The 455,864-nt window shown below is 33.6% G+C and overlaps 1 protein-coding gene across 1 annotated transcript; it reads left to right on the top strand.

Moving 5' to 3' along the window:
• Window positions 1-16,595: 16,595 nt before the first annotated feature.
• RALGAPA2 (Ral GTPase activating protein catalytic subunit alpha 2) lies at window positions 16,596-414,363 on the top strand. Its single transcript, XM_051975852.1, has 40 exons — window positions 16,596-16,892; window positions 48,561-48,671; window positions 51,640-51,692; window positions 63,352-63,409; window positions 66,239-66,282; window positions 75,068-75,245; window positions 83,904-84,019; window positions 88,055-88,193; window positions 90,155-90,354; window positions 91,944-92,168; window positions 92,639-92,812; window positions 93,692-93,829; window positions 100,873-101,021; window positions 104,874-104,985; window positions 108,041-108,278; window positions 109,566-109,730; window positions 114,113-114,253; window positions 132,318-132,455; window positions 133,886-133,983; window positions 135,875-135,965; window positions 138,028-138,204; window positions 150,967-151,160; window positions 151,734-151,832; window positions 152,152-152,307; window positions 200,719-200,847; window positions 214,835-214,963; window positions 215,821-215,879; window positions 218,465-218,573; window positions 220,974-221,084; window positions 222,273-222,341; window positions 222,459-222,593; window positions 224,340-224,523; window positions 236,199-236,967; window positions 242,483-242,554; window positions 252,314-252,437; window positions 258,458-258,613; window positions 265,504-265,662; window positions 290,826-290,953; window positions 373,942-374,063; window positions 410,236-414,363. The coding sequence occupies exons 1-40, from the start codon at window positions 16,787-16,789 to the stop codon at window positions 410,388-410,390; spliced, it is 5,910 nt and encodes a 1,969-aa protein (XP_051831812.1). The 5' UTR covers window positions 16,596-16,786; the 3' UTR covers window positions 410,391-414,363.
• Window positions 414,364-455,864: the final 41,501 nt, after the last annotated feature.

Genomic DNA, 455,864 nt, shown 5'->3' on the forward strand with positions numbered 1-455,864 from the left:
GGGAGAGAGACAGAAACACAGTCAGCTTCTCCTGTAAAGCAGAATTTGACAAGATTAGAAAAAGCATTAATTAAAGCAAAAAATGAAGGAGAAGATATATCTGATTTTATAAATGCATATCCTGTGATTGAAGAGCTCAACTCCTCAGGTCAAAAAGAGAGAAAATACACTCCTTTTAATTTGGGAAAAATTAAAGATTTGAAAAAGGGTTGCACTCTTTATGGGGCTACATCATCTTATGTGAAGATGTTACTGGATAATTTGTCTAATGAAATCCTAACCCCGAATGACTGGAAATCCATAACGAAAACTTGTCTAGAACCGGGACAAAATTTATTGTGGCTTTCGGAGTTTCATGAATTATGTAGGATTCAAGCCCAACGCAATAGGCAAAAAGGAGCTGTTGTACAAATCACTTTTGACCAACTAGCTGGTGAAGGTCAGTATGCAGAAAGTTCAGAACAGATTTATTATCCCATAACAGTCTATGAGCAAATTTCTAAGGCTGCCATAAAAGCTTGGAATTCTCTCCCTGGACAGAAAGATGGAAATAATGCTTTCACAAAAATAGAGCAAGGTCCCAATGAACCTTTTGCAGATTTTGTGGGACGTTTACAAACAGCTGTAATAAGAACCATTGGAGACAATGCAGCAACAGAAATAATGACTAAACATTTGGCTAAGGAAAATGCCAATGAGGTTTGCAAAAGAATTATATGGGGGCTAGACAAAGATGCTCCTTTAGAGGAAATCATTAGATGCTGTGCCACAGTGGGCACAAATGCTTATTATGCCCAGACTATGATGAACATGGAAAGACAAGGTCCTTCTTGGCAGAGGAATTCTAGAGAAACTCGTCGATGTTTTCACTGCGGAAAAGTTGGACATTTGAGAGCTCATTGTAGATATGGAGATAGAGTGAGAAGACAGGGTGAGAGAAAACCCAAAACCCCATGTCCAAAATGTAACGGAGGCTTTCATTGGGCCTCTAAATGTATATTGACCCAGAGGAATGAGAGGCAAGGCCCAGCTCCAAAGTATCAATCAAAGGACAGGTGGGGCATGATAGCAGCTGAGGTTACACCCAGAGAGACTTTAGAAATTCAGGACTCTGATGTCATCAACCAACAGAAAAGCAATCAGGATTACAGTTGGGAAGAATACAGGCTTTTTAAGACAACAAGACAATATCCAATGCAAACAACTCCAATGTAATTACCAGATGATGAGGAGAAATCCCAAACTTGGTAAATAGAAGAGAATTAAATAGGTTAATTGCTTGGGGAAGAGGATCTGCTTATATTTTCACAGGTGGAAAAGGCTAACAATGAGACTGTCAAAAGAACTTTAAAATCTTCAGCTTTCAGTTCCTGAAAAACCAGCAAGAATCACTGGATTCCCTGAGATGAAAAATTGTTGATGAGACTTTTGCAGTACTTCAGGGCTTACAGGAACTATTGGATTCCTGGCACATGAACTAATGGACAATGGAATCCTATTGGACTGTTTCTACGACTTATGGACATGTGTAAATTTTTAGGTTGATTCATGTTGTTACATTACTACTAGCCTGTGTTATATTGCTATGTACTCATGTAAATTATGTATAATGCCTCCCATATTGATGGATTTATGTATACCATGTATATCTGTTACAAAGTTCTGGCCCATATTGATGGATTTATGTGTACCCCCTCAGAAACCCCCTATGTTTTAAAACAAAAGAAAGGGGGAGATGTTGGAATCCTTACTAACTGCTAAGTAATTAGAGTTGATCTAATCTTACAAGAAGATGTTTTGGGCAAAACCTGAAACAAGGTACTAAGTAGAACTACCCATAATCCCTCTCTCTGGAAGGAGCATAAATAGGCCAATGGGCCAGTCGAAGAGGCGGGAGAGAGAGGAAGACGCTACAAGTCGAGATTTCACCGGAATGACATGAAGACTGGAGCTGGCTGGAGGTTGAAGAAAAGCAGAGGCAGAGGCTGAAGGACCAGACCTTTGGATTTAAAGACATTTGGAGAGAGCTCTTGGAACCAAGCAGAGAGATAGGCCTCTAAGCTAACCGGGCTATATTGGGATAATAAAAGATCTGAACTTTTATCACCTGGCTGCGTTTTGAGAAGAAAAAGCTCACCACAGCACAGTGCTTAGCCTGTAGTAAATACTTAATAAATGTTTATTTACTACCTTAGGGTTACAAATAGAAATACAAAAGTGAAACAGTCCTTGTTCTCAAAAAGCTTATATTCCAATAGGGGAACACATCACATATATAGTGTGGACAGGGAAAGGAGCACTTTGGGAGTCACCAGTATGGTGAATTGACAATCAATTGCCATGATCTTCCCAGAAATAATGTTGGTATATGGAAGTGTTGGTTTGATTACTGAATCTGGAGCAAAAGGTAGTAATTGAAGATGGCCAGTAGGGGAATGGGTAGTAAGACAACTGGAACAGATAGCTGGAGGGGATGAGAAGTCTGGCCTAGTCTAGAGGTCTGAGGCTGGTCAGATAGAGTAAGCTAGTTGCACTGGCGTGTTCATTAGTCAAGATGGCTTGAATCCAGGCTGAGATTTCCAAAGCTGAATAGATTAATTCCCTTAAGAACTTAGGGCATTTTTTCTGGGGTCAGGGCCAGGGATGCTGATCCAAGCGGGGAGAAGCTCAGCAGAGCAGATGGCATGATAGCCAGGTGTACATCTGGAGGGGATATGAAACATGGTCTTGTCGGGTGGTCTGGGACTAGCTAGATCTATAGAGGACTAGTTCAGTTTACACTGGCTCACCCACCATAAGACAGAAATGTCTCATATGTTTAAATGAGATATGAATAGAATGCTGTTGACAAAGAAAAATAAAAACATATCTAAAACAGAAGATATCATGATTGAAGAGTACAGCTGTATAAACATCTGGTTGAATAAATTTAGAGAAACACTTGAGATTTCTTTTCCTTTAGGCATTATTTTAAGCTTTTGTGACCATATTTTCTGTACAAAAAATCTGAACACATGTTATGACAAAGAATATTCTTTTTTTTGGTCAAATTCCTTAAAAGTACACTTTCTTTTCATGAAATCAAAACTGCCTAGGAAAATTTAGGCATTGCTAGGACGCTGCATTCAGATTATTATCAGAGCATTATTTTGCATTGACATGTCTGGCAATAAAATGTTTTACCAAGCAGTTTATATAGTCAATGTATTTGTTGCGACTAATTGAATTTTCAAAAGTAATTCACTCAGTGGAATGGAGTTATGTGAAACAGGTACACTCTTATATTGTTTATAAAGCTTTGGATTATTTCAATCTTTTTTGGAAATTAATCTGTTAGTATATAATAAGAATTGCAAAACGGATGATATTTTTTGCTCTAGTGATTCCCTCCTTGAACTATTTCTAGGGAATATTTTTTTAAATTTTTAAATAACTTTTTATTGATAGAACGCATGCCAGGGTAATTTTTTACAGCATTATCCCTTGCACACACTTCTGTTCCGATTTTTCCCCTCCCTCCCTCCACCCCTTCCCCCAGATGGCAAGAGTCCTTTACATGTTGAATGGGTTGCAGTATATCCTAGATACAATATATGTGTGCAGAACCAAACAGTTTTCTTGTTGCACAGGGAGAATTGGATTCAGAAGGTATAAATAACCCGGGAAGAAAAACAAAAATGCAAGCAGTTTATATTCATTTCCCAGTGTTCTTTCTCTGGGTGTAGCTGCTTCTGTCCATCTTTGATCAATTAAGGCTCTCTTTATCGAAGAGGTCCACTTCCATCAGAATACATCCTCAAACAGTATCGTTGTTGAGGTATATAATGATCTCCTGGTTCTGCTCATTTCACTCAGCATCAGTCCATGTAAGTCTCGCCAGTCCTCTCTGTATTCATCCTGCTGGTCATTCCTTACAGAACAATAATATTCCATAACGTTCATATACCACAATTTACTCAACCATTCTCCAATTGATGGACATCCTTTCATTTTCCAGCTTCTAGCCACTACAAACAGGGCTGCCACAAACATTTTGGCACATACAGGTCCCTTTCCTTTCTTTAGTATCTCTTTGCGGTATAAGCCCAGTAGAAACACTGCTGGATCAAAGGGTATGCACAAGTTTGATAACTTTTTGAGCATAGTTCCAAATTGCTCTCCAGAATGGCTGGATGTGTTCACAATTCCACCAACAATGTATCAGTGTCCCTGTTTTCCCACATCCCCTCCAACATTCCCCATTATCTTTCCCTGTAATTCTAGCCAATCTGACAGGTGTGTAGTGGTATCTCAGAGTTGTCTTAATTTGCATTTCTCTGATTAATAATGATTTGGAGCATATTTTCATATGTCTATAAATAGTTTCAATTTCTTCGTCTGAGAATTGTCTGTTCATATTCTAGGGAATATTTTTAAAGAGAAAAATATCTACTTGCACAAAAGTTTTGTAGTGGCTTTACTTTTAATCTCCTTCTCCCCTCCACCCCCCCCAAAAACTCCAACAAGCTAAAAGCAACCTATATGTCTAACATTAGGAGAATAACTAAATAAATTGTGTTTTATAAACTTTTTCACCCTGGGAAAAAGTAAGTAGATAAAAAGTACTTATGGTTGAGACATAGGGAAGGTTAATGAATTACTCTATTAATATATCTATATCTATATCTATAATCTATAATTATATCCATGGTGTACTAGAGAGTACCATGGGCCCAAACTTGAAAAGGAGAAGCAGCTGAATGCTGTTTTGGAAAATAGCATTTTTAGGGATTCCAACCTATTCATTGACACAAAAGTCCAAGTTTTTAACATTCATAATTTTATATAACTTTCAACCATAGGACACCTTGAAGAATCAGAATTGTTGGTGACTTATGAAGTACTAAAAAGATGCATGTTGGACTTATGGAGGCAGTAGTGTAATGACAAAATGCACAAACAGTTGTATAAAAGACATCAAGTATATGTTTAATAGGAAAATGAAGTGGGCCAGTCATGTATAGAAAGTGAGGTGCTAAATAAATTAGTATTCCCTTCTCTCCCCACCCTCCTCTAGTATACCCATGTACCATTGGTCTATCTACTAAAATATTTCACTTTCTATACATGACTGGCCCAATATAAAATCGTCCAAATGATTTAGTTCCTTAAAATCGTTCCTAAAACAATACTATAGTTATTATATAAAGCATTCTCTTGATTCTGCTCATTTCATTCTTCATTATTTTATAACTTTTATAAACATTATAATTATATAAAAGTATATGTATCAAGATAGAATCATAAATATTCAGAAAATTGTGGCATAATAACATAATACAAATATAAGTTTAACTATATAATTCAATTGTTTCTCACATATGACATTCTATTATTTTGCACAAGAGGTCCCCATGTCTACCATCTACTACTGTTTCTTGAAATTTATAGTTTTCTTTTGCTCAGTTTAAGTGTCTCCTTCTACATGAAGCCTAATCTCTTCCTAGTTGCTAATGCCTTCCTTCCCCCAAAGTTTTGTAATAATTCAGTTTTCAGTTATATATGACACTTATGCTCCCACTTGGGGTTTTCTTGGCAAAGATACTAAACTGTTTTGACATTTCTTTCTCTAGCTCATTTTACAGATGAGGAAACTGAGGGAAACAGTTAAGTGACTTGTCCAGGGTAACACAGCTAATAAGTGTCTGAGGCTGTATTTGAATCTTCCTGAATCTCCAGTTCAGTGCTCTGTCCACTGCACCACCAGCTCACCACACATATAACAAGAGGTAAACTGATGAGGGAGAAAGTACTAATGACCTGGTGGTTCAAGGAAGGTAACTTTTGAAGAAAGACAGGTTTCTGAGAAGCAAACATCAGCAAAAGGGTCTTCCAGACATGGGAAAAAATCTTTGTGAATCTGTGCTGAATATGAGAAATATTTAGTAGTCTAGTCTGGCTGGAATGTACAATTTATGAGTAGAAGTGGTATGAAATCAAGATAGGAACAGAATACAGAGGATCTTAAATGTTAGGCAGAGGAGTTCATATCAGGAACCTCTAAAGATGTATGAACAGGGGAATGACATCATCAGATTGTGTCCTGGGAAAATTATTTTGTCAGCTTTGTGAAGGAAGGGGAAGAGATTGGTAGAAGACAAAATGATAAGGTTCAGATGAGAGGAGATGAGATACTGACTAGATTGGTGACAGTGTAAGGGGAGAGAAAGGGACAGATATGAGAGATGAAAATTTGAATAAAATTGATGAGATTTAGCCACTCTCCTGAGGTACTCAAACATTTGTAGAGTAAATCCATGGTTGGAAATAAGTTAGACTAGATATCATATGAAGTCATTCTTCACTTGTATGCTATCTGGCAAATTGTAATCAGTATTCTCTGATTGTTGGTTATCAAATGAGGGATTTTTCAATCTTTTGAATAAAAGGCACATTTTACTTAGAAAAATCTCTTTTCTCTTTCTTTATATGTCAGATAAGTGTAAAGTTTTACTTGTAGCAATTCAAAGAATAACAATATGATAATACAATAAGTTTTTTAAAAATGAAAGCTGATTGAAGAAATAATTCTGAATTTAGGAAACTTTTCAGAGGATTCCTTTGTGACTTGAATATAATCCCAACTTAAACCTAACCTAAATCTAAACATAATTTGATTTATATGGATTTATCAATGAACTGATTCTGTAAAAACATGCAACTAAGAATCTCAGGGTTTGCATCAATTTTTTATATATTTATTTTTGTATGAAGTAATTTTTAAATTACAGAATTTTTTTCAAGGTAGAAAATTTTTAAAAATTCTTTTCCTCTTTTCCTACCCAGGAAAAAAAAAAAAACGCTCACTCTAAACAAGAAAAGGTAAAGAATTAAATATACTATACACTTAGTACATCATTGGTGCTCATTTAAAAGTTCCCTAATAATAAACATTCCCAAAAGCATGAGTTTTTAGACTATAGAAAATATTCACCTTTGATAACTTGAGACTATTTTAATCTAAGAAAAAAGCTAGCCTTGCATGTTATTTTCTAATATGTAGAAATCTGTATATCCTTGAAGTATTTTTAAAAGTTGAGAAATATACCAAAAAAATGTCATATGATTGGTGCAAAATTATCTACTTTGGCACAATGTTGTTAACTGAAAAGAGTTTATAAATGTGTTGCTATTTATAGGTAAGTTTTGAATTACTTGGAGAGGAATCAAAAACCATATTACTGTTAAAAACAGTTTTATTTAGTACATATTTAACCAAATTAAATTAAACATTGTTTAATTCATAACTCCAAAGGGATGTTGTTTGCCTTCCTCAGCTTCCTTGCCAGCAAGCAGTCAAGCATGGCTGGTAGGATCTCACTCTTAGAGTGGGAATGAAAAGAACTCCAGGAACCAATGAAGATATGACAAAGAGAAAGTTACAGGGGAAGCACAATCCACCATGCTTGCAGGAAGTTTCCAGAAGATGAAGCTCCTTGTCTTTTCAATAAGCTACCTAGTAATTGAGTCACTTGACCTGTAACCTCTCTATATCATCTATCTTAATAAAGATCCTAGTTAAAAGAGACATAAGAAGTTTATTTAAAAGGCAAATATGGAGGCTAAAAATAAAATTTCCAAATATCAAAGTTAATATGAAAATCCATGACAACTTGGGTTAGCTTGTTGGCTCTAGATATGTTGTTAATCCTAAAAAAACAAAAAAACCCAAACCCTGGCATTTCTGGCTGAGTGTGAAGACGGAAAAATAAAAGTATAAGAATTTTTTAGTTATTTCAATACTTGTTGATATTGTCCATTCTACCTTTGAACAGTTCTTGTTGAAATGTCTTCTTTACACTAATTTGAAATTTCCTTCTCTGGAATTCCCCCTGTCCTTGCAAGTCTCTCAATTTCTTTATGTCTCAGTATCTATAAAATGAGTATAATAGCAATACTTATCTACCAGAGTTATTTTAAGGATAAAATGAGATGTTTTTCAAGTGCTTTGCAACCTTAAAGTATTATACAACAGCTAGCTGTTACTATTATTATTAGCTATTAATGAAAAAGATGAGATCATGTTGAAATATTTGATGTTACAGTTAATAGGGAGCCACTGAAGTTTACTGAGTAGGGAAGCTGCATGATAAAACCTGTGCTTAAGAAAAATCACTTTGGTAGCTTGTGAAGGATGAAGAGGAGAGGAAAAAGATAAGGCAGGAAGATCAATTAGTGTATAACTTCAATTGTTGAGGAAATGAGTGATGATGACCTCCACTGAAGTAGTAATTCTGTGAATAAAGATAAGAGAATGGATGTGAGAGATGTTAGAGAGGCAGAAATAATAAGATTTAGCAACTGATAGGATATGTGAGGTGAAGGAAAGCAAGGAGTTGTGAGAAAAACCAAGGTTGTAAACCTAAATACCTGGAAAGATAGTAGTGACTTTGACAGTAATTGGAAAGTTTATAAAAATGGTAGGTTTGGGGAGGATGAGAGGAAGATATCTAAAGGAAGCATAATCCAAAGACTACTTTCTTTACCTCCACTGAAGTAAACCAATCCAGTTTACTTAAGACAAATGCTACTCCTTCAATATCTCATTCGTAATATCAAGGTCCCAGAATTTTTCCAGAGGGATCTTCTAATACTAAAGTAGATTCAAAACAATTCTGACCTTTGAAGGAAGCCTAACACAAACAACATAGGAAAAGAATTTTATACAAATAACAAAAACATGAAACAATCTTGTGAAAATATAATTCATACAGTGGAGGTAATGTCAGGGAAAATTTAAAGTCGATCTCCTAGTGCAAAAATAACTCTAATAACTTCAAATCCAACACCACTGATTCCCATTGTAGTCCATTTTATAGTGAGGTAGTCAAGAGATCATAAGTCTCTTGTGTGCAACCTGTTCTGGGATATGAATTAATGTTGTGACTTACATGCTCTATTCAGTATTCTTCAGAACATCTTGGCTCCCTGGGTTCCCCATTATGGAGATGATCCCACATTTTGGCTCCTTTATAGGCCTCCACAATCAGAGATTGTTACCATAAATCAATTTAAAAATCCCCTTTCTCTCAGATGAATTCCTATTTGCCATGATTAGGAAAAGTTAGTTTTACCTTTCCCATATTGTTAACAAGCAAAGCATCTCCAAATAAATCCTGATCTTGAAATTATCTTAACTATATTAAGGGAAAGGAAACTTGATCATTAAAACTTGGATTATTTCCAAGGTTGTAAAAAATGTTCTGAAGTATCAGAAACCTTAAGACCCAGGTAATCCCATATAGAAAATGGAATAAGAAAATACTAGAGAAGACTAATGGAGAATATGTTTCAAATTATAACCTTAGCAGAGGAGTCTTCCTAAAGGATAGCTGTGAGAAACTTGAACTCCCTCTTCTGTGGTTCTGATTTATGAAAGACACAGTCTTTAGAGGGCTTTAAAACCTCAATTATCAGGTATGTTTTAAGAGTCCATTTCAAAATTAAATGATACTAGCTCCCTGAGGATTGTATGGAAGATGAGAAACCAAAAAATGTGATGCCAAAGGACTCAATCTCAAAATTTCTTCAGAGAAAAGAATGGATGCTTTGATCAGAGGCAATGATACAGAGGGGTCCATAAGGTATCAGTATATATTTTATAAGAACTTTGATGGTATCTGCTGTGATGGTTGTAAACTTGATTAGCTCCCCCAACTTGTCACTCATCCTACTTGAACCACTATCCCATCTAGGGTCTTTCTGCTGGTATATTTTCATCTGGTCTATCCAATATACCATCATCAAAAATGGTGGTAGATAGTGGTATTCTAAAAAAAAAGTGAAGCCCCTTTTAAATCTTTGTCCAACAAACTATAACAATGCATAGAATTTAAATAACTCTGAGAGAGAACAATGAAGGTATACTGAATTCCTTCCAAGGAAGAATTAAATACTCCTGATTAGTCTCATCCACAGAGGGAGGGAAAAAGCATTAATAAGTTCACTAACTTTCATAAAGCTCACCCAGGATGTGGACTACCTCGTCTACCCCATTGAAAGATCAAGAGCAGCCAGAGAAATTGACAGAAAACTATATTCAGCTCATGATAATCTACTGTAAATTGCCAGATATCTTTTGCCTGCTCTGGATGCCCAACTACATAGACCTTATAAAAAACATAAGCAAGTAGATTTCTATTTATTTTCTTAGTATCTTCTTAGTATTTTAGCCTCTTTATTTTTTGGGTGGAAAGTCAGCAGTGAAAAATAGGAAGTAAAAGGAGAGAAATGCTTAGAAGAAAGGAAGAGCTACAGACAGAAGGAATGGAAAGGATGTAACAAAGTATCTACTTCACAGAATTTCAGAGTTAGTTTCATGGACATTTAGTTCAGGCATTTCAATAAAAAAGACTTCACTCTGATATTGCGGACAAATAGTCATCCCTTTTTTTCTTGAAGTCCTCCAATGACAGGGAACTCAATGTCCCTGGAGAAAACCCAATTCTACTTTTGTAAAGTTCTTGGACTGCCAAATTTTTCATGACATCAAACCTAAATTTGTCTTTTTGTAACTTTCACCTCTTATTTCTGGTTCTGCCTTTTAGGGCCAGAGAAAATTGTCCCTCCATGTGACAACCCTTCAAATACTTGATAGAAAACAGTCATGTCTCCCTAGAGTTTTCTCTGCTCCAAGTTAAACAACCTCAGTTCAATCCATGCTTCTTTTGTTTTCTTGTCAAAGGGGAAGAGTATTTGTCATTTAGAATTATAAGAAGACATCTTATAAGTGGTCTAGCCCCCAGCTTCTTAAACTGTGGTTTGTGACCCCTTATGAGGTCTTGTGCCTGAATGTGGGGGTTGTGAAATTATGACTTATTATTAGTAAATTTTTTGTTTGTATACATATTTTATATATCTATATACTTGAGATCATGTAAAAATTTCCCAGGTAAAAAAAGGTCATGAGTGGAAAAAGTTGAAGAATTCCTAATCTAATTTACCTCCTTTCATTTTATAAATTAGATAACTGACACCCAGAATGACTGACTGAATGAAAAAAAAAAAAGATTAAGCACCATATTAGTTGCTAGTAACACAAATATAAAAGTAGAGATAGTTTTTGCCTTTAAGAAGCTTATATGTTATAGGAGTAAATATATATAGGAGGATAATGGCCAAGGAGAGATATTTTGATTTGGAAAATTATAGTGGTGCCACAAAGATTTCTTTTTCTTTTTCTTTTTTTTTAAAATAACTTTTTATTGATAGAACTCATGCCAGGGTAATTTTTTACAACATTATCCCTTGCATTCACTTCTGCTCTGATTTTTCCCCTCCCTCCCTCCACCAGATGGCAAGCAATCCTTTACATGTTGAATAGGTTACAGTATATCCTGGATACAATATACGTGTGTAGAACCGAACAGTTTTCTTGTTGCACAGGGAGAATTGAATTTAGAAGGTATAAATAATCTGGGAAGAAAAATAAAAATGCAAGCAGTTTATATTCATTTCCCAGTGTTCTTTCTTTGGGTGTAGCTGCTTCTGCTCATCTTTGATCAATTGAAACTGAATTAGCTCTTTTTATCGAAGAGAACCACTTCCATCAGAATACATCCTCAAACAGTATCATTGTTGAAGTATATAATGATCCCCTGGTTCTGCTCATTTCACTTAGCATCAGTTCATGTAAGTCTCGCCAGTCCTCTCTGTATTCATCCTGCTGGTCATTCCTTACAGAACAATAATATTTCATAACGTTCATATACCACAATTTATTCAACCATTCTCCAATTGATGGGCATCCTTTCATTTTCCAGCTTCTGGCCACTACAATCAGGGCTGCCACAAACAGTTTGGCACATATAGGTCCCTTTCCCTTCTTTAGTATCTCTTTGAGGTATAAGCCCAGTAGAAACACTGCTGGATCAAAGGGTATGCAAGTTTGATAACTTTTTGGGCATAGTTCCAAATCGCTCTCCAGAATGGCTGGATGTGTTCACAATTCCACCAACAATGTATCAGTGTCCCTGTTTTCCCACATCCCCTCCAACATTCCACATTATCTTTCCCTGTCATTCTAGCCAATCTGACAGGTGTGTTGTGGTATCTCAGAGTTGTCTTAATTTGCATTTCTCTGATCAATAGTGATTTGGAGCATATTTTCATATGTCTATAAATAGTTTCAATTTCTTTGTCTGAGAATTGTCTGGTCATATCCTTTGGTGGTGCCACAAAGATAAAGTGAAGTGTGTCTGGAGCTGGCACAGATATATTGGGCCATATGAGGGAGTCACCAATCAGTAGAGCAGAATCCACAGTAATTTGTCCATAGTCAAAAAGCTAATGTCAAAGTGGAATTTGTAGTAAGAGAAAATTGTAGTGACCAAAATGGCTCACTCATGACTTTCAATAAGTCACTAATTACAATCTGCCTATTTCATCTGTGAAATGAGGAGAACTGAGAGACACTACAGATACTATATAATTGCATCCCCTAGTTGTTATAGATGAGAAAACTGAAGTTTAAAGGCTGACTGGCTTATCTAAGATCACAGAAGTTATAAATATTCCTGTGATTGGAATCGAGGTTTTCGGATGTTCAGCTTTTATTGTTCTTTTTTGGGGGGTATTATTATTTATCTCTTGTTTATGTTTTTCCTCCCCATCTACATGATAAAACTATGACATAATTTATATCACATAATAACATAAATAAATGTCACAGGAACCTTAGTTATGACAATAGCCCCTAATACTACCAATCCCTCCTGCCCAGCCCTCCAACCATCAAATGGAGAAGTGATTCCTGTAGAAAATGGATCCTTACTGCCAGACAAATGCCACAAATAAAATAGGCAAGCCAGCTGAGCTGAAGCAGCAGAGCACTCAGAGGAAGAGAAGGAGACAATATCTGCCAGGCAAAGTCAAACTATCACCATCTCAAGATCCTGAACCAAGAGCATTAGGAATAGCAATGCTTTTGGCAGAGTCTAAAACTATTTTCCTTGGAAACAATCCCTGTGCAGAAGGAACCTGGCAGCTACTCTTGCAGGTCCTACTGAATTCTCAGAAAGGAAAGTTCTTGCCACCAAAGACCTTGGCATTGTCAAATGGTTTAATATCAGAAATGGATATGAATTTATCAGTGGAAATGGCTTTAAAGTAGATTTGTGACCATGGAAGCATTGGACTTGTTGCTTCCACCTTCCATATATATTGTTTCTCCCATCTGAGTATTAGCTACTTGAGAGCAGGAACTGTCTTATGTTTCTCTTTCTATCCCTAGTGCTTAATACTTAATAAATGCCTTATTTATTCCTTCATAAATGAGAAAAAGGGTTTAATCTCTTTGCATTCATAGTTGTGGATAATGACATAGGGCTTTTCCACAAATGACAAGACACCTAAATCTAGGTAAATTTGAATTATGTAGGGAATAGTGCTTTAGGCCTAGAAGTTAGGATTATCTGTGTTTAAATCCATCCTCAGACAACTACTAACTGTGTGACTCTAGAGAAGTCATTTGACTATTTACATCAGTTTCCTGATCTGTAGAAATGGGGATAATAACAGCACCTAAGTTCTACAGTTGTGAGGATCAAATGATATAATTGTAAAACACTTAGCATAGAGCCTGGCATTTCTAAGCATTATATAAATGTTATCTGTTGTTATAATTATCCAATTAGTGATTTCTTTCTTCTTTAAACCTAGGGATTTTTAATCTTTTTTTGAATGGGAGCAGTTTTTTATTTTATTTTATTTTTATCTCCTTCAGTTCTTATCTTTGCTGCTGGAACTAGGGTGAGAATTAGAGTGAGATGCTGACAGTGCAGATCACTGACTAACTGGGGCAATGAGGGTGCGAATTGATGGTTGGCCATGTTGAAAGTACAAGTCAGTAAAAAAAAAAAAAAAAAAAAAAAAAGAAAGTACAAGTCAGTGTTGGGGAATAAGGCAGAGTAGTGGCTCTGATAGAAACTAGATAAGGCTCAGAAATAAATAAGCCTTCTGGAGATGCTCATAGTAAATACTTTTGTTCTTTTTTTTTGTATTTCTAAAATTAGAGTATATGGAGGTAATTACAGTTCTATATAATGCTTTATGGCTGACAAAGTGCTTTCCCACAATAACCCTGTCAAGTAGGCAGTATAAGCACTATTTTCTTCATATTACAGACAAGAAAACTAAGCAAAGAAGTTATATATCTTGTTCATGGTCATGTGTTTATTAAACATCTAAACCCTCATTTGAATTTCAATTTATTCACTCAAAATCCAATGTAGTTTCCAGTATAGCATACTAACTCAACCTCAAGCTTTTTTTTTTTTTTTTTTTTTTTTTTTAATACTTCTTGGCAGCATTATACTTGGGTTCAGGAGAAGACTTGAATTAATGGATTAAAAAGAATTTTTCACATTATCTTGTTTCCTGGTATTGCTATTCCCCCAGAAAAATGAATACTTACTATAACAATGTATTACTTTTTTCCCCTTACCTAAAATGCTTGGAATTGCCAAAAAATTTTTGTTCCCAATATATGTCTCCTGTTATTGTAAATTAAAGCCAATTATACAGTATTGGAAAACAGAAATTTCTTCTGGGGTTGATGAATCAGGAAATCCAATAGAGACCATGAAGATTTAGAACTGGTGGGCTATTTAGTTTATAAAAAATCACCCCATAACATTCTTTCATTCTGGCAATATGGTAATGGGAGACTTTATTCACTGGAAAATGTGACAAAATTTCCAAAACTGGATTAAGAATTTTATATGTAAAAAGGTGTTTGAAAAGCTATCTGATAATATTAAGAGACACAAAGATTCATTTTTCAGTTCAGGCACTTATAATGCAACAGTTGAAATTTTCTAAAGTTTCAGGTTAATTATATGTTCCTACTATTTTTAATTTTTCTTAAAGCTCTATTTTATATTGAGTTTGCATTAAGAATCAGATCTAGAAGGAAGAAGCCCCTTCAGAGCTGATCTAAGAACATGTCATGTATTAGAATATAAAATTACAGACCTTGAATTTCTTTCATCTCCATCAAGGATACATTAGTTTTAATAAGTGAATGTATCGAAAGCTAAGATTATAGGAAATTCCTATGAGACCTCATGGGACTGTAATTGATATTATTCTGAGTTTATTTCAGGAATGAAGACTCCCATATTGCATCTCAAAAGTTCTACTCTTAGGGGAAAAGCTCATGACCTTAAAAAGCTTAGTACGGTGTGAGTCAGATCTCACAGGTTCTATTTCTGGTTCTGCTACTGGAATATTACATGACCTTGCACAAAAAAAAAGTGAAAAAAAAGTGTGCATTTTCTCCAAATAATATGATCTCCATTAATCCTCAGAGCACTCCTGGGAACTTGATGGTCTGCAACTTTACTTCCTCATTTTAAAATTGGAAGTCAAGAGGAATAGGTCATAAGGTCATAGACCTAGTGATGAAAGAGACTCCAATTTCCTATAGTGAGGAAGCTGACTTGTCCAAGCTTTATAGACAGAATTTGAACCTTCTGACTGAAGAGTCCATGAGATTTCCCTTGTTATCTAGCTTCCTCCCTTCCTTCCATTGCTCCATTGCCCAACGATTCAGAGATGTCAGAAGTTAAGAGGAGAATCCAATAGTACTTACTTACAAACTAGTGCAATGCCTACACGGGCTGTTACACCCATTAAGCTGATTGAGACAGTAATCTGTAGAGAGGTGGACTCCATAATGCCAGTTTTATTTGGAAATGGCAAAAATTGTCCTGTATTGATTATAATATGGGGAACACAATTTTCTATTAATATAGAGGATTAAAATTTCCCATGGGTCAAACGTTTTCTTTTTTTATAAAACTGAGACTCAAATTACTTCAAGAAAACTTGTAGCCTTGTAGCACTGAGCTAATAGTGCTCTACCGAAACCCAGCAAACGCTGAATGCCTGGAGCGGAAAGCCACTACAAGTCCCATAGTGCAGTGGGGCAAAGAGGAGGAACAAAGGTCTCCCTATACCCGGAGGGGGAAGCTAGACTTGGTATGGAAGATAGTCCCTGGGTTCGGTTCAATGAAGAACTACATTTCCCTATAGGACGCGCGGCAGTGCTAAAGGTGGACAGGCTAAGGTGGGGTGATGAGAACATCTCACCCAGACCGTTTCCTCCAATGTCGAGCGATACTTTGCACGCCGGGATTTGTAGTTCAGAAGTTGTTCGAAGGGAGGTAGAAAAGCTAGTCTTTGTCGCGCGCTTCCCAGTTGTTTTTTTTTTTTTTTTTTTTCGGTTGAGGGTGGGAGGGAAAGAAGGAAAGAGGTGCCTTGTCGGTAGGACTCCTGCACTTGCGCGCTGGGATCCTCGTGGGGTGGGGGCGAGGCGGAGTCACGACCAAGGAGAGCCTGGACTGGCTGAGCGCGTGAGTTTGTGGATGGGGTGGATGGGAGGTGGGGGCCCGCTGGTCGCCTTCTCACGTGGTATAGGGCTGGTCAGTTCCGTGTTGACACCTCCTTCCTTCCCTCCTCCCCCTTTTCCCCATGCCGGGCCCCTCCCCTCCTTCCTGGAGCCCCAGAGGAGGGAGTCGCGGGCAGGCGGCGGCCGTGGTGGTTTTGGGGGCAGTGGATGAGTGGTCGCGCCAGGAGTGGGTGGGGGAGGCGCCGCGCGCGCGCGTGTGGGTAAAAGTGTGTGTGTGTGAGAGAGTGATTGTGCGTGTGTGCCCACCCCGGCGAGGCACTGACCGTATGCCGTAACCCGGCGCAGTGGAGGCGGCTACCTTCCCCCGAGGCTTGGTGCTCGGGCGTCCGCAGCGGGATGTTCTCCCGGAGGAGCCATGGGGATGTCAAGAAATCAACTCAGAAAGTGTTGGACCCGAAGAAGGACGTGTTGACCCGCCTAAAGCACCTCCGAGCGCTGCTAGGTGAGGGGGGGGAGAGTCACCCAGGCACGTTGCTAGGTGACTGGGGGATGGGGGAGACCCTGGGGGCGCGCACGCGGCTGGACTGGGGAAGGTGCTTTGGGGCTCACCTGCCCGGTGCAGCGCGGGACTTTCCCGAAGGGCCACCTTGCTCACCCTTTGGCGGGGTGGAAAACTGTCCGGAGTTTCCGGGTGCTGAAAGAAGCGTCTTGGAAGAGGCCCCCAGATGGTGGTGGGGCCCCATAAGGAGTGCGGGATGCACACTTCCCCCCAGATTCTCTCCACAGTTTTTTTGGAAGGTACGGAGGGAAATTGGGGCTTGGAGGGCGAAGAACCGAGCAGCGTTGTTTTATTCATGACTGTCATTGGCTTAGCACATTGCCTGGCGCTTAATAAATATTTATTGAATGGAATTGAATTGGACTGGGCACATCTCCGTTTAAAAACACGTTTCGAAAGGTTTTTGCAGTGGATCTGGGATCTTGGATCTTGGATCTTGGAACTCGTAGGTACCCTCAGGGTAGGGACAGTTTTTCCCTCTGAGTTTTGAGAGTAGACAGAAGCAAGGGCACCAAGTGGTGCACTTAACTCTTAACTTTTTAGTCTTATCTGGCCGTGAAATGGTTCAGTTTGTATTTTGACACTTGCCTCCGGAGTTTTAAAGAGATTCACCTTTCACCTTTTATAAAGAAAATGATGGTTTTATTCCTTTTCAGCTTTAGGGACTGGTAGGTTTAGGTATGATTTTCTGATGGGGGTTACTGTAGTTGATAATATTGCCAACCCATCTGGGTGTGAAAGTTCTGGTAATACTTCCTGTCATTTTGAATAGTGTAGGTATTCTGCTGCTGAGTCTTGGCTCTGGTGGAGATGCTTTGTTTTGGTTTCCATTTTCTTATCTTTCTAGACCGTTTCATTTAAAATGAAAAGCTTTTTTTCTCATTATAAATAGCTTTATCTTAGCCTTTAACTATATGGCAACCAAACCAGATTAAAAAAAAAAAATCCTTATCATGATTTATTGATGTAATTTTCTAAGATATAAGCAAAACATCCATTTAGTTGGGAAAAGTTTGAGTCTTAATGTGACCAGACTTAAAATAGTTCTCATAAACTTTTGTTTTGTTTTAATGAATGAGAATTTTCATAAATCTAACATGTGTTGCTGATCATTTTCACTTAGATTCAATGTCAAATTTAGACTATCTGACAGGAAAAGAGCAGATTAGACTATACAAAACTATCTTGACTCTTATTCCATGAAAATTAAACAATCTAGGTTTAAAATGAAAGCTAAATAAATATCTGCTGACTGACTTTTTGATAATGACTTTAATAAGCTAGTGTATAATTTTCATGGCAGTGAATTCTGATTTTCTTTGTGCCTTAAACTCTCCTACTTCCCCCTCTGCAGTGTAGTATTTCATTTTGTGTAACATTCTAGATCAATACCACTAATTAGTGATATTTTTGACAACTAAACACCGTTAAAGTGCAAATTTAAATGAAGCATTTGCTATCTAGTGAATGTTTTGGCTAAACTCTTGTTCTTTTGACTATAGAGAAAATTGATTATATTTTGTAAAGTTTGGTCCAGTTTAACCTCATTGATTTTAGGTTTTTTTTAGGCAAAAAGTATATTCATGTCACTTTCAGAAAGATTTTGCTTTTCCTCTGCCCTGTGTTAATTGTTTTACTGTGAGGTTTGTGTTTCATTTTATCACACCTTATCATATACTTTGATTTGTGAGGCTTGCATACTACCAAAATCATCTTTAATTTTGTAAAATTCAGAAAGTATTTATCAATTTTCTCATTATTTTCATGCTTGTATTTTTGTGATACAACAGGCATGATTAAATACATTTGGTTTTTGTTACATGGCAAAGACTGTTGAGCTACATGGAATCAAATTGTGATCCAATGTTTCTGGAAATTTGTAATCCTTTACATCCATGTCCTATACCTTGCTTGCCTTGATACTATTTTTAGAAATAAAGCTTAAATTGAAAGATATAAATTAAGCCATGGTTCTGGGAGCTCTTTAGAAATAATTGTAATTACTATTTTGAAATTTGCTTTGTGTAGCACTTTAAAGCTTTTTATATATTATCTTCTTATTAATAATATTTTCCTCTGTACACAAAAATGCTACTGTCAATATTCCATTAGTAAGATAGAATATAACCTTTGGGATTTTTTTGGATAACATCTGATCCATCCTTTGTGAACAGTAGTCTGTATTTCAAGAGAAATGGGTAAGATTTTTTCTCTGTAGCCTGATTATCTGTGGCTCCATTATATTATTAAGCTTCCATATACACATATATTTTACATAAGAGATGTGTGTGTGTGTATACATATATATATGTTTATAAGTACATTTATATATACACATACACATATATATGTAGGAGATTCAATAGGTACTCTTAATCTCATTTTGTAGATGGGAAAACAAGTATAGTGGCCACATTAATTAATGAATAGATTAAAAGCTTTAGGTGTATTGCCTTTCCAGTTTGGGTGTCCAGACCATACTGTTGGAATTTTGTGATGGGGAAATCAGCCACGTATATAAAACCTTATAGGTATCAAATGAAAACTGATGCCTCATTATTTCTGGGTTCCCAAAGGTTATGCTAATAAGGCATAAATTGTGGAAGCTTGTAACACTACTTGAAAGGTTAGGATGAAGAAAGGAGAGCAAGCATTTCAGAAAAAGATAATAGCCATAATATGGTTATGGAATTGATGATGAGCATCGTGTAATCATGTCTTAATGAAGAAACTAACTTTACAAGAGTGATAAGTGCAAATTGAGTATAAGTAGGAAATAAGAATAATCATATAAAGTACTAACCTGTAGGGAGCCAACATGGTAGGAAATAGTGAGGTTCTGAACTAAAAAAGTGACCTCATCAATTAATATGCATTTATTAAACTCCTACTATGTCAAATATAGTGGATACAAAGATATCAGTGAAACAGTGCTTAACCTTGAGGAGTTTACAATATTACCAAGGAGACAGCAAAATAGATACAATATAGGAATGAAAGAGACTAAAACACTAACTTTTAGGAAGGATTAGAAAAATAAAGGGACTGAAATCAGAGAGACCAGTGACATTTAGTTCACAGTCTGGTTTAGATGTTAGTAATCAAAATCGAGATGAAAAGATGAAAAAGATGAGTCACTTTTTGAAGGAAAAAAATGGATAAGACATCATGTTTGCTTACATGGGACAATGAAGATGATAAGAGTTAAAGATCTGATTTAAGTTTTAAAACTTGATGATAAGAACAGTGGTGGATTATTGACAGAAAAGTTGGGCTAGGGAAGATGATGAATTTGTTTATAGAAAGATCATGGGGTAGAGTCAAGATAGTGGAGTGAAGACAGTATTTTGCTATTTGAGTTCTTCTACTACACCCTTTCCACAGCAACTTAATATAATATATTAAATGGAATTCTAAATGGGAAAGTCACAGGGAGTCATTTTTCTAGTCCAGTGTAGCTTAGGAAAACAGAAAGAGAATTCTGCAGACATTGGGGTGGAGGCTGGCCTGGAGCGCATACAGCAGAAGTGTCACTTAGTAGTGGCAACAGTACTAGCTGTGGAGGGAGCAACTCAGGACACATGAGCAGCAAGAGGACTGAACACTGGGTCAAAAGAGATCCTAGGGGACATCAGTGATGGCACTGAGAAGGAACAGATACCATCTGGCAGCTCTATTGCCCATTACCCAGTTTCTGGTCAGTTTCAGGGGAGAGGAGTGGAGTAGTTGCAAAGAAGCAGGGGCCCAAAGACCAGAGAAAAGACCAGGAAGGCAGTGACTAGACCTTTCCCAGATCACACCACTTTGAAAGCACTGGAAACTTACAGATTTTCAGACTGAGTTGTGAAAGCATCAGAAGGACGTAAAAGACAGAAGCTCAAACCCAACATGACATAAAATCTATAGTCAAGAAGTAGACTGGGAAAATGAGCAAAAATAGAATGTAAAAAAGATGATCTTTTTAGCTTAGTTCATCAAAAGCTTTTTGAACTTTACAGTCTGACTAGGTCACTTTTCTGATTTAATTAAGGAGAAATCTAAAATGTACTTAAATGAAATGACTTGTCTATCCTGAGACACTAGCTATTGCAGTTAGTGACAAATCTAGAGCTAGAGCTTATGCTTTTCCCCTCATAGCCTATAATTTTAAGTTCCGCAGATAGGGAAGAGAAGCCAATACAAGTAAAGCAGTAGAATATCTCAAGGAAGTAACATGTTTTGACTACTGTCCCCCCTCAGACCCAGATGGAAAAGTCCATGATCCTGAGCCCCAAAGCCTTGCATATAGCAGTGTCTTCCAAACCACCAGAGTAGGTCCAGCTCAGTTACTAAAACCAAATATTGAAGGGAGAAATTGTAGAGAAAAAGGGACCTGTTTTCCTCATCACTGAAGCAACAATTTCTGATTAATTACTGTCCGCCAATGGCAGATATCCCTCCCTGACATTGGTCTTACTTCCACCTCAGCCCTCACCTTCATCATCTAGGGAAGCACTTCCTGTGGAGAAGGAGTGAGCCTTCCACTTATAGGGCAGACAAGGCAACCTAAGCTTCAGTGTCCAGGTATCCTCATGGAGGATAGTAGGCAGTATGTGCCAGGCAAGTCACATCATTTACTTGGAGCACTGTTTCCCTTCAGACTGATGGAGACAACCTAGATTTATTCTTGCACTTATTCCTACAACCCCAAGGATTCAAAAAATTCTGTTCCCCAATTTTTGGTACTATCAGATGATTTAATATTAGAAACTGTGATAAGATTATATCAGTGGAAATTACATTAAAGAGGAAGAATTTTCTTCTCCTTCTTTGTCTGCATTCTAATAACTATGCGAATTTTCTATTGGACTTGGCTTTGAAATCTCGCATATATGCTATCTCCCTCATTAGAATGTGAGCTCCTTGAGAGTTAGGATTATCTTTTCTATTTCTATCCCCAGAGATTTGTACATGGCAAGTTCTTATTAAATGCTTCATTTATTCATGGGGAAATGTTTTCACTTGTCAGTTGATGGTTTGAACTTGAGGTCAGGTAGGAAGACAAAATGCCCAGTTAACAAAATTTTTTTCCTTTTTTTTTCCCTTTTAAAATTTCAAGTGACTGGTAGAATTCTAAAAAATATTTCAGGATATTCATTGGTTGAAGAAAGTAAAAGTTGACTTATGGATAATATCTCAAAGTTTATGTTGTTTTAGCAAATTTCCCTAATTTTCCCAATTTCCCAATTTTTTTTTTTTGATTTGCTGCTTAACTTGTGCAAATTGTTTTTTTTGTTTTGTTTTGTTTTGTTTTGTTTTTTAGTTATAGCTTGCTTTTCAGCATTGTTCTGAAGAGAATTGGAATATCAAGCTTGATCTGATACTAGAGGAAAGGTTCTTCTAAGTTTGTGTAACGCTGGCTCACTACAGTTGACTTGGCAAGCAGAGCAGATAACATGATGTCCACATGAACTTTAATGTCACATGGTAGTTCTGTAAACCAAAACATAAACTGATAGATATAATTCAAGCCTGTCACTTAGTTATTGTCCTTTTCAGATGACATTGTTTGAAGCAAAATTGTGTTTCCATCATCTTTTTTTTTTACTTTATAGTCAAATGAGTATAAAATAAACTTCCTGTATGTGTATATAGCACAAATATAATTGGCAATCTATTTCTGAGTCTTATAGTATGAGAAAAGTTAGAAGTGATATGAAAGATTAGGCTCATTTACTTTACTTTTAAGTTTTTAAGGAAAATTGTCTTCAAGTCCTCTGAGAAGGTAGGTTATTAGTGGAATTAAAATTGTTAGGGCATACATTTAAGTATTAAAACTTTTGTAGGTCAGCTGGCTGAAATAAGAGCTTAACGAATTAATTTTAGAAACAGAAATTACTTTCAACTTGAAAAAATATATATATTTAAAAAGGATTAAAAGTTTTTGTACTATACAGTTCAAAATATTAGCATTCCTGAAGTCTATCATCTTTTCTTGGAGATATTCCTTTTTTCTAGGTATATTGGAAAAACACTGAAATTGAATATTTTTATATGAACTCGATATATTTTGTACTTCTGTACTAATTTTATCTAGTGAATTATTGCACATTGAAAGGGATTGTATTGTTCTCCCTTTTGACATTATGATATTGATAAATCTTATATTTATATAGATGTTCACATTTTAAAGGATTATACAATTTCAGAGCTGAAAGGGAACCTCAGATGTTACCTACTCCAATCCATCCATGCCTGACAAAAATCACTTTTATCACATACCCAACAAGTTGGCTTTCCTCCATGGCTTGAGGACCTCCACTGAGGGAGAGAACTCACTATACATTCTGTTCCATGTTGGGCTAGATCTAAGTGTTAGGAAGTTCTTATTTGCCTCTTTGCAACCTCTAGCCTTTTGTTCTAACTCTGTTGTGAGAAGTCTATTCTTCCCCCTGCACAACCTCCTGCTCCCTTCTCCCCAAGTAATAGTCCTTCAGTTATTTGAAAGCAGAATTTCCCTGCTTCCAACTTGAGGAAAAAATTTTCTTCTTCAGGCTAAACATGTATAGTTCTTCCAGCTGATTCTTACGCAACATGATTTTGAGACTTTTCATCATTCTGGTTGTTGTACTTGGACTTTATTTGGCTGGTAAATGTCATTCCTAAAATATATTTTTCTAGAACCGGATACAATATTCCAGCTCTGACCAGACCAGGTTAGAATGGTGCCACCCTTTCTCTGTTTCTGAGCCTGTACTTCTCAGTGCTGCCTTAGGTCGTATTAGCTTTCTTGCCTGCCATATCCCTACACTATTGCTTTCTGTAAATTTTGTAGCTCTCTAAAATCCTTGTGTCTATTTTAGATGAACAGACATCTTGCTATCCTTCCCACATTTTGTATGAAATTAATATTTTGAACCCATGTTTAAGACTTTATTAATTTTTGTTCTGTTAAACAATTATTATGTTCCAACTAAGGAAAGTATTGTGGAAATACAAATACAGTTGTGATCATTTCTTCCTTCTAGATTTTTATACTATTAGATTCAGTCCAGGGTTATAGACTATTAAATAGAGTTTTTTTTTATCTTTACTCAGTCATTCATTAATTAGCCCTTACAACTTCAAGTAGCTTGCAAATTTGAATGCTGTCTGTGCTTTGATTCAAGTAATTAATAAAAGTGAATAATAGCAGAGATAGCTTGGGCATTTCACTACAGGTCTCCTTCCAAGCTCATAATCAAAATATTAACATCTATTCTTTGTATCTATCTGTTCAACTAATTCTGAATCCATCTAATTCTATTGTTGTTTAGCCTACAATTTTCATATTTATCTCAAGAATATAGCCTAAAAGATTTTTTTTTCAAATGCTTGGCTGAAATCTAGATAAACTATTAGCATTCTTGTGATGAATAACCCTTGGTTTGATGGCCTTTTAACTGGGTTCCCTGCCTTCAAATCTCATTCCCCTGTACATTTTCTACTCAGCTACTTACATGATTTCCACTCTAAATTATATGTATGACTATATCAGTCTTCTGCTCAGTAAGTCGCAAAGGCTCTCTACTACCTCCAAGATCAATAAATAATAGTATTATTTAAAGCTTTTCATGATCCAGCCTTTTGTTAACTTTCAGTCTTTTTATACTTTATTTTCCTTTAAGCATTCTGTGATCCACCTATGCTATCCTAATTTGTTGTTGCTGTTGTTTAATCATTTAGTTGTGTCTAACTTTTTGTGACCCATGGACTGTACTGTGCCATACTGGCCATGAGGTTTCTTTGCAAATTTATGTGAGTGGTTTGCCATTTTCTTCTCCAAATTTATATAGGCAGGGGTTAAGTGACTTGCTCAGGGTTACACACCTTACAAGTGTCTGGGGTCAAATTTGAACTCTAGTCTTTCTGACTCCAAGCCCAGTACTCCATAGAGTAGGTGACTTAACTGCCCCTTGTTGGCATAATTACATTTCCTCAAACATGACATTCTATCTCCCAGCTCTGGAATCCTCTGCCTTTTTACTTCATCTTCTTAATTCCTTTGGTTTCCTTTATAACTCATCTCTTCTTTGGGAGGCATGTCCCAGTCTCTCTAGCTATGTTAGTGCCTTCTCCTATAATACCTTCTACCCACTTTTATCAACTTATTAACTCTTATTATGTATATAGTTATTTACATATTGTTTTCCCCATTAGAATGGGACCTATGTGAGTGTTTTTGACAGTGTTTTTGCTTTTTCTTTGTGTCTCTTGTATTGATGGGTGGAATGTGTATGTGAGCATATACACATGCACACATATATATACATACACACACATACACACACATATGTATATGCACACACAAACACATATAGTGCTTAATAATTGCTTATTGACTGACAAAGAAAAGAATAAGGTTAGTCTGGCATAACTTGTACTTGGAGATACGTCTCTGTGATTGTTATTTCCTTTTTAAGACATTTCCTAAGTATTCCTTTAATAATGCCCTTTATAATTTTGCCAGAAGTAGCTTGCAAACTTTTCTGTCTTGTGACACATTTGCCCTTCTCCACTCCTTTGATACCTTTCCCTTTGTTCCATGGTCTTTCATAGGTAATATAGCTCATTATCAGATAAGCTCAGCATTCACTTTTGTCAGTACTCCCATAGCTAAATTCAACGAATGTTTAAATGCCTACTCTGTTCCAAGATGTGCTTAAGTATTGGGGATGCCTTCTGATACTGTGTATGGCTAAAGCCTAGTGAGGTGAACTCATAGTATAACTAAGTACTTTTTGCTATCTCATTTATATTAGGCATCAACTTTTTTTCATGCACATACTTTCCAAGTATTTATTTTATATATCTATATCTATATCTATATCTATATATATACATACACATACATATATACATATATACACATATATACATACATATATATACATGTATACATATATATATACATATATATGTGTGTGTGTGTGTGTATATATATATATATATATATATATATATATGCACAACTTTGCCATAGATCCTTTACAAAATGAATAATCAGATATGATCATTCTTCAGGAAGCTTCTATTTTAAAAATATTATATTTAATTTTTAAATTAAAAAAATGTATTCAATAAAAGTGATTTTCAGTCCTTATGCAGAAAAGTATCTTTGACATTTTGATGACGCCAGAGGAGGAGGGACAACATATTTTATATTTACTAACTAACCTGAATATTTTTGAAAAATGGAGACTCTGAAAAACCTAAAACAGTCTTAACTAGGATGACCTACCTGTTCAATCTTAAAGGCCTGACTAACCATGCTGCTTTTCTTTCTAGTTTGAAGCTTCTTCTCTTATATTTCCATAGTTCCTTATCTTTTATCTTAAAAAATTTTTTTTTTCATTTTAAACTTTAACAAAAAAAAGAGAAAAGGAAAAAAAAAAAACCATTACCATGTATTCAATATAAAACAAAGTTCCATTTCAGGAAAACCTATATAGTAAAAACTACACATTATTTTCAAAACTATTCAGTTTTTCTTTGTTTTCTTGTAAATTTTCTTTTATTCTCTGCTATTCTCTGATATATATATATACACACACACACACACACACACATATACACACACAAATATATTTATTTATAAACATACACATACATCTATACATATATACTCATACACATATATGTAAGACCATACTGTATATATTTCTACCTGTCATCTCTTTCTCTGAAGGTAGATAGTATTTTCTTTCATAAGTCCAAGTCTTTACATGTTTTTCTAAATCAATCAACTCATTATTTCCTATGGCACAGCACTATTCCAACCTAATTGCATCTTATCTGAGAGATAGTCTATAAAAATTTCCCCCATTTTCTGCATTCCTTCTATTCTTGTCTACAGTGATTTTACTTATACCAGAATTTAAATTTAGAATAATAGAAATTATCCATTTTATACTTCAACAGTACTCTCACTTTATATTATAGTTTAAAGTCTGATACTATTGAATCTGCTGCTTTTTTGTTCTTCCAATGGATTTTGTTATTATTTTTTTAAATCGATAATTTTTTAATAACTTAATTGGAATGGAATTGAGTAAATAAATTATGTAAAATTGTTATTTAAAAAACTTATATTAACTTTACTTACCCATGAACAATAAATATTACTTCAGTTATTTAGATCTGACTGTATTTGTGTGTTATGTTTATAAGTTTATAGTTCATGTGTTTGTTTTGACAGGTATACTCTTAGGTATTCTATACTAGTTAATTATTTTAAATGATCTAAAACTATATTGAGTAATATGGCTGACAGTGTAGTTCCTTATTTTTCTCTTTTGATTAAGTCTATTTTAGCTTTAACTTTGAGATCATGATTGGTATCCTTGCTTTTTTTATATAATAAATTCTGCTCCTGCCCTTTATTTTATTTTTGTATCATTTTTATAGCAAAATATAGTTGAATTCAAATTTTTAATCTGCTGTTTCTATTTATTAGCATCAAGAAAACAACTATTTTATCAACTAATACCACATCATCCATATGTAGAACCAATGGTTATAGCAAATAGAGAAGTTTTGAATGCTGTGGATAAATTCACTTACCTAGATAGTGGATAATGAGGTTGATGAAGGCATTATTAGAGTTTGGAAGGCTCTCAAGGAAAGTGTGGCAGAGGAGAGGTATTAGACTGACCATCAAACTGAAGGTCTACAGAGCCCTTGTGCTGAACTCATTGTTGTGCGCCTGGGAAACCTGGACAATATGCCAAGAAACTGAGTCGTCTTAGGAAGCTTCTGAAGATCACCTGGAAGGAGAAGATACCAGACACTGAGGTGCTTTTCTCAAACTAAACGGCGGAAGTGTTCCAACTCTGCTGCAGGGAGTGCAGTTTCATTGAGCTGCGATCACATTATGCTAATGTCAAGTGTATGCTTGACAAAAAGACTATTTTATGGAGCACTCCTACAGGGCAAGTATTCACTAGGTGGTCAAGAAAAGCTATACAAGTCACTCTCAAGAGCTCTCTTAAGAACTCTAGAATTGGTTCTATGACATGGGAGACACTAGCACGGGACTGCTCACCTTGGCCCACCTCATCAGAGAAAGTGCTATGCTCTATGAGCAAAGGAGAACTGTAGTAGTTAAGAAGAAATGCGAGATACACAAAACTTAGAGAAAATCCTCTCCAAATGTTCATAGAGATTATTTATGTCTGACCTGTGCTAGAAGATTCTGAGGTCATATTGGCCTGATTAGCTACAGTTGGATACACTAAATTGACTCTAATATTCATCCCATTCACATTCTAAGCTATAATTATTTGTTGTGTTTCTTCCTCCTTCCTTTTTTTCCTTACTCTCTTTCTCACCTTTCGCTCTACTAACTCTTACCCCATTCCTTCCCTTCTCCGTGTGTGTATATATATGTTGTTAGCTTTTATCCATTTCTGATGAGAATAAGATTTCAGCACTACCTTCTCTCCCCTCATCACCTTCTTTTATCAGTTTTTTCCTTTTATGACTCATTTGTGTGAGATAATTATTCCTTTTTATCTCTGCACACAGATTTTTTTTTTTTTAAGAATATAAGAAGTAAATAATTTGACTTAAATGAGCCCCTTTTAATTTGTCTTTAATGTTTACTTTATATTTCTCTTGGGGATCTTATGTGCTAAATTTCCCCTTAAGTTCTGCTGTTTTTGAAATAAATAACCGAGTCTTTCAGTTTGTTGTGTCCATTTTTTTTTCCCATTCAGTATTATACTTAACTTTTCTGAGTAAGTTACCCTTGATTGTAACCCCAGCTTTTTTGCTCTACAAAATATATATTCAAGACATATGGTCCTTCAATGTAGTAGCTGCTAGCTCTTGTGTTATTTTTATTGTAGCTATATGATATCTAAATTTTTTTTCCTTGTGGATTGCAATATTTTCTTCTTACCTGGTAGCTTTGAAACTTGTCTATGATTTTCCTATAAGTTTTCCTCCTGGAAATTTTTTCAGGTAGTGATCCGTGAATTTCTTGTTCTAGAACTTTAGGGCAATTTTCCTTGATAATTTCTTGTAATTAAAATTTTAATATTAAAATTCTTTTTTTTTTTTAAATTTTTATTTAATAATTACTTTATATTGACAGAATCCATGCCAGGGTAATTTTTTTTTACAACATTATCCCTTGTACTCGCTTCTGTTCCGATTTTTTTCCCCTCCCTCCCTCCACCCCCTTCCCTAGATGGCAAGCAGTCCTTTATATGTTGGATATGTTGCAGTATATCCTAGATACAATATATGTTTGCAGAACCGAACAGTTCTCTTGTTGCATAGGGAGAATTGGATTCAGAAGGTATAAATAACCCGGGAAGAAAAACAAAAATGCAGATAGTTCACATTCGTTTCCCAGTGTTCTTTCTTTGGGTGTAGCTGCTTTTGTCCGTCATAAAATTCTTTTTTTAATGATAATTTTCATGTAGTCCAACTTTTTCTATATTATTTCTCTTCAATCTGTTCTTCAGATCAATTGTTTTTCTGATGAGATCTTTCACATTCTCTTCTGTTTTTTTTTCATTCTTTGGGATTTTATTTTATTATTTCTTCATGTCTAAAAGTGTTATTAGCTTCTCCTTACTCAATTCTAGTTTTCAAGGAATTATTTTTTTCTTAAGTTTTTGATTCCCTAGTTCAAGTTGATTGACTTTTTCATAATTTTCTTAGATTGCTCTCATTTTTTTCTTAACTTATAATCAAAAATTTGATTTTTAAAGGCCTTTTAAGTTTTTTCAAGAATTATTTTTTGTGATCTTTCTCATTTAAAAAGGAGTGACTTTTTAAGCTCCATTATTTTTCTCTGAATCTAAACTTAGGTCTTCTCTGCCCCAAAGTAGCTATTTGTGATGGGTTCTTTCTCCTTTGCTTACTCATTTTTATTTTGTCTTAGCAGCTATTAGTATAATCAAGTTCTAGTCCTGTGGGTGCTTTAAGCTTCTGGTCCTTCTCATTGTTATTTTACGAGGTCTCTCCCAACTTTAGACCCTTAGCCACACTGTTACATAGATGATCTTATTCCCTGTGGTCCCTCCATGAACTGTCCTCTGTAGTCTGGACCTGAAATAAGGGGCTCTGCCTTTCTGCATGTGCCCAGAGCCAGTAGGGTCTGGTCTCCCACTACCGTATTCAAGGAGAATGTGTTCGTTGCTTCTCTCAGTAGCCCCAGTTCTGGATGAGGCATCTCCACATTGGAAGATCCTTGCTGCTTCTAGGGAGCAGTCAGACAGCACCTCCCCCCTCTGTTCTGTGAGATGAATTTTTCTGAGGCTGTCTGTCTCCCAACCCCACTTGCTCCCAAGGCTTATTTGCAGAATCTGCACAGTTGACCTGGAGGCATTTGCAGGTCATTTTATTCCAACCTCTGCCTTTGGAAGATGGGTCTTTCCTGTGATCTTCTCTAGTTATTTTAGGAGGATAGTTGCTTTATCCTTACTTTTGTTTATTTTTGCTGCTCTACATTACCTCTGAGACCTGTGTTCTGGGTCCTTTTTTTTTTTTTTGTAGAGGGGAGGAACATTTGGAGAGCTGAAAGTTTCCCACCTACTCTGCCATCTTCCCAGAATCCTTTTCCATAGTACTTAAAAAATCTATCATGAAAACATTAATTGCAGAGTTATTTATGTAGATATCTTAGTGACTTTAATATTGACTTTATTATACTGTAAGAGCTTTGCTCTTAGTAATTATATTACTCATCTTTACATTTCTGTTAGTATCTGGTACTGTGCCTAGTACACAGTACATACACAAAAGATGGAAAAAAACACCAAATGTTTTTATAGAACTTTTTCTTTGAATAGACAGAGTCTGTGGTTACTTTTATCGCATCATTTGAAGGGGTTACTGAAAAACTTTACTTCTTAAGTATCTCCTTATAGTCTACAATTCACATGATGAGAGTCATTGGTGGGTTTTATTTCTTACAGTCTACATCACTTTGGAACTTCTCTGACCTTTCCCTCATATCATAGGAAACTCTTTATGGGGAAAACTTTACTGTCCTGCAAGATCTCATCAGCCTTGATATAACATCCTTATCATTACCTGCTGTCCTAATGATTGGAGGGTGGAGTCATGAACTCAGAAACCTCCATTTAATAAGGGAGTTGAGCTTAGGACATCTCATTTTTCATCTGGATAGACTACTTTGCGACTTCTCTGATTTTTTCCACCCTGTCCCCTTAGTGTAGCTTCTCTGGCACCATGATCTTCCTGTTTTTCAGCTTTCCTTTGTGTATTGTCATTTTCCCCATTTATTGTAAGCTACAACATCTAGTTACAACGTAGTTTGAATCTTAGCTCTGTTATTTTTCTGTGACCTTGCTGAGTCCCTTAATCTTGCTGTCTCAGTTTCTCATCTATAAAATGATGATGACACCAGCATGATTTTCCTTATATAGTGAATAGAGGCAGGACTTACTTATGAGTCTGGAAAACCTGTTTTCAAGCCCTGCTTCCTATATATGTGGTCCCCCAAACCTCTTAGTGCATGGGCATCTGCCTGAGGCTGCATTTGCAAAAGTGCTGACTTAACTGGTAGAACTCATCGGGGAGTTCTCCATACTAGTGAAATCATTTGTCTAATTGCTACTCATATCCTTATGTCTTAGGATGTTGTGAGGAAAGCACTTTGTAAAACCATGGAATTTTGCAAATATTCAATTGTTTATATATCTCAGGGTAAAAATGAGAGACTAAGGACTATTCCCCCTAAAAGCTACTTTTTCACCAAAGTTGAGTGTCTGTTGTGTAGAATTTAGAACCAGGAAGGCCTATATTATAATCAAAAGTATTTTGTTTCTTTTCAAAGCAGAGCCATGACTGTGTCATTAAAAGGACAATGTAATGAAGTTCAGTTAACTTTTATTACTTTGGTTTACATGCACATGTTAACCTTCCACCTTTCTAAAATATATTTATTGGGTAAATTCACTTATATGAATTATAAATAAGAACCAGAATTGTAAGCAGATAAAATTGAAATGGCACAGTTTTGGTTCTCGCCTAAAATGGTTATAATTAAAAGAAAAATGTTCTGGTGCTTACATGAGGATAAGCTTTCATTGATGTAAAAAATTTTGCTCCCTAGAATTACATCTCCCCCATAGCTTAATCTTAGAGAGTGGTATAAGGGAGAGGTTCAGAGATTTGCTTTATGATTGCACAACTATTAATTTGTCAGAGGCAGAACTTAAACCCAGGTTTTCCTGATTCTCCAGACCTGTTTCCCTGAAACTTGCTATCTCTCAATGTAAAGTGAGGGTGGTAGAAAGAGAGATGATATATTCAGCAGCCTAAGTTTAATTATTGGCTTTGATAGGACTTGTGCAAGTCACTTTAACTCTATGAACCTTGTTTTCTTATGATGATCATAATGATCATCATACCAGCACTATCTCACAGATTTTTGTGGAAGAAAATCCTTAGTATACCCTAAAGTGCTACATAAATATAAGTTATTAAGCTTAAGTCTTAGCCTTATTAATTTCATTTTGTAGACAGATAGTTGCTTTCTTATGTTCCATTTGTTTATAAATTGTGGACTTCGAACAACTTTTTATAGTTGCTTAAGCAGAATTACTAGTAATGCTGAAGTCATGATGTGTTTAGATACTAAATAAAATAGTGTCTAGAGTATAACAATTTTAAAAAATGTACTTAGATTTTTGGATGGGCATGTGATTTAATCAGTATATATATATATATATATATATATATATATGTTTTTTTTACAGTGGATTTAAATTCAATTCAACAGATATTTATTAATCACCTATTAAGAGTCAAAGATATACAGAATACAGAGATGAAAATAACAACCTTGCTCTTCGTAGAGCTTGTAGTTTCAATTGGGCTTTTGTAAAGGTGGAATACATACAAATAAATTTGATGATATCAAATAGAATGTGAAAGGAGAAAAGAAGAGGGTCCAAAGTATTTTAAATTTATGGAGTTTGAGATTAGCTTCATTAGTTACATTAGGGAGAACTTTGTGGAGAAGGTATTACCCAATTAGGTCTTTAAAAAAAGTTATGGATTTCACTAAGTGGAGATGGGGAGCTCCTGTGGTAGTGCAGACATGCCAGACATGAGTAGATAGTAGGAGCAAAAGCACTGAAATGGAAGTAGGGTAGTAGCTGAAGTCATTTTTATTATAATATGTAATATGGATATTTATATAGATTATTCTTATTGTGAATTTAAACTTTTAAACAACTATATTTTGCAAAACTTTTTTTTTTTTTTTAAAAGAAACTAACCATTAGAAGGACAAATATTTTATTTTTACTATGGTGATGTGTCAGATGCTCATCATAGTAATGTCTGTAGTTGATATTGTGGTGAAACTACTCATATCTCTAGTTAAAACCAGTTACATTCCATTTAATTCTTTAAAAAAGTTAACTAACGTGACTGATTTTTTTAAGAACTAAAAGTAGATTATTCCAGAGGCTAGTCTATAAATAAAACTGCTAGAATCTTATAGAGATTAGTAAAGAAACCAATTAGAATAAATTTTTAAGTTCCCTTTTGGGAAAGGGGATTGAGTGATTTAGAAGCTTATTGCTAAGAGATAGTTCTCTTTCGTAATTGGAAAAGGAAAAGTCAAGATTGAAATTATTTATGTTCATTCAGTGTGATTTTTTTTTTTCTTCTTGGTTTTGTATACATAAAGCCAATTTCATATTCACACAAAGAGAGAGGAATCTGGATAGTTACAGATTTTGGAGTACTAAGATGGTACTTGTCTACAACAAGATGTCAGTAACCAGTTAAAGGTTTTTCAAAAGTTGAAAGTGAACTTTCAGTAAAGATTTTTGATGCAAAGCAGCAAAGATGGATGAGAGCTAAGAGCCATGTATATCCCCAGTGGGCTTTTGAGTAAGAAAAATTCCAGGGTGACTTAAAGGTACTTTTACTTTGACTAGGGATGGTAAATTTCTTCTTTCTACAGAAGGATTGTTATTTATTAATTTTTCATATGTGTACTGTCTCTGGGGTAATTGCTTGATACAAATGCTGCTTCCATTAATTAAGCGATAACTACTTTAAAGTGAAAAATTAAATTTTAAATGTGATAGATAATGTTAAAAAATATTCAGAAATATATCAAAAAGAATTCTTCTTTGGCTGCATAGTTCTCAATTTACTAGCCTTTTCTTTTCTAGCCAAAGGTCTTGTGTTTGGTTCTCTAGGCCCCAGCTCTGGTCTTGTACTGTTCCAGAGAATGATTTTTCCTATGCAAAGCTTATTTTTAAAAATCTGGCATATATGTTTTTCTACAAACTTCTTAATTCAGGTAAGAAAGTCACAGTTCGGCTTCCTTCATTCTTATCTCTGACTGCCAAGCTAAGTGAGAACTGCAAAGCTTTGGTATCATCCACTATATGGGCTAGACTAAGACTTGAACCTTCTTTTTTTTTTTTTTAATTTTTATTTAATAATTACTTTATATTGACACTCGTTTCTGTTCCGATTTTTTTTTCCCTCCCTCCCTCCACCTCCTCCCCTAGATGGCAAGCAGTAAGACTTGAACCTTCTAAAGTGGAGAGGAAAGCCTTAGGATTTCTGACTTCTTTTTTGTTTTTTATTTACTTATTCTTTTTACATATTTTTCTTAAGTTCTGTCCTTACCAGGAGGATTGTCCAGGAAAAGACTTGAGACTTGATTCTCCAAAGGGGAATGTTCTCCTCTGCATATTTGTTTTTTCTTTTTTTCCTCTTTTCTCCTTGGTACTACTTATACCAGGAGGACTACCCGATAAAACCTGTATAAACATTTAAAAGTGGAAGGTCCTCTTTTAGAATGGTGGTGACATAGAAACAGATCCTTGTGCGCTGCATATCCATCTAGAATATTAGATTCTATGTTAATCTATTATCTTATGTATCTGTTTAGAGCTAAGTATATGGTAGTGAAGTTCTTGGTTAAACCTAATTTCTGCCAGACTGCTTTCCAGTTTTCCTAAAAGTTTTTGTTGAATAGAGAACTCATTTATCCATTTATCTTTACTACCAAACCCAGTCCTCCTCACCTCCTTCCTACTTCTGTCAGTTCTTACTTTTGTTACAGTTAAGCAGGTTTACCATGAGTCATCCTTAGTTCTCCACTGCTGGGGTTAGTTTGCCCCCTGATGAAAGATTGCTAAGGGCTGACTTCGGGCCATCCATTTTCATACCCTGTAGCCAACCAGGTGGTCAGTTGTTTGGGGAAATAGGATCAGCATCTTTTACTTTTATCTATTCAACTACTTTCATTGAGACCTTAAACCTCTCATCTTAACTCTTACACTAGCCTCCTAATTGGTTTTCCCACTTCCAGTCTCTTCCTTCCCCATTATACCATTCATGTAACTGTCACAGTACTATTCCTAAAGCAAATTTGATATCGCTTGATATAGCATTGGGTATGCTCAAGAAGTTTCAGTTTCTCTTTCTTGCTGTTAATACAAAATGCAGTCTTCTCTGACATTTAGAGTCTTTTACAATCTAATTCTGTATCTTTCCATGCTGATTATATACTACTCTCTCACTCTCTATAATACTGCCAAATTGGCCTACTTCCCATATAAGATATTCCATCTCCAGCCTCCATGCAGCTGCATTGATCTCTTGCTTTGAATGTCCTCTTTTATCTCTATATCTTAGAAGCTTTGGATTCCCTTCAAGTTAAGTATAAGTCCCACCTCCTACTAGATGATTTGTTTTAGCTTTTATTTGTATCTTCCCTCCTCTTATTCTTTGTATTTATTTAGTATGTATACACACGTCATTGTTTGCGGAATACCTTGATTTCGCAAAGGCCATAGCTAGAGAATAGACTCTGGTAGGTCTTTTCATGGTATAAATGCTTCAAACATAATTTCAATGACAGACTGTATACCCACTATCTGGTTCCCATTTACCTTTCTTGTTTATTTTCATGTTATTTCCCTCCATTCATTTTGCACTAGCATAGTAATTATTCTTCAGATTTTACATCACACCTCCCATATCCATGCCTTTTTATAAGCTGAGTCCTATACTTCATCTCTATTTATCTCTTTAAGACTCAGTTCAGGTCCCATTCTCAGAATCATTGTTGATTACTTTGCTTTTCTACCCTGGTTATTAGTGTTCTCTTTTTTCCTCACATTATTTTTGGAACTTAAATCCATGAATTTTAAATTGTAAAGGACCTCAGAGGTAAAATAGTATTATCCCTTTGTTTTATTTTTTAAAATAAATTTTATTTTTACATTCAAATTCTTTCTCTCTCTTGCCATTAAGGTAAAAAAACTTTTACAAATATGAACTGCATTGACTATGTTTTGAAAAAAGAAAGAGAAAGAAAAAAATATGCTTTAATCTGTACTCTGAATTTATCAGTTTTCTATCTGGAGGCAGATAGCATTTTTTATTATGAATCCTTGTGTTGACCAGTCTTTATAATATTGTTTTTACAGTAGTGTTCTTACTGTGTACAGTGTTCTCCTAGTTCTGCTTACTTCACTTTGTATCAGTTTGTATTTCTTTCCAGGTTTTTCTGAAATCTTCCTTGTCATTATTTCTTATAGTATTCTTTCTCATTCATATGCTTTAATTTCTTCAGTCATTCCCCAGTTGGCCATCCTAAGTTTCAATTCTTTGCCACAACAAAAAGTGTTATTATAAGTATTCTTGTACATATAGGTCTTTTCCCTCTTTCTTTGATTGCCTTGGAATTTAGATTTTAGTGGAATTATTGCTGGATTGAAGGGTATATATAATTTAATAGCTTTTTGGATCAGCTTCCGAATTGCTTTCCAAAGGGATTAGACTAGGTCATCGTTGTGCCAGCAATGCATTAGGATGCCTATTTTTCAATGGAACATTTGTCATTTCTCTTTTTTGTCATCTTACCTAACCTGATGGATATGAAGTGGTACCTCAGAATTATTTTAATTTTATTTATCTATTAATTATAGATTTAGGACTTTTTTTTATGACTGTTGATAGCTTTTATTTCTTCTTCTGAAAACTACTGATTGATAAATTTGTCCAATTGGGAATTATCTATTGGGAAATGACTCTTCTACATTTGGCTTAGTTCCTTATATATTTTAGAAATGAGAGCTTTATCTGAAAAAATTGCTGCAAAGATTTTTCTCCATTTTCCTGCTTTTCTTTTAATTTTTACTGCCTTGATTTTGTTAAACCTTTATTTTAAAGATAAGGAATCTAAGGCCCAGAGTGTAACTTGCTCAAAGTTATATTGATATTCAATAGCAGAATTGGGATTTTAATCTTATAACTACTTATCTGTGTAAAGTTTTAATTCCCTTAGAGAACTTATCTTAATAAAGGCTCCATCTATATGCTGGACTCTTTTCCTTAGGCTTAGTAAAGTACCACAGATTATGTTTGTCTGTTTTTGTTAGACACACACACACACACACACACACACACACACACAGACAGTCTGTCCTTTCCTTAGTTTTTGACTAAGTTGTGTTGCAGCTACAATCCAAACCAGCACAAGTTTCTGCCTTTTAATTTTCTGAGGCATTGGGAGGAGGGAAAAGCAAAGTTGAGTTTTATTATAAGTTCTTATATTGGATTGACTTATTTGGTGGTTAGAGGAACTGGGTGCTGAATGAGGGTGTTAAGGGTTAGGGATTCACTTTTTCTGCTTTTAGGTCATAAGGTTTTTACCTTATTTAGTTTCTTGATGTCCTAGAATATAGAAACAACTGGAATTGCTTTATCTTTTATGCATAATTCCTACTTTAGAGAGGTATAAGAGATCATGAGGATAAATAAAACTCCTATCCTATCCCATTTGTTGGTTATTTAACCTGGAAACTGTAACAGACATTTGTGAAATCTTTACTATACTTCAGAGACTATGCTAAGTTTAAGAGAGATAGGATCTTGGAGAATGACAGCTGTTGCAAGACTAGAGAAGTAGAAATAACTCTTTTTTTTTTTTTTAAAGTAAAGAAGGTAAATGAATTCTGCCAACTATTAACTTATTTTCATGACATTCTAGTATATATTATTGAGGCGATGGGTGGTAAACACTTAGAAAGGAAGCAGTGATAACTAAAAATCATTTCACCATATGTAGTACTTTCACCTGGCATTTAAACAGTGTTTGTTAAATTAAATTGAATGACTTGATCAAGCAGTTATGCCTAATCAGGAGCCTAATTTGTTGTTCTTGACAGAATAAACTTGAAGATCTAAGAAATGAAAAGCTGTTGATAAAGCTTCTCAAGTTGTGTTTATGGATTAGCTGGAGGAATGGGCCAGAGGTTATTACAGTTAGATGGATTTTGAAATGGTTGAAAACGACATGAAAAGATGGGTTGTTGTCAGCTTAGAGGGACATCTCTAGTTAAGTGCTCAATAGATATACAGCTTTCACCTTATTGTTGCTCAGAATTTTTCATCAGTGACTTGATTAAAGGCAGAGATGACTTACTCCCCAAATTTGTGGTGAGAAATATCTAAGTTATTGGATGTTAGTCATCTTCTTGTTGACCTGTTACCTTGTTTATCTTACATATTTACCTTTTCTATTTAGCAACTAATACTGAGTAAGGCATTGATTAAGATGTTGATGATGCAAAGACAGATGTAAAACAGTCCTTTTTCTCAAGAAGATTCCATTTTATTTGGAGTGTGAGTAGGAATATAATCACAAGTAAATATAAGATAATTTGAGGAAAAGTAAAAACTGGGAGAGTGAGCTGAAGATTTTTTGTAATAAGTAGCATATCCAAACTTTAGTCTTTAGGAAGCCAAGGTTTCTGATAGTTGGAGTTGAAAAAGGGCTGCCTTTCTTGGCATGGAGGTGTAGGGGACAGTCAGCCTATCTATAGGCATATATACAACTGAAAGAATGTCAAATTTGGGGAACATTTTTCTTGTTGAGAAGACAGAAAGAATTGGACTAGATGACAACACCATCAGATGGATCCAGAACTTAACGGACAGAGTTGTACTTAATAGTTCAATGTCAATGTGACAAGAGGTTTTTAGACAGGTACTTCAGAGACTTGAGGTTGATCCTGTGTTGTTTAACGTTTTCATCAGTTGGATAAAGGCGGAGATGGCAAGTTCATTAGATTTGCAATTGATACAAAATTGGGAAGGCATAATTGTCACACTGAATAACAGAACAGTATTGGAAGTTTGTCTCTGGCACTTTGTATCAATGTGACTTCAGGTAAACAATGATGATAATCATTTATATAGCCTGTGTACCAGCCAGTATGCTAAGTGATGTTCAAATATTATCTCTTTTGAGTCTCATAACAGTTCTGCAAAGTAAGTGATGTTATAATCCCTTTTTACATATGAGGAAATTGAGGTAGCCAGAGGTTAAGTGACTTGTTCAGTCACTAACCTAGTACACTTTTGAACACAAGTTTTCTAGTACCCAGTACTCTATCCATTGTAACATGTAGTCTTTCTGATTTCTTGCTTAGTACTCTTATCCACATACCTTTTCTGATAGGATTTTATCAATGAAAGTAGCATGAAAGAAGCAGTTGCTATTTTTGTTTTGCTGTAGCATTTTAAGGTCCATGAAATCATTGCATCTGACCTGTACTGAAACCATCTATATTTGTTATCTCCCCCATCAGAATCAATCACTCAGTCAATAAGCTCTTATTAAGCATCTAGTATGTGCCAGGTATTTGTGCTAAGGAATGGAGATATAAGTATTTAGACAGTCCTGGCCTTCAAGGATCTTATAATTAAATAGGGAAGAAAACAAGCAAACAAATAAATACAAACAAGCTATATATAGAACAAAAAGGAATTTATTATCAGAGGGGAAGCCCTAGAATTAAGAGGATTTGGAAAAGACTTCCTCTAGAAGCTGGGATTTTGGTTGGCATGTAAAAGAAGCCAGGAAAGCCATGAGGTAGAGATAAAGAGAGAGAAATAGCCAGAGAAAATGTTAGGAGCCAAGAAATTGAACAGCAAGGATGCCAGTCACTGAATCAGAGAACATGGTGGGGAGCAAAGGATAAAAAGACTGGAAAGTTAAGAATGAGAAAGATTATGAGAGCTTTTAAAGCTCAAAATGGATTTGTAATTGATGCTAGAGACAATAATCATTAGAGTTTATTGAGTGGAAGGGTAGGCAAAGTAGAATTGAAGTAGCACAAAAGAAACGTGAGATGGGCAAATTTAGAAATGTCTCTATTTGTGCCCTACCTGTGGTAGAGCCTTCTGAACTCATATTGCTCTGAGACACATTGTATCTTGAGCCCCATATAGTAATGTCATTTTGGTCCTCTTCAACAAACATGAAGGACAACCACCAAATCTTTGGGAGTACACGAGATTTATTAAGCAAAACAAGTAAAAGTGGAAAAAGAGAAGAGAATGGTAGACAGCCCTGTGAGATAACTATAGTTAGAGATGTGACTTGGATGAGTATCCAGCCAAAGACACTGAAAATGAGATGTCTCATGTGTAGAAGAGAGTAGTATTCCTAATACCTGAAGAAAAAAACGTATTAAGGAAAGGATGATGAATAGAGCCAAAGGCTGTAGAGAGGTCAAGAAAAATGAGGATTAAGAAAAAGTCATTGGATTTCACAATTAGGAGATCATTTGTTGACTTTTTACATAGAGAAGTTTTGGTAGAAGATGAGACAGGAAGCCATATTGTAAGGATTAAAAGAAAGTGAGAGGGGAGGCTGTAAAAGCTGGAATGAGATGGTCTGTTCAAGTTAAAGGTGTTTGCCTTGATAAGGAACAGGACTGCTTCTTCACCTGAGATAGGTATGAAGAAGCATAGAGTAGCAGAAGGAACCTGACTGATATGAAATGAGGAAGAGAGAAGAAGAAACTTCTGGTGAATGACCTCAAAGTTTTCTATAACATTTGAGGGAAGGTTCTTAGCTGAGGTGATGGGGCGAGAGAGGGAGCCATGGAAAATTTCTTGTTCAGTTGTTTTAGTTGTATTCAACTCTTCATGACCCCACTTGGGGTTTTCTTGGCAAAGATACTAGAGTAATTTGCCATTTCCTTCTCTAGCTCATGTTATAGATGAAAAAATTGAGGCAAACAGGGTTAAGTGACTTGTCCAGGCTCACATAGTCAATAAGTATCTGAGGTCACATTTCAGTTCAGATCTTCTTGACCCCCAGGCCTAGCCTTCTACTCATTGTGCCACCTAGTTGCTGCATGAGAGGTTTGAGGAGGGATTAAAAGGTTTGAAAGAGCCATTGTGGGAAAGTGAATTGATATGGAGAGGTGTAGGATTGCCTAGGAGAATAAGGGCATATTTGAGGTTGTGTAACATGCATTTTTAGTAACCTAGTCAGAACAGTTACATGATTTTCTTCACCTTTGTTCATCAGTACATGTATAGGAGTGATGAAGCTGGCATATAATAGGATTGATCCAAGCCTGAAACTTGGCTGGCTTAGTGATATGAGAAAGGGACTGCGGATTCAAGAGATGTTTACAGTATAGAATTGAATTGGTTCTCCAAGGGATCAAAGTGAAGAAAAGAAGAGAAAGTGGTTAGTACAGAAGTGATATCTTGGGACAGAATTGAGGGATTGATGGTTTGGAGGTCATCGGGTATGTGAAGAGTAGGATTTAATAAGGGAAGACAGAGAAAAGGAAAGCTAGTAGATTAGAGTCAGCTAAGAGAATTTCAGAATTCTTGAATATGGAATTGATGAATTTAGGGGTGATGGCAAGATCAAAGGTATTTTGTGTGTGTGGGGGGGGGTAAAGTAGAAGATAAGCTGTGGGAAATGACTAGATTAAAGAACTGAATAGTTGGGATAGTTGAGGGAAAGGTAGTTTGTCTATTGAATCCTATAATATGAGTGTAGGAGCTGGGAAAGAGAAAGATTGTGAGCAAGGCACTAAGCTCTCTGAGGAAGAAAAGGGTGTATCTTGCAGATCTGCAGACTGTAGATACTATGGTTTTATTGAGTGGAAGAGGTAAAAACCTCAGAGGAAGAGATTAATGTAGCTAGAACTTGGAGAACTTAGAAGTAATAGTTGGGAGTAAGGAATATTCTGCCTCCTCCACCTTGACCAGTGAACCAACAGTATTGAGTGAAATAACAGCCAGTACTGGAAAGGGTGACAAAGGTCATCTGGGGAGAGCTAGGTCTTAGGGATTGCTAGAAGATAGAAAATAAAGGGGAGGAAAAGATTTACGATGAAGATTAATTTGTTGCCAATGGAATAGGTATTTTAGAAGGGTACAATGAAAGGGGTGAGTTACATTTGGTTGGGACTTTTTGTGAGGAAGGGTTGAGGGAGATGCGAATATGGTATCAAGTTGTGAGGTAGTGGAAAAAATGGGGTTTGAATGATTACCTACAGGGGTTGAGTCATGGGGATTTTGTAGGTTATGACTGATATTATTATGTTAATCATTGAGTTAAAGGTGTCACTTCTCTTCCTGGAGGAATCAGGGCATCAGACAATAGACATGAAATAAACATAAGATAGATGGCACAATGGAATGCCCAGTTTCTTACATTCTGATTATTCTAAAAGCAGGAGATTGAAGTCGAACCTGTTCTGGGAGTACTTGGAAATCCTACTCCCTACCAATTTTCCTTTTCCCTCAAGGGATAGGTGGAACTGGAGAGGTAGGTCATCTGTTAGAAGGAAAATCACTCCTTTTAGAATCAGAGTGCAATGGGGAGAAGAGTCTCCCCATTGAAGGAGGCAGATTATCAAACTAGATATAATAAGAGGGCAAGAGTTGTGTCAGATGGAAAGTTGCTTCTTTTTTCAATTGAGGCTGGAGACAGCCGGAGCTGGAAGTCACACAACCAGGAGAAGATGCATTGCCTCAGACAGAAGTTAATGCCTGTCTCATAACTACATGGTCAAATGGAAGTCATTCCTCTTCTCAAATGTGAGCTCCTCCACAGCAAATTCTATCTTATTTTTTCATTTATATCCCCAGAATTTAGAACAACGCTTTGTGCATTTAATATTCTTTTTCATTCATTCATGTGGATATGTAATGGTAAATAGGAATTAATGTTGTAGAGAACTTGAATTCAGAAGAGACTGAAAATCATTTAGTTTTGGGAATCATAGAATTATAGATTTAGAGCTGATTATAAATGAACTCTTGGGAACCTGATGAAATTACCATTGAGATAGCTTAGAGAGAAAGGAGCTTCAGGGGAATCTTCTGAGTCACTCAAGGTTAGGGTTGATAGCTGGGTAATAGTTGAAGAAAGGAGATTGAGAAATTCATACAGGTAAGAATGAGGACCAAGAGAAAACATTGTCACAGAAGAATCTTGGAAAGAAGTGAGGACATTCACAATGTCAAAAACTGTGCAGAAGTCATTTAAAAAGACTTCAAAAAGTATTTGATTTATTGGTTATAATAATTATTGGTAACCTTAAGGAGAATAATTTCAATTTTGTGATAGATTCTGAAGCCAGTCTGTAAGTGGTTCAAAGTGGATGAGATGTTATTAAAAAAAGAGGGCAATGCATGATCACAACTTCTTTTTAGGGGTTTTGTTTGAGAAGGAGAAGAAACAGTAGAAGAGCATGAAAAGTTGGAAGGATCAAAAGAAAGTATTTTTTGGATGAAGGAGATTTAGGCATGTTGTTAGATGACAAGGAAAGAGCAGATGAGAAAGAAAGACAGTAATTAATAGGGAAGATTCCTGAAGGAAAAATGCAAAATATCAAGAGTACAACTTGAGAGTCAAACCTTAGCAAGAAAAAAATTACCCTTATAGACAACAATAAAAGGAAGGAAAAAAAGGGAGATAGTGTAGGGGTGTGCTGAGGTGTAAAGTAAAGGAGAAGGAGTCTGCAATAGATGAACTTGTGACTTTTTCAAAATATATATATATATAATATATATATATATATATATATATATATATATATATATATTTTAAATCTTAGGAATGTAAATAGAAAAAGCTATATACTCCCTTCTAGATTTTCTCTAGGAGCTTTTACTCTAAATGACATAGATAACATATAAAAAAAAATTCACCCCTAGGACTGAAGAATAATTCTGAAGGTCTTAAGGGTGTAGTAGAAGGTAAGGCCTGGGGTTCTTTAGTTTATCATTACTGTGCTGTGGAGGTCTTCAGGCTTAGAGGGAGGACAGGTAGAAAGGCCTGGATAATTTTAGTAAAGTAGATGATAAAACCTGGTGTTATCCTTTTTACCAGAAAGAATAAAATTGGTGACTTTGTGTGCAAACCACTTGATCAGGAAAAGAGTCTAAAGCTTAGATTGGTTCTGTGCTTCTCCCTTGAAAGGGAAAAGGCAAGGGGTTTTTCAGTTCTTGGAATAGTTTCTGTATAGCCTGAGACTCACTCAAGTAGGAAGAATGAAGAAAAGGGTACTTTCTATGGTTGCCTCTTATTTTCTGAGTGAAAGAGGAGTTTAGGTCCTCTATTGAGAAGGAAGAGAATTAAGGAAGGTCTGAGGTTGAAGAGAATTAAGGGAGGTATGTGGTTTGAGAAGAAAAGGGCAAGTTTGGAAAATGCAATAGAGAGTTAATTATGAAAGATCAAAAAGATTGTGTGAGGATCACTTTGAGATTAATTAGGTAGATTTATTCTTTTTTCCTCTTCAGTATTGTTTTATTTTTCCAATTATGTATAAAAATAGTTTCCAACATTCATTTTTGTAAGATTTTGAGTTCCAAAATTTTTCTCAGTCTCCCCACACCTTACCTTCCTCCTTCCCAAGAGAGCAAGCAATATGATATAGGTTGTGTGTATACTATACTTTTAAAAATCATATTTCCATATTAATCATGTTATGAAAGAAAAATCAGTACAAAAAGGAAAGCAAACTAAAAAAAAAAGTAAAAAAAGTATACTTCAATCTGAATTCAGTCTTTTTAGTTCTCTCTCTGGATGCTGCAGATGGCATTTTCCATCCTAAACCTATTGGAATTGTCTTGGATCTAATTGGAATTAGTTGACAAGAGCTAAATTTTTTTACAGTTGTTCATTACATAATCTTGCTGTTAACTGTGTACAATGTTTTCTTGGTTTTGCTCACTTCACTTAGCAGCAGTTATATAAATCTTTATAGGCTTTTCTGAAATCAGCTTGTTCCTCATTTTTAATAGGGCAATAATATTCTATTACTTTAATATATCATAACTTATTCAGCCATTCCCCAGTTGATGGGCATCCACTCATTTTCTAATTCTTTGCTGTCATAAAAAGAGTTGTTACAAACATTTTTGCACATGTGCATCCTTTTTCCTCCTTTATGATTTCTTTGGGATACAGATACAGTAGTGAGACTGTTGGATCAAAAGGTGTGTTGTTTTGTAGCTCTTTGGGTGTAGTTCTAAATTGCTCTCTGGAATGGTTGGGCCAGTTCACAACTTCACCAATAATGCATTATTGTCCAGTTTTCTCCCATCCCCTCTAACGTTTATCATTATCTTTTTTCTGTCATCTTAGCCAATCTGATAACATGTGAGATGTACCTCAGAGTTGTTTTAGTTGCATTTCTTTAATCAAAAGTGATTTAGAAGGGGCAGTTAAGTGGTGCAGTGCATAGAACACCAGCCCTGAAGTCTGGAGGACTTGAGTTCAAATCTGGCCTCAGACATTTAACACTTCCTAGCTTGTGACCCTGGGCAAGTCACTTAGCCCCAATTGCCTGTGGGGGAGGAAGTGATTTAGAGCATTTTTTTTCATATAATTATAGATGGTTTAATTTCTTCATCTGAAAATTGTCTGTTTTTATTCTTTAAACATAATATTATTTCTAACAAAAGCCATGGCAAAAACAAAACAACAACAAAAAACAAAAGGAAAAAAAACTTCATCAGAAAAAGAAAATAAAACAACCCCCCCCCAAAAAAAAGGTAAAATCTTATTTCTTGTAGTACTAGTAAAAAGTTTTTTTTTTTTTTAACCATGCCTTCTTTATCCCCTTACTTGATGTGATCAAGAATTGGTTAAGAGAGTGATAAGCATAATTCATATTTGAATCCTTAGAAACAAACACCACATTTCCACATTATTTTCTTCATCTTATAACAAATGTACCACTGTTATTTCTTTTATTCAATACACATTCCTAGGCAAAGTGATATTGAAATTAAAAAACCTCTCAGAAGTATATAGAGCTAACATCATTAAAATGGACAGCCTATATTTTTAAGGAAAAAAATATCAAAATAAAATTCCTGCAATGATTGTCAATATCTTCCTCTCAATATTCAGCATGTGTCAGGTAAGCCAAACCCTGACATTAATCACTTTCTTCTGAAACTCTTATGGAGACAATCCATAATCAGAGCCTTGGAAATAGAAGTAGCTACCTAACCACAAAATCTGCTTTTAGCCCAGCCCTTGAAGTCACTAACTGAAGGCAAAAATAATTGTGAGAAAGGGCTCACCTTCCTTATCTCCCCCACCCAACAATTTTTGACCCAACTGCTAACCAGCTGCAAATAAACACAAGAGCCTTGGGAGTAACAGCACTTTCTTTCTAGATTATGGGTCCTTAAGTCCAACACAAAAACTCCAATTATCATTGATGGAAGTGGACCTGTAGGAAAGGTGACATCTATTTCCACCAGTGCCATCCAGATGTCACTTTAAAGGTAGTCAAACCAGTCTTATTTGAAGCAGCAGGGAACCCTGAGGGAGAGAGGAAGCAGCATGCTCCAGGATATTGAAACCACAGGCAGTACTTTAACCAGCCTCTCTCTTGACACTGATGGAAACATCAGAACTCTGAATCTAAAACCTCTGTAAATAGCAATGCTTCCACATAGTGTTCCCTGCTATCATCCCAAGAAGCAATTTCTGAATCACTGATCGATAAAACAACATTGTCACAAAAATCTTTGGCACTGTCAAATGGCATGACACCAGAAACTGATATGATTTTATTAATGAAAATGACATTAAAGAAGAAGAATTGCACCTGCTTAACCACTGCACTCCAATTATAGCCCAACCATGGGATCTTCCCAAAGATCTTACAGCTGAAATCTTGCAATTGAATGTTCTCCCTTGTTGGAATGTGAATTTTTTGGCAATAGAGACTGGCTTTTATCTTATAAGGCTTCATCTACTTCAGAGTTGGAGTAGGCCTAAAGGTCTTTGAGCAGTGACTCAAAGGCACACCTGAGTCCCCTTCCTGCTATCCTCCTCCCTGATATCATTTTCTCCCTACTTCATTCAAATATGGGCAACTGTGTACTTATTGGCCAAATTCAATTTCTTGGGTAGTTCCTGTGTTTAGAATGTAAGACCCTCAGCCAATGAGGATGATGGTCAGTGGTGGGAGGGGTGTTTGAGTTAGGGACTATTTAAAGTGTAAAACCTGTCCCAGAAGGTTCCTCCTCCCTTCTATGTTGCCTGTTAGATGATGGGTGGGACCTATTCTCTGGAGAACATACGATAAACTTTTGCTTTGCTCCTAGAGATCTCTCCAGCTTTTTATTAAATGGTGACCCCATAGCATTCTGAGCCACACAGTGGCTCTCAGCACAGTGCTTTGCACTTATTGATTCTTGATTTTTTGATTCATTTATATAAAATTTTTAAAAATTTGTCTATTGGCGGCACTCTCCTGGATTTCTTCATGTCCCAAGGAACTTTATCTTCCTTCAAGATTACCTATCTTCTCATCTCCTCAGTATTCCCTACCTTTGGGCCTTTTCCTTTCCTCTGATTGGAGTGGGTGGAGGGTAGTGTAATGTGCTCCTTCTAGATCCCCCATTTTAGGAGGCTATCCAGTCTAACACTTCTTTTCTACCTAGGTGCTTTATTATTCCTGTGGGCTTTATCATTCCTATCCCACCCCAGTTTCCTTCCTCACACACTCTTCTCCTTCACCTTCTTTCATCTTCTGTCTTCCCTCTTTGGATTGTTATTTCCTTGAAGGCAGGACCTTGTCTTTTGCCTTTCTTTTTATCTCTTGTATTTAGCACGAAGCTTAATGAACTTTTTTTATTTATTAGCTGATTGAAACCATGCCCTCCCACTCCATTCCAGCCATGCCCATTTTACAGTGAGAAAACAGGCTCAGAAGGTTTAGAATTTGGCTAAAGTTACACAGATAATGAGGAATTACTGTGATTTGAACATATACAGTACTGTGATTTCATATATAATGCTATTTCTGTGAATCCAAAGATTTATTGATAACTGAGTATATTATATATCTGGAGGAATAATCCTGCCTTTTAACTTTATTAAAATTTGGAGTTATATTAGTTGACATATGATAGACCTAATGGAATGATGATATTAATGGCACATATTTGCATAGTGCTCAGTGTATTTTACACAATCTCATTCAATGATACCACTTTATTAATTAGATAAAATAGATAATATCATACATCTTGATAGGTCAGGAAGTTGTGAATTAGTGAGATTGTGAGTTAAAAGAGGGCATAGTTATAATTTGAAATCAATTCTGCCCATTGTGCTATTGATGCTTGTTTAAAAGTTTTATCTTCTTTATTCCAAGAAATTAACAGTACTTTGTGACTTTTTGTACACATTTTATAAAATAAGTTTATGATTTCTCAAAATGGCCTGAGCATGTGATTATAAATGAAAACATTTTTCCTTTTTTTTTTTTTTAGATATTGTAGATACAAGCGAACTGAAATTTTTTTTTGAGACCAACTATTCTCAGATATATTTCATCTTTTATGAAAATTTCATAACACTGGAAAATAATTTAAAATTAAAAGGTAAGCTTTTTTTTTTCCCCTTCAAATTATGTTGTGTTAAAATGTACTGACATGTATGGATTTTTCTCAGATGTTAAATGGCAACAGTTTAAAAGTCCTTTTTTTATTGTGTTTTAGTTTATGCACATTTTTTGGATTGAAAAGTAGAAATACAGCTGTGATATTTATTTTCTCTCTTCTTTTTATTTCATGTTAGAAGGAAAATGCTAATGAACAGCAAAACAGCTAAAAGGTAGCTAGCAAAAGAAAATGGGAGGAGTTGTGAAGTCCACACTAAATCATTGGTTATGCATGTCAGTTTGTGACCCCATTTGGAGTTTTCTTGAGAGAGATGCTGGAGTGGTTTGCCATTGTTTTGTCCAGACCATTTTCCAAATAAGAACAGAGTTTAAGTAACTTGTTCAATCAGAGTTCAGTAACAGCTAGTAACTGATAGATTTGAATTTAAGAAGTGGAGTCTTCATGACTAAAGGCCTATCACTCAGTGCCGGGTACCAGGTAGCTGCTTCAATGTACATGAAATCATGGTTCCTAAATAGACCTGGAAAGGATCTTTCTGATCATTGTAGTTTAACATTTTTATTTTAAGGATAAGGAAAGTGAAGTCTTCAGAAATTAAATGTAAGACATATTCTCCTAAGGTATATGTCATAGGACTGTTATCCAGAGTTCTGAAGAACCCAGTTTTGCCATTGGAGTGCTTAGTAGTATGGCCATGCTAATCTTGAATGGCTTTAAGCACCGAGTCACTAAGCACCGGGCTTTTATGTGTGTCATTTTTTTTTTTGCTCAGTTTAAAGAGTTGGCTTTTAGGTGATGAATTTTTATTTTTGCTCAAATCAGTGAATGAAAACCCTGTACTATTTTGTAAAAGGAGATTGTAATTCTCATTAGTATGGTATATGTGGTCATGGAGAAAACCTTGGAACATTGAATTAAGTAGCACAATAAATTCTATGTGGCCCATTCCATATATATTTTATTATCATAAAAGCATACTTTGATTCCTGGTAACTTCCAGAGGTAGCTCATTGTGATTTCTGTCTTTAATTTCTGTCAGGTATCTGATTTGTGTTCATCTGGTTTACAGTCGTTACAAATGGGTTATACTGTTTTGGAACTTTTTTTATGATGTGAGATTTCTTGGTTATAACATATTTTGAGCCATGCACTAATCATTTTTTTCCTTAGTTTTATGGACTGTGAGGACTTTGAGATTTAATTTAGAAATAGCTATAGATTCTATATTTTTATGTCCCAGCTTTATAAACTGTGGGTCACGATCCCATATAGTGTCTCTTAACTGAATGTGGGGGTCATGATATTATGATTTATTATCAGTAAATGTGTGATTTGTGTACCTACTTTATATGCCTACATACCCAGGGTCATTGAAAAATTATTCAGTCAAAAAAGGGTCATGAATGGGAAAAGTTCAAGAAGAAGACCTGTTTTATATAAACTTTCTCTGTGTGTATATGTTTATATGCATGTATGCACACACACACATGTATATATATACACACACACACAAATATATATGTATATACAAATACATATACACAAATGTGTGTGTGTATGTATATATATGTGTGTGTGTGTGTGTGTATACTTATGTGTATATTTATGTGTGTGTATATATATGTATATATATTTTGCTAAATTGATTCAGATCTTTTAGATATTTAAATTACCTAGTTTGTATCTCACTTCTCAGTTTTCATCTTCTGATTCTACAGGAATGTGGAGAAGAAAATTACAATGTGATTTTGACTCAAAATAATAAAAAAGAAAAATTAAAGCTCCAGATCAGGGGTTCTTTTTTTGATATTTTATTTTTGTTATTTTTAAATAATAGCTTTTAATTTTCAAAGATAATTAAGCAAAGATAGTTTTCAACATTCACCTTTGCAAAACCTTGTGTTCCAAATTTTTTCTCCTTCCCTTTCTTCTACCCCCTCTCCTAGACAGCAAGTAATCCAATATATGCTAAACATGTACAATTCTTCTAAACATGTTTCCATATTTATCATGCTACACAAGAAAAATCAGGTCAAAAAAGAAAAAAATGAGAAAGAAAACAAAAAAAGGTGAAAATGCCATGTTGTGATTCACATTCAGTCCCCTCAGTCCTTTTTTTGGATGCAAATGGCTCTTTCCATCACAAGTTTATTGGAATTGACCTGAATTACCTCTGTGTTTAAAAATCCAAATCCATCAGAGTTGTAGACAAGAGGTTCTTAACTTGTTTCTTTTTGGCAGTTAGGTGGCACAGTTGATAGACTTCTGGATCTGGAGTCAGGAAGATTCATCTTCTAAGTTGAAATTCCTCTTCAGATACTTACTAGCTATATAATTCTGAGCAAATCATTTAACCCTGTTTGCCTCAGTGTCCTCATCTGTAAAATGAACTAGTACAGGAAATGGCAAACCATTCCAGGAGTTATGAAGAGTCAGACATAACCAAAATGACTGAACAACAAAAATTCATTTGTCAGTTTGGTGAGAATTTCCAAATAACTTCTCAAAATAATATTTTTAAATTCATAAAATAAAGTACATGGAATTAAAAAAGAAACTACATTGAAGTATAGTTATCAAAATATATATTTTTAAAAAACAGACCCTATGTTAAGAACTTTTCCTCTTGATATATGAAACCTGTTCTTAAAAGGGGGACTGTTTTTTCTTTATAAAACATATAGTTACTCAAGAGTCAGGATATGGAGGACTAATAAAACCACTTTGTAATTTAGAATTTTTTCATTTTAGTCAAGTCAGTGTTGGAACAAGAAAAACAAAAAAGATAATCATGTTACACTTTTGGGGGAACATTTCTCATATTTTAAAAATCAATACAATTAACTGAAGAATAAAAACCATAAAACTTTCTTTTAAAGTGACTGTCCACAAGATTTCTAACATTGGCATAATAACTTAATACTTTTGATTTTTTTCTATATTCCAGGAAATAATAAGTCACAACGGGAAGAGCTGGACTCTATCCTCTTTCTTTTTGAAGTAAGTGGGTTTTTTTTTTTTCCTTTGTATTATCAGCATTAAAAATAAAGAAAATTAGAATTCCTTTTTCTAGGTATTTAGTGCCAACTAAAAGACAATAGTAAATAGTTAAGTAGCAATTTATTATTTGTATGGCAGAATAGAAAAGAAACTTAGTTCCATAAATATGTGTATGGACAAATGTTTGAAAATTTTGTCGCCGCCTTCCTGTTATATTTAGCATTTCTTTGTTTTAATAGCACACTACTCAGATCTCAGTGGAAATATGTATGTAAAATAAAATTGAAAACCAATAATTTTAAAACTTAATTAAATGAAGTTTTTCTTCTAGTTTTTATATTAAAAGTTTTTAATCAGTAGAACTCCATTACTCTATAAAGATATATCAAATCTTTATATGTTAATACTTAAGATGAGAATTAATTAGATGCTCAACTTATACAAAAATCAAATTTTTTTCCTTATTAAGCAAACATATCTTTAATGTATTTGACTTTAGTTTCTTCAAAGTCATAATTTTCATTCTTGATGTGTGGTTATTTTTTTACCAGATTCTATCAATGGTAGAACTTGAAAGCTTTGTTGGCTACTTTTATAGCACAAACGCCCTAATTATTGGTTTGCCCAAATTATTCTATTTGACAATAGAACAAAATTATTTTAAGGAAATTGAGTTTTTGTGAACTATTAGTAAAAAGTTATTATTTCTATTTAGACATATTTTGTGGCCTAAAAAGTATTTCTAGTTCTTACTTTTGGGATAAATGGGATAAACTTTTGGGAGGCATTTATATTAGTATAAGAATTAAAAATATACTTTGTCCCTAAAAGCAGTTGAATGGGATAGAGTTTCAAAAATGGGGAAAAAAGAGCTTTAATTATACTCATTGTGGTATGTATAGGAAACTTTGGGGTTCTAATTTCATCCCTGTTCTTTCCATTCAACTGTCTTCAACTGCTTCTTAGTTAAATCATAAAATCCTAAAAAATCAGAGTTGCAAGGGACCTTAGATATTTTCTTAGTCTGGGATTCAGAGATACCCGAGATGTCTGTGAATAGATTTCAAGCTATTCCTAGACTTGGATGGGAAAACCTTTATACCTTTATTTTTCACTTACCTCTAATTGAAAGTTAGCCTTTGTTCCAATTATTTAAAAATATTATTTTGAGAAAGTCTGTAGATTTCATCATACTGCCAAGGAATCTGTGACCCACAGAAGGTTAAGAGGCTGTCAAAGTGACTTGCTTTGAGTCACAGTATCAGAGAACGAACCTTCCTGTCCTAACTCCAAGTTTAGTATTTTTTTCTTTTTACTACATCTGAGCTTACTCTAAATTAATGAGAACAGGTCAGTGAGTTTGAATTTCAATAAATCATATCAATATCAGTATTCTTAGTGTAAATGAAACAAGAAGACAAAAAGGTAGTTGTGACTCCTAAATGAAAGGAGTCTCAGTTCTTTTTGGACAAATAAAACCGAGCAGGTTTTTTAAAAGGTAGCAAGAAATATATGTAAATGGGATATTTGATTATTTTTATGTTGTAGTACCCACATTAACCATTTGCAAAAAACCATGAATATTATAGCTCAGATTTAGAGCAAGAAGTGACCTTAGATCTAGTCCCACCTAATTTTTTTAAGTATCTCTGAGGCCAAGAGAAGTAAACTTTCTTGTCTGTGGTCTCAAAAGTAAAAACATAGTAGAGCTGAGATTCAAATTCAACTCCTCTGGCTCTATTTCTAAAGCTTTTTACACTATATCATATTGCTTTGCTAGAAGAAGAGAGCAAATTCAAGGCTCATGACTTTGAAGGTGATGTTACCTCCAAAAGAGAATAGGGAAACTGGAAAGGAAGAATTTAAAAAGACGCATGACTTGAACTGTTGAAGATGCTAATGGAACATTTAAATGAGGTGGTCCAAAAGGAATATATATTCAGGAGTGAAGTTCTCAAGATAGATTAAGTCTGGAGGTTTATATGCAGCCCATCAAATAGACTTTATGGGAAGCCTATGTTTGGGAATACTAGGATTTAGAGCTAGAAGGAATCTTTTGGATCATATAGTACCCCCTTATTTTACTGATAAGGAGGGAGGCTGTGGTCCAGAGAAGGTGACTTACCTAGGGCCACACAGGTAATAAGTGACAAATAATAAGGATTTGAACCAGCATTCAGAAAATCAACCAAGTTTTATTATGTGCTTACAACTGAGTTAGGCACTGTGCTAACCATACCAGTTGATTCCTAATCTAGCACTTTTTATTATACCACCTTGATTCAGTCATAGGATTGCCATTTCTTCAAATGCTATAGCACTTAAACAAGTTATTAGTCAGTCACAGAACAGAAGAGTTAGTTGCCTGGTATTCAGAAGAGTCAGTTGCCTGGTATTTTTTTCGATGGAAACTAATTTCTTATTCATGATTTTAAAGATTGCCAGGATTTTATGTTGGTGAGGAATTTGGAATAATTCCAATAGAAATTAATGAATATTGCCAAGGAAAATAAACTAGAGATAAGATTTTTTTTTTTTAATGTGAGGTTATGTTTTAATGTATTTTAGGAGCAAAATGGCCTTTTTCTTTTTGTTATGTTTATCAATAGACTGAACTAATTGGTAATAGAGACCTTTAGCAAGGTTGGTCTTTCAGAAAGGGATCTTTATAAATAGTATCAAGAATCCTTGATGGTTGTTGTAGAAACAACAGTAGAAGCAAAGAAATTAAACATTCCTCATAAAACTATTATAATGGAAATGAATTGATTGCTGTGGTTGCTAGATCTACTAATATTATATTGATGTAGGTTGTGGTCCCTTTAAGAATTGATTTTTTCCTTTCTTTGTGATTCCCAACCCCTCCTAGCTGATGGATTATCAATCCAGGAAGCTAGGACCTTTGATTCACAAATCCTGGTCCCTTTGAACTGCAATAGAAGATCCGGGTCTGTCCCAGCCCCCACCTGAATCTGAGCCAACTTGGGGCTGTCCCAGCCCCCATTCTAGTGATCTGCTCAGGTTTCCTAATCCCCATCAAGCTAACTCAAGTCCCCACTGAAATCTATCGGGGAGCCAACTTGGGACTCCACCCACAGGCCCCTTTAGCTAAATCTCTCATTATAAAAGAGCTAAACTAAGATCCTCTCTTTGCAGAGGTTCCAAACATGCCAGTCTGGCATGCCAGGGATCTCTGTCCACTGGAACCCTGTTTCCGGTGTCCTTTTATTTCTTTCTTCACCTATTTCCTTAACTATACGTTAATCTTACTTCCAAACCTCATAATAAACCTCTTATCAATCTAGCTTTTTGGGCCTGTAAATTACTTTGCAGGGGACTTACGTCACCACTAGACCTCATTTAATTTCATATCCTTGTGCTGAATCCAAAGGAGTTGCAGGGGAGCTCTATTTGACTCCCTGAACCCTGAACCTGCCACTAGACCTCAATTAAACTCTAATTTCATTCAGGTACTCCATATCTAGACCTCATCAATATCACTAATATAGGAGCCAATGACTCCTTGATTTTTTTCCTATTTAATTCATTAGATAGGCAATTGGTTAAGATTAAAGTATCTTAATAATGAATGTTGAGACTTATCTGAACTTAAAATCCAGCTAAGTTTTTAAAGACATATTTCAGAATGCTATTTAGAAGTATATCACTTACTTAATTCTAATGTTCTGTTTTGGCATATGGGTTTTGTTGTAGTTAAACAGTGACACCTAGTGTTTTCACATTTTTAAAGTTGTATCACACTTTATGCCCCCATTTGGGGTTTTCTTGGCAAAGATACTGGAGCAATTTGCCATTTCCTTCTCCAGTTCATTTTTCAGATGAGGAAACTGAGGCAAACAAGATTAAATGATTTGCCTAGGGTCACACAGCTAGAAAGTATCTGATCTCAGATCTTCCTGCCTCTAGGCACAGTACTCTACTCACAGTGCCACCTAGATGCCTTAATTACATACTGTCATTTTAGTTCAAACCCTCATTACCTCCCAGTTAGATTATTGCAAAAGTCTTCACATTTATCTCCCACCCTCACATATTTCTCGATTCTGGCCAGTCCTCTACACTATTAACAAAGCAAAGTCAACTCTAAGCAGCTTCTTATTGCTTCTTTCATTAGATGAAAAGTCTAGAAGTCAGCAAGAATATATTGAGCTCTTGCTGTGTGCCAGGCAACATGCTAGGCATACAAATAAAGTAAAAAATAGTACTTGTCCTTTAAGGAACTCTCATATTTTTATGGCAAAGTAACATAAAAATAGTTGTATACATAGGATAGGTACAGAGCCAATTGGAAGTAATCTCAGAAGGAAAGTACTAGCATTGAGAAGAACTGGGAAAGTTCTCTTGTGGAAAGTAGGATTTGAGTTGAGACTTAAAAGGAAGATTCTAGGCTGTAGAGTTGAGAGCATTTCAGGAAATGGGGATTTACAAAAAAATGGGTGCTTTGTATAAACAATAGTAAGGAGACAAATCACTGGATTGTAGAGTATGTGGAAAGGAGGAAGGATAAGAAGACTTAAAAGGTAAAAACGGGTTAAGTTATAAATAACTTTAAAAGCCAAACAGAAGATTTCCTATTTGATCCTAGAGGTAATAGGGAATCACTGAAATTTATTAAATAAAAAGTAATAGGATCAGACTTGCACTTTTGGAATATCACTTTGGTAGCTGAGTTAGAGGAAGATAGAGTGGAGTGAGTAGAGCTGAGGCAGGGAAAGCAACCTGATAACCAAGGATAAAATGTCCCTTGTTCTAATAGTCTCCTAAATGAAATCAGTGTTCTTGGAGGGGTGTTTTCTGACTCCAAAGGTTATAGAGGAGAAGATGGCTTGCTTTCTACTTTTCACCTGGAAATCATGGAACTTGTCTCTTACACAGTCACCTGTACCAATGTGCAAGACCCCAGTTTGTGCTTTTCTTAGCTAGGTTTCAACCCATAAGAGCAGTTAAAACCTAACTACTACCCTTGCACCTACAGCAGCAGCTGTGCATGTGTTCTTGTGAAAATTCTGCATATCCGCCTCTGACTTTCAAAGTACCCCCTCATGATTGCTTGATCACCAGCTGATTGTGGCAGACTTCTTTGGAGGGTAGTCCCTGTATCACCTCAAAGTGAGTCATACAGGACCTGCAGCCCAGCCATAGGTGTTTTGTGCAAGGTGACTAGATTTCTTTAAGGACCTTACCTTAAACCAAAGCCATTCTGATTCTCATTGGCCACAAATAAGTCCTAGGCCAAGCCCCATTTGGTCATTGTTTGGGTCTGGATTGATTCCTATTGAATGTAAGTAGTAGTCGTTTCTTCTTAGGCAAGAAACCCTGAGAGTCTTCCCCTCTCATATTTGTTTACTTATTTAGATTTTTTTTTTTTTTTTGGTGGGGGGGAACTGGGTAAAAGAAAAGATCCTTTGTTACCTAACCTAAATCACTGTGCAGTCTCAGTCAAACTAAAACCTATTGAAGAGCTTACCTTAAAAAGACTAAGGTCTTCTATTTCAATCTCAGAGCCATCTCTAGCCATCTTTTTTTTTTTTTTTTTAAATTTTATAATAACTTTTTGTTGACAGAATCCATGGCAGGATAATTTTTTTTTTACAACATTATCCCTTGCACTCGCTTCGGTTCCGATTTTTCCCCTCCCTCCCTCTACCCCCTCCCCTAGATGGCAAGCAGCCCTATATATGTTAAATATGTTGCAGTATATCCTAGAAACAATATATGTTTGCAGAACCAAGCAGTTCTCTTGTTGGACAGGGAGAATTGGATTCAGAAGGTAAAAATAATCCGGGAAGAAAAACAAAAATGCAGGTAGTTCACATTCATTTCCCAGTGTTCTTTCTTTGGATGTAGCTGCTTCTGTCCATCATTTATCAATTGAAACTGAGTTAGGTCTCTTTGTCAAAGAAATCCACTTCCATCAGAATACATCTTCATACAATATCGTTATTGAAGTGTATAATGATCTCTTGGTTCTGCTCATTTCACTTAGCATCAGTTCATGTAAGTCTCTCCAAGCCTCTCTGTATTCATCCTGCTGGTCATTTCTTACAGAAGAATAATATTCCATAACATTCATACACCACAATTTACCCAGCCATTCTCCAATTGATGGGCATCCATTCAATTTCCAGTTTCTATCTAGCCATCTTAATATACATTTTTTCCCTAGACCCAGATGTCTCTAGAGGGGAAAGTAAGGCAGGTGACTGCCCATCCCTCCCTCCCTTAAATCCAATTCACTTGCATGTCATGGCATCACCTCCCTGGTGTCATGGTCCGCTTGGAGAAAGAAGGAATGACAACAACTGATCAACTCTGATCAAATGATCAACTCTGGCTGATCTCATTACATATTCTTTTATTACATATTACATTATCTTTTCAAATCTATCTCCTTTTCGAATTTTCCTACTTCTTTCCTAAAAATGTTCTGAAGACTATCTTTCTGCTTTGTTTTACCTTTTCCACATACATAGCTGGCTCTTTAGTTCAGGCCCATGGATTTAAATCACCATTACCTTTCCCAGGTGTTCAATAAAGATATCTTAAATGATGTGTTCTAAAGTAAAGTAAAAGTCAAACAATAAACACGTATTAAGTACCTACTATGTATCAGACACTATGTTAAGTACAGGAGACACAAAAGGAGGCAAAAGATAGTCCTTGTCTTCAAGGAGCTCTCAAATTAAGAGGAGAAAGCAGGCAAACAAATATGTATAAGGTATAATAAAGTGAGAAAAAGTACCAGAATTAAGAGAGATTGGGAAAGCCTTCCTGTAAAATATGATAGGTAATATGTTCTATGTTCTTCTAATTTACTTACTCAATTTATCTTGAGCTGGATGACAATTTTGCCTTCACTTTTGATTATTTTTCCTGTCAAAATTTTATTTTGAGACATCATTTTTAGTTATTTGGAAAGGGGGAAAGAATTTGCAAGAGCCAGATAATTTCCTCATTCTGTCGTTTTCCCTCAATTCCTTGGATTTAAAATACTATCCCTACTAGTTTTTTTCCTACCTGTCTGGCTGCTCCTTCTCTATATCCTTTCCTGGATCTTCTTCTGGATCATGCCTTCTAACCATAGGCATCCCTAAGAGGTCTCTCTTGGCTCTCTTCTTTTCTCTCTCTGTACTATACTGTACTATACTATACTATACTATGCTATACTTCTCATCAGATCTCATAGATTTTATTACTGTCTCTATGCTGATGACTCTCAACTCTTCCTATCCTGCCCCTAGTCTTTCTGCTGGTCGTCTATTCTTGCATCTTCTACTGTCTCTCATATATATTGAACTGAATGTCCTGTAGACATTTAAACTTAATATGTCCAACACAGAACTCATTATCTCTCCCCCTAAGCCCTCTTCCTCCTTTACTTATCTCTGCAGAGGGCAGCACCATCTTTTCAGTTCTGTGCCACCTGAGAGTCATTCTGAATTACTCAATGTCTCTGACCTCCATATCCAAGTTGTTGCCTATCTTTGATAGTGACTAAGCTAATTGCTGAAAGAAAATTTGTGAATATAGTTTATCTGGATTTTAGCACAATTTTTATTATAAAAGTATGCCATACTTTTCTGTTGGAGATCTGTAAGTTAGATGATAATACAATTAGATTTAGAACTGGCTGGATGGTTGGACTCAAAGAATAGTTAATAGTTCATTTTCACTGTGGCAGAAAGTCTTCTGTGGAGAGTATCTTTTAGATTCTTTTATACTTTGCGATTTAATATTTTTATCACTGACTTGGATAAAGGCATAGATGTATGCTTATCAGATTTTCACCTAATACAAAACTAGGAGGGATAGATAACACTGGATGACAATCAGGATTCACAAAAAATCTTGAAAGGCTAGAGCATTTTACTGAATCTAATAAGATGGAATTCTACAAGTATAAATGTGGAAGCTTGCACTTAGGTACAAAAAAAAAAAAAGCAATTTCACAGTGCAAAATATAAGGGAGATATGGCTAGATTGAAATTGTGAAAGGCTCGATGCTCATTACAATCTTGAAAAACATACATTGGAAGTACCATTTATCCTTCTAGCCTCTTCCTTGATCATCTGCTTGATTATATGGTTCTTCATTAAACCTCCTTTTAAAAAGGTATCCAAGAAAGCTATTTCTCATTTCTTTTTAGGCTGCAATCCAGACTTTTTCTATTGTGTCTCCCAAACCTTTTCATTTTGGAAATATTTTGCCTCTGTGACTTCTCCCTAGGTTTGGATAATTCCTTTTAGAACTAATATTTAAGAAGAGTGCCCAGGCCAACTTTATCTTATTTCCTTTCATGCTTACTAATTGATATTCATCTATAGACTACACTTTTGAATTTATCTACCATGTCTACACATTGGATATTTTCTCTACCTTTTTCCTTTTATGTATTGCTTTCCTCCATGAGAATATACGTTTCTTGAGAAAAAGGACTGTCCTTTTTTTCTTCTCCCCCTCCTTTTTTTTTTTTTTTTTAACTGCTTAGTATAGTGCCTGGCATGTTGTAAACACTTAATAAATGCTTGTTGATTGACTGGATTTAGCACACTATCAGCTCAAAATAGTCATTATAATGTGACAGCCAAAAAAAAGCTAATAGAACTTTAACTGCAGATAGTGAGGCATATCTTTCCAGAGGTGATGGTCCCACTATAAGATCTCATCTGGTTTTCATTTCTGGGTGCCTAATTTGCTAGTAGTGACAGACATTAATGAGCTAGAGAGTTTCCAAAGGAGGAAAACCTGGATGCTACAAGTTCTTGAATTCATGCCATAGGAGGATAAAGTCAATTATTTGGGCAGATTTTCCTTCAAGAAGAGGAAAAATTAGAGGAATTATGATAGCTATTTTTGTGTATTTGAAGGCAGAATCAGGAGCAATGGGAAGAAGCTACAAAGATGTCAATATAGACTTGATATTACAAAAGTCAAGACAGTTTTTGTGTTTCTGGAGGTTACTAATTCTAGTAGGGAGAGATCATGGGAACTGTAAGAGAATTAGCGTGGTATGTTCCATATCTTAATATTTCAGGTTCCTAGTAGTATAGAAAAATTTAGTTGAAGTCCACAAAACATCCATAAAGTGTGTGTGTATGTGTGTGTATGCATATATATGTGTATACATATGTATATTTATATACAGAGAAGGAAAGTGCAGTGACAAAAACAAAACATCAGCAAAATTTAAAGAACCTAGAATTTTTTGTAAAATTTCTTTTCTTAAAAAATAAAATGTAGTTTTCATGAGGTATGTAGAAATATTTTCTGCATAAATTATTGACCAACTATCTTTTTTTTTCTGATTTTAAAATAATAAGAAAAAGGCTTATCCTTGACTGTGAAACTCAATGGTTTTATAGTTACACAAGTTTAAAAAATCTCCCTAACAGTGCTATGAAGTATGTAAAGTTTTTTTTTCCCCCTACCCACTTTACAGATGGGAAAACCAAATGAACTGCACATGATGATATAACTAACAAATGAAATGTCAAATTGAATTGTAAATTGAAACATTTCATACCAGATTCAATGTTCCTTGTATTGTGTACCACATTGCTTCTTAGGGTGAACTTACATAAAGAAAATAATTTTTAATTAAGATGTCTTTTTTAAATTTGCATTTCATAATTTCCTTTGCTGGATTTCCAAATATTTGAATATAGTTATATAACGAAGAAATCCCAAATGATACCTAGATTTCAGGTTTGGGTAATTTCAAGTTTGGGTGCCCTCCAAAATAATAAGAAAGATAGGAAGAAGGGATGAGTAGATGGGAAGATAATGAGATCAAACTTGGACATGTATTTAAGATGTCCATGGGATATCTGCTTTGAGATATACCATTAATAGCTGGAAGTTAGGAGGTCTGAAGATTAGAAGAGAGGTTAAAATTGGATAGGTAGATTTTAAAACCATGAGATGTTCGGGAGCTGATGAGATTGCCATTATAGTAGGATAATGAGAGAGGGCCCAAAACAGAGCCTTGGGGAATAGTCACTTACCTTCCTAATAATTTCATCCTTTGCAAGGTGGAAGAATAAAGATTCTCATTAACTGGGAGAAAAACATTTAATATAGAGTTGTTTGGAGGTGGGATTAGAACTGTTGAATTTACCTATTTAGGAAATACCTTGCTTGAAATATTCCCTCCACTGATTTAATCAGGCAACTAATTTGTAAAATGTCGTCTTAAATAATCTCCAGAATATTGATAGACTTTATAGTCAGCATGTGTCAGAGCTAGTACTTGAACTCTACTTTCTGGCTCTGCATCTATTCAAGTTACTTCCCTATATAAATAAAGTATGATTTGTATGAATATCTAGCAAAGGGACAGAACAGTCAGATGGAAGGAGAAGCTAAAGGGAAGAGATGATCAATATTATCCAAGCTGTGAAGTGTTAAGGAAGATTGAGAAAAGACCATTAGGTTTGGCAGTTAAAAGATCATTGGCAACTTTGAAGAGAGCAGTTTCAGTTGAATTACACAATGTTGGAAAACTGATTATAGAGAGTTAAAAAAAGAGTTAGGGGAAAAGAAATTAGAGACACTGATTGTAGATGACTTTGGATGCAAATAGAGCATTTTATATTTGATCTTGGAGGCAATAGAAAATCACTGAAGTTTATTGAAATGAGGGTATGTGTGAGTGACATATTCATATCTGTATTTTATAAAAATTCTTTTGGTTACTAAATGGAGAATGGATGGGAGTGGGGAGAAGAAACTTGAGGTAGGTAGATCCACCAGTAGGCTACTGTAATAGTCCAGGATTCAAGTGATGAGGTGCCTGCACCAGAGTGGTGTCAGTGTTAGAAGAGAGATGGGAATGTATTTGGGAGATGTTTCAAAGAGGAAATGAACAGACTTTAGTAACATATTAGCTAAGAAAGTGAGAAAAAGTGAGGAATCCAGAATCACTACCAGGTTGCAAGTTTGAGGAACTGGGAGGATGGTGTTGCCCTCTACAGAAATAGCCAAAAGTAGGAGGGTTTAGGGGGAGAAAGAATGAGTTCTAGTTTGAACATATTGAATTTAAGATTTTTACTGCTCATCCAATTGAATATATATAAAAAGCAGTTGAAGATGCAAGATTGAAGGTCAGCAGAGAGATTGAGAGTCAGGATAGGTAGATTTGAGTAATTAAATTCATGAGAATTTATGAGATCACCAAGTGCAGTATAGTATAGTATAGAATGAGAAGGAAGAGAAGAGGACCCAGGACAGAACCCAGAGGGACTTCTTTGATTACAGGATATCATTATCTAGAGAAAGATTTAGCTAAGGATATATAGAAAGGGAGTGGTCAGTGAAGAAAAATAGTATTTGGGTTGCAAACAGAGGGAGAGGTGGAATGACAACATATTCTGATCAGATAAAGTAATTTCAGAATTCATGAACAGAGAAGTAGAACAATTTAGGATAATGATGGTAAGTAACAATGTATCTGAGGTGGGATTGATCTATGATCCTTGAAAAAGTATCAAGTTTACTTTTTAAACAGAAGAAATAATATTGATTTGAAATAATATTTACTTTAATATTATTTTGCAACTTTATACTTAACCAAATTGCTTTTATCGTCTAATTTCCCATGATATCTCATAAAATAACTAATATTTTTGTTATTTGCAGAAAATCTTGCAGCTACTACCTGAAAGGATTTTTTTTCGATGGCATTATCACAGCATAGGTAAGATTATATTTTTTTAAATTTCTAATATTACAGTTCCTTCCTCCTGCTAAAATTTCAAATTAGCTTGATGAAGAGAACTTACTCATACTGAAGAATAGTGTTAAAAGTAGTTTGTTTATCCTGCAGGTGGAGCATCAAGACAAGTGATTTTTGGATTCCAGACAATTTTAGAAATGTTTCCTTTTTATAAATACCTGAATCCTTGTTTAAAAAAAAAACAAAAACAAAACAAAAAAAACTACAACTTTCTCCTCCCCTCATCAACATATATATATTCAGCTTACCACTGCTCCCAGTTTTGAATGTTTTGACATGTGGTGGCAATGAATGAATTTGATAATAATGATAACTATAATAATAGCTAACATTTAGATAACACTTACCCTGAAGAAACTGACACAAAGGTCTTATTTCACTTGATAAGAAGAAAGCTACCACTGCCTCTTATGTAAGCCACTTTTACAAGATCAGTAATTTAGCTTCTAAATTGTTGAATTTATAATTTTAATAATATAAGATATAACTTTTAATAAAAATTATAAGAAAAAACAAAGTAATGTGGGAAGAAGAAAGGTTTGTCATTATTAGAATTTTGGACTGTAGGTAATAGAATATCATTTTGTTAATGAAATGTACTATGAAATGGATTTTTTTTTTTTTTGGCTGAGATAATTGGGGTTAAGTGTCTTACCCAGAGTCACACAGCTAGGAAGTGTTAAGTTTCTGACACCTGATTTGAACTCAAGTTCTCCTGACTTCAGGACTGGTGCTCTATCCACTGTACCACCTAGCTGCTCTGACATGGATATATTTAATAAATGCGTTTTTCCATTTTCACTTTTCTAAAAAATATTTTCCTTTTTGCCTTGCTGCAATGTCTGGTGTTTTTCAGTTGTAGTATTGTAGTTATTTGTTTAATTAATGATCCAAGTGCTTTGACACAATGATGATACACTCCAGATAACTCTCTTATGCTTATTTTTAAACTATTCAAGGAAGTGATAGATTTTTACTTAGATAAATGTAGCATCTAATAGGATCACACATTATAAAACATGCAAGACTTGAAAAAATTATTTTTACAATAGTAATAGTATCTATCATTTTGCATCCTCTAAATAAAATGACTAAATCTGTATCTATATCTCTTTATATATACATGTATAGATATAGATTGATATACTGCAGATAGTATATACTTGCCATAGGTTACTAAAAATAAGAGTGGAATCTTAACTATAAGCACATAAAAGACGTACCTGGCTGCCATACTTGAAATACATTTTTTCCTTTAATTTCACTTCTTGAAGTTATTCTCTTCAAATCCTAGTGCAAAATGTAGGGGGGGAAAATAGACATTATCAAGATTTGTGATATTTCTCATACGTTTTGGATTCATAAACTAGGAGTAGATTAGAATGAGAGATTAATATTTTCATCTTCACTAAATATAATCTTTCTTCACTTTTGTTTGTATAATTTATGGAAAAACCATACCCATTTTCTTCAGATAGCACTTTGAAATTTCTGAAGATAAGCAGGCTCTCTCTTAGCATGAATAAATTTAGAATTATATCAAAACTTAATTTACTATGATGTGCTTCTTAAAGTAGATCATTTTAATTTAAGAAATCTACATGCTAGTAAATTTAAATATTGATGATTGTTCATACAAATAATGAAATGAAACAAGTGAAAAGATAGTTAATGAGAAGTACACAGAATTGAGGCTATCAGATTTAATTGACTAATTATATATTATGCTTTATGAAATTTTTCTGTATACTAAGGTTATAAGATATGGTTACTTAACAAAGTCAGTAAGACATGTCTGCTACCTATGAAAGGAAATAAATAAATAAAAATCAGACCATATGCAATTGTCTTAAAAGCCCCAAAGTAGTATGAATGATTGACAAAGTATTAAAATGCTTATTCTGTGTCAGGTACTATGTTAAAAACTAGGGATACAGTTACAAAAATGCTCTCAGTCCCCCCTTTATGTGGTTTACAGAATCTCTACTGCCTTTACTGAGTCTCTGTTTTACATGATCTTTCCAAACTGCCTTCTTTTCCAAATGGACTGTTTATCTCTTCATATTCTTAAATATGTACATCTTCCCTTGAGGAGAGACAGAGATTCATTTTGGGTTTTTTTTAATCACCAGTGTCTTTGTTGATTATAGCCAGGAGAATTTTTTTTTTTCCATTCTTCCTGGGATATAGCACAAAAAGTTCCCTCATTTTATTGGTGAAGTTGGCCTGTAAGTTTCAGTACTTATCACCAAGATTCTATGTTTTCCAATTTAATAATATAACTCAGGCCACAACTGTGGATATTGTTGCTAACAAAACAGCTCACAAGTTTTAATATCTTTAAATTGTGTCTAAGTGAACATTAGTTGACTTTGAATATTAATTTGTTTTTTCCTTTGGAGATTTATTTATCATTCATTTTTATGCATGACAGGAGATAAATACTACATAAAATCCAATGTGGTTAAATAGATTACTATCATATCAAATGCTTTTGGACCTCAGGAAAGGCTTTTGATAAGTTACATAATTAAAATGGAATTATCTTAAAAGGTCTCTCTGTCTATAACAAGTATTCATTTCTGAAGGTCACCCTTTTTTTAAATTAACTTTTATCTTTGGTTGGGTTTGAATCAAACTGCTTTTCTTTTTCTTTTCATTGTTTATTAGATCTAGCATTCTTTTAATAAGACTATTGCTTTTTCCATTTTAAATATTTAATTTATTGCTACAAGACATTGACCTTATGTGTGAATTCCTGTATTACAAATGCATATGTTTTCATTTTAGGATCCACTCTAAAGAAGCTTTTGCACACTGGAAATTCTATTAAGGTATTTATCTCTGATGAAAGCAGAATCTCTATGTCATTAGTTCTCTAAAGTACAGTTTTAAAATTTTCACCTTAAATATGATTTTATATTTTTTTAACTAAAAAATGTTAATTTGTGGAATTAAAACATTTCCATAATATAGTAAAATAAAAAAGATGATTGTATATGAAACTGTACATCTACTATGTACAACTTGTTATTCCTTTCAAATATATAGCATTCATAATAGTTGTATTATAAGTTTTTAAGAATCAAAAGTTTATTTGCTCAAAGTTGTTATTAGAATACTATTACTATTACTCTGTGCTATTTTGTTGTAATTATTTCACTCTTCATTATTTTGTGCAAATCTTTCCATGTTTTTCTAAAATCTTAGAGCTCATCATTTGTTATTTATCATCAGTACCATAACTTGAATAGCCATTCCTCACTTGATGGACATCCTTGAAATTTCCAGTTCTTTGTCACCACAAAGAGAGCAGCTGTAAACATTTTAGAATATATGTGTTCTGTCCTTTTATCCCTAATCATCTTTGAAATAGACCAAGTAGTTCTATTATTGGGTCAAAGGATAATTTCTAATAATTCTTTAGGCATAATTCCAAATTGCTCTCCAAAATGGTTGGATCAGTTTACAGTTCTACCAACAATGAATTAGTGCCCCAATTTTGCCAATTCCCCTCCAACATTTGTCACTTTCCTCTTCTATCATTTTAGCCAATCTGGTAGGTATAAAATAACACCCCAAATTTGTTTTAATTTGCATTTCTCTAATAAATAGTGATTTAGAGCATTTTTTTCCATATGATTATAAATTGTTTTAATTTCTTTATTGGGAAATTGCCTATTCATGGTCTTTGACCATTTTTCATTTGTGGAGATGACTCATATTCTTACAGATCTCATAAAGTTCTTCATATATTTTAGATATGAGACTTTTATCTGATAAAATGTCTGTAAAAATTGCTTCCTAATTTTCTGCTTTCTTTTTGATGTTGGTTACATTTTTTAATTTGTCTAATATCTTTCTTAATTTAATGTAACTAGAATTATCCATTTTATACCCAACTTTACTCTCTATCTCTTGTTTATTCATAAATTATTCACTTATCCATAATTTTGATAAATAATATGTTCCATGTTCTTCTAATTTTCTTGTAATAATTCTCTTTATATATGTCACATATCCATTTTGACTTTATCTTGGTAAAGAGGAAAATCAAATTGTTAGTCTTAAAAATGAAAAGGGAGAACTCACCACTAACGAAGAGGAAATTAGAGCAATAATTAGGAGTTACTTTGCCCAACTTTATGCCAATAAATTCGACAACTTAAATGAAATAGAAAAATACCTCCAAAAATACAGCTTGCCCAAACTAACAGAGGAAGAAGTAAATATCCTAAACAGTCCCATCTCAGAAAAAGAAATAGAACAAACTATCAATCAACTCCCTAAGAAAAAATCCCCAGGACCAGATGGATTTACATGTGAATTCTACCAAACATTTAAAGAACAATTAACTCCAATGTTATATAAACTATTTAAAAAAATAGGGATTGAAGGAGTCCTACCAAACTCCTTTTATGACACAGACATGGTACTGATACCTAAACCAGGTAGGCTGAAAACAGAGAAAGAAAATTATAGACCAATCTCCCTAATGAATATTGATGCTAAAATCTTAAATAAAATATTAGCAAAAAGATTACAGAAAATCGTCACCAGGATAATACACTATGACCAAGTAGGATTTATACCAGGAATGCAGGGCTGGTTCAATATTAGGAAAACTATTAGCATAATTGACTATATCAATAACCAAACAAACAAAAACCATATGATCATCTTAATAGATGCAGAAAAAGCATTTGATAAAATCCAACATCCATTCCTAATAAAAACACTTGAGAGCATAGGAATAAATGGACTTTTCCTTAAAATAGTCAGGAGCATATATTTAAAACCATCAGTAAGCATCATATGCAATGGGGAAAAACTGGAACCTTTCCCAGTAAGATCTGGAGTGAAGCAAGGTTGCCCTCTATCACCATTATTATTTAATATCGTATTAGAAACACTAGCCTCGGCAATAAGAGTCGAGAAAGATATTAAAGGAATGAGAGTAGGCAATGAGGAAACCAAACTATCACTCTTTGCAGATGATATGATGGTATACCTAGAGAACCCCAGAGATTCTACTAAAAAGCTATTGGAAATAATTCATAATTTTAGCAAAGTAGCTGGCTACAAAATAAATCCCCATAAGTCCTCAGCATTTTTATACATCACCAACAAAACCCAACAGCAAGAGATACAAAGAGAAATTCCATTCAGAATAACTGTTGATACCATAAAATATTTGGGAATCTATCTACCAAAGGAAAGTCAGGAATTATATGAGCAAAATTATAAAAAAGTCTCCACACAAATAAAGTCAGACTTAAATAATTGGAAAAATATTAAGTGCTCTTGGATCGGCCGAGCGAACATAATAAAGATGACAATACTCCCTAAACTAATCTATTTATTTAGTGCTATACCAATCAGACTTCCAAGAAAATATTTTAATGATCTAGAAAAAATAACAACAAAATTCATATGGAACAATAAAAAGTCGAGAATCTCAAGGGAATTAATGAAAAAAAAATCAAATGAAGGTGGCCTAGCTGTACCTGATCTAAAATTATATTATAAAGCAGCAGTCACCAAAACCATTTGGTATTGGCTAAGAAATAGATTAGTGGATCAGTGGAAAAGGCTAGGTTCACAAGACAGAATAGTCAATTATAGCAACCTAGTGTTTGACAAACCCAAAGCCCCTAACTTCTGGGAAAAGAATTCATTATTTGATAAAAACTGTTGGGATAATTGGAAATTAGTATGGCAGAAATTAGGCATGGACCCACACTTAACACCATATACCAAGATAAGATCAAAATGGGTCTATGACCTAGGCATAAAGAACGAGATTATAAATAAATTAGAGGAACATAGAATAGTTTATCTCTCAGACTTGTGGAGGAGAAAGAAATTTGTGACCAAAGATGAATGAGACCATTACTGATCACAAAATAGAAAATTTTGATTACATCAAATTAAAAAGCCTTTGTACAAATAAAACTAATGCAAACAAGATTAGAAGGGAAGCAACAAACTGGGAAAACATTTTCACAGTTAAAGGTTCTGATAAAGGCCTCATTTCCAAAATATATAGAGAACTGACTCAAATTTATAAGAAATCAAGCCCTTCTCCAATTGATAAATGGTCAAAGGATATGAACAGACAATTTTCAGAGGATGAAATTGAAACTATTACCACTCATATGAAAGAGTGTTCCAAATCATTATTGATCAGAGAAATGCAAATTAAGACAACTCTGAGATACCACTACACACCTGTCAGATTGGCTAAGATGACAGGAAAAAATAATGATGAATGTTGGAGGGGATGCGGGAAAACTAGGACACTAATGCATTGTTGGTGGAGTTGTGAACGAATCCAACCATTCTGGAGAGCAATCTGGAATTATGCCCAAAAAATTATCAAATTGTGCATACCCTTTGATCCAGCAGTGTTTCTATTGGGCTTATATCCCAAAGAAATACTAAAGAAGGGAAAGGGACCTGTATGTGCCAAAATGTTTGTAGCAGCCCTGTTTGTAGTGGCCAGAAACTGGAAAATGAATGGATGCCCATCAATTGGAGAATGGCTGGGTAAATTGTGGTATATGAATGTTATGGAATATTATTGTTCTGTAAGAAATGACCAGCAGGATGAATACAGAGAGGACTGGCGAGACTTACATGAACTGATGCTAAGTGAAATGAGCAGAACCAGGAGATCATTATACACTTCGACAACGATATTGTATGAAGACATATTTTGATGGAAGTGGATTTCTTTGACAAAGAGACCTGAGTTTCAATTGATAAATGACGGACAAAAGCAGCTACACCCAAAGAAAGAACACTGGGAAACGAATGTGAACTATCTGCATTTTTGTTTTTCTTACTGGGTTATTTATACCTTCTGAATCCAATTCTGCCTATGCAACAAGAGAACTGTTCGGTTCTGCAAACATATATTGTATCTAGGATATACTGCAACATATCCAACATATAAAGGACTGCTTGCCATCTAGGGGAGGGGGTGGAGGGAGGGAGGGAAAAAAAAATCGGAACAGAAACGAGTGTCAATATAAAGTAATTATTAAATAAAAATTAAAAAAAAAATTTAATTGGGATGGCATTGAATACATAAATTAGTTTTGGTAAACTGCTATTTTTATTAAATTGGCCCTGTCTATGAACAATTAATATTTCTTCAATTATTTAATTCTGATTTTATTTGAATAACTTTTTTTTTTATAGTTTTGTTTATATACTTCCTGGGTTTGCTTTGGTAGGTATACTTCCAAGGTATTTTATACTGTCTAGAGTTATTTTAAATGAGGGTTATGTGTGTGTGTATGTGTGTGTGTGTGTGTGTGTGTGTGTGTGTGTGTACATATATATGTTTTTTTTTTTTTTTACTATCTCGCAGCATTTTGTTTGTAACATATAAGATTGCTGATGATTTATGTGGATTTACTTTATATCCTGCTACTTTGCTAAAATTATTAATTGTTTCAACAAACTTTTAAAAATATGATTCTAATTTGTTATGTTGCTAATCAATGACATTTGTGAAAAAAAGTTAATGTTTTTATTTCATAGGTAAATTTCTGTGATATTGAGTATAGTAGAAATAGTATTGGATTTTAGGAACTGAGAGACATTGTCCCTCTGTGACAGCTCTCTTAAACTCTTAGAATCAGTTTTGTTATCTCAAATGAGGACTTAGATGAGACAAAATCTTTGATTCCTTTTTACACTAACATTCTTGGATTTTGAGGTGTTATGATGCAGTACTTCTTTGTCAAAGACTATAAACTGATGAAGAAAGGTCACATTATGGACACCTTGAACAGAAACTCCGGAAAACTAGATTACTTTGAAGCAGATTGACCTTCCTGATGATGCTTTTCTTAGGTTTATATTAAAATGAATGTCTTCTTTAAAAGCATATACCAATTGATGATGTCCAGATTATAGTCTAGAAACATATGATATTCACTTACTTTTGGACCAGCATTTTACTGAGAGTATTTCAACACATGGCTAATCATTTTTAAAAGTCACAACAACTTAAAACTTTACACTTTTGTAAATTCATTATGGATGATATAAAGAGAAGGCTTTCTTAAAGTCATACAATCAGTATGTATTATGTTTGGTATCTCATAAATACTGACTATAACCTGGGATATGAATTTATCTCAATTGAAATGTAAGCTGTTCATTTTTTTTTTTCTTCCTGAAGTACTCTTCTTTCCAAGGCTCTTTTTACTGATTTCTTTCTCATCTGTGATCCTTCTCTTCTTCATTTTTTCTGTTATGCAGTTATTGTAGGTTTTTTTTTTTTTTTTAATGAATAAAATGATCCCTTTAAAATAAAGTGTCTCAAAATCCTCTCCAGATTTTGCTGACTGGCTCCAGTTTGGGGCACTATTGTACTGATAAAAAGTAGGTAAGCTTCATAATTCTGATATAAATAACAGAAGGAGACGCAATATCAGTGCAAAACAAAGGTGGTAAAAGTATAAAAAAGTGTGAAAGAGCATGTCAATGGGATTTAATGGCTTGTGTCTTTTAAACTTTGAGTTTTAATGAAATATAGTAATCAGGGCAACTTAAAGGTTGTTATCATTCTGGGAGGGTAAGTTAAAATGTCAGTCAGATTTCATCCTTAACATATATTTATCTTTTCAATGGAAACAAAAATTTAATGCTAGTGCTTTCCCCATGAGATCATTTTCAATTTATCCTGTGTATATCTTTTTTGTATATAGCTTCTATATGTTGTTTTCCCTATTAAACTGTCAGCTTTTTGAGGGCAGGAACAATTTTCAACCTTTTATATCCCCATTCTTATTATAATTCTCAGTATCTGTTCTTTGAAAGGTATTTAATAAATGCTCCTTATCTTCATTTAATTTAATTGGTTATGTGATTCGATGATTTGGAAATTTCCTTTAGCCATAGGGACTGTTAACCCATACGTGCATATATATCCTGCGGGATTCATGCTTATTATTACATCCTCTTCAAAATTTGTGTGGGGACACAGGGTCCACATAACATTTTGTATCTCTTTGTATTCTTCTGAGATCCTGAAGGTAGCATTTATATACTTTAGTATCCAGTAATTAACCTTTGTTCTTGCCATGTGATCACCTCATCTTCTCTTATTATATAATTCCTTGATAATGTCTTTTATTCCTGTTTTTCAGAGTTTCACTTTGATTATATATTGCATCTTGTTCACATCTTCTGTTTAGCTCTTCATTGTCTTCTGTACAATGATTACTATTAATTCTTTGGAGGCAGTTACATAGTATGTCAGTATCAATTGAGAGTTACTATTGTAGTCCACGATAATTTATATAGACATATCTAGGTCATTACTAGATTTTGAAGACAATTCATTCTATTGTGTCAAAAAATAACCTTTTGTATCACACTTTGCTCAGACTTGTAGTTCCCAACATTATTTGTAACCATCAAATCATATTGAGTATGTTTGTAACAAGCATTATAATATTCTATAATTGAATTGCTAAAAATGAATTATTGACCAAATAAATAGTGTTCCTAAAAAAAAAAAAAAAAAAGGAAAGTTACTATTGAAAATATAAACCTTTTGTTTTCATGGAAAGATTGGAATCAGTAAAGGAGATTTGAGTTTTTCCAAAAGCTATCTAGATTGATCTTGTCTTGTTCAACTTTGGACTCAACTCATTGTTGAGATATACCTAGTTTTTTGGGTGAAAAAAAGTTGCTGAACTTTAAACAGAAAATATTTTTCATCCACTTGGTCTTTCTTATGTGAGTGGAGAGGTCAAACTCCTTTGAGTGGTTACAGTTCTCTTCGTGTACCAGATACTGTGCTAATCATTGGAGGTACAATTCCAAAGAATTAAATGGTGCCTATTCATAATGAGCTTTCATTCTGAAGGACTAGACAAACGAATTTAAATGCATATATTTTTTCATATATGATATGCAAATATATGTAATAAAAATGTAATGTTAATTAATCAACATATACATATAACATAGTTAAATGCCAATTAGAGGGGAATCAAGAAAAGCTTTATGCAAAAGATGGTGCTTAGCTGCATCTTTTTTTTTTTTTTTTTCTGAGGCAATTGGGGTTAAGTTATTTGCTCAGGGATTACACAACTAGAAAGTGTTAAGTGTCTTGAGATCAAATTTGAAGTCTGGTGCTCCTGACTTCAGGGCTGGTGCTCTATCCACTGCACCACCTAGCTGTTCCATTAACTGTATCTTAAAGGAAGAGAGAAACTGTGATGGTGGTAAGGAGATAGAGATAAGGAGAGAGTGCATACAGATACAGAGGCATAGAGTTAAGAGATGGTGTTATGTGTGAAATCTAAGGAGAAAGCCAGTTTGACAGGTTTGCTAAATATGGGAGGAGGAATAAATTCCATTATGTTAGAAAGATAGGGACCAGAATCTGAAAGGCTTAAAAACCAAACCAAGAACTTTAGAGTTGATCCTAAAAGCAATAAGAAGTAATTAGAGCTGGCAGAATAGAGGAATTACACAGTCAAGATGTGTGCTTAAGGAAAATCCCTTTGGCAGAAGTTAGAGGATGTATTGGAATGGGGAGAGGCTACAGGCAAAGGAACTAGTTAGACTGCTGTAATTATCTAGGTGGGAGGTTATAATTGCCTATACTATGATGTTAATTTTGTGTGTGGAGAAAAGTGAGATGTTGTGAAAATAGAAATATCAGGTTTTGGCAACTGATTGGATTAGTAGAAGAGAGAGAATGGAGTCATACACTGTCTCAAAGTCTAGAGAAGAGAGTCTCCTCCAGAAGGAGAGATAGTAGTGTTACAAGCAGCAGATAAGTTGATCAATACTAGAAAGAGCCCTGGACTTGGGTCATTTGTATTTATTTATCTTTCACTTTAATTGTACGATGTTGGAAAAACTATTGTAGTTTTTTTGATCATAGTTTCCTCATCTGTAAAATAATATTTCCACTTTAGAAGAGTGTTGTGAGGATGAAATAGTTGATGGATTGTAACTATAGATCATCATATAAATAGAAACTATATTATTTCTAACTACTTAACTATAATTTTTATTATAACTTCTACTTAGATTTGTCTGTTAGAGTGGAGAGATGGAGAAAAATCTCATAAATCCCAGGGATTTTGTAAACTAAAAGCAAGTTTAGGGGAAGACAAAGGAGATCTTTTGCTTAAGGTGGTGTTTAGCATCATTCTAATAGGTTATTGTTATCCATCCTTAGTATACAGTGGGAAGAAAGAAGCAAATAAAAAGAGCAGAATAGGAAAATTAGAGTTTTCCAGATCTCATTGAATTATATTTTTATTGTAACATCTTCATTTTTTTTTGAAATGTGCATTCTCAGAGTATCATACACATTTGTAGTTTAGCTTAAATAATTACTTTTAGGTTAAACAAGTTATAGTTTTGATTGGAAGGAGGAAGTAGCTTATGTTTGACACTATTTTCCCCAAATAGATGATCAAAAAAATTGGCCAGTATGTTTTATTTCTTAGTAGCATTTATTTGTTACCAATAGTATTAGTTTTTATCAAAGTTTCATTTATCTTATTTTTTTGTTGCAAAACTGTGATATTACATTAAGAATAACTTTTGAAAATATTTTTTGTTTTTTGTTAGATAAGATGTGAAGGAATCCGGCTATATCTTCTATGGCTTCAGGCACTTCAGACAAATTGTGCAGAAGAGCAGGTGTTAATTTTTGCCTGCCTTGTACCTGGATTTCCAGCAATCATGTCTTCAAGAGGTCCCTGTACACTTGATACGCTTATAAATCCTACTCCTTTTTCATCTGATAGTAAGTAATATTACTAAATGTTGAATTTATCCCTTATATTTGTGAACTTATTTAATTTGTGGGTGTAAATCATAAGCTCTTCTTTCTTGTGAAAGAGATTCTACAACAACAAAATCTACAGGATTTGAAGATGGCTATTGAAGATCCAGAAAAGAAAGTTTACACACTAAAGCCTTTGGTACCATCAACATTAGAAATGCTTGTGATATTATAAATGGAAATGACACTAAATAAGATGCATTGCTCTTTGCCTGGCTACCAAGGACCACTGAGCCTTTATATTGAACTTGCAGCTGACATCTGAGTTTCAACTCCTAGTAGAATTTGAACTCTTTGAGAGAAGCGACTGTTCTACTTTTCTGTTTATGTCCCCAGCCTTCAGGGTAATGATTTACATATGGAAAGCATTTAACAAATGCTTTTTTATTCATTCATTCAGTCAAAATGAAGAATTTTTAAAAAAAATTATAGATATTAATCCTTTATGAAGAAATTGAATAGATCATACAGACTCCATCTTCTGACTCAGTTATGGATAGTTCAGTTCCCTTTCTGTTCAGTTATGAATATAGCCCAATTTTTGTCTCATGAGAAAACTTTCTTCATCGTGAGAATATATATTTATATATATATATATATATTTTTTTTTTTTCATGTTCCTTTGATTGAATATACACACCTGAGGAAAGTGAGATAGCTTTTTCTAATTTCAGAGAATTGCATCTGTTTGCTCTCCATATATGCTATGCTTTCCATAACTTGAAAAATCCCTTAATCTTTCCTCCAGTTAGAAATCAGATGACCTAATTTTATATCCAGGTTAATTGCTTTCTTTTAACTAATTGATCTTATTTGATTAATTGTTTTTAATGCATAAAAATCTGCTGCCTCCTGTATTTTGGGATCCAGTATTAAAGCTGAAGAATGACTGAAACTAATTTATTGGGCAATTGGCATGCGTCACTTTCCTCAGAAACCCAAATCTTTGTTTTCTCAGTCAGTTTCATCTTTCACCTGCCACAATATAGATGAATATATGTCATAATAATGTTTATGTATAACTATGTATATGTTTATATGTGTTATATATGTTTGTGGTTAATGTAGTGCTTTCCACAGAGAAAGCATTTAATAAATAATTTTTTTCTTTCAGTTAAAGTGAACAATATTTTTTTAACAGAGAGAATAGACTCTAATATGAAACTATAAATATATTGAAAAATTATAAGCTTTTATATTTTGAATAGTTTAACTGAATTTTTTTTTTTTGCATATGCTAAATAGCATTGAATTTCCTCACTTAAACTGTTCTATACAGTTGCTGCCACTATTGCCTGTCAAACTGAACATTGTAATTCAATTCAGTTCATCACAGTACTTAGGCTACAAAGATAAAATATGACACCATTCCTACCCTTAAAGAATCCAGAATTCCTACCCTTAAAGATCCAGAATAAAGAAGTAGGGTGAATTAGTGAGGTCTCTTAATGTCTATAATATGAGCATAATGTGAAAAAGTTTACAAAAGAATGAACCAAACAAAATGCTTTTAGAAATTTGAAAAGAGAAATAGCATTTTCTATTTGAGGATCAAGAGAAGTTTCATAGATGAAGTGCTGCCTGAGATAAAATTTCATTAGGTGGAGAGAGCTGTTTTAAGGACCAAAAATGACATGAATTTAAGCAGATGAGGGTACTATAGGATATATCATACAGTTAGCTTAAAATATAATGAAAAGGAGTAGTGGTAGATTGAAAGTATTCCTAGAGAACCTTCAATATCAGGATAAAGTAGACTTATATTTTCTTTAGGTAGGCAGTAGGAAGCCATTGAAGACTTTTGAGTAAATGACAGATATGATGAAAGCAGTATTGTTAGAAAGATTACTTGGGCAGTAGTGTCAAGAATGGATTGAGGAAGGTAGCAATAAAGAGGTAAAAGAGTTGATGTTTTTAAAATCCTCCATGCAAAAAAAAAAAAGTGATAAGGGTATGACTTAGATGCTTTTAGTGGTAATGGAGAAGACAGGAAAGAAAAAGAGACAGAGATGGACAGACACAGAGATGTAGTAAAACAAACATCTTGACAACTAATTGGGTATGGAGGCATGAAGGATAGAAAAAAGTCAAACATTCAGTTTATAGTAATAATTTGAAGATTTTAAATCTATGTGACACTGATAATAGAGAATTTAGGGAATGCTACAGATTTTTAGAGGAAAAGATGATAAATTTGGTGTTATATGTTGAGCTCGAAATAGAGTAAAATATCTAGACAGAAAAAAAAATGGATGACAGTTAGAAATAATGAGATTAGAGTTTAGAGAAGTCAGAGCTAGAAACAATTATCTTTGGTATAGAGATGAGGATTTGTTAGTAAACATTTTTAAAGTTTCTATTACATGCCAGGCACTGTGCTAGGTGCTGGGGATACAAAGAGAAAGAAAAGACAGTGCTTGTTCCCCAGTTGCTCATGACCCAAGAAGGAAGAAAAGAAAGAAGTAAATATGCACAGACACATTATGTCTAAGTTAAAGGAAATGGAAAGGTAGTAAAATTAAGAATCATCAAGAAAGGTTTCCTATAGAAGATAGAATTTAAGGTGAGATTTAAAGGAAACCAGAAACCGAGAGATAGAAAAGAGAAAGGAAAGCATTCCAAGCTTGACAGCCAGAAAAAGTAACTAGGGCTAAGACATTGATCAGGGAATACCTAGGAAACCAGTATCATTAGGTTGAAGAGTACGTGGTATAAGTACATAAGTTGTAAGGAGACTAGAAATGCAGAACAGATTCTATATTATGAAGAGCCTTGGACACCAAACAATTTTGTGTTTGATCCTATAGTTAATAGGAATCCATTGAAGTTTGAGTGTGGAGTGACATGGGTGAACCTGCAGTTTAAGAAAATTACTTTAGAAAGGAGGATTCTGAGAAGATGACAGAGTAGGTCAGAAAATTCCAAGTTCTCCATGTTTCCCCCACAAATAGAACAAAATTGCATCTCAGAGCAAACATAGACCTATGAAAAATGAATGGGGCAGAACAGGAGTCTTCCTGGGAAAACCAGTGTATGAAAGACTCTAGGACAGGGTTTTAACTAGTGTGACCTCCAGACAAGCTCTGCAGAAACAGCCAGGGGGGAATTCTGTAGCTACTTGGGTTTGGCTAGACCCTCAGTTTGAATCATAGAAACTTTTCACCTCCTGGATAGTGTGGGGGATTTGGGAGTCTGGGTCTAAGAAGACTGAGAGAATCTCTGCTGATTAGGAACACCAGGCCCAGCTGTGGTGCTGAGATGTTAGCCCAGATAAGAACAAACCAGCATACCCAGTGAATGCAGAAGTAGTGGGAAGGGATGTTGCTGGGTGTAGGCTCCAGGAGACTGGAGCTTTTGGTTTGGGGTTACAAGTCAGGGAGAAGAGCTGAGGTAAAGCTAGAGGCACCATCCCCCATCCCTCCATCCCTCCAGGATTAGAGGTGCTCATACTAATAGTTCTCATTAAAAAAAAAAAATCAGGCAAAGAAGAAAGAACCCAACTATAGAAAATGGGAATAGGGAAGACTCAGGTTCATCTTCAGGACAGTAAAGTTAAAAAAAAAAAAAACAAACCCAAAGAAGGCAACATGCCCAAAAAGAATTTTTAGAATTTAAAAGACTTCAAAAGTTAAATGAGAGACCTTGAAGGAAAAAAAAAAAAGTATCCAAGAAAAACAAGATTATGGAAAAAATGTCAGCCAAATTGAAAACGAGATCCAGCATCTAAAGAAGAAAATAAGTCTTTGAAAATTAGAATTGTGCAAAGGGAAGCCAGTGAAGCTATGAGATCAAATTATAACAAAACAAAATATAAAAAATGAAAAAAAAAAAAAAAAGAGAGAATGTGAAACATCTTAGAAGAAAAACAAATCTGGAGAACAGATCAAGAAGAGAAACTGAACTATAAGAATGATTGGACTACCTGAAAGCTGTGACCAAAAAAAGAATCTTGACATAATAATGTATAAATAATCAAAGAAAATTGTCCTGGTGTGATAGAATATGAGGGGAAAGTAGAAATTGAAAAAATCCATTAATCACCACCTCAAAGAGATATGCATGGAAAATACACAGTAGTAGTATTGCTAAATTTCAAAACCTCTAAATCAAAGAGAAAATTCTTCAAGAAACAAACAAAAAAAAATCCCCAGTTCATACAGCTGGAGTTAAAATTAGAATTGTACAAGATTTATGAGCAGCCACAATAAAAGATCACAAGTCCTGGAATAATATTTATTGATAATCAAAAAAATTAGGCTTGCAGCCAAAAATATTAAATCCAGCAAAATTTTAACTATAATATTAAACCAACAAAAGGACATTAAATGAATTTGCAGATTTTCATGACTTTGTCTCAACCAAACTCAAACTTAATAGAACATTTAACATATTAGAGTCAAGATCAAAGATTAATTTCAAGGACTCAAGGGCAAATTGTTTTATGTTTGTTACAGGAAACTAGATATCATATGTTTAAGACTGACATTAATAATTGGATAGATCAAAAGAAAGATTGGGGCAAAGTTTACTATGATATGACTCTAAAAAACAAAATTGTCTAGGAAAAAGTAAAATAGTAATTATACTGCATGAATGAGGTATGGAGGAAGACCCTAAATAGAGGCCTTAGAGCAAGGGAGGAAGGTTGGTAGTTCTGAAAACTTACATCAGGAATAGGTTAAATAGGGAACAACACACACACACACATATATATATATATACACATTATATCATGAAGGTTATAGCATAGAGTATGAAAAGTGTGTAGATTTAAGGTAGTGGGACAAGGTGTTTAGATTAATGGGAATGGGATAAAGTTGGAGAGAGAGGTTATAAGAGGGATCTATTAGTGGGCAGATATTAAATATTAGCTAGGCAAAGTTGAAGAGTAGAATTAAAGTAGAAGAGTTAGTAGGGATAGAGGTATACACAAACACTGAGTAAGGATCAGGAATTTAATTAATTAGAAAAAAAGTAGAGCTAATAATAATCTTTTCCTTTACTGTCTTTCAATTTTGTTTTTTCTTATTTTGTATTTTAAAATGCCTTAAAAAAAAATCAATTTGATTATTGAATGGAGGACAGACTGGAGTGAGGAGACATTTGAGACAGGCAGGGCCACCATCAGGCTATTGCAGAAATCTATATGTGAGGTAATGAGGTCTGCATTAGAGTGGTGATAGTATCAGAGGAAAAAGGGGGATGTATCAGATGAGATGGTGGAGAGGTGTAACTGACTGATCTTGGCAATAGCTTGAATATGAGGTATGAGAGATGAGGAGGAGCCTGGAGGACTGGGAGGATACTGGGACCCTGGAGAAAAATAGTGATGTTTGTAGGTGAGGAAAGTTAAGGAGAAAAGACCAAGAATTCCATTTTGGACAGGTTATGTTCATGATGAGAATCATTGGAGCAGACAAAATCACAAAGTGAAGTAAAATAGATGAAGAGAAAAAAGGACCCAGGACAGAACCCTGCAGGGCACCTACTAGTATTAGTTATTAGTATTAGTAGGTAGCAGGAGTGCTGAAAGGGTCTCTAGAGAAGAGGATGGTCTGGTTAAACTGCTTCACTAGGATAGGAAATATAAAAAAAGAAGGAGAGTCACTAACAAAGAGGTGATGGCCTTAGATCGAACTGAGGGGTCAAGAGATAGAGGTTGTGGTATGGACAAAAATTAAATTTGAAAAGAGAAAGAAGAAGGAGTTTTGGAGGGGCATGTGGATTGAGATTAAGGGGGTGGGGGAGCTCCTGAGGGAACTTAGAGGAGTGGATAAAATGGGGAAAAAATAAGGTAACATAATAGGGTAAAAAAGAGAGCCTGAGAAAGAAAATAGCAAGTAAAAATAAGATAAAGGGAAATTCATAAGTAGTAATTATAACTTTAAATTTAAATAGGATGTATATATAGCAGCTCTCTTTGTTGTGGCAAAGAACTGGAAATTTAAGAAATCCCTGGCAATTGGGAAATGGGATTGTAGTATATGAATTTAATAGAATATTATTGTTCTATAAGAAAGTATGAGTTCAGTGATAAAAAGACATGAAATAATGAAAAATGAAGTGAACAAAACCAAGAGGACTTTATATACAGGTGATAGCAATACTGTTTTAAGAATGACTTTCAGTGACTAAGTCATTTTGTCTATTATAAATAAAAAATAAAGGACATGTGAAGAAATCCTTCTATGGCCAGAGAAAGAATTGATAAATAGAAGTATGTATATAATAGTTTTACATATTTATATGTGTGTGTGTATCTATTCGTTTCTAATGGTAGCAATCTCTAGCAAAAAGGGAAAAGAAGATATTGTTGTATACTTGGAAGGAATATTAAGTTGTACGTGGCAGATTTGTAGTTTCACATGCGATCTTTTTTTTATTGTACTGTTATGAAAATGCTTGTTTTGTTCTGTGAATTGAAAGTAAAATTAAAAAAGAAATCCAATAGATGATGATCAGCTAACGGGATTTTAGAATTCTTGATTGTGTAAGGCAAGTGATGTTCAAGCTGTTTTGAGTATCAGTATTTTTGATGAAGTCCCATTGGATGAGGGCAGTGTGGTGATTTTCTTCATTTAAAATAAAATAATATGATGGTTCTCTCTGGGTGAGAGCAGGTTTCTTGGGGAGGTTTTCTGGAAGCAGCCTTTGTTGCAGTTGAAAGTAATAATCACCTCAAAACACAGCCAGGTGACAAAAGTTCAGATCTTTTATTGTCTCCAATATAGCCCAGTTAGTTTTCTTAGAGGCCTATCTCTCTGCTTGGTTCCAAGAGCTCTTGCCGCTTTGTCCTTTGCTTCTGCCTCTGCTTTCTTCAGCCTCCAGAGCCAGCACCAAGGTGAATCTGTCTTGCCTCTGAGAGAGGGTGTCTGGCTCTCAATCTCCCAGAGTGCTCCTCTCCGACCCCAGTCAATGTTCCGAAGTAAAACTCTTCACTCAGAGAGAGCTTCTGGCTGAACTCACTTGATGCTCTCCTCTCAATCTAAATTCAGCTCCATTCTCGACTCGTAGTTTCTTCTGACTTGATGCTCCCCTCTCCATGTAATTCAGCTGAATTCTGTCCGAGAGCCTCTGTTTGTTTCTTATATATGAGAGAGAGGAATTGTGGGATATGAGAGAGAGGGATTATGGGTTTCTTCCCAGAGTGCTCTCTGGCCCTAAGAGCTTTAAGGGAAGTGTGAATTCACAAAGTTACAAAGTTTACTTTGTGAAACTCCCATACTTGTGAATTCCAATGAGTAAAGGTGTGAACACAAGCATTGTATCAATTAGTTCTACTTAGTACCTTGTTTCAGATTCTGGCCCAAAACATCAACTCTAATGAGTTAGCAGTTTGTAAAGATTCCAACAGGGCAGCAGTGGGGGAAGAGAGAAATATTGTGAATCAGGTATTGAGCTCATTGAGGAAGGAAGGAGAATGTCCTGGGGGTCTTTAGTAAATAATTACCAGAATTTTGATTGATTGGAAGATGTGAATTGTATGGACATCAAAAGAGGAGAATGATGGAGGTAGGAGGAAAACCTGGAAGTGGAAATGGAGAGCAATGAAAATTACAACTTCTTTGCCTCATTCATTGAAAGAAAGGAAAAAAGTGAAAGTGCAGTCAATGCTAGAAAGGGTGGCCAAGGAGGCTGTGCCATCAGGAGAAACTTGTAATATCTTGTGACTAACAAGTTGCCCTGTATGGGATGAAATTCTGAGAGGCCTATTCCTAGTAGCATGTGAGACTGCTATTGTTGCTATCTTTTGGAGAGTAATGAGGATTACTTAGGGAAATCTGAAGCTGATCAAAGATCTAAAGTTAATATTTGCCAGACTAGCATGAGATTTGGAAGGCTAATGAGTTTGTGGCCTTAAGAAGAACCTTTGAACTGAACTGAAGAAACCAATGAACGCTTCATAGTAGGCCCTGAATTTTTAAAAGATATATATTTTTTATGTCATTTTTGATTTTATTTTTTGGTTGTGACTTTTTGCCAAAATGTTGGGCCTTTACATAGTGTCAAGTTTCCATTAAGCGAAGTCCTTTTTACTTTGGAGACCTTTCCATCCACTTCATCTTTGTAATTCTCCACTGTAGACTACTTGCCCTTTTTATCAGGTCTGAGTATCAAGATCAAGCCTTTAAGGATCAATTAAAATGAAGTATTCATGGAATATAAGGCATTGTAATAAGAAGAAATAATTTATGCCCTTGGTATAGACTTCATATTAAATTCATCTTCCCAGGAAAACTTTACTACCTTCCTCAGGATTTCTTTTCACTCATTAGGGTCTTGAGTTTGGAAGTATCTGAAGAAATCTAGGGGATGGGAAATTAGCTCCTGAAAATTTAAACCAGAAAAAAAAATCATGTTTCTTATCTTTCAAGGTGAAAGAAATGGCCTTATGAAATTTGGTTGCCTGAATAAAATTAGGAATTTTAAGAATGGATAAACAGAAATGATGATGTAAAGCTTTTCTCTTATAGGGAGATATTTAAATCATTCTGTTTTCCATAGATTTAGCAGTTTATTTATTTTTTATAAATGTTATTGATTCCTCTGGATTCTTTGCTTTCTGATACCTTATTGAAATTTATCTTTAATGAAATTTAATTATGATGCACATTTTAGCAAAGATACATCCTGAAGAAATAACCCCACTCTTGCCAGCTGTCTCGGGTGAAAAAATTGGTGAGGATCAAACCTGCTTTTTTCTTCAAGTATTATTAAGATATATGGTTATTCAGGTAAGAACAAAATACTATGCAACTGAATAGTTGTATATTTTACCTCAGATTTTAATTGTTATTAATTTACAAAATTTAGTCATTATTCACATACGAGTTATGAAACAATCTTAATATTAATGTCATACAATGGCTTCAACAAAGGTATGCTAAACTATATTATTTTTTCATAAATGAAAAATTTGGCTTAAATATTAACCGACTCATTCAAATCAAAGATTTGGCTAAATAATGTATAACTAAGTTGGAATTTAAAAGTGTAGATTTTTGAAAATGATTAGCTCTATGGGTTTCCAAATATTTGTCAAGTTCCTGATATATTAGCAATTTTATTTATATTCTTTATAACATTTCCTCCTATAGTCCACCTTATAATTTACAAATAAATTATAACAGGCATTTGCTGTCATTTTGTAACTTTTAGATGTGTGAAATAGGTTGTAGAATAGAATCAATTACAGAGTGGAATCATTTATAAAATACAAGATCAACATTTGATTTTCACAATATAATCACTATATTTAAGTAGAACTGACATTTCAGTGAGATTTTTAGTTTAAATTTTATTATGAACTTAAGAAACAGCCTCCAAAACATATACAAATACATTGCTATACAAAGTAGGGCAAAAAAAAAAAAAAAAAAAAAAGAATTGAACATGAAACTATGACTGTATTTGATACTACCTGTTTTTTAAAAGTATGTAATAAATTCAGCTTGTTACTTTAAAAACTACTTTGTCAGTGTATGCTTCCTGACTTTCTTCTGTTTTCATATATACATTTAAAAAAATTGTAGTTATCTTTTCTTCCCCCTAATCTTTTTTTCTTTCTTGTTTCTCCTTTTTTCCTTGATTACTTTTGCTATGAAAAATGGGGGAAAGGAGGAGAGGGGAAAGACATAAAAGCATAAAGTTCCAAGCATGACCAATTTCTTAGTAAAACATGAATTTACCAATAAGTAGGATTTCAGTTTCCCCCAGTTATGGGATTATAAATTAAAGAATAAAGCACTCAAAAAGACAAAATATGTCACAATAACTCAAATAAAATTATGATTTCAGAAAAAAAAATCTGCAAAGTAAGAAACTGATGCAGAAAGAAGTGAAAAGAACAATGTATTCATTAATATCATAAAGAAAAACAACTCTGAGACCTAAAAACTCAGTTATGAGGTTAACAGGACTTTTTATAATTTTGATAAGAAGGAAGAATAATAGATAGAAGAATATATGATTATATAGGAATTGGGAATAAGGGTTAAAGCAACAACACCTTTCTTCCCTCCTGTGTGATAAAGAAATGTTTACTTTTTGAATCTAGCTGCATCAGCAGGTACAGACATAGCAAACCAGACTTCTTTGGAATTTAAACCAGACATTCTTGAAGAATAGTTTAATGGTGTAGATACTAGACCAGATTCGCTATTATTCACCTGCATCTTTTAAGGGTAACAAACTTCCTTGACATAAATTTGTTATGTGGTTAATTAATAGTAGTTAATGGGAGAACTGGATTTATAAACTTAACTCATTACAGCTGACTAAATTTCTGAATTAAGTTGAGACAGATTCATGATTTAGGTAGTAACAGGACAAAATCATTATTTTGTAAATGAATATTTACAATGAGTTTTGTCAATGAAAAAGAGACAAAGAATCAATCTGATTATTTCAAAATCAAAACTCCAACTTTGTCACAAGCAAACAATTTCACATAGTGGCTGTGTTAAAAATAGGTATTTATCTTTCTGTACCTTGAATCTTACACTTTTCTGTCAGGAATTAGGTGTTGTGCTTCATCATAGGTTATTTGGACCGATGATCAAAGTTTTTAAGTCTCAGAGTTGTTTTTCGTTATAATGTTGTTATTGTGACCAGTGTTTTGTTTAATTCTCTCTGCATCAATTCTTATTTTGCAGGGTTTTTTTTTTCCCCAAAATCGTCATTTTATTTGAGTTATTGGAAAATATTTTGCTTTTTAGAGTGCTCTATTATATAATTTATATTGGCATTATAGCTTGATGCCTGTAAAGTTATTTCTATGGTTTATTTGGATTTTTGCCTCATTGTATTGTACTTGATTGTATTTTTTCACATTAAGCTTTAAATACTAGTGAGGCAGAGTACTTGAGTCAATATTTTGGTTTATCACTAAGTGACAGACAGTATAGACTGATTTGCAGAATGCCATTGCTTTTTAGGGTTTGTAATTAGTTAAAAAATGTGTTCAGAGGATAAAGCACTTACAATTCATGTGAATAGATTATGACTTTTGCCATACTTTTAAAATATTAAGATCTCTTTAAAGGATAGGTGGCCTAGTACAATCAGGAGTGTACTGGGAGTCAGGAAGACTTGGGGTCAAATCTTGCCTCTGATTCTTATTAGCACTATGATCCTGGCAAGTTAATTAACCTCTTGAGCTTTAGTTTCCTTTTCTGCAAAATGGGGAAATTTTGTAGATGGAGTAACTACTTCATAGGGTTTTTGCAGAATACAAGTGGAATATTATATGTAAATATTTTTCATATTTTAAGAGGTTGTATAAACATAGACTATTCAAACTATGTAGATATAAAGCTGCTTATGTTGTATTTTATGTTTAAAAGGTTTTGTCATAATAATTTACTTGAAACATTATTTTTGAAAATGAGTTGTACAAGTTCACCTATTTTATAATTCTCTCTTTACCATGACTGTTTAAGTTTTTATTATGCCTTTGTAGCATAAAGTAGGAATGAAAGGTTTGCAACAAGAAGAATTTATTTGGTCAAGTCTCAATTCTAGTTCCATTTCTTCCAAAAACTAGTTCTGTGGCCTCTGGGCAAATTAACTTTTCCAGATTTATATTTCCTTATCTATAAAACGAGGAGGTTGATCTAGCTTCTCCCTAACATGTCTCCTCAATCTATAATTATATAATCATTGTCATTTCCAAAATAGTGTGTTGGCTATTGAAAATCTATTGCAAATCTTTTCAGTGTGGTCCTTGATCTTTTGCTCATGATTATCAAGTATTGATTTGGGTGTGTATTATATGAGAGCTAATTATAAAGTTAAATGTTGTGCCACTAATAAGATTAAAATTGTCATATATAACCCCTATAGGAGCATATAGTAAAGGAAGGAATTCTCTTTAGCTGTGGAATTTCCATAGTTAGAAAACTATCTTTAAAAATTCTAAACTACTTAGAAAAATTTTAGGAAACTGATATAGAAATGAAGTTTCTAAACCTTTGGCTCATAGTATTGGATATGTATTACAAGATAAAGTTTAAATAAATGTTGAAAGAAGTTAATTACAAAAAATAACAGTAACAAATATTTATTAAGTACCCACAATTGAGAAAAAGAACAGGCCTTATTCTCAAATTGCTTACATTTAACTTGGGATATTAAAACACATACCAATAAGTAAATACAGAGGCAATACAAAATATTGCTAATTCCTGGAAGAAGTTGCACCTGAGCTGTGCTTTGAAAGAAGTTAAAATTTTTATGAAACCAAAGTGAGGAGAATATGTGTTAGTCACACAGACACACAATAATAAAGTCATGGAGATAAGGGGGCAAAATGCAATGAATAGGGAGTGGACCATAATTGCCATATTTGCCTTGAAATATCTTAGTTTTGATACACATGTTAGTGTTTAATCTCCTTTTTTTCCCCAGTAAAAGTTTTAAAGATTAGAAAAGATTTGATTATAGACATATAAGGAAAGAAACATATTAGGATATTTAAGTACTGTGAAATTATAATATTGTTACATGAATATATTGCTGTATTTGGGATTTTCTCAAGTTAGAAAATTACAGCTTTTGATAAAAGTTCTAAAATACTTGTTTTTAAACAGTTATTCATATTACAGCTCTTGGGCTTTGTTAAAATATTAGGTATTCATTAATTTAATTAGTTTTAGTTTTAAACTTTTCCCTTTACTGTGAAGATAGTTATAATTTTTGAGAACCCTATAGTTCAATGTATGTTAATTTGGGGAAAAAAATGTATTATCTATTTTTTTAAATATTTAAAGGCTGCGAGTTTGGAATGGAAGAATAAGGAGAACCAAGACACTGGGTTTAAATTTCTCTTTACTTTGTTTCGAAAGTATTATCTTCCCCATTTGTTTCCAACATTTACAAAATTAACCAACCTCTACAAACCTGTCTTGGGTAAGTAGTGATTTTAGCTACTTCCACTGAATAGTTTCCTTTTACATCATCATTAAAATTTTTACTAAAAATAATTAATCAATTTTTAAAGGGTTAAATAACATAAATACTTTTTAAACTTCTGCTTTTAAAGAATTTCCTAAGAAATTGCAATTTTTATTCTTCTGACATTTAAATTATTCACACTCTCATGAGGAAACAAGTCATCAAAAGATAATTTATATTGGGTTTGGAATGCATTACTTTTGGCTATAATTTTACTGCCTTTAGGAAATATTAAAATTAGTTTTAATTTCCTGAGGATCCCATTACAGGTGATAGAAATATTGTAATTTAAAGAGATCAATCCAGAATTAAAATTTGTGATTGAAAAGTGAGTAAGTTGCCTATAATAAAATCCAGAACTGCCTGTCTTGTTGTAGAGAGCATAAATGTATTTTAATCTTTCCTGCACTAAAAACAGTAGCTTTGGCAAAGAGGAGGAGGAGGAGAAGGAGGAAAGAGAGAGAGAGAGAGAGAATGTGAGAGTGTGTGTGTGTGTGTGTGTGTGTGTGTGTGTGTGTGTGTTTTTGTGTGTGTGATTGGGGAGGGATAGCTGAGACACTTACCTATTCTTGCATTTTTATATTGTCAATTTTTTGGTAAAGATGTACTTGCTAAAAGCTTTGCTGCTTATGAAACAACAGATTCTGTATTCATGTATGATTGTAATCATATTTAGAAAAATTATCATGGAAGATAGACAACTGCATATGTATACTATAATATGTTTTATTATCTCAAAGCTATTTCCATATTTAAATCTACAATAGAGGAGAAAAAAGGCTGAAAAAATATATTTGACTGACTTTCTAAAAGATGTGCTAGATTAAAAATGAATGAAATCCTCTCAAAACTGTACTATATAGTGATGAGATGAATACTTTCCATTTTAACAGAATTCTCCTACCAGGAAAAATGTTTAGTAAATTAAAAATCAATAAATTTGGTTAATTTATTTTATTAGGTGTTAACATTTTAAGTCTTAAAAGGATGTAAGGATGAATACAGTAACACTGTGTATCAGTCACAAGTGGTTCTTTACCCTATTATTTTTATCATTCTCATTACCAGAGAATTTTACCGAATGCTTTAAAATATTTAATACATTTGCCTCAGGAGTTATATGAGGTAATTGTATTCTCTTTAATAACAGTAGGATCATAGATTTAGACTTGAAAGGGAACTTTGAGCCTCTTGAGTTCAACTCCTTCATTTTACAAATGAGGAAGCACAGAAGAAAGCCCAGGGTCATACATTTTCTATGTGTCTATGGAAACCATGTGGTTTCCATAATAACAAAGCTAGCACTCTTTCCACTAATCCATGCTGCCTTTCTCTGTATTATGTTTGTAACATTTATGGATTTTTTTTCACCTGAATCTGTAATTTTAATTTGTGTAGATACCTCCTTACAGGGAAACCATTTGTACCAATATAGTTCAGCAACTTTTTGAGAGTTATTTTGGGCCTTGAAAGTTTAGGTAATTTGCTCAGGATATCGAAAAATATTGCTGTGTTCATTGCATTTATATCCCTAGTGCTGCCTATCAAAATGCCTGATACATAGCACTTAAAAATGCTTGTTGATTGATGTTTTAAAAAATGGAACTTGAGCCCAGGTCAACAATGCTATGTTAACTATACTACTTAATATTGGTACAACAAATGGTCTTTAGATGTAAAACAATATAGGCTAAAAATAAATAGATAATTTAGATGCAAAGTTATTTCCTAATCAGAATCTAATATAGAGACAATGATGGTGCTATCAAAAAGTACTACTTTTAAAAAATGGGATTTGAGTGTCAGAATCATGAAATCCTTATACCAGTTAAATATAACAGCATTCTAATTTAGACAGATGTATCAAATGCAAATGTTTACTTAACTAGATTGTGTACTCTTTTTTATATTACCAGACATCCCCCATTCAAGACCAAAACCAGTATATGTTACTTCAACTCGAAATAATGAAAATACGTATAGCACAAAAATTCCATATATGGCAGCTCGTGTTGCTTTTATTAAGTGGATTGTAACATTTTTTCTGGAAAAGAAATACCTAACAACAACTCAGAATACTAAAAATGGAGGAGAAGGATTGCCTAAAATCATCCAGGTATTTTATTAATCATTTGGCCTCACTTTCTTCAATTTTTATCCAAAAAACACAAACAGCCAAAGGCAATAGATTGAAATTTTTTGGGAGGTAGACTGACTAGTGTAAGAACCAGAAACAGTTATTACCAAGTTGTGTTATTATGCACTACTCAATGTGTATTTGGAAAGATCAGTCCCATTTTTAAAGGAAATTTTACATTTTCAAATATTATCTGATTCTACTTTGGTTACAGAATGTTTGTTAGGCTACAAAGTTGTCATAGCTAAAATTGCCAGTATTTTCTGTTTCCTGATATCCCTTTGCCAGTATTCAGAAGATAATACAACTTTTGAAATGTGTTTTATTAGAAGCATATTCTTGAAATATATGTTTGAGTGAGATTTAAGGGACAGACATCAAATCAATAAATATTTTCTTTATGCATAAATTTTCTATCTTGAATTATTTGATCTGGCAAATTAATCTTAAGCCACATGATACTAAGGGATTAGATAATAATCATGTAGTATACTACTTAACCTTCTACTATGGGCCAAGCAATCTCCATGTTGCCAAAATAGAGGTACTAGCCAGTTGGTATGGTCATTGCTGCCATTTATAATTTAAATATAGTTTGTCATAAACCGTCTCTATAGCCAGAGAATGTTATTTCCTTGGTGAGTTTCCTTTTTTGTCCTTTATTTACAAAACATTAGTTTCCTCACATTCCTTTCAAAAGAGATTAACAGAGGGCCTAGAAACTTCTTCAGCCCGAAGACATTTGATTTCCTTGCCAAATCGAAATAGATGGAAACAAAGGGCAATAGTGGTTAAGAAAATAAACTTTTGTAAACTTACAAAGAATGATGTTGTAAGATTATGGATAGTATAATTCCATGAAACTGAGAAGCAGACCTGGCAAAAAAAATCAGTATATAGGAAACTTGGCAAAGAGACTTAACTAAGCTTTATCATTACAGGAGAATTTTAAGGATGAAAATAGTAAGATGGTGAGCCCATGAGAAAATAAAAGAAAGGTCTATTAATTTATACATTTTGAATACTTTTCCTTATCTTTGATAGTGAAACTACCACATTTAGATTCCAAATTCACAGCCCTTCAAAAAGTTTTTGATTTTACTCTCATTCATTCTTATGGATCACATGATTTATCAGTGGATTATAGATAAATGTTTATAAGGTTTTCAAGTCACTGTTTACTTGGAGGCAACTGGCAGTCTCCATTTTTATAGTAACTCCAGCTGATTAATCATTTGTTCAAACCGTATTTTTGTATTTATAATTTTATAGCTGTAGATTAAACTCTTTAATTAGTTAATGATTTTCCTGGGAGGGAAATATAATTGGAGTAGGTGAAGGGATAACTTATAAATTAGATATTTGATATGTAAAGTACAAGCTATAGAGACTACTTGGCTGTTTACTGAAAGTAATTTTGGGATTACAATTTTAATGATTTTCCTGCAAACCTAAACTAAAAATTGATAGTAATCAAAAATCCTCTAAACAATAAATATTTTAGTTTTTTAAAATGTGGCTTTATGTTTTGTAAGCTTTTTCAGCAAGTTGCAACTATTCTTTTCTAGAATGTTGGTGGAATGGTACAAGAGAAAACCTCTGAGTTGGAAGTTAGTGGACCATCTGAACAGGATAAGAATCATTCTAACAGTAGTACTTTGTCTGATCGAAGACTTAGTAATTCCAGCCTTTGTAGTATTGAAGAAGAGCATCGGACTGTATATGAAATGGTTCAGCGAATTCTTTTGTCTACCCGAGGTTATGTCAATTTTATCAATGAAGTATTTCGTCAGGTTAGTGGAATATATTAGTCCCTTGTGTTTAGAAGGGCTGTTAACAATTTCGTTTCTATAATAGGTGATGATTCTAAAAAACCTAAGGTGATGAATAGTGATCCTTCTCATTTCTTTCTATGCAGTTTTATTTCTTGATTTTTAAAAAAAATGCCTTATTATTAACACTGTTAGTAATGCATTTAACACTGTGCATGTACAACTGTGTATCAATGTGTGTGTGTGTGTGTGTGTGTGTGTTTGTGTGTTTGTGTGTGTGTGTGTGTGTGTGTTTTGAATGGCCGTTTAGATTTTTGAGTCTTATAAAATGCTATAATATTGAAGTAATGTTATCTTCCTTTTTGTTTCTTAAATCTCCTTTGGTACTTTAAAAGATCTTCTATTTTATTGGTATGACGACTCTTTATACAATACAGGTTACAATCTAAATGTCATATGTTTTAATATGTAATTTTCTTTTATTATTTCAGGCATTTTTGTTGCCTTCCTGCGACATATCTGTAACAAGAAAAGTGGTCAAAGTATATAGAAAGTGGATATTACAGGACAAACCTTTGTTCATGGAGGAACCTGATAAAAAAGACATTACTGAAGATAGTGATGCAAATTTGGGATTTTCAGTGACTGAGACAGATAACAAACAGGTGCTGTTTTATTTGCTATATTAGCTAGGAATACATTATAGATAGGAAATGGATAGAGACAAGTTTCCTTTAAACTGCATTGCTTTTGGGATCTGTGAATAGTGAGAGTGAGCTGTTTCATAAAAGGGTTTGAGGTTTTGCAGAAGGAGCTTCAAGGCAAGGACTCCTTAACTAACAAATTATGTCATACCACCCTTTCTGGTTCACTATCTCCAATGCTGACTATTTAGTAAAATATTTTCTTATATTTATGCTTTACATGTAACTATTACATTTTTAACCTTTATGTTTATATAAATAGAATTTGGGTGATAGTAGGCTTCAAAGAAATGGTCTCCATTAAGGTATCCAGATCAATTCAGTTGTTAAGTATCTGAGAGGAAAATTTGCAAGATATTGACAATAATAATTTCTTGTATCTGATCCTTTAAGGCTTTCTAAAATACTTGTAAGCATTGTCATCATGTGGTTAAAATTATATGCCCCATATATTTGATTTTTTTTTTTTAATTTTACCTATCTAGAAGTCATGAAGAGGGTACATTTATATAGAACGACATATTATTGAAACAAAAGTAACTGCTAGGTTTTATTTAGGTTTGATTTAAATTTCTAACAAAATTATTTTAAAAAATAGTCAGGTAATTTCTAAAAGTACATTTTTATGATGAATAATTTATTAAATGCTTTGACATTTCCATACTAGAGATGTATATAGCTAAATCAATAATAATCTCTATTACTAACAGTCTTGACTTTTAAAATAAATGGCTACATGATTTATAAATAGGTATGAATAAAAATGAGTAAGTACACATTTGTCATTTTTAAGCTTTTGAATAATATTCTTCTGTATTAATCAGTTATTGTTTTTAAAAGGCCACAACTGAACATTCTGGTCACAAACGATCTTCAAGCTGGGGACGAACTTACTCCTTTACTAGTGCTGTTAGTAGAGGCTGTATATTAGAAGATGATAATAAGAATATTAAAGCTGGTGTACAAGCTACACTACAGGTATGTGGCCAGAACAATAAAGTGAAGAATACCCAAGAAATGTTATTTACTTAAATATTTTATTATTGTGGTATAATTTCATTTTAATGATTTTATGTTATTAACAGATAGTAGTCTTCAACACATTTAAAACTTGAAATGATAAGCAACTAGAATGTATAAAATACTCATTTTAACTCTTCTTCTGACAAACTACAGAGCTTCTGTTTTTATTTTTCTTACTGTGTAGTTTTATAGAACGAGCTATTGTTGTTGTTTCAATTGTGTTTGGCTCTTCGTGATCTTTTTTTGAGGGTTTTCTTGGCAGAGATACTGGAGTGTCTTGCATTTCCTTTTCCAGCTCATTTACAGATATGGAAACTGAGGAAAATAGTTAAGTGATTTACCCAGAGTCACAGGGCTAGTAAGTGTCAGAGACTAGATAAGATCTCATGGAAGTCTTCAGGCCCAGGGCTCTGTGCACTATGGTTCTACCTAGCTGCCTTTATGGGGGGAGACTTACAAAAATATAAATTCTTTTTGGGGAAAGATGTAGGAGAAATTTTATAGTAATGGGACTGTTATATAACTCTAATTTGTCAGAGAAGTATTCTTGGAATGTGTCCTGGCTTTAGTACTTTACTGCATTTTGACCTTTGGCAAGTCACCTAATCTTGTTGAAAATCAGCTTCCTTATCTGTAAAGTAGGGATAATAGTATTAGTTTTATCCTCTCAAAGAATTTCTAGGAGGAAAGTGCTAAAGAGCTATATAAGTGTGAGTAGTTGTTACAATATATTACTTTGTACTTGGTGCATTTGATAATCATTTAATCCAAGAGTCTCCCAGCTATACCTGTTTATACCCATGAGCTAAAAATCATTTTTATACTTTAAAATAACTTTATTTAAATAATTGTTTAAAAGTGTATAAACAATTCTCAGCTCCCTGGACTATACAGAAGCAGGCGACTGGCTGTGGGCAATGGTTTGCCAATTCTTGATTTAATCTGTCTCTACCCTAATTTGCAGTTCACACTGCATCACTAGTTGCTGTTTCATTACTTTTAGATCACAAGATTCAGAGCTGGAATGTGTCAGCCAGTCCAGCGCTCTCTTTTTAAAGGCGAACATACTAAATCCTTTCTCCTTAAAATTTCCTGTCTTAAAGCTGGACATTTTCACTGGCTGCTCCTCATGCCTGGGTTTCTTTCCATCTTCATCTCTGCATGTTGACTTCTCTGGCTTCCTTTAAGTCCTGGCTAACATCTCACCTTGTATAGGAAGCCTTTCCTGATCCTCCTTAATTCATATGCCTTCACTCTCTTGATTTTCTGCAGTTTATGTAATTCATGGTGGTTTGCTTGTTATATCTCTTGCTAGACTGTGAGCCCCTTGAGGGCAGGAACTGTCTTTGTAACCTCAACACTTAATACAGAACCTAGTATTTTGTTGATGCTTAATAAATGTTTTTGACTGATTGAAGTAACTTGTCCTGATTTTAGAAAGGAGAGAATTGGGTTAGATCCCAATGCTTCTGACTCAAAATTCAGTGTTCTTTTGAGTGTTCCCATGATGCTTGTCTTATAAATTAATTATTTCTTTCTTAAAATTTGTTTTCACCATATTTTTCTATGAGACAAATATTTTTTTAAAAGAATTGATATTAAAAGTGAACTGATATCTAAAAATTGAACAGTATCTTGACCTCAGTCAAACAAGAACATCCTTGTAAATACATTAAATTCTGTACATCTGAGTGAGATAGCGTATATAAAGTCTAAGGGGAGAAATCATCAATTAGGTGGAATTTATGATGATTGATTAAATTTATATATATATATATAATATATATATAAATATATATATATATTAGTAGAAGAAATTCTTTTCATGAATGTCCATTTTTTCTTTACTTCCTTGTAACTGCTCTTTGGTTCTCTGCTGTGTACCTTATCTACTTTATACTTTTTTCTCCCCTTCATTTCCCTTTCTCCCCCCCCCCCCCCACATACAAGCTACATTTAAGAAAAGATGTATTTATATATATTTATATATATATATACATTTATATATGGATATATAGATATATGCATACATATATACACTCATATCCATACACACCTTATATACACACACATGTCTCTACTGACTCTAATTAAATTCTGCTCCATAACTTACCTTACTTATCCCTACCCATGGATCCCTCCCTTGTCTTCTTTTCTCACCCTGTGGTTTCCCATTTGCCCAGTTTTTCTCTCTCCCTCTCCCTCTCCCTCTCTTTTAAAAATAAATTTTGGAGGGTGCTATACCTTTCATGGTATTTATGTAGCACTGTCTATTTAACTCATTACTGATATCAGTAGGTTTTTCAGAACCACGTGCCCTCCTCCCCCTCTAATGCCTTTGTGTAGGACCCAGCTTCTTACCCTATGGATCACAACCACATATGGGTTCTTATAATTGAATGTAAGGGTTATGAAATTATGATGATTTATTAAAGTTTCCATAGTCATTTCCCCCATATCAACCAATTTCTTTTTATTGGCAGGGATCAGATCTAGAATAGAATTGTTCTCTTTTCTCCTTTTAATGCATGATCATTAAAGTAACTCAGGAAATTAGCTGCTGTTTTAGGCAGATAGATTGGAATGCTCTTGCTAGGTGCATATACTATCACTTGTATCTTATTCCAAAGGTGTCCTCCACTGCCTCTTTTTGTTAGGGTTATCTATAGTCTATTCCTAATCACAGACTAACATCTTAATCTCTCTTCATTGGTCTTCCCCCAGGTCTTTGCCATCCAGTCAGTCTGAGGGTTCCCCGGGTATAGAATACACTCCCTTCTCATTTTGGTTTCTTAGAATCCCTTGTTTACTTTTCAGAGTACATCTTTATCATGATTTCCTTCCTGACATCTCTCCTGGTCTCCCTGATTTCTAGTTTTTATTATCTTTTTTGCTTTTTATATGCTTGTACTTATTACCTTGTTTATGTGCTATGTCATTCAGGAGAATGTAAAGCTCCTTAAGGATAGGCATTGTTTATTATTATTATTATTATTATTATTATTATTACTAGAAATAATAATAATGACAATTAGTATTTATATAGGTCTTTAAAGTTTGCAAATTGTCATACTTATGTTATCTCATAATTGAATATTACCTAAGCAATTGTTAGAAAAATACCCCCTTTTAGTCATGCTTAGTATTTCAGATAGAATCGAGTGCTTTTGTCAACAATTGAGATTAATAGGCATTGCTTTTAGAATGGATATAGATCTTTCCTTTTTTTTAAGTTAAATTATGCTGTATCTCAAATCATTTAACGTTTATGAATTGAGAACGAATTCCCTATTTTTCCTAGCTCTGAAGAACTGGCCATTATTAGGGTCTTTAACCCTGATTTGTTCTTAGCCTTAATGCAGATTTTGCAGTTCGATGTACCTATTGAACTTAGTACTTGTTACATTCTTTCATTAGGAAAAAGTGCTCAAAACTTAACATTGAAGTTAATTAACAAATATTAAATGTCTTATTTTATGTGCAGTATATTGTATTAAGCTCTATACAAGGAAAGTGGAACATGGTTTCTGTCTTTATTAGTTGTCATTCTAGTATGTTTATAAGGTGAAAGACCATGAGTAATTTGTATGCATTTTTTTTCTCTCTCTTTATGTTGACTTGTGAAGCTTTGGGAACATTTTTCCTTGGCATGATCAAAAGTTATAGATTCAAATTAAGGATGCTAAGTACATTAATCTATTTATTTTAGGCAGTTATTTAATACAGTCTTTATTTCAGTCTTAAAATTTATTATACTCTTGATTGTATTCTAAGTTTTGCTAAAAAGATACTCTTCTTTTCAATAACAAATGATTATATTTGATTAAAATGAAGCCATTCATAGTTTCTGTTTCAGGAAAGCATTTGGGAGATTTTGTTTTAATGTAAGTTTCTTTCTTTACAAGAAAATTATCAAACTATTTTAGTGAAAGTGATTTTTTTTTTACATCAGAAAATTCAAAATGATAAAAGTAAGCACATTTTTTACATAGTCTTTTTGAGTTTGAATATAATCAGTGTTTTTTCTCTAGTTAGCAGAGTTAACTAGAGGGCAAGGTTGATTATAGACTCAATCTTCAAATGAGCCAGTTAACTATATAAAGTTAAACAATGATGTTTAGCTGTGCTACACATTTTTTAAGACCTAATATAAGTTTCCTTTCACAAAAAAGGGATCTGGGCAAAAGAGTGAGACTAGAGATGTGTTTCTACTGAGTCTGTATCCCAAAAAGATCATAGTAAAGGAAAAAGGACCCACATGTGCAAACATGTTTGTTAGCAGCCTTTTTTGTAGTAGCAAGGAACTGGAAATTGAGTGGATGCCTATCAGTTTAGAATGGCTGAATAAATTATTATATATGAATGTTATAGAATATTATTGTTTTATAATTAATGATCAGCAGGATGATTTCAGAAAGGCCTAAAAAAAGAGACTTATATGAACTGTTGTTAAGTAAAGTGAGCAGAACTAAGAGAATATGGTACACAGCAACAGCAAGATTATATGATGATCAATTCTGATGGACATAGTTCTTTTCTTTTATTCTTTTTTTTTCCAAGAATTCCATTCATATTCTTTTTTAATGTGTTAAATACAATATATGTTTACATATTCATAGTTATTTTGCTGCACAAGAAAAATCGGACTAAGACATAAGGTAAAAATAACCTGAGAAGCGGACCAAAACAGAGGGAATGGAAATGCTATGTTGTGGTTCTTATTCATTTCTCATAGTTCTTTCGCTGGGTGTAGGTGGTTCTCTTCATTATTGAACAAATCACTTGTTCATTTGGTTCATTTCATTGTTGAAGAGAGCCATGTCCATCAGAATTGATCATCATATAGTATTGTTGTCGAGGTATATAATGACCTCCTGGTCCTACTCGTTTCACTCGGCATCAGTTCATGTAAGTCTCTCCAGGCTTTTCTGAAAATCATCCTCCTGGTCATTTCTTACAAACAATAATATTCCATAACATTCATATAGAATGTGGTTCTTTTCAACAATGACGTGATTCAGACCAATTCCAATAGACTTTTTTTTCCAATGTTAAATCCAATATATGTAAACATATTTGTACAATTATCTTGCTGCACAAGAAAGATCATATTATAAAGGAAAGAAAATGAATAAGAAAACAAAATGCAAAGGAACAACAAAAAGAGTGAAAATGTTATGCTATAATTCATATTCAGTTCCTGCAGTCCTCTTTCTAGGTGCAGATGGCTCTCTTTATCAAGAAATCATTGAAACTTGTAATGACCATGTTTAGCACCCAGGGTATTTTAAAATTAGCCGGAGTCAGGATAAGTGAAAGTCATTGATCTTTATTTTTTGTGGATGTGAACGGGAATGGCGATATTAATTAAGTAAGAGCAGTCATGACATGAATTCGCCCAGGAGTGACTCTGGCTTTCTCACTCCACCCACCAATTCCTTCACCCAGTCTCCTATACAACACATCAAACTTGCACAGAAAGTGGACAGGACCATTCTTTCTGCAAGCATATTTTAATAGAGTATTGTCCAATTGGTAATTAGCCATAAGTGCTTGGACCAGAGCTCAGTGCATCTGCTCAGCTTCAGCCCATTACAGAAACTGACCTCAGTCATCCCATTGTTGGAAAGATTCACACCAGTCAATATTGATCATTATATAATATCCAATAGACTTGTGATGGAGAGAGTCATCTGCCTCCAGAAGGAGAACATTAGACATTGAATATGGATCACAGTATAATATTTGCTTGTTTTTTTTTTTTCCTTTTTGATCTGATTTTTCTTGCATAGCATGATAAATGTGGAAATATGCATAGGAGAGTTGCAAATGTTTTATATATATTGGATTACTTGCTGTCTAGGGAAGGAGAATAAGGAAAGGAGAAAATTTTTAAGACACAAAGTTTTACAAGGGTGAATGTAAAAAAATGTAAAAAAACTATCTGCATATATTTTGAAAATGAAAAGCTATTATTAAAAAAAAAAGAATATGACTAGATAAGCACAAAACCATCATTATTGCTGAAATATAACAGCAGCCCCAATTTTTAAAGTGATGAATTTACTTAGTTAACTCTTAGTAGCTTACTTCCCAAGGACAAATTTATGCTCTTAAAATCTCATTAAGAGTAAAAAATATGCTATGTCATTGCATGCTTTTTTTATTTGAATCATTAGTGCCATAGTTTAATTTTATTTTAGAGGAATTAATGTATGATATCATTAATATCTATGTGATCTTAAAAGTTAAACTAAACCATCAGGTATATATTTTAATACTCTGTATTCCTCCTGCTCCTGTAAAAATGAACACCATTCTAATAGTATGGGATTGATGTTCTGAAGTAGATATGTTTGACTTTAAAATAAATTAACTTTGAGAAATTAATTTTCTTTTTGTTTCAAATGTTGTAGTTGCTTTTATGTTGTGCTATCTTCTGATAGAGGTGGTGGAGTCAGGTGCAAAAAAAGACATTATGTTTTTGCATATGGTCATTACGTGAATTTGTTCTTCATGACATGAAATAAGGGTGTTATTTTTTCCCCTTAACTTTCCTTTTTTATTTTATTTTTCTTGTGCAGCAAGATAATTGTATAAATATGTATTTATATATTGGATCTAACAGATTTTTTAACATGCTTTAACATATATTGGATTACTTGCCATCTAGGGGAGGAAGTGAGGCTTCTGGAGGGAAATTTGGAACACAAGGTTTTGCAAGGGTCAGTGTTGAAAAATTATCCATGCATATGTTTTAAAGATAAAAAGCTTTTAATTAAAAACAAAATAAAACCTTTATCAGAACTATTGAATGCAAAGATTTGTTCCCAGTTTTCTGCTTCTATTCTAATCTTGTTTGCATTGGTTTGTTTGTATAAACCCTTTTTAACTTAATATAATCAAAATTTTCCATTTACATGCTAGTTCTTCCTTCATTATCCATAGATCTGAGAGGTAGACTATCTTTGGTTCTTCTAATTTGCTTATATTTATAGGTATTTTTGACAAATTCTGCCAATGTCTTTTTATTGGAGCCATGTGCAGAAGTTCCCATGCTTTTGAAGGAACAAGTTGATGCCTGTAAAGCTGTTTTGAGTATTTTTAGGCGCATGATAATGGAACTTGCAATGAACAAAAAGACATGGTAAGTTTACTTGATGTGCTATGTTTTATCTTTTAATAGTATAATTAAAATACTAAAATACTGCTGCACTCCCTATTAGAAAATCTGTAGTGAGTTCCCAATTGGTATAATAAGGGATTTCTATGAATTGTGAAAAATTTAAACATGAGACAGTGTTGGTACTTTTTTGTTTTTAAATATTAATAATAGAAATATTTTTGAATTGTGATCACTTTATTACATATGTATATATACCTATACATACGTATTTCTACATTAAAGCCATATACATAGTTTTATAAGCAGGTACCCCAATAGTTTATTATATATCTTAATATAATGTGTAAATTGAAAACAGTTGAAGGGCTAAGATGTTATGGAAAATCATGTTTTTTCTATTTACCTATTGATTGATAATTTTTTTTAATGTTAGCAAAGAGATAATAAAGTTTTAAATCCATTCTGGAAAAAACATTTTCATATAAAAATGACAATAATTTAAAATATTTTATTAAAATTCACATAATGTTATTGTAGGGCCCCAACTGACTTTTTTTCTGTCTTTCACTGTCTTTGAAATAGTGATGTTTATAATAACAGTCCCTGCTCTCAAGAAGCTCACATTTTAATTGGAAAGACAGTAGGGTTCAACTTTTAGAACTTTTGGAAAAGTCTAGTGCGTCTAGTGTAGTAGCAGAGTAAATGGCAAGATCCAGGTGTCCTTGAAGTGTACAGTATCAAGTCAAATGGTAAGGGCTTGTGTTCTATTGTTGTATCAGAATAATTATAGTTGATAATTCTGTATTCATCAAAGTGGAGTGAGAGACCATGTACACTTTGCTAATGAGGGATTTGGAGGGACCTGGGCTTATGATAAAAGAACTACTTCCTATTAGATATTTCAGACTGGATAGTCAAGATATCTTAAACTCATCATGTCCAAAGTAGAACTCATTGTTTTCCTCCCAGCTTAACTATCTTACATTTTCCTATTTTTGTCAAAAGTACTACCATTTTTTCAGTATCTCAATTTCTCAATTTCTGCATTCACTCCTCTCTCTTCCTCACTCCATATATAGTTATTTAATAAATCTATTTCTATCTCTAGAACATTTCTTCCTTCTAAACCTTTTCTTTTTATAATAATTATCATAGGGTTAGTAGACTAATTCATCAGAAAAATCTTATATAACTTGAGTTTTGACTAATAATTTGATGAATTTTCTTGTGCTAATCTTATGAGAAAGACAGTGAAGTCGCGTAAATATGATAATTCTGTTTGTTCAGTGAATTTCTGAAAATGGTTGAATGGCTGGACTAAAAAGTTATCATTAATGAATCGATGTCAAATTGGATGGAGATTTCCAGTGGTAAACTTAAGGTCTCTGTCTTTGTTTCAGTGCTGTTTAACAATTTTTTCAGTGACTTAAATAAATAGTTGGTTAACTTACTTAATACACAGATGCCACAATGCTGCAAGATATAGCTAACACTGCATAAAACTATTTTAAAAATTGATATGAAGATGAAATTAAGCAAATATAAATAAATATTCTTATATTTGTGTTCAAAATGTCTGCTTCTCAAGTATTTTCTAGTAATACATGGCATGGAACAATTTGTCTGAAAAGGATCTGGGGTTTTAGTGGCCTGCAACCTCAAAATGTATTGAGTAAGATTTAGGTTTTTTTAAGAGAACCATCGTTTCTAGCAACCAGGAGGTGGTTGTTATGTTACTGTCCTCTACTCACATTTGATCTGGGGTAGTGTTCAGTTAAGGTCTCTTGGAGTTTTAGGAAACAAAAGCATTGATAAGCCAGAGATCATTCGGAGAATGGTAACTAGGATGTTGGAGAATATTGAATTCCTGCCAAATGAGATGTTTTCAAGAGATTGGGTATAGTTAGCTTGGAAAAGAGATGATAAAGATAAAATATAATCATATATTTGAAGGATTGTCATGTGGATGGGGATTTGATTTATTGTTCTTGGCAGTAGAAAACAGCACTAGAAATAATAGGTAGAAGTAGTAAAGAGGCAAATTTAGGCTTAGAGGAAAAAAAATCCTAACTCTTGGAGGTAGACCAAAGAAGAATGGATTGCCTTGGGCTCTTTTGTAATTAATTAAGCGTTAAGATTAACTTGAAGAGGAAGAAAGCCACAAACATGATTACAAAATAAGATCTCTAAGGAAAGGTTAAAGAAAATTGTTTTTGAAAATATGTTAAGTGTTAATGTTAAAATGTGTTATAGAAAATATGTGTTGACATATATGGAAGGAATTTAATAGTAGATTTTCCTTAAAGAATAATAATCAGTTGTCTCTCTTCACTGGAAGGAGAATAAGAAAAAAATGGCAAAAATGTATGATTTAACTTGCTTCTAAAAATTTTCCAAATGAAAAAGATTGTTAAATATGACTACACATATTGATTTATGCTTTAAAAGCAATTTTGTATGAAAGTGTGAACCTTCATGAAAATTGTTTTTTTAAAGTGTGTGTTTATATTGGAATAGAGTTAATGGTCTCAACCGATTTGAGAGTGGTCTAGATTACATAAGTGTCTTGAAGATGGGTACTTGTTTGATAAATACATTAGACAACCTCTGAGACTAATACAGCTATGAGAGTCTGAATTGAGATTGGATAATAACCTTAATTTCCATATATTTAAAGAGTTGATTGACTTTTCTTCCACCATGTAAAGACATACTACATTTGAGAATAGAAATGAAAATGTTTTGAGATGTTTTAAAAAATGCCATAAAATCCGAGTGTTGCCATTTAAAAACCATTACTACAGTAGTCTATGATTCCTGCAGACCTCAAGAGTCATTAGGAGGAGTATTTTTCAATGTTTATTTTGTATTGTGAGATTGTATATTTTGGTATTTTCTTTGGTATTTAGTGATTTGTTACTTTCTTGATAGGATTATTAAGCTTCTTTGACTAATACATGATTTTTTGGTTGATATCATTTTTGAATCTTTTCTTGAACTCACTCCAAATATCTAATCTGATGCCAAGTTTTACTGTTTTCTCTTCACAAAAGTCCTTATTTATGCCTCATTTTTTCCCCAACTCATATATCCATCACATTGGTTGCAGCTTCTTGTCATGTTACTCCTGGACTATTTTCTTCTGGTTGATCTTTCTACCTTGTCTTTCTTTATTCAAATATATCTTCCACTCTACTGCCAAAGTGATCTTTTTTAACTGCTGATCTGACTATGATCCCAAATTCCCCTACAAGATCAAATTTCTTTCTTTTTCTTTTTCTTTTTCTTATTCTTTTTTTTTTTTTTTTTTTAGCATTTCTCCTAATGTTTCTGCTCTCTTACATTTGACTTCCCTTATATGCTTATACTCTTTCCTTATACTCTTCAATGCAGCAACATAGAATGCTATTCACTGCATACAATGCATTTCCTTCCTTCTGACTTTATACCCTTCCCCTGATTATCCCTATTCCTGGAATGTTTTCCCTTTTTCTGCTTGACTTCCTTTCAGACTAGACTTTTATCTTGCCTTCTTCAGGAGGATTTTCCTGTTTTTCCTTTTTACTTTCCCCCTTTCCACTGAGATTGCCTTTCACCTCCTCTGTATAAATCTTATATGTATTTAGTTGTTCGTATATTGTCTCCCTTATTAGAATGTAAATTCCTTGAGAGCAGGGACCTTTTTTTTTTTTTGCCTTTCCTTTTATCCTCAATTACTAGCACAGTACCTTTCATATAGTATATGCTTAATATATACTTGTTGAATGATTGATTTGCAACATGTTTTTAATATGAGAGTTTAATGTAATTGAAATGCTTTACCATTGTGATAATGTATAGAATTTACATGCAACTTTTATTTTGGGGGTCCAGGGAGCAGATGTTGCAAATACTACTCAGGATAACAGAAGCTGTCATGCAGAAGCCAAAGGATAACCAAATAAAGGACTTGTTTGCCCAGAGCTTGGCAGGGTTACTTTTTAGGGTAAGTCTTTAAAAAGAAATAAATAAAACAAACCAAAAGAACAAAGTCCCACAATTCTGAAGAGCTAGCCAGGTTTTTTATTTTATTTTTACACACACACACACACACACACACACACACACACAATTTGTAACCATTAATACTTTTTTTAAAGTGATAAAATTATATTTAATTTATGGTTTGCTCAATTAACTTTTTGTACTTTATTTGATTTTTTCATTTTCATTTGGAGAGGCAAAATGGTGAGGTAAATAAATGGAGAGCTAGCCTTGGAGTCAAGAAGACCTGTGTTCAAGTATTGCTTGGCCTGGGATACAAACAAATTTTGTAGTTGGGACAAATCCCCAAATTCTCAACACTTTAGGTAATTCTCTAAGATCTATATTAGTAAAGGGAATTTCTCCATCAGATATTCCCTACACTAATGAAATCACAGATGTAGCTTTTCCTTCCCTACCCACATTTCCTTGCTCCTAATTTTTGTTTTGAAGTTAAAGACATTTCTATTTCTATTTTCCACAGTTTTGTTGTATTGGGATTCTTTAAGTCTTTAAGTTAAGTGAAATTAATTTTAATCATGGTTTAATGCTTTTGTAAATATGATTTCTCTGGTCCTTTCTTTCTGAAGATTTGTAAGTCATAGTTTTATACATTGTTGATGTTTAGTAATGGTTTGAATTTGTGGAATTAGATGCTGTTGATATCCTCTTGGTCATAGCTTTATCTTTGTTAACTGTTTTTTTTTTCTTTTGAAAATTGTTTTAATTTTAAGTTCAAATTTAGAACTAGTTTTTATTTTCATGACTTTAATATTTAGATTTATAAGTTAATCTGAAATCTGAATACAAATGTTTATTTTTTATATTTTAAAAATAATTTTGTGATTTTAGAAATTTTATTAAAATGCTTACATTGAACTTGAGCAGTCCAATTTCTGAACTGCTTTTTTTCAATTTTTCTTGATAATCATTCTCATGTTTTTGTTTGTTGTATTACTTGATGGTAGTGGAATACTCTCTAGAGTATTTTTCAATCATATGTATTCTTTATCACTTCTTATGTAAAGATCTTTAAGTCTTTGAATGCATGCAAGCTTATTTTAAGCATATTCCTGGTTTGTCAATAGATGTAATACTTTAAGGAATAAAAATCAGAATTCCTAAACTTATATAATAAGCTAAATATTAGCCTACCTTTTTGTAAACATGTAGGATTTATTTCAATAAAAAGAAAACCCTTTTCAGATTTAAATTAGGTTTACTTCTTATCAGAATTTTACTTAGTGTAAAAATACAATTATGAGTTTGTACTTATAAACCCCGAATGTCTTTCAAACCTTTTATATGTAGTATTTTTCATGTAGTATTTTTAATTAATATATTCATTTAAAAATATTAATTAGATAAACTACGTGGGATAGGAAATCTAGTTTTATCTTGGTGCAACTCTTAATCATTTTCTGTCTTATAAACTTTAACTCTTGGATTTACAGATTTTAGAGCTAGAAAAAATATGATGGAACTGAGGCACTAAAGGGGTTAAATGATTTGCCCAATGTTGTCTAATCCTGGATTAGACAAATCTTTTTGATTCCAAGTCCAGTGTCCTAACCTCTTCTATATAATTTATCTATCATTAACAAATATTTTTCAAGAGGGATTAGAAATTTGGAGTAGAAAGGGACCTTCCTTTACAGGTTTTTTTTTTTTTTTTTTTTTTTTGCTATATGAAAGATCTCTGCTCCATAAGAGTTAGTTTACATTGCTGCTATGTCTTGGGGATACAAAGAGTATAAAAATATTCTCTGCTTTCAAAGAGCTCTCTTTTTCTAAAGAGGTGGGAAAAAACCATGAATTGTAAAAATTCAAAATAATCAGCATTGTCATGTGTAATGTTCTGTCTAGCTTTCTGGAGGGCCTTTGGACCAGCCTTGGACTCAGCAAGATAATCACCACACGAATTGTCAGAAATAAAATCCAAAGTCTTTATTGTCTCCTTCACAGTCTATCTCCTTCACCTGGGACCGGACTGGCTTTCTGGAGGTCCTCCGGAATGGGTCTTGGTTTCAGTGGAGGAAATGTAGGAGGCAGGAGAGCCACCCAGGAGGCTGGTAAAGCCTGGTCTCTCTCTGGCTGAGTTTGTCCCCAGTTTGTATACTCTATTACAATTACATCATTACAGTATACTGAGTATAAACCAATCAACATATCACTAGGGAACCTTTATTTGTTGTAAGATTAAATTAATCATACTGAACTAGAGAACTATTAATCACCCTGCTAAACTAAATAACCATTGTCTTATCAGTTCCATTGAGTTACTACCTCTCTCCAGAGTTCTGGTCCATTACAGTCATGTTTAGAATTCAAACCCACATTCTCTGGTTTAAGTCAAATTAATTCATTTTTCATTGCACTAGTATACCTCCTTCCATACATTTCTCTGAAAATGGTTTATTAAAAAAAATCTGTATATTTTGTGCAGTAGATGAAATAAAAACATATTAATTTAACATGCATTGAACCTGGAATAATATGAAATGCTGTGAGTTAATCAGAGATACTTTTCCAAAGACTTAGCTTTTAGGTCAGATTCTAAAAATACATAGATTTTGTTTTAGCAGAGAAGACAGCTGGTTAATTTTAAGCATGGAGAATTTCAATGACAAAATCCAACAAATGCTTATTAAGCTATTTGATTAGATGGTGTTATTTCTGGTGATTCTAAGTCTTTTTGGTTATCCTTTTTTGTCTTACAAAATAGTAAGATTGCTTTTTTTTTTTTTCCCAGAACACTCAGTTTTACTTTCTTCTATCTTTCTATCCTTCCTCTAATAGTAAGAAGAAGCAATAAATATACCTATTTTAGTCTCTTTGCTTCATAGCCATGACTATTTTCATGATAGCATAAATCTTTGTTAAACATATTTTAATAAATAAGAAAGAAAAGCCCTCTAGTGATCAACTTTTCACATTGAAATCTATTTTAATTATAACTAGAATATATTTTGTTATTAAAATTATAATTCTTTTAAAAGAATGTTTTTTCTTTTCAGACACTTATTGTGGCATGGATCAGAGCAAATCTCTGTGTTTATATTTCTCGAGAACTTTGGGATGATTTCCTGAGTGTGCTGTCTTCACTTACTGACTGGGAGGAACTCATAAATGAATGGGCCAATATCATGGATTCATTAACAGCAGTGTTGGCCAGAACAGTTTATGGAGTTGAAATGACAAACCTACCACTGGATAAGTTGAGTGAGCAAAAAGAAAAAAAGCAAAGAGGCAAAGGTAAAGTTTCATTCCTATTTGCTAACACTGAGCCTTAAATATTATAGTTTCTAACATGAACATCATGTCAAAAGGTACCTACCTAATATTATTGGAATTGTAAACTATCAACACCAGATATTTAAAAAATAACCCACAACTGAATCTAGATTATGTCCTAGATTACTCCGCTTTTGGAACACTTAATTGTGTTGCATCTGGGTAAATAAGAAGAGCTTCTACAAAGGCTTCTAGATGAGTTTAAAAGGAGGAGTTTAGAAGAAAGTTATGTGAATGCTAGTATTGCAATTTCGTTTCTACTCTTCAGATTGGTATAGGCTGTATGATTAAAGGCAGAAAGAGGTTGATTGTACTCAGTGGTAACACTAAGTATAAGTATTTAATATTTTTTTCTCATAACATTTCAAGAAATGTGTAAGGGCTATAATTTTGCTGTTTTAATTTCTAATGTAACAGATTTATGAAAAATTTCAGTTGTATATCAATCTAATCTTCCTTACAATTAGTATTATTGTAAGAGAAAATACTGTAAAATCATCTTCAATATCAGAGTTATTTTTATTTTATTCTTTTTATTTATTTATTTATTTTTGGCATTCATACATATTCATCCAGTTTTCATAGTATGAAAATTTCTCCTTTTCATCTTCCTGCTTGTGGACTTTCACATTTCAATGATTATCTCCTAGATAATATGATAATAGATGCCATAAGGGGAATGAAAACTTAAGAGTGTTTACTTTTACTATTTGTTGGTAATGTTAAAAGTTCCTTTTAGAATAGAATGGGAAAGCAATTACCTAAATTTTTTTTTTGTTTGTGTGTATTTCCATTGTCCTTTCTTTAACCCATTTAGTGAAGATTTCTTTTTATTTATGAGGTTCTAAAATATAGAGATGACTCTCTTGTGGGTTAGTTTGAAAATCAAATGGATAGAATATTGCTTTAGGCATTTGGAGACTAGATCGCTATTTCTTGTTACTATTATTTTCACCATCATCTTTGTAATTTTTTTGCAATCAAGAAAGTTTGTTAAAATGATATAGCTCTTTCATATTTGCAAACATACTCTAAAATATATTAATTTTAGTTCAGTACTGTATGATTTTATTAAGAAACATTTTTAGGTACTTTGAGCTTATCTAAGGAAGTCAAGAAATGTTTTTTTTTTTTTAAAGTTGATATAATTTTCTAAAAAAAAAAAAGTCAAAGTACATATCAATATGTCTACCCTACTATAGATGAGTTCCTAAAATAATGGAAATTTTAAACATATTTTTGCCTCAGGTTGTATTTCAGATTCTCAGAAAGCCAGTGTAGTGGGGAGGTCATTTTCTTTGAGTTGGAGAAGCCATCCTGATGTTACAGAACCAATGCGATTCAGGAGTGCTACCACATCGGGAGCTCCAGGAGTTGAAAAAGCAAGGAATATAGTTCGTCAAAAAGCAACTGGTAAAAATTCCTCACATGTTGAGTTGTTTTATTGACCATCTAGTGTGTTTAATATTGATGAAAGATAAATGCAAAGTATTCAATTAGATTACTATAATCTTGACTATTGTTATATAATCTTAGATCATTTAAATTTTTTAACTATATAAATTATTACAAATAAGTACTTTTATAAAAATACTAATATATTTCAGTGAAGAAAATTATTTTTAAAAAGTTTTTAATTGTTAAAAAGACTTGTATTTTCTTGTTCACTTATCCTTGAGCTTTCTGGGTATCTCATTATAATTTCAATAATTAATACAGATTTTCTTATGTTTAGGGACATTTGCACATAATTATGTTTATAAACCCTTTAGTATAAAAAATCCTTAATTAACTGGAATATTTTGTTGCATTTTCCTTTAACATAAAAGAATCTACAAGAAAACAAGTTTATATTGGGGATCTAATGAAAATTAAAAAAAAATTCATTCTCCAGAGTGAGGTCTTTGGCTTCAAATTCAGCCCACATAATTTATGTTTTTTATATTAGATTTATGACACTCAGTTTTTGCAACTTCCCCAGTTATCAAAGAACAATTTAATTGTACTCAGTTTTTTCTGCAATTCTTAAACATCAGCTTTGAAATCAGTCCATTTTAGAGAGATCTCCAAGAAGTGTTAAGCCCCTCCTCCCAAAAAAAAAATTTACGTTTAAACCCAGCATTTCAATCATTGGATCGATTTTTGAAATTAGCACCACATTTTAAAAGAAAAAAATTTTAGAAATTGAACAATAAAATGTTCATGTGTAACTCAGTTATGAAATGTGCTAACATTTTGTTTGGATTTTTAAAAGCTGTTACTATATTAGACAATTCACTCAGATGCCTCGTAGTCCTCAGTAGTCCTCCAGCATCCTGTTCTGTTCCACTACTTCTTCTTACCTCCCACCTTCCCAAAAGGCTGACAGTTGCTTTAAGGAACATCCTAATAGTTTAATAATCTTTATAGGAAAGAGAAGTGTATCTTCTCTCCATAGGGGAGTTATTAGATTGTCCTTGACTGTTCATTGACCTTACTCTTCTTCCCTTCACTTTGGAAAACTTGTTTTCTCATTCACTGGGGCAGATAAGGCATTAGAAACTCTATAAGTAGAGGCACCCAAATAGCTTTATCTTTCCTGCCCTATAATAATAATAATAATATTACCCTCAAATGTCTGTATTCTCTAATACAAGGTATAAAATGGCTTTAATGATGACAACTAGGCTATTATTAAGGGTATGTTGCTACTTATCTATGATACAACATTGAGAAAGGTTAAGATTTTTAAAAAGTGACCACTTAAATGATACATAGCTATAGCACTGAATTATTAAGCTTCAAAGCACAATTGAAGAATTTTAAAATTTAAATAACAGTAAAGTATTTGCAAGTTATGCCAGTATAAAAAAATCTATAATTTGTAGTGGTTAATCATTAGCAATTGATTTATAACTGAATTTACCTTCTATGTACTTTTCCTATTTGGTGTTTATTTCATACATTTGAAAATAACAAAAATAATTTGCAATGAAACTAATGATCACACTTGCTGTTAGTACAATAAAATTATTACTACCTTACTATTAATAGGGAAAAGCCTAGAGAGCTAATCTATTCAAAAAAGATCAGGCATTTTCATTAAATTTTCATTAAACAACAGAAATTTATTTTATCCTCAATAAGACGATGTTTTGGATTTAGTGTTTGATTTCTGGAAGGGTAATATTTTTCTGTAAAATAAGAGAGCATGCAATGGAATTCATACTACATTTAGCAGTAACATTCAACCCATTTGTAAGTGCCATTTTTTTCTTTCTTTAAAAGACTCTCTTAAATTTTTTGTCTTACGTCTCGCATGATATTTTGGTAAAATTGCCAAAAAAGGAAAGGGAGCAGCTGCATGAGTGCAAAAAAGAGAAAGATAATGAAATAATTCAAACATCAAAGCTGGTTTTTAGGAATCAGGATTTTATCTAACACAGTGTTTGATTACAGAATTCTAAATATGCAAACTGATAATTGTCATTTGGAAATAAAAGGCAACTTCAATTGTCAAATTAATAAAATTTGACAAATAAAATAGACTGATCCATTTTGAAATTCAATTTGAGGTTCATAGTATCAATTAATTTTTTATGTGTGGAAATTCTTTTTTAGAAAGTCCTGACTTATTTAGAGATCCAAATTGGTCAAAAAACAAGAAAAACAAACAAAAGACCCTCAACCTATACTGATTGTTGTATTAATGGCTGATTTGTAAAAATTCCCATGCCATATCCTGAAAGCATACCTATTTGAAATAAGAACCAATTTCTGATTTTCTAGGTTAATTTACCAAGTACCTTTTAGTTGCCAAATTAATTTATGAATGATCTAATTATTCTCAAAGAAAATACTTTCACTTGTAATTATGTTTAAAACATTAACTAGAGCATCCTTTAAATCTAATTTACCATATTTGGTTGTTAAATCTTCTGCTGAGAACTTGATTTCTGTTGTTTGTCATCTCTAGGAGGCAATTCCAGCCTCTCAGAAGCTATGCCAGCATTATAAGTTCTAAGCACATCTACTAAATTATTAAGCCTAAAGTGGACTGATCATATTTCTTATCCATGGGTTGGCCTGCTTAAGTTGAGAGAGGATTATTAACAGAGGTTTAGCCATTAGGTAATAAGTTTTTTCAGTAACAGGAATTTGCATAGGTAATCTTCTAAACCATAGAGGAGTTGCAAACTGCATTGGTGAAAGGAATACTCATACTGATGAAATCACATAGTCTTTTAATTATTGAAGTAAGTTTTAAGTACACTTTAAAGGTTTCTTTTACAACACAGATTGAAAAAATCAATTTTAAATTTTAAATTTAAAAACAAAATATATACAGGGATGTACTTTATGCCATAACTTAAGTATTTGAATAGGAAGTATATGTGTATGTGTGTATGTATGTATATGTATGTATGTATGTGTGTGTATGTGTATATATATATATATATCCTCCTATCAGTATTGTTGGTTGACCTTTTGAAAAAGAATTCCAATAAGGTAAAGGAACTGGGAATGACAGAAATGTAAAAGAATCTACATTTACTATTGGAGTTCTTAACTCTGGGTCAGTGAACTTGTATTTTTAAAATATTCTGATAACTGTATTATAATGGTTGGTTTTCTTTGAGTTTAATATATTTCATTGTGTGTACTTAAAAACATTTTAAGAAGAGGTTCATAGACTTCATCATATTGCCAAATGTTAAGGAGCCTGGATTTAAGGTCCTTTATTTGTATATTTGTTACTGTCATCTATTCATAGTTCCCTTTTAGAATGGAAATTAGGATATAGAACTATACCTGTGATTTCAATAAGAGGGAACTTTCAGATGAGGAATCTTCCTTTTTTAAATAAATTTGGCATCTACTCTGTAACTTACATACTTAGAAAGTGGCCTAGAGTGCTGATTAAGATCACAAGCCAGTATATGTCAGTGGCAGCACTTGAATTTAGGTGTTCCTAGCTCTAAGGCAAGCTCTATTTAACATCATGTATTTCAAGTTTTCTTTAGCACCATGCAAATAAATATTATGGTTGTATAAATAAATTTTAAAAGTAATTATTTAAATTTCATCATTTTAAAGAAAATGAAACCAAAATATTTGGTGGTTTTTCATAGAAGAAACACTGGTATGTATATTTTGGACAATAGAGAATTTCATAGTCTTAATACCTGAAAACATGTGATTTCAATGCAGTATACATAGTTTATAAATAAAGTTCAGTTAAACAAAGCATTTCACAATTATTCACATATATTAGAATAAAAATATTATTTTTGGTTGCTACACATTAGTATAGTTTAGAAACATTCAAACTTTTAAGTGAAAAATTTATTTATGCATGTAGTGATTTCTCATTTATTTAGTTTGTGGATTATCTATACCCATTTTAAATCTCAGCCTGCATTTCCTTTTCCACTCAGAATACCTTCCTTCAACATTAATATATCTATATTTATTTTGTAATACAAATTCATTTTAATATCATCTTATGCAAAATGTAATTACAAAGGTAAATCTGCTACTGCAAAAACAAAATTAACATACCCAAATAAAAAACCTGAATGGTCTTTCACTCAACTTAAGTGATTTTGGCATCTGTGCTACTTCTTCCTTTGTTACACAGAGTGATCATGACTAGATTTAGAAATTTGAGCAGTTAAACTCTGGTATTTAGTATCTTTGCACTTGATTATTCTTTTCATATACATATTTAAAGAACACCAAAAGTTTTTTTTTTTTTTTTGGTAAATGATATTAATATTCTTCTGACATAATTATTACTTTATCTTTCCTGGAAGCTAAGCGAAGCCAGTCTATCAGCAACTGTGCGCACCTTTCTGAGGCTTTGCCAGCTACTAAAAGTGTACCTCTTCTGCTTCATACTGTGAGCTCTATCTTACCTGGTATCTCTTACACTTCTTGCTCTCACAGGCTGTCAGGTACTGTACTTAAACCTCACTCATATCAACTTGTGATTTGGTTTTATAATCTTCACTTTCTAGTTTTTATTACTTGTTTATATTTGAGTAATCTAAATATATTGTGCCCGTAAATAAATATACTGTGCTATTTTTGTAGTGTACTTGCACAGTTTTCTGTTGAATAAATTTTCATTAGTTGTTAGATGGATATTTTTCTTGGAAGTTAAATAGAAAAGGATATTGCCTAGTTTTGTTGTGTTTTTTAAACAATGTGATAACTTATACTTTAGTAATTTTTGTAATTTTAATTTTTAATTCATCAGAGCAGTAGTCACTGTCAAAAAGGGAAAAATTGCCACAATTCTTAATTAGAAGAGTACAATAGAATCTTGTATATAATTTTGTTTTAGATAATGTACTTTTATTAAAGGTTAGAGAAGTTTTATTATTTCATCGAACAAATTTTGAGTGAACAAATTAGAATGATTATATTTGGCATTATAAAATAAAATGAAGATTGTTGGTGTGGTAATATATGTCCATAAGTGTCTTCTTTTGAGGTTGATTTTGAATCCTGTTTAGCAAAAAGCCACTTATAAACCTATACATTGTTAATAATGGTTAAAACTTATTTAAAAGAACCATTGAGTTAGTTACTAATTTGCAAAACAAACACTCCTTTTGAGTTTCATGGTTTAAAATCACATTTAACCATATGAAATTTAGACACACACATATATGCATGTATATATGTATAGATCATACCAGATTTTATTTTTCTCTTATTTTAATTTCTCAATTAATTATTTAATCTATATTAATGTGTAATTTTTTTTACTGTAACACTAAGAAAATGTTGCTGAACCCCATTTGAAAAAGTAAATAATTTGTATACATATTTGTCTTTCATTGCTTCAATGTTTTGAGTGTTTTTATTTATTAGGTATTGACTTTTACAGTTTTGCCTGTGATTTCTAGCATATTTTGTCACATAGAATAGTTTAGGAGACTCAAATAAAGTAGCTTGATTCCCTTTAATGTCTATTTTTTAAAAATTACACTAAACTGGCTTACCAATGATGGAATGATTATGAATAAATCCTCTCTAGGGAGGATTAAAAAAAATTCAAATGCAGTTTTCCTGGAAAATAATAAATTTTAAACCCAGTTAAAGTATTAGGTGATAAAACTACTAGTCAGAATATCTGTTGCTTATTAACTTTATGTTTTATGCATTGGGAAGGCCTGACCCTGTTTTAAGAAAAAGTTCAATTAAAAAAAAGTTTTAGCTCTATTAGCATAGAAATACAAAAAAGCATTAAAATGTTAAGAACTTAACATTTTGAAAAACTTATTTTAAATATAGTTTATTTGTCTGATAGTATTTGAATAAAAAAATCTACTGTAATCATTTTGGAAACATTTGGAAACATTTTCTTCTTAGAATTATTCCCAAGATTCCCAAATATACATGATTTCATAGTATTTCTAGGATCATGTAATCTTAGAATTGGAAGAGACCTCAGTCCATTCAGCTAAACTTCTGCTGAAAAAAAATATATTTCCACCAACATTAGTGATAGATAGTAATACAGTCTGTACTTCTGGAGTTCAGGTGAAGGGAAGGAACTCATTTCTTCCAGAAGCAACTCATTTCACTTTGGTAAAACTCTAAATATTAGGAAGGTTACTAAAGAATAACAGCAACCTTAAATTTGTGTCTTTGCAACTTTCACTGACTATGTGTTCTGTCTTCTGAGGCTTTTAAGACAGCTATCATGTCCTTAAATATTAAACTTTCCTTATATGACTAGAACCCAAAATCTTCCTTTCAGTGCTCTCTACTTCCCAAAATGGTGTTATCCAGATCTGGAACAATTCAAAAACGTTCTGACAGGGACAGTGTACAGGTGCACTATATAAAGTACAGTGTATTGTGCTGTTCAAAAAACAAAAACGAAAAACAAACCCTATTCTGGAATGCTGTCTCTCTTAATTAATACAGCTTAAGAATCTATCCATTTTTTGGTTTCCATGTCATAGTACTTTCACATTGACTAGCAGTCTACTAAAAATTCCAGATCTTTCTCAGGTAAACTGCTATTAAACAAGTATTTGTTTAGATTGGGCATCTTTCTGAACATGTCTAATTATATCTCATTGTTCCATCTTATTTACGAGGATGACATGACAGACCTTGTTAAGTGATTTGCTAACATTTAGTTAAACTACCTTAGTATACTGATCTTTTCAATCTACTACAATGAAAGAAAAGTTAGTCTTTGATAACCTGTCACTTTTCCAGATATTCACTGTCTATCTAGAATATTGGCAGGAATCAAAGTCATGGTCAGTGGTCTATCGTTTGTAGGCTTCATTCTCTTATATTTTTTGAAAATCAAGATGACCTTAACTTTTTACAATGCAATATACCTTTCCTAGTCTTTATAGTTTTTTAGAGATTGACAGTGGTTCAGCTGTCTCATTTTGTAGGGTTTTTTTTTTTGTAAGCATTCATGAATGCATTTCTTTTCCCCCTCCCCCACTTAATATAATTTTTTTTCTAATTACATATAAAGATAATTTTCAACATTCACTTTTATAAAATTTTGAGTTTAATTTTTTTCTTTCCTTTGCTCCTCTCCCCAAGAAGGCCAGCAATCTGATCTGGGTTATAATTATATAGTCATATTAAACATATTTCCACATTAGTCATGTTATAAAAGAAAAATCCAAACTAAAGATAAAAATCATGAGAAAAAAAAGAAAGTGGAGATAACAAGCCTCGATCTGCATTCAGACTCCATAGTTCCTTTTCTGGATGTGGATAGAATTTTCTATCATGAGTCCTTTGGAACTGTCTTAGATCATTGTATTGCTGAGAAGAGCTAAGTCTTTCAAAGTTGATCATTGCATAGTGTTATAGTTAGTCTCTACAATATTCTCCTGGTTCTGCTGACTTCATTTAGTATCAATTCATGTAAGTCTGTCTGGGTTTTTCAGCATCCACCCATTCCTCATTTCTTATATCACTGTGGTAGTCTATTACATTCATTTGCCACAGCTTTTTCAACCATCCCCAATTGATGGGCATCCTCTCACTTTCCAATTCAAAGATGCATTTCTTTGAATCTTCGTGACTAAATCTCAAAGGCAGCTATGTGCTCCCATTATTTCTTTAGTTAGCTGTTATTTCCCTATTAGCTATTTTTGTTCAGGTCTTTCCATTGTAAAGGCCATGCTCTTTGGCAGAGAAAACTGAAGCAAAATAATAGTCTAACATCTTTGCCTTTTCTCCCACCCTTGATTTGTAGTTCAAATGAACTCTGGCCTGTCCATGCCTTCACTTCAGTCCTCTATACAATGCACTGGAATCCTGCTGGGGAGTTCAAGCTTTCTGTTTGTGATGTGATCTCTGGCTGTGTAACTCTTCTGTCTCATTTACTTGTCCTAAACATCCCCAATAACCTACTTTATGCTGCTTCGGCATAGCTCTTAATTTGTAGTGCATTGCTTCTTCTCATGCCCAGCAAATGCCCATCGAGAGCGATTTGGGTGATACTAACTGGGTGTGTGGTTATCTTCTACTCAGCAGGAAAGGATCAGAGTGACCTTTACTTCCTCTTCTTCCTCTGTCCCCTTCCTAAATCCTCTCTCCTCTGATTTCATTGGTAAGGCAGAACATCATCTTGGACAAGCAACTGGTTCTTCAGAGGGCTATGCTTGCTCCTCTTTGGGAAGAGCTTCGTATTTTTTTTTTTTTTATCCAAGTGGTCATTGGTTTGTTTTCCCTTACTTCTTTTTGTGACATTCTTCCACTGTCTCACCTTCAGAAACCATCGAGGATTCCCTTTGACTCTTTAGGTTCTTTTTTCTCCTTTGTTTTCACTTTAAGACTGCTTTTTAAAAGTAAAACAGCATTCTCCAAGGGTGACTTCCTTAAGTCACTGGGAAAGGTTTCTAAATGTTTTGTGATTTTTAAAGATATTTTGTTATTTCCTCTTTTAACGAGATAATTATATTAATTAGTTATATGCCATTCTTCATGTTTTTTGTTTAAAAGTGGCCATTTTATTCACTCTTATGCCACTGGATAAATGAATGAATATTCTAATGAAATTTTTGTAATAGTAGGCATAACTTGTGGGTCTTAAAAGTTTTGTCTTTGCTGTATCTATAGCATCAATACTCCTGCTTTTTGTTATTATTTTTTCAGAAGGTACTCTATATTATGTTGGCAATTGGGAATCTTCTCTTGAGTTAATCTTTCTTTGTCTTCCAATTTCATCTTCCATGTAACTATTCAGTAATGTGGTACAACAAAAAGAGTATTGAGTTTGAGTCAAAAATCTTGATTTGTATCTTAGTTTTACTACCTACAATCAGACTCTTTGGGCTTTACTTTTATCTATGAAATAAGGGATTTAAACAAAATGAATTCAGAACAATATATATATCTGTGCTCTATGTGCACATTTTCAATAAATAAGTAAAATGATAATAAAACATTTAATTTTTGGAACTACTGCTATACCACATTTATAACTATTTTGGTCTATTGTGCATTTTATTTAAACTTGAAATTGTCCTTTTTGTAGTTGCGATTGGTGGGTTTGTTTATCTTAGTTTGCCACAAAACTTACTTCAATCCAGAAACTGAGTAAGTATAAGACATTCTGGTATGCCACAGGGAAATAAAACCCAGAGTTTTCATTCTATTTAGGAGATAGTAATAATCTAGAACATAAGGTGGTCATGATCTCCCTGACTTCTCAAGGAGGTGAGAACCCCCAAAAAGAAGGTGATCACACCTTCCCTGACTGCTCAAAAAAAGAAGTGAAAACACCGTAAAAAGAAGGTGGTCACACCCTCCCTGACATCTCAGAAAGGGAGATGAAAACACCAAAGGAAATAGAAAATCAAATCAGATTAGCGGATTTCTAAAAGGGCTCACTTGAAACAGGTATGAAACAAGGTGTGCATAAATCCATCAATATGGGAGGCATTACACATAATTACATAAGCACATAGCAATATAACACAGGCTAGTAGTAATGTAACAACATGAATCAACATGAGAATTTATACATGTCCATAAGTCCTAGAAATAATCCAAAATGAAGTACTGTAATAGTCTCATCAACAATTTTTCATCTCAAGGAATCCAATGATTCCTGCTGGTTTTTGTTCATCTTGTGTTAGGGAATCCAATGATTCCTGAAGATTTTAAAGTTCTTTTAACAGTCTCATTGTCAGCCATGCTCTTTCAGTGTCAGATGTTTCTTAAATCTTCTCCTTTGTTTCCAGATTTTTCTCTTTTTCTGTTTCTCTCTGATGGACAAGGCGAATATGGCACCCATCTGATTCCTTCTCCATCTGTAGAAATACAAGCAAACCCTCTTCCCCAAGCAGTTAACCTATCTAACTCCTTTTTATTTACTACTTTGGGATTTCTCCTCATTAGTTGGCCATTACATTGGAGCTGTTTGCACTGGACATTGCCCTGTTGGGTTAAAAGGCCTGTATTCTCTCCAACTGTAATCTCTTTCTGCTATCTGACTATTTTTAGGCTTATTGATCACATCAGTCCTGACCTTGTAAAGACTTTCTAGGTATAACCTCAGCTGCTATCATGCCCCACCTGTCTTTTGATTGATGTCTTGGACCTGGGCCCTGCCTCTCATTTCTCTGGGTCAATCTACATTCAGAGGACCAGTGAAAGCCTCGGTTGCATTTTGGACATGGGGTTTTGGGTTTTCTCTCACCCTGTCTTCTCATTCTATCTCCATTTTTACAATGAGCTCTCAAATGTCCAACTCTTCCACACTGAAAACATCTACAAGTTTCTCTAGAAGTCCCTTGCCAAGAGGGACCCTGTCTTCCCATATTCATCATAGTCTGGGTATAATAAGCATTTGTGCCCACTGTGGCACAGTGCCTTATGATCTCTTCTAAAGGAGCATCTTTATCTAGTCCCCATATAATCCTTTTGCAAGCCTCACTGGCATTTTCCTTAGCCAGATGTCTGGTCATTATTTCTGTGGCAACATTATCTCCAATGGTTCTTATTACAGCTGTTTGCAAACGTCCCACAAAATCAGCAAAAGGTTCATTGGGACCTTGTTCTATTTTTGTAAAAGCTTTACTTCCATCTTTCTGTCTAGGAAGAGAACTCCAAGCTTTTATTGCAGCCTTAGAAATTTGCTCATACACTGGTATGGGATAATAAATCTGTTCTGAATTCTCTCCATATTGACCTTCACCAGCTAATTAGTCAAAAGTGATTTGTCCAATAGCTCCTGTTTGCCTATTGCTTTGGGCTTGAATCCTACATAATTCATGAAACTCCGAAAGCCACAACAAATTTTGTCCAGGTTTTAAACATTCTAGCTATGGATTTCCAATCATTTGGGGTTAATATTTCATAAGACAAATTATCTAGTAACATTTTAACATAAGAGGATGTAGCCCCATAAAGAGTGTAACCCTTTTTCAAATCTTTAATTTTTTCCAAATTAAAAGGAGTGTATTTTCTCTCTTTTTGACCTGAAGGGTCAAGCTGTTCAATCACAGGATATGCATTTATAAAATCAGATATATCTTCTTCATTTTTTGCCTTAATTAATGCCTTTTCTAATCTTGTCATATTCTGCTTCACAGGAGATGCTGACTGTATTTTTGCCTCTTTCCCTTCCCCTTCTTTCCCCACCCATGAAGGATTAATTGAGGGGGGAGGGTCATGAGATGTGGAATGATCTAATTTCTCCTGCTGTGAAGTATCACACTCAGAATTGTACTTAACTCCATTCTTATCTGATTCTTCCTGCTTTTCACCTAGTTTAGTTGGCACCTTTCCATCCTGTTGTTTCTTCTTTTTCCTTATTTTAACACTTACAAAATTTCCTAAAGCCAGTTGTATTAAATTTATATGTATTAAGTATGTCTTTGGAAATTGAGTCAGGTCCATTTTTATTATAGAATTGACAAAGATCCCCTCCTACTAATTTCCACTCTTCTAGATCCAATTCCTTTTCCATAGAGAAACAAGGACATATGTGCTTTACAGTTTCTAAACGTTCAGTGATCTGCCACAAAATTATAATCTAACCTTGGCTTTTCATAACTTTAACAATGCTCTCTAAACATTTTCCTTGAACAGAAACAGAAGGATGTTTTCTAAACATCTGTCCCATCTTAGCTGAAATTCTACTTTAACTCTTTTAACAAAATTTCTTTGTTGTACTCACCCTAATTTCTGGATTGAGGAGACTTTTCCACTGGATCAGGATCAGAGGGAGGCTTTTCCACTGAAATCAGTCCCACATTCAGCGTGCCAAAATGTGGTGTTTTTCTTTTTTAAAATAAATGGTTTTCTCTATGAGCAGGTTTCTTGGGGAAGTTTTCTGAAGGCAGCCTCAGTATCAGTTCAGATCAATAATCACTCCAAATGCAGCCAGGTGATAAAAGTTCAAATGTTTATTTTGTCCTTCCAAAATAGCCCAGTTAGTTTTTCTTAGAGGCCTATCTTTCTGCTTGATTCCAAGAGCTCTTGCAGTTGTCCTTTGCCTCTGCTTTCTTCAGCCTCCAGCCAGCACCAAGGTGAAAGTTGGAATGAATCTGTCTTGCCTCCAAGAGAGGGCTTCTGGCTCTCCCAGAGTGCTCTGGCTCTCAATCTCCCAGGGCGCTCTGTGGCCCTAAGAGCTTCTTGCTTATATGAGCTCTCTAAAGGTGTGAACACATGCATTGTTTTTATCAGCTCCACTTAGTACCTTATTTCTTCTGGCCCATAACATCTCCTTGTAAGATCAGATCAAGGATACTGAACCATGCTAAATTAGATAATTATTGTCTCTATCAACTCTAATGACTTAATAGCTTGTAAGGATTCCAACAATTAATATATATGATAATTTGATGGGGGAGGAAGACAGAAAGTTTAAAAAAAAATGGTAAAGATGATGAATTGTTTTAGTGTGGTTTTTTTGGTTTATTTTGTTTTGTAACTTTTTCCTTTATAATGGTAATAAGAGAATTTCTTGCTACATCTAATTCTAATTTCCCTTTTATATTCATAGAATTCATTAAATAGTTTTTAGAAATTATACACAATGTAATTACTGTTTCTTATGAATATTGTAATTATATTAAATGACATCTAATCTACCTTTTTGCCCCAAAAGTATACCATAAATACAAGTATATGTTTAAAATTATACCTACCATTTTGATACTTCTAAATCAGATTCTGAATTTTCTGGGAATATTCAATTATGTTTCCTATGGTAGCATTAGTTATATTTATAAAGCTCTAGAGTCCTATACAAAGCCATATAGGAAAATATAGGATTAAAAATTAGTCTAGGCCAATTTTTTCTGGTTACCTGTAAGTAATGTAAAATACTATCCTTAAAAGAATAGGAAACTTCATTATTAATTTTATTTCATATCGTAGTATTGACAGTATCTTATGAAAGATAAACAAAGACCCTGAATTTGGCATTGAAAAAGGTAATAATCTTTATCTTTCAGATGAATTCTTAGGCATAAGGAAATATTAATTAAGCAGCTTCTAGTGATATGTTTACTTTGAAAATCTATTTCTTATTTGTTAATCATACAGTTTTTGTATGGTTTGATTTTCTTTAGATGCATGAATCTCATATTTGATAAAGAATCTTGGGGGAGCTAGATGACACAGTAGATAGAGCAGTGACCCTGGAGTCAGGAAGACCCGAGTTCAAATTCAGCCTGAGACACTTAACACTTTCTAGCAGTGTGACCCTGGGCAAATCTCTTAACCCTAAATGCCTCACCAAAAACAAACAACAATCTATCTTATTGGAATCTATGTTTGCACTGAATTTGAATCTGTATTTAGTCTTATTTAGTGTAATTGTATTGAATTATCCCTTAATGAGAAAAAAGGGAATGATTAGGAATTAGAAAACTCTTTTTTTCCTTCTAAATTTAGTATTGGAATGTGGTGAGCTTTTTCTTCTCAAAACACAGCCAGTTGATCAAAGTTCAGATCTTTTATTATCTCCAATATAGCCTGGTTAGCTTAGAGGCCTATCTCTCTGCTTGGTTCCAAGAGCTCCCTCTGAATGTCTCCAAATCCAAAGGTTTTGTCCTTCAGCCTCTGCCTCTGCTTTCTTCAGCCTCCAGCCAGCTCTACTCTTCATGTCATTCCGATGAAATCTGACCGAGAGCCTCTGTCTGTTTCTTTTATACAAGAGGGAGGAATTGTGGGATACGAGAGAGAGGGATTATGGGTTTTCTCCCATAGTGCTCTCTGGCCCAAAGAGCTTTAAGGGAGATGTGAATTCACCAAGTTACAAAGTTTCTGGCATACTTGTGAACTCCGATGAGTAAAGGTGTAAACATAAGCATTGTACTAATTAGTTCTACTTAGTACCTTGTTTCAGGTTGTGGCCCAAAACATCTTCTTGTAAGATCAGATCAACAATCTATCAACTCTAATGAGTTAGCAGTTTGTAAGGATTCCAACATTGGAAAGCTGTAGTTCAGAGATGCCATTGAGTGATTTGACATATTTGAGTGTCCCTTTTTCTTTTCTTTTTTTTGATTTCTCTTCAGTTTAGATTTAGCAGCACTTTAAAGTTGGAAATAATGAATGAATATGATATAATAGTTTCATATGCTAGCTACTTTAAAAGAATACATGGGGCTTTTCTATGTAGAAGAATTTAGCATATTATATAGAATAATATGTAGGGTATTAGGAAGACTTGGATTCAAATCCTGTATCCAACATTTATTAGTAATTGTTCTCTGGCAAGTCACTTAACTTCTCAACCTCAGTTTCTTCATCTAGAAAATGAGGATAATAATTTGTTTTCTGTCAAATTTATATGAGAACTCTTGCAGTAGCACAGGATTATGAAAAAAAAAGAGTTGACAGTCTTAAAGCACCATGTAATCAGCTAAGCAACAGGCATCTAATTAGGTGTCTTCTATGTGTCAAACATAAGTGTTGGATGCCAGGATCCAAAGATGAAATAGATATAGCTCTTGACTGTAAAGTACAGGTTAGGTCCCTGGAGGGCTTTAGGACCAGCTAGAGTCAGGATAAATCAAAATCCTTGGTCTTTATGGGGAGAAGTGAAGGAGGCAAGCAAACTGCCATGAAGCTTGCCAAAGATGTATTCTGGATTCTAGAGTCTGGAGTCTCCAGCCTCTCTCCTCCTCTTCCTGCCACCAAGTGACTCTGACCTCTCTCCCCACCCTGCAAAAATTCAGCAAACACCAATGGTAAGAAGAGCCATTATCCAAATATATGCTAATACAGTCATTATCTCACATAAAATAGGTAATTAGCCTTAAGTGCTGGGTTGTCTGATTCAAGCATACCTTTGTGGAGTTTCAACCTTTATACTTCCCCTCTAAGAATTAATTTTTTTTCTTGGTAGGAAGAGAAGAGGAAGGTTATATAATATTTATCCAAATAAGTAAGTACAAGGTATTTAAAAGAGAGCATTAATACTTAGAGGGAGGTTCAAAAAAAGTATCCCATTAGAGGTGGCCTTTGAGTCAAAGTATAATCAGAATCATAATATGGCCTCCCTCTAAAAATTCCTTTCCAATAATCAATTACAAAATATTTATTAAATGCTAGGCAGTGTGCTAAAGCTTGGGACTAAAAAAGATAGAAATGAAATAGTCCATGCCTTGGTAAAGGAAGGAAAAAAACATATGCACATTTATTAAGAATGCATTCATTTGGGAGGAGGTGCCCAGTAGCTTGGGTGATCATGAAGCAACTCCTGCAGAAGGTGTTATTTGAGCAGAAGATTACTCTTGTAAAACCAATGTTTGTGTGAGGGGTGAGGGAGAGGTGAAGAGTTAGTGCCTTCTGGGCATGAGGTTCAACAAAATACAAAAGCATTGCCATGGGAGATGGCATGTTGTGTGTGTGAAACAGCAAGTGGCCAAGGATGTAGTAGAATTGTGGAGAGGAAAAAATGTATAAAAATATTGAAAAGATAGAATGGGGCCAGGTTTTGAGGATATTTAAATGCAAAATAAAGGATTTTATGTTTGATCTTGGAGTTAATAAGGGACTAGTGGAGTTCATTGAGAGGGGTGACATGATCAGAAATGCTCTTTAGGAAATTCACTTAGATGGCTATGTGGAGGATAACCTGAGGTAAACACAGTGCTTGGCACAAAGCCGGTGCTTAATAAATGCTTATTGACTAATTAACAAAATAGGAGATTGTTGCAGTATTCAAATAATTCATGTAATCAAGTAATTCAAGAGGTAGTAAGGGGTTGAAGTTAAGTGGGAGTTAAGGAATTATGTAAAAAGTTTGGAAATAAAGATAAGGTTTGGTTATTAAATATATAAGGCGTGAGGGTAGATAAGGAAGTTATAGTTGTAACTGGATGAAGATGAAGAAGGAGAGGTTTTAGGAGAAAGTCTCTGAGTTCCTTTCTGAACATACTCAGTTTAAGATACCAAAAAGCAATTTGTGGTACAGAACTGTAGCTCACATGAAAGATTAGAGGTAGGCGTATAGAGCTAACAATTATTTATGTAGAGGTGATAATTGAACACATTGAATTAATAACCTTGGGTAGTTAGGTGATACAATGGAAAAAGTGTCAGCCTGGAGTCAAGAAGATTCATTTTTCCAAGTTCAAATCTGATCTCAGACACTTATTAGTTGGGCAAGTCATTTAACCCTCTTTACTTCAGTTTGTCTGTAAAATGAGCTAGAGAAGGAATTGTCAAACCTCTCCAGTATTTTTGCCAAGAAAATGGCAAATAATATGATGAGTAGTCAGATGTTACTGAAAAAAAAAAAAAATTGAACAAGAAGAAGAACTAATGAGTTCACGAATGATGAAGTACAGAGAAAACAAAGCAAGCCTAGGATAGAACTTTAGGACACATCCATCGTTAGCAGGAGTGATATGGTTGATGAACTAGCGAAGGAAGCTGAGAAAGTATCCAGGTCAGCAAAAGAGCAGTAAAGTTGTGTCAGAGGAGTCTCAGATTCTTTGAGTAATCAAAAAAAAAAAAAAAAGTAATCAAAAAAGATGAGGATTGGAAAGAGTTTCTTGGATTTCAATTAGTGCTCATTAATGACTCTGGAGAGAAGTTGATTTGAATTGAATGATGAAATTAAAAGTGATTGCTAAGGATTTTGAAAAGACAAAAATAAAACCATGAGTAAATAGCTAAATTGTTAAAATTAACAAACTTAAAACCAGTAGAGGGAGCCCAAGAACTATTAAGAAAAAAAAATTATCAAGAAATCTACATTGACATGAGAAAGCAATTTCATGAATAAATACAAATGATTTGATACACATTTATGCAGGTATTTAAATGTAGAAATTGCAGAACTATTGACTTAAAATGATTTTTTAGAATTAATAGTTTTGAAAAGTATCTCCTTTGTTTAGTATCATTTATCTTCATGCTAGTGAGCTACAGTTATGCAGGGGTGACATAAAGGTATCATTTCCCTCTGCTTCCCTCCACTTCTATTTCCCCATCATAAGAGCTATAAAATCCCACTACGATAAATAGCTATTTATGATTGCACACTTGTACTCCATTTGAAGAAGATTCTCCCGAGACTTTCACTAAAGCAAAGCTTTAAAAGCAGTATCAAACTAAAGTATTTGAAAAGCTTGTGCATTGAGTATGGAAGGAGAGCAATATGTTGGTAATGTAATAGGACTAATAGAAGCCCTATAATTTCAAAGTGATGACCTTGTGTTGTTCAGTTTCCTAGCACTTGGTTTCTTTTCCTTAAGAGAGGTGCTGCCTTATAGTTTTTGTTCTAGATATTTATTTATTTATTTTTATAATCTAGTGGTCACCAGTTTTTCATGTAAGGAAATGAAACTCTGTTATCCATGGAGGGACAGAGTATTAATTTAGCAATAAAGCAATAAACTAGCTCTTGGCCTCCCTCTACTGGCTGTGAATTAGAATTAAAAAACAAACAAACAAACCACATTGCTCTTTTCTATTTCTTATGTTACCATAGTATCCTAGGTCTTCCATCCGCAACCCTCTTCAAAAGTAATTCCATATGACAAACAGTAATTTTTGAAATAAAAAAATAACTTCTGATAAATAACAACTGATTGATACATTGAGAAAGTCCAAAAAACATGTGCAGTTTGTAAAACCTGTGCACTCCATAAAGTGGTGGCTTGGTTGGGGTTCTTATATCTCTTAATTTGAATCCCACTTGATCTTTTTGTTACATTTTCTTTTAATTTTTTGATGCATCATTATTCTTTCCATTTAAATTCTTATAGTTACTATTTACATTTTTGGCCTCTACTTTACCTCAGTTCATTTCGCTCTTTCTTTACTTCTCTGTATTCATCACACGTATAATTTCTTATAACATAGTAATATTCCATTACATTCATATACCACATTATTTTTAGTTATTTCCTAATTGATGATCATTTGCTTTGTTTCTGATTCTTAGCTAGCACAAAAAAAAAAATGCTGCTGTAAATGTTTTGGAGTAGATGAGGACCTTTTTCTTATTTATATCTTTCTTGGGGCAAAAACCCAGAAGGAGTCTTTGGTTCAAAGGGTGTGAATATTTTGGTCATTTTATTAACATTATTTCAAATTGCTTTCCAAAATGGTTGTGCCATTTTACAAATGATTGTGCTCTACCAACAATGTACTGGTATGCCTGATTTTCCCCAATCCCTTAAAATGAGAAATTAATGGAGTCTCCCTTTGAAGAGCAAAGAACATTATTTCTGACATCCTAATGTGAAGGTAAACATAGCCAAAATAAATCATCTGGATACCTTCTAGATTCTATTTGGTAACACTAAAGAATATAAAGGTAGGACTGTACTACAGTAATCTGGTTTGTACTTTGGATTTTATGTACTATGGACTTATGGATTTATGGATAAAAATATATCCTTTAGTGAATATCTATGTTGCTTGATTTCTATTCTTCCGCAGGAGAAGCAACAGTTTTTTAGCATTGTTGCATTACAAAATTGAAATAAGAAAGGATATGTGAAAAGACAATTAGGAAAAGATTTTCTGTGGCCCTTATTCCTGTCGCCCAAGCTCTTCATTGTCTGCACATCAAACTTACCCTCTTATTTATGTCCTTTATTCTGCTTCTCTGTTTTAAATTTGAGATTGTCATGACCTCTACTACTTTCAAGGTCTTTATAGTCTTACATAATAAAGTATTTTTTAGGAAGTGGACAAGTGTGGGAATGTTTATTCTTTTAGGATATTCTGTCACTGAATTTGTCAATTAGAATAAGTGATCAGTTTGATCATTTTAGGGTATAGGTGAAGGGACCAAGCATTTATTAAGCACTTACTGTGTGTGTCAGGTTTTTTGTAATTTGTCTTACAAATTAAATTGATCCTCACAGTAACCCTTGTGAAACAGGGTTTCATATCTGAAGATATGAAAATATGTTCATTTTACTGTTGAAGATATTAAAGCAAACAGAGTTAAGTGACTTGCCCAGGGTCACACAGCTAGTAAGTATTGAAGGCTGAATTTTAACTTTGACTCCAAAGCTAATATTCAAGAAGTATTACAGTACAGCTAGTCTTTGTTTACAATAATCAGGTAAATAATTGAGCAGAATGTTCTGCTAAATCAGATCCTAACACATGAATTCTATTTTCCCCACATTTTTCTTCTGGAGTTCATAAAATTACAATTAAGTAAACAGTTAGCCTATAACCAAAACTAAACAAAAAAATATTGTTGAATATCCATTGTGGAAATTCTGAAGTGTATTAATTCTTTTTCCTTAATAGAGAATCCTCTAGTAAATCAAAATGAGATTAGGTGAAATTTATTCTGAACCTCAAGACAAATTCTAGATTTTTGAAAGGGTTATGTTTTGGTGTCTGTACGTGTGTGTGTGTGTGTGTGTGTGTGTGTGTGTGTGTGTGTGTTTCATTGCTTCAAGGATTTCATTCTGTGTGTTCTCTATTAACAAACATGGCAAAACTCTTACAAATTATTAGATGATGTTTGAGTCCTTATGCCCACATATTTCATCACCCTCTGTCCTACCCAATTATGAGACTTTAGAATCTTAGCTGAATTGTTTCTTGAACAACAAACACATAAATCTGTAACATTTCTTGCTTAAGCTTAAATTCCATTGGCCTGGCCTTTGAAAACCCACCATATTTTGAGATGGCTCTTGTGAAATCTTTAATTATAGAATGGCTTTATGTTAAAGGAATCCCTAAATCTCTGATGTTAATTGTTTTTCTCACAGATATCTTTTGTTACTAGAAGCACAATGTAGCAAAAGCTAATTTCAGATTTTTATGTGACTAACTTCTTAAACTCATCTCTTTCTTTTTTGTATCCAGGAGAAACACCATGGTTTAGTAGGTAGAAAGCCAGCCTCGAAACCTGAGAGCCTGATTTAAATCCTGACTTTGATACATGCTGTGGCAGCAAGTCCTTTATCTTTTTTCTAGTTTCTAAGACTTTAAGTTGCAGAGAAGGTTCTGACTTGTGCTGGTGGAGATCACCTAGCAATTTTCTATACCAGTGAAGATCATAGGTCCAAGTCTCTTTTTTCCTAGTTAATTTGAGGTTTATCAGGGTGTTACTTTATTTACTTATTTTGTTAAGAACTTGAAGGTACTTATCTATTGATATTCATTACCATTATCATTATTGTAAAATAAGCCTAGACTGACTGTGAAGGGCTGTAAAATGTCTGTCCGGGGACTTGGGAGTGACATGATCACTTTTGGAAGATGATTTTGGTAAGGAATGGATTGGAGAACAGAAAAACTTAAAGTAGGGAACTGATTGGGGACTACTAAAATAGGACAGACAAGCAATGATGAGGTATTGAATTAGGGTAATGTGTATGAGTGGAAAAAGATGTTGAAGTAAATTAAGTAGAATTGGTCAAACAGGTAGGAAGAGAACCAAGGAAGAACAATAGTTCATTAAAGTCTAAGAAATTCAGGGAGAGGAAGTCGGGTGCTTGGTCAGTCAACCAGTACTTACTCAGTGTCAGACTATATTAAATATTATGCATACATAGTGAGGTTAGATAGTGTTTACTTACAGATAAGTTACATTTGACAGAGGAAACCACATAAACCTTTCTGTCTTGTCTGTATGTCTGTATGTCCATCTATTTATCACTGGAACAAGGAAGGACTTGTGGCAGGGAGATGAAATAATCAACAGATGAGGAATGAAATCTTTTATTTATTTATCTGTTTATTTATTTATTTATATTTTTTTTAAATAACTTTTTATTGACAGAACCCATGCCAGGGTAATTTTTTACAGCATTATCCCTTGCACTCGCTTCTGTTCCGATTTTTCCCCTCTCTCCCTCCACCCCCTCCCCCAGATGGCAAGCAGTCCTTTACATCTTGAATAGATTACAGTATATCCTAGATACAATATATGTGTGCAGAACCGAACAGTTTTCTTGTTGCACAGGGGAAATGAAGTCTTTTAAATCAAAGTTTCTTAAACTGTGGGTCATGACCCCATGTGGGGATTACATAACTTAATGGGGGAGGTCATGAAATTATGATTTGTTATCAGTAAATGTTTGATTTGTATACTTATTTTATATACCTATATACCCTGGAATTGCGTGAAAAATTCTTAGGTAAAAAGGGGTCATAAATAGAAAAAAGTTTAAGAAACCTGTTTAGATATTGCTTAGTAAATGCTAGTTAACTGACTGATTTCAGATTTGGTTATTAAAAAATCATAGGGTAACTTTTATGAGAAAAGTTTCAGTCCAATGATGAAGTCAGAAGGTAGAGTCTTCCTCTTTGCCCTTCTTTTTCATGTAATGTATTTTTCAGTATTTTGATGCCTTTTGTCATTACCTTACACATTATTAAAAATTCCTTCCTCCTTTCCCAACTGAAGTCATATCAAAGTAGAAAAGTTAAAAACAGCAATAGAGTGATTGTATTTGAAAATGTATACACTAGTCCTCTGCCTCTCAGCCATGAGGAAGGAGACATGTTCTCCAGGATAATTATGAGTTTTATAGTAACATAGAGTTTGACTTTCTTTTAGTGACTTTTTCATTTACAATATTATTATTGTATATATTGATCCCTTCTTTCCTGTTTGTTTCATTCTCCATCAGTTTATTAAGATCTTCCATGAATTCCTCTTATTCATCATTTTTTATTATGTCATCTAGTTTTTTCAGTCATTTTCCAATTGATCTATATCCACTATTACAATGTATTTAAACAATAACTGGTTGTTTATTTTATACTCTTAAGGGTTATAGGATCGTAAAATATAAGGTACATGATTTAATCTTAATAAAATATTTGATCCAGGTTAAAATATGTTAATATTTGTTAAGAGGAATCATTAAATTGAATGTAAGCATTTGCTCAAAATAAGTTATTTTAAAATACGAATCAAAATCTTCTCTGTGTGATTCAGGATGTGCTTTTGTCAACTGCAATATGCAGCATTGAAGGGAATTTCATTGATGTGGTCATCAGTCTATTGGAACATCGGAGAACAAAAACACTACCAAGTACATAATAAAAAAAGCCACAGAAGTACTTAATATTAAGACATAAAGACATTTAGTAATGCATAGTTAACTTATGTTCATGAAAAACTCATCTTACACTTTAGCACATACTTTGGAAATTGTTTTTATTTTTCAAATAAAGTATGAGATACAATTGAAGTTTAATTCTCATATTTCTTTTTTTCTTTAATCTTGGTAAATTTATATCCCTATTTTTTTCATCAAATTATAGTCCAGCTTTAGTATTTGAACATTTTTTCTCTTCCCTATTTATTTCCATTCTTTCCTTTCTTCTACTCAATGATTTTAATGATTACCATCTGTACTATTCATTTTATTGTGAAAATTGAGTTAAATATTAATTTTAGGAAACCCAAGTACTTTATTATTTTAAGATTCATCATGCTTATTTTGAAACTATTAATCTTTAATTATAGTAATTCAGAATAGAATAAAATATATTTATTTCAAGTTTTGTACTTTACTTTTAAAATATTGCATGTTTCCTGTTAATGATTTTCAGAAGTTGAAGAATGTCAACAATCAGAAAACATACTGGGAGGTGAATGTGGCTGCCTATTTGTTGACCAGGAACAACAGATACCTCGTAGCAGTAGTACTTCTGATATAACTGATCAGTTACAGTCTGATTCCTATCAAGGTAAATTATATGTTTTTAATGTTTTAATAAAGTTTGATTCCTCATAGCAAAATAACTTTGTTTTGCTGATTGATGGATAGTGACTGAATTTGTGATTTCATTGATAGGGAACTCCCAGATGCCCAGAGTAGGGCAGTAATATATGATCTTAAGGAGTAGTCTAGATTTTGAGAGGTCAGGTGACTTGAGTCAGTCATTCAGTCAGGATGTGTCTGAATAATTGGACTTGAGGCTGAACTTTAATCTAGCTTTTCTGGGTGTATGGCAAGCTCTCTATGTCTGCCATATTGCCTTTCACTGTGGATATATTTCTTTAAACTTTTGCTTTTGCTTTTTTTTCCCCCTAAGGCAATTGGGATTAAGTGACTTGTCCAGGGTCACATAGCTAGGAAGTGTTAAGTGTTTGAGACCAGATTTGAACTCAAGTCATCCTAACTTCAGGGCTGATGCTCTATCCATGTACCACCTAGCTACCCCTAAACTTTTTCTTAATATATATATATATATATATATATATATATATATATATATATATATATATATATATATATATATATATATATTATATATATATATATTATATATATATATATATATATATATATATATATATATATATTTTAGCAGTATTTTTACATTTTTTGCATTCATTTTTTAAAATCAAAAATTTTTAAGCATGACAGTATTTAGGGATTGACTATCTCATATTTATGTGAAATGATAATTCACTTATATGAAATGATAATCTCATGTATAGCCAATACTAGCTTATTTTTCTTTGTCTCCAGTCTGTCAGTATTTCCTTATTAAGTTCTAAAATTAACCCCTCAGTCATTTAGCTTTGAATCCCCACTTTATTTTATTAAACATCATTTATTAAATAAATTAGAAAAAACTTTTCCCATAACATTCTCTCTCTCTATCTCTGTCTCTCTGTGTCTCTTCCCCTCCTCTCTCCCCTCCTATTCTCTTTTTTTCCATTCTTTTTCTCTCCTTTTCATTCTCCCTCACCATCTCTTCTCACAATAAGAGATGCAAAACATGATCTAAATAAAGCTTAAGCTAGGCCAGGAGAGATGAAGTCTAGTGCCTGCTCTACTACTAGATATGTTTGACTTTGGGGAGCTTCTTTGAGTTTGTTTTCTGACGTGTAAAATGAAGGTATTTATACTAAGATCCCTTTGTAATTCTAAAATATTAAAACTATACTATAAGGATTCTCTTACTAAAAAAAAAAATTAAATGAATTATGTAGAATAGCCATTGGAAAGACATGTTATGTGTTTCCATGTTGTTTTTTCATATTCTGTTTTAACATAAAGTCCTATTTTTGAACCTTACACATTCACCAATTGGAATGCAGAAATTGTTTATTTTAAAAACTACAGTTAATCAGAAATATGTAATCCAATTCATTTTTCATTTTGCAGGTAAAAAAATAGAGAATTCACAGAATTTAAATTCATCAGACCCCAGACAAATTCAGGAAAATAAAGGACATTTAAAGAAAGAAAATGAAGGGCCAACAGTAAGATATTTTAATTATTTTATCAGATTGGTATTTCTTTGGAAATTATAATTTGAAATTACAAATTAAAATAAATAATAGCAGTATTGTACATGTCAGTGTTTTCCCTATCTCCAGTTCTCCAACTTTTGACTGGTAGGAAGTCACCCCAAAATACCAAATGTGAGGTTATTTCTAGCTTCTAATTTTTTAGGTAGGAAAGAAGGTGATTTTATAGGTAAGTTAGAAATTTTGAGAATTAAACCAGATCAAAATTTAAGAAAAAACTTTGTCTGAAAACTAGCTTTTTACTACCTTAAAGAGGTATATTTTGAAAATTGCCATTACTCCTTATAGGTATAAGTCATTATCACTTAATTTGAGTGATTAAATAAATAATTATTTTTATGTACTTCTATTCTAATTTTGGCAGTTGTGGTGGGGTTTTTAAAAATCATAATAATATGCCTTTTAAAGACATTTTTTCCTACTGTTTTAATGCCTAGGACATGTTATAAGCCTCCAAAAATATAAATAGTTTATTTTCTTTTTGCTAATTTAATTAGTCCAAATGGATCAGATCTTCCTCTAAATTAGGAATTCTTATGTAATTTTAATTCTTTTAACTCTATAAAGCACTAAACTTTTAATTGTTAATTCTTTTTTGTTGGGGGTCAGAGAAACCAATTCCTTTCAGCTTGTTCCTAGTTTCTAGCAAGCATCATTTATTTTCACTTTTCATGTGAAAGGATTTTCAGTCTTGGTTCTGCCACAAATGAGCTAGCTATCCATTAGAGGTTGAGCCATTAAATCTTCCTTAGCTTCAATTTTTTTATTTGTAAAAGGGAGATATTTGATTAGATAATTATCAAAGGTAATTTTGGATTCTAAATCTGAAAGCCAAAAATATTATAGCTTATGCTACGTCAGAGAGGCAAACACTGGTTAGATCCTATATTACTGGTTAAATATTATATTTTTCTGCATATATACTTAAAAAAAATAAAAATAGCTTTTTTTATTTTTCAAAATGCATGCAAAGATAGTTTTCAACATTCACCCTCACAAAATCTTGCGTTCCAAATTTTTCTTCCTCCCCACCTTTTCCTTCCCCTAGACAACAAGTAATCCAATTTAGGTTAAACATGTGCAGTTTTTCTAAACATATTTTCACATTTATCATGCTGCATAAGAAAAATCAGATCAAAAGGAGAACAAATGAGAAAGAAAAAAACAATCAAGCAAACAACAACAAAAAAGGTGAAAATACTGTGTTGTGATCCACATTCAGTCCCCATAATTCTCTCTCTGGATGCGGATGTCTCTCTTCATCACAAATGTATTGGAATTGGCCTGAACCATCTCATTGTTGAAAAGAGCCAAGTCCATCACAGTTGGTCATCATATAAGCTTGTTGTTGCCATATATAATGTTTTCTTGGTTCTACTTCACTTAGCATCAGTTCATGTGAGTCTCTTCAGGCCTTTCTGAAATCAGCCTGCTGATTATTTCTTATAGAACAATATATTCCATTATATTCATATACCATATCTTATTCAGCCATTTCCCAACTGATGGGTATCTACTCAAATTCCAGTTCCTCCTACATATATACTTAAATGAATTAATAGACTTTAAAATGAATTATGGCTAATTTTATATTTCTCATTAGGAGGTCAATTTAGTCCACTTTCATACATTGAAATTAAATTTTTGAGTAATTGATAATTTCTTCATGGAAATGTATAAATATTTAACATAGATGCAGAATATTATGACATTCTTTTTACTTTTCTAGTTGACTGTATTTTGTTTTGCTTTAAAAAATGTATAACAGGAAATTCTGTGGTCTCTTTAAAATGAAAAATGACTTGTAGTAAACAAATGTAACATGATTTCTCTTTGTCTGAAGATTTTAGTGCGAAGAAGCAGCAGCCCAGCTGAAATAGATTTAAAAGATGATTTGCAGCAAACAGAAGGAAAATGTAGAGAAAGACAAAAGAGTAAGTTCAAGGAACTTGAATTGTTGTTTTGATCCTCTGCAAAAACTATATACATATATAACATACATACATACAAACATATACATGTAATTTTTTTTTCATTTCTCATTACAATAACAACTCTCTTTTTTATTTTAATGTACTTTTAAGCCAAGTTTTTTAGCTAACTAAATTTGTATTGTAACAATTCCTTAGGAAAGGATTTAGTGGAACAAATTATATTGTTTGATGATTATAGCCAAACGAAAGGAAAAATGAAATCCTTTCCATAATTTAATTTCGTTAGTTCTCAAACAAATACCACAAACTTTATATAAGCAGAAGATATTATAAAGTTCTTTAATTCAATTAAATATTTAAAAAGAAAAATTCATTTGGAAAAGTGAAAAAGATAGATTTTTGAAAACATAGTAGGAACAATTGGAAAAGTGATAGTAATAGCCTCCTTCTCCTTTCTTTAGACCTCTCTCCCTAATCATTCAGAATAACCTTTGAACAATAAGAAACATACCTGTTACAAAGCTCACCAGATAGCCATAGGAAATTGTATAAATCCATTTTCAGATCTTCACAAAGAGGCTAGTGTGAGAAATTGGATCTAATTTTTAAAATTTAGACCATCTAATTTTCCATGACACTTTTTAATTCTTCTTTGGTTGAAATCATTATAGTAAGTTGGTGGACTGCTAGAGGGAAACTGAGAAGTAGCAATCAACGAGACAATTACAAAAGGGAGATAGAACTTTAAAGCATTTCAATTTGATACCATTTTGTATTGAAGCTACAAGCCCTATATACTTCAGTAGCCTCTTGAAAATGTCACTGTTTAGCAATCCAGTGCATATTCATAGTGATGATCTTAGGTCATCAACTAAAGGTTAAATTTTGGTCAGTAATAATAATAATAAGCTAGGATGTATGTTTTACAAATATTTCCATTAAATTAATCATTACAAAATATTTAATTGCCAAGTGCCTAAGAGCCCAGTTATTTGGAAAGTTCACTTGTAGAATAGAAATTTCACTTAATGCACCTTTTTTTTGAGTTTTATAAACTACTATACTGGTCTGAACAGGAATGAAAAACCTTCAAGAAAGAGCAGGTATGGCTCAATGAGCAAGTACCATGGAAAGATAAATTATTATATTGTATGCTTTCAGTTGAGCAAAGTGCCTCAATATGACTTTAAAAGTATTCTTCTGGCAGGTTCCTAAGAAAGATCATGACATAGAAATTGCCACTCCATGAAATTCTTTGTCTATATCTTTATGTGTTTCTTATTCTCCCTTTTCTGTAAATTTCCATTAATACTTAACGGTATAGAACAAAAATATTTGTGTTGTATTTATTGAGTTTAATTTTTTGTTAATTGTGGGTTTTTTTTAATGTTTTAAGAAAAAAATCAAAGTTTTACCTTTTTTAGGTAATTAATTACTAATTACCTAATAAATTAATACCATAATTAATACTAACTTTGTTCTTTTTCTGTGAATTCACTTCTTTTGCTTTTGTTCACAAAATTTGGCCATCAATTTAAAAAAGATTCTTTATTTAAGGAAGCAGATATAAAGGTAAGGTAAACAGGCATTGGCTTTTGATTATAAGCTAAACAAACTTCATGCAAAGGCAAAAAAGCATAAGAAGTTCTTAGAAAATAAATTATGAATTACTTAAAAAATACAACATTTGACTGTATTTGTCTGAATTGTTTGTAGGTTATGTATTCTTCTAGCTTAATTTATGACTTTTGATGACTTTGATTAACATAATTAAAGTCCTTTAAAGAGATTTCTGAAACTTTTTGTGTTAATGTCTGAAGGATTCAGACACTAGTTGGTCTTTGAATGTAGATATTTAGATTTTGCTATACTCTGTATTCTTATCAATATCTGGCTAGGTGTTTTCTGGGTTCACTACTGTGCATCTTATTTTCATGTTCTTGTTTTGTTCTAGATGGATGCTCACAGATTAGTGTTTCACTTTAATTTTTTGTTTTAGTTGTGAAAATAAACCTTTCAGTTATTTATTCTCTGTATCTTTTAACTCCTCTGATTGTCTTAGGTGAAAGTGTTAGCAGTGACACATCTCTTGGCTATAGTAACGAGGTGGAGATAACAATGAATCCGTGGCATCCATTTGAGGAAGATCAAGAACTGAATACACCAACTGATGTTGCTGTTGATTCAGATGCTAGACATTGGTTACAGTTGAGCCCCACAGATGCTTCAAATTTAACAGGTAAAAATTATTTTGCCATAAATACAATTACTTTGAAAAAAGCAAGGTTTCATAAGTGGTATACCATAGTAACTTTACCTACCCCCTTCCCTCCCAATTTTTAAGTGGTTAATAACAACTTAATTATTTAAAATTAAGTGCCTTGGTGCCAATTTAGCACTTAATATGAGAAAATAGCTTAAAGGACTTCAGAAATCATCTAGCATAAATTCACCCAGAAACAAGTCTCTATGTTATAAGCTCTGATTATTTCAGCTGTTAGTCTTATCTTCTATACTGTATGCCATTTGTGAGAAGGGACGGTTTCTTATACTTCATTTTTAAGTTATTTTGTTGTTACCACTTAAGAACTGTTGATTGTTGATATAGTAAACATTCAGTAAATATTTCTTGAAATCAAAAGTTGATTCAGTTGTATTATACTCAGTAGTAGGCAAAAACAAGTGAAAACAAAATAAATTCTCTGTTGCCCATAAGTAAATTCAGTCAGTATGAATTTATTAAGGATCTAGTCTATGCCAGACACTGTGCTAGGCAAAGAATATATTTTTCCCCATTTGCTTAATAAGAAAGTAAAGTTTGAGAAGTATGTCATAAGCTTAAAAGTTATGAAAAATGCTAAATAAAATAATTGAACTTAGTGACTAAAAGGGACCTTAATGATTAATATAATAAACTTAAATACACAGGTGTCAGAATCAAGATCTAAAAGCTTAAACACTATTAGAACAGGTTAGAATATTGAGCTCAATCTAGTAAGATGAAATTTGATAGAGATAAATATAGAATCTGACATTGAGTACATTACCAATGTATTACGCCAGAGAATGGACATACAGCAGTCCATTTGCTTTCCAGAGTCTTTGCTTTTCAGTAGAATGCAAACTCCATATAAGTTAGCAATAGGTGATGGCAACCAAAAAGCTAATGCAGTGTTGGCCCGCCTCAGGAAGGGGACAGCTTCCAGGAATGGGGAGATAGTAATGTAATGTCCCGGGCCTCTGCCCTTGTCTGACCTCTTCTGGAGCATGTGTTCAGTTCTAGGCTCCACAATTTAAGAAAGAATACTGATTAGCTAGAACGTACCCAGAGCAGGGCAGCGAGGATGGCCAAAGTTACTGAAGTGCTAAACCTGATGAATTCCTGGGTGAAACACAATAGCCATCTTAAAATATTTGAAGGGATTCCCTAAGGCCAAGAGCTTAGACTTGTTCTCTTTGAACTCTGAGAACAGAACCAGGGACAGGATATATATGTGGCAAAGAGACAGGAGCCTGTTTGATGGCTGCAGAGGGCTGTGGCCATTTTCTATTCTTTTGTAAATAGGTTGGATTAGGTAGAACTCCTTTTTAGTTCTCTCATTCTAGGCTCTCCTCAATTTTGTTTCCCTTACCGCTTCCAGAGATGCAGATCAAAACACATCCCTGCCTTCTTAAACCCTGGGACTGATTTCTGCAGCCTCCCATGAATCCTAGGGGATCTACCCCACAGCTTTCAGGGTCCTTATCTTTTCTCCTTTTATGAAGGGACTTTTATGTAAATGTTTGTTCCTTCCAATTCTATAATCTCTTCAGATTTTGTGGTCTTGGCATTCTGCTAATGTGTAGTGTAGAGCTTCTTCCTCAAGAAGGGAAGGCCTGAACTTAGTTGTAGTCTCAGAAGCTTCCCCATTACACAACCCAGGTCGAGTCACTTAAGCATTGTCTACCTTAGTTTCCTCAATTGTAAAATGGAGATAATAATAGCATCTATTCTCCAGCACCCACTATGTGGGTAAAATGAGGTAATATTTATAAAACACCTTATAAACCTTAAGGACTTTATACATGTTATGAAGTTAAGTGGCACGGTGGAGAGACTGCTGGGTCTGGAAGCCTAGAAGACCTTATTTCAAACCCAGGCTCAGATATTTAATAGCTATGTGACCCTGGGCAAGTCAGTTAGTTTCTATGAGCTTCAATTTCATTATATGTTAAAAAATGCTAATAATAACACCTACCTCCCAGGGTTGCTATGAGGATCAAATGAAATAATTATTTGTAAAGTGCTTAGCAGAGTACCTAGCATGTAACACGCAGTTAATACATAGTTCTTTCCCTGCATTGCCTTTCAAGGAGTGGTAGATTTTTTTTTTCTTCCATTCAGCCAGTTGACTTCATAAGTATTTGTTGTGAGCAGAGCATTTTGATATAATATCAATGAAATCTAATAGGAAAAGCTTCACTTCCTTTCCACTTTAGTCACATTTCATCCAGAGCCATCTCCAGTCATCCTGATCTACATCTGGTCACTGAACCCAGATGGCTTTGGAGGAGAAAGTGAGGCAAGTAATCTTGCAGAGCCCTCCCTCACTTAAATCCAATTCACTTGCATGTCATGGCATCACCTTCCCAGTATCCTAGTCCTCTTTGAGGACAAACAACAACTTTAGTAGACAAAAATAATTATACTCTTGCTTTTCTAATCATCCATAAGTGGGACTTTGTACCTATCCCCTAAACTCTGACCTGTTTCTGTCCTTGTTTCCTTGTCCTCATCTTAATCTGTAGTCCTGCTATCATTAAGTACTTTTTTCAGGCCATTGTCCTTGGTCTAGCTTCACTTTACCCTCAGTTCTACATTTTCAAATATTGTCCTCTTATCCTGTCACCATTCATGCCTTATTAAGCTCCAAAGCTGCATTGCTTCCACTGTCCACCTCCTCAACTTCTTATGAACTGCTGAATAGCTGTAGGAAGTCATACAATTTAGGTGCCTGCATTCACTAAATTTAAATAAAATATTATGTTATCTAACCTTAGTTGGTCATAACATTCCCCACAAAGGCTATTCTAAACTTATAGTTTAGACTCATCCCTCTTCTCACCCACTCAGTTATTGACCTTCTTTCATATGTTAGTTAGAAAATAGAGGCTATTCAGTGTGAGCTCCCCTTTTCTCCTCTCCTTCATTAAATCTCTTAACATCACCCTAGCACTCCTTTAATCCAGTCTATCCTTTCCTTCTTCAAAACTTTCACTAGATGTTATTTTTGCCTTGAGCTATCATTTCCTCCATTTCTCTGATGCCTAGAAAAAGCTATCTGTACTCATTGCTTCTATTTTTTTCCTCCCCTCATTCACTTCTCTTTGCAGTCTGACTTCCATCTTCTCCACTCAATAAAACTATTTTTTCCATGTTCTTATTGTTCATGATGCAGAGAAACTGTTTTTTATATTGCTAACTCACCTCTCTTCTTGGATACTCTCTCCTCATTGGCTTTTTATAATTACTTTTTCCTGACTCTTCCCTTACCTTTTAGACCACTTTTCAGATTCTTTACTGAATTATCTTTCATGATATGTCTCCAAACAGGGTTTTCATTTAGTGTCTGTTGTTGTCCTTTCTCTTTTCTCTCTACATTTTTTCACTTGGTGACCTCTTCAACTCCATGGACTTAAATATATTATTTATCCAGATGCCTTCCAGGTCTACATAGCCAGCCTATTATCAGTCTGGGACCCTAGTGCTGCATTACCCACTATCTAGTGGTTATTTAAAATTGAGTGTCTCATAGACATTTCAAATTCAAAATTCCCAAATCAGAGTTCAAAATTAGTTCTTACTTTACATCTATTTGCTATTTCCACTGTCTGTGATATCTAGTTCCATAATCTTCACATCTATCATTTCCTTTCACTCACTCTGAAGTCCAACTCCTCATTATTATTATCATCATTAATATGTCAGAACATCTCTGTTGCATTTTAACTGGTTTTTATGTCTTCCTTCCACTTCATCTTATAGTTCTCTCTGACTGATTTTCCTAAAATATCTCTGATTCTATATTCCTGTTTTCCTCAAATGGATAGTTAACAAAGTCTATATAAACTCCTTTGCCCAGCATTCAAGTTCTCCAAATTGACCCTAGCTTTTTACTTATATGCCTCTTTATAAACAACTACCAAATTAGATAATATTCTTCTTGAACATGTCATTTTTAGAATTTTGTTTATACTATTCTCTTTGCTAGAATCTGCTGCCTTCTTTGATTCTTCCCAAGCAGTAATTCTGTTTGTTATTTAAAGCCCAGCTGAAATGTCATTTCCTTCACATCGCTTTTTTTCCTTTACACTTAGAATGTAATCTTTCCCTCTTCTGAATTAACATAGCAGTTTTTAAAACCTCTCCATAATATATTTTCTCTCATATCATGGATATTTGTCTTCTATCCTTATCTCTCCTCCTAGAAAATAGTGCCAGGCACACCAAATAGCATTGTGGGTCTATCAGTGTATGAAACAGGTATATAAATCAAACATTTACAAAACACTACCAATAATACTATATTGAAAATAATAGATATTCACTAACTGTTTGTTGAATGAATAAAGGAAGATTCTGAGATTTTAAGAATGTTTGAATTAGGAAATGGGAGTGTTTTCTAAAATTACTGATACATATCATAATCTATTCTTGTCTGTATGAATCTTCTCCATTTTTTTCACAAAGTTTATATAGAGAGTCAGTCTGCTGTGCTGGAGGCTTCTCTTCCTTTCTTTTAACAAATTATTTAAGTTTCTTAAACTTGGCTTTTTCATCTTTAAAAAGGGTCAATAATAACTCTAGTACCTATCTTTTTGCATTGTTGTGAGCCTTAAATGAGATATGTAATGCTCTTCACAAACTTTGAAGTGCTGTATAAATGTCAATTATTATTAAAAACAACAATTGGAAGGAAGACAGAATAAGAGAATTTTTAAATTGGAAAGGATCTTAGAAGAGCATTTAAGTCTCAACCATACCACCTAGATTCCCCCTATAGGAACCAATAAATATTCAGTTTCTCCTTGAAGACCTCTGAAGAGGGGGAATCTACTAGCAGTGTAAGCATCCTATTCCGTTTATAAGTAACTGTACTTGTTAGCAAACCTTTCCTGACATTTAACTTAAATTTCCCACTTTGTAACATATCATTACTTCCTCTCTCTAACATTTGATTATTGCTATCCAATTATAGCAATTCAAATTCATTATCTTCCTTTCCTTCAATTAGTTCCTTTGATTGATTCTCACATGGCATGGACTCAAGGCCTTCACCATTTTGATCACCCTCATCTGGATATTATTTGTCCAGAATAGAATTCTTAAACATTTCCCACTCATCTTTTGTCTGAGAAATTTTTACGTGACCCTGGGTATATAAGTGTATAAAACAGATATACAAATCAAACATTTACTGATATAAATCATAATTTTTCAACTCCCACATTTAATACAAGACCATATATGGGATTGCCACCCATAGTTTAAGAAGCTGGGCTCTAGATATTGAATGACCAGGGCACAGTACAGTGAGATTGTCAGTTCCCTATTTCTAGAAGCTATGTTTCCTTTCATGCAGAACAAGATGTTAGTAATTAGATTTGTTATCACACTTAGGATTCTTACTCAGGTTGCAGTTGATTAAAACCCTAGTTGTTTTTCAGATATTATTTTCTTAATCTTGTTTTTGTAACAAAACAAGGCATATTTATTAAATACCTACCATGTGTCATATACTGTGCTAAGTATTGAGAATATAAAAGCAAAAGAGTAAAACAGTCATTGACCTCGAGGAGCTTACAACCTAATGAAATGCTTGTAAAATTGATATTAAATCTAAATCTAAGACATTGAATTTATTCCTATTAAATTTTGTCTTGAAATGAGTGTAGTCCAATAGTATGGTGTCTGTGTACATGTCCTGCCCCTGACAAATACTAACTCTGTGACCATGGACACATCCCTTCCTCAACTTAGAGCCCCATAGCACCTCTTTTAAAACACTGAGTTGTGGAAAAGGTTCTGAATGACACTGGTGGAAAAAATATTACAAGGTAGCTTCCGATTTCAATAAAATGATAGATGTGATTGACCTCTCACACTCCTTGTCCCCTAATTAAATTATCACATCAAACTTTTGACCTAGTCTTCTATATTTTCTCTAAATCCTGAGTATATTAGTTATATCCCCAGCTTTGTTCATCTGCAGATTTGTTAAGCATATAATCTATATCTTTGTACAAATAATTTCTAAAATAATAAATTGCATGGGAGTAAGCACAGATCCATGGGGACCTTTGCAGGTGATTTCCTTACAAGCTGACTTTGATCTGTTAATGACATTTAAGACTGGCCATTCAATCTGTCTTGTATTTAGTCATTGAATTCTCATTTTTCTACTGTTATAAGAAAAAGATTAGCATGGATTGATTACTTCATCAAATAATTTATTAATATCTAGGGAAGATTAATATTTAGTATTTTCCTATTTTACACTCTAGTAACCTTCTAAAAATAGGAAATAAGATTAATCTCGCTTGAGGAAGCCACTCTGACTTTTGTGATTGCTTCTTTCTTTTCTAGATGCTTGCAGATCTTTAACAATCTTTTTCTAATTTGTGCAGGAACAGAAGTCAAGCTTATCACCTTAAAATTATTCTGTCCCTCCCCCCCAATAAACCCCTAAAAAACCAAAAACCAACTCAGAGCAACATTTTCTTGTCCCCAGTCTTTTTCTATTTCATCATTCACTATGATCCTTCAGATATCATTGACAGAGGCCTAGCAATCACATTGTCAGTTATTAAGCATTTATTAAGAGCCTACTCTGTGCCAGGCACTGTGCTAAACTTTGGAATTATTTCTGTCTAAGGATATTGTTTATCTGGGACAGAGTACTTGAATTGGTCAGAGATACCTTGATGATCTCTTATTACCACCTTACTTTTTTGGACGATCAAATTCCTGTTAATTATTGATATTGTACGTGTTCCAATACAGAGGTCATTATCTTGTTGCAGGAAAAAAGAGAAAAATAAGAACTGAGCAGTTTTGTTTCTTCTTTGATCAATTATCATTACCCTTCTTACTACCTACACAGTCACTGCTTTAAAATCTAGTAGCTCCCTATTGCCTTTGGAAGAAATTATAAATAAATAAATCTTTTACAACTTGAGTGCGCTCTTGCTCTTTCTCACTCTCTTATTCTCTCTCCCTCGCAAAACCTTGTGTTCCAAATTTTTGTTCTCCCTTTCCCCAGCCCCCATCAGCAATAATCCAATATATGTTAAACACGTGCATTTCTTCTATACATATTTCTACAATTATCATATTGCATAAGAAAAGTCAGATCAAAAAAGAAAAAAAACGAGAGGGGAAAAAAACAAGCAAACAATAACAAAAAGGTGAAAATACTGTGTTGTGATCCACATTCAGCCCCTTAGTCCTTTCTCTGCATGTAGATGTTCTCTCCAACACAAGTCTATTGGAATTGGCCTGAATCATTTCATTGTTCAAAAGAGCCATATCCATCAGAATTGATCATCATGTAAACTTGTTGCCGTGTATAATAATCTTCTGGTTCTGCTTACTTCACTTAGCATCAGTTCATGTAAGTCTCTCCAGTCCTCTCTGTATTCATCCTATTGGTCATTTCTTACAGAACAATAATATTCCATAATATTCATATACCATACCTTATTCAGCCATTTCCCAGTTGACAGGTATCCGCTCAGTTTCCAGGTCCTGCCACTACAAAAAGGGCTGCTACAAACAATTTTTGCACATATAAGTCCTTTTTCCTTTTTTATGATTTTTTTCGGGACACAGACCCAGTAGACATACTGCTGGATCAAAAGATATGTACAATTTGATAACCCTCTGGGCATAATTCCAAATTATTCTCCATAATGGGTGGATCAGTTCACAACTCCAACAATGTATTAGTGTCCCATACATTCTTTTTCTTTTTTTCCTGAGGCAGTTGGAGTTAAGTGACTTGCCCAGTGTCACACAGCCAGGAAGTGTTAAGTGTCTGAGGCCAGATTTGAACTCAGATCCTTCTGACTTCAGGGCTGGTGCTCTATGTACTACACAAACTAGCTGACTCCCATACATTCTTTTTTGTATATCACATTTGTATAATTCTGGCAGACATATAGACATTGCACACAACTTTGATGACTGACCAGTTTATCTTGGTTCCATTGCGATGACTGCGCTAGCACCCAGGACACCCCAGAATCAGCGGGAGTCAGTATAAGCAAAAGTCCTCAGTCTTTATTCTTGGTCCTTAGACGCAGGATTGAACAGGATGGAAGCAGAATCTCCACAACCACCTTCTCCCTCCTCTACTGCCAAAGAGCGACTCTGGCTAGTCTTACTCCACCCCCTAGTCCCTCCTACAATCCTCTGTATACACCAATCATTGAGCTAGCACAAGATAGTGGGAAGGACCATTTTCCAAGCATATACCCATAGAGTATTGTCCAATCAGTAGTTAGCCTCAAGTGCTCCGCAGTCCTGACCTCAGTGCATTGACTCAATAGTTTCAGCCTCTATATTCCATAATTAATAAAAATTCAATTCAGTTGAAAATTTATTAGGCCCCTGCTATGTGCCAGGAACTGTGCTAAGTACTGAAGATGCACAAATATGCAAAAGGTAGTTCTTGTCCTCAAGGAGTCTAATGGGGAAGTTAACGTGCAAACTCGTTTTTAAAAAGCAAATATCCAGGATAAATAAGAAATAATTAACAGAGGTAAAGTCCTGGAATTAAGAGAAACTTGGAAAGGCTTCTTATAGAAAGTGGAATTTTAGTTAGAACTCGAAAGGAAGATAGCAAGGTTGATAGTTGAAGCAGTGAAAGGAGAGTGCTCCAGGCTTGGGGGACAGCCAAAGGAAATGCCTGGAATCAAGAAATAGAGGGTCTTGTTTGTAAAACAGTCAGGAGGTCAGTGTTCCTGAATCAAAGAGTATGTTTTGGGGAGTGAAGTTTAAGAAGATTGGAAAGGTAAGAGGAGTCTAAGGTTATGAAGAGTTTTGAATGTCACACAAGACACTTTATATTTACTCTTGCAGGTGATAAGAAGCCTCTGGAGTTTATTGACTAGCAGGGTCACAGAAAAATTACTTTTATGGTTGAATAGAAAATTGTTTGGAGTAGGGAGAGACTGGAGGCAGGCTGATCTTCCAGCAGGATATTGCAATAATTGAAGTATGAAGTGTTAGGGCCTACATTAGAAACATGTTAGAATAGACTAGGGGTGTATTTGAGAGATATTATGAAGGTGAAATAAGTAGGTCTTGCAACAGTTTATATGTGAGAAGGTGAGAGATAATGAAGAATTCAGGATGACTTCTAGGTAGTGAAACTAAGGATCTGGGAATTGGCACTTTCCCCTATAAAAGGAGAGAAGATAAGAGGTAGAGAAGGTTTAGGGGCTAAGATTGATAAGCTCTGTTTTGTACATATTAAGATATCTATTGGACATTGAAGTAGCTAAAAGGCAGTTGGAGATGTGAGATCAGGAGACAGAATAGGTAGAAAAGATGGATTTGAGAATCATCTGCATAATTATGATAAATCCATGAGTACTAAGGAGATCATCAAGAGAAGCAGTATAGAGGAAGAAGATAGGACTGAACTCTGAGGGACACTTATAGTAAAAAGGCATTATTTGACATAGGGTCCAGCAAAGGAGATAGACGAGGATAGATAGGTAAAAAGAAACCAGTGGTGTACCAAAAATTTAGAGAGAAGAGAGTATCAAGGAGGAGAGAGTGATTAATAGTGTCAAAAGCCACTGAGAGGCCATGGGGGAATGAGGATAGAGAAAAGGCTATTGAACTTGGCAATTAGGAGCTCATTAATCATTTTGGAGAGAGAATTTCAGTGGAATAAGATCAGAAGCCAAATTGTAAAGGTTTGAAAAGAGAGTGAGAGGAAAGTGGAAGCATATATTGTAAGAGCCTTTTTGAGAAGTTTATATACAAAGGGAAGAAAAGAAATAGGATGATAATGGAAATGGAAAGATCAAGGGAGGGTTTTTTCCTGGATGGGTAGATAACAGCATGTTTGTAAGTAGTAGGCAATGAGGCAGGGAGAAGTTGAAAATTAGTGAAAGAATGGAGATGGCAGGTGGCAACTACTGGATGAGACTGGACCTAATAGGATCCCTTGAATAAGTTGAGGGAAAGAGTGGTAACCAGTAAGACCACTTCATCAAGTGGCAGACAAAAATGGCAGAAAGTATCTCAGTGAGAGGAAATGAAGAAGGGGGAGAAGAGGGAGCTCATGGCTAATTGTCTCTTTTTTCTGTATAACATGAGGCAGTTTTCTGCTGAGAAACTCGGAGGGATAGAAAAGTTTGGAAGAACCACTGTGGAAAGTGAGATAGTAAGTTGATACAGGATATATAGTAGAATTGTTCAGCATCAATGAGAGCCCTGTTGAAGTTATATAACATAAATTTGTAACGGACTCAGTTAGAAAAGTTGTATGATTTCTCTGTCTTTGTTCAGTAGGTCATGTGTAGGCACAAGGTGATGAATGATAGAAGTGATCCAGATCTGAAGCTTAGATGGGCATAAGCCCTGATATAATTAAGAGAGCTAGAGATTCCAGAGATGAGTCCAAGCCATGCTTGAATTGATTCATCAAGGAGTCAAATTAGGGAGAAGAAGAAAGAGTAGCTAGTGTGAGGCAGATGGCCTGGAGAGAATTGAGGGTTCAGGGGATTGAAGGTCAAGTTGCAGAGAAAGTACATAGTTATGTAAAAGAAAGTAGAGGAAGGAGTAGAATGCCAAGTGATTATGGCTGGGTAAAGGGATTTCAGAATTCTTGAACATGGATTCTGTTCATCTGTGGGTGATGGTAAGATCAAGAACATCTTTGTATATAGTTGAGAGGAGTAAGCACATAGGAGGAAATTAGATTAAGGAACTGAGGGGAAGTGAACACAGTCCTTGTCTTTCTCACCAGTATTTCTTTTGGGGAATCCAGTTCTAAAGTTGTCATACTCTTCCATAAACTGATAAAGATACCCAACTACTTTTATCTTCCTTTACTGACCTCTTTGCAAATAACTTTTCTTTCTAGTTTGTTTATTTTCCTCTATTTGTCATCTTTTTCATTGAATCCTTTCTTTATCCTATTTCAGATACTATGGCTTTGTCAAGAACAGGTCATCATAGACAGCTTTTTTTCTGACAACATTACTTAACTGGTTGATGGGTAGGGGGAATGATGTCATGAACATATTTTATTTAGACTTAAATTTAGATTAAATATAAAAGCTTTTGATCAAGGATCTCATTTGGTTCTTATGAAAATGATGGAGATATATGGACTAGACCAAGATTTCTTAAACTTTTTCCACTTGTGACCCTTTTTTGCCTGAGAAATTTTTATGTGTCTCCAGGTATATGGGTATATAAAATAGTTATACAAATCAAACATTTACTGTTAATAAATCAAAATGAAATTTATTCTAAAACAGTTCTTTAGTATATACATATATATGGGTGTACATATATACTCACACTCACACACACATATATAAAATTTTACCACTTATATTAAATACAAAAGCAAATATGTTGAATGTGCTTATCTGTTTTTATATAAAGAATTAAATCTTGGTGGATTTGATACTGCAGTATGTAGAACATCTTTTAAGATTTTTCAGACTTGATGTTTTGCGATCCTCATGTTCAGTTATGTGACCCCAAAGGAGCCATGTCTCACAGTGTAAGCTATACAGTAATAAAATTCTGAATTACTTGAATAGTCAGATTTAAGTCATGATGGTTACTAGTTCAATGTCAGTGAAGTAGGAATTCTCCAGGGAGTACTCCAAGAATCTGTAATTGGTACTGTGCTATTTGAACTTTTTTTATTAATGACTTGGATAAAGGTATAAATGATACTTCCTATATTAAAACTCATCTGTTTTATATTAATCATTGTGTTTAATTCTGAATGTCCCAGATAAAGAAATTGCCCAGTGAAGGGCAATCAGAATTTGTCTCATGAAAATCCCTTGAAGGAACTAGAGATTTTTAGTGTAGAGGAAAAAATGCTCAGAATGTTCATACCTACTTCAAGAATTTCAAAGGTTGTCTTGATGGCCAGGAATTAGACTTGTATCTCAACTATTTCAGGAAACTGACTTTCCTCAACTATAAAATGGGAATAACAATAACACCTAGTCTGTATAGGTTGTTTTGAGAAAAAATAATATTTTTAAAAATACTTAACATAGTGCCAAGCATGTAGAAGGTGTTGTAAAAACGTTATTCTGCTTTCTTCTCCTTTGTTCCATTTGGCACCTGAGAGCAAAATCAAGAGAAACAGATGGAAGATCAAAAAAACAAATTTAGGGGCAGCTAGGTGGTACATGGATAGAGCACCAGCCCTGAAATCAGGAGGGCCTGAGTTCAAATGTGACCTCAGACAATACTTCCTAGCTGCGTGACCCTGGGCAAGTCACTTAACCCCAATTGCCTCAGCAAAAAAAAAAAAAAAAAAAAAAAAAAAAAATAGACTGAAAACAATTCTTACTTCACTCATAGAACTTATGTCAAGGAGCAGTGAATTCCCCATCCTCAAAAGATTTTAAACAGGTTGGATAATCACTTCTTAGACATGTTATTGTCTAGATTGCTTTCACTAGATAGATACCAAGGTTCCTTTCAACTCAGATTCTTGGATTTGACATCTTAATCTTTAACCTTATTTGATTTGAGTGATCACTGACATTTTAACCTTTCCTCATATATCTTACTTTCTAGTATTTTTACATTCTCAATCATTCTACATTTTTTATAGAAGCTTATAGCTTTTATTCAGTGTCTGGAAAGTTCAGAATTGAAGATAGTTATTCCTAGAAGCCAACTATAATAATGGAATAAAATTATATGATTCAAATTGTGTATGTTTATGTTTTATTTCTACAGATAGCAGTGAATGTCTTGCTGATGACTGCAGTATAATTGCTGGTGGGAATCTTATAGGTTGGCATCCAGATTCTGCTGCTGTTCTATGGAGAAGAATCTTGGGAATCCTTGGAGATGTTAATAAGATCCAGTCACCCAAAATTCATGCCAAAGTTTTTGGCTATCTCTATGAACTCTGGTATAAACTAGCAAAGGTATTCTTTTCTGTTTTACCTTTTCTCTAACATAGTACAGTTTATTTACTATTAAGATGTTGCTTCTGTTTGCTATATTCAGGATATAACTTAGATATTTGAGTATATTTTATGCTTATTGTAAAAACCAAATAAAGAATAGGAATTTTGGACTAAAAACAGGAAAAATTTTTTTATATAGTGACTTTATTTTTTTCTCAAGAAATAACCTGACAGAATTTGGGTAGGAACATATTGAAATTCATAAATAATTCCTGTCACTTTTATAAAAAATAGATATTGTCAAATAAGCATTCATTCATTCTGTTGTAACAAAGAATAGTGAATTAAAATTAAGTTGAAAATGGTATCATTTCATTATATCAGTTCAGTCCACTTATATAAAGACAAAAGATATAATTCTCAGAGGTTAATACTTGGGATATAGGTTGAAAAAATATTTATCGACTTGTATTTTCTTGTTTATCTTATAAAAATCAGAGAAAAATTTTGAGCAAACATTTTTGTTATCTTCTCATGTTTTTTATAGTCCTATTAGTAATATGCCCTCTAATAAATATTCCTTCTGTTTAGATACGGGATAACCTAGCAATAAGTTTGGATAATCAAACTTCTCCATCTCCTCCTGTCTTGATCCCACCACTTCGAATGTTTGCCTCATGGCTGTTTAAGGTGAGTTAAGGAGTTTCTTATCTTAAATTGCAATGTAAAGTGATTGATAATTTTTGTTTTCCACATTATTATATCTCAATGTATTCCTCCTCTCATTTCTTCCATTTAATAAAGAAGAAAACATAATTTTAAAATTATATATATATGTATATATATATACATACAGATATATATAGATATATATAGATATATATAGACATTAAGATTAGTATAAAGAGATATGTATAATATATTAAGGTTCATTGTCAGTATATAGAATTTTATTGCAATATCAAACAACTTAAATTGGGCAATAGTAAAAATTACTTGTTCTTTTCAGGCTGCTACATTGCCAAATGAATATAAAGAAGGTAAATTGCAAGCATACAGACTAATCTGTGCTATGATGACCAGACGCCAAGATGTTTTGCCAAACTCTGATTTCCTAGTGCATTTTTATCTTGTGATGCACATCGGCTTAACTAGTGAAGATCAGGTATGTTCTTTGTTCTTTGATTTATTGTCATCATTTCAAATGCCTTTCAGTTTTAAAAAATTTGATAGTTTGGAAAAAAATAATTTAAGAATTGGAATTTTGGGAATGGCTTCTAACTTCTTCCATATGTTCTTTATATTTTAAAAATGGCAATGGCAAGTTAGTTTTTAGTACACATATTTGAAAAATTCTGTAGTAAAATAAGGACTTTTTTATATATCAAAAAATACTCAAAAGTAGGCCTGTATTTATTTAATTACTGTCAAGATGGTGTATGGGATTTGTAGATATAAGAGCACTTCTGTTCTTGATTTAGACTAGGCTTTTGAGACATTTTAGAGAAAGAGCAGGTTGTGTCTATAGTTTTAAGACATTTGATAATATTTTGCATGTTAATGGCTTTTCATTGAAGTGGCTATCATAATTCTAATAAAGTTGTTAAGAAGTTACTTCAAAAGGAGATGCTATTTGTGAAAAGTATCCACACTTGTAAAACTTAAGTTATTCAGTTTTTTGTTTTTGGTTTTGTTTTTTTTTTTTTTTATGGTGATCTATTTGTGACTTCCCCAAATTTTTATAATTAGTGCTTTTGGAAGGTGGGCCAAGGGAAGGGGTGGCAACTGGCTACATTCCCCTTCTCCAAAGGACTCCTCCCAAGCTGAAAACAAGAGAACTTGACACTAGCAACTGTCTAAAGATCTTATTCTATTGAGTTTCCAGTAATTAGGAGAGAGACATAGAAATGGCAATTTGCACATCCCAAAATTGCACAGCCACAAATATAATAAAGGCTTATAGAGAAAGAGAGGTAGTGCAAGGAAAACCTATTAGTGACCACTGTGCTTTTTTTTCTTTGTATTTTCAGTACTTAGCACAATGTTTGTCTTGTAGTAGGTACTTAATATATATCTTTTGATTGTTAGAATTAAATAGATTGGAGGGAGTGCTATTTTGAGGTGCCCCCTCACCATTTTTGTATTTGTTTAAAATTATTTCTTTAGCATTCTTTTAGATAAATGAATCTACATTTGTAAATAAAATGGAAGTACTTTACCAGGATTTGCTGATTAATACCATAACCCTAAAGATTGTAATATTTCTATACTTGTTGAAAGCAGCTTTTTTTACATAAATTAGAAGTTCAAAGTTGAAAGCTCCAAAGGATCTTGAATTTGGAGCTTTGGGTGTCTGTTGAGCTGATCATGGATTTAGAGGCGGAAAAGTTCCTTAGAGGTTCTTTTCAGAATTTGACTAACCTTTTCATTTTTCATATTAGTGGATTGACACTCAGGGCTTAAGGGACTTGTATTTATTTTTCATTTATGGAGGGATTTTTTGCATTGGCTATAAAAATGTTGAAGTATCCACAGTCTTTAATTTCTTATACTTTAATTTGCCATTCATTCAAGTTTATACTCTGTTATTTCTTTATCTTCCACTTAACCATTTAGAAACTGGTTTCTGAGTCCACTGCTCAAAAGAAACTGATCATTTCAAGTTTACCAGTCATCTCATGACTGCCGGATCCATTCATTTTTTTTCTACTTGGCAATAAATTTAGCTTTTGAAGTTGAATTCTCCCATATAGAAATTTATCCTGTAGAAAGAATCATTCCTTCCTGAGTTTCTGGAACAGGGCTATCTCTTGGTTTTCCCCATATTTTTCAGACCACTCCTCAGTCTACTTTGCTCAGTCAGCATCCTTCTTGACATTATAAATAGTATGGCTCTGCTGTGAGCCCTTCTCTTTTCTTTCCACACTTGCTTGATGATCTCATTAGCTTTACTACATTCAGTGATTATTTCTCGATAACTCTCAAATCTATCAAAGTTGATCTCTAATTTCTCCCTTGAGCTCCTTCTAGATCTGTTTGAGCTTTTTATCAATAAGAATTGTTTTGCTTTTGTCTTTGAAGTGCACAGTAACAATCACAGTACCCAGTATATACTAGGTAACTAGTTTGTTACAGTTTATTGAGCCTCTCATAACCAGCTGCTTTTTAGACTTAGTCATATGGATTTTTTTTTGTAGTTGTCCAAGATAGCTCATAATATCTCCCCCCCAAACTTCCCTACACATTCTTTCATGGCTTTTATGGCTGATGACACTTTTATCTTCTAATCACTAATGACAAAATTATGGTATTTGTCTTCTAGCTACCATTATTGGCTCTCTTATAGGGCTTTTCTCTTGCCAGTGGGGACGTGATCTTGTCCTATTTCTTCCCCTGTCTGCACTTCACTAGGGCTCTCTCAGCCTCTGAAGTCCTTGATATTCGGGGCTTCTATTGTCTATCTCCCCATGCACTTCCTTTCCCATCCCCACCCTATCCCCCATTCCTTGTCTCCCATCTCCTATATTTGGCTGTATATACTCCAAGGCCTTTTCCTACTGTGGCTTCGTACTTGGCCTACTTTGGACAAGGCTTCGGGCTTTTGTCAGTTCTGCCTCATCACGAGGCCTAGGCCATTCTGGCCACCTACCTTTTGGCTTCTTTAGCTTCTAGAAATTCTCCAAGAATAGTCTTTTTCAGGACAAGATCTCCTTTGAATGATCTGTTCACCTTTACTCTTTTTATTCAAACAATTGTCCATTCTGGACAATTTTTTTTTTTTTAAACTCTAAAACATCTCTCACATCTTTTCATTTCCATTCATTCATATTACTTTGATCCTGATTCTTTCCTCCCTGTCAATCCTATATCTAGTCAGGAGCCATATATCTTCCCTAGCTCTTTTTTTCCTTTTCCATCTTTAAACTGCCACTTAGATCTTTATCACTGGACTATTGCAATGGTTTTCAAATTGATCATCCAGGTTCTTTCTTCTCCTATTTATCTTCCCTACATTTGCCAAATTGTCATTTCTACAGTGCAACTAATTGATTATATTGATTAGTAGTTTCTTGACCAAAATATAACAGTCCATTTTGAGTGATGGTGCTCAGGGTTTACCCAGATGAGTTTTTTTTTTTATTTTTATTCATAATTTTTTAAAAATTCCCTCTGTTTTTCTTCCTCTGACCAGCAATTTGATCCTTAAGTAAAATAGGAAAAATAGAAAAGAAAAAAGGGGGCAGGGGAGAGGCAGTTCAGCAAAACCAAACAACTGAATCTGAAGTAGATATGGATAATATTTTACCCTGATAGTTCCCCATATCTATAAAGAAGGAAAGAAGCACCTTTCTAAGACACCTTTCTGGCATTTATAATTATACTCATTTTTCAGCTTTTTATATCTTTGATAATGATATTTTAAATTTTGTTTATTGTGTAAAAGTCATTGGCAATGTGCTATGACCTTTTGGTGTCTACCAAATACCTCTTCCTGGCTCTTTAGTATCTTGCAGTTTTTAATCTTCAGACATTGGAGTGTCACATGATATTTCTCCCCAGACTTCCTCCATATTCTTTCAAACTTTGGCTGATGACCCTTTTATCCTCCAGCCATTGATGACAAGACTGCGGAAAGATGTTACTATTTAAAAGATGGGTTTTTATTTTAGGAGAACTTTGAGGCCCTAAATGATTAAAGAGAAGGGAGGAGACTGCATATCCTAATTTTTTCCACACTGGAAGTTCAAAGGTCACTGATCAATACTGATTGTCACTGAAATTTAAACCTGTTCTTTTTTTTAGAATCTCAACTGTTTTGCCCTTCCAATCCCAGGGACTTTCAAGTGAAAAGGCACCAAGTTAGTAGATGAATACTTTTGTGGGAAAAACTGCAAAACTGATGTGTCTGGATCAGTGATTTCTTTTCAGCAAATTAGGATCATTGTCTTCTCTCTCTCTCTCTCTCTCTCTCTCTCTAAGCATCTTAATGGCATAATAAAGATAGCCCCAAGCATATATGACCCAGGGCAAGTCATTTAACTGGCATCTTTATCAGTTTCCTCTCCTATAAAAAAGTAATAATAGTATCTACCTCCCTGGGTTGATGTGGAGATCAGATGAGATAATATTTGAAAAACACTTAGCACAGTACCTAACATATAAACGATATTTAATAAATGCTTATTTTCTTTCCTCCCCTTTCCATTCTCTAATATCATTATTCCTTTAATTTGTTTGTCTTATTGCTATTGGTAGCATTTCTAAAATTGCATCAAATACTAATAGGGAAATTAAGCAACTTTGAATTAGAAAATCTAGTACATCCCCATTGCATGTGGTACTTTAGTTTGATGCTTTTTATACTAAAAAAAAAAAAAAAGGTTTGTTTACACTCACAATTTCTCAGTTTTATGTCTATTGAGGTAATCATGTGCTATGGATATGGTACCAGAAAGGAATATAAATGCTAAAAGGATCACATCAGGCAGTTTTTCCTAGGCATGTATTTGCTCCCTAAACTTAGTTATTCTTGTCTGATAGAGAGGGCCCAATTTCTGGGTCTCTGCCATTATATCTAATCATTGTTGCTTGGCAGATTTTCAGGGTCTGAGTGGAAGACCTTGGGGCGATCAGAGGATCTGGATGTCACCTTTTCCAAAGGACATTGTGATTAGGAAAATTTGCCAATCTTTCATAGTTAGATTAGATGAAGTTTGCTAATTTATTCAACTGATTATAATCAAGAGAGCCTTGCATTCCTTGTTTTAATGTAGTTGGCTCAACCAGTTTTGGAACTTTCTGATCCATAGGCTAGTCAATCAGTGGTCAAACTTGAAGTCACTTGTTAGCCAGAGTCTGGCTAGCCTAGCAATAGCACAATTCTAACATTATTATTAATAATGTTGATTGTTTCCTTAATGTAAATCCAACTTGGTCATAATGAATTATTTCTTGTATGAATTGCTATAGCCTTTTAAAGGAGATTTTATTTAAAGTTTAAAAAAAAAAACTTCACTAATGACATTGTATAGTTCTCCTTTGGTTATACTTCCTGAGTTTAAGTATTAGGAGCATATTTTTCTCATAAAAGGAACTTGGTAGAATTTTTCTTCTTCAGTTTTTGAAAATTACATGAGTAGTATTGGTATTTTTTTTAAAAGTTTAATAGAATTCTCTAATGTTTCTGTAAGACTTGAATTTTAAAAAAATTTTCTTTGCAGTTTTATTATCTTTTCTGGAATTGGATTATTTAAGTTGTCTATTTGGTGTGATTTTAGTTTGGATATTTGATATTTTTGAAAGTGATCCTCTACTTTTATATTGTCAGGTTTTTTGTTTGTTTGTTTTTGTTTTTTTACCATGTAACTGTGGTGATAATTCTTTTTATTTCTTATTAATATGTCTTTTTATTTATTTCTATAACTGGTTCAGATGATTCTTCTATTTAATAATGTTGTGATCTCATCTATTTTTTTCGTTTGCCTTAATTTAAAAGAATTTTTATTTTCTTCATTCTATGCTGTGTTCAAACTATAGCATGGCATAATTCTATATGTTGCCAGGAAAAGTGTATGTGTGTGTGTGTGTGTGTGTGTGTGTGTGTGTGTGTGTGTGTGTGTGTGTTTGTATATACACATCTATATGTATTTTCTTATCATAATATAATTTAAAAGGTGCCATAAGTTTTTTTGTTGTAATTCCCCCAGTTTATTCAGTTCTGTATTTCCCTTTGAAAAAAAATTCAGTTATATTTGTCCAAATATGAGAGAGGTACATTAAAGACTTCTATTATTGTGTTATTTATATTTTATTGTAATTCATTTAAATTTTTCCTCTGTTAATTTGGTGTGTTAGAATTTGAAATATATATGTTTAATATTAATATTAGTTTTTTGTGGATATGCTTTCTTTCGGCATAATATAATTTCCTTACTTATCTCCATTTTTGGGTGAATTTTTGTATTTCTTTGATAGCATGACTACTATTCCTGCCTTTTTAGATTCACTTAATGTAGAGTTATTTTTATTCCAATCTTTCATATTTGTCCTGTGTCTTTGCTTTTTAATGTGTTTCTAATAAGCAAGAGATTATGATATTGTTTTCTTATTCAATCTGCCACTTTATGAAATATGCCCATTATGAAATATGGGATTGTTAATCATTTCACATTTAGTTTTGAAAAAATTAGGCTTATGTTTTTCTCTAGTTTTTTGAAGATATTAACAGCAAAATAGAAGACTTTATATTCAATCCTGAGGATGAAGTGAGTGAACCTTTGGACTTTATTGAGTTAGGAGGTGACACAGTCAGACTTGTACTTTAGAAAGATTATTTATCAACTGACTGGAATGGGGAGAAATTTGAGACAGGGAGACCAATTAGTCAGCTTTTGCAATAGTCCAGATATCAAGTTATATCCTTATATATTGGCAATGTGAATGGAGAAAGGGGGGATATAGAACATACATTTTTTGGAGGGAGAAATAAGACTTGACAACAGATTATATATATATGTTCATTTTGAGTGAGGAAAAGAGTATGATATAGGGATATAAATCTAAATGGTTAGGAGAATGGTTGATGCCCTCAATAAATAATAGGCACATTCAGTGGAAGGGGATGGAAATAGTGTTTCAAGGGGTAATGGTGATAGGTTGTTTTTTGGATTTGTTGATTTTGAAGTGATTATGGGACCTGCACTTTGACATATTTAGTAGAGAATAGGTGATATGAAACTGGAGAGCAAGAGAAAGCTCAGGGCTTGAAGAATCATCTGCATAGAGGTTATCAATGAATCCATGGCAGCTAATGAAATCACCAGGCCAGAAAATAGGGAGGAAGAAGTGGGTCCAGACTCTTGGAGTTATCCTGTTAGTGCATATGACCTGGATAAAGATCCAGTAAAAGATATTGAGTAGTTAGCCATAAATTAGGAGAATTAGGAGAGTATGTTTTGTAAGAATGTAGAGAGATTGAAGGAGAAGAGATTCATCAAAAGTGCAAAGGAAGCAGAGAGTGGTTAAGAAGGGTAGAGACTGTGAAAGGACTGTTATGTTTGACAGTTAATAGATCACCGGTAATTTGGGGGAAAGAGTAAAAGAATATGAGAAGAGAGGAAGCAGAGGCATCTGTTGTAAACATATTTCTCAGGAGTTTAGACCTGAACAGACATAAGGTATAGTATGATAGTGGTAGTGGTGAGGAGGAGGGGAAGGAGGTAAGAGTAAATGAGGGGCTTTTTTTGTTTGTATGTTTGTTTTTTAAGGATATTAAAGACATGAATGTGTTTAGAGGTGGAAATACAGCCAGCAGACAGGAGGAGATTCCAGATGGGGCAGCTAGGTGGCACAGTGGATAGAGCGCTAGTCCTGAAGTCAGGCGGACCTGAGTTCAAATTTGATCTCAGACATTTAACACTTCCTAACTGTGTGACCCTGGGCAAGTCACTTAACCCCAATTGCCTCAAAAAAAAAAATTGCAGGAAGAGATTCCAGATTACTGAGAGAATTATGATGGTAGAAACATTAGCCTTGGCAAGGAAAAGGACTGCTATGTGAGACAGTATTGACAAACGGAGAGTTGGGGGAAGACTTTTGACTGAGGTTGAAAAGGAAGACAGCTCTTGGTGAATGGCCTCAAATAGTGGGGTATAAATGTCACAGGAGTTTTGAAGAGAATTGTAAAGTTTGGAATAGGCATATCTTGAGTGGAATAATGAGTTGATCAATGAAGTAGTGTTCTATCTCCCTACTTGATAAACTCTAGTAACTTCCTTGTGCTTCCAAGAGCAAATACAGAATGCTATGGTGGGTGTTCAAAGCCTTCCATAACGTAGTTCCCTCCCACCTTTGCATTCTGCTTACAATCTTTACTCACCAATATGTTCTTTTTGATCCAGTGACAGTGGCCTCATGTTCATGAATAAAAATACCTTTGGCTATTTCCCCTGGCTGTCCCCCATGCCTGTATGTAAAGCATAGTGATGGTTTCAAGTACTTAACTTGGGAGCCAAGATACAAAAGGGAGGTGATGTAGTCAATTCAGAAGTGGAGGGATTAGATAGTAAGGATGAAGAGCAATGTTAAAGGTTGTGACTATAAGTCTAAATTCACTATTTAATGTGCAGTTATTCACATTTGTTCCAGTGAGATAATTTGTTTATTACTATATAAAAATGTTTTCAAAAGTATACATTGATTCTCAAAAAATTTATGATGTTATATACTCTAGTATTTAGACATAGAGTATTTAATAATAATTGTAGCAGCATTTAGATTGCATTTTAAGATTTGCAAAGTGCTTCGCAGATATTATTTCATTTTCTCTCAGAGGTATGTGCTATCATTATCTCCATTTTACAGAGATTTATAGAGATTAAATGATTTGCTCAGTCACATAGCTAGTAAGTTTCTGAGGCTGAATTTGTACTTGGTCTTCCTGACTCCAGTTGCTTTGTGTATTGTGCTAGTGCTTTATGTAAAGTACTAGTGTACTGTAGCAGTGTCATTTCAGTTTGCAGAAAAAAATGAAGTTTTTAAAATGTTCATACTTAACATAATTTTTCAGATTTTATAATAATTTTCTAGTTATATAAGAGATATGTGATCTTTTACTTTTAATGGTCAAATATATATTTTTTATTTTATTTTTTTTTTGCTGAGATAATTGGGGTTAAATGACTTGCTCAGGGTCCTACAGCTAGGAAGTGTTAAGTATCTGAGACCAGATTTGAACTCAGGTCCTCCTGACTTCAGGGCTAGTGTTCTGTCCACTTTGCCATCTAGCTGCCCCTAAATACATGTTTTTTAAAAGGCAAATCAGTGCTACTAATAATTCATTCTTTATTGTTGTTCTAGGAAAAAAAGAAGAGAATTACAAATCTCAATAGTTCTATTGTTTGAAGCTTTAGGATGTGGAATCTTTTTTTGGGGGGAGGGATAATTGGCTTTTTCTTTGATGTTAATAAGTTTCCTCATACACTTTGCTAAGTTCGAATCAGCAACCACATAATTACTGTAAGGATCCTCAGTGTAATTTTTCTGAAAAGGGTATAATGGATAAATTTTAATTTTTTGTCAAAAGACTAGAATTTCTACTAATAACCAAATTCTCATTAAAGCAGGACATTCTGTGTCACTAAATTTAACTTTTGCTTTGAATCTCTTAATAGATCATGGTGGCTTTTAACAAACCAAAATGTATTTTTGAATATACACTTAGTATGTTTATATAATAGATGCACACACTAAATGAGAATTTTAGAATTAATTACTACTAAATCATTCCTAGCTCCAAATCAGTTTTTCTGTTTCCTTTTAATTACTTGTAAAATATGTATACACACACGTGTGTGTGTGTGTGCTAAATTTTGATAAAAACTTGAGATTGTTTACATAGGATACAGGTTTAGAGGATTTTAAGTGATGTTTCCAAGTTTGCACAGGTGAATATATGACTGTTGTGGAATTTAAACCAAGTCTTCTGTCCCACTCTTCTACACTGTCTCCCATTAGACATTTACCTCCCATTAGACATTTACTTATATTTCTCTTGTCAAATGTCATTCTTGCCATAATAGATAGTTAATTCCTATTTTTCCTATGGTAAAAGGTAATTGCATTTAGTGCTTTTAAAATTTTTATTTTCTTCAACTGATGTCAGGTTATGGTATGGTACAATAGAAAATGTGTTATTAGTTTCAGTCAGAAGATCCAGGCTGAAATTCTTTCTCTGATTCTTGCTATATCTTTGATTTTGATATTCTTGGGCCTCATTATCCTTATCCATAAAAGTTAGTGTTTTGGAGTATATGGCCTCATTAGAGCCTGGTTCTGAATGTCTGGAGCTATAAAAGAGTTGTTTAGAAATTTACATTTTTATGGACTCTGATACCAGAAATAGCAATTGGATTGAGGGGAAAAAAAACCACAGTTTAGAATTTGTCTATATAAAGAGATTTTTGTTACTTAAAATTCCTGTGCTTTTGAGTGGGCTAATTCAAAATAAAACATTTAAAAAATAATAAATTTTTCCATTGCAGGTTAAAATTACTTTAGTCCTAAGTTGAATTTCTGATTTCTGCCTCTGGGTGGCACACTTGACTGCTTATTTTTAGCTGCACTAAAGCCATGATTTAGAAAGCTTAGCTGGAAAATTGATGAAAGAACCAGGATATTTTTAGTGTGGTCATCTATTGTATTTTTATAAACTGGATTTATGTTGAAAACAGGAAACTTGCTGAAAAACTGTCCAGCAAGTGACAATTGAAGTAATAATGATAGATCATAAGTTGAGCATGAAAGCTCAACATTGTATTTTATGACCTTTTTAAAAAATGAAAGAATCCCCCAAAAAAAGACTAATGACAGCACAGTGATTTTTTTAAAATTTCACAAAAGATTTCTGGTTGTAAAAAATGGCACAGTTGAATAAATTACCCTGTCTAGCATGACTTTTTCAAATAATTTAATAGTTTTTTTAGTGATATACTGTCAAGAAATAACTTGTATAGACTACAAAAAATAAGTTGACTAAAATAAACAATTCATATCTAATGTACAAAACTATGGAAGATTAATATCTTTGCAAAGAACCATGGACAGTTGCAATATCTGTGGTGTAACACTAGGGAACAAATTTTTTTAGTCATATTATTGTAAGTCTTTCATGGTTCTTTATTGCCTCTAGGATCAAATATTCACTCTTCTGTTTGGTAGTTAAAATCATTCACAATCAGGCTCCAGCCTACTTTTCCAGATTTATATTCTGTTACTTCCTTTGACTCAATCTAAGATTCAGCCAGAGTGGTTCTCTCTTTTCTTTGTGTATTTGTATCACTTGTCCTCTGTCCTTGAAATACATTTTACATTCACCTTTCCCCTTTATAATCTCAAGTTTTTATCAAAATTTAGCTTAAGCACCATTTTCTTATTGAAATCTTTTTCCTGATCTCTCTAGCTGCTGCTTCCTCCTCCTTGGAAAATCTTATATTTACTTTGTATATGTTTTTATATTTATGCAAATGTATGCAAGTATACTTATATTTGTGTAAAATCAAATGTAATCTCCCAAAGGGTAGGACTTATTTCATTTTTATATCCCCATTGTCAAATACAATGCCTGGCACTTAATAAAAGAATATTGATTTACTTTAAGCAATTTTCTAGAAGGAGCTACTTATTAAATACAGAATTTTATTTTAGCTAACAAGATTACCTTATCAAGTAAAACTTACTACGTTGTAAGTATTTATGGTTTTTGCAGGGTTACTGACAATCATTTTCTTTTATTTTTGAAGAAGAAAAAATAAAAGCTTTCATTCACTCTTGTCATTCTTGGGAACTAGAGAGGAAAAAAAGGAAAGTAATAAGCATTTATTATGCCAAGCACTGCGTGGAATACTTTACTTAAAATATTTAATTTGATCCTCACAAGTCCTACTTTGAGATGGGTTTTATTATCATTCCCATTTTACATTTGGGGAAAGTGAAGCAAACAGAACTTAAGTGACTTGCCTATAGCGTCACACACTTATTAATTTTCAGATGTCAAGTTTGAAGTTGTATTCAAGGGAAAAGGGGAAGTGAAGGAATTAATGAAAATTCTTATTGATCTGTGTATTCCCGAATTTCTTGAGATTTTTACCAAGATGATCCCTTTGGATTCAATGTCAGTCTTCTATGCATTGCTATGGTAGTTGACATACCATTTTAACAAGTATCAAAAGTTATTTTTAGCTTGGATTTTAAATTCCTAGTTTTACTCCCTTCTTTCTAATTTACCTTTGTCCTGGTCTTAATATTATGTGATGCATTCTTTGTCCTCTCATAACCTAGAAACTTCTTTCCTTGGTTGTTTTCCTATCTCATGAATTCTCCAACTTTTGAAGCTCTCTGTGCTTTCCTCAAGGACAGTTTCTCCACTAATGCTCTGCCAACTCTTCTACCTCGGTTGCACAAAAGTGTCTTAACATGAAAGGATCCATGAGTTGGATTTATTAAGAACAGTTCCTGTTAATTCATTTTTATTTAAAACATATGGAAAGATCAATATGTGTGAAATGGAAAAGGACAGTTAGAGAAAGGAATTTTATTTTCATGTTTCTAAGAACATATCAAAGACTGGAACATTTTTATTGCTTAAAATAAGTAAACTATTCTTTAACAATGAAATACAGATTTTGTCTTAATGTAATTTTTCTCTTAAGACATCAAAGCAAAATTCTCTTTTAAATGCAAAGTCTACATAACTGAAAAGTTACAATTGATAATTTGCATGCAGAACTTTGAGACAATTTGAGCCTATCATTCTTTTCTGTTGCAGGGAAAGCTGATCTTCCTTGAATATTAATAATGTATCATCTTATCTTCTTGTAATGGTTTTGTTTGTTTATTTAAATAAAATAGGACTTAATTACAGTGATTTTGATTAATTTTCTGATGACCTGTTACATCCTCATAATATAAAACTTTATGCACAAACTTTAACTATGCACATATGGCATTTTGATTTCGTACATTGTTACCTTTTCTTCCTCTTGTTCTTGAATACAAATAAATGTATAAATGCATCAGTTCAATTTTACACAGCAAAATAAATACACTTAATGTTTATATCAAAGGCAGCCTGATGTACTGTACAGAATGCTGAAACTAGAGACAGGAAGACCTGGATTCAGATCTAACTAATGTCTGATTCTTACTATCTGTGTGTAAATGGATAAGAAAATCTGTTTTTTTAGTGTCTCTACTAATTGTTTAAGACTTTCAATTTACAGATTTACTTATCAAGAGAGTTTCCAGACCAAGAGTTCCCAACACAGATGATTTTAGATCTAAAACTATGGAAGGGATTATAGAGATCATTCTAGTTGAACTCCCTCATTTTCTAGATAAGGAAACTAAAGTCCAAAGAATGTAAGTGACTTGGCCAAGAGTAAGATGGCAGATAGGATATGAACTCTAGTTAGTTCTCTGACTCACAAATCAATATTTTCCACTCTACCATGTTTGGTCACAAGTATACATTTTTCTTTCTCCTCTTCCTGAAAAGCTGAATATTATATTAACATTTTAAAAAAATTTTTCTTGTGTGATTTTCAGTTCTCATTAAATTATAGCAATTTTATGTAAAATTTTATTTTTCAGACCTCTTCTTATCATGTTAGTTTCTCTAGTTTTGGTTAAACTGTAAACATTTATTTTTTAAATTGTAATTAAGATTAATTTTTATTTCATGCCAATTAAAAAAATATTTCTATGTAGTAAAGTTTAATATTCTATGCCAGAAGCTAAAGATGGCTTATGATTCTTATCAGAAATTTCTTTGATCTTTCATGAGGTACATGATGGAATAATGAAATAATAAACAGTTGTCTGTAAAAAGATCCCAAGGGTGCACTCAATGAGAATAAGACTCAGCAGTGAGCTTGGAAAGCAAGGTCTAGGGGAAATGCTTGTAAATTGGCCATACCTGAATCTTTTAATAACATCAGACAGCCTGTATCATGTAGTGATATGTAATAATTGCATCACCTTTTCCCAAGAAAAATAAATCATTTTCAACGCTGGGAATTCAGTAATGCTAATAACATATGAGGAGAAAGAAATATATTTTTCTAATATCTGTGAAGGGGAAAAAATAAGAAAATACTTTTCCTCAAATAAAATATTAAGATAGAAGTTCTGTGATTTTTTTTCTTATATTTATCTCTTATTAGGATATACATCTTAAATTTCTACCAGTTTTTTTAAAATTTTACTTTCTCCCATAATTTTGATTGCATTAGTCATGTCATGAAAGTTCATTTTACCATAAGCTTAGCGAACCCCCAATTTCCCCCCTCCCTCACAGAAAAAAAAAAGACATTCTCATGAAACTTGAAGGGCCTACTCATCTCATGTTTCCTCTTTGTTAAGATTAAACACTAATGTAGATATGTTTCATTGGAACATTTAGAGTGGATAAATTTCTACTACAGTTCATTTTTTAAAAATTGAGGCAATATACAGCTGAGCAGCTTTAATGAGGTTAAGTAAACATAGGAACATTCCTAAACTTTTTAAGGCTAGAGAAACAAATACTTCTAAAGTTGTTTTCATTTTATAAAATAGAAAAATTAATTGAATAAAATTTTTATCATTTGCCTTTTTTTCTATCAAGCAATCTATCAAAGTCAGTTCAGGTTAAACATAACATATAATATATTAATCTTCATCATAAACAGGTATTTATTGAGAGATCAACTGTATAAACTATTAAGATTAGTGCTATAATAATAATATAATAATAACAATCCAAGGTAAAGTAAATGAAGTTACTGCCTCCTAGAAATGTATATTTTATTTAAGGAAATTTGCCATGCTTGCTTGAAAAAGTTGCCTTATATGGTATTTTAATATTATAATAAGTTCATGATGGGCAGTACAGACATTGTTTTATGGAAGTTCAAAAAAGAAAGATGTCTGGCTGTATTGATCAGGAAAGGATTTGAGAAGGTAAGTTTGGAATTAGGACTTCATTTGGAAGTTGGAATTTACTTGCCAATACTTGTGCAGGAATTCTGTGAATAAAAGTCAAGAAAAAGTCAACAAGCATTTATTAAGATCATGTTATTTTCAGTAATACAATAACCCAAGACTACTTTAAAAGATTTATGATGAACAATGCTATCCATACCCAGAGATTGAAGTGTATATATATATATATATATATATATATATATATATATATATTTTTTTTTTTTGCTAAACTTTATTTTTCTTAAAGGTTTTTTTTTTGGAAGGGAAATCTATAATGTCCGGGCTAATTTTGGTCTTAGCAGGATAGACACCACGAGAATGGTCAAGAATAGAATCTAGATTCTTTATTCTGGCACAGTGTTAGCGCAGGAGGTAGGAGAGCTACCACGAGGCTGGTCAAAGATAGAATGTCTATTGTCCAGTCCTTCTTAGCCCTTATATACCTTATTGTAATTATATCATTACAGCATCCCAATATGTGTGAACTTAGAGAACCATTACATCACCATACTAAGTACTAAGTATATATGTGAACTAGAGAACCATCATCTCATCAAATCCATGGAGTTAATAACACCTTGTTTCAAGAATTCCAGAGTTCCAGCCTTCTACAGAAATCTTTTTTTTCTTGCAACCTGACTTTTATGGAAATATTTTGTATAACGTCATATGTGCTTTCTCAAAAGTGTGGGGGTAAAGAGGGGAGAGAATCTGGAACTTAAAGGTTTTTAAAAACAAATGCAAAAAATTGTTTTACATGCAACTTGAAAAAAATTAACCTTTATTAAGCACCTACTATATGTTAGATACATAAGGGAGGCAGTTAAATGACCACTAAGTCAAAAATAGAGTTCTGGGCCTGGAGTCAGGAAACCTTGAGTTCATAGCTAATTCCAGACACTTATTAGCTGTATAACCCTAGGTAAGTTACTTTACCTTTGACTTAATCCGCTGCAGAAGGAAATACCAATATACAGTCCATAGAGTCACAGAGTCAGGCACAGCTAAGCAATAGCAACATGCCAGGAACTGAGCCAAGCACTGGGGATACAAAGGAAGGCAACAAGTTGTCCCTTTGTTCAAGGAGTTCATCGTCTGATGGAAGAGACAATAGACAAACAGCTAAGGTTGCTTATCTTTCAATTTTAAAAAGGACCAGTGCCATAGGGCGAGGTCTTGACTCTGGATGAATTGGAGTTAAGGGGGACAGAGTTGCACACAGTGCTTACTTAGTCTTCCTCTTTCCTCCAAACTCATCAGAATTCAATGGCAGGACAAAAGTCAGGATATGGCAGGTGATCCTGGAGTCTCTGATATCTGACCAAGCTTAAGTGCTCCCTAGCGACTGCCTTAGTTGCCCTCATGGCTATTGGACCAATTGGTCTCATGTGTCTCAGGGCAGGAGGGGCAAAGTCTTTACATGCATTCCCCTAACTCACTGATAAGTTATCTTTAACCTGATCCAGCTCATCTAAGGAGACAGGTTACTGGGCTGCGGCCATTGTGCATGTTAGAGCTTTTTGGAGCCACAGCTAAGAATTGGACTAGTTGGACAAGGACTGAAAAGGATTCAGCAAGCTCTCACAACAGAGGCCCTAATTTGTGCTGTTGTTTTCTCCATTACAAAAAATATCTCTTTTATTTTAAGACATTGACAAAAATTACAAAACACTAGACATAGATGGGCAAAACATTGGGAAGGAGAATCCAATTTGGTGAGAACATTAATCTATTGAATTATTTATAGATTTTTTTCTTTGAATTATGTATGGATTTTAAAATTCATTTCTTTCCTTTTATTCTGCATACATTGCTCTTTTAGAAAAGTTTTTACTTTTTTTTTTTTTTTACATCTTTATAGTTTTACTCAGCATCTTTTCCTAGCCCCTCCCAGAGATTTATGCTATATAACTAACAATGTTTGTTGTTGTTGTTGTTTTAAAGACAAAAGGGAAAAAAAAAAAACACATTTGATCAAGGCATTGAAAATATCCAAGAATGTATTCCATAGCTTGGGATCTCCTGTTTCTATGAAGAAATAGGTTAAAAGTCCTCTCATAACTCTTTTTTTCAAGCCACATTTAATCCTTATAATTTTGCTTCATTTTCTGTTTGCTTTTTCTTTGGGAATGATAAGGTGTTCTTTCCACTTATATTGTTGTAATCATTGTATATGTTGTTTTCTTGGTTCTGATTACTTAGCTCCAATTCATATACTTTATATTTTTTCATACTTCTTTGTATTCATTACATAAATTGTTCCTTATAGCACAGTAATGTTCCATTTCATGAACTTCAGTTTACTTAACCATTCCTCACTTAATGTGCATCTCTTTACTTTGTTCCTAATTTTTTACCATTACAAACAAGTTCTATAAATATATTGTTGTTTGGAGAGACTTCTTATCAATTGTGTTCTTTGGTTATAAACCCAGAAATTACATTTCTCATTCAAAGGATATAGAATACTTTAATCAATACTTCATATTGTGATGACCACGTATTTTAAAATCAGCCGGAGTCAGGAATTCAGGTTAAGAGAAAATCTTTAATCTTTATTCTTTTTGGAGGTGAAGGAGGATTAGTAATGTGAGTAGCTGCAACAGGAACCAGCTGGCAGTCTCTTTCCGCCTCTCTCTCAACCCCTCTGCCTCCACCCACCAAAATCGTCATTTCCTGTACAACACATCAGGACTTGCACAAAGAGTGGGCAGGGGCCATTCTTTCTCCAAGCATATATATTAATAAAGTATGGGTCCAATTACTTTTTAGCCTCACATGCTTGGGACCTCAGTGCATCAACTCGAGCTTCAGCCCATTACATTATATAATTCAAAAGTGCATTTCAAGGTAGTTGTAGCATTCCACAGCTCTGCAAACAATGCATTAGTATATCTATTATACCACAACTTTCCTAACATTGACTAATTGCCACTTTTTATCAGTTTTGATTATTTGTAGGGTGTGAAGTGAAATCTCTCAGTTGTTTTCGTATATATTTTTCTAATCATTAGTGATTTGGAACTTTTTTAATATGATTAAATACTTTGCAGTTTTTTTTTAAACTTCTTTTATCTCCTTTGACTCCTTCCATATTGTGGAATTGGTACTAGAAATATTATATATACACACATATATGTAAATATACACATATTTGATATTTGCATACCTTGGGTTACAAAATTTTTAAAAGAAATTTGATAGAATTTTTTTTCAATATTTGATCATTTCCTTTCTTGAATTAGATACATTGACTTTGTATGCAGAAGGTTTTCAATTTTATATCATCAAAGTTATCTCTTTTATAAAAAGAGGAATTTTTTCCCCAGATAATATTTGTTTTCTACTTTATTAGATATTGGGCTGACAGGTCCATTATTTCTGATTCTGCTTTATCTTGTCTGTTCCTCAGTTTCTTTTGTGTTTACAATTTTGCTGTCATATGATTGTATATGATATGTTATGATCATACCTTTTATTTCTTCTGGGTTTTGTGATATCAGTTACTATTTTATTGATTTGATTTTCTGCCCTCATATATATTGCTTTTCTTCTTTTTTCTATTTATTTTTTCTAATTTTTTTTCAAGAAAGCATTGAGATAATAAATCATTCAATAAATAAAATTGTAAAGATAATCTGAGCTCTGTCTGGTCTTCAGTGATATCACTTTTGTCCAGTCACATTACATCAGGCTCAGAGTTCAGTGGCTTGCTTTCAAAATGAGAGGTTTGGATTAAATTATATCTGTAATCTTTTTCAGTTTTAAAATTCTTGTAAATATGTAATTCCAAAATCACTTGGGTCAAACTGTGCATATAGTTTAAATTTTTAATTTATTTTTCTAATAAAAATATCTTACATTTGTCATAGCAGTTAATAATTTACAAAGAACTTGTCATATGTTTAACTTACATATCAAATGAGATTTTATACATAAGATTACAAGTGTGTATATGTGTATTCATACATACATGCACACACATATTTGTCAACAATACCTACACACATTACTTATGCATAAATATATATACATACATACATATATGTATTCATGTGGTGTGTATGTAATCATTTGATCCATATGAGTTATGATAAGCACAAACACCTCTGTTTTATGATCGATCATATTAAGTTTATAGGGATTAATTTATTGAAGCTCATATAGCTAGTGAGTAACAGTACTGGGACACCACCTCAAGTTTTTTGACTCTTAGACCAGTGCTTTTAAAAAGTATACAAGATATTCTCATATTGTAGTTTAAACTAAGTAATATTTTATTATTTATTATAACTTTAAATAATCATTTTGAATATATAGTGTGGTTTTTGTTATGGGTGAGTTTGAAGACTGATTAAAATGAAGTTATTGTTCTGAATTGTGTTTGCCATTTTTGGCAGACTCATAATACCACTGCAGTTTGGAAATAAAGAACTGCTTAATAGTACTATGTATCAGTTGAATTTCTTTGAAACTTTGACTTTATCCTAGGGGATGATTTAATTTTTTAATAAAAACCAGTGTGTAGTAAGTCTTAATTAGTGTGATGGATATATTCTGGATAGTTTTGACAAGCAAGAATAGAAGAACAATGGAGCTAACTAACCTCTAAAGATGAAAATGTTTCTGTGACTATACATGTGTGTCATAATTTCACCCATTTTTGCAATTCAGATTATAGCTAAATGCATAGTATATACAAGAATGGATTTCATTATGACCAGCAATAATTAAGTTTAATTAAAAAATTTTAAAATAAATTTCTAGTTTTCAAGCTCTTTTCAATTTGATGTTTTTATGTTGTCTCAGTACATGGACATCAATGGCCTTTGTAGTTCATTTACATAAAAAGTATAAGGAATTGGATAAAGAAGAAGAAATGGAATTCTTCCTTTCAACCTTTTCAAATATAAATACAACAGCCTACTTCTGAAAGACTTTAAAGTATCTTTTAAAAATTATTATTATTTATAAATTTTTTGTGAAGAAGGAATCACAAAAATCCTTGCCATTGTACTGCTATTTTTTCAGAGATAAATTATTTTGCTTTATTTGACCTGATAAATTCTTTTAACATAAGAACTCTTTCATAGAGTCTCTTAGGTAGCTTCACTTTTAGTCTTCTGAAGTTCCGTAAGATATTAATTTGGTAAAGTTTCATTGTGAGTAATAGCTCTTCCATATTATCCTCATTAAAAATAGGCTCCTGAGGGAGCTGTATGGTGTACAGAATTTAAAAAAGACCAGATGTATAATTGAGAAACTCAATTACAGATTAGGCTCCCCCACTTTTTTTTTTCTTTCTAACAACATATGCAGTTTATAGCTTTTCATTCCATTACTTTTTTGTAGTTTTCAATGCTTTTCTGATGTTGAACATAGTGCTAAAATTCCATAATGTTAACTTAACTGTTTGTATTATTGATGAACTATGAAAAAAGAAAAATAAAAACAAACAAAAAAAAACTATGTGGTCTGTTGAAGACCTGAGGAGTTGATTTTTGTTGTCCCTTGTGCCTCTCCTTTCCTTCAAACATCCATATCTTACCTGTCCTTCAAAAAATCTTTACTTGACTCTATCATTTCTTCAGTGTATTCCATATCTCTTCTTTTTTTTTCAGCCAAATTAATTTTTATTGCCCTCTCCCCTGCAAAATGCTTTTTCCCCCTGAATACTAGTTAGTTGTCTTTCTGACATGAAGTAGGCAACCTTCTTCATTAGTCTTATGGAATTGAGTTTAATCTTTTAATTGATGAGTTCTTAAGTGTTTCATAATTATTCAGTTTAATAGTATTGATGCTGTAATATAAATTGTTCTAGTTCTTATCTGACTATTCCTCATTTATATAAATCTTTCCATGTCTTTTAGAAATCATATTTTCCTTAAATTTTTTATACCTCCATCACACTAGTATCCTTTTATATTCATTTACACAACAAAGAATATTACATAGAGTCTCTACACAGTGAAGCATTTAAGAAGCATTAAGTTTTGTGAACTAAACCTTTTGTCACATGTCTTGCATGTGTGCTTCACAACTATTTAGTCTAAGTTTAAACTGGATTCTTAGAAAGATGTTTTGTATTAACTGTCTTTACCATGTTATCTGAGTGAATACCTTTGATAAGAACTAGTTGAGACTACAGCATAGTTGTCAATGGGGACTACTGCATTTGGCCCTCAGGATCTACAGTAGAAGTGTAGTTCCTGAGAGTTATTGTTAGACTCTTGAGATGAGAAGTGCTCGTTCTCCTTCTCTTGCTGTTCCTCCGCTCTCATTTTTTTCCCTTCTTTTTTTCTTCATCAAATGTGATCCCTTTTCACTTGGGTATCATCCTTACATATGGATGTACACGGGAATATTTTTGGTTGCTTATGTTTTGTCAGATAATTTGGGGGGGTTGAGTAGTAGATTTTTAAAAATAAAATTATCTTGATTTAACTGGCTTTATTTACTTATTTACATTACAAAAAGTTGGAACAGCTTATTTTTTCTTGGTTTTCATTTTATGATTTCTTGAAACAAAGTTCTGGAAAAACAGGCTTAAAAAAGCCTATTTTGTTTAAAATGGGATTACTCCTTTAAATCCAGATCACATTGACTTTCACTGAATGGCCAATAATAGCCCCTAGCCCAAGTTTCTGTGGCTTTTTATTTAATTTTTTTATGGCTTAAAATGAGTGTAAGTAGCAATTGTTTTCTGTGCTGACCAGAGGCTTTTCAGGGCCTTCCTTTCCCAGATTGATATTTTTTGTGATGGTGAATTAGGTTGCCTTTTGTCTTGGTTCTTTTAGACAATGAATGGACATTGCTTCAGACAAACTGAGGCCTGGGAAAGACTTTCATTTAGGAAGACCAAGGTCACCTCCTGTATAGCCAATTGTCTTAATTATTGTCTTTCTACTGAATTCTGATGACTTGAGAGTGAGGCTGAGAACTTGGTGCAACTGTGCCTCACTTAAATCTAGTTTACATGCAAGTAAAGCTATCACCCCATGATGTCATTGGTTCTCTTTGAAAACAAAGGATAAACAACACATAGCATTTTAAATCTACTAGTGTCTCTGCCTTGTCTCTTCCCACTCAAGTTCATTCTCTACTCAGATGTCAAATTGATCTTCCTAAAATTCAGATCTACCTGTGACACACCCCAGATTATATAATACTAATGGCTTGCTTTTTTCTTCCAGCATCAAATATGGAACTATTTGACTTTTAGTGCTCTTCTTAGCCTTCTTCCAATCCATCTTACTCCCCCTTTGTGTATACTATGAAGTCAATGACAGTGTCTTCCTTGCTATTCCTTGCATATAGAGCTCTCTCTCTGGGCTCTTGAGTGTTTTTTCTTTTTTCTCCTTCCCCCCAGGTTTGTTTGTTTGTTTTTAATGTATTTATTTATCCATCCATCCATGTATTTATTTGTTTGTTAATTTATTTACAAAGCATATATATGGGAAATTTTTCCAACATTGACCCTTGCAAAAAACCTTTTATTCCAAATTTTTCCAATCTTCCCCCCATCACCTAGCTAGCAGGTAGTCCAATACATGTTAAATATGTTGAAATACATGTTACCTCTAATATATGTATACATATTTGTATAGTTATCTTGCTGCACAAGAAAAATTAGATCAAGAAGGAAGGAAAAGAAAAACTGAGAAAGAATTAACAAAATGCAAAGCAAATAACAACAGAGAGAATGAGAATGCTATGTTGTATTCCACACTCTGTTCCCATGGTTTTCTCTCTGGGTGTAGATGACTCTCTTCATCACTGAACAAGTGGAGCTAGTTTGAATCCTCTCATTATTGAAGAGAGCCATGTCTATCAGAATTGATGGTCATATAGTCTTGTTGTTGCCATGTATAATGATCTCCTGGTTCTGCTCATTTCACTCAGCATTAGTTCATGTTGGTCTCTCCACGCCTTTCTGAAATCATCCTATTGGTCATTTCTCACAGAACAGTAGTATTCTATAACATTCATATAAGCATAATTTATTAAGCCATTCTCCAACTGATGGGCATCCATTCAGTTTCTAGTTTCTTGCCCCACAGAGGCAAATCAAAGAGGGCTGCCACAAACATTTTTGCACATGTGGCTTTTTTCCCCTCCTCTAAGATCTCTTTGGGATATAAGCCCAGTAATAACATTGCTGGATCAGTTTGGTAACTTTTTGACCACAGTTCCAAATTGTTCTCCAGAAAGGTTGGATCTGTTCACAGTTCCACCAACAATGTATCAGTGTTCCAGTGTGTGGCTTATATCCCAAAGATATTTTAAAGAAGGGAAAGGGACCTGTATGTGCAAGAATGTTTGTGGCAGCCCTCTTTGTAGTGGCCAGAAACTGGAAACTGAGTGGATGACCATCAATTGGAGAATGGCTGAATAAATTGTGGTATATGAATGTTATGGAATACTATTGTTCTCTAAGGAATGACCAGCAGGAAGATTTCAGAAAGGCCAGTAGTGACTTAAATGAATTGATGCTGAGTGAAATGAGCAGGACCAGGAGATCATTATATACTGTAATGACCGTGTATTTAAAATCAGCCAGAGTCAGGAATTAAGGTTAAGGGGAAAATCTTCAATATTTATTGAAGTGAAGAGGTGAATAAAGATTGCGATAGCAATATGGGCAGCTGCGACAGGAAGCCAGCTAACAGAGAGCAATCTGAGCTGAGCAAACCATCGCAATAGCAATCCCAAAAGTCTCTCCTTCCCCTTCCTTTTCCACTCCCCTACCTCCACCCACCAAAATCGTCATTTCCTATACAACACATCAGGACTTGCACAAAGAGTGGGCGGGGGCCATTCTTTCTCCAAACTTATATATTAATAGAGTATGGTCCAATTACTATTTAGCCTCATGTGCTTGGGACTTCAGTGCATCAACTCAAGCCTCAGCCCATTACATCTCCCGCTTTCTTTTGTTTTAGAACACATGTGATCATGCCATCCCTGACTTCTCAGGGAGGTCAGAGCCCCCAAGGGGAGGTGATCACACCCTCCCTGACTTCTCAGGAAAGGAGGTGAAAGCATCGAAAAGGAGGTGATCACGACCCCCCCCTGACTTCTCAGGAAGGGAGGTGAAAGCACTAAAAAGGAGATAATCACGCCCTCCCTGACATCTCAGGAAGGGAGATGAAAAGCACCAAAGGGAAGTGGGGGTTGCTAGCAGGTTTCTGGGCTCAAGGGTCTTATTATGCACAAACCCATCAGCATGGGAACACATAGCACATAGCACATAGCAACAACGCAGAGGCTATTAGTGATGACTCTCCCCACAGTCAGTGCAGGCTTGATGTGTAACAACATGAATTGTACACGCAAGTAACGGTATAACAAATAATATAAATCAACATTATGATGTAAAAGATTGCCAGAAGTCCTAGAAGGAGAGTATGTAAACAGCAGTCACACATACACCTCTTCAGCAGCCAAGAGATAGTCCAAAACCAATCTATTGTCCATTGCTTCACATATCAGGGAATCCAATGATCCCCCCAAGTTTTTGAAGTCCAGCAAAAGTCTTTTTATGTCTTAGGGAATCCAATGATTCCAGCAGATTTTGAAGTCCTGTAACAGTCTTATCATTTCTCAGAAAATCCAATGATTCCGGAGGGCTTTCAAGTCTTATGTCTCAAAGAATCCAATGATTCCAATGAGGGACTTAAAGTCCTACAACAATCTAATGTCTCAGAGAATCCAATGATTTCTGAGGGTTTTGAAGACCAATGATTTTCTATGTCCATGAGTCAAACGCCATAACTGCCACACTCTTTCAATGGTGAGCACAATCAGCAACAGAACTACCCGATGTTTCTTGGGTCTTCTCCTTCGTTTCAAGGGTCTGCTCCGTCTCTCTGCGATGGACAAGGCGAATATGGCTCGTTGGCACCCATCTGATTCCTTCTCCACCTGTAGAGATACAAGCAAACCCTCTCCCCCAAGCAGTTAGCCTATCTGGTCCCTTCCATTCACCACTTTCTGGGTCTCTCCACATCACCTGGCGATTATCTAAAGATAGTGGAGCTGCTCGCATTGGACATTGCCCTTCCGGTGGGTTATAAAACCTGTCTGCCGGAGCCAGTGCATCTTTGTCAAAAATCAAGAAGTTAATAGTATAAAGTGCTAGATTTAGTAAAGTGCTAGATTTAGTAGTTCTCTAGGGTTACCTGTGGCTCCCCCTTTCTTTTGTTTTTGGAGGAGCGTCTTAATGTCTCTGTTTCTCCTCTCTACTATTGCCTGTCCTTGAGAATTAAAGGGTATGCCAGTGGTGTCTAAAATCTTATACTGTGCACAAAAGTGTGCAAAATGTTTGGAGGTGTATGCAGGACCATTGTCTGTTTTTATTGCTTGTGACACACCCATAATGGCAAATGCTTGCATGAGGAATTCAGTGACCACTCGGGCTGTCTCTTTTGCTGCTGGTATGGCAAAAGTGAATCCTGAAAAGGTGTCTACCACAACATGGATAAAAGACAGATGACCGAAAGATTTATAATGGGTCACATCCATTTGCCAGATTTAATTGGGTCTCAAACCATGAGGGTTCTTCTCTGGAGGCAGTGTAGGAGCGTGGAAAGGAAGGCAAGCTGTACAGTTTTTTACTATGCTCCTAGCATCCTCTTTTGTTATCCCAAATTGTAAATGCAAAGCTCGAGCAGCCTGATGGTATTTAGAATGGGATTCCTGGGCCTCCTGAAATAAAGATGTACTGGCTAACATAGTTAAAAGGCTATCTGCCTTTGAATTCCCATTAAAAATAGGGCCTGGGAGTCCACTATGTGAGTGGACATGCAAGATAGAAATCTTACCTGGATGTTTTCTCACTTGCTCCTGAAGTTCCTTAAAGAGCTGATATATATTAGAAGCTGCAAATTTTATTTGGGCTGTGACAATTCTTTGTACCACACCTACTGAATAGGCTGAATCAGATATTATATTTATGTCTCCTGGGTAATAAGTGAGAGCTAACATGATTGCATATAATTTGTTCTGCTGAGTGGACTGAAAAGGAGTTCTGACTACTCTCTTTATAGTTAAGTCATGAGAGTATATAGCACAAATATTGTGTTTGGATGTATCTGTAAAGATAGTTGGTCCTTTAAGAGGAACTTTAGAAACTTTTTCTTCAAGAATCCATCGCCAATTATGTAAAAGTCTGGTTATCTTTAATGGAGACCCATGTGTAAAATTTGGAGCCATGGCTAATAAAATTTGCCACTCTGGGATGCTCTCACAACACACATTAATTTGTGTATTGGTGTAAAAGGTGTATATCTTATCAGGTCTTGCCCCAGATAATTGTACTGCTCGCTTAATGGCCTTTAACAAAATTCTAGCCACAAGCACTGGGTAAGGAGTAAGGCTTTGTTCTGGTTGTGCCGGGAGGTTCACCCACTCTATCACACTGTCTCCTTGATGAAGGACTGCTGTGGGTGCCTCTTGTGTGGCAAAAACTGATATTTTCAAGGGTTTTTGAGTGACTCTTTCAACCACATTGGATAAAGCCAGTTCAACTTCTCTCAAAGCCTCTTGAGCTTCTTTTGTAAGCTGGCGTGGTGAATTTAAAGCACTGTCTCCCCTTAAAATATCATATAATGGTTGTAACTGATAGGTAGTCAAGCCTAACACTGGTCGCATCCATTGGATATCTCCTATCAATTTCTGAAGATCATTTAAGGTGTTTAGCTTCTCTGTTCTTAAGGACAGTTTTTGTACTGTAAGCACCTTAGGGTATACTTCATATCCTAAATATTGAAAAGGAGCATGTCTTTGAATTTTCTCTTCAGCTATGTATAATTTGTAGTATCTTAGTGTTTCTATGGTCTTTTGTAGACATGCTTCTAGCATTTGTTCTTCAGATGCACATCCCAATATATCATCCATATAATGTAATAGCATAACTTTTGGAAATGCTCTTCTTATTGGAGCAAGAGCAGCAGCAACATACATTTGACACATAGTGGGGCTGTTTTTCATTCCCTGTGGCAAAACTGTCCATTCATATCTTTTATAAGGCTCAGCTAAGTTAAAGCTGGGCACTGAAAAGGCAAATCTTTTCATATCCTCTTTATCCAGAGGGATAGAATAGAAACAATCCTTAATATTTATGACCCAAAGAGGCCAATCTCTAGGCAATTGAGTAGGAGATGGAAGTCCAGGCTGAAGAGTTCCCATAGTATCCATCTGTTCATTTACTTTTCTTAAATCAGTGAGCATCCTCCATTTTCCTGATTTCTTTTTTACAACGAACACTGGGGAATTCCAAGGACTTAGAGGAGGTTGTAAATGTCCTTGTTCAAGCTGCTTCTGTACTATATCTAATAAGGCCTGAATTTTATCGCTACCTAAGGGCCACTGTTCTATCCACACTGGTGTATCAGTTTTCCATTGGATAGGAACAGGTGAAAGTGTTGGCAGGCCTTCAACAGCAGCCCTGCTTAAAAAACCGAAGTACTCATTTTTAACCCTAATTGTTGTAAAATGTCTCTTCCCCACAGATTGATGGGGAGTTTTTCAGCTATAAAAGGAGTAAAAACTCCTGTTTTGCCTTCAAAAGTCCATCTCATAGGGGTAGCACTAACTTCAGCTGCTATTGATCCTTCTACTCCAGACATATAGGTGTCTGCTTTACTCCTTGGCCAGTGACTGGGCCAATTGGCACCTCTAATAACTGTACGATCTGCACCTGTGTCTACCAATCCTTCCAATGGTAGGCCATTTATATAGATCGTGAGCATAGGTCGGTCAGCTGTTACAGCTGCTGTCCAGTATATTCCTGGATTTTGTGGTCTGGAGTCAGAATCTGGGTGACTATCACCAGGTTGCTTATTAGGATTCTGTATGAGTAAACCTGATGCTACTACTTCTCCTGGATGATAAGTCACACATTGTCTACCTGTATTAGTGACTGGGATATTATCCACACATTTCCCCAGTTTCCCACATCAGTGTGTGGATGGACACTGTTTTGTACGTACAAAAAGGAGGTGAAATGGTCAAGCCTACTGTGCCTGGAGGTAGGGGATCCATAGGCTGGAGAGGAACAGATTTCACCTCTCCGGGGGTATCTCAGTTGTCCCAGCTGCATACAGCTCTATTCTCCCCAATTGTAATTCCCTTCTGCCATCAGGTTGCTTCCTGGCTGGTTGACTGTGTAATCCCCTTCTCCAATCATATGGCTTTCTGGCTGATTGGTCATGTCTGGGTACTGGACTTCTAGGCACTCTCTGGGTGCACCATTGGCTGCCATCATGCCCCAAGTGTTTTTTGCCTTGGGTCCTGGGGCTGGGCCCCTCATCCCATTTCCCTGAATCTGTCTAAATTCTGAGGCCCAATGGAAGCCTCTGTTGCATTTTGGACATGGAGTATTGGGTCTTGTTCTCCCACCTTGTCTTCCCATTCTATCTCTATACCAACATTGAGCTTTCAGATACCCTACTTTTCCACACTGAAAGCATCTATAAGTCTCTCTGGAAGTCCCTTGCCAAGAGGGACTCTGTCTTCCCATGTTTGGATTTTGGGAAGTCTGCACCATAGCCTGAGTATAAAAGGCATCTGTGCCCACTGTGGCACAGCGTCTTATGATCTCCTCTAAAGGAGCATCCTTGCGCAGTCCTAGTATAATTCTTCTGCAAACCTCATTAGCATTTTCCTTAGCAAGTTGCCTTATCAAAATGTCTGTTACTGGATTTTCTCCATTTGTTCTTGTGAACAAGCACTTAGCGGTGTGCAAACGTCCCACAAAGTCAGCAAAGGGTTCATTTGGCCCTTGTGTTATTTTTGTGAAGACCCCACCCTTGTCATCTTGATTGCAGAGAGAAGCCCACACTTTGATAACATTAGCAGCAATTTGCTCATATGCTGCTATGGAATAATTGATCTGTACTGCGACATCTGCATAAGGACCTACACCTGTTAGTAGGTCACAGGTGATTGCAGCATGAACTCCACTTTGACTGTTTTGTTGGGCATGTATCCTACAGAGCTCACTATATTCAGAAAGCCACAAGTAGTTTTGTCCAGGTTCTAGGCATACCCTTGCTATAGATTTCCAGTCATTAGGGGTCAAGATTTCAAAAGCCAAATTCTGTAATAACATCTTAACATAAGCTGATGTAGCCCCATAAAGAGTGCAAGCTTTTTTCAGGTCTTTGAGTATTTCTATATCAAAAGGAGAGTATCTTCTACTTTCTTGACCTGAAGAGTTAAACTGTTGAGTAACTGGAAAAATGTGGTGTTGGAATTCCAATACATTTCTCCCTTCTTCTTTGGCCTTAATTAGTCCCTTTTGCAATCTACTCAAAGGAGCAGCTAGATGCAGCGGGGGAGGTGCTGGTGCTGTCACTGCCCGCCCCCCCCCCTACCCCTCCTCCCTCCATCTTGGAGGGTGGAGTTGATGGAGGAGAGCCAATTACCTGCTCCTTAGGTGGGGCTGAAGCTGCCTCAGATTCACTGCATCCTTGAGCCTCACTTAAGTCTTCATGCCCTGTGGGGATATGGCCATTAATCTATTCTTTGTCTTCCTCCTTTATCTTAGGCTTCCCCCTTTGGCTATTCCTAGAGTTTTTTTCTTTTCTCCTAGAACTTATATGGTATTTTAAGGCCAACTATATTGTATAGTATAAATAGAATGCCTCGAAGGGAACTGACTGAGGACCGTTTTCAATGTTATAGTCGGAGAGCTGTTGACCAACCAACGCCCAGTTATCTAGAGAGATTTGCTCTTCCTCTAAGAACCAAGGGGAGGTGCGTTTTAATGTGCCCAGAAGTTTGGCTGCCTGTTCCCAAGTTACAAGTAGCCCTTGATCTTCTATCAGCTTAAGCAGGTTTTCTATAGCACCATTCCTGGGTGGGTCTGGGGTTGGGGGGGTTGGGGTGGGGGATGGAGAATCTTTACCTAGGATCTGTCCCATTTCAGCCAAAAAGTTACTGCTTTAGTCTTTAAGAAAATAAGTTCCCTGTTTGTCTTATACTCACCTAAGTTCCTGGTCACTGGAGACTTCTTCAGTGAAAGTAGGGTCCTTGGTTCCCACGCTTGGGCGCCAAATGTAATGACCGCGTATTTAAAATCAGCTGGAGTCAGGAATTCAGATTAAGGGAAAAATCTTCAATATGTATTGAAGTGAAGAGGTGAATAAAGATTGCGATAGCAATATGGGCAAGAAGGATTGCAATTGCAATATGGGCAGCTGCGACAGGAAGCCATCTAACAGAGAGAGATCTGAGCTGAGCAAACCGTTGTTGCAATAGCAATCCCAAAAGTCTCTCCTTCCCCTTCCCTTTCCACTCCCCTGCCTCCACCCACCAAAAATGTCATTTCCTATTCAACACATCAGGACTTGCACAAAGAGTGGGCGGGGCCATTCTTTCTCCAAGCTTATATATCAATAGAGTATGGTCCAATTACTATTTAGCCTCATGTGCTTGGGACCTCAGTGCATCAACTTAAGCCTCAGCCCATTACAATATACTTCAACAACAACACTATATGATGATCAATTCTGATGGATATGGCCCTCTTCAACAATGAGATGAACCAAATCAGTTTCAATAGAGCAATAATGAACTGAACCAGCTACACCCAGTGAAAGAACTCTGGGAAATGACTATGAACCACTACATAGAATTCCCAATCCCTCTATTTTTTTCCGCTTGCATTTTTGATTTCCTTCACAGGCTAATTGTACACTATTTCAAAGTCTGATTCTTTTTGTACAGCAAAATAACTGTTTGGACATGTATACATATATTTTATGTAACTTGTACTTCAACATATTTAACATGTATTGGTCAACCTGCTATCTGGGGGAAGGGGTGGGAGGAAGGAGGGAAAAAATCGAAACAAAAGGATTTGCAACTGTCAATGCTGAAAAATTACTTATGCATATATCTTGTAAATAAAAAGCTATAATTAAAAAAACAAAGAAAACATTTATAAAGTAATTCAGGGGCAGCTAGGTGTCACAGTAGATAGAATCTCAAACACTTAACATATCCTGGCTGTGTGACTCTGGGCAAGTCACTTAATCCCAATTGCCTTGGGGGGGAAAATTAATTCCTCAGAGCTAACCAATACATCAACTAAAGCCATAATTATGTTTGGTGTTCCACAATCATTCCTACACATTGTCATTCCATAAATTTTCCACTGATGATACATCTAGAGTGCTAAATTAATATTTCATAGAGATTAGTGCAGTCCCCAGTTTCAAATTAGAGTAGCATATTTGTTATGTGAGGGGGAAGGCAATATGGTAGAAACATGTATCCATAGATGATAGGGTGGCCAGATATACAGGAACTTGTCAATCTGTGACTGCCTATTTCTAGGTATATTTTGGGACACACTGACATCAGGTAAGGGGGATTGTACTGATTGTAAAGTATCATTCTCAGTGGGTGCTTATATAGGGTGGCAATGTTCATGGACTTTAAAATGCTTGCACCCTCATCTTACGAAGTGGACAGTGCATTAAACAAATGTAGATAAGGATATATGCACTTTGGATTTTTTAATCTTCATTTTTGCAGGCATTGGAGAAATACACACACACACACACATATTGTTGATGGGAGGGAAAAATGAAATATGGGGGGAGGGGGAATAGGTTCTCCAATACAAAGATTTTGATGCAAAATGTGTTGTATACTTATGAGGTTAAAATTATGAGGGAAAAGAATGAGAAGTGTAAGTGAGAACTGGGAATTTATTTACATTTTTTAGGTTCCTCTTTTTTTTTTGAATTAGTTAATATTTGATTTGTAATTCTGCTTTATTAAAGACATACACTTGTCTTTGCCCTCATATCCTTTTCTCATTCTTCTTTTTCTTCTCTTTTTTCTTTGTTTCTGAATCACATTCAGTGATTTTGTCATAACAATATTGTGAGAGTTCTCAGATTTTTAACAACTAGTTTATCTTGGTTTTAGCAGTGTGACTTGTTTTAAATACTTATCTTTTAGGGTTGACCATTGTCTAAAGACTTCCTTGATATATGGCCATCTGCAAAGTTTTCAAAATTGAAATAAGCTTCATATTTCTTACCTTGAAATAGTATATTGCATTTTTCTAATCACATAATTTTGAGTTCATGGCTCATGTTTCTTAATTTCTTGTAACAGAGACATGAGTCTTCGCTTTTATGACAGAGTCACTTAGCTTTGCCCTTCCCATACTAGTGTTATTAGGAGTTGTGAGGTGTTTTTGTTTTTGTTTTATTGATCCTTTGAGTGATTAGCATGATCAAGCACATCGGAGAATATGGGGTGGAAAGGTGAATAGAAAAGGCCAGATTGTTTTTGTCAAGGATCCAGAATACTCAATGAGAAGTGGTAAGTTAATGGGCTAGTTGATTGAGCTTGGGGGATGTGATGAATTCACTCAGACCATTCTAGCTTGTTCAGAAGTGAAAATAGAGGGCCTTTGGTTTAAATGAGTGTGTTGTGACAGATTTGCAGATGTTTCAGGAAAACCCTTTTTTGTGAGAATATTTAGAGTCTGAGTTGTTTATTTGGGAAATTGCTAGTTGAATTTTTTTTTTTTTTTTTTTTTTTTGCTTTATGAACTATACCATTCTATTCTCTCTGGCAATTTCTTGTAAATGTAGAATAATTCTGGTTATTCAAATTGTCTTTCCTATAAAGGCCTCTCTTTTGGTAGCTTGCAAAATTTATTGTTATTGAAATTAATAAGTTGAACCACTATATGCCTTGGATATTCTTTTTTTCCTCATAAAAATCCACAGATTTCTTTTGACTAGATGAAAACAAACTTTTTAAAGCACTTTGTGCTAGGCACTTCATTAAGCACTAGGGATACAAATAAGGGGGGGGGGGGTGGGGTGTGTGTGTATCATTCCTACCCAGAGCTCATAGTCATATAATATGTGATCTGCCTTCATGTTAAGAGAACCTTAGATTTATCCTATTAATATCTCTGAGAAGGATAACTTATTCAGTAGGGTCTGGGTTTCCAAGCAAGTCTGGTGAGAATAAGGCTAAAAGAAGGAGTATGAGGAGTAGTAGGATTAGGCCTAGGGCGTCCTTAATAGTGTAGTATGGATGGAAGGGCATTTTGTCTGAGTCTGGGTTGATGCCTGAAGGATTGTTGGAGCTGTTTCATGGAGGAAAAGGAGATGGACAAGAGGTAGTGCTATAATGGTGAAGGGGAGGATAAAATGGAATGCGAAGAGTCGGGTGAGGGTGGCTTTATCTACTGTGAATCCCCCTCAAATTCATTCTGTCAGAGTGGTGCCGATGTAGGGTTTGGCTGATAGGAGATGAGTAATTACAGTAGCGCCTCAGAATAATATTTGGCCTCAGGAAAAGACATACCCTGCGAAAGTGGTTTGCTATAACAGTCAGAAGTAGGATTACTCCGATGTTTCATGTTTCTTTGTAGAGGTAAGATCCATAGTAGATTCCTTGGCCGACATGCAGGAAGAGACATATGAAAAATATTGATGCCCCATTAGCATGGAGGTTACGAATTAGTCAACTGTGATTGACGTCATGGCAGATGTGGGCTACTCAGGAGAAGGCAGTTAGGGTGTCTGAGGTGTAGTGTATTGCGAGAAATAGGCCTGTAAGGATTTAGATAATTAGGCAGACTTCTAGTAGAGACTCAAAGTTTCATCAGGTAGAAATGTTAGAGGGTGCAGGAAGGTCGATGAAGGAGTGGTATCACAAGGTAGACTTTCATAGACTTGTAGCATTGTAGAACTGGTGAGACTACCATAGAACTTTAAACATTAGCCTATTGAATCAATTGAATTCAGTGGTTGTTGAGCAGTGCAAAGATACGGAACTCCTGGCAATATTCCTTTTGAAAATCTCATAGAAGATTCTTTTAAAGCCAGTTTAATCTGTTAGATGATCAGGATGAGCATTATACATTATTCATTTTTAGGTGGTTAAAATGAGAATAATTTGCATACATAATCCCATAAAGATGAGTTTTCCTTTAAGTAAGTTTAATGGGGTCAACAAAGGAGAGGATGAAATTTCTACAAGCTAAGTGTTTGGTTGCTAGGATGGAAGCTTTGAGATGTGGCCTATTTTACTACATCGTCCCTTAAGCTTTCTATTCTGTCATGTATGTTTTGTCTGTATATACCTACATATATGTGCAATAATTTTTACATCATTAAAACTGTCATATAATCAACATCTTTTATTTTATGAAAATAAAAACTAAGTTAAGAATAATTTGTTAATATGTGTAATATTTTCTAGTGGGATACTTTATATGATTTCTTTTATTTTGTGGATTTAGAAGAATGGGCTATTTTACTTAATACATGGTTGCAATATAGGTCATATCTGAATTACCAGTTATCAAAAAAAAAGTGTAGTTCAATCTTCTTTTTAAAAAATCATCAAGAATTTATTCCCCTTTCCCCACACTTCCACATTCTATTGCAGGAAAAAAAAAAAAAAGAAAGGAAAAAAAACCTCTATAACAAATATAGTCAAGATAAACAAATTCCTTCATTGCCTATCTCTAATCTCCTTTATGAGAAAAAGGAAAGAAAATATTGTGAAATGGGGGAGAAAGAAGCTAGATGATTAGCTATTGAATCGCAATCGTAATCTTATATTTTTTAAGATATTAAGTGAATTATTTATGTTTAATGATAGTTGGTGTCTTAGTTCAGATTTGGTAATGTTAAAAAATTCAGAAATAATGTCCTTGAATATCTTTCACTGGCTACTGTTGAAAAATGTTTGTTTACAAAGTTAATCCATTTTAAACTGCCATAAGCTGGAATATTTTCCTTTTTTTGACACTACAGTGCAATATTTTGAATCAAAATGGCCTATAATGCCCCCCCCCCTTTTTTTTACTTTTCCATAACAACATGAAAACCAAATTATAGCTGTGCAATTATGTAAACAATGGAAATGCTTCTAGAATGAATCCTTCCTTTTAAAATTTCATTTTGTGTAACTGTTGAAAGGTTTGGTGCTATAATAAACAAAATTATTTTACACATTTATCGTTCTAAAGGTCAATTATGAAAGAACTAAAGAAACAACGTTATGCAAAATGAATAAACCAATTTCTGTTGCTGTCACCATATGTTTCTCTTATTGCTTATTTTTTCTCCAGTTACTGTGTACATAGCATTCAATTAAAGGGATTCATTTACCAAGCTGAATAGTTTGTGTTTATGGAGCTGTGCTTTGAAGGAAAGGAAACAACATGCCTCTGTTTGAATTACCTGATTTTTTGCAAGATCACTGATAAGGGACAGATGTTCTCACTTGGTTACTTTCTCATAAACCTGAATCCTTTGATAAGCTGCAAAGTCACTGAATGATTATTTCAATCTAGCTTTTAGCATTTGATCAAAAAAAAAAAAAAAGAAAGAAAGAAAAGTTTTAGAACTTGAGTCATGAATTGTTGCAACGTCGTGTGTGACAGATTATTTAAAATAAGTATAAGAAGGTTTCTCTGTTTCTCTGTTTTTCATTAACATACTTTCAAAATTATTTTGAATTTGATAGGTACTCCAAAGTCAGTTTTACCATGACTTTAGTTGAGGCTGAAGCCTATAGAGTTATATTTTGACAAAATTGACTGTAAGTCTTATACAAAAGTTTTACAAATTATAATAATACTTAAAATACCAACCTGGTTAAGATTTTTATGGCAAAAATACTCTTTAAACCTTAAAAATTCTTTGTAAATATGAATTATTGCTACTTCAAAGGACTTATCAGTTACAAAGCATTTGATTGAAACTAAAAGTCACAGAACCTCAGAGAAGGTCTGAGGTCTGTTAAGATCCATTCCTGAACCAGAATCTCTTTAAAATGCAAATCAAATGGTTATCCAAGTTTCCTAATAGATCTCCAGAAAAAGGAGAGCCCACTGCTTTTTGAGGAAGTCCATTCTACTTTGTGATGAATTCATTTATTAGAAAGATTTTCTATTATATCCAGATTATTTTTGCCTCTATGAACTTATATGTTTTGTTCCTAACCCTTCATTTGGGACCCTGCAGAACAGGCTCTAAACTCTTTCAGACATCATAGTACTTTTGGATATGTGAAAGTATCCATATCAGTATTTCCAGAAACCTTTTTAAAGTACCTGCTGTGTTCTGGACATTATGACCAGGATAGAAAAACAAAATGGGAAATGCTTTCCAGAAATTTACACTTAATTTGAAAAAGCAGAGTTCTTAAAACAAGGATATATGGAATGACTTCCTTCTTGTAAGAGGTGGTAACTGAGTTAAACCTTGAGAAAAACTAAGGATTTAAAAGGTAAATAGAAATTGGGAGTGCATCCTAGACATAGAAAATCGCTTGTGTAAAGACACATAGATATATCATGTGTGTGAACTGTTCAATTTTGAGAAACAGCAAGGAAGCTGATTTGGCTGTAAGTGCATAAAAGGGGAAAATGAAAGACAATTCTGTTTTTATGGAAAAGTAGGGATGAGGAAGTTCATGAAGTGCTTTACATCAAAGCTTTTTAAGCTGTGAGTTTTAACAAATAAAACATTTACTGATAATCATAATTTTGCTATCCTCACATTGTTACACAACTTCACATGGATTCACAACTCACAGGGTCAAAATGTCTTGGGGAAAAAAGATATCATGAGTAGAAATAGTTTATTAGAAGCCCTGCTTTAAATGAAAAAATGAGGAGTTTGTATTTTAGTAAAAATACACTGAAGATGCTTGAGCAGTAAAATAACATGATCAGATTTTACTGCTTTTTGAGGGAGTCCATTCTACTTTGTGATGAATTCATTTATTAGCAAGATTTTCTATTATATCCAAATTATTTTTGCCTCTTTGTACTTCTGTGTTTTGTTGCTAATCCTTCCATTTGGGGTTAAATTTTTATCTTAAGTTTTAGAAGGTGGTGGTGGTGGTGGTGGTGTTGTTTTGCAGATGTATGGAGAATAGAGTGGTGAGCTGAGAAACCTTGTTGAGTCAAATAAAAAACTTGCTACAGTAGTACAGGAAAAAGGTGTTAAGTACCTGAATTGGGGCTTATGGTTATGGTAGTTGAGAAGTGTGGAATAAGACATATAATAGAACTAGAGGTGATAGAATCTGGTAATTGATTGGAAATGTAGGCGCCAGGGTCAGTGAAGAATGTGACAAAGAGTAATAGCTAAGGATAAGGAAAAGGTTGCAGATCTAAATCAGGAGTTCTTAACCTGAAGTCTATAAAATTTGTCTTTTAAAGAACTTTCTTACCTATATTTCTGCATAATTGTTTCCTATGTATTTTATTTTCTTCATTTAAAAATATATGGAAATATGTGGTACAATATTTTATATGATTTATGTTTTTGTATGTCTATTTTTATATGTGTATATATTATATGCATAAAGTTATATGTATAAATCATATTATAAAATATATGCCCCACTAGTGATGTAGAAAATATAAATATCTTTTGGCTTTTTTCCTTTTTTTTTTTTTTTAAACATGAGAGAAAAGACAGAACAAGGGAAGTAAAGTAACTTGCCCAAGATCAACCAGCTTCTAATATAGCTGGGGAACTAAGGGTTTCAGGCCAGATCCTGACAATTTCTTTTAATTATTTCTTACTTAACTTTCCTGACTATCTTATTTAGGTCTTTTTGTTATTCCTCAGGTCTTTCTTGTCCTTTAACTAAGTTGTTATCCATTAACTTTTCCCTATGTTCTTCTAAATGTCTTTTCTCCAAATTTACTCCCTCATAATTCTAACGTCCCCAAACCCTGTTCACAATTTCTTTATCTTAATTCAGTTTCAAATCCTAGCCACATAACAACTTTCAGTTGCTGAAAGTAGAGTCAGACACATTCTCTCATTGGCTTGTTCATTCACTTACTCAGCAGGCATTTACTTTTACCAAGTATTCATTTAGAAAGCAACCACCAAATGCTTATACTTACTATGATCCAGCCATGGAGTTTTGCAGGTGAAAATGAAAATAATTACTGCTCTCAAGAAACTCATTTTCTACTTGTTCAGCATATCAACTAGTGAAGTAGGGAATGTAGGCATTTTTAGGTTATTATTTTTATTTTTTCACATAAGAGGAAACAGACCAAGAGATATCAAGTGTTTTCGCAAGATCAGACTGCTAACTTTGTTGGGGAGCTCAAGTCTCAATTCCAGGTCTGATGATATTTTAAGTCCATTGCCCTTCTGCTAGACTATACTGCCTTTCAGTATGAACATCTTTATCAAAGAGACACTTTGCAAATACTAAAAGGTTGTTCTTTTTTGTTTTGTTATAGAAATAAGATTTTCTTTTAGATATTCTGATGCTTTACTGTATTGTCATTCTATCTGCTTAGTTTCTTATATTTTTCAAATTCCAGAAGATGTTTTAATGCTAGTGCCTATGGAAAATATGGACAAGCTTAAAATTTGAATTTGGACTGATATAATCCCAGAGACAATATTTACAAAGTTTTTATGTTCAAGCCTAAATTTCATATGAGGCATATGGTTTGTACACACACACACACCCCCACCCACACACACATCCACACACACTCAAAATTTATCTCTATATGTTGATAGTTATAACTTATTGTACATAGTATTGTATAGATAGATTTAATATTAAAATAACAAAGTCTGTAACAGAATAAATGTTGCATTACTTTGAAGAATATAGTAATAAAGGAAGCACCAGGTTCTTTGTCTATTTTCCAGAAAATATAACAGCGTACATAGGATCTTTCAGGCATGTTGTATACTAGATGGAATTTATACTATAAATTAGCATGAAGCAAACCTAGATTTTTAATCTTTCAGCATTTTTTAAGTGACAGCAAAGACCTGTGCATTTAATTTGTATTTTGTGTTAGTTTGGTATTTATCCCTTGCAGCCACTACTACTTAATTGTAAATCCTTTGAGCTTGGATTCAGTGTGGCTAATCAAACAAGCAGGTGTATTAAAACTAGGCTAACTTCTTTTCTTTACTTATGTATTAACCCTTTTCTAGGGCTTTCTATAATCTATGGTTTCCACATCAGGTCCTACTTATTTCCTGATTTTCCTATCATCTTGTGAGTGGTAGAATTAGGTAGGCTAGCCATCTGCTCCCTTACCCTCCCAGTTGGCTCCCCTTCCTTTAAGAAGCGCAGGTTTAGTTAAAACAGATTGGGTATGGTCCAGGAAGTAGGATAGAGTCTGTGTGAGTTTATTTTAGTCAAATTGGTTTGTAGTTTTTAAGAGTAAATAACAATCTTACTTTCTTTTGCTTCTTTTCTCTTTATATTTACCTATCTTTTCCATTATGCATAGGCATCTGATACTTTAGAAGAGTGCATGAGACATCCCTTCCACAGACACCTTTAAAAAAACAACAAAGAAATCAGAAATTGTTATGAAACAGTTTTTAGTTCTCACAGAGGTGTCATAAGATAGCATTGTTGAAAACTTTAATTTTAAACTTTATTAAAGATATTTTAAAAATTAAACAGGGTATGGGATTTAGAATCTTAACATTAACAGGTGGGATTAACACAAGCACAACAAAGTTAACATTATGGTTGTTTGCCTTATTAATCTTCAAATATGCTACATTCTGCTACCTTTTTAGCCAGGTTTGCATAAATCCTTTCATTGCAGTGTGTGTCAACAGATATATTCCTCCATCTGCTGCTCTATAGCTTGATGTCTGATATTCAGAGACAAGGGCACAGCACAATGCGTACCTCTGTTAGTAGTTACAGGTGTGTTGTGAGGAACCTAGTACATTAATCAGACCCTTAATTATGAAAAAGGTGGATCTTTTGTTCTGACCTTGGAGCATGAATTTACCATACACTTTATAAAACTGCAGCATCCATCTGCTCCATCTCTTAGAATGTTTGTCTTGACTGATATTGACTTTAAAATGTATCAAAGGAAGTGATTAAAATAGGTTTAAACATTAACTTGAAAGCAGCCTGTAGCTCATTTTGGTTAAGAAACTAAAGAATTTACCTACTATGATTAGTAAAAATATTTTTTGTCTGTCAAAATCACTCTTTAAAATGTTTTATTTAAGAATGGAGATTTGTATTGACTAATTAAAATTTAGTTGGTTATCGTTGGGTAACAGATTTGAATTTTAGATATCAATGTTATTCAGGTTTATTCTTTCTTTAATTTCTAAAGTGGCATGAAAAGAAATTTGATGGCATATAAAGAAAGCATCTTAAAGGATTTTTCCTAATCAGTGTTCAGAAGCTAAATGGATGCTCCTATGGTTTAATTAATGTGTATAATCATAAAGAACTAGATAATGAGTCTCAGGTTTGCCTTATTTGTAATCCCTTTTCTTGACTTTCATGAAGGTGTATTAAGTGACTTAACTGAGATCATACAGTTAGAAAGCTATAAGGGACAGAGACATTATTTGAACCTAAGTTTAGCCTCAGACACTTAGTAACTATGTGTGACCCTGGGTAAATCAGTTTTCTCATCTATAAAATGAACTGACGAAGGAAATGGCAAAACCCTCTCATATCTTTACCTAGAAAACTCAAATGAGGTCATAGAGTTAGTTGGGTATGTCCGAGCAATGAAAACTATGATTCCAAATCCACTTTTTTTTTTCCTGTTGCATTATGTGGTGGTCACTCTTATAATGATCAGTCAGTCATTATTTGTGTTATACCAGAAGTCAAAGGATGTTCTTTGTACATTAGGGAAAAGTCTGATTGTATGTCAGAAATTTTGATTTTCATGTATATGTATAGATATCACTAATAATAGTTATAGCTTCAAATTTGAAAAATTAAATTATCAGACTTTTCTCTAATCAGTGAGCTATTCTCTCAATATTTTAAAAGAGTGATTATTTCTGAAAGGGAGTATGCCACTTATTTGGCAAACTTTACATTTTTTAAAAGGATAAAATTCTTTAACTGTAAAAGAATTTTCAGTCATGGAATAGCTAAAGAGGGAAAAAAAAGCATATTTTTTTAATCACTATTTTAGAAGTTGAAGAGCACTAGAGTTGGGAAGCATCATGTCTCTAACCTAGGCATAGTTGGAATATTATAATCCCTTGTATTTTTTTAGTTTCCTCTGGAATTTTTGAAACTTCTGACTAGAACTGGGAGGAACCCTCCAAGCTCACCACCTACTCCATTCTACCTGTTCCTCACCCTTCATACTTTTTACAAGTGAGGAACTGAGAGTGAAGCTAAGTGCAACAAGAATTTACACTATTCTAGGACTTCTAGAAAGAGAAAAGCAAAAATAGAACAGACCCTGTCCTTGAGAAGGATACATTTTATCAGGAAAAGCAACATATACACATACATATAAAATGCAGGCAAAGTAACTTTCAGGTAAATATGAATACCAGCAACTGAAGGTTATGACAAGACCTCATATGGAAATGAAAGGAGACGGTGCTTGTTCTAAGCATTGAAAGAGGCCAGGAATTCTAAGAGGAAAAGTTAAATAAAGTATGTTTTAGGTCTACGGGAGTTTAGCTAATGTCAAAAAAAGACCAGAGATTGAATGTTCTGTTTGAGGAAGAACAAAAAGGCAACTTTGGCTGGATTGTAGTTTGCATAGAGGAGAATATTGTATAATAAGGTTAGAAAGGGAGGATGGAGCTAGGTTGGAACTAGGTTATGAAGGGCATTCCACTCCAAACAAAAGAGTTTGTAATTTGTTCCTTGAGCTAATAGACAGTCACTGGATTGTAGTGAGCAGAGAAATGATATGGCCAGATTTGTACTTTAGGAATATCACTTGGACAGTTATATTGAATTACAGAGGAAAGAAATGAATCAGGGAGAATAATTAGGAGGCTATTTCAGTAGGGTAGGTGAGAGATGATGAGGACCTGAACTAGGATAGTGATTATATGACTAGAGAGAAGAATACAGATGTGAAAGATATTGTGGGAATAGAATTGACAAGCGTTGGCATGTGAAAGTATATGTTGGAATAAGGGAAAACAAGTTAAAGATGACTCTGAAGTTGCAAAGCTGGATAACTGGCAATACCTCTGACAAAAGTAAGGAAGTTTGAAAGAAGAATGAATTTTTTTTAATTATAGCTTTTTATATACAAAACATATGCAGAGGTACTTTTTCAACACTGACCCTTGCAAAAACTTCTGTTTCAGCTTCTCCCCTCCAACCTCCTCCCCTAGATGGCAGGTAGTCCCTTACATGTTAAATATGTTAATGTATATGTTAAATACAATATATGTATACATATTTATACAGTTATCTTGTTGCACAAGAAAGAACGGATTTTTTTTTGGGGGGGGAGAGATCTCAACCTTGCATTCTCAGAGAAAGAACAGATTTTGAAAGAAGATAAAAATAACCTGAGAAGAAAAAAACAAAAATGCAAGCAAACAATAACAGAAAGAGTGGAAATGTTATGTTGTGGTCCTTACTCATTTCCCAGTGTTCTTTCTCTGAGTGTAGCTGGTTCTGTTCATTACAGATGAATTGGAACTGACTTGGATCCTCTCATTGTTGAAAGAGCCACGTTCATCAGAATTGATCCTCATACAGTATTGTTGTTGAAGTGTATAATGATCTCCTGGATCTGCTCATTTCACTTAGCATCAGTTCATGTATGTCCCTCCAAGCCTCTCTGTATTCATCCTACTGGTCATTTCTTATAGAACAATAATATTCCATAACATTCATATACCACAGTTTATTTAGCCATTCTCCAATTGATGGGCATCACTTCAATTTCTGGTTTGTAGCTACTACAAAAAGGCTGCCACAAACATTTTTTGCACATATGGGCCCCTTTCCCTTCTTTAAGATCTCTTTGGGATATAAGCCCAGTAGAAACACTGCTGGATCAAAAAGTATGCACAGTTTGATAACTTTTTGAGTATAATTCCAAATTGTTCTCCGGAATGATTGGATCCATTCACAACTCCACCAACAATGCATCAGTGTCCCAGTCTTCCCACATCCTTTCCAACATTCATCATTATCTTTTCCTGTCATCTTAGCCAATCTGAGAGTGTAGTGGTATTTCAGAATTGTCTTAATTTGCATTTCTTTGATCAACAATGATTTGGAACACCTTTTCATATGACTAGAAATAGTTTCAATCTCTTCATCTGAAAATTGTTTGTTCATATCCTTTGACCATTTATCAATTGGAGAATGGCTTGATTTTTTTATAGAGTCAATTCTCTATATATTTTGGAGATAAAGCCTTTATGAGAACCTTTAGTTGTAAAAATGTTTTCCCAGTTTATTGCTTCCCTTCTAATCCTGTCCACATTAGTTTTATTTGTACAAAAGCTTTTTAACTTAATATAATAGAAATTTCTATTTTGTGATCAATAATGACCTCTAGTTCTTCTTTGGTCACAAATTCCTTCCTCCTCCACAGGTCTGAGAGGTAAAACTATCCTATGTTTTTCTAATTTATTTATAATCTCATTATTTATGCCTAGATCATGAACCCCTTTTGATCTTATCTTGGTGTGTGGTGTTAAGTATGGGTCAATGCCTAGTTTCTGCTATACTAATTTCCAATTTTCCCAGCAATTCTTGTCAAATAATGAATTCTTATCCTAAAAGCTGGGGTCTTTGGGTTTGTCAAACACTAGATTGCTATAGTTATTGACTATTTTGTCCTGTGAATTTAACCTATTCCACTGATCAACTAGTTTATTTCTTAGCCAATACCAAATGGTTTTGGTGACTGCTGCTTTATAATATAATTTTAGATCAGGTCACCTTCATTTGATTTTTTTTTTCTTTAGTTCCCTTGAAATTCTTGACCTTTTGTTCTTCCAGATGAATTTTGTTGTTATTTTTTCTAGGTCATTAAAATAGTTTTTTGGCAGTCTGATTGATATAGTTTTAAATAATAGATTAGTTTTGTCACCTTTATTATATTTGCTTGACCTATCCAGAAGCACTTAATATTTTTCTAGTTGTTTAGATCTGACTTTATTTGTGTGGAAAGTGTTTTGTAGTTTTGCTCATATAGTTCCTGACTTTCCCTTGGCAGATAGATTCCCAAATATTTTATACTATCAACAATTATTTTAAATGGAATTTCTCTTTGTATCTCTTGCTGTTGGATTTTGTTAGTGAGGTATAAAAATGCTTATGATTTATGTGCATTTATTTTGTATCCTGCAACTTTACTAAAGTTGTGGATTATTTCTTTTCTTTTTTTATATTATAACTTTTTATTGACAGTACATATGCATAGGTAATTTTTTACATTCTCCCTCGCACTCACTTCTGTTCCAACTTTCTCTTCCCTCCTTCCACCTCCTCCCCTATATGGCAGGCAGTCTTATACATGTTAAATATGTTATAGTATATTTTAGATACAATATATATGTGCAGAACCAAACAGTTCTCTTTGTTGCACAGGAAGAATTGGATTCAGAAGGTAAAAATAATCTGGGAATAAAAACAAAAATGCAAACAGTTCACACTCATTTCCCAGTGTTCCTTTTCTGTGTATAGCTGATTCTGTCCATCATTGATCAGTTGGAACTGAATTAGGTCTTCTCTTTGTCGAAGATATCCACTTCCATCAGAATACATCCTCATACAGTATTGTTGTTGAAGTGTATAATGATCTCCTGGTTCTGATCATTTTACTCAGCATCAGTTCATATAAGTCTTTCCGAGCGTCTCTGTATTCATCTTGCTGGTCATTTCTTATAGAGCAATAATATTTCATAACATTCATATACCACAAAATAGCCAACCATTCTCCAATTGATGGACATCCAATCATTTTCCAGTTTCTAGCCACTACAAAAAAGCCACCACAAACATTTTGACACATATAGGTCCCTTTCCCTTCTTTAATATCTCTTTGGGATATAAGCCCAATAGTAACACTGCTGGATAAAAGGGTGTGCACAGTTTGATAACTTTTGGGGCATAATTCCAGATTGCTCTCCAGAATGGTTGGATTCATTCACAATTCCACCAACAATGCATCAGTGTCCCAGTTTTCTTGCATCCCCTCCAACATTCATCATTATTTTTTCCTGTCATCTTAGCCAATCTGAGAGGTATGTAGTGGTATCTCAGAGTTGTCTTAACTTGCATTTCTCTGATCAATAGTGATTTGGAACATTCTTTCATATGAGTGGAAATAGTTTCAATTTCATCATCTGAAAATTGTCTGTTCATATCCTTTGACCATTTATCAATTGGAGAATGGCTTGATTTCTTATAAATTAGAGTCATTTCTCTATATATTTTGGAAATGAGGCCTTTATCAGAACTTTTAACTGAAAAAGTATTTTCCCAGTTTGTTGCTTTCCTTCTAGTCTTGTTTGCATTATTTTTGTTTGTACAAAGACTTTTTAATTTGATGTAATCAAAATTTTCTATTTTGTGATCAGTAATGATCTCTAGTTCTAGTTATTTCTAATAGCTTTTTAGTAGACTCTCTGGGGTTCATACCATCATATCACCTGCAAAGAGTGATAATTTGGTTTCCTCATCACCTACTCTAATTGCTTTCATTTCTTAGTACTTAATGTAGTTCTACAAAATTCACACATACAATAATGTAATTATAAGAGAGCATATAAGGTGGGAGCCTCAGCCAGAGTCAGAGCCAGAGAAGACAAGTGCACTGGAGGTGGGAACTCAAGCCAAGCAGAGACAGATTCATTCCATCTTCATCAGCCTCGTTATGGCTGGCCTGGCCTTATAGTGGCTGGTCTGGCCTCCTGCACTTCTCCACTGAAACCAAGACTTCAAAAAACTTCTAAGAAAGCTAGCCTGGACCCCAGGCAAGGAAACCAGATTGTGAAAGAGATAATAAAGGATTTGGACTTTAACATTCTCAGGGTGATTACTGAAAAGAAGGCTGCCCCAAAACCTCAAGAAAACCAAACAAGAACATTATATACATGTACACTTTATGTATACCCATAACAGAAATACAGTTCTCAAGAGTTTTTTACCTTTTTATGCTTCTCTTGAGTCCTGGTTTTTTCGTCAGGAATAAATGGAATTCATCTAATTCATTGAATGTCCATCTTCTTCCCTGGAAGAAAATGTTCAGTTTGGAGGGTAAGTTATTCTTGGCTGTATACCAAGTTCTTTTGCCTTTTGGAATATCAGATTCCCGGCTCTTCGATCCTTTAATGTGGATGCTGCTAGATCCTGGGTGATTCTTATGTGGCTCCTTGGTATTTGAATTTTTTTTTTTTTTCTGGCTACTTGTAGTATTTTTCCCTTGGTCTGATAGTTCTGGAATTTCTTGGAGTTTTGATTTTGGTATCTCTTTCAGTTCATGATTGATGAATTCTTTAAATGTCTATTTTGCCTTCTGTTTCTATAACATCTGGGCAATTCTCTTTGATGTTTTCCTGAAAGATAGTGTCTAGGCTCTTTTTTTTCATCATAATTTTCAGGGAATCCAATAATCCTTAGATTATCTCTCCTAGATCTATTTTCCAAGTCTGTTGTTTTCCCAAGTAAGTATTTAACTTTTTTTTTCTATTTTTTCATTTTTTTGGTTTTGCTTGACTGATTCTTGGTGTCTCAAGTCATTCATTTCCATTTGTTCAAGTCTGATTTTTAATTATTTTCTTCATTTACTTTTTTAATTTCTTTTTGTATTTGTCTAATTGAGTTTTAAAATGAGTTGTTTTGTTCTATGGAATTTTTTTTTCATTTCACCAGTTTTTGTTTTTTTTTTTTTAAGAATTATTTTCTTTTTCCAATTCACAAATTCTGTTTTCCTGAGAGTTGATTATCTTTCCCGATTAGCAAATTCTGTTTTTCAGGGAGTTGATTTCTTTATCCACTGTACTTTTAATGACTTACCCTGACCCTCTTGCAAAGCTTTCCTTTCCTTTCCTCATTTTTCATCTAGCTCTCTTTTAAGATCCTTTTTAATTTCTTTTATGAGAGCCTTGTGTGATGGGGACCTTTGGATCTAGAGACAAACTGGTTTTAGTCTCCTCAGGGTTTGAAGTCTGTTCTCTTTCCGTGTAGATAAGCTATCAATAGTTAGTATCTGCTTTGCCTTTTTGCTCATTTTGGAAAAAAAACTACGGTATGCTTATCAGGGGGCAATGGGGTCTTTCCAAGCTGCCTCTACAGACAGCAGAAAGTAGCAGTGAAGGGGCAGTGGGACAGCACCCACAGGTTGTGCTTGAACCTGAAATCAGGTCCTGCAATCAGTAGCTTCTGAAAAGGCAGCTACTATGACTACACTGGGACCAACAACTGCAGCTGCGCCTGGATCACACTGAGCCCCTCCTGATGCTAGGTGGGTGTGGCCAGATCCCAAGAGATTCCAGCATTTTGGATTTAGTCTTCATCTTCATCCTTCATCCTTCATCATCATCTCTGCTGATCTACTGGCTTGCTGCCAGGGCAAAGTAGCTACCCTATGATAAAGTTCTCCCTGCAGATTTTCCACCAACAGAGATCACACCCGCCCTCCCCTCCTCCCCTCCCCCCCCCCTTAGGTCTGCTCAGTCTGAGCTGGTTCCTGTGCTCTCACTGCTTGTCTGATGGCTGCACCTGGCCTAGCCCCATTCCATCCCTGCCCGTGAGGAAAAACAGACCTTTTTCTGGAGAATTTCAAGATTATCTTCAGTTGCTAATGTGTTGTACTTCCAATATTCGTGGGTTCTGATAGTCAAGCACTAATTCCGAGGCTGAATATCATTGAAATAGATTGAGGGAAAAGGACAGTTTAGGAAGATGCATGTGTCCTCTCTGCCATCTTGGCTCCAACCCCATAAAGAATGAATTTGAAAGAATGATAATTCTACCTATGACATTTTGAGTTTGAGATTCTTATCCCATCAAAGGAAACTGAAAAGAAATGGTCAGACAGATAGAAGAGAACTAAGAAAGCGCATTCTCACAAAAACTCAAGGAGAATAGTGTGTGTGTGTGTGTGGGGGGGGGGTTATCAGCGTCAAATACTGTCGAGAGGTTAAGAAGGATGAGGACTGAAAAAAACAGTTGGATTTACTAATGGGAGAGAACCATTTTGATTGAGTAGTGAGATTGGAAACTAGATTACAAAGAGTAGAAAAGTAAGAGTTAAGAATAAGTTGAAACACTCAGTGCAATAGTATTTTCTTAGAATTTGGCTGTGAAAGAAAAGAGAGATATATAGACAACTTTAGAGGGATGGTAAGGTCAAGTGAGGTTTTTCAAGGATTAGGTAACCTGATGTTTTATTTTGTCAACTTTTCACATAATGCCTATATGAAATGGAAAACAGAATTTCCTGGAATTTAAATATGTACATTTATGAAGACTAATACTAAAATATATTATTTTACAATGTGTATTGTTAGAGAATCCTTTATATATTTTAACTGTTTATTCTGTCTGTCCTTCTTCTGTAATGTAAGGCATTATAATTCCTAAAGGTGGACATTAGTCCTTGTAACCTAGACTCTGGTAACACCAGTCCCAACTGGTATTAAAGTGGGTAGAAAGAATAGCACATTTGAAAAGAGTTAACTTGGAGTTGTACTTGTCTGCTTTTTGGTTTTGTAAGCAAATCTTTCTTTAGTTTCAGTTTTCTTATCTCTAAAACAGAACATGATAATGTTTTCACTAACTAGCCTGCCTCTAAGGATGTTGTGAAGGCTAAATGACTAAAGATATTTTTGAATCATAAAGTGCTATTAATATAAATTATTGCTCTTATTAGAACTAGCTGCATTATTTGGACAAATCATTTTGATTCTTGGTGCCTCATATTTCCATTTTGAAGATAGATACTGTAATACCTGATTCTAGGAATTAAGTGGGCTAGGTGATCTTGAAAGTCCCTTCCAGCTGTAAAATCTATGATTTATTCATCTCATAAAGATGTCTATGATATATTTATCTCATAGAGAGGTCATGAACACATATGAGGTAATAATTCTTTCCTCAAGTATATACACTCAGCTCTTGAAGGCCTTGTAGAAATACCAAGTATAAAATGCTGTTGTAAATTTTAGAGCATCATTGATCTTCCCTTAGGAGGTTTTTTCCCCTTGTAAAACTTAATATGCTATCTCATGTTTTGTTTTTGTTTTTGTTTTTTCCTGTCCTTCAGGATATCTTAAATACAGTTATAAAGCATTGTCCTTCCCGTTTTTTCTTCTTGGCTTTACCTGGCTTTACAATGCTGATAGGAGACTTCATCACTGCTGCATCCAGAGTTCTTAGTACAGACATGTTGGCGGTGAGTATGACAATGCTCAACATCCACATTCCCAAGAGAGTGTACAGTCGCTAACAAGGTTCAGATTTCTCCACTCTTAACAGGTGTTGACTCATTAGTACAATGTGAAACTGGACTCTCAGGGTAGATACCATGGCAGCTGATGTGTGAAATTGTAGGATAAGGTGACATACTAGTATTGCAAAGGTGTTTCATCAAAAGGCCAAAGTGTGAGAAATCATATCCTTACTAGTACTTCAGCACATTTACACACTAAAAAGCAAGTCTTGGGTTTCACAATCTCATTAGCTTTTTATAATAAATGGAAATGGACCTAGATGCTTGTAATAAGCACAGATTTCTAAAGGTAATGGCATTAAGAACTTTTTTTTATTTGAGAGGGTAAGAAACATATAGAACATTTTGATTTCTTTAAAATGGGAAAATAATGGTTCTTAAATTGAAGGAAATTTTTAAAATTACTCATTCCATAACAATTTGTTAAAGGCTTAATATCAAAACACTGTCTTCATATACCTTTGTTTCAATTTCTATATAATGTATTAGAATACTATATCATTTATACTAAAATTATTTCATGATTTTATTCATGATTATAAACTAAACTATTATTAAATAAAAATTATATATTGTTTATTAAAGCTAATATATTATAAGGAGATGGTCATAAATTTGCACTGTAATGTAAAGTTTATGCTTAATATTTTCTTTTAATCTTTACATTTAATCAGAATATTGTGAGGTACCTTGGAAAAATAAGTCACTCAGCAAGCATTTATTAAGCACTCTCTTTGTGCCAGATACTGTGCTAGGTGATGAGGACGCAGATAACAAATATATGTTTATAAGGTGCATACAAGTATAAGATAACCACTTGTGCCTGTAGTTTCATAATTGAATGAGGTTTTTATGTTTAAACTTGTGTCTTTTTCTTTACTCTTTTTATATTACCTATTCATGCCCATCTTAAATGTATTTTTTTCTGTATGATTCTTCCTTAGAATGGTGAGCCTCATTATTAATTGAGGGCTTCTGTTACCACTATTAACAGGAAAGAACTAAGCATTTGCCCTGTTAGACAAAACCAGACCCCAGAATCATTTACAAAAATGTTTATTGAAACATTAATACCTAACAGCTTGAATTTACTTTCACACTTAGTTACTTAAAAAAAGAAAAGATTAAAAAAAAGGATAAGCATGAGATGGGGGATGATTTAATTATGAGGTCACAGCTGCAGAATAAGAGAGAAGGATGCCAGCTGCTAAATTGGAATTTCTAAAATACAAATCTAGCTGTGTCATCTCCCTAATCAGAAATCTTCAATGGCACCCAATTGCCTCTAGGGTAAAAGTACGGTCTTCCTCAGTGTGGCATTTCAAAGCTCTTAGTTACCTGGCTTCCACCTATTTTTCATCCTTACTTCATGCTGTTTTTGTTTAAAAGACTGGTAGTTCTTTTACATGAAATTATATCTTCTACCTCCATGCTCTATGAAGCATGGAATGCTTCACTTTTTCTTGCTCAGTTAATCACTTAGTCATTTAAGAAGAATTAGTAAGTACTTTCTCTGAGGTTTAGCTAAATGACTCAGTAGAGAGATCTGGGCATGGAATCTGGAAGTCCTAAGTTCAAATTTAACTTCAAACATTTACTTATAAGCTCTGTAGCCCTGGGCAAGTCAGTTAACTTATATCTGCTTCAGTTTTTTCAATTATAAAATGAAAGTGATATCAACACTTACCTCTCTTGGTTGCTCAAATGAGATGATGTATGTACAGCTCTCAGCACAATTCCTGGTACATAGTAAGCACAATAATAAATGCTTATCTCCTTACCCCTTCCATTACTATATGCCAAGTATTATGCTAATTACTAGATATCCAAATACAAGAAAAAAAAATCAAGTAATCCTTACTCCCAAGGAATTTACATTCTAGTCCCTAATTTTTTTTGAAGTACAACTCATGTGATACCAACGTAAAACCTTTCTTGGTCCCTCCAGTTACGAATACTTTCCTCCTCCAGAAGTTTTTTGGTTGTTATTCAGTCTTTTCAATCCAGTCTTACTCTGTCACCCCTTTTTGGAAATTTTTTTGCCAAAGATATTGAAATGATTTATCATTTCCTTCTACTGCTCATTTTGCAGATGAAGAAACTAAGGCAATAGGGTTAAATGATTTGCTTTGGATCATGTGGCTAATGAATGTCTGAGGCAGGATTTAAACTCGCGTCTTTCTGACGTTAGACATAGTGTTCTATCCAATGTATATCTTTGTCCCATTTTTTTAGCTATATACAAATTGAATCAGGAATACAATCCCCTGAAGGCAGAGCCTGTTTAATTTTTCTCATTGTGTTTCTCTTTGTGCCTAGTATAGTGCCTTACACATGCTTAATAATTTGTAATAAATTGAGGGTGGAAAGGAAAATCTAATTAATTCCAGAGTGTGACACTCTGTTAGGACAGGGAATATATACTAACTTAAAGATCACCTGATTGAATTTCCTTTTAAAAAGAAAAAGGGGTACAGAATGGATTAGAAAGCACAACAATAACAATACATTGACTAAAAGAAATATACCTATGACCAAATTATGCCTGCATATTCAAAATAAGAAGATAGATTAAAAATTATCATATTACATTTAACATGTATTGGACTACCTGCCAGATAGGGAAGGGTGTGGAGGGAAGAAGGGGAAAATTTGCAACAAAAGGTTATGAAAGGGTCAATATTGGAAAAATTACCCATGCATATGCTCTGTAAATAAAAAGCTTTAATTTTAAAAAATATATTATCATGTTAAAGCATTGAAGAAAATCTAGGGAATTAAGAATTACAACTATGATACTGGACCAAACAGAATTCACATTAAAATAGATTGATAGTTATAAATATTATGCTTAAAAGTACCTTTGTCTGTTAAAAATATTAATTATGTATTCCCAACAGTGTCAAAGCAAAAAGCAACAGATTTGCAAAAAAGAATTACAAGGGAAAACTAAAAAGTACTAAATTATTACCTCATTAACAAAATAACAAAACAAAAACATAAACAAGAAGCTATAAATAAATGATAAAAAAAAACCACTAGATTTGATAGCTGAATGAAATAGGCATAGTAAGGAATTCATTTTTTACTAACAGTTATATCGAATTTTAACAAAATAATTATTCTTTGGGGAGAAATTTACGAATAAATTGAGAAAGTCAAATTTTAAAAAAATTTTACATTACCATCAAATTAGTTTATGATTATAAACTTTTTCATATTTCCTCCTGTGGGATTAGTAAATGTTTCACAGAGAAAGTGGAATGCATCTTGAACTTTAAGAGGGAGAAAAGAATGGAGTCAAGGAAGCCTAATTATGGAGCTAGTGCTGTAATCTAAGCAATGAGAGCCTACATTATGAGGATATGGACCCTAGATATTTTGGGAATAGACATGAAGAAACCAATTAATTGGATATGAAAGGATGAGGAAAAGTAAAGATTTTTTTTCCTCAGTGCCTTATATTGATGTGAAGCTACCCTGCTTTCTCAAAAATGATGTCAATGATCTCAAGTAGGAGAGTCTTTAAGTACAGAACGGGTAGCAGAACGTATATCTATGCTTAATGACCAGCCCAACTTAGTTTGGAAATTTTGGGGTTAACAAATCTTGAAGAATTTTTCCTAAACTGGCCTGAGTTAGAATCTACATTAGTAGAGGGAATACCCATAGTGACAGAATCATATGGTACCACTATTTTTAATAGTTCCACAATGTCCTATAAGCAAAAAATTCTATAAGACAAAGAATTTTTTGCTGTTTCTTTATAATAATCGAAGTCAAAATATAGTGTTCTTCCAAAAGTAAATCATATTACTAAAATTAGATCACTTTTAAAGATGGACTACACACATACACATACGCAGGGACACATAAACATACACTGAATAATTTCATTTATTATGGGCCTTACTCAGATTTATACAAGCCAACTTGATTGCCAGTGTTTTAGAAGTGTGAGCTAGACTCAAAATTACTTAGCATTTAAAGTACCTATTGTATCAGTATAAATCTGCTCTAAATACAATAAAAAACTAACTATATACATACTGAAACAGAAAGACCTTAAAAGCTTTTCTTTTGTGCTTTGTATTTCTTTAAAATGAAGACCATTAATGATTTACAAAAATTTCAAAAGGGAGGCCCAGCCATGATGTCAGAGTATAAAGGCAGTAATTTGCCCAACCTGTCCCTCAAACTGCTCCAAATCCCTTTAAATTTTATCTAAACAAATTTTAGAGCATCAAAATACCTGAAAGGTTGAGTAGAATATTTTCCAACCAAAGGCAACTTAGAAGCTCAGCTGAAAAGGTGCGAGTCCAGTGTGCAGCTCCAGCCCTGATCCAGGACCAACCTCTGAATCAGGTGCAGTATTAGTGGCTTCCAGACTTCTCAGTTCAGACACCAAACAGGATCTGGAAGATCAGCAAAAAAGGTCTGTGGAACCAGATTGCACCAAAAGGCTAGTGCAGTCCCAGCACAGGCCCAGCTCTGGCCCCAGTCTGCCTGGACCCCAGCAACAGTGAGGGAGACCTCTGCATCAGCAGCAGTGATGGAGGCTTCTGCACCTCTCAGCCAGACACATCAGAGAGGGCTCGGAAGGTAGCAATAGGGTAGGAATCTGGTGTACAGTCCCAGTGCAGCCAGGGGTCAGTGGAGTCCCAGCCCCAGCTAGCATCCTTGATCTTACAGCTATAATAGGGTGGGACAATCCTAAAAGCTCCAGAACAGAAAAAAGCGCTTGTGGTCAGATTCCTACAAGGGCTTCTGAGAACAGCTGCCCACAACCTCTGAAGCTTGGGACAGTACACCCTCTAGTACACCCTCTACCCTGGAAACAGAGCCCTACTGCAACAAAGAGTTAAAAGCAGAATAATAGGCTAGGAAAATGAGCAGAAAACAAAACAAAAAAAAAAAAGTTTCTGACCATTGAAAGTTATTATGGTGACAGGGAATCAAAACATACACTCAGCAGAAGATAACATAGTTGAAACACCTAGATCTAAAGCGTCCAAGAAAAGTAAGAATTGGACTCAGGCCATGGAAGAGCTCAAAAGGGACTTTGAACATCAAGTAAGATGCCATCTAGGGGAAGGGGTGAGGGGAACAGAGGGAAAAATTTGGAACACAAGGTTTTGCAAAGGTCATTGCTGAAAAATTATCCATGCCATATGTTTTGAAAATAAAAAGCTATAATAAAAAGAAAGAAAATTAAGTAAGAGAAAAAGGAAAAATTAGGGAAAGAATTGAGAGAGGTACAAAAAACTAATGTAAGGAGAAGAATGCCTTAAAAAGCAAAATTGGCCAATTGGGAAAGAAGATACAAAAGCTCACTGAGGCAAGTAATTCCTTAAAAAATAAAATTGAGCAAATGGAAGCTAAGACTTAATGAGAAATAAAGATACAAAAAAGCAAAAAGAAAGAAAGGAAGAAAACAATAGGGAAAAAATGTGAAATATCTCATTGAAAAAACAATTGATATAGAAAATAGATCCAGGAGAGATAATTTTAAAATTATTAGTATGTTGGCAACCCCTGATCAGAAAAAAAAAAAAAAAAAAAAGAGCCTGGACATCATCTTTCAAGAAATTATTAAGGAAAACTGAATTGATATTCTAGAACCAAAAGGTAATATAGAAATTGAAAGACTCCACCAATCACCTTCTGAAAGAGAACCCAAAATAAAAACTACCAGGAATATTATAGTCAAATTCTGGAACTTCCAGGTCAAGGAAGAAATAATTCAAGTACAGTGGAGCCGCAGTCAGAATAACACAAGATCTAATAGCTTCTACATTAAAGGACCCGAGGGCTTGGAATAAGATGTTCTAGAGAGCAATGGAGCTAGGATTGCAACCAAGAATCACCTACCCAGAAAAACTGAGTATAATCCTTCAGAGGAGAAGATGGTCATTCAATGAAATAGAATTTTCAAGGATTCATGATGAAAAGACCAGAACTGAATGTAAAATTTAACTTTCATATACAGGATTTGGAGAAGTATAAGGAGATAATTAGGAAAATGATATTATAAAGGACTTAATAAGTTTTATCTGTTTACATTCCTACATGGGACGATGATACTTGTAACTCATTAGAACATTCTCATTATTATTGCAGTTAGAAGGAGTATATATATGGACAGAGGTACAGGTATGAGTTGACTATAAAGGGATAATATCTTTTTTTTAATGATGAAATTAAGGGGTGAAATAGGAATGTACTGAGGGAAAGGGAAAAGTAGAAGGTGCTGCTATAAAAAAAAAGATGCAAGAAAAACCTTTTATAGAGGGGAGGAAGGGGGGAGAATAAGTGAATGAACCTTATTCTCATCAGACTTGGCTCAAATAGGAAATAATATACATACTCAATGGGGGCATAGAAATCTCTCTTACCCTGCAGGAAAACAGGTGGGGAATAGCATATGAGAAGTGGGGAGGGTGATAAAATAGAGGGCATATTGGAGGGGAGGGAATGGTCAGTGGCAAAACACTTTGAGGAGAGATGGGGTGAAAGAGAGAGAATAAATGGGGGAAAATACATTAATTGTAATTAGCATTAATAATTGTAAACAGTTTTTTGAAGCAACTATTGTTCTCTGGGAAATGATAAGTAGAAGGGTCTAGGAAGAAAAATAACAAAACTTGTGAAGTCCTCCATGAACAAAGTGAGATATACTGTATACAAAGTAATAGCAATGTTTTGGGATGACAAGCTGTAAATTGCTTTGTTATTCTCAAGTAGTAGTATAAGCATTCTTTATTTCTCTATCACTTTATTTTTAACTTAATTTTTCTTGAGGATTTTAATTTTCATTAGGGTAGGAGTTCTATTTTTTTCTTTCACAATTTGACTTTTATGGAAATGTTTTACCTAACTTCACATGTGATTTCTTAATTGTGGGTGGGGATAAGGGAGAGAACCTAGAACTCAAAATTTTTTTTAAAATGTGAAAAAAATTATTCTGAATGTAACAGGGGAAAATATTAAATAACCCCACCCCACCCCACCCCCCCAAAAAAGAAAAAATACTACAAATTTGATGAGGGTTCACAGCAATGGAGTTATTAATGATTTTTAGAAGAGTATGCAGAGAATTTATTACAAATATGAAAAAAACTTACTCTAAGCTTATCATTAACATGAACATGTGACCAATATGGGCAAAAGTCAAATGTGAAGAGGAAGTAGGAAACACTGGTTATTTACAACAAAGAGGGCTTAGGCTTACTCTAAAATATATTACATTTGACAAGTGATATGCATTTAGTAGTAAGAATGTGGTCATCTCAATATACTAGTTGTCATAGACAATCTTTCTATGAAACTATATGGAGAATACAAAAATACACATATGGATATCTGGAAAATTGGCTTGTTGGAGTATGCTCTATATTCTATAGAATCTTAGCAATATATACACATGGAACACAGAAGAATAACCAACTATATCCTCTGGTGTCCAGCAATTAAGACCAATATAGAAGAAAAAATGCAAATTTCCTTTATTGCTTGTAAGGAAACAAATAATTTCCAAATTATTGATAAATATTTTCTCTGTTTTGGGGAAAATGTTGAGCATGTGAGAGGATTAAGTAATAACTGAAGGCAATGATTTACTACCTGACTGTGTTAAATTCTCAGGCTCAAATTTATAGTAATATAACAAAAGTAAATGTTTATTCTGTGGAAAAAAAATTTTTTTAACTGTTGCACAAATGTTTGAAACCTTTGAATTATTCCCTTGGTGTTATTTTTTTCATTTACTTTTCTAGCATGAGTTTAATAAACATCTAAGATTTAAATTTATAAAGAAAAGTAGGGAAAAGGATTGTATATGGTACATTTTCTACTTATAGCTTGTTTTAATGTATTTTAAATTTATGATAGATCTAATATTGCCTGCTTTTGTGTTTCTTCCTTAACTTTCTCTGCTCCCATGTATTTATATTGTGATAATTGTTTCTAATTTCTTTCTTCCATTCTTATAGTACATCAGTGCTGTTCTCTTTACCCCCACCCAAATTCTTCTCTTTTAATAAATAATCATAGTAATGGAAAAACAATTCTTCTTTATGCCATTCTTCTGCATAGATTCTCTCCCTCCCTTTTCCTCCTACTCTCGCTCTCATACTTAACCCTACTTTCCCCAAACCCTACTTTCCCTTTGAAGAAGGTAATCACATCATCATTACCATTTTTCTAAAGGACATTCAATTATTTTTCCTCTTACTCATCATTCAGTCTTTCTTATCCAAAACACTGCTCCCTAGTTAATAGCACCCCATGTATATTGTTTTAGTTTAGTAGAATGTACATTCTTTGAAGGCAGGGAATGTCTTCTTTGCTTGCCTTAGTGTATTTAGTTAATACTCAGTAAGTATGTAATATATGCTTTTATTCATTCATTCTGGAATCATGATGGGTCATTATCTTAATCCTAGCTAGATCTTAAACTTTCACAGTTGTTTTTATTATTATTGTCGTAGTCATTGTATAAATTGTTCTGATCATTCTTATTTCATTCTGCATCAGAACATATAAATCCTCCCAGGTTTTCTAGGTAGTCTCATTCATTACATCTTATAATGCAACAGTTCTTCACTATATTGTATACCATATTTTTTTTCCAGCAATTGCCAATTGATAAGCACCCACTTTGTTTTCATTTTTTTGTGATAGGGGCTGTGTGTAGTGGTGATGGTGGTGGTTTTTTTTAACAGTGCTATAAAGTGACCCTTTGTTTTGTATGGGTCCTTTTCTTCTTTCATGGATTTCTTTGAGGTATCAAAGTAGAATAGAATAGAAAGGTAGAATTTAGTGACTTTGTAAGTATTATTCCTTTTTTAGAATTTTTTTCTAAAATTCTTAAATTATTACCAGCTCCACCAACATTGCATTAATGTGCAGTTTTTGCAATAACTGCCTTTTTCCCATCCTTGCCAATCTCATGTAGTAGATAGAATTTGAGACTTATTTGAATTTGCATTTATTTTTTGATTTGAAATACTTATTTAAGATTGTTGATATCTTGCTTTCCTTTTTTGGGAGTATTCATATTCTTTATCTATTACTGAATCATTCTTATTTTTATATATTTGCATTAATTCCCTGTATATGTTGGATATCAGAACACAGACATTTTCCTATTTAAATTACTTTTTTAATTCTAACTGCAAAAAATTTTTTCCCTTTTTTAAAATTCCCTTTTAATTCTAACTTTTACATAAATACTTTTCAAATTTATGTAATTAAAATTGAACATTTTATTTCCTGTGCTTTTACTGGCTTGTTTAGTCAAGAACTCCTCTCCTATCCATAATTATAAAAGGTATCTCCTCCCTGCTCTTTACATTTGTTTGGGATGTGATCTTTATATCTAGGTTACATATCAATTTGGAACTTTTTGTGATATAGAATCTAAAATATTGATCTAAACCTATTTGATTGATATATGTTGATACATATCTGTTTTGTTGATATAGTGAATCCTTACTCCAGTAGTTAGAGCTCTTGGATTTATCAAATGTTATATATTTTATGTCACTGATTTTTATGTCATTTTTACCTAATCTGTCCCACTGATCAATTTTTATATTTTATTTATATGTATATACATACATTTAATCAATACCAAATTGTTTAGATTTTTATAACTTTTTAGGATTAGTTCTTTTAGTGCTAACATATCTTATAATGCTAGACTGGGCCATTCCTGCCCGATTTTTTCATTATTTTCCTTAAAATTCTTTCCCTATTGTTATTCTTTATATATTTTCTTATTATTTTTCTAAATCTATATAATAAATAGTTTGGTAATTAATAATTTGATGTGACACCGAATCTGCAAATTAATTTCGGGGGCATAGTATTTTTATCATTTTATCATTTATCATTTTGACATCAAGAGTCAATGTCCAATTATTTGTCTTTTTTTTTTCTCAAAAGATTGTTCTGTAGTTTTATTCACATAATTCTCCTCTGTGTTTTGGTAACAAGCCTCCTAAGTATTTTATGTGTTCTGTAGTTATTTTTAGTGAAATTTCTTTTTCTTTTTCTTCCTATTGGGTTTTGTTCATAAATCAGAAAGAATGATTTTCTTAATCCATTTTATAGCATGGAACTTTAATGAGCTTTCTGTTTTCATTTAATTTTTTAGTTGACATACTATGATTCCCTATCCACTATACCAACTAGCTGCCTATAATTCCTTATGATTCCCTAAATAAACTGTCATATTCTTACCTATATCAAATGTGCCACTACTTCTCCACTTTCCCACATTCTCAGTGTTATACTTGACTCCTCCTCTTTGTCATCCACATATCAAATCATTTGCCAAATCTTTTTTCTTTTTTCTTTTTTTTTTAACATCTGTGCCACTCTCACATCTAATACCTTGTCTCTACTCTCACACAATTATCATAGGTCACCCCATTCCTTACTGCAACATCCTTCTTTGGGGTTTCTCTGTGTTACATATGTCGCATTTCACATAGCTGTAAAAATGATTTTCCGAAAATACAGTTCTGGTCATGAATCAGCAGTGGTTTCCTGTTGCCTCTAGGATTAAATTAAACTCCTCTGGTTTTTAAGTTCTTTCACAGCATGATCTTAACTATTGTTGTTTCTTTTGTTTTTAAAGAGGACCAATGACATTGCAAGTGAGATCTTGACTTTTGCCTGAATTGTATTATTAATTTTGATTTTGCTTGTCCTGTGCTTATTCTTTCAGTTGTTTTTGTTTTGTTTTGTCTTTACCAAAACTAGAATATCTAGTTGGGTGTCTTTACTTTTAGTCATATAGAAAAGTCTTCTGACTTAAAAAAAAAGTTTGTTCTTAGATGTAGATAAAAACTATTTACTTTAGTTTAAAAAAGTTCTATTTGTTTCTTTGATTCCTAGTGTTTTTAATAGATATAATGATGTATTGTCATGTTTATATTGTTAATATAGTTTATTTTATTAATAGTTTCCTTTTTTAAAGCAGTTCTTTTCCTTTATATAACCTAATCTATTCCGTTTTTTATAACTTAATTCTTTTATAAATTTAATACTGTATCACCTTTCTAATATGCTTGTTGTAATATACTTGATAATTTTTTAAAATTACATTGTTATTCCTTAGGGATATGTGCTTGTAATTTTCTTTATCTGATTGTCTCTCTCTGTTCTAGCTATAAAGATGATATTTATATCATAGAAATCTTAAGGATGTCTTATTTTCTTATAATCAAAGTTGATGTAATGTTGACATTAGTTGTTTGAATGATAGAATTCACTTGTGAATCTATGTAGTCTTGTTGCTTTTTTTCTTTAACAGGTCATTTATGGTTTATACAGTTTCATTCTCTGATATTGGATTATTTATATAGTATATTTCTTTTGTTAATCGTATTTTATGTTTTATGAGCATTGACAAATTTGCTCTGTTATCAATTTTGATAGATAATTGGGCAAAATAATTTCTAAATTCTATTGATAGTCTTTTTTTTTAACCTAACCAAAATGCCCCACATTATTCTGCCATTTCTTTATTTATATATATATATATATATGTATGTATGTATGTATTTTAAAACCTAACGATAGAGATGAATCATCAACACTTATCATTACTTCCAAAGTAAAAAAACCACCTTAAAATGTAAACAATGTACCGCACTAGTAGACTTCCCGGCTTTGCAAAGCAAGGCACTACTCTTTGGGGCCTATGTTTTTTCTTTGTTATTTTATAAGATTTGCTTCCGATTGTTTTATGATCTTTCTGTTTACATTGCTAGATTCATTATATGTACTGTTTTCTTGGCTCTATTTCACTCAACTTCAATTCATGTATATCTTTACATGCTTCTTTGTTTTCATTATTTGAATTTCTTGTAGCACAGTAATATTCCATTACATTTGTGTACCAAAATTTATCTAGCCATTTTCCAGTTGGTAGGCCTTTGCTTTGTTTCCAATGTTTTACTGTCATAAGAAGTGCTCCACAAATATTTTGGTGTCTATAAGGGCTGTCTTTTTATCAAGGATGGCCTTAGGCATCTATTTATAGTTCTAGAATCTCTGGTCAAAGAGTCTGAGCATTTTAATTACTTTATTTGCATAAATCCAAATTGCTTTCCAATATAATACACTATGTACAGCTCCACAAACAATGCTGTAGTATTCCTGTCTTCCCTCAATCTTTTCAAACTTGACTTTGCCATCTTTGTCAAGTGTTGTCCATTTGCAGTGTTAGAAATGAAGGCTTAAATTGATTTTGATTTGCATTTCTTTTATTAGTTATATATAGCATTTCTTAATTTGCAGATCCTTTTGTAGTTTTTCTTTTGATAACTTTTCTTTTATTAAAATTTTTTAAACTATTCTTTGACTACTTTTATGCCTTTTAAAAATTTTAGATATTAGAAATGTTTTATTAAGTATGCAGTCTCACAATTGTGAAAGGTATTTGATTCATTTCTCTTATTCTTGTTTGTATTTAGAATTTGTAGTGGATTGTGGGATAAGATATCAGCTAACACTATTTTGCCAGATTCCTTTATAGGTTTCCTAGTAATTTTTATCACAAAGGGATTTCTTTTTTTGAATAATTTGGTTTCCACTTTATTTTTATATATTCCATTGTTTCTGATTCTTCCTTTTCTTAATCTGTTTCATTGATCTACTTATGTTCACTAATACCACATGTTTTTGATATCAATTTCTCCCTTTATCCCTGCCTCTTTTTTTTATTATTTCTTTTTATCATCCTAGATATTTTGTTTTTCTTAATGAATTTTGTTATTATAGTATTATCAGTTTTATTGTGTTTTGGTACTAGAATCTGGCCCCCCAATAATCAGGGGGAATACTAATTATTCCCCCAGCTATCTGTATTTTTTAAAATTTCTTATAGAGCACTTTGTAGTTGATTCAAAAAAACATATTTTTGTATGATTGATAGAGTGATTCCAAAATATTTTATAAATTTTGTTTTTTGGCATGGTATTTTCCTTTCATTTGTCATTGTTTTATTATCAGCAGTTGCTATTAATTTTGAGAGTATTTTCTAACTTCATTTGTTTTCTCCTCATAAGGATATTTACTATCAGAGGATAAATATTTTCAAACACAGCAATTCATCAAGGTTAATTAATGAGGTATGGTGATCAGTAGTAGATGCAAGAGCTCATCATTATAGAGAATTCATTCCATTAAAACAGATTACAAATCACCTAAATCTTATACTGTGTAATTCTTATCTGTGTATTTCCATAAATCTGTGTGAACCAACCAACTATTCTGTAGATAGTCTCTTTATTGTTTTTGTTATTTTTTTTTAATATTTCATGATACCAGTTCAATACATGAATTTTTCCTTCTATTTACTTTAGAATAAGGGTTGGAACTTGATCTGTGATTTTATTGGTATAGCCTGAATGATGAAATTCCCTTTATCAATTCAAGTTGACACCTTCTTGATACCTAATCATTTAAAATAATTAACTAGATGTGAGTTGTCATAGATAGTGTATATCACTGAGAAGTTAAGTAACTTTTCCAGTGTCATACAGCTAAGAGGTTTCAGAAGTGAGACTTGAGTGTAGAATTTTCAGGTTTCAAGGTTGGAAGTCTCCGAGGTATACCTTGAATAATTTTCTGCTTCTTTTGTTTCTCCACTATATGATAAACTTCATGAGAACAAAGATAAATCTTTTGCCTCTTTTTGTATCCCCAGCACTTAACACAGCACCTGCCACATCGTAGGCACTCAATAAATATTTGATTGATTATAACATGTCATTGTTGGTGAATTAGAACTAAAACCCATCCAACCAAAAAAACCTATGAAAAACCAAAATTTATTTTAGTAAATTTTTCAAAGCTTTTTTTTCTGAGGTATAAAAAATTTCTATTTTATATTTATTTATTTTTTATTCTATAGGCCCCACGCTCAGAAGCTCACACCATTCTGGGTTCTCTTGTTTGCTTTCCCAACATTTATACAAAAATTCCATTACTTCAGTCAGTTCCTGAAATCGATGAAGTTGTTACTGGATCTGAAGACATCAAAGTAAATTAAAATATGGATATCCTTTTAAAATTTTCTAAAATATGATCTTTGATTAACATAATTAGATATGTTGTTATCATGCTGTTATATTATTACAAACTCATTAAGAAAAAAAGGGAGAGTTTTTAAAATAAGGTAACTAATAGTTTTACTACTGAAATGTTTCATGACATAATTTGCAGGCCTCCATTTTATCTAATGTTAAGCAATGATTGTTAGTTAAACTTGAAGATTTTTTTTTCTGTGTAGTTTTTTATTGTTGTTCTTTTGATCATGACTGTTATCTTTTTTCTTGAGCATCTCTAATTGTATGCTCTGGCGTCAGCAGTCAAACAAATCAGTAACAATTGAATGAGGATAAATATTCACCTTTTTATTTTTCAAAATTTGAAAAGTAAAAGTTTTTTAAAATATAAAAGGCAAATTGTTTGGGGGGCACTTAATGGAAAGGAAGCTTTTTTCCTTGTTCTTAAAAAAATCTTTTTCTGTAACACAAAGTCTATGAAAACTTTGCTTTATAAATGTAATAAATCTTAAAGACATATTCTTTTTCATCTAATGTAAAAATAAATATTTTGCAACTGAATTTTATTATAATCTAAATTTCTTCACATATTTATATCTTTGTACACCTTTTGTTACGCTCCCATTTACAAAGGCCATACTTAAACTTATATATTTAGGCTACTTGTTCTACCTCAAGCCCTTTATGAACTCTTTCTAAAGTTCCTAGTATTATAGTAACTAGTGGTTGTCTGGAAAATAGTAAATTATATCTGATTAAAAGCAAAACAAAACTAAACAAAAAACTCCTTTGATGCAAAGCTTCCCCCCTGCCCTTTTATTTTGTGTTTTAGCATTACCTCATAAATATTTTACTGAAGAATGCAACAGATGAGCCATGTGAAGGTGCAAGGTAAATGTCAAATAGAAGGTAAACTATTTAGACTTTTAAGCTAGAAAATCAGTATATAAACATGTTCTTGTTTAGTAGCTTGTTTGGCTAAAAACAGTTCATTTAAATGTAGTTAAAAATATTTTAATTAACTTCTTGTAAGATGATATATTTGGCCTATAACATTGATTCGATATATCAAGTTAAATTTTAAAATTTTGTGTTTAAAGATATGTAATATCCTTTATGAAAATTGTTTCTTTGTTAAATTGTGACATGTAATTTTTTAAGTAATTAACTGACAAAGGAAATTTATTTTTTTCCAAAGAATGGCTTTAAGAAAACAATATTTCCTTTATTATTTTATTGATTGAATATATTTAAAGAATCTTTAACTTAATGAGTAAACAGTGAGCTATGTTCTTTTATTCATTACTAAAGGATAAAGAAAGTAAGTAATAAAGATTGCATTAATTAGAAGAGACAATAATACTGGGATAATTTACTTAAACATTGAGGCTAACATTTATTAGTATGACATGAAAGCATTTCTTTCTTAAGCAACCTTTTTTTGCCTAGAGGATATAATAATGAGGCTGATGGAAATGTGGTTATAATTGTTGAGATAAGAAATGCAAAATAAATGAATGAATAGTTAAATAAAAAGTCCTAAATGATGAAAATGTATCCACAAAGTAGAAGATACATCTTTCTTTAAGTGATGATCTAAAAAGATTTAATTCCTAAAATGATTACTGTATATACCCAATGGGAGATTTTTCTTCAACATCAGTGGTTTGGGACTTGTGTAGATTATTAAATGCAAAGATTGGCAAGAATGATGAAATTGGGAAACTAGAATAACTAGTCAGAAGACTCAACCTCATACTCCTTATACAATGTATATATTCTTTTTCAGATTTCTGTGGGAAGTAAAGAACATCAGATTTTAAATGAATATTTAAATAGTGTAAAATAGTAGGGAAACATTTTTTGATGAATAATAATTTGGATTTGGTTGGATCTGTTTTTAATTGGTATAGAGAACTTTTGATTAGAAAACTTCCTGACCAATGCAGATTGGCAGCTGTCCTGCAATTTGCATATAGTTTAATGAAGTGACACATTTCAAATCATAGGTGACTTGACCCAAGGATCATTGATTCAGTAAGTATCAGAGGCAGTCTTGAACTCAGGTCATCCCAACTAATAGGGTGTCTCTTTATCTAATATAACATGTTCTCTTGGATTCAATAAATTTATGACGTTTCAGTGAAATATATGGGTAAAATTCAGTGTAATAAAAAAAATATAGCTTTTTGAAAGACTAGTAAGAGAAATAGGGGAAAATAACAGTTTATGTGGGCATGGAAAAATAGCTATGCTGTTATGCAAGGTTTTTCTTTATTATGCTTAAGAGAGAGATTTTTAAAATTTGTACAATGAAAATTCAAGGGTGGTTTTAGGAGTTGTATTAAATTTTAATAGGCAAAGTGATAATAAATAACAAAAAAATAAAAAAATTAATGCAAGTTTCTAAGAAATGAAAAAGCCATTCTTATGGTGTTTGGCAACTAGGACAGTATATATTTGCAATTGACATCTTCATAGCAAAAAATAATATTTGTATTGATATTCTAATGAATATTCTCTGTTAAATTTAAAAGTATGTGAGTAAAAATTAAGAAATTTCAGATTATTTTTACATAGTTGAGGAAATTTAGAAAAGGACAGTAAGTAATATAAAAAAAGGTAAATAGGTTTCTAACTGATGCATATTCTTCTGATTTGAACAATTTGAGTGTGAGTTGAAATAAATTACAAATTTTTATGATATTATATAATTATGGAAAAGGAAAAAATTTGAAAGAACAATTTCCAGAAAGTAAAATTTAAAAGCAATAATTAATAAAATTACCAGAAAGAATACTATGAAAATAATTTATGAAACAAGGTGTGAAGGAGATAAAATATTTATTGGGCAAGACAGAAGGAAAAATTCAGGGTTACAAGTACAATATAATCCATGTATAATACCGTAGTTGGATTGGATTAATGCTAATTTTGTAAGCTATTTGGATTATTTTAGGCTTTTTGAATGAATTTATGTTATATTTATATTTGGAGAATATTAGAGTTTCTCTAATATATTCAATGTATTTTGCTATATTTCAAATAAAGGTATGGCTGATTAAGAAAGTCAAATTTAGTGAGCAGCTTAAATTGAAAAAAGGAACCCCAAACAGTATAAAAACTGAACATAATGTATCATTCTCAAATGTGACATGTAGAATCTAGCAGATAAATAATGTCTATGAATTAAAAAGTAGCAAAAAGCACTTTCAAATTATATTTAAATTAAATTTTGTCATACATGTCAAAAGATATTGAACATGTTTCTTCTAAGATATTTTAATGTGTATTGTGAATATATATCATTTTTCCCGCAGTATTTATATGGTAAAAAGAGTCAGATTTTATATCCTATAGGAAAGCAGTTTACAGAGAGGACTTTATTTCTGTTTTTTATTTCATATAAACATATTAAAACATAACATTAATAGTTTGCAAGTTTCATAAGGAATTTTTCTTTTTTTTTTTTTAAGATGTATTTCTGTATGCTGCCTTGGACTTTGGATATGTGAAGAGCTTATTCAGTGTACAAACCATCCAAAAGTAAAGGCTGCAATCAATGTTATAGGTGTAACTTTAAAGGTATTCATTCATGATTTTAATATAAAATTAAAGTGTTTTCTACATATTAAAAGTTCACTTGTAATTTGAATTGGGTCTGATTTTTCTTACTAAGAGCCCAATGTATTGTTTGTTCACTTTTTTCATCTTCCCTTCCCCCCAAAAAAATTTACAAAACATGCATAGCACAAAAGATAGCTAAAGTAGCACTTATATTTGTCCTCTGATTCTTTCATCTACTACTTCCTTAGGAAGTAAAGCTCTTATTGACAATTCTCAAATGACTTTGAGAAGTCCTAACTCCTATATTAGTACTTGAGTAATAGAGGTAAATAAAAGGGATAACAGCAAAAAATTTTAAAGTGTAGATCATTTTTGAGTAAAGTAATCATGATTTAGAAATTGTCTTACTGAGATTAGTCATATGCACATACCTTTACATATTGTAGAATTTCAAAATTCTTATTATGTTATTGGAACTAAAAAAAATAAAATGATAATCATATCTAGTATAGCTGTGTTTTAGAAGATATTTCAAATTTCTTAAAGAAGGATATTTCAGTGCTAATGCTAATGCCAGGGATTTTGCTAAGCATTATGGGTACCAAGAAAGACACAAAATAATTTCTTAAGAGCTCAAACAAGCTCTCTACAGGTTAAATTAGAGATCAGTAAAGCAATGATCCAGAATTTAAGCAATATTAGGAAAAGCTATTTGCAGAAGGCTAGATTTTAGATGGAACATAAAGGAAGCCAGGAGATGGACATAAAAAGGCAGAAAATTCCAGGTAGAGAGGATAGCTAATGCCCAGAGTTTGGCAGTTTCATGTATAAAACTGTTAGGAAGCCAGTGGTTTTTTGATTCAAGAATGTTTCGTAGGGTATAAGGTATAAGAAGAATGGAAGGGAGTGGGAAGGAGCAGGTTTTGAAGGGTATTGAATACTAGATTGCACATAAGCTAAATAAAATTCTAATACATGAATGTAATGGAATATAACTAGGCTGTAAGAAATGACGAATATGATCAAAACAGAGAAGCATGGAAAGACTTCTATCCCTTGATAGAACCAAAAAAGCCGAGTCAAGAAAATAATATATATAATGACTACCTCAATGTAAAAAGGAAAAAACCACACAACAATCAAAAGTGAAAGTCACAAAATGAGAAAGAATAAGTGTGGCTCCAAAGAAGAGCTAAGAGAAGAATTCTCATTTCACTCTTTTGAGGAAGTATAGTACATTTCACATGTTTTAGATGTTTTTCAATGTATGTGTCAGTTTGCTAATTTTTTTTCTTAAAAACATTTTTATATGGGATAGTTTTCTTAGCATGCAGGGGAACATATAGTGAGAAAAATTTTGGTAATATCAAAAATATCAAAACAAAAATTTTAAAGGATAATTATCTGTAAAGCTCAAATGTCTTTTCCAAAAACATACATTTTAAAATTCAAGCTTAATAAAATAAAATGTCAAATTTGCTGTAGAAAAATCGTGAAATATATTATTCATATAATTCAAATCTGAATTTATACACTGACCCCTAATAAATTATATAGCAAGTAATACCTACTAACCCCATTATATTTTTCTTAAAAACCTCAGAAAAAAGCATTTCACTACTGGAATATTTTGAGTGACATTATTCATATTGCCTTGGGCTTAAACATTTGTGGGAAAAAAATGTAGCCAGGACTTCCTAGAACAAGTCTACATATCTATTACTAAACACAAGGAGGCCAGAATTTTTAGCACTACATAGAAAGCAATTATAGAAGAGGAAGCAACCTTAAAAATCATTTAAGTCCAACTCCTTCATTTTATAAATGAGAAAAATGAGGTGCAAAAATGAAGATTTCATTACTTGCTTAAGATCACAAAAGGAAAAGTACCGAAACCAAGACAAACTCAGGTCCTTAAGTTCCACACCCATTGCTCTTGTCACTATATCACAATATCTCTCAACATGAAGTACCCATAAGATGGACAAGATTTAGTTCATTTGCCAAGTGTCTTCTGTTTGAAGCTGCTTACTCTAAGAGGTATCATTGTTATAATTGGTTTTTCTAAGTCCTCGTTATTTTTGCTCTTTCTGCAGTTTCCCATTGTTAATGACTTCCTTTTTTTCTGGATTCTCATTTCTCCCTAATATGCCCTCTCTATCTCAAACACACACACACACACACACACACACACACACACACACACACACACACAGAAAGAGAGTAAATAGAGCCAAATTATATCTAATATCATTATTTTATGGGCCAACATCGTTTGGGAAAAGAATAAAGCTATTTCCCCCTGTGCCAAGAAATATATAAATGTCTTAAGCAGTAAAAAGATTCTCACTAATAGTATATTTTCATTTATGTATTTACTTATATGAGACTGATTTTAGTATTTGTTTTCTTTTATAGTTTCCTAATAAGGTGGTGGCTCAGGTAGCTTGTGATATCCTTCAGTTGCTTGTGTCCTATTGGGAAAAGCTTCAGAAATATGACAACTCTTTGCCACGGAAAATTACTGAAGTAGGTCTGCTTTTTGCATTGTTAAGATATAACTGTTTACTTTTTATATTATATTTTGTATTACTCAAGACATACAAACTGATGGAGAGAAAAAGGGATTAAATAATTTTCACAGATGGAAAGGACAGCATGAATGATCTAGTCCAATCCATACAAGAGAAAACATTCCTTCTATAATATGCATCAATAGTAAGTCAGATATACTTTGTCTTAAAGACTTGGAGAGAGGGATTAAAATTCATTAAGGTCTAACTCAATTTGATTCTAGTTAGTAATAAAGGAAGTAGTCACTAGTGGAAGATAGTTCTTACAGTAACAAAATTTAGAAGACTTAACTATAATACATTTTTTGAACTTTTGTAAATACATCATTATACTCATTGAAAGCAGTTTAGATGGTATCAGCAAAGAATAAGCAGTTGATTGGATGCCTCTTCTTGAGGAGATTTCCTTATTATCCAAAGAATGCAACTTTTCATTTTTTCTGGAAAAAAAATTCCTGCAGTAAATTTAGTGGCTTTATTATAACAGGATTAATTGAGGAATATCAATCACACACATACATATACTTAAGAAATGCATAATGAGAGAAAAAGGGGCTGAGGTCTGGATTCCAGGACAATTACATATATTCACTTATCTCTGAAAAGTTTCAATTATGAGTTTACCTTATTCTTCTTTGGCTGTGTCTAGGGTTGGAAGTCAAAAGAAAACTGCAACTTAAAAGAGTGACTTGCCTTGACTTTCACAAAGAAAGTAATAAGTTCTGATAGTAATTTTTCAAGAGAGATAACAGATAAAATAAAAGTCATTTTTGTGATATTGTGTGACTTAAAACTTTTTTTTTCCACTAGTGTTACAAGTTTGGAGGCAGAAGTTAAGAGGGTACACTTAGCAGAATGGATTACTGCCTTTGGTGTGCTGATCTACAAATTTTCTTTTGTTATTTGTCTTTTTTTAAGTAATTGGAATAGAACTGAAGCTGACTGAGCATGGATCTACATTCTACATATATCCTATACGAATTCTCATGATTTATACGCATTTCCCTAAGTTCTCTCCTTGCTTGTATAACTTTCTTTCAGTGGAAATAAGTTTGTAAGGAATTTAAGCAATTAGGTTTTCTTATAAATGTCTTTTTTTTTGTTTGTTTAACCTTTAATTCCAAAGTGTTATTCTGGTTTGCAGATCCTTGTGGCCACAATTGCATTTCTTTTACCAAGTGCTGAATACTCTTCGGTAGAAACAGATAAAAAGGTGGGTAATAGTACTATATTCACAGAAGTATTTCTATAGTTAGATACAAGTGCAGCATTATTTATGCTGAAGAATGATAAGAATTGTGTCATAAATAATTGTGTATTTCTTCTACAGTTTATTGTTTCTCTTTTACTGTGCTTGTTGGATTGGTGCATGGCATTGCCAATGAAAACCCTGATGCATCAAGTATCTACTGTTCTTGAAGATCAGCATTCATCTAGAGCCCCTTTACTAGATTACATTTATAGGGTAAGTTGATGATTTTCTTTGGAACTTATAATTATTCTGAGAGCCTTCACATAGAATCTCCCATGTCTGGAATGCTCTCTCTCCTCATCTTCATCTCCAGGCTCAAGTTCCTGATACAATCTTACTTTATATAGAGCCTAATCTCTCCTAATTCTAGTTCTATCCCTATGTTGATTATTTCTTATTTATTCTGTATATAGCTTATTTGTGCATAGTTGTTTACGTGTTGATTTCTCCATTAGATATTTAGCTCCTTGAGGTCAAGTTCTGTCTTTCCTTTCTTTGTATTCCCAGTATTCAACGAAGTATACTAAATGTTCATATGTTGACTGGCTATTGAAATACTCATTTTAGTTGATGTATTTTAAGGACAGGATAAAAAATATTTCATTTTCTTACCTAAATCTTTGAAAATTCAATTAGACTCAGAGTAATTAAATTAGAATCTTATTAATTCCCTATTGTTCCTGTGGTTATAATGCACATAAACTTACATCTTTGATACAAACCAAATTAACTAAATGAAAAGCTATTTTACATTGCTTTAAGTAAACAAGCATTTATTAAACCCTTATGTACAAGACACTATTTAAGCACTCAATTATTTCCCTAAAATAATATTTTGCTTATAAGGATAGTTTTAATGACATGACTGATTACCTTTTTGGGTAAAATTGGCCTTGATACCAGTTTATTTTTATTGGATAGATTTTCTTTCATTTTAACTAATAATAATGACTTTTCAATGATAGTAAATGAATTACATATGCTAAGTGTTGCTTTAACAGTATTACACTGTCTTCTTGGCTATACTTTACCCAGTGCTGTTCTTATGATTTTAGTTAGTTACACAGTTTTATATCTAAACTCTCCAAAGAATATGGGTAGCACATTATTAGTCTTAAAATATGGAACTGTTTTAGACTTGAATGTACCATGTTTAAATTTAAAATGTTTCTATAGTATCTATTAAAGTATTGTATGTTTTTATTAAAACTTTATGCAAAAATAAATTTACTTAGATTTTTTTTTTTTCACTTTAGAATTTACAAAAAGAAATATATCAAAACTACCATATACATTCCTACCCATTATTCAAAATGATTTTATGGATGTGGTATTTGCATGGTTATATATGTACAAAAATACAAAAAAAAGAATACCTTTAATTCCCATTTTTAAAATAATACTTGATATTCAGGGCATTTAAGCATGTAATAATAAGATTAATCTTTTTGTATTTTAAATTGGGATCTTTTTAACATGCCTTTTTTCTTGATTTCATCAAATATATAAAAATTATTTCATAAAGGATATTGTGTTTCTTGGACTGTAACTGAACTAGAAAGGCTTATAATATTTTTTTTTATCCTCTTTAGTTTAACTTTGATAATACTGAACTCCATTTCCACCCCATGGATGATTTCTTTCTATGGTACACTTGTACTACAAAACTTCTCTCTCAATATTCACATTCTGCTCTAATATATCCTCTTGTGGCCAAATTTTCTTGCTCAGAAAACGTCTGTGTAGCATTTTTATTGCTCAGAGAATATATTTTTGGTATTACAGAAGGATTACTTGTTTAATTTTGTTTTCCTTTGAGCTTGCTGTACTTGTCACAAGATAATTTCACTAAGGTAAAAATTAGGCCTTTCTAATTGTTGTAAAGTAGGTTGTCTGCATAATGACCTTTTAATTTTTTAACCACATTCCTTAATCCCATTTTCTATTATATTTTTGTAGGTTTTGCACTGTTGTGTTTCTGGCTCAAGCACATATACTCAGCAAAGTCACTACACATTGACTCTGGCTGATCTTTCATCTTCTGAGTATGATCCTTTTTTGCCACTGGCAAATGTACGGAATTCTGAGCCTATACAATACCATTCTTCAACAGAATTGGGGAACCTACTTACTGTTGCTGAAGGTGAGAAACTCCCCATTTCCAGGGACTTATCACATTATCAGTTGTAGCTGGGTAGAGTAGCAAAAGCAATGACTTTTCTTTTTACTGTTTCCCTACATCAGAATTGGATCTGGATCTTTCTCTCAATATTACCAGTATTGCAAGGATTAAAATTTTCATGCTCAGGGAATGTGTATTTATCAGAGCTGGATCTTGTTTTTCCTTAATCTAGCTACCTTCTGTATCTAGAAGGTGGTATATAAATCCTTTTGTCTTTCTCCCCTTTTCTTTTTCATTCTTCCCCATCTTCTCCTATAATTTTTAATTCATTCATACTGTTCAAGAGAGGGATAGGAACTAAACCTATGATTTTATTGTTAAAAGGAACTCCTTGAGGAGAAACTCACTTTCCCTTATAAGCTGGCAACTTAGAGTCTTATAGAACTACCCAGAGCAATGAGAATTTAATTAATTTGCCTAGGGTCACACAGCCAGTATGTGTCAAAAGATTTATTTGAATTCATTTTCGCCTGGCTTCAAATCTGGCTTTCTCTCTACTACTACAACATGCTGCCCCTCATGGGGGATAGAAAGTGTCTAATTGGAGATGTAAAAATAATTTTTTGATTTAATAAGCATTTATTAAGCATCAGGTACTATGCCAAGTTAGGGATACAGATACGATGACGAAAACAGTCCCTGCCTTCAAGGACCTTATTTTTTTTTTCCAGTGTAATTTTATTCAAATTTTTTTATATTAATGGCTTTTTTTTTTTGAAATGCATGCAAAGACATATTTAACATATATAGGACTGTTTGCCATCTAGGGGAGGAAGTGGAGGGAGGGAGGGGAAAAATCGGAACAGAAACGAGTGCAAGGGATAATGTTGTAAAAAAATTACCCTGGCATGGATTCTGTCAATATAAAGTAATTATTAAATAAAATAAAATATTTTAAAAAATGCATGCAAAGATAATTTTCAACCCTCACCCTTGCAAAACCTTGTGTTCCAGATTTTTCTCCTTCCCCTTCCTCCTCACCTCTCCACAAGATAGCAAGTTATCTAATATAGGTTAAATGTGCACTTTTTCTAAACATATTTCCACATTTAACATGCTGCACAAGAAAAATCAGGTCAAAAGGGCAAAAAATGAGAAAGAACAAAAAATAAGCAAGCAAACAACAACAGTAAAGGTGAAAATATTATGTTGTGATCCACATTCAGTCCCCACTATCCTCTCTTTGGATGCAGACAGCTCTCTCCATCACAAGTCTATTGAAATTGGTCTGAATCATCTACTTGTTGAAATGAGCCAAATCCATCAGAGTTGATCATCATACAATTTTCCTATTGCTGTGTACAATGTTCTCTTGATTCTATTCACTTCACTCAGCATCAGTTCATGTAAGTCTCTCCAGGTCTCTCTGAAATCATCCTGCTGATCATTTCTTATAGAAAAATAATATTCTATAGCATTCATATACCATAACTTAATCAGCCATTCTCCATTTGATGGGCATCCATCCAGTTTCTAGTTCCTTGCCATTACAAAAAGAGCTGTTACGTGTGGGTCCTTTTCCCTTTTTTATGATCTCTTTGGGATGCAGGCCCAGTAGAGACACATATCAAAGGATATGCACAGTTTTGTAGCCCTTTTGGCATTGTTCTAAACAAGCAGCTTGTTTTCTACAAGGTGAAAGCAGCATGTACTAGATAAGAAAATAACATATGCAAAATACTTTCTGTGTAGAAAGGTGGTAGAAGTGGTTGTATTTGGCAGAATCAAGTAAAGTGAATGGAGAGTGGGATTCTAAGAAGTAATGATGGATGAAAGTGAACATTCTGTGTTTAGTGACAGCTTTCACAAAGATTCAGAGAGGAGAAATAGTGTAGTGAATATGGCCAAACAATAAGGAGGCTCTTTTTGAATGTATATGAAGTATGTGAAGGAATAATAAGTCTAGAAAATTTATAGCCAGATTATGAAGGATTCTAAGTGCCTAATGGAAGTTTATTTTTAAGATAAGTGGAAGCTACTCAGGAATCTGCCTGAGCAAAGAAAAGACATGATCAGAACTGTTATAGAAATATAACTTTGACATTATTATTATTAATTTGGCAATATTTTAATTTGGCAGCTATGTGGATTAAAGAGAAGACCCTGGAGGCAGGGACACTAATTAGGAGGCTATTGCAGTAATCTCAATGGGAAATGATGAGGTTCTATGATAATGTAATGTTTGTGTGGGTAGAGAAATAGGGAAGGATACAAGAACCATGAATTTAATGTGAATATTTGATTTACATTGAATATCTTTTTCCTCCTTAGCAAAATTTGCCATCATTATGTGGTCTTTGAAACTCACGTTTATGAACTTCAATGAAAGATACAAGAATTTCCCTTTACTCAAGTCTAACTCAATTTTTCCTCAAAATATATATCCCGTCATTAATTTATGTGAGCTAAAATTTACCCAGTCAGTAAATATAGTGTTTTACATAATTACATTTCTACAGTTCACTGAAAAAAAGTAACTCAGTATTCTTTAGGAGCCTCTCTGAAATTTGATTCTTTAAAACCAGAATAAGCAATCCTAATGGGTCTAAGTCAGGTCAATAAAAGGTGCTACCTCATACATAATTCCATTAGTCTGTAATATGACTCTGACTTAAAAATAAGTGTTTTATATACTTAACTGTTTTGAATCCAACCACTTCTGAATCTCATTATTTACCTCTTCTCTCAACATCCTCTTCTTTTGATTTTTTTAATTGTGTTCTTACTAGTTTTTCTTTAATTGTCATTCTACCACTTGTACTTTCTCCCATATGTTCTCAATAGGATTAAGGTATTTCCTTTCCCATTCTAGCAGAATTTCTGGTACTTGATTTATGTGTACAGAAATAGAGCTTTCCTTCTGAGTTTTCACATTCTTTCCCCTTCATTCTTTACCACTGCAGGTAAAGGCAGTTGGTTATCAGTTGACCCAGACAAGATTTTGTGATTTTTATTTTCTTCTGGCTTCATTAGAATTTGGGGAAAACTTGTTCTGTAATGCATGTATTATCCCTTTAATCTCAGAACTCTGGACCTAATTGGCTATGTTACCAGAATATCATGCTATTATTATCCAAAATGTTACCATTACAACCTTTTTGACAAGATAGGCATTTAAAAACATCAAATTTCAAAGGTAATAGAATAATGTTCCTTTGTAACTTCTATTAATTCCAAATGCAGTTTTTGAATTTTTTTCAATGTATGGCTATACCACCAATGAATATACAACTATTCCACTAAGGATATACATTACAAACATCCTTACCACTGCATTTAAACATTTTAATGGATCCATGTAGTATTGGATACTATACATGTACAAGTGCTTTTCCTGCATACATCAGCCTTTCTATGTTTTTTATTCCATGGGATTCTTACCTATATCTATAAATCTTCCATAGAGTATCTTCCCAGCACTATATATTTTTGGTCTTTTAACATTTTCGAAATTATCAGTGTAACATCTACACTGTCATTCTCCTGTCTCTCAGCCTCATTTTATAGCATAACTATTCCAATTCCTTTTCTAATAATATTTTGTTGAATGTGTTATGCAATTTTTTGTCCATGAATCATTGTGGATCATATATAGAATCCTATGAACACTACTTATAGATTTTTCATAGCAATCCATAATATTAACAGATATAAAAGTAAGCAAACTTATTTTTTTAGTTCCTTGGCTATCACAAGGAGATTTTGTATTTAAAAAAAAAGAAGAAAGAGGGGATCATTGGTTCCCAATTACATTTAAAGATGCTTAAAAATGAAGAACCCTTATGTAACAAGTACTCCACCCTAATGCACATTTTGAGTTATTAAAAAAAAAAATGATGTTTCAAGACATGTTGAAGACAAATCAGTTTTGAATGTTGGGGAAATTTGATTTTCCTTTAGAACATTTTAATAAGATTAATTAAGTGTTACTAGGCAAAACATGATTCTGGGTCTTTAGGGCCTATACTAGTGAACCAAAATGTAGATAGGCTCTCCAAAAATGGGCTTATTATACATTTCTTCTGGGTTTCATCAGCAAGCATTAAAATGGAATTTTATCACAACCAACTTAATGGTTGTGATATCTGATATGTCATTACTCTGATGGATCTACAATCTTATTGATATGGATACTCCTTCTACCACTCCAGGCTGTAATCCAAACATGGTTTCTCATCCCATATAACACTAATCCATGACATTCCATAAATCCTCTATAGATTGATATTTATCCAGTGAACTGAACATGGATCATGTGGAAATAAGTTTTGTATGATTTCACATGTATAATTAATATTGTATTACTTGCCTTTTCATTGGGGAAGAGGAGAGTCCAAAGGGAGGGAGAGAATTTGGAATTCAAAATGAGGTTTTCTTGACTCCATTACTAGCACTCTGTCTACTATGCTACCAGCTGCCAGAGATGAAGAGTGTATATACATTTCAGATTTGAGGAACAGCCTGTGCAAAGGTGATAGAATGTCATGAATGAAGAATAGCAAGTAAACCTCTTTGTCTAGAAGTTAGATCACGATAAAGAGAATGGTAGACATTAAGTCTGGAGAGGTAGTCTGGAGTCATATTATAAAGGGTTTTTAATTCCAAACAGAAGAGCAGAATATTTTTTGTAAATCAGTTATTAAGAAATTATTCTTAGCACAGTGTCCCACACATGGGAGATACTATATAAATGCTTATTTCCTCTCTCCCATTAGAGAACCACTAAAGCTGTTGAAGCAGAAGTGACCAGGGTTAGTGAGGGCTGTGTTTTGGAAATTAATTTGACAGCTACTTGGAGGCTGGATGAAATAAAGGGCTATTGGAATCAGTAGGATCAATTAGAAGGATACTGTACCAATCCATGAAAAAGGTCATTAGGGCCTGTGCTAGGGTGGTGGTCTTGTGAATGAAAAAAAAAAAAAAAAAGGACAAATGAGAATGAGCTATTTCCTTTACCATTTTGACTTAATTGTTTCTCTTTAGTCATTTAAAAACGGTTTCTTTTATTTATTCTAAAATTGATCCCTCATTTCAGCAAGAGAATCCTCTCACATCTCCCTAATCAGTTACTATCTTAGTCATAATAATTTTTGTGAACCTTTTCATCCCTCTTTAAACCTCTCATGGTCTTCCTTCTCTTTACCTTCTCTGCTGAGGACCTTGTTTCATATTTCACTTAAAAAACTGAGGCTATTCACTAAGAATTCTTTATTTTTCCTCATATCATATCATTCAGATATTTTCTTCCATTATTTTCTCACTTCATCATTGTTGCACATAAAGAGATGACCACTCTCTTTGTCAAGTCAATCTATCCTCCCCCATCCCCAGGAGACTCTTTCCTTTGTCATCCCCAGTCTCTGATATATCTTTAATCTTTCTCTAGCTACTGACTCTTTCCCTTATTCCTACACACAGCTCCATGTTTTCTCTACCCACAAAAATTCATTACTTGATTTGTCTCTTCTCTAGTTATCATTCTATTTCTTCCCTCTCTTCTCTGTAGCTAGACTTCTTTTTTAATATAGCTTTTTATTTTTCAAAACACATGTGAAGCTAGTTTTCAACATTTACCCTTGCAAAACCTTGTGTTCCAAAATTTTCTCCCTCCCTCACACGTCCCCCATCCACTAGATAGCAAGTAATCCAATGATAGTTTAAACATGTGCAATTCTTCTAAACATATTTCCACATTTATCATGCTGCACAAGAAAAATCAGATCAAAAGAGGAAAAAATGAGAAAGAAAAAAAACAGACAACAACAAAAAGCTTAAAATACTGTTTTGATCCATATTCAGTTCCCATTGTTGTCTCTGGATGTATTTGGTTCTCTTCATCACAAGTCTATTATGAGGAACCACCTCATTGTTGAAAAGTACCAAGTCCAGCCATGTATAAAGATCTCCTGGTTCTGCTTATTTTACTTTGTATCAGTTCATGTAAGTCTCTCCAGGCCTCTCTGAAATCATCCTGTTGATCATTTCTTACAGAACAATAATATTCCATAATATTCATATACCATAACTTATTCACCCATTCCCAACTGATGGGCATCCATTCAGTTTCCAGTTCCTTGCCACTACAAAAAGGGATGTGTAGCCAGACTTCTTGAGAAGGCCATCTGTAGTTGGCTCTCATTGCCTTTATTCTCACTGTCTTATTAGCTCTACAATCTGGTTTCTGACTTAATGATTCTACCAAAAGTTAACTTTCCAAAGTTACCAGTGAATTCTGTATTGCCAAGTCTAATGGACTTTCCTCCTCCTTCTTGACCTCCCTGTTGCCTTAGGCAGGACACAGTTTCCCCCTGGTTTTTCTCCCAACTTTTACAATGCTACTTTTTAGTTTCCTTTTCAGGACCTTCATCTGGGTCATGGCCACTAACCATGAATGTCCCTCAAACTTTGCTCAAGTACTTTTCTTCTTTTATTGTATTTTGTTTGGTGATAGATTAGTTGTTTTTTTTTTTGTTTGTTTGTTTGTTTGTTTTTTGTTTTTTAATTAATTCAACAGTAGCCTTTATGAAGATATTTCTCAGATCTGTTTATCCAGCTCTGACCTCCAGTCTTGCATCTCAAACTGGTTGTCCCATAGACATCTTATCTTCAGTGTATGTGGAAGTGAACATCTTCTCCTTTCCTGCAGACCTGTGCGCTTTTTTGTCACGATCCATCAATACCACCCTTATACTTGTCTCTTACATGGATTCCTTTCTCTCTTCTGACATAGGCACAACTCCACTGTAGACCCTTGTCCCTTTGTGCCTAAGCTATCATAGTAGCTTTCTGTTGTGTCTCCCTGCCTCCATTCTCCTCACTTTTTGGTCCATCATCTGTTTATCTACCAAAGTCGTCCTCCTAAAGTGCACATCTGACCATGTTATCCCTCTAGTCAGAGAACTCTCAATTAATATAGCATTATTGTTAGCTAAAAAATATTTTTTAAAAAGTTTAAAAAGAATATTAATAGCATCAATTAAATCCTCTTTCACTTCTGTACCTTTTCATAAGCTGACTCCTTCCCTGTGCAATCTTTTTACGTTTATTCTTCTCTATCATATAGTCCTCTTTAGGTTTTCTCATTTTTTTTCTTTTTATTCCTATCTAGTTTCTCGTAAGAGCCAGTGACATGGAGATCCTTTCTCTTCCTGGCATAAAACTTGCCATCTCCTGACCCCATCATTTTCACTATCTTATTTCCTATGCCTGGAATTTTCTCTCACCTTGACTCTGCCTCTAGTTTTCCCTGTTTTTACTTCAAGTGTCAGCTAACATCCCATCTTCAAGAAACATGTATTGATCCTTCTTCTTTCTTTCTTTATTTTTATTTTTATTTATTTATTTATTTTTTTTTTTGAGTGAGGCAATTGGGGTTAAGTGACTTGCCCCAGGGTCACACAGTTAGGAAATATTCAGTGTCTGTGGCCAGATTTGAACTTAGGTCCTCCAGTCTTCAATGCCATGTTCTATCCACTGCACTATCTAGCTGCCCTATTGATCCTTTTTAATGCTAATGCCAGGGCAATGAATAGTTTCTGCCTTTTTGGGAAGGGGGGTGTATTCTCAGGGCTTAGCAAAGTATCTGACATATAATAAGTTCTCATTAAATGCTCATGAAGGACTAAAACTATCTCCAGTTTCTAGGAAGTGCCCCAGTCTTTCAAAATTTGGTATGAGTACTAATAATTAGCGAACTTCAACTAACTCCTCACAATTTTCTTTTTTAACATTTTCTTTTAAAACTTTTTCTAGCTAACAATGAACAATTTTTTCTTTCTTCCGTCCCTACTGATCCTCATAAGTATTCTTGAGAGGTAAAAATTGCAAGAATCAATCCCTAGTGTGCAAATGAAGCAGTGAGCCAAATTAGTAACACAGTGAGGGTTGGACTCAGTATTTAGAACCAGTTATCTAGAAAAATGTCTTACAGAATAATCAAGGAAGGAAGGCATTATGACATATTTAAAAATAGAACTTTATATGTCATCTACTATGTAGTAGGCATGAATAAATATTTATTGAAGTTTAATCACGTGTAAAATCAAAATAACATGTAAAAATTTCCAATGAATCCTGTTTTATTTTGTTTTTAATTTTCCCGTTTTTTGATCTCCATCCACTTTCTTGTTCATTTTTAGGTAATCTTTTTTTGACCTGCCCTAGCAGAATCCCCAAGAGATAGACAAGTGTAAAACAATATATTTCTCCTACCATTCTAAATTATGTCCAACATGTTGTTGACCTTTTTTGTTTAAATTGATTCATTTTATCCATGTGCTTAAAGTAACAATCTGTAATAACATCTAAATCTTTTTTTTTCCCCAAGGTTTTATCTATTGGTTTAGAGTCCTTTTAGAAATATGGTTTAATTTATTTTTCCCATTTTGTTTGCATTTCAGTTTGTCATTTTTTTCCTTCCCATTTATATAACCTCATGAGTTCTGTCTTTAGTTTATCCCTTGGCTTGGTATTATGTTACCTGGCAGAAGTTAGTGTCATCTGAAAACCAGGAGATATTTGTCTTACCACAGTTCTTTGGTACTTAAAAGAATTTTTGCTTCTTATGCCTTAGGTTTTTATTTTTTTATTATTTTTACTGAACTGAACAGAAATGCTTAGAAACATTAAATCCTGGTGTCATACACAAGCACTTTTTTCTGAGTAGGTGTATTCTATTAAAAGCAGAGATAAAAAATAGATGTAAAATAGTTTTGTCATTTTATGTAAAAAGGTTTCTTATGTTTGGTATGTGTTAATCTCAATTCTCCCTTTCCCCCTGGTTTCTCACCACAGCTATTTCCAGTTATTGTTTGTAGCTATAAGAACTTATTTGTGATCTGTTATTTTGACACACTTGAAGAACATTAATTATCACTTGTTTAAGTTATTAATTATGATTGACTTTATAGTAAATCAATAATATTAAGTGTCTGTTTGCCAGGCACTATATGGTGAGGAAAGGCACAAGGTGGTCCCTGCTTCTAAGGAAGCAACATGAAAACAACTGTACAAACAAGATATATATTAGATAAATTGGATATTGTAAATAGAGGAAAGAGTACTAACCTTTCCTGAAGCCAGAATTTCAGGATTTGAATGAAGCCAGGAGGTAGAAAAGTGGAAGGAGAATATTATAAGCTAGGATTGGGGGAAGAACAGTCGGTAAAAATTCCCAAATTCTGTAAATCGATATTTGAGGATTTGAGGATCACCAAAGAATCCAGTACCATTGTTATCATAAAGTATGTGAGGGAGAATTAGGTGTTAAAAGACTGGATGGGTAAGGAAGAATTCATGTTAGTCAGGGTTTTAAATGCCAAACAGAGGACAGTTATAGTCTTTAAAACCCATTTTAATTATGATTTAAAAAAAAAAGAAAAATAGTCTTTAAATAAAGTCCATTCCCTAGTTGATAAATGGTCAAAAGATAAGAATAAGTAGTTTTCAGAAGAAATCAAAACTATACATAGTCTTTTGAAAAAAATGCTCTAAATCACTAATTTTTAGAGAAATACAATTTAAAACAATTTCAAGTACTATCTCACATCAATCAGAAATACAAATAAATGCTAGAGGGAATGAAGGGAAACTGGAACCAATGAACCCTAGTTGAATCATTTTGGAGAACAATTTGCAGTGATGACGAAAGGACTATAAAACTGCATAACCTTTGACTCATCAATACCTCTACCAGGTCAGTACTCCAAAAAATTAAAGGAAAAGGATCCCCATGTACAAAAATATTTATAGTACTTCTTTTGGGGATAGCAAAATATTGAAAATTGAGGAGGTGCTCTCAATTGGGGAATGGCTAAACAAATTGTGGCGTATGATTGTGATGGAGTACTAAAAAAAAATGATAAAAGTGGTAATTTCAAAAATAACATGGCAAGACCTATATGAACTGAAATGAAATGGTAACCAGAAGATCATTGTGCACAGTAACAGCGATGTTGTAATGATAATCAATTAAGAAAGACTTAGCTCTATGATCCAAGACAGTGCCATAGGACTCATGGTGGAAAAAATTCTATTCACTTCCAGAGAGAACTGATGAACTCTGAGTATAAGTTGAAATATAATTTCTCTTTCCTCCCTCAGTCTGTCCCTTCTTCCCACCCTCCCTTCCTTCCAGGAGAAAATTTGCATTATTCTATGTGTATAAAAATGATATATTGTTTGCCTCTTCAGTAAGTAGAAGTGAGGAAGGAGGGAGAAAGAATCTGTAGCTCAGAATATAAAAAGAAGAGAAAAGGATGTTAAAAATTTTAAAAATAAATAGGCTTTGTTATTTAGGAATAAATTTAACTTAAAATTATTTCTTTTAAAAGCCATTTTAAGAAAGAATCTGCAACCAATTTTCTCCATAATAATTTCTTTCTGTCATATAAGTAAATGGTAATCAGTTCAGCTGAAGTATGCCAGGGAAGAACAATAATAAATTCAACAGTTCTTTTTTCTACCTCTACTTTAGTACTCAAAACAAAGTGTTAAAGTCATGCTTTCTAATAATTATCTTCATCCTAAACTTGCCCCCTTCCTGCTGTTCTCTTTTATTTGTTGTTGGTAGTGATATCATCATTTTCACAGTCACCCAGACTTTCAGAGCATTACAGCCATATTTTAATCTTCTTTCCCTCACTCTACCTTTGGTCAGGTGTCAAGTTTTGCTGCAATTTCTTAATTATTCCTTTGTTTCTACTCCTACCATCTAAATTAAGGATTCAATAACTCTTGCTCAGACTAGAGTGTCAACCTCCTACATACTCTACCTCACTACAAATTGCCCCCTCCCTCTCCTGCCCAAGTAATTTTCCTAATGCAGTTTTTGACCATTTCACTTTCATATTTTATGATCCTACATTGTTTCCCTGCTCAATCAGCTTGGGTAACTGCCATTGTCTAGACATTGAGATAAAATGTTTTAGCTTACTATTCAAGTCATTTGGGCTAATCTTTTACTTCTTTCAAAGTCACAGCTCAGTATGATCTCCATGAAAATGTTTCTGATTCCTTCAGCAAGATTTACTATTTTACTCCTCAGTCCCACATCCCTTACTGACCTTCTATAATCCTTCATATATTCTAGATTATAATTTCTAACATAATTATTTGTGTTATTTTTCTTACCCATTTAACAACATTGTTGATTCCTTGATGGAAGGAATTTTCTATTCTCATCACCTAGCAAAGTCTGTGGAACAAAAATTTTACCTCTTAAATTTTGTGAAATTTAATTGAAAGAGATAGTGGACCAAGTAACTCATTTTAGTTACATTGAAGAAATTTTTTTTTAAGTAATTAATTTTTTAAAATAATGTCTTTTACATAGTGGTTTCTAAATAAGTGCTGATAATGAACTAGATTTTTCTTAGTTTGTCTAGAACTTAACTGCCATTTATAATGATATTTCTAAAGGAAAACACATTTTAAGTTTAAATGTTGGGGATTGCCTGGGTAAAAGAAGTGCTTGAAAAACAGGTTTTTTTTTAGTTTTTCTAATAAATCTGTAACAGAATTGAAAATAAGTCTGCCAAACTTAAAGAAAAAGTCATAAACAAAATTTGAAATATGTGGACGTTGATTTGGATGATAGGTTTTCTGCCATCTCTGATCATTCTTTATTATTTTTGTAGAAAAACGGAGGAGGAGTTTGGAATTAATACCTCTTACTGCCCGTATGGTGATGACACATCTAGTAAACCACTTGAGTCACTATCCACTGAGTGGGGGCCCTGCCATTCTTCACAGCCTTGTTAGTGAAAATCATGACAATGCATATTTTGAATCACCTGAGCTCTCGTCTGAAGTCTTCAGAAGTCCAAACCTACAGTTGTTTGTATTTAATGACAATACCCTTATGTCTTACCTTCAGATTCCTGCAGAAAGAACAGAAGGGAGGCCCTCAAGTGCCCTCTCTGATGTCAGGCTTATTGTGAGAGATATCTCTGGAAAGTATTCTTGGGATAGCAAAATATTATATGGACCTTTGGAAGGCAGCTTTGCACAGAACAAGAGAAATAATTCATTTGTGATTTCAGATAGCAGACAGCAGACATTTGAACCTCAGAAAGATTTTTCCCATATTGAAGAAGTAGATGATGTGCTTGACAAATTACTTGAAAATATTGGCAATGCAAGCCCTGAATGTCTTTTGCCATCCCAGCTAAATCTAAATGCTCCTTCTCCACCCCCATTTGGAATGAGTCATTATCAAGAAAAAGAGATCATCAAAGCAATTTTATGTCAGAATGCCCAAGAAGAGGAATATGTACATAGGTGCAGGTCTGATGTCTCAATGAAAGTTCCCAATCAAGAACAGCCAGTTCCTTCTGAGCCACAAGGTCCATTTTATTTTTGTAGATTACTGCTGAATGACTTAGGAATGAATTCTTGGGACAGAAGGTATGATCCTACTATTTTATTTTATTTTATTTAACTTATTAATCTATTGCTTTTTTATCATAACAATTTTAATTTTGAGATTTTTCTTTAATTATTTTTACATGCTAAATTTATTTCGATAGCCATAAGAAAGGTATATGTTTTTACTCAATTTAAAGTGTTAGCAAAATAAAGAGTTTTAAATTCCAGCCTTGTGATGTGAAAGCAACATCTAATTTTCTATTATTTATTTTTGTTTGATTTTTTTCTTTAATTTTGGAAGTTATATAACATTGATTAAGTTGCTGATTTTTGCATTGCATTGACAGTTCATCTAGATCTCAAGAAGTTACTTTCAATGTTAGTAGTTCTTGCTAGTATGGCTTAGTGAGATTTTATGGAAAAATCATTGTTTGAGATTTTCTGTGTTTGAGTCCATATTCAACAGTTTATGAGTCACCTGACTTATGTGTATCTAAAGTAGGTATAATAGTATTTGTACCATCTGTTTTACAGAAGTCATAGAAAATTGAAATTGGAACAAGTCCTCAAAGGTTGTTTATCTTACAAAAGAAGACAGGAAATGTCTTCATTATTTAAAGGACTTTCATGTGGAAAAGTTTGGGCTAATGTTGTATAGATACAGGTAAATTTAGGTAGAATTAAATAGAAAAGTTATAAGAGTCAAGGTTTACCTCAGCATTAGGGAGAATATTCAATTATTCTGTTCAAAAAACAACCTTTTTCTTTTCTTTTCTTTTTAAAGTAATGGGCTTCCCATCATTTTGAGTATTTAGAGAGGTCTCTTGTTAGCTATCTTGAAGACAGAATTGTGCAGATCATAGGAGAGCACATTAGAACCAGAGACAGGAAGCCTTAGTCCTATATCCTGACTCTAATATTACTACCTGCATGATCATTGGCAATCCATTTGATTACCCTTGATCCTCAGTTTACTCTTCTGGTTGGTACAATAACTTCACAAGGTTGTTGTAAAGAAAGCACTTTGAAAAATTTAATTGTACTATGTGAATATGATTATCATTATCATCTAACCAAAAATGATTGTCTAAATTATTGATATTACTAAACCATTCCTTATTAAAGGATCTTTAGAGATCCTGATGTAGGGATCTCTTTCATCTTGTCCCATAGTTCATTTCTCATGGTTAGAACTTATAACCGAAAAAGACAATTATTTGGACACTCAAATTATTATTAATTCCCTTGCTATCCAGAAGCAAAATCTTTAACATCCTATAATTTTTGCTTCCATCTAATTCTGCTTTTGGAGGCGATTTTCTTCTTCTTCTTTTTTTTTTAAACAAAGTTATCTTGTTATATTTGACTTTTTCCTTAATGAGACCACTTCTATCTTCATTGATTCATTTTCTTAGTATTCCAAAACTATCATTTTAATATAATGTTCCATAATTTTGCCAATTATGTTATTAATAATAATTATGATATCTTACTTTTTTTTGTAGTGCTTCATACTTAGCAAAACATTTTTGTAAGGATCTCACTTATTTGGTCCTTAGGAAAACTTTGGGAAATAGATCCTTTTTAAACCCTAGTTGGAAGTTAAGGAGCCTGAGGCTTAGAGAAATTAAGTGACTTGCCCAGATTATACAGCTCACTAAATATGTGAAATAGCATTTGGATACAAACCTTGACTCAATTTAGCACAAGATCCATTATGCCATGTAGCTAATATTGAAAATATCTGTTAAAAAAAATGATTCTGTGCCATCCATCTTCTTTTTAAGAGCAAGAACATTTTTATCAAATAATTCAGATCATCTTTATATGTGAATACCCATCATTCTGACTTCTAGCACCTTTCCTAGACTTTTCAGAAATTCAAAGAGAAGTCTAATGATTATATCCATAAGTCCTAAGGTAATGGAATAAAAAAAACCGATTTGGAATCAAACGAATTTGGTTCAAATACCATCTTTATTTACTTGACAAGTCACTTAACATCTCTAGATATAAGGTTCTTATGTAAAATGATAGGTTTGGACTAGATAGCATCTTAAATTTCTGCCAGCACTTAACCTGAGGCAGTTGACTTGCTCACAGTCTTAGAGCTATTAAGTATTTGAGCTCAGATTTGAACTCACATCCTCTTGACTCTAGAGCTGTTCCTCTATCCTCTGTGTCACCTTACTGCCCCCATACAATTAATTATTGGTAGAGTTAGGAGTAGAATCTTAAGTCTTGTGATTCTAGTTCTTTTCCATTACACCATATTGATGTAAGATCCTTTTTACTACCTTTCTGCTTTCCTGAGTGCTGATCACCATCACTGATGACTGATCTGTATTCTGGAGCCAGGTGCATGGACTCTGGATATGTATGTTCTAACATTTGTGCCTTGACTTCAATTTGCTTACCAGTTTCTGACCATTGCCTTACACTTCCTTCCATTTTCTGTATAATCCCACCTCGAACTGCTCTCATGATTTCAAATAATCAGTTTACTGGCTTCTATGGGACCAACTGTGCTCTGGACCTCAGTGCCCCTTCCTGGTTCACTCCATACTCTTCTTTCCCATTTGTGTCTTCTCTTTTTGTTCTTACCTACATGACTGCTATTTCTTGTGTGTGGTCTCCTTAGAGAATAATAGATAAAACTGACCTTTTCCCAGTTAGTAAGGAATAGAGAGTATTCTTTATTTAGCAGATGAACTTCAGATCATCTTAAAGTTAATGATCTTTATTCAGCTGTCTACCAATTTTGAAATTTAAATTAGAAAAAGCATTTTATAACCATATCACTTTTACTTTTCTCACCTTTTATCCTCAACCATATGCCGATGTCTTATCATTGTGTAGAGGCTACCCTTACCTCTCAAATAATACCTGATAGTAGACTACAAGCTCTATCAGATCCTAATAAGCTATCAAAGATTCAAATTCAGATGTCAAGATTCTGGTCTATTGATGGACAGTTTGCATTATGCAGGCCCATTTTAGCTAACTACAGAGAGGTTTCTTAACTGCTCTGTGCCATCAGGCTGATGAATTTTTTTAGCAGAGCAGTTCTCCAAAATTATCTTTTAAGTTGTTGGGAAGTTACCTTTGATGTTAATGAAAAGAATACTCCTATTGATGAATTCCTGAAGTACAGAAGTATATCTAATCTGTCAATCTAATTTACAAAAATTGCCACTCTCCCTTGTCTTCTCTTACCTCTGTTCCTTTTGTTATAATCTGGTCATGACTTCTGTTCCTCCTTGCTGCCATTCTTTTTTTCTTTATTTTCCCCAGTTGCCTGTAAAACTTTTTTTTTTTTGCTTTTGTTTTTAAGACTTTGAATTTCAGATTTTTTCCCTTCCTCCTTACCTCCACTCCCCACCATTGACAAAGCATATGTGAATTCAAGCACATGTGAATTCATGAAAAACATTTCCATAAATGTTATGTTGTGAAAGAAAACATGACACTCTCTCTCCTTACCAAAAAAAAAAAAAAAACCCTCAAGAAAAATGAAGTTTAAAAAAAATGTGCTTCATTCTGTATTCAAACACAATCAGTTGATTCTCTGGGTATGGATAACATTTTTATCATAAATCGTTCTTCATATCATTGTATTGCTGAGAATAGCAAAGCCATTTTTAGTTGATCATCCCACATTACCATTGCTTTGCACACAATACATTTAATTTTGAACTCAGAGTTTTTCTGAGAGTATCCTCCTCATTATTTCTTATAGAACAATAATATTCCATTAGAGTCATCATACCACAATTTATTCAGCCATTCCCCAATTTGTGGGCATCCCTTGAATTTCCATTATTTTGCCCCAAGTAAAGAGCAGCAGCAAATATTTTTGTATACATAGGTCCTTTACCTTTTGTTTTTAATCTCTGTTGGAATATCATGCCTATGGTATTGTTAGGTCAAATGTTATGTATAATTTTATAGCTCTTAGGCATAGTTCATTTCCTTTGATAATTTATCAATTGGGAAATGACTTTTTTTTATATAAATTTGACTCGGTTTCCCATACACTTGAGAAAAGAAGCCTTCATCGGAGAATCTTGCTTCAAAGTTCTTTACTCAGTAACTATTACTAACTGTATTTTTACCCTGTTCAGCCCATCCCTCCTCCTTTTTAGCCTGTCTCTCCTCAAACGTTATTAGCTTCTAATCTCATCTTCCCCAGTATGCCCTCTCTTCTATCAACCTCCCCCTTCTCATATCCCCTTCCTTTTCTACTTTCCTGCAGGGTAAGATAGGTTTCTATACCCATATTGAATTTGTATATTATTTTCTCATTGAGCCAAATCTGAGAATAAGGCTTACTCATTCCTCATCCATCCCTCTCTTTTCTACTGTAAAAGCTTTTTCTTGCGTCTTGTGGCAGATAATTTACACCTTTCCAACTCTCCCTTTCTCTTTCTTCCTGTATATTCCTCCCTCATCTCTTAATTTAATTTAATTTCTTTTAGAGGATACCCTTTCTTATTCAACTTAAACATCTGTGCCCTCTGTCTATATATACTCCTTCTAACTGCCATAATAATGAGAATGACTTATGAGTTACAAGTATCATCTTCTCATGTAGGAATGTAAACAGATAAACTTAATATTAAGTCCTTTATGATATTACTTTCCTTATTACCTCCTTATGTTTCTCCTGAAACCTGCTTTTGAAAATCATTTTCTACTCAGCTCTGTTCTTTTCGTCTTGAATCCTTGAAAGTCCTCTATTTTGTTGAATGTCCACCTTTTTTTCCTGAAGAATTCTATTCAATTTTTCTGGGTGGGTGATTCTTGGTTGTAATTTTCCTTGTTACCGCTCTTTACCTGAAAATGAATTTGTTTTCTGTTTATCATGTTTCTGACATTATATGTGTTTACATACACACATGCACGTGTTTAAAATGCATTCATTTAATAATGCTTGCCACCACTGATATCAGCTGAATTTTTTCTGAGAAACAAGCTGATGTAAAAAGTATTAGAATTAGAAGATCCTAGGTATAAGTTTAACTTTACTTCTTTTTCTTACTCTTTTTATATTTGTGTAACCATGGGCAAGTTAATTGGCCTCTAAATCCATTTCTTCAATTTAAAGAGCAGTCATTAAGTGCTTGCTTTATGCCAGACATTGTTCTAGAAACCAGCGATATAGTAAAAAAGAAAAAAACCCTTACTTAAAAGAGTTTTCATTTTACTGTGGGAAAACATCTGTAAAATTTTTGTAATACTGTAACTTTTACTACCTGTCTCATGAAGTAGCTGTGTTAAAAAAATGAAATAATATACACAAAATATTTTTCATATCTGCATTATGCTAGATAAGTAATCAGTTAAGCATTAGTAATAGCATAGAGTGTGGTAATTGTTTGCAGTAAGAAAACTTAAAACATATATAAAGTTTACATTTGAATCTGTTTAGTTCATTTTTTCCTGATATTTTTTTTCAGGTTGAAAATTATAAAGGGAGTAGTCATTATGATGTACATTGTTTTTGTTTCACATAATTTATCTTCCCAAAATTTTTAATTTTTTGTTATTATAGAAAAAATTTTCATCTGCTGAAGAAAAATTCTAAATTGTTGAGAGAATTAAAAAATTTGGATTCACGTCAGTGGTATGTAATTTTATTTAAAAATTATTTTCATTCCTATTATGTATTCTGAGATTATATGTATAGCTATTATTTCAGTACTTTGATGAAACTGTGATCTCATTAGTTTGTATAATTCTTCCAAAGTTACAAATTGCTAATCATTTTTGGTTTCTTTTTCTATATAACTATTGTTCATGTCCATCCAAAAATCTCCTACATAGTTCTAAATTCTTTTGACATTGTGGTCACCACTGTACAATACAGACTATTCTTTAATTATTTCTCATTATATATCTGAACCATCTCATTTTCTGCCCATTAGTCTTTTGCATGACAAGTTTGATATACGAGATAAAGGGATAATAATCTAGCTATATATACCCATCTTTACATCTGGCTCCTCTGAAATGTGTTTGCTTTGAAGTCATATTTGTTGAAATATAATTAGTAAAAGTTTATTTATTATCTTAACCACCACAAAGTTCAAAATTATTCTGCTATAACTTGCTATAGATGAGCTCTTTTCCAATATGGTAAAATTTTAGATCAATGAGTATTCTTCCTCAGTCTATATTAACTTCAATATTTGTGGTATATAGTTCAGCACTGCTGCTGAAAGATGTATTGGACCTACATTACCTAGACCCCTATGTCCATTATGTGTGACAAAATCCTTAAGTATTAATCCTAGAGAAAATTAAGGAGACTAGACACATCATGTTTTATCTCAACCTCAATTTTATAGTGAATTTGTAATATTTAACTTTTAAAAATTACGTACATTTGTATGCTATTTGCTGAACCTAATACATTTTTAGGTGAAATGATGAAGTAGAGATTATTTTCAGTGGTCTTTTTAGCTCTAAATTTTACAATTCTAAATTCAGCAATAATTTGGAAACTCTTTGATAGAAGACATGATAAAATAGCTTTTAAAATATAAAAAAAGGAAAACTTGTAACAGAACTTCATTTTAACATGTCATGATATATCTCAATTTTAACATCTGGGGAAATTACATTTTTTTAATACTGAAAAATATTTTAAAAGCATGTCAGTATAAAAGGCTTAGAATTTGCCTATATTTCTGCCCTGAAGCTTGTTAGTTATTTAGGTAATAAATATCTATGGAACATCCACTATTGTTTAATGCATTTTTTTTTCTTTTTAAAAAAATGATCTGACAGTTAAGTGTGTCCTTAAAAGGACAGTTTCCTTATAAGGTATAATTTATAGTTTGTTTTTATTTTTCCATTTAGCTTTTTAGTTCTTATTAAAACACAGGTATGAATGATTTTCCAAACTCAATGCCACCTTTAAGAGAATGAAAATGGTATGGTTCATGGTTACCATTATTTATACTTCAAACTTAACATTTACTGGAATTTTTTATCATTTCTTTTCAAACAAAAGTGTGTATAACACTATAAGCATGAGAATCAATATTAAAACTTCTATTTTTAAAAATTCCTAAAATCCCTTTATAAAAGTCACTGAAGAAAATGGGAATAAGGGTCACATTGTATATATTGTTTTCACTCATTTTATAAAACTTTACTGAAGTCATCCTAGTCCAATTAACATCTGTAAACTTTTACCTTGTATTTTCTTCCCACTCACTTTATTTCTTCTTCTCTTTTCCCTCTTTCAAAACATTATTTTTATTTAGGGTACTTCATAAATAAATTAACTGCTTTCTAGTTTTGAAGCAAAACTGTCTTCTTTAAACTTTTGGAACATATATATATGTGACATAATTTACACTTGATTTTTCCTTCAAAAAGCTTAAAGGGTAAATTTTTTTGCATAGATATTATCTTAAATTTCTTAATTTCTATGATGAATGATGCTTTGGAAATATATTTGTTGAACTTTATATAATATTTAGAAATTCATTAACAATTGTAGAAAAGTTAATCTCTCTCCAGGTAATCAGACAACTTTCTTTGTCATTTAAATTTTTCTTGGTTCCTGGTACATAGGGAAATAATTTTTAAAAATTTATTATAGCTTTTTATTTACAAAACATATGCATGGATAATTTTTTTATATTGATCCTTGCAAAACCACCTGTTTCCACTTTTCCCCTCTTTCTCCTCACCCTGTCCCTTAGATGACAGTTTGTCTAATATATGTTAAATACAAAATATGTATCAATATTTGTACAGTTATCTTGCTGCACAAGAGAAATCAGATCTAAAAAAAAGTTTAAAAAAAAAAAAACGAGAAGGAAAACAAAAATGCAAGCAAACAATAACAGAAAGAGTGGAAATGCTGTGTTGTGGACTCATTTCCCATAGTTCTCTTTCTTAGTATAGCTGGTTCTGTTCATTACTGAACAATTGGAAGTAGTTTGAATCATCTCATTGTTGAAGAGAGCCACATCCGTCAGAATTGATTATTATATATTATTGTTGTTGAAGTGCATAATGATTTCCTGGTCCTGCTCATTTCACTTAGCATCAGTTCATGTGAGTCTCTCCAAATCTCTCTGAAATCATTCTGCTGATCATTTCTTACAGAACAATAATATTCCATGACATTCATATGCCATAATTTATTCAGCCATTCTCCAACTGATGGGCATCCATTCAGTTTCCAGTTTCTAGCCACTACAAAAAGGGCTGCCACAAACATTTTTGCACATGTGGGTCCCTTTCCTTCCTTTAAGATCTCTTTGGGATATAGGCCCAGTAGAAACACTTCTGGATCAAAGAGTATGCATAGTTGGATTACTTTTTGAGCATAGTTCCAAATTGCTCTCCGGAATGGTTGGATCCATTTACAGTTCCACCAACAATATGTCAGTGTCCCAGTTTTCCCACATCCCCTCCATCATTCGTCATTATCTTTTCCTGTCATCTTAGCCCATTTGAGAGGTCTGTAGTGGTATCTCAGAGTTGTTTTAATTTGCATTTTTATGATCAATAGTGATTTGGAGCACCTTTTCATATGACTAGAAATAGTTTCAATTTCTTCATTCGAAAATTGTCTGTTCATATCTTTTGACTATTTATCAATTGGACAATGGCTTGATTTCTTATAAATTAGAGTTAGTTCTCTATATATTTTGGAAATGAGGTCTTTATCAGAACCTTTGACTGTAAAAATGTTCCCTAGTTTATTGCTTCCCTTCTAGTCTTGTCTGCATTAGTTTTGCTTGTACAAAAACTTTTTAACTTAATATAATCAAAATTTTCCATTTTGTGATCAATAATGATCTCTAGTTTTCTTTGGTCATAAATTTCTTCTTCTTCCACAGGTCTGAGAAATAAAGCTATCCTCTGTTCTTCTAATTTATTTATAATCTCATTCTTTATGTCTAGATCATGAACCCATTTTGACCTTATCTTGGTGTACAGTGTTAAGTGTGAGTCAATGCCTAGTTTCTGCCATACTAGTTTCCAATTTTCCCAACAGTTTTTGTCAAACAGTGAATTCTTATCCCAAAAGCTGGCGTCTTTGGGTTTGTCAAACACTAGATTGCTATAGTTATTGACTATTTTGTCCTATGAACTTAACCAATTCCACTGATCAACTAGTCTATTTCTTAGCCAATACCAAATGATTTTGATGATCACTGCTTTATAGTATAGTTTTAGATCTGGTACAGCTAGGCCACCTTCATTTGATTTTTTTTTTTTCATTAGTTCCCTTGAAATTCTTGACCTTTTGTTCTTCCAGATGAATTTTGTTATTTTTTCTAGATCAGTAAAATAGTTTCTTGGAAATTTTGATTGGTATGACACTAAATAAATAGATTAGGTTGTATTGTTATCTTTAATTATATTCTCTTAACCTATCCAAGAACACTTAATATTTTTCCAGTTGTTTAGATCTGACTTTATTTGTGTGGAAAGTGTTTTGTAGTTTTGCTCATATAGTTCCTGACTTTCCCTTGGCAGATAGATTCCCAAATATTTTATACTATCAACAGTTATTTGAAATGGAATTTCTTTTTGTATCTCTTGGTGTTGGATTTTGTTAGTGATGTATAAAAATGTTGATGATTTATGTGGATTTATTTTGTATCCTGCAACTTTGCTAAAGTTGTGAATTAACTCTTTTTTTAGAATTTTTTTTAGTAGAATCTCTGGGATTCTCTGAGTATACCATCATATAATTTGCAAAGAGTGATAATATAATTTCCTTATTACCTACTCTAATTCCTTTAACTCTTTTTCATCTCTTATCGCCAAAGCTAGCATTTCTAATACAATATTGAATAATAATGGTGATAGTGGGCAACCTTGTTTCACTGCTGATCTTATTGGGAATGGTTCCTGTTTATCCCCATTATATATGATGTTTACTGATGGCTTTTAATAGATTATACTGACTATTTTAAGGAAAAATATATTTATTGCTATACACACTAGTGTTTTTAATAGGAATGGGTATTAGATTTTATCAAATGCTTTTTCTGCATCTATTGAGATGATCATGTGATTTTTGTTAATTTTGTTATTGATATAGTCAGTTATGCTAATAGCTTTCCTAATATTCCTAATAATTTAACAAGCCCTGCATTCCTAGTATAAATCCTACTTGGTCAAGGTGTATTATTTTGGTGATGATCTTCTGTAATCTTTTTGCTAATATTTTATTTAAGATTATTGCATCAATATTCATTAGGGAGATTGGTCTATAATTTTCTCTCTCTGTTTTTGTCCTACCTGGTTTAGGTATCAGTGTCATAAAAAGAATTTTGTAGGACTCCTTCATTCCCTATTTTTTCAAATAGTTTATGTAGCATTGGCATTAATTGTTCTTTAAATGTTTGGTAGAATTCACATGTAAATCCATCTGGTCCTGGGGATTTTTTTTTTAAGGAGTTGATTAATAGCTTATTCTGTTTCTTTTTATAGAATGGGACTATGGAAGCAATTTATTTCCTCCTCTGTTAATCTGGACAGCATATATTTTTATTTTATTTTTTTTTTAACAGAAACAAGTCTTTATTAAGTAACTTTTAATATCAGAAAAATAAAACTCTTATAATTCTTTTTACAGCAAATATATAATATCAGTGCTTTGGCCAGCTTCAGTTAAAGGCCCTTTATCATAAAATATATGGTTTTTAAACTTTACTCAAATTGAATTTATAATTCCTATGATTTTCCTACATATACATAACAAAAAAGCTTAGTAAAATTAGCAAATACTAAACTATATTGATAGTTTTATCATTCTTAGTTTGTAGTTTATAGAAATGGCACACACACCTAATATATGTCGATTGCTAGGCTTATTAGTTGTGGTGTACGATGCAATAAAATACAAAGTACATGATTGGTGAACATTCATTCATATATACATGAAGTCAGCTAAAGATTACAGACTATATTTTTAAAGGTATTCATCCATCTTGCTTAGGTTATCAAATTTGTTGGCATAAAGTTGGGCAAAGTACCTCCTAATTATTGCTCTGATTTCCTCTTCAATAGTGGAAAGTTCTCACAGAGAAATAATTTTGATGACATAGAATTGTGGATTTGATTAGAATATATTGAAATGCTTCAAACCCTAACCTTAATCCTAATACAGACTTGCTCATTTTTTTCTTTAGTATCCTCATCCTTATTTTAAAAAAAATTTTTTTTTTTTACCTTCTGCTTTGAAGTTAGGGAAAGAATGAATTAACTTTTGAAATTCTGTATAAGTGACAGAAATTGAATTGTGTTCTTTTGTGTCCCATGAATTACCCATCATTGAGCACATGGAATGGACTTCCAAATGTAGATTTTCCTGTGCATCATGTTTTGTTCCGTACACTCCATGTTACGCAAGTTAAAGGATATCTTACAACCATGGTCACTTTGTTTAGACTTAATAGACTTTAGCTATGTGAGGTACAATTGAATTGGTTCCCTGGAGTGCTGTTGCACTTATAAACTATGGCTTTGAAAAGCTTATTGGTAAATCATCTGTTTCCTTCCCCCTACAAATTAACCTTCATTTAAGCCGCTATCCCTTGTATTTAATGTTCTTCAATAAATAAAAAAGATACCACCTTTTATATTACAATTACTGTTTTCACTAGCTCTTTTTGATGTCAAAAAAGTAAATATATTCATAGTTGAAAGAGTTTGATCTCTCTCAATTTATACTTGGGACCATATCTTAAACTGTTTTTTTTACCAATACTATTTTTCAGTTTTTCACAACTTTCAGTAAAGTAATTCTTCCTATTAAACTGATTTCCTCCTATGACCATATTACATTATTACTTTTTTCCTATTATTAGGAAAAAAATGCTACTTCACCATTATTTAAAGAATATATACTTTTGATTTGTCAGTTTCTAAATATTTTAATAGAATGTAAGAATGCAGCTAATTAATTTTGAAAAATGCACGAAGTAGATATTTTACACAAAAATTTGTGCTAGACATAGGACAAATCAAATGAATTATCGATTTTACTGCTTAAATTGGTAACAATCTTACAATTATGTGTTAAGATGAAGGGAAGGTTAGCCTTTTTAAATTTTGGTCCATAATATAAAGAAAAAAACAAAAAAGCGTAAAGAAACTGATTTGGTCTTATCTGAAATCAACTGGAACAAGAAGGCAGGTCTGGTTCTCTTTCTATATTGCCCACTTATTCCTGCATCCTGTGAATGTGAAATGTTAAGTTCTTGTTAGCACTACTAAAACATTATATGCATTCCAGAGTCCAGCAAGCCTGGTTTAAAAAGTAGCAAATTTTCTGTGATCCCCAAATTTGAAAGATGTAAAACTTGTTGAATTTTTAGCACTAAAAGTCATTGTTTCTCCTTGTAACATCCAGCTATTCATGATTGAAATTAATCTATTTCTAGAACATAGGAATTAAGATTTTTTTTGTGGTTTTTTTTTTTTTTTTTTTTTTTTTTTTTACTTTTTATTGACAGAACCCATGCCAGGGTAATTTTTTACAGCATTATCCCTGTACTCACTTCTGTTCCGGTTTTTTCCTTCTCTCCCTCCACCCCCTCCCCCAGATGGCAAGCAGTCTTTTACATGTTAAATAGGTTACAGTATATCCTAGATACAATATATGTGTGCAGAACCGAATAGTTTTCTTGTTGCACAGGGAGAATTGGATTCAGAAGGTATAAATAACCTGGGAAGAAAAACAAAAATGCAAGCAGTTTATATTCATTTCCCAGTATAGGGAATTAAGTGTTTTAAGAACCTCATATTTCAAAAAAAAGTCTGAAATTGAAGGAGAGTGAACAGATACATATAAGTTAGGTCTGCGATTTCATAAATAAATATTGCATTTAATTTTTTTTTTTTTACTGCTTCCAAAGAATTCTGAGAGATTTTTTAAAACATAGTTTCAAGCAAGCCATTCTCCAATTGATAAATGGTCAAAGGATATGAACAGACAATTTTCAGACGAAGAAATTGAAGTTATTTCTAATCATATGAAAAGGTGTTCCAAATCACTATTGATCAGAGACATGCAAAGTAACACACCTCTGAAATACCGCTGAGACATACATCTCAGATTGGCTAAGATGACAGGAAAAGATAATGATGAATGTTGGAAGGGATGTGGGAAAACTGGGACACTGATGCATTGTTGGTGGAGTTGTGAACGAATCCAACTATTCTGGAGAGCAATCTGGAATTATGCCCAAAAAGTTATCAAACTGTGAATACTCTTTAATCCAGCAGTGTTACTACTAGAGAGCCATCTATACCTAGAGAGAGAACCGTGGGAACAGAGTGTGGACCACAATATAGCATTTTCACTTTTTCTGTTATTGTTTGCTTGCATTTTTGTTTTCCTTCTCAGGGTTTTTTTTTTTTCTTTCTAGATCTGATTTTTCTTGTCCAGAAAGATAACTATGAATATGTATACCTCATATTTCAAATTTGATTTATATTTGATTTAATATATAGTTTAACATATTTAACATGTGTTGGACAATCTGCCATCTAGGAGAGGGGATGAGGGAGGGGGAAGGAGGGGAAAATTTGGAACAGAAGGTTTTGTAAGGGTCAAAGCTGAAAAGTTACCCAGTCATATGTTTTGTAAATAAAAAGCTATAATAAAATAAAATAAACAGATTTAGTTGTAGTAAAGAATTAGAGATCAATCCAAATATTCCCATTGTTGAATAGGATTTTTAAAAATACTTGTTTGACAGGCATAGTGGTATATGGATATAATTTCAATCAATAGAGATCCTGAGGCTAGCGAATTTCTTGAGCTCTGGAGTTCTGAGTTTCAGTAGGGTATGCTGATTTAATATCTCTATATTAAGATTGCCATTAGTATTGTGAACTCTTGGTAAGAAGGGGGCAGCAGGTTGTCTAAAGAGGGATGAATCAACCAGGTTACATATGAAACAAATGAAAGCTCTCATGCTGATGAATAGTGTAAATGAGCCTTGAATAGGTTGATCACTTCCAGTTCAATTGAGATAGGGAGTCTTACACAAAAAAATGATCATAGGTATTCTACTTTAATTCAATATATCTTTATCACATCCTAGTGACTAGTAGGCAGAGGTGTATTGGGCCAACAGTTTTCACTTACCTGCTTGAATACATTTCCAAGTAGAACATTTTCCAATACTCCATAGAAGAAAATATATTTTCTGTTATTTAATTGTCTTCAAATGTTTCCAAATGAATTTCCATAATAGATATACCTCAGAAGACACCGCTGTGGAACTAATAGTCCAAATCATACCTTTTCTGTAATAATTAGTAAATCAAATGAAGCCTCTTCCCTATTCATTAAATCCTCTTTTCTAGTCTCATTTTTCTTCTCTAAGATTTAGTTGAGTTTCAATAAATTATGACTCATAAGATGATAATTCATTTATGTATATGGACATATTTAAGGAATTTATACTTTTCTGGCTTTGTTGTTCATAAGTTAGTTTTGTGGGAATTTTGTTTTTACTTAATTTAGAATTTCAAAAGCCTATAGGAAATAAATTTCAGTCATTTTGGCCTTTGTAGCATAATATGCTACTTGGGAGAAATAAAACTTTATTTTATGGAATTTAAAAGACATTTCTCATTGGATACTCCAAAAATAATGAGTGAAATACAATGATAATCAGATTAGCAACCCTAATTTAAAAAAAAAACAAGTCAAGAAACCCTAAGGGATTATGACTTCTCATTAAAGAAAGGGCATTGAATTGAATCATTTCTACTAAGGGCTTTGAGAGGAAGAAAGATGTTCATTATTAATCAAGTACATTTTTATATAATACAAACTTAAGGTTTTTTTGCATTATTAATCTAATTATATCTACAAAAAGTAATTATTTAAATCAGTCAAATATAGTAAATTCATTCATGTTCTAGTTAAGCTAATATAATGTCAGTAGGAACTGAGTTTTTCATGGACATAACTATTTGATTCTTTCCTCAGCCAAATATTATTTTTTTAACCCCATAGCATGAATTCAATTACACATATTCAGAAGATGAAGATGTCCCATTATTTGATGATGGGCAGTTACTTTTTACTGACCAAGACAAAGTTAGAATCTATTCTTGTTAGAGAATGATAATGTTTTAGGGTTTTATTATTATTAACTTGGTGATTTAGGATTAGAGAATTTTTACAATGTTGCATGATAAAATTTAGAGTAGAAATTTTGTCCTTTTCAAAGGCTAACTGAAATGTTCCTAAATTAAAACGAAGAGGAAATGCTAAACTGTATGATATAAGAAATGATATACCAATCTTTTTTAAGTGACTACCCCCAACTTCCCTTTTCTTATAAATAATACTTCATTTCAATTTTCTTCTAACCTACAGCCGTGAAACTCACAAGATTGCAGTATTTTATATTGCTGAAGGACAAGAAGACAAGTGCTCAATATTGTCAAATGCAAGGGGAAGCCAGGCATATGAAGACTTTGTTGCTGGACTTGGTTGGGAGGTAATTCATTCAATAGATATTAATTGAATGCAATTGAGTAAACATTTTTCATTTGATGTATTTGTGTATAAAATTATGCTGGCTTATTAAGTCTACTTTAGAAATACCCTAAGTATCAAGAATTTGTGAGTCCTTTATAATTGATGTATTAATTTTTGAGTTTCAACACTCATTGACCAATTTCTAGCAAATTTAAAAATATAAATTTAAATATAAATGTAATAGAGAATTGGCTTTGATATCAATTAGACTTGGGTTCATATCCCCTGTCTAATAGTAGCTATGTGACATTTAGGAAATGTCTTAAGCCATCTCAGCCTTGGTTGGTTCATCTGGAAATAGGGCATAATAAGTCTTGTTATACTTTCTGAAAAGGATTGTTGTGAAGATTAAATAAGATTGTGTATTGAAAAATACTTAGCAAGTTTTAAAGCTATGTAATTGTGAGCTACTAAAGTTATTAGTTTTTAGTAATTAAACATTTTGTAGTGTTCTTTTATTAATAAAATAGCTGAAATGTAATACATAACATATTTCTCTAAAAGTGTGGTATGGAATGTGCTATAGATATATGGTTATGACAAAAAATAAAACAATATGTTACTTATGCAATAGAAAAGAAAAAATTAAAATGTAATGTGAAACCCTGATGAGAAAGGAGATAATAGCATTTCATTGAGATGATAACATTTGATTTGGGCCTCAAAAGCTGGATGTAGATTCGAAAGATGAAAAAGTTAAATAGAGGAAATTTCAGGCCCACAAAACAGCAAAGCACCATATTATTTTGATATAATCTGAACAGAAAGGGAAAACGTGTTTAGCTGGGAAAATATCTAATTATAAGATTAAAAAAACAAATTGGGATTGCCTGACAAAAACACAGTGGCTTTAATAGAGAAGAGAGTTTAAAAGAATAAGATAATGATGTTAAAAAAGGTAAAATAGAATAAGTTCTCTTAACTGGATTGAGGATCCATTCACACCTATCTTCTAAGATTGATCCTAGGTATTACAGAGAAAAGTAGGTGTTTCTAAATCATATTATTAAAGTAGGGCTTGAGATTAGACTTGTTATTTCATGTTGTATAGAACTCCCAAATGGGCCAGCAGAGCCAAGATGGAGGAACAGCTCCCCCAACATTGTCCCTCCAAAGCATGTTAAAGTAACATCTCAAATTAAATTTTGGAGCAACCAAAAATTTGGAGCAAATTTCTAGAGCCAGAAAAAAAGGTTAGAATGAGATATTTTTCTAGCCTAAAACAACTTGGGTGTTTTTCAGGAGAAGTCTTTGACAATAAGGTGGAGAGTAGCCCAGAGCACGTGCAGTAGTATCACCAACAGCCTACCTTGGAAGCAGCTGTGACAGCAGCAGCAACAGCAGGCAATAACAGCTTTGAGAGCTTTTAACCAAAGGACCATAAAAGGGTTGGACAACTGGTCAAAAGAGATCACAGGGGAATCTTTGCTGCCACTGAGTGCAACTGGTGCTGATTGCAACTCTCCATATGCAGTTCTAGGTCACAGATTCTAAGCACTGGCGATTAGTCACAAGGAAGTAGGAGCACTGGTCACAGTTCCAAAGATGATAACTAGCACTCACAGCTGCAAGTAAACAAAGGACCTGGGCAAAAGGGCCAAGTTTCAGGGTCAATAAAAGAGTTCTGGTGCTTGCAGCTGAAGGGGAACAGGAGCCTTTCCTGGTTAAAGACCAGAGCATATGCATTTCTCCCCAAATGGCACCATCTTTGAAGTGCTGAAAACCGTACACATCCCTAAAACTCACTCTGAAAGTGGGGACAGTAATTATCTACCTCCAGAGGAATAAAACACAACTTTAACAGAGTTCAAAGTCAAGGAATAAGCTGAGAATATGTAATGTTCTCTTCTCTTAAGTATAAAGTTCTCTATGAGCAGATTTCTTGCGGGGCTTCTGGAAGCAGCCTTTGTTTCAGTCCTTTATTTTCTCTTCTAAAATATCCGAGTTAGCTTTCTTAGAGGCATATCTCTCTCCTTGGTTCCAAGAGCTCCTGTTGCTAGTCCTTTGCCTCATCCAGCGTCAGCCTCTCTTCTTCCGAATCCAAAGCCTCCAGCCAGCACAAAGGTGATATATATATGGAATGAATTGACTCCTCCTCCGAGAGTGGGATTGTGGGTTCCTGATTTGAATCTCCCAGACTTGTAAATCTCCTCGACTGAATCCTGACTTTTGAATCTCCTGGAGTGTCCATCAATTCCAGTGACTTTTAGCACCTTGTAAGAATCATAACAGGAATAGGAGCAAAAAACAAACAAGCAAAAAAAAAAAAAAAAAGGTACTCTTAAAAAAAAGGTACTGTTGTGGGAAAACCAAGACATAAATTCAGAAGATATCAGTATGAAAGGAGCAATAGTGGACATAAACCTAGTAGGAATTAATAAAAGAGTTTAAAAAAAAAAAGGTAGGAATGGAAGAAGGAAAAAATGGGAAAAGAAATAAGAGTAGTGCAAGTAAATTTTGAGAAAAAAGTTAATAGCTTGGTAAAAGAGACATGAAAATAAAAAAGAATTGGTCTGATACTAAAAGGGGCATAAAATTTCACTGAATTACAGAATTCTTTAAAAACCAGAATTGGCCAAATGGAACCAGAAGTACAAAAAGTCACTGAAGAAAACAACTCCTTAAAAAGTAGAATTGGTAAAATGAAAAAAAAAAAAAAAAAAAAAGAGGTGTAAAAGCTTGCTGAGGAAAAATAGCTCCTCAAAATTTAGAATTGTGGAAGTAGAAGCTAATGAAGTGAAACATCAAGAAGCAAATTTTAAAAGGAATGAAAAATTAATAGAAAGTGTGAAATTCATTATTAGAAAAACAACTCAATTGCAAAATACATTAAACTGTTAGAGTTCAAATGTTGGAGTTTGTTCTTCTCAAAGCACAGCCGGTTTAGAGGCTTGGAGCCCTTCGGATGTCTCCAAATCCAAAGGTTCTGTCCTTCAGCCCCTGACTCTGCTTTCTTCTGCCTCCAACCAAGACAGAGATGGAAGGTCTCTCTTATCTCCTTCTGGGGAGCCCAGCCACCAACTTGCCGCGGAGAGAGGGCTTCTGGTGTAGCTCCACTGAAATCCGTTAAAGTGTTCTCTGCACAAGAGTCGTTCCTCTCGAGTCCAGCGCGATCAGCCAGCCAAGAGGAAAAAATGTATTCTGGAATGGCTGTCTCGCTTTATATGTGAACCTTCTGAAAGAATGGGATTATGGGTTTTCTCCCATAGTGCTCTCTGGCCCAAAGAGCTTTAAGGTGTGGACTCTCTTGAAGTTAGAAAGTGTACTTTGTGAAGTACATACTTGTGGACTCCAATGAGTAAAGGTGGGAACACAAGCCTTGTCTTGATTAGTTCTACTTAGTACCTTGTTTCAGGTTCTGGCCAAAACAACTTCTTGTAAGATTAGATCAACTCTAATTACTTAGCAGTTAGTAAGGATTCCAACATTAAACCAAGACAATTTAAGAATTATTGAACTGCCTGAATGCCTTGATTGAAAAAAAGAACCCAGATATCATCTTTCAAAGAAAACTGCATCGATACCTTATTTCCAAAGAGTAAAATAGAAATTGAAGAAATCCATCAATTACCTTCTGAAAGACATCCCAAAATGAAATTTCTAGAAATATAGCTAAATCCCAGAGCCCCAGATCCAGGAATAACTATAGCAGACATTTAGAAAGAAAAAATTCATTTATCATAGAGCTATTGTCAGGATCACACCAAATTTAGTAGTGCCCATATTACAGGAGCAGAGGGGCTTGGAATATGATTCTGAATTCTGAAAGACAAAGAAGTTAGGTTTAGAATCAAGACTAACCTACCCAGTAAAACAAAGTATTAACCTTCATGGGGGAAAATAGGCCTTTAATGAAATAAATGATTGTCTAGCATTCCTAATGAAAAAAAAACAGAGCTGAATAAAAAATTTGGCATTCCACCACAAAACTGAAGAGAAGTATAAAAAGGTAGATGTGAAAGTGAATTCATAAGGGACTCCATAAGGTTAAATTGTTTAAATTCCTCTATGTAACTTGTAAGATTCCTACATATAACTTGTAAGATTTTTATCCTTGTCAGCCTGTGACAAGATTAGAATCCACTAAAAAGAATCTATATGGATCTAGACTATGCGTGTAAGTTGATGATATTGGGATGATATAAAACAAAAACAAAAACAAAAAAAATTAAGGATTAAGAAAGAGTAATGAAGGGGAGAACGGGAGAGAGAGAAGTAGAATGGAGAAAATTTTCTCACAGAAAAGAGCCATGTAAGAATTTGTTCTTACAGAGAGGAGCATGGTGGAGAATGTTTGAACCTGATTCTTCCTGGAATTTGGTTCAAAGTGGAAAGAATATATGTGTGCACACTGAACAACTGAATAGTTAGATATAGAGATGTATCTTAAGAGGGAAAGAGGATATGGTGTGATTAAAAAAAAGTGGATTAAGGGAGGCATATGAAAAAGTGCTTTAAATTACTAATGATTAGAAAAAAATACAATTTAAAACCAAGCTGAGTTTCCAACTAAACCTGTCAGAAATGACAAATTCTGAAGGAAAGGAAGGGGGGAAAAGAGATATTAATGCATTCTTGTTAGAGTTATGAACTAATCCAGACATTCTGAGAACAATGTGTAACTATTCCCAAAAGGACTATAAAACTGCATTAACTGTTTACCCAGCAATACCACTACTAGATCTGTACCCCAGAAAGATTATGTTTTGCACAATTTCATTTGTATAATTGAAAAGATATAGCTTGAGTATGAGGTAGAGGCAAGGTTGAGGCAGAGAAAGAATTTGGAACTCATATTTTTTTAAAAGAATATAATAACTGAATGAATAAGACATTTATTTCCATGATGGGAAGAGCTCCCAGGTTAAGAAATAGTCTTCAAGAGTTGCCTAAATCAGGGAATTGCAAACTACAGCTTAAGGGCCAAATCTTGCCTAGCTATTTTTGTAACGAACTAAGAATGTTATTTTACATTTTTAAATATAGTAAATCTATTTTAACGAGTAAAAAACATTGTTATCTTAGGGCAATATAAAAAAAAAAAACAAAAAAAAAAAACGAGCTATGGCAGAAGCATAGTTTTCTGTTTCCCTAAATAATTTGCTTAAGTCACACAACCTTTATATATCAATTTGAATCTAAGTTTGATACCTCTGGAAGATGTACTTCTGAATTCAAGGCTATTCTAAAATCAGAGATTTCTAAATGATCTAAACATAATCTAAACCAAGAGTTCTTAATCTTGGGCTTTCATACTTGTTTGCTTTTGTTTTTAATATTTTGATTGCCATATTTTACTGTAATTGGTTTTCTTTGTAAATTACATATTTTGTGCATTTTAATAATATTCTGAGGAAGAATACATAGATTTTGCCAGATGCCAGAGTATAATTACACATCAAAAAATATTAGGAATTTCTTGTCTAACTAGATTTCTGTCCTTTTCATTTTTTATAGTTTAATTTTCTTTTAACTTATGAAAACAATTTGGGAAGTATGGATATATGAAATTGGTATGATAGTGATTTTTTGAAATTAGGTACAAGGTATTATTTTAATTATTAAATCTTAAGAAATTTAGCTCTTTCCTTTCAACTCTTTTTTTAACAATAGTTTAAGACATGATTATTTTAAAAGTATCAATATGTTCTTTAATGTAACCATTCTTGACTATTCTTGACCATGGTTTTTTTCTTTCTGTCAAATTAAAAAAAAAAACACATTTCTTTATCCTTAATATATTTAATATAAAACAAATTCATTTTTTCAAGGTATAAAAAAGTATAGCTAATTAAATGGATCTTAATTCTTGCTCCTTAGAAGGAAAAAATGTGTCCATTCATTGAAAGAATCTGGACACTGACTAAGCAGTTAACAGTAAAGCTGGAGCTTTACAAAACTGTAAACTTGTCATCTGTCTTAGTAAATCAGAAGACCTGATTTTTGATTATGATTATTTTTCATTATTACATATATAAGGTTGACCTTTCAACACACTGTGGATTTATGGGTGGCCTCCAAAGAAATGGCAGCACAGGACAAACTGCACCATACTATGCTACCTCTACTGTGGAAGTGATTTTCCATGTCTCTACTAGAATGCCATCTGATTCAGATGATTCTCTCACCAAAAAGGTAATGTATATATCTTTTCAAAATTTTATTCTACAATCATGCAACTTATTTATTTACTTCTATTCTAAGATTTGCTAAACAATGTTTTTGTCAAAATACTGAATTTTGGAACCAGACAGACCGATTTTGAAATCTGGATTTTAAAAAAAATTGCTACCTCTATAAAATTAAGCAAGTTTGAACTTGTTTGAGCCTCCATTCTTATCTGCCTATGAGGAAGTTGGACTTGATGACCTCTGAGATCCTTTTAAAACTCCACATCTAAAATCTTATGATCAAATAAATGATGAAATGTTACCAAAAATAGTTAATCACTCTTAAAGAGGTTTTTGGAACTAGAGATAAAAGTACAAGATCTATTTTTTAATTTTTATTCTTAACCTTTTCCCTCACGCTGTATATGTGTTATATGTGTATACAGATATAAATTTAAAAAAAAAACAAAACCATACATATCATGTGTTCTTTATTAAGGAAATTAGTCATTTTTAATATTCTTGGTGTATACCTTGGCTGAAAACTCTGTGACTTTGGTCTTTGAATAAAAAAGTACAATAGAAGTATAGAACACAGAGTTTCAAAATCAGAAAAGATTTTAAGAAAGGATTTATTCTATCCCACTTTGCTTATTTTATAGAATTTCACCCGCAGAGGTTAAATGAACCCAGAGTTAACATAGTTTTGGGTGATGCCTGAATTATAGTTTGATTCCTAAAATAATGCTTTACACTGTTAATAATGTTTAAGCTGCTAGTAATGCTCAACTAATTTGAGTAATATGAGATATCTTTTATTTGTTGTTTTCTATGCAGACTCATTCCTATTTTATTTATTTGTGATATTGATCATTCTTAGAACTTCCTTAAACTTAAAATATTAATATTAACCATCTTAATGGCTAGCTTATTTTTTCTTTTTTTGTTCTTATCAGTTAATTAAATCTACTGTATCTTGAAAATTAGAGCTCATAACACTATATCAAAGGATTATAATCATAATTTATTGAGTAAAATTTAAACTTACATCAAAATTGCTCTTTTTGTGTTATGAATTGATAATTAAGTGTACTTTCTCTAAGGAAAGTCACATTTTGTATGATTCTTGTTGGTATTTTCCCATAAATCCTCCACACACGATCTAGCAAATGCAGTAGAGGCCTTTCTCTTGGTCTTTTAACAATGCAGCACCTGGCCCCTCTATTATTTCTCAGTCTTGCTGCTTGCCTGGCATGTGTGCTTTTTTCATTGCATATTTTTTTGTTTTTATACCACTTCTTGCCTGTTTTCTTGCAACAGCAGCTTCTACACATTTTAATATCACACAAAATATTTCACAAATGTAACCACATAAATAACTTCGTTCAACAGCCCTCTGATTATTAGTATTAAGCAAGGCCTTAGACAGGAAAGCATATACTCATCAAGGGTAATAAACACAGCTATGTAAGTTGCTTTGTACAGAGTCCAAATGGAAGAGGGATTCCCTCTATTTGTAAAGTAGGTTGGTTATAGATGAAATTATGTTCATTTCATCATTATTTTAATACAATAGAATTTTTTCATTGTGATCCACATAGAAAAAAAAAAAAGCCTAAACAATTTACAGAGGAAAAATGAATGGATCAAGAATGTGAATTTCCCAGATTATGGCATGTAGTTGGAACAGGAACACAATGAGTAAGTTATCAATGCACATGTTTTGGACAGACATTACAAATGAACAGTAAGCTGAGTCTAGTGTGGAAATAGAACAGAGATCAGATTAGATTGCCTATATAGCACTCTCTGTGATATCCAAGTTTGATCCCTGTCGCAAATAAGCCAACTTTTTGACACTTATATTTTACTAATATTGTTACACAAATGTAAAATACTGAACACTTTGACCTCTGAATAAATGGAATTACAAATGATTCAAAGTCCAATCAAGAGCTACATTGTATGTATGGGGAGGGGAAAGGAAAGGGAAAATAACCAACATAGTCACACTTAATCAGAGTGATTAAAATGAAATTTTTATAAGATTTTTGGAGTTATGAAAAATTTAATGTGTTTTTATATATATATATTTACTAACTATATTGATTTCTGCCCTTCCTAAGCCCAGAGTAAACCTCCTTTGAATTTATTTATGGGATGACAACATTAGAATTACAAGGAACATAAAGTGTAAGTGGATTGAGATCTCACTAGTATATAACGAATGCCCATTTGAATCATGAATCCATTTAAATAGTGAAGCATAGAAAACAAGTACAGTAATCTCTAATAGTCACAAAACTGAAAGAGAGAGAGTGAATGACAATCTATTAGTAATTGACAGAGTGAGAATTAAAAGTTCTTTAGACTCTCACCACGTCAAATTTTCTCTCTATATACTATACCATGATTCCTCTTTATAGTAGTACCTCATTTTAATAAAGATATTGCTAAATTAGAGATTGTCCAGATGAGAACTACTAGAGTAGTAAAGAGAAATAATAATAGCAATAATAATAAATATTTTTATAAGGTTTTACTATGTACCAGGCATATAGTGCAATGATCATCTCATTTGATTGAAACAAGTAGTTGGAAATAGCAAAGTAGCTAATTTAGTTTCAGTGTAATGAAAATTTTTCTCATGATGATCACAAAACAGCAATGGAATGATCTACCCCAGGAGACAGGAAGTAATCCTTCTTCACTAGTGATCTTCAATCCTGTGATTATTAGGGAGATGTAGTAGAGTTGTGATTGCTAAGATGACTTACAGTCCTGAAAGTTCATGACAGGGAAAGGAAAGGATTTAATTCCTGTCTCAAAGCATTTATTTAAATGATGTTTCAGATGATTTATTAAATAGGTTACAATTCAAGCAGGCCCTCACTCTCTTTAGTCTGTAATGCTCAGTAAAGGATTAATGATTTTAGGATCAAATTCTGTTTTGCCATTTCAGTAAAATTAAGAATAATGCATTTAAAAAGTTCTTATTTGTGAGAGACATTTTTACGTTCTTTAGAATCAATAAAAATTTAAAACATTTCCTTTCTTTTAAAGAAAATAAATGAAGTTCCGCTTGTTTTATGGGTTTGTTTTTTTTTTTTTTTTTTTTTTTTACCCCCAGTTAAAAACACAAATAGTGTGCTCAGATTTGACTCTTTTTGAAAGATTCCCCACTGAAATCATCATAGTTCAGCTGGTACCTTTTTCAGTTTCAGGATTTAGCATCATTAGTGATAAACTTTCTTCATCAAGATGTCTTGCAGCTAGAACGAAAATCAATCCCAGTAACAGCATCCAATAGTCCCTTGTCTTATTCTAACTAAATTGTACCTAACAGCTTAAAAATAAGCTGCAGAATTCTAAAGTGATTTATGCTATGCTCTGCCCGTGTCATAGTAGAACTTTTTCAATTCAGAAATCTGGTTGCAACCCCATACTGAACTCTTGATCTTTCGCTGCAGAAATTTGTTAGCTATAGCTAGATTAGATTTTTAGCAGCTAATCTAACTGCTGTAGGGGTTTTGCAAAGTGGGGACAGAGCTGTGCTATTGGATTTGTCCAATTCATTTGACTCCAGGACTATAATTGCACTTATGTCTTACAAGGCTTTTATAGCCTCAGGCTGGCCAGCAGCAGAAAAACAAATTGGCAGTGATACAGTAAGAGTGAAAGGGAATGAAAGGCACACATTATCAGTCTCCAGGCAGCGCTGTTCTGGCAGGAAGTTTCTTGGTTAATTTACAAATAAAACTTAGATTTTAGGATGGGCACACTGTCAGATGAACAATGGGGATGTCAGGCCTGACTGTTACTTAGTAAAAGTAGCAGCGATGCCTACCAAGGAGCAGGAATTCTTCAATCAAACAGACGACTCCTCTCTGGAGCCAGCTGGCTATGTAATGCAATTAGACGGAAAAGGAGGTCAGGCTATTAGGTGTGTACCATGACCAGTGTCACCAGTGGCGTGCTGCCTGGCAGGCAGCATGCAGAATAGTTAAAGCATAGTGACTTTAAAACTGTTTACTCAAGCTAATGAGTAGTAGTGGTCCAGGGCAAGACTCAGAACATGAATTGTTTTTGCAAGACTTGAAAAATGAGTATTTGTTCACTAACTGACAAGTACATTCTGAAGTATAGCTTACATTGGAGGAAATAGTTGGCATGATTAATTATAAAATGAAAAAGTCTGTAATTTGCCTTATAAGTTACATGCCTATTTTTAGATTGAGTTAACTTATAGTCATTGTGAAGAAACTGTAGTTGAACAATATATTCTATTCTATTGGCAATATTTATCATATACAACATGCAAAGTGAATGTCTTTTGTAAACTCTCCGACAACATGGAAAAGTAGTCTTTCTCCTTTATGCTTCTTCTGATAAGTTTTATGATGTGACTAAAAACTCATTTTATTTGTGTTTTCAATGTTGATTGTGTTCATTTTATATACTTGTTAGGGTATTCAAATATATCTTTGTCCCAAATATTCTATTTAATTGTGCTTGATGCCTTTACTGTTAATTTTGTGACTTAGTTAATTACACATGTATACCCAGATACTCAAGGCATATAATCTCATGATGATTAATATTATATTAAAAGAAATGAAAGTAAATTTATGTACTAGTGAATTATTGCAGGGGGAGTGCTACAATTTACTATATATCTACAACTGTTTTGCTACATTTTTATAGTAGCAAACCATTGTTTTAAATATTTGGATTACTGTTGAATAGGATTTTGGGGGGAGGCTGAATATTACAAAGATTGATTGTTTTGAATTCACATGCCTTAAAATTAACTATCAATCAGAAATATATTTCATGCATTTTGATACATTGCCTTAGAGTTGAATTTTACTAAATTTTATGCTGAAGTAGAGTCTTGTAACTGATTGGATAACTTCTAAAACAATTTAAACTAAAACCAAGTGCAGGTTTTGATTTAATAAGGAAGATTTTTCACCTATAAATTATTTGCCCAAGCATTATATCAAGGAGCAATATGTTACTAAAGATGCTAGTTCTATTTTCAAGATTAAGGGTGTTAGGTATTGAGTCCTGGCTATGTTCCAGCTTCAGTAATTACATTCTGCTTTTTTAAAATTTCCCCTGAAGTTTCAATTAGATGTTATTCACTTCTCTTTTGAAAACACTGTTCGTTGTGTTGTTGGCACAAAATGACTACCATGTTATCACTCCTAAAGTAGTACATTGATGGGAGGCCACTGTGTTTAAATTTTTAAAATGTGATATTTGTTAAGGAAAATAGAGGTATATAAAATTTTGGCTCAGTTACATTAGGTAATAATTTAAAGCAGTTGTACCACCTTTGCTCAACTAATGTTTTGTATGTTTCCATACTTTAATGAGATCTATGACCTCATCATGATGGATACTTTCCTTACAAATGCTAGTGCGACCCTTTCATGTTTTCTCATTTCACATGGCTCTAATCTAGCTTGAGGTATAAGTGAAAAAAATTAATGAGCAATTTTCAGTGAAAAGTTTTGAATACTATTAACTTGTACTGCCTCGTTATAGCGAAGTGCTCAGTAAAAATGACAGCCCATGAACCTATATAGAAACAATTGAATTTTACCCACAAGGTGCAAATCTCTTTTTAAATAATTGAGTTTTACTGTTGTTTGCAGAAGACTGAAATAGAAAAGAATAAAAGGACATTTCAACACAACTGACTTCTTTGTAAACTTATAAAAAAAATTTTTTTTGTGGTCATCTCTGTAGAGCTGCCTATGAAGATTATTCATCCTTTGTACCATACTAATCTCTCTACATTTAAAGTATGGCATGCATCTTGGAGAGAGAGAGAGAGAGAGGATGTGTGTGTGGGTGTGTGTGTGTACGTGTGTGTGTGTACATATATATATTATATATATATATATATTTTTTTTAGGGGTAACTTTACCTTTAACACATGACATGTATTTCATATGCTGAAATACTGCTATCCTTTCATTTTTCATTCTATTGTATTTGTAAGTCAAATTTTGGAATAGTTTTTTCATGATGCCCATACCATTGTGTTATTGCTTTAAAAAGTTTGAAAATTTATCTTCCTAAGAGGAATTAATGAGAATAGTTGAGAAAACCACTAACTAGAAATGTCTACATAATACAATTCTTTAAGAGACCATTTTAATTTTTGCAATCAAGTTTCTATACTCTTTACTTATTCCATATTTACTAAGATGTGATTACTTATGAAGCACATTTCATTCTTCCTAATATTTTCAAGTCGTAGAAATTCATTCTTGTTTCTGTAAGTAAAATAATCTGATGATTTGGCTTTGATCTTTGAATCTGATTGTAAAATACAATTTTTGTGTAAGTTTGCATTTCTTTTTTGCTAAACAGAAATGACTTCATATTTTTTTCTTAAAGCTTTTGATTAGCAAATAAGCACAATAAACTGTACAATAAATGGTATTATAATTATAGTTGCATGATTTTTTTTCTGTTCATACAGAATTTTCTGTATTAACTAGATATTGGATCAGTATTCTTCTAAAACAATGATACAATGTAAAAAATAATAACTTCTTTTATTTCAGGGTTTTTGAGAACGATGCTTTTAGTGACATTAAAATGTAGTTGAAATATCTTTCTTATTAACACTGTAGTAGAATAGCAATAATTTATTTGCATGTACTGATTAAACATGTTATGTAAGTACCAATATGTATTTCAAATGAGGTCCATATTATTTTTAAGTAATCATGCCACCTGCACCATTTTATTGCATGTAAAAGAAATCACTGTTTTAACCTTTTTAAGTAATGAAATATTTCTGCTGCTGAGCATTGTAATTCAATTTGTAAACCATGACCCCTCATAAACTGTTGTTATCACTCTGATTAATAAAGAGCCAATTTGCTGTTACAGCTTCGTCACTTGGGAAATGACGAGGTTCACATCGTCTGGTCTGAACACACCAGGAACTACCGCAGGGGTATTATACCAACAGATTTTGGAGATGTTTTAATTATTATTTATCCAATGAAGAATCACATGTTCTTCATCGAGATAATGAAGAAACCGGAGGTACAGTTTCATCATATTATTGCCATATATTATGTTCTGTTTGGCATATGGTTAACTCTTATGGAAAAATGATGTTATAAATGTGTTAAAGTAATTTATATTTATATTATAAGGGTAAATGGCCTTCATACAAATAAGTTAAAATTTATTTCATATTTAACATGAGTGATATAAGAGCAAAAATATTCAAGACTATTCAGTATAATCTTTGGTTCCAAAAATCTAGCTTCATATCTCACTAATTTTTACTCTTTATTTGAAGTATCATATCAATTTCAATAGTAATTTATCATAAATAACTGAATTTTTTTTATATACAGTCTGATTTTAAATACTAAATTGATGAAGAAATGAGCCAGGTAATGATTTCTGTTCTAATATGTGATATATTGTTTTAATTATACTATCCAACATAATATAATTTTGAAATTTCTCAAATTCCAATATAGTGGATGGCATCACTAACTTGAATATATTAAGGGATTGTTTTTATACATTGTGACATAGATAATCTAATGATTTTTTAACATTTGCCACAAAATCAGCTTAACCAATTAACATTGATCCTAAAAATGACAAGACCCATCCTCTGAGAAGTTCCATGGACTAGTTTGGTTACCTAAATTACTACTCTTAATATTGTTGATAACAGGCTTTTATTTAGTAAAAATAAGATCATGATCCAAGGGAGTTAAAAGCACTATTTTCAGATTTCTATAACAGTTTCATAGTTAAAATATTCTAAACTTCTTGAGTGTAAGTACTATTTTTGTTTTATCTGTATTCCTAAAACTCAGCCTAGTACCTAGTAAATAGTGGATGGTCAATAAATGTTTGTTAAAGTGAATAGTCAAGATAACTCATAAAGAGGATAATTCCAGATTTAAGAAATATTAAATTTGTTCTCTATTTTTATTCAAAAGGTATGTGAATCCACTATCTCCAGCTAAATAGAGTTATAGTCCTTAAAACCTCTTCTTTTTAAAATGTTTACTCAGCTAACCAGTGTTTTATTTCTTAAATTAGGACTTATAAAATAGCTTTAAGTAAAGTTATGAGAAATATATTTTACTTTGAGGTTAAAAGAAGCAAAAAAGAAATCATTTGTAATACTGCTCAAGTGTGATACTATCTCTTGAAATGTCCTCACTGAATACAATGCAATTTTAAAAAGTGACATTTATACTGTTAGCCAAAAATAAAAAAATATATATACATATAAAGAGTTCTTCACTGTTTTCTCCTTAGATTTTGTTTTTTACCAATAAAGCAAGAAGTCGGAAGTTTCTTCACAATAAATATGTAGTATCTTTGATTTAGAAATTTAGATACCAAAATATATCAAGTTGTAGTTTTTGTAAGTGAAGATTGTAATATCAGCAATGATATTACTCCTTCATAAAATTAGTTTTTTCACCCCAAGGATTTATTAGATTTTAATTACCTAACTAGTTAAGTATTAAAATATTAGCAAATTGCATAAGGTACTTTTCAGAACCAGAAATTGTCTACCCGCAGTAATTAATAAATTTATTCATGTGTTAAGAAGAAAACTTTTAAAGTATCATTTGCTCTTCCATGATTTTCTTATTTCTTTGTGTTGAAACTTTAGGTTACTCTAATTTTCATTTTCAAAGGTAAAAAAGAAGAGAGTTATACTATAATCAGATTTGTGCTGCTCTAAAACTTTCATATGAATATTAATTTCAGTTTTCTAAAATTGGTTGCAAATTGTGACAAAATGAGTTGAGTGAACCCATTTCTTAATACTTTATTTCAAAAGCCCAAAGGGCCAAACAAGATAATAGGTAACTGGAAATTTAGTGTATCCCTACATTTAAAATACAAACCATTACAATGTAATAAAATTAATCCAGACATTTCCAGGGCAAGTGTGGCTGACCTTTTGTTCACCAACTACTGACCTCAGGGTGAATGAAAGAGGCTTGCAAAGAGAAATGTCTGTTGTTTGGCTTCAGTCCCTGGTATTTAAATTGCATTCCCTAATCAAATGAAAAGGCTGTCCTCTCTATCAGGTTACAGAATCCATGGCAACATTTGGCCTTTTATATACATAAATGTTAGCCTTTTTGTTTGCATCTAAGTAGAGACACCTGGAGCAATGTTAACATTAACCGATTTAGCATTAATAGCTTCATTATATAAGAATTTCTGATCAGATAGCTGTTACTTTTGTTATATTGCTTCAGCTTGTATTGTTTTCATTTTTTATCTCCCTGCTTGGCAACGGGGCAATGATTTGCAAATTTTTTTTGTCTTGATTAATTAAGCAATATAATTATCAAGAACCGTGATGCAGTCTTTGCTCAACAAAGCTTCTGAGAGAAAACAATAGTAAGTCTGTTAGTATGAATGCATTCCACGCGTCACAGATGCATGAGGATATTCTAAACAATGAGACGAAAAGCTGCTTGCAAAAGAGGACAAAGAATGCCATGCAGACTCTACACACTACACATACCGCCAGGGACATACTGTGGGTTCCCTGGGACACAGATGCCTCGTTAGATTGCAGCTAGTCATCAGAGATTAATTCTCAGCCATTTGGTGCAATAATTTACCCATTCCCCAGTCTTTTAACTAATGCTACTTACTATAGAAGTGAAATCTTTGTACTCAAAAGGTTTATTTAACCTTACTTATTTTTAGTGAACACATCAAAAATAATTATTTTTGTTTAGGAATTATAATGAAGCAGCTGCTTGAAAGGTGAGGAATATTTATTTTTGGATGACTGAGACAAGTTATAGAAATTTTACGTGGAGATGAAAGTATTCTTTTAGCAGCAGTATAATTTCATCAGAATATTTTTTGACTTTTAGGTTCAAGTAGATTTATTTAAATATCTGTGATCAGAAGCATTTTTCAAAGAATTTTTCATTAATCCCTTTTAGGTTAAAAAATCAATACAAAAACTACTCTTTGGTAGTTATGCATATTTAAATTTTAGTTCCATTCAGTCTACTTCATTAATAGAGTATGTAATAAAATAGTTTGTTATATTTTTTGTTATATATGTAACTTATATAACAAAAAAATAATATAACAAACTATTTTATTACATACTCTATTAATGAAGTAGTTGAAATAATGAAGTAATGAAAATAGTTTGTTATATTTTATATAGCTGTGACTTCCAAATCCTTTGAAATTTAATATATTTAACTACATTTGCACATATATGTATATATGTGTGTATGTTCATATATATGTTAAAAGTACTTATATGCCTGGCAGCATGAACCTTCTTTGTATATAGCATTTTCAAAGTAGTATGGAAAAGAAGAATGAGTAACTAAATACATCACATCTGACAGGAATGGCTGCCACTTCACATTTTTATTGGATTCTTGCTTTTTTTTTTTTTCATTAAATAAATTTCTCTGAGACCAAAGCCATCAATTCACAAGTTAATTACATTCAAATTGGTTCAGTCAGCATGAATGAATATTTTGAAACTTGTTTGATGATTCAAAGAGAAAAAAAGTCTTCTTGAAAGACTTTAATATTTTATTCTTTGCTTCTGTAGCTCATTTGTTCTTAGTGACAAATTTCATACTCCATAAATAAGACAGCACTTCCTTTACAATCTGTAAATCTTTAAATTGTTGTTTGAAACAATTGCATGGGTTTTTTTTTTTTTGAAATTGTAAACAATATTTCCACTTATTTTCCAGCCAAATTTACTACTTATTTCCAGTAAATGAGCATTTATATTTTTTAGAAGATTTTGTTTTGTGAGTTTTGTGGTAGTATTTTCAGTATATTTCGATGACCTCATCTGTGGGCATATATTTAACTATCTGGATGATCATAAATAAGCCTGAATAGCTATGTTGAAGAGAACATAAGCAGGAAGAATTTAAGAAATATGAGATTTCTCTTTTGCTTAACCTAAGAATTATTATTTACACAATTAAAAGCTCTTTTTTAAATCATTTAATTTGTTTTGCTTAAGCAGTTATATTAATAAAACAATATATTGATTAATTTCCTTAGCCTTTCTGGAATTGAGCTGAGGTGAAACCTGAGTTCTAGGCTTAACACTGGTATTACTGTTTATTGTGATTCTGAACAGATTCTTCTCTAACTTCTTGTTAGTGCTAACTTCAGAACTTCTCTAAACATCAGTTTCCATTCAACTTTCAAAGTTCATGAGTCATTTTCTCCTTGTACTTATATAGCCCCCAAATCCCTTACATGCTCTAAACCCTAAAAAGTGACCAGCTGTAGGTGACCACCAAAATTAGGGTTTATGCCTTTTCAGGTGAATGAACCTGTATCTCTGTGCTCCCCAGCACAGTAGTGTCTGTAAGTGAGTTATTATCTATCTTGGGGTCAGGATTTCTATTCCAAGACCATTCCTATTGTCATTCCTTTCTTTTACTATTTCTTATTATTTTCTTACTATTAGGAGAGACTTTGTTTTCTGGAGCTACAGCCCCAAAAGCAAGCTATGTTCTGAGTTTGCCCTAGGCGTAATCCTTTGTGCTCTGGATGAACTCTACTGCAGCAGTCACTGAATTGGCTCATGTCCATCCCCATTGGTCCTGGAGCTGGGATAAGCACCTGAAAAGACCACATACATTCTGGTTACAAAGCCCTGCTGTGAATGGACTATTTCCATTAAACAAACTTGTCTCATTGCTGCTATTACTCCCTCATTGGGATCAATGGCTACATCTTACTGGCTGCCTTTTTGTCTAGCCACAACTATATGTTACAAGGCCTAGCTGCACCCAAAAGCTTTGGGTCTGCTTGATCGTAGAACAGACTGCAGCACACATGTGATTTCCTTTCTCTGATGGAATAAAGAAGGTCTTTTTCCTATTAAAAAAAAAAGTTTTTAAATCAGTGAATCTTTATTTATTGCCTGATTCCAAAACAACATACATTTTTTGACTGTCAATAAATCTTGTTATTCTGTAGCTGGATAGATAAAAAGGAAAAATTGCCCCTTGTCACACCAATACATTGTTATAACTTTATTATAATTGTTATAGCATTATATAACATTTTATTCTTTGCAAAGCACTTTACAAATTTTTTTTTTAATTTGGTTCTTAGGACAATCCTAAGAGGTAGATAGTATTATTATTATTGCCATGTTACAGATGAAGAAACTGAAGTGGGCAGAAGCTCAGTGACTTGACTATTGTTGCATAGCTAGCACATGTCTAATTCTGAATTTGAACTCAGTTGTCCTGACTCTAGACACAGTATTCACTCCACAGTTCTATGTCACTTCACTGCCCCTTGGAATTAAAATAGCTTAGTTGGAAAAGAGCTAGAATTTTCTTTCGAAACTTCTTTTTAGACAGTTTGTTTCTTCTTTGATCTCATGTTATGCTTTTGTCAGTGTTTTTTAATTTGTGGAAATCTGGCTTCCCCTTAAAGTCACTCCATTCTTGGCCATCTTTTGCAGCATTCAGTGCATCTTCTCTCATGCCTCCAATATACTGACTAATTAATGCTATTTTCTGACAATGGAAAAAAAAATTATTTACTTAAAATGGAGAGGATAATCAGTTACTCTAGTTATAATTAATTCCTACATTTAGTGACAAGTGACTTACCATATGAGTGATGTGGTCCTTAGTAGGATAAGAAAACAAAAAAGCCTACATATAATAAAATGCACTTATTCAAATGAATTTCAATGAAGGATAATAAACCATGATTTCAATAGAACTAGAGTTTGGGGATCATAGTGATGAGGAGGTTGAATGGTTTCAAAGCCTTTCCTATGTCTTTTTGTTTATTATGGTCCTCAGATCTGATCATTGTTAAAGGTAGTCTTTTAGTTGTCTAGTGTTCTAGTAAAGTAACTGAAAAAGAATCTTCATTCTAATAAACATACTAGATGTGTAAGACATTCAGTCTCTTAGAGTGGGTATCTCTTAGTACTCTGTCCTCAGTATCCTTTTCACTCTGTTATCTCACTTGTATATCTCATCAATTCTCAAGTGTTCTGTTATCTCTTTGCAGATTATTCCCAGGTGTATATATCAAGATATAGTCTCTCTTTTGAACTAACATCGTGCATGTCCAGCTGCCTCTTGGACACTTCAGATTGTATTCCTGTGGGCATCTCAGAATTAATATACCCAAAACTCATTACCCCCCCTCCACAAAACCCTTTTACCTTCAGAATGTTGTAATTATTATAAGGGCACTACCACCACCCTAGATTGGCTAGACCTGAAACCTCAACTCTGCACCCCACTTATCCCATCCATTCACTATTTTGCTATTTCTAATATATTTATTATCCTCTTCATTCATGGCCACAATCCAATTTCAGCCCTCATTACCTCTCATCTGGACCAATTTAATACTCTTCTAACTGATCTCTCTGCCTTTAGGCTTCCCTTTCCAGTCTAGACTTCACTTAGTTTAGTATAGGTCTAAAGTGTTGTGAGCATTTCAATCTTCAGTCTGATTCCTTTTCCCTTCCTAGTTCATTTCAGTGACTTTTTTATCTCCAGGATCCAATATAAATTCTTCTGTTTGGCATTTAAAGCTCTTCCTAAATTGCCTCCTACCCACCTTTTCCATTTACTCTGACCCAACACTTGGAGTCTACATGGTCCTGGAACATTATACTCCATTTCCTATTTCCATACCTTTATAATTTCTGTCCCCTATGTCACCTGAATCAGGAAAAACCTCATATAGAACTTGGACTGTGTTATGAAAGGCAATAGAAATTCTTGGAGCTGAAAGTGGAATTGTGTATTTCAGGCATGGCAGACAGACTGTGCAAAAGCACAGTGATAGAACATGGAACAATGAGAACATTAATGGGAGACTGTAAAGGAAAACAGTGTAAGTAATCCTGAATGGGAAGTTAGCAGCCAAGTTGTGAAGAGCTTTCAATGTCTTCTTAGAAGCCATGGGGCTACTGTACATTCAATCGACCAGTGAATGAGCATTTACTAAGTGTTTTTTTGTATGCTAGGAACTGTTCTGGTTGCTGAAATACACATATGAAAGAAAAATAATACCTATTTACAAGGAGCTTACATTCTGGCCAAACTGATCTGCTGTTCCTCTTACATATCAGTTCAACCCCGAATTTTGTGTCTGTGTAGAGGCTGTGCCCAGTGCCTTGAGTGTTTGCCTCTTAGAATCCCTACCTGTCTTTAATGTTTAACTCATGTGCTACCTCCTACAAGAAGACTTTCCTCCTGTTCCCTTTAATTGTCAATGTTCTCTCCCTCAAATTATCATGTATACATTTGACTATTTACATATTAATTATTATTCTCTTCCCCTAGAGAATTTAGACTCCTTGACAGGAAAAGATTTTCATTTTATGTTTTCATCCTAGTATTTTCCAGTGCTAGTATTGGTTTCATACTAGTATATAACATGCTGATATGCTCCAGTGTGTGCCTTATTGGATTGGATTAGGCTGGATCAGATGCTTAGAGGTTGAAAATCAGTTAACTTTCAGTATGGAAAGAATGTAGACCAGGGATTCTTAAACTTTTTCTACTTGTGATCCCTTTTTAGCCAAGAAATTTTTACCTGGATTCTGGATACATAGGTATATAAAATAGGCATACAAATCAACATTTACTGATTAATAAATCATAAAGAAAATTTTAAAAAATAATTCTTTGAGATATATATATATTAAAGATGAGTACACATTTGTATGCTAATGAGATTGCACTTATTTATTTTTTCATAAAGAATTAAATCTTGGCAGAATATTTAATACCTTTTACAACTTGTCAAATATTTCTCAATCCCCTATAGTTACAGTCCATGGTTTAAGAAGCTTTGATGTATATTATATAACTTGGAGCCCTGGGAAATTAGATTAGAAAGGTAATATGGAGCCAGTTTGTGTGGTCTTAATTCAGGTTAAGGAATACATATTTTACATTGGAGGCAGTGAGAAACCACTGAAGATTTTGATAGTTATCATTAATATAATGTGTATTGATGATTGATAATGTGTAAGATATCATACATTTGTTCTTGCTCCCTTTTCCTCTCCCTTGGCTCTTATGGATATATATATATATATAATATACCAAGTTGTCATTAGACCAAGTTGTTTAAGACTAGGTTTTATTTTTTTTAACTTTTTTGACTTTTATTTTTTGCATTAAAATTGCATAATGGATGCTTCATAAATCCTCGACTCAATTTGGAGATTTTTAATAAAATATCTTTGGAATTAAAATTATTGCCTGCTTAAATATTTGTCTTGAAAAATAAATCATTAACTTATCTATGTACAAAGTGGTTTAGAATAGAAAACATTTAAAACAGAATCCAAGATTAATTAATCTAAATAGTTAAAGTTATGTATTCTGATTTGACAGTTTAAGTGAAGGGAATATTATCAAAAACTCTCTGAGAGGGAATTATTGTTTAAAGATCTATATTTACATGAAATTTCTTCTGTGATTCATTGGCACTTATAATTAGAGGAATTCTCTGGATACTAGACTTTTAAATTATTCCTATAATCTACTTATTGAAAAATTTCTCAGTACATCTACTAGTAGTTGCCAAAAAATAATAAAATATGTTTTTATGGAGCAAATTTTCATATACATGGGGGAAAATCCATCGCTTAAATGTTGATAAATGTTCTTAACTGATATTCTTGCATGATTTTGTGATTTTAAAATCAATTTTATTTGATATTCTCTAAAAATTAAAATTCACTTTACCTTGAGTATGTGCAGTTTTTCCTTCCTTCCCCCTTTTATCTATTTATTATATACATAACATACATTGTACCTAGTGCAAACTCTGTAGAGAGTAACTAATAAATATTAATTAATAATACTTATTCTCCTTTCTATGGAGGACCTGACCCATCCTGAATACATTAAACAAATACTGGTTATTGTAGCAAAAAATGGCATATCATTTCTTTGCATTTACATACATGAAGAAAGGAAAGAAATAAATATTAAAATGCTTGCTATGTGTTAAGCATTTTATAAATATTATCTCATTCAGTCCTCAAAATAATTGTGAGAAAAGTGCTATTATTCCCATTTTATAGTTGAGGAAACATATAGCAATAAAATGACTTGTCTAGAGTCACTTAAATGGGACACTTAAGTGTGTAAATATGTGAGACTAGATTTGATTCAAATTTTCCTTATGCCAGGTGCAAGGCTCTAGCCACTACACTATACATGCTAGTGCCTTACTTTAAGCACCTAAGGAGGCTTATAGTTTGTCTGGTAAAGAGAGTACATTATTTCTGGAGTATCAGCTCATGAATGTGAATGCATCCAAAATGGGTACTTTTGCAGGTTTTCAACTGACCACAGTAGCTTACAAGAGTAAGAAAACAGCTGCAGTAAATGTCATCATACTATTTATTCTTAATGGAAGGTATCATGTATCCATTACAAAAGATAATAGTATCAGAAACCCCTACAAATATAAACCATTTAATGGGTTTATGTATTTTATACAAAGAATTCATAAGTCACACCAATAAAAATATCTATAATCACTTAAAAGAAAATAATATTGGCTAAAGAGCAGTTAGGATATGCCAGAAAGTCCCAAGAGCATAAAGAACTACTTATTATTGATTCATTAATTATTGAACAAATTACTCAAAAGCAGCCTAAGACTTATACTGTCTTTGTTGATTATTGCAAAAGCATTGATTCAGATCTGTACTCAGGGTTTATTGATGTCTTACAAATATGCAAAATCTATCCAGTGATAATACTGTTTGATGTGTTAGACACATTAATAATTTATAACCAACTGAAAAAATGATCTCCGCCAATGCAATAATGTAAAGAATAAGTAGAATATTTCTGCATATTACCAACAAAGCCAAGCAGGAAGAGATTAAAAAAACATTCCATTTAAAATAAAACAGTATATAAAATACTTGGGAGTATACTTATCAAGACACATACAATAATTATATTAATAGATCTATAAAACATTTTATGAAAATGCAGACCTAAATAATTGGAGAAATATTCATTGCTCTCAAGTAGGCTGAGCCAGTATAATAAAAATGACAGTGGTTCCTCTCTTTATTTATTTGATGCCATATGATTAAAGTGACCAAAGGATTTCTTTAAAAAACTAAGAAAAAATATTAAAATTCATCCAGAGAAACAAAAAGTAAAGAATTCCAATGGAAATAATGAAAAAACTGGATAAAGAAAGGACCTGCCGGTACCAGATATCAACCTATGTTACAGAGCAATTAGAACAATTTAGTACTGGTTTGGAAATGAAGAGGTCAATTAATGGAACAGATTAGGCACAAAACATATAGAAGGAAACACAGTAATAAATATAAAGATTCCCTCATAATGAGATAACTGCTAGAGAGCAATCTGGCAGAACCTAGGTTAGAGACCATTATCTCATACTGTCTACCAAAATATTCTCCAAATGAATACATGACCCAGATATAAAGGGTGATGTAAACAAATTAGAGGAGCAAAGAAGAAATTACCTTCCATATCTATAAATAGGGCAAGGATTTATTATCAAAGAAAGAACAATCTCATGAGACACAAAAGGAACAATTTTGATTACATAAATTAAAACTGTTGAAAAAAACAAAACTCTCCTCCTTTAAAATTAGAATAGAAGATGACAACTGGAAAAAAAAAATCTACAGCAAGTTTCTCTGACTGAGGCTTAGCCTAGCAAGATCAGTAAACCTTTAAGGAGATAAAGTGTTCAAGCGACAAAAACAATATACAACTGAACTAGTTTATCAAGATTGAGAAAGGAAGAAAGCATGCCTAATGCAGTGTGATGGCTTGGGAATGAAATAGTTGAAAAATTGGAGACCATCATATGGATGGTAAGTGTGGTTTGGTATTAGAAGGCAGAAGACAATTTGGAAATTGTGTTAAAATAAATGAATTTCAGAATTCATGAACGTGGAAGTGATAAAATAAAAGATTTAACTATCTTTTATGTGACTGAATGATTATGAAGAATAAATTACATGAAATGAAGAAGTGAATTTTGAGTGCTTGAGGTGATATCACTAAGTATGTTGAAATCTTTTAGTATGAGATCAGGAGTTGGGGAAGATAGAAAGATTCAGATACTGAATACATTGAATAAAGAAAAGATGTGACCTGGAAATTAGATAGATAACAGTACCAGAATTTTGATTGTGTGGTAAATATGGATTGAATGAACCTCTGTGGCCGAGAGGTTACCAAGTGATTGTAGGACCAGGACAACCTGGAGATGACAATGGGGAACAAAGAGTATTCCAACTCCCCTTCCCTCAACCATTAAATCGGAGGAATGAATCAGAATGCAACTGTTTCTGGGGTGGGAGGTGAGGGAGACTGTTATCAGCAAAGAACCAGGTTTCAGAGAACCAGAAGATGGAGATAATAGGAAAGGAACGGACTTAAGATGAAGACAGGTTTTTTGCCTATGGAATAAACATTTCAAAGAGCACAATAGAAGTAGATAGCTTTAGGTTAGGATTTTGAGGAGGGGAATTTTAAGGAGAATGGAATAAGGGTACAGGTAGAAAAGGATGGATAATGGGGTTTAAATAATGACTGCTAGTGATTTAAAATCATTGTTATAGAGGAAAAGTATGGTCTGGGAAGAGCTAGTTAATCATTAAAGGAAGAGTTAGAGAGATTTTTCAAGCTTATCTCTAAGGATCCCAGTCTTATTGATCATTGCAGATTATGTAGTAAAATGGTAGAATGATATAACATATCAATGTAGGTTGCAAAATTTTACCATCTGCCATACATACCTAGAAAGCTCCAATTAGATGATTTTTTTTTAATTTTTTATTTAATAATTACTTTATATTGACACTCGTTTCTGTTCCGATTTTTTTTCCCCTCCCTCCCTCCACCCCCTCCCCTAGATGGCAAGCAGTCCTTTATATGTTGGATATGTTGCAGTATATCCTAGATACAATATATGTTTGCAGAACCGAACAGTTCTCTTGTTGCTTAGGGAGAATTGGATTCAGAAGGTATAAATAACCCGGGAAGAAAAACAAAAATGCAGATAGTTTACATTCGTTTCCCAGTGTTCTTTCTTTGGGTGTAGCTGCTTTTGTCCGTCATTTATCAATTGAAACTCAGGTCTCTTTGTCAAAGAAATCCACTTCCATCAAAATATGTCCTCATACAACATCGTTGTCGAAGTGTATAATGATCTCCTGGTTCTGCTCATTTCACTTAGCATCAGTTCATGTAAGTCTCGCCAGTCCTCTCTGTATTCATCCTGCTGGTCATTTCTTACAGAACAATAATATTCCATAACATTCATATACCACAATTTACCCAGCCATTCTCCAATTGATGGGCATCCATTCATTTTCCAGTTTCAAGCCACTACAAACAGGGCTGCTATAAACATTTTGGCACATACAGGTCCCTTTCCCTTCTTTAGTATTTCTTTGGGATATAAGCCCAATAGAAACACTGCTGGATCAAAGGGTATGCACAATTTGATAATTTTTGGGGCATAATTCCAGATTGCTCTCCAGAATGGTTGGATTCGTTCACAACTCCACCAACAATGCATTAGTGTCCCAGTTTTCCCGCATCCCCTCCAACATTCATCATTATTTTTTCTTGTCATCTTAGCCAATCTGACAGGTGTGTAGTGGTATCTCAGAGTTGTCTTAATTTGCATTTCTCTGATCAATAATGATTTGGAACACTCTTTCATATGAGTGGTAATAGTTTCAATCTCATCCTCTGAAAATTGTCTGTTCATATCCTTTGACCATTTATCAATTGGAGAATGGCTTGATTTCTTATAAATTTGAGTCAGTTCTCTATATATTTTGGAAATGAGGCCTTTATCAGAACCTTTAACTGTGAAAATGTTTTCCCAGTTTGTTGCTTCCCTTCTAATCTTGTTTGCATTAGTTTTATTTGTACAAAGGCTTTTTAATTTGATGTAATCGAAATTTTCTATTCTGTGATCAGTAATGGTCTCTAGTTCATCTTTGGTCACAAATTTCTTTCTCCTCCACAAGTCTGAGAGATAAACTATTCTATGTTCCTCTAATTTATTTATAATCTCGTTCTTTATGCCTAGGTCATAGACCCATTTTGATCTTATCTTGGTATATGGTGTTAAGTGTGGGTCCATGCCTAATTTCTGCCATACTAATTTCCAATTATCCCAGCAGTTTTTATCAAATAATGAATTCTTTTCCCAGAAGTTAGGGGCTATGGGTTTGTCAAACACTAGATTGCTATAATTGACTATTCTGTCTTGTGAGCCTAGCCTTTTCCACTGATCCACTAATCTATTTCTTAGCCAATACCAAATGGTTTTGGTGACTGCTGCTTTATAATATAATTTTAGATCAGGTACAGCTAGGCCACCTTCATTTGATTTTTTTTTCATTAATTCCCTTGAGATTCTCGACTTTTTATTGTTCCATATGAATTTTGTTGTTATTTTTTCTAGATCAATAAAATATTTTCTTGGAAGTCTGATTGGTATAGCACTAAATAAATAGATTAGTTTAGGGAGTATTGTCATCTTTATTATGTTCGCTCGGCCGATCCAAGAGCACTTAATATTTTTCCAATTATTTAAGTCTGACTTTATTTGTGTGGAGACTTTTTTATAATTTTGCTCATATAGTTCCTGACTTTCCTTTGGTAGATAGATTCCCAAATATTTTATGGTATCAACAGTTATTCTGAATGGAATTTCTTTTTGTATCTCTTGCTGTTGGGTTTTGTTGGTGATGTATAAAAATGCTGAGGATTTATGGGGATTTATTTTGTAGCCAGCTACTTTGCTAAAATTATGAATTATTTCCAATAGCTTTTTGGTAGAATCTCTGGGGTTCTCTAGGTATACCATCATATCATCTGCAAAGAGTGATAGTTTGGTTTCCTCATTGCCTACTCTAATTCCTTTAATATCTTTCTTGACTCTTATTGCCGAGGCTAGTGTTTCTAATACGATATTAAATAATAATGGTGATAGTGGGCAACCTTGCTTCACTCCAGATCTTACTGGGAAAGGTTCCAGTTTTTCCCCATTGCATATGATGCTTACTGATGGTTTTAAATATATGCTCCTGACTATTTTAAGGAAAAGTCCATTTATTCCTATGCTCTCAAGTGTTTTTATTAGGAATGGATGTTGGATTTTATCAAATGCTTTTTCTGCATCTATTGAGATGATCATGTGGTTTTTGTTTGTTTGGTTATTGATATAGTCAATTATGCTAATAGTTTTCCTAATATTGAACCAGCCCTGCATTTCTGGTATAAATCCTACTTGGTCATAGTGTATTATCCTGGTGACAATTTTCTGTAATCTTTTTGCTAATATTTTATTTAAGATTTTAGCATCAATATTCATTAGGGAGATTGGTCTATAATTTTCTTTCTCTGTTTTCAGCCTACCTGGTTTAGGTATCAGTACCATGTCTGTGTCATAAAAGGAGTTTGGTAGGACTCCTTCAATCCCTATTTTTTCAAATAGTTTATATAACATTGGAGTTAATTGTTCTTTAAATGTTTGGTAGAATTCACATGTAAATCCATCTGGTCCTGGGGATTTTTTCTTAGGGAGTTGATTGATAGTTTGTTCTATTTCTTTTTCTGAGATGGGACTGTTTAGGATATTTACTTCTTCCTCTGTTAGTTTGGGCAAGCTGTATTTTTGGAGGTATTTTTCTATTTCATTTAAGTTGTCGAATTTATTGGCATAAAGTTGGGCAAAGTAACTCCTAATTATTGCTCTAATTTCCTCTTCGTTAGTGGTGAGTTCTCCCTTTTCATTTTTAAGACTAACAATTTGATTTTCCTCTTTCCTTTTTTTAATCAGATTTACTAAGGGTTTGTCTATTTTGTTGGTTTTTTCATAGAACCAACTCTTAGTTTTATTAATCAATTCAATAGTTTTTTTACTTTCAATTTTATTGATCTCTCCTTTTATTTTTAGAATTTCAAGTTTAGTGTTTGACTGGGGGTTTTTAATTTGTTCCTTTTCTAGCATTTTTAATTGCAAACCCAATTCATTGACCTTCTCTTTCTCTATTTTATACAAATAGGCCTCTAGAGATATGAAATTTCCCCTTATTACCGCTTTGGCTGCATCCCATAAATTTGGTATGATGTCTCATCATTATCGTTTTCTTGGGTGAAGTTATTAATTATGTCTATGATTTGCTGTTTCACCCAATCATTCTTTAGTATGAGATTATTTAGTTTCCAATTATTTTTTGGTCTACTTCCCCCTGCTTTTTTGTTGAATGTAATTTTCATTGCATCGTGGTCTGAAAAGGATGCATTTACTATTTCTGCCTTACTACATTTGAGTTTGAGGTTTTTATGTCCTAATATATGGTCAATTTTTGTATAGGTTCCATGAACTGCTGAAAAGAAAGTGTATTCCTTTCTGTCTCCATTACATTTTCTCCAGAGATCTATCATATCTAACTTTTCTAGTATTCTATTTACCTCTTTGACTTCTTTCTTATTTATTTTGTGGTTTGATTTATCTAATTCTGAGAGTGCAAGGTTAAGATCTCCCACTATTATAGTTTTACTGTCTATTTCTTCTTGCAGCTCTCTTAGTTTCTCTTTTAAGAATTTAGATGCTACCCCACTTGGTGCATATATGTTTAATATAGATAGTGCTTCATTATCCATGCTACCCTTTAGCAAGATATAGTGTCCTTCCTTATCTCTTTTAATTAGATCAGTTTTTGCTTTAGCTTGATCTGAGATCAGGATGGCTACCCCTGCTTTTTTGACTTCACCTGAAGCATAGTAGATTTTGCTCCAACCTTTTACCTTTAACCTGCATGTTTCTCCCCGCTTCAGGTGTGTTTCCTGTAAACAACATATTGTAGGATTCTGGCTTTTAATCCATTCTGCTAACCGCTTCCTCTTTATGGGGGAGTTTACCCCGTTCACGTTTATGGTTAGAATGACCAATTCTGTATTACTTGCCATCTTGTTAACCCCGGTTTATGCTTTCCTCCCTTCTTTCCCCTTTCTCCCCCTTCCCAGTATTAAGCTTGTGAGCACCACTTGCTTCTCACAGCCTTCCCTTTTTAGTATCCCTCCCCCCGCCTTAGAGTTCCTCCCCGTTCCCGTATTCCCTTCCCCTTAGCTTATTCCTTCCCTTTTCACTTTTCCCTTCTCACTTTTCAATGAGATGGGAGAAGTTTCACCATAGATTGAATATGTCTTAAGATTTTTCACTTAAAGCCAATTCTGAAAGCAGTAAGATACCCACTATATTCATCCCCCTCCATTCTTTCTCTCGGATATAATAGGTTTCCTATGCCTCTTCATGAGATGTACTACCCCCACTTTACCCTTTTTCTGGTACAATGTCCTTTCCACATCAATTTCCAGAACAAGGTATACATGTATTCTTTATACATCTATATAGTCAAAATATAGTTCCCAAGATTAATCTTTACCTTTTTAGATTTCTCTTGAGTTCTATATTTGTAGATCAAACTTTTTGTTAAGTTCTGGTTTTTTCATCAGAAATAGATGAAATTCGCTTACTTCGTTGAATGTCCATCTTCTTCCCTGGAAAAAGATGCTCATTCTCGCTGGGTAAGTTATTTTTGGTTGCATACCAAGTTCCTTAGCCTTTCGGAATATCATATTCCAGGCCCTTCGATCCTTTAATGTGGATGCTGCCAGATCCTGGGTGATCCTTATTGTGGCTCCTTGATACTTGAATTGGGTTTTTCTAGCCGCTTGCAATATTTTTTCCTTCATCTGAGGGTTCTGGCATTTGGCCACTATATTCCTTGGTGTTTTGATTTTAGGATCCCTTTCAGTGGGTGATCGATGAATCCTTTCAATGTTTATTTTTTCCTCTGTTCCTATGACTTCTGGGCAGTTCTCTTTGATAATTTCCTGGAAGACAGTGTCCAGGCTCTTTTTTTCATCATGTTTTTCTGGGAGTCCAATGATTCTCAGATTGTCTTTCCTGGATCTGTTTTCCAGGTCTGTTGTCTTCCCCAGAAGGTATTTCACATTTTTCTCCATTGTTTGATTTTTTTGGATTTGCTTGACTGATTCTTCTTGTCTCCTCGAGTCATTCAATTCCACTTGTTCAAGTCTGATTTTCAGTGAAGTATTCTCTTCACTCACTTTTTTAAAATCTTTTTCTAATTGTCCAATTGAGTTCTTTTGTTCTGTGGAATTTTTTTCCATTTCGCCAATTTTGTTTTTTAGAGAGCTGTTTTCTGTTTCCAGTTCACTAATCCTATTTTTCAAGGATTTTACTTCTTTATCCACTCTCTCTTTAACTTTCTCCAGGTTCTTTTCCCAAGCTTCCCTCTCCTTTTGCCAAGCCTCACTCTGCTTTCCCCATTTTTCTTCTAGCTCCCTTGTGAGAGCCTTTTTAATCACTTCTATGAGGTTCATCTGTGCTGAGGAACAGATGATCTCCTCCTTTGGGGATTCACCTGGGGACTGCCTGTTTTTAGTCTCCTCAGGATTTAGAGTCTGCTCTCTATCTGTATAGAAGCTGTCAAGGGTTAAAGTCCTCTTCAGCTTCTTGCTCATTCTGTCTATTAATCAGAGACAAACTACCAAAGAAAAACAGAAAAAACTGGAGTCTTTCTTTGGGGGGGGGGCTGGGTATGTTATCGAGCTTCCTCTACAGACTGCAGGGGGCAGCAGTGAGGCACTAGCAGGACTGTGCTGCGCCTGCGCTCTGAGATCCCAGAGCGTGCTGAGTCACTGTGGGGGGGGAAGGGGGGGCGGCCAGGTCCTGAGAGACTCCAGCTGTTTGCGGTTGTATTCTTCATCCCCGGTGTTTTTAGCTTCTCTGCTGGGCTGTTGACTTGCTGCTGGAGTAAAGTATCCAAACCTGTAGCGAAGCTCTCCCCGCAGAGACAGCTACGATCACTCCCCACCCCCTCTCAGCTCTGCTCCCGTGCTCTCACTGCCGCTGCCCTCCGCCTGCGCCCGATCTAAAACCGCCCCAGCCCTCCAGTAAAGACAGACCTTTCTTGGCAGATCTCAAGGATGGCTTCTCTTGGTAACTATATGTGGGTTTTTTTCAGTCAAGCATTGATTCAGAGGCTTGTAATGAAATGGATAGTGAGAGAAAGCGTGGAGCTTATGCAGCTGTGGGCCTCCTCTCCGCCATCTTAACCGGATGTCCCCAATTAGATGATTTGAATGATATGCCAGAAGCTTATCCTTTATAAGTTCATAGACCATAAATCCTTGTACTACAGCTAAAAAAAAAATCCTTGAAAAATCAAGCAAATAATTATAACTAGATTGTCATTGGAAACAGAATTGTTGTACCTTGGTCTTGAAAGTTGTATCTTTTGTCAAAAACTATCTGTGTCATAACTCTATCTCTATTTGAGCCTCTTTCAGGAACGATTTAGTATTTTTCAAGTAATTTCCCAAAGGTAATGCAGCATATTCTTTTTCTGATAAATTGATTCCAACTCATTGTCCATTTTGAGAATTTGTCTTAAGACACATGTTGATTGTTACACCATGGAACAGTGCAAAGCCTGCTAAATTATATCCATAATTACCCAAAAGACTTTGATCAGCTCTCCATATGGGAAAAAAAAAAACAAATTGAATGAACATGCCTGATCTAGGCTAGAATGTACAATTAGATTGACAACTTATAGAGCACAGCCATTGCTGTGCATTCATATGTATGTGTATGTATACCCTATTATTGTTGAGAAACCCTCTCTCACTGGGACTAAGCACTTGATCTATCTACATGATGCCAGTGAACATCTTCTCAAACTTTCTTAATCTGCTGCCTTCTCTCTTTTAATTATTTCCTTTTGGATGAAGATTTTCTGTAGATGAAGATCAAGCAAAGAATCCTGGAAAACAATCAGATAGGAACCAAGAGGAAGCAATGTCCAAAACAAACTAGAAAAAAGAGAGTATTATGGATAATGTCAGAAGCTGTAGAGAGGTCAAGAAGAATGAAAGTTGAGAAAAGACCTTTAGATTTGGCAATTAAGAGATCATTGATAAGTTTGGAGAGAGCATTTTTCATTGCATAATAAAGTGTGAAGCCAAAGTGCAGAATGATGAGACAAAAGCTACAGAAAAAGAAATGGTGGCACTGATGTTTGATGGCCTTCTCAAAGAGTTTATCCACCAAAGAGAAGATAAAGGAAAATAATTAATTGTGATGGAAGGATCAAGTGAGGATTCCTCATTAGAATTACAAATCTAACCACTATACCTTTGGGATTTTGAATCATAGGTGATTTTGGTTGGTGGTGATTGGTTGTTTTGGGGAGGGGAGTTTTATTTTCTGTAGGTAAAATGGGTTGTGGGTTCTTTCAATTGGTGTTTTGTTTTCTTTGTAAAGGAGTCCTGGATAGTTTTTTGGTATTATTTCTTGCAGTATGGTGGTTCAGGTTTTTGGATTTTTTAATGTTCTTTTGGAAAGTCTATGACCCTTAAGATGTGTTTATATATCTTATCTTAAAGATTTATGTGTTTCTCTTGTGAGATCATGTTTACTTTTAACAGTATTGCTTGTTCCTTTCCTTCTTCCATGCTGTCTTTCTCTTTTGTTGTTCTCTTTCATTTCTTGGGAGAGACTTGGCACTGTTGGTTCATATTTGCTGATCATGCTCATTATTTATGCCACCACTTCTACCATTTCAATCAAGAGTTTGATTTTTTGGAAATTCACAGGATTCTGTGTTTTATCAAATCTGCTGAATTTCCTTTGTCTTACAATATTTATTTAAATAAGTTTACAATCTCTTAAGTTTCTTAGTACTTATCTTGCTTTTTAATTTTGTGTCTTCCATATTGATTTATCTACTTGTGTAGATTTTTTCTTCCTCATAAGATTTGTGCAAATTGTGAGAAAACTTTATTGCATTATTTGAATCTAGCCCTGCATGCTGGGGAAGATAGGCCTACTTTATCTTTTGTTTAGAGGTCCTTAATAATGCTAACCTAAGTTATGCTGACTAGAAATTTGATCAAATCTGAAGATGGAGGCAAGGAACTTTTTCACAAATCTCATGAATCCTATATGTCTTATCTGAAAACTGGCTCTGTAGTGGTCAATCAATTATTGTTTCTATGTTCCTTTGATTGAAAACAGATATTTGGGCAGAATAGAATACTTCTTTTTCTGGTTTTAGGAATTGCACCTGTTCACTCTCTGCCTCTCAACTTGGAAAATTTCTAATCTTTTTTTCCAGTCAGAAGTGAGATTACCTAATTTTGCATTTTGATTCATTGTTTTCTTTTAATTAATTGATCTTATTTGAGTAATTTTTAAAGCATAAAAATCTGTCTCTCCCAGTATTTAGGATCCAGTGAAAAAGCCAAAGAGGCTTGGTCCTGATTTGTTGTGTCCTTGGCATGCATTATTTAATAAATCGATAGGACGAAAAGCTTGAACCTTTGTTTCTTCAGTCATTTCAATTTTTACTTTCTATAAGTTCTCTCTCTTAAAGGTGGATAGCATTTTTCATCTTTGGTTATTGTCTTGGATCCGTTGTTCAGAGTAGCTAAGTCTTTCACAGTTCATTATGTTTACAATATTATTGTTACCATATACAATATTCTCCTGGTTCTGATCACTTCATTTTACATTCGTTCATATGAGTCTTTCCAGATTTTTTGAAACCATGCTACTCATCATTTCTTATAGCACAAAAATAATTCTATCGAGAGTCACACATCACTTCTTGTTCAGCCATTCCCCTTTTGATGGGCATCCCCTTTCCAATTCTTTGCCACTTCAAAAGAGCTGTTGTAAATTTATTTTTGTATGAACAGGTCTTTTCCCCTTTTCTTTCTTTTCATTAATCTTTTTGAGATACACATCTAGTACTAGTATTACTTGATCAAAAAGTATCTATATACAGTTTTATAGTTCTTTGAACCTGCTTCTACATTGTTCTCCATAATGGTTGGACTAATTCACAATACATTATAGTGTCAAAGACATTCTTTCTGATCTTCCTATATTGTCTTTTGCTGAAAGAATGGCTTATTCGCACCTTTTGGCCTTGCTACTTCAGAATTTGATTGGAGGCATTATTTTAAAGTTATTTGGGGGGGAATATTGGGAGAGCTCAGCTAAGTGCTTTCACTACCCTGCCATTTTGCCTTCACCCCTGAAAATGACTCCTTTAGTTCATAGCTTTACCCTCATATTCTAAGTCAGGGGTCCTCAAACTACAGCCTGTGGGCCAGATGCGGCAGCTGAGGACAATTATCCCCCTCACCCAGGGCTATGAAGTTTTTTTATTTAAAGGCCCACAAAATAAAGTTTTTGTTTTTACTATAGTCCGGCCCTCCAACAGTCTGAGGGACAGTGAACTGGCCCCCTATTTAAAAAGTTTGAGGACCCCTGTTCTAAGTATTAGACCTAAAATTGTCTCATCTTCCCATGTTAAAACACATCCTTTTCTCTTGTCTTGGTTCCACTAGGTTCTGTGAGGAAATTACTGGACCCAGCAAGTTTCCAGACCCCTTCCCTTCAGACACCTGCTTATTCCCTTTCTTAGTTCTTTCAATTCTTCAATGACTTCCCCTTTTTTACAAGGTTAGGGGAGGGTAAAGTGTATATTCAAGGTACAGTTTCTGCTGCTTTGGTGTCTCCTAATCTACAGACAATCCAGGCAGAAGGGAAGCTGTGCCTCCCTACATCAGATTCCCCTTTCTCTTTATATGGCTGAGCAAAGTTCAGATCCACTGATTGTAGCAGCAGTTTATGGAGGAAAGGCAGAGGTCAGGGAGGATAGGCCAAGACTGATTTAAGAAGTGAATTGCTGAGTTGGATCCCTTAGCATGAGCTAATGGGTTTGTTATGCACGGCGCTGGAATATGGAGATTGGTTGGGGAGGGGTACTGTGCTCATTTTGTTCTTCATTTTCAGAGATGATAAATAACATAATAGGGTCATGTTTTGACTTGTGTGTGAATTAGATTTAAGGGAATCAGACCTGTGCAAAGTTGTCAGTCTCATTCTCTCTTCTTGAGTTATCAGAGAGAAAAGTCAGGGCAACTGGCCATGGCCTGGGATACAGTGGATGATCGTGGCTTATTTGATGTCTGGCCACGCTCTAAGCACTCCACAGTGTCTGCTTCCACTGCCTTCACGGTTGATGGAACATATTGTTCTCATCTGCCCATTACAATGAAGGAAGTCATCATATGCTTGGGGTGGACATCCCCCAATTCATTAATCTGTTTGAAATTCATTGGTTACCCTCAACTTGCCTTAGTCCATCAGCCAAGATGGTTTACCAATATGAGAGCTTCTTAGAGCTACAGGTAAGATTTAAGTGCCAGGTAGATGTCACATGCAGAGCCCTTGCTCCTTATTCTTTTAACTTTTCCAGATGTAGGTTTCCCGTACTTACCACATCAGGCTATGATGCCACAGATGCTATGTACATGTGCCATTCTCTATTATATTCACAAAAACATGCTTGTATAGTTTCTTTTTTCCATTTATTTTTCATGATAGATGATTTGTATGTGTGTAGTTGGTTCTTTATATGCAAAACTACACATTTTTAGACAAATTCATTTGAAAGGTGAGTTTTTTGTTTGTTTTAGCAAATCATAAAGTTTTGGAATAATTAAAGAGTGCCCCAAAACACAAAAATTTTGACCCTTAAGTGCCTTTGATACCAGTGTTCACTATTTTGATAACATTCTGGAAATAAAGTGTTTTGCATTTATATTTTTGAAAGAATACTGGATCTGACAATTATAGATTTCCTAAGCCAACTATTCTAATTTCATGGGTTAATGATTATCACTTTAGAACAATAAGCAAAGGTCACATGTACATTGCCCTTCGCCAGAAGGTTTTGGTTACTTGGCAAGAGTAGGTGGTGTCACATTAAGGTGGCTCCATTTATTCTTTTAAGAGATGTGCCACAGTATTATAAAGGGAAATTTCAGAATACCCTTTGAGCCCCAAGTATTCTCATCTGTCATTGTCCTATTTGTCCTGTTTTTAAGCTGCTAGGGGTAATTTTGTAGGAATTGGACTTCAATGTCATGTCTTTTCTGCAAAAGCTTCCTTTGTATTCACAAAATCTGGTGAAGAAATGGGACTGAATGTAAAACTGTACTTGCCTGGGCCCAATTCTGATGAAAGAAAAATGAAGATGGAGTTGCCTTTTAAAACTGACATGGAGAAATTTATCCCCAACACTATTTATGTTACTTATACTAATTATAGAAATATCGAGTTAATATTGTTTAGATTTTGTAATGAAATGATTGAAGTCATGTACAACTTATAATAAAGTTAGTGTGGCTCCTCTAAAGATTATATATAATCTTTATTTATTTCCTGCTAATTTTACATAAATCGTCAGCCATTAACATAAAACTACAGTAATTGGTTTTACTTTTCACATAATCAAATCTATAGTTTTTTTCTCACATTGTTAGTTTTCAGATATCAGTAATTGTGTTACTGATGACAAGTTTCTATTGTATCATGAACCTTTTAAATATTCTCTGAATGATAATGCCAAAGCCTTACCTGGATAAGAGCTGACTGTGACTGCCCAAGAGGGTCAACAGTATACTTAGCATGTTGTAAAGAGAAAGGATGAGGATGTTAGGTCTCCTCCTCCCCATCTACCTATGTAGCACTAAGAAGAGTCAATACTAGAGAAAGAATACATTAATTAATCTGTTTTTTAATTAAGTGCCTACTGTGTCTAAACCTCATAAAACACAAAATCTTACAACAGAATTCTAGCCCTCAAGGGAATTTATAATATGGCTTATGATATCGTATATATTTATATTTGTGGTAACATAAAACATTAAATGCTAAGATATGTGCCATTAAAGTACGGAAGATGTGGGAAAAACCATTTCTGAATGGAGTTGTCAGGGTCCAGGTGACAACTTTATAGACCAGGTGAGAAATGGAAGCTGAATCTTGAAGAATGTATAGAATTGAGTAGCAAAGTAGCAGTAAATTAATTTCAGAGTACAAGAAGCTTTTTAGGATTATGGAATTGACAACACGTTTTGTAAGGTATAGGAAGCTGTTGTGGTAGGTGAGGTTAAAGAAGGTTACATGATCAAAGCAGTATTTTACACAGCAAAACTTAGAAGTTGTGAGCAGAAGACATTTGAATGAGAGAAGATAGAGGCAGGGAAACCCCTTAGGAAGCATGATGATCTGATGAAGCCCTGAGCTCCAGTGATATCAATGAGAATAGAGATGATAGATGCAAAAGACTGTGAAAAAAGAATAAATTTTACATTATGAATGATTGAATGTAGGAGATAATAGAGAAAGGGAAGAACTAAAAATGATTTTGAGGCTTAGAACTTAGATTACCGAGCATAAAAATAAATCTAGGGAGAAAAGAACAGAAGCCAATGGATTGAGAAAGCATCCTCCCTTTCCTCTTTAGGAAGTGGAATGAGGAAGAAGATATGGAAGGAGCAATCAGGGGTACTGAAGGAAAGCATATATCTAATGTCATAGAAAAAAAGAAGGAAAGAGAATAACAGTGTATATAGTGCCTACTATGTGTCAGGACTGAGCTAAGTGCTTTACAGGTGTTATCTCTTTTGAAAACAAGGGGAAAAAGAATTCTAAGAAGAAACAGGTGGGAAGATGTATCAGATTTAGTTGAAATGTAGTAGAGAATAGGAACTAGCTATAACATAATTAGATTTGATGATTTGGTGGTCACTGATTTTCTCTTGAGATTTTGGTATATTAATACAATCCTATGGCAAAAAATAATGCAGATTTTAAAACTATTCTGGGAAAAAAAAAAGCAAAACTTATCAAATAAATGTTCACTCAAATATGTGTCTATTGTTCTTGTTGTATAATAATATATGCATTTAGAATACTAGCTAGTAAATTAGTAAAGTTTTAAATGGCAATGTTCAAAATAATCTAGCAATTTATTAATTTTGTGGTAAAACATCTTTACTGAGATTCAAAAGTAGATAATGGTGAAGAACTATCCCATTTTGATTCAGAAGAAAACTATGTCATGTTTAATTCAAAATATAATCAATAGACATGAATATGTAGTCATTACATTTCTTACTTCATGCTAATTAATCATATTTTTCCTAGGGTTCATTGATAATGTTTTTTCATAACTAAATTGCCTCTCTTATCTTGTACAGATTCCATTTTTTGGACCTTTGTTTGATGGAGCAATAGTGACTGCAAAATTGCTGCCAAGTCTTATATGTGCTACATGCATCAATGCTAGCAGGGCCGTGAAATCTCTTATACCCCTCTACCAGAATTTGTATCCTTTGACTTTGTAGCTGTGATTTCATTGCATTGAAGAATTCAGTATAACAAAAACTCTGGTTTTAAGAGGTAAGTGATGAAAGCACGAAAGGAGAGAAGCTTTTATTGTCAATTATATGGAATATTTTTTCAGAGATATTTTACATGAACTTCAAACTAATACTTTGGATTTAAAACAAAAATACCAAGTCACAACGTCATCACAATTTTTGATAATAGCTTATATATATACATATATATATATATATATATATATATATATATATATATATATATATAATGATTTCATTCTGCTTTAAATTTGAAATTATCTTCATAATAACTTATTTTTATCCTTTTACCGGTTAGTCTTTTTGATTAACTTCAAGACTCCGCTCAAATCATACTTCTGAAGGAAGCTTTTCCCAGTCCACACTTCCCTGTCCTCCCAACTGTTCAGTCTTCCCCTCTGAAATTTCCTTCCATCTACTCTGTTATTTATATTAGAATACTAGCTCCTTGAGGGCAGAAACTTTTTAACCTTTTTTTTTGTATGTCCAATGATTAACTTGATGCCTGATACATAGTAAGCACTTAATAAATGCTTGTTGACTTACTGAAATGCAAGTATTTAAATATCTGTGACTTGCACACAAGAAATACTAATCTATTCTTATGGTTTTCTTTCATCCATAAATTATTTCAACAAATATTTATTTATAACTTCTTTAATTTGGAACATACTGTTAGGCACTGAGATACTTGCCTAACTATGAGAGATAGTTGCTACCCTCAAAGAACTTACAGTTTATTGATGGATTTGTCTCTTTTCAATAATAAGGTGATATAAGGCAGTTCTAATACACTTGTCATGGAAAGTGGTATCCACATTCAGAGAAAGAGAACAGAGATTAAATGTGGAACAAAGCATATTTTCACCTTTTGTTGTTATTTGCTTGGGTTTTTTCCTTTTTTGGTCATAGTTTTCTTGAGCAGCATGACAAATAAGGAAATATGTTTAGAAAAATTGCACATATTTAACCTTTACTGGATTGCTTGCTCTCTTGGGGAGAGGGGTGGGAGGTGAGAGAGAGAAAAATTCAGAACACAAGGTTTTCAGAGGTGAATTTGAAAGCAATCTTTGCATTTATTTGGAAAAATAAAATACTATTTTTAAAAGAGTTTACAGTTTAGTAGAGAAGATAGAAGAATACAACAGTTAAAATATGAATTAGACTCTAACAAATATTTTGAGCTTTAAGTAAAATGCTTTGAGGATTCATAAGGAACAATGAAATTACAGCCATGGGAAATCAAGGGCGCCTTTTTAAAGGAAAGTTCTTTGGAGTTGAATTACAAAGGTAATGTTTAAATTATAATTCCTTCTTTACTATAATTTTTTCTCTACTTTATGATCTTGTTCCAGAACAGCAAGTAACAGTTTTCATTTTTTCTCAAAGATTAAATTAACAGTATCATAATTCTTATTTTTTTTATATATAATTCTTATATAGCTCTTGAATTGTTTCAGGTTAAAGAAATATTCAGTGAACTGAACAAAGTTCTTACAAAAGTCCTCAGATCACTTAATAGAATTTAACATGTCCTGGTTTCTAGTTAATGTTTATACTAAATGTTGGCTACATATTGATTTATAAGTATATCACCTTCAAAAATTTATGTTCATGATAATGTTTAAGTAAAAGTAGTAATTATTACCTGTGGTGTTTTTTTATAAATTCAATTTTTAATAAAAGAGATTTCATAAATAAATATGTTCAAAGACTGAAATTTTTCAGTCTTTAAATTTTACTAAACTGACTAAAATTTAAATTTACTAAAAGATTTAAATTTGACTAAATTTAAATTGACTAAAAGATAGTTTGCCTTAAAAAGAAAATGTGCCACGTGGCAACTTGCAATTATCATAGAAATTAGAAGTAGAAAAGAACTATTAGATCCCATCTGGTCCATCCCCTGGGGGCCAGTGTCCTATTCCCTATAGGATACCTTCTTGTTCTTCATCCTGGCAGTGAATGTCTCAATAGATCTCCAGCCCTTTCTGAAGGACCATGAATTTAATCTTTTGGCCTCAGTAAATTCTGCCTTCAGAATAAAGTATTCTTTCCACATGCACCAAAGTATATCTTGGCAGAAAAGGAAAAAAAAAATTCTGTTGATTAGATTGCTGGTCAAGTAGAAAGAACTAGAAGCTCATCAGTACAGTCTGCTGGACTGTTCAATGGCAACAAAAATTATGTAAGAAAATTTTTCTTTAGATGTGTTATTTTTTTCTCTTAGTTATCTCCTCCAAATAATCTGTCATCAATAAAAAGTACTCTTTGGTAGAGAATCTAACATCTGCATAATTAAAATTTAAATTGTATTTAGGTAAGGTCATGTATATTTAAATTTTACTTTAAAAAAATACTAATTCTAGAGTCAGATGTTCTGCATTCAAATCCTTCCACTGATGGTTACCATCTTTGTGTCTTGGATGGTCCTTTTAATCTCCCTTATTCTCAATTTTTTCATATGTCAGATATGGATAATTACCCTTTTTTGGGGGGCAGAGATTTTGTTGTTTTTATAATGTTATAGAAGTGGGAAAAATGGATAGATGTGGTATAAGTTGAAAAAAGAAGATGTGAATGCTTTTGTTCTTCAGAAAAGATACGTTTCAAGTCATTCTTTTTTTTTTTAATTTTTTATTATATCTTTTTTATTTACAAATTATATGAATGGGTAATTTTACAGCATTGACAATTACCAAACCTTTTGTTCCAATTTTTCCCCTCCTTCCCCCATCCCTCCCCCAGATGGCAGGTTGACCAATACATGTTAAATATGTTAAAGTGTAAGTTAAATACAATGTAAGTATACATGTCCAAACAGTTATTTTGTTGTACAAAAAGAATCAGACTTTGAAATAGTAGCCTTTGAAGGATATCAAAAATGCAGGCGGACAAAAATATAGGGATTGGAAATTCTATGGAATGGTTCATAGTCATCTCCCAGAGTCTTTTCTCTGGGTGTAACTGGTTCAATTCATTACTGATCAAGTCATTCTTTAATGGACTTTGAATAAATTGTACAAGCATGCTCATAATTGGTTTCCACTTAAAAATTTCACTGTATTAGATCATGTTAACCCAGAAGACATATAGGCAAAAGCCTGACCTAGGCTTATTTGTTTTATTTTGTTTTTCTTCTCTTTATGTCTGGAATGCACTTCTTCCATGAGATAACTATCAGAGCTGAATTTTGGAAATAGCTAAATAAATCCACAAATTCAAATAATGAATTTATACATCTTGCAATAAATAATCTCAGGAAACTTTTGTAAAGGTGAAATATCACTTTCAAGTTCAACAGAAAATTATTTAGAACAATAATAGCTGATTTACAATAGGACACATGTATTAGATGTATCCTAGTGTATTGTAATTAATTCTCCACCCAAAAGTAAAGAAATTATTCCTACGTAGAACTGTATTCTCCACAGTATCCTAAGTGTAATACAGAAAAGCTGCAAACTGCATAAGCTCATCTAAGTTTAGTGAATTTATTTTAAAAGGCAAAGGTCAAGTAAAGAATTACCTTTCCTTGACACTAGGTACTAAGTGAAGACAAAGGAACAGAAACTAAGAATGAGTAGCTAAAATTCTAATTTTATGTGGCCCATTTTATTTTCAGTTTGTTTTTCTAAATTACATTTTATTGAGTAGAACTATTGCCAGGACAAAACTGACTCATTCAACTAAAATGTCATATGAACAAGGACTAGTATATTTACAAAGTGTGATTTCCATTTTGGACTTTCTACAAATTATAGCAGGAGACACATTTTTTCCTAAACTCTTAACTACATGTAATTTATATTGTTCTGTAATGGTAAGTAGAATAGCTATGTTGCCTCATCTTCTGCTCATTACTTGAAGACTAGTTCCTAAACATACTAACTTAACTCTCAAATCAGTTGTCATTGAAGTTCAGTTTTAGCTGCTATTACATATATGTCTGCTAGGAAAATCTTGTACCAGTTATTATTAAACTTTAAATCTTTCAGTTTTCATGAACACTGAACCTTAGTTAAAAGGTTTTGTACTTTGGGCAGGATTCTATTCAAAACCCAATTATCTTTTCTATTTCTCTTTGAGTGGGAAAATGTTGTTTGTGAGCGGTATGTGCCAATGAAGTAATACATAATTGCTGACCTGAACATAGCAATAACAACTACCAACCTATAAAGTCATGCTGCCTGTCAGATTTAAGTAAAGAAAGGGAAACACACTGGGAATATGCTAAATAAGAGTAATGTTAGTAATGTTTTTAGCCTGTTCTTTTTATCCTCCCAAGGTATTTCTATAGCTTCCTCATCAGGCTGAATGGATCCATCAGGTTTAGCCTTCATCCTATAGCCATTGCCCTCTCTGAGTGATGGAGACCAGCTCCTACCATCTGCTCTTCCTTTCCCTCGTGGGCAATCAGGGGGCTTCTTTCAGTGTCTAGTGTGTGGTAAATGGGAAACTTGCCACATGCTATTTGTTCAGTTCGCAAGTCAATGAAAGATTTTGAAATTGAACCATAATCAGGGGATAGGAAATTTCCAAACCCACTTATCCAGTGTTTGACAGTTTCATTTAGTTGCTCAATTATTATAACTTTATTCAAAATAAAAAATCATTGCTGGACAATATCTACTATTTCTATGAGGAAAAATCTAAGTATTATCTTTGAAACATAGCTCAAACAATTAATAAATTTGAAAAAGCGAAGTGGTTTTTCTACTTTAGCAGACCAAGAAACATACTAATGTTTATCATTTATGATACTGGTTATTCCTTGCATTTTAAGCAGTCTAATAGATGCAGTTGTGTGTGTAAGCATGTATCAAAGCTCTCTCATTCCTATTCAAAATCCCGTTGCCTTTTGAATAAGTCTCAGTGATAGAAGTTTTTTGTTTTTTTTAAACAAAGGTATAACTTACCCTTTCTTTCTACCTGTTCTCTTGAGCTTGTGTCCTTCAGAAAACTTGGATTTTTCTTCTCTCTATGACCTTTTGGAACAAGTAAATCGAATTATTCAGTAAACCTCTATGTTTGTGTTTAGCAATATTGACCACAATTAAAGGGAATGTGATTGAGAAACCTTTTCCAAGTACTATGACACTATTGTTTTGAATGAATGAATTCTATTGTGATTCAGAACTAGGAAGGGGATAAGGAGATTGACTGAGGATTCTAGAGTCTCAGCTTGTTTTGGGAGAATACTGAAAGTGAAATTAAGTATAACTGGAGCTTGGGTCTAGATTTAGTGAGTGACTAAGACATTATTCATCAAGAAGGTAATAGCACAGGTATAAAAGCCTGAGTCCTTAGGGTTTAGTTCATGGACCAATGACTTGGTGGCTAAAAGTACAGGAAATGAAGTGAAGGAAAGAGAAGTATTGATAATTTTTATATGACTATTCACATCCCTTTCTCTCTATTCTCACAACCACTATCTTTATTTAGCTCGTTGTCACCTGAATCATTGGGGTCTTCCTTCCAACTGTTTTATCTAGATCCAGTCTTTCTTTTTTTTCAATTGATATTTCTAATGAATAAATCTGACTGTATTACTCTCTTCCTCAAAAAGTTTCAAGGCAACCTTTATTGCCTCTTTAGACAAAACACTTCTCTGTTATTTAAAGCTATTCACAGTTCTTTCCAACTTATTTTTTAAAAAAATTGTGAAATGTTAACATCTTTTTAATTTTAAAAAATGATTTATTCAGAATCATAAAAATTCTTGTAGTTGAATTGTCATAGGCCCTTTTTCCTGAAAATTTCATTGGACATTTTCATAGATAGAATACCTTATATCACTTCCTCCACATTTCCAACAGCACCTAAACAAGAAGAAAGTTTAATATAAAGTTAAGTACAAAATATATATGGTTGAGATAGAAGATTTTCTTGTTAACTAGGGTCATCAGTTTCACCATATAACTAGCACTTCTAATTTGTGTCTCGTAAAGTTGTCTTAAAGAGTGTTTTGAAATTAAACTGACAACTCAAGGAGAAATATATCCAAGTCTTAAAAAACTCTCTCATTTAGGCTATTAATATCTTTCCTTAAAATTTCTTCTGCTTACATTCAAAAGTCAAATTACTTATAAGGGCTAAGTAGTCTACCACAGATGTTCCATCTGAATTCAGCAGAAAGTCAGATTTTAAATGATCTTTCTACTTAGGTTGTTTGAAATAATAGAGTAATACTTTTTTCCCCAATTAGTGAGTAATTATTGCTCATTAATAGTTCTAACCCTTTAGAAAATAGCCTTCTGTTAAATGATAGACTTGAGATATCAATTGAGGACATCTTTAGAGGAACCAAAACATAATTTTTTTTAATTATAAGGAAATAACAACTCCCAACCTTCAGAAAACTTTTAAAAAATGCTTCAGTCTCTCTCAAATCATAGTTTTGTTAACTTTGGTATTAAATAATTAAATCACAAATCCAAAGGATGGTAGTAGGATGAGCTCTCTCAAACATCACAGCTTTGGGAAATAAAAATCCTCAGTTTGCTAGTCCCTGAAGGACTAGGCACTCTGAGATCACTATTCATTGACAAAATGCAATATCCTTTGGTGTATCTGTTGAGGTAATTTTTTTTTTCCCCACACTTGTAACAGATGATGTGCTCTTAGTGACAGAGGATTCCCTGTTCCTTAAGTTGTAGTTTTAATACTGCGTGACTCTAATGAGCTATAGTGTTCCCTGATGATTAGAAGCAGTCAGAATCAAGGATCCAATAGATCATCCATAGGATGACCTTTGTAATGGTAGATTGTTGTTTTGTGTTCTCTGAAACTATATCTTTTGAGTAATGAAGACTGTTCTATGGTTTCCAAGGGCAATTCCATTGGAGAGTGCATACATTACACAAAGACACTTCTGGACAGAATCCAGCAAGTTAATTCACAAAAATTATTCTCTTTGTATGCCTGTGGCTACAAAACATATATATATATATATATTCAGAAGCTTTTTTCAGATGAAGGGCATTTCTTTGATCTTTGATTCCAAATTGATGTGTAGAAATCTTTGTTGCTGCACTCCTCGGATTTGGAGCGGAAGGGACAATCAGACATCTTGGTCCTGTCATCCTTATGCAGGAATTTGCACCAATGTCTCTTCTTTCAGAGTCATTTCAGTCAGTGTTGCCACACAACAGTGTACTTGTCACTTATGAACATATGGGCACATTCTCTATTCTTCTCATAGGTGACTTTAAAAAAATTTCATAGACAACAGCCCCTAACCATCCCATTACTGAGGCCAGCAGTCATCATGCAGTGCTGCTCCTCATCATAAGTTGCTGTTCCATGTGGATCTCCAAATGGAACTCAAGGTGGCCCAAACTCATCGCTATGGTGGCTAGTGTGAAGCTTCTCAGAGTGCCTAACAAAGCTCTTCCTCTTCCAAAGTCCAATTTTAGATTGTGCTTCCTTTTATTTTTCAACTCTGCAGCCAGTATGCCATCCCATCACCTTTTGTTTTAGCATCCCCCACATTTTCAACTTTATACTGCACTACAAACCCCTCAAAAAGTTATTCCTTATAATAGAAAACAAAACAAAGGAAGAAAATGAGTAACTAAAAGAATTCAACAAAAGTAACTAAGTTAGGATTTCCATACATCTTGTCTTTTGCCTATACAAAGAAGCCAGAACATGCATTTTTAATATTTCTCCTTTGGGCCAGTTTTCATGATTGTAATTTCACAGTATCATCTGAATTAATTTTGTTGGTTTTGTTCCTCTCATTTATATTGTTGCAGGAATACTGTAAGTTGTTTTCCTGATTCTCCTTTTTTCTCTTTGTATCAGTTCATTTTCTGTTTCACGTTTTATACTATTCATGTTTCACTCCAATATTCATTCTATATAGCCTTTCTTTTAGCACATGGCATTTATATTCCATAATTTTTAAGCCATTTCCTAATCTTTGGATAGCTGCTTTGTTTTCAATTTTTTTTTGCTATTACAAAAAGTGTTTCTATGAATATTTTGATGTGTATATGGACCTTCCTTTTTTGTCATTGACTTCTTGAGGATAGCTGTCTAGCCGTGAAATTACTGGGTTAAAAGGCAGGGACATTTTAGTCATTTTCTTAATATAATTTTCTTTTACTTATTGTATACCTAATTTGTCCCATTTACTGATGTCTCCAATTTAAATAGATTAGTTATAACTTTATTTGTGATATAGTTTGAGATCTAGTACTGATAAACTCCTTTCCTTTTTCCTCTTTTTAATATTCTTTGGATTCTTTACTTTTTATTCTTCTGTAGGAATTTTGTTATTTTTTCAATCTTCACATAATAATTCTTTTAGTTGTTAGGTATGATGTGGAAGAAATCAATAGTATTGACATTTTTATTATTTTGGCCAAACTTATCCATGAACACTTAATATTTTTCAGATAGTAAAGTCTGAATTTTTTCTGCAGTTTTATAATTGTAATTAAAAGGTTCCACAATATGTTTTAATAAATATACTTCCAAATATTTTATATACTCTGTAGTTTTCTTTCCAGCTCTTTCTGCTGAGTTTTGTTGGTAATATATAGCAGTACTGATAATTTGTGTAGATTTATTGTATATCCTTCAGCTTTACTAAATTTATTGTTTCCATTAATTTTCATTGACTCCTTTTGATTTTGTAAGTAAACATCTTTTCATCCTCAAAAAGAAATAATTTTGTTTTCTCTACGTCTGTAGTTATTCGCTTTAATATCTATTGATTTTGCCTTATTGCTATAATTAGCATTTCTAGAATTATGTTAAGTAGTCATCATGATAATGGGTATTTTTACCCAGATTAGAGTGGAAAGGCCTTTAACTTTACTCCAGTACATAAAAAGTTTTTTCTTGGTTTCAAATAGATATTGCTGTCTTGGTGTATTAAGAGAAAGTTCATTTATTCCTATTTGTATTAGAGTTTTAACAGAAACAGATCTCAGGTTTTGTTAAAAAATCTTTTCAGCATCTATTGGGAAAAAACGTGGCTTTATTGTTCATGTTATTAATCTAATTGATTATATTTATAGTTTTTCTGAATTCCTAATATAAATCCCACATGTTCATAATATATAATCTCTGTAATTTATGTAGTTGGAGCCTGTTTTTTGATATTTTATTTATACTCAGTGCATCGTTGTTGATAATGGTCAATAGTTTTCTTTTTCTCTCCTTGTCTCTCCCTGTTTTAGGTATCAAGACCACATTTATATCATACAAAGATATTGGAAGTATGCCTTATTTTCATAATATTGCAAATAGTTTATGTAATATTGTAATTAATGTTTTCTGAATAATTGATAGTATTTACTTGTAAATCCATCCAATCTTGATGTTTATTTGTGTTTTTTACCCCTTTGGGGATCTATTTGTGGACTTGTTGAGTTTATTTTTTAATTGGTGTATTTAATAGTCTAATTCTTTTTAAATCCCACTATTTTTTGGAGCATCAATTCCTTTCCTCTAAATTGTCAGTTTTGTTTGTCAGTTATTTTGTACAAAATAATTTATTATAATTTTCTCTGTATTGTTATTAATTCTTTTTTCATTTTTGACTAAAACAGTTTGGTTTTCCCCTATGGCTTTTAATCTTGTTAATGACTGTTTTACTTTTCTGATTTCTATTTTGTTGCTTAGTTGGGGGAAGGGATTAATTTTTGTTAAAGTTTATTTTTCCCTCCAATTCATTAATTCTCTTTTTCATTAATGAAAGGGTATATCCTCTCACAACAATTTCAGTTGGTTCCCATTAATTTTGGTGTATGTTACTATTGTATTTTTCTGTGACAAAAGTTTCAGTTTTTTTCTCTTATTTGTCCTTCATGCCACCAGTTGTTAGAATGACATTATTTTGTCTTCAATTACTTTGTTGTTGTTGTTGTTGTTGTTGTTGTTGTTGTTGTTGTTGTTGTTGTTGTTGTTGAGGCAATTGGGGTTAAGTGACTTGCCCAGGGTCACACAGTTAGGAAGTGTTAAGGGTCTGGGACCTGATTTGAACTCAGGTCCTCCTGACTTTAGAGCTGGTGCTCCATCCACTGTAGTTCCTCCTCCAATGGCTCTATGTTGATTATAATTTTTATTGCATAATGATCAATGAATGATGTATTTAGAATTTCTACATTTTTGGTGAATTCCTTTGGTCATAATATATGGTCAATTGTAGTTGAAAAGTAAACAAATTCCTTTCTATTCTTACTCTGTAATTGTCTAAGAGTTGCCAGTTCTATTTTTTGTAAAGTTGTGTTTAGGTCTTTAACTTTCTTCTTGCTTATCTTTTAGTTAGATTTATTTGATTCTGGAAAAAATACATGAATTTCCTCTATTATCATAGTTTTGCTCTCTGTATATTAAGCATTTATATTGATTTACTATATATAGTATCTATAAATGTAATTCCCCTCCTTATCGCTTTACCTTACCCATATTTATTTTGGGTGCATCTGAAATCATTATTGCTACCTGTTTTTTTTTTTTTTTAATTTCACTTGAAGCATAATAGATTTTGCTCTAGCCCCTCATTTTGATTCCATGTTTCAGATATGTTTCTTGAAAAGAGAGTATTTTTTAGATTCTCTCTCTAATCCATTCTACTATCCTCTTCCATTTAATATATGAATTTATCTCATTCATTTTGACTTTGTACTTCTGATTGTTCCTTTTTTACAGTGAACTAATAAAACTTCACATTTTTATTTTCAAAGTTAAGTTTTTAAAACTTATTAACTTGAAAATTATGAACAAGAATGGATGATATTTTTGTCATTTAGGATGCATTTTATTTCACCAACCTGAGAGTTTACATTGAACATACATGGGTCAAAATAATGTTTAAATTTTATTCAAAATTTGAATCACAAAGTTATAATACTCTGTCATATTTATCTTTTTCCCTTCAGAAAATCAAAGAAAATATAAGCCATGGTATAACTATAAGTTAGTTATTAAAAAGGGGCAGAGAATGACAACATTGATCAATAAAACAATCATTGTTCCTGAAAAATATCCAATTAGTGCTAGAGGGCAATTATGTAGTTTTACTCTTAATAAATATCAATGTTATTTTCTTGCATGTCTCCTATGTAGGGTAGTGTTATTGAAGTAAGAACAGTAGCAGAATCAGTTGAAGGGAAGGCAGACTAGCTTAATCTTTATTTTCTGATTTCTACACACACACACACACACACACAAATATTAGATGACCATGATTGAGATATATAACTTCCCAGTAGTTAAGATTTTCTTCTAAATAGGAACAATAATGCTGTACTTTTCCCATTTCTCAAGGACTTTGTTCTTTTACTTTTCAATTCAACTGACTTTTGCTTTCTCAGCAAAAGAGTAACATTTCATTTATTGATATATTGTAATTTGGGAGATTTGCTATGACTGAATTGTTTTCTGAAAGACTCTTCAAAAACAGTACTTCAGTGTTAAGGTGCAAGTCATAAATGATAAAATGTTCTGTATACTGATCTCATCAGTTCTTATGATTTAAGTTATGATTTCTGTGCTGCTTATTATCCAATCAATTTATCTAGCTCTTCCCTCTCTCTTTCCAAACCTCTAGGCTCACATTTCCAAGTGCCAAATGGACATCTCAAACTAGATATCTCATAGACATTGTAAACTCGGCATATCTCAAACTGAACTTAGTATCTTCCCTTCAAACCCTTCCCAATTTCCCTATACTATTAAGGATGTCACCTTCTTCCGAATTACCTAGGTTCATGACCTAGATGTCATTCTCAACTCTTCTCTCGTTCCCTCTTTCTCTCCCTCTTCACAGCCAAACTTTCACCCAGTCCTGGTCATTTTAACTTCACAGTGTCTCTTGAATATGCCTCCTTCTCTTCTCTGACCCTGCCGCTATTCTAGTGTAGGCTCCTTATTGCCTCATGCATGGACTGTTGCAATATCCTCCTGGTGGGTCTTTTTTGCTTCAAGTCTCTCCCCACTCCAATCCGTCTTCCATTCAGCCATTGATCTAATCTTTCTGAGGCAATAGACTGACCACATCACCTTCCATCATCCCTTCCCCTAGTAAACTCCGATAGCTTTCTATCACCTCCAGGGCCAAATATAAAAATCTCTCTTTGGCATTCAAAGCCTTTTATCATCTGGCTCCCTGCTACCTTTTCACTCTTCTTACACCTTTTTACATGGCTACCTGTTCCATAATTCAATGACCTGGACTCCTTGCTATTCTCTAAATGTCTCCAAATTCCAGGGGAAAACTAACTTTCCCTTCATGCTTGGAATTCTCTCCCTCCTCATCCCCGCCTCTGGCATCTTCAAATCCCAGCTACAATCATCCACAAAAGGCCTTTTCTTAACCCTCTTAATATTGATGCCTTCTCTCTGTTATCTTAATTTATCTATATTTATCTATCTGTCTCATCTGCCATTAGTTGCTTTCTTGTCTCCCCATTAGAGTCTGTGCTCTTTAGGAGTCAGTACTGTTTTTTTACCTTTCTTTGTATTTCTAGCCCCCAGCAGAGTACTTGTAGACATTTAAATGTTTATTGGCTGACCATCCAATAAATATAGAATTAAAAGGCAAGTATAATTTGATAACATTGTTTTTTGTTGCTTGTTATCTATATGAATTGATCATTTGTGTGAAGTTTAAAGAATTTGTATATACAAATGTGTTCTAGGGTTTGTTGTCTTTCCATTTCCTAATTTTCTATAGCTGATTGGCAGATTAACAGTTAGAGGAAGTAGGAGAAGAAATAAAAGTAAATATAAACTATAAAAGTAACCTTTCCTAATGCTTTCCTTCTCATGAATCAGAATCTTAGAAACAAAGGAACTTTTACTTTATGTGTCAGGGTCAATAAGCTCTTTATATTAGGAGGATCTGTTGAAATTAATATTGAGTCTGGAAAAGAAAAGACTTTGGGGAAACATACTAGCTACTTCTAAGCATATGAAGAGCTCTCATTTGGAATGATTAGATTTGTTCTGATTGGCCTCAGAAGACAGAACCATGAACAAAGGATAGAACAAGGTTTCTAGATGTTGCACAGAGGCAAATTTGTAAAACAGATTTTTGATGAGGTATGGAAAGGACTTCGCAGTCCTTTCCAACTCTGAGAATCTGTAATTTACTATGTTTCTGAGCAAAAAAGAGAGAATTAATGTGAGATGTGGCTATTGACAAATTGAGAATTTTCTAGAAGCCAACTAGAATGAGCAAGAAACGAGTCCATTTTATATGAGGTTTGTTTGAAAGAATTGGGGATATTTATGCAGGATAAGCAAAAGTTAGGGAATAGTTAGGAAGAATGATAGTTTTTTTTGGTATTTTTAAAAATTGTCATAAGAGAGCTATAGAGCTTTTCTTTATTTACTTTCAGTAAAAACTTCTCAATTCATTTACTTGTTTGTGTGCTTCTTTGTATGTGTGTGTGTGTGTGTGTGTGTGTGTGTGTGTGTGTGTGTGTGTGTGTGTATCTATTGTCAGACATAAAATACAGAATTTAAAAAGATGATATTTTAAAGTAACTATTTTACTGGTACAAAACCCTTTTTTCTTTCAAAATGTATTAGTAAAATAATATATTTATTTAGATAAATGCTAAAAGAAGCTTTACTTTTTTTAAATCTCAGTTTAACACTTTGCTATATATATACCTTAAAAGATGCAATACAAAGTTTGATTTAATACTTGCTTTTAATAATGGATGTCATTGCTAAAAATGATACCTCACAAAGATACGAAGATCCAGATACATAAGGTACATCATTGGCTATAATTACTAAATCATGATACTCATATTTCAGGTCCATCTTCCAATTATGCAAAGGTTTCCACTGAAATTCTATTATTAAACTTCAATTTTCCTTGATGTCAAAACTCACTGATATTTTTCATTTGGAAAAACTTTTAAAGTGGTTAGAAAATTTGGTTGCAAAAATTTTGTAGATGATACATTTAGCATAGTTTTAAAAATAAAGCTTAGTTTCATTACATCTTGTTGCTATTCTCAGTGCCTTCATCAAACCTAAGCACGATGTTGGCACATAGCATAGTACTATCATTACTGTTCATATTTTCATTGGCTAGCATTTCACAGTGCAGAATACATTTAGGGCAGAGTTGATTGTCAATAATAATTGACACAAATCCATAGTTCAAATCGAAGATAATCAGCACAGGGAAGGTAGTATCATTAAGAGGGATTGAAAAAGGCTTCCTTCAGAAGGTAGAATTTTAGCTGCTTTATAAATAGAATCTCATTTTTAAGTTATAACAAATGTGAGAGATAAATGCTGTTATTCTCATTTACAAATAAGGAAACTGAGGCAGAGATAAATGGTCAAGATTCACATACTTAATAATTATCTAAAGCAAGAATTTGGACCCAAGTTCATTATGACCCAAACCAAGGTCAGTCCAGAGAGGGAATGATCAGGCTTTGTCCTGGATTACATTGCTTTGAAGACACTGAAAGCTTGCAGGGACCTAGCATGAATTAATTGTTCTGGGATAGCAGTATTTAATATCCCCCAAGAAAGCAGCAGTAGAACCAACCCAAACCCTTTTTCAGAAGGTCAGAGAGCCAATCCTTAGTCTGAAGTCAGGAAAAATGGGATGGAAAAAAGGGCAAATGAAAAAAGAATTCTAACAATAAAAGTTATTATAAAGCTGACAAGGATGCTCAAGGCACAATCCCCAAAGAAGAGAATTACTCCAATATATCTACGAGAAAAGCCTCAAAAACATAATGTAGGCACAAATTCAGCTAGAATTCCTGGAAGAGATGATAGAAAAAAAAAATATGATTTTTTTTATAATAAATGAAATGAGTATACTAGAGAGAAAAAAAAATTTAGAAAGAAATGAGAGCAAGGGAATTAACACACTAGCACAGGAGATATAAAACCTTCCCAAACAGTAAACTCATTGAAATATAAGAAAATTTTAGGTGTCTCATAGCATAAATGACTGAACTAGAAAATGATTAAGGAGAAAAAAATTAAGAATCATCAAACTATCTAAATGTCTTGACCCAAAAAAAGAGCCTAGAATCCTATTTCAAGAAATCTTAAAAGAAAACTGTCCAAAACACTTAGAACCAGGGGTCCAAAGGTAATAAAGAATTCATCAGTCACATCTTTAAAAAAAAAAAAAAAAGTGAAAATTCCAAAACACATTATAGCCAAAATCCAGAACTGCCTGGTGAAAGGAAAAAGACAACAAGCAACTAGATAAAATTCAAGTATTGTGAAAACATAGTCTTCAGACACAAATGATTTAGCAGTCCTACTATAGAGGATTAGAAAACTTGTTGTATAATATTCCAAGAGACAAAGGACAGAGACTTTTGTATAAAAATGACTTACCCAGAAGAAATGAGTATATTGTATGAGGATAGAATAGATCTTTCATGAAACAGAGGACTCCCAACTTTTCCTGATGCAAAGACCCTAGATCTGAAATCTGCCTAAAACACTAGCTAGTTAAGTGACTTTGGTCAACTTGATGAACCACTTCAGTGTACTCGTTTGAAAAATGAAAGGTTGCCTTCTAAGATGCCCTCTGCATCTGTAATCCTAGAAGTTTCACTTCTACAATTTTCTTGTTTATGTCTGCTTATTGTCACCTTACATGCATGGTTTCTGATTTACAGGGATCTTTAAAATCAACTTTTCCATTTAGTGAGACTTCATTTTGTTAAAACCAAACAATATAATATTTTTAAAGTCCATTTATCTTGCCACAAATAAATGCCACAGTACACTCAAAACAAGTGAAAAATTGGTTGGCTTTGTGAAACTCCTACTTTTCTTTCCTAATACTTTGTGTAACAACATATGTGTCTGATATACTCATCAAGTGAGAGTATCAGTGTCATTTCATATATTAAGTATTAGTAAAGTTGAATTCTCTTTTTAAGATTAAAAAATTTTCTTCACACAATTCAGTGGATTGTCTTTTATGCCTTGCATTAAAAATCATTGTTCTAAACGAAGGATAGAACTTAAGCCAAGGGTGCAGAGGTATAGTAGCCAGATTTAGTTTCTATATCATAAAGAACATTTTTAAAGTTGAAACTATCTAGAAATAGAACAAATTACTTTACAAAGTGGGCTCTTATAGCAACCATTTTTCTTTTTTATCCAGGCTCAAGCAAAATCTGGGTGGCCCCTCATCATCTGACCAGTATATAATAGAAAATATCCCTTCACTGGGAAGGAGATCAACTAAATGATAGCTAAAATTCCTTTCCAACCCTGAGTCTGTTATCCTATATCATTTTGACCAGTAACACCTCCTTAAAACATGGAATACTTTAACTGCTTAATCTAGTTCAGAGTAAAAAAGTAAGACATTGAAGTAAGTACAAAAGTTCAAAAAATAAGAAAATGAAAAACAAAATTAGAATGATAACATAATACTTGATCAGAAAATTAATAGAATCTCATCGAGAGTTAAAGAAGAGTTGAGGGGTGTTCTGTCATCATGCTTATTGCAATAGTAGTTTGGCTGTGGCATTTGCCATTTCCTAAAAATTATAAAAGATTTATCAAGATGAATTTCTTTATACTCTAGGTATTATTAAAATGAGGATAAATCTAATCTAATTTTGGTTAAGCATACTTATAGACAAAAGTAGAATTAGGCAACAAAGGAAATTTGGTAAGTATAAACACTTTGTAGGGCAAGCCAAAGCCCCTTCTAGTTGAGGTTAATGATAGATTCAGGAAAAGATTTCAGTACTTTTAGAGTTAGAATCTATTATTAAATGCCTTAGTTGTATAATATTTTACTTTTAATTGTATGCAAATTTTATACAAGTAAATAAAATGCATGCAATGCCTAAGGGAAACTATCTGCATCTTTGAGACTGTGAGCTGTTAAGGCCTTGGCAGCCTCATGCAAATAATGACAGCTGAAGTCACTTGTTGGAAAGTCTGTAAACTCTGGTTACAGCTGCACTTGTCAGTAGCTTTAAGGGAAGTGTAATCAGCCACAGAGATTAATTTGCATCTCAATTAGAAAAGAGTCTGGAGGAAGCGCTAGGGTCTGTTGCTAGTAGGTTGTGGAAGAAATCTCATCAGACACAAAAGCCTCCCCAACTCTCTGTACTCCAGCTGAGTGGAGGACAATATCTGAGGGTTAGTTACCATGGGGACTAGAAGCCTGCTGAGCCACAGAAGAATCTAGGGTTTGCACTGTAATCATTTGGTCATGATGACACAAATTCCACTGTTGTTCCCAAATACATTTTGCTATTAGAAAGCTGTTAGAAGAGTGGAAATGGTCACTATGCCAAAAAGCATGCAAGAGTGTTTTTCCTGACCTTACATGTTTTTCATGGTACTGCTGTGATTTTTCTGCTTTTAGCATTTATTTGTACAAGAATATTTAGAGAGTAAAAAGTCATTCAGTAAAGGAAAATATTTCAACTTTTAACATTCATGTAGTTGCTTTGTATATGACACAGCTTCAAAGAGATCCATTATTTCTGATTCCTTTACACAATGATGAACTAAAGGAATAATGTGAATAAAGCAGTGAATAAAGAAGACCAAAACAAAATAACAAGAAATAGAAATGTAGAATAATTGTCACATTATAATTCGGCTCAAATTCTGGACCACACTGTCATTTTAAAGGCCCATAAATCAAAGATATCCTAATCTTATATTTAAAAAAAAATAAAAAGCAGTCTTAAAATGAATTCTCTAGGATTCCATAATTTATACTGTTTCATGTGCAATGGCATCTGACCCATTCTTTTGTTTTTAGAGTAATACTTTGAAAATAGCCACTAAAATCTGGCTACTAGACTTCAACTAATCATAATCCAAGATGTCCCAATGACAAGTTACTACTTTGAAAAAATATGCTGATGAAGATCTCACAATTCTGTTTTTTTAATTAAATAAAAAATACAAGAAAACTAACCTGATTGATATATATGTGTACATATATATATGTGTGTGTGTATGTATATATATATATATATCAATCAGGTTAGTTTTCTTGTATGTGTATATATATGTATATACATATATATATGTATATATATATATAATTTATGCATAGTTTCAATAATGTCAAAAACTTTCAAGAGTTTCAAAGCAGTTAGTTACACATTCTGGAAAGGGGACAAGAACAAGTGTTTTAAAGACATCCTTTTCCAATAACCCCACGTGCTGAAATAACATATCGCAGCTAGACATCAGAACCTTCTAATCCAACATTAATCAAATTTCAGTTTACTAATCATGAGTACTATTTTTGAGAGGAACAAAATGGTATAAACAACATCCAAATAACATTTATTAGACTCTAGGATTATAAGTAATATTATTTGAAAGTGAGATTTCCCATTATTCAGATTTCCCAGAAGGACAATATATGTCTTTATAATAAAAAATCTTGTAGAGCCAAAGGAAGGACAAAGCATACAAGTCCAAATGGTTGGCCTTTCTGTGCCTTGTATGTTAGAGCATACAGCACTTTCTAAGCAGATTCTAATTATAGATCATTTTAAGTAGAAATATTAAATCTTAAATACTGCCTTTTGAAATTAAAATTTCAGAATAGTATGCTTTTTTTAACTGTGTTTAAAATAGGAAAGATTCTATTATAATAGACTTAAATCAATATTGTTTTTAAGTTTATTCTGTTGAAATTTTGCCATACTTGTAATAGTGAAGTAGTATAGATAAAATTTATCTTTTAAGAAATTTGAAAAATGACATTAATGAAATGCTTATTACTTAATACTGACAAATTAGAAAAAAAATTTTCTCATTTTACAGTCACTAATAAAGCAACCATTATTAAATAACTCAAGATGAGGAATAAGTACAGCTTTTACTTTTCATGAACTTTATTTTAGGCAACTTTTGGTCATTTTTATTTTTAATCTTCAAACATTTGTTCATTACTCTGTATGTCCATATAATTTAATTGTATTTCTTTTGTTGCAATCACAGAAGTGGAAGAAATCTCCAGTTAGTGACCTGTGATTCTTCTATATCTCCAAATACCTTTGAAGTCATCTTCTGGCACTTAAGCCATCTCAGCCTTCACTGGTTAAAAAAAAAAAAAAAAAGGAAGTGGCTAAATATTTCATGTAAGATTAGTGTCAATTGTGTAAAATTTGGATTTTTAAATTTTGCTGTTTATTTTTAATCTTACCTCTTTAATATAAAGAGAAATAGGGTTTTGTTTTGTTTTGTTGGTATTTGGAAAGATTTTTTAAATTAAATTTCTTTTAATTAAAGCTGTTTTCTAAAAATACTAGATCTCATATACATGAAGGAGACCAACTATAAATTTTAAAGACTAAGTCACTTTTCCTTTTCTTCTCTTTACCTATGAAGTGAGACTTAAATGTATCAGTACATACTAAGCTTCAAGTCAAATGTATTCCTGGAAGTCCAGATTCTCATACCTCTACAAAGCAAAGACTTTGGCACACTGGTGATGGGATTCTGAATTTATAAGCAGAGTTCCAGTATTCCCCCAGGCCCTACTTTTCAAAGGCAAATTAGTACCGTTTGCAACTTGATCCCTGGGCAACTTTTGACAGTTGTTCTAAGAATAATAAAACAGATGGACAGAATAGATTTTGGGGTCTCCATCCAAACTGTCAGCCTCAGTGGAATTTAAAGAAGGCGTGTTCTCTATCAGAATAGCTGTTGCTACGTAGTCTTTCCTAGTTTTAGACATCAAGAGCCACAACTTTTTAAACAGAAAAAAGAAGAAATCCTTGTTACTTTAAATTTGTCACAGAGCTAAACTTAGCAATGTAAGAATGAAATTAAAATATTTCTTTAAAATCAGTTCTTACTTGAATTTAACTCACTTGGCTTTATTAGAGTTTATTAAATCAATTTTAATATTAACATAACATTCAAATTGATTTTTGTAATGGTATTTGTGACAATCCAAGCTTCACCTAAAGTGACTTTGAAATATTAATCACAAGGTATATAGGTGTGCCATTGAAATAATCACAAAAGTATATTAATTTGATAGAAATATAGTTTAATTTAGACTGTCTTTTATTTATCATGATGCTAGGTTACTGCATTGATTGATCCTCTTTGTCTTTACTAATCAAGAATTAATTGTGGAAAATCAGTGTTTAATATATGAACATAAGCACTGAATTTATTAGGAAATGTGTTTATCATGTTTTTTTCCAGATTGGAAAGAATTTTTACTGTTATCAGTGCCCTAGGTTTTTTTGTCACTCAAGTGCTGATATAGATATAAAGAAAGTTTCAGTAAATTTTTTTCCCCAAGTAAAAATTAACTTATTCTGAAATGTCTTTTTTTAATTGCTTCTGTTTGTTTTTATCTTATATTCATTTCTAAATATACCTCTTTCTAGGCTTTTCCTACCCAGACAGTCCTGTCATATAACAGATTTAGAAAGAAATTGGAAAAAAGAAAAACATAAAAATTTAGCAAAACCATACATAAGTTTCATTGATTATTAGCTATAAGATTTTGCACCCATAGTCTTGTACCTCAAAATGCCAATTCTTTTCAGGGCCAACCTTGGTTATTATAATTATGCAACATCCCATTTCTTTTCATTGTTCTTTATGTTTACATTCATAATCATTGTTTCTATAGTTTTGGAGTTTTCTACTTGCCACTCTGCATTAGTTCATATTAAGTCCAGGGGTCCTCAAACTACAGCCCTTGGGCCGGATGCAGCAGCTGAGGACGTTTATCCCCCTCACCCCGGGCTATGAAGTTTCTTTATTTAAAGGCCCACAAAACAAAGTTTTTGTTTTTACTATAGTCCGGCCCTCCTACAGTCTGAGGGACATTGAACTGGCCCCCTAATTTAAAAAGTTTGAGGACCCTTGAAACTTTTCCATTTTTCCCTGAATTCATATTCAACATTTCTTATTGTGTAAATAGTCCATTATATTCATGTGTAACATTAGTTTAACCAGGTCACAGATAAGTGGTTCCTGCTTTGTTTCCAAATCTTTTCAATCACCAAAATCTGTATTGTAAATATTTTGGTGTATGTAGATCTTCAAGGAAGCATATGACTGGATCACTGGGCAAAGTAATATCTTAGTTGCTTAAAAAGAAATTAAAATTGCTTTTTGGAATGACTAATCTACTTCTCAATATTACCAGTAGTGTACTAATGTGACTAGATTCAGTAATCCTCTGTAATATTGACTATTCCATCTTTTGTCATTTGTCTTCTGGGTTTGGGGTAAAACCACAGAATTGGTTGGTTTATCTGTCTCTGATTTCATCTAGAGTAGTCTTTTGTATGGTCATAGATATTTCACAGTTCTTCTTTTGTGAAATAATTTGTTCACATCCTTTTAGCACTTAAGCATCTTAGAATGGCTCTTGTTCTTATATATCATATAATTATGTCATTACCATATGTGTGTGTGTGTGTGTGTGTATATATGTATGTATTTATGTATTGGATGCGTATCAAATCAGACACTAATCAAAATATTTGATGCAAATATTTTTCCAGGCAGCAGTTTCCTTTCTTGTCTTAGTTGCATTGATTTTATTTATTTAAAAGCCTTTTAATTTCATGCAAAATTATCATTTTGTCTTTTGCAGTAAAAGTTTTAATAAGTTCAGTTGTTCCCATAATGTTTCTCTGAAGTTTCTTGTAATATTTTAGACTAATCTGATTTTTTTTTCTTTCATGGCATTCATCAGTTTCTCTTTGTTTTCAGTATTATATGATGGAAAGGACACTATTATGTGAATAAGAAAGTATTGAAATCCTTGCCCTCATACTCACTGTGTGGTGATTAAACTGACTTGTAGAATTGTAAATAAAACTGATATATGCTAATATTGTTGTTATGTAAATATCATTATTGTACCATACCCACCCAAAAAGCATACTTTTTTACAATTAAATTTCTACTGATATCATTATTATTTAGAACATTTATTCCCAAAGATAGGTCTTCAAGACAATCCTTTAGAGTCCAGGAAGAAAATAAATGACAGAAGCTGATTCTTCTCCTGAGTATAAGCTATTCATCAGCTTCATTATGAGATAGAAACAATAATAGTATAATCCAATCTGACTAAAAAGTGAGTCAAAATATTCAAAATTATTAGTAAGATTATTTGAAATGTAGATGGATATTCACTATTTGTGGATATTGAACCTGTCCCTTTGTGCGGGTCTTGAGATATTAGTTAATGGTTATATGGTATCATGTGATGAGCAAGAAATATCAAATCTAAATTTTGCTGAAAATAATGTATTAATTATTTAAAATGTCATATCTGTATGTAAACAGAAAAATTAAAAGCAGAATTTTTTAACCAATGTCTTCCAGTTTCAGTGAGTTCCAAATCTTATTTGTTAAAACTATTAAAGTGTAACATATCCTAATTAGTTTGCAAAAACAACTAATCAGCATGGGAAGATAAGTTTATTAGTTGAATTTTAATCAAAACTTTTTCCATAATTGGCATATAGGATTTAAAAATGAGCCAAAAATAATACACTTTTACTTGAATATCTATATGTCTTTATGAGATATCTTATCTGTTTTTTAGCTATAACAGCCATTATAATCAAGAAACAAAATCAACTGAACTTAGAATTAGATTTTTGCTTATACCCCATAAAATGTAAAATCAAGATTTTCACATATAATTAAGCATATTAAATTGCATTCTTCTTAATTTAAATATTTTTTTAAAAAATGGTAAAAGCAAAAAGATTTTTCAAACTGTCAATAAAATATCATTTTAAAATGTTATTTATTTTATCTTTGTCACATCTTAATATCTATGTATATTTTCTAACGTATGTAATATATTATTACAATTGAAGATGTAACATAAATATCTTTACCTATATTTGGGGTGCATGTTTAAAATTTTTTTCCCTGATCAGAAAAATTTGGAGACCACTTTAGAGAATAAAGATGAATGAGCAGAATTTCAAAGGTGCATTCTTAAGTCTTCATTGTTGTTTGAAAATTACAAATTATACAACCAAAGATTTTTTTAAATTTTTTTTCTACTTTTTAAATCTTTTTAATCTACTTACATGCCCACAGATACACACACATAAATAAAACAAGATACTTTAAACAAGAAACACTATAATTTTGCTACATGCTTCTTTGGCATATGTTTATAGATTTATTTTTCCTCATTGGAGGATCATGGATTTGTAGGTAGGAGAGATGCCAGAGACCATCTAATTCAGTGCTTTTTTTTACAGATGAGAAAAACTGAAGTCCAGGGAAGTTAATCAGGATTAATTAATCCTTTTAATTAAATTGATTAATCAAGTTAATCGGATTAATTTGTTAAGTGCCTACTATGTCAGATACTGTGGTAAGAATTAGCAATAGAAATATAATATTAATATATGTAATATATATAATAATTATATAGCACTTACTATGTGCTAAGGATTGTACTAATCATTTTATAAATATCATCTCATTGAATCCTCAGGTGCTGTTATTTTCTATATTTTACAGAGGAAGAAACTGAAACAAACACAGAGACCCAGATTTATAGAGCTAGTAAATGTTTGGAGCTATATTTTCTTGACTCCAGGCCCACTTTTCTATGAACATCCCCAGTTCTTATATAAAGAAGTTTACATTCTACAGGGAGACAACAAGGACATTTATAAGTATGCATAGAACAAAAATAAGGAGAATTAGTAGAAGTAATGGCAAATTAGTGAAATACGAGGCAGTTTGATAGGGAAGGTACTGGCAATTGATGCAATCAGGAAAGGCTTCACATAGAAAAATGGTAGTTGATCTGAGTTGAAGGCAGAATCTTTCTTTGAGTTGGAGAAGATGAAGGTGGCCAATTGAGAGAGAGATTAAGTAGCTAATGATAGTATGGAATCATCATGATTAGCAAAATATTACAAAACTAAGCATTTCTCTCTGAAAATAACATTATCAACTGTCAAAATTGTCAAATGTTCATACTTAGAAAATTTAGAAACAGAATTTCCTGATGTATTTTTAAAACTTCCAAATAGTTTCTAAGAATTTAGAATCCATTTGTTAAAAATATTACAGCACTTTTTAGTAGTGTATAAGAACAGCTTGCCCAAAGTCATATGGTTGCTAATCATTGGAGGTAAGATTTTAGTACAGGTCCTCTAGTGTTCTTTCTACAGTAACCTGCTTTCCATACTAACTTTAATCAAATTCATACACAAACATATGTGTGTACACATACACACATTCTCTCTCTCTCTCTCTCTCTCTCTCTCTCTCTCTCTCTCTCTCTCTCTCTTTCTCCTCTCTCTCTCTCTCTTGCTTTTAAAAATGTTATCTTCCCTTTTAAAAAATAACTTTAAAAATCTAGCCCTTGACATCATCAAAGTTGTGCTTCTAATGAAGACTTTTTCTTTTGATATTTAATTTGGATCAATTACTCTTCCCAATTTTCTTTTTAGGATTATTTCTACTTCCTTGTGCAGCACATACAATACTGCAATCAGAGTACAAATACACTGGCTTCAGTGTCATTGATGGAGAAAGAATGTATTATAGAGACCTTGAAAGATATTTTCTATTTTTCATCTGTTTGACACTTTCCAGTTTCATACTGAAATGCTCTCGGAATGATATTGTTCAGTTGAATCGCTCACCAAATCTTTTTCCCTACACTGTTTCTCACTCTTTGAGATGAGACCTGCATAGTCTTTTAATTGTCTTCTAATATGAGATTTTACAGATAAGCTTATATCCTAAAGGAGTATTACCCTGAGCTATGATACATTTATTTTTAACAAGGTTATCACACTTTGTTAACTAAAACAATTTCTAGAGTCTTTTCAATATAGCAAAGATTTACAGAAGATTGAGTAAACTGCAATCATATCTAAGGTCTTAATTTAACTCTAGATCTATGTTTGCATTAAATATCCTTAAGAAATGGTGGTATTCTGTGTAAATGAATATTTTACCTTTTGCTATTTTTCATTGTCCATTTACTTACATCATACTTTAGTTTGAAGATACTTTAAATATGTTCCGTATCATTTTTTTATTTTGTAAGTTTATTGATCTTGATCTTTGATTTAACAAAATGGTGGAGTGACTAGATATGGACAAACGTTCCAAGTATAACTTCCACATCAATAGCCATCTATTTCCTGTCTATTAAAATATAATAGATTTTATTTTTATAATCTTATTTGGTTTTCACCACATTCAATAGCTCCCAAATATCTTTTTGAGGAAAATATTCACAAGACAAGGAATGATGTTTATTGTCACCTTGAAACACAATATAAAGCAAACTTCAGCAACACTTTTATTTAGTCTATACTTAACCTTTGAACTACTGTTATAAAGAAAATATCAAGATTGATATGATTTAGTCTTTCCAGCAATATATCCACTTATTAAGCTAAATTACTCCTCATATTCTGTATAAAAATTGTGAGTCTTGACACTTAATTCCTCTCTCCTCCCCAATTTTTTTTTATCACTTTGCCATCACTACTGCAGAAAGGAGAGATTTGGGGGAGCACACAAGCTGAGGCGTTTGATATTTTCAGTCACAGAATATTTGTTTAATATTCAGATTCCTTAGCCTACCATTTTAAATGCTTTACCATCTGACTCTACATATTTTGATTTATCTATACCATTCTTCTCACAAATACTCCATTCTCCCAAATGAATTTCTATTGACTATTCTTCAAAAAACAGTTTTTGTTGAAGGTCTTTTCTAGGTCTTTTCATCTATTGCTGGTCATTTCCTACTGAGATTACCCTCTAATTGTTTTCCCAATTAGAGTGAGAACCCTATGAAAGTAGACTCTTTATTTTTCTTTGTATTTTTGTTTAGTGACTGGAATATAATAAGTGTTTAATAAATGCTAAGATATTGTTGAAAAATACAGGAGAAACATCCTATATGTGAGGAAAAGAAAAGCATTATTTAACTTAATGAGAGGTTTTTCACTTAAATTGTCAAATAATTGACACTTTGTGGCCAGATGTAATGCCAGAAATACTAAAGTTTTGGAAAGTCGTCCAAGATGACTATTGGATTTTTTTTTTTTTAAGAAAGTCTTCCAGTTTGGGCTAAATCTCTTTGTATTGCCTAGATTCAACTTTGAAGATTTGATCTGTTTATTCTTGGTAGGGCTATGCCAATCCTCTTTTGAAATTAGAATGAAATTCTTGAAATTTTTTTTCTTGCTTTGGCAATCTTTTGGACAACATCTGACAGGTCTTGGATAAAATAATCAGTCCTTGACTCATAAGGGTTTATGGTAACTCTCTGCCCCCATGTTTAAAAAAAAAAAAAAAGGCACAAGATTTAACATGACATCCTTAATTTCTCTGTCAGGTATTATACCCAGCTACCTCAAGTGTGGGTTGGAGTCTGAGACAGAAACATTTGGCCCAGTCACACCAATCTCCATTGTAACCTGATGCACATTACAGTAACTCTTAATAGGTGGTATAAAGGAGCACTGACCTTCATTTTGAAGTGCAGTTTCCCTGCTGGAGTAGATCGATAGTTTAGCTGTCTGTCTCTGCGGCTTACCTTCCATTCTCACAGTGAGAACCTTCTCCAGGCAGCAATCGATAGCTCTAATCTGTTTCAGCCTGCAATAAGTCATGCGAGGCAAAGCTTTTAGGTGACATTACATGGGATTGTAGAAACAGCTCTTCAGTTCTTATTCCTAGTGCATTTCAGAGCTTTGCAATGAATTTTGTTTCATGTTTCTTGTAACATATACTAGTTCATATACTTACTTAGGTCTTCATATTTTGATATTTGTTTGGGGGAAGCAAGCCATTTGTTTAAGTATCAAACATGGTGCTAATATCTTCTCTCTCTTTTTTTTTCCTACATATGCTGTAGTTTGTGTTCCTTCTGCTCCTGATCAGCATTTCACCCCAAGGAATTTATACTTTTATTTTTGAGTTGTATGTTTTCTCTGTTTTTATTTAGGATGTTTTAGGGGAATTTAGATCTTTGGAAAAATTTGAAAATCCCAGTTTGAAAGTGAGAGAACAAGAAAACAAATACTGGTAATGAGTCTATCCCATTATTTCTCATCAATACCACCAGATAATATCAAAGAGACATTTTTATTCTTCTGTCCTAAGAGGTTAGGGATCTGAGAACAACGAGGCACATCACTTAATTTCTCAGTGCTCTAGTTAATTCTCTAAAGTTATAAGTTACAGAGAAGATACTGAACTACTTTGGTAAGGAATTTTTTCATTTCTCCCACATGATCTTTGAAATGATCAATCTAGTCTTTGTCCCTGTCTTAAAATACAAGTAAATTAGAGAGGGATGAACATTTATTCTGTTCTAGTACCACTGCCAGTTCTGTTACTGACTTTCTGCAGAGCCATTTAGCTAGGGATAACCTTATAAAATGAAGAGTATTGTGTAGTATAGGCTCATAGATCTATAAAGGGACCTCAGATGCCTTCTAGTCCAAATGCCTCATTTTACAGATGAGTTGGCCCAAAAGGATCCTCTGAGGACAGAGAAGGAGCCAGTATGAAAAGAAACTTCTCTATTTTTTTACATATTCTCCCAATTCTAGTTTCCAAATATAGTCACTAATTTTTACATTAGAGTTTGCAATGGATTCAGAAGTGAAGTGCCAGACCTCAGAATGATCAGGGTAATCCTAGCTTCAAACTTTAAGACAAAGTCAGAACTATGACTATTGCTACCACTTTTAAAAGACACATAAACCAGAGAAACCTAGAACTGGAGCCAAAGGGACCTCAGAAGTCATCCAAGTACTACTGCCCCTTTCTCCCCATTTTACATGTGAAGAACAGGAAAATTTAAGTGACTTGCCCCAAATCTTAAAGATAGTAAGGATTGGAGGGAGGATTTGAACCCAAGTGCTCTAATTCCAAATTCACAGTCTATCTATTACTCTCAGGGTTGCTACCAATCACCTAAGCCTGATTCCTCCTTCCCATCCTCATTTCCATCTCACTGCCAAAGAAATTGCCATTTCTGCCTTCCCAGCTTATATATATATATAAAATTTACTCACAGAACTGCATTTGTTCAGACTCATGTCACCTCTTCCTAGGCTAGAGCAATGTCCTTCTCAGGGGTCTCTGCTTTACCACTCTCCCTAATCCAATTTGTCTTCCACTTAAATGCTGAGGTGATTTTTTTCCAAAGCACAATTCTTCTCTCCCTTGTCACCCATCCACTATTCATTGAATTCCACTGTCTCCCTTTTACATCTAGGGTGAAATATAAACACCTATTATAAAGTTTTTTGTATCCTACTCTGCTTCTATTCTTTCAGTCTTCTATTTTCATTACGTATAGTCTGAAATTCAGTTACACTGACCCACCTACCTGCTTTCTTCATACATTAAAAACTCCATCTCCCATCTTCATTCTATTGACTGGCTTTCCACTGTTCCTTTAAAGTCTAGCCCTTCAACTCTTATCTCTTAGTTTTCCTGGCTTCCTTCAAAAATCTGTTCAGGTCCATCCTATCTTCTGCTGAAAGCCTTCTTAGTTCCTGTAGCTGCTAATATACCTTTCTTTCCAATATATTATTTAATGTTTACACCATGCAGGGACTATGTTTTGATTTCTTTTTATCCCCAGTGTTGATCAGAGTGCTGGGTATATGGTAGGTGTTTAATAAATATGTGCCGGAATATTTTATCCACTGTACCTTTTTGCCTTCCTTTGTGCATTGTGCCACATTGGGAAGTATATAAAATATGTGGTATGACATAGCTTGTTTTTGTTGGACTTCAGGCAATAAAAATATGTGCTTCAGTTTAGACATCTCTTTTTCCAAAATGAACTATTCCTTAAAAATAGCAATGAATTAAATCTTATATGTCTTGTGAGAATGTTAGAATTGTCATCAAATTGTTTCCATCATTGAAAAGAATATCCTCTTTATGTTGCTGTTTCAATATTATTTTTTAATTGAAAGTTTTATAGCTTTAAGGTCAGGTTCCTTCACCTTAGCCTGAAATATCTAATACAATGACAGATCATCTCCCATAAATATTTTAAGACCAATGTGCTTGGATTCTACAAGTTACTAAATAATTTCCTGAAATTTGCTAACATTTTGATGTACAATTATAGAAATGCAATAATTTTCTGCTAATCTAAAAAGTTTCCTTTGAGATCACATGCTGTTATCACATACTTTGGGACACATACTGTTATCCCTAAGAAATGGTTATTTAAAGAATAGTTGGAGATGTTGCTGCTAGAAATGACTTTTCCATTCAGTGTTATTCAGTGGTTAATTTAATAATTGGGAGGTAGAGAGAGATGTACCAGAAACTTCCAGTTTTCTTTCTGCCCTCTTAATACCGGTTACCAACATCAAGTCTAAAATGATGTTTCTATTTAGTTTTAATTCTTTGGACAAAAAAAGTACCATTCCCCATTACATCATCTTTTCTTTTCATTGACTTTTTCAACTATGTTGATTCAGTGTTTCTTCCTTAGCTGACAGTGAACAAGTTCAATGTATTAGGTTGCTCTCACTTCTGGTTTGTTGAACACCCTGACCCTTTAAAATAACATTTCTTTTCCATCTTTAATATTTCTGTAGTAGATTGAAGCTATTCATTAGTATAGGATCACAACCTCCTAGAGCTGAAAAGGATCTGAGAGCCTAATAACTTCAAACGTCTCATTTTAAAGCTGGGGAAATAAAGGCCCAGAGAGATTCAACAACTTGCCCATGGACACAGTAGTAGTGAGCAGCTGAACCAGGTTTGAAATCCTGACGTCCTCTGGCTCCAAATTCAGTGTTCTTTCAAAAACACTTTTCTTATGTCGCCTTCATTATTCATCTTCATCATAACATTTCTAATACTTCCCATCTATTAAAATAGAATTTAACAATAATAATAGAATTTAATTAATTTAATTAATCTTTTTTTTGTATTGTAGAGAGTGAGGTGTGTTCCTTATATTCTTTAGAGGCTCTTTTATGATATCATTCTCAATATCCCTGATCATCAAATGAGTCTTGTCAAGCACCATACTCTTAAGAAGTCAAACAAAGCCATGGTCTTCAGAGTGTGTGTGTGGGGGCGGGGGAGAGGAGGAGGGGAGAGAAGGTAAGGGGGAAGGTCCCAAACAGGAGTGTGTTCTTTTATGGTACCAAGAGGGTGGGAAAATGGGTGATACCAGATTTTCCCATGGCCAATCCCAATTCTTATCTCCAAGACAAGCTTTCCATTGATTTTACCCAATATCACATAGGACTATACAAAATTACATTTGAAAGCATTTGATACAGTCAATTATACTGATAGTTTTCCTAATAGTGAACCAGCTCTGCATTCCTATTATAAATCACACTTTGTCATAGTGTATTATCCTGGTGATAAGTTGCTCTGATCCCTTTGCTAATATTTTATTTTAAGATTTTGCATCAATATTTGTTTGGGAAACTGATCTATAGTTTTCTTTCCCTCTTTTGTCCCTTTCTGGATTAAGTATTGGCATCATATCTATGTCATAAAAGGAATTTGATAGGACTTCTTCTTCACCTGTTTTTCCAAATATTTTGTATAGTATTGGAATTAATTGTTCTTTAAATGTTTGGTAGAATTCACTTGTAAATCCATCTGACCCTGGAGATTTTTTCTTAATGAGTTTATGGATAGATTGTTCAGCTTCTTTTTTTCTGAAATGGGATTATTTTATTTTCTCTTCTGCTAATCTAGACAGTCTACATTTTTGTAAATATTCATCTGTTTCAGATGGTCAGATTTATTGGCATACAATTGGGCCAAATAGCTCCTAATTGTTGCTTTACTTTCCTCTTCATTGGCCATAAGTTCACTCTTTTCATTTTTGATATTGGTAATTTGACTTTTCTTCTTTACTTTTTCTAATCAAGTTAAATGGGTTTTTTTTCCCTGTAAAGCCATCTTTTAGTTTCATTTATTAGTTCAATAGTTTTCTTACTTTCAATTTTATTAATCTCTCCTTTGATTTTTAGAATTTCTAATTTGGTATTTACTTGGGGTTTTAAAATGTTCCTTTTCTAGCTTTTTTAGTTGCATACCCAGTTTATTGATCTCCTCTTTCTTTATTTTATTCTTGTAAGCATCTAGAGATATGAAATTCTTTAGCCATTAGAGAGCATTTGAAAGATTGAAGGGTCTTTAGCAGCTACCTAGTCTAATCCATACATGAAACTAGTTCATTCCTTACAACCTCATCTTGGAGATCTTCACTAAGGAGAACCCACAACTTCCTTGGGAGGCTTTTTACACTTGTTGATGAGTAATTCAAATTATTGTAAAAATTTCTTCCTGAAAGCAACCTAAATATATCTTTTTTACAATTGGCTTTCTATTGGTTCTGATTCTACCCTCTGAGAACAAAGGGAATAAACTTAATCCTTCATGTTGCTATCCTTCAGACAAATCTATGTAAACTTTATCCACTACATTTTCCTGTTTCCTGATACAATAATCTTGTCATTTAAAGGAAATAAGATAAGTCTGAAATGATTTATTCTTGATGAAGATATTTTGGTTTTATTAATTCCCTTACAAGATATTCCATAACCATCCTTTAATTTTCCATTTTAGAATTTTCTCAAGAATTGAAGTTGAACTCATCAGCATATACATTGCTATTCTGCTCTCTTTTCTGAAAATCAAGACAAAATGCCTGACAATATTCAGCAATTACAGCTACAGGTTCTTTTAGGATCCAAGGATGTAGTTCATCTGAGGTGATTAAATTCAACAAAGGCAGCTTAGGTGCTCTCTTACTGTTTCCTTAATTATTTGGGGTATTTATTCATTAGTCATTTTTATCCTGTCATTTTTAGTGTATAACAGTTTTCTTTATAGAGAAAATAAAAACAATAGGGGAATTGAACAATTCTGCCTTTTTTGTGCACTTTTGTTGTTCCATTTACTCCAAGGTCATATCTCTTTGAACTTCCTTTTTTTCTTAGTATAACTAAAAAAAAGTCCATTTTGTTGCTCTAATCTTCCTCTTCCAGCCTCAGTTCATTCTGAGTTTTAGCATTTCTGACACTATTTTTATTGGACTAAACCCACTATTATATTAATCTTTTAGGATTTTACGTATAATTCCTCAGAACCCTTTGAAAACTACTTTTCAAAAACATAGGAGGTTTGTCAGACTATATCTAGATTTCCTCAAACTGGTTTCATTCCAGAAATCAGAGAATTCTTCCATGTTAATGAGAGAATTAGTCCCAGAATAGAATTTCCCCTTGTGAGTTCCACAAAATTAGGCACAAATTTCCCCATCAGTATTCCATCATGCCCTGAGGAAGCTTTGTACTTTCAACTTGTGACTAGTTTCAGAGCTACAGAATAATTAGTACATGATGAGCAGGCATGGTTGATTTACAGTCTGTAACATATGTATCATTACATTATTTTTACCCCAAAACATTCCTTTTCCACATTTTCCTTTTTCTGCCAAGAACTCCACCATCTTCCAGGTTCCCTCAGATTTACAACTTGGGTATCTTCTTCAACTTCTCATTCTCTTTATCTTACATATCAGATCAGTTACCAAATCCTATCTTCTGTCCATTTATGTAGCTATGCCAGCTTTTTCAGGCCCTTACCACCTCTCTCACAGACTATCCAGTGGCTTCATCAGTGTTAATCCTACCTTAAGGTTCTTCCCCTGCCAAGATATCCACACAGCTGCCAAATTGATATTCCTAAAGCAAGGGTATAACAATGTCTTCCACTGAGCAAACTCCAAGAGTCTCCCTATTGAGATCTTTTAAAAATTTCTATTTTAGTTAAACTTTTTAAAGTATATTGATATTAATATTAGTAGCATATGCATATGTCTAACACATAAGTAAATATACATATGGGCATTCATGTTGAGTTCTTTTACTAATAAGTATGTATAATCAAAAATGTTTACAGAGCCTGAACTAGAATACCATTTTTTTAAAGTTATACTTCCACAAGTGGCATCATAATCCCATAGAACTTTTAATAGATTTTTAATTCTCAAAAAATGTTATCTGTGTTTTCTAAAACCTGACAAAAGCTAAATATTGAACTTTTTACAACTTGTTTTCAAAGTATTATTCGGATGTTTAATGAATAAAGAAGAAATGAGTATTCTTTGACAAACAAAGTTCCTCACTGAATCTTTATTCCATTTAAATGTTGTTGTCATATAGTCAGAGCTTGGTATACTTAAATCCTTTCATGGTACTAGTTTTCAGTGGGTTACTTCTATTAATAAACAAACTTTTTTTAAATTTCTTAGATGAATATAAAAATGAAAACAATCTATGCCAGAAGAATCAAGAGCTACTAAATTCAATTTAGCTATATTTACTAACTGTCTACCATACATTTGTTAAACCCTAGGACTCTAAACATTGATGTGATACAGGCCTGCTCTTTAAGAACTTACAAAATAATGGAAAGGAAGGACAAGTGCACAAGTCAAAGAAGGGAAAATGAGATAAGGACAAATATAGGGAAAGACCAAATAACCATTGTTGATCAATTAGAGAGAAAATTCTCTTTAGGTACTTGCAAGACTGAATGGTCTCAGAGAAATTCTAGAGACTCAGGAATGGGGAGAGCACTAATCTTTTGGCCATCAAAGGATCATTATGATCTACCAGTCTAATAGGGATTAAAGGCATCCAAACCTTTCTGTGTTCTCATAGAATCAAAATAGTTCTCTGAGATGTCATGCTATTGTGCCTCTTTTTTTGAGGAATTTGCCTCTTATGCCTTCCTCATCATTTTTCTCATCATTTATAATAGAAAACTAAGCTTCCCCTCCCCCCCCCTTCCACTTATTGTCCTACTCACATATAAGCAAATGTATGTTTTTCTTGGTTGTGATGGTGGCAATGGCAGCAGTAGTGTGTCTGAGAGTGAAAAAATCAAGGAAAGATGATTAAGTAATTTGAAGTCATCTGGAGGGTCACCCACAACTAAGAATAGTGCCATTACCAAAGCCTTAGTTCTTCATAGAAATTTATCACAGTTGTACAAATCTTAACCATTTAATGTTCATTAAGGAAATACTTTTTAATATTCAAAGGCATTTTATATATTTTCTCTGTTAATCATTCATTTATTTCACTGAAGCACTTATCCCTCACAAATGGGGCATTTTTAATATTCAAAGTAGTCTTGAAGTTTATTGCTAATTCTTGCAAGTATTATGTTCCAAATTTGAGCAAGTTATAGTTATATAAACTTTTTAATAAGGGGTAACTCAAGGAATTAAATAGCAGTTTATTCTCTTTTAGACTATAGGCAAAGAAATTTGAAAAAGTGGGTTGATATTTTCCCTTTTAAGGCTTGTATTGTCAGCCTATGAAGTCTCATTAACATTCTAGCTCTGTCTTGCCGTTGCTTCTTGCTAGCTTACCAGCTGTTCCTGCTGCTAGTTACAATGTCTGATGTGTTCAGATCACTGGGTTCCTGTACTCACCACAGAGAGGAGACAGCCTTTCCACTGGGGATACCCACGTGTCTGCCTGTCAGCAATGGCACCGAATAAAGTAATAGGTCCTCGCATGGCATATGGTGTCTGGATTCATACAAGATGCAAAACTATTCTGCCACTAATGCACAATGACTCATAGCATTGCTAATTCTTCTGACAAAAGGCGACTTCCACACCCACACTTTTAACCCCTCAGGCTCAAAAGTCCTTAATTTCCAAGCCAGAGAAAGGTAGTTTTTAATCAATATAGGGAGTTATTACACTTAAGTTTTTGTTTGCTTTTGCTAATTTTTCATTTCTTGTTTCTTTCTCTGACAAAATTTTTTTTAAACTTTAACTGATTTCTTTTCTCACTCACTGGAAGAGGTGTTTATTCTCATAATAGTTCCACAGATTGATTTTTCATCTCATATTGGTAAATCAGTTGGAAGTCAGGCTGTATGTTCTCAGAAAATTTAAAAACCTAACTTTTCTTATTTAAAGTTCTATAAAATCAATGCCTAATGCTGTTTTTGATTTGTCTGTATTAAGTTCCCTGTTTCAGTAAGGCACCACTATACTCTCAGTTACCCAGATTCACAACCTTAGTGTCCTCTTAAAGCCTCTACTTTCCTACATTATCCTCAAAGCTGAGAGGCAGCGTGACATAATAGATAAAGTGTGGACTTGGCACTAGAAAGACCTGAGTTTGGGTCACATCTCTCACAAGTGCAAGTTGTATGACTGAGCAAGTCACCTGACTTCTCAGTGATCAATACCAGGACTGTCAAACTCAAATAGAGAAAGGTGGAAGAGAGCATCAAACTGTACATAAGAATCCTAGGAGTGAACACCACCCCACACAACCACCTATTAGCATTATCTGTGTGTTTTTTTTTTAATATATCTTTTTTTTCACTATTTCCCAAATATGTTTTAATCTGGTTTGAGCGTCATTCAGGAGATTCTCACTTTAATTTTATTGTTGCTGTTGTTGTTTGGCCTTCTGGGTTTCAGTTTCTTAATCTGTGACTAGATCAGACTAGTTAATATTTAAGATCTCTTCCATCTTTAAATACTATGAACATTATGGTATTAAGGTGTGATTTTCTTGTTTTTGTATCCCTATCACAGAGGATAGTGCTTGAACCGTAGTTGTTTGTCCTTCATTTTCAAAGACCAATAACCTGACAAGGTAATGTCTTGACTTGTGTGTGAATTGGGTTTCAATGAGACAGTTGCACCATTTTCAGTCTCATGTCTCATCCTGCATCATCAGAGTCCAATGTCCAATGGCAAAACTCTGGGCAGCTGCCGATGTCTCCAGATGCAGTGGATGATTTTGGTGCTTCTGATGTCAGACCAAGCTCTAAACACTCGATGATACCCTTCAGCTGCCTTTATTGCCTTGAGAACAAATTGTTCTCATCTGTTCATTCCACCAGAGAGATGTCTTCTCATGCTTGGATAGACAGCTCCCTAACTCAACTGATGGACAGCACACACTACACCTTCTTGAAGCAATAAGTGAGAGTTGGGTGGCAAGTGAACACCCAAGGTAGGTGAACAGCCCTGAAAAGAACTCATCAAGCTCTCATATCGAGATGCCAGTCCTCCTGAATATTCCATATACTCCACCTTGACACCTTTACTGTTGGCAACCTCCCCAGACTTTAGATTCCAGAGCAGTTACTGGGGCCTACACTAGTAGGTTCCTCATGTGGAAGTTTCCTTTTCCAGTGAAATTATAGTACTGTCCCTACTGTCATCTATATGAAAAGTTTATTCTATAACTAAGAATGCTGAATAGATACATATTTTCCAAGCCAGGTAAACACAGGTGAAAGGCACACAAAGATGTTCTTGTAGCAAGTTTTAACTTCCTAAACACTTTAAGATGACTTTAGTGCACTAATCACATCCCTCTTCAAATCATGGGATATTAGAAATTAAAAGAATCTGAAAGGCCCTTTATTCCAAACCCTTAATTTTTCAGATGAGGAACCTCAGCTGCAAAGAAGGCAAGTGACGTGCCCAAAGTCACACAGCTACTGAAATGGCCAAGGCAGGATTTGAATCTATATCTTATGGACTATAAATCAGTGTCCTACACATTACATCTCAAAGCCTCTCTACATAGATTATTAATTTACATATATATATTACATGACTTTATTAACATTATCACCAACTTCATTTTGTAAAGTGACACTATTAAAGAAAATATATTAGTACACTTGTTAATTGGGCCAAGATGTTTTCATGTCTATACATGAACTATAATTTTATGGATTATGTGAAGTACAAGAACTCGTGAAATAGAATAATTCATATGTATATATTTATAAATATATATAAAAGAGTATTTTGAGATAGAACATTTGAAATGACAATAGTTTTGTCACTTGTAATGAACTATCAAGTATATTTTATCTCATAAACTTTTTATATGATAGGAGCAAAAAATATTAGCTCTTTCTTAATGATGTATACTTAAGCATGCATTTTTCCAGTACTTCGCAGAGTACCTGGCACATTGTAGGTTCTTAGTAAATATTTATTGACTGACTTCTTTTTATACTCAAAATACTCAAAGAATTATACTTTATACTCAAATAATTATAGCCTGACAGGAAAGTATATATTTTTTTAGTTTACAAATCAATTCTCATTCTTACTTCCCCTCAAAATAATTTCCTATAAGGCATATGACGATTTGGGGAAATTCTTGTAAATACTAGGTTTCAAATCTTCCATATTTTTCCACCTTTATTTGTAAGTCTTTCAGTCAGTAAACCGATGTGTACCTGGCCAAGTTTTATTGCTGCTTCTATGAAATATTCTAGAGCAGAGGTTTTAAAGTGAGGTTTGAGAATTAGTTGGGTTTTTTATTTTGGCAACTGTTATGTTAGCAAAACTGGTTTCTTTTGCAATCTTAAGTATTTTACTTTATGTGCTTAAAAACATTATTCCCAGAAGGAGTACATGACCCAAAGAAACTAAAAACTCTTAGTTTAGAAGATGCTATTGCCTAAGAAAAGGAATTCTACATAAAGTTTATGCTTTCTAATTTTGTCATTGTTCGGATCTTGATATCTCATTAATTTTTCAAACAGCAATATATTTATATAGTGTTTTAGGATTTGCAATATGATTTTTAATAACCTTTAGTGGTTGAGTAAAAAAAGGGTAAAGAAACTGAAGCTTGTAAAGATAATTTCCCCTTAGTCACACAGGTTATAAGTTTCAGTGCTGAAACTTGAACTCAGTTCTTCTACGTATTGTCTCTCTATTAGGCTCATCCTCAAATTTCCTACCCTAATCATGCTAGGAATTAACCATGCTTCTCAAAAAATACATGCTTCCAATTTAGCCTGTACATATTTTATAGGTACATAGATGTCTGTGTATAATCTATATAATTAGAATATAAGATGCTAAGGACAATTTTTATCTTTTCATGGCACAGTGCTTGACACATATTAATTGTTTTAACAAATTCTTTTTGACATGGCTTTACTAGTATTAAAATATAAATATTGTCATTCATAGATAGCTTTACTTTTAAATGAGAAAATATTAATATCTTATATTTAAGAAATTAATGTGCACTTGTTTAAAATATTTGCAAAACTTCTTTCAAATGGTAACCAATATTGTTTGTAAAAATGAATTCAAAAGAAAATCTTATTTCTGAAGTAATTAATGTGCACTTGTTTAAAATATTTGCAAAACTTCTTTCAAATGGTAACCAATATTGTTTGTAAAAATGAATTCAAAAGAAAATCTTATTTCTGAAGTTATATTCTATTTCCTATTCATCAAAGATTTAACTATCAGAAATAATGTTGAGGATTTGTTATAAGTATAAAAATAAAGACCAAATTAGCATTACTGTGGAGGAGAAAGAGTAATTCCTCATGATTACAAAATAAGTTGAAGGTCCCAAAGTTTTTTATAGGTACTTTTACAAATAGTAGTTAAATACTTGATTATTTTTTTATTTCTCTTTTTCCATTAAGAGAAAAAACCCCTCTAAATTCTCATTTTCATTATGTCTAACATGGGACAAAAAGATTCCTACTCCATTCATTTTTATCACCAGTTATTTTGTTAGGTCTCCTTTTGTGTTAACTCTTTGTATGTACTGTAGCTTACATATCATAACCTATTTCATCCTTGTTGATCTTTCCCCTTTGGGTCATAATGTGAACCCCAAGCATTTCCTCATGTGTTTTTTCCAGACCTGTTGGGTCTTCTTGTTACCATGTATCAGAACTTGTTGCCATGATAATTCAGCTCATGTATAGACTTCTTTAATTGATGTGTAATCATTTGTTTTATTGACCCTCATTAAGGACTAGAAACCTCTGCACCATCTTATAGTAATTAGAGACCAGATAGACTTTCCATCTGTTTAACTAGCATTGTTGAATTACTGAACTTTTAAAATGTCTCTTCCTTATGAAAAACTCTTCAATTTCTCCAGTTTTTGCATGGGACTTAAATGTGTGCATTTCAATGCATTTTGGGAATCCGAAAGGGTTCTTAATTATGCAATCTCAGAATTTCAGCATTCTTAAATTGAAAACATGTTTAATATTCATGTTAATAGTCATTAATGGTATGTATAATGTGGTATTAATTTCACTCATTCAGACATCCAGAGTAGTTAATATTTTTCATGCTTTTAAGATTGGAAATTTCAAATATAAATAAATGAAAATACTATGTTTCGCACAGAATTCTGACAACATACATGAATCATTTAGGCCTTTCCCTCTAGAAATCAAGGCTGAGATAACTATAATCACAATATAGTTAGCACTATTTTTCTATATCAGTTTAATGCCATGACTGAAGAAATATCATAGATTATGTTACTTTTAAAAATATATGATAATAATACAGTTTTTCATTGTTTTATATTATCCTTCAAGACAGATAAAGAATATGAATCCTTTAAGAAATTAAGACTTACATTAACTAAACCTTTTTTCTCTATAATCAATTTAATTCAAAGTATTTTCTAAAAAGGGTATTTTTTTTTCCTGCTAGCATCAACACCAGTAGAGGGATCCAATACTCTTTTAATTAATGTTCTTACCAGTGCCTTACTGATTTGAATTCATTATTTCATAATAGTATCCTATAGCAAATCCAATTCAGGTTATTTAATACAGATTTTCAAAATTATTGATCATCCCTGCCCTCTTCCCTTAAAAAAATATTTAAGCTGCTTCATTTTTCAAGAGAAAAAGAAATTAACTCTGCCCCTTCATGTGCTTTTCTAACAACTAATTGGCTCTTGGATTTTGGGGTTTTTGTAATTCCTCAAATATAATATAAAATTGTTTTCCAATTTTAAAGATAATTGTAGTTTTTACTCCTATACTAGAAAAGAATATTCATTTTTAATTGGCAATTTTAAATTGATAATTGGCAATTTTTTCATAATTACCCCGCAAAAAACGTGTTTTCATTTAATCTAAGTAAAATGTATTATAAACAGATAAAGAAAAACCTTTTCCTTGAGTTCTCAGCTATGCCAGTAGTATATAAACACAGTTAAGTCCTCTCAAGCTATAAAAGCTTTGATTATGGACAAGGTGATAGACTATTGTCAGAGAACTAGACTAGCTAAATTCAGAGAAACTTATCACTGTGTGTCTAGTGATTAATCTTTTAGCTGCCGCAACTCTCAAAAGCCACCCCCAAAATCATGTAGGGGATGTCATAGGGGTAGTAAAGGGTAGTGTCCACACCAAAAAAAAAAATTACAGACCCCTAATGTACTAAAGTAAACAATAAAGAAAAATATTTCATTATTGTTCAAAGAAATACAGAGAAGAAAATAGATGTGTCTTTAGCTTTTTATGGAAGAATTTTACATCTAGAAAGAATTCTATTTACTTAGAATATGTCAGGCATTCATTACTTCCAGATGTTATGGTGTTCTAGGATGGTAGTCTTCTTGAATTGCTATGGTAAAAGGAAAAATTCATCTCCCGGCAGCCAGCCTTCTGATAACAAACCCCTTTAAACTAATCTAGATGGATCCTGAGATGCCAGATAATCTGTTGACCTACACTCAAAACCTTCCACCTTGTTGTGATAGAAAATCACCCACTCAGAGAGGAGATGATCTTAGGATGGAACTCTGTCCAGGATAAGATGACAGCTGGGGTAGAAGTAGAAAATTTTGATGGTTAGATTATCTGGTCAAATGCCATCAGTTTACAAATGATGAAGCTGAAGGCAAAAGCGTTTAAGTGACCTCCTCAAGGTTATACAACTAATTGTATAGACAAGATTTGTAGACAAAGCCTAGGGCCTAAGGTCCAGCACTCTATATTCTTTACCACACTGGTATTAAAGCTGAGACTTGAAAGATCAAGAGCATTTAGAAGATTAGGAGAAAGATGTGAATGTGGAGCAGTATGATACATCTTAAAAGATAATAGAATGTCTGAAAAGAAAGTTTATAGTAGGAGATAGAACTTTAAATGTAAATTTAGAGGAAGATCTGGGATGCAAGCAAATGAGAAGCTATATTTTTGTGGAGGGAAATGGAGTGCTTAAAAGTGATATTTTAGAAATGTTGTTTTTATGGTACAATCTTCTTGAATGAGGGTAAAGAGTAGAATTAATTTTTGAGTCATTTAATAAAATCTTTTGAACACAATAGTTGTTCAGGTTGTATAATACCCCCTTTTTAAAAAAATTTATGGTTATAAAGTGATGAGATTGGTTTCCTGATGTGTTTTTATAAATTCTTTGACAATATTTTCAGGTGAAGAATTTTATGTTTTTTCTTAGAAAATAGATTTTTTAGAAATTTTTTTTTGAAATTAACACAAACATACACAAGCACACACACACACACACACACACACACACACACACACACACACATTTCCCTTTCATCCCCACCACTACTACCCCCAAGCAAGCTACAGTTAATAAGACATAACTTGGTAAGGTAACAACTTTTAAAAATTACTCATTTTATGTATTCAGTCTGGTATGCATTTGCATCTGTGTATGTTTTGTTGTTTTTCAGTCATTTAGTCATGTCTATCTCTTCATACCTCATAGACCATACTGGCCATGGGGTTTTCTTAGCAAGGATGCTGGGTCAGTCTGCCATCTCCTTCTCCAGTGTATTAAGAGTTACACAACTGGTATCTGAGGCTAGAATTGAACCCAGATCTTCCTGACTGTAGGTGCAGTGCTCTATCTGCTGAGCCACCTAGCTGTCCCCATGTATGTTTTAATCTGGTGCAAGAGAAGTATATGACCTCTGGGAGAGGGAGGGGGGAAGTATTTGCATAAAATTTCTTTGAATTTTTTTCTTCAAGAAAAATCCTTTGTTTTTCTGTTTTATAATGGTATGAATTTGACTCTTTCAAAGTAATTTCAGTGATTAAAATTAAATTTTGCTCTTTAATTGTGCAGAGTCATCCCAAGTATGCCATTGCACATCATGTTATTTTGGGTGCCATATGGCTTATTTTCCTCATCTGATAAATCAGAGCAATCAAGTAGATGATTTTTAAAGTCTCATCCAGCCTTAAAATTCTATAATCTACTTAGATTTGTATAGTTACAAATTGTTATTATTATGTACTCATGCCTACATAGAAAATCCATATTGATCTTTTAGGGTAGGAGAAACTTTAATGGATCTTCGATTTTTTTCCCACTTTTTAAGTTGCAAAAAGTTAGCATATTTAAATGCCCAAACCATTCATTTAGCCACATAGAAAATGTTTATTGTGGGTTAGGGAGGGGAGCACAGGAGGGTTATATGTCTTAATAAAGGACATCTGCCAGAGTCTAGCTTTAGCTGCTTCTAGGGCTTTGGTGCAAGCCCTTTCTATTCAGGTCACTACATCTTTGACTATTTTGGCCTCCCTTTTGGATCATCTTTTTTTTTATTCCCAGTTTTGTTTGTGCAGCTGGTTTCCCTGGGCATTGTGCCCAGTAGAGGTAATTTTTTGTTTGTTGTGTACAGTGTCCCAGATACTGTTTTTATGATAGAGGTTTTAATAATCAATTAACAAATAAAATGTGTATCTAAGGTTAAGATCTCTAAAACTCTGGAATTGCTATTACTCTATAAGTATGTTTTTATCGAAATGCCTTCATCACTGTATTATTTTCACATCTTATCCTCCTTGTATAGGAAATCTTAACTATATATGCATGTTTTATTACTAAATGCAAAAATGTGTAGAATAAGAAAACATTGAGATTTCAAATTTTATTTGGAATTTGTAAAAAAAAAAAAGTATCCTTTGACTTATATAATAGTCACATTGAAAAAAAAAAACATAACATCTAAAGCATAGATAAAATGCTTTATTGCTATTGTGCCATTAAAGTGTTATACTGAGTTAAACAGGATTTAAATGGTAACAAATAGGTCACCAAAGTGGGACTTGGCAAAGGAGTCAAGAAATCCTAAAGAATTTAATTCAAAAACATTTTGCCTGCAGACTCCCAACTGAACATCTATAGTCACTATGCCAGTCAGAGCATACCTGTTTTCTTGGTATTCCTCTAAGAAAACTAGAACATAAATTAGTAAAAACTCCTTAAACTAGAATTTTAGCCGCTAGCAGCACATATAGCATTCAGCTTGGGATGTGAGCCTTTGGTAGTGGAAAACAAGTGATATAATATGTCTAAAGCACTCCACAAACTTTATTGAATTAATCAACAGTCCTTGACTTAAAGGAGCTTCCATTCAAAAGGAGATTAACATATTTAAAATCAAAACATCCAATATAAATATTAGTAGATGGATGGTCTTCTGAGATGGAATTGCCTTCCCAGCTGAAGGAAACAGGAAAGGCTTTCAGGAAGAGACTGTTTTAAAGGAGACCAGGGATTCTGAGAGTCAGATATCACAAGAAAGTATTGCGGGCATGAGGATTGTAGGCAGTGCAGAGTCAGAGAAACGGGAGGTATGTCTCACGGGCACAGAACAGCAGGTACACCCACATGGATCAGAGCTAGGCCGCTGAAGCAGCTGCATGCCCAGTGGTTGGAACTCTGGGCCTGTAGTCAGCAACACCTGAGTACAAATCTGGGCCCAGACACTTACTAGCTCTTTGAACCCAGGCAAGCCACTTAATTTTGGCTTATCTCATTTCCCTCAATTGAAAATTATCTACCTCTCAATATTGTTGAATCAAATGAGCCATTTCTTAAAGTGCTCTGTATGTAGTAGTTGTTTCCTTCCCCTTTGTCTCCTTCATAGAGTATATGAAATGAAAGTAAAAGGTTAGGAATATAGCAGTATTCCTATATGGGAATGGCTCAGCCTGCAAAGAAATGCCAAAGAAAATATTTTATATTTGATTCCAGAATTAAGAGGGAGCTATTGGAGTTCGTAAAACAAGAAATGACGTGTTCAGATTATGCTTTAGAAAAATCACTTTGGCAGCTGGGGTGACTTGAGGCAGAACGATCAATTAGAAAATTCTTACAGTCATCCAAGCAAGAAATTGCTAGGATCTCCTCAACTAAAGTAGGTGCTACTTAAGTAGATAGATAGGTTGATAAAAAAAATTGTTCAATTGTTTGAAAATGTATTAAGGGCTTATAGTGTGCCAGGCACTATGCTAAGAACTGGGGATAGAAATATAAGCAAGGAAGACAGTGGTGACCCTCAAAGTACATATGTTCTTGGGGAAAATTCAGCACATAAAAGGGGGAAAGCAGTGGTTGGGGAAAGTAACCACTTAGTGTAACAGAAGAATAGGAATTTGAGTTGAGAGAGTTAAGAAGAGAATGAATTGAAGGCATCACTCCTCTGGGAGAGAGAGAAAATGGTAAGAAGGGGACACTTACTAGAAGTATTGTAAAGGTAGAGATAACAAGTAATAGGGAAGTTTAGAGGAAGGGAGGGTACTGAGGGAGGAAAGATAACGAGTTCTCTTTTGAACATACTGAGTTTGAGATGCCTGCATCCCAGTTTAAAATGTGCAAGATGCAGTTAGCAATAAAATAGTAGCTCTTTCTGTGTGTGTGTGAGAGAGAGAGAGAGAAGGAAAGAGAGAGACACACACAGACTGACTGATTGACTGCCAGCTAGATGGAACAAATATTCTGCATATTAAGGCTCAATGGAAGGGGAATGGAAGAGTGAGGTAGAAATGACTAAGGCTTAAAATAGGACTTAGCACAATGCCTGGCACAAAGTAGGTGCCCAATAAATGTTTATTGATTGGATTGCATAGGACTGACATGAGTTAGTATAAAGAATCAGGGAGTGATACTGAATAAAATAAGCTTTGCCTGCCTAGAAATCAGATGCTAAAGTATACTAAGTGGAGACATAAGACAGTTTGTCACACTTTCCACAGTGGCAGTTACAGAGAGGCAAAGGTAGCCTTGGTGTGAGCAAAACTTCCTTACAGTTTTATCACTATCCAAAAATGGAACTAGCAGCCTCGGGAGATAATTACTTTCCTTTCTTTAAAGGCTTCATAATTGAATCCAGGTAATGACTTAACTGTGCTTGTTTTATATATTAGGAATTCATTTTGAGTATATGTTTTGATGCCTTATTTCATGATGCCTTCTACAATCCTTTCCAATTCTGAGACTTAGGATTCTTTAAGGTGCTAGATATGGCAAACTTTAAACAATTTGTTAACAGTTGTGGGAATCTTTCCTGAATCAACTATAATTGTCTGGTCGTACCACTGATTTCTTAGAATAAAGATCAAAATTAATGCTGAATAAGAAGAAAGAATAGAAACAAGGAAAAGATATTTATGTTCAATCAACAAGAACTTATTAAGTGTCTGCTATTTACCTGTTGTACCAAGACACAAAGACAAATGTGAAACAGTTCCTACCTTCAAAGAACTCACAATCTAATGAAAGAGATAATATACACATATAAAAATATACATAGGATATATGTTCTATTTGTATATGTGTACATATGCATGTAAAATAAATCTAAGGTTGTTTTAGGACTAGAAGTCTTTTGTGGACATTGCTCTTTGGAAAGCTTTCAAATAGAAGGTAGTTCTTAAGGTGGATTTTTCTTCAATCAGCAAGCATTTATTAAAGTGCTTACAACATTCCAGACACTGCTCTAAGTGCTTATATTACAAAGAATGGCAAAAATAGTCTCTATCTTCAAAGAGCTTATATTCTAATGGTTGAGACAACAAGCAAATAAATAGGCAAGTGCAGATTATCCACAATGTAGAAATAAGGTAATATTACAGGGGGAGTATCCAAGAGCTATGAGACTGATAAAGACCTGCAGAGAATAGTGTTTGAGGTAAAGGTGAGGATAGAAAGCATTTCAGGTATAGCAATCAGTTAGGAGATAAAACATCATATAGGAGGAATAACAAGTAAAACAGTATTGCTGCTCCATAGCCTTCATGAAGCAAAGTATGAGAAGACTAGAAAGATAGAATAGGGTTCTTCCATTTCCAACAAAAGTATTAGTGAAAGAAAAAATAGGGAGCCATTGAAATTTATTAAACAAGGAAGTATCATGGTTGGACCTTTTAGAAAGTAATTTTGTCCATTAGGTGGAGGTTGGATTGGAGTGGGAAGAAACTTGAGGCAAAGCTGTTAAAATAATGCAGGAGAAAGATAATGAGGGCCTCAACTCAGGTGGTAGCTATGCAAATTGAGAGAAGGGGGCATATACAAGAACTATTATGAACAGAGAAATGACAAACCTTAGCAACTCATTGGATATATGGAGTGAGTGAGAATAAGCAGTCAGGTATGATGCTAAGGTTGCAGAACAGGGGAGTGTAATGGGAACCTTTAACCATTATAATAGGGAAGTTCAAATTCCAAGGAGAGGCAAGATGGAAGTACATTCTAGACGTTAAGTTAGCAAATGCAAAAGCATGGGTATGGGAGATGGAATATCATGTGTGAGGATTAACAATTGATGTAAGCTGCATAGAGGTAGGGAGTTATGTTTAAGACTAGAAATGTAGGAGGGGGTTAGGTTGTAAAGAAGGCAATATCTACAGAGATGTTGTAATAGTAAAAATAGCACAGTTTGCCAACTGGTCAAGTAGATGGAATGAGTAAGGAATTGAGGTTATTGGTAAAAGCAAAGTTGTGGACATCTCAAAAAAATAAAGAGACAGCCCTTTTTGTAGTGGCAACAAACTGGAAACTGGATGCCCATCAATTGGAGAATGGCTGAATAAGCTATGGTATATGAAGGTTGTGGAATGTTATTGTTCTTTAAGAAACAAACAGCAGGATGATTTCAAAGAGGTCTGGAGAGACTTACATGAACTTATGCTGAGTGAAGTGAGCAGAACAAGGAGATCATGCATAGCAACAAGACTATATGATGATCAATTCTGATGGATATAGCTCTTTCCAACAATGAGATGATTCAGACCAGTTCCAATGATCTTGTGATAAAGACAGCCATCTACACCAAGAGAGAGTATTGTGGGAACTGAATGTGGATCACAACATAGCATTCTCACTCTTTTTGTTGTTGTTCACTTGCATTTTGTTTTCTTACTCATTTACTTTCTTTTTTTTATCTGATTTCTCTTGTGCAACAAAAGAATTGTATAAATATGTTTATACATATTGCATTTAACATATTTTAACATGTTTAACATATGTTGAATTGCTTGCCATCTAGGGGAGGGATGAGGGGAAAGGAGGAGAAAATTTGAAACACAAGACTATGCAAAGGTCATTGTTGTCAAATTATCCGTGCATATGTTTTGAAAATAAAAAGCTTTATTAAAATAAACAAATGAACATTCATGGAACCTTTGGTTCACAGGATCTATATCAATGGTTCCCATACTTTTTGTTGTTGTTCTTAGCGTAGTATTATTGGCAAACAATGGGAGAGACTAAGGTATGTGCATGTGAATCCAGTACAGTAGAAAGGAAGAGTGGGGTGATCCCTTCCGTTCCACCTAACCAATGTACACTTGTGTCAGGCCAATTCCAGCTCCAATTTCTCATAACTTATTTTTAAAGTAATCCCAATTCCATAGTTTACTTCCTTTGAGGCTTGAAGCTTCTTCTTTCTTCTCTCTAAACTAAGCCAAAACTTTACTTATGTTTAGCTAATACTTCATTTATTAAGAGCATATTAGTATAGTAGTAAGAGAACTAAATTTGGGCCCCAAAGACCGGGATTCAAATGTCTGTTCACTCATCATCTGTTTAAATCTTGTACTTCTATTCAATTTCATAATTTATAAAATGAAGAAACTGAAGGGTATTTTTTAGTTCTAAATCCTATGATCCTGAGTTTTAGAAATGTGAAGACCTAAGGAATATTAAAAGTGGAACAAGCTTTATAGATCATCTTCTGGTATTCTCCTTCATCTCTTATTCAGCTGTTGTTCAATTTGTGTGCACTCTGTCAGATTCTCATTCTTTGCCATCTCAAAAAAAGCTTTAAATATTTTTGTACATTCTAGTTAAAGGTTGTTTTGCTTAGAATTAATCCCTCCTTTTGTCTCTTCTTCCTCTAATTCCCTCTTTTCATTTCTCTTTGTAGAGCTTTTACTTATACAGCTTTGATTTTGTAGATTATTTCCCCCAACATTCCTTTTCTTCTTCCCATACCATTCATTATTTTCTCTTTCTCTCTCTCCATTCTAATCTGAGGAGCATCAAAACATAGTAGATTCATTTACTGGGCCTTGGCTAATTGGATTCTTTTTATGACTCCTGATGATGATAGGGTTCAGAGAGGACACATGTATCATTTGAATATAAGCAGTTTATCCTTATTTATTTATTCCTTTATGATCATTTCTTCATGTTTATCTTTTTATGTTTCTCTTAACACCTGTGTTTGATCTTCACAGTTTCTACATGGATCTGGCTGTTTCATTTAAAAATGCTTGGAAATCTTCTGTTTCATTAAAAATCCATTTTCTTCCAGAAGGATTATACTCACTTACTCTACATAACTTATTCTTGAGTATAAGCCTTTTACTTTTTACCTTCTAGAATATTTATTCCATGCTCTTTGACTTTTTTATGGTGATGGCTGGTGTTAACAAAGGCCCATCTGAAGGACCTCCAGAAAGCTTGCCTGGACATTACAGAAAGTAATCTCCTAAGTCACAGTTTGCCCTCCCACCTGGTTATAGGATCCCATGAAATGAAGCTATCATATCTTTTCAGCTTTAAGGCCACAGTTGTCATTAAATGTGTTTGAATATCTCTAGGCCACTGGAAGCATTCTGCAGTTGTTTTGCCATATTTCTGCAAAGAGAAATGTTTTTGCCATCTCCCAAATAAGCAGAGGTTTGCCTTCCTGGCAGCCAGAAGGACAGTCAAAATAATCTCTTTTGCCCTCCACACATACCCCAGACCTGAGGGAGTCAAACTGAAGTTTAGGGCAGTCTCTTTTCTCCTTGCCCTGGAAAGTGCTCATGCTTGGAGAGATTCTCTGTTTGTGGTAGCCTTTGTAAACCTTTTCTGGATTGTAATCTCATTTTAGCTCTGTAAACTTTGGCTAAATAATCAAAGGGTTAAATGTTTGAAAATGTTGAGACTTTAAAGAAACATGAATATTGTTTTTCTTTAGTCTAATTGTTTTAGACTGACTGTTTTAAATATAATAATTGCAAATTGAATGTCACCGAATCAGTAGTTAAGTATCATTGCCCCTTTATACAACTTGAAAAAGTTCTGAGGCTGTGCTGCCTTATCTATGTTTCTTCTTTTTAACTGTAATGTAAAAGCTGTCCTTGTAGGAAGTATTAGCATCTATGAGGAAAATGAAATTCAGTCCAGTTTATGCATAGATTGCTAGAAAGATTAAAGTATACATCCTGCAGTTTTTCTTCTTTATGGATTGTGTCCTTTGATGTGCTAATGTTTGCTTTCTTTTTATTCATTCAGAAGTGCTGGTCATTGTTTTAAGCTGCAGAGGGTTATCTGCCTCACATAGGTATATTCTAATACCTTTGTAGTCAAACCTTGTTAAAAATGGGGGTCATATAATTAAAATATGTTATTGGAATTATACCTTGTGATCAGATAGCAGTTTACTTCAGAAAGATAAATGCCAAGGCAAAGCCAAAATCATTTATCAAAAATAATCATCAGGCAAAGCTGACCATTTATTTTCAAAGTGTCTGGTCGTAATCCTAATACTGAGTATTATATCAGCTTTACTACTTTGCCCCATGCAATTTCATTTAATACAAAAATAGAGAATAAATCCTTTAGGATAGTGTTTTCCACATATTAGGTTTCTAATTTACTTTGAAATTTGATTATAAATAAAATCAATGAGATAGGTACATCAATCACCTCAATCAAAACTTGGTAATTCCAGATTTTAAAAATTATTTAGTTAAGATTTGATCGATATTGTTGATTTTGACCAGAATCAATACGCCTTTGTCAGAAAGTTATCATATACTAACCCCATTAGGCTAATTTATAATTCCCATGCTGGGGAATAGGAGTTGGCTGGGGAACAGAGAGCTTTGTGAGAGGAAAAGTCATCATTTTTTCAAAAGATACTATTTATGTGGATAGTACACATATTGTATAATGGAAGGTACACAAATTGTATATAAAGCAACCAAAACATTGATTGTTCTTCCTAGAATAGATTAGGTAGCACTCCTGTTTCATTTTAAGTTACAAATAAAAGCTCATATATTTTTTCTCTGTCTCTTTTCCCTCCCAGAATTATTCCTTAGAGAGAAAGAAAAAAATGAAAGTTAAGCAAAATTAGTCAACACATCAGCCAAGTCCAACATTATATGAAGTTTTCTCTGCTCATGTTGCTCTGCCTCTGAAAATAAAAAGATACATTTTCACATTTTTTCCTTTGGGATTTTGGTTAGTCATTATAATTTCAAACCCATTTAATTTTAACTTTTCATCGTTATTCTTTGCATTTATATTGTATATTTTGTTTTTCTATTTTTACTTTGCAAGCTATCTAAACTTCCTCATGTTTCTCTTTAGTCTTTATACACCCGTTAATGTCTTACAACACAGTAACACTCCATTATATTCATGTACCACAATTTGTCTTGTTGGCCTCTAGTCAGTGGATCATAGACTTAAAACTGGAAGGGAACTTATCATCCATCTAGTCTGATACTCTGTAGAGTTTATCCCTGGAGGGCCAAGGGGTCAGCCAGAGTCAGGATAAATTAAAGTCCTTGGTCTTTAGGGGGAGAAGTGAAGGAGGCAGGTAAACTGCCGTGAAAGCTTGCCAAAAATGTATCCTGCATTCTAGAGTCCAAAGTCTCTAGAGTCCAAAGTCACTAGTGTCTCTCCTCCTTGTCCTACAGTCAATTGCCTCTGACTTCTCTCCCTTTGCCCTCCAGTCCTTACCTCTGCTTATCTTAACACCAAACATTAAGCAAGCATCAATGGTGAGAAGAGCCATTTATCCAAACATATGCTAATAGAGTCATTGTCTCACATCAAATAGGTAATTAGTCTTAAGTGCTCTGTTGTCTGATTCAAGCACACCTTTTTGGAGTTTCAGCCTTCTACAACATTCTAAATAAATGAGGAATTAAAATAGAGATTCAGTAATTTGCCTAAAATCACAAAGGTAGAGAATAAGCAAAAGAGGGGGGATTTCAATCTAGGTCTTCTGGTTCCAAATCTAGCACACTTTCCATTGTTCCACATTGCCTCTCTATTTTATTTACAGTTTCTTGCTACTACAAAAAGTACTGCTTTAATTATTTTGGCATATGTGGCCTCTTCTGTCTTTGGCCTTCTTGGGGCATGCTAAGTAACAGGATCTCCAGATTAAAGTCTTCATATCCTTTTCAATTATTTATAGGTATTAAAAATCATATATATGTGTGTGTGTGTGTGAATATATATGTAGAATTAAGACTATACCACAAATGAACTATCACTTACTATCTAAATCTAGAATATAAGTTTTTATTGTATTACTACAGAACTTTGTCTACTTCAAAATATCTTCAATCCAAAGCCTTTTCTCCTGTATGATTTCTGTTATGCTACCAAAAGCGTAGTTTTGCCAAGCAAGACAAAACAACAATATGTATCTTCACTTAGTCACCAGTCAGTAGATATCAGAGGAAGAGACCAACAAAATCTTTAAAGATGCTATAGGAAGGAGATGAATTTCAGCAATCCTCTCTTCACTCAAAAAGACTACCAGGGAGAGCTTCTGGGACAAAGAGAATGCAAAGTAGTAAAATTGAACCTCTGCAAAGTAGTAAAATTGAACCTCTGCTTAAAAACCTCCCCTTTGATTCATCTTTTCCTTTCCTCTTCCCACCCCAACACTTCCCCCAATCATTGCTTTGGCTATACTAGAAATCTGCAAGCAGCAGCTCTTTGGGTCTAGGCATGCATCTCAGTTCAAAGCCTTGTGCATCAGTCCTATCTTTCTTGTGTAGGCCAACTGCAAATCCATCTCTTCCATCTATGAACTACTTAGTTTCACTAGGTTTTAATAATCCATATTTCTTCTTACTTCCTCTTTCCTTCCTATTGGTAGTCCCATTGTAAAAAACAAACATTTACCTATTATAAATTCATTTCAAATTGCTTTTCTTTTTAAGAGGGTTTTTAAAAATGAAATTTAGTTTTATTTAGTGAATATACAACTACATTGTACTAAATTTTGCTATTTACACTTTATTTGGAAAATGATTTCTAACCTATTCCTTTTTTATTAAAGCTTTTTAATTTTCAAAACATATGCATGGATAATTTTTCAACATTGACCATTGCAAAACCTTGTGTTCTGATTTTCCCCTCCTTAACCCCTTTCCTTCCCCTAGATGGCAAGTAATCCAAAATATGTTAAACATGGTAAAAATATATGTCTCTAACCTGTTTTTAAATGAATGCTAAAAATCTGTTCCATTCTTTTTTTTCTTTTTCTCTTTTTTTTTGGGGGGGGGCAAATTAGAATTAGGTTGATTTCTTTGATTTGGTCTTTTAACTTGTTTAAAGAAATATCATTTAACAGTTGAGTAGTAATTTTTTTCTTTTCTTTTATTCAGTGCAAGCTGAGCATTGGCTCACATCAATATTTAACTGGCTGAAATAGTTTTTTTTTTTTATTCTAGTGATGCTTTTATCTATAATGATTTTAAAGAATAGGGGTTAAGTGACTTGCCCAGGGTCACACAGCTAGGAAGTGTTAAATGTCTGAGGCCATATTTGAACTCGGGTCCTCCTGATTTCAGGGCTAGTGTTCTATCTACTGCACCATCTAGCTGCCCCTCCCTTCTATTGAGTAAGAATAGAGCCACCAAACAAGTTATGATGTATGTATACATGATTATGATTCTGATAATGGATTCATGATTTCATCTATGGGTATGCAGTTCTTAGCTGTATCTTTCCACATTTTATCTAGCCATCACATGAAAAAAATTTATCTGTTTTCTCTTATTCTCATTACATCACCAGCTTACCTCCCAACATATATGGTAATATTTTATGTCCTTTTTGACAGGCAAGTCATAGTTGATAATTTATGACTTTTACACAAATTCTTTTGCTTAATGTTAAGTTTTAATTTTAATTCTTCTGGATGTTTGTGGTGTTCTTTAATTTATGTCATATTAAATTCAATTCACCAAACATCAGGTACCTACTATGTGTAAGGCCCTATGCTTAGGGGGTAGGCATACAAATAGATCAGTAAAAATACATTGGTGTTATAGAGAGGATCTTGTGGCAGAAAACTAATTACTTTTTATGCTTCTACTTATAGTAGGGTTTTCAGAACTAGGTTTTTTTTTTTTTTAATCAATAGAATATACTGTGTTTTATGAATAAATTATGTCATGGAGTACTTTGAAGGAAGTGGGTACTTGTTAACCCTAGAATGACTGGCTAATATAATTGAAGTACAACCACCTGGCTGTGCAGTTTTACATTTAGCTGCCAAGGAAGCAAGGAAGGCCCAGAACTGAGAGTACCAGGTGTTCTGTTCTGTCTCTCTGATTGTTACAGTGCAATAAACAGCATGATTGCACAGTATGTCTGGAGACTGGAATCTAAAGATTGCTGCCAACCAGTGAGTTTTCTTTCTTTTTAGTTTCTTTATCTTTCTTTACTTTTCTTTTTTTCTCTTCCTTTATTTTTTTCCTCTTACTCCTCTCTTTCCTCTTTCCTCTTTCCTCTCCTTTCTCTTTCTTTTTCTTTTCCTTTTCTTTCCCTTTCATTTGCCTTTTCTTTCCTTCCTTTTTCTTTTTCTTTTCCTTTTCCCTTTCTTTTCTTTTCCTTTCCTTTCCCTTTTCCTTTCCTTTCCTTTTCCCTTTTTTCTCTTTCTTTCCTTTTCTTAACCATTTTCCCTTTCCTTTTTCCTCTTTAATTTTACGTATTTCTAGTCAGCTCAGGTACAGCTTTAAAAAGCTGGTGCTGTGTCCATTGTGATTAGACAAAATTTTTTTGGCCCATATGTGATGCAACAATAGCCCAAAGTTCCTGCTTCAGTATAGTGGAGGAGCTTTGTAGTTTGGTTTTATCATATGAGAGACAGAAACTTGAAATTTAAATTTTAGATGTTTCTTAAATCAGTTTTTATGTTGTACATAACTTAGTAAACTCTACTTTGACTGGTTTGGTTTGTTTGAATATATATTACCTATTTTAGAGTTTATTTTCAAATAATTATAGCATATAACAAATCAGTTTTGTTTTATTTAGACCTGAAATTGACGTTCCAAAATTCATTTTGTTTAATGATACAGTGATAACTAGAATTAGTTTAAGTTCTTTGATTTGTTTTTTTAACATATTTAAAGCAGTACCATTTAACAGTTGAGTAGTAATTACTCAATTTTTTTCTTTTATTCACGGCAAGAAACAATGCTCACATCAATATTTAACTGGCTGAAATTTTCTTATTCTAATGATACTTTTATCTATAATGTTTTTAAAGAATAGATACACATAATAATAGATAAAATACAGTTGTGTTTTTTTTTTAACTGAGCCTGCAATTTCATTGCATAAAGAACTCCCAATTTAAAAAGTCCCTCTGAAAATAAAGAGCACAGCTTTCCACTCTGATACTTGTTGCACAAAGTAACCTAAGGCACTAGGAAGGCTAATGACTTGCCAAAACTCATTTGGCCACTGAGAAAATACTATAGATATTCATCATTTTCTCACTCTGGACAATAAGCCTTTTTGCCACTACCTTTAACAAAGGAAAATTAGTATTGTTTTATTTTAGTTATGATATGTTTTCATTTTAGTCCTAGTTAACAAATCAACTTCAAAATAATTTTACAGATTTGTTTCTAGTAATTATTAAGAATAGGAGGCAAGAAGAATTTCTTTCCTAAATGTATATTAACAAGGTAAAGAAGCAAAATTACAATTGAGCAATACCATATATCATGTACTTTATACTCATAATGTGTACATTTCAATAGACTAGATAAACGAAAATCATATAAAGACTTTTATACTATGAAATTGCCCACTTTTTAAAACTCTGAAGCAACATATTCACCTGTCAGTTTTAGGAGAAGTTCATTTATCCTTTGAATATTATAATTATTAGAAGAGGTTACATATAGCATAAATAATAGCAATATCATTAAAGAATCTTTTTTTCTTTTAGTCTTTTCTATTATTAGATGATAGAAATGTGCAGCATTTCTAGATAAGTATTTTATTCTAGCTGATTGAATCCAAGTAACAATAATAAGAAATACTTAATATAACAAAATACAACCAAAAAAACATTCTCCAGTATTTCAGTCTTATCCATTGGCCTGGTTAAATAGAGTGATTCCAAGTTTACCTTGGAGATATAACAAATTGAATGAGATTACTCCTATACATTCTCTTTTTTTTTTTTTCATTTTTAATCTTATTACACATAGAAACACTTTATAAAGAAAATAAAAAGAGAATTAGGCTTCCTTTCAGGATCTAAATCAATCCTGTCTTTCTGGCTAAGCATGGAATTCTATTTTTTCTCCAACTTCCCATCTTTATTTCCTTTCTTGAGCCTTTAGTATAATGTCTTTCCAAAATTTCAGTGCTTTAAGGGCCTATGCTTTTACTCATGTGAATATTTCTCCCACCAGTGTAAACATGACCTCTCTATGCTTTAGACTGTCTTCTTGAGTGGCTATGGTAGAAGAAAATGGCTCACCTAATAACCAGCCTTTTACTTTCACATTTACCTGGTTTACACACAGATTAAATAGTCTGTTGTTGACTTGTATTCAATCCCTTTTTAGGTCAGAGAACCTTCTGGAGCTTGCACTCTAAAGGTGTAACCCTCAAGAACCCAGTACCATCTCCAAACTTTGAAAAAGCAATCGATTATTGTAAGATATTTCTAATAAAAACACAAAATCAGATAATAGTTGCTGAGCTTAACAAGAAGATACTAAAGAGTACATAAAAGAGACTCTCTAAAGCAAAGGTACTTAATCCTTTTTGTGTTATGAGCCTTTTAAACAGTCTGACAAAACAATTGAGCAATTCTCAAAATAATGTTTTTAAATGCACATAAGAGAAATCATAAGATTACAAAGAAAACTAGTTATATTTAAGTAAGAAGATAGGGGTTTGTATTAGGTGGTAAATATGGAAAGCACCAAATAGCATCATAAAGATCTAAATATACTTTATCAGACAGGAAAAACATTGTTATTGGTATATGACTCATTCTTGAGTCAGCTGCCTGTCAGATCATCAGATCAGAATTTCTGGAGGAAAAGGGAGGAAAGGAAAAGAAAAGGAAAATGTAAGAGAAAAATATAAGAAATGCAGTAAAAGAAGAAACTCTGAATTATTTAAACAAGTAACAATGTCAAAAATGTGAAATGGACAACAGAAATTATAATGATACTATAATTTCATCCAGAAGTTTAATGAAAGGGAAACCAAAAGACCCCAGAAAGCACTTTAATCAGCCAACATATGATTAACTTGTCAAACACAAGCAGATGATTGCCAAAGGCAATACCAGGTTAGAATATAACCTGGTCTATAAAATCTTAAGAAGAAGAATAATGGATGATAGTGATCAGTCTCATCATACAATGCAGAGAGAAGCAATACAGGATAAAGCTAGCCTAAGGAAAGCCTGGCAACTAAGGCAAGCTATCCCAGGAGCATACAAGAATAAAAATGAAAATTTTACAAGAAAAAGAAAAATGGGAAAGGTTTATACACATAAACTGTTTTCTCTTTCATGAATGCCAGAACTATCATACTTGGATTCGTAGCATCATGCTCTGTGACATGTTTTAGGGGAGGTAAAAATGGTACTAGAAAACAAACAAGGAAAGAAGCTAGATTAGAGTAAAGATATGAATGGATGAATGAATGAATGAGTGAATCAAGTATTTAGTCAGTAAATATTTATTAAGTGCTTGCTATATGCCAGGCATTGTAAGCACTGGATATATAAAAGGAGAGCAAAGAAAGTTGCCCTCAAGAAGTTTGCAGGCTAATTGAGGCAGCAAGCAAATGAGTATGTACACACAAACTATATATAAGATAAACAGAAAATACTCAGAGAAGGCATTAAAATTATAAATTAAGAGAAGTTGGGAAAGGTTTCCTTAAGTTTTTTATTTTATCTTAATTTTGATTTTAATTATGGCTTAATTATTTATTATGACTTAAAGAAAGTTAGAATAATCATGAGGGGGAGGGGAAGAGAGATATAAGTCATGGGGACCAGCCAGAGAAAATACCTACAGCCAGGAAGGGCCATTGTCACTGGGTTGAAGACTACTCAACAGCAAGCAATAGATAAGACTGAAAAGGTTGGAGAGATCTAAATTGTGAGGGGCTTTGGCTGCCAAACAGAGCCTTTTTTTTTTTTTTTTTTATCCTGGAGATAATAGGAAATCACTAGATTTTATTGAGGAAGGGGTGACATGGTCACACATGAACTTTAGGAGAATCACTTTAGAAGCTAGTGGGGAAGCAGCAGACCCACCAGCAGGCTATTGCTCCACTTCAGGCCTGAGGTAATGAGATTTGCACTAGACCAGTCTCAGTGTCAGAGAAGAGAAGAGACTATATTCAAGAGATGTTTCAGAGGTAAAATTGGAAGCCTTGGGAATAGCTTAGATATGGATAATCCTAGATAAGAAGGAATCAAGAAGGATCTATTGGAGACATGGTAGATGGCTTTTTTCAGGTTAGCTACAAAAGGCAGATAAGGTACAGGAAAATGTTTAGTGATTTTAGCAGAATCAAGTAAGAAATATTTTCAGAACGGGGGAGAGATGGTATGTTTGTAGGCAATAAGGAAGCAGTCAATAGGCAGGGAGAGATTGAAGGTAGGTGGTAGAATGGGTATGACAGGATAATCTGTTGGAAGAGACAGGATGGAAGAGGATCTCTTGAGTAGACAGACGTATTAGCGTTGGCAAGGAAAGAGTCTACCCCTTCATGTGAGATGGGGTAAAGTAAGAGATAGTGACAGAAGGCATGTGAGTGATAATAGAAGAGGAAGAATAGAGAATGGAAGTTTGTGGCAAATGGCCTTAGTTTTCTCCTAGGCAAGCTTCTCTGCTTAAGAGCATGAGAGCCATGTTAAGTATGAGGATGGATGCAAAGGGCTGCTTTGGAGATTTGGATAGTGAATTTCTTAAGTAGATATAGTCGGATTACTTATCAACAGGGTGGGCCCAGATGAGGTCATATAAGTTTGTAGTGGACCCAGTCAGAACAGTTTCTCCACCTTTATTCAGTAATATAGATAGAAACAAAGGTTGTGACTAAATGCTTACTATGTAGAAAGCACTGTGTTTAGCTGAGCATACAAAGTAAAAAGTCATATAGTCCCTGCTGTCAATTCTAATGGAGAAAACATACATTTTCCATGTTTCAGTTCCAAGTCTGGTGGAAAAATCCCAGGTCTTTAGGATGCAGCAGCAAAAAAAAAAAAAAAAAAAAAAAAAAAAAAAAAATGTTAGTACCTCTTAAATGGCATTTCTTTTGATAAAATCCCATCAGCTCCTGATATTGAACTATAAAGTGGCAGAGACTTTGGTGGCAAGAAATTTCCATTCTAGAGCCTTGGTAGATGTATTTGCCAGGATGCATTTCCCAAGAATGGCTGAGGACATTGGGCTCGGAAATATTATTATTTTCAAAGCTCTTGAGGTCAGGGCCCTGACCAGTCTCTATCTGTGAGGAGATGTGGTCAAAGCTGGTAGTTTGACTTTTCCCTCAAAAAATCTTGTGACTTTATCTAGGCTAGATTTCCTTACATGTCTGTGATAGTTGGACGAGAGTTGATGGACATACCTTCTCTCTGTTAATTACTTCCTATTTTATCTTGTGCATAGTTTACTAGTACATAGCATGTTGTCTCTCATATTAAATTGTGAACTCCTCTAGAACAGGCATTGGTTTGGGGTTTTTTATTTTTTTGGTAGTTCATCTGCTTAGCATAGTGCCTAGCACAAAGTAAGGCTTAATAAATGCTTATCAGTCGGTCCCTTCTCCACAAGTGTTGTTTCCCCAGGTGATGACTACATAAGCTAAAAGCAGGACTGGTGGTCTGTAGGACAGCGCTGCTACTCTTAGAGCTTACCATTGTTAGCAGTTAATTAGTAGGTATTGCTGTTGGTGATGAGAAAAGTGGACCCCTTTCCATAATGACTTCTCCCCTCAATAATGACTGTGATAGCTGAAAGCAGATGTGGTGGTTTGGGAGACACTATCATTCTCAAGACTCTTGGGCTTAAGATCTTTGGCTGTCTTCATCTGGGTCTGGAAAGATGAGAGTCAAGTAATGTAAGCCTCCTGTCTTTCCAAACAGTGCCTTGCTTCTTACCTCAGCTGATTTGCCTTCCTTTTGGGTGGCATTTTGTTGCCATTATATATAGAAGAGATCTGTGTTTGAGTTAATAAAATTGTAAAGGCATTGAGAGACTAATATAAAGATCTGTGAAGTTGAGATGATACTAAAGATATAGGAAAAATTTTGCATGTCACTAATATAAAAAAATGACCAAGATAATATTAATAACTATTGACCTCTCTTCAGTATATAAGCTGTGTGACTTATTTGATAAGAGTTTGATTTCTAATATGAACTCCTGAACTCCATTTTCCTGGTGATCAGGTTGTGAAAATCAAATAAAATAACATGTAAAAGGTTTTTGCAAACCTTGTTGTTGTTTTTCATGTTTTTCATGACCCCATTTAGGGTTTTCTTGGCAAAGATACTGAAGTAGTTTGCCATTTCCTTCTCCAGTTTACAAACCTCAAAACACAATATAATGCTAGTTTTTATTTTTACGAAATCTTTATGAGTCATCTGTACACAAATTGAGGGCATCCTCATTGAGGCTGTTATGGATTGTGAGATTTCCAATCACAACCCCTTTTCAGAAGTAGAATGAATACAACATTAATTACCTTCCTGGTCACATATCAAGTGTGCTAAAGATAAAAATCAGAAATGCTGCCCACACCTTTCAACCATTAATTCAAGAAACCCAAGATCCAAGAATAGGTGTGCTTATTTTGCCCTAAATAGTAGTCACAATTAAATTACACAGCCTTAAGTGAAGAAACAAGTTTCACAGAATTGTCTTCTTCCATAAAATGTCACAATTTCTTCAAAATGATGATAAAAATAAGTAAGTTGAAGCACAGTTTTCAATGGCACCTTGGCTGTAAGAAATTTCATTTTGCATGGCATTCTCAGCACAAATAAGCAAAAGACCAAAATTGACTATTTTGAAAATAAATTATTCTATTGAAAAATTAGCCTAGAGTTTTTCCAGGTCAGTTACACTGGTTTCTATGCAGAGTAGGTCCTTCCTTCCAACTAACATGTCAGTGAATCCCATCAAATATGAAAGTGTTGATTGTTTATTTCTAATTATGACTAAGTCTCTCTGGTGCATTCTCCACAGAGTTCCCAAGTGATTTTCTCAACTGCAGGTCTGTCTATGATACTTTGCAAATCAATAAACTCGTATCTCTCCCTATTGACTCTACCATAAAATATTATTTTGTCTTTGAGATCATCCTTGTATAATTTACTTTGGTTTTATACCAAAACAGAGAAGTGATTGAATTGGTGGTTTAGATTTTTGTTGGTATTTTTATTCAGTATATTCACTTGTTTTATGTTTTGTTTTGTTTTGTTTTGCATTTTTCTTTAGGCAGTACAAATTCTTATATTCAAACTTTAACCAATTTTTTTTTAAATCCATAGTGTGTTACATTTTAGAGCAAGAGCTCTTGGGGTCCAGGAATAGGGTGTTTTTTTTGGGGGGGAGAGGGAGTCTGTGAATTTAAATGAGGAAAAAAAATAAGCTTTTTTATTTTTTTTAACTAAGCTTTAGCTGAAATTTAGCATTTTCTGCAGTTATTGATTTTTGTAAAAAATTATTCTGAGAAGGATTTCCAAAGACTTTATCAGTCAGTCAACAAACATTTAGTAAGCACCCACTATGTACCAGGCACTATGCTAGTAATACAAAGAAAAGCAAAACATAGTTCCTGCTCCCAAGAGGGAAATGTAAAAAGAAATATATTTATGAATGAGATGTTCCTCAGAGGGAAGGCACTAGCATTAAGAAAGGAGAAAAGGCTTGTTGTAGAAAGATGTTAGCTGGGACTTAAACAAAGCCAGGTAAATCTGGAAGTAAAGAGAGGAGAGAGAAAATTCCAGGCATGGTGATCAATTAGTGAAAATGTTTAGAATCTGGATATGCAATGTATTTTGAAAGGAACAACAAAGAAGCCTGTGTTACTGGATCCCATAGCACATTAAGGTGATTGAAATTATAAGAAGGTTGGAAAGGTAGAAGCTAATTTATGAAGGACTTTGAATGCTAATCGGAGGATATGTGCCTCAGTTGTGTCAGAGAAGTTATGAAGAAGAGATGGTTTTGGAGAAAGAGAATAAGTTTAGTTTTAGACATGTTGAGTTTAAGATGTCTATAAGATATCAGTTCAAGATGTCCAGTAGTCATTGATTAGTACAAGACTAGAATAAAGTTGAGGATAGATGATAGGTCTGTATAAGTAGATTTAAGAATCATTAACATGGAGATGGTAATTAAATCTACGGAAGCTGGTGAGATCCTCAGTTGAAATCGTATAGAAGGAAAAGAGTTCCAGGAAAGAGCCCCCTGAGATAGTCTGGATGAAGATCAGCAAAGGAGCCTGCAAAGGTTTAGAAATTTCTGTTTTAAGACATAGATTGCAGTTAATTTTAGTTATTTTAAAGAAAGCATCCAGTTTCTCATTCTTTCAGTCTGTAGTCTAAATATGTGATGTAATTTTCCCTTTTCTTTAAGGAAGAAGCTTTAATTTAGTTGTACAAATAAATTTGCCAAGGATTTGTTTCCCAAGCTCATACTACAGTTCCAGGATTTTTAATCAAATCTTCATATAAGAGCAAAAGAAATTTCTTCATTTCAAAATCCATTAATTGGAAGTGATTAATTTGCTGTGTAATGATAGTTAAATATCAAGAAAAGAATCTAATATAATTCTACTTGTCTTTTCACATGATGAATATACTCAATTAAAATCATATGATGTTGGATTATTTTAATATTTAATATAAATTATGAAAAGACATTTTAAAGATGCAAAATAAATCTCATAAATCAGTATTAATAAATAAACATACATAATTGATTTTATTGATAAGGAATACTAACTTTGAACCTCAATTAAATGAAATGTTATCTTCTCCCCCCAAAAAAATTCCATTCTCCCCATTGGTAGATCTTTATTACAAAATAGTCTACTCAGTAATTATCATTTTCTTTCTTATTATTGTTATGTAGCTACATAATATCCTTGATTTTTGCCTCTTGGCTGGCAAAATCCAAAATACTATCTAGCTATTTATAGAAAAAAAATTTCTAACTTTTGTTCTAAAGGTTTTGCACTTCAAAAATCAGTTTAGATAAAGAACTTGCCCTAAAGACAGAAGATTGAACCTGTCTATTAGTCATTTATTTACATAAAATAACTGGAGTCCTTTAGAGTTTAAAGAATCTGGGGAACCATGAATTCCAAAATAGTTTGGTCAATGGTCATGGCCAGGTTATGGCCTACAATGCAAAGATGAAGATTTGAGAGATGTTCTAAATGTAGTGTAGGGGCTTTTCACCACAAGGGATCCAGGTCCATATCCTGAAACAGAAAAAGTTGTGTAAAAGAGAAGTAAAACCTCTGGTTTCTTTACTGCTCCACTGCAGCCCATAGGAGCAGATCTGGCTTCTGACAATCCCAGGTTAAAGATCTCTGCTCTAAAGGAAGGAATTACAGTGCTCTGTTGAGCATTGGTTGGAGAGTGGAGTTTGAGTGTCCTGTGAGCAGCTCATTGACCAGTTTGACTGACTCATAGAGGGTAATAGGAAGGAAGGAGGTAGGTGATAGACCAGTTGGGTCAGGAATGCCAAGCATTTTTGAACTTTATGACTAACTAGTTTTTATAATCAAATCAAATGCCATAATTGAACTAATTCATTGGCAGAAGGGAAAGTAAATTATAAAATTATTTTTTCCAGACTCCAGTATATGCAATGGAGCTGCAAGTCTTACCCCATCATGCCTATGTTCTATTTCAAGTCTATTTATTCCCTATTCATTCTGCATAACTTTGGATAATTATTTCCTGAGGAAATGCTATGACCTTTTTATTCTCTCATAATTGAGGGAATTGATTGTCATTATTAAATGACCAAAGTCCAGGTAGATGTAATTAATTTTTTATTCCCAAAGTCCAAAAGTAAAAAGCTCATTAGTAATTGTTGGGGTTTTTTAATGGGCAGATTTTTTTTTTATCATTTTGAATAAGATTAACACTGTAACAAAGCACTGGGGAAGCATTGCTTGGTAACATGTAACCTTTCCCCCAGTTATTTATCCCTCCATGACCTCCTACTTTGTGAAACAAGCTAGATAATTACTGAATCTGACCATTGGCAGCTGTACATACACTGATAAAATGGGATAGTTATGTCGTTATATTGATCTCTGTAGGAAAAAAAATGACCTAGGGATTTGTACTCTGTAATCATCAGTCAAAAAGAAGCAGACTTGCTTTTATTCTGTATTCTGATTAAAATAATAATAATAAGGTTTGCAGCTCTAGTGTGACAACAGGTGCTTTCACGTATCCTGAATATATTTAGCAGTACTATTTCTTCTTTTAGCTATATAGAATATTCCTGATGCCCAAACCCTGCTTAATTTTAGATTGAGTTAAGAGCTGGGTGAGCCACTGATTTCTCTTATTAAAGTATTTGCAGCCTCTAATGTTTGCAGATCAAAAGGAAGGTGATAATAGGAGGAAAACCTGGATTCAAATTTTGCCTGTGATATATTGACTTTAGGACAAGCAGCTTCTTTAATTTTCAGTGTTCTAGGAAACTACATAGAAAATAAATTTCAAATCAGGGGCCATGTACATTGATGCAGAAATTTCCTTATACCTGGAAGTTCCCTATACCATCAATCCAACAGAAACATTTTGTAGACCATTCTCTTTAAGAACAGCCTAAATTATTCATAAGCTAAACAACATGGGCAGTGTTAATGAATGGAAACTGACACACCTAAAATGTGCTTTTTCTATCCAGAATTAAATATAATATTTGGGGTAGAATAGAAGGATATAAATGCATATCTAGTTGACACAGTGACTAGGCCAGGAGTTTTAGGAAGATTTGAGTTCAAATGTGGCCTTAGGCATTTACTATCTAATCTCCTGTTTGACTCAATTTCCTTATCTGTAAAATGAAGATACCAATAATACTACTATCCCTGTATAGTTGTAACTATCAAATGAAATATTTGTAAAATATTTAGCTCAGTGCCTGGCACATAGTTGGTGTTATATAAATATTGGTGGTTATTAATACTATTATTATTATTCCCTCCAAAATTAAATTAATGTCCCTAACTATTTGAGGATGGGAACAAATAGAGAATTATAAATGAGTCTCCCTCTTGTCCAAAAGATAATAAATGCAGTAAATATTTAAAAGCTTTGTAGTTTTTCTTCCTTGGATAGATACAGATTTATGTTTTGTAAATCTTTTCATGTTATTGATTAGCAAATGCACATAGAAAGCAGATTAAAATTAAAATGTTCAAAGAATTTGAACAAGTAAATTCCTTGTAAAATGAGTTGAGAAGCAATCAATATATAAGTTGAATTTTACCTTTGGATAATCTCATTAAAATTCTCATTGGCTTCAGTCTGGCATGTAATCGTGAAATCAGTGAATGAAATTATATATTTCTTTGCTTTATTATACTTTCTGTTTTCTTTCCTTAACCCAGCTATAAAATAATCACTGAATCTAAGATTATTAATGCCCAGGATAATCATAAAAATTATTTATTTCATTTTTTTCGGTTATCTGGTTATGTTCTAAGGAAATTACCCAAAAAGGGGGGGGGGGGCTTATTTTTTAAAAAGAATGTGAAGAGGCAAAATTTTGTCATTTTTAATATTTAATTACTAAAGCAGTTATTTCAAATATCAAAACAGGCCTTTTTAGAGATTAAAATGAAATTTAAACTGTTTAATAGATGTTATATATATCAACAGGATATTTTTATCTTTTAATCAATTTATTTTCAATACAACCTAGCTTTAATAAGTTTGAGCTCACCAAAGAACATCTTGAAATTGAAAAAAAAGAATTTGGAGAAGTTAAGGAGAGCAGCCTCCTACTCAGCTTTCAAAAAAAGGCATTAAACTGCTGAGATGTGGAAATCAGAAATAACATAAGAAGGCAGCAAGAACTACTTGTTTCCCCGAATGAAAAGTTGACTTGTGTTGATAGTGAATTTGGTTCCTAGATATAGTAAACTATGTTGTTATTGGGTATCTTATTTGAACACCAAAGACAAAGTCCATCTTCTTTTTAATTAAAAAAAAACAAAACCAATTAAGAGAGGCGCTTTGCTTAGATTATATCTTGGGCGATTATTTAATATAGAAAAGATATTGCTTAATTCAATTTGGCCATTTTTCTATAATAGGGCTATTACTTTATAAGACAGTGTGAGTTGATTATAACTTTAAATAGTAATGCATTTATATGTTTGCCATTAAAATATCAAGTGACTAGGCAAAAAATATGGAAAGTCCCAATGAATTGGGTAGTTTTTTTAGTGGAAAAAAAAAGTTATTGTCTTTTTGCACTATTAATATGAATAATGTTGTTTAGAGTGTTAATTGGTGGTTTCTTTTATCAAATACTTTGGCAATTAAAGGAAATATGAGATTTTTTATTTAAGGTATCTAAAACCAAATAATTTCCAGTGCATCTGTTTATATTTATTTTTAATGAGTTGTTATGGCCAAGAATTTCTTAACTTTGTAATCAATCTGATTATGCACCTTTTAGTTACTCCATAGATGACACATATAAAATTATCTCTGGACAAAGGATTAAAAAACCCAGGGTCAATACCATAATGAGACATCTGAGTAGGTGTGACTTATCCAAAATTACTAGTAAAAAAACTTTAGAAACAAATTTAAGAAAATTAGAAAAAATATAATTTTGCTATTTGTATAATTTAGGGAATGTATTTTTTAAAATTTGTAACTGAGTTTTAAGAAATATTCGAATAGCTATACTTTTAATATGATTTATCTTAAATGAGTAATGTAGATTATCTTTTTTTGCAACAGAGTGCTAAGAGTTGCAGCTATTAAATGTTCATGGTATAAAAATCAATTAGTATGTTCCAATATTCATACTAAAACCGAGCCCTGAAAATAGATATGAAAATTTATTGGAAGCAATGATATATACTTGTAAATACAGAAGATACAATTTTATGATTCCTAACCTCTAGTGATTTAGAATTCATTTACAATAAAGAAAATTTTAAAACCCATCATATTTTGTTTATCCACTTAATAATTTTTTACCTGTAGAATGTTGCTCTAAAATTTTGGAGTTCCATATGCCAATTCATCAGGAATTCTAGTCTATCTTCCTCTTTGATGCAGATGTTACCTTCAAATGGTACAGATCGAAATTTAATCATGCATGCTCATCTCCTATGACTCTTACCCATATATTCCTATAAATCTATTATAGAGAGGTACGTCCTTGTACTTAGTACATTAGAGGCCTTCCTTTAAATCCCTTTAACTTTGTGTGGATATCAATGAAGTACATGGGCAATTAGTAGTCTCTCACGTTTGCTCAGTGACACATTTCCTTGATGGTAGCTTTTACACTGCTTCTCCTGTGCTGTAATTTGGATATAGTACAGTATGTAATTTTTTGCATATTAGTAATTTTATTGTTTTCTCCATTGCTCTCTAAGTGATCTATAATTTTGATACTTTGTAAATATTGATATTCCTTAGTTCATAGCAATATAATAACACTGCCAGAGTATTCTATTAATAAAGATGAATTTGGCTGTCAGACAAAAACTTGGCTTGTTAAAATTCACAATTTTTCAAATGCAATCTGTGATATTCTTTTTCCAATTAGTTTCTAGGGGCAATTCATTAAAATGCAATATTTACCCATAATATATGTATATATTTGGTCCAGCCCAGCTCTATAGTTTGTCCATCCAGCTGTATTTCATAGTCAAGACAAAAGGCATTTTTCATCCAGTTGATTTTTCCTTTACGAGCAATTAGGCTAACAAACAATATTTTTTAAATGATGTCATTATCTAAACAAATTATTAGATTTAGTGATTTGCATATCTACCAAGGATATAGTTATAGAACTAGAACTAGAACTAGAAAAAATAATGACAGGAATTATTTAGAGGAGCAAGAGTTAAAATCTTAAGGAAAATAATGAAAAAGTAGGAATGAAGAAGGAATAGCCATACCATGACTAAAATTGTTCTATAAAGCAATAATCATTAGGTGTTATTAACTAAAAAGTAGATTACTGGATCCAGCTAAATAAGTAAGAACAATCTAACTCAACTCAGTGAATGATAAACTCTAGATCATTAGTAACTTGAGAAGAAAATCTGTTTATCAAAAATTTCTTGCAAAATTTGGAAAACATTTTAACAGGAATTATATTCCATGCTTTGTAATTTATACATCTCAATAAGCTCAAATGGTTATGGCCATTTTAAAGTTAATGCAATATCAAAAAAAAAAAAAAACTTTAAATCATATCAGTTACTACAAACTACTACAAGGGAGAGAATTCTCAAGCAAAGCATAGAGATTATCACAAAAGACAAAATACAAAATTTTGGTCAAATGAAATTGAAAAGTTTTTGCTGAAATAATATTACTTCATTCCGAATAAGATGCCTTGAATTGTGAGGGGAATTCATAACAGTAAATATCTCTGAAAAAAGCCTGAAATTCAAAATATACAGGAAATGGGGAAGCTAGATGGCTCACTAGGCAGAGCACTGGCTCTGGAATCAGGAAGAGCTGAGTTCAAATCCAACTTCAGACACTTGATACTTTATTACTGTGTAACCTTGGGCAAGTCACTTAACACCAATTGCTTCACAAAAGAAAAAAAAAGATTAAAAAAATAAGATAAAGAGGAAATTAAATATATAACCACAAAAACTATTCCCCATAGATATAGACAAGCAGATCTGAAAAAAAGAATTGTAACTTGTTTACAATTATATAAAAGGTTGTTTCAGACTTCTTAATTAATAAGAAAACTGCAAAACCCAGACAAGTCCAAAGTTTCATTTTACATCTTCATACACATACACGCGTGCGGGGGCGCGTTAGATGGATAGACAGATACATAGATATGGAGAGAGAGCGAGAGATAGACATTTAAACAATCGATATACATTCTGATAAATATATACACAAACTGCTGCATAGTAAAGTAAACTGATACGAGAAAATATACACAATGATTTTAACAATATAAATGAGAAGAACAAAAAAAAGAGCACTGTGCAGTTAATAACCAAACTTGGTCCTAGGACAGAAAATTTTTAAAATACACTCTTTTTCTTGTAGAAGTGTGAGGATAACAGGTATAGAACATTGCATATACAAATTCAGTTTCTGTTTTGGTTTAGTTTTGCTGAACTGATTACTTTTTCATTTTCCATTTTGATCTTTGTTATAAGAGATAGCTTACTGATAGGGAAATAGGGAGGGATGTATTTGGAAGTAAAGATATAGTTTGTATAGATACCTTTTGTCTTAACTACAGCCTCCTCCCCACCCCTTCCCACACCTAGAAACTCTAGATAGCATGGGTATACACAGAAGATGAAATATACATATATACATGTAAGGCAGCCAATATAGGAGAAAGAATATTGGGCTTGAAGTCAAGAAAGTCAGGAAGACTCCTGTTGTAAATTAAGATCCTTTTTCAGACACTTGCTAGCTGGATGATCCTGAGCTGGATTAAGAATTGGAAAACCACTCCTGTATCTTTGCAGGAAAGGAACTAATAGATGGGACAAGATTAAAGAGAGAGGATACCATCTGCCAGAGAGGGGCATGAGATAAAGAGTGTGTATAAAAGGACATGGTTTGGAAAAGAGCAGTGTTGTTGTTAAGAGACCCGAGTAAAAGAACAGGCAGGGAATGGGGACAATGTCATGGGATCTTTATATAGTAAGAGGAGTATCAGTTGTTAATATTCATAGCCCCTTTTTAGGAAACCATAAAGGTCATCTCTTGTTTAGTGAGGGGGGGGGACGAGATGACAGGGTGAAAGAGGAAACATCTATTTGGAGGTAGGAGATAGCCCACTTAAGGGTCTATAAAGGATTGCTGTGCTATGGTCGGGGCTCAGTTAAGATTAGATTACTTAAATAGATTACATAAACTTATATTAGATCCAACCAGCTCTGTTATGTGATTTCCTTTAGCTTCTTCCAGTAATGTGTGAACAGAACTGGAAAAGGTGGATTGTGGGAGTAATCTGGGATAGATTTTGGTGAGGCATAAGCCACAAAAAAGTAAGACAATGGAATGAAGAGATTAAGAGTAAAGGATTATATAGAATTTATCTGATTTCCTAAGAACTGAGATTGGAAAGGATGGAGATCGACATGAGAGCCTGGGTGAAGGCCTGGAAAAATACTGATTGATGGAGGGATTGAAGAGAACATTGAAATGGGAAAATGCAATTAGAAGGAGTATGGGCGTAGAAAGATATGGAAAGTTAGGTTATGATCATGAAAGTGAAATCCTTGGCAGGATCAAGTGTGTTTAACGTGTGTGTGTGTGTGTGTGTATGTGTGTGTGTGTATGTGTGTGTGTGACTGAGATGGAATGAAATAGTCATGAAAGATGAGTAGATTGAAGATCTGATTCCTCTTAAAGGGGTTCTTAACTTCCCCCCCCAAAAAAAAAAATTTGAGAACTCCTTCTCTAGGATTATATCCATTTTTTGTTATGAAAGTACAAAAGTTTAGGTTTAATATAGAATGTAAAAATTACAGTGTGATTCTTAGCATTGTGTTTCTTTTTCCACTGCTCTGCCACTGTCACTGCAGAAATGGAAGGGCACAAGAATAAAATCCACAACCAGTGAATTCATCACCTCTTAGTTTAGCTAACTAGTGATGAACTTAAATACTCTGACCCTCAGAAGATAGATACATTCTGCTTTGACTTCTTAAAATGATGTCCAGCTATAGTAGAATCTTCAAATTTGCCTTGTGCTAATATAACCTTCAAGAACCCAAAGTTGAGTTTATCTCATGGTGAAATATCAGAAAAGGACTTAAATGGATTTTAGTTTCTTAATGTTGATTTTCCTTCTAGAGGATCTAAATTATGTGGATTCGACCTTATTTACTAAATACACCCTTCTTTAGTTTGCTTTATATCAAGTAATATTTTTAATTTCAAATCAGCACTCTTAGTACTAGATGATAAAGAAAATTTTGGTACATTACTTGGGATAGGAATCCATTCTATTAGAATTCCCCCAAATTTCCAGTCAAGTTCAGATAATAATAGTAAGGATTTTTGTTGTTGTTGTTAAGGAATATAAAACATAAATTATAAGTCTGTAAGGACATAATGGGTTTTGACTTCAAATCAGTGGTCAGAGTACTTTGAAGGTGTGACATAATATATTGTTTTAATGGTTAGTACAGTAACCTGAACATGTCTGTCAGGGTCATATATCATACTTCATATAGAAGTTGTTGTCTTGGTTTCCAAGTTGCTTTGCGTTCGGTAAATCCCTAAATTTTCTTGGCGGTTCTGGCCTGTCATATGTTAATTTGTTTTTATGATTAATCTCAACCTGGAAAACCCTTAGCTGCTTTTAAACCAGAGATGAGGAAATGAAGCATTGTTATTTGTGATTATTTCCTATTTTCATCTGTATTTTACATGTATTATTTTAAGATGCAAGGAGCACAGGGAATTATAAATTCAAGTGAAACTTTAAAAATATTTTGATGAGGAAATATTTTGTATGACTGCTTTTAGAAATAACTAAAAGGAATATTCTGTACCCTAAAGACCACAGGGGCTTTCCATTTGACTTAATGCTAAAACCTCTTGTGTGTATTACCTCCCTGATTTAGAATGTGAACTCCCTGAGCAATTTGGAACTATGTCCAAAGGGCTATCAAACTGTACATATCCTTTGATTCAGCAATATCACTACTGGGTCTATATCCCAAAGAGATGATAAAATTGGAGGAAAAGACCCACATGTGCAAAAATGTCTGTGATAGCAAGGGATTAGAAATTGAGTGGATGCCCACTAATTGGATGTCTGAATAAGTTATAGTATATATTTCATTCATATTATTGTTCTATAAGAAATGAAGAGAATGCTGATTTCTGAAAGGGCTGGAAATCCTTACATAAACTGATGCTGAGTGAAGTGAGCAGAACCAAAAGAACATTGTACACTGTAATGGCAAGATTGTATGATGATCAGGTATGATAGGCTTGTTTTTCTCAGCAATACAGGAATCCAAGACATTTCCAGTAGACTTGGGGTGGAAAATGTCATCCACATGCAGAGAGAAAATTATGAAGACTGAATGTGGATCAAAGCATAATACTATTTTCACCTTATTTTTTGTTTGCTTTTTCTTTTTCATTGTTTTTCCCTTTTGTTCTGATTTTTCTTTCACAACTTGACTCATGGAAATATGTTTAAAACGAGTATACATGTAGTCTATATCAGATTATATGCTTCCATGGAAAGAGAGATAAAAAGAGAGAAGAAAAAAATTGGAATTCAGTCTTACCAAAATGAATGTTGAGCTCTTTGAGAATGAGGACTGTATTCATTTAAGTTAATTAACACTTAATATTGCTTTGGATTTAGTAAATAAATGCTTTTCTTGTTGCTTATTCTTTCAGTACATCCAAGAACGAGAAATCACTGTTATTAGAGTCCTAATTGATTTCATATTCTATCCCAGTACATTAAAAAAAATTAGTGTAATACATTTTTGAAGAATATTTCAGGTTAATTAAAGATATAACATCTTTTATCAAAAAAGCATTTTCTTCATTATCAAATGTATCTTATTGATTCACTTTTCTTTTTCATTTGAGAGAGAGATATTTCATGGAAGAAATATGATAAACATACCTGACCTTTTGGAGGATCTTTCAGCTTTTTTGTGTTTTCACATCATATATTTAGATGTTAGAGAAAAATATAAGTTCAGTTCTTAGTTTTCAAGTATGACCTTGGGCTACTCGCTTAATTGGTAAATACTAAGGTAGTTCTTCAAGCCTAAGTTGCAGAGCATATGTGGACTGCATTGGCAGATGAATTTTCTTTTAGGAAGTTCCTTGTACCAATGAAATCACATGTCCACAGCAAAAAAGAGAAAAGCATGTGTGCACTTGTGTGTGTTTTATTTATTCCTTAGTGCAAACTAACTAATAAATAGTAATATTTTTCTTAGTAGTAATGTTATTTTTATATAATAATAATAATAGCTAGTGTTTGCATAATAATGATATTAGTAACTGACATATAATACCTACTATGTGATAGGTATTGTGATAGGGCTTTACAAATATCTCATTTGATCATTCACAACATCCATTTTACAGATTAGGAAGCTGTAACAGAGGTTAAGTGATTTAGCCAGAGTCTCACAGCCAGAAAATTTTTAAAACTGGATTTGAACTCATGCCTTCCTGACTTCAGCTCTCTCCTATATCACAAACTACCCCAGAAGAAGCTAATGAGGAATTGACAATGTAAATATTCCGTTATTTCATTTGAAAAGGCTACAATATTTGAACTGAACTATGTTGAATATTATCACTTAGTTAAGTATTAGTAAGATATGATATCTTTAATTTCTAAAATCCAGTTTCTTTAAAATCTGTAACTCAAAAGAGTGTTCCAAAAAGAACAAGAATAATCTTTATTAAAATGAAGTTTAGTAGTTAAGATAATCCTTATAATTCTGAAATCCAATTTATTTCCAATCATCTGTGAAAGAGTTGGAACTACATGTATATTAAGTATTAAAAATAGATTTCATAATTTTTCATGGATTAATTTTGAAAATTCCCTAATTCATTATTTTTATGAGTGAAAAAATATAAACAAATTTGAACCCCTATTAAATTGCTTCTCATGAAAATTAAGTATATACATAAGTATGACAGAATAGCTGTTTTCTTTTGTCTGTAAAAATGTATCTGTTTTAATACCAATTTCCTAAGTTGAAGCCCTTGTTGAACCCTTTTATATTCAATTTTGACAGCTCTTTCTGGAAGCCTGAAATAAACAGACTCACTAATTTTCTTGTCATTCATGTTTTTGTTGATGTGAGACTTAGAGAGTTAGGGTCATTCAGATTTTCTCACTTTAAGCATTATGGAAACTGAAGCTAACTTGCCAAAAGGAGGGAAAATGGACTTAGAGGTGGGAGCAAGAGTTCTGTTTAAAGAAATATTCCTTCTCTCCTCCCTCCCCCCCCCAAAAAAAAAAATACTAGGAAAAATGTGTTTGAAAATTTCTAGCAGAAATTTATGTAAACTCATTTATACCTTCAAAATGATTCTAAAGTTAATATAGCTTTTATTTCCTAATAAGTGATATTATAAAGAAGAGTAAAAAGCTCCCAGAAGATTCAGCAATTTGATATGTATGAGAAAATCCTTTTTTTTTTAAACCATATCTGATTAAGAAGAACATAGTTGTATCTTCCAAAAAAATCTATTTAAAACCTTTTTTCTTCTTGTTCATATAGATGTTGCCTGTTTTTAATATGAATTTGAATCTTTCTATTGCAATAATATATTTTAACTTAATCTTATCTCTCTTAAATTTATTTATTGTTTTACTTTTCAAGCTTTTTTTTAATTTGGTGAAATGTTTCTGTTAAAAAATCCAGTTCTCTGTTACCAGAATATCATAAAAATATTAGATTCTCAGCTAGAAGGGACCTTAGTGACTGTCTAGTCCAACCTTTTGTTTCATACACTAGAAAACTCAGACTTTGAGAAGGTAAATAACTTGTTCCATATGTAGGTAAAGATACTAAGTGGCAGATCCAGGATTCAAACTCAAATCCTTTGTCTTTAAGTCAGCTAAGCCTCATTGCTTATTTGCTTTTAATAATAATCTGGGATATAATATGGCTTACCGTATACCTATGGTATTTGTGTCATATTGTACATGCAGAATTAAAATGTAAATAAGCAATTACTTGTAAACAAAGAGTACATAAATATGTATTATTATCTATCATTTCTTCTGTACTTATGTTGACAATCATAATTTAGAAATAATAGCTAACATTTATGTAACATTTTAAGGTTTGTGAAATGTTTTACAAATAATCTCATTTGATCCTCACAACAACCCTGGGAAGTAGATGCTATTGATATCTCCATTTTACAGATGAGGAAACTGAGGTAGGTTAAATGACTTGTATCAAGTCACACAATTATCTGAGACTAGATTCAAAAACAAAAAGACTAATCACCAAATCTAGCACTCTGTTCTTTTTGCTACCTATTAACATTGGAATTTCAAGTTTACAAAATGTTTTCTTCAGAACAAACCTATGAGTTAGATAGTAGTGGAAAATGATTACTTTCATATCATTTTGTGACATTGCCCTATCCCTTCCCCAACTCCTGACATTCATGAATAGTAGAAACCAGAGCCCATATAATCTCTTTGTATCCTTCAGCCCTTAAAAACAATATTCATCATCATTTAGTCATCTGAACAGAGGGATTAAATGACTAACCTCACCATGGGCTCTCTTGACCTGCTGCTCAGGGTTCTTAATAATTATCTCCCACCTCACCTGGCCATTTTTTCTTTTTTCTTTTTTTATTTACATAGTTATTAACTCTGATTCTGTGGATTCTGATTAAAATGAGTTATTTTTCCAATCCATCAAATCTATCCTTTTGGTATCTGTAAGGTATTAAACTTTGAAAGAGAATTACAAGTTTCTCTGAAAATAAAAAAAGCCTTGACATTTTTATTGTATTACGTGGGAAAGGACAAAAGAGGAAATATAGGGGGAAAGAAGAGATCACTGAATTTCTTCTGGTTTCATTTTGCAGATCCCCCATTGACTAATCTTTTGTTGGTTTGTTGTAGTTTAAAGAAATTTCAACAAAAAATAACCATGAACTGGACATAATGAATAAGTATTGAAATCTTACTTCAAATGCTTAGTCCTTAACAAGACATGTCCATATGGCTAATGTGTTGCAGTTTAAATAGATTATTAAAATATGCTCACAGAAGTACTACCATTGGCATTTCTTAATGTTTGTTGATTTGGGTAAGGACAATGTACTTCCAAGCATGTCTCTTAAATATATGTGTCTCTGCCAACATCTGGCACAGTTGGGTAGTACAATAAGCAGAGGGCTGGGCCTGGAGTCAGGACTCTTCTTTTGGGGTTCAAATCTGCCTTTGATATTTACTAGTTGTGTGACCCTAGTAAGTCATTTACACTTCAGTTTCCTCATCTGTAAAATGAATTGGAGAAGGAAATGGCAAACAACTCTAATATCTTTGCCAAGAAAACCCCATTTAGGATCAAGAAGAGTCAGCCACAACTATAATGACTGAACAACAACAATACCAATATCTAATTGTCTATTTTATGTCAGCAGTGTGACTCTTTGGCTTAGTTAGGATAGTATCGCTTGAGACGATACTGAAAACTTTTCAGCAGCAAACAAGTGAATTGTACCAACAGTATCCCCTCAAAAAATAACAAAATTCATGGATAGGAAAAGAAGCCTGCCAAAAGCATGATATAGGACCCAACAAAGTTAGCCTGTCATGACTATAGATTAGTCTAAAAGCAAGTAACAAAGTTACATATATGAATAGATTTGTCATTGTTTCTATGGAAAACATCATTGAAGCAATCACATTTGGATTCTGTCCCTTTAGTATTAAATGTTGTTGGAATCCTTACTAACTGCTAACTAATTAGAGTTGATCTAATCTTACAAGAAGATGTTTTGGGCAGAACCTGAAACAAGGTACTAAGTAGAACTACCCATAATCCCTCTCTCTGGAAGGAGCATAAATAGGCCAATGGGCCAGTGGAAGAAGCTCTAGAGAGGAAGACGCTACAAGTCGAGATTTCACCGGAATGACATGAAGACTGGAGCTGGGGAGGCTGAAGAAAGCAGAGAAGGAGGCTGAAGGACCAGACCTTTGGATTTAAAGACATTTGGAGAGAGCTCTTGGAACCAAGCAGAGAGATAGGCCTCTAAGCTAACCGGGCTATATTGGAAACGGAACTTTTATCACCTGGTGTGTTTTGAGAAGAAAAAGCTCACTACATTTTGGCGCCCTGAACGTGGGACAAACAGACCCCTCAGTGGATTTCAGTGGAAAAGCTACGATCCTGATTCAAGTGGAAAAGCCTCTGATCCTGATCCAGTGGAAAAGACTCTTCAACCCAGAAATTAGAGTGAGTACAACAAAGAAATTTTGTTAAAAGAGTTAAAGTAGAATTTCATCTAAGATGGGACAGATATTTAGAAAACAGCCTGTTTCTGTTCAAGGAAAATGTTTAGAGAGCATTGTCAAAATTATGAAAAGCCAAGGTTTAATTATAAGTTTACAGCAAATCACTGAACTTTTACAAACTGTAAAGGACATATGTCCTTGTTTCTCTCTTGATAAGGAATTAGATCTAAATGAATGGAAATTGGTTGGAGAGGATCTTTGTCAATTCTATGATAAAAATGGGCCTAACTCAATAATTAATACATATAATGTAATACAATTGGCTATAAGAAGTTATTTAAGTGATAGAATGATGAAAAGGAAAGTACAGGAGGAAGTGCCAACTTTACTAGGTGAAAAGGAGGACAAATCAGATGAGAATGGAGTTAATTACAGTTCTGAGTATGATACTTCACAGAAGGAGGAATTAGGTGATTCCACATCTCATGACCCTCCCCCCGCAATTAACCCTTCATGGGTAGAACAAGGGGGAAGGAGAGAGACAGAAACACAGTCAGCTTCTCCTGTAAAGCAGAATTTGACAAGATTAGAAAAAGCATTAATTAAAGCAAAAAATGAAGGAGAAGATATATCTGATTTTATAAATGCATATCCTGTGATTGAAGAGCTCAACTCCTCAGGTCAAAAAGAGAGAAAATACATTCCTTTTAATTTGGGACGCAATAGGCAAAAAGGAGCTGTTGTACAAATCACTTTTGACCAACTAGCTGGTGAAGGTCAGTATGCAGAGAGTTCAGAACAGATTTATTATCCCATAACAGTCTATGAGCAAATTTCTAAGGCTGCAATAAAAGCTTGGAATTCTCTCCCTGGACAGAAAGATGGAAATAATGCTTTCACAAAAATAGAGCAAGGTCCCAATGAACCTTTTGCAGATTTTGTGGGACGTCTGCAAACAACTGTAATAAGAACCATTGGAGATAATGCTGCCACAGAAATAATGACTAGACATTTGGCTAAGGAAAATGCCAATGAGGTTTGCAAGAGAATTATATGGGGGCTAGACAAAAATGCTTCTTTAGAGGAGATCATTAGATGCTGTGCCACAGTGGGCACAAATGCTTATTATGCCCAGACTATGATGAACATGGAAAGACAAGGTCCTTCTTGGCAGAGGAATTCTAGAGAAACTCGTGGATGTTTTCATTGCGGAAAAATTGGACATTTGAGAACCCAATGTAGAAATGGAGATAGAGTGAGAAGACAGGGTGAGAGAAAACCCAAAACCCCATGTCCAAAATGTAACCGAGGCTTTCACTGGGCTTCTAAATGTATATTGACCCAGAAGAATGAGAGGCAAGGCCCAGCTCCAAAGTATCAATCAAAGGACAGGTGGGGCATGATAGCAGCTGAGGTTACACCCAGAGAGACTTTAGAAATTCAGAACTCTGATGTCATCAACCAACAGAAAAGCAATCAGGATTACAGTTGGGAAAAATACAGGCCTTTTAAGACAACAAGACAATATCCAATGCAAACAGCTCCAATGTAATTACCAGATGATGAGGAGAAATCCCAAAAGTGGTAAATAGAAGAGAATTAGATAGGTTAACTGCTTGGGGAAGAGGATCTGCTTATATTTCCACAGGTGGAAAAGGAATCAGGTGGCTAACAATGAGACTGTCAAAAGAACTTTTAAAATCTTCAGCTTTCAGTTCCTGAAAAACCAGCAAGAATCACTGGATTCCCTGAGATGAAAAATTGTTGATGAGACTTTTTGCAGTACTTCAGAGCTTACAGGAATTATTAGATTCCTGGCGCATGAACTAATGGACAATGGATTCCTTATGGACTATTTCTAGGACTTATGGACATTTGTAAATTTTCAGGTCGATTTATGTTGTTACATTACTACTTGCCTGTGTTATATTACTATGTGCTTATGTATTTTAAGCAATTGCAAGAATCATTGGATTTCTTGAGATGAAAGATTGTTGATGAGACTTTTTGCAGTAGTTAAATTTTCATGTTGATTCATGTTATTTGTTACATTACCACTAGCCTGTGTTATATTGCTGTGTGCTTTTGTAAATTATGTATAATGCCTCCCATATTGATGGATTTATGTATACCATGTATATCTGTTACAAAGTTCTGGCCCATATTGATGGATTTATGTGTACCCCCTCAGAAACCCCCTATGTTTTAAAACAAAAGAAAGGGGGAGATGTTGGAATCCTTACTAACTGCTAACTAATTAGAGTTGATCTAATCTTACAAGAAGATGTTTTGGGCAGAACCTGAAACAAGGTACTAAGTAGAACTACCCATAATCCCTCTCTCTGGAAGGAGCATAAATAGGCCAATGGGCCAGTGGAAGAAGCTCTAGAGAGGAAGACGCTACAAGTCGAGATTTCACCGGAATGACATAAAGACTGGAGCTGGGGAGGCTGAAGAAAGCAGAGAAGGAGGCTGAAGGACCAGACCTTTGGATTTAAAGACATTTGGAGAGAGCTCTTGGAACCAAGCAGAGAGATAGGCCTCTAAGCTAACCGGGCTATATTGGAAACGGAACTTTTATCACCTGGTGTGTTTTGAGAAGAAAAAGCTCACTACAAAATGTGCTTTATAGAAAAGTAGAAGTGGGACATAAGATGAAGTGAGAGAAACATAATAGATCTCGCCAAATATAAGAGAATTCTGTACTTGAAAAACATCATAGGGATCAATTTTAAGATACTGCAGAAGATTCTACAAGTAGAAAAAAAGATTCCACACAAGTAGACAGCACATAAAAGAAATCTGATGGGATCAGGGGAGGAGGAGCCTGGAAGAGAATAAAGACATGACTAGTCTGGACATTTTATTTAACATAGAGATTCTGAGAAGAACCAGCTAATCAAAGGAAAGGGCTATAAGTGGGGTGGGGGAGAAGATAAAGAATGGGGGTGCTTCTAATGTGAGAAAATTTAAGTGAACTTCCAAGGTGAAAATTCTGCATCATGGTAGAGAAAGTCTAGAGAATCAAGAATGGCAGGAAGATATAAATGATTAAAGAATTGAAAAATAAAATCTGTAATTGCATTATTTATAACCTTCAAGTATATGGAAGGATTATGTTTGTGGGACAGTAATGGCACAGAGGACAAAAACTCAAACCCAAGTCTTCTGACAGCAAAATCAGTGCTCTTACTATTCAGTGACTGAATCTCTGAATTGATTACATCAGTGTGGAAGAGGAAATTTTTTTTAATAAATATGTCAGTTTTTCATGTGAAAGTAATTCTAGACAAGATTATATTTCTATATTCCTAGTGGAGTTTTTTGTTTTTTTTTTTTTTTTTGTAAAATAGTCACAAAGAAGTACAATACATAAACAAGTCAATTTGTTTCTAAAATAGGTTTGTGACTGGTTACATTGATAGCTTCCTTCTTTTATCTTACTAACTCAGCTTTCACCTTGACAGGAGCTATTGCCCTAATGTACATTTTGTCATATCTTATTATTTAAGCAGAGAACTTAAATGTATCTTGGTACCCAACTTATAAGTGCCCTCTATTTAAACAAACCTTCCTGCCTAAGTATTCTATGGAATGAGACTTCTAAAATGCCCTTTGATGTAATTCTATTAACAATCCAAATAATATGAGATCTTCATTTTAGGGCTACAAGATGAAATGCCTTTTTAAAAATTATCTGGATTTTGCTATGTCTAAACATTTCAGAAGTGTATTTTCTTTTTTCAATTTTATCAGGGATGAGGCTCAATGACTCAAATGACAATGACTTTGACCATCTCCTAGCACTACCCCATTCTTTAATGGATATTTATCAAAATCATATCACATATTTAATGACTGCTGTTCACATTCTTCAAAACCTAGAAGTTAGGGAGGAAATTTGTGATTAAAGTTATATTTATGGATAACTTTAATTTTATATATATAATGTGTGTGTGTGTGTGTGTGTGTGTGTGTGTGTGTGTGTGTGTATTTCCATCTCCATCTTACCAGTTTTGAATTTGGGCAAGAGTGATAACTTACACTTTTACATCACTCTAAGCTTGGCAAAGGGCTTTCCTCACAATAACACCATAAGGGAAGTAGACATTCTTTCACCCTTCTTTGTATTCTTCACAGTGCCATAGTGTCTCTCATTCAACAAATATTTATTGAATGGTTAACATACAAAACTTTGATTTTTGCATTTTGAATAACCTTTAATTTTTTTAGAGACCCTAATTTAGCCAGCTATATGAGTACAGGACTTGTGAACATATCATCCAGCTTGACAAACTATTGTCTGATTTGCCTTTATTCTATACTTGTGGCTTACCCTCATAAATAAGTTTGGACATAGTTGTTCATTATGATTTTGATTAACATAGCATGCTAGTCTTCTTAATATCATCTATCCAGTGTTTAGCAAAATGCATATGAATTTATGTTTTGTTAGAAGTTGTCCAGTGTATTGTATGCTTATGTGTTAGATGCAGTAGGGGCTTTCATTAAACAGCAGGATATTATTAGGCATAGCATGACAAGTCTTTATAGTTATCTGCCTTGTTTAAACCGGACCCACAAGCAGCCTGCAGACTAAAAGGGGGAGCAATGAATTGAGAGTTGATGGCAGGCCCATAGAGGTCCTAAGGCTCAGGTGGTTGTCAGCCATAAGTTTAGCTGAGCTCTTTCAGTAATTTGTCACGCCTTGGTCTGCTCCTGCTGCGCCAGCACGTGCCAGCTTAGTGTCAGAGTGCCTGTTCGCCAGACGGCCACTCAGGCCTAACATCCTGCTGTTAACAGGACCAGCGGCTTGCTGTGGCAGTATGGAATACAGAGCCTTGGCAACAGCCAAGTACTGTGCAGAATAAGCATGTTCATAATGAGATGTGAATGGCATCAGTCAGTCCCTTTAGAATAGGACCTAAGCGTGTGCCTCCTCTCTTAGGAAGTTTGGCAGCCTATTCATTAACAAGAGTCATCAGGAGTTCAGCCTACCAGAGTGAAACAAGCCCACTTTCCAAATACTTGGACTGTCAGGACTCTGGTGGGTTATAGTTTTGACAAAGCTATACTGCATCATGAGTTAGTAGTTTGCAGTCCTCAGAAATAATTTTCTTTCCTTGAAGTTTCATAAATTTAGCTTATAGACGCATTTTAGTATACTTACATATCTCTGGGTAGTGTGAAAATCCTTCTTCAAATAGTTGAGTAAAAGTAGATATCTTTGTTTAAAAATGTCTATCTATCTGATAAACAGATAGATAGATAGATAAATAGATAGATATTTTATCTTTCAAAAAAAACTTTTAAAATATCTACTCCTGTTTTGAATGTGAGATATCCTATTTAGATCACATTTTCTATTAACTTTAGAAATAAAATTTTTTTTCTAAGTGGATACTTCAAAATTATATCATTAAGTATATTTTCCTCCTCCTAACATGCAAATTATAATTTTGTGATTATCATGCTTTTTTTTCTTCCTATAGCGTTAAAATATTTTTCAAGATAACTAAAGCTTAATAAAGGAGTTTTGTGGGTAGTTTGGGTTTGGAGAAGAGGTGTTATTTCAGCCGTTGCTTTCTTACTGCTAATGAGGAAAGAGGAATGAGATGTCATACTGACTTCAAGTGTTAATTCATAAAGTCGTATGTGAGGTTCTTCCATCCATTGTAGAATTGTTTCAGACGTTATCCTGTTATTGGAAGTGCATGATTCACCTTCTGAGAAAACAGAAGCTACACACAAAAGGAAAAGATTTGCTTTCTACTCTGTGAAAAGCTGCCACAAGCAGGGGTCCTATTAAGACAGCTGGAAAGTTGCTTCAGCTTGTTACGCTTGTAAGTTTTATTGGTGACTGGTTTTTGATTACACATTTGAATGCTGTGTGTTCCCAGTTGCGGTTTTAATTAAAAGGCAATAGTCTTTTTTTTTTTTTTTTATTGTTTTGTAGTCTGCCTTTCCTAGGTTGAACTACATATAAGGTTTTATTTTCTAGTGCTCATCATTTATGTTAACTATCACTCTTAGAGCTGTGTGTGTGTGTGTGTGTGTGTGTGTGTGTGTGTGTGTGTACCTTGCCTTAATCTAGAACTTTCTCTATAATGTGTATTTTCTTAATTATAGGGAAAATGCATTATCCACAGTGCTTGAAATATATGAAATAGCCTGAATATTGTCAGGAAATTCTGTCCTTTGAAGGAAATACAAATTCTGCTGCATATAAACACCATACTAATACTACTAAATGTATAATATTTTGCTTATTTAAAATGCATTATTTGCCAAAGCTTTTTTTAATCTATATAACAAGTGTTTTTATTTTATTAATGAGGCTGGTGATGAAATAACCATAAAAATTCAGTAGAAACTTAGCAGATCACAAAATCAAAATGTTAAACAAAAAAAAAAAAATCACAATATTTAGCTTTTCCTGACAGTCCCTCAGCTCTATAGAATTTGGGAGATATGTTCTGCAGTTGTATTTCACAGATGATTTAAACAATGAATCGTTAGCATTCTTATGCTTTTGGAAGTAAGTAGTATATTTGTTCTGTACATGCACTTGTTCCTTAACTGATTATTGTAGTTATGAAGAACGAGCTCTGTATCTTGAAGCAATAATCCAGAATCACAGAGAAGTAATGACATTTGAGGATTTCGCAGCTCAAGTCTTTTCTCCCTCTCCTAGTTACTCCCTCAGTGGAACGGGTGAGTGTCTACATTATTCTTCTCTTTAACACTAAGAAGCATTTGAGCAGCAGATGTACACCTGTTTTTTACAGATAAATGCTTGCAAATTTAAGAAGGGCATTCTCTCTCTGAATAAACTAATGAATATCAAAAGGAATGATGACATTCATTTTAATTTGTTTTGCATCAGAGCTGTTCACTCAGTTCCTTTCTTCAGCTATCCTGTTAACCTCCGAATCTAGCAAGGTTAATGAACTTTTTCTCAGTAATGTGCTCCAGTTCATTCAGAAGTGTGGGTTTCTTGCTGAGCTGGGAATATGTTGTTCAAAAGCTATGCCTGAATCAGTGCTTACTTATCGAAAAATAGTTCCTCACAGTAGAAGCCGTTGCTACTAATGCTAAATGGGGATTATGCTGCTGAGATACTAGGGTCAGGGATTAATGTAGAAGAAATATAAGGATAGTGTTCCTTTGACCAATCATAACAGCAGTGCAATGTGCTAACATTTTTTCTGGAGTGGTTTCTATGCATATGACCAAATTACAGGCTCTAGTAGCACCTGGTATGGAACCTTGTTTGGAAACTGCCTTAGAACAATTTCATATATCAAGTTGGTTGACATTTGGAGAAATTTCTGTGACTCCTTCCTTGTTTTACATGATAGATTTTTTTTTTCCCTTCTTTTTCTTCTTCTTCTTTTTTTTTTTTTTTTTTTTTGAGATTTCCAAAGTTGAAAAAAAATTGTATTGCTCTTTGTTATTGGGGTTATTACTAAAAGCTTTTGTTTTAAAGGACTGCATTTAATTGGGTCAGTAATTTCTGCACATCAGTACAGGGGGAAAAAAATCACTCATCACAGAGATTTAGTATGTATTGAAATTCTCAGTAAGGAGCCCCCTTTAATTTGGACTGCCTTCCACACAACTGTTAGAGTGCCTAATAGATTTCTAACATGTATAAATTGTTTCAAAACACTGGCTTTATTTCTCTTACTCTGACTTGTTAACAAATATCTTACATCCACAGTGAAGAAAGAAATTAAATTCAGTGAAATAAATCACTTACAAATAAAATCAGCCATGCATCATTGTTTAACATTACTGGCTTCAATCCTTGTGCTTTCAGAGCTTTGTTAGGAGATAAGAGGTATATGCATGTGCTCGTATTGGTAGCCAGTAGCAGCAGGCAGAAGGCTTTGGAGATAAGCAAGCTGGCAAAAGTAAAGGGGAACCAGTGCTATTTACATAATCGTGCCTCTGCTTCCTGGAGAGGCGTCAAGAAACACAGGGATGGCCTCTATTGATCTTTGTTGAACTGGAATACTAAACAACATTAGAAAAGCTTATAACTTAAAGCTTTGATTAATGTTTTCTACATTAAAAAAGTAGAACAGCTGTGAATTGAATTCTTTTATACATTCTGCCAACAGACGAAGATGGAAAAAAAATTCAGTTTCAAGGGAAATGAAGGTTTCATACTGTTTAGCTAGACACTTAATGTCATTTATATATTTAGGTGAAAAAAATTAAAGTTATGCAGCAAAACCAACAAATTATTGAAGTTCTATTTCACATCCTTTTCATTTTCTCTTTGGTCATTGGCACTTTATTCTTCAGCAGAGTTCTGTAGAGTAATTTTGTGTTTTCCTTCATTCTAGTTAAATTATAAACTGCAGCCTAAACTATTTACCATATAATTTTAAAGCGTGAATTTGGAAATGTGACCCAAAACTGAACATTTATATCCCTAAAGTTACTGTTGCTTCTTTTTAAGACACTTAATTGAAATCTTTACATGTTTGAAGAATAGATATTTTTACATATAATTTTATTATATTTCAGTTGATTTAATCTTTAAACTTGTTATATATTTTAAAAGTTACATAAGGGGTTAGAAGACAAATATAGGAAGCTACCAACAAAAAAATCTAAAAAATTATTTGAGTTTTACATTAATATCACTATAGAGGTTCCAAAGTAATATTTTCAACTAGCTACTAGTTTATATAAATTATTTGATGAGATGAAAATCCCATTAGAACTTAAGGTATTTTCATAAAAAGCATTATAAATAGAAATATGAAGATAAATCCATGATAGAAAAACAAAATGCTCTTCTTTTCCTTCTTTTAAAAAAATGACACTTCAAATTGCATTTCTTAGTTTGTTTTTTTTTTTAGAATTCTATGTTTTATAATAAATTAAATTCCATTTTGTGATAAGCATAAGCATTACCAGTGCACAAAAATTATGTAAGTGTTCCTTAATTTTTATATCAGCTTTATTATAGATCCAGTTTCTATCCACTGTTCTTACTCTTGTCATTGTTTAAAAATGAATGTGCTATATCTATTTTTACATGTCCTATTCTGAAGTTTATAATTACAACTTAATTGTAATTATACATTTATTATAGCATTATTATAGCATATCATAGATGCAGATTCTTAAATCCATATTCTAAAATCACCTGCATGCCACATATATTTGGTTTTTATTCCCTTTATGTTCACTTTTTGAATTCTTTGACTTGCAGTTTGGCTAAAAATAAAGTTTGCCAATGAAAGGAATTTCCTCCTATTAGTAATATTTTCCTTATATTAAAATAATTTAAATAACTCAGATGAATTGACCATTATAATAATAAGAAGTATATTTGGTTGTCTTTCAAATAGCAAGCCAACTAAAAAATTTATCCTTAAGAGTTTAAACTTACACAGTGAACTTTGAACTTCTTTATTCCCATCTCTTGCCACCAATACACACATGCACACACACATATACATACACACATATTCTATGAATAGTTCTAGAAATGGGTATGTCTTCTGCAGTTTTCTTTGCATTAAAACAACAAGAAATTTTATCATGAATATAAAATTACATTTAGTTCTAGACATTATCATCCACCCTATATACTTGCAAGCAAATATTCACCTAATTACTTTTGCCCCATTTCTTGAGACGATGTTTTCCTATTCTTTAATTATCAGAGTAACACATGCAGAAATGGATGTTGTCTATACCTATAGCTGACTTTCCTCATAAGATGTATCTACCTTCAAGTTCTTCATACATTCCATCACTCATTTAACCATGGCAAAACTTTTGTTGAAGAGCCAAATGACAATAAAAAAGTCTTTTTCATCAAATGCATTTGGACATCGAAAAAATACTATGGCTCACTTCATTGTTCAGTATTTTATCTTCTACTTTTTAAAAAACAGATTAGGAAGTCAAAAAGAAAAAGACTTCTTTTTCAAATTAGAAAATTTTCCCTTAATCTATACTCCATCTAATATATTTTATATTTGTTGAACAAAATTTTTAGTATTTTATACCCATCACCTGAAAGCAGAGTAAGTCCGTGTCCTTCCAAGTCCACATGTACTAAAGGGTTGTTTATTATTTGTGTGTACATTCTATAATTCAAATGTGATCTTTTTTTAGTAAAATAAGCTTCCTTTTATTTTTTATCTTATACATTACATCCTTTACTTCAAAAAGACATCATTTTCAAAGAATGAAGTGTCCATCTTTTGTTTTAATGTTTGCTTCCCTTGAAAGTAACTTTTTAGAAAAGATTAACTTAAGGCAAATTCTAACTTTGACTTTCCACGCATTGTGTTAAGAAATAAGAGTGAGCAGATAGTACTTTAAAGGGTTAATTGGAATGGGCACACTTGACTGCTGAAGGGACTGATCTAATCACTGCCATATCCAAGTGCATCTGTTCACCATGAGGTCATTCTTCTGCATGCTAATGATTTGGAAAATAAAGCGTAATGCTTGACATTATCAAAAAGAATATAAATAGTATAAATCTTTACTTTAGGAAAACTATTGGTTTGTTTTTTGGGGGTTTTTTTTAGAAAAACAAAAGACAAAAATAGACACTCAATTTAAAATTTGGTAAGGAATCCTCTAAATGTTGTTTGAATTAAAAGTAAGTTCTTAAGAGAAATTCATTTGTAACTGCTGGCAAATGATTTAAAGGATTACTATAATAGTATCCAATAGTATGCTGGTTATAGAATTAAAGGCATATCTAATTTCCAATTTTAGAACTTTGCAAGCACACTAACTAGAAGTTTATAAAAATAAAATTTTTTCCAACAAAAAATTTCTAGGAGTGATTGAAATGAACTAACACTTTCTTTTAGCTTCTTTCTGGACTTCACTTTACTGAAGACATCAATAACAACAACAAAAACAACAAATTTTTTTTAGTCATTTCTAATATAAGGTTTCTGAAAAAAGCCAGCAGAGGGAGCACAAATCTGTTTATTTGTTGACCCTAAATAAATATGTCATCTAGTTTAAAAAGATTGAGATAGAACCTATTTCCTTGGTGACAGACAATGATAAACTTAAAGGAATAAGAAAGCATTTGTCAACACTCCCAGTTAGATTATACAAGTTTTGTTGTAGATAATATTTTAAATTAAAAGTAAATCAATCTTAATTACTCTGATGGTGATGTTTTGTTAAAATTTGGACGAATATAGTAAGATAGTGATAATAAGCATAGACTTTTCTTCTCGGCTTTTAGAATATGAATAGTTGCCATTTTGATGGTTTCTAATCACCTCTCAGGGATACTCTTGGAATTCAAATCAAAGGTAAAAATTGTTCTTAGTGCACAAAAGCATTCATTAATAACTATCACTAGACAGATTTACCAATGAAGGAAAAATGAAATATGTTACATATTTATTCTGTTAGGTAAATTTTCCACATATTGGAACTCATTGATACTTAGTCACACGGATCTTCTTAGAAACATACACAGTGAAAAGGCTTTAATTTCCTATAAAATTTCAATAAGGTTATTCTCCATACAAATTTCTGTCTTGTCTGATTGTATTAGTTGCTTTTAACTAGGTTGCAAGCTAATTTATTTCTAGGGGAGTACAAAACATCTCTTAGATTGAAAGGATTGTTGTTACATACCTATTCCATCATTCTTCTACTTGTTAATACTTTTAATTAAAGTTTTACTTTATCTAAGTTTCTGTGGATTCTGTAGGATGTGAACATGTACTTTTTATTCTGATGAAACTTCTAATTTTTCCAGATGATCAAAAAAGAATTGAGTAGAATTTTAGACTTGGCAGGTACTAGAAATCTAGAATACCTCTCATATTTTAGAGGTGAGTAAACTAAAGACCCAGAAGACTAAAATTTCTTGTCTTTGAACTAACACCTAATTCAAAACAGACCAAAAATGAAAAGCAGCTCTACAAGGCTCTTGTCTATGCTATGCCATAATGCCCCTTTACATTAAAAAACTAAATCAGCTTCACAGGATTTTAGGATGTGAAGGAATCTTGACATCTAGCCTAAACCATATCATAGAAGAATCCCAGCTACACCGAATATGGCAAGTGGTCATCCAGCCTTTACTTAAATATCTCTAGTAAGAGGGAGTCCACTATCATATGAGATAGCCCATTCCATTTTTTTTAAACAACTCTGAATCTTAAAAAGTTTTCCTTTCCATTCTTTGCTCATGATTCTGCCATCTGGGACAAGACAGAACAAATCTTTTCTGGACGTGTTGGCCTTTAAAGTACTTGAAACCAATGATTATACCTACCCTAATATCATTACCTCCCATCAGTTTTCTGTTTTTACCAGTTCCTTCACTCAGATGGCATGGACTTGAGACCATTCACCATATCAGTTGCCCTCCTTATTTTTCAGTATCTTTACTAAAATGTGATACCCAAAGCAATAACAATATTCTGATATAGTCCAACAAGGATAGGGTACAACAGGACTGTTAATATTTACATACCTAGAAGTTACATGTCTGTTAAATGAAGCCCAAGTTTCATTAGCTTTTTTTGGCTATGATAATTACCGTATATACTTGAGTATAAGGCGACCCGAATATAAGCTGAGGCCCCTAATTTTAACCCAAAAATCTGGGAAAACTTATTATATCAGTAGATTTAGGTAGTGCACCGGTGCCCACAGAGGAGGAGAGCGGGTGCCGATATACATATGTAGAACGGTTGTCAGCATTAGTATACAGTCCGGTTACCGACTGTGATACTACAGGAACAGCCGCATCACCGTAACAACGGCCGGCTCTGTCAGCACACGCGCTGTGTGGGGACATTCAAAGGGATATTTACACATGTTTTATCTAGTGACTCGAGTATAAGCCGAGGAGGGGATTTTCTGCCCAAAAATTGGGCAGAAAAACTCGGCTTATATTCGAGTATATACGGTATATTGTTGATTCATAAGGAGCCTATGGTTTCCTAAAACCTCTATATTTTTAGATGAACTGTTGTCTAGCCATATCTCCTCTGTCTTATATTTGGAAAGTTGATTTTTTTTAACCCAAGTATAAGATTTTGCATTTATCCCTACTGAATTTTATCTTAAAGATTAAACCCAATTTTTTAGTCTTTCAAGACATTTTGGGATCCATTCATAAGAAACGCAAAAAAAATTGTAGCTGCCCAAGTGAGATAAAAACTCAGATTCAGCATGGCATCCTAGATCAAATGTTGGTCTTCACAACAGGAAGACTTGGTTTCAAGTTCTAACTCTGATGCTTACTAGCTGGATGGTCATAGACAAGTCAGCTAGCCTCTGAGCTAAATCCTCAATTTTCATTTTCAGTTGAACTGGGTGGCCTCTTAGAACTATTCCATGAGCTCCAAGTCTCTGAGGCTAGGAGGAATATTCATCCCCAGATTTCTCCAGATTCCTCATATATCAAATCTTTAAGTATCTACTATATTGAACAAATTTAAGTTTCTCCATGTTCTATTTGATTATGAGTTCTTTGTTTTATACTAGTTAAATATTGATTTTTTTTAAATGACCCAATAATGTTATAAAGATAAAAGACAGATATGAACTAAAGAAACACTTGTACTTTAGAAAATCTTTGAGATTTGATTTACCTTTCACAGACTTTTTCTTATATTTTCCTGCCATTTCATTAAATTATGAAGCCCATCTAATTTCTAATTCCTCAGTTCTTCCTCTACTATCCATCCTACACATTGTTTCCAGATTATTATTTCTAAAAATGTCTATCCTTGTGTCATTGCCCTGCTTAAAACTTTATAGTGTTTCAGATTAAAGGCAAGCTCCTCATTCTTGCTCTCAAAGTTCTCCTTAAACTGTATCCACCAAATCTATCTAGCTTTTCCCATTCCCAAGAACAAAATTTCTGTTTCAATCAAGATTTGTCTTCTTTCTAATCTAATCTGATTTGTTCCTTTCCATCTTTATTCATTCTTTCTAGAATGTTTCCTTCTCCTTTACTTTTTCACTGTTTATCCAGATTCTACCAGGTCTCTTCCAAGCCTGGCCTCTTTAGCCAGCATTTGATCTCTTCTTTCTCTCAGTTCCTATCATATTAAATTCAACCAATAAATCTATCATAAAACATTTTTAAATATCTACTCCAAAGAACAAATGATAGGGCAGTTCCTGTCTCAGTAGTTTGTAGCCAGTTTGACAGATAAAGCAAAAATGTAAGTAATGATGAACAGCTAAGTGGCATAGTAGGTAGGGTGCCAGGCCTGAAGTCAGGAAGACTTCTTCCCAAGTTCAAATCTAGCTGTGTGATCCTGGGCAATTCACTTAACTTTGCCTTAGTTTCCCCATCTATAAAATGAACTGGAGAAGAAAATGGCAAACCACTCTAGTATCTCTGCCAAGAAACCTCCAAATAGGATCACAGAGAGTCAGCACAGCATGCTATATGACATTATATGATCATTAAATTAGATAAATGCAAAAAGAAATTCTAAAAGAGCACTGTGTGACTTAATGGGGCAAGGGGTTGGGAAGACAGTTGGGGAAGAAAAATCCAGGAAATTTTCTGAATAGGACTACTGAAGATCAGAGTGGAAATTCATTTGGCAAAAGGAAAAAGAAGATTTTTAGGAATAAGAAACAATATAGAGTATAAAGAGAAAGAGAATAATATGGCACAAAGCTAGTAAGAAGTTGGGGGAGGGGAGGGTTTCAAGACATAGGAAAAGGAAGAGAAAGCTATTCCAGGCATAGGGTGCAATTTGCACAAGAGAACAGAGATAGCAGCCAGAGACATTGTGTTGAAAACCATTTGTTTGGAGTATAAAGTGTAAGAGAATAAATAACATGATACAAAACTATAATATGGTACAAATGGAGTAGAGTGATAGTAAGAGGTAGGGGACCAGATCTAAGTATATAGATGAAAACTTTGATGGTGGGGTTAAAGGTATATTAGATGACAGAAAGATAATCTGTCAAAAGGCTATTACACTTTTTCAAGTAGGATGGTCATCAGTAGCAGAGCAGAGCTTGAAGTGGCAGTAAAAGTATGGGAAACCAGAAGTTGGGAAGGTGAAATTGAAAGATATATAGTAAACTTGATTTAAGAAAGAAGAAGGCGAGAAGTGGAGGAGGAGGTATAAGAGGTGAGGGAGTAGGAAAAGTCAAAAATAATACCAACATTTCCCACAGAAGAGAACTATAAAGCCCAAAATAGCATTTGGCAGGTAAAAAATAATAAAATACTATTTAGAACATATTACATTTGAGGTACTGGTAAGTTTACATTGGGAATACTACAAGCACCTATCACACTGGGTTTTTGTGTGGATCAAATAAGATAATACTTGTAAAAATGAGGCTTCAGTAAGTCTTGCACGTTGTAGGCATTTAATGTTTGTTCCCTTCCCTTCCTCTCACTTCCAGATGTCTACATTTCTGAGTAACAAGAATTCCAAAGTCATCTGTCTGACTTTCAAGATCCTCCACCCAGTTTCAGCAACCTCACTACTTATAATTCCTCAACACACTTCCTTTAGACCCTACCATTATTGCAATTACTTATTTATTCTTCCCTCTAGTTTTTTATGCTTTGTGTTAATTTGCACTGTTATAACTTTGAAATTTTTTAGTCGTGTGTATTGTATGTCCCCAGTAAATTGTAAACTTAATAGTAAAAGATTTGTGTTTTTATTTCCTTCTTAGAATACATAGCAACAGTAATGGAGTAGAAGCATAATGAGAAGAACTCTTATCATATCTGAATAGTATAGACTCAAAACTTTAAAAAGGAAACTAAAGAATACTTTTATATGATAATAGTTTGCCTCTCTATGTTCTTAAAAATCAATATGATGAAAAATTATTTTAGAAGAATTATTCCAATTGTTACATATACCTGAAAGACAGGTGGAAGTTAGCTTAATATTTAATAATAGTAATCTTCTTAGTAGTTGTCTTACTGATTAATGTATTGGCAAGGAAATAAGATTAGGGAGAACTTAAAGCTTTATTCATGGGTAAAAGAATGACGTTAAGACTCTTTAAAAATTGGAATTTCAAAGGAGAAATTGTTTCACCAATACTTACTTTGTTTATGGAATTGATACCATATATAAGCAATATGGACTAACAGTGGACTTTTTCATAGAATCATAGGTTCTTAGCTCTGTCAGGAACTTTAGTTAATCTAATTAGTCTAATGCCTCTGTATTACATATAAGGAGACTGAGATGGAATGAAGTCTCATGGGACATTTTACTTAGCCTTCTGAAAGAACTATGAGAGTTTATAAAAATCTTAATTGTTGTTTTTAGTTAGGAAATGTAATTTTTAGTTAGTTGGAGCCATAATATAGGTTGGAGCCATAATAGATTTTAAAGTCATATAATTCAACTCATATCTGAAGCAATAATCTCCTCTACAATAGCTTGACAAACCTTTATTTCAATTCCATATGAAGGGATAAAAAGCTTACATCCCATTGAGGTATCCCATTTCACTTTGGGCTATCTGAAATGTCTAGAAAATTTATCCTTATAATGAACTAAATTATGTCTTCTTATAACTTCAATCCATTGATTCTAGTTTTCCACTCTGGAATTAAGAGAAATACTTTTGCTTCTTATTTTGACTATTCTTCATTCTTATAAAGAAGTATTCAATAACTGCCCAGAAGTGATCATCAGTTGTCCACAATTTTTCTCCAGAACATCTTTTAGAAGTTATATTCAACTAAATCTTGTTTGAAATAATGTATGAAATTTATTTCATAAAAAAAGCTTATTGCTGATACTTCAAATTTATGTTACCAGTCATTTGTGTGACCATATGACTTTATTTTTCTATTACTGAAAAGGCAGACTAAAAAAAAGCTAGGGCATTAGTAATAGAGATTAAAAGGACTAAATGAGTTTATTTCTGAATTCACCTTGAAGATTTCTCTGTCTAGTGACTAACAAACTCTAAAATAGATCTTCTATAATTAGGACCTAAATTGGCTCAAGTTAAGTGATAGAAAGAATAAGGGTCATTTTCCTAAAGATGATCGAGACAAAGAAGGGAAATGAACCCCCAAGTGACATAGTAAAGAAAAAAACAGGTCTTCTTCATTTTCAACTTCTCCTACACAGGAGAAATGATCTCTAAAAAATATGTAGGAAAGCACAGTAAACGACTTTTCAGTATTTTATATTCTTTAAACATTTAGTTGTAATTATGCAGGTCAAAATACATTTCTTAAAATATAGGAAAACATAAAGTATCATTCCAGAAAGTGTCAGGAGGATGTAAGCAAACATCACCAATGTAGAAAAATATGTATTTACATTGAAAATGGGTACCCATTTTAATGACTCCTCCAGCCTGGGATTCACTTCCTAATATTCTACTTTCCACACTTATCTTACCACAAGACACATTATTTCTTGACTATCTATCTTTAGAGGAAATAGGGGTTCTATCTGATTAGATTTCGAAAAAGTTTGTTATTGGGGCTTCAAAGGGCTAGCTAAAAATAAATAATCAAAAGGTTATACACCCCCACCTATTGCTTTGATCATCTCACTGACCATTAATGCATATAGCTTTTTCCTTAGATATAAATTAGTATATGCAATTATGTTACATTCAGTTTTTCCATGTAACATGACATATGAAATTTCTATCTCTCAACATAGTCTATATAGTTATATTTAATTAACATGTAATATTATCTTAGATTGTTTTACCACTTCCCTTTTGTTAACCATTTAGGTCATTTCCACTTTTTGTTTCTTTATTTGTAACATTGCTATGAAAAATTTCTTTATAATGTTTTTCTTTTCCATTTTTCTTTGGTATGTGGTCACAAAGTGAACTTACTGGCTGAGACTCATTATACATTACCAGATAATTCTCCATGGAGATTAAATCAATTTATACTGTCACTAACAATGTGTAAGCATAGTTGTTCCACCCTTTACCCAAGTACATTAGGTTTTATAATTTTGTTTTTGCTACTTTGCATAAATATGAACAAGTTAGGAAAGTTCGAATGAAACACAAAGTTAGCTGTGGAGAAAAACACACAATTTAAAATAAACAAACCCCCAAGATCCACCTAAATAAGTCTTCTCATTGTGAGGTCCACTTCCTACCTCTCTGCTTCTCATATTCAACTTTTCTTTGTTATTGCAACCAGTAGACCAATAAAAGCTTTTAGAGGAAATAGGGGCTACACCCAGTTATATTTACAAAAGTTATTTTACTTGGTCTCTTAAAGGGTTGCCTGGAAAATATTGAATACCTCTAAGCCTGTCTTGAATCCCTTCACTGATCTTCCCAGGCTGACTTAGAAAGAGTAGGAAACACCTTCTCTTGTTGCTATTATGTTTTATCAGGCCCAAGGGATATTTAGTATCCCAGAAACCTTATGTGGTGATTTCCTGTTAAATTTACTTAATGAGGTTATTAGTAGAGAATAAGCATGCTTTCATAATTGATATTCTACAATAGATATCAAGACAAACATCTTTGAAAGACTTAAGAACTCTAATCAACCAATGAGCAACTATTCCTGAGGACTTATGTTTGAAATGTATTCCCTACCTTCTAATAAAGAGAGATGATAAACTCAGGATACATTAATTTTTTTAATGTGGTGAGTGTTGATTAGTTTTACTTACTCATACATATTTGTCACTAGGCTTTTATTTTTATTTCTTTTTCCCCTAATGAGATAAGTGAGAATCAAAAGGAGAAAAAAATAGATTTTTATTTATTGAAAAAATAAGTTTAAAAATTCTATAATGAGTGGATACATCTTTATCATTACAATTTTGAAATTTATTGAAATGTTATCAATCTGGAGAATTTCACTGTTCACAAGAATTCTCCCTTTTTATTTAAAAAAAATTTATTTTGATGAAAAGGCATTTTTATTTTCTCTTCTTCCCAAATCCTCCCAATTAAACAATAAAAAAATAACTTGTAACAAATATACGTGAGAAACAAATTTCTATAACAACTACGGAATGCAAAATACCCATATGTTTATTATTTGTAGATTATGAAAAAGCATTTAAATCATTAAACCAAACGTGATACATTAAAGACTCTCTCCCAAGAAGGAGCCTCCCATCCGTGTATTTAATTATTCAAAATTCCTTGAAAGATATAAAAACAAAATAACCCTCTTCAATGACTCACTGACCATAAATATTAACTGAAGTATAAAAGAAAAAGATATATAATTGACAAAATTTTTTACCACTCCAGTATAGGAAATTCATTGATTTGAAGACGTATTCCTTCAAAGTGATGATAGGATTCAAAATGTAGAATGTGATATATATATAATTTTGGGACATGACCATTATGGAAATAATTTTAAATTTCTTATTCATATATATATGTTTTGTTATATCTATATAGCTATAATGTGTTAAGTGTCTGAGAGCAGATTTGAACTTGGGTCCTCCTCATTTCAGGGCTGGTGCTCTATCCACTATGCCATTTAACTGTCCCTCATATATATATTAGATGTGTGTGTGTGTGTGTGTGTGTGTGTGTGTGTGTGTGTGTGTATATATATATTTTAAACTTTTTATTGACAGAACCCGTGCCAGGGTAATTTTTTACAGCATTATCCCTTGCACTCACTTCTGTTCTGATTTTTCCCCTTTCTCTCTCCACCTCCTCCCCCAGATGGCAAGCAGTCCTTTACATGTTGAATAGATTACAGTATATCCTAGATACAATATATGTGTGCAGAACCGAACAGTTTTCTTGTTGCACAGGGAGAATTGGATTCAGAAGGTATAAATAACCCAGGAAGAAAAACAAAAATGCAAGCAGTTTACATTCATTTCCCAGTGTTCTTTCTTTGGGTGTAGCTGCTTCTGTCCATCCTTGATCAATTGAAACTGAATTAGCTCTCTTTATCGAAGAGATCCACTTCCATCAGAATACATCCTCAAACAGTATCATTGTTGAGATATATAATGATCTCCTGGTTCTGCTCATTTCACTTAGCATCAGTTCATGTAAGTCTCGCCAGTCCTCTCTGTATTCATCCTGCTGGTCATTCCTTACAGAACAATAATATTCCATAACATTCATATACCACAATTTACTCAACCATTCTCCAAATGATGGGCATCCATTCATTTTCCAACTTCTAGCCACTACAAACAGGGCTGCCACAAACATTTTGGCAATACAGGTCCCTTTCCTTTCTTTAGTATCTCTTTGGGATGTAAGCCCAGTAGAAATACTGCTGGATCAAAGGGTATGCACAGTTTGATAACTTTTTGAGCATAGTTCCAAATTGCTCTCCAGAATGGCTGGATGTGTTCATAATTCCACCAACAATGATATACATATATTTTTAAGGGGGGGGGGGAATTTCTTGTAGATCATAAGATCTTCCTCATGGATCTTATTATGCTTGTTTTGTCAAGCTTCTATATGTGTGCCCACAGTTTGTGTATTGTTTTACCTCATTAGAATGTCTGCTTCTTGATAGCAGGGACAGTATTTGCCTTTCTTTATTCCCCTAATGTTCAGCACAGTTTCTGACTTTAGTAAGTACTTAATGTTTTTTGATTGATTGAATGCTGACTACCATTGGGAGTTTCTATCATTTGTAATTTTTAAGCACATACTAAATTTATCAGTAGTTACAAAACTTCCCTGCTTAATAGTATCCCATTCTGCACTTCCTTTGCCTCTCTACTATGTAGTTTTAGATGTTTAATTGATGTCTCATTTTCTTTTGTCACAATCACTACATATCCATGCCCTCCCAATTCTCCTTCTAATAAAAATTCTCCCTTATAACAAAGAAGCATGATTAAGCAACACAAACACACAAGACTTATGTATGAAAATGTACCTCTCATCTTATGCCTCTAATTAATCAGACTTATGAAGTCATGATTGGTCATTGCATTGATCATTTGACATCTCTTGGCCTTGAGATTTCTGTTGATTCTAAATCAATTATCCCATGATCAGAGTCTTTAATTCAAAGGTGGTAGGGTTTTGGTTTTTTTAACCATTATTTACATATGGCAACATGACTTACTTTACATTATTTCATCTCTGAATAAATTATTATCCTAGGTCAGTTCACTTCACTCTGGATTAGTTCAAATAGTTCTTCCCAGATTATCTGAATCCATTCCTTTTATCAGTACTTTCTTTTACACTTTATTTTATAACTATTTCACAATTGATCATACCCACTTGATTTCTATGCTTTCCTGTATCATAAAATACAGCTGTAGTTTTTCTGGGCATGTTGTTGGGAATGGTTCCAAATTGCCTTTTAAACAACTAAACCAATTCATAGCACCTCCAACATTAGTGTATCTGTATCCCTTCTCCAATAATTTTCATATTCCTTTTTTTTTAATAACTTTGCTGATCCAATAAATGGGAGGTGAGGTGGGACCTGAGAATTACTCCAATTTGCATTTAACTAAGGATTAAGTAATTTGAGCATTTTTATGTAGTTGTTAATATTTTGAAGATTTCTTTTGAAAACTATCTATTCATATCATTTTGTCAGTTATCTCTTGGAAAATGGTTCTTCTTAAATATTTGAATAATTTTAAAATGTCTTGAATAGCAGGCTTGTATCAGAAAAACTTAACTACAAAGATTTTTTTTCCAGTTATTTCCCACTGATCCTAACTGCATTTTTAATGGAAAAATTCTTTGTTTTATATAATTGAAATTGTCCATTTTATCATTTATAATCATAACTACTATATAATCCTTATTTGATCAAAATCTTTCCTATCTATATTTATAAAAGATATTCTTTTCCTCTCTCCTCTAATTCATTTATTACATGACTTTTTAATATTCAGATTTAACCTAAATTCTTCCAAATTTCTTTCGAGCAATTTTTTTTTCAAATATGGAATCACCCTGATAGGATCCTTGGAGTTATTGAACCTATGCTGCTATGTTGAATTACTTCTGAATCATGTATACAATTTGTTCCACAGATTATTAATCTTTCTACTTTTTAACTAGTAATAGTTGTGTGTGTGATTTTTTTTTTTTATCATTACTACTTTATAGGATAGTTTGGGGTCTGATATTACAATGATCTTTTTTTTACTTTTTTTCATTATTTCCCATAAGACTCCTGGCCATTGCTTCTCCAGATGAATTTCTTCTTGATTTTTCTATTCCCAAAAAGTCAATATTCAGAGGCAGCTAGGTGGCACAGTGGATAGAACACCAACTCTGAAATCAGGAGGACTTGAGTTCAAATGTGGCTTCAGACATTTAACACTTCCTAGCAATGTAATCCTGGGCAAGTCACTTAGCCCCAATTGCCTCAGGAAAAAAAAAAAAAAAGCAATTATCAGTAGATTAATTGGTATGGCACTGCATCTATAGATGAACTTAGATAGCATTGTTAATTTTCACTGTTATCATGGCCCAACTATGAGGAGTTATCTATTTTCTCTCTCCTTATTGCTCTTAATTACTATTTTGTAGTCATATTCATATAATTCCTGTATGTTTCTTGGTAACTGCACTCCCAAATATTTTATAAATTTATAACTAAAATGTGATTTGGATATAATTTCTTTGTCTCCTTATTTGTTTTGTTTATGGTATATATAAAATAGCTGGTTTTGAGTTATTTAATATCTAACTGCTTTACCAAAGTTATTTATTATTTGAATTTTTGTTGTCACTAGAGTTCTTTGGGCAGAGTTGTAATTATATTTGTACTTTGCCTGCACTTCTTTCCTCAGGTTCTGCATCTTATTGCAGAAATGTGCAAAACTAGTATTGACAATGGATATACTCGCTTTTCTCTAGAAACTTCTTCAGTGTTTCTCTATTATAAATAATTTTAACTCTTAGTTGTACATAGAAAAATCGGTTTATTCTATTTTTAAAACATAAAGTATGTTATATTTTGTCAAGAGCTTTTTTAATCATTGAAATGGGCTTTTTGTTGTATCATCAATATGATATATTTTATTTCTCTTTTTTCTAATTCTGAACAAACCCTGTCTTTCTGGTATAATTTTAATATGTTGCTTGAAGAATGTTATTTAATATTTATTGGAGATAATTGCTTAAATTTTTATTTTGGTTTTTTTTTTTTTTACCCAGTTTAGATGTCAGATGTATAGTCATGTTATAGAAAAAAACCGTTCAAATGCCTTTTTCAATTTTTTTCAAATGATATGAAATTCTAAAATTTCAAACCATTGTCATATGGTTATTTTCCTTGAAAAAAGTACTTATTGATGAGACTTATAGTTAAGAGGAAAGGTAGTAGAGAAGTCCACTTCTCCTACAGAAATCTTAGCAACTAAAAGTACTTAAGAAATATAAATAATAAAGAAAACTGAGAGGCATTAGAAACTAGCTCCTCTATTCACTTTAGAACTGGAGAGAAAAGAGAAGGGGGGTGGGGATGGGAAGCAATTTCCAAACCTTAATCAAGTAAAGGAAGGAGGTACACCAGTAATATTAGCACAGGCTCTCATAATTATATCTGGATTTGCAACCATTACACTGAGCAGCAAATGAGGAATCAGAAACCATCACGCACATCAGTAATTGAGACCTTTACTGTACCCTGGCCTGTTAAAACAAGAACAGTGACAGAAGTAGACCCTATAGATCTCAGGGAGATTAGACCTGAGTATATATTCTTTGGAAAATGAGATACTGTAGCAGGAGTCAGGACTAATTAATATCATTAAAAGAGTTCTGCAGGAGGCCTTATCATCAATGATCTTTGAGAGCCATACCAGAAACTGAACCAACTCATGATTGGAGAATGTGAGAAAATAAGACAGAATATAGCTAAGATTAGAACCCACAGTGAAGTAACCCACAGTTAACAGAAACAGAAGCCAGGAAGTGAAGTAGAGCCTAATACCAGCTCCCCGCAGCAGCAGCAACAACATCCAGACTACAAGTAAGAAAAGACAAAACAAGTCCTACCCAACCCATCAAATAGACCGAAGGGAATTATACTAAAAACAAAACTGCAAACAAATAACTGAACCTGAAAATATGAATAAATAGAAGTAATCACCAAAAATAGTTTTAATATTATGTGTACTATTAAAAGATTCCCAAGAAGTAAACTCAGAAGAGTATAACCCTATTAAACTTAGATGGAAAGCCTCAAAAAAGTAAATAGGTAGTCACAAGGATAAACGAGTGACTGGAATAAAGGAAGAAAGAGATCAAAAAATGATTTTAAAATGAAATGAAAGTTCAGGAGCAAAAACTAAAATTAGAATAACTAGTACAAAAGAGAAGATAGAAAACCCTAGTCACACAGTGGATTCCCTGAAAAACAGAATGAAGCAACAATTAAATGCCATAGCAAGATTAGGGGAAAAAAATTAAATTGAAAAAAAATACAAAAATTAAAGTATCATCTGTCTAAAATGTCTGAACCAGAAAATATTTCAAAGAAAGAGAATTTAAGAATTATTGGATTACCTCAATACTATGTATGACCAATCCCCTCCCAAAAAAATCTCAAAACTAAATTTCAAGAACTTATAAAAGAAAAATGTTCAATATACTAGAACCAGAAGGAAAAAAAATTAAAAGAACTTGTTTTTCAGCTTCTAAAAGAAACCACAAATTGAAAATACTCACAAATGTCTCAATCAAAATCTAAAATTTCCATATTAATAATAATAATACAGGTAGCCAGGAAGTAAGCATTCAAGTACAAAAGGAACTAACAACAGTCAGTATTATATAAGTTTTGACAGCAAATGACTTAAAGGAAAGAAAATTGTGGAATACATTATTCCAACATACAAGATAAAGGCATAAAATCAAGAATAATTTACCCTACATAACTGAAAATAATCCTGTTGGGATTGGGTAGGGGGGTAAAATGGGGGAGATAAAGATTCCTTTAATGAAACTAAGGAATTATAGGCATTTCTGATGAAAAGACCAGATCTGGAAAAAAAATCTTTGAAATAAAAACACTGGGGTGGAGAGAAATCTAAGAAAAATTAGTTTAAGCAATTTGAAGGCTAATAATTATCAGGTACTTAAATTTTAATAGGAACAGAAAAGACAAGTCAAAAAACATTTCTTAATCAAAACCATAAACCCCTACTCACAAGGATTCCTAATGTCCTCAAAGATTATAAGATAATAAGGTAAGTAAGACCATAATAAGATGAGATAAGACAAATGCAGGGTCAAGGTATGGTTTTATTTAGGGATTTCTTTTGCCTTTAAGAGAAGAAAAAAATGTGAGGGAGAAAGAATGCACAAAAGAAAGAAAAGCAGTATCATGTAAGTGGGGTACATAAAAAGAAGATCATACAAATATCACAGGAAGAGTAGTCTTCTAATGACCTCATTCTTATCTGAACCATATAAATGACAATTCACACAGGCTCAAAGCTTCATGTAGAAATAGAAATTAAACTCAACAAAACTATAAGCATAAAGAGAATATAATCTTAAAAAATGAAGAAAAACACATAGTAGAACAAGAAATAATTTCAAATAAAACAAAGTTTAACTTCTAGTGGTGGATCATAAAATAGAGATTCAAAAGATTTTTTTAAAAATGTAATCAAAGTTTGGAGTCTGAGCTTAGAGAAGAAGGAGGAAGAGAAGGAGGAAAAGAGGAAACATTAGAAAGAATGTTACAGAAAGGATTAGAAAGCAGAAAACAGTGGTTGTCAGGAACATTCTCAAAACGTAAAAGATTCAATGTTAAGAAAAAAGTTGTAACACCAGCAAAATTTATTATGCTTCATGTAAATTCAAAAAAGTGTAGTTAAAAGAGTTAAGTAGAAAACTTCACCTAAAGATACCACAGATAATAAAATTATGCTTGACATATATTCACCTAATTGTATAGTATCTAAGTACTTGAAGGATAATAATGGAATTATAGGGAAAATAGATAGCAATAATGGTTATGAATTTTTATGTATCCCTTTTAGACATAAACAAATCTAATTTTAAAAATTAGTCAATAAAAAGTCAATAAAAGAGTTAATAGCTTAAAAAGAACTTTAAATATGAGAAATCTCTACTAATTACTGAATGGCAAAAAAAGAAATATGCATATTGTTAATTTTGCCCATTGATAATTACCCATATACTAAGTTTCATAAGCATTTATTTCATTTTTTTTAACTCTTGTTTCATTTATTCCATCTAGTTCTAGAGTGCTTATGGCCAAGATTTCTTCTATTCTTTCTTGCAAACCTCCCTCCCTTCCTCTCTTTCCCTCTTTCTTTCCTTTCTTTCTTCCCTTTCTTTCTTTTGACATTCATTATCACTCCTTACCACTTATATCCCTAATTGAATAATTTTAAAAAGAAATAAAATCTTTATCCATATGCATAGTCTCGTAAAAGAAATTCCCGTTATTAAGCATGTCTAAAAATATATGACTCATTCTGCAGTGGGCAAGAAATGGGTGATGTTTTTCATCTTCAGTCATTTGCCCTCATGTTTTATCATTACACTGATCAAAATTCTAGAATCTTCTAAAATTATTTTTCTTCATAATTTTGTCGTCACGATATACAGTGTTTTACTAATTCTGTTCGGCATCAATTCATAAGTATCTCCCCAGCTTTTTCTGAAACTGCAGATTTTTGTTCTTTCTAACGACACAATAATATTTCTTTTTTTCCCTATTTTTCTTTTTTTTATTATTAAATTTACAACATATATGCATGGATAATTTTTCAACAATGACCCTTGCAAAACTTTCTGTTCCAAATTTTTTCCCTACTTCCCTCCACTCCCTCGCCTAGATGGCAGGTAATCCAATACATGTCAATATGTTAAAATATACATCTATCTTGCTGCACAAGAAAAATCAGATCTAGAAAGGGGAAAAAAAAAAACCTGAGAAGGAAAATGAAATGCAAACAAACATCAACAGAAAGTGAGAATGCTGTGTTGTGGTCCACACTGTTCCCATAGTCTTCTCTCTGAGTGTAGATGACTTCTTCATCATTAAACAATTGGAAGTGGTTTGAATCCTCTCATTGTTGAAGAGAGCCACGTCCATCAGAATTGATCATCATCATATATTGTTGTTGAAGTGTATAATGATCTCTTGGTTCTGCTCATTTCACTCAGCATCAGTTCATGCCTCTCTCAAATCCTGCTGCTGAGTGTTTCTTATAGAACAATAATATTCCATAACATTCATAAAAATAACTTATTCAACCATTCTCCAACAGATGGGCATCCACTCAGTTTCCAGTTTCTTGCCACAAACTTTTTTGCATATGTGGGTCTCTTTCCCTCCTTTAAGATCTCTTTGGTATATAAGCCCAGTAGACATAGTAATATTTCATTACATTCACATGCTATTTATTTAGCCATTCTTCAGTAGGTGATAAGGGGAGAGAGCATTCCTGACATGGGGAATTGCCAGTACAAAGGTATGGAAGCAGGAGATGTGAGAGGATCAGCCAGTAGAGCTAATATGAACTAGGTGGTAGGAAGTAGAATGTAAAAAGGAAAAAAAATCGTAAAAGTAGCTACCAAAAAAGACTTTATATTTGATCTTGATGCGAGACTGACTTTGGAAAGAAAAAAATTACAAGATTTGTCAGGTGGTTGGATTTGTAGATTGAGTAAGTGAGCAGTCAGAAATGGCACTGAGGTTGCAGTGGCCTAAAAGAATTTGAAAAGAGAGTGAAAGTGGACCAAGAGGAGATAATATTCTGTTATTGATGGGTTGCATTTGAATTACCTTTAGAACACTCAATTCAAAACGACCAGTAGACAATTGATAATGTGGGACTGGAACTCAAGAGAGAAACTAGAGCAAAGTAAATAGATGAAGGAATTACTTTAATATAGAGATGCTGATGATGAAACCCATGGGAGCTGATGAGATCATTCAGTGAGAATATAGAGGGGATAACTGAATAAACTGTGTGTGTGAATTTAATGTAATATACTTCCTCTTTTCCTGTCTTTAAATTCCTAGCTTCCTTCAGCACTCTGCTCAGATGCCATCCCCTGCATGTGACCTTTCCTGATTCCCTCAACAACTATTAGCTTTCAACCCTCTCAAAAATTACATTTATTTTGTATTTACTTTCAGGTGTATATGTTGTTTCCTCTAGTATATTGTAAACGCCTTGAGGGCAAGGCATTTTCTCTTTTGTCTTTATGTCTTCTCTGCCTAGATGTGACTGGCACATAGCAACCACTTAATAAAGGTTTTTATTTGATTGGAATATTATTGTACCATAAGTAAAGGCAAAAATAAAGAATCTGGAGAAATTTGCTTCCTTACATAAAGTAATAAGAACAAAGTAAGGAGAAGCAAGAAAACAATGTGTCATTATGTCAGTGAGTCAGTAAATATTTATTAGACATCTGCTGCCTGTCAGACACTGCCCCAAGGATACAGAAAGCATATGCTTTCAAGGACCTCTCACTCTATTGGATGAGACAATGTGCAAACAAACCATAGCTGGGATAAATTGGAAATGACCAACCAAGGGAAGGTGCTCATTCCCAGATCAGGAAAGGATTCCTGGAGCAGACAGGATTGTAGCGGGGCTCCAAGGCAGCCAAGAGGTGATGAGGAGGGAGAGCCTGGAGATGGGAGGACAGCAGGAAGGCCAGTGTCACTGGGTTTCAGAGGACATGGTAGAGTCCAGAGTGGAAACCTTTAAACATCAACTAGAGAATTGTGTAGGAGCCACTAGGATTTGTTTAATAAAGAAGTGATCACAGTCAAGATCAGTTTGGAGGCTGCTTAGAGGCTGGGCCAGAGTGGGGAGAGACTTGTAGCTAGGAGATAGAAGAGCAGCTATTGCAATAGTGCAAGAGTGATAGCATTGGCAGGGGGCAAAGGTGCCACTAAAGAGAAATGGGAAGATAAAGCTGACCGACCTTGGCAATAGATTTAATGTGGGGGAGGGGAGAAAGAGAGAGACACACACACACACAGAGAAAGAAGTATCAAGAATGACACCGAAATTGTGTGCCTGAATATCTAGGAAGATGATACTGCCCAAAACAGTAATGGAGAAATTTAGAAGAGGGGTATTTTAGGGAGAAAGATGAGGAACTCAGTTTTAAATAATTGAGTTTAAGATTTTTATATGATTTCCAGTTCAAAATGTCAGATGGGCAGTTGAATCTGCAAGACTAGAGGTAAACAGAGAGATTAGGGCAGGATAAGTAGATTTGAGAATCATTAGTGTAAAGATGGTCATTGAATCCATGAAAACTCATGAGATCACCATGTAAAATGGTGCAGAAGAAGAAGAGAGACCAGAATAGAGCCACACAAAACACTTTTGTTAGCAAGTGTCGCTTGGCTAAATATTTGGCCAAGAAGACTGAGGAGACAGGAGATAGGATAAAAACAAAGAAAGAGGAGTGTCCCTCCTCCCCTTCCCTAAGAAAAATCTAGAATGAAGAGAGGATCAAGGAGATGGAGAGAGAGTGGAGAAAAAGTCTACTAGAATAGTTATTTTGGTTAAATTATGAGATTAAAAACCAGATTGTAAAAAATTAAAGTAGTTAGAGGAAAGGTAATGGAACCCTTATTGTCTTAAAAGAGTGTAACTACAAAAAAGAAGGGAGATATGGGATAAAAAACTAGAGGGGATGGATGGATAAAGAGTAAATATTTTTTAGATTGGGGGAGAAATAAGCAGTTTTATAACCAGTAAGGAAGCAGTCAGTATGCAGGGAGAGATTGAAGATAAATGTGAGAATAGAGATATCAGGCGCAATCTGTTGAAAAAGTCAAGGTGGAATGAAATCACTCATCACAGAATTTCAGAATCAGAAAGGGATTTTAGTAGTCATTTAGACTAATCAGTTTCCAAAAAAGAAATTGCTATTGCAACATACTTGACAAGTGATTATCCATACTTTCCATACCATTGTTGATAAATTGGAAACGATTGATAGAACTCATTTATGCATAGTGTGGATTGTTAGGAAGTTTCTCCTAACTCAAGTACTCAAATGAATCTGTGATTCTATCGATTTGAGTGTTTACTCCAAAAATACCAATTGCAATCTATCCATTCATGCTAACTTCTCTTATACTATTCTTGTCCATGTTCTCCCATAAGTTTGTGAAAATGAGGCCACCCAATATGCTATGAAAGCCTTCCTCTCTCCCTCCTGAAATTATACAAGTGTCATTTATACATTCTGTTTACTTGCTGTCCCTAGCCTTTGCCTATCAGCCTTTCTTTTCTTCCTCATCATATAATTCCTTGGTGACATGTTACTCCTATTCTTCAAAGTTTCTCTAAAGAGTTATTCATATCCAGCTTTACCCTTTCTATCACTTATGTGTGATATTCAGTTTTTGATTTTTTAGAGATCTATGTTTCATCACATACAACACCCCCAGTAGAATAGTTAAATCCAAAAAGTGAGCCTTTACTTTGATGGAATTATTATAATTTCCTGAAAGGCAATCTAACCTATTCTCCTCATTCTGTTCAATTTTGGGTCCAATTTATTATCATTTATGCTCTTTGCCATGTACATGCATATTTATAAAGTGATGTTATAATCTGGGTATAGACAATCAGCAACCTCATGGTATTTGTTTATTGGGTCAGATACTGTGCTAAGGATTGAAAATACATTTTAAAAATTTTTTTTAAATTCCTACGCTCAAAGATTTGAAATGTTCTTATCCAGCTGAAATTTGCTCCTTGGCACTCTCTACCTATTGCATCTATTTTTGCAGTCCAGTACCAAACAGAACAAGTCTAATCTCTCTTTCACATAAATGCTTGAAGGCAGTTATTGTGTCTCCCTGAATCTTCTCTTCTCCAAGCTAATCATTCCCACTTTTTAAAATCAATTTCCATATGACATGGAGTCAAAGTCCTTTATCTTCATTCTGATTGCCTCCTCACAAACACTCTATATCTTATAAATATCCTTTCTAAATTGCAGTTCCTAGAATGGAGTACAATACTTCCATATGTGATCTGATAAAAGCAGAATACAGAATAATTATCATTTTCTTAATTCCTAGAATCTACTCTAAGTTGATATAGTCAGTACGTATTTTTTTTTTGTTTGTTTACATGTCATAGTTAGCTTAGAGGACGCAAAAATTCCCAATCTTTTTCTGAAAAACTGCAATCTAGCCATGTCTTCACAAACTTGTAAGGTTTATTTTTTTAATCTTAAAGATTAAATCTTAAAGACTTACATGTTTTTATATTTATCTCTTAAATTTCATCTAATTAGATTTAGTCCATTGTTCTAGGTTTTCAAAATCTTTTTGGATCCTGATTGGCATCCATTTTTTTAAGCTATCTCTCTCAACCTTGTATCATCTGCACAAAGTCTGATAATTAACCACAGGTCATTCATAAAATTGGTAAACAATACAGGGCTAATTACAAAGAGAAAATGGGGGGTAGGGGGTTGTGGGCAATATGATATAGAAAATGTCCACTGGAAACCATCAACAATTATTATACTCTATCTATTTATTATAAATCCATTATACTATTGTCTAACTCATATCTTTCCAACTTCTTCACAAGAATAAAATGAGATACTTTTATTAAATTTTGTTCTGAAATCTAGATAAATTATTTCTCTGTCATTCCTTTTATCGACAAATTAAGTAACCCTATCAGAAAAGGAAATAAGATTAGCCAGGCTCAAACTGTACTTATTTTTCATAATTGCTACTTTCTTTTCTAGCTGTTCACTAACCCTTTCTTTACTGATCTATTCTAGAATTTTCTCAGAAATTGAGGTCAAATTCACTGGTATATAATTTTTTGTTTTCCCTTTTTTTTGAAAACTGAGATATTGTTTATCTTTCTGCAGCCCTCCAGTACGTAACACTCTCCACTATATTTCAAACATCATTCACTGGCTCAGAAATAGATCTGGTTCTTTCAGGACTAATTGAGGGTATAGTTCATAACTTCTTAGACTTTTTCCCCCCATGATTTTTTTTTTTTTTTTGCCCAAGAAGTTCTTTGTTTGTTTGTTTTTTAATAGCTTTTTATTTACAAGATATATGCATGGGTAATTTTTCAGCATTGACAATTGCAAGACTTTTTGTTCCAATTTTTCCCCTTCTTCCCCCACCCTCTCCCCAGATGGTAGGTTGACCAATACATGTTAAATATGTTAAAGTATATGTTAAATACAATATATGTATGCATGTCCATACAGTTATTTTGCTGCACAAAAAGAATTGGACTTTGAAATAGTGTACTATTATTAGCCTGTGAAGGAAATCGAAAATAGAGGGATTGGGAATTCTATGTAGTGGTTCACACTCATTTCCCAGAGTTCTTTCGCTGGGTGTAGCTGTTCATTACTGTCCTATTGGAACTGATCTGGTTCATCTCATCGTTGAAGAGGACCACGTCCATCAGAATTGATCATCATATAGTATTGTTGTTGAAGTATGTAATGATCTCCTGGTCCTGCTCATTTCACTCAGCATCAGTTCATGTAATTCTCTCCAGGCCTTTCTGAAATCATCCTGCTGGTTATTTCTTACAGAACAATAATATTCTATAACATTCATATGCCACAGTTTATTCAGCCATTCTCCAATTGATGGGCCAGTTTCTGGCCACTACAAAGAGGGCTGCCACAAACATTCTTGTACATACAGGTCCCTTTCCCTCCCAAGAAGTTTTTATGCAGACCTGCATATATAAATATATAAAATAGATATATATATAAATCAAACATTTTCTGATAGTAAATCATAATTTCATGGCCCCTAGAGTCAATTATATGACTCCATATGGGCTTGTGACTCACAGTTTAAGAATCTTTGATGTAACTTGTATTCATCCTGGATGGGTAAGTACACTCCTGTCTTCTTACTCATTTTGGATATGAGCTCCCCAGTAGCCAATTTAGTTGTATTCTTTCTCATCCAAAGATCATTCTCTTTGGCAGAGAAAACAGAAGCCATGTGTAGCCCACCTTCTTTCTATTGTCAGTTATCATTGACACTGGGCTATGATACCTTCTTCTTCTTCTTCTTCTTCTTCTTCTTTTTTTAATCCTCTGCTTTCTTCCAGCATAGCTTTAAAAAACAACAAAAACCAGCAACTCTCTTTTAACCACAAGAGTTTGTCCTTAGATCTTGTCCTTAGGACAATATCCTTAAATAACATGCTTTTATGTTCTTTAAGCTAGTTATTCCTACTTCCATTATTTGTTCTCTTACCTTTTTTTTTTTTTTTTTTATCTAAATTGGATTGTGAGTTCTTAATGCATATAAACTAGTCTCTTCAGATAACTCTTGTTTTTACTTTTCATCTGGATTGTTCCCTCTGGGTCTTTAGATTTTTGAGATACTCTGATCCCTTTGGGGTCTCCTCTGCAGAATTTTAGTCTATGGAATTTTACCTGTCCTTTTTTTTTTTTTTAAAACCCTTTGAAATATGCACTCCCAGAATCTAGGGTGTTTTTCAGACCATTCCAGGTTCTCACCCTTTTTCTGTCACATGCCTTATGAGGGAAAGTCATCTGTACTGGAGAATTTCCATAATTTCTGTAACAACAATCAAGTCCTTCCCATTAGGGAGAATCAAATCCACGAAAGAATTTACTTTTAGGGGCAACTAGTTGGTGTAGTGAATAGAGCACCAACCCTGAAATCAAGAGGACCTGAGTTCAAATCTGCCTTTAAACACTTCCTGGCTGTGTGACCCTTGGCAAGTCACTTAACTCCAGTTGCCTCAACAAAAAAAGTAATAATAATAATAACAATAATAATAATTTACTTTTATTAGGCCCCTTATCTTTTGAAGGATAAAATTTTCATTAAAACAAAGCAAGTAGTTATTAGCTATTTTGCTTTGGACAGAATTATGAAATTTTTCTCTAAGAGACTTCACTTTGGAGATAAAATGTGTAGTATTCCTAGACAATAGAAAAAAATCCACAACTGTGAGAACATTGTTACAGAGGCCAAGTGGAACGTCAATTATTAACATTTCACTTAATAAAAACAATAGTAATTTAACTTTGAGCACATCTTAGAGAATCATTTTTCTACAATTACTCAGTCCCTTTTTTATGTTTGTAAGGATTTTCATGAGAATCTACCAAATTACAGGTAAATTCATATACTTCAGTTAACTAAAGTCATCAAAATCTAATCATTTACCCTAATCTTTACCCTAATCACTTCAAGGAGGAGTCTTTCTCTAGCTAATGAGAAAAGAAAGGCCAAAAGTATATTAAAGACTGGTTACATTTTTTGATGAAAAAAAAATTAATATTTTTTTAAAAAGGACTTTCTTCACAACAAAATGGGCAATGCAAGCAAGTAGTACCGGACAGATAGTGGTATAAGAGCGCTTGACTTTGAGTCAAGAAAATCTGAGTTCAAATCCAGCTTCTGACCCTGGGTAAGTCACAGTGCCTCAAGTGTTCTAAAGGTATTTCAAATGCAACCCATCAATAATAGAATATTATCTCCTCTTGGTCCATTTCCACTCTCTTTTCAAATTCTTTTAGGCTACTGCAACCTCAGTGCCACTTCTGACTGCTTACTTACTCAATTTACAAACCCATCCACTTGGCAAATCTTCTAATTTTTTTCTTTCCAAAGTCTTTCTCGCATCAAGATCAAATATAAAGTCTTTTTTGGTAGCTACCTTTCATTCTACTTTCTACCACATAGTTCATATCAGTTCTACTGGCTGATCCTCCTAGAATAGTTGTTGAGAATAAAATTATATTGTATGATCCTCCTAGAATAGTTGTTGAGAATAAAATTATATTTGTAAAGTTCTTTTCAAACTTGAAAGCATTATATAAATTCTAGCTATTATCATTATAAATTAAAAAACTAAGTCACAGGCATATCTACGATTACATAGTTACTGATTGGCAGAACAAGGGACTTTATAGGCTCTAAATCCAGTGAGCTTTCCAATTCACCAAACTGCTTTCTTTCTGATTCTAGCTGTGTATTTCATCTGGATACCCCAGGATGGTAGAACTGTTTATGATCACATAATATTATGATGGAGCCTTATAATTATGCAACAAACCAGATGACTTGACTTCCAGTGAAATAAATTTCATCAGCATTTTCTCCATCCAGGATCAGCAGACTCTCAGACAAGCTAAATTTGTTCTTAGACCACTATGACTTATAGTGGAGAAGCAAATAAATAATTCTTTCATCAATTTGTTCTTCTAGCCACAGTTTGTGATCTACCCATTTGTCCAGCTGTCCTAGCTTCTAGCTACACCAGAAAGCCAGGGGTAAGAACCAAGCCTTACAAAGATGTAGCCAAGCCCTGAGCCAAGGCCAGTACATGGCCACTGCTACTAGAGTGAAAATGCTGGGATGAGCCTTTAGGCCATTTGGAAATGTTAATAAATCTGGATAATTCCCAAGGGTCTGGGGTTGCCAACCCATACAATAGGAAATGTTGGAGTTGAGTTTGTGGGATGAATCCAGTAACTACCTGCACCTGTTCCCTCACTCAGACCCATTCCAAGGGATCTGAATAGTCCGGGCAACCATCCCCAGTGAACTTTCTGATCTCCAGCTCTTTTTCCCTTTCTCCATTACTTCATTTAGCATTTCTCCTTATATTGATGGCCAAATCAGCTGTTCTTTTCCACCTCCAGGTGCAAAATGGATTTTGTCCCCTTAGTAACTTAAACCAGTTCATCAGTGTCTTGTGATGAGTGTTCAATTAGGGGACATGGTAAGGAGTATCCTCCATACAGGTGTCAAATTGATTTTCCTAAAGTACATTTCACTCTTGCTCTCAGTAAACTCCGGTGGCTCCCATTTATTTCTAGGGTCAAATATAACCTACTTTTGGCATTAAAAGTTCTTCAAAATTTGGACCCTTCCTCTTTAATATATCACTTGGCTACATGGCCAATAATGATTTGCTTAATGTTCCTCATATACAGAGATTTGTTGTTGAAAACTGTTCATGTCCACCAGATCCCTACATGCCTTATTTTCAATTATCTTTTTAAATTTTCAGTTAACAAAAATCCATCTTCTCTCCTTCCCATTTCCCACTCTCCCATCATTAAAAGAGAAAGGAAAAGAAAAACCTTGTAACCAATATGCATAAGTCAAACTAAACAGATCTTCCCCTTGGCTTTATCCAAAATAATGTCTCCATCTTTTGAGTCTGTCACCTCTCTGTAAGGAAGATCCATATGCTTTATCCTTTTATTAGCAATGTTTTCTCAAAGGAATAAATAAATAAAGATAAATGTCCCAAAGTTGATATAATATAATTGTTAGCCAAAATTATGTTGGATAAAATGTTCCTCTTTTGTATTTTTCAGCTTATGTACCTGCTTGAATAACAAAAGTTATTTCCAGAAAGCAACTCCACCATGTTACTTTCTTTCCAGAATACTTCTTTCATATGGTTCAGCTCTTTAGCCACTTGTTTAAGCCAGTTGATATTCTATCCCAACATGAAGTGAAAAACACTTTGTTGGTTATGGTTCCCAAGTATGTGTAGGAAATAAAGAGACAGATGGGAAAAAGTAAATAACTGGTCTTATGTTTCATCATAGTGTGACTGAAAAATCTCATTATCCAGGATGCAAATGTAGAGCTAGTTTATTCCATGGTAACTGGAATATTAGCCCTAATAAGTCTAGATTGCAGAATCTCAGAATCAAGAGATCTCAAAGACCCCATTCTACCTCTTTACCATCTCCCATAGAAAACAGGCACAAAACCTTTTAAAATAGTTTCTCTGACTTGTCCTTAAATGCATGTCATCTTTCCATCCATATCTGTCTACTTAATATGATGCTATGTATATAACTTTAATTTATAAATCCCTGCAAATAATCAAATACTCTGATAAATTATTGATTTTTTAAAAAGGCATATTCTTTAATAGTACTGTATACTTAGAAAGTGCTTTCATCATCTCATCTTCACATATGAGGTTAGATAAAATAGTATAAGTATTAATAGCTCCATTTTACAGTTTGAAAAATTGAGGCCGCTGAGATTATGAGTATTGGAGCCTGGATATAAAATCAGCTCTTCTGACTCCAAGTCAAATTCCTTTTTACTGTTTCTTTCCTTATAACCCATTTTGTCTTGCCTACTTCTTTCATAGCCTCAAGGCACCTCTGATTTCATGTTAAGGGCATGTGATGCTTGAGCTCCCTGGAATAATTCGGACCAACCCCCAAACATGGCTGTCTCTGCATCTCCTTAACTCAGCTACAGATTGGCAGTTATTGAGACATTCTCTTTGGTCCAGCATACATACCACATCAGCCTGTGTCTGGGGAATATTCTGGGGAGAGGAACAAACCATTCTTCATCAGCAATTACAAAGAAGTCCTTTATTGTTAGCTGTACCATCTGTTTTCCTGGTTTCTACCACCATATCCTGTGTGCATAGCCAGGACTGAGACAGTTGGGATAGAAGAAAGAGATCAACACAACACCTTTCAAAAGGCCTGGGGGTGCCAATACTGCTGCCCCAGTGGTGGAAATCTGCAGTAGCAGTAACACCACTTAAGGGGGAGACTCCTAGAGCAGTTTTTCTCTCTGAAATGTTCAGTCAAGAGATGATATTTAGAAAATCCTACAATAAAGAGAAGAGCAAAGACAGCTGAGACTTAGTATGACCTGCTAAGTGAAAGGTTTGGCACTTCATTTATAAAAGGTTTAAGTATTACTTCAACTTAAAGGTCTCATGGAGGCAGTTAGTTGGTACAGTGACTAGGACTTGGAGTCAGAAAGTTGGGAGTTTGAATCCTGCTTCAGATACCTACTAGTTGTGTGATCCTGGGCAAGTCACTTAACTTTTCTGTGTCTCAGTTTCCTCATTTGTAAAGTGGAAGCATCAATAGTTCCTAGCTGATACAGTCATCATTATGAGGATCAGTTGAGTGCTTTGCAGTCATTAAAGAATATAGTATTGCTTGTTGTCATGGGATATATTCACTACTATCAAAAATATGCTTCAAAACCAGAGCTGTTAAATTTCATTGTATCTATTAATGATTGGTTTAAAAGAAGCAATATTAACACCAATTCTAAAAGGGGCTTCTTGAGCCACAATAGTGGCACTTTAATATTTGAAATAAATTAGCTCAGTGATACAACTTGCTATCCTTGTTGTCCACTAGCTTCATTTTAATAGGAAAATGTCTTTCATAATATTTTGGACTATAAAACTGCATTTTTATCATCTGGTACAACAAACTATTGGGAATGTCTAACCCTACATTTGTTTAGGGGTATCTTATTAAAATCACCATAGTGCTCTTTTCAGTATTTGAGACTGACCCTGATCACTGTGCCAACCTTTACAGATGGGGTCAGTAGGAAAATCCAAGTTTACAACTGTGGCCAAATGCAGACAATGGCACACATCATTGATAAATGTCCTTTGTCCAGATTTGATTGTAGTCTAATGACACTGAATACAGCAAAAGGGGGGAGGAGAAAAGAGGAACCTTGCCTGCTTCAAAAAGATAATATGCCTGCTATGGAGAGTTTACAAGGGATAAGTTGGAACTGGTGGGAAAAAAATTAATTTATCAGAAAAATGTTAAAATGATATAAAGCGTTTTCTTTCCTGCATGATCACAAATAATCTTGTTGCTGTTTTCTTCAAAGAATATTTTTGCCTTTAGAGTTCTCCTTCAAAATCGCCTTTCTCCTTGCTCTTATGTGGTATGATGGAAACCGATCGAGGGTTTTTCAATTTCCTTTACTCCAAGATAGTGACATTGGTTGGTGAAAGCATTTCTTCATAAACATACTGTGGTTGAGCCCTTGGCCTCCAAATAAAAGCTGCTTTAGAATTGTATACTTGGATGCAATGTAACTGATTAGCTTTTTAATCCACCTTCAAATTTGAGTTCTTATTGTAAACTCTACCTTTTGAGTCACTCTAGACATAATGTATCTGAGGACATTAGGCCAGGGGCTTTTTTCATATGCTAACTTGGATTCTGAGGAAAAGCTTTTAAATGTGAACCTAAGCTTAGTTTAAGCTGGTGGGTTACCATTAAACATGGTGAAATGTGATTTTTTTTTTAAATGTCCTGTTTTGCTCATGATGTATGTATGGTACAAAGAAAGTATTTTATCGTATTAGTTCGATAGCACGACTTGCCGTGAAGTCCCAAACTGATTCACGAATTAATGCTTGTTCCCAATGTACAATCTTCACGTAAGGTTGAGGTATGCTGCACCGCTACTCATTTGATTTTGTGTTCTTTCCCTTCAGATTAGAATATATAAAGGTCTCAATACCGTAATTGACCAAGGTAAGCCTGATCCTGCGCACAGGTTTGCTCCGTGCACGGTGCTAACTCTCTCTTCAGCAGATTTACTAACCAGTCTCCTTGCTTGCTCGTATTAAGCTGAACTACGGCCATCCTTCTCTTTTTCTGGCCCTCTTCCTTTCACTGCCTTTCGTCCTCCCCTCCAAAATGTGCATTCCAAGCACCAGGCTGGAAACAAGTAGCCCAGACAATTCCCACCTGACTAAGTAGCGGCACTAACAGCCCTGCTGCCTGGCTGCTCTCTGACAGGCTCGCCCTGTCCCTGCATGTCTGAGCCTCAACGGAAAACGCATACTTTGTCTTTCTTCTGCTCCTGTTTGCTCCAGGCGGAATCTGACACCAACACCTGCCATACTGGAAAATGTCTTTGTTGCTTCCACTTTTGTTTGAATTGCTGCAGGGGAGCCAATGGGAGTTAAGTCCATTTACTTTTTTGTTGCCTAAGCACCATGGAATAGGATCTTGAGATGGGGCCCGATAAGAAGCGGCACGTGCTGTGCTGGCCCTTTGAGTTAGCTCAGCTTAATAAATGCCTCTCTTTCTGGGGAGGGCAGATTGCCTAGCTTGGGCTGCTGAATGGAACAGCTGGGGGAGGAAAAGGAAACAAAGGCGGGGAAGCACAGAGTGCTGTGAACCTGGAGATTGGGGGTGCGGTTTAGGACCCAGAGAGCAGACCGGCCACACGCCAGGTGTGACCTTTGCAAGCTTCTCGGTTCTGCTTGTTTGTCTGGGCAGTTTCCAAAGTACTGATCGAATGGAAGCAGCATCCTGGCTGGATACACTCTGGTAGGCTGGGTTTAGGCAGAGGGGGCTGCTGTACTGAATTAACTCCTTGAGATCCGATTCCCAGACTGATGAAGCCTTTGAAATTTTAAAAACAAAGTGAAAACTACCTTTCTGAGGAGAAATTTAGTAGACTGCTTCTTGGTTCTTTATTCCATATTGTATGCAGTGTGTTGGAAAATGTGACAGAATCAATCCATTTGTTTCCTTCAGATCGAATAATCATTTGGGATGACAGTTAAGTTTGGTATTTGGGTTTATTGAAAGCAACACTAACATTGCTCTTTTAAAAATTAATTTAATCAATCAGTGTATTTCAGAAGAGCAGAAATTTACTCTAGAAAGCTGACCTTGTTTCAGAACTTTTAAGTTCTTTTCTTAGGGATGGATTAAGCCTGGATTTTTTTTTCTCCCCCCCCCCCCAAAATAGGGCTTCAAGTTGGCTACTGAGAGAAAACACTGTCATAAATTTGGTCATAAATGATTTGTAATCCTAAAAACAGATTTTAACAGTCTCCTTCAGATGCAAGTTTCATACAGACTTACTTATTTGTCCATATGTATATGTATGTACTCCGGTTTACTTTGACCAAAGTCATGAAGTAGCCTTAGTCAAGTATGTTATCTGAATAGAGTTCCGAGGTTCTATTGCAAGAAAATGGCCAAGTCATTAGAGTTCATGCCAGACAGCTTGCAAGTGGAATTATAATATTTGTATGAAAGCCTTTATCTTTTGTGGTTATTGCTTGCTCATTCTGCAGCTGCTGTCTCCCTATCAATCAAGACGATTTACTGGGAGCTTCAAGGTTGATTGCATAGTTAAGGACTTGCCAGAAGAAAGTTTTTGACTGATGGAATGTCCAAACTCTAAAGGCTCATGGAATGCTGTGGGTGATTCTGGGTGCTGAGGTGTGGCTTAGCTTTTTACGGACACGCTTTTGCCTGTTTGAACTGTATGGCTTCTCGTAAGCACAGGAGCCCTATTGTTAAAGAGCTTGCATGAATATTGCTTGAGCTTGCCCAGTTGGCAAAATTTGTATTATTTTGACCATCTGCCATTCTGCTTAGCTGTAGGAACGCGAGCTACCCTCCTGCTTTCTCCCTGGGGAAAATAATCAGAATGTTTCTCCTCCTAATCCAGAACTAACAAAGGTCTACTTTTTCACAGTTAACTTCTTTAAACACCAACTCGTATATTACATTTATTTGCAAGAGAATACTTTTCTCTTTTCTTTCCCTATCTATCTCTTCCCTCTAAAATATACATCTGGTAAGTGAAAAATAATTCAGATTTATAATGTGAAGTTGCTCATATAATTGCTTGTTATGTATTAAGTACTTCAGGATAGAAAATTGCCTGGAATTAGCAACTGAGTCATAGCTGGGATCTGTGATAGAGTTTGCTTTTTTTTTTTTTTTTTTTTTTTTCTTTTTTTAGTTAAATGCTAGTACATTTCATTAGCATGCTCATTTGATGGGGAGATGCATTTTAATGATCCTTCTTTGTCCTACTATGACAAAGTATGGCTCCCTCTCTTTGTCATGGGCAGCCTGATTTCAAAGACAAAACTAGTGGGAGGGAAATAGAGAGCTCTCATTCTGTGTGCTTTATCAACTTTACTGAATGTCTGGGTTTGGCCCAGAAGAAATGAGAAAACACAGGTCCTTTTGAGGTTCCCTTTAAACTACTGATTTTCGGTACACACCAAGGAAGTTGCTGCTGGTGGTCTCAGCTTGCTCTGCATGCACTGGAGATTGTTGGAAAGACTGATTTTAAGAGTGCTCAGTGGCAGTCTCAAGCCAGACCAATGGAACGATACAAGCTATGTGTAAAATAATTTCTGTGATATGGCCTGAATCAAACGACTCTGAAACACTAACTTGAAAAGCAAACCCCTGAAGAGAAGCCATGTTAATAAAATGATAGAAGTACAGCTCTTGAACATTTTCCTTATGGGAAACCTAGGCGATGACACAAGAAAGGCTGATGAAATGGCCTTCTAGCTGACTGAATTATCCTGGGGAAGGCTGGTCTGCAGCAGCAACAACTTGCCTCTATTGCAGGAGACATTCTTGTATTCCTCTGAGTGTGATTAGAAGTCCCTGGGAGAAGCTAAGAACTGCAGATGGGCAGGTTTTAAGTTTATTCATTTTTTCCAGAGGTAAATAGCTATATCCCCACTTGTGTTCTGGCTCAAACAAGCTATTTAATTCTGGCTTCTAGTCATAGCCACCTTGGAGAAATAATTGAGTTGTAACTTAATGTGTCAGATATCAATGTGTAAATATTTGTGGATACCTTTGGCACCATCAGGGATTCACAAAGCTTTGCATAAAGTTTCTAGAGGCTCTTTGGAGTACCAATAATGTGAGGCTTTGGACTTACTGTCTAGTCTTGCCTCTTTATATTCTCCAGTTTGCTTGCGAATAAAATATCTACATTGGGCAACATGGAATTTAGAGCTGGAATAGGGCTTTAGAAAGAAAACTGAAGCACAGACATTCCAAGTTACCTGCCTGGTGTCATACAGGTAGCAAATTGGATTTGAACTGTTGTCCTCTTTTCTCAGATTTGGTTCATTTCCATGTTACATACCTGCCATACATTTAAACACTTAACAAAGATCAAGGGTAATGAAAATACTAATATGCTTGATGCCCATTAGAATGAGAAGGCAGCTAAATTGAACCCTGCCACTTAATTTACACATCCATTTCTCATCAACCCAATCTTTTTTCACATGGACCATTGAAGAAAAGAAGCCTTTAACTGTGCTCCTTTGTCCGTTCTCTCCTTCTTTTGCAGATAGTCTCACCACCAGTGTGAGTGCTGACCTTCCTGTTTCTGTTGGAGGAGAGTTGGCTGGTCAGACATCTCCATCACTAACCCGTGCCCCCAAACTCAAAAGCTCTGGGAAACTTCGTCGTTCTGCAAGTGCCCTCAGCAAATCTTCGAATTAAAGTACATCAGAAATGGGTTCAACTCAAAAAAAATTTTTTTGAGCTAACTCAAAATAGATTATATCAACAATTGTCTGTATACTTCACAGGATGATATTTTGTGCTATAAATTCCTTCCAAAGAAGAAAAGAAAAACTCATCTCCAAACAAGTTTCACTTCATTCTCCCTTGTTCGTTTTTTGTGTGTAGACTAGGAATAGGAAATACAGGGAATCCTACATGACTTTTGATGTGTATCACAGGTAACAGGTTTTGTGTAACTCAAGTACTTTTTTCTTATTTATTAAGGCAGAAGCACAACTGTCATAGGAAGATACAAAACAGATATTGAAGCAGATTGTTTATGGAATTGTCTTTGGTTGTATTGGTTTTATTAATATTCGCTCTGATCTTAGGATTTGTGTTTTACTTTGAAAAAGCTTTCATCATCATAGAAAATCGACTTGCCCCAAGGGCTTTTCCTCATGGCCAATAAGTGATTTCACTTCAGTTTGATTCACTCACCTCACTATCTAGTCAGATATCAGAATGTAATTTCCCACCAGGTATCCACTAGCACTATATAAGTTTTAACAATCATCTGTAGAGCTACCAGATCATAATTGAAAGATATAGCATTGAAGATTCTACTTTCTAGGAACCCAGGTCAAATCAAATTTTAGCAATTATAGCAAGTTCTCATTCAGTAATAATTTTTAAATGGAAAAGGATGAACAGAACAGTATTCACTATAGCAAAATTTGCTTAGCTGAACAGATAGTTTAAGTTCTGCACTTTTAATCTGTAATCTTTATTGTCCATTATTCAAACCTTGAAATCTGCTTTCATACACATATTGTCATTATAACAGTAACTAGGATTTGATTAGCATTCTTGAAGGACTTGAGTTCTGACATATAGTAGAGTCTCATTTGCTAAAAGCACTTTGCTCTTTATTCCCCAAATCTTAACTTCAGCATTTCTTTCACAACTGTAACCATAGAAGAATTTCAGCATATAGATAACATTTCTTCAATCTGTTAAGCAAGCCACAGATACATATTGAGAACTGACATTGAGCAAGGTATTGTACTAGACATGGAAATTAAAAGCCAACAATTACCTCTATAGAATTACTGTGTGCCAGGTATGAAATGCACTATTGAAGATGAGAGGCCAGTAACACACAAGAAGAATTGCCTGGTGTTGACCCAGCTTCTGAGGAAATAGATAACTGTACTTTGTGACCCCAGTCATTATTTTATTCTAACTGGCTAATGTTAAGAGATCTACTAAGTAACAGTACTGAATTCAGTAGCTAGTTATTCAAGCTTCAGACTGCACTAAAACTTTTGGGACATCAGGTACGTTCTTTTAAGATTATCTCCAAAGTGTATAGATCCCCATTAGCCAACTTTGAACTTTTTCATAAACCCAGTCAAAAGGATGAGACAGTGAGATGAGTGTGAGCAAGGCAGTACTGGCATCTGGTATTGTGATGAATGCTCAAGGTCACAGAAGAAATTGGATCATGGAGCTATTAACCCTTCCTCTTACTTTTTTTTTCCCTATTCATTTCCCTTCATATTTTCATGTAGTTACTATGTGAAATACCTTTCTGACAGCTTTCTTTTTAAGGTTGTTGTGAAAGCCTGCAGATAAGCTATATGTACAATTAATCTATTCTTATGTACACAACCATTTTAACTATTTGTATGCCACTAACTTCAGGCAAAACAGTAGAACCTGTTGTGTGTGGAGTCAACCTAAAGTTCTTACCTGACTTTTAACAATGTATGTGAACCTAGTTCATCAGGAGTCAGAAAACTTCTAAGTAGTAACTTTTAGGAAATTAGGTTCAGACCTTCTATTCACATTGCTCTGCAGGCCATTGAATTGTGTCCCATAAAAAGTTTAGGAATTAGAATTCTTTTCTAGTTCCTAGAAATATACTACTCTCCTCCCCCACTCCCCCCCCCCCCAAAAAAAAAGTAGTATATGTGTAACCTGAACATAGGAATGTAGTAGGGACACTCCAAGCATAAGGGGAAATTCAATCACTTCAGATTATTTTTGTTTTGTAAAATGATCTACTTATATAAGTATTCTCTGACTCCTTATCACAGACAATACCAAGAATTTTCAAGATTTTCAAGGTTTTTTCCTGATTATGCCAGCAAATACCTCATGCCCATTTTGTTATATTTGAAATCTGCACGTCATAACAAAGGCAAACAGCCATTTCACTTTTTATTGTTTATGTTTTTTAAACAATGTAGAACAACCAGACTAATAGGCTAAATAAACTTTTGGTTTTTAAACTGGGAGTTAGCCCAGAATTCATTGAGATAACTATTTAAGGAACATATAATCATCGGGTATCATGAAAACATGTAAAATAACTGGCTTTTTTAGAGAGGTAATGATGATACATATCGACATATAAGAGGGCCAAATTAAAGTCCCAACTTTCTTAATAATATTACAATGGCCAAGCTTGTGTTGCTATATTTCAGGGCATCCTCTGGGCTGGTCTTCCCACTACAAATTCTGATTGTCAGAAGCTTGTGACCAAGATCCTGCAGTTTGCTTCAGGATAGGCACAAGCATATTCTAGTTCATGCTTTATTTTCTGTGACAGAAAGGGAGGGACTAATTTCATCTGTAATTTTTATGACCAGAAATTACAAAGGAAAAAAAAATTGCTTCTTACTAGAGGTAATTTATATGCTTGGTAACAATTTGATTTTTTTTTTTGAAGAAAATAATTTTATGTACAAATGAATTTAAATCATTTTTACTATTGGGGTAGCAAATGGAAATGCTCATTATCTCACTTAGAAAAGCAAATATTGTACCTTCGTAATAAATGCCTTTCAGCAAAATTGAGTTGATAATCAGTCAGCACACACCCCTAGGTACCAGTGCTGACAAATCACATTAGCAGGTCAACCATCTGTGAATTAAAGTGTCCCTAATTAGACCTAAATGTGATAAGACTTGTTGGCTTTAAGATTGTATTAGGTATATGGACTTCTTCATTGGCATGTTACTCTGATGCGCTATAACTAAAAACTAATGTAGCAAAATCTCATGGACTGTTTTGTTCTTTAAAATACTACTACTAAAAAAGGGAGGCATGAAACTCCTAAACTAGAGAAAAGGAAGAAAATTCAGCCATATCAAATGATTCTCACAAGTGTCTTTAAATGCATGCAGTCACTGATATAGGACCTAGGAACTACAGGGTAAGGATAGGGTTTGCAGCTTTGGATTTGGTGGCTTGTGTTGATTGGCCAAACCCTGAGCCTTATTTTTTTTTTTTTAAATCATGCAGATTCATATAGCAATGCAAATAATCTCTAGATCTTTCCTCAGGTCTAATTAATCTGTTCTTACAATATTGAATTTGTTTTTATCATGTTGTATAACAATTTGAGGAATACTTTAAAACTTACTGTGACTTCTCCATAATTATGGGTTTTTTTCTATATGTGAAACTGAATTCCCTGTGGGACAAGCAATTACTTTTAGTGACATTCAAAATCTCTGTATGATATATACATTAAGTGAATGTTTTCTGTTTCCACATCTACAATGTTTAGTGTGTGTGTGTGTGTGTGTGTGTGTGTGTGTGTGTGTGTGTGTGTAAATAAGGAAAGGTATTTGATAAATTCAGTAAAAATTAACTTATAGTGTGTCATCTCCTTTTGATTTTTGTTTTTCCTTTATTTAATTTTGCTAAAACTCAACATTAAGGTTTAAGACTAGATGATTTTCCTAGTCCAGCACTGGATGTTACTACTCCTATACAAACTGATCTTGAAACTGTCTTTTGAGATATCTCATCATTTCAGAGCAAGAACTGCTAGCAAAGGCAGAACTAATCCCTGAAAACAACAGAAAGAAATTGTTCCTCTTAAGTACTACAACTTGACTTGGGAGTTAAGACTCTCTTTTGTGAAGTATGTTGATAAAGTAATTTATAAAAGTAGCGCTTGTGTGAATATATATTTATTTACTTTTTTGATTATTTGATGTGAAGAAAACATATCGCATTTATACAAAGTGAAGTAATTCAAATGACATTTTCCCCTAATGATGACCCAAAAGCTTACCTTCTAAAATTATACAAATTCAGTGGTGCATTAATTAAAAATCTCTCTTTATCTATAAAATGCTAAGAACAAAATAAAAAGAAAAAAGCAAACTTGTTGAAATAGTTAAACTAAGATTCAAAAACATCAGTTTTCTATCTCTCCCCCTTTAGTGTTCTTCCATTCTAAACTTCTGTCTACTATATACTCTAAAAGTTTTACATGGCTAGTTTTCTCATTAGTAAAAACAGATGGCTATTTACACATTTATTTCCATGGATTTTATCCTTTATATCTAAATGAGCTTACATAATTTATGTGACATTAGTCTCTCGTATAGTATCATTTAGGTTAGGCATAAAATAAGAAGTGTTAGAAGCAAAAGTGAGGAAATATTTACAGATCCCAAAATATAAAAAAAAAAAATCATGGTAAGAATTCTAGCATTATTAAGGATTCCACCATAAAGGATTTAGTAAAGAGACATGGCCAGAAATGGAACAAGGTAAAAGATATGTTTGAAATCCATGCTTGTAAGGGAAAGCCTATGTCAGTAAGATCACAGATATCATTACCATCCAAGCACCTGAATGAAAGACATAGATTTAATGATCCTTTTCTTTGAATGGACATACACAAATGGTGGCTGTAGCATCTTGTATGGCAGACAGCAGTATCATCCTGATAACTTTGAGGAAGTGCCTATCATATCCCCTTGCTTAGGGCCTTTGCCCTGCTCTATTAAGTAAGGAGCTCTCTTTTCTGAGCAGCATTAATGTGGACTCACCACATGAAAGCAGCAAGTTGCTAGGTTATATTCTAAAGGCATTAAAAAAAAAAAAAAAAAAAAAAAAGCTAGTGCTACTTGAAAAGAAGCCTGATTTATACATTGACAACATTAAGAAGAAAAACAACTTTGGAAGATTTTAGAACCCATCAGGGTAATGATAAACCACATTTCCAGATGAAACATATCACCTTCCTCCTGCCAGAAGACCAGTGGACTTAAAATGCAGAAAGAAATTCAATATATTTTAGACATGGTCAATGGAGAATTGGTTGTAAGTGTTTTTGTTTTTTAAATTATTCCATCTGAAAAAGGGAGAATAAAGTGGGAGAAACAAAATAAATTCATGTTAAAAAAGATGAACTTAAAAATATAGTGAGATAGTTGGTTTCACTACGAACTTGGGAGGGCAAGACAATTTTTGAACCATAGTATAATTAATTTTTTTTATTTCACATGACTCCAAAATATACTTGTATTTGTTTATGAGCTTTAAAATCACTCATTAAGCTAAAAAAAAATGGAAAACAACAATAAAGAAGATATGCCATTTTCTTTTCTGGAATTAACTTTGATTTGGAGACACTTTTCCTCACGTTCTTCTGCTAACCAGAAGTATGATTTAAAAGTATATGTATTTTAATGTACAGTCTCCCAGCTTAAATTCAGTAGCTTGCATATCCCCGAATATAACCTAGAAGGTTATCAATCTTTAAGTGGTTCTCAATCTTTAAGCCTAGAGATTTGTGGTAAGCTGCCACAATATTTTTTTTTATGGGCACAAGCCTGGTTAGATTGGATTTTACTTAGATTCAATTAAATGCACAGTGCCACTGACTAATAAAAAGGCAAATATAACTTCTGTAAACAATGCCTTGTTTATATTTTCAGTATTTTTCAAATATATGTAAATGTTTTTCCAATTAATGAAATATAAATTCAATTTAACAGTAATAGATTGAAAGAAATTTTTTGTTTTATATTATCAGTCAACAGATGACGATATAATTGCTATTATACAGAACATTTAATTTTGACCCTAAACTGTTTTAAAAGATAAAAAGTGATCTAGATTAGGACTTCTTGAACTTTTTCCACCTAAGACTTCCTTTTTACCTGAAAAATGTTTATACAACCCAGATATACAGGTATATAAAATAGGTATATAAATAAAACATTTACTGATAATAAATGATAATTTTACAACCCCCACATTTAATTAGTCCCCATATGGACTAGAAGATTGAGAACAGAAGTAGGAATCGGGACATTTCTGCTAAGGAGTGGTCTCATCATTAACTCCTTGGATAAGGTACTTACGTTCCAAGACTTGTTGTTTTTTCTTTTGTACAATTAAATTCATACCCAGATCTCCAAAAATCTAAACAGATCTGATCTCTGTTAAAAGTAATGATTGTGTAGTGTAATGATTTTATTTTTCAGCGTTACTGGCTTAGCCATTGTAGTTTATGATTTTAGATTCTAGGGTAATTTACTAAGATAAGAATACCTTAGAGATTGTGGGTTTGGTTCTAGACTGCTACAATAAAGCAAATACTGCCATAAAGCGAGTCCTATGAATTGTTTGGTTCCTCAGTGCATATATAAAAGTTATGTTTGCACTATACTGTAGTCTATCAAGTGTGCAATAGCATTGTATCTAAAACAATATGCATTCTTTAATTAAAATTACTTTATTGCTAAAAAAAAAAAAATGTTAACCATCCTGTTAGTTTTCAGCAAGTTATAATCTTTTGGCTAGTAGGTCTTGCCTCAATGTTGATTGCTGCTGACTGATCAGAGTGTGGTTACTAAAAGTTTGGGTGGCTGTGGCAGTTTCTTAAAATAAGAACAATAAAACAGTTTGCAGCATTAATTGATTCTTCCTTTCACTAACACTTAGGAGACCATTATTAATTAGCCTAATTTCAATATTGTTGTATCTCAGAGGAGAGCTAGAGAGACAGAGAATGGCCAGTTGGTGGAGCAGTCAGAACATAGAGCATTTATCACCTTCTTATATAGGTGCAGTTCAGACGCTCCAAAACAATTACAACAGTAATAATAAAGGTCATTAAAAATAGATCACCCTAACAGTTATAATAAATAATGGAAAAGTTTGAAATGTTTCAATAATTACCAAAATGTGAGATGGACACAATATGAACACATACTATTGGAAAAATGATGTTAGACTTGTTTGATACAAGGTTACCATAAACCTTCAGTTTGAAAAATATATATATCTGAAGTGCAGTAAAATTAAACTTTTCAGATTCTTCTTCCTTTAAAAAGCTCTTCAGTCTTAGAACCCACTTCTTACAATTCCAGGAATGTAGTAATGAATGTCTGCTTTCCTTGTTCTGAAGGGGCTCCTTCTATGTGCTTTTGTGGAATAATGATGTATAAAGATGGGTACTAGGTGGCACAGTAGATGGACCACTGGGTCTTGAGTCAGAGAGACTCGAGTTCAAATCTAGCCTCAAGATACTTCTAGCTGTGTGACCCTGGGCAAGTCACTTAGCCCTGTTTGCCTTCACTTTTTCTCAAATATAAAATGATCTGGCAAGCCATTCTACTATCTCTGCCAAGAAGACTCAATGGGGTCACAAAGAGTCAAATATGACTGAACAACTATCAGCGATCTATGAAGAAGAGATTCTTACCCACAAATCAATGGGTTCAGGGTCAGCAAATCTTCAGGAAAACACACTTAGGCCAAGAGCAAAGTTTTGACATAAACTCTTGTTGGTTCTGAAAATGCCCAACGAAAGACTGTTGCTGGAAACAGTGTTCTACAAAGCCTAACTTTGACTTCCTTGCTTCAGCTACAGGCCAAGGATTGAAAATATTTTTAAGTTACATATTTCTGGCTTATACCAGGATTACATAACTATTTAAGTGAATGCTGATAGGTTCTTATCCCTAGTGTATAGTCAAGATTATCTTCCCAGGACAAGGGTGATATAGATATTAAATGTCTAAGATGGGATTTGATTCAGGTTTTTTTGATTCCAAGACCAATTTCTGTCAACCTCACAACCAGCTACCCCAAGATTCTTTAGGATCTCTGTCCGGCATTCTGTCCAACCCTGCTGACCACTTGCCCACTCTTCTTAGTTTGTCTGCTGTGGGTATTCATGATAACTGCTGGGTTCTAATTCTCCTCCTACCTGTAGAACCACTCCCCTATCATCTTAGCCTGAAGGCAGTAGGAAGTCACTGAAGTTTATTAAGTAGGACCTGTACTTTAGAAAAGCTCTTGTGGGAGACTAGATTGGAGTGGGATAAAGCTTAGGCAGATGCATCCATCAGCAGGCTAGTGCAGTAGTCCAGCCTTGAGGTGATGAGGGCTTGAACTAGTCATAGCAATGTCAGAAAAGGAATGTATTTAAGAGATGTAAAGATTTTAGCAACTGCTTGAGTATGGAGAGGGAAGGGGGTAAGAGAATGAGGAATCTGATTCCTAGTTTGTGAGCCTAAAAACTGGGAGGAGGATGTTGCCTTCTACAATAAAAGGGAAAGTAGATAGGGGGAAAAGTGTAGGAGGAAAGATAGTAAATTCTATTTTGAATAGATTGAGATAAAAATGGCTACTGAACATTCAGCAGAGAGAATGGGGCAGGATAGCTAGATTTAAGAATTATTGGCATAATCCAAAGAGAACTATGGAGACTGATTGTGGCCCGAAGCATAGTATTTTCATTTTTTGTATGTTTGGGTTTTTTTCTCATGGTTTTTCCCTTTTTGGTCTAGTTTTTCTTGCACGTGACAAATATGCAAATATGTTTTGAAGGATTATACATGTATAACCTATATCAGATTGCTTGCTGTCTTGGAGAGGGGAAAAGGTAAGGGAAAGATGGAGGGAAAATTTGGAACACAAAATCTTACAAGCATGAATGTTGAAAACTAACTTTCTATTTGGAAAAATATTTTGGAAATTTTGGAAAAGTAAAATATTATTGAGGGAAAAAAGATGATAATTAAATCTGAGAGTCAGTGAGATCATCAAGTGAAATAGCATAGATGGAGGAGAGAAGAGGACCCAGAACAGAATCCTGAGGGACATCTGCTGTTAAGGGTTTGACCTGGAGGAGAAGGTAGAGAAGGAATGGTCAGAGTGGTAGAAAGAAAACAGGAAGAAAGAAACGTCCTGAAAACCTAGACAGAGCATTGAGGAAGAGTGAAAGATGAAAATGTCAAAAGGCTGCAGAAAGGTCAAAGAGAATGAATATTGAGAGAAGGGCGTGGCATTTGGCCCCAAAGATCATTGATAACTTTGGAGAGAGCTATTTGGCTGACACGATCAGATAAGAAGTCAGATTCTAAGGCAGTACGTTCTTTCTCCTCCCCACCTCTTGGACTCTGACTCTTGATGTTCAGTTTAAGTGATACATCCTCCAAAAAGCCTTTCCTAACCTCCAGATTATTAGTGCTGAGCCTCTACTTACCAGAAATTAGTTTGCATTTATTTCATGATTACTTCTCTTTGAAGCTATTATGTATTTCATTCCCATAGTGTATGCTTCTTAAAAGTAAAGCTACCTCTTATTTTTTTACTGTTATCCACAATACCCAGAACAGGGCCTGGCCCATGATAAGCATTTGATCAGTCATTTTTCAGTGCTCTCTCACTCTGTGATCCCCATTTGGATTTTTCTTGAAAAAGTTACTGGAGTGGTTTGCCATTTTACAGGGTTAAGTGACTTGTCCAAGGTCACACAGCAACTGTGAGCCAGAGTTGAACTAAAGAAGATGAGTCTTCCTTTCCTGGCACACTACCCATTATGCCATCTAGCTGCCTCTGATTAGTGTTTGTCAGTGTCTATTGGATTGGATGATCCCAGGAAAATAAAAATTGTCCTTCATTCTGAAACACTAACATACCTATTCCTTTAGCTTTGTTCTCATTTCAGTTGTCACATGTTGAGAACTTTGCCCCCAAATTACTGATCTTTGTCATCTTGAGCACAAATGCTTTGTGTTTAATTGTCTTTAATCAGGAAAAGAAAGGCAGAAACTTCATGTTAACACATGAAATTTCCTATAAGAAAATGGCATTAGGATTGCTTACATAACAGATATTGTACCATAATCAGTGCTTCAATGCAATGTTAGACCTAGACTTTGCTCACTAAATGCATTTATAGTCAATTTGAGCGATAAGACAGAGAGGCAGGGAATGATGGTATTGGGTATCCAGGTGGCACGGTGTGTAGTATGCCAGGAAGGAAATGGCAAATCAATTTAGTATCCTTGCCAAGAAAATTCCAAATGGAGTCATGAAGAATCAGGAAATGGTAGTGTTTCTATACCTTTTGGGAGAGAGGAGTCTTAAAAGAGATAAAAAACATTCTAAACTTTTTGACTTTTAAATCCTTCCGCTTTTATGTTTTAATCTTAGCTCTACCACCAAAAAAAATGAATTTTTTTCTAAGATGCTGTGATGTTGAAATGTTTTTTCTGATAATCACTCTTCTTTTTTTAAAGTGATAAGTCAAAACAAATGGAAAAACTTGCTCCCTTTGCATTGTAATTTCTTTATAGGTTCCCTCACACTCCACAGCTGGTATCAAAACCCATTACATTCTTTTTATCTTCAGCCATATGTACCAAGCACAGTGCTAGACAGTAGGGATAAAAAGAACTATTCGTAGGATACATTGTTGGAAAAAAGAAAAGTAGCCTAAAATTTAAGTGTTACCAATGGATTCCTCTGGATAAATTTCTTCTTGGACAAGATGAAGTCTCTCCATGTGTTAGGATACAATTTTCAACTTCCCACTTTTTTGTGACACTTCTGCCTTTGCCAGAATGCCATGTTGCAAGATGAGTTAAGCTGCTATTGTGTCTTTAAATTTTAAATTATTTTTAATGTGCATTAATTATACTCTCCAATTTCCTTTATAGGAAAGGGGTAAGTAGTTAAGTTTATTTTTATTTTTAACTACAAATCTTATTCCTGGAAGGGAGCTCTGTCTTCAGAAATGATTCCTTCCAAAATAACATTTTTTCCATTAATACTTAGTGACTTGCATTATACCACTCAGATGATAATAAGTACTTTTGATCAATATTTTCAAAGAAATGGCAGCTAGGCTAAGTGCAAAAGCTGGAAATTGATAAGAGCTCTCCTCCCTGATCCAGCAGAGCATTTTTAGCAATTACCTGTCAAACAGTTTCAACCAGTGAAGACTGGGCTTTAATGGTATTATCTTCTACTTCCTCCAAAAAAAATTGTGACACCATTTTGCCATCTATAATTATGAGCCATTACTAACCTCCTGAATGTTCTTTACCCCACCAGTCATTCAAAGAAATGTTTTGGCTCCCCTCTCCTTTTAAAAATTTATGAAAGTAAAACTCTGGATTTTTTTCTGAGAGAATATAACAATATTTTGTCACCTAAATATCCAACAGTGATAAGTGTTGGGAATTGTCTACATGGACACTATAAATGAACTTGTAAGAGTTAATGAGATCATCTAGCTTGATTGCCTAAAAGAAAAAGAAAAAAGGGCCTAGAGCAGAGCTTTGGAGAATAGTCACAGTCTATGTATGATCTGGACACATAAATATCCAACAGTGATGATGAGGAGTGGTCAGGAGAAGCAGGAGAGAGGATGCCCGTGAAAAACCAGAAAGGAAAGAATATCCAAGAAACGATACTGATCTGCAGTGTCAAAAGCTGCAGAAAGGCCCATAAAGGAGGACTTATTTGAACATTATAATTAAATAAGAACATTATAATCAAAGCAGATTATTATAATAAATATTTGTTATAAATTTGATGATGTAACCAAAAAGTATATAAAGATTTATATACTACTCCTGGCACATTCCTAAGTACATTTTTTTTTTTTACCTCTACCTATTAAGTATTGAGAGTCCAGTTGTAAATTAAGCCAGATTTGGCTTTTCCATGAAAATAACATTCAACAAACTGCCTAACAAACAGCTAGGGAAAAAAAAGGTAAATCAAAACTAAGAAAAAACAACTTTCTCCAGCAACAAAATGCAGAATTTTGTATTAAAAAAAAAATCTCAACATGAGACAGAATGTTCTGTATTTCCCATTTGTCTTTGTCCTACACATGACAACTTTGCAAAGAGTTTACTGATTTTAATATGTGAATCAAGACAACATCTGTGAAGTCATTTGATTCTCTTTGAAAACAAAGGACAAATAACAACTGATTTTGATAATGATTGTTGCTCTCCCCCACCAAATTAAATAAATAAAAATTGGCACAAAGCTAGAAGTGATTTCAGAGTAAACAAGTCAACAGTCAGCAATATTAAATGCCTACTCTGTCCTGGTCACAGTGCTAAGTGTTTAAGGCTACAAAGGAAAGTAAAAAATAATCCCTTTTCTCATGAACTCAGAATCTTGATGGAGATAACATGCAAATAACTATGTATAAGATACAGCCACAACAAATTGGAGATCCTTATAGGAGGAAAGCTTCTTATAGAACACAGGATTCTAGCCTGGAAAGGCTATGAGTTGTATGAGCTTGGAAAGGCTAAAATCCTACATTCTATAAGAAGCTTTCCTCCTGTAAGAAAAGAAGCCAGGAGGTGTAGATAAGGAATGACTAAAATTCACAACTTGCTTAGTTTACAAATCCATTGGAAACCATGGTGCTTTCTATAAATATATGTATATATGACTTTTTCCTTGTAATTCAGTGAGCCTATTTTAAAATACTATCTTTTTCTTAGCAAATTATAGATTTGGAAATAATTTCAGAATTTATAGTATGGATCAAAAAATGCCCTTCAAATTATTTTTGGCACTTTTCATTGTGCTTTCATGAAATTAAAAATAACTTTTTTATTTATTCTTTTTATTGTTTTTATTTATTAGTATTACTTTTAAAACATATTCTTATAGAAATAAAATTAATTTTATGAGTTATTTTTGAACATAAAGTTAAAATGTTCTGTACCAAATACTCAATGCTAATGCTCATGGTCAAACTTTGTCACTTCCTGTGAAGAGATTGCCAGAAGCACAAAGAGATCATGACTTGCTTAGAGTCACACAACTATGAAATGTCAGAGGAAGGATTTGAACCCATTTTCCTGATATCAAGCCCAATACAGTGTCCACTATTCCATGCTTCTTTTTACACAGACATATTTCTATAGATTATTGTGCATTATGGTGTTTTCTGTTGGTAAATATTCTAAAAGTTAATTTCTTGACATTTTTAAGTGATCAAAAATAAATCTTTTTTTTTAAATAGAACAAAACTCAACTCTCAACTGGACAAAAAATATTTCTCTATTTGTGATTGTCTTATTGGTTTCTGGAATAAAGATGTAATAGGATCTGTGTCTGCATTTTCATGCTATTGGCAATTAAAATGTTTAATGTATATAATGATAGTTACAAATCTGGGTTCCTCCAAGCACTTATTCTTGACATGGCAGTATAGTTTAAAGGGACTAGACAAGGATCTCAGTGTTATCTCTCCTCAAAATTAGCCAACTGATTTTGAGCAGACCACTTAACCCTACAACTTAATCTTCCCAACTATAATATGAGGCTAGTAGTATCTATTCCAACTACATGTCTATGTTATAGTGAAGTCCAGGTGACTTACTATATGTGAAATAATAACTGTCATTGATATAGAATTTTAAAGTTAGCAAAGGATTTACATATTTTACTTCTTTTGAGATTTGCAAATACCCTGAGGTAGATGCAATTATCATCACCATTTTACAGATGAAGAAACTGAGTCTGAATGAGGCTAAGTAATTCATCCAGGATCACAAAGCTAGGAGGTATATGAGACAAGAATGAAAGCCAAGTCTAGACTCAGACTATCACTATATTCACTATGCCAAGTACTTTGAGCATCAGAAAATGCTATATAAGGTGTTCCAAAAGATTTAATGCATTTTGAAGCTTTAGTAATGTTTCCTTCAACAAGACAGAATTGGTGCAGTCCTGGAACAGTCCCGGATTTAGAGCCAGAGGAACTGAGTTCATTCCTGGCTCTCCCACTTCAGTACTTGGGTAATTTTAAACAGGTAAGTCATATCTTTTCTCTCTGTGGACCTCAGCTTTCTCAGATATAAAATGAGAAGGATTGCATGGGATTACTTTTCAGACCTAGCACTAAAGCTATGATTTAATATTCTATTTCTTAAAAGATGATATTCATGACTTTTTGTAACTAATAAAATTTATTTACCAAAAGGTAAACTTCAGTGATGAACTTCATTGAACTTAGTTAGGCTTATCTCTAGCAGTAACTAATCACTCATGTACATGTAGCAATAAATGTAAACAGCAAATATGTATACATCTAAATATAGAATGTACAGAGAATATTCTTTTTTGGTTTTTGTTTTTTCCTGATGCAATTGGGGTTAAGTGACTTGCCCAGGGTCACACAGTTAGGAGGTGTTAAGTGTCTGAGGTCAGATTTGAACTCAGGTCCTCTTGACTTCAGGGCTGGTGCTCTATCTACTGTGCCACTTAGCTGCCCCAGTACAGATAATATTCTATGTATAGTTCTGATTGAAGCCAACACAACACAAGAGATTACATTGCTTTCTGCAAAAGCATGAAAGGTTGCCACAGAAGAGTTATTAATGTACAGGCTCCAAACACAGCCTAGGACCTGTCATTTTGTTATCAGAAAATGATCCCTCCATCATTTATTGTGAATTCAAGTATTTCTTCTTTTATCTTGTTCTACAATTCCTTGTGTCTTTTAGGGTTAAAAAGGGAGTTTTTCTTGCTTTTGATCAAGTCAAGCTTTAGCATTTCTGATTGGATAATGCTCTCAATTGCTACTGTATATTCCTTCAATGTCTGCATCTATAGGATAACAACTAATTTTCACAAACAAATGAGTTTAAGATTGAAAGTTCATGTAGAAATGGTAACCTACTGATGCAGTAATCAAATTTCTTGATGATTCCCCTGAATTGTGTCCCTCTATGGACAATGAAAACTATCAGAATGCTTCCTCAACTAATAAACTCTCCTTTGCCCTGTGTGTGAACCATCAGCTATCATCATTAAAATGCCATTTCTCATCCTCCCAAGTCTTTCTAACTATTCTCCTTAATGGCCCCCCTCCCGCCATTAAATCTACTCTAAATTTACCTAACCCTTTCATTGTGCTTTCAGTAATGCCAGCTCAATAGGCTTTCATTTTAAATATTTTTCTTTCCTACTTCTATCTTCTGGCTCTCATCAAGACCTGTCTGCAATGTTCTTCTCTAAAATATAATGTTCTCTGGGAGCAGGTTTCTTGGGGGGCTTCTGGGGGCAGTCTTCGTTTCAGTTCAGAGTAATAATCACCTCAAATGTAACCAGCTGTTAAAGTCCAAATCCTTTATTTTCTCTTTCAAGTATTATCTCCTTCCTTGGGCCTGGTTAGCTTTTTTAGAGGCCTATCTCTCTCCTTGGTTCCAAGAGCTCTTGCTGCTAGTCCTTTGCCTCTGCCAGCTTCAGCCCCTAGCTCCTCTGAATGTCTCCAGCCAGCACAAAGATAGAAAATGGAATGAATCTGTCTCCACCTCCCAGAGTGGGCTTGTCCTTTCTGACTTTTGAATCTCCCGGAGTCAATCCTGGTTGAGGCTCCTAGCTTATATATGTTCTCTTAAAGGTGTGAATCTTGTGGAACTCTAATAAGTACTAAGTACATTAGTGAACTAGAGAACTGTTAAGTACCATGCTAAATTAAATAACTATTGTCTAACAGTGACTTAGCATCTTGTAAGAATCCTAACATCTGTCCCCTTCTGACAGTACAGCTCCGTGGCCTCCCTTTCCAGAAATGACTGCACTTTCACTTGTTGCTTCCACCCACAGTTTGAGGGAGTTTGTTCCCCATTGCCCCTTTTAGCTTCATCCTCTACCACAGTCACCCAGTAACCCCTCTGCTTCTGATGTTCACTCAGTCCCTACACAGTACCTTCTCAATATTCTGGTAGCTGTTGTCTACTGAGCTCCAAGCCACTCTCTTTCTTTCTTCAGTGAATTTAGTTCCTAGCTCACAAACTTTGTCTCCTCTCTAACTCCTAAATTTGTACTAGGGGACTTCAACATACATATTGAGACTCATTCAATTGCCTACTCTCCAATTTCTTCAACCTGCTCATTTCCCATGATTTATTGTTCTATTCCCACACACAGATGATCATACCCTTGATCTTGCCATTACCCACAAATGCTTCACTTCATGTTCATTCTAAAATCTCCTTATTTGATCAAATATATTGTCATTCCATATATTCCCCTACCTTGCTATACCAAAACATTGTTCTTTGTTCATGCCATCAGTTCCGATTCCTTGATGCCCTCAGTTCTCTTTCAAACCAGGTTTACTGCCATTATAGCATCACTCTCCTCCTTTTCCTGTCCTGTCTCTTTGGTTAACCAGTTCAATTCAATATTCTCTTGAGTCTCTTGCCTTCTTGCTGTATCCCTGAATTTTCCCTTGCAAGTCCAAGTTATCTCTTAGGTAATCTAAGGATAACTCCCGCCAAGCCTTACTTTTGCTCTGATATACAAGCTGCTATAGAAGTGAGAGAAAATCATGAAACCATGCTGACTGGGCTCACTACAAATTTATGTTACCTAATCTCAACTAAATTCCCACCGCTGCAAGACAATCCTTTTACATCTTTCTATATCTCACTGTTCCACTCCCCTTAGCAGGGCTTTCGACATTTTCATCCTTAAACCTTTCACATTTTCCCTTTCCATTCCCTTTTCGGCTGAGAACTTTGCCTCACCAATCGCTGAATGCCCAAAAAGAAGGAGTAGCTATTACTCATATCTGAGGTGGAACTTTTTTTATACCAAAAAAAAAAAAAGGAGAACTGGGAAATCTCTTTTGACCTTCCATATTATCAACTCAATTCGAGCTAAAATATAGAAGTTTTGCAGCATCCCAGTTTAAATAATCACTCTCTTGAAGCTTCTATTATCTATACAGAATATCCTTTAATAAAGTTCAAGAAAAAAAGTCACATTGAGTCATTTGCCAGCCCAGATTTGTATGAGAAGACAAAGAGAAAGGTTTGCAAAACATTGGCAATAAGGTTTGGCCCAACAAACATTCCAACATTGAGGAAGATTGCACCAAGGTAAGAAGAGCTCCCAAATACAGTAAAGAATAGTCAAGACTTGTTTTAGATGCCACCTGGCAAGTTCATATATGCAAGGTAGATGGAGGAGGCAATCTGTGGGACTATTCTAAAAAAAGGAGTGGCTATGGGCTCTAGCCTATGTACAGAGCAAGGAGTAAATTCAGAAGCAAGTAGCAGCTCTATTTCTTTTTTTTATATATAGCTTTTTATTTACAAGTTATATGCATGGGTAATTTTACAGCATTGACAATTGCCAAACCTTTTCTTCCAATTTTTCCCCTCCTTCCCCCAATCCCCTCCCCGCAATGGCAGGTTGACCAATACATGTTAAGTGTGTTAAAGTATAAATTAAATACAATATGAGCATACATGTCCTAACAGTTATTTTTCTATACAAAAAGAATTGGAATTTGAAATAGTGTACAATTAGCCTGTGAAGGAAATCAAAAATGCAGGCAGACAAAAATATAGGGATTGGGAATTCTATGTAATGGTTCTTAATCATCTCCCAGAGTTTTCGCTGGGTGTAGCTGGTTCAATTCATTACTGCTCCATTGGGACTGATTTGGTTCATCTCATTGCTGATGATGGCCAGGTCCATCAGAATTGATCATCATATAGCACTGTTGTTGAAGTATATAATGATCTCCTGGTCCTGCTCATTTCACTCAGCATCAGTTCATGTAACTCTCTCCAGGCCTTTCTGAAATCCTCCTGCTGGTCATTTCTTACTGAACAATAATATTCCATAATATTCATATACCACAATTTATTCAGCCATTCTTCAATTGATGGGCATCCACTCAGTTTCCAATTTCTGGCCACTACAAAGAGACCTGCCACAAACATTCATGCACATACAGGTCCCTTTCCCTTCTTTAAGATTTCTTTGGGATATAAGCCCAGTAGTAACAAGCAGCTCTGTATTTCTAAGAGCTACTTTAACAGAGTGAAATCTTAATTCTAGTCTCAAACTCAGTCAGAAGCCAGCAGTGGAAAAAATCAGGGGAGGAATCCCAAACCAAAGAATAGCCAGCAGTACTTTGAATCTGCAATGTTTTCCAGCTGGCTACTGGAGAGTGAGTTCAAAAGCAGTCTACTCCAGCAGAATGAATAGAGAGGGGCTTGGAGAGACTTGTATGAATTGATGCTGAGTGAAATGAACAGAACCAGGAGATCATTATACACTTCAACAACCATACTATATGAGGATATATTCTGATGGACATGGTTTTCTTCAACAATGAAAAGATCCAAATCAGTTCCAATTGATCTGTATTGAACAGAACCAGCTACACCCAGAGAAAGAACACTGGGAAATAAGTATGGACCACAACATAGCATTTCCACTCTTCCTGTTATTGTTTGCTTGCATTTTTGTTTTTTCTTCTCAGATTATTTTTGCCTTTTTTCTAAATCAACTAAATCAAATAAATATGTATTTAACATATACTTTAATATATTTGACATGTATGGGACTACCTGCCATCTAAGGGAGGGGGTAGAGGGAAGGAGAGGAAATGTTGAAACAAGTTTTTGCAAGGGTCAATGTTGAAAAATTACCCATGCATATGTTTTGTATATAAAAAGCTATAATAAGAAAAAAGCAGTCTACTCGGTTTCCAACCAGGACCAAGCCAATAATAATATTGCACAGTTTCAGGTCATGAACTTGCAAAGCTCAAACTATTGAATTTAGCCCTATATTAGACCCCTTTTGATGCACTGAAAGAGTGAAGATCTCTAGCCTCAATTTTTACTGAGATATCAAAAGAAGTCAATATTTAATACCTCAAGAAAGCAGCAGTGAGACTGGCCCAGACATTCCCTCTAGAATTGCACAGAGCCCAACCCTAACATAAAGTCCCAAATCAGAAATTAAGACCAGAAGAATGAGCAAATAAAAAAAATCTACCATAAAAATTGTGGTGATGAGAATGACCAAGAGACAAACTCCCAAAAAGAAATACTTCAAAACATTTGCCAACTAAGTTTCAAAGAATAAAAAACAGCTTTGGCATAAGTTCAACCACAATTTCTAGAAGAAATGAGGCAAAGGGCTTTTTCCCCCTAAAGAGTTTTTAAAATATTTTTTATAAATGAAATGAGAGTGCTAAAGAGGAAAAAAATGAAAAAAAAAAAAACTCAAGAGAGAATTGCAAAGGGAATTAGAAACTTGGTACATGAGTTATAAAACATTACCCAAGCAACAAAGTCCTTGAAAAATTAGAATAAATGAAAATAGTATACTTCATCAGGCTTCATCAGTTTTTTGCTCTGTATGTGTTCAGCATTTTCCATCATGAATTTTTTGTAATTGTCTTGGATCATTTTAATAAGAGCCAACTCATTTATAATTGATCATTCTTAGAAAATTACTGTTACTGTGTACAATGTCTCCTGGTTCTGTTAAATTCCTGTTGCATCCATCAGTTCACATCTTTCCAGATTTTTATAAAAATCCATCTGTACATCATTTCTTATAACACAATAATATTCTATTATATGCATATACCAAAGTTTGTTTAGTAATTCACCAATTGAGACATTTCCTCAATTTTCAATTATTTTCCACCACAAAAAGAGCCACTATAAATATTTTTATGCATGTAGATCCTTTTCCCTTTTTAAAATTATCTCTTTGGAATATAGCCCTAGTTATGATATTGCTGGATGCCATTAGAGCATAGTTCCAAATTACTTTCCAGAATGGTTAGATTAGTTCACAATTCCATCTATAATGTACTAGTGTCCCAATTTTCCTACATCTTCTCCAATATTTATCATTTTCCTTTTCTGTCATGGTAGTTAGTCTGATGTATGAGAGGCGGTATCTCAAAGTTGTTTTAATTTGCATTTCTCTAATCAATGGTGATTCAGAGCATTTCTCACATCTCTATACATAATTCTGATTTCTTCATCTGAAAACTGTTCATATCCTTTGGCCATTTGTTAATTGGGGAATAATTGTATTCTTATATATTTGATTCAGTTCTCTATATATTGGAGAAATGAGGCCCTTATCAGAGACACTTGCTATAAAAATTGGGAAATAAGCATTTTTAAATACCTACTATGTTCTAGGCTATATACCTTTATTATTTGATCCTCACAACAACCTTGTAAAGTAGGTGCTATCATAATCCTCACTTTACAGTTGAAAAAACTGAGTCAAACAAAATTAAGTGATTTGCATAGTTTTTTAATCCATCTCAGACTGGCTATGAACTCAATTGTTCTTGACTACAGACACAGCACTTTAGCCACCACTATATTTAGCTGCTTCTTCAAGTGACAAAGTCAAAAGATTTAAACATAGAAGAATATAACGCATCCCATGGCCAAAACAATGGACCTGAAAAATAGATCAAGGAGAGAGAATTCAAGAACCATTAGATTAACTGAAAATCATGAGCTAGAAATTATTCTAGACATCTAGACAAATGTCCAGATCCCATAGAACCAGAGGTCAACATTGAAATAGAATCACCTTAAAAGAAATGCTCAGATGAAAACTCCCAGTAACATTATATAGCCAAAATCCGTAGCTTCTAAGTCAAATGAAAAATACTTCCAACAGTCAGAAAAAATTCAAATATTGAAGAACCATAGTTAGGATCACACATGATATAACAGCCATGACTATAACAGAACAGAGAGTTTGCCAGCCAACAAAGGAAGTCGATCTTCAACCAAGAATAACTTACCCAACAAAAATAAGTATAATCTTACAAGGGAAGAAATAGACCTTTAATAAAACAGGACTTTGGAATATTCCTGATGAAAAAATGAGAGCCATATAGAAACTTTGAAGTTCAAATATAGGAGATGAGACACATAAAAAGGGAACACAATTATGATGAATTAAACAAAGAAAAATCAATTACATTTCAATATTTGGAGGTGATACATCTCTGAAAAAAACTATGCAACATCACATGTATACATATATATATATATGTATGTATGTATGTGTGTATATATATATATATATATATGAAAGAGAGTTGGGTAGAAAAATACATTTCACTCAACAGGGAAATAAAAAAGCAAAAGGAAAATGGAGAAGACGTAATTTGAAGGAAGGTAGATTAAGGAAGGATTAGTTCTAAGCAAAACAAACTTAAAATGTACAAAAATATAGCTCTTTCTGAAGTGGCAATAAATGGAAATCCAGAGGAATATCCATAAAGTTTTGGTATACAAATGTGGATGAAATGCTATTGTGCTGAAACAAGGAAGGGATGGTTTCAGAGGAATTTGTAAGGACTTATATGAACTAAGATGATTTATGTGCAGAATGAGGTGAACAGAACTATGTAGAGGGCAGGAACTCTGAAAAAGTGTACTTAAATCTAGATCAGCATGGTGTTTACAATTAAGTACCTACTCAATGTGAGATAATGGTTCTCTGGTGATGTAAGGTTTGCTCGTGCTCAGTGTAGTGTAGTGATGTAATCATACTGAAGTATTTAAGGTCTGGGACAATTGGGAACACTCTCTCAGCCACAGCCACAAGAGAAGACATAGACTCAGACTCCATCTTTGACCAGCCACGTGGCAGCTCTCCCGCCTCCTTCATTCCTCCACTAAGATCAAGGACTTGGGCTGATCCTGAGGTCCTCCAGAGAGCTAGTCCAGACATTACAGAATCAGGAGAATAATTTATGTAATGACAATAATATGATGAAGATAGTATTGAAAGAATTAGGAATGCTGATCAGTGAAATTTAAAAGTGGAAGACAATAATAAAAGAGAGCTAAAAAGCAGGTGAAAATGGAGGACTCCCTCAGGGATTAGGTCATGATGGCAAAGATCTATAGTCAGGAATGGAGCCCAAGAAGAATGAAGACATGGCTTAACTGGATACTTTCCTTAAAATGAAGGTTCCAATAATTCCAGATCCCTACTTTTTCTAAATAGTTCCCCTGATCTGGGGGCTGAGTGTGTGGCTCCATCCTCTATAGCAGAGGGAATTAAATGGCTTCTTTACATTTTTCAACACTTTTAATATCTGTGGAAGAGAAGGGAGGATGTTTCAGTTGTTTTACACTCATTTCTGACCCCCATTTGGGGTTTTTCTAGCAAAAATACTGGTTTGGGCTGTCATTTCCTTCTCTTTCTCCCGCTCATTTTACAAAGAAGAAAACTAAGGCTAACAAGATTAAGTAACTTGCTGAGAGTCAGCCAGTAAGTGTCTGAGGCCAGCTTTGAATTCAGAAAGATGAGTTTTCCTGACTCCAGACTTGGCATTCTTTCCACTGTTGCTGCCTAGTTGTATCATGAACAATCCACTCTGCATTACCATCACCACCCCCCCACTAGGTCCATTCTGTGCTCAGCCTTCTTAGATTAAACCTCTCCAACCCAGACCTTTTTTTTAGTGGGCCCAACACAAAATTCTCATTGATCCACAGCATCTGCAATCAACTTTGAGACTAAAAGAGATAGTCTAAAAACTCCAAATGAAGTTCCACTGGGCATGCTTACCCCATCTATAGTGAGATACCCTTTGCAATCTCATCTGTTGATCTGGGGATTGTCAGACCTCTGCAATTACTATTTCAAAAGTAAATTAATTCATACTTCTTGGTACAAATTGCTAAATTTAATATCAAGCTAACTCAATTTTAAAATAGATATAGTATCAGCAGTCTTTGATTTAGCTGATCTTAATCTGGAAAATGTAAAATGGGTACCAGCTCTGAACTGCCATTATAAGAATGGAGGGAAGGAAGATAAGGAAGGAAAGAAAAAGATAAACATGAATACCTTTGCACTACAAAAACACTCTTCTTTATTTAGGTTTTCATGGGCAAACAGGAAACTTGAAATTCATCATGTTTGTCATCCAACAGACCTTGTAGTTTGGAGAATCTCATGGTAAATATTTAAAGCATTCACAATAACTTTGAGAACATTAATCACTTTTAGAAATACTAGCAATATTATTTTTTAAAACAAAGAAGAAAACATGGTACATGAAAGGATTAAATACCTATAAAATTATTATGTTTGCACACATACATATGTGTATGTATATACTATTCCCAAATACATTTTTATATTATTTTACATTTCTGAACAATCTTCTTACAATTTGCCATAGTTAACACATACGAGAGAAAAGCACAGTATTTAAGAGAACTAGATATAGTGAAAGACTTATAGGCTTTGCATTGTTTTATATATATCTTCCCAGCTGTATCTGAAACTATCCCTTTCATCATATCTTACAACTTAATAGTATTCTATCACATTCATATGCCATAATTTGTTTAACATTTCCCCAACTGATGTGCACCCACTCAGGGTCCAATTCATTGCATCACAAGTAATTCACCTTTAACTTCTGAACAAAATTATTTTATTTCATGGTGATATCATTTCTTTTGTTCCACCTCCTGCCAACATAAGAATCCCTGTTTTTCTAGCTAAATAAAAATTTGTGCTCATTGCTTAAAACATACAAAAAAAGGCAAATAGATTTTTTTAAACTTCTTTTTGAGTTATAGAATCATAGGTCACTAGAACTCAAAAAGTTCTTAGAAATAATCCAATCCTTCCATTTACGATGAGAAAAGTGAATTATTTGTCCAAAATCCTATAGCCAAAGCCTCCAAAATTACTAGTTCAATGTTTTTCCCACAATACCATATTTAAGGTATAAAAGAACAGAGAGGAAATCTAACAAGTTCCAAGATTTTTCCACATCTTTGGTTTCTTTGTCTCTCCCAGATACCTTTATCTTATATATGGGTCCTTTAGTGTCCTCACATTTATATTACTTCTGGCAGAAATGTATACACTTATATATATAATTATGCATATTTGTATTATATGTATATATCTATACGTATGTGTGTGTTTGCATATATGTATGTGCACATTTGTGTACATGTATATGTACATATAAAATTTGGTCTAATTTGGATGTTTTCCATATCTTTATGCTCTTTATTGCCATTTTTATTCCACCACAAGTATCTCAAGAAGAATGATGGTATCCAAGTTTGATGGTTTCACTATCATTAATATAGAAAAGAGTTTGATTAAAAGGCATTTTCAAATTTTCTCATTTTCAAAAGGACTTTTTTGTACAAAAATATTTACAATAGCTCTTTTTGCGATGGCTAAGAATTGGAAATCAAAGGGATGCTCATCAAATGAGGAATGGCTAAACAAGCTATGATATATGATTATTATAAAATATTATAGACATAAGAAATGGCTAAAAGGATGATTTCAGAAAAAACTGGAAAGATGTACATGAACTGATATAAAATTTGGTGAACAGAACAAGACCATTTTACACAGTAGCAGCATTATTGTTCAATGAAGAATTGTAAACATTTAGCTATTCTCAGCAATACAGTGATCTAAGACAACCCCATAGAAATAATGATGAAGCATACTATTTGTCTTCAAAAAGAGAACTGATATTGTTTGAATATAGACTGAAGCATGCTGTTTTTCATTTTCTTTTTCTTCTATTCTAATCTTCTTATGAAAAATGAATAACATGGAAATGTTTTCCATAATTACACATTTATAATCTATATTTGCTTACTGTCTTGGGAAAGGGGGGAGAAGAAAGATAGGATTTGGAACTCAGAACTTTAAAAAAACATGTTAAAATTCTTTTAACATATAATTGGGGAAAAATAATTTTTTTAATCTTTTCCATTATTCTTCTATTAGTGAGTGTTCTTTCCATTTTCACCCCATGAATACTTTTTGAACAACTTTGTTTAGTTGGATAGCTTACCAAAATTTCCTTATATTAGTTTTATCTTCCACTCTTCTGCTTTAAAAGATGGAAATCAATTTGCATTTGTTTAACTTCTGATTGAAATTATTACAATCAATGGCAATGTAATTTCTGTTGTCAATTCCCAATTTTAATTTTCAATTAATTGTTTAAATAATTTGAAATTTAAATCTTTATAATTTTATAGCATATTATAAGAGACTAACTAGGATAACAGAATAAAAAGAAACATACAATTCTTCTCTCTCCCACAATTATTGCAACAAAATGTAAGGCTGCCAGACACCAAATAGTGATCAGAAAATCTAAGAAGAAAACATAGTGGAGCACTTTTCCATACCAAGATCACAAATTTGACCCATACCAAACCAGATGAGCAACTCATGTGCCCCCAGAAGTTTGTAGACCCAGTCTTAGGCCCAGGCCATCAAGTAGTAATCAGTCTACCAGAGAGTAATCAAGGACCCAACACTGAGGGCTCTGAACAAGCCTGGTCCAACAGCCTGAGTTGCCTAAAGTCAATCAATCACAAACTCATTCTCAAACCTGAAAGCAAGGTATACCAATGGGACCTTCAAAATGACTGGGGATTTGGTCCATGCCCAGAACACAGATGGAGCCTTAGCACAGTTATTTGTCAGCTAACTGACAGGGGTTGGGGCCAAATACTGCCCATTGCTATGCTATCCATGGGCAATTCTGTAGTTATTAGATACAGAGTGGGGTCTGGAGCCTGGAAAGCTCAGAAGGGGAGTTATCAGATCACATATGCAGATCTGACTGCACAGAGCCCACTGCAATACTACATCAGCCTGGCTCAAACTGCTTCTTATAATACTTGAAGAACATAATTACAGATACCTGAAAAACATAGTAGCAGTACCACAGATGAGACAAACCAAACGCAATACAAGGTGATTACAATCCCACAAAAAGTATATGTAATTTGATCCTGTCACAAATTCCCAATTCAAGAAATTAGGATGGAAGAATGAGTAATCACAGATAAAGAGCTATTAAAATAGCCAGAGATGTCCAAGACACCCAGTCACAAAGAGGATAGTAATTCCAAAACACCTACAAGCAAAATCTCACAAAATTGTTTACCCTACCTTTTTTTTCTCATTCTTTTTCCTTAATAGCTTCTTCCTCTTCCTCCTCCTTGTTTTTGCTTAACCAAAAACCAACTAATTCTGACCTGAATATAACAAATTTATGTTCTATCTATACTCAGATAATTCTGGGATAATTCTATCATCAAAAAAGGTCTTTTCAAGTCAGTTAGAATGTGATCAATTTTGAGTTTTGTGGTACTTAATATTTACCATGTCTAGCACTTACCAATTCTTTTTTTTTTAAGAAAAAGTTTGTGACATAGGAATATGAGGCTTCAGTATAATTCATAAGTCTTTGTTCTCTCTTATAATTCATAAGTCTTTGTTCTCTCTCAGTTCTTTCTCCTGACCCATACTTTCTCATATATTTCTCCACATCCTCATCTTTTCCCACTTTTATATTAAATTAGTCAAGTATCAGATTGTGTGTAGATTGGATTTGAACTCTTATCAACTTCTTCATAGAATTTCTCTAACACTAATGTTACTTATCATTATATTTATCATTAAAGCTTCAATGTGTGATAACTAAATGTCTTATGAAATAAGGGTCCAGTAGCCTGTTTACTTCCCCATGAAGTACTTATAAGCAATCTTTCCACTTAGCCTCAACTTCCTTCTTTCCTGTTTTGTTTTGCTTTGTTCATAGTAAGAATGTCAAGTTTTATTTACTTCAGCAAATCTATTAGTACAAGGATCTCATTTAAACTACTAACAATCAAATTGAAGTTTATTAATGGTCTAAAACCCTAACATCCTCTGTCCCTTTTCCAACATTCTGCCACCATCACTAAAAAAAATGGAAGTGGTTTGCAAGGAACTTTGGGTCATTTTAAATCTTTCTTTGTTTCCTACTTTGCTATGAGAAAAAGTGTTGTTTACAGGTCATCTTTCCATTGATATGTTCCTTCATAATTTGATATGTTGTTCCTCAGAAAATAGAAATGGAATCCATTATCCAAAGGCTTTCCAGCATTGTAGAATCTGAAAAAAAAAACTTGTATTCCATTAGTATAACTTTTAAGGTCACAAGGTTTACCTCTCTGAAATGATAAGTCACAAGAATAGAATTTTGTAGAGAATGCTTATACTATTAAAATTTTTCTCCAAAAAAAAAGGAGCTATCAAGCTCCTTTTATAAGACAAATGATCTTAAAACCTAAAACAGTGCTGTTGTTTATTTGTGTTTTTTTCCTTTCTCGTGTTTTTTTCCCTTTTGATCTGATTTTTCTTGCACATATGGAAATATATTAGAAGAAGAGTTGTATGTGTTTAACTATATCAGATCACTTGCTGTCTTGACAAAGGAGAAAAGGGGCAAGAGGGGGAAAAATTTGGAACACAAGTTTTGCAAAGGTGAATATTGAAAACCATCTTTGCATTTTGGGAAAACATAATACTATAAAAAAAAATTTTAAACCCTAAATCAGAGAAAGATAAAGCAAAAATGTAGAACTATATATCATCACTAATAAATATCAATTCAAAATTTAAATAAAATTATGAAAAGAATATTATAACAATTTATTTTTAAAAATTCACCATAATCATTCTGAACTCATCCTGGAGATGCATGATTAGATCGTCTCCAAGAAATAAATTAACATAATTAAAATGTAAAAAAAAAAAATGTAATTCCACATTATTACATCAATAAAAAAACTCTTTGACAAAACACAACACTCATATATGCTTCTTTAAAAAAACCCTGCAAATAAAGCACACACGGCTCTTTCTAAAAACATTATAAAAAGTATATAAAATCAAAAACTAGTATTACACATGATGGAGAAATACTAAAAGTTTTTCCCATAAATGCAAGAGTAAAACAAGGATTCTTTGATGCTACTTGAAACAGTCTTAAGAATACTAGCAATTACAGTAAGACAAAGAAATTACAGGTATAAAAGTAGGCAAAGAGGAGATAAAACTATTTCTACAATCTACATTATGGTTTACTTAGAAAAGTCTTGATAATCTGCAAAGAGACTAATTCAATAAAAAATTTAAGGAAAATAGTAGGACACAAAGTAAATCCAAAAAAAAAAAAATCAGCAGCATTTTTATACAACAAAAACAAAATCTGAATGATAATAGAAAGAGAAGTCCCATTCAAAATTACTACAAAAATGGAACTTTCTGTGTTGTGTAATCAACAAGTTGGAAGACAAGACACTTTTTTTTTCAGTTTTTATGACAATTTTTCCAAAATAAGAATTATAGAGGATTCTGGAAGGATGGTAGAGTAAATTGGTAAATTTCAAGCTCTCCTGATTTTTCTTACAAATAGAACAAATTTTTACCTTAAAGCAAACATAGACTGGTGAAAAATCAAGAAGACCTGGGACAGAACAGGGGTACTCCAAATAGAGCCTGAGAAGATCTGAAGAAAGAACCCAGAGCTGGGATTAACATGTCTGAAGTGCAAACATCTCTAGGCTAGCTCCTCAGGCTATCAGGCTGTGGCTGGAGCCTCAGCAGGAACCACAAAAACTTTCTTCTCCCAGACTGTTTGTTGAATGGGGAATTGGGGGGCGGGGAAGAGGGAGTGAGTCTTGGAAGACAGAGTAACCTCAGCCAACTGGGGAACACCAGGCTCAGCTGTGCAAATAAGAAGAGACCCTGGGCAAGAAGGAACCAACACCCAGTGAGTGCAGAAATGGGGCGGTAGGGGCATTGCTGGCTGTGGGCACTTGCAGGAGATGAAACTCTTGGTTTGGGGTTCCAGGTCAGAGGAGAGAGCTGAAGTGAAGCTAGAGGCACCATTATCCCCAACCCAGATTTAGAGAGGCTTACACTAATACCTCTTATTTTTTTAAAATGAACTGGCAAAGAAGAACCCCACAATGGAAACACATTATGGGAATAAGAAGACCAGAGTTCATCTTTAGAGGAAGACATTTTAGTAAAAACAAACAAACAAACAAAACCTCTCTACCTCAAAGAGTAATGTGAAAGAGTTTCCTGACTAGAGAGGATTTATAGAAGAATTCAAAAATCAAATGAGAGAGATTGAGGAAAAACTAAAGAAAAAAATTAAAACCATCCAAAAAAAAAAAAAAGAAAGAAAGAAAATTATGAAAAAAGTTAACCAATTAGAAAAAGGAGGTACAAAGTCTCAAAGATGAAAATAACTCTATAATTTTGAATGAGGAAAAAAGTGGACATTCAACAAATTTGCAGATTTTTAGGACTTTCAATTGACCAAACCTAAACTTAACAGAAAATTTAACATAGAAGAATCAATATCAAAAATAAATTTTAAGGAACTCAATAATGACAAACTGTCATTAAACATGGGCAAATTTTACACACACACACACACACACACACACACACACACATTCTTAAATTAATATTTGTTGTTATATATTTTGAATTCTTCCCGATGTTCTGCTGGACACATGACAATGTTCTCTTTTGTTTTGTTTCATTTTGCTTTGTATTGTTTTTCTGTTTTTCTTTTTTCTTATTCTGTTCCTTCAAATAAAATAAATTTGGAAAGGAAATCTTTAAAAAAGAATAATAAACAACAGATTTCACCTATCTCTATGGTCTAAGGCACCAAAACCTTAATGAAATAACAGCCTGAAGAACTAACTGCAGAAAAGGTTAATCCCTAACATGATCACTTAACACCTCTCCTTCACCAACCATCACATTCTGGCCCCTGCTGCACAGGAACATAATTCTGCTCTGCTCCTCATGCCATGAACAACCAAAAGACAAAAACTTGCCATGGCTAGCACTGTAGTATACCTGGGCTCTGTGCTTCAACAATATTATCCATATCACTAAAGAACAGAGTTGGAATTGGGTCAGGATGCCAGCGTATATATTTATTCATCATACATGAAATAAAAGATACTGAAATCAATACTATCCCCACCCCACCTCCTATTCCTTTAGAAGTTTCTTTGGGCAGAGATGAGGTTAGTGAAGTGAGAATTCTCAAGCATGAGAGGAGTCTGAAGCAGCTCTAGGTCCCAGCCCCCAGGAAAATAATCAAAGAAAAAAGAATCAGAAAAGTGAACAAAAGAAATATGAAGACTGAAAAAGAATGAAATGACCAAAAATCTTAAGAATAAAGAAAACTCAAAAAAGATAGCCTCCAAATCATTTTTAAAGACCAGATATCTATTAATATATTTACAAGACAAAAGAAATTGAATCAATGCCTGATCAATTGGAGGATTTTATGAATTGCCAAGAGAATACAATACCATAGCAAGATATTTCTGAATAATTTAAGAGAGAAATAAGAATTATTAAAGCAGAATCTATGGCCTACACCACAGAAATTATTTGATAATAGAAAAATTTAATCCACAATGACAGACTTCACTGATAAAATAAAGAACAATGAATTGGGAATACAAATATATAGAAATGAAGTACAGTCTGGAAGAAGATTAAAAAAAAAGGTATTGCTATTAAAAGAAAACATGGTCTTTATACAAGCAAAACATATTGATCTTGTAAATGGGATGTGTAGAGATAACTTCAGCAGAGTGTATCTCCCAGAAGAACACACTACAAGTCAAAAGACCTGAACACCATAATGCAATAATTTTTTGTTTTGGCAGTTGAGGTTAAGTGACTTGCCTAATTTATATCCCAAAGAGATCTTAAAGGAAGGAAGTGTCCCCCATGTGCAAAAATGTTTGTGGCAGCCCTCTTTGTAGTGGCAAGAAACTGTAAACTGAGGGGATGCCCATCAATCAGAGAATGGCTGAATAAATTATGATATATTGATATTATGGACTTTTATTGTTCTATAAGAAATGATCAGTAGGATGATTTCAGAAAGGCCTGGAGAGACTAACATGAACTGATGCTAAGTGAAATGAGTAGAACCAGGAGATCCTTGTACATGACAACAACAGGATTATATGATGATCAATTCTGAAGGACATGGCTCTTTCCAACAATGAGATGATTGAGGCCACTTCCAATGATCTTGTGATGAAGAGAGCCATCTACATCCAGAGAGAGGACTGTGGGAACTGAGGATGGACCACAACATGGAATTCTCACTCTTTTTGTCATTGTTTGCTTGCATTTTATTTTCTTTCTCATTTTTTTAACTTTTAGATTTGATTCTTTTTGTGCAGCAAGGTAATAGTATAAATATGTATACATATATTGGGGGAGAGGATAAGGGTAAGGGAAGGGAAAATTGGAATACAAGGTTTTGCAAGAGTTAATGTTGAAAAACTGACCACGCATATTTTGAAAATTTAAAAACTTTAATAAAAAAATGAAGAGAAAAAAAGAAATGAATGAATAAAAAAGTAAGGGAAAAAATGAACAAATAAAAAAGCCCCCCAAAAAAGTGAGTTGCCCAAGGTCACACAGCTAGTAATTACTAAATGTCTGAGATCAGATTTGAACTCAGGGTCTCCTGACTCTAGGGTTAATGCTTTATGTACTGTGCCATCTAGTTGCCCCAGTGCAATAATTTTTTTAAACCACCCAAAACTTCTGAACACAGAAATCAAAGGGCCAACTGAAAGAATCCATAGGTCACCTCAAAGATAAAACAAAAACACCTATGCTGCAAACTCCAAAACATAGTGGTTAAATTTAATAATTCCACTGACAAACAAATTCTTCAAGTGACCTTTAAGTAAAAGATCTTTGAATAAAATTAAAGAATGTTCAAATAACAGCACCCACCCAAAATGCAGGAAGGATTGAACTGATATGTTCCAAACATTAAAGGAACACAAGATGTAACCTAAGGTGACAAATACTACAAATCTGAGCCTAATGAAAAAAAAAAAAAAAAAAAAAGGTGGATTCAATTAAAAAGAGAGATTTGAAACATCCCTACAATGAAAACCAGACCTAAACAAATTACTTGCTTGCAAGCACCCAAACAACAGAAATAAAATAAAGGAAGGTAAACAAGTATAATAATGAAGGAAGATAGAAGGAATTAAATAAGTTATACCCCACTCCCCCCAAAAAAAACCCAAAGAAACTAAAAAGAGAAAGATGCTTGTGCAATTAACAATGTAACAAAGACCCTTAAAAGTTATCTTTCCAAAAGTACATAGGGAAATAAGGGTGAAAGTGGAATTCCAATAGAAGTGATGGCAAAGTAATAGGCCTGAAAGACAAAGAACTAATCTCTTTCACAGTACTCCACAGGTGAGGGAAGCATTTATTATGGGACTGAAATGCAGAATGGGAGAGTTTGTAAAAAGGGAGAGTGAAGGAAGAAGACTGGTTTAATCAGATTAATGGTTAACAATGAAGGGGGAGGAGCAGAACCGAGACTGAATATAGGAAGCAGTGATGTCAGTAGTCAACCGTGGAGATAGTAATAGCAAAGTGATAGCAGTAGCTTCAGGAATTCTCTGCACAGAAACAGTAAGGGAGGCAGAGAGCTGGTGAGAAAGAAATTACAGGAACCTTTTTGGTCACTGGGCGCAGAGCTTGGTGCTGTTTGGCAACTTCATTGCCCATATGCAGTTCTAAGTCACAATTCCAGAATAGAAAAGAGTTCTTATGATTCCTCATAAGGAAGCAAAGACTGTGGTCACAGTTCTAAGACCAAGTTCTAAGACCAAGAGGACGAGTACCAGGGATAACAGGAGTATCAGTTCTTGTGGCTAGGAGGAAGCATGGGCCTTTTCTTGTAAAAACCAGGGCGCAGACCAGGAAAGCAGTGACCATATCTTTCTCTGGATCAAGCTACTTTGTAAATATCAAAAAAACTGAGATTTCCAATACTAGCTCTGAAAATAGCAGAATGAGAAACACAACACAGTGCTTCCTCACCCCCAAGTAAACAGAACCCAACTTTAACATGAAGTTCAAAATCAAGAAATAGATTTGGGGAAATGAGCAAACAATAATAACTAAAAAGCTGAGTATAAGAAGCTACTGTGATGATGATGATGAACAACAACACACAAACTCACAAGAAGACAATAACATGAAAAGATCTATAAGCAAAGCCTTAAAGTAAAAACTACAAATTGGGCATAAATCCAATAACAATTTCTGAAAGAACTAAAGAGACAAAGAGATAGAAGAGGAATTGTGAGAAGAAATGAAAGTAATGCAAAAAAATATGAAAAAGTTAATTAACTGCTTGATAAAATAGGCACAAAAATATTAAAGAAAATAACAACTCAAAACCATAATTGGCAAAATGGTAAAGGAAACTCAAAAAAATCACAGAATAAAATAGCTCATTAAAAAATGAGAATTGGTAAATGGAAGCTAATGATTCCATGAGACATCAAGAAACTATATAATAAGTCAAAAGAATAAAAAATAAAATAAAACAAAATGTGAAAAGTCTCATAGGAAAAACCAACTGATCTAGAAAATAGATTAAGGAAAGATAATTTTAAAATTATTAGACTACCTGAAAGTCATAATTTTTAAAAAATGTCTAGACACCATATTTCAAAATATCAAGAAAATTTACCCTGATATTCTAGAATCAGTATGTAATACAGAAATGGAAAGAATCCACTAATCACCTCCTGAAACAGATCCCAAAATGAAAATTCCCAGGAATATTATAGCCAAATGTCAGAGCTCCCAAGTCAAGAAGAAAATATCACAAAAAGCCAAAAGGAAACAATTCAAATATCATGAAACTATAGCCAGAATAAGCAGCTTCTACATGAAAGGATTAGAAAGGTCAGAATATGATATTCCTGAGGGCAATGGAGCTAGGATTACAACCAATTATCACCTAACCAAAAAAAAAAAAAAAACTGAATATAATCCTTCAGGGAGAAAAATGGATATTCAATGAATTAAAGAACTTCAAAGTATTCCTGATTTAAAAAAAAAAAAACAGAGCTGAAGAGAAAATCTGACATTTAAACACAAGACATAAGTATAAAAAAGTAAACATGAAAAAAAAACCATAAGGGACTTAATAAGGTTAAATTGTTTATATTCTTATATGGAAAAATGGCACATTTAACTTCTAAGAATTTTCTTACTAATAAGGTAGTTAGAAGTCTGCATAGATTGAGGGCACAGGTGTGAGATGACTATATTGAGATGATGTTTTTAAATGAAAGAGTAATAAAGAAGAATGCACGGGGATAAGGGGGAAGGAATAGAAAATGAGGAAAATTGTCCAGTATAAAAGAGTCATTCAAGGAAGAGCTTTATATAATGGAGGTAGAGACTGACAAACAATACTTGAACCTCATTTTCATGAGAATGTGTTCAGAGAGGGGAAGTATATATATACATAGTCAATTGGGTATAGAAATCTATTTTACCTAAAAGGAAAATGTGAGCAGATACGAGAAAGGTGACAAAAGGAAGGCAGATTAAGGGAAGTGGTAAGCAAAATAAACTTTTAAGGAAGAACAGAGTAAAAAGAGAAAGAAAAAAAAAAAGATAGAAGAGAATAAAATGAAAGGAAACACACAATAAGTATAACTGTGAATATGAATTGGATGAGCTCACCCAAAAAATGGAGAGCAGAATAAATTTTTTTAAAAACCCAGAAAACAATGTGTTGTTTACAAGAAACATGTGAAATAGAAAGACAGAGAGTTAATAAATATAAGGAACTGGAACAGAATCTATTATTTTTCATCTGAAGTTTAAAAAAAGGCAGAAATAATAATCATGATCTCAGACAAAGAAAATAGAACTAATTAAAAGAGATAATCAAGGAAATTTTACTTTGCTAAAAGGCAACAGAGGCAATCAAGTAATAGCAGTAGTAAACATATGTCCCAAATGGGAGACCATTCAAATTTGTACAAGGAAAAAGATCCAGCAAAACTATATTAATGGAAGACCTCAATTTTCTCCTCTCAGAATGAGGTAAACCTAAAGCAGATTAAGGACATTAATAGAATTTTTGAAATGTTAAATATGATTGATCTCCTGAGAAAATTGAATAAGAGTTAAAAAGAAGTATGCCTTGTTTTCAACTATATCTGGCAACTTCACAAAAATTGACCATGTATTAGGGCATATAAATCTCACAAGCGAATGTAGAAAAGCAGAAATATTAAACAGACCCTTTTCAGATCATAAGACAATACAAATTAAAGAGTCTTGGACACAAAAACTAAAAATTAATTGAAAACAAAATAATCTAACCCTAAAGAATGAGTGAGTCAAAGAACAAATCACAGAAACAATAATTTTATTAAAGATGATAATAATGATACAACATAGCAAAATTTGTGAAATGCTGGGGAAAATTGATATCTCTAAACATTTATATCAATTTTTTTAAAAAGAAAAAGAGTAGACCAATGAAGGCATGAAACTTTAAAAACAATCTAGAAAAAGAACAAATTAAAAATCCCCAAGTAAATAGCAAAATAGAAATTCCAAAAACTAAAGATGATTTTTTTAAAAGGAAGAAAACTAAATTATTAATATCAAAATGAAAGGGGGAGCTACACCTCCATTAAAGATGAAATTAAGGTAATTATTAAGAATTGTTTTTGCTAATTATGTCAATAAAACTAATAATCTAAGAGAAATGGAGGAAAATTTACAAAAATATAAGTTGTCCAGAAGAGAAAATAGAATACTTAATTAGAAAGAGAAATTAAACAAGTCATAAATGAGCTAGAAAGAATTCTCCTAGACACATGAATTCATATATGCATTCAACCAAACATTTAAAGAACAATTCATTCCTATAATATATAGGCCATTTGAAAAATAAGTAAGGAAAAAATTCTACCAAATTGCTTCTATGACACAAATATGGTTTTGATATCTAAACCAGGGAGAGCAAAAACAGAGAAAGAAAACTATAGACCAATTTCCCTAATGGGTATTTATGCAAAAACACTTTAAATAAAATACTAACAAGGAGATTACAAAAGTCATACACTATGAGCATATGGGATTTCTATCAGGATTGCAGGGCTGGTAAAATACTAGAAAAACTATAAGCAAAATTGACCTTATTAATAAAACACAATCATATAAATATATCAATGGATTCAGGATAAAGCTCCAACAAAGCACATCATCCATTCCTATTAAAAACAACTATAACAACTCTAGAAAGCATACGATTAAACAGAATTGTTCTTAAAATGATTAATAGGTATCTATCTAAAATCAAGATCAAGCATTATCTTTAATGACGACAAACTGGAAGCTTTCCTAATAAGATAAAAAGTGAAGTAAGGATGTTCATTATTATCCTTATTATTTAATATTTTAGCTGACATGCTAAAGAAGAAGAAAAAAATTGAAAGAATAAAATAAAGCAACAAGGAAATAAAATTGTCACTCTTTGCAAATAATGATATGCTTAAATAACCTTTAAGAATCAATTAAAAATCAGTTGAAACAAATAACAATTTTAGCAAAGTTGTAGGATATAAAATAAACCCACATAAATCATCAGCATTTCTATTACTAACAAAATCCAGTAACAAGAGATAGAGAAATTTCATTTAATAACTACAAACAATATAAAAACATGGGAGTCTACCTGTCAACACAGACCCAGAACTACATGAACATAATTACAAAACACTTTTCACACAAAGAAAGATTTAAAAAATAGAAGAAATAATAATTGCTCATGCATGGGCCAAGCCAATATAACAGAAATGACAATTCTACCTAAATTAAGTTACTGAGAATTTGTAAAGCAATTTTTGTCAACAAATGTTTTACAAATGATGAATTTGAGGCAAATGAGGCATCCTATTCAAAATACTAATTATTTGTTAAAATATATTTGAATGTGTCTAAGATAGGGGTATAAATTTCCAGTAGTCCCCAACATGTCACATGAGGAATATGGTTGTAGTGTGTATTCTCTTAAGAACAGATTGTCCTGTCAATATAGACATACATAATAAATGATAAGCAAAGGCATGGGTAACTGAGGAGTGATGCAGAAACACCAACACTTAAGACCACACAGTATACAGATCATCAAACAAGAAGATAAATGTGAATACTTTCACCCCTAAGCCCATCTGCTTACATGTATACTTGCCAGAAGGCAACATTTGTGTCCTGAATATCCAACTTTCCCACTACAGCAGCTCAAACCCACATTAAAAGTATGTGGCAGACAACATGATGACATTTGGAGCTTTGCGTTATGAAAGAATTTGTGTTTGGGTTTTGTAAAAATATGTTAACTGACTTCCAATTTTAAGCTCAAATATGTTCTACCACCCTAAAGAATATATAAGATCATTTGTCCACATGAAAATGGCCCTTGAATTGTATATTTGCAAAGCCAGGTCCATCCTCCAGTAAAACCAAGAAGCCCAATATTATTTATTTAAGATCTCTAACATCACCAATGAGTGTCATGGTTCTGTGGCTCTCAAGCAGCAGATGGATGATGACTTTTGCAATATGTTATAGAGGGGATTCTTGTTTTGTATAGTGTGGAATAAATGGTCTTTGAGGTACATTTCTAGTTTGATATTCTAGGATTCTCTAACTTGTTTGATCTCCTGTCATAGTTTTCTTTCCTGAAATAGTTCAAAAGACTAACAATACATCATTGATTCAATAATCTGTTTCTATTTCTGACTCAAAATTGATTTTATTCCTCAAAATATCCTACCTGACATCATATTCTTGAAGCTTTAGCTTTATATTTTCATTAAAATATATCCTATAACATAGATGCCCTTTACTGTGGTGTTCTTTTCTAAAATATGATGGTTCTCTGGGAAGCAGGTTTCTTAGAGAAGTTCTCTGGAGGCAGCCTTAGTTTCAGCTCCGTGTAATAATCACCTCAAATACATCCAGGAGTTAAAATCCTATCTTTTATTGTCTCTTCCAAAATAGCCCACTTAGTTTTCTTAGAGGCCTATCTCCTTCCTTGGTTCTGAGAGCTCTTGTTGCTAGTCCTTTGCTTCTGCCTCTGCCAGCCTCAGCCTCTAGCTCAATTCTGACTCCTGACTGACTGACTGACTGAAGCTCTTTTTATGCTCTTGTAGAGGTGTAAACTCAAAGGTTGATTCCTCCTCCTAGAATGGGATTATGGGAGGTGTAACTTGGGAATCTCCTGCACTTGTGAACTCCAATGTGTGAGCTCTAATGTGTAAACTCTCTTAAAGGTGTGAGCTCTAATGTGTGACCTCTTAAAGGTGCAAACCCAAGCACACAAGCATTGCTTTCATCAATTCCATTGAGTTATCGCCTTGTTTCAAGTTCTGGCTCATAACACTTTTCCTATACTCCATTCAACTGTATTAAATAGCTCTTAACTTTCCTCTACAGTACCTGTAGAGTACTTTACCTGGCTGAACTTTAATATTTTCTCATGCTTGATCATCCCCATTGAATTATTCCTTAAGATTGTAAATCAAGTTGTGTGGTTCTTTTCTTGTCACAGTTTTCTTGAAACTGTCAGCTCATAAGTATCCCCTTGGTATCTCAAGCTCAACAATCAATCTTGAATTTTCCCAGGCAACATCTGTTGAAAGAATCTTCCTCTAACATCTCTATTCCCAGGTCCAAAGCTAGGGAGTTCTACACCCTGATAGTGATTGCATGACTGATGCTGATCATGTTCCTGTTTCATATTCTTCACCTAAAATGCAGCTGAATTTGACTTACTCGTGATAAGTATGGTATTATTTTTCTTAACTGAAATACTGACACCTGAGGACATACTGGTCAGACTGATATGTCCAGTGCTACATTTTCTTGTCTTTCATGAATCTATATATACTGAGGAATATATTCCCAGAAACAGGTTTGTTGGTCCTTTGGGAAAAAAGGTCTCCTAACAGCTGGAATTCTTAAATAATCTAAAAGGCTTGAAGTTATTCCTCAGTTCTTAAAGGAAGAAAAGGGACCCACATATGCCAAAATGTTTGTGGCAGCCCTTTTTGTAGTGGCAAGAAACTGGAAACTGAATGGATGCCCATCAATTGGAGAATGGCTGGATAAATTGTGGTATATGAATGTTATGGAATATTATTGCTCTGTAAGAAATGACCAGCAGGATGATTTCAAAGAAGCCTGGAGAGACTTAACATGAACTGATGTCAAGTGAAGTGAGTAGAATCAGGAGCTCTTTATACATGGCAACAACAAGACTATAAAATGATCAATTCTGATGGACATGGCTCTTTTCAACAATGAGATGATTTAGGCCAGTTCTGATGATCTTGTGAAGAGAGCCATCTACACCCAGAGAAAGGACTGTGGGAACTGAGTGTGGATCACAACATAGCATTCTCACTTTTTGTTGTTTGTTTATTTTCCTTTTCCTTTTTTTCTTTTTGATCTGATTTTTCTTGTGGAGCAAGATTGTTGTATAAATATGTATGCCTAAAAATTTTTCATATAATAAAAAAAAGAAGTTATTTCTCAGTATTTAACATTTGGGCAAAAAGAAAACAAGGCAATTTAAAACTGTTTTCCCTCTCAATTAACTCAACTCAAACAGATCTATGAGCTAAACAATTCAGGAATACCATCCAGTGACATAGATTACAAGATCTTATTTGCATTATCTATATTAAATCAAAAGTTCACCACAAAGGTTTGAGTGGATTCTACATGCTGATAGTCTTACTTGCTTTCTTCTGATACTGAGAGCATACCAGAGAAGTACTTTAATTGTCTGTTTATCATCTCTTACTCATGCCATGTGACCCGACCATTTTATATTCCCATTATACAATTCCTTGTAAATGGTCATTGATCCTCTTTTCCAGAGCTCTACATTATTTATGTATCTTAATCTGTTCACAGCCATTATGGACCTTTCCCATTGCCTTCTGTGTGATACTCAGCCTTAGTTCTTTGGAGGTAATGGCGTTCCACACTTTTAATGCCAAGTAGTAATTAATAAATGTTTTATTAATTACTTTGTTAAATATTAATAAACTATTTATATTGACTATATGGGTTTCCAGGGGTGAAACCAATATGGCAGAGAAAAAGCAGGGATTTGGCCTGAGTTCTCTCAAATTCCCCTTGCAACAACTTTACATAACACCTCAAAATGATTCTGGAGCATCACAACTCACAGAAAAGATGGGATGAAACCATTTTCTAAATTAAGACACCTTAGTGGTCAGCAGGAAAGGTCTGTCACACCACAGGCAAGGCAACACTAGCCACCTTAGCAGGCCAGCAGCAGGCCTTGGGGTAAATGAATTAGCTTTGGTTCTCAATCCACAGGAAGTAAAGACTTCAGACAACTAGTTAGGAAGCCTTTTATTGGCCTGGAGTGCAATACTGTTGCAGTCACTCTACAGGGAGATGGGTCCTAGTCTTGGAGTGAGGAAGGACTCTATCACACCAGAGCATGAGGTTGTCACTGTTCCAAGACAGAAAAGTGTGCTTGTGCTCACTCACAGACCAGAGCAAAGGCCAGGAGTAAACATATCTCTCCTTAAAGCATACCACTTTAGGATAATTGAAAATTTGCAGATTCCAGAATAAGCTACACAAAAAACTCTGAAGCGTGCCCTCTCTACCTCTACCCAGAGTCAAATATTAATATAAAGTATTAAGTCAAAAAATAATCAAAAATAATGAGCAAACAGTAAAAAAAAAAGGACCTGGTTATTAAAAGTTACTATGGTGACAGGGAAAAGAGTCAACATCTTGGTAAAGGAACCACAGAAAAAAATTGGTTAAAAAAAAATCTTAAAAAACGGAATAGGCCAAATGATAAAAAGTCACACACACAAAAAAAAATCTATTAAAGAGAACTCCTTAAAAAGCAGAATTAGCCAAATGGAAAAGAAAGTACTAAAGCTCAGTGAGGAGGTACCCTACTCCTTAAAAATGAGAATGAATAAGTGGAAGTTGACTCCATGAGATATCAAGAAGCAATAAAATAAAGTGAAAAAAGAAAAGAAGAAAATATGACATATCTCATTAGAAATACAATTGCCCATTGACCCACACTTAACACCGAACACCAAGATAAGGTCAAAATGGGCTCATGACATAGGCATAAAGAATGAGAGTATAAATAAATTGGAAGAGCATAGGATAATTTACTTCTCAGACCTGTGAAAGAGGGAGGAATTTATGACAAAAGAAGAACTAGAGATCACTAATGACCACAAAATAGAAAATTTTGATTATATGAAATTGAAAAGTTTTTGTACAAACAAAACAAATGCAGACAAGATTAGAAGGGAAACAATAAACTGGGAAAATATTTTTACAGTTAAAAGTGCTGATAAAGACCTCATTTCCAAAAATATATAGAGAATTGACTCTAATTTATAAGAAATTAAACCATTCTCCAATTGATAAATGGTCAAAGGATATGAACAGACAATTCTCAGATGAAGAAATTGAAACTATTTCTAGCTATATGAAAATATGCTCCAAGTCATTATTAATCAGATAAATGCAAATTAAGACAACTCTGAGATACCACTACACACCTGTTAGATTGGCTAGAGTGACAGGGAAAGATAATGTGGAATGTTGGAGGGGATGTGGGAAAACAGGGACACTGATACATTGTTGGTGGAATTGTGAACACATCCAGCCATTCTGGAGAGCAATTTGGAACTATGCTCAAAAAGTTATCAAACTGTGCATACCCTTTGATCCAGCAGTGTTTCTACTGGGCTTATACCTCAAAGAGATACTAAAGAAGGGAAAGAGACCTGTATGTGCCAAAATGTTTATGGCAGCCCTGTTTGTAGTGGCTAGAAACTGGAAAATGAATAGATGCCCATCATCAATTGGAGAATGGCTGGGTAAATTGTGGTATATGAATGTTATGAAATATTATTGCTCTGTAAGGAATGACCAGCAGGATGAATACAGAGAGGCTTGGAGAGACCTACATGAACTGATGCTAAGTGAAATGAGCAGAACCAGGAGATCATTATACACTTCGACAACGATACTGTTTGAGGATGTATTCTGATGGAAGTGGATCTCTTCAATAAAGAGAGCTAATTCAGTTTCAATTGATCAAAGATGGACAGAAGCAGCTACGCCCAGAGAAAGAACACTGGGAAATGAATATTAACTGCTTGCATTTTTGTTTTTCTTCCCAGGTTATTTATACCTTCTGAATTCAATTCTCCTTGTGCAACAAGAGAACTGTTCGGTTCTGTACACATATATTATATCTAGGATATACTGTAACCTATTTAACATGTAAAGATCTGCTTGCCATCTGGGGGAGGGGGTGGAGGAAGGGAGGGAAAAAATCGGAACAGAAGTGACTGCAAGTAATAATGCTGTAAAAAATTACCCTGGCATGGGTTCTGTCAATATAAAGTTATTTTAAAAAAAAGAAAGAAAGAAATACAATTGCCCTGGAAAACATATTGAGGAGAGATAATCTGAGAATTATTGGACTCCCTGAAAACCAGGATTTTTTTTTAAAAGAGAAATTATCAAGAAAAATTACCCTGGTTTTCTGGAACTAAAGAGTAATATAGAAATAGAACGAATCCACTGATTACTTCCTGAAAATTAGTGATTTAGACTAGGATTTCTTAAACTTTTTCCATTCACAATCCCTTTTCACCTAATAAATTTTTACATGTCCCCAGGTATAGGTATATAAAATAGGAATGCAAATCAAACATTTACTGATAATATATGAATTTATTACAAATCATATTTTATGACCCTCCCCCCCCACATTCGGATATGAGATATCCCATATGGGATTGTGACCCGCAGTTTAAGAAGCTGGGATTAAGGGAAGTGATGGATTTCTGCAGCTATGTTCAGAGGATGATTCCAAGGAAACCATATCCCCAAACAAGAGAATAGGGAAGGAGCACTGCTCATTATCCCTTTGTTGGGTTTGCCCCCTATTCCTTCCTGGTCACATATACTCTTCCGACACACCCGCCTCCTCCACACTGAAACTTTGACTCCACCCCTGGTACTTTTCTAGACTTTGATGGATGACCTTTCCCTTTTTATTACTGAGAACCAGGCCTCCTCTTAATTCCCCACCAACTGCGCCAAACCCTGTTGCTCTCTACCTGAACTTTCTACTTTCTTTTAATGTGTTCTTTTCTTTTAATGTTTTCTTTTCTCACCAGAATGTAACCACTCTCTTACTTGCATATGTGTATCCCTAGTACCTAGTGGTGCTTAAGCACCTAATAGGTGCTTACAAACACTATCTATTCATTTATCTATCTATCATCAATCTGAGGATGCTTGGGCAAGAAGGAGCATGTGTCAGAGAAACTAAAATTAAGATTATACTGAAGTTGCTAATGGTTGTGAGTTGAGTAGAACTAGACTATAGCCAGATATTAGTGACATTGACTAAGAGTAGGTGACAACCTAAAGTCAATGAGTAGCATTGGCCCAATTTAAAACATTTTTTTAAAAATTCCTTTCTCTCCCTCTTTCAGGGAAGCCATGTTTCTTTTTTCCCCCAGTTAACCATTTACTTGCTTTCCCCCCTGATCTTGGGGAGTGTGGAAAAGAGGAATTTTTTTGGTCCCTCTTCAGCTACTTATAAAAGCAGATAATCCTGGAAAACTGGAAAGCTTTATTTCCTTTACTATTTCCTTTCTCTTCTGATTTGTATTATTATTAAAGAAACTAAATGATCATCTAACCTAAGTCTATCTATAAATGTGTGGAATGGGATTGAATGAGGGGAAGCCAAGACAATGAAAAGAAGAGATTACGATTATTTTTCCTCAGATTAAGTTGGGGTAAGGACCAAATAAAATAATGTGTTTGTTCTTTCAAATGATTTTCCAGAATCAATATGCCTAAATACAAGTTGATATTAGCATAATCTTGTGCTTTCTTCCCTTTTTGAATCTGGTATGAAAAAACACTATATATTGAACAAAAATAGCTCACTGAAAAGTGAGTGGAATTGGAGCCACTCTCGCCTGAAGGCACTAAGGCTTTGAAGGTGATTGGGGGTTGCACTCCTTCATTCTCACTAGACATTCAGCACTCAGGGCACACCAAAAGGATTCTGTTTCTCCTGGGACCCACTCATTCAACAAAAGTCCCTGTACCATGGAAGGCTTTACATGTGAACAAATTTGTCAGGACTATTAATATTTTTTTTCCCAATACAATACTCTTTAATCCCATTTTATAATAATATTTGCTCATTAGCACAGCAAATTATCTCATATGAAGTGAAAATTTACCTGATATTTTCATCTTTCATCTTGACTAGTTCTTTGAATATTTGGACTTTCTTAAATGTAAAATTATCAAAAATTTCTTAGGTTTTCAATGACTTGATTAATGTTATCTTTACTGATAAAGCTAAAGATCAGACCTCATTCTTTTGTTTTAAAGAACAATGTTTTTAATAGTGATCTCCATATCAAAGTCTCATAATCTCCAAGCTAGATGGAATGAAAAATTTTCAAAATATGAGATTTCACAGAAATCAAAATCAAGTGGAAACCAAATGAAGTTCATATCATCTTTGTTGTCTGGTCTGTTATTGGTGTTTTATAGAAAGGATGCCTTCAGGGAGTTTGCAGGTGATAAACTTGCATCCTAATACTTTTATTCACCTGCAAAAAAATGGTTATTTTATCCATGTGCAATAGTTATGCAATAGTCTCTAGCCCATTTAGTATAAAAGAATAAAAGCAAAAGAATGGCATTCCAAGATTATTTCCATCTTAATCCTATTAAAAATTATAAAGATGAGATACAATACTACTAATGATAACAACAACAATAATAATAAAACAATAGCTGATCTGATCTATCACTTAAATTCACTAATATAGGTCGATGTTCTGATATCAGTGGTATCTTGGACTATGACCTCATCTTTCTTGACCTCAATGACCCTGCTGATCACATATATAATCGTTTCTCACATATGTTTTGCTTCCTCCAAAATGTTTTCTTCCCTATCTAATCAATTCTTCTGACTCTTTTACTAGTTTATTATCCGTTTTCTACACTTCATGTGGACAACAGTATCCTAGAATTCTGTCTTGAATTCCCTTTTTCTCTATTCTTTTTCTTGATAGATTCCTTTGGGTTTAATTATCATCTTCATATAGATTATTGCCTCCATTTCTGGAGGGCTTTTCTTCCTCTTGATCCATACTTCCAAGGATCAACTTGAAAACTATTTCCTATACACATGATCTTTCCTTATTAATCTCAGTTGTTAGCCTTTGTATTCCCTTTGCATATGTGTGTGTTTATATATGTACATGTACATGTGCACAAATATGCATTGGTATATATTTTGCATTTACTTATCTATATATATTTTGTTTTCCTTAAGTAGACAATAAGTTCCTTAAGGCAAGTTCTATTTTCATTTTTTTTCTTTGTATTCAAAACAGTTAATACAGAGCCTGTCACATATTAAGGGATTAATAAATGCATATTGAATTGACTGGAATATTTACAATGACTTTACTAATTAAATAAAATGATACTTAAATACAATCGAACTCAGATTAATAACAGCCAATAATCTTGGTCCTAGAAAATAATAACAATGGCTATCATTTTTATTCCTATTAAACTGCAAATTGTTTTACAGATATTGTCTCATTTGATCCTCATCAGAATTTTGGAGTAAATTACCCCAATTTTACAGATGAAGAAACTGAAGTAAAGGTTGAAGTGATTTAGAAAGGTCACACAGCTGGGAAGTTTCTGGAGTGGGA

This window comes from Antechinus flavipes, chromosome 2, assembly GCF_016432865.1.
Source record: "Antechinus flavipes isolate AdamAnt ecotype Samford, QLD, Australia chromosome 2, AdamAnt_v2, whole genome shotgun sequence".
NCBI lineage: Eukaryota > Metazoa > Chordata > Mammalia > Dasyuromorphia > Dasyuridae > Antechinus > Antechinus flavipes.

Excerpts from the sequence above, each read along its gene's own strand:
- RALGAPA2 (XM_051975852.1), top strand. The coding sequence starts at position 16,787 with ATGTTCTCCCGGAGGAGCCATGGGGATGTCAAGAAATCAACTCAGAAA. Across the intron at positions 48,672-51,639 it reads AAATAATTTAAAATTAAAAG|GAAATAATAAGTCACAACGG; the intron begins GTAAGCTTTTTT and ends TCTATATTCCAG. Across the intron at positions 104,986-108,040 it reads TGGCAGGGTTACTTTTTAGG|ACACTTATTGTGGCATGGAT; the intron begins GTAAGTCTTTAA and ends TTTTCTTTTCAG.